We start from the raw sequence: 576,716 nt of genomic DNA, 5'->3' as shown, positions 1-576,716 counted from the left end.
GGCCAGTGATATTTAGTTGTAACATAAAAATTAAACACCATTTACTTGGTATAAAATTGGGATAGTATGTAAATTAAGTAAGTTTCAATTCATGTCTTCTTACTCACATCTGTTGGCAGTTTAAATAGTTTTAGTGTCATTAATTGTTATAAAAGTGCAAGATTTGCTGTATGCTTGCCACTTAGGACCAAAGGCACAAAAGTCTAATTGAACTAAGTAATTAGTAATTTGTCATTTCCTATTGTCAGCAATTACTTTCCATTAGAAATCCTCACTGAAAATTCTAATTTGAAGTGAGGTTTGCATTTTATTGCTGTCCATCCAAATTAGTTTAAAATTGACAGCTACATTTTCATTTAAAAATTTAAAGATATTAAATATGCTTGAAGACACTGAGACATATTGTACCCCATGTGTAGTTGTGATAATCAGAATGAGACGCAAAATCCAAGACATTTCTTTCTTTTCTTCAATTACAAAGTATATGCCAGCTTTACATAGTAGGCCACATCAAACTCTTGCTCATGTGAATAGTGCCCTTAATTGGCAATTTAAATGGGTAACACAAACAGAGTATGACACACAAAATTCCATAAGGATTCTTTGGATTTCTTTCTCACTTTTATACATGGAACCAGAAAAATATATTGAAAGTGCACATAGGAGCAATGGAGGTAAATATTTTCATACTTTGTCCTGGAGGCTTTTCCCTGTAGTTTTACTGCAAAATAATGTTTCGTTTGTTATTTTGCAGACTTGTTAAAGCAATCATCAGTGTTCAGTTAAGAATGCTCATCATGCAGCACAAGGCTGTGCTTGGGAGGGCAGGAGTTCTGCAGGTTCCTTGGAAATGCACAGGGCTGATCAGCCATGAGGAGGTGGAGATTTACAATTAAGATGTACCAAATGGATATGCACCATCATTTCAGGGCTCATAACTTGGAACTGCCTAGCTAGCAGCAACTTGGTGCCTGGTAAAATGCTTCTGCTGCCTAGTACAACCCAGTCCTGAAACTAGGGATGTGCCAGGAGGCAAACTGGTTCAACTTCCTTGGCAGGCAGTCAAAAGTAATAATAGCATAAATTCATCACTGTCCCAGAGATCTTTTGTAAGCAAGTTACAAACCTGAACACAAAGAGCACAGAGGTTTATTTTTTTTAATGTGAAAAATGCTCAGACCCTGAAATAAGATCATGCTTAGCTCCAGCTGACAAGCATTTCAACATGAAGCTAACAGTTTAGCAGAGGTTCATACTAAATGTGCTCAGAAGATACCAGCTGGGCACCCCTTGCTATCCACCTGTAAGCAAGCCTCTCAAAGTCACATACAGAACATAGGAATCTACAGTAATTTCTCACCATAAAACAGTGGAAGGAATTTGATGTTTAAGTAGCTGTATTAATTTACAGAACCGAAGACAACAGAATTGCACAATTTTTTGTCTAATAACAAAGAGTTACTAAAGATATTATCAAGCTCATCTGCACCTCAACTGCAGTAGTATACTATGGTATTCTGCCATCTTTCTTTACTTAGTTTGGGATACAATAATTTCCCCTTAAATCTCACAATGGTGATGAATTTCCCTTAAATAGTAATTCTACATCCATATTTCCTGAAAGCATACATCTTTTACTGAAATTTCCCTGATAAGTGCTTAATACACATCACGGATAACCAGCACTCTAGATTAAGTGCACATTAATTACTGTTAACTTGGAACATAATTCCTATGAAGACACATACCCACATGCTTACACAGAGTTCATCAAAATTAATGCTGCGATAGACAAAAGTGAAGATTTGAAGATTTCTAATGATTTGTCACTAATAAATAACAGGCATTGTCCACAACACTTTCATAGCTGGAATAGACTGTAACAGGGAACCTCAAACAGACAGTATCTTAAGCCTCTTTTCTTAACTGATTGAATAGATTTATTGCCCTTTCCTGGAAGAAATTTTTTTAAAAGAAAAACCAAAACACCAAAAAAAAAAAAAAATCGCCCCAAAAAACCACCACCACAAAAAAACCCAAAACACACAAAAAAACCACGCCCCACACAACCAAAAAGCCACACCAGAAGGGGGAAATGTCATCTGGACCCTCATCACGAGTCCTCTGGACTGGCAGAAACCTTAGACAAACACCCCCCCCCCCTCCCCACTCTACTAAAATCAGTTCTGCTTCATACTATATTGATAGGAGCTGATAATAACTAGGTGTTTGATATATATTTTAAAAAACCCTGATCTCAAATGCTAAGACTGTTTCCTAATTATGTGATTCCTACCATGGGGTGTTCAAAGCTAAGGTTTAGAGATATTTTCAGAATAATAAAGATAGTGGGCATATTGCAAACCATTATTCTGCCATTTCTGCAGCTGTTTAATTGCCAATAAGGCACTGGACAAAACAGAATTAAATTAAAAGTTCAATAAACACAGATCAATATTCTTGTAAATACCAAGTCTATAAAATGATCTCTTTAAATGTAGTTATACTACAGGTACCATGTAGATTATCTGCATTTGAATTTTATGTGCTGCTTAAAATCTAGTTAAATTTCTTCCCAGTAAAAACATTTTTGAATCTAGGAACGCTGTCAAAAAAGAAAAAAATATTATAAACATTTCTTTATTCTTAAACTGTTGCTGTGCTCTCATTTCACATTAGCTCACAATCAGCTGAATAAAGAAGTCATCTTCTGTCTAACATGTAAATAAATCATCAGCTTCAGTTACTTTACCACTAGCTGTTTGTCATTCAGAAAAATAATGGTTAATCAATGACTAATCAATGAAGATGTGTAACGTATTAGTTTGCAGTCCTTCATCATCCTATTTTCCTCAATTGCCTGGGGGTTTGTGTTCAGTACTTACAGAATCGATTACAATTGTGAGTGATCATTCAGCTCATGTTGAGAGCTGTCAGCTGGGCTTTCTGCTAGGAGTTTTCACCCTCCTGTTTAATACAAGATGCTAATATTTAGCTGCATCTGACAAGCCAGATACTGTAGTAGAAAATTTTATAAGAAGTGCTTAAGTAACTAATTGCAACACTACATGTCACTTGATGAAACTAAACTTTTCCTGACTTCACAATAATCATAAGCATTACTGCCTTGCTGTGGAAAATTAAAGGAAAATAGCTGTCTGCTTGAGTCTGATCATGCCTGCAGGGAAGGCCTAAGAAAGGCAACTGACAATGATGCCTTTGTGCATAACTTCAGGGGAAACACCGCTAGTTCTTCAATTTTCATATAAACTGACATTCTTCCCCATATGACATTCATGTGTGCACTTAATTTCCTAGGAGAGACACTAGAAAAGTTGTACCCTCAGACTTTTGATACACAACAACATAAATGAATAACAAAGGTTTCTATAACCAAAGTCATGTTTCACTGCTTGACAAGACTATTTGCTTTGAAGCAGATTTAAGCTTGTCACCAACATAAGGAGAAAAGATTGGGTGTTGTTCCCACACACACACACCAAATATATTACTGTCAATGTATAGGTTTATTCACTTTAATTATTGTTTTCATACTTCTCTCAGAAAATGCATGTCAGTAGTAGTCAGAGAGTGCGATGGGGGAAACTAATAATTGTTAATGTATTTCATTAAATATTTAGAGCTGAGGGGTATCGATTAAAACGGCAGTACGTAGGCGCGCAGTCCCAGCAGTTTGAGCTCCAACAGCTCCCTCTTGCGACTGAAGGGCCAAAGCTCCCTCGCTTAAACTGAGCAACATTTGGGTGTCAGGCTAAGTTTATCGGCGCTCTTTCTATACACAATACCAAGAAAGAGAGAAAAAGACGTAGCCTTAGCTGGAAATAGTGCTAATATATCTTTTTTTATATAAAACATTACAATTTAGATGAATAATCGTTTATTATACAAATTTAATCAAGCAAAGTAGAGTCATTTCTCCACTAATTTAAAGAATATAACTCACCTAAAAATTCTTTTAATAGTGTAGGGGTTTATTCAGATACCTCATTTTTATAGCTAATTTGATAGACAGGGAAGATAGCAATTGATTTCAGGAAACAAGCACGTTCCCACCAAAGTGACTAAAAGCTGTACTTGCACCTATAGAACTGAAAATAATCAGTGCCTGGTTTTTACATAGTGCATAAAAGCAGTCCTAAATACATCCTCTAATTCAAAACAATCAGTGACCCACTAAAAATTGCTAAAAAGCAACATTTTTTACCTTCCTACAGAAAAGAACTTTCCCAGCATTAAATCTTATTTTGTTTATATGTTTTTGTCCCTGATCTGTATTAAGAATAAAATTACCTTTTGCAAATGAATAGATATTCCAGAACTTTTTTGGTTTACAAACAGATTGATAGAAAACATTGGTTTCTAGCATGATCAGAGAAATCACTGATGTATAGCCAATTAGTGCATCCAGCAAAAATAAACCAAATTTGCTAATAGTTACAAGACTAGTACTAAACCAATAAAAATATAAGACCTATAAATTATTAGAATGAAACTCCCTAAAATCAAATAACAAGTAAATACTGTACACAAAACTTGCAAACACATAATACTCATTATATTTAGTAGACAGTCGGAAGAAATGGTGTTTTAATTTAAGATCATTTGAGCAAGTTGCCCCAAAGGATCTGAATTAAATAAAATATTGTAACTTGGTTGTTTCTCCCCTAAAGCTTCCTATAAGTACACAGAAATATTTAGATATGGTCAATGCACCTTAGCAACATCTTGAACACTCAGCCCAGCTCCCACTCCTTCAGAATGACAACCTAAATAATTGCCCTGAGATCACAAAGTGAAGCAAACAGCACTTTAAACCATGGATGGTATTCTTAGTGCACACTCCCTTTTGTTTATCATTTCTTAAATTCCTGCAGAGATTTAAATAACACAAATAGGCAAACCAGGTCCATTCCCTCTTAGTTATTTGGTGTCTACAGAATAGCTCCATTCTCTTAAGCTGGTGAAGACTAGGAAAAAAAAGTCCTTGTCTGCTTATATCAAATTCATACTCAGACTTACCTTGCTTGTTCACCTGACATTTTTTCCTTTGGTCTGGAAGCCCCCAGTTTGCTGCACTGTTATGAACAATAACAGCCAGGGTATGGTGGCTATGTGTGAATAAGTATTCTCACTGAAGACTTTGCAAGTCATGCTGATGTTTCATTAAAATGTATTTCTAATAAACTTTTCTTGAGCAAAATTTCTAATATTTGTCTTTAAATTGAAACCTTTACACTAAAATATCTACACAATAATATTACATAAAAAAATGCTAATTTTTTCCAAAAAATTGATAAGCCTTATGAGCTATGATATGATTCCCGATGCACAGAACATTTTTCTTTTTTTTTTCTTAAGATATAATCATCAAAACAATGACAAATGAAAGACTCAGAAAAGGTTATGACTTGACAAAGTAACATTTTTAAAACTTGGACACCAATCAAATTGATATAAGCATCAGTGATGCAACACTTTCTGACACTAAAGTCTTTACCACTGTCTAAAACATATAGAATAGCCTATTGTGATTGCTTAATGTCAACTTTTGTTCATAAACTCTTTCATAAAAGTGAAACAGGGAAAAATGGTTTAAAGCAGTTCAATTTGTCTATTTACCTTAATCTCTAACTATTCCCATATGTCTTAGATACATGATGTATGACATGCCATAAACCAATTTTTCAAAGATCTACAAGACAGAAAAAAAAAGTCAGGCTCCTAACATTTTAAGCACTGAACTTTCATAGACAGCTGGCAAAACAAAACACTTCTAGGCTTCAGAAAAAGCTGAAAGGTTTTATTTGCATCTCTTAAATAAGATACAGTTAAAATATTTCATCATACACACAACCTCAAGGGAGGAAGGTCTTCTTAAAAATCTGAATTAAACCAAAAAGCTGATGGATGATATTTTATAGGACAAGTAGACTTTTATTTAAGAGGCAAATGCTAGAGATGTGTGCTCGTTTTTGAAAACCAGCCTGTGACACTGTACATTAAAAATCGCAAGTGGTGTAATCTCACTGTGGTCATATGCATAACTCAAGGCACTCAGTGCAATGACTTTTTCCAAGTATTTATTAGCAGTGCTCACTTTAATATGCATCAGTCTGAAGCACGGGGCCAGCAGCACACATTTAGCAAGATTTTCACTGGCAACTTAGAAAGCAAGAAACACATTGCAAAATAAAAGTGTCTCACTTACCTAGAACAGGCAGTAGACAAGAGGAAGATGATGTGTCAATTAGCAGAGTTTTGTTGCATCCAAGTTGCAGCATAGGATTCCTTTGGGCATAGAGAGTAGGCAGGGCCCCAGGTGGGATTATTAAGAAAATTAACACTGCTACTCTAAAAAAAAAAAATTAAAATAAAAACAGAGGAAAAAAAATTGCATAGATTGAAACACATTTAGTTTTATATAGTAAAATTAATTTATAATCCTGTGTAAAACCTATAATCCTATAATCTTCAATTTATATTTTTAAAATTTCATGCACACTTTTTGTTTAAATTGGAAATATTTAAAAAGTGTCTATATAAAAAGGCAGAAAAGTTTCTCAAATCAAGACAGTTTCTCATATCAACAGGAGCTAAAGCTTTTCAGGAAGTCCAGAAACATTTTCTATAATCTCATATTGCTATGCATTTCAAAAACATTTGGTATCAGGAAGAGATACTTGACAATGAGGAAGAGTGTGCATAAATTTTATAAGACTAGTTTCAGAAAATTCATTGTCATTAAATATATTAATGCTAAAAAAAGATCAAGAAGGCTGTATATAGAAATAGAGGAAAAAACAAACATGAATACCTCTAACTTCTAGCTATAGACAGTGAAAAACAGTTTTAATCCAGAATATAAATATGTACAAACATATTATAAATCCTCAGATTAAAATGGCTGGTTTTAAAGTTCAAAAAAGATTGAGGAACAGACTGCAGATCATGTATACAATGTAGGGTCAATGCTGTATTGAATTTCTAGACCATTTTCAGACTACCTTCTGGCAATGGAAGCATTTTGACCACTGACACTTCCTATGGGTATATCTGACTATCCTGGTACAATGAGCCATTCCCCATTATTGAATCTACAACAAACTGCTGTAGGTTATTCATTGATTGAGTGTTTAAGTGTATTCTTTGGGAGCAAATGGAGAAGGAAATCTGTAAACAATCACACACACAAAATCAGTGGAATTCTTTGCTTGGACATGGTTTTCAGTTTCAGCACTTAATTATCTGCAGTATTTGATAAAAGCTCTGTCACTTTAAATAAAGATGCATAGGAATTTTGCACTTAAAAGTTATACCAAGCCACAATGAGGAGCTGCACATTTTATCTCAAAGATTAAGCCATCACTGGCCAATATGACTATATGGGGACATAAGGTTTAAGCACATCTGCCTACTTTACACTAACATCTTTATCTAGATCAATTACAATATGCACTATCACTGTTAACTAACCAATATAGATGCAGACTGCGGATCTATAATATTCCTAATGGAGGTTAGAACAGATATTAAGAGCTCCATTTTCATAAGCTCAAGCAATAATCATGTGTGCTTGTATGTCTGTGCATATCTTCAATCAAGCTGTATTTTGATATCACAGGAAAATGTTTCTTTTTCTCCTTTAACCTGTGCAAAACACTCTCACATATATTTAGCTCCAAGTTCATTTGTACAGTTTGTCTGCCACTATGTATTTATAGCTATTGCCCAAATGAGCTGTTCGTACCGTACTAGGGATTTAAACAGAAAAAAAGACTTTTGAAGCTCATTTAATCATAATTTCTAGCTTTGATTTAACAAACAAAAAACAAAATAAAGGGATCATCCTGAATCTATGTAGGAGTTTATAGGTCTTCACCTTGAGAAAACTACACATGTCACTGCAATACAAAAGCATAGTAGAAGATGTAAATTTCTTACAATTAAATATTTAATATTAATTTTACCATGATTCTACAAAGAAGCTTTATTGTTATTCCCTCCCATTCTTATTGTAAAACAACCACTGCAATATTATTTTTTATTTCAAACTAGCCTCCAAACACCAGGAACACAGGAGTCTTAGCCATGTAAAGCCTTTCATACAGATAGCAAAAGTTTGACTGTCCTCCAAAAAGCTCAAACTTGAGTAGTTTGGAGCAAAACACATATGGTGAAAATAACATTCTGTTCTATGAAGAGAACTTCACTACGATTGTTACACAAAATCATTAAAGGACAAAAACCTGCACCCCTGCTCAGAAAAATATTGTAGTGCATGCTGAGCATAAGCTATGTTAAAAAAATCTGATCTGTCTGTACACCATTTAGCCATGCATATTCACAGACAAAAACATATATGTGCAAAACACAGCAGGACTTCATAAGTAATCAAGCATTTCAGCTGCTCATGTACTGAAGTCACAGCATCAGAGTATTCAGAGTCAGAAAGGACCCACAAGGATCATTGCCCATGCAGTGATCAAACCTGCAACCTTGGCATTATCAACACCATGGTGCAACCTAGTGAGACACCCTCAGCACATCAATCATCTCCTCTTCCTGCTGGAACCCAGTCACACATAGCTGTAACTCTGATTGCAGGTAGGAGTGAGGTCTTCAGCAGGGTTCCCTTGGAGAGAACCTTAAATCCACAGTAAATCCAGAAGGACTCCATTGACATTCAGAGAGTAAGACTGCGAGTTGCACCATGGAGAGCATCCACTCTGCAACCCAGACACTCGCAACAGGAGCTTTTGAGCAGACGCTCAAGTGTGTTATTAAGTTGTGGCGAGGTATCAATTTCCTCTTCTGTCTGACAAAGTTCAAATTCATACCTCTTACCTCCCCAGGGGGCAGCTCAGCCATCTGCCAGTAAGCCTAGCCTATCCTTTGCCTTCCATTTCAGTAAAGCATGCTCACATACTTGCTGGCTGGTGTGGGACAGGACAGATTTGTGTTCAGAAACCTTTAGATGTTTGCTTAATTCCATAGGTGTCCAAAACTCACCCAGGAATAAGATTCAGTTCCACCCCTTTTATTATAGGTATTTTTGTAGAAATTCTAGAATATTTTAACTGCTCTCCAGCTGTCACTTCAGAAGCATGTAGATTTCCATTAATGTATCTTCTGGTCAAATGCAGATGTGTCAAAAGCTCCAAGACTGAAACAACACCAAGTATCTACATTTTGACACAGTTTACACTTAAACTGGCAACAGCACATAATGTCAGGGCATCTCAAATATTAGAAGCAATCTGATCCCATTAACTTTCTTGAGATGTGATGATTAATACAGCCATAGTAGCTACAGGTATTATGGTTTCACTTTTTTAGTCTGCAGCTCAGGTATTTCTTCACAACATTCATTGGACTGTAGAGACTTAGACACTTGTTCTGTTTCTAAATACACCCAAAAACATCTCATTCTTGAGGACCAAACAACCATATATTTATACAGCTCACTGGGAAGCTGCTTTTATGAATGAGATTTCACATTCTTCATACGAAACAGTTAATGCATAAAACACAAGCAGTCCCTGGAACAAGGAGCAGAGCACAGATTTCCCATTCCTGGCAGAATACCCTATCAGGAATCCTGCTTATTCCCTTCATGCTAACACTTTTCTTCTGCAAAGAAGGAAGGAAACAGCAACCTAAGCACAGTATAACAGTGAGGCCACTCGCTGAAAAAGGAGACATGGGATCTGATATAGGTTCAAGTCTCTGGCAGTCTGACTGCTGCTTCTTCTGCTGAGCACCTCACACCGATGGAAAGGAATTCCTCTCAAGAAAAGAATATCATGTTTTGCTTTTTGTAAAAAAACAGCTCCCAGGATCGAACACCAAGAGAAAACTTAAGCCTATAAATATCACATAAAGGTATATGTTCAAGCTCTGAAAAATTAATGCAGTGCTTCAATACTGCTTGCAATCAGGATTTCTTACTGACTGATTTAAATAGTCACCTTATAGGTGTCTTTAAATAAAAGAAATCAGATCTGATGGTTCATGCTATCAGTAAATCTCTATCAGTCAGATGTCAAAGAGTTCTTATGTCACAAATGAGACCCCTAAACGTCAGGTATTTCCACATCCAGTGTCATAACAGCTGTACTGTGCCCTTTAGGGGTGTATATAACTGCAGGTCCAAACACAGGAAGACTTGGAAGCACTTTAAACCTCACCTCAAATCCCTTGTGACTAACTTCATATTAATTCTGTTATGTCACATATCTTCCTTTGGGAGCCTTTGGAAATGAGGACTCATGTCCTCATAGAAATTTTTGTAATACTTCAAAGGAAGGCAATCACAAAAACAAGTATAACAAGAAAAGTAAAAGATGTGAGCTTTCTTTTGTTTTTATGGGGTTTTGTGGGTTTTTTTTTAATCAATAAAATTCTATAGCACTGCTACCTAATGCTTTCTTTATAAGCTCATCTTATAAGGTTGGATAAATCTAACAACAGTATTTTTTTATAAAGTCACTCTAGAGTTTTGGGGTTTTTGTATTTTAGCTGGTAGGTGAAAACATTTCTTTCTCTTCATATTAAACACATACAACAAAGCAAATTATCTTCATAAAGAATTTTTCCTTAGGGATCAGTTGTCTGCATATCCTATCCCCAAATGATATTAACATGAAAACTAGGATATTCAGCATCTTTCTTCACAAAAACCTATAATGTTCTATTTCCTATCCTGAGAAAGACATCAAGACAGCATGCAATCACCTTGTTGCTGTTCTGGTTTAAATGCAGTTAAGACTTGTGCTGTAAACTTCCAGAAGTGGAGTTTAGACATTTGACATTTCATTCCCCAAGTCAAGACATTGATTTTCTTAAAGAAAGTGGCTCTGCTGCTATATTAATTTTAAAGTTGCTTTGTTTTAAAAAGAAGGATCATAGGGATCGCCTTATACGAGATTACATCAAAAGGGCTACGTGAAAGGTGTCTGAGCATATTTGGATAAGCAAGGTTAAAACTGGCAGGGATGCAGCTCTTGCCATTACAGCTGTGATGGAAAGAGCTCACAATCAGGAATGGAAAGACTTGGTATTGCACACCCTACATGAGCTCTGCACCCTGATGCATATGTATTACAGCACAGTTTCAAAATACATGGTTGCTTTCTTTTCCATGAGTACTTTCTATAGGATGTGTACTTTCTATAGGAAAAGAAGTGTAGCATCTTACACCTGCATATTCCAGGCAAAGAAAGTCTGCTAGAACATCCAAAATGTACATGTAAAATACAGAATGCCATCCTAAAAAAACAGAAAAACAAGTGCAGCAACTTTTATGCTTTCATTCTCCCAAAAGCCTATTTACCTGCTCCCACCTGTTTTGTGGTGTTTAAGGGAGCCCTCACCGACAGCTGAAAAAAAATTTGTTCCATGGTTGTCACATAAGTCCATAAGCTTACCAGGGCACAGAAAAACTTGGATCTTCAGGGAATGCCACTATCAAAAATATGTTATTATGACCAGGCTTTATCAAATGTGTTAGTAGGCAGTGGTTTAGGAGCTATGGGCTAAAGTTGGCTTTTCAGGAATAGTCTTAGTCAAGAGGAAGAACAATTTTTCACTTTCATTTTTTGGGACAAGAAAATGCTTGAAACGGAAAAAATTCTTTGCAGATTATTTAGGTCCAGCTGAACTCCATAGTGCCTGAAAATTATTAACTACCACCCTCTTAGCAAAGAAAGCTTTTCACCCTACTCAGAATTTTGTCCATTCTGTAATAAGAAAGGCTGAAGGAATTTTTTTTTTTTCTCATCATCATGTTACTGCTTCTAAGAAGTAATTTAAGGCAGAATGGCAGAAACAGGCAGGACTTGGTAGAACCCTGATGAATCAGAGACTCCTTTAGGTGATCCAGATGATTTTTAACATCTCTTCTAATCCAAGCCATTTTATGAATTAGGTTAGAAAAAACATTTAAGAACATAGAGTTAACTGTTAACCTAACACTGTCACATCCACCATTAAAAGTGATATATAGCTTGTTTGATTCTCTTTGAACAACTGTTGAAGTCTAGCATTTATGACATAAGACTTATGAATTAAGTAATACTAACAATAATGTCAGTCTTATTACCAGGAAACCTAAAGAGAAAAAGCCCTCAGAAACAGCCTTTTGAATGGACCAAGTTCTGACCTGCCCCAACCCCAATAAGAACAATTTCCTTGTCAAAACAATATTTGAAGGGAAAAACTGACCTTAAAAGGAAATATTTCTATATTTTTGAAACATTTATTGTTTTCAATTACACTTTCTGGGCACAAGATAGTCTCTTAATTTAAGACTCTTTTCAACATTAAAAATTTGTTAGTCTTGCATGATGATACATTCAAAAGGCCCAAAAGAGAAGCAACATAAGTGTATATCTCTAAGCAGTAACAAAGGAGAACAGTAATATTAGAGGCTAGGTTATTACACTTGAATATAAGTAAGTGACTTCTGCAGACACTACATAGAGTATAAGTGAGGTGAGTTTGGGGTTTTATACCTCACAGCTCAGAAAATAACTGTTGATCTAGAGCAGCTGGAAAAAATTAGTTATTGACACATCAGTTTAGAAAAGGCTTAATACAGAAGGACAAGGAAAGGGTTGCATAACAGAGTGACATTTATTGCAAATTTAATACCTAATATGCATGTTTGAAAGTTGTCGGAAAATAATCACTGACGACTTATTGTAGTGACTGAAAAATTAACAGCTCCATTGCTAAGGATGCCAGAGGCTAGCAGAGGCAATGCTTGCTGCTGTCAGAACAAAGGAGGAAGCTGGCATTAACAGTGCCACATTTTGGCTAACTAGGGTAGTATTATTGCTAAGGTAACTGGTGCAGATGGTGCATAAATATTTCTGATAGAAGGCAATACCCACAAATAGTAGTTAGTATACCTTGAGGAAATTTCTTCTTTCTAATAATCCTGCTACTTCCAAGTTAGAAAGAAAAAGCCAAGTATGTCTAATGTAGTGAAAAATCTAGAAGATAAATATAAAGCCACCTGCTTGCTGCTCACAAAATTGACCCTTTACTAACCTATGGGAAAATAGTAAAAATAAATGGACTTTGCCTGGAGTCAGCTGAATGCATGAGGTGAGCAGGGATGCTTGTGATTGATAAAAGATACAACACTTGGAAACCTTGGAGCAGAGAGACTAATCCATGAAATACAATCCAGAAAGTTTGAAAAAAGCATCCCAGACCAGACTGCAAGTTTCTCCCAGGGAAAGGAGCTGTATACATTTTCTCCCATTGTTTTTTATGAGAAATAGCTCTAATAAAGATATTTATGTTGTTGTCACAGTGGTACCTGCCACATAAGCACCACAAGTCACCAAATTTGCTTAATCAATACTGAAAGGCAACGCAAGTCTTAGCAAGAGCTGTTCTAATTTCCCCCCAAAAATACTTGAGTGCTTCTGCAGTGATGTTAGCTAAAATTCACTTAAAATTAGACATAAACTTGAAATTATATACATACTACCAAGCAGCAGAAGTCAAATTTAATTATGCTTGATCCCTTGGTTCAAATATTGCTTCCAGTCATCAGATAACACAATTCAGAAATAAGTTTAGACTGTGATTATATTTACCCCACATATATAGTTGCAAATATTTCACTAGAACTATTTTATATAGAAGTGTAGCTGCTGTCATAATAATTAATTCTTATCTATTGATTTCATTGCCTTGGTAATCTCCAAATGTGAAAGCATAAGATGACATCTACAATCCTACAACAGAATGGTCTTGCTCTCCTTTCCACTGACTAGGATATGGAGTTATCCATACTAGGATTACAGAAATGAACAAGAGCTGTGTGACACAATATCTCCTTGTCTTATTCTATTTTCAGCTGTAGCATAAATGAGGCCATCTCCTCCCTAAGACAAAAACTAAACATGGAGAAGGGCCCATTCAGAGTTTTCCTTAACTCAGGAAATTAAATTAGGGTCCTTTATATCCCACCACCCTCCAGCAAAAGGGAGCCCATAAGAGACAAACAGTAAATTTGCAAATCAGAAGTGCGTTTGATTCCTTAGGAATCTAAGCTAGCCACTGTCACTCAGAAGAAAAGAAAATTGCTTATGAGTGATCTACTTCACAGCAGGATTTTGGGTGTGGTTACTTACAACCTGCTCCCTGAGAGCTACTCATCCCTTCTGTGCTCAGGCAGTGTCAGAGCAGAAACAAACATTGTCCTGAGTACTTACTGTTAAAATTAAACAGCTCCTTAACAAATGAGAGGACATGAAGCGCCCAACCCACTTCAAACTTACAGGAGAGTCACTTTGAAAGCTGTTTAAAACACACTGAATTTCTGATCAACAGACTGTTTTTTCTCTATACAGGCACAACTGCAAAGGGAGCATTTGTTTGAAATTGATCCCCCAGTGCAAGTTTTAATGTGCTGTTAAACTCAGCCATTTAAACCAGAACCAGTGAAATAAAACTCTGATGACTCTTAAAGATTTCAAGATTAATGCTGGAGGAAATTACCTTGCCTAGTCATGCCTACTTTTATTAGTACCCTGCAGTTGTGTTTCATTTTGGATGTGGCAAAAGTATGATTTGAAAGTCAAGAAGGCAACTCCTTGCATTTTGTATTTAATTATTGAACACAGAACAATGCTAAAGCTGCATTTCCAAAGTTTGTGGTGGTGTGATTTGCAAGTTTTACTTAACAAAACTGCAATCTGGCAGTAAAACGTTATGTCTTACCACAATCAGACTGAAAAATGTCATGAGTCTTCTATATTATGTATGTGTAGTAATCATTATACCAGCATTGTAGCATATGACAATTTTCTTATTCTTTTTGGTTTTAGATAACAGTCAATTTTAATACAGTGAAACACACTTCAGTAGTCTCCACTGATTATACACATGGGGTACAAACTTTTGTATTACTCCCGGTGTATGACATTCAATTTTTATTGTAGTATGGGGTTTTAAAGAGAAAGCTAGTTTCAGCTTATAGTGAAGTTGGTTTTATTTATAAGGTACAGCATACAGGGAATTCATTAGCAAAACGGGAAAACAAACTAGACCAGCTGGGTTAGAGAAGTTCTAAAACATTTATCAAGTTCTTCAGATGAGCTGTACTCCCTTGGCACATCCCAGCACACGAACTACTGCCCAACTCTGCTCATGAGCACTACACAGCTACATTCTTGTGCAAGTGCTTAACCATAGCTACACAGCTCAAAAGATATTCAATATACAAATTTAACTTTAAATTAATATAACCTGCTGCTTACTTAGGCCTGCCTTATTCTAATGCAAAGCTGTGCTGAATTAAGTAATTTAATCGCCTTCCATATATTCCCATCCTTTGCCTACCAACAAATGTAGGCCTCCAGGAAATGTTTTATCCAAATACATGTGTACTAAACAGCAACAGGCTGGTAGAAGGCAGTGCAACTTGTGAGCAAATGAACATTGAGCAATTTTTATTTTAACATTATTGAATAGAAGAATCACACAAGAATGGAATTTGCTTCTCCATTATTCTATTTTGATGGTAGTTCACATGAAAAAGGACCAAAGGAAACAGACTGAGTAGCAGCAGAAGATACTTATATATTTCCTGAACATTTTTTCTTCCTTTTATGGCAATAAAGAAGAAAAAAAATTACAGAAGATAGTAGCAAACATTTTTTTAAAGTATTTTGAACTCTTCTTAAACATGAGACAAACAGCAAAAATCCGCAAAGATACGCAATGTTTTCATCATGAAACAATAAATGCTGATATTCAAACTTGAACTATGAATTACACAGAACTCCTTTCAGCTATTTGTGCCTGTGCACATGTTTGGCACAAGGTGGACAGCTCTATAGAGAGAAGTAAAAGGTTTTTGCTTGAGTCTCCGCCTAACCCTCTGTGGTCCATGCTGAATGTTATTATAGTACTCATCACCACCAAGCAGTAATTTTGGAAAGAATATAAAGCACAGATTTTGCATTTGTAAACAGCAAAGATACTTTCAGAAAGATAAAGCGTAGCTACTGAAGCCATCTGGCCAGGGCATTGGCCTTAACTTTTTTCCTCTTGCAAAGAGCTCCATGAAGACTTTGGTGATCACAGATGGTCAAGGACCTTGAATTCACAACTTGTCTCAAAGACCTGAAGATTGTTATGCAAGTATACATGAAAAAAAATAAAATCTTGCACTGACAAAGGGGTAATTGTTATAGGTTAATTTAAATATTAAGGGAGACAGAAGAAAATCTCACAATCTGATCCCTGGACTCAAACTCAATAGGCACTTTTCATTGAGTCACTAAAAGAAATAACAATTTTAGATGTTTTAAATTTATGCTACAGAAATTCTACATGTCTTCAGTGCAGATTAGACCTTTGAATTTAAAAAAAAAAAAAAAAAACAGCAGCAACTTATTATATCCAGGATTTTGGGGTGGGAGAAGAAACAAGGATGTAGAGAAAAATACAGAACATGATGCAACAATAGTATGCACACTTGAGCATATACTATGAGGGCCAAAGAGGAAGGCAGTGGATGGTAATGATAAAAATTTAATTTTATATTCAAAGCCCTTCCCTTGGAAACACAGCAGAGAAAAGCTGTGGGATTTTTTAGTTGCTTTATTCCTTAAACCACATTCACTGAGTACAATACACTGTTGCAATGTCCAGTCAACCTCTAAATGATAAACCACTGCACCCTGCTGAGCAACAGGCACTTGCCCCAGGACCTGGAAAGGGGATTCTTGTTCTAGCCAAGAGAAAGGACTGAAATCCATCGTGTCCAAATATACAACTGTGTGCACTGACAGTGGTGCTTCTGTACTCATGATATTCCACAGCTTTAAGTAGAAGATATGACCCTTCTTGGAAATTTCACTTGAATCAACTTCTTAGACTTGAATTTTTAACAAAGATGAGAAGCCAGAACCCAGTCAAAACACCTGAAGAAGAACTTCTGTTCTTCAAAACTTATAAATTGAGAGCTATCAAATTTGATTAATTTGGAAGGGGAGGATAATCTAATCCCTCTAATGGTTTCTAAAACAATGCCACTAAAAAGAATCTACCCAAACTCCCAAAACCCTACAAGACCCTGTAGACCTACTCCACAAAAGCCCCAGGCCTTCAAACACATCCAAAATGTGGGCAAAGAGGCTCTCAGACACTGCCTTGCTTTCAGAACACCTTGAGAAAACTAAGGGCACCTTGCAGATATTCCTTTCTCACAGACCCTTGGGACTTTCCTAACTTTTCCAGAAGACACATGGCTTCTCCAAAAAGTACTATGTACATACACAACATTTAAGGGGTGCCCAGTGCATCTATATCCTCAATTGTCATCTACCAGACTTCCTTAAAATTTCAGGAAGATGTTACAACTTAGACTAGGAGAAGATCACGTGTCAAGAAATTCACTCACTTTTAAAGTAAAACCCATTACTGGAATGAAATATCCCACAAGTCATCCTTTACCTAATGGAAGCCAGCAATCACAAAGCAGTCAAGACAGAAGATGCCCATTTATTGCTGTAACTACACCTGAAATTATTTAATAAAATTATTTATACCCCAACAAAGCTATCCACAGGTTCAGCTAATTCCTAACCACCACTGTGAACCAACTGATAAAAGAAATAGAAATATTGCTAATTACTGCCGAGTATTTTTTCCACAAAAGAACCATTCCATGTGTAACTTCTCAGCCCTGAACTGAGAGAGAGCTGAAGAAAGAAGTAAGAGACAAGACCAGAACTAGCATTCATTGTTCTACGGTGACAAGAGCATTTTGGGAATATTACAGTTTATTCACTAACCCTCTACCCCCAAACATTGCCTTAATGTTTCACAAATGCTAATTATCAGTCTCTCTCTCTGTGGCATGAAGGTTAGTGACCTTGTCACTCCTCTCCTTGTTAATACTTCCCCTTCCCTCCACAGGTCCAATCACCTTTTCTTTCAAATTGCCTAACTGATGAACATAATCAAGTTAAGCTCAGAGCAATTGTTCTCCACCTATATTTAATTTTGAAGGGGTTTTGCTTCTATTTCAGACACTCAGACTGGCTTTGTGTTCAAAAGCTTGTTTGTCCCTCCCCTAGGAGCCTGATAAGAAATAAGCTGATACAGATGCAGTCTTATTGAAAAGTTTGAGATGGGGAATCAAATTTGTTAAAACTAACTAAAAAGCTGAACATCACACCATTATTACATTACTTAGCATTCAGATATATGGAAATTTTACCTCAAGATTCAATTTATATTTGTAATCTGAAGTTTTGGAAGAAGACATAGGAGAACACCACAGTTTTCTGTAATTATTTTTTCTATATCAACAAAAACACAAGTTAAGAGCAAGGTGAATCTCAGAGAATGATAATAGCCCTAAGACTGATGCAGAGTTCTATGTTAAAACAATCCCCTCCTTCACAATCACTAAACCAGACTTATCACAGCTGCAGCAGCAGGATTTATGACAAGCAAAACACATTTTTTTCCAAGTTTTGGTGGTACACAAGTATGGGTTAAAAAAACCAAACACACACACAAGAAAAAGGAAAAAGAAAAACCAACCAAAGCAAACAAACAGAAAATAACCAGCAAAGAAAAACAAAACCACCAAAAAACCCCAAACCAAACAAAACTTAAACCTTCTTCCACCTTACTTCCAAAAAGACAGTCTGCTAAGGTAACTAAGCTCCTTTGAAAAGACTGATGAATTTTCTGCAGATGTGATCACATTCTGATTTAAGCCAGGCCATCGAGATACAGACCCTCCCTGCTGAGTACAGGGAACCAATGCCAACTGATATGAAGAGCCTCTCAACTGCACATATTGCTCCAGTGTTGGCCATCAGACACTTCGAGACAGGATAATTCAGTGATAAGGTTCAAAGAATCAAGTGGAACATTTTAAGTCTTAATATACACTACTGTCTTCTGAACAGGTGCATGCACTGTGGAATATCAGTGTTTATCTATTATATCAGGAGACTAAGTATCATCTGAAGTTGCATTATTGTTTTTCCCTCAAACTGTTTCAGGTCCCTTCCCCATACCAAGTAAATGAATGTATAAATTTATCATGCTTTACCATGCATACTAAAGCACAATATGTTTTTAAATCTTGTCCAATATCAATAAATTATGTCAAACCACATCTGTAGCTTGTAATTTTAAAAACTCCAGAAATAATTTTTTTTTTCCCAGATTAGACAAGCCACACCTATTGCTTCCCTCCCCAGTACTTTGGGGTTATTTTATTTCTGCTGGAAGCAACAACTGATTTATGTTTGCTAACTTGCTTGTCACCAGATAGGCATCCTCACAGAAGGAAACCAAGTGGTCTGGATGCGGTAGTATCGTACTTATATTTGAAACATATTGGAAGCTGCCAGTGGTACTTAACCTTATGGTTTTAGGTAGCAGTTTTACCAGCAGTAAAAGAGCAACCACCAAACTCTGTTCAGCACCTGCAATGCCAATGAGATCTGAACTCAGGTTTCCTGAGGAGAGAGTGTACCAAGCCCACCATGCCACCTAGCCCTCAGTGTATTAAGATGTTAATTAGTCACTTTACTTATTATTCAGTCAAAATATGCTGGATTGAAACAAATTAGATTTTTAGCACATATTTCAGACATCGGCTCAAGTCTTGCAAGGATTTTCTTTTATTATTTATAAGATCATGTGCTGTCTTCCTGCTGAAAATGAGATGGTCTGCATGAGGAAAAAGGTAAAAGAAAAGCAGAGAAATGAAAATCAGATATTCCCTAATGATATTTAAAAATAGAAATTTTGCTACTGTTACATACAGCATGTTCCATCTTTTGAGATTTAATGGCTCTCTTGTGGTTTAATGGAGAATTACTTTCAGTAATTGATTATTAAAATTTAAAATTGCTAACCATCTTCATTATTAGATGAGCGAACATGTTATCCTTGTAATTAAAAAAGCTTGAGATTCACTTTCATCCTGTTGACAGAATGAGCAGATAGGCTCAGCACTCCAGTGCAATGGTTTCAGGGTTCTTGTTTGACAAAAATAGCCAGCAAGCTATTTGATGGTGAAAATAGAGAACATTCACAGACTGAAAAAAAAAAATGAACAGAGAAAATAATAAAAAAACCTTACAAACTAATTAAAGTTCTTCATCCAAACTATCATAGGCAGAATACAGAGAGCATTTTCCAAAGAATTTCTGTTTAGTGAAAAAAAATGTATTGTTTGTGTTACAAATACATATGATTTTTTTTTCCTAGATCTAGGGCTATTTTCACCTTTTGGAACTCAGTGCTGGATTTGTTACCTGCAGTAATACAGAAACATGTCTGAGATAAGTGGGAAGACTACCATGTTCCCCCCTTAAGAAAGCCTAACAGCTGAATGAAGGAAAAGTCTTCCCAAATTACAAAAAGGGAGAACCAATGTTAAGATAACACCTTAAGTATAATCCAAAGGGCTGAGGGTTTGCACAATAAAAGGAATCCTTTGGCCTTTCTGTTGAGACTAATAACAACACTTTAGGTCCTGATTTTAATGCCATGGGCAGCTAATTTTCATACCACAGGCAGTACATAAGCAAAACAAAACAAACCCTGCTTTGCTGCCATACTCTACCCCCCGCCAAAAAAAAAATTCTATTTTTTAGATGGTTTTAAAGTTAGAAAGCATATTATCTTTTTGGAAGTGTCTGCATTATGCTGTCAGTTCCCACACTTTGCAAAATGACACAAGGCCACCAAAAGTTCAAGACTGCAACACAGCAACAGAGCTTTAAACAACTGAAAATAATATTTTCATCCCATATGTTTAATAGTAGTCTCCTTGCCAGAGATATCACTTGCAAAAAGCTATTGCTATATTTTCTTATTTCTCCAGCAAGATGAGAAATTTACCACTTACACTTCTTATACTAAGACACACAAATTTCCAAAATATAGAGCAAAGGTGTTAGAGAACAATTATTTTCCTACTGTAATTAGAGCAGATGTTTTTACCACCACACAAGGTGATCATTATGACTAATGGTAAATCAGTGCGAAATGTCTGAACTGTCAGGAGCACATTCCACATGCCCCAGAGTATTTACAAACTGTTCTCCTGGCTATTCCAGCTCAGTTTCCCTTCAGTTCTCACTTAAGGCTGCTCTTTTCCTCTCGTCTCCAAGTGCAGGAATGTTGTTTACTGTATGCATATGTTGGCATAGGTTGCACCATCTCAGCACAAGGGCAGGGCAGATTCAGAACAACAGTAACACCTTAGATCACAACTTCAACAATATTTCCAAGACGTGCCATGGGGAAGAAATTCCACATTGTCAGGAGAGTATGCTCCACTACATGATGTACAACGTAGTATAAGTGTTCCCCCATATAGTTACAGCAAGTCTATTAGCTGTAAAATATACACTGCATATTTTTAAATTAGTATGCTTATTTTTCTGTGTATATGTTCACTTCTGTATGCTGAATGGCTTGCAAACAAGCACTTTGCATTAGTACATAAAGTTATACTACACCACATCCTGTCTAATGCTACAAAAACCATTCAAGAGGGACATTAAACCTTAGTTAGAATCACAGAGTAGGACCAAATAAACTGAACTTTCTAACTTCAGTGCATCCACAGCTCTCTATTAGCTAAACTATATATTACTAAAATACAAAATACAGAGCTGCTTTTATCTAGTAATAGATAGCTTATCCATAGGGCAGGAGAAGCGTGCATGTTAAGCATCCATTTTTCTATATACATTATCATCATGAGAAAGATTTCAAATTCCCTTCTTATTGAAGGAAAAAATTAGGATGGATTTGCTGTCTAACAGGATGCAAGATGTGTATAGCTGTTCAAAAAAGCCTCTGGATTGTTTTTAAACATAGACAAGCTGGAGTTTACAGTGGGAGGTTATGATATCACATGGCCCGTTACATGTATAGCTCTAAAAGTTGCCTTCACTTTATAAAGATAAAAGATTCTCTTCATCCTCCAAACTGCAAAAAGTACTTTCACTATAAATGACAGAATCACAGAAAAAAACTAGAATAGATTGCAAAGAAGGAATGAGGTCACTATTTCAAATGTTTCTGTGTGAACCATTTTGCATTTTTATGCATCCCTCCTTTGAACACTTGACATCTTTAGAGTCACTGGCAGATAACAGAATTCCAAAGTTAAATTATTTCTGAGTGAGCACTGTCAGGTTAGGACCAGGGAATTATAAAATGAGATGTCAATAGGATTAATTACAGGGATAGAACCAGAAGAACTGTACTTTAAATTATAAAAATCAAGTTTTCCCTCAGATTTCAAAAAATATGTGAAAGTTCTTTGCATAGATCTGTGATACTTCACAATGTTAGCAACCCCAGACTGCATTTTACTTCACCATACCTGAATTTCATACCTGATATTCAATACCTTAGCAGTGCAAAGACAAGGACCAGATTTCATCTTATTTGGTCACAGGCAAATTCATGTCAGAAATCTCTTCTAATGCTAAAGACCTAGATGGGGTTGGGAACATGAAACAAAAATACAGAATAGCTCAGTTTTTAGCTTTATCATGTGAGGCACAGAACACACAGAATACTGGCAGATATCAGCAAGGTCTTAAGTGATATAAGTACTTTGGCACATGCTATCTGTTCATCTTTGATTTAGCTGAGATTAAATTTAAATGAAGGATGTGAAAAGTTGGATTTGTTGATTCATTTGAGGAGGCTACTATGGTTAGCAGGAAGTATTTAGTAAATATCCAATGGATTATATCTCCTCTAATCAATTACTACTCCTTTATCTAGGGTTGGAGAGATCATACTGAATGGACTACATTTGGTAATTGCCACATCATCCACAAGTACTTAGTAGGGTAGGATTGGAAGAAAACAGGAAAGGGACAGGTGGGCACAAACCTCTGAAGCTTTACACAAATAGTAACCCCAGTGTGGTTTGCAGAGCCTAAAAACTGAGTCAAAGAAGAGGTGGGAAGAAAAGGCAATTTATATTTGCCAGAATCTGCCTTTTCCTTTATGGATGATTCCTAGTTAACAAGCTCTACCATCAGCAGTGTCAGAAAAAAGCATCCCCCCACATGTTTAAATGCAAATATTATAACTCAGGTTTGTTTTAGAGATAGAGGAGGGGAAGTAGGATAGAGAGAATGAAAACTCCAAAAGGGAATAGTTACAGCTTGGCCAAAAAGCTTCAAGACCCAAGTACCACAATACACAGCCGCACAAAGTTAGCGCAAATACCTATACAATCACATGACTGTATACAACACATGTGAAAATCCAAACCCTGGGTATGCTTGTGCTTTGCTTTTCTTGTGTAACTCATCACATCTCCTGTAGGAAAATACTAAATCCCTTGAACTTCACGACAGGATCTATTTCCATAAAACACTTATTAAAATTACAGATCGCTCTAATTCAGTATGCCATTAACTAATGTTGTTGTGGCTGGATTACAAAACCCAATGTCACCTCTACATGTGATGCACAGGGTATCAGTTGGATGTTTGGCTCTGTGCCTGGCTACAGCATGGGAGACCCAAACCTTCAAAGCTGGCCTTGTGTCCTTCTTTCCTCCTGAGAGAGTTTCTCCTTGTCCTTACATGGCTTTGCTATGCTCTTATGATAGGAACAGAATACCTAAAACATCATGCAAAGACAAATTTTTACCAGCAGAGACAGAATAGAAAGGAACTAAGTAGGCAACATAGAAGTTCATTAAATTCACATTTTCTTTCTCTTATATTTTGTCAAGTACATGCTTTGCTTATGCATGAAGGAAATCCTTTTCACTCTCCTTTTTGTTAACAGCATTTAATGGAGCCACAACAGCTCCATTTTGGTTCCAATGCACAGCACCCTGTCCCAGCTGATTTCTGTTCTACTAATATCTAAACGACTGGCTTATAGCAAGCAACTTTTTACATTTTATAGTTTTACATACAATGAAGCAAAGAGAACTAATTGCTTTTATTTTCAGGTGAATCAGCTAAAATTATGTGTAATTTGACATGGATGTTTCTTTAACCAAGACAAGGAGGAAAAAAAGTAGATGCTTATACTTGCTTAGAAGCAGTAGCAGAAGTCTGCTACTACTGACAACAAAAAGCTGTGTTTATCTTGTAAAGAAACATTTTTTAAAAATGCAGAAGCATTTACAATCGAAAATTCTACATTAAATTTCACAGGAAAAAAATATATGAAAGCAGGGAAATTACTTTCAACTCCAATTACAATCTCAATGAAGGGCGAGAATATCCAAGAAAAATTGAGCTTTTGGTGTGGTGGGGTTATCTTTTTTGTTTCTTTGAATGTGGATGAAATGTTGTGCAAGTGACCTTTGCACTATCATTATATGCCATTAAACATAACCATCAATTTTTCATTCATATCTATATTCATTCAGGCAATGAAAAAATTTATCACATCATTAATGCTTGATTTTTAAAAGGATGCATAAGTGTTTAAGTACTGCATCTAGAACAGGTGATTAAAGGCATTGGTACATTTTTTCAAGAGCTGAACTACCATAGTGTACCAAATTCACACATCACAACACAAGTACCAATTTGAATATTGCTCCAAAATGATAAAGGGGAATATTGGAGTACTATGAAGACTTTCTTTTAGGCACTGTCAGTGACACAGACAATATAATCTTACACTAGTGACACCATTCAAATAAAGCTGAAAAATAGCATTCCAGTTAAATTCATCATTTCATTAAAAAACAACACCAGCTGGTAGTTATAGCAAGCCAGAACAGCATTTTTCTCCCTATCATGATATAGTCTATATGTGTTCTGGATCTAGAGGCCTACACTACAACTAGTGCAAGTACAGTAAAACAGAGTATCACCAACTGAAAATAGGACTTCAGCAAAAGAGGCTCGGTTTGTTTTTATAATAAACTTTTAAATGATTGAAAATTTACACTATTATCTTTATGCAGGAGGTTTTTAATAGGCTTTTTCTTTCAGTTGTTGTAACCATGATAATTCATAACTATAATATAGCTATCCATTTAAAAAAATCTTCATTAACATAAGTAGTATCAACTTCAGACAGTTTTGATCTTTCTGCTGGGAATACAACCTTCAAATGACAGATAACTCTCTCAGCTAACTACATTTTCATACCCCAGCAAACTAAATAACTGGCTTACTGAAACATTCAGCAAACAGGATTTATGAAACTCCCCCAGTCAAATTCTTACATGGCTTCAAATATGTATCTGCTCAATTTGCAGAATCTGCTTTCGCTTGTAAAACTCCTGCAAATCCCTATTACTGTGCCAGAGGGACTTAGATATCTGAGTTTACTTTCATAAACCATAAGCTGAGAAAAATCCATATCTGACACCTCCAAGAAATAAACCCAGTCTGGCACCTTGGGGTTTTATTTAGCTAGACCAGCCTAGAACCCACAGTACCAACTGCCCAAAAAAGGACACAGTCTCATATTAGCAAAGGAAATTGTTTGAATTATTGTGTTTTATCCAGAGCCAAAACAGTGCAGAAAAACATTTCTTCCTGGCAGCCACTGAATTAAATGCTGCTTCCAAAATTGATTAGGTGCAGAATGGCAACTTTAACAGTTGTTTTGGCTTTTGGTGTGAGGTGGAGGAACAACAGACTACAAGACAATTTAGCATTGTAAATATGCGCCTTATTGCACACACACTAAAACCTGCCAGCTTAAGTGAGATGTTTTTCCCCTTTTCAAGGAATTTTAAGAGAGACATCATTTTGATTAAAACCCAGGGGAAAGTTGAAGTCATGAGAGCAGAGAACAGCTCCTACTCAGAACAGTGAAAAACAAAGATCCTGTTGTTCATAACTGCTCTGATCCCAGGTCATGTTAGCTTTTTGTGGCATTAAGCAACAGCTGCTTTAAAACTGTCTTTCTGCAGACCAGGGGGTGAAAAACACAGCAGTATAGATCATTACTTTTCTGATAACACTAAAAAAACCTAGGGTAGAGTTGAGCTGCTAATAAAGTCTGCACAAGACATTCTCTCACACCCTACATAATCTTCTGGTATGTGTTCAAGGCACAGTTACTCCTTTTTAATCATATATTACCTATTAGCGATTCTTAGTCAAAAGATTCCTACTCACTTTTCTGTATAGGAGGTAGTTATCACCCAGTCTTTTACCTCCTCCATCAATTCCTGCAGAAAAATCTCACCCTCCAATCCCCTCCAGTCCCAAATGTCCCTCTCTGCTCATGGACCATCTCCACCTATCTTCTCTTGTCTGGTTACCCAGCATATTTGACTCTCTCTTGAGAGCTGGATGCAGTCTTTTACAGCTGCCTCCTTCAGGCTTGTGGATGCACTCCTTAGCCATCTGGGAAGGTTTCTAGGCCTCTCTTTTTGGTGGAAGGAAAGCTGTTCTGTAACACCTGCTTAACTATTACTAAAGCTTGTGATCCTTTTGGATCTTCACATCACTTTTTCATCAGTAAACCAAGTACGGATCCATAACCTTCCTCCAGTCTCTCCCACACTGGAATTTCAACAGTGATAATTGCCGCATTTTGTTTCAATAGGATTTTTACTGCTATTAAATTTAAACCAAGTATGAGTTGCAAATTACTTCTAGCCTAGGGCAGACACATCTTACTCCAGGGCTTAATACTTTATTTGACCCTAGTTTGACTTCATATCAGGATCTACAAGACTAATCAGATGGGTAGCTTCAAAGAAGCACCAGGCATTAGCTTTTTAGGCCCTTTCTTTAGAAATTTTTCCTCTAAGAACAAGCACAACATGATCACTAGTCAGTTTAAGAACAACAAAGACTGTTTCCACAAACTCTTCCTTTTCTCCCAGATAGGAACATGATTCAAGGACCTGCAAGGCCTCTACAGCAGTGACCTTATCTAAGAAAAGTTGCACATAAGGCAGTAACACAGGTATTACAAGGCAGAATATCAGTGTGCACAAGGCACTTAATATGTGCAATGCTCTATTTATCCTCTTCAGGAATTCTAACCTCCTACAAACTGAGTCAAGAACAAACACAAACTGCATTTATAATAAATTTGCCTATAAGCAGCAATATAATCCTATTCTGCATTTACAGGAAACTCAATAATGGATGTGGACACAGCCCTTAAAAGACCTGAAAGCTTGGGATCTTTGCATTCAGTTTATTTCTTAGCATCTGGAAGGGCTATAAGAAATCTTTCCTCTACACATTTTTTACCCTTTTACTAAAATTCATACACTTAGTATCTTATGTACCCTGATAGATGAGGCTCTTTTTTCACCTCTGTTTGCATGCCATCCCTAAAACTCACGACATTATTAACCTCTGTTTTTCAGCATCTAATATATGTCACTAGAAAAACAGTTTTAATAAATGCATCCTGGAACATTCCGTTTGGAGCTAAGGTACCATGTGTGAAAAGGAAAAATAATGATAAGTGATAAATGGGATAAAGATTTTAGGGAAATTTTATTGTATTTAATTAATCTACCATTTTTACTAAGTTGCTTTCAAGTGAAATGGCTTTTTACCAACTCCTTTTGAAAAGGTTAGAAGGGTATTCCCTGAGCTACAATCATTAGCATATAGATGTCTCTAAGTGTTAATTTCTGTTTTCACTGAATGAATGTAATTTAAAATGAGGCCCTTTCAAATCAGTTAACTTTGGCCATTTGAGGAAGATAAGAAAAACGGACTCAAGCATGAACCCCAGCAAAACCTGCTTCTTAAGGATAAATATATGTGACTATTTAAGAGTCTCCATTGCCACATGCTGCAAATGATAGATTTCAGGAAAATTACGAGAAAAGGTGGATGACAGGATTAAAGTCCTTCCACTAGGTGATAGAGTCCATTAATAGGGTTAACAATAACAAAAAAGAAGGGTTATTTTTAGAGTTCATTTTTAAAAAGAGAGTTGAATTCCAGCCTAGAAATTACAGTGGTGGCAATTAGTTTTATACCTACAGCATTGAATTTCTCCTCTTTCAGTTTTATGCAACAAAGGAAGAAATTCAGGAGCTGATCCGTCTCCTAAATTAATGAGTAATACACCAACTCCTCTTCATCAGGATAAGGCTCAGGACTCTGAGTTTTTCATTTAAAAATAACCCAGTACATATTCAGTATGATGTACTATGAACCTCTGACACAGCTGTCCATCCAGGCCTGCCACATGCCCCAAGAAGACAGGGTTTCTGTTCAGCACATTTCTAGCATATATGCACCAGAGAACATGGTTAATAAAGATACGTTTAGCTACAAATATTCTGTACCTTATTCTCCAATACAAAATCATGCCTTCACCAGAACAGAACTTTTCTGAAATTACATTTTTCTCCAGAGATAACTTCTTGCTTCAATGTTTTTAATTCATGGGAGAAAAAGAAAGACGCAAGCAATCAATGTCGGTCTTGGAGAACAGGAATAAACATGAAATTTGGGAAAGTGATTTATACTAACCTACACAGAAATGCCACCTGTTCAGGCAAAGTTATAAGGTTTCTGTTTATATTTAATTTGCACATACTGAAATTATCACTGCCATATTTTGGTTGAAGTCCTCAGAAAACATGTTTGCTCTGAACATACCAGGATCTGGAGAAGTCAGACCCAAGCCACACCATTTCCTTGGCAGCAGCAGATCCCTCAGGTGTGGCAGGCACCAGGAAAGAAACCAGAACAACCATTCGTTCTTTTTACCCATACAAGATATGATTATATTAGGGAAGGAAACAATGCCTTGTTCAAAAATCAAAAAACAGGAGTAAGAGGAGAGACTAATGCCTTGTCAGCCCTCTTTTCAGAAAGGGAGTGTAGCAACAGCCACGAGATTGAGTCTGATAAATAAAATTGAAAGTCAGACCACACATACATCAAAAACACAACCTAAAAAATTCTACTTCTACGTTCTTGTTCATCAAGAGATTAATAGAAATCTTCTAAGCTATTTCTCCTTGCCACTTCTACAGACTGCTTCATTAAATCAACTGAAAATTCCTGTTGTAGGCTATACCTGATGGATTGGTCAAGAGAGAAGTCAATTTCTTTCCTTACATATAATTTTTCTCTTGTTCCCTACTTCATAATCAAAACCAATTAATTATAGCCAAATATCATTTAGGTGGCAAAGTCATAGAATATCCTGAGTTAGTAGAGACCAACAATGATCATCAAGTTTGATTTTGAGTTCTGCACATCCCCAAAAATGATACCCTACACCTGAGAACATGGTCCAAGCTCTCAACCTGTCAGGCTTAGTGCTGTGACCACTTCCCTGGTGAGCCTATTCCAGTGTTCAATGACCCTCTGTGTAGAGAACTTTGTGCTAATATCCAACCTAAACCTCCCCTGACACAACTTCCAACCATTCCCCTGGGTCCTAGTGTTGGTTACCAGGGAGAGATCAGCTCCTGCTCTGGCACTGGCCCTCATGAGGAAGCTAAAGACTGCAATGAATCTCCCCTGTCCAAGCTGAAAAACCAAGTGACTTCAACAGCTTCTCATACAACTCCCCCTTGACACCATTCACCATCCTCATAGCCCTCTTTTGAGCACCCTCTAATAACTTTATATTGTTCTTATATTGTGGCACCCAGCACTGCACACAATATTCAAGGTGAGGCTGCACCAGAGTGGAGCAGGACCATCCCCTCCCTTGCCCAGCTGGAAATGCACTGCTTGATGCACCCCAGGACAAGGTGGCTTTTGCTGCCAACCAAGCTTTGGCTGCCAAGGCCCTGCCAACTTATATTCCACTTGCCATTGACCAGGATCCCCAGGTCCCATTCCATGGGGATGCTGTCCAACCCCTGTTCTCCAGTCTGCAATGTACACACAGGGCTGTCCCATCTCAGGTCCAGCACTACACTACAGAATCCAGCACTCACTCTTGTTCTAAACTTCAGGCTGGTGGTCACCCATCTCTCCAATTTTTCAAGATTTCCTGGCAGGGCCTCTTTGCCCTCAAGGGAGTCAACAGCTCCTCCTAATTTAGTGTCATCAACAAACTTAATATACCTTTGAGTCCTGCATCCAAGTCAACATTGAACAAGAGAGGAAATAATGCATAAAAAACAGTCCTGACAATTACACAGGCATGACAGACTACTGTTTTGAGTTCAAATTAAGTTCTTTTCCTGGGAAAAGTAACATCAGTGCAAACTTTCCCCTCCAGATGCTCTAGATAACGTGAGAGGATCAGTTCTCTTGCCTCAGACTTCCCTCTTCTCTACCAACAGCCAAAAGACAGGCCAGCTGATGTCAGCTATAATATGGATACAAGATTATTTGGACTTGGATTAAGACCAGCAACATGGTATATGAAATAAACTGAACAGATGGTAAGAACATTCAGCTTTGATATTCTTTTTTATCCTGGTCACTTTTCTGCATCAGATTTGCTTGAAATATGCTGATTATGCAAACCCTGAAAATAAGCCTTATACTCTTCAGATAAACATACATACATTATGCAATGTAATATTGCAACAGCAAATACATAAACAGGCCAACCCCTAGCTGGTATTACTATGAATTGTTGCTAATAAGTCCAGCTTGTTTGATCAAGTCATGCAGTGGATGTGCAAGTACTCCAGCCTCTGGTGTTGGAAGTGAATTGGCTAGAGGAGGAGGGAATTCCCATACACAGAATTCTTCACAAGATTTCCTAAATTTACACCATTTAAAAACATTACCTACACTGCATATTGGCTTCTACAGCCCTGTTCTATGAATAAGCAGAATTTACCTGTAAAAGTCCAAGTGAAAGTTATGAAATCGCCTTCAAAAGTTACAAGTCTATCTGTGCTATCCATTGGACAATGTTTTAAACAAATTCTAAATAAAATTTTTTATCTTAGTTTCTGACCTGAAAGATATTCAGAAAAAGTATGATATACTTTTTTACTCTCATTTATATCCCTGAAATTCTATTTTGCTTTGTAAGTTTTACTACATACAGTTCCCATAGAGTTTCAAAAAGTTCCATAATGAAATTTCTCCACATCATCCCTTCCACAACAAAAATTACTAAAATACACCTATGCTTTTAGCAGACCTATAAATAAAGAAATGCCATCATATTCTGTACTTTTGCAAGGCTCTTCATATACGTAGAATCCCTGTAGCCTGTTCTTAGTGTGTCTGAAATGTGCACAGTCTTTAGAAATGCAGATAATCAAAAAAAAAAAGAGCCACTAGGGAAACAAAGTGATAACATTAGCTAATGCCACACAGTAATGTTTATTTAACAAATCTGTGTTGCATGCCTGACATTTCCCCTGGCATCAATTTATTTTGTTTTGCTTTTCTCTGATAGTAGCACAAATGCATTTAAAATGTAAACTTATTTTACACCTACCAAAGTGTATACACAATATAATAAAAACATATACATCTTTTTTAATATCTTATGGGAATACATACTGGAGATGTGCAGAAAGCCCAGCCGCCTAAGTAAACGATCTAGATTATGGAAAATGTTCATTTTTAGCTTTCCCAATAGCTACTAAAACTGCAATTGTCAGTGCACTGTACATCACTGCATTATGTTATTTATAAAGTGCCACAATGTGACAAAATGATGCTATCCATCAGGATCCAATCTTAACTGAAAGTGGCAGGGGAAGTGGTGTGGATGGAAAGATATCTTCACAGACCATTCAAACTGGCAGTTTGGAATAGTTACAAATGGCAATTTTCAGAAGTTTAATTTACTGGTCATTTGTAAAAGCATACACAAATGACTCAATGAACAAAATTAGAAAAAAAAATTTCTCTGTAATCAAGCCATCTCTTTCTCCACTTTCCTTCCAGACAAAGTTCATGCTGCTTCATTCATCCACTCACTTCATTAGAGTCCTAGATTTGTCAGCTTTTCTTTTCAGGATCAGTACCTTTCTTGATTTAGAAAGCCAGCCCAGCCACTTGTCTCAAAAAAATACTATTTATTTTCCCTTTTCCTTGATATCCAACAGTCTTTGCTGCCTCACTGGACTTTTTCCGAACACTGACAACCCAAATTTTATGTCTTCTCTTCCAAAACACTCATTATATCAGACAATACCAAGGAGGACACAGGACAACACACCAGGCAGGATGACATCCTCTCTCATGTATACCAATAATCTATTTCTACAGTAACTATTTTTTTGTTTTAAATGGGAAATAAAGTGTCTTTGAATTCAAAGTATTGGGGAAGAATAACCCCGAGGCATGCATATGCAATGATTAGGCAGCAGTTAGATGCTACTACAACAAAAACATCAGTTCAATTCTCAGCGGTCACAAAAAATAAACAGTATTAAAAACTGAAAAAGAAAAAAACAAGGGAAAACAACAAAAAAGTAAAAATATTACATTGTTTTAGTCCAAATACTCACAAACGTTTTCTTTTAAATGTAGCTCTGACTACCTCATTAAAGAGCCAAGAGGAATACAGAAAGTATTCAAAAGGGAGACAGTTCAACTCTTCAACTGCTCTCTTTTCCAGTAGAATTTCACCCATATCTATAAAGCAACAATTGCTGAAGTAACGCACATCACCCGCTCTACTTGTTGCGTATCAACAAATCGAGAAGCACATTTAAAAAGATACAAAGAACTTTTTCCACATAATAAGAACTGCAACTCTTAGCCTGAGAGGGAGTGGAATTCAAGAGTCTAAATGGGACCAAATAGCTGCCAATAGTTTATAGTCCAGTAATAGCTAATTAAGAATAGTCCAGGTGTAGCCTGCTGAAAGAAGGTATCTAATGACAGACTGGTTACAAAAGGAGACCCAGCATTTTGGAAAAGAGGTGAGGAGAAACCTTTACTCTCAAAGTAGCTGTTCCTAAAAGCAACAGGTATTCCTTTTCAATTTGTTTCATCTCATCTCTTCAGTGCTCCATTATGCTTTCTCCTGCAGAACCAGTCAGCTTGCATTTCTACCTGTGACAATCATCAACTGTATCCCAGATACAGGAGTTTGGGGCAGAAGGTTTCACAGGAGAGAGGATACATCAAAATAATTCTTTGACCAAAAGGAAATAATAGTCTTTAACTCATCTGCATGGGCCCTTACCTCCAGTTATAAGCCAAAGTATTGAAAAATTAAAGTAAGCTAACCAGAAAACTAGGTTTAACAAGGAACTGTACACACCTAGGTAGTTTAGACTAATTAATACTAAAGGTTTGCAGCTTTTTTAAACCACCCTTAAGAAAATGGGCCTATCTATAGAACCTATTTTATACCATAGAAGTCTTACTGTTATTATTTCCACAGCAGAATCTGGAAGAATACGTTAGGGTATGCTGCCATATGGTCCTATTTGCTCAGTTCCCCAGCTCCATCTATTTTCTTCTCCCTTACAAGGGCAGCTTGTGTTGCAAAAAAAAGAAAAAAACCACCCAAATCAAAACTAAACAATAAAAAACTCCAAAAACAAAACAAAACCCCCACACACAACAGAAAACCCAAAGAAAAACAAACAAACCCCAACAACAACAAAACCAAAACTACAAACCATTACATGAAAAGATATTAGTCTAAGTATAATGCATCACCTAAAGATCTGTTGGCCTATATAAAAATATCACTGTTTACTTATTTGACTGATAACTCCTGTACATGGCAGGAGAACCAAAAAAATGAATGCTTGTACAAGGACATACCATGTTTTGCATTATAAATTATGAGAGTCTGCACATAACTGTCACAGATAAACACCATAAAAGTATTCGCAGCACACATTTGGTACACTGCTATGCTCTGTTAGTATGGTCACAGTACATAGCTTGTACTTGAGAATATGTCCTGCTGGGTCCCAAGAGTCTAACACCTGAACATGTTCATGGAATTATTTTTGAGTTTGCTGTCTTAAAAATAATTTAATGCTCAGTGGAAAACAAACAACTGTAAGCACACTTCCCTCTCTGACTTCAGTGTACCACACCAGCATGATTTGTTTCCATCCATCACAGGACCAGCAGTAAATGAATTGGCAGATATCTCAATTTTTAAGTGGAAGACACCTCAGTGGCTACAATTTTTAAATGGCAGGCACCTACTTCTTTGGTGCCCTTTTTCAGTTTCCTGTACTCCTGCTCACTATTACCTTTGCAGAAAACTCTAGTCTTTTTTGGTTAGCAGAGAAAAACTGAAAATCTTCCACAGAAAATTGTAATCACTATATTTATTCCACATTCATCAACTTGACATGAGGAGCCTTTATTGTTCTTCCTTCTAAAGATGTTTTTCCAGCACAAACACCAGACAACACAGAAATGTTTAGGTCAGACTAATGTGTTACTAGCTGTAGGCTACAGTGTTTTATTTCCCTTCTTCAGTGCCAGTGCTGTTTATCCTCATACAGCATCACTCTAGACCTTTCTCTGCCACTACTGTTTTTCCTAACCTGTTAGTTGCCCTTGCCTAGATCTGTCATTGCCTCTATCCCAAGCTCTAAAACTTGGATAGGAAATCTTGAATGTTACTACCTGAAGTCCACAGTGTAATCATTATATGATTTTGGACGTGTCAGCTGAGGGCAATGTGTAAAAGCCACTACTCTTTGAAGCCTCACTTTTTCTTGGGTGTCTACTACATAAAGAATCTCCTATGCACAACACGACAGAAAAAGCTAAGTTGGAAGGGACCCATCAAGATCATCAAGCCCAACTCTTAGCCCTGCACAGAACACTCCCCAAGAGTCACCCTGTGCCTGAGAGCATTGTCCAAAGCCTTCTTGAACTCTGTCAGGTTTGGTACTGTGACCACTTCCATGGGGAGCCCATCCCAGTGCCCGACCACCCCCTGGGTGAAGAACCTTTTCCTGATATCCAGCCTAAATCTCCCCTGACGCAGGTTCATGCCATTCCCTCAGGTCCCGTCACTGGTCACAAGAGCGATCACCACTTGTTCCTCCAGCTTCCATCATGAGGATATTGAAAACTGCAATGAGGGAGACCTCAGGTTTACCTCAGCTGCTCCTTATAAGGCTTCCCCTCCAGATCCTTCACACATTTTCATGGTCCTCCTTTGGACATTGTAATTTGGATGCATCAAGTTTAGGTTTTGACTTTTTATTACTCAACACCAGAAAAAAAAACAAAACAAACCCAAGAAAACCTCAAAAACATACAGCAAACACAACCCACTCAGACTGAGGGTTGTTTCCCTGCCCTGCTCATATCAAAGGTACCAGAATATGTTACAAATAATAAAATTGAGGCAGCAGATTAATTCAATACATAGGAAAGTAGTAATATGCTGGGATTCACTGAGAACTGCTGCTAACACGATTGAAATAATCAATTTACTCATTCCTCTTCCCACTACCCACAAATAACATATAGTATAATGAGAGATGAAAATCTGTTTGAGACTAATTAGAGATAAGGAAGTGCTTTGCACAGATTCTCCTTTACCAGATGGTTTCCACTAATATTCACTAATAAAAGCCTGTTTGAGGTGCTTGCATTCAGTTAGATTGGAGGAGACAAGAAACAGCACAACTACGTCTGCAATTAATTTCATTAGAAAGAATCTGTGTCAGTACTGTCCAGGAACTCTGTAGGTTTTATCATTTCATTTACTCCATGCAGATTTATTTTCTGCAGTGCACATACCTAACAGACTTCCTGTAGCAAAACTGTGGTTTTTTGGCTGTGAAGACAAAGTCTGAACTGGAGTCCTGTTAATATACAAACACACACATATTAATGTGAATCCTTGAGGATAGTACTACCTCTGTCTTTCATTTGTCATCAATGTAAACAGACTATCCACCCATCAAAAGTTTTGAACGACTACACTATGACAGGTAAGTTAATGTATCAAAATCTCTCTCATAAACACTGTTGCTGTTGGCACTGTATACTAAATCATCTCAAGTGTCATCAAATTATTTTGGCACCCCTCCTCTGTCTCTCCTGTTCCTTATTACATCACTGCCCAAAAGGAAATTCAGGAAATTATATTTTCTATGAAAAATATTTTAATTCAAGTAGTGGGGAAAACAACACAGCCTTGGCCATTTGTCAGAAGACCTAAGGTAACATACATTTAAGCCTGAATAGCAAATCCTTCCCAAACAAAGTATTATCATGTAGAACCTAGAAGCTATTTGCTAAGTATGACAAAATTCAAGTAATTAGATTGTACACAAACATTTTAGATATTAAAAGTAACCACAAAAATACCTACCTACTCAAAAATAAAAGGACCCACCTCCCCTCAAAAAAAACAAACACAAACAAACAAAAACATACTTTGTGTTTCTTAATGCCAAAGAACCATTTCAACCCATGGTCTTGTCCCTTGCTCAGATCCTCTCCATCACCTGATGACTTTTTGCCATCTTCCTGTGCTCTTTCTGGTGGGATTTCTCATTACTGATCTTCACTTAAAGTTATTCTGTCTTCTAAATACCATCTTGGTTCCACCCACACAGAGCAGACAAGTGATTCGTTCCTCCTCCTTCCTCCCACACCAGTGAGAAAACAAACCTGAGGTCAGGACTGATTGTTTACTTTGCCTCAGAATCTGCATCCACAGACAGAATACTCATCTCCCTTTGTACCAATTAGACTTCCACAAACTACATTGATATGAAGTCTCTAGTTTAATGAAATCATCTTAAATACGGGTGTACCTTAAATGTCCTCTGGCAGAAAGGCACCAAAAGAAGAGACTGTCTGAGATGATCTTGTGCTGCCTGTGAAGACTATTACATGTCCAGATAGAGCAGGAATAGAACAAACCTACCGCTAGAGCCAAACAATTTAAACTCACATCATGATTCCCGGGGAACAAAAATTCTTTGCAAGAATACTGTACAGAGGTACAGTTTATGGACAGGTCATTTCATTTGTTTAAAAAAGAAAATACTGGAATTATTGAGTTTATTCGATATTTTGAGCCTGTAGGCAAATTATGCATTTATAAAAATAATCATCTGCATTATAAAGTGTGTGACATCATGAATGATTCTATAATGCACTTTTTAAACTGTCCCAGTTATATATGTGAAAAGAAACTATAAAAATCAGAATGAATGAACAATTCTTAAATTAGTACAAGGGCAGAGCAACAGCTTTTTTTCAAAAATGGCTTTTATGCTGAACATGTTTGCAGTTTTCAAATTTATGGGTGTAGCTGTCAACATGTATATTCACTTTTAGAATATCATCCTGGCTTAATGAGGTCTCCTGGAATGATTTATTTTAATAAAAATTTAACATGCTTACATATGTGGTTTCCACCTTTCTACTTTTTTTTAAAATATCTAAGCTACTCTTCAACAGAGATACCACAGCAAAGTTTAAAAGTAAACTTCACAGCACATTCAAATACTTCAACACTTCAAAGTCAGTTTCCAATAAAACTTTCAAGTAACAATTGTCAAAGCTAGCTCCTAACAAGCATAGATCCATATATTCAGCCAGAAATCTAAGCCAGAATAGAGTCACAAGACAGCTGCATTTTAATTAAAATTACATAGCATCACACCAAATGATGCCAAATGAGTAAACAGAGGACTTCTTACTAGGCTCTTCCTCTTTGCTCAGGCCTCACAATTGCAACCCATGGGATGTGTACACCTCACTTCTGTCTCACCATCTTTCCACCTGTCTCCAGTTTATACTGCTTTTGTTAGGCAGAGCATAAAATGTTTAGATTCAGATAATCCACACAACCCCCTCAGAACAAAACCTCCCCAACAACATCAGGCTGCCAAGTGATGATTGAGAATTATCCAGTAAAAACACCTGTGCTTCACTAATTCAGAATTGCTCCATGAGACTCCACAAGTCACTGACAGAGTGGATTTCAGATTCATACCCATCCCTTCAAGAATGTCTCAATTATGGGTCAAACAGATTAAGACTTCTCTCCCACCCCAAGCAGCTGAAGTAGTTGTTCTTCTCTAATGTATTCCATTGCATCTTCTCATTCACTTTTCTCCTTTTCAGGTTCAAACTGCTACAGATCACTTGGCTAAACAGCCATAGTTCTGTAGCTTTTACTTGGAGATTGTTTCCTCTAGATCCATCATCACTGTTCTCTTCTTTGGAAGATCCCTATTTGTTTAGTTTTTCTTCTCTTGTTCTCTCCACAACCACTCTTATATACTATAAAGGCAAACCATTCCACTATAAAGATGGTCAGTTACCTGAAAATTGATTTTTTTTTTTTTTTAGGTTTTGTATAACCTAACAGAGCAGAATTTCTCCACTATCACACTTATTTGTGAAGCGTCTGTATTAGATCAAATACACATTTCTCCTACTGTTACAACTTTGAAAACATCCTGAAGAGTACATATGCATTAATCCATTAAATATCATGCTTTCAGCACTAGATTCAGCAACTACAGAACCAATGCTGCTTCCAGATTACATCAAAAATTTGTTCAGAGAACAAAAAACCTCTTTTCTAATGAAAAATATCTAGGAAGATAAATGACAAAAAATACTTGAGAAATTAATTTCTGCAGCTAATAAAAATATAAATAGAAAGACATATGCACAAGAAAATATAAGTTGAAAGCTGAGAAGAACATCAATAGTTAACGCTCTTGCAACTCCTTGGATAAATGTAATGGCAAAAGCAAATTCATTCTTCCCTGTGTTTCTAAATCCATGCTGAGTGATATGGCCTGATTTCAAGTGGAAGTAGAAGCAGAAGTGGAGCACACATTCCTGCAGACAAATAAGAATTGCACTTCACCACCAAATCTAGAATTTGTTTCTTGCAAACTCCCATTACCTTTACCAAGGGGTAATATGATTGAGCTGTACCTCTTTTCCATGGGAAAATCCTTTTAAGCCCCACCTGTACTGCTGGTACTCTGAATCAGCTCATTAGTTTTATTTCTAGCAAAGCAACAGAAACAATTAGATCATTCCTTTACAGTGATGAGGAATGAAGAACTTTTTCCTTAAAAGTGTCACACATCTTACACTTTCACAAGGCCAAGGCCATTTCAAATATAGATTCCTACTGCAAATCCTTTCCTTATGGGATGCTCAGGGCCAGCAAGAGGGAGGTTTGGTTGGGGTTTTTCAGTGTTTCTTTTTCTTATGCACACATAATGCAGGATAATAAGCATAAAGAGCAATACCAAAGTACAAGAGAAAAACATTCGTAATTTTTAGTTCAACTTCATATACTGCTCTTCATTTACTTCAAAAATAGAGATGGATATTGTTCAGTCACAGTGAACCCAGTGACCACAGTCCATCATTAAATATAATATCAGCTACAATTTCCACTTCAGCACCAATTGAAATATCACCTTATTACACTTTGTAAATTTCCACAAGCCCTCCAAGTTATTTTTGACATCTTTTGACTCTGATCCTGCCAACACTTACACACATTATCTTAGGCATACAGAAATCTGTAGCATTAGGCACAGCACACAAAGATGTACATGCATCATTTAAAAAATGAGGACTTCTAATTGTTTAGTACTGAAGCAAACCCTTCCAGACATGATGTGTACAGGTTAGGAAAAATCACTCCAATAGCATATCTATTGTTGTTCCAAGTGTTAGCATCTCTTAAAATTCTCTCAGTACCCTTCCATCCTCCCACACATATCACCTCCTTTACATTCTCCTTAAATGCCTAAAAATAACTAGCTATGCATATGGTCTGAGCACCACAGCCCTATACCATATAGCTGGAGAAAAAAATATTTTAGTTTGCATAGCTGACCTCACATCCATCATCAGAAGACATTTTTCCATGAGTTATTTCCCAGAACTTGAACATTTAGTATAGGCTGCAGATTTGGCAGTTGCAAAGTTCTGCACTATTTAGCGGAACAAGTTTTTTGTTAAAAAATTACCACATCAAACTAAAAATTAGCAACAAAATAAAACAAACCCACAAACTGTGAATGCTTCATGTGTTTTTTCTCCCATATTGTAAAGGGATTTAAAATTATATATTTCATTTCCTTCAGTTTAAGGACTTTTTTCATTTTAGAAAGCTTTCACTGACACTAAAAACCAGTCTAAACTCATGACCTCACACAGCATTCTATGCCATATTCAGGAATGGGGAACTAAGCACTCGTTCTTTGTTCAGCTTGAGCCACAAGGAGAAAAGCAGGAAGAACCTCGGTCAACATGCTCTCAACAATTTTCTATCAACATTCTTCCTCTAGCAAATACTTTTTCATCTGCTCCTTCCCTGTCCCCAAGCAGGTGACTGGTAGACTAGAAGGGGAAGCTGAAGTATCTTTGTCAAAAGTGGTGTTTTGAGTTAGCTCAGAGCAAGGACATCCATGTACAATGCATCTCTGGGAGCACTACAGAAATGCTTCCCAAAGACTGCCTTCTGCTGAAGTCCCTAGGTCACAGTGTTAATGTCACACCATCAAAGAGGCACACCTTCTATTTTACCCAAAGAACATTTTTTACTTATAATTATCCTCCCCAGTGAGCTCCTAGCTATGCAAGCTCAGTGGGGACAGCAATGCAAACACTATTGTTGGGTCTCACTCCAGTAAAGGCTTTGCTACAGTTGTGCTGCCTTCTGCAGCCAGGCCTAGAAACACAAACAGCACTTCATGGAACTCAGGCCTAAACACTGCTACACAGAGCTCAGCACTTGAGAATAAAGGCACCCTACTTCAGAAAAAGGAGAGAAAAACAAAAAGGGGCAACACAACAAATGCATGACAACCTCCAGTCATTATTTTCCTTTCCCACCCCAAAGCCACAGTCTTTAAAAAAATAAAAATAATCAATTTTACTCACTTTTCCTAGCATCCTCAACCCAGCACACACTTCCTACTCAAGCACGGCTCACACATATTTTTTTTTAAGGGCAACTTACTAACTCTGACAATTTCCAGCAGGTGGGGCTCATCAGCCTCACTGATGGGCAGCTGCTGGGGTTGCAGGAGGTTGGGCAGCTTCCGCCCCTTGTCCAGGCCCTCCAGGAGAAGCTGGGGTAGGCCCTCACCTTCCTTCAAGCCTCATCTGCAGCACCTTGCTCCTGTGGTGTGCCTGGGCCACCAGCTCTGGCCTTTGGTGTCACTGTGCCAAGCAGAGATGGAAGGAGAGGGAGAGAACAGAGAACTGGGTGCTGAGTTGTGCTCCTCACCCAGCACTGCCAGCCCTGCTGGGATGGCAGCTCACAGCTCGCCCCAAAGCCTCCCTCACAGCCCTGGCATGCTTCAGCTCCCAGTGTGTGGCCAGGTGTCATTACCTCCTGAGCCCTCTCACAGAGGTGCTACAAACCAGCTCACACCTTGCTCACTGCACATACTAGCAGATGCCAAAAGCTGTGTCATGTCAGCACCCTTGGCTGGCATCAGCTCCCCACAGCCACAGCTACTGCCTTGAGGGCTCGCTTCTCTCAGGAACATGGAAGGCAAGAAGCCTGGCCCCAGGACTGACTTCTGCTCCAGCTACTCCCTTAAGGGGCAGTAAAGCCATTTATTTTCTTTCCCCCTTGTAAAGGAGGACAGGCCCACCTCCTGAGCCAGCCCAGCAGGTTCACCAGCAGCAGGCTGTTCCCTCTGCCAGCGGGCTCCAGGGAGTCCCTGCTGCCCACCCCAGCCAGGCCTGGCACGGGCACAGCCGCAGGGCCCTGCGCACCGCCCACCCCTCAGAACACGGCGTGAGGGCAACCATCCCTCAGGAGCTTCGCCTGGCGCTGGCCACGCTGCCCAGTGGCACTGTGGGCATTAATGCCCCTGTACTTTCCTTCCCGAGGAAGCCCTGGGGCTCATCACATGCCTAAATCCAGCATGTGCTTAAATGTTGTAATTGTAAAGTTTTGGGGAATCATCTGTATTATCAGTGTTCATCACATCAAGTTCTATTTTGAATATATGACTCACTAGTTGATAAGAGTTTTCCCAAATTGCTTAAAAGATTAATAAAATAATCAACTTAGCAGAGGGGAAGAAAAACTACAAACTATTCCTGTTAGGAAATCACTTTATTGCCTATACATGTGAATGAGCTGTTTTAATGCTCAGGTTCACTGCCTCCTCTGCATTTAATCTCTTCCCTTTTATGTCCTACTCTGAATTTTTTTAAAAGACTTTCAGGCTTTTATAAAATTAATTATACAAATCATTAGTATTAAAAAGGTAATATAATGGTTTCAAGAACAAGCTTCACAGACTATCTGCATATTTAATCATCTCTGCTAATAAATTTTTAATCACTCATTGAGTTCAGGTTCTTGTCTTGAAGCTTAACTTGATAACAAACCTAGCAACTGGTAGAACTAATTGGTACAGAGTAAGTGAATAATTTATAAGAGGAAAAAGCACTGGGTGTTCTGGAGGTGTGCAGAGACCACAAGTCACAGATATTTCTGGGAGGAAGCATGAAAACAGTGGCTGATTGCAGGAATTTCGTGATACACTGCTGACATCCAGAGGCCAACAGTCAATACTGTTCACATATGTGAGCCAGGCTGTAAAGCGTGCTGTAAAGTCAGATTCATTAAGTTTTAAATATTCATGCATTTCATTAAAGTTAACATTAATTGCACTACCATACACATTGATTATGCATAGACCATAAGTGTTTAACCTCTGAAAGCTTGCAAGTATATTCAAGTAATGGGGTATGTCCTATCTTCGATGATTTCGGCTACAAAGTTGAAATTAGAAATGGAATGCATTACAGTGTGAGTATTAGAATAGTACTCTGAAATTCCAGAATGGTCATAAAAATAATTGTTTTTCTAATCAAACAGAAATGCTGATGTAAGCTGTAAATTTGTCTTTTTCTAAACTAATTAAATAAAGGTAACAAAAATTACGTATAAGATTTCTTACAGACAAATGCTAGATTGATCTGCGAGCCACAGCTAATAAATAGGTTTCAACAGTTAAAATTAATTGATGAATGAGTGGGTTCTGTTTAGATGAAGATGAGTAGCTTTTAAACAACAAAAAAAAGGCTATTCACTTGAAATAAGCTGATTTTAACTTAAAATGAGATACTGCAAACCCACTATGGAATAATTCTACCCCCAGGGAAGCACAAAATGCTACAATTCTTAAACCAGGCTGTAACAGACAACATTTGACAGAAATTCAATTATCCTTGCAAGATCCCACTTGTAGTTAGTTACATACCTAATCCTCTTTTATTTAATGGGTTAAAGCTCTCCTTCAAAACATTAAGTTGGATGACTCGAAGACTCACTATATTGCAAAAAATTCATCAAGTGACTTAATAAGATTGTTAAGTAAAAACACTCAGAAGTTTAAAAATGTCACTTAATACTGCCCCTGCAACCTTAATTCTGTCCGTGTATGTATATTCCTTATGAAACAGCAGTGAATTAACTATTAATCTCCTTTGAGCCAAGAAGATTTTTAGATTGGAAACTAAGGCACAAAGGGCATGCCAACAAATACAATGCTGAGCTTTAGCACAATCTCTGCACTAGCTCACATCTCGCAGAGCATACCCCTGCAGGGCTAATTACCCCAGATAGCAACCGAGGCTTGTGCACTTATACTGCTTTTGGTTCCCCTACATGGCAAGCTCAGTTCTCTCCTCCTGGCAGTGCACTACACATAAACACTCAGAGAAGCATAAAATTTTAAATCTGAAGAAAACATGAAGAGTTTTTCAAATACTATGCTTTATACCTAGGTGTTTTGGCATCAAGTAAAGGTAAAAACGTGTCATTTAAGTATTAAAAAACCTTCTGCAAATAACACCAGTTTCTACTGTTCTATTGTTTGTTGATTTTTTAGGGTTTTGTTTTTCCTTAAAAAGCAGTCCATAAATATTCTGTGAGGTAGATATAAAACTGTCCACATTTTGTAGAGAAGCAAATGTTGGAGACAGATAGACTGGCTTGCCCAAAATAGTACTGATTTCTTCCTGAGCTGTTAACAGCTCCTGATTAGCCAATTCTCTTTGTGGAGGTGGGCACCAAAGTGTAGTATTCCTAATTAGAAGTGACAATTAACACACTGAAATTCTGTCTAAATAGCATTGCCTACACCCCCAAAGAACTTTATGGTCAGACATATCCTGGCTGATCTCATAGAAATTCCTTGCTGTTTTGTTCTGACTGGTGGCAAGCAAGGATCTTGAAAGTCATATATCAACCACTTGTACCATTTAGGAAGAAGTCTGGGATATCAGAATATTTGAGTTTTGACAGGTGGTGTTTGGGTTTTTGCTTTTACACATTAAGACTACCTCCTTCATCCTTGTTTCTTGAGTAATATTTAAACAAGGAGGTAGCCTGTGAAGTCATTTAAACAGCAAACTAGATTTTATTAGCTTTACTGGTTTGGTTTTTTCTGGCATAGTCACAAACAACAACAGAATCCACAAAAGGTATACACATCATATAAAAGTGCATATAAAATTGATTATGTATTCCCAGCAACATTTCAGTTTAGATTTTAATTAAGAGAGCTGTCAAAATGCAGGAGGAAACGCTTTGCAGTATAAGAAAGTTTTGAATACTTGACAGCTCAAATGTTCAAATCCCATGCTCATTAAGCAAAACTTGATTTTACTTGGGCTTTTTATTATTATTATTTTGGTTCTTTTTGTTTTTTGGCTTTTTTCAATTTCACTTGTGAAACAAAAACTGAAAAAGCAGGCAAAGCTTCTTGATGGTTGATGTCTCTCCACCGTGTGATATAATACCTACATTCTTTTCTTTTCTGATAGGTCCAAATGTGACAGGTACTCCAGTCACTGAGCAGGTGGCTTCTCTGCCAAGCATGAATACATAAATACAAATAAAAATTACGAAGCTTTCACATGTCCAAGTAGAAATGGACTACAATAGACAATAGACATTTGTCAAGAGATGATTTAAAAAAGGGATGCAGAGAATGTTTCTCCTTATTCTACATCAACATCTGAAATAAAACTACCTGAGAAGTAACCACATTATTAAACCAAACCTGAAGAGGTTTTAATTAAAATTATTTTTTAAGTACAATTTGAAATTATGTTTGAGGTTTAAGAGTTAAATTTATTAGACTGTAAAGATTTTTACAAAGCTTTCCTAATGTAATGAGCTTAGGCACCACATATGTTGCATCTTTGGTACACATTAGGAAGAGTTGCTTTTTTAATGAGCTTTAAAAACTGCATTTGCATACCAGAGGAAAAGGTCAGTGATGTGTGGATCAAGTCGGTAAATTAAGTATCACAGTATTATGTTATTATGCTTGCCTTCCAGAGACACACAATAACAAAACCACAGGCTACAGTTACCACACTGTTCTCAAGCCTCCATGTCCATGACCTTGGCAGCTGACACATCCCGGCTCCGCTGTGCCTCAAGGCCCAGCGCTCCATCTCTGGCCCAGGCCTCCTTCACCTTCTCCCCACCCCTCCTGCAGCAGAGCAGCTGCTGTGGCTGGCAGCCATGGACCTCAAGCAAGCACAGGAAGGGGGAGCTGGATTCAGTGTGATGGCCCATCTTCAAAAACTGATTTCACTCCGGCCTTTACCCTTTGTAAAGATACCCAGGACAATGTCCTGAATCCTTTCAACAAGATCAAATCTCTTGGATACCAAAGCATTAGGATGGGGATGCCTCTTTCCCAAGTCCCACTGCACTCGAGTTTTTGTTCAAGGATACAACTGTCTTTCAAAACACAAATACCAAAATTAATTCTAATGCTGTGGTGCAAAATTTGATTCGGTGGACTGGCACAGTACTTTTTAGCCAGAATGTTAGACTCTTGATAATCTGGAAAGATTGCTTAACTGGTAGCTAAACTGACATTTTTATTTTATAATAAATAATAAAATAATCTAGGAACTGACTACAAATAGACTTTCATGAGGTTTTCAGCAAAGTCCACCGGATTTACCTTTATTTGTAAGTATTGTAAATTATTGATAATTTACAACTATTATAGCATTACTTTTATTTTTAGGGCAATTGAAATTGATTCCTCCCTCAACTGTGCAAAGATCCACACTACTTAACAGGTCTTTCTGCCTCTCTTTGTGTCAGAGATTATAGGTATACACTAAACCACATTATGCACTACACAATAATTATGCATGTTCATACATTTCACAGCCAAGTAAGTGACAGTCCAGCCCTGTATGAAGATGTAGATTTAGTCATTAGATTAGAAAAAAAAATCCTTTAAAATATCCCACAAGAATAGCAGAACTCAATACAACTGAGCAGTTATAAGTGATTTTAATGATTTTTCACTTTTTGGATATGATAATCCTCAAAGTAGCATTCAAAAATATAGTGCAAAATATTTATTCATTTTATTTACAAATAAAATGTGCAGTTCAGCTTCTGATCCTTGCCACAGTAAATGTTATTCTTTTATGTGATGAAGAGAAATTATGAGAAACATTTATAGAGAAAAAAGTCAATTTTAAACCTTAGAACAAAGATCTTCCTTCAGTTATATTTTTGTAGGAGTTACACAATATTTTTCAAAACTGTTTTCGGATGAAAAGAAAACCCAGCAAGTCCCAGACAACACTAAAGAATTACATAGGAAAAAATGGTTTTTCAAAACCATAAAGTTAATTTTGCTGTGACAATCACAAAGCAAAGTTCTTATCTACATAGAATATAAATTAATCTTTTTTTTTTGCAGCTTAAACATAGAATCTTTACAATGCAATGGATTTCCCCCCTTTTTTTGCTATACAAATTGCCTTTGGGGGAAAAAGTATACTAGCATCTTCCTTTCCCTCTGATGAAACAACAAATGCTTTGGTTAAAGAGCAATCCGTGCACAATAGTGTTTTAACTTGCAAGGCAGGACTCCTTTATTAAGTTGATAGAATTCCACTAGCTGGATGAGATCAGTAAATCTGGTATGACCATCATCGAGGGTATAGAATAGCTTCCCATCATCTTCCAACTGTAAAAATGGAAAAACAAGATTCAATAAAATCTTCTTTTGCTACGGTATTTTTTTCTGACCTGAATACTTGTTTGAGAAGTGTTCTCAACTTACCAACATATTCATAATCTTACAACTACGGTGAGCAGAAAAAATACAGTGATCATTTACACATCTTAAAGAAAAGATTTTAAGATTTTTTTTGTTAAAAAGACCAATAGGAAGATAATGTATTATTTGACTTCAAGTACACACCTAAAAAGAACAGTTAAATAAGAATAGGAATACTCTTTCTGCATTGACAATACTACTTCATGCCTTTGCTTTGAAATTACAGCTGGGGTTAATACCAACCCTGAGTTCTTACAGAGGAACATGAAGAAACCAAGTTTGAAGTCACTCATAAATTTCAACCTTTTCTCCGTTCATTTCCATTGTTTTCTTTCACTTTTGTAAGGTGTGATGAGGCTACACACTAGTGCAGTGGTGTGCTGGGTACTATTAGCTACACAAGACACTACCCATCACACGAGTGACATGCTTGCTCCAGCACTTCTTTGTTGTAGGGGGAAGAATTGCTGCAGCTCCAAACATGTATTAGCACAGATATAGAAGAGAAAGAAGAAACTTCAACAGATACCTTGAAAGATTCCTTTTGATGCTTAAAAATTTACAATCACTATTTCCCTCTTCTAAGTTACTAAATGTTAGCTCTTGCACAATTTGTACTGCACTGCTGACTACATAATTCCTTGATTTAGTTCCTCTACTGCTGATATGTCTAATATCAAGAGGATTAGTGAAATAGTGACTAATTGGTATTCATGTAAATAAAGGGTGAAAAAATCTATTCAAACTATTTTTAAAAAGAAAAGGGAAAAGAGATACAAGATTGAAAGAGTATTGAACAGAGGATCCTGAAGTAGGGCTAGCACGGAGTAGCAGATGGTGTGCTAGGGAAAGATGCAGCTACCCTACTTGAATACAGGGGAAAGGAGAAGATATAATTAGCTGTCTTACCTGTAATTAAGAAGTTTTATCTGAAGCAGCTGTTGAACTGCTTATGACTCCTGGATTATTCTACCCCTTTCTACTATGACTGGAAGTAGTTTGTAATTTCTTTATTCTCAGACTTTGGTCAAACCAGGTCAAACTCTGCTAGTTAAGGAATTACCAATGTGAGAATGTGTGAACTCCTGTGCTCCAGCCAAAAACCTGAAAATGGATTATCATTCATTGGACTTTCTTTATGCATGCAATTTTCCTGCCAACACACTGCAGGCAAGAAGAGTTAACAATTCAAATGTCTGTTATGATCCTAATAAGTTAATTCCTTGAAATGAATACCAGACAGATTGCTAATTTTAAAGCTATCAATATTTTGCAAAGCAAAAACCCATATCAAAGTTGTGTTGCTCAAGAACCTCGCATCTTCTGCAAGCTAAGAAGCCTATTATGAGAAAACATTTATTAGAAAAAGACAGTCCCAGAACTGTATATCAACTCTTCATCCTTCATATGAATGAAATTTCAGGATAGAATCCATTTAAATGAACTTGCATCAGCTCAGAGTGTAAAGGCAGAAAAATACCTTTAAACTAACAAGCTCTCCAATTTTCACAGTACAGGATCCCAAATGTATCCCAAAGTTTTCCTTCTGAACTTTTTACAATCAATTCCCAACTACCCCCCTGCAATACCTGTTGCACAGGTTGCCAATGTTAACACAAGGCACCTGTTTATATGGCTGAGGCATGAACTAGCAAGCTGCATACCCTATCTAAAAGGGGACATTTTTAAGTGCAGCATAACCTGAAGCAACCTAAAATACAAGAGAAAAATAAGTCATCTAGGGATTGGATTGTTTTTACTGTGTAAAGAGGCTTTGTAAATTACATTTATTTGTTTACATTTAGTAAGAAAGTTTGCCTTCAGAATGGCTGGAAACAGGTGTTTAGAACAGTAGCATTTGAAATTCAAAGAGGTAACCTTGATCTTCAACTAATAAGCTATGACTTTACTACAGTAATATAAAATGCCTTGTTTCTTAGAAAATGATCACTTCATTTAGATCAGCAGCAACTGGAACCAAAACCCTTCCTCCCTTAAAGAACAATTTTCTGAAATCTTTAAATAGCACCATTCCAGCAAAACCAGAGCGCATTTAAGTCAGGGTATTGCGAATGCAATGAGGGTACTGAATGCAACCAGAAACTGACAGAAAGGAACATGCCAATATTTGGGGGACAACAGCTTCCATGCTGACACATTCTGTCTGGATTAAGCTGCTCTCATCATGATTTATTTTTTCTGGCTACTATCATAGGAGAAATTGCTTTAGTTAAAAAACAATTCAAAAACATTTCCTTCAAGTAAGTCAAGTTTTGCAATGAAGTGATACAGATCTTCTTGATGAACAGCATGGGAAATGTGACCCAAGTCTGTAGACAACTACATCAAAACTAAGAATTCCTGATTCATCCAAAGATTCCACAACAGGAGAGCAAGGTTTTAGCACATTCTCATGAAGAGAAGAGAATCGTCCATCTTGGAGGAAACTGAAGATAACTGCAGCGTCCTGCTACACCTGCACTTAGAGAAGACAGGGTCTGTTTCCTGATAGGGAAAGGGAAAGTGGTCTCTTCAATTTGAGAGTTAAAGGACATCCCAATGAACTAGAATCATATACTTTTTGTATGGGGTTTAGAAGGTTTTCTAAACCACACAACAATTACACCAAAGTAAATACAAGTGACTACAGTCAATGAATGCACAGAGATCTTACACCTGGGATTCTTATCAAGGACTATATGTTGATGATCCCATGGGATCCAGTCCAATTATCACTTTTGGATAAAGGAATCCTCCATATTCTGTACCTAAACACAACAAAATCCTGGACAATTCTTATAGGCAATCTGATCAACTTCTTTCCTCCTCTCAAATAATGCTTCAATTTTATTCTACATGAACTTTTTTTAGTAGAGAATATTAGCTACAAGCCCTAGGTAAGGCATACAGAAATTTGGTGAATGATCAGAGAGAATCAACAGATAAAGAAAAAAAAAAAATAGTGCCAGTAATTTCTACTGAGAAACAGCAGAATCTGCTAGAAACTTCAGCAGGAAGATACATGGAAGCTAGAGTATTATCCGGTCTGGAAGAAAGGTTCTTGTAAAGAGAGATAAAAAAGCTCTGGGTCTGCTCAGTTATGTCAAGCATCTGTGGCCAAAACACAAAATGCTCAAGTATTTCTCAATTCAAGAGATGTAGCACGTAAAGAAATCCACATAAACCACCTTGTGAGAGAGTGGAAGCAATGAGGATGGCTAATCATTCTCTCAGGATAACTGGACAGTATGTTCAATGAAAACTAACAGAAATATGATTTCAGCTTCGTAACTTACAGCTTACCTATAAAGCAGCTGGACTAAATAATGATTTTTTTTTTGTTCCTCTGAATATACCACAGTAACAAGAGAGGTCAACAAAATATGTCTGACTACAAATATTGAAAATAACCTTAACAGAAGACTCAGTGAGATATGGACACATGATGGAGGCAGTCCAAAACAGATGACTTAGAAATTGTGTACATACTGAAAAGTAAAAAGAAACATGAACTCTCTTAACACATGATTTTCATGCCATCAGGGTTCCTTCTATTCCAGTTGAAACAGATTTGTTTAGTTTTTCAAGAAACTTTTTAAGATTTCGTAATATTAGTCAAGCTTTAGAACAAATCAAACAGCAAAGCTCAAAAACATTCAACTCTACTAAAGAATACAAGTTATATTAAGTGATACAGGTATGATGTTTACATCTTCCATAAAACAACAAAAGAAGAAAAAAATCCGTCCATATTCTACCACAGTTCTTCAATTTTTTGGTTTTAAAACTCCATATATAAAGTGAAAAAACTTACTTACTGGTACAATTTGAAAATGTTTTATTTTTAATCCATGACTCAGTGACAATACAAATGTTTTGGGGTTACTTTGGCTATCGCGTACCAGGAATACCCTAAAAGAGATCAAAAAGTTTCAAAGTAAGAAACTTTGAAAGCCTTTTATAAACATCCAGTTAAAACTGTTCTAAATTCATTACAGCAAGTATTAGTGAAAAGCATAAATAATATCAATTATATAAGTTAGGCTTTTAATCAGTATTTCTCTACGAATGTGTCACTGGGAATACTTTCTCTTAAGTTCTTCTTCACCTTGTCTATTATGTGAAAAACATGCATTCTCAGAATAAATGACACTGTAGGCGTCAGTTTTTACACTGCATAGAATTACAATACATTTCTTCAGACAGAAAAGCACCCTCAAAGTTTGTGCTTTGAACAAAATTTTTCCTTGGACTCTGACTAGAGAAAATTTGAATTTTCTAAATCACAAGCATTTTAAGTAAAATTCAAAAAGTAGTTCAACAGGAATTTTACAGAAAAGGTAATGCAAGGCACACCAGAATGTTCTTCACATCTGGCCAATCTTCATAAATGCACTCTCATTTCTGCACAGCAGCAAAATTCCCAACAACAAGCTACACTCTGCTTGCTTTATGGAATGATTATTCAAATCATGACACTCTGAATGGCCAACAGTGCCACTGCAACTAAAATTCACTGATAACTTATTCCAACCAGAACATGGACAAACACAACTTTGCCATAGCCCTGGTAGAATGATTTGGTAAAGACAAGGGATGATTACCAGCATGAGACAGTTTTCACTGTATCACCTGGCTTGGAATATTGGCAGAGAACAGTCTGGAGGACAGGGAGGAACCTGGTAGATAGCTTTGGAGTGGAGAGAGTCTGAACTGCTTGTACTGAGCAGGTCTGGAACAGATATAGCTGACTAATACATCAAAGAAGGGAAATGGAGGGACAGCCACTGGCAAGCATGCTCCTCTTTCAGGAGAGAAAAGAAATGGGCAAAATGGACTTGCAGGTTTCAATCAAGTGAGCATTAGTGACCACCTAATCCTAACTGTTTGCCCCACCACACACCAGAAATGAGAGTCCGGCTACTACATGAAAAGAAAGAATTTCAAGGGGAAAAAAACCAGCCAAAGGTCTGCAGTGGATTTTCACTGACTTCCAGCATGGATTCAAAGTATTAATTTCATTCTCAAAGTTTTTAAGAGTTCTGTTTTTACATAGTAATAAAATTCCTGGAATTAAGAAACTTGGAGTCCATGCTCATTACCGTTTCTGTCAAAATGCCTGTGCCCCGTTACCGATGCAGCTCCTCCCGAGGGCTGCTGCCAGCCCAGCGCTCGGCTCGGCCCGGCCCGGCCCGGCCCGGCTCGGCACGGCAGGGGCAGCGGGAGAGCCGGCAGCGCGGGCTCCGCTCAGACCGGCTCGCTCCCACCACCTAGCGGGCTCTCACCCTCCCGGGACACGAACGGCACTGCTCGCAGCGCTCACACATCCTCTGCACTAACTGCCATACTTTATGTGTTTGTCATCGATGACGGGCACTTCATTTTTTTCAGAAAAATGACACTATAGGAATGTGCCACTTTGTAGATATCCAACACGGGGTCTCTATTCCCAGTTACTAGGATCCACATTTAATGATACATAATGTAATCACTTTTATTGGTTCTCATTCATCAGTTCTTTTAAAGTACATTTTCTTACTTCTTTCCTAGTTTTATCACAAATATAAGGAACATTTCTTCTCCTTCAGATAAAAAGATCTTCATTATTTTCTAAAATAATCACAATTACCTACTTTACCTATTTTAGTTGTCAAAGAACCGTTAAAATTTTTGTGATGACAAAAGGACTGTAGTTCACAGAATCTCAGAAATGTTAGCTGCAAAGAGCTTTTTAGACATGCTGGATGACTCCAGTCAACTTCTCCCTCATGAACTTCTCTGAATGACGAGCTGGACTTTTTCATGGGCCTTTTGGTAATGCTCTTATCCCTTTCATCAACCATTTATCACTGAAAAGTCTTCAAATATACTTTAGGGGGTAAAATACAAAATCTACAATATTACCATGTGAACTTTTTTAAGAAAGTTGGTTTAACACCAGATCCAAAAACTTTCTTCCTTCATAACATGCCTAAAGATTGTTGCTGTCCCTAATTCTGTTATTGGGCTATCCAAATTCTAGAACTACTGTAGCTAGTTTATATAACTGCCTGCTGGTCTTCTAAAAGCCATCATGAAAAACATATTTGTTGGTACATACAGTATTACAGAGGCCCTATTCCCTTGTCATATATACATGAGAACTACTTGCTCAGGATCACCTTAAAAGGGTCAATATGGATTATTTTCTCGGCCCTTTCTCCCAGAAACTAAAGTCTTATTTTTCCTATAAAAAATGGCTGCATTTCTGGTGATAATTCATGCTTTCAGCTCATCAAAATGATGTCACATGATGTCATGTGTTCATTACTTCATTGTAACTACTGAATATGTATCTGACAGCATATGAGCACTCCTACTACCACTGTTCTAAATAATTCTAGATAGTCCACACAAAAGTTTCATCCTCCTCAAAATCCCACTGCACAGCTATGAATGGCTCCAAGAATATAACATAAACAACAATGTACTAAACCAATGCTAGCAAGGTATTCACTTTCTCATTTCAGTTTGTGTGTAAGAAATACACTGAAAGATGCATCAGGCCTAGACTGACATCCTGTTCAGAAATATATGTTGGATTCATCTCCATGTCCTGTCTCACTCTTCTAACAAGCGCAAAAATAAATGCAGAGCACAGAACAAGACCCCAGAAATTTAAAAAAAATACAAAAGTGGAAGTCCAATTAATCATCCCTGTGCTGAGTTTGTCTCTCTTTCCTTCCCTTCACTTTTTTTTTTCCTGGAGCCCTTTTTGTAGATGTAGAAAACAATATTACAACATACTTAATCTAAAACTGAAGGAATTTAACCAGCAATCTGATGATCCAGGTACCTAACTGGAAACAGACTCAAGGAAACAGATTTTTATGGAATTACTCATTGAATGAAGGAGGCCCAAGTTTACACTTAATACAGGACTAAGGATAAAACTGCAGGAATGAAAAGCAGGAGGAGTTGAACATAAAAGGCCTACTTGCTTTGTCATTTTTTAAAGTTAATATTTAAACAAAATATAAGAAAAATTACAGTCTTATTCTAACATTTATTGTTTACTATTAAAGGATGACACAATTCTTAGTCAATTAATGAGAAAAAAGCATACTTTTTTTCAATGTCTGTCCCAGCACAGTTCATCTTAGAATTGATGTTTTCAGGCTTTCTTTCACTCTTTCATCACTAACAGAGATACAAAAGAGTGGTGCCAAGGCTGACAGCTCCAGAGAATCCTGTGCAAAGACACAGCTCTAGTGCTTGGCTCTGAACGGACACAAGTAATCAGTCAGTGACAGAATCTAAGTCCTAGATCACCACTTCATGGTTTCCAAATGATATAAAATAGGAACCAACTGATCCCCAGATAGCCTTATATAAAAGAACTTTTATTGCTATTAGGCAAGTGCAAACTGCTTGCCCCACCTCCCCCCAGAAAGAGGCACATGAAAACAGGAGGTGTTGGCTAGAAACTTCTCAAAGAAGTTATGTAAAGAATTAACTTACCCATCTACAAGTCCATGCTGCAAAATAAGTCTCTGAGCCTCTTCTCTAGAGATTTTATGATGAAACCATGACTGAGATCTGTGTATAGCTGTAGAAAAAAAGATCAGTGAAAAAACATTCTCCCTTTATTGAAAGAACCAGTTATTGCATTTCTCTGGCAAGGAATTAACTCACACATACCCATATTAGACATGGCAATAGGACTACCATGTGAGTTGAGTCGGAGACACCCTCTCCTCTGTATGAGAGAGAAGCAAAAATGTGACTTCAAAGCTCGTTTGTTAAAAACACAAACAAACAAAAATAAACCCCACCAAACCAGAAAATACTATTCTGATAAATCAAAGGTATTTATACCCGCCATGCTAATCCTTCTTCAACTGCAACTGAAAGGGCTTCTGTTGGATTTTCTATAATTCTGCTTCTGTGTCCTGAGAAATCCATTGCTACTAAAGAATTTTCTGAAATGCTTCTCTGCAACAAAGAAAAATAAATTTAGTTTGCTCACTTTTTACAAGATCCATCATTTAAAAGCAAGCTTCTGAGAAAACATTATGTTTTGTAAGTGATATTTCAAGTATTGGCAGTGTTTCTCATCAGAGCCAAACTCATTTTACCCTAGGGAGCACTTATAATTCCAGTATGCTGCTGCAAAGCTCAATTTTACAGTCTGGCTGGACAGACCATCTTTTTGCATTACTGCAATGGATGACAAATATATCACTTTACCATAAACTGTATTTATATTTTTAACTATAACTAGCCCTTTCCATGTCAAAACACGTCAGGAAACTGTTATTAAGATGTCCAAGTAACAGGGGAAAAAAGGTAAAATACAAAATTATTATGCATAATGATCCAATTAAAAAAATTAAAAATATTTCATTAGAAATATGTCAGATTTATATATTTGCTACATGAATTTTCATTCAGTTTACCATATTTAAGCATTGAAAGCAGCAATTTCTATGGAGTATAACTTCTATTTTAATACATCACTTCTAACTGTAATCACAGACTCAATAACTGCAGCATCTGTTACAAAAAAATCCTTGTGTTTTTTTTTTTCTCAGTGAAGATCAATTTTGTAACAACTGAATAAGAACATTGAGGTTTGACAAAACAGTCCTAAAAATCACCAAAATGTTTCTCAGAAACCAAGGTTTACACAATCAGGTTTTATAAGAATTGTGATGGCTCAAATGTTGGCAGGCACTGGAATATCTAATAAAGAAAAGAGCAATCTATAGGTTAAAGCAACATCTGGACACAAGAGGCCAGATTTCTGTAGGGTTAGCAAAGCTTCCCAGTCCAAAACCAGAGCAGCTCTGGTTTTTTGGGGGTTTTGGTGGGTTTTTTTTGTTTTTGTTTTATTTTTTTTTTTTTTTTGCTTGGTTGCAATCATGAATATAACTAAAAATGGAAGACAGCAATTCTGCAGTTCACTGTACACTGTAGACTAAGGTCTATCTTAGTGACTGTAACCTGTAAAGAACTTTGCAAAAGTAAAAAATTAAGGGCAAATTAAGAGAAAATGTTTGCCTCTAGCAGGGTGGAGAGAACTCTCTGTAGCTGACATGGTTGAGAAATGAAGGAATGTGAAACATGGAAGTGGCTCCACATACTTAGGAAGTACGTTCATTAGCGTGTGCGCTTAATCCTTGATTATTCAATTTGCTGTTTTATTCCCGAATTATACACGAGTAGAAAAACAATGCCATTGTTAGCAGTGGGGATAGATTCTGCCTGTTAGAAGCTATAGGAGCTAAAATGCACACAACAGTGAAAGAGGAGACATTCAGTAGTGGCTCCCTGATCCATCACAAGAGCAGCAGCTGGCTATTGCAGTAGCTTCACAGAACACAAACTAAGGCACAGGCAGCATATTAAGCACATGCTTAATAAGCCATGCTTATTAGCAAGATCACTGAAAACTATGTTTGTGAATACCTGTGATAGCAAACGCATTTTTTAGGCATTTTATCAGCAAGAACTATAATAAAAGCTAAAAAGAAATCACTATAAAATCATTGTCACAGATCTCAGCAATAAGTAATTTTTATCCAATTTAGCCAAAAACAAAACATAAAAGGGATATAAATCATCCATGAAAAAGTCTGAAATCAAATGACTCATAAAGAGCTGGGATAATGTAAGATATAAAGAAATGGACAACCTCATCCAATCCAAACTATCCTACTGTGAAGAAGGACACGATGCCTTGTATAGGCTGCTTTTCTCCAAAACAGGATAAATCTGCCAAATTATGGTTTTCCCCCAAAGTCTAGTCAGTATTACACCAGCTCAAATTCATCTCAAGTACTTAATATTTTATATTTTTTTAAAAAAATTAAAAGAGGAAATATACCAAAAAGGATTTGTTACAGTCTTCTTTTTCATCAGCATGTGTAACCTTAAACACTTTGCTTCTCTTTTAATGCATTTATGGTCCTGCTGCTTTCTTTTCAAAATCTTCTTCCCATTCAACAGCAATAAGCCAATGAATTCCAAAAATACTGGAGATTTTACAAAACCTTTTAACTCATTTGTTCTAAGAAAGGAAGTTAATTAATTAGCTCTCTAGTCAATCCTGTCAGCCCTAAATATTTCGGCAAGCGTTGGCACATGCAAGGTTTTGAAGGAGCAGGTCAGTAGTGTAACTGACACAAGTTACTTGAAAAGAGCACAATGGCAGAAACATGTATTTATTCATGGAGCTACTGTGGGACATACCATAGGTGTTATAGTCAAAGGGCTGCAGCCACTTCTACCTTGATATGGTTGCATGTAATTCTGATACAGCTGCATCCCATACTAAAACCAGAAAATAACATGGTTAGCATTTTAAATTATAAACCTAAGCCAAGTAAGGTTTTTTTCCAGATGAAAAAGATAGCACACGCCTTTTTTTACCATTAAAAACCAGGGAGAAAAGCTGTTAGGCTAAGGAAATGTACATCATCACTGTTGCTGCTGCCTTTGTAAATGTACACTTTGCATTAAATACTACTCATTTAATACACCAACTGGCCTGTTCATATTTTGTCACAGTCACATTTTAAAAACATTAAAGTTCCCTTGTTGTGTATTCTTGTTGCTTTGTTCCACATTACTCAGCAATCTCACATGAATTCAACATGGTTACACAGAAACATATGCTTAATGTTAAATATTTTCAGGACTGAGGCATCATTCCACCCCTTAAAATGATTTCAGGATTTGAACTCTCTTCTTGTAGGGATGGAAAAAAAAAAGATTTCGAAGTACAAATTGATACTGCTATTGCATGGGAACCTAAAATGATGTTACTTCTCTACTCACAGCATCAAAATATCACATAGCACACTTAAGCAAGAAGTTAACTCTACACAGAAAAATTACCTTGAGTAACCTAATTGCTGTCATCCAACAGGTCCTACTTTGTTCATCATCTGCACAGAGCTGTTTCAGGTCTCTGGTTCCTCCTGATTTGTTAGGCTAGAAGGCCACAGCACATTTTTTTAGCATTAAAGCATATCTTGAAGATAATACCTGTTGAAATAAAAGCCACTAATTCTCCTATTTTATAATAGACAGCTGAATATTGCTTTCAAAGCCTTAAAGAAACTTAAGCTTACCTAAAAACTGTGGCTTGCTTTAATATGTATCAGAATAATAAGCTTGTACCTTAAAGCAGAATCCATAGTTTGTTGGTGCTCCAGAAATCTTTTTGCCTGTTAAAGATATGTACATATCACTATTGCTGAATTCACAGAAAAACTGCAGATGCCTTGGCTCCTAAAAAGAAAAGTAATGTAATACCGTTAGACTACTTTTAGCCAGCCTCTCCAGATAAGAAACTTGGAAGAATACAGTAGTTATCCTGTTCCAAAACACAGTCTTACAAACTGCAGTTTCAAACATGATATCATGAAGTCTAAAAAGAGGCAACTCAATATTCATTTCATAATGCAGAGGAAAAAGAAATCAAATCAGTTAAAGAGTTTATTCTTCTAGAGGGGAAAAAAACCCCAGACTAAAAGTTACGTAATTTCTGAGAAAACTTCCACTAGATTCAAGCAATAATAAAATTAGAGTAGGAGGCAAGTTTTGAGAGCAGTATGCATTTCAAACATCAAAACAAAATAATCTTTCATAAACTGAAAAACAACATACTGTTATAATTATTGCCCAGTACCATTTCTAACCATTATCTCTCTCCACTAAGTTAATTATGTCAAGGAAGGAAACAAAAGAAATTTGCCAAAGGACACAAACCAGCTCAATGAAAACTTTGGCAGGTAATTACAGAAAATCCAAAACGTGAATAAACATTGGTTTGGGTAGTTTATGTAAAAGGTTTCTCAACTCCAATGCTTAATATGATAAGGCTTAAAGTACCACCACCAAAAATTTGAACTAGTAGAATGAAAAACTGTCCAGTGACAAATTTTGAGAATTCCCAAATTTATCTGTAGAAATTATTATTTTATATAATTAATTACTATCTATATCCACTTTTCAGAACATCTACTTATACTTCAGAAATTTAACTAGTATTTGACAATTTGTTTTAACAGGGTACGTTGTTATGAGAAATACCAATCAGAATGAAGCAAACTTATCAGGTAAAAAGAAACCAGAGTTTCTAAGACAACACCTTCCCAGTTTTGTATCTCCATATCTCTCTAGATTTTATCTATAATAACTAGATTTATTTTTTCTTTTTTTATCACTCTAAGTTTAATTATTTGGTTATAAATTTTGGTTGTTATTATTACAAAAAATGATAAATACATACATATTTGCTCTGACTTCACAGTTCTTGCTCTCTGTCTTTTTTTCTCCCCCTTACCTTAGATGTACCTTTAGTGGAAAAATAAAGGCCAGATCTTCTCAAAAGAAAGTATAGTTTTTTCCATGATTTTTTCCCCTGCTCCTTTGCATGCAAATAACCATGAATCTCAGGATACGTGCTGGAGCTAAGGAACATCTGAAAGAAAGTATCAGACATGCATTTTTCTTTTTCTCAGAAATCAGCTTTGTGTTTCATTAACATACTCAGGGCTTAGGGGAATAACTCCTAAATACACTATCACACCACAGTAATTCAGTTATGATCACATCCAATCTCATCAACAGCACTTCTCATTTAAGGCATGTAAGAATGTTACATAACTCCAAGGTATGCTAAGCAAGTTACATATTTATATGGAACCATATGGTTTGAAATGAGAGCATTACTTCTGCAGTATGTGAACTTCTGCAACTAAACTAGTGTAAGAAGTACTGATCCCATGCCTCAGACCCTATTTATATAAAACTGCTAATCAGTGCTAACAACAAAAGAAAAAAATTACGTCCCCCCTCTTCATCCGCCACGTTACAAACCAGAGAAATTAAGTGACCTGAGTTAAAATTAATTCAGCAAACCACAAACTCTGAATTGCAAAACCATGCAGGTCAGGTAGATATTAGCATTTTCAGAAGTAGGGAAGAAAGGGCTCTGCCCCAAAAGGTGCTTCAGGAGGAGCTTTAGTTGAACCAAAACCAGAGAGACTGGGCCAGTCCCTAAGACAGCTCTTGCCTCTACTCAGAATATTCTATGACTTCTCTTCAGCCATTTCATCAGACATTATCAGAGTGCAAAACAGCTCTTATCTTGCTGAGGCTTTGACAGGTCTACTCAGTCTTGCTGCAAAAGTACCTACTAAAAGTGAGCAACCACATTAACTTTACCCTAATTCCATGTAATGCATTCATTTTTATCACTCTTCTTCCAATAACACTACTCAGAACTGACTCTAAACATATTAACCCAGAATTCTTCTATTTCTGTATATGCCACAGAAACTGTTATTTTTGAGCTCTTCTAGAAACCTTGCTCCAGGACTGGTCTGTGGTATCATAAATTCTGTCAAGGCTTGCATAGAGGTATAGCACAAAGGATTTTCTGGTCGATATCTGCAGTTTTCATTGCTGAATTTTCCTCCTACACACTTCTATTTCCAGAAAATCTTATTTGAGGAGTGAAACAACAGATTACAAGGCAAGAGATGCACTGGCCAGTACTGGACTCCAGCAGAATGAAACAGTGAATGCTATTTTAGAAGCACACCAAGTTCTCTGGCCACTAAATAATACAGTCCAACAAGATATACAAGGTTTCTTTGACTTTTATTGTTTTTCGGCCTTGCAGTGAGATGCATGAGTACCAGCTGCAGACCAACCTGAGCTGGTGTGAATGCAATAACACGAGGGCTCCGCTGGCCAGGGCAGTGCCCCAGCCCACCACCAGGACTGCATTATGAGTAGCTTCACTGCTATTCACCTGAACAGCTCAATTACAGTAAGCCTAGGTACATCCAGCTACACGTGCTGCTGGCACACAGCTGTGTGCAAATGCAGTTAAAGCTATTTTAGCCACACTGAAGCAGATGGGTAGGTCTTGGTACATGTTCTGGCTGTTCATCTTCCCTTTTGCCATGTACTAACAGGTTCACTGGTGGGAAATATGCAGGCTCAACTGAAAAAGTATAAAATCCATAAACAAAGTCAAATTAAAGCCTTAAGAAAATCTAAACAAGCCAATGTATGCAAAAACAAAAGAGCATCTTTTTAGGCTTTAATGTCTCTGCTGAAACTAAAAGGAGTGGTTGGCTTCCTGCCTGCACAAGTGTCTTCCCCAGGATTTCTGCCATAAGAGCTTCAAACCAGAAATGTTGTCATGAAAAACACTTCTCTTACTCAGCAGACCAAAGTGGAGGAGCAATACAATGCTAAGCTTCGACAGTCACTGTTGTACCCATGCTATCAATTAAACAAGGCATCTGCAGTAATGCTAGGAAAAAGGCAATCTTAAATCCATCTTTTCCTTTCTAAGGAAAGACAGCTGAGGACTATGTGAGAAAATAGAACATGAACAAGCTGTAGTCAAAACCATTAACTGTCAGAAGGATGAGCAGTAAAAATATTTCAGAGTGAGAACTGAATGTCTGTAATAAATGCCAAAAATGAATTATAGTAGGAAAGAAAATTTCCTTGTTTTTTGTTTCATCTTGCTTTTTGTTGGGGTTTTTTTGTTGCCCCTTGTTTTGTTGGGTTTTTTTTCAATAGAGATACATACAAGTTTTTTATAGGAAGGAATGGATCCCTGTTTATGCAGATAAAAATAAGAAAAATCCTTAGTACTGGAAGAAGAGGGGGGAGCTAAATGATAGTACACTGCAGACAGGGACTACTGGTCACACAATATGTAGAAATAAACTTGCACCCTCTTCCCCACACAGTGAAATATATACCCTGATAAGCAGAGTGGTGTCAAATGCCACTGTGTCCTTCAGCTGCTGATATAGACAGCACTGAGGAGTTGAAACATATGCAGTGTTTCAGGGAGTTAAAAAAGCCATCATTATACTAGACTTTGTGAATCATGTTGAATTTGATGACAGATTTCTTCAAAGATGTGATGACAGCTAGCCATGATCCAGACCAATAGTACTGGGAATGAGCTGGATTTTTACCCTGAACCTGCTGAAAAATTTTGGGAGCACCAAGTAATTCTAGTGAAGAATTGATTCTGAATCTCAATATTGTCCCCTATAGACTTCAGTCCACCTGAAAGGTTTAGACTGGGAGGCCAACAAAACCTAGAGTGGAAGACAGACTAAGGCAATGGGGAGACTAAAACAACATCCAGGAGACTGGCAAGAGACTGAAATGCAGAGCAGGTCTGCTTCAGCCTGAAGCCTGGAATGGCAGTCATGTGAGAAACTGGTTAGGGAAAGCGGAACTTGCTATGGCAGAGAGATTAAAGAAATTAAAGCCTGGCTCTTAATAATGATCGTAAAATTGTCATACCATGTTCATTTTTGACATATATTAAAACATCCAATTTGCAAAAATAGCCTAAAGCAAGCTCCAAATGAGCCAGACTGCCTGCCACTACACATGCACATACAGCAGTGTGTCTCAGAGCTGCCATACCCTGATCAATACAGTGACACACCTCCTCTGTAGGCTAATCCATGGCAGCAATTAAACCTCTCTTTGGTACACACAGACACTCACTATATCCCAGACCTAGTACTTTTACTTAGCACATGCTAAATGGATAGGAGACTCATCAACTTCTCTTTTGTTTTTGTGGCTCTGTTCTACAAAGATGTTCTGATTCAAAATCATCAGCCAAAATACTCACTCTTCCACTTTCAATGAGAGTTAAGAAAAACAGACCTTGAAAACATTTTACTTGCTTACAGCTCAATCCACAAAAGGATGTCAAAGTATCAGAAGTGATTTTTTAATCACTTGTAAGCATTGAATTGTCAAACTAATGTCTCTTTTGATACTTAACCAAGCACATCACAAATAATAATGCAGCCCATTAACTTGTCTTAATGAAAGTTTCCAAGGAGATAGTGACACGCTGTAAACAATTTACCCAACAGTTTCTGCTGAAATGTGCACAATGGCTGCACAATCCACCAAGGTATTCTCTACTTTGTGCCTATTAAGTTTTATTTGATGAAATACAATTAAGCATAAAATGAAACACAAAATAGCAACAGAGGAGAGTTTGCAACATGTTTTTCAAGCTACCAAAATGACAAGTAATAGATATATATTTAGAATGATTCTTAAGTTTACCTAGCAGCTCTGAACATTTTCTAGATCTCACAATATGGGCTTAAAGAAGTTCTGCACAAGAATATATGGCAAACAGTTCTCTTATAAGTCTTCATTATATTTTGAACTACTAAATTACATTTGTGAGAAAACATAAATTTCTATTAACATAGGGGACAAAATTTTCTAAATTAAACGTTTATGCTAGAAGTGCAAAAACTGTATTATGTAGGTGGCAAAAGGGAAACAATTTTCATTAGATTAGCAGCACCTCTGAAATCACAAAAAATTTATGTAGGTTTGTAAAAATTACTTACAGAATCTAGTGTGTGTCAAATCTAATTCACAAAACTTTTTACTATATTTGGGATAATCTCAACATCTTGATTAAAATCCACTTTTATAAGGATATAATTATTTAATATGAAAGGGTGCTCTGAGAATTCATTATTTAAAATGGTTTTCATTTAGTGCTGGATGCTAAGGTAGATCTTATCATATAGATTTTTTAAAAACTGTAATTTCTGTGTTTCTTTTGCTTCTGCCCTAAATATCCTGTGTTATGTTGCCTTTCCAATCATTCCTTATCCCCAAAACTCATGCACGGGGCTGCTGTCTTAAGACCAGTGGAAGTTCTTCTTCTATTATTTAATTTTTCTAATGACAAGCAAACAAGAGTGATGTGTATGTTTCCACCTTTATTACTCATTTTTCCCCCCTTTGAAAGTAAGACAATGATCCCTGATATGGTCATTTTGTATTATCATTTCATTATTCCCACTGTAAATTAGAATCCTGTGCCTGCTTAAAAGATGACTAACACTGAGTGACCTACCATAATTTTCTTTGAAGGCTACAGTAGCCTTCAAGCTAACAAATCATCCTAGTCAGTCTAAATTTTCTACTCATTAAGTTTAACCATTTAACTCTTTTTTATATCCATTTGTGTCACATCACCAGTATTTTGGTATTCTACCATAGCGTGCTGCTAAGTTTTTCCAGCACTCCTCCAACCATTTAAGGAAAAAGTGTCTTTCACCTGAAATACCCAGTAAAGGTATTGAATGTTTTCACTGTATTTCCTTTGTTTTGGTGCTCCTTGATTCTTAAAGGACATCCAAGTTTCCAAGTGTGGGCATATAATAGCTGCCAGGAAGGGACACATTCTTTCTTATCTCTTGAGGAAAAAAGTTACTAACCATGTCTTGACTTATTCAAAACCTAGCAACAGATCCAACAGCAATAAGGAACTATGCTCACACAGCACAGATAATGGGAAATTATGAGCTGTGCTGGTTCATCTTCATTCAAGGATTACATACCTGTAATATCCCAGAGTGGCTTAGAGCTGCATTGGTCTCACTTGGAAAAGATATCATATGATCTGGAAAAAAGCTCTGTAACAACAAGAACTTGTATCAAAGTTCTGTAGAAATAAATACAAAACTTTCTCTCTTGTATGTGCATTTTAAGTTCTCAGTGCAGTGCAAGACACTGAAGATTCCCTGATCCAATAATTTAAGCTTACCTTAATATCATCCCAAAATTTGGCACATGCTATATATTATTTGCTGAAAAACACAGAATTTTGAGAAAACATCAATAGTCTCTGGAACAGGGTTTCAGACACCAGTGCAAATCACATTGCAATATTTGGCCCTTAGTGTTGTTTTTCTAGCAGTAATTTCTATTGCTTTTGACATATAAGACTTGCCTCGGGAGTCAATATGCTACAAAGTAAGGAGGCTATACACCAATATGCTGAAAAGTGTATTGTTCTCTACTGTTTTCATTACACTAGAAACCCAGTAAAATATTTTGGAATATCTTCCACTAACACAGAAAGAGCTCTCTCTCTTTTTTTTTTTTAATCTTCTATTTTATGTATTATACAAATTAACAAAAAAAATCTGACTACATCAACATGATGGGGTTAAAAGCCTACAACTAAAATGCCAGTTTCATTTTTTATCAAGGAAAACTCAAGGGATAGTTTATGGGACAGACCTGCAGCTGGGGTGTTCAATACAGTCATGCAGATATGAACCAGACAAGGGTTTCACCATCACAAATAATGTTTTCTCAAGGCCTGGACAAATTTGAAGTTAATATTCCCTTGGCCACACAATGTTCAGCAATTTCCATTTTTAATGAAATTGAACTTCTGGTAGGGTTAATTCGTATTAACTCATTGTGATAAAGCATTCTTGCTGCAGCTGGGACCAGAACACCCAGAAGAACTCCGCTTAGCTATAGCTGCTGAAGCTGCTGCAGCTGCAGGTCCGCCACGCTCCACAGCCAGCTCCACTCACTGGTTAAACAATACATAAACTTAATTTTTGGAGGCAACAGACAGAAAGTGATGCATAGAAAGTCTCCCCTGAATATGAGGAAGAACTTCTTTATTATGTGGGTGATCACGTACTGGAACAGATTGCCAAGAAAGGTTGTAGAATCTCACTCAATGGAGATTTTCAAAAACCCTCTGGATGCAATCCTGTGCCATGGGCTCTGGAATGACTCTGCTTGAGCAGGCAGGTTGACCCATTCGGTGATTCTGTGAAAGCCTCTTTACTAACTGCAGAGCATCTCAAGATGAAACATTTTTCACTGGTATAGTGATATCTCCATATCTGGAACAAACCTATCATGATTTGTCCAGAGACACACAATTCAATCAAACAAAAATTCCCAAAACTCTTATATTTCTTGTTATCTTTATATTTACCTTTTTATCTTTTTCATACATAGATAATCCAAATTCCTTTTCACTTTTTATCTTTTAAGCCCTCTCACAGTTCTGCTCTTTCTCCCTTTTACATCTGAAACAAGCTGGTTTTATAAGAGACAGCATTAGGAGTTGTCCAAATACACCATGGAGCAACCAGATGGTAAGTTCCTTCTGCTGAGCCAGGACTGCTTCCATGCCCTTTGCCATCAGCCAAGGTCTGAATCAGCAGCATTAACCTTTGGCAACATCCCTGAGTTACAGGATAAATGCTCTCTTTCCATTCCTTACGTATGCTAACTTTGGCTTCACTTTCACTTACCCCTAGTAGGTTATGGCTGCTCATGGCCTTTTGTGTCAGTTGTCATTTAGCTACAGCTGGGAGAAGCTGCAATTTGGCAGTGCTGGGCCAGAACATTCAATTTTCACTTCAACAATAAAATCATCTTTGCTACAGGTGCCTCTGCTCACACTGCTTCATTTTATATTATGTTGTCACTTGATGAAAAGTTCAGTGAGTTGCAAAAATTTAATTTTGTTTTACATCCGTGTGCAAATTTCAATACAATTAAACCCAATCACTGCCCCCATCACTCTCAAACATAAAAAATTAACATGGCTGTTTTACAGCTGTAAGAAAGGGACCAGCCAATGATCACATGCACTACAATACATTGCTGTATTTCACATATTCCCTCTTGATTATTCCTTTTGACTCCTGCTACACTAAAAAATTTAAACTCTGACTATCTGTGTGCACCAAAAAAAGACTTTTTTAGAAACAGTAACTGCAGTAACTTCACAGATAAAATATTAGGACTTACCAATGGATTTTTAAAAAACTCATACTTTGCATAATTTTTTCTAAAATACAGTTTGGTTTCCTCTTCCATTACCCAATTTGACTGGACTTCCATCACTAATTCATGGTCTTCTATAGCTCTTCCTATAAGAAAACAAAACAAAAAAAATTAAACAAAATGCAAAAGCAAATATCAAGCTCATGACTAGCCGAAGCCAAAGAACTTTCATGATCTACAGATAAAGTGGAGGGAAGTTGAACTTCCATTCAATTTAACTCACTCTTCATTGAATTTAACTAATGCTTGAGTCCAAAAAGAGATTAAGTATGCTATATGAAAATCCCATTTTGTAACCAGATTAAATGAAGCAAATAAAACCATTAAAAATTCAGAAAACAAAAAATACCCAAAAATAGTGAAGTAAGCATTTTGAAATCTTGTACAGGTTGTTCTCTTCCAAAACACATTCTTCAGAAGCAAGGGCAAAGAACTGAAGCTCTGAGTTAAAACCAGCATTTTTTTCCTTCAGTTTTATAGAGAGAAAGTGCTCCTCCGAGATGACATTTAAAACTCTTAAATGCTTGGCATTGTGACATTTAAGAAAACACCATTTCCTCAAGACTTACTTCTTGGTAGAAAAATATGACATTGTGCATCACCCCAAAAGATGGGTAAAGGTGCTGATATTTCTTTATTTTTAAAGTGCCACAGCAAAAAATGTTTTATAACTGAGCAAACTTACTTTTTTGAAGGAACTGAAACCCTGAGTGCCCTCCAAAAACAGCCCTGTAATCAAATCCTTAAATGCTGACATGAAAAAGCTGCCTTTCTGTTTAGGCAAATCATGTTTGTCTTCCAACTAGACTGGAGAGTTTCTACCTCCCTTTCTATCATCTCTTTATTACTGCTATCTCTAACATGAGGAGCACCTGCTACAGTCCACAACAGCCTCCTTAATTATGGAAGTATTTAATGCACATGAAAGATCTAATATTGGAGTACATGACAGAACACATTTCAAAAAGCCTCTTCTCCAGCCACCCAGTGGGGAAAAAATTTAAACTAAATAAAAAATAGAAAGACATTGCTCAGCACTATGTCACAGGTAGTGCTTTATGAACCTTCCCAACCTTCACAGACTACCTGAAAGAATGCAGAGTGAAATCAAAATGAGACTGAAAGATACTGATGTGCCTGGCCAAGGCACTGCCCTCTACTCAAAGAGGAGCCCTAGAAAATGTGTGTTCAGCTGCAGAAGCAAACAGAAAACTGTTTACAGCCAGCAGAAAAATTTCTCAGTATACAAGGAAAAATTTCTGGATGAAGATAGTACTTCCCTTACAAAGGAGAGCAGTTATGGAAAACTGTTCTGTTTTCAGAGCCTGCCCTGCTCAGGGGAACTGCAGTGGAAGTATGGGACTCAGCACCAAGGTACTTGTTGGTAGGGATGACATGGCGTCATCCAAATTTAGGCACACTTCAGCTGCTTTCAATGATCTTAGACATTGTGAAAACCATTCAAGTTAAAAGAACACATACCAGAAAGACACAGTTCTGAAATATATTGATATATAGAGCTGCAGGAATTGCTGAACTTCAGATATTCAAAATAGAACCCCCACTACTGCAAAACCTGGGAGGCAGGGAAGAAAGCTGAGCTTCCTGGCTGCCAAGGCAGCAGCAGTGAGGGCACAACCATCCTTGGTGTTCAACAATAGAGCTCTGCACCCAAGGGCACATATGTTTGTGAAAAGTGAAATATAGAGACCGTGGGTTTATGCTTTGCTCTAGGTGGGAGTTTTGTTGGGATTTTTTCCTTTTTAAACTTTCTCAGCAGATACCTCCACACAGCAATGAAGGCACAATCCAGCAATGTAATTAATGTCTGTCTTGATTAAAAGTAGAACATTGTGCTCAGCTCACTAAGATTCATGCAATTATATCTAATTCAGGAGTATTCAGACAGCTGTTAGATTTTAAAGAAAATGTTCACTAATTGATGGATGAATTATTAATCCACGTAATCCTGAAATTTACACAGACACACACATTTGCCCACAGCACTTCTCCTTTCAACACCAATTCCCCTAACTTATGAGATGAAAAAGACTTTCCAAATTTACATGGGTAAAACATACAGCAGTAACAAACAGAAAACAATCCCAAACTAACTCATAATTTGAAAAGTATTTGTTCAAACTACTCTTCCAGTGCTTAAGAATATACTTAAAGCAAGTCAAGATGAATACGTTAACTCTTTCTAACAAAACCGAATCTAAACCAGCATTGTTAAAATAACTCCATTATTGTTCAGTACTCTAAAAATACAGAGGGGATATCTCAAATTGTTCCTTTCCTTGGCCAGTAATGTTGAATTGCCAACCTCATCATCTAGGAAACTATTTTACTTTTAAAATTAAGCATTCACCTTTTTCTAGAACTACACTAAAAGCAGCTGAGTAATTATAAGACTGCATGGTGAATGAAGGTCTTCAGCAATTTTGAGAATATCATAATATTAGGAAAATCAATTTCACTAATTATCTGATATTGAAATCTTCCAAGAAATTCTCCAGATTGAAGAAAACACACTACTTGTCAAAAAGTGTACTGTGCAAATACAGAAAGCTGGAGAAACAGTGCCACTATTGTTCTGGCATGGTTCTCAAAGGCATCTTCTTCAATAGTTACAATACTACTTGAACACCAGCTACACTACAGGAAACAGAAAACACTTCTGCTGTTTATATAGCACTGTTTTCTAAAGCCATTTTGCTACCTCTTCTTCTATAGCAGTCATTTTCAACCTCGACCCAGATTTAACTCTGACCTTCCTCTGAGTTGGAAGCATCTCACAGCTGATACATTCAGTGCAAAAGGTTACAAATATCTTTGAAATTTTACAAAGCAAGAAAAGAAATTTGAAAAATGTTTGTGTCTGCCTTCACAGGATAAAGGAGTATAAAAGGGCAGAAAATAGTTTTAGCTTTTGTAGTTCATCCTTAAAATACAGCTGATAAACATAATTGAGTCAGAGATGCACAGTCAAGTTTATTTTCAATAAATGCACAAGGCTGGATTCCCTAGATACATCCAGAGGAAGAAAGGGACTCTAAGAATAGTTTTCAGCCATATTTAAATATCTGGGGGGGAAGGAGAGAGTGGTCAGGGAGATGTGGGGGTGTTTGATTTTTGTTCCTGCTGTGTACATTTTTTTAAATCAACAGCACTGGGGTTACCAGGTACCAGCACAGTCTCTTTTGAGAATTAAGAACTCCATGGAGTTTTCTATATATTTTAGAATGCAGGAAGGCATCCAGAACATCCTCTTTTTCAAGCCACACTTTGCACTAGCAGATGGAACTGCCCTTGAAGTTGCAGAAGTACTACCTTTTTTAGCTCTAGTACAGTGCCAAAGTTCAAGAATAATATGGAAATTTTGAGTGATGTGAAATTATAACCATATTTCTTTGGCATTTGTCCTCTAGTAGATTTTTTCCTAACATAATTTCCTATCAAAAGCATACACAACACAGTACTGAAACACCGTGCTGTAAAAGCAAGTAAGATTGTCTAACTTGAGATTCAGTTCTATTACTTTCCAGCAGTGGGCTTCTAAACTCCTCTCTTGCTAAGGAAAGTCTTTCCTGTATTCTGCATTTTTTACATCTCTGCAAACATCCCCTTTCTCCCTAAAATTAATTTGCCTTATGTTTTTTATACTGCAAAAGTACACCTATACACCTCAAAAAGGAACAGAGATCAGATGTTCTATTTTGAAACCACAGATTACACATTTTGAACTGTATAATAGAAAAAGAGAAGTTTTAACTACACTAGAGGAACACTGAAAAAGTGAAAGAATTTCAGAACATCTTGTTACCAGCAACTTAAAGTACTACACATAGCATTGCCTCAATGCAGCTCACTGGTCCTAAGTGGAAGTTTGGAGGAATGGTTTTGTTTTCCTTTTAAAGTAGCGCTGTCCCAGAGTTCACCATAAATCTAGCCAAAGTGAATGCAGTGAAGGAAAATACTGACAGCCCACTCTGATATTATTTCTGAAAACCAAATCCTATAGTAAAGATAAAATAGCACTGTGTAACCTCTTTCAGTCCCTGATGTCAGATATTTCACTCAAGTGTGTTAGGAACAAACAGGATTTTATTTCTGACAAAAATAACCCAAGTCTTTCTAGAGATAAGCAGGAAATACCACCCATAAGAGAGAAAGAGCTGCCAGATAAAAACAAGGAAGACTTTTCAGTGAGAACTTTAACTGTTACTGTCTTCCAAATCATTCTTACAGAGACAGATCAAGCAGTGTGAAGCAAATGTACCATGAAAAAAAATCTAGCTTATACCTATGCTTTCAAAAATAATCAGAAGCAACAACCCCAAAAATAAAAAATTCAGAAGAAACTTCCCATCATTTTGCTTCCAAGCCTTTCTATTAGAATTGTACTTCCATGTGAAAATGAAAACCAGACACCTTATTTACCATCATTTCATTATATCCTATTAATCTTACCTAAACCTGTGTGGGTAAGTTGTTCAAAGAGAGTCCAGCTGTGGTCATCAACATAGTGGTTCTTCAATATCAAGAGCTGACACACATCCCTGGCTGTTATATCACTCGGTACCTCCAAAGCTCTGCTAGTATCATCTTCACTATACACTTTGATTACCTGCAATAAATAAAAACTCTAAAATATCCGTAAGTTTAATCTTTGCTTCAGTTACTCCATGTATGTTGCTCTCTCAGCTTCATGACTGAGACAAGAACCCACACATCCAGAGTGCAACATGAAAGGCAGCCACTCCTCTTTAGTGCAATGGCATCATTGAGAACAAAACAGCCAAGCAAAGAATATTCCACTACTAAATTTGGCCCAGGATATCCCTTGCCACAGGACACTGGCCAGATTGGTACATTAGCTTAAAAAAATCATTAATGGAGAGATAAATAAATGCAGTGAAACTGTACATTCTTAATAAGCTGAAAAAGAAACCACACAGCATAAACAGTGAAATTCAAGAATTCTCCGACTGCAGAACTGTAGAAAGATTTGATAAAGAAGTTAGTTCAGAGAATGGCAATCAGACTCAAGATGCTCACAGTTCTGTAGAGAGTAAAACAGGAGATGTTACAGAGTGGCTTCAAATTTTGACAAACAAGAACTAGAATTCTTGCACACACATCCTCAGTTTAAAGGGTGCCCAAGATGCTTTTAACTGACAAAATACTCCTCTCAGTTTATTGAATTTATCCATATTCATGAGAAAGCAAGACAAAACTCTCCTGAAATTTATGCACAAAACCTAAATACCATTGTAAATCCCTCATTAAACAGCAAGATACAAGTTCTCACTTTAAAGACAAACAAGCCTGTTACTGTCAGTCATCCCTAACAGCTGCCTTACCGAATACACGCTCATTTCAAGCATCTAATAAACAAGCAGCAATGTACTGTGCCCTAACTTGTCAAGGCAGCTCCCTCTCTGGTTTGTGCTGAAGTTGGTAGGAAAGTGAGCAGGAAACTCCAACTGTATCTCCTACCACCTGCATCTTCCCACCAACAGTGGTTGGTTAATATTGCACCTAATCAATGTTGACAGGTCAAGAGTCCCATACAATATTCAGCCACCCTTGCCACAACACCAATCTTCAGGATATGGCAAACATTAAATTCATGCTCCTAAAGTGCTGAAAAACCTCTCCCTACATATGAATCAACCACCTCAAAGCTGAGGCTCTCAAGGGAAATAGAAGTCTTCAGAGAAAGAAGATCCAATGTTTCCACAGGCCTAAGCCCAGTATTTCCATTTAATCCAAAAGGCAAAAAGACCACATTGCTACTGAATTTAATACTGCCAAAGCAGCCATGGGGGATGGCTGTGGTTGGTTTTGTAAGACATCTATGCTTTGGCAGTGTTCCCACTGCTAAGCAGGAGAGACCAGCAGCAATGCAGCCTGCTTGCAGCAGAGCCTGGCTCTACACACACAAAGTCCTACTCCAGTCACACAGAAATTATGTTTGGCCATTCAGGATAAACCAACATGAATTATTTAAATTCCTGCAATATTTACAATGATTCAAAGATGAAATCAAAAGATGTGTCTGGCAGGGTGCACTGTGAATGGGATGGAGGGCTGTAGGGGTGACTAGAGGAAAAAGCATCCCATCACCTTAAAATAGGTCCTACTGTGGGCAGCATTGAAGGTCACAGACAGCTTCATTAGTCTGTCCAGCAAGTCTATGTCAGGCTGAACCTAAAGGATTTTACAGGCTGAAATGCCAGAAAGGAGAGAGACAGTGGAGAAGATGAAAGCAAAGGTAAGAATTGAAGTAACTTTCCAAGTATTGACAATTGTTTTAAGTCCCTTCCAGCTGAAATATTCTATTCTGTTTCCCAATATTCTTGCAATAAAGCCAGGGTGGGAATCCATGTGAGCATGCTGGCTAGGGACTCTATGGCACAGAGCAGCAACTGCAGTTTTCCCCAGGCACTCATCAAGTTCAGTGATATGCTTATTTTACAGCAAGAGCACGTACAGCCCATGCTGAGGCTCTTGACGGATATTTTAACAGAAATTCTTTTTAAAAGGGTTAAGAGTCGCAGTGCAGATGACTTCACTCTTATTGCTAGAGAAACAGAAAAAGAGTTTTTAAAATGCTGGAGACAGCAACACAAGTCATGATAATGAGCTGCCTGTGGCCATTCAGCTCAGGGAGTGGGAAGCCTTGGAAGTGGCCTTGGACTATTGGAGCTCAGCTAAAGCAAAACAAAACAACACAACAAAAAAAACAATGAGAAAAAACCCAGTTTATATTCTCTGTGAGTATTCTCAGTCAGTTTTCTCAGTATAGGGAAATAAATCCTGCTCAAGTCTAGGAGAAGAGATCACCCCAGTTCACAGCTACGATCGGGTACCTTACAAAACACAAATGCTGTGACCTTTTTCTCTTCCTTGCAAGGGATTCAGATGCAGCAGGAGACAAGAGTCACCTAATAGATACTCATCAACTTCTGTCACACATTTTGCTTAACAAATTGGTGTAAATCTCATCACTTAGAGTGATCTTTGAGCGGGTTTTTTAATTAGAAGTTGCTCAGTATGCACTTGGTGTTGTGTTTGAAGCAAAGTCTCCTGTAAGATTGCTAGGAATGTACTTATTCCAAGAGGAGTGGATCAGATGAAAAAGGATAAATTCAAAATCCCATTTTTCCTTGGAAATATGTTGCAATACTTCTCTTCCTAGAAGTAGAAAATGCTTTGAGAATTAAAGGGTGGCAGAGTTATGCTAAAGATGCAGCTATGCTGACTTCCTACAGAAATGAGCAAGCTTGAGTGATACCTCTACTTTTATTAGTGGCTCTCACCATGTATTTGACTGGCCAGTCATCTCCACTTTTTTCCAATTTTTTTTCCCTGAAAAATTTGTCTGAGAAGTAGCACACAAGAAAAGAGCTGCTAATTGAGACCAAGCTCTCATTACAGTTTTCATACCCTACATTCTCAAACTTTGCTCCAAAGCAAGCTGTTTCACTTCCCTTGACTATACCTATTACTAGGCAGAAAAACTTGTCTCAGCAGCACTGAAATCTTCTTTCCGGTCTAGTTTATAAATACAAGGAGATTTTAGTTCTTCCCAAGGCTAGAAAAAGAAACACCTCAATAGCTTATATTTAAGTCACTGGAAGTAAGAAATAAGCAGCTCCAAGATTTTCCTATAAGAGGAAAACTCCAAGCTCAGCATGACAAGCATTAATCATTTTCACTGCCTATGGGAGCAGGCAAGGAGGTACAGCATTCCTACATGTTCTCTTTCAGATTTTCAATATATTAAAAATCAGCCAAGACCCCAGAATTATGTGCAATGCATCTTTATCCCTCCAAAAATTATTATTATAAGAAATGTTGCTTCAAAATGAAATATATTATTTTTCATATTTCACTAATCAAATGAACTCAAAATGTAAAATAAATGGTGAAAAATACAATCAAATATTTAACAAAGGAAAATAGAAAGAAGACCCTTGTTTTTACATGAAAAAGTAACCAGAAGAAGCAAAAAATCAGCAATTTTATAAAAGAATAAGTAAAAGAGCACATAAGGTAAGCAATGTGGGAGGAGGGAGGAGCAAGAGAAGCAAAGCTGGACTCTACTCCCCCGAGTCTTCTTCCCCACTCAACCGTCATCTCCACTACAATAATTAAATTAAGTGTTCATAGACTTTTAAGAGAGGGTGTCCAAGTCTGATTCTTCAGAATCTTCATGCCATCTGTTTCGGAAGTTCCAATCTGCAGAAACAGCACAAACATATGCCCTGCACTGAGGAATTTAAAATTTCAAACCAAAGTCCTAATGTGTGAAAAAAGCCAGGTAGAAACCCACAGAAAAAGAACCAATACCACACAGATTCCATATTTAGGCGCCTACACCAATATGACCTGACATTTATATGATTCTTAATGCTTCTGTTTAGCCATTGACACAGTGGGTAATCAGCATCTTTAAAAAAAAAAAAAAAAAGGGCCATGTTTATTTATAAAGATAAAAGCCCCTAAATTTAGCTTATGATTTCTAAAATTATTCCCCCCTTTCCCCCAAATAAAACACTGCACATTTTTGTAATTACATTATCATTTCTGTCACATTTTTGTTAAATGCAGAATTATTGTATGCAAAACCAGGCTTTGAAAATTCTTACACTCCCAGGGTGTCACACTTCTCCTGAAATGCTGGCCTGATACTCTGCTAACCCCTCTCTATAGTTTAACAATCAGGCTTTTTGCCTGCAGCATTTGTTCTCCAACTCCCAACCCTTCTGCCTGCTAGACAAAATTTTTTGCTTATTGATATTGGCAAAGGGTAGAGGAATTTGAAGTGTATTTTAACTACAATGGAAGCGCTTGGAAACTTCTAGCATTTTGAACTGGTTTATGACTTCTAGCAACAGTCTGTCTTGGTTTAGTATGAGTCAGCAAAATTCTGCATTCATAAAAATATTTAAGAAGTTAAGTCACAACTGTTGTTAGAAACAAATAGCATGTTAGTAAAGTTTACTGTGTTCTTTATCAGCTGTGAATGCAAGATAAAATGTCAGCTTCCAATATTTCCTCCAAAGGGAAGATTTCCAGGCCAAAAGGATTCAAGCAGTTTCCAGAAATTTACATCTGTCATTAAAACAAGGTGCATACAATGTCTAATTGTTCACATCTTGACTTCTCATTTGGAACACAGTATAGCTTCAAGAGGCAGAAGGAACACAGCTCCTATTTTCTGTCTTGCAATGAAACCAAAGTGCAAAGAAGGAAGAGCAAAGACTAGGAAAATTGGTCTGCCTCTCCTTCCACAACCTAGAAGGACCTCATACTTTTTCCATAATTTAACCGTTTTTAAAAATGACATTTCAAAGAGTAAAAATAATGCTAATTTCCAGTCTTTATTCCAATGTAAGATGACGGACAAGGTCAGTTTCTCTAGCAATTAAAAAAATTTCTTGCCTCAAAACATAAAATTTTTTTAGACCTAAATGTTCTTCTAGAAAGTATTTAGAAACTTGTTAAATTTCATGTTAAAAATATGCCTATTTTATCAGTTAAAACAATTTCTACTTATGTTCTGTAATGTTCTTCTGTGGCAATGTATTTACTATGGCACTATGGCAACTGTCTGTGTGATGCAGACCACAGAGCCACTCCCCTACTTTAGACTCATGGTACAAACTCCACGCCCTGCCTAATCCAACCACCCATGACCATCCCAGGAATTAGAAAATTACACCAAAAATAGAAACTGAATAGCAATGCAAAGAAGTAACAAAAAATACTTTCTATTACATACAGGCAAAAAAGTCCAATTCTTACTTTCAAAAGACATACTTGCCACCTGACTTTGGGCAAGTCAGCATTAGTGCCTCAGTTTTGCTTTAAACAACATGAGGCAGGGGAAGTGAAATCTGTTTCTGTACAGCAAGGTAACAGACTGAACTCATTAAGATTGGTAGAGAACTTATACCTCCTCACTTGACTGCTGCTTTAGATGTGTAAGTATGTTGTATTATAAAAAGGGAGGTTAAATTATGCAGATCTCCAAATTGTAATAGGCTATGCGTAAAAATATACCAGCGAAGTTCTTTCAAACAAAGGTTATGACAATCACATCATGATACTGGAAAAAATGGCAGAATGAGGACAATATGACTTGCAATCATGGCAAAGACAACGTCAATAAAACTGAAGAGAAACAGAGTTTGAAAGACATGACAGGGAAGCTAAAATACAAATATCATTACTTAATCCTGAATTTGATGTATTCAATTTAACAATATTGGTCAACAGAAACAAAATGTAGTTAAAGATAGCAATAAAATAGTTACAGAAGATTTCATTTCCCTGCATAAAACTGAACAAAAAGGCAAAGTCTAGAAAAGTTCACGTGTTGGAAAATTAACTCATAATACAACTACTTTTAGAGCAGAAAGTGAGAGTCTTGTAAACTATATGATAATTAAATGACACTTGGCCCAAAAAATTACAATAATTGAAGAATTAAATAGCAACAGCAACACTGTGAAGTTTAAAATCCTGTAAGTAGGAATGGCAGTAATAAATAGATTAAAAGTGAAAGATCTATCACCATCAACAGCCATTACCACAAAGGACCAAATCAGGAGTGAGAAATACAAAGAGATCTACAGAAGTAAAACCCACAATAAACTCCTTAAAAAGAATGCACATTATTTATAAGGAAAGGTAGGGGTAGATCAAACAATTTGTTTAAATTGGGAGTCCCAAGTTAATCTACCTTACCAAATTTTTTTTCAAACTATGGAGATTCCAAACAAAGCCAGTGAAAGATACTTCAAATACAACTATTAAGATGTGTGTAAATAACTAGAAAGTTGTGAGGAAATTTAAATATTATCAGCAAAAATTTCAAATAATACACTTCCATGGAACATCAGAAATGAAAGAAAATCAGCAGACTCACCAAATGATTAAGCTGTTGAAGGAGCACTTATACAAGATAAACACACCACAGAGAAGCTAAATCATTTATCTGCATTAATTATTCACAATAGGTATGGAACAGGTTCCCAGATCTAGTCTTTATAGGTGAAATAAAATTGTCTGTTTAAAATGGAAATAAACTGGAAATAAAAAGGCAAATAGTTAACAGGAGGTTATACAGTCTAGCATTTGAATTGCAAACCTCAGCTTATCCTAGCACCAGTGGAAAGGGAGGCTTAGGCTCCATCTATCACTTCATCTGCTTGCACTGAGTATAAAGTTCTGCTCAGACCTGAAAAAGTGGAAAAGCCCAAGGGCTACTGCAGCAGATTAACTTTGGGTATCGCTTTGCAAATTTGTGAGTCACCAGTGCCTACCACCAGGCAGCTAAGAAAGAATCATTACCTAAATCTGTCTCTGCCTGGAAGGAAACCTACTCTTACATTTACGAAAACTTTTTTCCATTTTGTTCATTGCAATTCCTGAAGTGATTTAGAGTAACCATCATAATTCTGAAAAATCTCAGTGGGGTAATGCAGTTTACACTGACTGGTATCAATAACTTTTCCCAGGTCCTTCAAAAAAAAGAGCTGAAAATTAAACAATTATGAAAAAATAGACTACAGAATAAAGGTAAACTTGGAATACACAGTTCATTTTTAGAATAGCCATCTACAGTCAAGTAATTTCAGGCTCTTACTCATATTAACCCTCTAAATCAGAATGGAAGAACCATGTTTTACTAGCCACAATAAAAATAAATCTTAGTTATTTTTCATTAAAATATTATTAATGCTAACTTTATACATTAACCCCTGACACAAGGCTATTTACAAAACTTCTCGGTGCAGGGAAAGGTAAATGGCTCTCTATTCCTGTCCTCTTAGGACTACCACTTAAAGACAGCCAATCCAGCAAAGGTTCCCTCTCATCTCCAGTGCACATTATGCATGGCTTTTCAATTAATCTAAACACAATACATGGATGATCGGGAAGGCAAGAGAGTTTTACACCTTCCGAGCCACTAAAAATAAATTAATTAATGGTTAAATTTCCATGAAACTTGGGTAAAATTCTATATACAAGGGAAAGTAATTTGAAAACTCAGCTGAGACCATAACGTAATCCAACCACTGCGTAAATGTACACAGGTTATTCTCCCTTATGCCAAGCATCACCACTTGGTCTTGGAATCACAATGCTCCTTCATAGAGTTCAGCTCATACAGTCCTCCTAACAGAGCCCAGTTGTTTTGGCTAAATGTACATGCTTTATGACCCATTATTTTCATTCAGATCTTCCTTATTATTTCTCATGAAATACACAGAAGATTGCTAAAAAAACCAGCAAGGTACAAAAATCCCCTTGGTAATAGCTAAGAGTTTTTACCCTCAAAACAAGCCCTTTCTGATAAAGGTTCAAAAATCTTTTTTTTTTGACTGAAAGAGATTAATATTCAGACCAAACTTGATTATTCAGGTTAATAAAAGTGTACATTCACATGAACTTTTCTTCATGAAAAGTTAATTTAGTGGAGCTGATCAGCGTATTAGCCTTACTAGTAAACTTATGGTATTACTATCTTCAGTCCTTTGTTTCCACACTGCCTGCAAACTCCTAGCTTTAAATAGATTCTATATATTTAATAGTAATATGCAGGTTTACATTTTACTACATACAAAAGCAATAAATAGAATTCACTTAGCATAGACAGATGGAAAACATCCAGTTAGACTAACTGGACTTAAAAAGAGGGATGGAACAATCATACTGGAGAATTCAAAGAATCTGACTTAAGAAGGCGCTTTAGTATTTCATTTTTTAAAAAAAAGTTTGTCAAACAGAAAATGAACAGAAAATGAGTCATGTCTGAAGACAGAGGAAGAAAGAAATTTAAATACTAAGCCACTAAAATATACTTCTGTTTTTTGTATTCTGTGTACAACGAAGATGAGGGCAAAATGTTATCAGCCTCATGTTTGTATAGCTTGTCCCTATTTATGTCAAGGCAGTAACATTATTTAAATGAGGCTTTCTGTATTTAATAGTGCAGTTTGTCCAACATATCCTTCGCTTGTCAGAGATAAATAGAATGCTGTGTTCCAGCACAAGAGAAAGCAAATCTGTTACTGCCGCGTTCTGGCTGCAGTCTATGTTTCTGAAGAGATACCAGCTATAAAAAGAAGTACCTATTGTTTCTACCAGGTTTTTCACACCATGTTGCTGGTTTCTCAGTAGAGCAGATCTCTTGCAAAGCTGAGAAAGACCAAGTCTCTGAATAACACTGTTAAGAGACCAATTAGCTTCCTATTTCCTTTGCAGCAGTCCTGAAATAGATCTTTTAAATAAGAAAAAAAAAAGGAGAACAGATTTTTTTCTTAAAACTCTCCTTCACTTTGGCCATTTTAAACAGAAGCTTTGGCTTGAACTGTAACACAGCTTAAAAGAGAAGAATGCCTTTATCATCAACTATATCAGCTGTGTATTCCCCTGAATATATAGAATATATAGAGGAGAAAATCATGTAGACTCCAAGACAAAGCAAAGTTTAGATTTTTAGCTAAAGATACAGTTTGAAAATTTTCTCTGTATTTCTGGAGTGGTACAAGGAATGTCCAGAGCAAATCTGACAAAGGCCATGTAGAGTAACCTACTGTAATAAATGGTTGCTTTACGATGCTGAAATACTTTGCCACTTGGTATATGACAAAAAAACTTGCTTTGCTGGGTCAGTACTGCCATCAGTCCAGTACTGTCATCTCTGGGTATCTGTTTCTAGCCATCAGTGGAATGTAAGAGCAAAGTTTAACTGTTGTAGGATAGGTATTCTGACAGAAAATTTTATTTCTCAGCACTTCTGAACATTTTTTTTATTCACATAGCATTGTTCCCTCTGGCCAAAGCATAAAATCCAAATAAAGAGTAAATCCTGCAGTAAATGTAGGAAGTCTACGCAAACCATGTAAAACCTTCAACTATACACTATTGTGTTATTACAGATTTGTCAGCAGGCTTTGTTGGCAAATTCAAACCCATAAAGGAACAGAAAAACAGACAAAGGGCATCTGAGCATGGAAACCAGCTCCTGTGACTGTTGGCAAAAGTGTAATAGTCACCACGTGCAGCAGACTAAAAGAAGGGAACCAAATGAAAAGGAAGATAAATAAGTAGGTGATGTAGTTAAAAGGGTGTGATAATTTCAGAAATTTAGTCTATTTTGATTATGTTTACCTCTAATCATTTGTTCTAAAATGAAAATGAGATACATAGACTGAGCAGTCTTCAGTCCCACAGGAAAACAGAAGCCAGCAGCACATTTCCCATCTCTACACTTGTTGTGATACCCTACATCAGAGGTCTGCTAGGTTGTCTGGCTGCTGCTTCGCTTGCCCACACACAAGCCATGTTCATATTACCATAAATATATGCATTTTATTTCTGTATGATCATCCTACAAGTCTTGTCAAACAGATACCCAAAAAGATGGTGACAGACACCAATCCAACAAGTGACAATCAACAGGACCAAAGGAAAAATAACAACATTGAGGACTTGCATATGCAGCTGATGGGTATGATGAGCTATTGAAGCCTGGCTTTTGGGCCAATACAAGAAAAGCTGAGGGCTCCAATTGCTATTTGGTCTAGATATCATTTAATTGCTAACCTCTTGGAGAACAGGATTGACTAGCTCAGAAAAGCAATCCAACTGGCCTTAAAAAAAAGCACAACACTATGTTAGGGCAAAGGTTGTCAGTAGAAATTATACAATAGGCAACAAGAGTGATGAAAAGACTGTGAAGAAATCACAATGCACTAAAGAATAGTGGGAAGAAAAAAAGAGGATTCCAGTAGAAAATAAAGGAAAAGCATTAAGAGTGTAAACTGAACACCTCTTCCCGGGTCCCAGTCCTTTATATGAATTTTAGTGGTGCCAAACAAAAAAGGTATCTGCAAAAACACCAGTTGCAAGAAGCAGCAACTACAGGGATGTGCAAAGCATGGGAAAGAAAGGAATCAAAGATGACTCTCCAAATTATCGTTTTTGATGCCCAAGCATGAGTTTTGGTGAAGATATTGGTCAGCAGTCCAAGACAGCCATTTGGATCTGCCAGAAAAAGGAGATGAAATATGAGAACTATGATGAAATATGCAATACATGCCAAGAGCCTAACAACTCTGGGTGAAGAACGTGAATGTGTATCCTTGGAAAGTGCAACTTCAAGTTTGACTCGCTTTGCTTTGTACCGTTCCCAAGGCACCCATTATAAACTGTACTGCAGCAGAGTAAATCTGTTCTTATATAACTACTTTAAACTGTGAAAAACTGGTTGCCTTGAAATAATGTAAACATAAATAAAGGGTTGAAAGCAACTGAATATGGACAACTTCAAAACAAAAATTTTAGAAAGTCACTACTAATGTAAGAGACTTAGACAGACTGGAACTGGGCTAAACTTTCCAGTGTTACCACAGAATTGGATCAGTTGAGGCATTTTGATCTGTGGTGGGTTGACATTGTCTAGACACCTGGTGCCCGCCAAAGCCACTCTATCACTTCCCTCTTCAGCTGGACAGAGGAGAGAAAATATAGCAAAAAGCCTGTGGGTCAAGGTAAGGATGGAGAGACATCGTTCACTAATTACCATCACAGGCTAAACAGACTCAACTAGGAGAGACCAGTTTTATTATCAATCAAACCACAAATAAAACTTAATGTTCTAACACATTTCCCTACCCCTCCGGTCTCCCCAAGTTCAATTTCACACCCAATTTTCTCTACCCCGTCCCTGACAGTGGTGCAGCAGGACAAGGAACACAGGTTGCAGTCAGTACATCACAGATTGTCTCTGCTGCTCCTGCCTCCTCAGGGGGAGGACTCCTCACACTCTGCACCTGCTCCAGCATGGGCTCTTCCCACAGATCCTGCCACAGCCTGTGCATTGTGGGCTTTCCACAGTCTCAGCCTGCCTCGGGCACTCACCTGCTGTGGCTTGGGTCCTCCAAGGGTCTGCAGGTGGGTCTGCACACCCCCCTGGTCCCACATGGGGACAGATGTCTGACCATGTCAGCACCACCAGCTGTGGGGGAATCTCTGCTCCAGCGCCTGGAGCACCTCCTCCCTCTCCTCCACTGACCATGGTGTCTGCAGGGCTGTTCCTCTCACGTGTTCTCTCTCTTTCTTCTGTTCCAGTTCCACAACAACCTTTTTGCATTCTTAAATAAGTTATCCTAGAGGCACTACCACTGTTGATGATGGGGTCAGCCTAGGAGCCAGCTAGCATTGCCTCTATTGGACATAGAGGGAACTTTCTAGAAGCTTCCACAGAAGCCACCCATGTACAGCTCCCCTCCCCCTGTTACCAAAACCTTGCCATGCAAACCAAATACACGATTAAACAGTCATAACTTCTTTAGATCCTTAAGGCAGCTGTTGTTTTATTGGGCTGGTCTTGCCTCTGTTCCTGACCAACAGGCAGAAAAACAAGGAGTGAGGAAGAATGGAGCATGGGCAGTGCCTATAGCAACTGCATGAAAATGAGGAAGAAAGCAAGTCTAAATATGAATAATTCCTTGGTTCAATGTGATGAGTTTTCTTTGCATTCAGTGATGTAACTTCAGTTTATCAAAAGTAAAGAAAATTTCTAATTTTTCAGGCACTTGCTTATGCATGTGGAAAGTAACATGTAACAGACATAAAAGTAAGGGAAATTTGATCTTTTGCATAAGATTCACACCAACACCTCGTGTGCTGTTTGTTGAGTTTCTCCCTTCACATACAGCAATGCAGCATAATCGGTATGGGGTTTACTTGAGCAAAAATAGCTATTCAGCAGTAGCTCTTGATACACTTCAAGGCCAGATAACACAGTCTGAAGGTCAAGTTCTGACTTCTTGAAGCCTAATTTATTCAAGAGGAGACTAAAGTACTAGAGCTAGAAAATGGCCAAGCACTTTCTTCAATTGATGAAAAAACTGGGTTTTTTCCAAAGGATTTCTGCCCACAGAAGAGGATTATGATCAGAGTAGGGCACTAAACACTGCCAATTTCCTTGGTTACTGTATGAAGAATGTTAGATGTTCAAAGAAAGCAAGAAGAAACTGAAAAAAACATATCAAAGATCTGTTCAAGAACTGAAGACAGAGAGGAGACAAAGTGCAATGTTAATTGTACCACTAAACCCTGTCAAACTATACAAAGGACAAGTAATGGCCAAGTGCATTAAACCACTGAGATTTTAAAGGACTTTTAAAAAGCTCAGTGCACTTAATACTCACCCTCTCATAGGCACATACACATATACATCTCTATCTACCCTTCATGGCAACTATGCAGCATAATGCTGTACATTTTAAATTTCCAGATCACTGATGGTTTTGTGTACAAAACACTCTAGAAAATCTGATTGCTTTTAGAGACTGGAATCCCAAAAGACAGAAAAAAACTCCCTTTCCCTGCCTGCACCTGAACCATAAGGACTGCTAAATTTAGTTCCATTTTGAGTTCATTTATACATGTGGGATTATTTTTGCACACAATAAAAACAGAAGGAAGTTTTACTGGTTTCATGCTAGTCAAAGCAGGAACTATGACTGGTCAACCAATATATGATGACTTTACCAGAATCCATCTTTTAAGTGCATGCTTGAGTATAAGGAGTACATATTCAGTGCAAAAATTGGTCTAAAATTCTTTTCAAGAATAGTTTCAGATCTAGATTTATTTGGCCTACATCATAAAAAGGGGATGAGTGCTGCAATACCCTCCCTGGAGGAGGCTCTGTTTTTCTGGTTCAAAACCTTTATTCAATTTGTAACAAACTGCAGATAAAGAAGTAGCCTATTGTGATGTTTTATCCTAGTAATTTATGTCTGAGACATAATTCTGTACTGAATTTCCAGTCACACCCATTCTAATGATTTACCTGTGATTACCCCCATTATCTTCTCTCAGACCCCTCAATAATTCATTAAAGGAAATATTCCATTTAAATAAAGACTTTAAATTAAAAAATTTCACCTCAACCACCACAGTTTTTCTGACCACTGCTCCTTAAGCCTTTAAAAGCCTTTAAAGCCCACTCAAGTCCATCTCCCACTCCCTCCATCTCCAAGAAACCTCTCAGCTGTCTTCAGAACTTTGCAGGATGCTGTCCTTACATTACTGTATTATAGAAACATTTTATTACTGTATTATAGAATCAAGGAATCCTAGAAAGGCTTGGGCTGGAAAAAACTTTAAAGATCATCTAATTCCAGTCCTCCTGCCATGGGGACCTTCCACTAGACCAGATTGCTCAAAGCTCCAATCCAACCTGGTCTTGGATTATATTATTTATTATTGTATTTCTTTTATTTCTCTTACTGTATGAAAGACAAAAAGGGCACTGGCATTGTTTTTGTATTTTTAAATTACTATTTTTCAAACTGTCCTTATGAAGAGATGTTTCATACATGAATGCTTGGTTTGTATCCAGTAATTGTATAAAAGGTATCCATTTAATGACACCATTATCATGTCACTTAAAGTGCCTTATGTAAAATTCCTGGATTAGCACACTGGCCTTTCATCTCAGGGGTCCAAACGCAAAACTGAAAAATTACTTTCATGCTCTTAGCCTTGAAGACAGACATTACTAATTCTCAGTACAATTTGGCTTAAGCGACCATTTTTCCTTGGGGGAGGGATAAGCATTGATTAAAGCAGCATGTGATTTTGGGCCAGAAAAATAGATGGAATAAAGATGCAAGAATATATTGAAATTTTCATGCCCAGTCCTAGATCTGAGCAATCTAAAATCACATCTTTCTTTTGTCATATTTCTTTCAATTAAAAGACACTATACAATCTATAAGAATTGCTGGAAATTATTAATCTGCAATACATATTGACTGTGTACACAATGCTTTTGAACATCATCTGACCTAGTGTGTTATGAAGTTCACAGCTGTTGTGGAAAAAAACTGCAAGTCTCTGTTTATACACCTTGCATACAACATCAAGTGCCTAAGTCTTCTCCTTACCATGTAACAAATCTAATAGAATTGTGTTTATATTGAAGAAATCCTTGGTCTTTGACTGTAAAACAGTGTCTTGAATGCATTATAACCTTTCAAATCTAATTTTTTAAGTACTTTTAGAAGAGTATGGAGTTATTCATACAAAAGATAAAATCATTTACTCTGACTTGGATTAAGTATATGTCTAGTCAGTACAAACTATAAATCTGGTTGTGATAGCACTCAATATACATAATTCCCCATGTTCATTAAGCATGTGATTTTCCCATCTGTGTTACAAGACCCCTTGAAACCTAAACAAGACTCAGTAGCTTTAGTTAAAAATATATTACTTAAGAACAAAACACATCAACTGTGATAAGTACTTCACATCAGACTTCAAAACAGAAAGTATAAAATAAGTTTGGACAAAGTATATTAGACATTTTGAATGAAAATGAGAAAGCCTAAGTGCTCAAGAAGTTGGCAGAACAGATTAAGCACATTGACAATGCAAAATTTTACCTTTTGTGAGATGTGAAAATAAAGATTTGCAATTTTTGTAGTATTGTGATTAAACTAGACTTCTTACACAATTACCTATTCCACGAATTTAAGAAATAATTCTTTGTAATGACTGACACACTAAAAGAGTATTTCATGAGCTAATAGTTAAGTTTCTCTTGACTATGCAGTGTTAATGTAAAAATCCTACTTTTCCAGGTCCTTCAAGTGCAACAAAAAGTAGAAATTACACCACTTTAAGGCAAAGGTTCTAATGTCCATGAGAAACACAAACAAATTTACACATGCACATATGTCAGCCACCCCTCACCAGCATGGCTCTTTCCTGCCCACCTTCCCTTCATGCAGTATTCTAGTTCTAGAAATTAAGGCATCGCTATAGAAATAACAAAGCCCCTTCTGTAGACAGAAAAGATACTTTCAGAAGGAATTCTACATGCCTAGATACAGCTATCACAAGCTTTAACAAGCCTATTAAATTTGGCACACAGTGAGACCTCAGTGAGGACACATGCCTTCAAGAATTTTTTGAAACAGTGTGCAACCCAATATCTACCTACCTAAGGCAACACCCTATGCTGCTTCCTCCTACTGCTTCCATTAATTTTATTTTGGGCTTACAAAGTGCATAGATAAAGAGCAGTAAAGCCAATAACTGTTGGCAGCTAATTTGATAACAGCATGGAAAAAAAATGAGAGAGAATGTGCAGAAAATTATCTTACTGTGAATTTGTCAAAAAACTTGTATTTTGTCAGAGAATTATTATCTTTCAACATAAAAAAAAATAAAAATCAATCCTCTGAAATATACACTACAGTTAAAACTGAGTTTCCCAGCCTTCTGAATGCTAGATTGAGTGAAGTTACACCTCTCCCCTCCCACACAGCACCAAGTACTGCTGTGTGCATACCACAGGAGTCTAACACAACTACACACTGAAAGAACAAAGACCTTCCTCTCCTTACATACAATTAACAAAACCCAGACAAAAATAAAATAACTATGACAACTCAAGATCTGAGCTCTAAAGGGGTGTTAGGGGGAGGAAGACAGGACTGGAAGGTAACCACAAGATTGAGAGAATGAGAGCTGAGAAGTTAAACCACAATTTTTAAAGGAGTATTTTTGAGAAGTGTAACAGAGATATTGCAAATTGTTAGATAACACCATGTTGACACTGTGAACATCTTGCACATACCTAAATGTTAGAGTTTTCATACCAGAAAAATAGTATATTATCATGCTAGTGAGACAGTAGCATAATCTAATCTGCACTAATCAATCCCAATTATGCTCACAGGCTGCCCCTCCAACTCAAACAATGAAATAATATAAATGAATACCATTTATAACACAAATCAATAAAAGTTATGTGTTTATATACTTCTTTAGAGCCACCGGACTAATGCCATAAATATATGCTGCATTCCACATAAACTGCTCATGAGAACCATTTAATACTGTAGCAATATTTCAGTGAACTTTCATTTTTCACAATGCTGGTACATTAAAAAGCCACTGACTAACAGAAGAGTCTATTAACAATGAGTTAAGCACATTATGCAGCAATGAGGTTTTGAAAAATATCTCCACATTTACAAAATAAATCGAACTAATTAATAACTTACAACTTGTTTGAAATAACTTCTCATAAGTTAACATATCTGGCTCAGCAGAGAGTCATATTTCTGTACTTCATTTCCATGTGTATTTTTAACTTCACAGATACCCCCAACGCATTGAGTTACACTAGGCAATCCTAGTGCACACAGATGTAATCATTTTGCACTGCTTACACTTTTTATTGAGATAACAAATAAAGGCAAGCTACAGTGGCTATGGAAAAACACTGTCCAGTGTCACCCTGGTTCCCAAAATACATGATGGGCCATCCACTATAAAGGCATTAGCCAGAACAGGTCAGCAAAAGCACATTGTGTTTAAGGCTGATGCAAAACCTGTGGAAGCAGACTCCAGTAATCCTTTGTTAAGAACAGTATCTCAGCCTTCGAAAGGGGCATATTTTAAAGCAATCAGGATATTTTAAAAACTACATTAATCTCTAAGAAAAATAATTTCCTCCACAAAGTACAAAATTATAGTTACAGAGAAAAGAGCACCAGTAAAAAAATTCAATTGTGGACACATATATATTTATAAGCAAACATATTTCACATAATGAAATAAAAAATTTCTACATTTATCAGAAAAGAAACATTATTATTACACTAGAGAAATTTAAGAAAAGGTGAAAAAATAAATACAGCCATGTTTAAACATTGTTATCAACCCATACTAATGTCAGAATTAAAAGACTGATTTAAATGCCATACCCTTTTCTGCAGAGTTATTGGCATAACTGCAGGCAATGTTACTCTTCTGGAAGACAAATTCATGTCTGCTTTTCACAGAACTTGCCAACCTTCATCCAGGTGATAACACGAAGCAGAACAAAGTAGTTAGCAATATTTCTTGAAACCTAATTCCTCATAGCTAAATATTGGGGAGTCAGCACAAAGACTCAGGCTCTAGTAAATGTCATTCCATTTATGTGAATTCAGTCCTACTCAAAGCCAATGACAGAACACACTGGGGTAGGACAAAATAGAAATCAACCAACCAAAGAGCTTGAAAACTTGTGTTCTGTCCTTGGAAATGCCCACACTATCTCTGGCTATAAAAATAAGCAGAACAACATGCATTTCTATCACTCAGAGCTTTGTCTTTACTGTCAAAACAAAACCAAATCATTAAAGACTGCATTCTAACACCTCACACTGAGTGGTTACAGTCTTGGGGCTTTTTCTCTGGCTTTTTCCAGGGAAACAAAATATTCTTCAGTGCTTCTGATCTTTGAATTCCAGAGAAGTAACTGAGCACAAGAATAGATTTAATGAATCCATGGAGTTTAATGATATGATTCTTAACTACCTTTATTCAAAGCAGAAGCAAAACATCCCTTTTACTTTAAGTAATGCAATTACTACCTTTCCAATGCAACCAAGGCCTGAAATAATGACACATAAAATGTTACACGGAGTGACATTTAAGACTGTTTTATGAACCCAAGTTTTTGATCACCCCCATTCACATAATTATTTTATGAATCAAATACCTGCATAAAAAAATCTATTTTCATTAACATGATTTGACAAAGGAAATCTGGGTTTCTCCTTTCCTCCTTTGTCAAAAAAGGCAACATTTTGTATTGCTTAAATGATAAAGCAAGCTATAGTTCTTTTTAAAGGTCTCATAATGCACTTAATAACAGAAATTTTTTTCTGCTTTTATGCAGCATGACTAAGCAAAATTCTTGTAGTAAACCAAATTAATAAACAGATGTTAGAATTGTGATATTGGGTATTTCTTTTATAACTCTTGAGCAAGCAGTTCCTATTAGAAACATTGCTTTTTCATAGCTGAAGATTGCAGACATTTCAAAAAAATTATTAGTATTAAGCACTCACAGCTTCTTGAAGAATAACGTGTCAGATATGCAGGCTGCTGTATTTCATAGGCAGTCACTGCAAGCATATTTTGATTATACACCTGATGTATAGGTCCTAAAAGTATTCAGGACTGACTTGGTAAATATTACAATAATCCATACTAAATTTCACAAGAACATATTTATAGGGGTTTTTTTTCCCCCAGCGGAAATGAGCACACTCTGTATTAATCCCAAAGTATCTAGAAAAGAATCTCATCTCCAAGACATAAGAAACTGTACAAGGACAAGTTAAAAATAAACAATTTTATTTCATGGGATTTTCTGATTTGAGAGTTTTCCAGGTGGGAAATACATAACAAGTCTCTGGCACCACTGAGATACTTCAGAATCTATGAATTCAAAGCATCTCTTTTCACGCTAAATCACCCTTCTCAAATCCTAAAATCAGTAGTACTTAAATAAGTTCTGTTGATGAACAAGAGGAGCAAACACCATAAATACAAAAAAATATACAACTCCCTCCAAAAACTAAAACCTGCATTGCACTGGCATTTTACCACCAGCTCTCAATTAGTAATAAAATACTGCCAAGGAATAGGAAGTAAAGATAAATATTTTCCTAAAATTTCAAAACCTGTTGTCCTTGACTGAGACATACAGGAAGGAAAAAAACTGGTAAGAAACTTATGCCAAGTCACAAAGATAATTTCTTTAGAGACAGACATTTGATCCTCGTTGTCAGCTTTAAAACAAGAGCTTCTAATAAAACCATATACCAATTAAAATACAGCAATGTTATTAAACAATTCACTGCCTTGCCTCGTAATAAAGGTTCACTTTTAACTTTGATTCCTTTTACATTCAGTTTATAGCAGCAAGAGATCCATAGCAACTAATCTTTTAGGTTTAAGGTATTTATTTCATTTTATTTTTGTCCAACTCCAGTCCAAAATCTTTATGATTGTTTTAATAAAATAAAAAAGTACTTCTGAGATCAAGTTTAAAGTGTTACTTACGTAACATTTGGAATTAACATCCTTTTCTACTAGAGATAGCTATGATAAATGTCAAGTGTTTGCAATTAGGTTTTTACCTTTCAGGCACACAGTTTTTATTTCCTGTGGGAGCATGTTTTCAAAATTCTATAATATAGCTCCAAAATTTTGCTGTAAAAGCCAGAAAAAAACTTGTGGTACCAGAGCCTGATCCCACAGGCGTTTTACTCAAGGAATATTAGACATGCACATAATTGCAGCACCAGGACAAAAAACTCCCTCTACTCTTTTTCCCTCGGATCTTATAAAAAAATGTTTGGGTAATAGCAGCTGTAGAACTTGCAGCATTGCATTAGTGACTTCACTGGGAAAGAAACAAAAATAGCCCAAGCCATTTTTCCTTACCCTTGGGTACTGAAGGTCCTTGGCTCTTGAAAGCATGTGCAGCTTTTTGCTCTATGAATAAAATTGACCCATTTGTCTGCAAGGTGAAGCAAAGGCTCATTTTCCTCAGTGCAATTATCTGTATTGTATCTTTTCCAATCAGATGAACAGACCAGACCCATTCAGAAAGTAACCAAAAAACTAAGTGTTGCATTTGACTTGGTAATAAAAATCCAATATTCAAATAATGATTAGGTTTAAAAAAAATATTACAGTAATTTATGTATACTAGTGAAAGTAAACATGGATGCATCCAAGAGTGCTAAAGATATAACATTAATTAAAATATTTTCTTTTTTTAAATTTCACAAACACACATTTAAGAAAATAAATGGAATAAAACACAACTTCTAAGTGCAAGCCTTGTAGAATCACTTCACTACGTGAAAGTCAAGAGGAGTTCTATTGATAAATGTGAGATACAGAAAGGCTTTGAAAGCCAGATATGCCTTCAGATAAACATATGACCACTTCATTTTTTTTCCTACAGATAAAAGATTTTCCTTGTCCATGGCAGGTCTGCAAGGAATTTTGCCGGTGCTGGTAGACAGGAAGGAAATCAGATCCAGCTGACTTGCTGAAATGACTATGTTTATGCAGCTTTTCACTCCTATTTTTGTCACTAAGCTACCAGATACAGTTGTGAAAACATTGTGCAGATACTTTTTAGACACTTCAAAATATAAACCACTTCTACTTCTTGCCACTTAAGAAAGCGTGACTAAATGGAGTGGGCAAGAATTGAAATGCCCTTAGTAAATTAGTAACTCCAATAAGGGTTTTAGAAGAACATATGGAATAGAGATCTCCTGCTAGAAGAGGAAGGTCAGTGATGTCCTTAAGGCACTGAATACGGAGTCACAAGAGCTGATCTATTCCTAGCTCGGCCAGATATAATGCAGGAATGTGAGCATTTATACGTAACAAGAACAAATCACACTCAGCTTTTGCTTCTGTAGATAAAAAAGAAAAATCCAGATAATATAAATCCAGTAAGGTTTATAAAAAATTTTAATGCTATTTTTGGTACTTGTCTTTGAGCTAAGGCAGTAATTTATTACACAAGACCAAGGTAAATCAGGTAAGTTATTCATGGTGCTATTTGCCCTTCCTTGTGAGAGCTCCTGTCTGCCTGGCACAGTCACTTTGTCTCTTTAGCAGAAGAGCCCTTTAATATGTGACCATAGAAACACACACAGCATGGTTTTTGCACAGGTACATTTACATACACTTGACAAATAACTACTTACTTCAAAACCACCCCACAAAAGAGAGGTTTCAAAGTGATTGAGGTGGTTTTTTTCTACTCATATAGTCCCTTACACAAAGAAAACTAATAGGTCATAGTCTTCACACAGAGCATACAGTACATGCTCCTGAGGCTCAATAAGGACTGGTGCAGGTGCAGTTGCACTAACACAGACTCTATTACCTGTAAAGCAACACAGGCATTACAATGTACCTAGGAAATCCACTAAGTATGAGCCACAAGGAACATAATGAAGATTTTCATCCTTGCCAATCTTCCTCACAAACTGGGGGGATCTTGAAGCATTGTTACACATGCTCCTTGCAAAGCTGCCTATTTTTGTGATCAATACGTTCAAGCCTGATAGAAAAGCACACTGATGAAGTTCTGTCAGCTGAGTTATTTAAGAAAACCCTCTTGCATGGGCTTATTTAAGAAAACCCTATTGCATGGGCTTCCCTCTCACTACATAGCAGTGAATTCTAGCAATTATGAGAATAAACTCTTGTGAACTTCCAGCCTGTTTCTCAACAGCTGATACCATTTCTGTGCCATTATCAAGAGCTTGCAGCTGTTCATAAACACCAAGTCTTAATGTAATCAGTAACAGGAGTTATCATAAGATAACTAATAAAAAAAGGCTATTTATAGCCCAAGAATGCAGTAATTGAAAAATCCCATTCTGATCACAGGACAATCTCGTGTATATTGATTTCCTGTGGATATAATAGCAAGTGAAGAAGCTAAAAGACAGAGCTACCAGTATGCAGTATAAGCATATCAGAAACAGGCAGGAACACCTCATCAGTATCCTAATTAGAAGCACAGGCACACAACTAAGATAACCGATATATGTTTCTCTCTTGGGACTTCAGTATTAAATATCATGTACACTATTGGGCTAAAATATGAGCTGATTAGCTGCAAATGAATGTTCTGTGACTTGAAACAAGAGAAAAGTAACTTCACATTGTTACTAGAGCAGAGGTCTAATTTCTTCTCCCTCTTAATTTCTCCTCCCACAACTGCCCTTCTTGAAAGATTTTTGTTGGCCTGATTAGCTTTTTCTTTTTAAATATTCCCATTTGAGGTGACTCCCATCAGGACTATAACATGAGAGGCATGCTTAAATACTCTGGCTTGAAAGTCTCCCTTTCTGTTCATTCCCAAATCAAAAGCAGTCATAAAAATGTGAATGCCTTTAGAAGTTGCAGCTTTAAATATGCTGAAGACAAACACGGAGAACATGGGCATTGGTCAGCTGTTATCTCTAACTTATCATTGCCAAGTTTCACCACTTGCTAGAGATACAAGTGACATCTTCTTTGTAGGAATAAGCAACTGCTAGAAAAGTTTGGAAACTCTGAGCCCTGAAATCCCCAGCTGGAAGCTGTATCAGTTACTGCCTCTGCACACACACAAAAAGAGATCAGCATGAACTGTCCATAAGAGCATGCCCTTCCACTGCCTGGCCATTGTTGTTCCTGCTATACAAGCAGCAACAGACAGCTATTATCCTAAAGACTCTCTTCTGAGTGATCTGCAGATGTTAAGACACGGATATAAGTTGTCCTCTACTACAGAGTGTGGTAGGAAGGGTGAGAGATCTCAGGATTATTGACAGTTTCTATACATTTCTTATGCAAGGGAAACTGAAAGCAGAGAGTGAAGCAGAGAGTGAAGCATGATATCAGCAGGCACCTGAAAAAACTGAGGAGTTCTTTTCCTGTCCTAACAGTGACATCTCTAATTGATCCAGTTTTCATTACAACTCTAGTTTGATCTGTTAATTACACTTATCACAGAGTAAAGATTACCACTGCAAAGAGTTAAAAAGAGCATGAAGCAAAAATCATGGGGGAACAACCATACTGTATTAGTGGCTCTGGAATTATCATGTGAAAGAACAAGTAAGTCTTCACTTATCTACTGTAAATAGATACAAGGAAATATGAATGTACAAAGAGTATTAAATTATTTTATCAATCACAAATATTCAATACTATTCTACATGGATGATCAAGTTAATTCCACCTAGTGAAAACTGACCGGGTTTAACAGTGGTGTTTATATGGAGGCATGGGGCTTTTTTAATATAAAAGCTAAATTATACTTATTGTGCCAACATTTATGCACAGAAGTAGGATGGGAATATGCTCTCCTTGTTTCTCTAGTTCTCAAGCTCTTATTTGAAAAAATAATAACTCTCAGAACATCAGAAATGCAGTAATTCAAGGATATGCTAAAACTGCACCAAAACCCCTCGGAAAAACTGATCTGAATTTGAGCGCCATTCTTCAGTTAATGCCCCAACACTAGATTAAAAAAGTTTTATGCTGATAAAATCATGAAAATTCAATCATCTAACACACTTTTTAGTACTGTAAAATGTATGATAAAGTACCTTGTATTTTCTCCTTCTGTTGCACACCTTTTCATTCAAAAGGGGTTGTAAACCTTTATTAAGAATCATCTAAGTTGTCAACTTTACTAAACCTGTATAATTTAATTAATTTAATTATTAATCATTGACTACCCTAGTCTCATTCAATGCAACGATAAACTGTTTATGATATAAAAATAGCAGTAGCTGATATAACACAGGTGTTTAAAATACTGGGCAATGACACAGCAAAAGTAGACCAGAAAACAACAACAGAAGTTTTATAAGACCAGAAGAGAACATTGAGGAAAAACAAAATGGAGGAAAAAAACCCCACAAAATACTTAAGGCTTCATCGAATTTCATGACTATTACTAAATACTATTCTGATTAATCTAGACTGTGTGTCCCAGGAAGTCAGAGGGGAATGTGTATCTGTTCTGATCAACCACAGTTCAGACAATGGTCCATAAAAGGAACATGCCAATAGTGTTCTGCTGTCACAATACTGACCTTTGCATGCCTGCTTAACACAGCCTCACTTACTGATAATGTCATCACTGAGAAGAAACCTCAAAAAAGATCTGTCAATAAAATATTTCTTTAATCATGGATCTGTCTATGGCAGGTATGGAGTGGCTACAAAATGACCCAAACTTTCCAGCTCTCCAGTCTAACCCTAAATAAAAGTACCTGTCCCTGGGAGCAATTATACATAAAAACTGTGTTAGTATCCATCACATCTCATTTCCTTCTGAAAATTATGAGGATTCAAGCTCCATTCACAAGAGTTTAATCTTTTAATGTCAAATTCAATAAAACTGAATTATCAAAAGTGACTCAGCAGCATAAGAGAGTTCCCTGCAGTTTCACCTGGCTTTAACTGACAAGTCTTTTGCATATTCAAAGAAGTTTATAATGTTTGTATCATCGTCTGCTCTAGACACAGAGACATGACAGGGCCAAAATACCAGGTAGTCAACACAGAATTCGAGAGATAAATATTAAGGGTTCACTTCTTGGAAAAATCAAGGTTTCCAAATTTACAGAGGTTTTTCTAGACAAGTTATTAGCTCTACTACAACATCACAGAGGTTTCTTGTTCAAAATAGAACTTCCCAAATAGCAGTTTCCTGTATTGAGAAAATGGGCTTAAAAAAAAAGATAAGCAGCTTCAGGTTTGACTTTTAGGCTGATGAATCCAAAACAATCAAAATCCAAAGGACTGTTAAAACCATTTCAATCTGACAAACACTGGCAATATGTCTACCAAAATCTTTGACAGTACTGATGATTTTTTTTTATTTTATACAAGTAAAAACTGTAAAACTTAAAGCCTAACACCTTCCTGATGTTACAAATTAAGCAAAAAGCTTGCAGAGGCAGTATCTTAGTAACCACAAAAGTTACTTGTTTTCTTGCCTATTAGAATGGGGGGAAAAATGCTATTTTTGTGAAGTTAGAATGTTTACAGTCTTAATGTTTACAGTCTTTGTTTGAGTTGTTTTTGGACAGTAACAAAGTGAAAGGAAACACTGACGTGAAGTTTGACAGAAAGCAACTAATTTCAATGTAAAGAAGATAAAGTAAAATACAAAAAGAAACAAACAGGTGATTATTCTGAAGTTTCCCCAGGCTGATATATCACACAGCTTGTGATAGGGCACCTCCAGTATAAGCCAGGCAATACTCCAGATTGCTAAAAAAGAAACTGTCCAACCTTGCCTCCTGATTTTTACCTTTGTAGACAAGTGACTGTCACAGTGTTAAGATGATTGCTCAAAGTACAAAGGTACCTGCATTAAAATAGCAAGTTTTAATAGGGCTCTAAATAATTCCAATCTACTGCAATAAATCTTTCCTTGGTGGACAGGTTACAACCATATCAATGAAGAACAGAGCACAGGAACTGGAGCAGACCACCAAAAGAAACATCACCAAAAGGAATCCAACTGAATCCTTTTTGCAATCCTTATATTAGAGACTTCATTGAGCTCTTTAATTCAGTTCTGCACAAACTGTTTTTACTGTTAATCTATAAACTGGTTGGAAGGAGTTTTTCCTTTCCCTTCTGACTTTAAAATCCTAAGTCTTTTTTTGTGTAATTTAAGGGAAAGCCATGGGGAAAACTGATATATGTTTAGAGGCTGTAAAGAAGAAAACATTTGAGAACTTACAAAGGAGGACATGTGCAATTGTCCCCAGCTTGGAAGGAAATCTGGTAAGAAACACACAGGCTGGAATTACAGAGTAAATTCAAGTAATGCCTCTTTTGGTTGGAAAAGATGTCGCAACCCTTGGAAATTGATGGGAAATTTATGAATCACTGCATTTCAAAAAAGAAAAAACCCTTTTTGTTTTTGCACTGTTTGAAAGTCAATAGTAAATAGATATTTCAGACAAAAAATCCGTCATGAAAACATTTTAGTACCAAAGACTTAGCCCTGTATGTCTGCTAGTAGAATTATATGCAGTTTTGGAAAATGAGGCTCCAAAGCAGATACATAAGAAGACCCTGAATTATACCTGTCAAAAAAAATAATAAATGGTGCTCCAATTACAACAGTCAATGCTCAATAGTATTCATAAACTTAGAACAGTACACATTTTTAAAAACTCTGCTCTTAAACATAAAATTCCTGTTGGCTCTTCTTTGTCAAAGAGCTTTACATTAAAACCTTTATGAATACAAAAAGCAAAGTCAATTCCACTACAATCACATGTATTTGAGGTCTCCATACAACTGATTTCCTGGAAAGAACATTGTGGGAGTACATTTGGATTCTACATGATAAAAATATCTACTTGTTTACAACATCAAGAAAGACAAAAGAGGCAAGGTAAAATTTCTGATTTTCTTCACCTTGAGATTTACTTGAGTTTTATTTTTGCACTTCTAATTTAATTTAAAGAAACAAGGCACTAATTACCTTGAACTACTTTTGTCATGAAACACTTTTTGGCTTATCCTTGAGCAGGGCAAGAGCTGACACTGCAGTGAAAATATTCAGGTTTTGTTTTCAGAAAGCAAAAAAACTAAGCTTCCATAAAGCTACAGTAACGTCTTCTTAGTTCATTTTACCAAAGACAACAAGAACGGAATAAGTTCTCTTACAATTCATACTTTTCCCTACTAATATTTATTTTAATCATAATCAAAGCCAGAAGTGCAGTGTTTTATATTTGCAGTTCCTTGTAATTTCTTAGAGAACACAAGCTTTGAGGCACAATTAGATTTTCCATGCAAGTTCATGGATTCCACCCAGAAGCAGCAGATGCTTGATTCCTCAGAGGAAGGCAACATTTCCCACCATCCACCAAACTGACCACACTGTGTTGACATGAGGGGAAAAATGGTATTTTCTTGGCCTATGCAGATAAAAATCTACCATCTGAAACATGAACTTCAGTTTATCTGAACACATTTCATAGAATCAGAGAATGACCCAGTTTGGAAGATACCTTTACAGTCACCCAGTCCAACCATCAACCCAAGCACCACCACTGTAACCCCTAAACCATCACCCAGCACCAGGTGCAGATGCCTCTGAAACAGGGATGGTGACTCCATTACCCCACTGGGCAACCTACTCTGATGCCTGCCCACCCTAGCAGGCATTTTTCAATTATCTAATCTGAATTTGCCCTGCCTCAGCTTAAGAACACTTCCATGTGTTCTCTCACTGCAGGCACTGTAGAAGAAGCCAGCCCCCACCTCACCCCAGTCTCTTTTCAGGGAGCTGAGGAGAGCAATGAGGACCCTCCTGAGACTCCTTGGGACTAACCAAAGCCAGCTCCCTCAGCCACTCCTCACCAGACACATTCTCCAGTCCTTTCATGGGCCTTGTTGCCCTTCACTGGACACTCTCCAGTATCTCCATGTCCTTCTTCCAAGTGAGGAGCCCAGAAATGAACACAGCACTCAAGGCGTGGCCTCACCACTCCCTGGCCCTGCAGGAATCACTATTCCTGATACAGGCCAGGATGCCCTTGACCTCCCTGGCCATCTGGGCACACACTGGCTCGTGGTCAGCTGCTGCCAACCAGCACCCCAAGGGCCTTTTCTGCTGGGCCAACTTTCCAGCCACTCTGTCCCCAGCCTGTAGCACTGCATGGGGCTGTTGTATCCTGAGTGCAGGACCAGCAGTTGGTCATGTTGAACTTCATGCCCCTGGTCTGGCCCATCCATCCAGCCTGTCCAGGTCCCTCCACAGGGCCTTCCTGCCCTCCAGCAGATCAAAATCTGACCCAACTTCCATGGTCTTTGAATTTGCTAATGGCAGGCTCAATGCCCTCATTCAGACCATCAGTAAGGATGTCACACAAGACCAGGCCCAACGCTGATCCCTGGGGGACACCTCTGGTGACCGGACACCCGCTGGACACAGCAGCACAATTCATTATCACTCTCTGGGCCTGGCCATGCAGACAGCTCCCAACCCAGGGAAGAGTGCTCTTGTCCAAGCTGTGGGCTGCCAGCTTTTCTGCATTTTTTTGGTGAAAGGGTTGTCAAGCACTGCAACAGGCTGTCCAGGGAGGCAGTAGAGTCACCATCCCTGGCAGGGCTCAAGACACTAATGGATGTGGCACTTGGTGCTATGGTTAATCCAACATGGTGGTGTTTAGTCAAAGGTTGGACCCAACAATCTTGGAAGTCTTTTCCAAACTTAATGATTCTGTTATTCAAAGATATAACACGAAACCCTTCCAAACTGCAAGGAGAGAAAAGAGATGGACAGCCGTGTTGGTGAGGCAGACCAAATAATGTTCAGAGACATGGACATACCACTTCCCAAGCACAGAGGCAAATCACTATTCTACTACATGGCTTTTACCAATTTGCTTTTATAAACTTATTTTCAGTGAGTCAACCCCACAAACATGCTGTTCAAGCAGCATGTTCAACGTTTTGAGAAGCTTACAATAAAAGATCATTAGAAGACAGTAAGAATTTCAGCTTAGAAAAACAAGAATTCAAAATAACGTTAATAATCTATTTAGAAGTAGAAAGATTTTAGATGTCACAGGTGCTATGAATAAAAGAGAAGATATTCATGACAACTTCTTTCTTCTACAGAAGCAGAAAATCTTTTTTGGAGAGAAAAACAAGACAGAAGAGGCATCTTTTCTTTTTTTTCTTTTAGAAACACCCTTTTTGATAATAGCAATCTACAAGACATAAGTAGAAATTCACTCTGCAATTTTCCTGCCCTATGCTTGAAATTAAACGCAGAGAAGAAAAAGAAACTAAATCAAAAGCAAGCAATCTAAAAGAAGAATCACTGAAAACATATGTAGATCATCAGAGGAGAAAGAATTCTGGCAGCTGTCAACGCTATGCACAAAAAAAAATTCTTAAGAGTAGCTGGTTTCTCTTAAGAGTTATGAACTATCAAAATGTAACAGTAATATTCATGAAATTTTTGTATACAGATACATATTTGCACACAGAGCTGCTACAAAGTTGACAAAATAAGGACAGGGAGTGGAAACACAACATTTCCAAGCACAGTTCCACAGCCACCTGTGGGAAGTCAAAGTCACAGCCAGTTCAGTTCTCTTTGCACACCTGCTTAGCATTCCTCTCTTTTAAAACCTGAGTAATTTTTTAACCTATTAGAAGACTTCAACCTGAATTTCAAAGATAAAAGTTTAATTTGACCACTGTCATTTGGCCCTAACTTTAATAATTTTAGATGAAGAATGCAACAACAGTCATGCTGAGTCAGAAAAATGGTCTGCTTGGCCTAGTATAATTTCTTCTTATAATTTCTCCTGTTTATGGCAGTGGCCATAAACAGACACCTAGGGGACACAAATCATACTCTTGTTAAAATGCCTCCACAAAAGTAACAGGAATATTTCTCTCCATTTTTCTGGTAGCTGAAAAACAGGTCAGGCCCTCCAACAGACACCAGCATTATGTTAGCTCACTTCTGTCAGGAAACCAGTTGTTCTTGTCCCTGCTTTTACCAGAAGCACTACATTATTAAATAAAAATCCAGGAGAAATTGAATGCAAGCAGAAATCATCACAAGAAGTACATACGAACCTTTAGGAAGAAAGCAGAAGTAAAGTCAGTGAAGATATTAACTTCAACTTCTGGAAGACTGGAGCTGATTTAACCAATTAAGCCTGTCAGTAATGTTAAATATGACTGGCCACAGAAGCAGTTGACCTTTGTGTGTTAAATCATGCTTCCCAATTTCAAGTCCAAAGATTACTACAATGACTGCAATTTAGGCCTGCAACTAATTTAAACTATCTTTTTAAAAATGTGACTTTGAGTCCTTTTGTTTTTAAAGATAATATTACCAATTCAATGTTTTTCCTGCCTCTGCAGAGACAGTCAATGCTTCCACCTTGCCCAAGAAGATGCAACTAGAACAGTTTTATACCACTGTGGTCAGATGCACCACATTCAGATGGACACTGGCCAGAATGCATCAGATTAGCATTGATATTGTAGGATAAGTACTAAAAGCAATACAAGTAGTCCAGAAAAACACCATAACTTACAGAGAGACACCATGGTGGACATGTGAAATAGGGCAAGATTGAATCAGGGCAGTTTCCCAACACATACAGGTTTTTCACTGGAGAAGTGAGGAGAAGGTTCCTCCTTAGGGTACTAGTCACAACTTGGCTAACAAAGTTCTCTGACAGGTGCACAGAAACAGCTGTGGCAAGTTAGCTTCAGAAAAGTTAATACAACTACAAGAAACTTCAACTTCCAAGCATATTTTTCATGCAAATCTAAAAACGGAATAACCGTTAAGGTTAAGTTCTTACACCTCCGATATCACCCTTAAAACTGTTAAAACAGGAATCATGCAGACCACCAAAACACCGAGCGTGAAGGAGGGAGTACTCTTAATCCCACAGATGTTCCTTGTCAGAACTCTTTCCAGTCTCAAGAAGAGCAGAGAGAATGAGACAGGTAAGCTTCCAAAGAGTGAAACTGATCTTCAGCACCAGTAATCTCCAATAACTGGAAACTCTGTTTGAACAGTACTGCCAGGTCATTCTGCCCACTCAGATCTTCCCCTGGTTTACAGTTTAAGGTCTTTATGGAAATATAGTAACATCAGCCACACACAGATAAACACACATGCATATAACATATAGCCAGGTACACAGCATCTGCTCCTTCCCCATCCATTTAGGTTTTTCCCATTATCCTGGCAAAATCAGAACTTTAGAAAAGCTGTTCAGTGACTGTTAAAACCCTCTGTTCTGTAACACTGATGACAGTAATTGGAGGTGGGGAGGAAGGGAAAAAAGAAATTAACTTCTCATTTAAGGACATAAAATACTGCCTGCCTGCCCCTGGTTCCACTTAAATTGAAAAATCTGCAGAGCCACAGATACACTCTGTGAAAGAACAGTCATGTCTTAAGTCATAGATTCCAAAACCTCGTTTTCTACAATCATTGATGACCTACAGAAAAAATTTCACCAAATTACAGAAATATGAACACCTCTATTTCAATAAAATAATTTAATAGGTAACTGAGCTTTTCCTCAAGATTTCATTTAACCAATTTAGGAACTGTCAAACAATAATTTATAAATCTTACCTGCTTTTTTCTTGAAGTTGCCTTGGGCAACAGATTGGCTGACAAAACTGATGCAAACGGCGAGCAACACAGCTCAGGAAAAGGATTTGGAATCGATGGGTTCTCCAAAATACTGTCACCTTTCTTTTTTCTCCTATTTCAACAGAATACATAATATCAAGCAATAATTGCAACAGCTGCTGTTAAAATTGCAATATCCAACCACAATATATTAACTACTGAGGCACTAATACACGATGCTTCCTGGTTGCAGCAATTAGCTTTCTTTTTTGGAGTTATTTTATTTAATCAGTAGGCTGAATATATTAACATACAGTGCCTAACACTACTTGAAAGCAATCCAAGTATTCAGCTCTGAATATAAAGTTGTTTGAACATGCGTAAGTCTTTGCAGAGTAAGAGCAGAGATATATTTATATTGGCTTCTAAGGGCATTAGTAAATATTTTGTTGTCCCTGTGTTTATGCCATTCCCTATGTACACATATTACAACAGTAGATGCATGTAACTTCTCAGCAAAACTTTCCAAGTATACCACAACAGTATTTTAAACAAATGGAAACTTTTTTTTTAACCAGAATCGAATCAAAGTGACTGACAAGAGAAAATAGTGCAAAGCAATCCATTCAATTCTGTTTTCAGTTAGTTTTGTATTGGCATCTCTGCAGCTCCATCATAAAATGAATGTCTCAGTTGTTGCTGTCTGCTGAAACAGACAGGATTGTGTCAGAAGTATCAGCAGCCAGCATTTGCAGGAGTAGGGAAGGTAATCACCACTGTACTTGCCTAAGAGCTCAGTTATGCACGGGTTTAAAGTATCACATTAATAATGTGGTTGTTTAGACTGCTGTGTATATTACAGTGCATGGTTTTCTCACATAAAATATTGAAGAGCACTTTGTCTACTTGATTTCATCTGAAAACCTGCACTCAAAGCACTTGCCAACATTTGCATCTGCCAACATATTACAAGAGTTTTCTACATGTGTGAGTTAATGCCCCCAAGCTTCATATTTTACTTTATTACCTTCTTTATTAGCATTCCAGATTTCATATTTTAATTAGCACAAAGTGGGGAAAACCATCAGAATAAGGTTGCAATACAGAATGAAGATACTTCACTTAGGGAAAATCCTCACCAAACTGGTGAGGATTCATTTGAAGTGATATTTTGCTTTAGGAGGAGAAAAAAAATCCTGTATTGCAGTATTTTAAGATTTTGTAAACTTCAGTCTACCGAAACTCATCAGATGCTTCATGAAAAACCCAGCTCATATCTTCCTTTACTAAGAATAGAGACCAATGCCTTTAAGAAGAGCCTGAGAGGTAGCAAACGGGGTGCACACCGCTGACAGCGGCACTGCTCCCGGTGAAGCGGTTTTATCTCACCAACACTCTGAGAAAGACACTGCAGGGATAAAGTAGCTGCTGGCTCAGCCTGACAAGGCAGGCTCGGCACTGCCGGCTCCTTTCACCTCAGGCTGACAAACCTCAAAAATAAAAAGGGAGGTGGGGGGTGGGACACGCACGCATCCGCAGCGGCGGAAAGTGTCTGCAGGGCCGGGAAACAACTTTTGAGCTCCGGGGAAGCGCGGGCCGGTCCAGAGCCAGGCCGCCCCCCTCCTGCGCTTCGCCCCCTCCCCAGGCCGCCGCACCCCGGCCCCGCCAGCCCCGCGTCCCGCCCGCAGGGCGCCGCCCGCCCCCCGACGGCAGCGGCGGCCCTCGAGGGAGCGGCAGGGCGGTGGCGCCCGCCGGGCTCCGGCCTTACCTGTCGGGGGGCGAGGGCGGCGGGTCCCGCCCGGGGGGCCGGGGGAGCGGGCGGGGGGAGCCGCGGGGGCCGCCGCCAGCGGGCTCCGCCGCCCGCCCTGCGCCGGGCGCACCGGGCAGCGGGGCGGCCATCGGCGGCGGCGACGTCCTGGCGGGGCGGCACGGCGGCGAGCGGCCCCGGCGCTGCCGGGCGGAGGCTGCTCTCGCTCCCGCTGCGGAGGAGGGGGAGGCGACGGGGAGCGGGGGGAAGCGCCGCCCGGGCGGCACCGAGCGCCTTCCCCGGCACACGTGCGAGGGCGGCGGCGGCGGCGGGGGCGGGCGGCCGCCGGCTCCGCGCTGCGACGGGGAGGCGAGCGCGGGGCGGGCGGGGGCCGAGCGGCGCCCTTCGGCTGCTCCGCCAGGCCGGGCGGCAGAGCGGGGCGGGCCCGGCAGGTGCGCGGGCCCGGGACCCGAGGCCGCGGCGTGACCCGGCGGGGCCGGGGGCGGTGGGGCCCCGCCGAGCGGGCCCGGCCCCGGGCGCCGCTCACCCTGAGCCTCTGTGCCTTCGGCCGAGGGGGGCACCGCGGGCAGCGCGGTCCCGGCATGGCCCGGGACCTCCTGCCCCGCGCCGGGCAGCGGGCTCCAGCCGCGCACCGCCGGACCGGCCTGACACGCGACTCAGCGCCTGGCAAATCATTAACTGAACTGACACATCCCTCTGGGCATCGGGAATTTATGGACATGCCTTGGAGAAATAGGAAATGACCGAGGCCGGGCAACAGAGCCGTCACCTTGTGCCAGAAAAGCGGCTCGTGAGGAGGCTGGGCTCCGGGCTGGGCCCAGCACCCACACCTAGCCCGGAGCACAGCGGATTGTGAAAAGGGTTTCCCTCGTGCCCAGGGCTGCTCCACAGCAGCTTGATCCCGCTCTGCTTTATGTACATAAATTCCTCTGTGGCAATTCCATGGCCGTCCTTATCAATGTTTGTCCGATTTCAAAATAAAAAATCCCCCTTGCTGTGTGAAGAACAGTTTGATGGCACCAAGCAGAGTGGGTAGTAGTGTTTAGGTCAGTCAATCCGATAGTCAAAAACTGAAAGCCCCTGGTGAAGACAGCACCATGCAGAAACCCTCTGACTGTCCTTGGCATGGTCAGAGGCAGTACCTGAGATGTGAGACTGGTAAAAATGTAGAATATTTTGAGGCAAATCCTTTGCTGTTTTCCTGAATCCACTGAAAAAATTATCACACACAAGCCAAGATTTCAGTTCTAGAGAAAGATTTTTGTGTCATAGAAGCAATACTCGCAGTTTTCATTTTGGCTGAGTCACAGATGATTTTGCAGGACATTCATTTTCAATGAAATGAAGGATTCCTTGTCCTCTGAACAGCTCATTCTGTTACACTTACAGCAGAAGTCGAAGTCTGAGTTGATTAACAGTTCTTATATACAAAGTCTGGCAAATATATCAGGAATTTTATAGTGTCAGATAATTGACTGGATTTGCTTGTTTCTTGTGAGCAGCTATCCTTTTATAAAACTGCAGAGACAAGGCCACTGGGGTTTTTTTCCTAGTTGATTCACAGGCATAACTGTGACGTGTTAAACCTCATTGTCTTCAGAAGAATAGAAGGCAGGACAAATGGTATAGGTGCTCTAGGTAGAAGACTGAGATTGGAAAGAGATAAAAACCTGCAAGTGGCAATTGTATGCTGATATTCATCAGCATTTAAAAAGTTCAGCCACAAAAAGAAAATATATTTTGATTTTTCACCTATTCTGTGCAATGTGTTACAGAACTGCAACCTGACATACATGGTGTGTTTTTGTGACTTTGGCTTAGTCATGTAATTGTTTTAAAATGCCAGGCAAATAAAAACCACAATTAGTATGAATAACAGCAAATAAATGCTTTATTTTTCAAAACAACTTTGGTGGTAATCTAATTAGTTATGACAGCAGCAATGCCACTTCTAGAAAAAATCAATAAAAATGTCACACTATTATAATTTCACTTGCATGTTGTAAGAAACAAATTTACTTAAATTGTTTTTTTACATATCTCATAGTCTGTCCTGATGCTTCTACTGTCAGTGCTTTCTCTGGGAATAGCATTGCATGAGGGAAATGCAGTCAGTGGAATACTGAGGCACAGAAGCACCGATGTAACTGTTCCAGTGTAGGCACTGCAAATGTTGCATGCATGAGAATGTGAAACTGAAGGTTCTCCAGCCTTACTGTCTCTCTTTGCAAACAACTGCAAGAATACAAATGGTTTCATGAGCTGGGCTAAAGATATCTGAGAGCATTTGACCTAGAATCTGTTCAAGTGTAACCTTTTTTAACTCCTTCTTTGAACAAGTACAAACCCAGTAATCTCTGAACAGTTAATAGAGTTGATATTAAAAGACTGCCAGATTTCTGCTGAGACCCAACACCAAAACATTTGTTGAGCTGTGTGACTTGGTTTCCTTTTCATGATAAATACACTTAAGCTGCCTAGTGTGTTTTTTTTTTTGATAATTGCCATGCTTGTGCAGCACAGTTGTACTTGTAAGATTTACCACTTCCCAGTGTCCTGGGCTGGCTATATGATGCTTGTATCCCCAGTTGTCTGCTCTGTTTATGTTGGATAATAAGTTTTGCACCTTTAAGACTGGTTCTGAGAGCAAAGGGGGGAGAGAAGACTAAACTAAATGTCTGTGTATTCTTCAATACTCAAATCAGTAGGCTTATTCCCTGTCTTTTAATTTTTACCTTTCTTAGTCATAATCACATCCAGGTGTTTATCAAGTAAAATTAAAATATATATTGAGAAAAATTGCAACGGATTCAAGCTATTCAGTATGCACCCCACTTCCAGAAAATCAAGCTCTCCAGTTCTCAAAAGCCTGTATGCTATTTAGAATCACAACACTTGATTAATGTGACAAAATTATTCCTTTAATTAGAGTAAACTCAATTATTACTGACAAAGTGGAGGTTCAAAAAATCCAAACTACCTCTGATTGTCTTCAAAAACTGTAGAAGATTTTTGTGGGGGGTTTTTTGTCCCCTTCCACACATTCTCCCTTGCTTTTATCAAAATACTCACAATATATGTATTATAGTTTTATCACATAAAGCTTCACTGCGCTAAGAGAACCAATAGCCTACCTTTACACCATCATTTGTCGTAGCTACAGTAGTAGAGAAAGGAATTATTTCTATTCAAGTACTAGATTGAAGCCACAGAAATAGCTCCTTTTTCCAGTGCAAGGCTACAACCAGGCATGTCTTGTCTCCCCATACATTTTCTCCAAAAGCCTCCCAAAATAAATTGCCTCAGCAGTAATGCTGAGGATCACCCTAAGAACACAAAGGATCATCCTAAGCAAAAAGTAATTTGTTCAGTAAAAAGGCATGTGCCAATTTATGTGTATTTATTATCTCAATGGACTTAAAATGTGTTGAACAAATGAACCTCATACAATGAGCTGTGCATTCTAGCTCCTTCTTGAGCATTTCAAAAGCCCATTTATAACTTTGAAAATGGGCTCAAGTACTACATGAGAGCCAAATTTACCCAGTGACCACAAGTGGAGATACCACTAGCTAACTTCCTGGCAGTAGTGCATAAGTCTTTGAAAAGTATCTGTGGTTGAATGTTTTGTGAGGAGTCTTCCCTATTATTATAGCTTGAATTGAATGTTAAGTTTACAGTTATTGTTAAAATGTGTATCTTTTATTGCAGGTAAGGAAAAGGTTCCAAGGGATTAAATCACCACTACCACCAGTCTCAGTCATTTCCCCAAGCTGCTTTTCAACCTTATCTGAAACTCTGTACACAAACCACAGCAGAGTAAAAATCCAGTGTTTCCCCTGACTACATTCCCTTTTTCTGCACTTACTATCAAGAAGCAGATTTGCACTTGTTTTCAGTTGTTGTTTGGTTTTGGACTTTCTTTATCAATTTAAAAGCATGATTACTTTAGCATACTTTTGTAACAAACTTGAGTAGAGAGATAGATTTTATTGCCAGCTTTGACAACAGTGTTTGCAATTTCAATAGCAAGTTCTGTGCTTCCCTGTGATAGCTCTGTCAGAACATCCCCCTGATGGAATTTTGCCTTGAACTGTAACACAAGATTGAAATGAAATCCTGTGCAGGTTTTTTTAGAATAAGAATGATACCCTTCAAATCTATCAAATTAAATCAAATCAAGAGCTTGTGATATCTGAAATGTTGTTGCAGCCAAGAGCAGATAATGAGGTTCAGGGCAGGGCTGACTGAGTGGCATGTAGTGCTTGTGAGCTGCAGGTCAGACATGTGACATGCTGGCTTCTGCTCCCTTGCACTAGGGCTGCATGAAATCAGTCACACAGAACGTCTCTAATAAACAATGCATTAGGTGATGCAATCCTCACTGGCCAACCTTGAACTGAGGCCTAAAGTTCCTTCCTAGAGAGAGCTGTAATAGCACAGGGTGAGTGTTGCATACGTGGGGGTTACAGTGGCTACATCTGCATCATCTAATGGTGGTTGGAGGCGGTGCCTTCCAGAAATAGCTGCAGCAGTGTATTGTGTGCTTCATCGGCCCATAACTACCCCCAGACCACAACAGCTACTGCACCAGATGTAATCTTCTGGAAGGGAATTGACAAGTGGACAACTTTAAACATCACATAAATTATTAACCATTTAGATAAATTAAACAGGTGATGTTTCACAACAGCAGGGTACTGCTGATACTTTTTACAGCCCAATTTCTGGAACTCCACCTTACACAAAAAATGTAATTTCTGACTTCACATGCCTTCAGAGTACTGCACAAAAACATGTAATTATGGAAGGAAAGGCTGCAGGCAACTGTGCTATCTAGTATTCCATGTGTTTATCCAGCACATAGAAGTTTAGTTTCCGTAATGTGAGTTGTTGGGAAATCAGATTCAAGATCCTTTAACACTAGTCATTTTGTAGAGTGGGAAACAAAATACAAGCATTAAAAAAAAAAGAACCTAACCAAAACTAAAACAACAAAAAACCCCAACCCCCAAACAAACCCAAACCAACCACAAAAAAGATAAAAACAAGAAATGTAGAGCTAAAATGACTTTTCATAAACAGCCACACCACTCATAAGTCTCAGCCATTTCTGAGCTGCTGCCAAGGACACTGAAACAGTAGAACCAGACAAAGCACAGTAAGAGTCTCCAGATACATGCAAAAAGGAAGGCAAATGTAAACTTCTTTTGGTCTTAAAGAAACAACATACCTGGTCAGACTCAAGGTGTGCTGCACTCCAATTTTGTTAATAGAGTACAAGGCTGATGTGCGCAATTGAAAGACAAAATGAATTCTGGTTTTGGAAGAATTGATGTAGAGATTTGTTTGCCTAAATGCAGACATTTCATACGAATTTAGATCCCTATTCTACCATGCCCTAAGATGGCACAGATTTCCTGTTCAGCCTATGTCACACAGGTCTGTCCTGTGGGGATGTTTCAGATATCACTGGGTATTAAATATGTCACCAGTCACTTGTATTTAGGTGCCTAAACTTCACTCATATTATTTCTTTTCTGCTTCTGTAATATGCAGCTTGCAAAAAACTAGCCGTGGCTTTAAGAAACAAAGTCTAGGAACATCAGACATACTGCAGTGTGAAACTGGATTTTGAAAGCTTTCATCAGATCTAAGGAGATTTTCTCTAATTCTGGGAACAGTAAGAAATTCGAAATGTGTTCATATGCATATCGGCATACATGTGAGAGAAAGAGGAATTTTTCTCTTCCAAAATCACTGGAATGATCTAGCCCAGATTTGCACCCCCAAATTTGCACCAGCCCTGGTTGAGCAAAGCAATTTCCAAATCAATCTACCTGTGCATGTGCAATTTAGAATGCCTTGAAAATGGGCTCTGAAGTGGAAAGCTCTGCTGAACCCTGATGATGGAGTCATTATATTTCTGCCAAATGACAGAAACCAAACAAATGCTCATCAGTCCAGCTGGAATTCTGGAGGTAGTGCCACTATATGATAACATACCTGCCACCATTTTAATACATCACCTGGTAGGACATTTAGCACTCTTTGGAATGAATTAATCACACAGAGAAGGTCATTTTCTCTGTCTCAAGAGTTATTCCAAGAAATCTATATTCAAGAAATGAGATATTCAACAAACCTTTGAAAAACCAACCTACCGTTCATATTTTAAAAGCATTGTGCTGACTACTTGAAGTTATTATATTAAAAGGTTATTAATGCAAATCTCTGTAATTCAGGAACCCTATCTAACAATGCCAATCTCAGCACTTATTACAGACCTAATTATCACAACATCAGTGCACCTAACATTTTAATGTATTTATTCCCTTCATATGGATGAGTAAGTGTTTGCATCTTTATGTGCCTGAACAGGTTTAAAAATTAACCCTGGGAGGGTATTCAAAGTACCTGACTTTAGACAACTATATTGTGGTAGATTGGCCATCACAAAGGAGAGAAACAGAAGACTCCAGATGTCAACTAAAAAACACAGGGGGTTTAGCACAGACAACCATCCCAGAAAGACTTTTTGTTTCCTCTGGATTCATAGAAAACCTTAGGAGAACTGTCTTCCTACTTAGACATCTCTGTTTGCTGTTGAAAATTAGACAGTGCAATTAATTTGCTAAGTGATTTTCTCAAAATCTAATGGAATTTGTGGCTCAGTAAGAAATGCAAACTCTGAGTCCAAAATTAGTACTCTAACAATCAGGCTGTCCTTCTTTGTATAATAAAGGATTCTTGTTTCTAAAAATAAAAAAAGGTAAAATGCAATAATACTTTGCCACTTCAAACAATAAATCAGCTTTAAATCTGGTCCAAAAAACATTTCCTTTGAGCTGGAGTAAAAAGTACCTTTTCCTTTGATTTCATGCTTATTGAAGCTGTGCTCTGGAGTTATTAAGTACCTACTAGAATTTAATTTTTTTTTTCTAAAAGTCATAATTTTACCATGACAAGTAGAACAATTTCATAACACTAAATGTAAGCAACTATCTATTTTGCTTTTGTGTAATTATGAAGGACACACTCACAATATATGAAAAACAACATAGAAGATAATTCCAGACAATTATGTTACACATAGTGACCTTATAAATTCTGTTTAACAGTCAAAAAGTCTTACAGAGTTTCCCTTGGGGCGGGTAGGCAAGGGGAGAATGAGAAAAATACTGGCTACTGAACAAGTTCATAAATAATTTGCACCTGATTTCAAAGAAATTTAATATTTGGTGTATCTGAAGTATTTGGAAAGAAGGAGTACAAGCTGAGATCATATCTAAAATTAAGAAAATTATTATAGCCACTCAGCCCTTTCAAATTCAACCTTCAGTGTTCTCCACATCCATAAATTTATCCCAACCCATTATACTTGTCTCAGAATTATAACTAAGAAAGCAGAATGTTTTTTCTTCTTTTTTTACACTACTTGAACTTACTTTTTAAGACAGTGACAGTGAAGTTTTCAGACTTAAGTCCACTTGAGCTTTCATCCTCTCCATCAGGAAGAACTGCTGGACTAATGCATCCCCTTTCTATAGTGTCTGGGTCTTTATACATCCACACTACACTTGGTACACTTTCTTATGACTGGATTTCTGTGCTACTGGATCACTCAAGATGACATATCCATCCCACAGATGGGCTAAGCACACAGGCACAGTTCTGTCAAATTTGCCACAGCACACAACAAAGAATCTGTAGTAGCTTTATGGTTTTTCTGTTCTCATTATGGGCTGTGGGAGGACAGACAGTAACTAATCTGGCAAAAAGCCTACTGGTAAAAGTTCAAACCATTGAAAGTCTCTTAAAGAATTTGAACTGACAAAGTGAATTTGAGGATTCTTCTTCCTGTGGTAGCTCTTCAAGGCCTCAAACCCATTTTAGCATTTTGTCAAGCCCTGGCCACGGAGCCAATACCACCTATTAATCATGTAAAAGCCAAGGGTGATACATGAAACTTACTGACTGATATACTGGACTTTGAGCAGCATATAACCAGCTTAACCAAATTCCAATTAACATTGCCAGCCTGCATGGTTTTATTTGGAGAAGGTACTTTGCAGTGTAGCTGGAGGTAGCCCATTGAATATTGCATTTGATCCAAATGTAATTGCAGTTCAGCAATGGGTGAAGGGAGTTAATTCTTGCATGGGCTGAATTTTGCCTAATTGCAACTTGGATTCGGGAAAAAGCTGTTTGAATTTCCATGGGGAGTAAGAAAGGTATATTTTAATATCTTTTATTATCCCAATCCCTTCAGAACATTTCTCCTTTTGTTTATTTGGAGAGAAAAAACTCCCATTAAGTGATTTGCTAAAATATTAAAGCCCCAGTTTGGCTGGCTCTCAAGCAAGAACGTAGGCTTCTATTATAACATATTGGGAGCTTTCAAAGCAAAGCAATTCATAATAAATTTATTCAAATTGACACATTTCTGGTTATAATGTCTTCATTATTTCTTCAGAGTTATGAAACATGAATTATATCACTGTAACCACAACACTAGTCAAGGAAATCTAATTTTCTGTGAAGTCTGTTTGAACAGTCATCATGTAGCTCAAGGCATACATTCAATTGGTTTTTTTTACTGTTCCTTATATTGGTGTTATTCCAAAGGCTATAGTAATATTATAACCTCATTGCATCTCATTCTAAAAAATATTCTTACTTGGCAGGTTCTAAAAATATACAGCAACATAAAAAATTAAAAATAATTACCTTATTAAAATCTATTAGGCATACATTGAAGAGAAGTACCTTTCAGATTATTTGGTATATTTCAAACACTTTCTCTTTAAACAGTACATGGATTTTATCATCATAGCCAGCAAGCTAGCATATATTTTATTCAATTTAGATTAAAACTGAATTAAATTAACATGGCATAGAATTCCTCAATCATGAGATAAACATAAACCAAAAAAGAACTTTTTAAAGCAAAATAAAAAGGTTCTCCATAAGAACCTTTTCTGTCTTATACTTAATTTATTAAATTCTTTTAACAATAATGAAGTGAATTATAATTTGAAAAAATTAAAACCACAACAACAAAAAAAAAACCTCCTCTGATAGTCTCTTTTACAGTTTCCTAGGATGGAAAGATTTTTTTTCTCTCACTTTGCTGTCAGAAATGAAAGCCTTAGCTGCAATCATTAAAGGTCTGAATTTGCATCTTTCAGCAATCCAGAGAAATGAGAGCAGGTATTGTTATCATCATTATCATTATAAAGTTCTTTGTCTATGGATATTCTAACAAAGTTGCTGGTCAGCTGTTTGTCAGATGCTGTGCCAGTGATCAGATAATCTTATAGTAGATTAAAAAGAACAGCAAATTAAAATTATAACTTTGTGAACTCATTGCAGGTAAGTCCTCTATAAACTCAAGTAACTGGATGTGGTGCCTAGTGCTAGAAGCCAACACTGAAAAAGCTGCCAAAGCTAAAAATAAATTAATGGATTTGTTTGTAAATAGCTGGTAGGATCTTGTCTCCTAACACAGTCCTCTTTCCCTCTAGTCCTGTTTGTTAAGGCAGCTGTTGGACAACCTCAGAGAACTAAAACTCCCCTAGGCCTAGACCTCTCCAGCTTACTGTATTTGGAACAGAGATCTGAGGATGAATATTAAAGTCAAAATGACCCTTGATAAGACCTTGCTGGCCTGAACTACCAGTGAGCAGGATTGAGAACAGTGTGCAAGATCCCTTCTGGAGTACTGGAAGGCAGTATCTTCTCTGCCACAAGTCATCAGACCAATTTAGATAGCTCTTTGAGTAACTGATTGAGTAAAAAGAGGCAAACTCAGCTTTATTCTATGAATGAATCTTTACAGACCTGCTATGGAACCTGTCCAAAACCAGCTCAAGCAGACACCCCCAGAAACAGTGTGTCAGTGTGTTATCTGCTAAAAAGTATCAGGAAAAGTGGAAGCCAAGAAGTTTACTGTTCCTAGGGAAGTTAGAAGTATGCATATTTTATTTCCATTTTCTCTTACAAAGCACCTTTATTTATATTATTTTTTGCTATGATCAGATATATGTGTATGTGTAGTTTCCATGAGGAGTCAGTCGGGACTTTGGTAAGTCCCTGTTTAAACACTGTTGCTGTAGTGCTTACTGTGGAAGACTTCAGTGGAGGGCTGCCACTGGCAGCTTTTTCCAGCCTTCACCCCAGGGCCAACCAACAGCCCGTGTTCAGAACAGGAGTGAGGCAGTAGGTCCTCATTGCTGTGTGATGCTTTGGAGGTGAGGCGAAACTCGATTCCTCTGCACATGCAACCAACACCACTTCCTGGTCCTGCACAAGGTGGGAGAACAGCTGAAAGACAGTGCCTGCTTTTGGTGTAGGTTCCCTCACCATCTCTTTGTCTACCTCTGGCACATGATAGCGTGGTCAAATGCTCTTGGTACACCTTGCTGCAAGGGAGTCGTGGATGTGCCCAAAGGGCCTCCCAAACATGAGAGGTGGTGTGGTGTTAGGCACTGTGGAGAACTCTTCTGAGTCTGCTGCATAGATCTGGGCAAGATACTCTAACCTGAAAAGTCTTCTGAAGTGCTTGGCAGCAGTCAGATAGGTCAGGTGAAGTATTGCCATTCTTTCCAGAGTTCAGGGAATTAATGCATTTCCAGTGTCTGGTGGCTGTATAAGGGAACAGAAACAATTTAACAGCTACTGCAATATGTTTTCATACTAGGATTCCATTTTTCAGGGAGTAATAGTGAGAATATATCAAATTGTTGACCCTTTGCAAGTGGGCTTCAACATAAATTAATTGTTGTGTTAAAAAAATGAGTTTTATGTTTACACTGCAATTTGTCCCTGAAATGGAGGCTCAATCAGAGTTTCAATGATTTACTAAAGACGTTTTAAACATAATGTCCAAACAATGCTACATAAATTAAACATGATGTAATTGAGTGTAACACTAAGTGGCTCATCACTGTTGATTCATGTGGAAATCACTGAAATTCTACTGTTCATTATGCATTCATTCAGTATTAATGTAGATACTATATGTGCTTCCATGGGGATTCTAGTGTTACTCAGCATTCATTAAGTTTTAATGTACCATTAAAATGGCATCAAAAGACCCATCTAAAAACACTGCCACAAAGGTAGTTCATTTAAAGACAGTTAAAGCAGCATGTTTCACTTAAATATTGCAATTCAAAGTAAGGTAACAATGAATCAGCAGAAACAGTTCAGGAAAAAATAGCATTTGATATCAAATGCTCTATTGCCTCTACCTAGCAATCCAGGCTAGAGTGTTTGAACTAAATGCCATACATTTGCCCCGTTCCAGATTTCTGGACAGCTGCTTGTATTTGTAGACAGAAGTTCTTAACATGCAAGTACATGGTCTTTAAGTTGAAATTAACAACTAAATATATATCATATCCTTAAGATTTTAAGTTCTTTTGTTCACTGGCCAGAGGACTGAAAAATCACCTGTGTGGGGTGATCACATCTGTGAATAAATAGGATTCACAAGATTCTATTCAGGTCAATGTTTAGTGCTTTAGAAGCATGACACACAAACTTTTCTCAAACTTTGATCTTGTACAGAATAGGTATATCCTGTAGATGACTTGCTATAGCAAAAGGAGATATTTAAAAAATAAATGTGTCTAAGAAAAAAAAAATCCTCTTCCCAAGATATTGAGAGAAATAAGGCATAGGCATGCTCAGACCTATATATTTGTTTTTGGCAAACCTTGCTGATATATAATTAATAAAATGGCAAAAGTGTACAAGCCTCAAATGCCTATGGCACAAGTCCTGATGTTATGTAAGGCTATGAGTGGCACAGAGAGCATGAATGGGGATTGACGAGTTAATATCTCTTCCAGGAAAAGCATTGGAGAGGATAAAATTAGGTTAGCAAGTAGTTCACTACAAACAAAAAATTGTTTTTCAGACAGTGTATCATTAAGTTGAAGAACTCCATATCACACAGGAATGTGTCACTCTTCAAAACTTATGGGAGTTGAAAAATTAAGTTGCCAAGCTTTTGAACAAGACTATTTAAGACTATTAAATGCATAGAAATCATCTTCACTTTGGCATTCTCAGAGCTAAAAATTGCTGAAGGTTTAGCATACTTGGGGGTAAGTATTACTCTGTGTATTTTATAATGTTATGTTTCTCCCTAAGAATATACTTTTGATCATTGTCAAAAGCCAGAGAGCCAGCTAAATAAACCTTCAGTTAGACCCAGCATAACTATTCTTCCTTTATGCTCTAAAGCTAGAACAGTCTATTGCTTGAAGGTACAATGATTAATCACTTGCATTCATGTAGCAACTTTTGTGTTGAAATACAGTTATGTCATCCTAATCAGTTTTCTTTTTTTAAATTTAACTTCCCATTCCTTTAATCTCTCTTCACGTGGTTTCCAAAGGTCTTGTTTTGTTCTCTCACCCAAATTGCCTTCCACTGTTAGATAAGCTATTTAAAGAGTCAGAATTCAATCTGAAATTCTGCTGCTTTTAACATCTTTATTTTTCACTTGGAGATTTGTTTGATTCCTGCTTATGTTGTTTTTCCCACTGATGATCAGGCAAGTCATGTTTCACAAAAACTCCAAATTATGTTTTTAAAGTAATGTAATAGTTACACAAGACACACCTACTTCCTTTTCCTGACAATATGGTCCAGCAGACTCTTCCTTACACCTTTTCAACCTTTTATCTTTACTTGGCAGGAAAGGCTATGTGTTTTATGTCTATTGAACTTCCAAGCACACCTGACATTCTAAAATATTTTTTTTTACTTCAGAAATTTTCTTTTTATTTAAACTTTGTCTGCTGTTGTGTTTTTAAAAAGAAAAAAAAAAGGTCACTATTTACAAGTAGAGCCTTGCAGCCCATGTTCCCCAGACCTCCCTCGCTCATGGTTCCTTTTCCTGAGGAGCCAAGCCCCCAGTGAACTTGGTACATAGAGCTTGTGCCTGTGTCTCATGGTAGCTTCTGTTAAAGCTCTTAAAACAGCTCACAGTAGAGCTCAGGCAGAGGTTACACAAATGTGTAAGAGATGGTCAAAACATGCTGAAAGAGCTGGGGCCACCAGCAGCTCAGCTGCCCTCTGACCATTCAAGAACCACCCTGGCACTAATGCTGCTCTTGAGAAGGGTTGGCAGCATGCTAATCCTTGACCATGAGGCACCCACCTGTGCAGCTGCCTGGGTGCCCAGCTTGCTCCCAGTCCTCTGCCATTTAAAAAGGAAGATTTGTGCCATCCACTTCTTCAACTTTTGCTTCACTTCCTTGTTTCACTTAGGTGCTGAGTTTAGAGTTGCAGCAGCTTGGCATTCATAGCGTGGGGATTTCCTTTTTGGTACATGCACTTTGAAACTGCAGGTGGCCAAATACACTTCAGTTAGCAGAATGCAAGTGTTTAATTAGCTTTTAGCAATTGAAGCAATGGAATAATGTCTGCTGATCAGACCAATCATGCTGTTTAACCAAAGGTGACCAATTTCAGCTCCTGCATTCCATCTCCCCATTTAGTTCAAGTATTTAATTTAGAAAACTGCAATCAGCTTAACTACTTAAAATATTCTTTTTATTGTATTATTGATAAATCAGAGCTATAAAAAGCCTTAAGCAAATGTGAAAGAAATTAATTTTTTCTTTCTTTGCCACTTCAGATTAAATGTGACTATAGCCTGTTAGATTGTAGTCTTGCTTTCTTGGAGATCACATAGGGGGAAAAAAGGAAAAAGACAATAAACGGCAGATAGACACATATAGCTGAGGGAAAACTATGAAAATCTGGGTCCAGCTATAGTTCATTAAATATTTTTTAACTAGAAATATTTTAACCATTAGTAAGTACTCTAGTGGTTAATGTACACCAGCACTAGCACACTGAGTACACTAGCACTTGCAAACAGCCACTGCTGGCAAGATTTTTTTTAATAGCTATTAGAGGTTCTAGAGCAGAAATGTTTTTATGGTTGAATAATGAATAAACACATCAAGTTTATCAACAAGAGTTTCTCTAGTAGACTTTAATAAAAGAGTGTAAGAAAAAAAAGCATCTGTAGAAATACAATAGCAAGATTTAAAAATGTCTTACATATACATGTTGGAAGAAGAGGGAAAGAGAAAGTTTAGCTAAACAAAATTGCCAGCTAGTCACAAGTCTCATTGAAGAGTTTCACAGTACTATAGCATGTGTAGACATTTCAGTTAGTTATCAAGCAAGTTCAGTTACACAAAGAAGAAACCCTAAAATTCAAGCAAGGTGGTTTTAATTTCTGTTACATAAGATATTTGCCTTCAGGAGTTCACATAAAAAGGCAGTTTATTTTTAATATATGGGACTAAGAAGCATACAGTAGTACAGTTTTGTTGTCAAAACTAAAGAAAAGAACAAAGTATGGTTATTTGAACTTTCCCCAAAATAAGAAATTGGACTATGTTGATTTGTTTGAAAAAGTGAAACATCATATATATTTGTATTAGCACAGATGAAGATTAAATTTATTTTAATAAATAACTTTGGTCACCTTGGCAGAGAATACCAACATTTGAAAAAAACCTCTAACTACCACACACCCAAAGTACAAGGAAAAGACCCTTTCACAATGCAACCCCTTCTCCGACAGTTTAAGATCAGCATGGTGTATTGGAATGCCTAAAACACAGACTTCAAATATCACAACGAGCACAGACTACAATCCAGGGAGCAAGTTACAATTTTCAAGGCTGTCCCTCAAGACACCTTGATATCCAGAATGTAAGTCCCAGTTAGAAACTAGAAAAGCCCCTATATCTCACTATTTTCAAGTGAAGGTTGAAACTTTCTTTTGCAGTCAGACCCTGAAACAGATCTTTTGAACTACCATGTGAGCTTCCCCCACCCTCAGAATGAACTCTTGATTGGAGGCAAGAACAAGGAAGTGGTCACACATTGGACGTGGTAACGCCATTGACAAGGGACTAAGATACAGGAGAGAAAACAGGAGAGAACAGCAATGAAAAAAAATGTTCTTCAGATCTCTTTATGAATTTCTATTTACTAAAACATTCCTTAAAGGGTTTCAGCATTAAGTTATACAACACCATAACTTGTAACTGGTAATTGACTCTGTACTAGGAAAGTAATTAGACCTCTTTGAGATTATTGCACAAAAACCTGGCAGCAAACAATTTGAAAATGCACATATAGATCAGTTTCTGAAACTGAGTTACATAAGGTTTCTAAAATACAACATATATATATAGTTAGTTAGAGAATAGAAACGAAATAAAATTGCTTAATTTTAAATCAAGTCCAGCACAAAAATATTTTAATATGGCAAATACCCCAGGACTTGCTGCATGCATCCACAATGTAGCTATTTCATCATGAGTGTGATCATATTTCCACCCCTCCCCCAAAATGTATAATCTTGACAAAAAACTCCAAATAGATAAAATATAACGTCGAACATTTTCTTTTAATAGATATTCCTATTTTTGATTTTAATGCTTAATCTATAAATACGATATCTGACATAAGCATGATTTATGTGTTTTGTGCTGTTTTAAGATTGAAATATATTAATAAGTTCAAAGCAGTTCATTTTTTAGTTATACTTCTAGTGAAAAAATATTCTATTTCATAAGGTATCAAAACTGGAATTTGTTTTTTATTAGTAAGTGACTCTAAGTTGATGGTTACTTAAAGATATAATTAGTTCACAAAAATTATTGCTTATCTGAGTGCTAGGTAAATACTATATACAGATATTTAAACAGTAGTAGAGAAACATCATGTCACACTACTGTTAAGAAAAGGTTATGAGTAGTACAAAAGTTTCCAATAATTTATGTTCTCATTTTTTGTGTGTGTGCTACCAGAAAAAACAATTACAGGAAAATGAAAAAAAAAATCCAAATACATATCCCAATTACTGTCTGCTAAAGGAACAAAAACATCAATTTTTTTTTTTAGACAGAAACAAAGTCTTGCATTGAATGAAGATTTCTACTAATTACAATTTTAATTTAATAAAGTAATATGGAGGCAGCATGTGGTATATTTAAGTTCATACAATCTGTTAAAGTAATACACAGTCGAAAATTAATTATTTAATCTAAACCTTTTAGGTCTCTTCCAATCTGTAATTTCAGCATAGTGCTACAAATTGTTCAGTCCAGACTAAAATCAACAATCTTCAATTCTCATTCTATCATAAGCAAAGCTCACCTACACCTTGTCTTAAAACATTTTAGCAGCATAGTCAGCTTTATAAAGATAAAAAGGCAAAATATTACTATAATTTACATATTCTAATAATCTTTTCAAGGCATCAAAAGACCCAGCTTGAAATTGTTATTACCGTTGACAAAAATATATTAACATATACTCGCATTTACACTTTCAAAAATTTGTAGTTAGTATTAAGTTGGCCTATGAAGCAGTAGTAAAGTGCAAAATATTTGGTATAATATCTAGGGATTAGCCTTAGCTTCTGTGGAATACAAAGGATTAAGCCTGGCTCTTCCATTGACAGCTATGGTGTTTGATGGAGGACCAACCTGGAGGCAGGGTGGGGGAAGAAAAAAAAAGAAAGAAAAAAATATTAGAGAAATGTTAACCTATATTTCCAGATTTTTCTCTTGCTAATATGTTACACAATGTTATTTCATTTACTGTTCTTCTAACTGCAATGGAAGACCTCCTATATGATTTCGTAACTAAGCATATATTCTAAGGAAGAGGAAACAGAAGACATTACTAAGAAACATATTTTATCCTGACTAAAAATTTCATGTATAATTATTCAAAAGACACATAATTTTTAGTCCTTCTCCACATCTGGTTGCAAAGAAATACTTTGAAAGCATCACTAAACCAAACGTTTTTATTAAATATTGAACAAACCTGATTTCTTACTAACTCTTCTAACAATTTATACCGTGGTAATGTTTCTTTTATCACAAGCAAACCGTAACTTTTAGCAGAGATAGCCAAAGCCTGATTTTCAGTGGAACTGCATAACCCAACAGCTCCAGCTGGAGTTAATGGGAGCTGTAGATGCTCCACAGCCATGAGAACCACATACCACAGCACACAGTTTACTAAACACAATAAAAACATTCTCAAGAGAAAAATCGTTAAAAAGAAACCTCACTTGACCCATTTTAAGTTAGTAATTACTGAGGGCCCTATTGAACAGGAAACACCAGCAACACAAAAGGGCACAGATCTCAGCACTGCATACTCACAACATATTAAGTAAAACAGAGGGTGAAAAATTAAAGAACTTGGCAAGCCGTGCCAGGATTTTATTTTTTAAATTGCTCTCAAGAGCTGCAAGAAGAGAGATTATGATAAGAGGTAAAAAGAGAAGCAAGTACCTGACAGACATCTCTCATTGTTCAAATGGATCAGATTACTACTCCTTTTCCTGACTGCAGCACGACACTGGAAGCTATGAGGTGGATGCATTCTAGAAATCCTCTCAATTCTCAAAAGCACTTTTGGGTGCAAATAACTTATTGATACAAAATGCTTCATTTCTCTGTCCCACTACTGCCAGTTGTCCATGTTAAACATAAAATGAGACCATGTTTTTATTAAATTTGCTGTAGGCCAAAGAAATCTCTTTCTGCTGTCAGACATACCTGTACCAAAGCATATGCAATCTGAGAGCAAAAAGAACAGCATGTACAATTTTATGCTTGGCAAAACTTCAGTGAGTTCTTCACTGCATTTTGTTTGTGTTCCAGGGGTTTTTTTAAGCCTGGTTCAGATTTCTGTGCTGCAGAGTGCTCTTCTTTACGGTTACAGCTTCTTCATTATTATAATTTCTTCTTAAAAAGTACAGTCCTTTCATCACCCCAGTCTCAACATGTAATTTACTGACAAAGCACATCTCCCACCCACAGAAGAGAAAGGGAGGGGAAAACCAATTTCAGTCATTATCTCTCTCCCCTTCCCCATGCCATTCTTGTACCTGACTGATAAAGACTATATGGGTCAACTCTACACTAAGAACATTTCTATTAAAAATAATGAATAAATAAATGAAGTGTCATATTATTCAGAATGTAATTATGCACTAGAAGAAAAAAAAAATCCTAAAAATATATGCAAATAAAATCCAAACAGTATTTCTGGTAGAACAGATTTCACCTCTAACGGATTCTGAACAATACAGCATTTTCTTAATCTTATCCTGTTTTTAATATGATTACTGACATGTAGTTAAAAGCAATTCTACAGTGTATTATATACCATTTTTACTGACTAGAGATCAAACCCTACTTGAGCATGCTTGCAACTTTTCCAGGAAACTCAGTCTTCCTATTCACTGTAGAAATGATGGGAGATTTAACAAGCTTTAGAGAGGCTGTTGCACTGCTACACTGAAACAAAAACCTATGAAACAGAACGTTCCACTATCTGACCATCCACTGTGAGATTTTGACCCGAGGGAATCAGACTTCCATAAAACAAAGAAAAATGTCCCTTGTATCCACCTACCACACAGGATTAGGTTATTTCAAGTGGAAAAGGGAAGGAAAAAAACCTTCTGAATTTCTTTGACCTTCTGCAATGAAAAATTATTCCTCAAAACAGAATGCAAATTACTAATGTGAAGTCAAGAAAACTTTGTGAAACTATGATTTTCTGGTTGCATACTTAAAGCAGTACAGATTTTAGAAATGCAGACTGTTTTACCTAATGAGGGATATCTAGGTTAATTTTAGGAGAGAAAGTTTTTAACCAGAGGGGGTAGGGGAAGATGGTCCTTCTGGGACTGCTGACAAAAGATTGAGAAATATCTTAGTTATGATGCCTAACAGATTAAGGACCTGATAAAGTGTAATAAATAAGAAAATTGTCTTCAGAAATGTGTGTTATCTGTCTGAAAAAGATTGTAGCCACTTCAGGTCTAGAACAAAGCTGTTCAGCAGGTTTCTAAAGCCAAACCTTTTCAAACCATGTAAACACAAACAAATCAGATTTTATGGACAAGATATTTAATGATAACCTAGAATAACCTTCATTTCAGGAAGATTTTGATTACGTTCGTACTGTACGAAATTACAGACATTTGAAGCTCTGTGGGTGCATTCACCAGTTTATTCTGCAAAACTGACCCTCTTCCCCACCTCCCTTCCCATTGTTAAGAGACCTCTTGGCAGCAGTTTGTGCCAACACTAACTGCTTTTAGAATCAGGCATTAGTATGGTAATTCTGAAGGAAGTACCATGAGTTCTTTGTTTTGGATGCAATGATGAAAACTCACCCTTTTCAATTTGGCAGCAGCTTCTCCAGAGCGGATTGCAGCCAGCAGGCTCTGGTGGATCTGTTCGGGGTCAGCGCGCGGGAGCGTCATCACGGTTTGTCTCTTAGTGACAGGGCGTGGGTGGTCAGGGGAAGCACCTGACTGCGCCTGACTCTTCTGCTCACCATGCACATAGCTGTCTTTCTATAAAGGGAGGAATTGGAAGGAAAAGAAGCCAAAAAGTTTTCATCTGAATTAGTTATAAATGGAAATCTGAAACAACCTGGCACAAGGTTGCATAGCAAACTGCTGCCATTCTAGTGTTTGCTTGGTTCAAGATTTCTGACATCAGCCACATTTCCAGCATAGCACATAGTTTCTTTCTCAAGTAATTATGCTAGCAAAGCTTTATAGCTCCATTCAAGTGTGCTTGTGGCATGACCACTTGAAGCCAAATGGATCATACCACTCAGAATTAAATTTAAGAAACCAACACATAGAACTATAAAGAACAAATTGTAAACACTCCAAACATAAAAATAAGTATTACACAGGATATATGACTATTTAATTTACAGTTCTTTAAAGTAGGGGATGCTAATTATGGCAGGAAATAATTATCTCCAATCATCTGAATGATGTTGCTTTCATTTTTAACATTCCCTGTATTCCTGCACTTCATTATAATGCTGTGCTGCTGGTGGACACCAGGGGGACAGGGTGTTTTCCCTGCACAAATACAGCACTTTCTGGCCAGGAAGCAGTTCAGAATCAAGCCTTTACATTGGTTGCACTTAATGGCACTGGATCCACAGTCAATTTGTATTAGAAATAAAGTTTACCTTATCCATTAGACTATTTTGTGACCCCACTGTTATGGTCTGTAAGGAAGGACTTTTCACTTCAGGCATGGAGGTAGCTGAGGAGAATCCAGCTGCCGAAGGGACAGAAGAGAGTTCCACTGGAAATTCCTCTCTGGGCGCCTGGCTAGTGATCGTACGCGTCTTATTGAATGATTGCGACCTTTTGACGGCAGATGAGACAGCAAGAGCAAAAGGGGATGGTCTTGAGCTGGAGTATGGCTTTGGAACTGCGAAATTTCTGAGAGTTCTTAGATTCAGTGGTGCTGGAGGACAAGAGGGAACATTTAAAGGCTTATTGCTTTTAACAGGAGAAGTGGAAGATTCAATGATTTTTCCATCATCAACTTTTTCTTGATCTGCAGGAGGAGAGGGAATACTTGTTTTTTGTAAAGCCAAAGAAGTCAAATCAGGTGATGAGATTTTTTTACCCATCTCTGTATTCTTAACTTCATGTTGAATTGAATTAGGAGCACAAATTGTGCTTCTGGCAACTGCAGATGTCACATAGTGACCTGATGCTCTTCGCTGCATCTGCAGATAAAAAGAACTAGGCTTCATGGTAGGACTTAATGGACTTAATGCATTTGACTTGTCCTGAGTCTCAGAAGAAGCATTTGTATTATCCAAGTTTAGCTTCAGTGGGACAGGCTGCCTGAAAGACTCTCTTTCCATCTGGTTGCTCTCAGTAGCAATCTCACCTCCAGAGGTCACAGTATGCTCAGAAATGCTGTTCACTCTCTGCAGCAGACCATTTGCTACTGCAGATTCATTTTGTGACCCAATCTGTAAAGGACCCACACTTTCTGACAGATGAGGAATTTCAGTTTGCACTATGACTTCTTTGGGGTTTTCCAAAGAAGATACCTCTTGATCCTTATGATCTGATAGAACTTCTGATTCCCAGCTCTTCATCATTTCTAAGAATTTTGGAGGCACTATCTTATAAGTAGTCATCCCAATTTTTGGTATGTAATCCCTTGTAATTTCATTAGCAGGTTTGGGTTTAGGTTTGGTGTCCGGTCTATAAAAAAGCTGACCTTTTACAGGAGAGTCATCTGGAGTTTCAGCAGTTGTTCCTGGTGAAGCAAAATCACTACCATTTACATAGATGTGACTCTGGTCTTTTATTGGAATTACTTTTGTATGAGTAACTTCTTGGGTCTCAAGATTTTGTTCTACTGAAGTATCTTCACTCTCTTGATGCATTCCATGCATCACTTGAGCAAGGGAGTTGTTCTTATCTCTGTTGTGTTGAGGAATCAGTTCTCTAAATGTGGATGATTCAACAGCCTGAGGAACAGTAATTTCCTTCTGTGCAGTCCTTCCCAAATTGCTATCCAAAGTCTGGATTCCAACATCCTGAGTTTTTACTGTGTCCAAGCCAGTTGCATTTGTTTTGCCATCTTGCTTTTCTGAAACCAGTTGAGGATAATTCCTATGACTTACAGAGATGTCATTTTTACATGCCTGGCAGTTTGATAGTCTGTCAATTTCAAGCTTGTTATTCTCTTGGAAATCTACTGTTTTAATTTCGGCTGTCTGAAGTTCTTTCCCTTCTTCTGTTGTTGGAAGGAGTTTTGTATCACTGTGATCTTCAAGTTAAAGAAATATTCCAAAATTAATACAAATGCCAAAAAGATTCAAGCTTCCTTATTACATCATGAAGCTCTGCATCCAGTGTATTTAGTAACAATTACTAGCTTCTCACTGATGCTAATATTTTCCCTAACCCTTTTAAAGATATATTTATATTTGATTAATATAAATAATTGCATTCTAACTCAAGTATTCTTCCTTAATAAACAGGTTACAGATGCCATGCATCAACTTAGTAGAAAAAACTATTCTAGAACAATTTGAAAACTGCTAATGAATTCCAGTTCATTTTATAGGCATCAGTGACTCAAGACCTCAAGGACTATTCAATATTGAGTTAGATGCATTTTTATTTAGTTCTACACATCTGTGGCTTCTGTTCTTAAGTTTTAATGTTACAAATCTTGTCAAGTACACCTCATGTATTTGTACAAGGAAACAATTGAAAAACATATGGACAAGAGCAATTTGCCAAACCTATTTTTCCTACCTTTTAGCTGGTCTGATAATTCAATTTTCTACCTCTGGACTAAACATGTGATCATCTCCCAAACACATGAATATTTTGGTCAAATTCTTTTAAATACAATATTGGTAAAAAATTGATTTTTCAGGAATAGTTCATATGGAGTGGTATTTTGTAGGGGGAAAAAGCCTCATTTCATGTATGCTATAAAATGGTAGTTAAAATTTATATCACATATAAACAGGACTTGTGCTGTTATGATTTATTAACAGAGGTGCACTGAGTATAAAAGACTATAGAAGGCCTAATATATAAATCTGAAAATCAGTGTGACAAAAGAACAAAATAAATCAGTCAGGCCACTAAGTCCACAGAGAAATTTATGGCCCATTAGATGCACAGGATGTCGTAATTTTGTTTCAGATCAGTGTGCCACTTTCTGTTACTTGTGCTTAAAAATATTTGCATTTTTATGCAGAAAACTCACCCTAATTTCATAAGTAAGGAACAACTGATGGCTTCTTCTTCCCCAGTGGGATGTGCTAGCCATGCCACCCCATGTGGCAGGATTGCCTTTGTGTCCAGCCTTCCCCCTCCTCAGCACTGTCCCACCCACACCATCCTATAACAGCACAAGGCAGCTTTGACTACTGCTAAAACAAAAATATATTAAAAACAACCCCCAAAAAAACCCCAAAACTGCAGCCAATTCTTGTCACCTCATCTCAAAGAAAACACACTAGAGCTAGAGCAAGTGGAAAGAAAATAATCTGATTATAACAATCCAAGAGTTGACTATATAGCCGTTTCTTCAAAGGAATAGGAAAGTTCAAGCCTCAAGTATTAACAACAAGTAGGAACTACTCACCAACATTTTTATTTTGGTCTAAAATTTCAAGCTTCCTATCTGTTTGAAATCCAGCATCCTCACTGCTTATCTTAGTCTGTAGTCCTCTGCAAAGCACAACAGTACGTTAAATATGCTGGTATCATTCACTTCAGTAAACAGAAGGAATGATGCAAGAGAACTGGCAATATTCTCCAAACACAGATGGACAAAATAGAACCGCTCTGCCAAACACTGGAATACTCAACAGAACCAATTTAAAAAAAAAAAAAAAAAAAAGAGTAAATGCTGCCATGATATTTTACCAAAATGACATGCAGCTCTACTTGCTTCTGTGTAAGCAGATGATCAGTCTTCCCTTGTCTTCTCCCCCTCCTTTTGTTTACATGTGCAGTTTGAACAACCCACTTTCCAATAGCAACTCCATTCCAGTGAAGCCACAATGGTTCTTCACTCATATAAAGTTTCCTGACACCCTCAATCTAAAATGTGTCCCTGACTTTGTCCCCGGCATGCTGCATGAGACACTGACTGAGTACGAACACATGAACTGACAGTACAGACTTCTCAAAGTAGTCCCTTCCAAGAAATACCTTGAGAACAGCAAAGAAACACACAGACAACATGTTACTTGCATTCTAAACATCTTGGAAAACATGCAATATCTATTGTCCTTATTTCTCTTGGGACAAGAGAACTGCAAATGTTCTGAATAAAAACCTCATCTTTTTGGGTGTGGGGGGACATATTAAGTCCTTGGCTTCAAAAGGTAAATGAAAAAGGCAAAAATACTTTAAAATTTATTGATAAAACATTATTAAAACTTCCAACTTTATTCAAGGTATTTTTATAATATGTAGTTAGAAATACTGGCATTATAAAGATTCCAAATTATTTGCCACATCAAATGCATTAGTTATCAGAACCAGTGCTTTGAGCTGATACATCTGCTTTGAATCATTTAAGATGATAAATTTCTCAATAACCATCCATGCTTGTGTTGTCTGTGTAGTCCCAAACACACTGTAAGTGTCCCATAAACTGCTGAACAGGAGCATATGCTCTCAAAATTATTGCTAGAAGAAAGTTAAAGCTCAGTCCCGCACTCCGTTCTCTTGCTTAGCTCCATTCCTTTTAACAGAGAAGGGTGACTGAGCTAAATCTATTAACAACAGGCTGAACTAGATTTTTAATAGGAATTTAAAAAAAAAAAATCAAATCAAAACCCACCAAATCCAAAAGCCACATAACACCATGGAGTATCGTTATAGAAATTAGTGGTTTTGACTGGAATATTTTGCATGTATCCTAGGCTGTATTAAAAAGAAACACTTCTCAAAGTAACTAGATCTTATACATAAGATCAAAATTATCTAAAGTTTTCCAGAAATATAATGTCAGAGAAGCCCCACTCCTCATTTTGGAATCCCCAAGATATTTCAGGAAGCAACTGCCAAGTCTAAAGCCAGAGTGCAGTACCTTCTACCTGATCATCACCAGACATGAAAGACATGAAAGGTCACTACCAATTCATAGGGTGGACGGGAAAGAAAAACCCCCCTGGACAATTAGGCAAAGTGGCCCAATAACACAGGCCTGACAAATTGCAAATTGAAGACAATTTATTAGATCCATAAAGAGGAGAAACACCCAAGCAACTGGGACAATATTCACCAGGACAGAGTATCAAAGATTTTTGTAAAGCCACATTTGGCCTTGGACTGACAAAAATGTCCCTTCAAAAACAAGTCAAACCTTCCTTAACTACCTTGAACGTTCTTGGCTACTAGGGCAGTCACACGTTTTGGCTTCAGTACAATAATCGAAATAGTTCTTTCAATTTAATTTGGGAACAGTAGCCAGCTTAGTTGCCCCAGGGAACAGAGAAATAGTGAATTACATTAACACAATGGGACTTCTCTGGACAATCAACATTTATTTCAAGCAGGCACTAACTCATGTTGGAAACCTGCTGAGTCAGGTAGTTTAACAAACATGCTGAAGGGCAAAGGTACAGCATCACCAGAAGGGAAAAAGAGCGGTTAAGGAAACTAATGTGTTTATTCTTTAAAAAAGCTGAATTAACTTGTTTTCCTGAGAGCAAATGGATTGAGACAGGTCAAGACCACATATAAGGAAAAGAAAAAATAAAAATTAAAGCCAAAACAAATATGCAAGCAATAAGAATCATGCCCAAAAGAACAGAAATGGCTGATGCATCCATTTTCCCCCATCTGCAAGAATGAATTGGTACATTTTTATTTAACTAATCTATCCAAATTTTTTTGCAGCATTCTGCTCTAGTAAATACACTGGACATTTTAGAGCTGGGTTCAGCTTTTCTGGGCTCCAGCTGTTTGAGTAGTAAGGAAAGGGAAGATTAAACAGAACTGCAGAACACTTCATTGTCATTTTTGTTGAAAAGCTGCATGAATTACTGTGCACAGAAGAGCGCTACAATGAAAGCTAAGCATATTAAAGCTCATTCCTCTCTCACAATTCTCTATTCTGTGCTTCACAATGAAACAGCACTCTGTATTTTATTTGCCTCCCCCATTGTCCCCCCAATGCTCCTTCCTTTGTCACAAAACGTACTTACTTGCCATCTGTGCTCATATTTTCTTGTTTTTCTTCCTCGAAGCTTTGCGCGTTGTCTGTGGGAACACTGCCAGGAGCAGGAGCTGATGAAGCAGGATCATTTTTGTCATTTCCCAGTGATACCTCAGCGGAGCTGAAGGCTGCAGTAACCTCTCCTGTCCCAGGAGAGGTGTTGGTGCTTCCACCGTCCTCTCCCTGTTGCACACCTATCTCCTCCCTTTCATCAATCTCTTCCAGGTTGCATTCTGAGCTCCTTACATCTACAGACACAAAAGAAAGGAAAAGAAAGTAAAAATACCTCCAAACCAACAAAGCCCAAACAAACCCACAGCTCTCAATGCAGGTTGTAGATTAAAAGGGACTGTTCAAGGCAGCCTAAATAATTTGAAGAAGAAAAGCAGATTTTTTTTCATAATTCAGGTAAATTAAAAAAAAAAATTTAAAATTTAAGAGATCCATTCAATCTTCACAGAATTCTCTGTTTCTTTTCAATTCCCTCTCTCGACACAAGAATATGCTGATCACCGTGCTACTGTCCATCTAGTTCTGTATCTACTGTAGAACATTTTCCATATTTAACCCAAGTATTGAATTAGGATTGTTACATATATTTTCATTTATCTCATAACCCCATATTTCATGGAGGTGGACAGTTGCTTTTACTCAGACTTCTTGTACTTCCATTAGCTCTCCAGTGAGTTTTAAAACACACAGTTCCTCTATATCAGAGTAGGAATGTTCAAGAACTAAATAAAGGGTAACCGAAATACCAATTTTGTCCATGGTTTGAACAATTTCACCACCAGTATGAAAAATTTCCCATAACCATCCTAAGTGTATTAAAGTCTCTTGTGCAGTGCTTCATGTTAGAGTACAAAAATAAAGTTAATAGAAAAGTGCTAATCCATTAAAATACTGCCATTTGGAGCCAGACAATAGTTCAACTAAAAGGTTGAGTTGCTGGATTAGGACACAGATAAATCAGTGTACTTGAATTAATAAATACACTTGACCAGGGTACTCCCATCAGCTTTGGGTGCATTCACACCTGTTAGGGACAAGCCTTGCACTTGGACAATTAGGCTTCAGTCTAAGCAGCATCAGTAAATTTCCAAGTGTAAACCAAAGTCAACAAAGAAAACAAAAAGGAATACTGGAAAGTTGCAGATCCCAGAGTACCAAAAAAAAACTTAGACTGACAAAAATGTTAGATTGACCTTTCTTAGTAGCTGGTATCCTAAAATGCTTCCAAGTACCTCTAGAGAAGTACAGTGTTATAGAAAAGTAATAAGATAATGTATGTATTGGACGAAGGCTCCGTACAGAACAGAAACTTTGGAGTTTACAATAAGGTCATCATACCAAAGATACTCATTCAGAGTTACAGAGAAACTACAAAAGCCAAATATTTTACTGTTTAATTCTTAGTTTTATATATTGCAATCTTGTAACAGTGTTTTGTAGTTACACATTAAGCAATGTGATCAACACATGCCATAGTGCTGAATGCAGAGGCAATTTAAAGCCCCAAGGAAAGAAAGGCAAGACTGCAAAGTGGTGCAGGTGAGCTCCTTTCCTGTGGATTTGGCACAGGTACATACAAATATGTCGCATTGGTATTACAGGGACTCCTACAGGTTTACTAGTCATAAGGGCCTTCTCTTCCTTTCATTGTCCATCAACCCCTTTTCCACCTAGGGAACATTCATTCCCAGCAGCCTCATGCTTAGGGGGATCATTTTGGTGATGGCAGTATCATTTCATGTGTGACAAGTTATATATATAATCTGTCAAAATGAAAAAACAAAGCATAACAGAATGTGAGCAAACATTGAACTGGCTAAGATTATCCCAAAGCCCTAACTGGCTCTCTAGAACATTGCCTCCTTCACTGGTGAGACCTATTATGCCACGGGCCTGAGCCACCACCAACAACAGGAACAAAGACTGAGATTTTCAGTCTAAATGCTCTATGGAAACCTGAATTAGACAACAAAGAAGAGCCAGGACTTCTGACAAGAGAAATGGAAGCATTCTGGAGCTGCTATGGCTTTGTGCCCAGGCACTGCTGGCATTCTCTGCTGCTTTTCCTCTGGAGACGACTGTAACAAAGGCTGAGTTGTATCTATACTCCTGGGATGGAAACTTAGCTTGGGTTGGTAGGAGACATTCCTGACATTCCTGCTATGTGAAAGTCTGTTCTTTGCTGTGCTAGAAACACTCCCAAGCATTGGGGTCAACTAACCTGACCTACAAATGGATAATACCAAACAAAAACAGCCCTCACACTTCTTAAGAAATGCTCTACCTCATCTCTCAGCATAAGATCAGCCCTGCTTGCTAGTGGATTTTCATCTGTTACTGGGTCTGGTTCCAGACCTGGGCCATCACTGCTGCAGGAGAATAAAACCTGAATACATTTGAACACAAACAACATTTAAAAGCCATCCTTCGCTTATATCATGCAGATAACTCCCTAGGGGAGCACTTCAAATTCGGATTTGTCTCCCAGCCCTCAGTCTATAGCTTTTGCATGCAACATGGAAGAACTTACAGCAATATTGGCTATATACTGTTGTCTTATTGCTTATACAACTTATCCGTAGTTCCATAGGTAACATAAATCACATTTCTACCTGCATATAGTTTATTCTCTGAGAACATTAGTCACTGAGCTTTAAGTAGCCCTAAATCAATATAGCTAGAGTTACAGTGTGTCACCGTGAAGGTAGATCTATAGATGAGTACACACATCTATATACATATAAACACACACACACACCCCTGATGACTGAGATACCAACTGCAAGTCTCCTTTGAGCAGTAAGAATACCCCATGCCCAGCAGAGAACAGGCTGGTGCTGCTCTGTGAGCTCTCCTGCTCATAAGCACCAGAGCCTGAAAGCCTGACTACACCATGCAAATCTGCTCCTGACTCCACAGCCCCTAACAAGGTGCTTAAGAAATACTGTAACCAATAGGATTATATCAAGGGATTTGTTTGATGGAAAGTTTTCTAAAAATCTCTGATTTCAAAATTTACTTTGAACACTGTTTTACTGTCTTCCCTAGAAAAGTAAAGACTAATAATTAATTAAACTTTGGGAAGGTGAACAAAAATTATAATTGATAAAGAGAATTGTTGTTTATAATGCCTAATTACTTCTCTGTCAATGCTTATTCTAGTAGATGTGTGTCTTCAAACTACTTTTGTCAAGGTACACAGTTTTACACCATGAGAAAATTGTCATTTTACAAGGGAAATGTTGCCTATTCCATACTATATAATGGATATGGGTCTAAGTAGTGCATAGCTAAGAGAAACCAAAACATTTGCAGTAGTTCATTTTAGGGCAAAAGGTAACACTGTATTTGCAGCTTAGGTTTTTTTGCTTATTTGCTGAAGTAACACTGCATAACAGAACCACTCTGGAATGACAGTCACAGCCAAACAAAAACTCACAATGCTTCCCAGATGCCTGACAAACAAAGCACTATTAATCCAAATGGAAGGAACTCCTGGGTTTTGGTGAAGTTAAAATTATGTCCAACTTTTCAATTTAGGTGATACTGAACTATTTTATCCATTTAAAAAAATACCCAAACACAGATAATTTTCAGACTAGGAATAGGACAAGTGTATTGCATCTGACTTTGGTGCAGGTTAAGTTTGTTTCTCCAGCATGAGGGCCTTTACTATAAGGAGCCTTTATACACAGGCCTCATGACAGTTTCAGAGATGCCACCAGAGAGCAGCACTATCCCATGAGAAAAAAAAAAAAAGAGGCAATGAAGCTGTGCTATGTGACTTATATGTACATTAAAAAAAAACTGCACTACATTAAGTCTTCAGCAAAGGACACTGCATGAAGACACAAGGAAAACTAGAGACTGAAGATTGTCACTAACTGCAAAGGTAAATCCAAGAGCTCAACATAGACTGCCCTAAGCCCAGTAAAGATGATTACCTTTTTCTATTTCTTTCCATTCCAGCTTAAATTAAAATATTTAATTACAGAACTCAAATGCCTCAAGCAGAAGTTTCTAAATCTAAAAAATAAACAAGCCGTTTCTTTGAAGTTCAGGGTTGTTTATCTACACGGCACTTGTTAATTACAGTGATGGGAAAGGCAAAAATTCTAGCACAGATCAACAATCTTAAGATGGAAACAAGTAGAAGAAAACAAAAAAACTTGATTTAAAATCACAGTATGAACTTGCTCATCTTAGACCCATTGCATTTGGACAGACAGTTTTCAACACACAAAACTCAGTGCTAATAAACAAACCACACACTCAGATTTGATTATTCTCTTTCATCTGCTGCAACAGCTAAGACAAGGAAAGGTCACAACTTTGTGATATCTTCAACCCCAGACTCCACAGTATAGGTTCACACTCCCATTTAGTACGTTACATATTGTTTCTACTTTATGTCTTTTTCAATAGTTTACATAAATCGCCCTAAACACAAACCAAGCCCAAGTTTACTGATTACTGTTTTTTATTTTTCCCCCTTTGCCAGAGGCCTATCATCCTAGCAGGTGACTTTCAGCTCTTGTGGTACATTGTTTTACCACTCCAAACTGGCATACAGAATAAAACAGCTGGAAAACTACTTAAAAATACCTGTCAACTAGCATAGTAACTGAGTGCTTAGCCTTATATAATGACAGTAGCACTCCACAGGCTTAGCATTTATATATTTGATTCTTAAAAAATTCATTGAAGAGTTATTTTTTTAGACTGCACTGGCACTGATTATTCTAAAAGCTTTTGCAAATTTTAGAAGACTTCTAGATGTTGTATACTGTAACTGAACCCCACAGTCTGGTGCTTACAAACAACAGTACTTCACAGTACAAACTGCATAAATTTAAAAAAGCATTATGTTCAACAGCTAAATAATCGTATTTTAAACAGCTATACTTTCATAAATCACATTTTTCCCATAATACCCAACAAATAATTTAATGTATAAACAGCTATTTATGCATTCAGTTTAGATTTACAACTTATGTTTTCAAGGGCTGTTCAGATGTCAACCAAAAGCCAGGCACAGATTTGCTCCTGCCCCGATGTTATGCAGGTCAAGGGCAGCACAATGCAGGGTTCTAAAAACAACACTGGGCTTGAGCTTTTGAAAAGCTTGTTATGAGGTACAAAAAAATCACAGAAATTCTGCATAGTTCTTCTCTGTAACTTGTAAGGAAGGAGAGAAATCAGAGATAATGTTTAGTTTATTAAATCTAAAGCACAGATAGCAACACAAAATATATTGTATTTGTTTCTGTAGACAACAAAGGTAAAATATTCTTATTTTAGAAAGCCATATTTTTACTTCAAAGGAAAACTTAATTGATCTGAAGCACTAAAATTAATTCTATACTTATGACACATCCGTAGTATAGTAATTTATTGCTATGAATTAACATAACTTGCTAGGAAATAAATTTTATCAGTACTTTTGTAGAAACTACCAACCTGTTTCAGGCTGCATTTCAGTGGCTCTTCCTTCCACTTTAGTGGAGGCTGATTCTGTTGACTCTATTACTGCAAAAAGTGAAGCAACAACCTTTACCACCTCTCACTTTCAGCACCAAAAAAAGTTCTAGATACAATGTTAGATTATGGTCATACATACTAGTGACTTCTTCAATAAACTCCCCTGAAACAATTAGTTCTTGTTGACACATTTTCCAGATATTTTAATCTCAACCCTTAGGTATTTTTGAACCAGAAAACTGAATTTCTGATCAAATGGAAGAATTACAAAAAAACAAGTGGACTTCCTCTAAGATTCTTCTAGTCAGTTCATTTGCTATTATATTCTCTCTGATCCAGAGTAGCTAATCTTTTCTCCCCACCCCAAGCAGTCCATCTGAGTAACATAAGCACAATTCTATACTTAACCTAAATATAATTAATTTGGTATTGTCTGGGTTTTTTTTCTGATCTGCATGCTCTAAATACCTCTCTTTCTCACACTTGTGGGAAAATAAGAGAAGATTGATGAGGAGCATTGTAAACACACTCAAGTGACTTGCAGTAGGGGTGCAAAACCCCACATATATGATATTAATTGCATTTTAATCTTGTGTGTTTGACAAGTGGAACACCTGTGTTCAGATAACATAGGGCCTGTGATTAGACTTACAAGGCATCTTATGAGGCATGCTGGAGACTCCTGCCCTGCTGTGGGTAAGATCAAAGCACTGTGGCAAATACACCTGTGTGAATCCCTGACACAGAGGAAGGGAGCAGGTTTGGCAGCCATCTGGCACGGGCTGAGCTCTGTGGTGCTGATGTTCCCACTTGGGCTCCCATCTGGACACCTCTGCCTAGGCGCTGCTTCCAGGCTGCCCCGGCTGGTGAGGTAACATCAATAAACGCATCCTTTGCATCTGCACTTTTGTGGTTGCTCACTTGAGGTTCTGATCTCATAAGGTGGCATTACCTTAATGTTTAGCCAGCTATACTTTCTGTTGCCTTCCAATTAAACAGCATAAAAAGATTACCAGGCTCATTACTGCTTTCCCTTTGATCTTCTGGTGCTCTGGAGGGCGGCGAGGGTGCCTTGCGCTTGGTCCTGCGCAGCGAGGAGCTCACGGCAGCGGAGTCGCTGAGCGGCAGGGAACCTTTCCGCACCAACCCCACGGGGGCCTGCCAAGGGACACGGGGCAGGGAGATTATTAGCAATCAGTGGAAAACAGTGAAACAGCTCCAGTGATTATTCTCCAAAAGTATTTCTAACATTCATTTCAGAAAGAGAGAACATATTACCAAATGTATTGTGTTTTTCATCTTAATTCGTCCAAGGAGTTGTTTTTAAAAAGAAAAATATTTTCTCGAGTAATTGAATATATTCACAGATGTGCAACATAGAGCAATAGAAGAAAATCAGTTGTTACATAGAGTCTAAAAGAGATTTTGAATTTTTTTATGCCCAAAGGCTATTCTACAAACACAAAATAAATCTTTTCTAAAAGTAGCTAAAATCATTGTGGAAAGAAGTTTCAACTACATCCTACCACAATGACATAACACAGTGTTTCCTTCTCCATTCTTTCAACAGCAGTCCTAATTAGCCTGTATACATAATTAGTATTAATTTCTTTCCCTCCTTGAAATACCTGAACTTTCATAAAAATTTTTAAAATGCCTGATTTCAAAACTTATCAAGTACAACTGTCTTAGAATATTTAAGAAAGTTAAATTTAGTAAGTTGCAAAAAAAAGTTATAGTACCATCTGATGTTACAGCATAGTAATGCCCTCATTATTGTAGCAAAAGTAAAAAAATCTTAATTCACAAATAATCAAAACAATTTAAAAATGGACAAAGGATACCGGCTGAAGACCTCATATTTTTATGATATAGCAGTCCAATTACATTTTAAGCTGTTTTTAGAAACACATTGTCTCAGAAAGACAGTGGTTGTAAATTTGCCCGCCATTCCTAACTACAGTTTGCCTTATGCTGAAGAAAATGATAATATCCACATCTATTAGATAGACAGTGTTCAGGATCCCAGCAATAAAGGAATGCATTTTGGAACTGGACACAGCTGCCTGTTTCTGTAGTAATTCTGATTCCTATCACTCGTCTACTCAATAAAATAAAATCCTGAAGTGACATTCATTTCTGTCTAGGATCCACACAGTTGGGTGGGGAGGTCATCCCCAGAGAACTTCTCTGTGCTTCAATTAACCGGCCTGCTTCACAAAGCACAGTATCAAGGAACAGAGAAGGCATAAAGACACCCACATACTCTTGTTTCACTGACAATCCTTTCAAAAACACCAGACAATAGAATTGTTGACCGTGTCAATTTCCATGGAAAAAGATGCTTATGATTTAGAAAGCTACCACTGAACAAATATACAAAGATTCCACAGCAAGTGGGATATTAAAAGCTGCAGCATTTGGTTGTATATACAATCAAATCTACAAAGAAAATAACTACAACAAAACAGATACTGTCACAAGCTGTCGTCTGTCAGGGAGTGTTTGGCAGGTCCCATGAGACTGCAGTACAATACCTGAATGGATGAGCAGGGCTTTGAATGAAAAACTATCTTCTGAGCCACCCCGGGCACCGTCAGTCATCTGCTTTGTCCCACCCTGATATCAGGTACAACAGAGCCACAGATACTGCACTATAAGGAACACCACTGTCCCAAAAATGTACAAATAATTCTATCCACCACTCTAACACCAGAGCAAGCACTCAAACCTTTTACAGCAAAGCAAGAGTCAGGGTTTAAGGGAGAAAGCATAAAGGTGAACACAAGGTGAAATGTTCTTTTAAGAGCACCAAACGATAGGAACACAGCACTCCTAATTAAAAATACTTGCATGCTTGAGTAGTTTTTAAACAAGTAAATTTCTAGATTAAAATGTCACACAACAAAAAACACTTTACACTTTTATCATTTCTTATTCACAGTTCCAAAATAGTTCTTAAAAAGTAAAAATAATTAATAGTATTCAGCCCTTGAATTTATTCAGGAGGGGATATCAAATACAATATTATTTCCCCAAATGAGGTTTTTTTCTTGCTGAAGCATTTCCTCCTTACAGTTGGGCAGTTGTGTTTGTCTGCTCTCTGGCAGCTGTGCTGAGGCTGCAGCCCCTCAGCTCTGCACAAAGTCACATTTCCCTGTTCCAAGGTCTGCACCTCCTGTGCTGCATGCGGCTCCCTCAGCGACTCGGGTGGCTCCGAGCTCTGCGCACGCTCGCTCGCTGAGCAGATGTCACCAGAGTTCCCTCTGCACACAACAAGTGTGTGTGTGTGTGTGTGTGGGGACGGGAAATGTTCTCAGCATAAGAGCACAAATGCTACTAGAAGATTTTTATAAGCCTTTCTACTGCCCTTTGCATCCAAAGAAACAAACAATTTGCAAAGAGAGATTTCAAGTAAGTACTAAATGTTCCAGTTAAGGTTCAAGTGTTGAACAGATTTTCTCAGGAATTATTCAACATATGAATATTAAGAGCTTTCAAATCCTAACAAAGGCAGTAATGTGAAAATAGTACTTTAAACAGATGGAAAAAAATTAAAATTATGTTATTAAGACATATCTGACAAAGCTTTGGAATATACATCTGGGTGTTCATGTGTCATACCAACTGCCTATGATAACCAGTGCTTTATCAGTTACATTTAAATTAGAATTCTTGTTAGGATCACTAAAGTAATTAACTGTGTTTATGCAGAAACACCAGTGAACTCTGTTGTAACTTCTATAACACATGCAGGAGTTCTACTTTTAACACCAAGCACCCTCTTCATCCTGCAACAAGCAAGGGTGGATATGAAAACTTTTTAATCTCAAATTTGACACCAAATCCCACCCCAAGCAAACATTAGTGGATGCCAGTGCTTCCCAAGTTCCAGCCTCCACAAGCAGTGGCAGACATAGTGCCTTGCCCTGCTTTTCATTTCAAAAAATGCAAATCAAGGTAATCAAGGCACAGTAATTTTGAAGCTGCAATGGAAGCAAAAAACCAAAAAGCATTTGGGAATGAATACAGTGGTAGTGGGGCATTTCAGTGTGCTGGAAAGCCTACCTCATACCAAGGATCACTAGAGAGAAATTTTCATATCACCACATCCTACCTCTTTTGCTCCATACACATCTATGTTTAACAGAGAAATTTAGCTGAGTGTATCATATAGGGATAGCAAGGCACATTGCTACTCATATTTCCAATATTTCTTTCTTCCCTTTGTATATGCAGGCATATGTCCAAGGAGTAACAGCAAAAAATATGTATTTGCTCCTACAGTAACTCATGCACTCAATTTCTATTACATGGCTTAAGCTCCCCAAAACACTTAAACTTATCCTAAGTACTACAAAGGACGTAATATACCTCTGATGCATTGGAAAGAAAAGACATACAGAATATATTTGAAGAAACTCAGCTGGTGATATTCTGTCCAAACAACCAATATGACTATTTTCTCCTAGGATTTATCTTGCTGGTAAAGAAGCAAATACAATAAAGGAGTAAAGTTATGCATCTGATATACTGAAAAGTGGATGCATTCAACATTCATCACCAATTCTGAAACATTTCAGAATAATATCAGATTATCTTCATGCAAACTTCAGATAGTCCTGAGCACTCTCTACCCTGGCTCTACCCAAAACTTCCCTGCTGTCCATAGTGCTCAATGCATCATTGTCCAACTTCTCCTTTAAAGAGCTGACCATAAAGTGCAGGCAAGCCTCTGGCATAATTTCTTCAGCATGGAACTCACCCCTCACAGAAATCCTAACTAAGCTGTCTTGTGACAATGGCTAAAAAAAAACTTTTCAGAAGTACTTTATGGTTTAGCTGCTTCCCACCCTTCACCCATCTTCTTCCTTTTCTTTTTTAAGAGGTAGCCTGGAGATTTAGATTTCTTTAGGAGCTAGGGTTGTGTAAGTAACAGCAATTTGCATTTCTAGAGTTGAGAAGTTCTATCCATTATTTTAAACTATAAAAGTTTTAATTACAATTTTTCACTTGTTCCTACCCAAGCATACTTTACACATGCTGCTAACAAGTGTAAACAGGGTAAGGAGAGAAACATTAATGGGATAAAATGCCAGTGTATCAGTCTAGCTTTTATAAATAAAGCAGTAGGAAGAAAATCAGCTGTGGCATTTTGGGCATAAGCAAATACTTTTCTTTTAAAGAAGTGTTATTACTAGAAAATTGCAACCAGTATTATGAAAACTGTGAAGATACACACACTAAATTATACAACAACACTTTTTTGCAAAAACCCTTGAGAGTCCTCTTTACTTGCAAGTGTATTTAAACTTGCTAGTTCTAAACATACTTCTGACAAAAGTCATCTTGCCCAGAACTAGAACTGACAAATAAATGAGAAATTTCAATATTAAAGACTAACATGCTCAATTCCCACTTGATTGAAATAGAAATTTGCTGGACAAACATTAACCATTTAAGCTTACTAGGCATCTTCCAAATCTCATGCAGGAAAAATAAGCAAATCATGCTATGTAATAACTTGTAAAAGGTACTCTGTCATCCACTGTACTATTTTCTCCCCTAAAAATAGTACCATGTCCCTAAAAACTAATTCTAATCACCTTGAAATGGAGACAGAAAAAGTTCCAAACCTCATATCAGAATATTAACTGCTCACACAAAGAGAAAGCAGTTTCTATTACGGAAAATTACTGGAGAAGCTGTAGGAGGTAAACATTAAAACCCTCTTTCATACTGTGAGAAACTGGACTACAATATGTTGAGAATTTGAAGAAAGACAACAGTGAGAACTCTGTTCCCTTAAAGTTGGCTCATTTCACTGTTGTCTGATGTTACTACTTTGACACATTTCTCTCAAACCGAGGCAGACAGTTCATCCTGTCACTGCCTCCCTGAGTGGTGGCTGCAGTACCTGCCTCTCTGCCCATTTTGGTGCCAACTTCAAGTTTGTTGAAGGTGGATTCAGTTCCATGATGTAGGTTGCTTATAAAGACATTTAAAACTATTGGCGCTATACTACCAACTTCTTGGGAACTCCACATTACAACCAGTCTGACTTGAAGCCATTACCCCTACTGTTTGAACTGCAGCCACTTTTTGTCCTATCTTGTGTTTCATCTATCTGGTTTGTATCTCACTTTTTCAAGAAAAAAATTTGAGGTAGACTGTGATGAACACCTTGCTAAAATAAAAGGTAGACAACTTCATCCTTTATCCTCGGATTTCTGCTTGCCACTAACTTACTAATTTCTTGCTCATGACATTTTCTGCCACTCTAGCACCAGGCTTGCTTTTGCATTCCTAAGAGAACCTCTGCAAGTCCAAGAAGTATCTATGTATTTCTTTCTGGGAATTGATCTGCCCCCTTTTATTTTTAAACTTGAGTTCTTTCAGTAGCAAATTTAAATAAGACTGTGTAAAAACATTTAAGTGTTTGTTTTTATGTCTATTCCTATTCCCACTTAGGAGAATGGACTACTCTTGTACTGCAGGAAGGCTGTCTCTGAAAACGTCTCAGTACTCTTCCAAGCAGAAAGTTTATTCTCCAAGGAAGCCTCCCACGGGTTCCTTATCAGGAGTTCCTTGATCAAGTTGAGCAATAAGCCAAATTCATTCATTAGATGATAGGGAGGTAGATACCACAAAAAAAAATATTTTACTTGATTTAATAAAATTCAAAGGAAGGAGCAAATATTTGTCCACATTTAAGTCCCAAGTGCTACATCTTCTGATAAATCACTGTGCAATCAAATCCAAATGAGCAAGAAGTCACCTTAAAAAAAGCATGCCAAAGGCCTCCAAGTTTCAAGTGAGTTGCACAAAGTAGTACAGAATAGAAAACATGCACAAAAATATAACTTGATCTGGATGTCCTCTCTTTGTAAGTATTCAACATCAGTCAGATCACTTTAGATCACTAAGAAATGTCAGCACAAAATAATAAATCTAAGCAGTTGAGTGACAGCCAAGCAGTCATACATTACTTTTAGACATAATAGGATATTAATCATTTAAAGCATGTTAACATTAACAAGTTATTTTTTAACAAATTGAACTCAATTAAAAGAGAAACATGGTGGAGTAAAAAAAAAAAAAAAATCATGATTTTCTTATTCTCCCCAAAGGTTCCTTTTGCTAAAATTCAGAAAGAAACCTTTATCTTCTTCAAATGATAAAGCTTTTCAGCAGGACACAATACACAAAAGCAGAACTTCTGTTAAACAGTGCTCTCTTGTGGTTCTGTGCATCAGTGAAAGACTAAATCATTGTATAAAGGTAGTCACAGTCTGAAATTTCTTGTCACCAAGTCTAACCCAAAATTAATCTCTCAGACTTGGATTTCATTTAGTTCTGCATTTAGTTTTTCTAGCATGTCAATAACCTCATATCCAAAGACCACCTTTAGATACTTTGCCTTCAAAGCAAAGCAGGAAATTAAATTTAAAAATATAGATAACAAAAATTTTAACCTTGATCTTTTATTGGAATTCACAATTGACAATATGTGCAATACCAGGATGGCAGTTAATGCATCAATTCTCACAAATTCTATAGGCACAATTTCTGCATGTCATGGTGTATATATATATAGGTTACTCAAATATGTAGCCCATGTCTGGTTGCTTAAACAAAATACTGCCCAATTTTTAAAATAAAAATCTTTAACTTGCTGGGAACAATATTTAGACTGCTCCCCATGTCCATTTTTTTCAACAATATAGTGTAAAGAACAAATTATTCATTATCTCATGTAACTAAAATATTAAAAATTAACAGGATTAATTAACCCAAATTACTAGTTATAATAAAGTGAGACCACCTTCTCATATTTAAATATAGAAAGTATTCATCCAAAATAACAAAAAGTTGCTTACAAGACCAATTTATACAAGAAGTCAGTGTTGCCTTTTCAAAATACAGCAGCTATTTTTGGCTATAAAGTTTAAAAGGAATGCATAATTCAATTTCTATAGCTATTTTCTAGCTAAAATTTTTTAAAGCAATAATTTCATTTTTATTTTTCATTTATTTCAAGCATCATCATATATTAACAACAGGGTTATCAGGGTTATTATGTCTGTACTTTTAAAGAGAAGTGAAGCAAACGTAACTGACCTGTTCATTCCTATCAAAGCTGTTGGATTTCACAATTTCAGGTGCAGCAGGTGTGCCCTGGGCCCGTGCGAGTTCCTGGGGAGCGCTCTGAGAGCTGGGCATGGGGGGCAGGGGAGCTCTGCGCTTCTTGGGCATTTCCGCCGGCAGAGTGCTGGAGTCGTACTGCTTGCTGACAGTGTTGGACCTCGTGATGAATGCTGGCCTTGGCTTGCTCATCAGTGGAGTTGCTGGGGCACTGGCAGCCTTGAGGTGTGAGAAATAAAAAGAAACCCAAGTTGCATATATTTTCTGGAAAATAATCAACAGTATTGATTGCTCAATCTGAATATGTTTCTAGAAGTTTTCCTTATGCAAAGTTACACCCTACTTGTTCTCTTTTCTTCTTGTTTCGTTGAAAAAAGCTGAAAAATCCTTTGTTTTCTTTCTCCTTCAGAACATCTATGTTTTCAGATTGGTAGGACCCTAAAATAGAAAACAATAGTTTTAGACATTATTTCATGCAGAGATTATTTCTGCTACATTCTTACTATTTCATCATGTCATAAACATCCTGCAATGATACACCAAACACATCATAAATCACCTATATTAATAATTTTTCTAGATGTGGCAAAATGAACAGTTTGCCTAGCATTCATATTCTTCCTCTCCTTCTCAGAACTCAGGGCAGATGAGTTTCAGCTGCTCTTAATACTGGCACATGATCCAGCCCACCCCACTTGTCATATGCTATGGTTCGTACACAAAGGTAGTAAAAGGGGAAAAGCACATCAGACTTTTCAGCTCTCCATTCCTACTGGCTTAAATTTATGGCAAAGTGGCAAAGTGTGATGTGGGACAAACCAGGCCCCGGCCTGCACATGGTGTAACTATGGAGAAAGATCACCCAAACACTCATTCAGTGTTTGAGTTGCAGTTACTATAATTGCGTGGCAGTTATAGTAACAACAGTGAAATCTATTCTGGTTATCTTGCAAAATTTATCCTCCTTAAATTGATTTATTCACACAAAGGATTTGTAAATCTCATGAATGACTTTTTTTAATTTTACTAGAATGAACTTTCTGAAAGAAATCTCATTGAATGCACATGTAATGAGCAACAGAAATCAGCAAGTCTGGTAAAAGTATCAACATAAACACGACCCTAAATTGAATAAATTGATCTAGGGTAAAAACTATACAAAAATACTTTCTATATAGCTGTGTATATCCAATTCTGCACTATCATTTGCAATATGCATTTAAGATAGGACAGAGATATTACTCATGTCACAGTTAAGCAGATGTAATAGGAGCAGGTGCTAATATCCCATAAGTGCTAAGTTTCACTGCCTATTTCAATAAATCATACCTTGAAAAGATGGTAAATTTAAATCAACTGGTGATGTGGCTGCAGAAAGACAAAAAGAAAGACAGAAAATGTGAATCTGAATCAAGGCTGTAGTAACAAGATACAAACACAGAAAGCCAAGCTGGATCTTCAACATTGGTGAAAAATTAACTGGGTACTTTGCAGAAGTAAAAGGATGTTCATCTTTACTGGCTAATATTTAAATCATTCTAGAACTTCAGCCTGAAGACATGCAATACAGACTGCAACTGTGTACATAAGCAGGGAGGCTTCACTTATATTTCTGAAGCAAAGAGAAAAATCAGTATATAGAATAGTTTGCTCTGATTTGGATGGTTAGGCAGTCCAAACTTGGAAAACAAAGAGGAATATAAAATTAAAATATAATAGTAATAAAATTTCAACTTAAATTCTATTAAGTAAAATATACACCTCACCATTTACTCCCATGAAAATAATGGAAAATTCAGAGCTTTGAACCGGCCTGCAAAATTGAAATGCTGAACTACTTCATATTAAGAGAACTGAAGAACATCTAGATTTCCTATCAGGGCACTGCTGTGTGGAAAGCAACTATGCCCTCGTATGCCCACCTAAGGATTTTTGGCTCCTGCTTCAAGTAAAACACACATCATATCATGCAAAAAGCAGCTTTTCCAGTCTGTAGATGAAAGCAGTAAATAACCAGACAAAAAACAAATCATGCACTTGGGAGCACACACAGTCAAAGTAACACATTTTGGCAAATAAAAATATGTTGGTTTCCAGTGTGGAAGAGAAAGATATTTAATTTTTGTTTTCTCTATGGAAAAATGAAATACTGTCCAAATTTGTCATTCTGACCTTTAGCAAGTAAACTGAGAAAACTCCTGAAACTGTAACCACCAAACAGTAAACTACCATATTTAGGTAGAAAGAGGGGCAAAGACAAACAAAACCCCAACAAGCCCCACAAGTTTTAAGCAGAAATAAAATCAAGCAAATAAAACAGTGGTCAATACCAGAAGTGAGTCAATCAATATTATTGCTTTCCACATTGAGGTAAAATTTCCTGTGAGAAATGTCTGAAATGGAACAAACCACACTGCACAAAATTTTTAATTACAGTATAGTAAACCTGTCACCTGTTCAGATGAAGTTAAATTCTGGCCTAGGAATATCCGAATATTGGAAAGTTAGTACATTGTTTCCCTGCTGGACCACAATTGAAAAGACAGTTATTATTCCTTCACAATCTATAAAATTAGCAAGCAGCACTTAGAAATAGACATAAAGACCATCTGAATACTCTAATGCTTTCAAGATTTTTAATTATTTAAAAGAAAATGAACTTTCTCTAACATTTGTTCTTTTCAGGTCATCATGATGTCGTGTAGGAGCTAAGGGAAGAAGGATGTTGTTGGGAGTTTTTGGGGAAGGTGTGAGGAAAGGAAAAGAAGACTTTACATTTAAGTGAGGATTTGTACTCAGCTAACTCTGCTGGTAGTGAACACTTGGTTAGAAAATAAAACTTTTATACAGAACTTCTGAAAACAAAAGTCCAGGTACACATGAGTCAGTTTCAATTTAGTGGAAAACCACTGAAATATATACTAAATTTCTAGAAAATATTTTCATAAGTAAAAAACCCAACAACATGTATACAATTATTAAGTAATTATCTTTTATATAACAGCAATTTACAAAAGTTATCTTACCTTGACTGACATCCATGGCATACAGTTCTCTTAGTCCAAGGTCATTAAGAGATTTTGTCATATCAAGGGGTTCTTGAGACTGGTAACTCCTCAGTAGTAGAGTATGTGAAGGATCAAACTCACATTTGCTGCAGATAATTGATATGAGTTCTTGAAGTGGTGAATGTGGACTAACTCTTACTACTGTTTTCTGTGTCTTCTTGTAGTTTATCACTACCCTTACTGTTTGCTAAAGAGAAGAAAAATCCAATAAATACCAGCACCAAATCTGAAAGAAATGGCACTTTTACAACAGCCTCACAATAATCACCAGAATTCCACTGACAGCCAACTTGACCAGTGCTGCGGGTTCAGAAACCTTACATAAGAAACTAAAAGCTATTTTTCTATTCCCTTCCATGCAAGAACAGGACACATTTAGCAGTTTTCTCCCCTAGCAGCAGGGTATGTGCCTGGAGGGTTACACTGGGCAGCTGCAGAATCAGGCGATGCACCACAGGCGAGTGCCCGTGAACAAGGGTGTAGGAGGAAAGCAGAAGGGCAGCAGAAGAGCCCTCCTGGCCCTCTGTAAGTGCTTTAGATAAATTAAAAGTCAGTATCCTTCTACACAACAACAAAGGTGGAAGGAAAATATTTTAGGCAACACACAGAAATTGTGTTAAGTACTTCTTAAATCTCCTGCCCTCTTCAGGGTATATTAAAAAAAAGCCAAGAGAGAATAATATGTATTGAAGGAAATGAACATACAATCAGAAGGGTACATATATCACAGCATGACAGATGGTATAAGATGTTGATTTTCAGTTTGTTCAAGGACATCCTCAGCCACACTTCATATGCAGAATTTTTCAAGAGGCCAATGAAGCATGGGATTTCAAATAATATTGCATAATTTCCTTCTTTCAGCAGCAAAGAAATTTGCTGCAACAAATTGAGATGTATTCTACCTAAGAGAAGCTTATCAAAAACAGACTAAAGCATTTCACAGAGCTTCAAGGTGAGAGGATGAAAAATGGGAAACACTGAAACAAAAGGATGAGCTACCAGCTCAATTCTTGAATACAGCAGTAATTCTAATTTCTCAATATGCTTAATTTTAGTTCTCACCTCTGGTATAACTGGAGCACGTTTCCTCTTGTCCATTTGTTTTGCCTTTACAATCACCTTGTCTACTTCAAGCATTCCCACTGGTGTGTTGGGTTTGAATTTAATCTGGGTATTTTCTGCTGATACCAACTCTATGGTATAACTTGATGGATTTAAATGATACTGTGCACAGAGAAAGATCAGCAAGTCCATCATGGGCTTCCTGTAAAAGACAAATGGAACTGTCACAACAGATGACAATTAAGCAGGCTATAACAAGATGTGCTGCTTAAACAAACATGTAATTCAAGTCATCCTTTCCCTTCCAAGACGAAATAATTACTGCTAGACACCAACTTTAAATATCTTCAACTTTAAAAAACACAATTAAAAAAAAAAGCCAACCCCCAGAAAAGCCACTAAAAAGAAAATGAAAACCAGTTTGCACAAAAGTATGCCAAGTACTTGAACAGAGTGGGAATGTCTTGTTGTGTGAAGCTTTTCCTGAGGTCAACTGGAACATGTGGATTAGTTACCTCATTTGACATTTAGTGGGAACTTCTAACAGTGCTGATAAATAGTTTGTTATTCATTAAGAACAGTTCTTTTGCAAAGCGTGGCATTTTTATATCCATTTTGAGTTACAAGGGACTTTATTTTCAGAAACTCTGTGCATTAGCCACTTGGAAGATGCAGGAGAAATGACGTTTGAGAAAGTCACATTTTAAGCAGGTTGTGCATTAGGGATTCCAGAATTATCTAGGTGCTTAATACCAACAGCAATAACTAAGCCAAATAACAATATAGTAGGTAAATGCCATTTATTCAGAAGATCTGTGTGATGTAAGATGTCCTTCCCACAAAGGAGAATGGCCAACAGAATTTGTCAGATGTAGTCAGTACCTGTATGTCCTTGTTCCCTCAGTGCTTAATGAAGAACATGCAGAACAGGGTATTAAGATGGGCTGAGTATTTCCAGCTGCTGCTGAAATACATTTAATAAAGTTGTACTATAAACAGAAATGTTATAGATGTTTAAATAGACCAAAAGTAAGGAGAATGTCCTAACTTTGCATGTTATAGAACTGAATTAGGTTATAGCACTATCAGATCATTCCTCAATATTTTTTTTTTTTTATTTGGGTAAGGACAATTTCATTGCGACACCCTCTGCATCTTTCAGTTACAACTATGAACAAGGAAATCCATCACCTGCTCTGTCTCACAAGGATATTATGAAAATAAAAGTCTGAAGCAATCAAATGGTATGTTGAAAAAATGCTGAATGTCTCTGAGAAAATTAATAAAGGGTTAGGCTGGTATGGCTTTATCAGAAATCTTAAATTCTAGATGTAATCTCATAACAGAGGCAAGTATTCTGGTAGCACAGCCAAATGTGGAAATAGCTTCTACAAAGAACCATCAGATGAAGTAGAATTCTAGATAACAAAGATCATGAATATATTTATTAAACAGTAAGTTAAAGCAGACTTTTCATATGATACAGTTCTGTAAAAATAATTAAGAATGATTCAGTGTTAGAAGTTACTGTGAACACTGATTTTTTCACCTTTGATTTACCCCAGAATATCATTCCCACTTCCCTTCACCTTAAAGGACAAATGTCCCATAAGCAAACTGTCTTCCAATTTCTAACAGCAGGGCTGGACTCTCTGGTGCATATGTTGCACTTCCAGAAGATAACTGTTTGAAAGCTGACAGATATTTCCTTTCTAGAGGAAAACTTCTACCTGCTTAAGTGGCAGGAGAGCACTTGCCTCAGGAGACAAAGGCAGGAGGAACAATAAAATAAAAAACCCATACTCCAATGTGTGAAAAAGCAGTTATCAGATGGTCTGAAGAGGTATAGGAGAAAGCAATATACTCCCATGCTTTCATCTAGATGATATATAACAGCCTGAGAAATACCATGCAAAATGAAGAATAATAACTGCTTCTCCCTTTTCACATTGCTAAACCAGAAAGTTTATTTCAATGCATCTCCTGTATATAGCACAACCTGCTTCAGTTACAAGACAGAAGGAGGGAATACTTTATTTCTTGTACTTCTAATCCCTAATAAAACAAGTACATGCATCTCACAGTAAGAAGAAAAGGGCTGCAAATGCAAATCTCATCATTCCCCCATCTTGCTGGGGGCAGAGCAGGGCATGGCCAGGGAGGAGGGAGCCAGAGGAGGCTGCAGACACTGCTTCTGTAGTGACCTTTCTGCTTGCCAGCGTATCCAATAAGTTACCTGTTACCTTTTTGCTGGTGAATTTTTGTACACTGACTGGCTTTAAAAGCTGCAGTTCAGTTACTGGAGAGGAGTAAGAATATCAAAGACCACCAGAGCAAGAACTGACAAGCAAGGACCCCAGAAAGCCATCCTACAGAAACGCACCACAGGGGCACACCCTCAGGTTAACCAGAGTCACAGTAAGTGATCGGTAAGTGAGAATGATAAGTGAGAAACAGCTGCTAACAACAGATACATGCAAATTAGTACAGGAGAACAGTGATTCAGTGCAAAATTGCTCTCCAAAGGTACTTCCAGAGACAACCTGCTTGACTGGAGGATGATGGACTTTCAAGTCCCCCCCACTCCACTGGAGGCAAGATATCTTCACCAGCAGCTTTAGAAAGATATTCCTTCAGCAATAAAAAAAAAGCCAACAAGCTTTTCTTGTAACCATGTCCTCCAAAACTTGTAAAACTCTTTTTCCCTAAAGCCTTCAAGGATTAAAGGTGGAAGAATGCATATATCACAGTACATTTAACAGCTTCCATAATTAATGTTTAGCAAAGCACCAAGAAGAGGCCATCAGCTACCTCAGAGTACACAGTCTGCTTGTCCTCCTTTATCTAACTCAGTAAAATATTTATTTGCAACTTAAATTCATCAAATTACTCTAGGTTTTCTGGAAATCTCAAAGCATAAATGTATTTACATATTCCAACTTCTACATAATCAGGATTTTTATTTCACTAACACCTTGCTTTGGGCTACACAGCTCTTGCTACCCACTATGCCAAAGCAGGGAACAAACCAACCCACCTAATCTGATAAAGAAAAGTTTCTTCTGGTGGACCACGGAATTTGAGCACACAGCTGTTAAAACTCACCATTTTGCTTTTTCTACTATGATATTTAAAAGGTGTTCTCTCCTCAAGACCTTCAGAGCTGCTCACCTCCAATTATGAATGACAAAAGAAGCAAAGTAACAATTATTCTGTTTATATCATTTCTAGAGGGGTTATGCCTATTTGATCATGATAAATAACTCCAAAGCCAGAGCAAAGCTAGAACAAGAGATAGTTTGAAATATACTTCACGGTGGACTGCAGGTCCTGCACATCTCCCTCATTCTGAGATGAGCCTAGCAGTGCTAGTACTGGTTCTTATTTGCAAGATAGCAACTTATGAAATCAATCACATAGAGTATCTTGATTGAAAAATCCTGTAACTGTGGGACAATAAAACTGATTGGGAAATGAGTGCAATTCCTGATAAGCCTGTAAGGCCTGTCTTGAATACTGAGTAATTATACACAAGGCAATCTGACCAGGTGAAAATAGGTGCAACATTCCTTTCTAGCACTTTGTTCTGAGCAAAGCATGAGAGGACCCATGGTACACATCACTCACCACTGGACAAAAGCAGCAAAAAGAACAAGCTCCTGACAGTGTACACATGGAGTCTCATGTCTAAGAAGGTTTAAAAACAGAGGAAGGCATCATATTTACAGACTGCAATATTCCTTGCTATAAATGTGCTGAAAAAAACAGTATAAAGCATCAAGTACTCACATTATTTCAGAAAATTTCTTCTGAGAAATAAAATCTCACATTTAAGTTATCCTTAAAATCACAGAGTCAGGGGGAGGTGTAAAAAGACCCACTACAGCTCTGGCTGAACAAGCTGATATTTGATGTCTAAGCAACAACCTCATGAACTCCAGCAAACGACAGTGTGCAAACAGACTCAAGCCAGATTTCATCCCTCATTAAGAAGAAGGTATAAGCACACATTTACAGTACCTGGTTTGAATGAAGAAATAAGTCAGCCTGCTTGGTTTCTGTAGGACAGGCATGGGCTATACACTAACACAAGGACATTATACAAATAGGTTGTCTTATTTCAGCTTAGGATAGCAACAAACTGCCATCTAAATTGCTGTGATACATACACAGCCTTGCACAGGACTCTTCTTAGCAGAGCAACATTTTAGGTCCCAGGATTTATGATTTCAGCTCACCAGTAAATGTGCAGGTCTTTCTGAACAGAAGGTGACCTAAGAGTTACATGCACAATCTATCCTACCAATTAACAGTCTGAAATATGCATTTTAAACTAAAACCAGCTTAAAGAAAACATTATTGTAAAAAGAAATCCAAAGCTGTAGCTATAAATTCTTTTTGAAGCATTACAGATTTTTTCTGGAGTGATTACATGTTTTTTGATGACTGCTAGTAGTCTACAGGTAGCAGAGCAAGTGCTGAACACATACCCAAATAGGATGAACAATCATGCATTTTACCAAATGATTATAACTTGGATGAATCTTGGAGTAAACTTGAGCAAAAAATAATGTTAAACCCAAATATCATTCTGTGTAACATACCTCCCATTCACTGTAGTGTACTTGATCACATCTCCCGGCAGGACCACTGATAATTCAATATCTTTATCGATTACATTCTCTTTCTGTTCCATGATGAGGGTGGTTGGCTCTGTGTTATCAAATGGAGAAATAGCAATGGATTTTGTTTCAGATGGAGGAGGTGGTGCCTTAGATTTTCTTCTGAAAAACAGATAAAAGTTAAAAATCAAGTATGCATTTATACATATGATTTCAAACTGACAAACTAACAAGTCTCAAAACAGTAACAAACAATATTTCATTATTTTCTAAAGTAATATGTGCAATGAAGGGATAAGATATCTTGAATATACTATCAGTGGTGACAGAAGACAAAACAGGCTAAGGTATCCCTCACAAAAAAAAAAAGCACCCAATAAACATCAAGCCAAAAAGAATTCTTTAATGTACCATGAAAGAATAAATTATTTGGCTGCTTTTTCCTCCCTTGGGTTATGCAAAGACCCTATTTGTACATTCTCCAAAGAGATTTACTGGATTAGTATAAACAGAAATATTGCACTATGCAGTATGAAGCAATTGTACTACCAGTGTGCTTAATACAGGATAGATACTGGAGCAAATAGTGACAGTATTCCTCCCCAAATGTTTATTTTGGTTATTAAAATTATTCAACGAAATCCTACCAGTTCTACAGTATTTAAGTAATAAAATAACAGTATAACCAATTCTACTGTGTTTTAATATTTCCTGACATTTCACTCACAATATGCTTTCACATAATCCCCTCACCTATGGTGATTTATTTTAATTTTCTCTATACCCTTTCCCATGTCAATGACCAGACAGTTTAGATTTGAATACAAGGACTGATCACTAAATAAGCTGTACTTATTTCACTAAAAAAAGTTCTAAAACAGCATAAAATTCTCTATATCTCTTAACATAGGTATGTTACAGCAAATTCTGAATGCAGGACTCTCATGTCCTAAAACATCTAGTCCAATATTTCCCTTTATTTAAATAACTCTCCACAATTAACCAATATATTCAGAAGGAAAAGATACAATTAATTAAGAATTTAACCATTAGAAACAAGACCAAGACATAGTCAAGACACATTACCTCATGACAAATTTTGAATTTCTTATAAACGTTCTTGAATGGAGCCACATTACCAGGAAGTTAAAATACATTTCAACAAAATACACAAAGGCTCCAAAAATATGCTTATCATTTAGATGGAGCTGTACCAAAGTTTGTTTACTTTAAACCTAAGGAAATAAATTAACCCCTACAATTGTTCTACAGAATTAAAACAAAAAGAACCTAGCATACAACTAGAAACACATGCCTTTCTTGAGAAAACAAAGTTTAAAGTCACTCACAATGAAGAGCAAACAAGGTCCAGAGCAGCATTGCAAAAAACAACTGTAACAAGGCTTCACATGACTGATCTGTTGCTGAAAGTGCTTAGAGTTTTGAACTTCAGAACTCTGTGCTGAATAATTAACTATTCACAGCCCCTCAGAGCTAATCGGGAGTACTCACAGCCTCCAAAACCATTGAATGGGGATCCACATTCAAAATGTGTATCTCCTCTCTCAATGATTTAAATTAGTTTGGTGTGCTCTCTATGCAATTCATGATGTACAACATGAGCTGAAAATTTGACTTTGGTCTCTACAGCAGCTTGTCTGGGTTGTTTCATGATTACACAAACATTGCAAAATGTATAAAGCAAACTCCTTTGCATTCCTCCTCAGTTTCTTTGGGGTTTTTTTTGCAAGATTTTTAGCTTTCATGTAACTGCCAAATATAAATTTTTAGCAAGAGCAGAGCACCAATACAACTATTAGAAATAAATAAAATCCCACAAACATAAAAACTTACCCCATGACATTAATACCAAAAATCCCAACGTGATCTAGTACTGCTTGTCCTCCCTTCTTTACTGTTTCTTACATCTTTAACTTCAAATAACTGTTAAAAGTTATTTATCACAGAGTTTACTCTTTGAAGAAGTGTCACAGAAAGCTTTCTTTTCAGATGCTAGGGGACTCAATTTTCTATTAAGTAGACAAATGCAATTTTATCACTGGAACTCTCTTAGCACCAGAGTACTTAATGACACATAGCAATAAATGTGGTTTATTCATACAGTGTCCAACTAAAACTGACCAAATACTCTTCTCAAAACGTGTGCAACAGTTGAAGTTCCATGTATTTATAAAGAACACACACACACACAGGCAGTCTAACAACACCGCTGAAGCCTCGCGTGCCCCACTGGAGAGCCATGTACTCCTCCCATTTCTAGGAAATCTGAATGTGCTTTATAGTTACTTATGCTTACCTCTCCCACCCCACACAAAGGAGGAAAAATCCCAAGTGTACTTTCTCAGAAGTCAGGCCAAGTTTTTGGCAACCTCTTATTAAACAACAGGGATCCCAATGCTTTCATTTTCTCTTCCCAGATGCCATGCTTTTGTTTCTTCAGTTCTCACCATTTCTCTCATCTCTCCTTCTCAGCCCAAAGTATCTGCAATTGGTCTCATTGCTTTTTCATTATTTCAGCTTGTTTTTCTACCTTATCAGGGGAGCAGCTGCCTGACTGTCAGGCTGGGCTGCACTTCCAGCCCTAGAACTGGTGCTGGACAGCAAGAACAATTCAGGTAACCATGATTAAATATGCAGGTGATGGTGGAAATACACTTGTAGAGGTAGGTTTTACAGACAAACCCTCCTCTCCTGACTCTGCAATTCAAGAAGCCAATGAAAGTCATTTTCTCACCAAGGCATCTTCCACACATCATTTTATCCCAACACCAAAACTAACTCCAAGTCTATACCACCAATTCAAATACTTCACCACTGCAAGTCTTCAAGATCAAACACTACCTGCTAGGAAAAGTTTAGAGACAACTGCAGTGTTTCTATCTGATCTGCTCCTCATAGTCCAGCACATGATTGAAGTTGTCGAGGCAAGTCACTCCTATATATATTTCAGGCATAAGTATAGATGAAAAATACTTCTTCAAAAATAAATTCTAGTCATCTTCACTAAATTATTACCACACACACACACACATTTCTATACAAAATTTGGGGTGCCACTAAGTGCTTCAAAAAGTTTTTATTTTAAGTTAGACGTATGGTAGTACTCTAATATTTTCCCTTAACATTCAGCAGCCCAAATATTTGCTGTGCCAGCCCCAGAGCATCTATATAACATGACTACCAGCCTTGATACTGGGCTTTCATCTCAACATCAATATCACTGTTTGAGATACAATCTTTCTCTTTATTTCTACTACAAAAGCACCAGTTAGATGTTAAGATCAAAGTATGGATCAATGAGAGTCAAACAATGTCCATTCTTAGGTCATCCCTTCAAGCCAGGCTTATGATACATGTAGGATGATACAAAGGAAAAATATTTGCTGTATCTGCTCCAGAGAGAAATATGATCTTTCAGATTCTCAACTCATCCATTTAGTTATTTCTGGAAGAACATGAGGTCATATTGTACAAATATTGAGTCTAGCAGGTGGCTCAATAGGTACCAAAAAAACCCCCAAGTTCAGAAACAAACTTTAATTTCAATATCCAAGCAGCAGAACAAACATTAACAGTTTGTAAATCTTTTGTGGTAACAGGTTATTTTACAGGGCATATCTCTATACTAATTCCCTCGATTGAAAGGATACAGGTATTATAAATAATACTGGTATTTTAAAAATAATAGAGAAAAATAATACAGCATAAAATAAGGCACTGGGTATATAGCTCTGCCAACACAATAATTCATCAGCATACTGACATGGCAGTGGTAATGCTATGGGTGATGATAATACTAATATTACTAATTAAGTGATCTTTGAACATTACCCTCTACAGATTCACTCAGTGAGGTTCTAGCAAACATCTAACAAAACATCTGCAGATGCTCTCTTACTCATACCTTTATTCTGATATAAAGAAAGCAAAAAAAGTGAAATGCATTTTTACTCTCTTTCAATAAATAAAGTGGACTGAGAAGAGGAGGCATCCCTGGAATCAGGATGTTTTCAAAGATGTGAAAGAAAGTTTCCCAAGTCAATGGGATGTGTGGATTTACCCCCTAGCTAGCCTCATTGCTCTGAAGATTTTTTTTTTCAGTCTTATCCTAGAGAGACATAAATCACAGGACTGGGATGGTAACCATGACAGTAAGGTGAAAGCTTAATGGAATCTCTGGATGTCTGGTTCACACTAAAAGCAAGAAAGCAGCAAATGAATCCTTCAGTTCCCTCCAGACAATTTGGAACAGACACTTGCCCCCTCTGATTATCTGTCCCCATGGCAGTGACAGTCTTGAAAACAGAAGTGACTGTATTTGAGCCATAATTCATTAAATGTTTTCTACCATTACAAGGAAAAAGAGGCAATTCTGAGACAACACAAATTGTATTATGGGCATGTTGTTAATTGTGCCCCTTTTAGCATTAAAGGGGCACTAACTCTGGTATAAACATATAATTTAATTAATTAAACAAGAAATTTAAACTTTTCTAGAAAAAAATATTAATTCATTGCCCTTCAAAGCTGAATCACAACTAATATTACAATGATCTATTCAAGCTCATTTAAAACTTATGAAAGACCCAACTCCTGAGAACAGAAAGCTGCTGACAGTGTTGTCTTGTACCATCCAACAAAACACAGTCAGCTCCCCTCTAGGCATAAGAATCACTTTGGTCTTAGGAAGAGAGCCAAAAGCTCAGAATCCTAGCAGGCAAGAGAGGATAAAAGAAAAAAAAAAAAGAAAAAATACCTTCTCCTCTAAATTAGCATAAAGTTTATTATTATTATTGAGGGAATATAGAAATGTGTTCTGATCCAAAAGTTTTGTTACAACACATTCTGTTGTGCCAAGAGAAGGACTTCTTTTACTCCCGGGTAAAAAATGAAGTGGAAAATTAGTTCCAATGACATTACTTCTAAAGAGGTTGAGAACTTAAGACTCCTGAAGTAAATAGGGCAACACAAAATACAAGTACAAACCTGGCATTTCCATGTGTTACACACCTCCACAGAAAGCAGATACTTATATCTATTTTTGCAACCTTTTCTCATAGTAAAAAATGCAAAAAAGTAACCTAGATTTGCTGCCAAAAGAAAGAACAAAAAATCTGAATGGCATTCAAAACTATTAAAACCTTGTATGGCTCAGTTAGCCTTTATTATATTTACAGTTATGAAAACAGACTGACTGAAAAGAAGGAGAGCAAGAAAGAGAAAACAGTAAATCTGTAACAGTAATTGAATAATATATAACTGGCTGAATAAACAGGAAAAGAAAACAAAGAGCAGCTTGATCTGAAAGGGGGAGCTTAACCTTTGATACACTAATAAATCTAACAAATACTTAAAACTCAAGAAAATGTATGCTACCTCCACTAAAAATAAACCCTCAAATCTTTATCAAGAACTGCTAAAAAGGTTGCTCAAACAGCTGTTTTTCTTCCATGACTAGTAAGAAAGTTCAATTAAGGGCTTTCAAACGAAACAAAACCTGAATCTGTCCTTCTGGTCGTTACCCCCAGTCATGAAAGCAGGTAAAATGCCACTGTCTTTTCAAAGCCTGCAGATGAAGCACCTAGCTCTGCTTGTGGCTTTTCCAGCTGCTTTTCTGAACATCAATAGAAGCAAGAATTGTCAATTATCTGAGCTTTGCTGCTGTTGCTTTTTTCTCCTGTTCAAAATAATGTTTTTGAAGTAACACCGGAGGCAGGGACTGGATAGATTTAGAGGCTGGGAAAGGTAAGGAACAGAAAAGCAGAGCTGCTCAGTTTCACAGCAGCCAGGAAAGAGGCTAATACAGACCCTTCCTTTTTCACTCACAGACATACATGCCTCAGATACAGGTATGTGGGTGTAGATGAGGTGGGTACCAGATGAAGTGCTGCAGGACAGCAGCTAAGAAGCTCTACACTAACAGGGAAGACAAAACCCAACCCCTCTCCTTTTACCTGCTGTAGAAGGCTGGGTTCAACTACAACAGTAGCACTTCACAGCTGAAAACTCAGATACAGGAAGAATAATTGAGAAAGCATAGCAATGCAACTTTAGAAAGCACTGCAATTTATTTTCATTTTTCCTGCAAATGCTTTGAATAGACCAAGCTTTCTCCCTTTTAGAAAGTTCTTTATTCACCAAAAACTTTCTCTTAGCAGTTATATCCTTTATCCACCTGGAGTTTGGTAACACTTAAAATCTTTTGTACATTCACATAACCCAAAATTAGGAGAATTTATTAAACTGAAGAACAGAGATGATGTTAAATATTGGAAGAGAATGGGACACAGGAAAAGTTTCCTATCCTGAGCAAGATGAATAGAAATATCTCTGTGTGTATGCACTTATACACAGATGCTATGAGACACATGGTGAACATATAGAGAGTTCCTACACTGACAACCAGGTCTGTCAGCAAATAAGGCACCCTTGCTCATTACAGAAAAGAAGGAGAAAAAATAGTTAAGTTTTGGCTGAGAAATTGTACTAAACCAAGCATTTTCTTCACTAGATTTCAAGAGAAGCATCTTGGCAGTGAGTATCCAGAAAATTTGATATTAATATATGAAGACTATAGCTACAGTTCCCCAAACAGAAACTGAGCCTCTTGGGCCAACATCGCTTGCAAAACTAAGAAATGCTTTGAGCACCCACCTGCCACCAGATTTTCCTGCTCATCCTTTACAGCTGCCTCCTCAACATTCACTCTCCTGCCTGCATCTTCCTCAGAAAGCAAAGTGGAAAAACCCTTTACCTTCAGGAACAGGGTCACATTTACTACATTTACTACTTCCCCAAATGCCAGTGCTGCTGCTGGAGCCCCAACCTCATCTCAGGCACTCTGTGAGGGGCAATGGGTGGTACAAAGCAGAGCCACAAGTCCCATCCCAGCTCCCTGCACAGCATAAACCCGACCAGCAGTTTTCACAGCCACCTCTGCAGCCATTGACAGCAGGAGCTCCCTCCCCTTTGTCCTATTTTAACTTTACCTCCCTCATTGGTTGGCAGCTCAGGGCCCCAAATGAATGCTCCTATTTTGTCTCCAAACTCATCCCCATCTACACACAAGAGCTGTCATTATCCCCTTTCTCTGCTTATATCTGCACACTCAAAATCCTCTGCATCCACTCCTCACTGGATTCTTGCAACAGGCAAGAGGCAAGGAAGAAAGAAGGTATTTCTTTGAAGAAGATATTTCTTTGAAGAAACCTGGCTCCCTGCATGATGCCACCACCAAAGCTATTTTGGATAACCACTTCATTAGAAAGCCTCCACACTTTCTGTAAAAATGTACAGGCCTTCAGCATTAAATATAAATGAGGAAAAAATTCTTATTTATATAATAATGATTATAATCATCATCAGTGTGCTCTGGGGAATGTTAAGAAACTTTCCTAATGAATGCTTTGCTCTAACTACTATAATTCACTTCTATATTCACCCCTGCATCCTTTCCAACTTTCTCTACCACAGCCAGTGTACAGCCAATATACTTCACTGCTGAGTTTTTAACATGCTAACAGATGACACAGTGCCAGCAGCATACTGACTCCTACAAGAAGTTCAACTGAGCACTGCTTCTTAAATTCTTTCTTTGTTGCTGTAAGCAAAGTCCATCTTGGCATTGTGCAGCTATTTAGGAATTTAGTCAATTTAGGTACTACAAAATATTTTAATGCTTTCCATGACAAATAAAATCAGTATACAACTTACAAGGAACACACAGAATACACAGCAAGGACTTTACCATAATAAACACTAAAAGAATCAACTCTTACAAGGTATTACAAGCAACTAAATTTTAGATCAAAATCTCAAAATCTGATGCAAATCAAAGAAATCAGAAAAGCCTTACAGTCTGCATGAAATAACAGCATTTCTCACTTAAAATAATTTCAAAAACCTCACTTGAGTTTCTAAGCACCAAATATCATTTTAAAATAAAATAGGCAACAGCTTATGTACCCAGAAATTTACCACTAAAATTTCAGCAGTCTGTCCACATGAATAAAAACATCTTTACACACCCTCATCTCTTAGCCAGAGACGGGATTTTAAAAACCTTTTGTAGAATTATTATGTACTTTGTCTGAAAAATTACAACAGACATTAATTCTTCTTCCTTTGTACAGGCCTATATTTAAGTTCTGGCAATTTATGTACTGCCCTACATCTGAATTCCGTGTACTGAAGATTTATAACTATTGGTAAATATTTTTGCCTCACAGCAGGTGTTAGGACAACACAACACAAATATTACTTCGAAGCCATTCTGCTCAGCTAAAATTGATTACACTACTTTTCTGCTTACCTCCAAGATAGCATAGGTGGTTCTTCCCCATTAATATCAGGTGAGTTTCCTTCAATAGCATATGGAGGTAGAAGGGAGGGTGTGTGTGTGTGCATGGCAAGCTCACTGTTGCTCCCTTCCGCTGCTGCTGACATCAGTAAGCCTACCTATTTATAATCCCACCACCTGACCAAACAGCCTTCAGAGTACATCTAGAGATTTGTACAGCCCGTAATCCCAACATATCTACTTCAGCCAATTCAAAAGAGAGTATTAAGTAGCTTTGTTATGTCTTCTGTGGCTTTATACCATAAAAAGAATCCAATCCTTTTTTCCGCACCCCTTTTATTTGCACAAAATAAGTTTAATGGGAATTTTTAGAATTAGGACTAGTCCTTCCATCCATGCTTTTCAGCCTTCCCCATTTCTCTGCCTGTGAGATATCCAACTGAACACCTCAGGTAAGCATATTCTAGGGATTAATGGAATATTTAGACAACAGAGACAAATACCCATTTACATCCAGGTAATTTCATCCATCAGTACTACCTACAAAATAATTGAAATTTAAGATTTTCATAAATCAATTTCACAAGCCAAGTACAATATTTATGCTATCACAAAACCAAAAACAACTCAGAAGTGTTTAAAGTAGGATAATTTACAGAAGCTTGACCTCATTGTCAATTAAAACCAGAAGCTGCTTAAAAGCAGCTTAAAAGCAATTCTTGATTCAGTTACCTCTTCCCAAAGTCAGCCCTAATGTATTCAGCCATGGGAGGGCTGCTTGCAGCTGAGTCTGCCCAGGGACTGGAAAGGAATGCAGTCAACAAACACTTAGGGCAAGTGCTGTCATCACTGGCAACATCCTGCAGGTTTCTGTCATTGGTAAATGTTGCTTCCAGATCTGTATCAGGTCACAGTGTGTTTCGAAGTGGCTTAAGTAGTGCTTCAGTGAGAGGAAAACATCTGTGTGAATGCCTGTGTGCTGAGTAAACAACATTATTGACAGTTCCTTACCTAACCTTTCCTGCCTGAGAAGTCCTATCACCAGCATCCATCCCACATTAATGCCAGACAAAACAGAAATGTAAGTCAGCTTTGCCTAAATGTGGGTAAGGTTGAAGGAAATAATTAGATGAATCAGTTGTGCTCCAAGTCAAATGCACTCTGCAACCAAACTTCAATAGTTAACAATAAAAGAATAAAAATCCTTTCACTTGATTGATAAGCTGGAGAGGGCAATAATGCAGATGCAGCCTGACTTGCAAGAAAGCTTTGGTGCATACAGGGTATCAGTGTGGGCTAAAACACCAACATATTGCCTGTGGCTGCTATGTCCCACACAGGACACAGTATTTGAGATACTCATTTGGAAGCTTTAATTATTATCTGGGTCTAAGGGCTACAGTTAGAAATATACAATTAGTACTCACAGTACTAAATGCTCTGATTTTTTTTAGTCCTGCTGTTATCTTGTGGTTATTTTACATGCAGTTTATCTAGTTAGCAATATCGTCCTTATGGCTTTTGTAGATCAAGCAGTAAATTTATCACTGCTGAAAAATCATAGGGCTTTCATTCAGGGAGTGACCAACAGAATTTAATACTACTGACTACAAGCAAGTGTACAACATCTCAGATAACCTGATAATGGGAAACAGAAAGGTTTCCCATTTCTACAAGTATGTACCTGGCCATTTTCCCTTCATCTGACAGAGGTTACTTGTATGTTTTCCCCAGTATCACTCAGCGTAGATTCCTTGCTTTTTGGGGTTTTGTTTTTGTCTTTTAAGTTCCCAGAATACTTGTGGAAGGTAAAATTGCAAGAATATTAAAAGATGAAGAAGGAGGAGAGCTTACACAAGGTATTAAGAAAAAGAAGAAAACCACCATATAAAGGAATGGAATTATGGAATTTAAAAGTTTTGTTAGAATTTGGTTTAGAATTTTAAAGTGCTTCTCATTGTTTTCATAAAGCATTTACTTAAACTACAAATCCTGGCATTGCTGTGTAAAAACAATTCCTAAACAAACATCAACTGAATAGTATCAGCAATGAAAGGCAATGTATGTGAATGCACCATAAACTGCAATTTATTTTATTTCTCGTGTGTATATTTAAAAGAAGCAAAAGAATCTATGTATGACAGATTCTATTCTATATAGAATCTGTCATCTATTTTGCTAAATAGAATGACAGTATAGGGCTAAATACAAAACACTTCTCAAAGAGGTCCCTGTACAGGCCACATTTGAGTGGCCTGTACAGATCTTTCATGCTTTTTAATCCATAGAATTGTTTCCAAGACCAAAAAGTTAAGACTTGTATGTACTAGTGAGGAAAAGAAACCAAAACTTTCCCACTATTCATTCTTAGATCTTTAATACTTTCAGATTCATGTGTCTGTGATTACCCAGAGCATTTAGTCCCTTTGCAACAGGGAGAAAAAAAAAACCCCAAACTACAACTCCAGAAGCTCAATGCACTGTTAGAACTCAATGGATGTGTATCAATAATGTGTGTATGCAAAAGCTTCCCAGAATTATCTGGTTTTAAAAAAAACCCAATAGGGATGTATCTCTGAAGCTGGGAACTTTCTGAACCTATTGTCTCTATTGTTATAAACAGAAGACCGTTTTTTAAAACTATCTGATATTTCATCTAACCCTGAAATAGTAATGATTATTTTTTTAAAATAATATCCATGAGAAACTGAAGTCTGAAAAGCAGCAAGAATAGCAGGAAGCACAGACTACCAGGGTAAGAATGGCATTTTTCCAGATTAAACTCTTGCTTTATTAAATACTCTGTTTCTTCAGTTGCTTTGTACCTACTGAGCTGACATCTCATCTGTGATGGACCAACACAGTCAAGTCTCCAGGGAAAGGCAAATAGTTTTGTTAAATCAAAAAGAATTGGAGAAGAGAGCATAGACAAGAGGCTTCCAAATGGCTTGGAAACAGACCAAGAACTTCTTTTTCTTATGCAAGTCATACATCAGTGAGGAAAGTTAATCTTAGATTGTATCATCATTCAACAATAAGTGGGACTTAATTATTTTACCATTAGTTAACATTTGGTTTAATGATTTCATGCATCATCATTAGACAATTCTGCGGCACGTTCTCCTTTCATTTACTTGGAACAGTTAGAACATCACAAATTGGCACCTGGACAAAAGGTAAATGTAAGAACACAATGACATGGTCTCAGCTCTCATGTCCCATAAGTCATATCTCACCTTTGACCATCTCTATTGATTGTCTCTGAACCTTCTGTTTACTTCATCCCTGCGGATATGGCAGAGACCAGAACCATGCACTGTATTGTCATTAGAGATTTATACACTGGCCAAATCCTGGTTTCCCTTTTGTTCTCTGTTCCTTTGCTAATGTGCATGGCAAACTGATTTGTAGTAAGTCTGTATAAAGTGAATTTAATCTCATTTTATTATCCATTTAGTTTTGAAAAACTTTTGTGCAAGTCTTCAGTCATAGCTCCTCTTACTACAATGAATAGTAACTTTTTACTGTCATCAAAGTGTCACCTTACTATTCAGCTGCTTTCCTAGATTATTAACATACTGAACTAGGAGTTCCAGCACAAATCCCTGTGGAACTCCAAGATGGCATGGCCTCACCTTCACAGCAGAACATTTCCCACCTCACTGTTCTTATTGGGGCAAATTATATAACCATACAAGGTTTACTGTCTTCTGTCATGTTTGCTTCATTTCCCAAAAAGCTTTGGGCTAGAGACCAGGAGAAGCCTTTTGAAGGACAAGCAGGACTGTACCAGCGGGCTTGTCCTCATATATTTGGTCAGCACAGTCCTTAGATTGTTTCCTCTTTCAACAGCCTTAAGACAGTTACATTGTAGATGCACTGCTACATCAAAGAGTTCTTCATTTTATTCTAACTGTGCTTGTTGCATGAGTCTGCAGAGAAACAGATTTTTATTGTTAAATTCAGCCACCAAATTTAGTTTGTCCCAAATAAGACAAGAGCCCTCAACAAAGCTGTCCTAGCTGCTGTGCGAACCCAGAAAAAAAAAGAGAGTGTCTGCTCAAAAAACACCTGTGGACTAAAGGACAAGCCTGTATTTTGGGCTGCCTGTTGACAGTACTACTTTGATAAATTGGTGCCTGACCTTTTCACTTCTCTACCTCTATTACAACCTTTTATCCTCACTTTAATGTTATAGATCCAACTAACACAAAATGTAATATGTAAACACTAGCACACTTTTTGACCTTACTGAGTCATTATTTCATCACAGCTGCAAAGGATCCGCCTCACTATTCCAAAATTGTGTCAGTATTCTCTTCCGTGCCAACTCTCCGTCCCACCCTTCCAAGAGCAAGTTCTGTACCTTTTTCCATGGGACCACCACCCTCTTCTCACCTATGGCTGCACTTGCATTACACCTACAAACATCCGACAATCAAGAATCCATATTTCTTGGTAAGTGCAAGGTAATACATGACAAATTCCCTCATTGTTAAGGTCAAAGAGAATCAGAAATCAAGGGACTTGGGATGGCTTGTGACAATTAAGCTCTACAGAGGAACATAAGGGTTAAGGTAAAAGTTGCACAACCTCCAGCATCTGATAAGCAAAATGCTTCATTTCATGCTCACTAGGTCAGAGAATAAGAGCATACTAATAGATGTTATCCAGAAGTTTTCTTCACTTAAAACCAAAAAAGAACTGTAAATTGCAAGACAATCCTCAACTTCTGAGTTTTGGTGATTCAGACATACTTGAGAGAACAAGACGCTAAAATTAAGAGGTCATTAATCACCCAGAAATTATCATTTTGGGAAGTCAGCATCTCCTCCCCCCAGGTACACACGTTACAGAAATGTCTAAGTGAACCAAATACATCATTTAAGGAGTAAATGACATGTTACTACATGTTGCTAGGTAGTACTGACATGGGATTAATAAAAGATAAAAGTAAGAGACAACCAGGGTTATAAACTGGGGGATATTTTTTTCCAATATTTTTCATGTCAATTTCATATAGCTAGGTAACAGATGGTATATTATGTTTTTCCTGCCTTAACACAATTTAAAAACAAGTTACAGATGGCTATAATGAAATCCTCATTAACACACTTATATTTTCACAGTTCAGTATAGCAATAATGAAACTTTCAGGTCTGGAATTTCCTGTTGGTTAATTAGTGGTTAGGTTAATAGCCTGAGGAAGTGCACAACCCAAAAAGTTTCCTTATTTTTTTAATCATATAATTACTACATTCATATTTCTGGGAAAGCGCTCAAGACAGATTTGATATCACAGTAAAGCTACCTTTACAGCTCTCCCTTGTTTTGTGAAATAACTGTATTATTTTATTTAGCAGAGCACGTGGGCAGAAAAGCCATGAACAGACTTAGTTCAGCTGCTTCTGGGAAGTTTTAGCTTGTTTTTATTTTGAAGATACCAACTTAGAGAATTCTGCCAATACACATTACACCAAACACCCTCTACAGAAAAGCTAGGATCAACAACTATGGATCTATTGCTACAATGTTATTACAAGATCATTGATTAATGTTTAAATAATTACTTTTTTTAATCCCAGTTTATAATCATTTACCAAAGCTTGAAATATGACATATGGTTAACAGCATACTATGATATCCCTATATCTCTGATCTAAAAAGAGGAAAAATAAAACAGAACCACCACAAATCTTGCACTCAGGTTGCTTCCACAAGTTAAGCTGCTGCCAGCTGTAAGTTGTGCTGTATGATGCCAACAGTATGATTAAAATAGCAGCGAAAGATGTGGAATTCAGCACTGAAACCTCTCTGGATTTCAGTAACCACACACCAGTTACAAACTGGTACCACTGCCCTCATTACTGTGCTCCTTACCCTGAAAGGCAGAGGCTGCAGCCCAAGCCTTGCCCTGGCCCAGTCACACCTGCAGGCAGCCCACACCCACACACGGTGCTGCTACAGGACAAGGAACACCGTGGTGCCCTGGCACAACTAGGTTCCAAAATATTATTGAGTGTTGTTGTTGATTTTTTTTTCCTTTTTAACTGCCATCACCAAAAAACTGAATTGAGACATTGTCACACCCTTGTTAACAAGCACAAATGGAAACAACCATCCAGCTCTTTGAAGTGCTGGAGCTTCAAAAGAGGACAGCCACTGCCAAACCATCATGGAAGCAACATAATGTGGAAAACCTGACTTGTAACTGAAGTTACATAATTAAAAAGAGACAGTATCCAAATATTTAAAAGTTGTAATGCTAAAAATATCTTTTAAGCCCAGCAAACTCACTTATGACAAAGAATGGCAGGGAAAGAGAATTTGGATTCTATAAGAAACACATCATCATCATCGTTGCTGTTGTTGTTGTTGTTATTATTTTGCAGCCCTCCCATTTCTTCAAAACCTATTTTGACATTAAGGAGAATTGAAGCAATATTATTGTCCTTAACCAGCAGAAGTAGCAGCCATGTACTGCAAAGACTTTCTGGAACACTAAATGTCACCACTGGCTTCAACAGTCAAGTACGGCCAGAAACCAACTGAAAAAACCCACAGTTTTTTAGAGATCTGAGAACTACAGCTCCAAACAGAATTACAGTGCTTACTTAAATCACTCCCAGAGGCCTAGAAAGCCAATCAAATATATAACAGACAAAATAAAGCTACTGCAATTATTTTCTTCTGGAAAAATCACATCTTTTAATTCAGAAACTTTCAGATCCAGTTTCACATAAAAGTTTCCATAATCATATCTACTCCTTGACAGAACAGTCTGTACTGTGACAGATCTTTCTATGGCAGTGAGAAAATTAGATGTAGCTTTAGTAAGAAGTTAAACAAGTTTCTTGTTTTGAATATTTACACACAGTATAATGTGGTTTTTATAAACCTGTAACTCTGGTCAAGTTCAGTAACACTCACTCATCTCCTTCCAAAAGAAAATGTTTTAAAAAATTGCAATGTTTCAATCCTAAACAGCAGTTTGTGAAGCAAGGACACCTTTGCTTCACCCAGCACTCTCTCACTTCATTCTTCAGAACAGTGCATCTGGTGCAACAGTTCTCTTAATATTTTGAATTTCCGTGCTTATCAGATGACAAAAAGAAAAAAAGAAAAGAAAATTGATTATTATATTACAGTTATAAATTTTGTCATGCAAGTTTCAGGTACTTCTTCAAAGTGAAGTAAACACAAGACAATGGAAAAAGTATACAGTTAATTGTACCACAAGGATAAATACTAAAATCTGTATAGAAAGTCCTCCCCTTTTTAATAATGACATCAAACAACTCAGATAAGAGTTTTGTTTTACAGAAACTGAAACTCATTTAAAAGAGGGTCTTCATTCCAGAGGGGTAAGAAGTTGTCTGGGGAGCAAAAGACCATGGCTATCAAGATGGCACGTGGGAAGGAACATGCCTCAGGTTCTCTGCTACCCACAAGGCAGGAATGAGGAAGAACAATACAATGTTCCTTCTTACTTAACACACACACACACATATAAACCTTCTTAATTCAGATAAGCATCTGTCTTTGGAATCAGTATCACAGACTGGGAGTGTATCACACCAGCTTCTGGAAGAGGCAGCTAATCATGTTTGGGGATTCTCTCTGTCTGTAGAAGAAAGCTCAAATCAACAAAGCCAAAAAAGATAAGGAAATATGCCTTCCAAAATACAGACTTTATTCTAGATGAAGCAGAGATTATATGGTACCATTACAAAACAATTTAAAATATCTCAAAAGAAGGTCAAATGTAACAGGTCAGTATGATTAAAATCTTCTTTGTACCAAAAAAAATTTAAAAGGCTCATTCAGTTTTCTCTGCTTCAAGCCCTAATTCTAGATGAATACTCAGAAGTGCAAGTGCATTCAGTCTCTATTACATGTGGTTTTGACCCAGCACAGAGTACGCCATGAGCAGCCACAGATTGTCCAGGGGAATGCTGTGGGAAATGGTATCAGAAGCTTTACTAAGGCCCAGGTAAGCAACATCCACTAGACCAGTACAATAAGCTGGTCAAGCAGAATCTACCTTTACCAAAACCATGCTGGCTGGGACAGATCCCCTGGTTGTCCTGTACATGCCACATGGTATCACTCCAGATAATCTGCTCCAAACCTCCCCTCATTGCATGGGGTGTTCAGCTCATTACACAGTGCCATTCTGCCTGTGCAGTATGCTCAGTGTAATGACATAGAAATGATTAACAAAATTTTGTATACTAATAAATTCCAAATTCTTAAAAAGCTCTTTACATAATTGGACCATGCCCTTGATTTTCTACCTACCCAGGAAAGATTTAAAAGTGGAGGTGATACAAATATTCAAAGACTTCTATTTCTGTGCACTACAAACACTGAAATTCTACCAAATGTAAAAAAAAAAAAAAAAAAGGAATATTAGAATATATTTACTCAGTAGCAGTAATAGGCCCCTTATACCACAGCAAGTTCACCAATGTTTCTTGGACTCTTGTCTTGATGTGCTGCTAGAAAAGCATTACCTTATTATGGTTATAGTCACAGAACATTTGGTCTGCTTTATCTGCATTATCTAGTTTTAAACTCAGGAATACAATATACCAAGATTTTATGACTCAGGGTTTTACTGTAGCCCTGTAAACATTGCAAGCCTCCAGCAGAAAGGCAAACAGTTACAGTAAGTGACTATTTCTGGCAATATTTTTTCCTATACTATAAACATCAAACAGTCCAAGTTGGAGACAGCATATCCCAGAATTCAAGTAACAGAATGTATAAAAATTTTTTTTCCTTGGGTTTTTTGATGTTTTCCTTTCCCCTTGCTGGCTGTGTGTACAATCCAAAATGTATCTTTTCATAAAGGTTCCTAGAGACAGAAAGTTTCAGAGGTGAGCTCTTGTGACTATTTTCTAAATTTTATTTTAAAGAAAGACATAAACAAAAGTACCCATCAAAAGGTTATGGCAGGGCTTACAGCACAGTCATGGATTTCACTTTCTCAATAGCAAGCAGCAATTTTCTTTCCTAGTGAAAAGCCACTAGAAACACTAACAGGCTTTTACTTAAAATGCTGAAGACTAATGAGACTTTGATACAAGTATACAAGTTTTGAAATACATTTTCTTAGGATACAATTACAGTTCTTTTGTGATCTATGGTACTGAAACAAACGTTGTGCCAGGCAAAATTCTAATACAGGAAGGACTCAAGCGAGGACCTGTGATACAAAAGAACGTACATTTATGTGTACATTTCCAGGGTCTGTCTTCTGTTTTAAGGAGTAATCAGAATTGTCCATGATTTATACCTGAGGCATTTTAAAAACAAACCCCAAAATCTAAAGTACAATTAACTTGTTTCTTCTATTGCAATTTAGAGCAGCCTGAAGGACTTCTGTAATAACTAACTTTAATCACAGACATTTAAGTTTACACACTACCACTACCTCAGAAGCCTGATGTGCAGTAGAAAGACCAAACAAGTTTCCTAAATAAAGACAAGTAATCAGAAACTTCTCTGTCCCTGTTATTCACATCCACTTCTACCTTTGGTTGTTCCTATGTGGAAATCCAGACTTAGCAAAATGTGTATTTAACTGCAAGTATTATAGCACTCAAAACTGTTTGACAAAAATACAGTACAGTTTTTAACTGTTTCTTTGTAAGCTTTTTGTTCGTTATCTTGCTTAGATACAGACTGCATTATAATAAAAATAATAAATAAATAAAGCACAAGCCTGCTTGACAAAGAATGAAATCATCCTCACAACACTGAAAGAAGAAAACTGCATTTTTATCTCTCACTATTTAAGACTTTCCAGCTTTTACTACAAAACTTTCCAACAAACAGTACAACTACAAGTATGGACTGTAGCATCACATATTTCCACTGCTGGTTTTAAGATTCCGCAAGAACTCAGATACCATGTTCACACGGCTCTACTTAAAATTTACACACAAAATATGTTAATTTGGAAAAAGAAGCACGCAGTTTCCAAAAAAGACCAAGCATTACTTTTGTAATTAGGAGACAAATGTAAATGTAAGACACCTGCTTACCAGAAAAGCCCAGACACATTGAGTATATAGCTTGATACTTACCATGCTCTCACATTTTTCGCTTCTATTACTGGAAAATACAAAGTGAGGACGCTGAAGCCCAGAGGTGTCTCAGTAATGCCTGCTGAGGCTTGGCTAGCCCAGACTTGATCTGTCCCTTAGTCACTCCCCTGCCTCCGCACAGCGCGAGTGGCTCTGGGGCAGGCAGGGAACCCGGGCAGCGCCATCAGCCCAGCCGCACAGCGCGCGTCAGAACTGTCTTTCATTAAAATAAACACTTCTGCAGAGAGAAAATACTGAAAGCGTGGTCAAAGTGCTACAATAAAAACTTTCACAACACTGAGAGCACTGACTTAAATAAGTATCCAAACGCTAGGGAGTGGCAGGGCAGCCTTCGGGGTGTGGGGGAGAGGTGGTGGGCAGTGGCCATAAGCCCGGGGAATGCTGCTGAGGCTCTGCTGAGCAGGGATCTTACTGCTCCCACCTGGGCTGAAGGGCTGTTCTGCTGTCCCCTGCCAGAATAACAGTAAGAAAATACAGACAGGTAAAACCCTGACTTTCATTCAGAGATGTTACTAAACCTAAACTGGCTGTGAAGAAAGAAAGCTTTTCCTCTCCAAGATATGCCAAGCAGGTGCAGTGCTGAAAAGTTACTTCCTATGTGCTTGCTTGTTGTGAAATATCTTCCACATCATATTACTTTCTATATATGAAAACCAGTCTTAAACATCCAAGTACTTATCCCACCAAGATTTGAGCAACTCTGTAAAATGGTGCAAGGCAAAGCACTATTACTTCAAAGCATAACACTGCTTTTAAAAACAAAGTCTCTCTGACATCCTTCAGTTTAAGTCAACAAAAATGCAGACGTCTTGAATACAAAATAAAAATCAACTACTTCCATAAGCAGTGTTGTGTCTACCTAGACAATCTAATTTTAAAGTTAAACCATCTGCCTAGAAAACTGACTACCTGGAAATAAAATATTTGCATATGTAGCTTTGCTGGAACTGAATGAGACCAATTATCATAGTCCTTCAAGTTACTGCTGAGAAGACACATTTGCTTTCTAGCTCCAGAGTGATCTTTCCTTTCCAATGACCAAACCAGGCATTGCTCAGTGATTTGATCCAGTAGGTAAATGAACTGGTATTGCTCAGAAATTCTCTTTCTGGTTCTTTATCTAAGCAGGTTTCAACAAGGACAAATAATGCTAAAGATAGGCAAAAAAAAGAGTGCTGTAGTATCCTGGTTAGACCAGGTCTGCAGCTAGGAGCACAGACATTTTGTAAGTTAACAAGTAACTTTCCCGCTGGGGATGAGGCAACAGAAACCAGTTGCTTTAACAGAAGCCATGAAAAAGAAAGCCACAGGGTGGCACTGCAAGTAGGCTGTATTTTGAAACTACTTGGGTGTTAATTCTTTTCCAGACAAATCAGAGCATATCTAATCCCGTCTGTATAAAACAGGAGTGGCTCTGTAGTTTTTATTCAAACGATGTCTTTTCCAGCAACAAATACAATCAATACAAATCACATCATGAAAGAGGCACCTACTTCAGAAAGGTCAGAGTATTTTATAAATTAATAAAATGGTATTTAAGAGTATCAACACAAGAATGCTATTGTAAAGACAGGCTAGGAATTTATACCTATTTTGGGTTTGTCAGTTCATTCTGAAACAATTCAAGAAAAAAATTGTTTCCAAAGCATGTGCATTTTCATATGTAAGCTGAAGAATTTTTTTCATACCATGACTTTTTATGAAGGCTGAGATGGCAAAATCTCAAACAGATCTCTCTCTGAAAGGAAGGACAGTATTAACTTTAAAAAAAGTATATGAAAAAGTCTCAACACAGCATTCAATACTATCATATGCTTTTAAGACACTTTCCTTCTCATATATAAAAGAATGATACTTCATCTCATCCAAACTAGATGACTTAGTACAGTAGTATTTCAAAGCTAAACTTAGAAGTCTATTTAATCTGCTTTGTTGGCTGCTTCTCTCCCAAATTTCAAATCCCTGCCATTTGAGTTAAAGCAGAAACATTTGCAAAAAGTGCTATTCTTGTTCATTTAGTGAACTAACCAATTTTCAAAGGAGAGTTGGAGGTCATCCAGGATCAGAATTTACTTTCTACTTTCTAAAACAAAAAGTCCCTTCAAGGTATAAATTTGATATTTCAGTAGATTCTGAACTAACAGACATTACATGACTATGCACAACCATTTTAGTTGCTGAAGTCCTAGGTCAATTTAAGTTTTCAGTTTGAAAGTACAATCAGTAACAAAAAAAATAAACAAATATTGTATTTTTGTTCAGTTGCACCATAATATAAATTAGAACACCAATTCATCAGCTATGATTTTTCTTATTCCAGAGGACAAGAATTCTAAAATATAGCAAGTTTTAATTTTTTCACCTCAGGCAGAAGTTCAAGAGTGGACTGGCAATTATTCCAACTGCCAAGCCATTCTTTCTGCTAGGAGATTGCTCCCTGTATTTTTAAAAATGTTTGTATATGGAGATTATTTTGCTATTAGATAGAATAACAATAATATATGGGCAAAGAAATATGCCAATATAGCTGTGACTTTAACATTAGATAAGGCAGATGATTATGTAATTGTAAATAGATTGCCAAAGCTATATAAATTTGATTTGAGCATGTTTGCCTACTTTGCAGACTGATACTAAAGCACTCTGCATGCTAATAAAGGGTTTCTGCCTGACAAAGACTAAATTAAAAAGTTAGTGACCTGGAAAAAATAAATTAATTTTGGTACCAAAACATCAGTGCCTAGTGTCAATATTGCTTAAAAATCATGTATTTAATACAAAAGCAATTAAGGCACCTCCCTCTCAAAAAAAACCCCAAAACAAAACAAAACCACGAAAGAAACAAAACAAACCGCCAGCCAACCACAAAACTCAAGGGAAAATTCTTACTACTATCAAGATTTGTCTGTTATTATTTCCTTGCTTGGAATGGGAGAGCAAGGGCTTCTATTGAATTGTTGGTGTGTAGACACTGAGTAACTGTACTTCAACACTTCATATAATAACTTCCCAGTTCATCAGTTCAACATCAACTATGATACTGTTTACATATAACACTGCAAGGCCATGTGCTGAATGCAACTAATGGAAGCAAACTTCATCAATTCTAAATAAAGTAACTATTTAAGGAAAAAATAGACACACTGGATGCAATCTAATATGCTTCCAACAGACTACTATGTGCCCCTCTATTGACACTTATGCCATTATTAATAGACAGCTAAATGAAAGTGGACAAATTTGGGAAGTAGATACATTGTTCATCAAGTCCATATCCTTAAAAGTATGAACTTTGAGGAAGCTGTGTCTTAGAAGATATATGGAAGCAACCAGCATGTCTTTTGTTTGAATTATGTTTTCTTCTGCTTTTCCTTATTTAAGGCACATTAGTGCTCATAGTTAATTTGTACATATTTTTCACAGCTTTGGAATAATGTTTCTGGACAGCAGAAACTAGCCAATGCATTAAGCTTTCCAAGTTGGACATTAGTAACTGGAAGAGCACTTGGTCTCTGATGTGTCATTACAAAATTTTCAGATCTAGATAACAGGTCACACACACATACAATCCCACCAAGGGAAAAAATAAAAAACAAATAGCCAAATTTTGACTCATAAAATCAAATACCAAAGAAAGGATTCTACCAATCCTAGTCCTGTTTCACACAATGTGGAACAAAAACCCAAACAAATATAATCTATGTTTTCACATCTTGAGTATCTCAGAACTTCAAAGTTATTTATTTATGCAAATGACTAAATACTTCCCTTCATCCTTGGAAAGAAGTATTTGTTCAAGAACATAAAGGACAGAAAATAAATGGCTCTATAGCTCTTGTCACTGCAATGCCAGACATTGTCCAGTTCTTAAAAACTGCAGTATCACACAATTTAACTCTTCCTAAATCAATATTTAGTCCAAATTTCTGCACAACCCACAAGAATTTAGATAGAAGAAATTTTAAAAAGCCAAACAAAACTCTACACACAACTATTCCTAGCCAGCACTGTGAGGCAAATTCTTACATTCCCATGGAAAGTTAACAGGATGAGGAGCACGGCTCCATGCTCCCTTGAGGCCAGGCACAACTGAACTACTGGACAAAGAACAAGTTCTGGTCCCCATCACTTGCACATTCACAGTGATCATGGGAAATAATTTTCTCTGGGTCACTTGGTTACACAGCTGTGTGTGTCATTTGTTTTTAGAACACAAATATTTTCTTTTAAATGAACAACCAAGTACTACATGATAAAAAAAAAAAAGAATCCAAAAGTGATAAAAATATCTGTCTGTATGGCATGCTTTACAGCATAAGCTAACCACACATGCAAAGCCAGTTTTGTAATGTTCAGTGAAACCATCTTATGATTCTGCCAAATTAAAAACTTAAGACAGCTGACCCTTATCATCATAATCCTCCCAGGAGGAGTCCAAAACCTATGATGCAGCAGCCCCATCACACTTTGAAAATCCTGTCCCAGTTTCTATCCCAAAGTCATGACCACTTCTTTAACAGTTTCAGTACAACTAAGGAGTGATGGTGGATGGAATTGATGCAATCTTCTTACTGCCACTACCATAATACATAAGTGGTTCTGTGTTCAAAGTTCAGCCACAAATAACATTTTTTGGACAAAGCTGGTCTAGTATTGAATCCGACATATTGACAGGGAGCAGAAAAATAGGATGCAGCTTTGTCACTTAATTTATGTAAAGAGCCTCAAACAAGGCATGACCTGCTGCTAAGAGATACCAGAATTCACCTGTCAGATTAGGAGCTACAGTAGGTAAAGACAGAGGAAACTGAGTGATTCTCAAGCTGGTCCCTCAGGCTCTCACCATGTTCCCAATCTAAGGACCAGCCATTGGCTACACAACCTCACTGGGTCCCACTGCTAATCAGGATGCAAATCACCAGACCACACCTTCTAAATACTCACCAGCAGCCTGGCTGAATCTCTTTGCTAAACAAAAAAAACCCTAACCTGGCTAAAAAATGGATGTTCTTCAAACACTTCACACCAGTGCACTATTTCTGTGCCTAAGGTTGCATGGTTTCCCAAGCTCACCATCATTTATAGGCTCACAATTCCATTTTCTGCATATTTGCCGATGTGAAACAGGGTTTAATGAGGGATACCTCTGCCATGGTAACATTGCAGACTGTGTGAAACATTTTTTCATACTGCAAATATGACCCAACAGCCTTTAAAAAAATTGAATGCCCTTAGCTTTCCGGTGTCAAAGGTGGCTAATAAGGATATCAGGTGACTGTCAAAAGCAAAGAACAGTAACAATGACAAAAACTTCTGAGAAAATTCCAAGAAAAATTCTACAGCTAGGCCAAGCTGTCATTTCTCCCTATCTTTCTACAATTACATGACTGCATAACTTTATCACCACTGATGTTAAAGTGATTAAGCTAAGTGACTGGGTGAAGGAAACAACAGAAGAACAGAATAATTTAGGTTGGAGATTACCCTTAAAACCATGAAGTCCAATCATAAACTTAAAACTGCCAGGTTCTTACCTTCTCCACTGGAGGGATGAAACTGCCTTTTCAGGTTGTCCCCTCCTGTCCATATTATTTTATTTTTTTTCTAAATAATAAAAAGACTAAATGCAACCATCTCTTCCATTTTGGCAAAAGTCCATACCAGCTTAGTTGCCAAGGCATTCAGTTGGAGGCCATGGTACCCCACCTTCTCTTATCATTGAAAAATCTCATTATTTTATTGCCAAATTCAAATCTGAAACTCCCACTTAGGGAAGCTCAAGGGATGTAAATCATCTGCTTCCTTTCTTGGCATCCTGTGTCTCCAAACATGACACTGTTAGGTTCAAATCAGACTAAATTAGGAAGCCTAGACATTTAAAGTGACATTAAGCAGACAACACTGGGGTCAAGCCTTTCAATTCTTTGATATGACAGCTTTCTCTCATCAGTCTTGCTTATTTCCAACAAAATTATAATAACATAATACAATTTAAATAAACCAACAAAGGAGAACCCTCACTGTTATTTCACTGAATTTGCTGTATGTAATCAAGCTAAAAAGCATGAATGATCTCTTATACTTAGTATTATTTCAGTGTTGCTCTAACTGCAGCAGGAGTCCTTGTATCTGCTGACCAAATTAAAAGAGAACTTGGGGTGTATCAGCTGGGACTATGAAATGTTATGATGCAATGCAATTATTCTACTTACAATCAGTTAGTCAAAACAGCTCAGATCATTAAGAATCGATTCAGGCCAGGTCAGGGTATCTTCCAGAAAATACTGACATTTTCTGATGACAAAGCCAACATTTAACAATAGGAACCAGTGATATGCCTGACTCCTGTAGTTTAAAGCCTTAAGTGAAGCATCAGAGGTTCTATGAAAAACATTCTCCTTATGGTTTTTTAAAATCTTTTTCTTTATTTTTACTACTGAGTATCTTAGCATGTCAAAAGAGAAGTTTGTTCAGTGAAAGAATCCATTAGAATTTATCAGCTCCTTGTATTTAATTTCTTCTTGATATAATTCCCAGGATATCACTTATTTTTCTGTTAATTGTAAGGTCAAAGAGGATCCCATGGAAGCAATAAGCAGCAGGAACTAAATAAACAGAAGACCGGATCTTTAATGCAAATGTGTTTCCTGGAGGAAAGGAGTAAATCAGAGCAGATAATGTAGTAAAGAAGCAGGAAAAAAAATGTAAAAAAATAAAAATCACATGTTCTGAAACAATCTGTTCAAAAGTTTTCCCCTGGAACATAAGCAGCTATTCAAAACCAGTGCCCTGCTGAGGAATTTACGTACTTGCCAAGGTTTAAGTTTCTAATCAAAAGCAACAGCTATTTGCTTTGTGGATGAAAAGTTGTAGCACTTGCTCAAAATTAAAATACACCAAACAAGCAAACAAATCAAATTATTTTAAGGTACAATACAAGTGCAGTGTGAGAGTTGCCTGTGTGAGTGTGTAACCAAGACAAGCAGCCCAGGATACATCCCCCTTCATTACAAGTTTTAAGAAAAAGAATACTGGCAGTACAATTAAGAGGCCTTCAGAGTACTGAACCAGTTCAAATAATGCTTAATGCTTTTCAAATCCATCAGTTACAAGGTCACACCAGGGTAATTCCACAGCATGTCTCCTGATAACCATGCTTCTGGCCTGTTAAAGAACCACATATTTATATGAACAGGTAGAATTTGAAGTTTATCTTTAATAACCTAAAACATCATCCTATTTAATAAACCACTGCTAAAGACACTAGGACATCTGATAACTGACAAATATGTTTTCAGAAATTTGTTTCTGGCCCCAGAAAAGGTTCCCCTTCACAGAAGTTTTTATCTCTCCATTTTATATCGTATCCTCCCAAGAACACCCAATATAACTTGATCAGTACTACAGGAACTCCTTGTGTTTCAAAAAAAGACTTCACACCTGATTAATTTCTACAACTGCTTAGTAAAGAAATGAGACATTTAAGATTTTGAGACTTCTTCCTCCCCTGTGAAAAAACAGAAAGAAGGAGATTATAGAGGACTTACTTCTTTAAAAACACATCATTACTTGTTATTAGAATACAGTCAAATCCTAGTTTTAAATATAAAGTTATATTATCAACATTTTTAATTAAAAAAATACTGAAAAGTGGGCACCATAAGGAATCAGGAATTATGAAAAAGAGATACCAATTGGTATCAATAAACACAGCTGCCTACAGAGTTCCTGCAATATCCTTCCCTCACAGACCTTCAGTGAAATGTAGATAAGTGATGGTACATAACAGAATAGTCATTATGAGCATCAAACTCTATGAAAACTATGCATTTGAAAGATGAATTTATGTTTCAGTACAAAGCACAATTGATATTAAAACAATATTAAGTTTATGCTGTGTCAATATTCTTTAAAGAGTGAATTATATCTACTTTCTCTTAGAGCACTGCACACCTGACTCACCTTTGCTGCCTTTTCCCTTTCTTTCTTTCTTTCTCTGTTCCTTGCTTCCATCAGCAGCAGGTTTCCCATCTGATTCATGCTCAGGATCCTCACTGCAGGGAGGCTAACTCTGCACTTGAGTACAAATGCTAAGAGGATGACAACACTCTACTAATTAGTGTAAACTGTTTCTGCCTAAGAAAAACTTACTTACATTTCCTAAATAACAATCTAGGCCATTCTACAGGGCACTACAGATCTACCACAGGTTGGAATAGATGATCTGCAAAGGTTGCTTCCAGGCCAAATAATTCTATGATTTCCCTGAAGACAAAAAATAAACTGGTAGAAATCAAAAGCAGAAAAGTATTTTGGCATACCTTCTTCCTGAGGAGGGAAATTATAAGAGCATGTAGTGCTTGGAAGCATAAAAACTATTAAATTTAAAAACAAAGGCAACATCATTCTAGCTGGCATTAAGAAACAGTAGAACCATACAAACAGAGCAAAGAAGTCCTTTAACAGATAATATGAGAACAAAGCAAAAATGGCTTAGGCTATCAAACAAAAATTTAAAGAGGCTACAAGTGAATGCAAAAAAAAAAAAAAAAAAACCAGCAAAGACATTGGCAGAGGGAAAAAGCCACCTGACCATTTCCAGATGCCATGACTAACTGGACACAGCTTGAACCAAGAGGGTTTAACAGGCACCGGGGAAATACTTCACATCCTCCTCAGTAAAATCACCTTTGACTTAAATATAGTGAAGGGGTTTTCCACTTGTTCTAAGTAATCATAAAGAGGTAAAAATAACCTCATTCTGTTTGTCCTGTTGAATAGGGGATTAAAATAACTGGCAAGGCTTTAAGTCATGAGCTTGAGGTGGATTCACCAGGTCACAATTGGAAAGGGAGAACTGCCAGTCCTTGATAAGCACAGCAATTACCATTCTTTTATATACAGAACCACTCCAAGGGAGTACAGCTTCCTTAAACAGCAATAACAGCATATCCTTTGATTTATACAGCAGTCCTGCAGCAATACAACCAACATCCTGTTTTCATCTTAAAGTACAGCTGGGCACTTTGTCTACAGGCTTTATTTATCTGAGTCCCCATAGCTGAGTGCTTTGTCATTATAAGAAACAGCACCCTTCAACTTAGGAGCATTTTATCTTCCTGGTTCCTTCCTCATGAAAATTCTTACATGGTACCCACCTGACCTATAGAGCAAATAGAGCTTTACTGCCAACTTTGACACAATGTGACTTAAGTTTATAAATGTTAACTAAATACAGTAACACACTTCTCCCACCCAAAAAGTCACATAAAAAATCCACCCAAGAAATTTCAGACAAAAAAGGGTTTTCTTACTTCATGGATTTCAAAGGAAAGGACAAAAATATCTAAGCTGCCAGATCTCCTAAAGCCTGTAAAACACAAATTCCTGATAAATGAAACCAACTCTCTAAGTTCATCCTGGATTTAGAAACTTTCCCTGAATAGAACAGCAAATCTCTGTAAAATGCCTAAAAGAATATATGTCTAAAACATCTGATCAGACATAGCATGGATTATTTAATAATTCTGTATCCTGTGTTATCACAACAGTCAGAGCCCTGACAGAAATGCAGTATTTTCCACATTCTTACCCATGAAAGTAACCAGCCAAATAGCATTTTGAATGATTTACATGCTCATACTCTGTAACCATGCAATAACTGATGAACATGCCATTCACATGTTGTCACACTCTAGAAATAGAAAGACTAAGAGTGCTTAACTCTACCACTTTATTTGTTCAAAAGTTTCAGAAAAAAATTGTTGCTTATTGAATACATTAAATCACTAAGAACTTATAAAATGAGGAAACTTCTGCTAGCTATATCTATAAGACATCCACATTTTTTACCCATTTATCCTCAAGCAAGTGGTAAGTTGCATATCAGCACAATCTCAGTGAAAACAAAGAGGCAATTACTAGTACCAATATAGGGCAAATTAATGGCCCTGATTCAAGAGCAAAACTTGGATTTGTCTGGCCAGAAAACAGCCTGTGGTAGGGGCAAAGAACAGGCAAAATTACTGCCAATGCTGCGCAGCAGAAGAAGCCAAAGTGACAAGAATGCAAATCAGAGTATCACCTTGAGTACTCCTGTCCTTAGTGGTAGGAGACAGGTCAGGGACAAGCTGCAGATAGTTCATTTGCTAAAATCTCCAGAATTTGTCATTATTTCCCCACAATTAACTGCAGCATATCAGTGCTTCACATGTTGTCATAAAACTGAAGCTAGCAAGTGGAAAACCAGAGCAGTCAATCCGGATAACAAGTTCATGAGTAGCTATCCATGCAGATTATAGAAGCAGAACAAGACATAAATAAGGGAGCACTAAAACTCAGCTGCAAATCTGTGAACTTTTCCAAAGTTCACCCTCACCCTGCTGAGTGAAACTAAGTGTCAGTAACCTAAAGCACATCAGCCTCCCCCAAGTACCACATTTTCTCTCTCCCAGTAAGTATGGGTTGAGGTTTGAATGCTTCCCAAAAGAGGAAATTCATGAAAAGAACTCTGGCTTTATATCGGAGAAGAGAGTGAAATTATGGCTAATGGCCATGCCACTGTTCTTTTGGCACACATAAAATGACAATGATCAGAATTTTAGAAATTTTTATTACACAGATATAAAGTCACTAGCACAATGCTGTTAGCTTAAAGCAGAAAGGCTCTTTGGATGCAGAAATTCAAAGCTGACACTTCAAAAACATCACAAACTACAATACCCTAAGGTGACTACAAACAAACAAAAGCCTCTTCTAACATTAAAAACAGAAAAATGAACTACCCCAGACTTCTATGATTTGTTTACCAGCAATTCTTCTGACTGAAGAGGAGACTATGAAGTTGCAACAAACTGAATCTATCAGCTCAACAGCAGGAGTAAACCTACTCAGTTGAGACCAAGACACACAAATTTCCTTCTACCTGGAGACACCATAAGGGAGGGAGAGAAGTATGCTACTTCTGTCAATTATTCAAAATCCAAACAAAGAAACAAAAAAATGGGGGGAAGAGGAAGAAATAATCTCCACATCCAGTGTCAGATCTTTAAATCAGCCTTTCTCACAGACCAAGTGACCAAGTCACTTCTTTCTTGCTGTCACTTCAATATTTAAGTAAAAATATTTGTTAATCAAAGTCACTGGCAAATACAATGGTACACAATAGTGGTACAGCTACATCAGTTAGAGAATGTGACTCACATTTTCTGATGGATCTCATTTTATCATCAGAAGCCAAAAGTTTTTTAAGTTAAGTGACTGTTTACAATTCCAACCAATGCTATGCAGTGTTTAGCCATGCCCTTCCCTTTTGTCTTTGATAAAGGATCACATGGTCTTTTACAGACAGATGGGAGATCTTTCGACCATGTTGAGCATTTATTCACATGATACCACAAACTGACTCAAGGAAACAGTCAGTGTATGATTGAGATGTGAAATATGATGTGACAGGATGTGGGAAAGGCCACTACATTTCCAGATATCATTAAGCTTTAAAACTTATTTTTAAATGAAAGTTAAAACATTATAAAGTATTTCTAAACTTGGAGCTTTTTTTTCCAAGAGTCATAAGGACTCTTTGAATACTTAACCATTTTTCCCTACTGAGAGTATGTTGCTGGCAAATTAATTGCACTCTTTTCTCAATGAACTAGGGCAGCATTTCACAAAAGTGTTTCTATATTAAGTTGTTAAAGCTCTTCCAAGTAGCCCTGACAAACATTTTTACAAAATAAACAACTCACTGGACACATCATTTCCTACTGTCCATGTCCACCATGAGCAGGAAGAGGCAGCACCAGCCTGTCAGAGAATACACAGATTTCATTCAGGAAATGCAAAGCTGTTCTTCTCTAGTGGAGGCAGAATGCAGGACAGATGCCTCTTATGCAGAGGGGCAGAGTGCTCACCAACACTACAGAGATCCTTCCACAAGAGCACTCAGGCTACACCAAGCCATTTCAAAGACTCCATCTATAGGAGTAGGATGGTATAGGATGAAATCTCAGCATTTATGTTATGCGTCATTATTTCTATGTTATGTGTCATTATTTCCAAACAGCCTCAATTCTAACATAAAATCTTATTCTGGATTAAGTACTGGCAAGTAGTACTTAAAAAAAATTCCTGTAAACCTGTTAGCTGGCAGGCTTTATATATAACTATAAAAGCCAGGAAAATTTTGGGGTAAGTAAAAGCAGGAAGAAAACCTAACAACAGGAGCCCATAAGCAGTATCTTAAAGAACACCATCAGAAAAAAACAAAAAACAAGGACCAATTGATTTGTTTGAATATTTCTAAAACTATCATAGTACCACATCCCTATTTTTTTTCTAAAATAAATCATTGTATACTTTTAAGGCTTCATCCAACATTTACAATTCATTGCATTTCTCTCCTTTATTAACTTAAGATTTATGGATAAAGATGTATTACAGCAGTGTATTTTGGGAGGAAGACTGGAAAGTTTGTAAGAATGTTTGGGCAGCAGAAATATAAGACCAGTCAAAGAAAGATGCTTAGAAATCAGACAGCGATTCCAACAGTTCAGACAGTGATGTCAGATCCTTATTACTTTTCCAAAATAAGCCTCTTCAAACTCTCTCTTACATCCCTCACTATCAACAACCAGCTCTGAAGAAGTGCTTATGAAATGCTTTGGTTTTCCCTATCTTCTACATTTTCACCTTGCTTTTCTACAAAAGTGAACCAGCACTGCCTGGTGTATTGAGAATATCTCAACAATACCTAGGACAGGATAGGGGGAATTTTGTGCCCTGCACTGCAAAAGAACTATCAAAACAAATCACAAAAATTATCTAGATTCCAAAATCCTCTGATCCCTGCACATATCACTTGGCAGAAAACCAGAGCCATCTCCCTACTCCAAGAAAAAGCCCCAGTCAACCATCAGGAAACAAGAAAGAAACATGAAGAAGCTGAAGGAGTAAAGACCCATCTGACCCATTTCCATCAGTTCATTTCTACAACAAATTCCTGATAATCTATATTATATATTTATATATATATATATATATAATTCTGAGAAAGGACAGCATGTAATTCATGAATAAAATTACTGCTACTGGCCCAACAAAGTCATAGGTAAACTCTGACTTGCTTGAATAAAGAAAAAAAATTCCTATTTCATGTCTGTAGCTATCACTGCCAGCCTTGAGACCTCAGTTTCAAGTCCTGCAAGGTCCAAGGCATTACTCAGCCATAGATAAGCAAACAGATGAGATCAGCAACTGCAAAGACAGTCAATGTCCCCACTTCAAAATGCCACACAAAAGGGCCTGGGAAACCTTCTCCCCTTCAACAGTGTAGTGAAAAATATCCTCAATGCCTATATAAGTACAAGGGAATAAGAATGCAATGAGCTAGGTAAAACAGAATACACCATTTTTAAACACAGAAGCATATTTATAAAAAGAAGAATTTATAGTTTCAGAGTGAAGATGGGGAAGAGGAATTAGATACAGGCAGAATGGGATAGAGGCGGGGGGAAAAATCATAGGAAAGACTAAGCTGCAAGGCCAGGCTTTTTCTAAATGTGAAGATTTAAAAGAATGCACAAAGCCAGAATGCTAAAAGATCCACTCAACTTGCTGGGTTCTTAACCCTTCAGGCAAAAACAAAGTACATCTTTCTTTAGTAGTAGCTGTAGACTTAAAAACTTATTTAAGACTGAGCAAAAAAGAACTTCCTCCAAGCAGTGAGTACTTTAAAAAGTGAATGAGGTAAATATAGCTCAAGGAGGGTGCCAAGGATGGAATTAGTGAGGCTGATTTGTAATGTGGGTGGAAGGAGAGAATCAAAATTGCAAGCAAGGGGAAGTAAGAGACCATGAATCAGAGACCAGCAGAGGATCCAGAAAAGCTTAGGTCTGGAGACTTCAGAGGGTAAATGGAAAAAGCAATAACTCTTCAGAAATGAAAATCAGGAACCTGGGAACAACTTTCAACATACAATGATACCTGATTTATGAGGAATTAAATATCCTGAAATTTAATCTTTTTTTAATTTAATATTTTAAAAATCAAAGACTGAATTGTGGCATGGGTTGAATTTCTGATTTTACACAAATGCCTTAAAATTATCAAAAAATCCACCTCTAGAAATTCCACCTACTACACTACTGTCATCAACTAACACATACCTTGTTTGTCTTACTAACTAAAGTAAAAAAACCCTTCCATCCATGCACATAATTTCCATGCTCTTAAAGCCAGAATGGTTACATTTTGAATTCTGCACAACATTATTTTTTAAAGAGAAGGACAGAATGTTGAAGTCCGTAGATACTAGTAAAGAAAGAGGTACTTCATCTTTGCCTCAAAGAGTTACACCCAGCAGACAAGTTGTAAACGTTTTTTTCAACCTTGTTACTAATAAATATTTTGGCTCCTCTTTTTTTTAGATCAGAGACAAAGCATTATTCCTCCCACATAGAAAAAGCTTTCAACTTGCTGTAACAACAACAGTTAAACAATAGCCAGCTCAGTAGATTATCCTGTACCTGCAATATTATGCCCGGTTATTCTGTCAGTCAAGTTTGACAGTACAGAAGGACTGAGCTAGGTTTTACAAAAGTCAAGAGCAATACAATGATACTTAAACAATCGGCAAACTTGAATGACAAAAAAATCACAAACCCAACTTGGCACACCATATTCTTCCCTAATACCCTTCAAATTACTTTGATAATTACATATAAAAGATTCTGGGCTAAAGTAACACTACTCTACTGATGGTGCCATTTGCTTGAACATTCTTATTTAACTCAACTCAGCAAAGATCCCAGCACATCAAATGGTGGGGGAGGGGGGACACAGATTGACAAAAAAGCCAAACAAAACAAGCAAACAGTCAAACTGAATGAAACAAAAAAATGCAATTTGTTTTGTGAAAAAAAAAAAAAGTAGAAGAAGCAGCTCCTCCAGACAGCTTTGTCAATTGAAGTCTGTATTAAGGGCAGAGCTGAAAATGCTTATGCTCTTCCTGCTGTACAATGTTTAAAAGTTACCTGTCAAACCCCAGGTATAGAAAATCTATCTGAAGGCCTGACATTAAAGTAAGGTAAAATACCAAAAGGGAAAACTAATCAACAGAAAACCAAGGCCCATAAAAACAAAAAAGAACATTGTTAAATCAATATATCAATAACTCAGGAATATTAGATAGAAAATTGATTTGATTTTAAAGAAAAATAAACATATTTCTAGTGCTCTGCTTTTGACACAGGATTGTCTTTTCCTTGTTGGAGGTTTTTTGTCTCTTTCTGTTGGAGGAAAATTCAAGCTCACTACATTTCTTGTTTAACATAGAGCAACAGTTTGCAGTTTGCATTGTTTGGGAAGGAGAGATTTGTTTGTCTATTATTAAATAATAATATAAGATAAATAATATAATAAATAAGATTCAAACCAAGCTCGATTTCCAGAAGAGAAATAAAAATCAAAGAAGCAGGCAGAAAGTATTTTTAAAACACAGCTAAGAAAACTTCCAAGCTGTACTATTTCTTCAATGAGAACCTCTGCAGAGTTAAAGCTTGCAGCAAAACCAATGCTTTCTCACAGAAGAAAGCTTAAGCCCAGCTAAAAATATTCACATGCTCTATTTTCTTTAACTGAATATAGTAATCCTAACAACCATAGACATGCAGCAGAGTTGACATTAATACAAGTTCCCAAGGGAGATATTTCATAGATAGATTAGGGACTCATCCTTTAACTGCCTATGGCACTCTGATCATTTACAGCAACCAAACAAATGCACATGCCCCTTCTGAAGTGGATAACCTCGTGGCAAATAAAAACAAATCCAGGAACTCTGAATTCTGTAAGAATTCCCATGGTATTCCATTTCTGCATTAAAAAAAACATTTCTTAAGCCACGAAAAAAATGCAGTTATGTCCATCAGTCTATCACATGAAGATTTTAAGTCCGAACACATCTACTGGAACTCCAGTTAGTGTTTAAATTTACTTCATAAAGAGCTGCATTTTTAATTATGGGATCTTACCTCAGGAGAGAATTCAGGTGAAGCATCAAGTTTTTAATTGGTTGCTACAGCTCAGAACAGCATGGGTGATTTTCCCCCTTGAGCCCTCCATTGTTGCAAGCTGCACAGTCAGTTTCCTCCTCATTGTGCTAATGCTGGGCACAGCCACAGAACTCTACAGGAATCCAGGAGCCAACATCTCAGCTTCTTGTCATCCTCTAATGCCCTGACGTCAGCTCTTTTAGAGCTGCACACAGTGACAGTCGCAGTGAAGAGCAACTTCCTCAAACAGCAGACAGCTATGGGAACTTAACTTAGACTAGCAGGGCAGCTTCTGGGCAAGTGAGAGCCAGGTGAGAAGAAAAGAAAGTGCACAATCAGATCTGGTTTAACTTGCAAGCAGCTATAAAAGAGAACACCTGGCATTCCTTGTACCACCTACATTAACACAGCAACTCGTTATACTGACTTATTAATTTCTAGAAAAGAAGAATAAATATTTAGTTGAGCATGCTAACCTTGTTACAGCTCAAAGGGCTGGCTGGATAATCTGGCATCTGCTGTTCCCCAGCACACATAAAACTACAACAGTGGCAGCCCAGAACAGCAGTCCGGCTAGAAAATCCAGCATGCTCAGAAATTTTTTTCCAAGCTACAGTCGAGATAGTCAGAAATGGTACTGCACTTCATGAAGGGAGACCTCTTTAGGAGTTGCCAGATTACAGGAGAAACAACTTGTTTGTGACTTTAAAATATTCCTACTCAATTATTTTGTCTGTCAGATGACAGAAGTCCTGTAAAGACTTTCAGTTTCGTCTGGAATCTAAGGTTTTGGTCTCCTACAATGGACTCTTTTCTTCTTCCACTCAGCACAGATGTGCCTACTCAAAACAAATAGTGATCTTCAGGTCTAGGAAAACACTGTGGTCCCATTTAAAGTAAATAAAAAAAAACCAAACAAAACAGTAACTGCAGAAAGAAAAGAACCTACCATAAGGTAACACCAAAACCCACCTTCCAGTCACAAGCACTTTTTCTCCTCAAATGCTTTTGATACTCATGATACTATGATGCTATGTAGCTCTCATTCTTCTTTTTCACAGGATACCAACACACTTGGACAAAGCTTGGAAATAACTCTGCTAATCTCTATTTGTGTATTACCCTCCTACACATTTTTTTCTCCCTAGTATCCGCATTCCACCCCCTAATGTTTTCTTGATCTCATTCCCACAGCAACACACTCCAACAGGGAACATTACCAGTAACTATTCCATATGCACCCAGCTATGACTTCAGACTTGACAAAGTTTGAGTAAACAGCTTTAAATACAATATTCAGTTAATGGCATCAGTGTCATTCCACTATTTGAGGTTGCCTTGCTTAAGGCAGATACATTAAGAAGAACAACATAATCACCTCAAGAAGTGTTAAGTGTACATTTGGAACTCAGCTGGCAAATTGGCCCCTGGAATGATTAGCATTCAAGTGGCTCCTGATGGGCATCCACCCACAAAGGAGATAACTCCCTGCTTCTAACACCCAGCAAGCTCTACAGTCTCAAATTCTCAAAATTCTTTCCATTTTGTTATTGCTCATTTACTTGGTCTTCATCAGGGTCATGTGGGTGAGAAGAACATGCTAAGTATTATCTTGAAGTCCCAGGTCTAAGAATGAAGCACATCTAAAATAGACCCATTAGACAGACCCACATCTAAGACAGACCCGCTTAGCAGCATGAGCACAAAAGGTCCTGTACTTCATGATAAACACGTGTATACAATGCACAGAGCAATGGAAACAGATAGTTCATTGCAAGAGAAAAACGTAGTTCCACCCTTACGTAAATTTCACCAAATTGAGCAAATTCAGACACGTACTCAAGTCCCCACACCCACTCTGGGGCTGTGGCTCAGGCACAGAATGCTTGATTTGAAGCTATTGCTACACTTGCTGTCCCTTCCCACACTCCACAACAGGAAGGACTTTCATTTATACTTGAACAAACCTGTGGCTATGTTGTGAGCTGACTCAAACGAACACTTGAATGAGAAAGAGAAGGAAGAAAGCTCAAATCAGTATTCCAAGCTTGACACCAGACATTTGCCAAAACTGCGCCACAGCTGACGCCTCTGTAATGTGATTGAAATTATTTGATAAAAACTCAGTTACATGCAAGAGAAAAGGTAAATTTCTTGGGTTTTCTGAAAACATCTCTTACTACCGGACACAACCCTGGAAATCATGTGAAAAAGACATTTCCCCTGTTCTCCTTACATTTTTCAACTACATCCACTACACCAAGCAACAGTGAATGGGAACCTGAAGTCACACAGGAGAAGTGATTCTGGCACTAAGATAATCAAAGCTGTTTGGCCCCACCCCTTTCCCCACACAACCAGCTCCATCTTCAGCCCTGGAGAGCAGCTCCATCTCCTAAGCATGTTTTTGTTAGACACACAATGATAAAAACAAAGGGGGTTTGTGAGCTTGGGTAAAGCAGGTCAGAAGCTGTTATTTTGTATGTAAGCATACAGCTTTAAATATGGGAACAAATGAAATAACACAAAATTCTTAGAAACATTACAATTGAATTAAAGGTGGATCTCAACAGGAAGGCTAGTATTACAAAGGACATCAATATTACCAAAATTCACATTTGCTCCAATATTCTAATGGCATATTAAGCGATAATACAATTCTTCAGGGTAAAATCCTGTGTCAAATAGTGACATCTACTTGTAATGAAAAAAAAGTATTTACTCCAGGTTACAGGACTGCTGTCCAGCAACAGTAGGAAAATTGTGTTCAGAAGGTAGGATACCAACTACAGCCACTCCTTTTTTTTATTTATAAGTATTAAATCACACATTTTCCTATTATTTCATAAAGCAAATTCAGCTCTGTGATGAACAGGAGTAGACTTTGTCAACTGGCCTGGCAGGAGCTCTGTGCCCTGAGTGCTGCTCAGAGTCAGGCTAAGATAGATGAGCTATAAAACTCCCTAACTGTCCAGCCAAGTTTCTCTTGCCAGCAGAAGAATGGCCAGCCACTTACTGGACACACCTCCTATTCATCATATTCCAAAATACTCCAGCCAGTTGCTGGGCACAGTCTCTATTCACTATATTATAAACCAAAAGAAAAAAAAAATCCAGGAGAGGCCATTTTTTAAAAAATCTTTTCTTATTTACCTTGAATGTACAGAGAGAATAACATGGGCATGTTTCTCAACAAATTCAGACAAATATTTTTGTCCACAACCGGTTTTAATAAACAATTTTTCAATAGGAAAGCATAATCCTGCACGCAACAAAAAAAAAAAGATACGACAGGATTCTTTCCCAAAGCTTGTCCCCATAGATCTGATAACAAAATTCTGTATTAAAGAGCCACCAGTGATGAAGTTATATAGGAGTTCCAAGTTTTAACTAACATCAGTTAGTTAAAACAAAACACTACCTTCTTAGCAGTTAGCATAAACAAACTTTCTCAGCTGTTTAGTTACCAGCAATTACTCCACAGAACTTCAAACAGTGATTTAAGAATACATTGGCTGGAAAAAGTTTTCAGCTGCAGATTAACAACATTTTCAATCTGGCTAAACAAGCAAAGAAGAAATGTAATGCAGTATATTACATCATTTGGTAATACATTTAAAGAAAAATGCTATTTCAACCAAAATTCTTCCCAGATTGCACAAATTTTCCTATCATCACAGAGTAGGAACAGTAACTGCATACTATTAAAAAATGTATCTGTGGACTATTTTCAGTAAAACTGGGAGTTGTCTTCTTTTCTGGTATACCCACATTTTTTTTCCTCAAATCCAGCACTTCACGAGCAAATGAGACTATCTTATGGAAATAGTTAAGACTGTCAATAAAGGACTTTTGTAGCAAGAAAGGCATGGCAATTTGATTTTCTAAGTACTAAATTATATGTAAACAGCTGATAAAAGTCCTGAAAATCTCTCTGCAGGGCTAATGCAATGAGCAGTACTATTGGCTACATGTATCTCAAAACTGAGAAGTGGATGCTGGCAGATACTTGCAGTCACATAAAGGGAACTTAGATGTCAGGCAGCAGCCAAAATTCCCTATACCAAACAGCTTTATAGCAGGCAACAGGCCTGGAGGAACTGTCAGAACAGCCAAAGTTTTAATTGTGCCTTTTTGCTTGTTTTTAGGTTCACTTGCTCACAAGTAAAACTGAAGACTTCCAACACTAACTGTTTTTGCCACTCCCTAACCTGGAAAAGAAACCTATTATCCTTCACTCAGTCCTTCCAACTCTGCTGAAGTACTTAGAGTCTTTAAAATGCAGTAATTATCTATACTATAATTATACCTTCTACACTGATTAACAATATAAAGTCAATTTCTCAACAGCTCCATATAAATGTGGAATGGTGACAAGGCCTTAAGTGAATAAATACCATTTATGAGTCCTCCATATTCACTACAGCCATGGCTTCAAACTGATTTGATTACTGCTGCAAATACTACAGTAAATTTCCATCATCTACACCTGTTTATCCTGTAGCCGCTTGGTGAGCAACTCAAGTAACCCATTTTTGCAAATAGTATGGAAGCTCCACAAAAACGTTCATGTTAAAAGATACACCCACCACGTATTTTGTCCATTCTATTTACAGATAACTTCAGCAGTCTTACCAGTGTTTTGATTCACTCCAGTTCCCAGTGAAGTCACTGAGTAAACTAATTTTCTTCAAACGTACCTGACTAGTTAAGGAAAATCCTCCTCCTCCCAGTCTATAACTGGGGTAGTTTTACGTAGGATTTAAAAAATATTTTCTTTAACGTTAGATTTTCTACTACAAGCAAAACAAAACCAAAGGGGCTTAACACGTAAAAAGAAACAAGCCAGCCCTTTTACTACTCCAAACAGATGCTGCTTGTTTATTTTCTTTTCCCCAGCGTCGGCAGTTCCCAGAGCACAGAGGAGGGCGCAGCCCTCCCAAAGCGCCGCCACTCTCGCCCAGAGAGCTGGAAATTGACTCCGCACACCTAAGGATGCTCCGACCGGCAAGCGCTGACCTGCAGTGATTTGCCAGAGGCGCCGATCCCGGCAGGTCCCGCAGCCCGGCAGAGGCACCGGGACGGCAACGCCGGCGGGCGGGTTGCGGCTCGTCCCTGCGGGAATTGCCCGCGGCGCGGGGCCGGCGCGGCAGCCGCTGCTCGGCGGGGCACGGCCGGACGGGCAGGTTCGGCAGCCCCTGCCGGCAGCAGCGGCCGCGGTGCCGTCGAGGCAGCCGTTTAACGGCCGCGCCGCTCCATCTGCCCGCGTCCCGCCCGGGGCTTCCGCCTCCCGCCGCCGCAGGAGCCCCGGGCAGGGGCACCGGGAGCACGCCCGCCCCCGGCGCTGGGAGCCGCCTCTCGCCGCTGGCTGCGTCCCAAGCAATGCACCTCACAGCCGGACGCGCTCAGCCCCGGCCTCCCCGACCCGAGCTGCCCCCTCGCTCTCACCTCACCCAGCCCCGCACGGCCCCGGCTGTCCCTTCGGAGCCGGGGGCGGCCGCACTCCCGCCCGCGCCGTGAGCTGTGCTTACCCGGAGGGCGGCGGGGCGGCCGCCGGCCGAGCGCGGCCGTCCATACCGGCGGCCAAGGCAGCGCAGGGCGGGCGCAAGCCGCGGACCCGCCCGCACAGCCGCGGCTCCCCGCCTCACCTGCTCGGGGCGGGCTGAGGAAGGCGGCCCCGCTCCGCAGCCCCCGGCACCGCCTCGCCCCCGAGCCCGGGCATTTCCCGCTGTTTACGGCGCGGACACTGGGCGCCTGCCCGGGGCGGCGGCCGTGGTCACGGCCTGCGCCAGGCTCCTACAGATCGCGGAACCACACCTTGGGCGTAGGAGAAAAAAAACACAGAAGCAAGGGAAAAAAAAAAAAAAAAAAAAAGGGCAGCAAAACCCAACTTCGCGACGAGAAACTTGAAATGCAGAACCTTCCCCGCTCCGGCACGCACGGAGACAGAGATTGCCTGTTCCCGTCCCAGCGCCTCGCTCCCTCCCTCCCGCCCCCACACACCCGGCTGTCCCCACACACCCGGCTGTCCCTCTAGCTGCGGCCGGAGTGGGGACTCCGCTCGGCCTCGGCCGCGGGCTGTCAGCGGCCAGCGGGGGCAGGGCCGCTCCTCTCGGCTGGAATTTTCCTCTCCCCGAGCGAAACGTCCCGGCGGCCGCCTCGGGCTCAGCCCTTTCCCATTCCAGCCACCAGGGCGCGAGGCAAAATCCCCACAGGTGGGGAGAGCCAGGCGCGGAGCTCGGGGCCGGGACGCGGGCGGACCCCGCGGTGAAGAATCAAACTGCTCTGGCCGGCCATCGGGGCTGCGCTCCCTGTGCCCGCTGCCGAGCGCGCCCGGGACTCGGCTGAGCCCCACCGTGTCACGGGTGTCGAGCTCCCGCGGGCAGGAGTGGTTCCGGGCTGATCTGAAGTTTGCTCGCTGAGCATGACGGCACCTCAGCTTTTCTGTGCAGTAACAACTGAGCAGATCGGGCACTAATGCGCTGCATACCTGTGTCAGCACAGAGTGCCGTTCCTGCTGACCTGTGGGACTAGATGGCATTGGCCAGTACATGCAAGTCTTTATACAGGTAATATTTTGCCCAGTGTTTAACCAAAGTTGAAAAATAGCCAGCGTCAAAGCATTTATACCTTTCTTTTTTCCTCAGTAGGAAAAAAATTAGAACGTTGCATTCAAGTCCTTTGTCTGACTAGTTCTAAGATTATATATCTGGAAAAATTAATATAATTGACCATTTGATGTTAATATTCTTCATAGCTAGTGTAATACTGTATATAGCATTGTAGAGATACTGTACTTTAATAACTTTGCTTCTCCCCTCATATGCCCTTCTCATCTGCAGTGTGCTTCTTCAATAAAGGTTTTCTTTTGCTTTTTCACTGGAGACTAACCCTGAAGCCAGCTGTTTTGACAGACTCTAGAGGTTATTCACACCCAGAATAACCACATGCCATTATCAGGCACACCCTATTAATCTGTGTATGTTTCTTAAACCAAAAAATTAATCACTGGTGAGTCAGATGCATTTTCCGTGGTCCAGTTTTCAGAGGGGTAGTGTTCAATGAATTGATCCATCAAGGCTCTCAGGAACAATTTCACTGAGGACCTTATGTAAGTTTTGGACCCTTTTCTCTTTTGACAGTCCACTTTCTATTCCCACACTCCTCAAATTGTTTGGCTACTTCCTAGGTTAGGATGAAGGTTGATAAATTCTTTTACATGTTGACTGTTCCTGCAATCAGGGCACGGTAAACTAATGCTACAAAGTGAATGCAGAAAGTTAAGTACAAAAGAATTCTCTGCTTCCAACCAGCTACTTCTTCGGCAAAACCATTATGTGACAGCACCGTCTGAACTAATGAAACTCCCACACTGCAAAGGTGTGAGATGACTGAACAGTATAATGATGTTTCAGCTGAAGACCCTGTAGCTGATTGTGTATTACTTAGAATAATTACACGTGTTGGTGTCATGTCACCACCAATAAATAAGGAGGTGTTGTACCACTCCCTTTGAAATCTCATTTGGAAACCAATATATGCTATAGTCTAATTCTTTTGGCAAGTATTAATGCCACAAAGATTGCAATCTATTGAATAGCTCCTATGTGCTCATAATAGAAACTCAGCAATGCTAGGCAGAAAAGTGACATTAGGGAAATAACATTAAAAAAATTATTAGTGGTGACTGTTTCCGATAGAGCCTGGGGGATTACCTAAAAAAGAAGTTCACTGAATAATGCCAATGTCACTTTAAGAAGGGAGAGGTTATGCTTATTGTCTTACACTACCACATGTCTTACTCTTATCTCAGTTGTTAACTACACACATCTGAAACTCTGATCACTAGAAACATTGTAGGCTCTAAATTTCAGTACCTGCAGGCCATGTTCTGCAGTGGCAGTTTTACAATAACTAGACTTAAAATAGATGGGGTTTGAGGTAGTGGATATACCATTTCTCTTCAGGGTCTCAATTTTTTAGAGACAGATTCTGTCCTATGGCACTTTGTTTCTTTATCAATAGGAAATCAGTTCTGTGTTCGAATTTCAAAAGATGTTGACAGAATCAAATGCTATGTTTAACATTTTTCTATTTTTATAGTTTCCAACTTTGTCTTGAGCTGAAGACATTGTTCATACAAATCAATCATAACTCTCATACACAATAAACAGAAGGCTGCATCAGAGAATACCAAGTTAACACACTATTCATTGTCTCTTCTACTGAATAGCCAAAGGAAAAAAAAAAAAAAACCCACAACAAAACCTTTCAAGTTCCCTAGATTTTTCAAGCTGATCCATGAAGATAGCATTGTAACAATTAATGAAGTGGTAGGTTATTAATTACACCGTTGCAATAATGTCATCTTTTGTCCATGGTTAGAGGTAAAACAATCATTTATCTGGAGGCATTAATCCATGTGGCAAGCTGCCACCAGCCACACTTGGTGAATGTACTCAGTGCTATTGTATATTTAGTATAAATGTTTGCAGATTAATACCCAGTTCTGATTACTGTTAGCATAACCTTCAAATTTTGCAGGTAGAGAACTGCTAATGGCAACTGATATTTGAAGGAGAAGTTCTGTCTTAGAGACAGGAAGTTCCAGGTATATTACTAACTATGGGATTTTTATACAAGTTAAATTACTAAAAACAAAGCCTTGCCTGTTCTAAAAAAGCAGCCATATCCCATGGCATTTTTCATAACTGTCAGAGGTTGTCCTAGATGGCTTCAGTACTTCTGGTTGCCCTCCTCTGTTCAAGAGGTTGCCAAAAATGTGAATACAAATATCTTTGAATGAAAGATGCTGTAGAAATGTAGTGGACAGTATTATTTTCAAAGAGGTATGCCCATTATTGCATAAGGTGAAAGCTTTTTGAAGTGTTAAATAGACCACAGGAACCTTACAATATTTTTTGGTATTGTAAAGGTCTGCTTACAAGGTCTTTTTAAATGTCTTAATGCGTAACAGGTTATAGTGACATTTTGTGATTTAAGGATGTTACCAGAATGCACTCCTAATGTGGTTTTGTAATTGAAAATCGTACTGTGTCACACTACAGTTGTTTTGAATAGTATTGTGCAAAGTAGGTATCAAATAGATTATGGAATTGAAAGGTGTCTTCCCTTTTAAATTACTTTTCTGATGCATAACTAAATAAAATAAAAAGCTGAGATATTTATTCTATATGATTTATCATGTAGAGGAGACATGATAAAAATCAGGATTTTACCCTTATACTATAAAAAATAAAGCAAGGAAATATTATATGATTCTTCATTTTGTTTAAATGAAAATTAGACCCATATGTAATTCCTTTTCCACAGAGCAGTCAATGAGCCTCCGTTGTATCCTGTTGAACAGCTGCTGTTTCTGTGTTTGCATTCCACAATGGGGGTTAGGTTTGGGGAGCGTGCACATACATGTACATAGCTACTGAAAGCATTGCTCAGGCACAGGGACAGGTTTGGGAAGCCATTTAGGCTGTGCACTTAACTGAGAAGCTCTGTCCCCTTACACAGCACTGCTGAGGACACACCTCGAGTCCTGTGCTCTGTTCTGAACACCAAGAAACACATTTGAGGTGCTGGGGCATATCCAGCTTTATGGCCTGATAGACAAAGTAGAAATAAGGCTACAAAAAACTACCCCATATACTTTCAGATATAGGACTAAGTAATTTCTGCCTTTCGTAGAAGGTTTTCTGCATAGTTAATACTACACATAATACTACCCCAAATAGTTTTTGCTCCTAATATGTGTATTACAAGCATTTACTTTCTTGGAGATATATTATCCTTTTAGGTCATGTTTAAGACCTGCATAATGATACTATGATGTACTCTCATTACTACCACTGCATTTTCACTCTGATAGTATTTCTTTTTCACCTTTGGATTGGGAAAGTAAATGTTTTACTGCTTACAAGTCATGATTTCCAAGTTATTTTGTTGCTGAGCAGTATTTTTGGGGATGCATTAAATAACAATTAGTGAAGTATTCATTTAGATTAATATTGAAGTTGAGTAATATTAGAAAGCTTCAGATGATGCTGATTAATGAGTGATAGAAAGTGTAGAATCACATATGCTGTGAAGTATCCTTGCAAAGTTAGTGATCTTTTAAAACAGTTTTGTCTAGTTCTTTCAAATCATGTTAGCCACATTAGTGGCAATGAAAGATAGATGAGAATTAATTTAAATGTCAATCTTAGCTGGGGTTTAGAAGAAACTACAAGTTCATTAAATTACTCTCATGCACTAAATTTCCACATTTTGAATGCACATAGTGTGCAAAATCCTCAACACTGAAGTCTGCAAAGCCTAAACAGTAAAAAAAATATTTCTGAAGAAAATAATCTCTGGAAAGAAATATCTGTTCAATTGATTAGTAATTCATTAGCTTATGGCTTATTGTATCATATATCGTAACACTACAAAAAACAGAATCTCCTTTTTGTATTAGAAAAATACACTTAGATAGAAAGCAAACTGGAGATTTCTTCTACAGAGATAGAGAAAATGTAGCAATAGCTAAGCTATAAGCAGATGAGTTATCTTAGGTTCCAAAACCTATATTGCTATGGTTGTACTGTGTCATGAAAACAAGATATATTAGCCAAGGAGAAGCCTTATGCTGCACAAATGTGCATCTCTTGGTACTTAGCCAGCTTGCTCAGAACTAGCCTGGGTAACTTTAAAGCTCTCATGCTTTCTGGACAACCCCAGAGGTGCTACATACTTAGAGTGGAATTGAATGCCATATGTTAAGATGCTTTGGAAGCATGGAGAGGGAGTTAAATGCTTCACTTGGATGATATGAACTGTGTACTTTGATTTGACAACTGAGTTAATGGGGAGGAGAGAGAGAAGACACACTCCTCCTCTGGAATTCTAACAAGAAAGTGAAATTGCTCTGTATGCAGTGTGGTTATTCAGGTGTGCTTTAGGGACCTACAGCTGGAACAACTGAGCTCCAAAGGGACACACACATCTGTTTTAAACACAAGATAGTACTGAGATGTTCAGCACAGACAAATCAAGGATCATTTTGCTCACATATGTGCACACAGTGAATTCTAAGGACCTGGAAGAATGTATTTTTTGGGAAAAAGCTTATCCCACCTTTATATGCTGGCAGTTTCAAGAATACAACACTGCACCAAATTATATTTAAGTCACATTGTAGGCACATATTCTGCTTCATAGATCCACAAATTATTAATGTGCTAAGCTGTGAGAAAGTTGGATTTTTTTCCCCCAATAAACATTTGAATAGAAGTCATGAATATATACTTACCCAAAGGTTTCAGAGTTCACCAACCTTTTCAAACACACTGGACAGGAGTCAAAGGCTGTGTGTTACAACTGAATGTGGCTTTAAGTCTAGTATAAGATTCATCATGGGGAGATGAAAGATTACTTACAAAAATTCTTTGAGGTTTTAACGTGAAAATTATTACTGCTCTGAGTTGGAGAGCTTGCATAAATAATTTCAAGTAATTTCAAAGCCCAGCTTTGACTGCTTCTTTTCTGCAGTTTGCCATTGTCTCCTTGTAGAATTACCTCTTTAGTGAGCACCTATGTGTAGTCAACACAGCTTGTGCAGGCATGTCAAAGACAATTTTAAATTCACATATGCGCGAAGCTCAGCTCTAGCTAACAGCTCAGTTTCAGAGCCAGGTTTCTGGAGAATGTAGAAGTGAAATAATTTCTCTCCTTGGTTATGCTTAACAGCAGTACACAATAGCTCAAGGTACATTCTCTGTTAAGAATCCGCCAGTATATTTATCACAATATCTGCCCTGTAAATAAAAAATGGTAATTAAGCAGCAAAGCAGTCTTGCATATAGCAATATGCCCCTGGCGGCTAAGACTGAGAAAGCTGTCTTGCCTTTGTGAGATGTTGTATAAAAAAATAACTTGTATCCATACCTATTTGCTATTGATGTACCAAACTGCAGTGTATTTATTCAGCATCATTAAATGCTTCTAATTTAAGCAGTTAAGTTTTAGCTAAATTTAATTTTATGTAAAAATGTTTGAAGCATTGTCTAGCACTAGTTTTCCTGTTTGTTTTTAATGGAGGGATTGTGCCATAGGGTGCACTCTTCCTGGCACCAGAGATGCTGTTCTTTCAATTTTCCTTCCTTCCAAATTGCTATGCTAAAATCACTGCTTACTGTCCACTAAGTAAGGCATACTTTGCAAAGTTTAATTTGTATCTTGCTACAATCAGGACGGAAGAAAAGCCTTAATCTAGTTTGGATTTGTTCTGTATACTGTGGCATAAAAATGAATATAATGATGCTTAGAATTCTCATGTGCTAATTACTACATATACAGGCAGCAATTTACATTGCTTTTTACTGTATATTAGCATCTGTCAATTCACTCTAGTTAAGTATTGTGTACTAATCAGAAATGAAAGTTGCATGAAATTGTCCAAATATTTTCATTAAAAATAAAAATATAAATATATATAAAAATAAAGCTAGATAGGCTCCATGTGGAACCTGCAAAAGAAATGCCCTTAGCTCACCTAATCTGACTCAGGCATTAGGCCAGATTTAGAAGACTGTGCAATGTTTTATTCATAGCAGTATGACTGCACAATTAAAACATCTGAAGATTCAGCTTTTGAGCAGCTCATTAAAGGTATTTTTAAGCTTTTCCTTTGAAAGAAAAACCCAACTAAATACAACAAAAATATTTTGAATGCATCAGTCAGTCCCACTCCATGACCAATGGGTAGCTCTAGTGTCATGCATTTGTGCCAGGAGATGTGAAATTGCCATTATCAATTCTAACTTGAGCTATAGGCCACTGAGCTGCTATAACAGCAGTATAGCTATTACTGACTTTGTGGAATGAGGCCAATGTTTTTCTCAGAAATAAAGGTTAGAAAATGAAAAGAGCACTCATTTTACCTCCCCTGTCTCTTCCTGGAGAAGACTGGGAAAGTTACAAGTAAAGAAATTCATCAAGAGTTCTTAAATACAAAGCACCATCTCTGGCTCAGGAAGTTCCTGAACCACAGAGTGCTTGATGATAGGAATATTTGTGGGAGTATATATGCTTTCCCTTCCTTTTCTAATGTTCCTTCAACATCCATATTTTTGGACATTGCCTGAGAAAGGATACTAGGTTAGATAAGACATTCAGTCTGACACTGAGAGGCCATTCTCATGTTTTGTGGCTCTTTAGATAATTTGGAAGTCTGACTTTAAAACAGCAGGACCTCATTTTTTAATAAAGTTAAAGGAGTGCTATAGATGAGTGCTGTTCCTTTGAACATACTGCAATTATTATTTCAAGATTTTGCCTTCGGTCTTATTTTTTACATTGTAACGCACCACACCTTCCAAGCACTTAGGCATTCACAGAGCTGGTGAAGGCAGTTCTGTGGTGTTAGAAGGTAAATTACAGCTCTGCTGAATGACTTAGTTGGGTATTGACTTTGGATGCTGTGTAAAGTGGCGATGCTGAATGGCCTCATTAACAACTCTAAGGCCCGTGTGCCTGAGAGATGGCACCAGGACAAGGAGACTTTTTATCTCTCTCTAGCAGTGTATGAAATGCTTATTGACTGGGCTGAACCTCAAAAGTCAGGCCATTATAGGCAAATACAAGTTCATGGGCTTCATTCCAGACTAAGATTCACAAAGATAAACATGTATATGCTAATTAACTCATCAGAGTGTATTTAGGGCAAACAGTTAAAGAGAAAAGACTGAAACAGAATTGAGCTGCCCAGATGCAGAATCAGGAGAAGGGGAAAGGAAGGGTAAATAGTCACCCTAAATAGTTTGTATTTTTTTTTATTTTATGACTTATGAAACTGCATTTGAGAAATAAGCATTTGTAGACTCTGATCAAAATTATATCGATTTGAACTGAGTCACACAATCACATTTTAAGTGAACTCTTGTCTCCTGGTTTTACAGACAGAACCCTGCTGCATAACCTGTTTTAAGTAATTCAAGATGCATCTCAGAAAATCCTTAGCTCAAGGGCAGAAAATTTTGGAAACATTTAAAGTGAATGAAATAGAACGAGAAGATAAAGCTGCACAGTGGATCAGCAGCTACATTTCTGTAAGGGTAGAAGGAAATTGTTTTAAAACTTAGACTGTGCCTATCAATGTTAGAACAAAACATGACATTTTTCAACATAAAATGTAAAGACTGAGATGAAAGAGTGAATCAACAGGTTAAAATGTCTGGCAAGGACAGATTGCATGGTTAAGGAACACAAAGGCATAGGAACAAATTCACGGCACAGGTGAGAGCAATGTCCTTGAGCTGGACACATGGTGAGGCTTTAATCCCCAAGTTACTCTGTCCTCTTTAGATCAGAGTGACTCTTAGGATAGATTGTATAACTATCATAATATTTATATAAGAAACAACAACAGCAGCAATAACAACAATAATAACCTGTTCCTTTTCCAAATCACCATTTTTTCCACTTCATGTGCCACTGATGAAAAAAGTGACTGCTGACTGCATAAAGAAAATTGCTGTTGAATTTTGCCACAACTTCATCCTTCTTCAAGACACAAAGATCTTAATGCTAGTAGTCATCAAGATCTGTGCTCCAATGACTTTGATCAACAGTCCTCAGCAAGTCAGATTTGTTACTGTCTCAATATATGAAAAAACCAGATGCAAGGCGATGCAGCTGGATCAAGTAGCTATCATTCCCATGTAAACTTGAAAGGTACTGAATGTGAATCTGAATTATGTATTTCAAACTTGAACAGCAGAAACTACTAAACTTCTAATATCTAGACAACTCTAATTTCTGGTTGGAATTACTGAATATAAATTTTTTCCCCCATATCTTTCAATAAAATAACATATGTTTACTCCTCCTTATGATAAAAATTGTATCTGTTACAAAAAAATAAGACAAAAAGTACACTCTAATTAATGAAGACTTAAACAAGTGATAGTTAACCTGGATACAACTTATGCAGTTATGATGATGCTTCTGAATTGCAAATCAAACTAATATGTGTTCTGTTGAAAGCAAAGCAAACAAAAGTGAATCTGTTCTATTCTAAGTCACATCACAGAAGCTTGTAATGCTTCTCCAGTTAAACATAATAGAAATTACTCTTGGAAAACAACCAGAACCTCTTCTGCACTATTCTGCCAACTCACCAATTTAGAACAAACACACACCATGGTGAACTCCAGCCTACTGGCTTTAAGGACAAGATCAAGATCCTCTGTGATTCCTAAGGATGCAAATTTACCTGATGTTTCAAAGTGCATGCAGAAGTCTTTTCAAGGTTGCTGAAAGTCTGACTTTTCAAAGGCCACAGATATTGAAATCTCCTATTCCCTTTAAATTACACAAAGGCAGGTAAAAGACTGGACTTAAGGATCACCTGGGGAATAATGAGGAAGAGGGAAATACCTTAAAGTTATTTTAAATTCATAAGGGAGCTTTTTTTCTTTCTTCTTTCTAGTAAGTTTTATTATTGTGCACAACATCTACCTTGCTTTATATACAACAAAATACTATCTTTCATACTTCTTATTTTATTAAGAATTTACATCCTACTGCTACATACAGCAGGCTTTTTCATGCATAGTTTGTGACTGAGACTATAACCAGAAAATTGTGCTTGTTCACCTGCACAAGGCAGACAGCTGGAACCTGCTGTCCTATCTTCTGAGTGAATTCACACCAGGATGTCCATATGTGCAATATATCTGTGCCTGGAAGGCCACTGATAAAAATTACTGATCAGTGCAAAGATCCCTCCTTACTGATGGCTTTCTCAATGTAATTTTTGAACACATGCCACAGTTTACTCTAAGTTCAGAGAAAGACTTGAATGCCAATGCCAAAGGAGAAAGAAGCCAGGAGGTAGATTTCAGGCAGCAGTTTTGCAATGTATTGAAGTTGTACTGTTACAGATGTCCATTGTTCTAGTTTTAACTGTGTCTCTATTAACTTTGAATAAATCATGAGATACATACTGAAAGTTACTTCTGTTTAAGAAGTATCTGGGGTTTATGATAAGAAAAAAAGCTCTTTACAATCTTCAGCAAAATAGAATATGGGGGAGACAGTGAGGGCAGCATTCAGAATTATCACAGTCACTGTGAAGAGAGTCCTCTCTTAAGAGCTGTGGCAATTACATGTAGCTAAAAGACTAAAACACAAAAGCTCACCCTGATGACTGTGAAATCAAATATGATCAAAGTAAAACCAGCACAGAAAAGATATCCAAGCTATTATACTTTTGCCAACTTATTGCAAAAGTTCCCATACCTTCTCAGTGATTTCTCACAGGCATCTCCTCGCAGCACCAACTCCTTCTTCACAGCTCATCCAACCAACCCCATCCCTCTCCTCACCCACCTAACCCATTCTTTTGTAGCACTCTTCTTACTGGGCACAGCTTTGGCCTATTAAGGGCAGGCCTGTTCTTAATCTTTGGTGATTAGTACAGCTGCAACTCCTCAGGTGTGAGATTGCCTTCTGCACTAGTCTCTTACATTCTATCCCTCATTATATGACAGAGAACACTAGGAATCTGTAATGTGCTTAAGCCATAAGAACTTTACCCTGATGCTAGAAAGAAGAAAGTGAAATAGTATTTCTTAAATCCTTCTATGCAACCCAGCTTACCTCTTGTGTTTATCCAGCTAGAATACTTATCCAGCTTACTATCTTGTGTTTATCTGGCCTTTCCAGAGATCTCTCCAGGTTGCACCAGATAGCAGCAAGTACCACACATAGCAAAATGCCATAGCAGACTTCCATCTGATTAGAACTGTACCATTTCATTTGCAAAGTCTACTTCAGTTACAGATTAACAGAAAGGATTTAAATTATTGAAGGAGAAAATTAGTAGCTGGTGTAAGAAAGGTAAGAAAAAAGCATGCTGGAAATTATAGGGGAACCACAGGACTTGATTATACTGTATGTTTTAGCTTTTACAAAGTTTATCATTTTTATATGAGAAGTCTCATCAAGACCAAATATACTTTCCAGAGATTAACTTGTTCAGTGAAAAAACATAGATATTTAACTGAATTTAAAGTCAGCTCAAAGCCTCTGAAGTCAAGTCTCAAATTTACATAGTAGGCATGATGAAAAATATGACCTATTTGGAACAATGAAATTATAATCTAATCTATTTAACATTTATGGTTGCCACCATGGAACTGGCAGTAAAGGCATGGGGTGCTAATGCCTTTCCCCTTTTTTGCTAGAAATCTCACTCCTCATCTGCTTCAAGATCTACTTCACCAGCAGATCCTTCCTGAATAGTACCCATGTTTAATCTGCAATACATGAAACAGAAAAGATGGGTAGAATCCTTTGCCAAACTTAGAACAAACAGCAAGTTCCAACAGCTCCTCCAGTCCTCCCTTTCACTACCCAAAGGCGTACAAAAGTCAGGTAGCTGTTGCAATTTAATCTCTTTAGCAACATTTGATCCAGCAATCCTAAGAGTATTTTTTGTGTTCCCATATCTAAATACATGCATTAGGCACCATAAACCCAGTATTACAGAGCCCATTGTAAGGAAGGGTACGTTCTACAGAAAATTATCTGTGTCAGTCAGCAATAAAAGCTTTCCTGAATTTCTTCCACCTGGCATTCACAGTAACCTAGTCACTTCTCAAATAAGGCTCATAAACCTTTTACTGGAAGTGTGAATAAGCAGAAAGGTTTCAGTATTAAAAATATGATTAAAAGCAGCAAGTCTTAGCACACCATCTGCAGTGATCACACTCAAATATTTATTATGTAAGTTCCACTAAGGAATAGTCAATGAGGTTTGTCAGAGAGCTGAGGAGAGTTCAGAGGAGAAAGCTGTGTCAAGCAGCTTGTGACAGTATAAAGAGACTACAGAAATATATGCATCCAAGGGGAGAGCTTTCAGGCAGTGGAAGTTGAAATATAGCATTCAGTCACTCTCAGTTTCATGAATACACACTAGCTTATTACATGAAAGGAAACTGCAGTTCTAGCAATTCTGTGTACGGCAATCCAGGTGCGTTTTCTGCCAAGGATGACCTCCTGACAAGCACCTTATTTTCATCTCAGTGCCCTGGATTCTCAATTACATACTTCATATTCACTTTGACATAATGAATACAGACTTCCTAGAATATTGTCTGATAGTTTGTCCTAAGAGCAAATCCCCAAAAAGAGAATGCCTGGTCTCAAGAAGAGGCAGAGACCTCTCCTGTTCCTTTCTCTCTGTTTCTTGAAAGTCTATTCTCAACTGTTAGACTGCTAACTTTCTAACAGTCATCTTCACTTCCAGAGGCATCCAAGGATCAACAGTTATATGATGAATAGGTTCTCAAGTGTTCTGTGCTTCAGCTTGTCTCTTGTGCAGACTAATACTGCTCTGCCAGTGTTTATTCAGCAGTTGCCATTGTCTGATACAATGGGCCTGGGTTACCATTTATCAGACTTGTTCTTCCAGCTAGTCTACATTCCTTGTCCTTGCCACTTCCAGGATTGGAGATACTTTATGAAGACACTTCCTGAGCCTGCCAAAGGGGCATGCTCCCCTCTTCAAAAACAAGAATCACTTTCATACTAAATTTAAAACTGAAACAAATGCTTTGAGAAATATTTGATTAATAGCCCTGATATAATTATCATTTTCTACTTACACTTCTCAGTTCCAAGAAAATAAAATATCACCTTTCTCCATTCTAGCTTGATTTCATTAGGTCTTTTCCAAAATTTTCATAATTGTAACTTTTGCCACTCTCTGCAAGTTAGGTACAAGCTTTGTAGAGTAGCTTTATTGAAAAGGAGTTTAAGCATTTTGCACTGTGCACAAACTATGTCTAAAAATTATTAAAATGCAAAGGGCTAGAAATTGACAACAATAATTTAAAACACTTTATAACTACAATGAAAAAGTAGTTCAGCTAGCAAAATGTATTTTTGCTTAGGAAAATCCCTGACCAGCTTTCACCACTCTTCTCACAACCACAGTTTTAATCTGTTTCATATGTACTCATCTAGAGGTTCTCAGAATCTTTACAGGAGACAGGTATGCTCAATAAAGCAATTATCATAAAGCTCCCGATTCATGCACCCGTAACTGAGACAACCATAAACAATCCTTTCACTATCAACTGGAGAGTAATGATGTACTGAACGGTATGAATGCCCTCTGCAGGTAGAACACAAAACCACTGTAATTCTGGACTTCATTTGAGTCTGCCTATTTAAGTGGGAGCTACATAAACAGGCCTACGCTAGTCCTTGTCAGCCTGCTCTGACATTGTCTGACAGTTTTAAATGGAACAGTAGCATCTCCAGGTACTGTTGACAGGCAGCTTTTAATCTATCACACACTATAGCAGTCACCAAGGCAGCCTGTGTCTATACTGCTGAATTAGACAGGAACATAGAGCCAGATCAAGCCCTGGTGTGGTTTGACAATACCAGATACTATTCTTTCCCATATCTTCTGTACAATGCTACCTATAAGCCTTTACCACTCACTGGAGGTGTTGTGCATCCTTCCCTTAATTCTAAATATTTGCATACATAAATTATGCCTAAAGCCAAAGCAGTGCTCTATTTTGTCCAGGGGGGGACATCAAGGGCCAACTGATGCATACTGTGCATATAACCCATTCTGTACCATTTGGCCTCTGATCTAGAGACCAGTCCCCCCTCTCTAAAGCCTCAATAACCTAGTGCAAGAGCCAGGTTTTGAAATAATCAATACTGCATTTTCCTGAAAGGCCAGTTTAGTGTGGGGGATAGCATATGTTAGGTAGCACACAAGCAACAGGCGAAAAGAGCTTCCTGTTGAAGCTGTTATCAAAAGAGATGCTAAACCACCAGGCTTGTATAGGCCTGCTCTGAGCCTACTGCTGTCTTTGTCCACTGCATGTTGCCAGAGATTTCAGAGCCTGTGTCACAGCAATCTCCTATTCTTTACAGGAAAACAGCAGTCAGCAACAACGGCATGCCCGAACTCTATGACCCTCAGCCCCATGATCTCCATCTCAGCATATTCATGCTGGTTTACTGACTGGCCAAGTCTACTGTGGATTAGATCAACAGCAATGTAAATATATGCACTCAGTTTAAGAGAAGGATGATCTCATCCCTCAGCCAAAGATGAATGTGAATAAAACTGTTTGAAGACAATTATGAAACAAGGTTTTAAACACTGTCTTTACTGGAACAAGACTGATGAACATCATGCGGAGCACAGTAAATGTCATATGCAACAAGAGTTAAAGCAACAAAAGCACTAGCAATCAAAACCAGGAAAAGATGAGAGTGTGACAGAGAAAGATCTACAGCTATGCTTAACTCAGTCACCATCATTTTTATTATTCTCACAGGAGCTTATGACCTCTTTCATAAGAACATGTCCAAAACAGCTTGCCTTGGGGTACATTGGCTCTAATGGATGGCCTTGACTTCAGCTGCACATGAGCTGCAGCTCTAACTTCATGTGCAGTACAGAGTATTAGGTGTATTCAAAGAATCCAGATGTACAGACAAATTACCTGCTTGTACTTGTCCCTAACGCTGCCATGGAAGTTCAGGTAATTCATACAGTCCACAAAATCAGCACACACAATTACAATTCCTGTTTGTTTACTAAAAATTGAATAAATTACTTAAAATAAAAAATAAAATAATAAAATAAATAAAATAAAATTAAAAATTTTTACTTAAATAAAAATGAATAAATTACTTAATTCCTGCAATTGAGAAAGCAGAGTGGTATTCTACATACAGGAGCCTCAGTTGCCAGTAGAATAAGAACTAAGAAACAGAAAACCATTTGATCAGCTTCAAGTTCAAACCATAGCATATGTAACTTCCAAACTGGATTATTGTGATGTGGCAGTTACAAAAATACTTTTCTTTTTCTGTCTATACCTACAGCTTACCAGTCAGGTCCATCAACATTGCTTTGGACTTTCTGGGTAGTCTAATTCATTCTCAGTTTATCAAACATCTTGAGTCACACATTTAAGTTCCATGAAAATTACATTGTATGTATGTGTACGCAATTCTGAATTGAATCCTGATGTACATTTCAGTTTTTTGGTGGTTTTTTTCTGCTGGAAATACAGCAGTCTCCATAGCTGACATCAGAAAACCTAACAGAGACATGCTTCTCATGGATGCTGCAGGTGTGCCAAGAACTAACCAAGGTGAGTGCAGATCAACTCTGAGAGCTGTGATTACTTGGAAATGCTTTTCTGAAGGTCCTGTATTGTTTCATTAGCATTAGGGTACCCTTAATGTAATACTGTATTAAGGTCCCTCCTTTAATGTGCAACCTAACAGAGAACAGATAAATCCTTACTTTTTCTCCCCTGACGCATTTGTTGAAACACTAATGGAAAGATTATTTTTAAGATTAAGTGTATGACAATAGGCTTAGCAGCAAGAGACAAGACCAGTACCTTGTTTTATTTGCATGTTGTTTTGCAAGTTTTTCTTGTTTCTAAGCTGCATGTTCTGCTTTCCAAAGAATGCACACGTGGTTTTCATTTTGTGTGTATGCCCATATAAAATTTCTACTTCCCAAAATCTAATGTAGTGCAATTATGAAGCCCAAACTTTGTTACTTGTCATGGACTTCTCACATTCATTGTGAATTCTGTAGCTGTCTCCACTGATATGCAAGTTAGCACTGAACACAACATGCCCTCCTGCACAAAATGCCACTGCCACTACACCACTTGTCATTTGTTTTATTTTTCATCAAATTTCTCTCTCCACTCCACTGTAACTACCTCAAGGCAGTTACTGCTAAGTTTTTAATATTCAAGCAAACCATCTTCATTAACTTGCCAATATATTCAATTAAAAATAGACTATATGCCTTGGGTGGGGCTTACACAGCTCCCAAGTTAGGTTCATCTTCACACTCTGTAACATAAACTGAACTGGGAATTTATCAAGGTGTCTGCACATGAAACATCCAAGAAAGCAGGGACTGTAAAGCTGCCAAGTTTCAAAGCACCTGGGCATACCATCCACAGAATCTGCAATATAGCATGTCAACAGGTTGTCACATCCATGGACTGAGAGTTAGCAGCATGGCAGAGTATGCTGAATTTACTGCAGTTTAACACAGGCCAACACTAATTTTCTGAATACAATATTTTGAATACAAACTGGATTTTCTGATTTGCAGAAAGTTTTATGTTTAATGGACTGTGTGTAAAATTCCCAAGGCTCTTAAGATTACTGTGTATCATTGCAGCTAAACTTCAGTTCAAACAGAGAATTTTTCTATTTTTTAAAAGAAGTTAATAAACATCATCTGCATCTACTGTCAGCCCTCCAAATAGTATTACGTTTATGCTTAAATCTACAAGACAATCTCAGTTTGATTATGAAAAAAGCCAGAGTTTACAGATAAAGCTGTTAGCATTTGAACTGAAATTAAGTAATACAATAAGATAAAATTAAACCCAAAAATTATTGCTAGGAAAAAAACCCAAAAACCCAGTAAGAATTCAGAGACAGAATTCCACAAATTGATGGGTATTCTGTTCTTCCGTCCTTATTTATAGTTTCATTTAATGAAGAAATGTGTGTAATAGCCATTCTATAAACAACAAAAGCAAACCCAAACAAATAAAAACAAATAAACAAAAATAAACAGAAAATGCACCACTCAATTCTGATGCAACTAATTTTCGAGCACCATCTGCTGGTCTGCTTCTAAAACAACAACCAAATTTCCCAATAGCTGGTAACACCTGGATAATCATCAGATCTGTATTGACTTATCTGTTACATATTTATCAAAAGCTCCCACAAGTCATGCACTGGCATCATACCAGAGCAAACAGCAGAATTCATGTAATAATGAATGGCTATAGAGAGAATGTGTTGAGAAGCATAAAATGCCTGAAGTTACAAATGCATTCTGAATTCCCAGTTTACATCCAACTAAACAACAACAGGAACAATGTTGGGTTTTTTTTGCTCTAGTTTTGAAAGCCTTAACCATCAGTTCAGAGTACTTGCGTGTTTTCAATGAAGTTCATTACGCAGCTCCAGGAGTCTCCTCTTTTCATGTCCTACTAAAATTTCAGGATGTTTTTCTTCTTGCATCCTGCTTTAGTTCCAAGATGTAAGCCCTTTTGGAAGCACCTTGCAAATTTCACAGTCTTCCAAGGGAAAAAAATTACAATGGAATATGCATCTAAGGAAGAAATGCACTTTCATAAAAGAATGTGTGAACAGACTACCAGTAATTAATAATATAAAGTGGCATGCAACAGAACTCAGAAAATCTTACAGAATAAATTCTGCTCCAAGAAGTCCAGACTTCTTTACTTTTACAGATTTAATATATACTGTTAAATAAATGAATGGGAGTCTGAGAACACCATTTGTCTCACACTGCAAGCCGACTAGAACTGTCACAAAAGTTTGGTGCCAACATATAGCTTGCCACTAATTTAAAATGCTGGAAAACACTGTGTTATGATATTGTCTAATATGCTACCCCTTTCAGAATTTAATTTTAGGGATCTATCTCTTTAGGGATTTGTCTCTTCTCTGGAAGACAGCTAACTACATAGTTCAGGAAAGATAATAACCCTTTCGTGAAAACTCCTGTTATTTTAAGATATCCATTATTCTATAGTAGGCTGATGATAAGAATATTAATGTAAAAAAAATAGAAAATACTTTGTACTTCACACAGCTGAACAGTGAGCTGTGATATAAAAGGACCTGATTCAAAAGACAGACAATCCTTTCTGGGAAAAAATAAACCACAGAAAAACTAGAAAGAGAAGGAGCAAATAAGCAGAAGTGAATTTAAGCGACTGGAACATTGTTTGCATGTGATCATGTTTTATCATTTCTTTTCAATTATTCTTTTTTAATGTGAGTTCCTAGTCAAGTGACTTCTTCAGTAAAACACCATGGGAAGATATTTGTATGTCACTCAGTAACGTATCACTTGCAATATGATAAAAAAGAGCCTGAAACTTAGTGCTGCAGAAATATTCCTTTATGACAGAAAAAGGCATGGTGACATAAAAAAGTTAGTGCTCAGTGTAAGGGAAAGATTTTTAAATGTACGTCCCTGTAATCATGTAATTTTATTGCTCGGTAGGGTATGTTCCATTTTTTTCCAAGCAGTCAGTTTAAGCTTTAAAATATTTGTCTTTTGTCCCCAAAGCTGTATTTCCTAATGGGTTGATAAGAAAGATGGCCAAAATTAGGCAGATGTCACTCCATCCAATGTCACACAACCCCAGCTATGCCTCCTTTGATGAATTAATTGTTGTTCCACAAAGGCCAGAACGGCCCTGTGTTTGAACATATTCTATATAATAAACAAGGTACTGCTTTTTCACAAGAGTTTTCAAGCAGCACTGCCAAAACCAGAATAACTACTAACTACTTTGACTACTAATAAGGCATGTGACACCCGTGTCCTTTCCTGAAGAGCCACAAAATGCAATGAACCAAACATTGAGAAGGTATCTTCTAAACCTTTTTTCCCTCAAATATAATCAAAAGTAGCAGCAAAGGGACCACTCTTTCACCAAGTGATGTATTTATGTTATCCACTGATGACTGCAACAGGATAAAATGATAGAGAAACAGCAAAACATGACCATAGTATAATAACTACTGCTTGTGTTACTGCACCTAGGAGGCCCTGTCATCCCTTTGTATTCATACACTGTGCTAAGCAGTATGTGAATACAAATAAAAATATGAGACAGCCCCTGCCTCTAGAAACAGAAGTCCCCAGAGGTGGTTACAACATCCTGCCATGCAATCCCAGGCAGGCGCTCTTGGCGAGACAGCAAATCACCACTGTCAGCTGTCCTGCCTCCATCAAGACAAAGGACACTGCTGAAGAGTCTGACAAGTGTGTTGCTTGTGGCAGACATAAGCCACTCCCTGAAAGATAATTTACATGACCTCATCTCAATGCAGGTTTTATAGAATGGCATCTGTCATTTATTTTTATAGTGTCTTATAGTAATTTTCACTTGTTTTAAACTTTGTCTTTGGTTCATTACTTCTGTATTTGTATTAATACATTAAGTCCATGAATCTTGCTGGGAATTTCCAGGGTTTAGTGGATACTGTCTCTTTTAGGAAATCACATGTGAAAATTCAGACCTTCCTGAACTTTTCTTCAATGCTAGTTTGGAATTTCATACAGCAACTATAGCTTTTCCATATGGTATTGCTTATGAAGCACCTAGAATCAACATTTAGTTAGAACAGAAAGATAAGCAGAAAGAGGAATAACCATATAGTTTACTTTCTCTCCATGAAGAGTTTTGAGTCATGTATTAAGCATGTGCCTGAATTTCAACTTCTCCAACAGCACTGAATGACAGAAACTGGAAAGCTGGTACTTATTTCCTTCACTAGCCTGAATTAAAATTTTGAATGTTTTAGAATTTACATCAATTCTTAAAAAAAAAATCCAAAACTCAAGAACTTTAAAATTAGATCTTCATAAAACAGAAGTACTAAAAGTAGAACTTCTTTGTGAATTATGTTTGAATTGTTCAATCTCATGTTTTGCACTCCCAGTACATTTGTTTACTCTGCTGCTTTTATTACTTTCTCCCTTTTACCCTATGTTCCCACCAGACTCCAAATAAATCCTCACACTACTTTTTAAGTTTTGTTCTCCAGTGAGTCACAAATACTAAATAGTGTATACAGTAAATAAATATCCTTCCCCTATCGGATGCAGAAAATATATGTTATGTATGCATGTTATATGAGATATAAAGATTTTGTGTGTGAAAAATATACAGAAATATGTCCATTTAGCAAACCTGAGCCATTTTGCTTCCCCCTCCAGAGAGAAACTTGAGGAGGAAGGAAAATTCTCTAGAAGTCAGGTAGTATATCGGGTTTGGTCATCTGACAAACTTTTAGGAGGAAGTATTTTGTGAGTGCTCAGAATTCTGCGATTGGTAAGAAGCACTTTGCTCTAGAAAGTCATAAACTGTCTGCTTAGCTCCTGTGAGAATGGTAATTGTACATCTGGTGTCCTGAAATGCCTTCTCAGCTGGAGAGAGGAGCTTGGAGAAATAGTGAGTCACACTACCAGCTTTTGATGTGAAAATCCTGCCAGCAAGTGCTTGTGGAACATTCTTCTCCCTCCATGCACTCTGAAGTTCTGTCACCACAGGGCATTTGTAGTTGGGGATATTGCTACTCCCAGCACACCTCTGCTTGAAGTACTAAGATTGTACTGAGATCCTGCACATGCTGAGGCAAGTGAGAGGTTCCCAATAGATTTTACAATTTTATTTTGGGGAGTCTTAAGTGTTTGCAAGAAACAATGGTTATCACAATTTTTGTTATGATGTATTATCTTTCTGTATTTGGACCTCCTAGGTTCTAAGAAAGAATTTACCAGATTGCTATTATTTGTCATTTCAATAAGGTAGGTTTCACTACGTAATATTGGAAAGGAAGGGATCATGGGTTTTATAATTTTATATATTTAGGCAAATAGCAGTTAACTTTAAATTCTGGCATCTCTGACACACAACCTCCCATTTTCAATATATTTATGGCTGAGAGAACCCCATCTTCACCTGGGAAATTCACAAATAAAAACTGCTGAGCATGATTACATGAATTCAATTAGTTTTGTCAAAAGAAACTTCTAAGAGTAAGAGAAGCTTTAGCAGCAATGAAAATATTTAACTGACCATTACTACTTCAGACTTTACACTTATTAAAATGAACAGTGAAAAAGAATTCCTTAATTTTAATTTATAAAGCAGAAAAGCATATAAAGACTCATCCTTTATAAAGGACATACAAACATGATTTAATAACAACACAGCCTCAGTAGAATGACATGGAAATTATTCCATTGACACTCTGTAGCAAAGATAGTTCATAATTAATACCTGAAACAAAGTAACCTATTTTAAAAGAAAAAAAAATTCAAAAAAAAAAAAGAACAACAAGGCTCATAAAAGAATTAAGATTGATCAAAAAGATCTCCTTGGGTGTCACAAGGAAATATTATTTGGGTTTGACTCCATTTGGCATAGAAAAAAAGTTAATCTATTCAGTAACAATTCACCCACAGCTAAGAAAAAATCAGCTATTACTGAATCTAAACTCGTGAGAAAAATTCTTGGTGAACAGTATCAGGTACCTGGAGAACAAATAAATTATCACCCCCAAAGCTGACACTTTGTAGAGAAATGAAAGCACAGTAATACTCACGCTTCTCTCTAATAGCTTTACAACTTAAAAAAAAATCCCAAAGAAATAACAAAAAACCCCGGTATATTTAAAGCATTTATTTTGGAAGCACTACTTTTTAAAAGTGTGTTTTTCTCACAAATATTATCACAAGTATTAGTGACCCTTGCTTAGACATTTGTTTAGCTGGAAGTCTTTAATAACATATCTTTGTCATGCAAGATGAAGACAAAACCCATCCTCATTAAGCAGCATAAAAATGAAGCAGCATTACACATCTAGCTGGCATGAGGAACCACTAGGATTACAATAATGCAAAAATTAAGTACACATTTTGATTTGGTAACAAAACATTTTCAAAATGACAGCATTGATATGACTGAGGATACTCATATTACTCAACCTCAAATTAGCCCTATTCTATAGGCATGTGAGTTTATTTTTATATATACTTATGTATATATGTATATTTATACACATACGTATATATACATGAATCCTTGATGTTAGATGAACTTTGGAAAACGTAACAAATCACCAAAATTTGACAAATCATGACAAAATCATTAGTCATTTACTGAAAAGCAACAGAGGACTAGAATGATAATCAGGTTTAGAGTATTAGTTTCAATTCAGGTTCAGAAATAATGAATAATATTATAACTGTAAGAATTGAGCTGCAATGTAATTTCCTTCTTCGTCGATCTTGAAATTTTTACAAAGACTGCCTAGGTCAATCTTTTGAAATCCACTCTTGTGGATTTATTTGTGCAATATATTTTAATTACAAGACCACATAGTGTAACAGTTACAATTAAATTGTATCCATTACAGTTTAGTCAGAATAAAAAATTTCCTTTGACTCAAGATCCAGTAAAAGGAAAGCTTTCAGCTCTAAAGGACAGTCACAGCAAAATCAAACACAGAATTAATAAGGGTCTTTCAATTTAAGAGCAGAATTGTAGTACACAGAGATCCAAAAATACTTTTTCTTAGGACTTCAAAAAACCCCCATACCATAGTGTGCTAATAAATACACTTGAAAGATTATAAAATTAATAAAAACTAAGTTAAATCAATGAAACATGGGAAAGGTTTATATTCCAAAACATTTAATTTATCGCTTTTGAACAGCATTGCAGACTAAGGTTAAAAAATGCAACCTTTTTGGTAGGCTTGCAAGTTATTCAAGTAATGTCTACTGAAAGGCACCTCTGAGATTTTGTGTTTCAAAAGTTAAAACTGAAGTCTCACCTGAAAAAGGATGGCAGCATAAAATCAAGTATGTAAGTAAATACCTAGGGTGGAAGTGTGCTGTTGTGTAAAGAAACATTACTAGGGGAGCAGTAGAACATTTCTTTTCCATGGCTACATTCCTGGGGATGCAAGACAGTCATGACAAACCCAACTGCCATCACTAGCACACCAAGAACAAGAATCAGGCAGGATATGAGGTTATCTGGATGGTTCCACCGCTCCTTGGACAGCCTTAGGTAACACGCTGATGGGATGATAAAAACAAGTGGGGTAGCACTCAAAACTCCCTGTGTGTGGGAAAGAGCAATAGAAAAAACTCATTAGCAAGTTTATTTAGATGTGAAGAACAAAAAACCTAAATTTTTAAACAGCTGTGATTAGACTGACACGACAGTAAAAACAGAGGATAAAGCCCTTTTCCTGTGTTGCTATATGGAAAACCTTTTTTTCCAAAAAATGGTCCCAAAAATATGCAAAAATATCTGTTAAACTATTTCTAATAATTAAGATTTATTTAAATGCTTTTGCTTTGCTGATCCAGAATAATATTTTAACATTGCAAGAAGCATTTAATCTTATTTCCCAAAGTTTCTCAGCTTAAGAGATAAAGTCTAAACAAAATTCTTCAATACTTGAACTGAATTAAAATATTTAAGATAATTCCATGGAGGAGTTTAGATATAACACTGCCCTTAAAAGGAATAAAATTTTTTGAAAAGTGGAAGCATCATGTAGCAGTTCAAAGAATTCTGAGCAGTTTTGACATTTATAACCTGATTTAGGTTGACTTCCCTATGAAAGCAAAGCTCTTTTTGACAAAGTAGAACCTTTCTTCTCACTAAAAATTCAGCTGCTCTTTAAATGCTCTCTTAGAAAGGGACAAACAAAAAGCACTTTCAAAAATTCTTTTTATAGTAAAGCCACTGCACACTGGCATATGAGTTACATGCCAAAAGGGAGCAATTTTATGTAGAAATTTTGAATGTTTATTTAGTTACATACTTAACAAACACTATGTTTCAATTTAATTACGGCCAGATGGTAATCCAGCCTAAGTAATAAATTTACATCATCATTTGTACAAAACTTCCAATATTTGTATGGTAGAACCTGTTAACAGTCATCAGTACAGACATCAGAAATAGGTACAAGCACAAAGTATCTCCTCCATGAAAATTAAGCTTTAGGTCTGTGAAGTAACACAAACCAGCATCCCAGTAAAAGAATAACAAAGAAAATCCTTTAACTCCCATATGACCCAATAGTTTCCCTGGGGAATTACCACCAGGCAAACACAATAGCTTCTGTTTTGTTCTAAAACCAGAAAGCAGGGAAAGAGAAACCAGGGTTAGAGAAATAATATCAAATGCCATGTGTGGTGAAGAGCCAAAAGACAGCTCTTCTGCTGGACAGAAAGCCAACTGAAAAGATAGATCACCTTTCTTTCACATGTAAATACTCTGTCTATTCAGTTTTCCCTACTGCTAGATATCAAGACTGAACAATCTTTCTGAGCATAATTATTACATCCAATAAATACCTACAGCTGTATTGTCAAATTCGCTCTTAAAAAGGAAAAGCAAAAAACCCACACAAGATAGGACCTACCCATGCAGATGCCTGACTATCAACTTGTATTTGTGACTGAATAAAGCTATCAGCTTGACTACTGACTAACTGCTTAAGAAAAAAAAACCCACTGCATTGATGGAATGCTTGCTTTTTTTGCTTGCTCTTGATTGTATATTTCTAGTGACCATGTTTGTGGTCACTACTGTAGTAGCTGTGGAACCAGCTACTACTGGTTCTTTCTTTCTGCCTCCCTGTGGTTTTTGCCACCGTGGCAGAAGGCAGTCACTAGAATCTGCCCCAGTGCTAAGTAATCTGCCAACTTAATCAGAAGCAGGGACTGAAGAAAGAAATGCTAAATTCAGTACCACTATACAGTTTGAGTGAGTGTTTCAGTGATTTCTGCTGCGGCTTAACACATTTTGTAGGTCATAGCCACTTGCCTTATCTACAAAACTGTTCGAAAACCCTCCCCCAACCATATGAATTTTACTTCTTGAACTTCCTTTCACCCTTAGTTATCTGTGTTTGAAGCAGTAATTCCTTCTTCTAACACTATTACTGACTATGTCAAATTAGGTAAGATTTTCAGTAGAGCTGTGGATTTAAAAAAGTTCTTATTTATTAATAAGTGATGTATTAAATAGAAGAGTAGACAGGTTCACTTACATTCAGCTCTAAAACTATTCCAAGGCAATCATACACTAATGATACACCAGTCGCCACAGCAATGATAACTACTGTCACAACAACATGGAAAACTGTTGAGAGGTTCCCATGGAAAAACACATTGGCAATCACCTGAAACAGAATCACAATTTTAAACCTTGATTTTTCTCCCTATGTTATCAAACAACTTACTCCAAACCTTCTTACTTAGGAAACTAAAGGAATGGGTGAGAATGCACTGGCTGAATTTTACTTACCTTGCTTCAAGAAAATATCTTCATCTGCTTCCAAAAATTATTCACAACAATCATTACTAAAATTGCAGAACACTTCCCAAATTTACTTAGTTTTACCAGTAGGATTTCAAAATTTCCTCTTTTCCCATTTGCCCATTACAGAATAAATCCACTTACAATTATTCATTAAATTGATGAATTTCCCAGATGGAGATACTTCTAAAAAGAAAAACTATTAAGATTGAAAAGTACGTATTTTTGGCTATTCTCAATACTATAACAACAGTGTCATTTATGTCAAACTTGAAATTTTAAGCAGTCCTGATATCATTAAGTAATTATTAATAATAACGTTAACTAATATTATAGCAAATGTAAAACAACATTATATAGCCAGTGTCTAAACAGTACAACCAGTCCCCCATACTCACTGCATGTAGCAGGATAAAATATGCTGCTATTTATCACAGATCAACCATAGACTTCAGCCACAATACGTATTAAGAATGTGACAAAATTATTAATACATAACAACAGTGTTAAAGGGAAAATGTAATAAATTCTTACCTCTCTGGTCACAAAACATTCAAGGGGGAAGGTCAGAATTACAGTAACTCCATAACAAAACCTTCCAAATGTAGCAAGGTTGTCATCTCTACAGTAGTTTTCAAATATATCTCCTGAGGCATAGCAAAACACCAATTAGCTTGAACCTCACATAATTTACCTGTATTTGCAACTTGAAGTGCAGGTTACTGGAGTAATTGAGATTTTCTGATCCCCTCTTCTGACACGTAACTAGAAACTAGTTACAGTCACAAGTTATGTCCAGGAACAACTTTCAGCTTATCCTGCTGGTTAAGCAGTGTTTTTACCTCAAGTAGCATTTATCTTCAAAAAACATTTTAAAATATTTTTTATATATATATATCAGAGTTTTTCATCTGTTATCTTCCCCATAACACAGATGCCGATGTTTGATTAAATAAATATATATGTGACAGATTCAGAAAGAAAGCTTATGTGCAGAAAATAAAATTTTCCCTAAGAACTCCTAGAACAACAATTACATAAAAAAAGGTGAGAGTTGCCTGTGGAGAACTTCATTTCCCTGACAGTATCAAATCACAGCTAATAAGCTGTAGAAAAGAATGTTAAGTATTCTGACCTCAAAGGCCCATTGTATACGTATGGATTATTACCAAGCAAATCATCTTATATCTAAAAACAAAAGCATCGTTATAAACTTCAAATCAACTTGCTTTTTTTTTACTGTGCATCTGTAATAATGATTTCTGAAGAACAAGAGACAGTACAGGACAGTGACCAGATGATGTATCAGTTCTCTTTTATGTAGTTATGACAGTGTCTCATGATTTACCACTTTAGGAATCACAATGGCACTGAAGAAGCAATAAGGTGTACTTTAAACAGCCAAAAGATTTTGGCAGGGAAGACAGAAGGTGAGATGGAACCTGCTAACACACAAGAGTCATAAGCTGAGGAGGAGCTGCAGGAAGAGTTTTCTGTACCTCAAAGCTCTCAGCCAGCCTGCATTCGGTCTACCTACAGTACATCTATTACAGTGACTTACTCTGCTGGAGTAAGCACTGGAGGCAGGAAAAAAGGACAGATAAACCAAGAGTCCCCATCCTACAATTTCTTTCTTCTCAACTAAATGCTGCTGCTCATCAGAAAAGAAAAAAGCCTGGAAGCCTCCTCCTACAATCACTCTTAAGTAACAGAAAATATGCTTGCTTATGAAATGTGTATTTTCTCTGAAGAAAGTAATGCACTGAAACCAATTTATACCTTGTTCTTATGAACATACCTTTCTCACTTCAACAAAATGATGTTAAATAGCATGATGCAACATCGGTTATATATATTTACGTGTATTCATATACCCACAGAGGGGACAGTAGGATTAGTAACACCAGAACAGCTGTTGCAAAGATAGGAAATACCTCTAACTCTAAGATGCTGTATTAGTACAGACAAGAAAAAATGTAAGAAAATGTATACAGATATATACCAGATACCCTGTAGGAAATTTTTGTTCTTACTGCTCTCTGCTGCTGGACCATGTGGATAAATCATAGCTGCGTAGTCCTCAAAGTGTTTCAGTGATGGAAGTATTCAAATGGGACTTTCACTTGTGAGGCTTATGCTTAAGAATCTGACAGCTATTAGCATGTAGCTGACATTTTTGGATCACATTTTGGTTGTTGGGTAACTATGAGGAATGTCCTATTTCTGCCCAAATATACTATGATATTTGCATTTTTACAGTCACCAAGATGTTTACGGAAAAAAAATCAGACAGGAAGGCAGAAACGTAGGGATTATACCAAGCACCAAAATTGAGGGATCAAGCAGTTTACCTTCTGTGTATCCTGTAAAAGTCATATATCCACTGGCAGCAAACGCTACACTGATGATAAGAGCAAGGGCCACAGACATATGTGTGACTTGAGACCAATTCTTTAATGTGGGTTCTTCCAGAGACCCATATATTAAAAAGCTGTTATGATGGCAGATGAATGCTGAAACACACATGACAGTTAAAGCAAATGTATGAATTCATGCATAAATGCATAGAGACACAGCACAGTTTGAATCCACTCATTATTAAATACAAACATTAATCTTGCAATGAGTGGCAAAGATAAATGGCTCGAACCTTTGCTTGCTTAGTTGATTTGATGAAGGTTTATATTCATCCTCAGATGATTTTGATTACATTATCCTCAAATGCTATGCCATTTTCCACCCTCCACATTTCCATTCCACAGCTATTTCCTCCTCCTTTTACTTAAGATCCCAGCAGCAGATTTGAGAAGTTGTTTTTTATTTTAAATCTACAGAGCCATTTGCTACTTTCAGACTTCATTTGGCATCCATTTTAGGCAGCAGCAATCATTGGGAGGCCTCAGATTATCACAATGCCAACAAGAAATAATATGGCAGATCCTGCAGGCAGGAACAGATTTCAGAATGAGGACTTTTCTGTTAGAGGTTACCCAAGGGAATGTAGAATGATCCCAGCCCCTAGTTTATCAGTTAGACAAACCCACTGATGCAGGGGCTTTAGGATGACCTGCACAGGTGAGCTGCACTCACTGTCTCTGCTACAGTGGCAAGCCTCCAGGGCCAAATGGACACTGGAGGAGGTTAATGTCTGACACAATAACAATGACATTCATATGGATCATTCACACAATTTGGTTTTTTTTTTCAACACCAGTTTAATGTGAATATTAGAAAAAAAATCTAGTTTCAAAATATTAAATAGTTCTAGTTTCAAAATAATAAATAGTTTCTTACAATTGATTATTGGAAAAAAACCCAAATGGCAAAAAACACTTACCAAATGACATCACCCCAACGGCTTGTACTGCATTTGGTTTTGCAAATATCCATGCATTTTCTGATTTGGGTCTAAAACAGACATTTAAATAGGTTACCCTCTTTTCAAATATCAGTTATTGCTCTCTGACATAGCCCCAGTGTTTATTAACAAGCTGAAACCAGGGAGATACCTTTCTCATCTCCCTTGTTTTGATTCAAGTATTTCTGTAACCAGTGCTTACAGTCAAAAACGTCAGCCTATTTCAGTTTTGTAAATTCAACTCTTCAAGGCAGCATATACCAAGAAACAGCAAGATGGAAGATAAAAGCTGTAAATCATCCTGACTAAGGTTATCTCAACTGAAAATGTCCTCTGACTATTTAGAGGCAATTTCTACCTTTGAATTTAAACATGCAATCAATGCAGTCTAGAGATACTATTTTACTAGGCTACAAATCAAGTGAGGGAGTTTGCCTTCTTTACACCTCTTCCAACTGTTCCTCATAGTAAAGAGATTCCACTACTTCCCAAAACATAAAAGAAATTGTAAGAGAGTACATGGAGACTTTTACAGTAAGGCAAGAATGTAATACTCCCCACACCTCCTCCTCTAAGATATGCTCATAGATTTGGATCTGTGGTAATTGCAATGCTTAGAGGAGGACCATCAGCAAACTTTGTTAAAACCATTTACTGCATGAACTTCATTTTGGAATAAAGAGCAAAAATGAAAAATCAGGGAAGGACACAAAATATCCTTTTCCAGACATATAATCTGCTATAAAGATCAAATGAAATTCACAAGCTAGTTAAATATTGAATTTGTAATATTAAAGCACAGACAATGCAAAATAATCCAGAGAAGCTTGCTCTTAAACAGTTGGCTACTGCTAACCTTAATTGCTCTGTTTTTATTTAGAGGGAAAGCTGCTGCCACCTGAGGCCTTAGGATGCTCTTTTCCTACTGCCCTAGGAAGCAGTATGGCACTCAGGCCAGTTCTGTGAAGGTAACAATGGCAGCTTTATCTCTCCCTCTCTTTGTGATCTCTCCCTCTCGCTGGTTTTGACAGCTGCAGTGGCATATACTATACCAGGTTTCATTGCTTTCAAATGTTTAAATTACACCTCCAGCCCCTAAAAATAAACAGATTAAAATAAAAATAATAGTAAAAAAAAAGTAAAAAAAAGTTGCAGTTTCCTCTTTCAGAACTCATATCTTACTATTTCTTGAGTTCAAATAGTCAATCCTTCCTTTTCCGTATTAATAAAACCCAGTTTTAAAGTACCTCATTCACATTCGGTTCAGACTTAGAGCAGCTTTTCAGCTCTTAAGCTGTGGTTGCGAAGCTTAACTTTGAAATTAACAGAACCTGAAGATAAAATCAAGCTCCCTTTTTTTTTGTCCTCAGGTACAGTATATTGTCTTGAATTGCTGTAACATACTGCTTCAAGCCTTTGGCAGCTGAATATGGCCCTCCTAAAATACTCTCAGACTCAGCAAGTAGATGTAAAGTACTATGGATGAAATAGAGCTATCCGGTATTTGTCTTGAGAAATTGGAGTTCTGACCCTCTATAGCTGCTGCTGTTCCTTATAAAAGCTCCCTTAATATTACAGTGCCACTGATTTCAAATCACTACACCTAGAGATGTGTCTGGAAAATTAATATTAATAATTTTGAATGTAATGTTTTTAAGGAAAACATTCACATCTGATTGGAAAAATTGCAAAACAATTTCAAAATAAAAAGAGTATAAAAGGAAGCTAACACTCCATCTGTTCCACTCTGTAACCACTAGAGGTCAGCTTTGATAATAAACATACAAAATGAAAATTTGTTTTGTATTTTCATTTGATGGCAGAAGTTTTCATTGGCTCTTTCCTATTAATAATAAACTTAGATCATCTAATACCTTATAAATGAAAATATTTTTAAATGCAAAGAAATAAAGAATGAAACACATTTTTGCTGAAAAACAAGAAAGGACACACTTCTGCCCGAAACACATTTAATTTCTGTGAAAATGGTACACCCTGTGCAATGTTATAGCTATATTATGAGCTCCTACAAATACAGATTTAAAAAGGGAATTCAGAAAGTATATGAATTTGACTTGAAACATTTTTAATAAAGTGTCAAATTAATTTTAAAAAATCACAGGAGCTGGTTTTCCCCTTGCACAGTGTTAGCTCATGCACTAGCAATATGCAAAAGACTAAAATATTTTTTTGCTTTAGCGATGAATGAAAAATCAGATTAGGAGTATTATTAGGGAAAAATCCCAAAAGAACAAAATCCTGCTTATTTAAGAGCCTAAGAAGATAAATTCCTTCCATTCTAGTCGCAGAACAGAGGAAGAATTTCAGATCCCTGATTTGAACACTACCAGCAGCTTGTAATGTCCTACAATGTATTCTGGTACAGATGTGCTGTTTTCTTCAGTAATTTATATATTGCTGCATGTGCTTTGAAAAACATTTTCATTTTGTGGGAATAGAAGGACCTCATGCAGTGAAAACACACAGCCAGAAATTTCATTTCTGAGTGTCTGGAACTGAGAGCCAACGGTTCTAGAACTGTGATCACATCAATAGGAAATTACTCCCAAGTTCAGTCTGCAGAACAAATAGACATATGAAAAGCTCCTGGGAAAGGGTGCAGGTGACATGAAAGCGTCTATATAAAATACGACTTCATAGAAAAACTTCTCAGAAGGAGAAAACTGTGCCAGAAGACAGTAGGTGTTAATTATAGAAGAGCCATATAGTGAACAATCACAGAAAATCACTCACAAGCCAAAGGGCAGCTAATGGAAACATCATCTGTCAAAGTAAACATATGCAAATTGATTTAATATATGCATCTCTGTAGGCAGATGCATGCACACACTGAAAGAATATCACAAGAATACAGGATAACTTCTTGTGGTTTTTCAATCCTGCTGCTACTGTTCAAGATGATTTTTTTGAGAGGGGACTTTTGTTCTGACCTACATTCTTGTTAGGAGTTATTAGGGAAAGATTTTAACTGCTGCTTATACAAGAATAGTATTAGCTGTGAAAATACATGAATGAAAAAATCATCTAGCTCTCTGCTTCTCACTCAGTGTACAAAAACATAGGCTATGCTTGCATGAACAGGAAGTTTTTTTTCACACTGAAGAAGTATTAGTTAGATGAAACAATGAAAGGTAAGAGAAGAAATACATTTTTGAACTAAATGCACTTGCTGACAGCTGTACTGTCTATCATATATAGCAGAAGCTGAAACACAAAGTAAAACCTGAGATGTAATTTACATGTAGTTCTTGGAATAAAAATAGTAAAAGATTGAGAAAAAAGACAGCCTAAGGGAGTTCCCATGCAGGGAAAAAGTCTTAGCTGAAACTAGGACAAAAGCAAGACAGACTGAAGGTAGTGAGGCCTAGCAATGAAGAAGACCTAGAAGGTAAGAAAATAAGACTGTACTGAGTCTTCAATATATGTAAGTGAAAATATACCATAATAAACATATTAATCAGTTCTAAAAAGTTTTTAAAATATTCATTTTTATCTACATAAGAACAGGAAAACTGAGAAGAACAAAAATAACCAGGCAAAGGATAATACATCCTAACAGGGTAAGCATCCAGGTCAGGAGGAACAAATTATGTTTGGCAGTCTAAGATGGCCTCTCTTTTACTTCTTGTAAAACACTTGCAGCATAACTGTCCCCATTTTAAGAGCAATGCTATACAAAAGAACCTTCTGTCACTTATATAGAAATGCTGCAGTATAAGAGTGCATGAGAAGCAAAACATCTTTAATGAAGGCAAGAGAAAGAAATATCCCCAATCTCAACCCTGATCTCTTGTGGCTATGCAACACTTACTTGAAAAAAGAAAGGTGATTTCTAGATAGGAACAGTCATATAACAGGGGAGCTACGTGTTGGAATGAGCAAGACTTCCATTGTTTTGGGCTGAAGATCAGTGTCAAACTGCCAAGTTTAGGTGCAAACCAACAGTTAACAATATAATCCAGAATCATCTCATAGATTCATTCAGGTTTAATTCAATGATTTAAACATTTAGGAAATTAATTGTAATATTTTGATTTAATTCTATTCTAAGGTAAAATACCTTTCTAGATGTTTTTGAACTTTAGAAGTTTAAAGATACTGAAAAGTTCATAGATGCTGAATATAACTTTAATCAATATAATGGAAAAAAATGAGTGCAGCTCACATTAGCCTTGGATTTCATATTAATCAAAGTCATCTTGTGAAAGAACACAGACAAGGCAAAGCTATTATGTCAGCCAAACTTAGATACAGCTATATATCTACTCTTTTTTCTTCCTTAATGAATAACTTAACAGTTCTGTAAATATAAAAGTAGCTTAGTTGGGTTTTTTAAATTTTATCACACATTAAAGATTACCTTTGCTTACTAGTGGATTTTTTTATATAAAGGAAAGAATCAGCTTTTTACTTTCAAGTTTTTTTCCTGAGCCCTTGGTGTTTTACCCTTGGAATCAGCTGCCAGTTGAGTAATTCTCACATCCTCTTTATGTGTAGCAGATGCTCTTGAAGTTTTTCATAGACATTTATGTATTATGGAGACACTGACATCATAACATTCTTGCTACAGAACACCAAATTAAATTAAAATGATCCCTCTTTATAAGCTACATAAAATATTTCTTTTTACAGCAAGGAATTTTAGTTTCAGGCTAGAAGCATGAAATTATTTCATGCAGTATCAACATGCTGCACTTGACAGTTCAGGTTAACTCCTACCTATTTTTTCTGATCACAGTACACAAATACCCAGCCATGGGTAAGCAGATGGCTATAGAGATCAGGTCAAAATGTAATTTTATCCAACATCTTAAAATACTGAGAATGAACTCTTAATAATCCAGAACACTGTATTCTATCTGCAGGTTTATTGTGTCATTCAGTTAACAATAATCATATGGATGGTGGTTATCAAAACCAAAACTGAAAAAAAAAGTTTTATATTTGTCATAAGAGGAAATAAATTAAACCAAGTAATCCCGCATCTTAAATACATTTTGTTTTTCCTCATCAGAATGTGACAGTAACATTCCTAAAATGTCCTTGGACAACCAGCCCCACGCCCAAAGCAAATAAAGACGAAAACAAACAAAAAAAGAAGCAACACTCAAAATCTTGTAATTCGTGTTTAAAATAGTAATCATCTCTTTCTTTCTCTGATGGTCTAGAACATTGCAGAAAGTTTCAGGTTATTGCAGAAAATATTCTTAATTACTTTGTCATCCAAACAAGATTTAATTTTCAACTAGAGCATGGATTGCAGCTAAGCAAAAAATGTTTTATCATTTCCACACAATGATCTTGTACCTCTCAAAGGGAAGAAGTATTCACCTTGAAAAATCTAAAAGTAAATGAAAACTGATTACTGCTCAGAAAGTAATTATCAAAGCAGGAAGATATCCAAATGGGATTCCAGTGGAACCTGATCTGAGTCCAGTACTTTTGAATGTATTCTGAACAACTTGAATGATGGAACAAAAAGCAAAAAATGTCCTTAATGGAAAGCATGAAATGTGCAATTAACACAATCATGCTAGAGAAAAGGATGAAAAAAAGAAAAATCATAAAGAAGCTGGTAAATGGAGAAATCATCTGATAAAGCAGCATTCAATTCTGTAATGACAAATTCTACAGTTATGCAGAGGATAAAAAGACTTCACAAGAACAAGGCAGAGAGAACAAACAAACAAAAAAATTCCCAAACTTCATGAGAAAAGGAAAAATCACTGGCAAACAGTTCTGCAGAGTATCTCATGCTTGGTAGTTCCACTAGACTGCAAACTCAAGGCGCATTCATGATATCATGCTATCTTCCAAAGAGGCTAACATCAAACTAGGTTACATAAACAGAGGCATGGCAATCCCCAAGGGACACACTTGAATGGGACCTTACAACACTCTGCATTTAAGATACATCATCTTCTCTGCTCCTCAGAGGGAATATCCCAGGCAGGTGGGGCACCATGATTCTACTTTAATTTGCAGAAGACTTGAGGCAGCCATTGAACATGATTAGAAGCACAGGAAATGACAAAAAGAGAAACCCTAAAGGAACTGTGCTTAGTCTATAGAAAGGATCCCCAAAGGGGGTCAAAATACAGCTTTTTTAGAGGTGTTTTTCAAGCACTTGAAAAAGCATAAATAGTTTGCTGTTCATATCCACTGTGGTTAGAAGCAGCAAGAAGCAACCAATATGAAATGGAGTCATACACAGGAAGAATTCATAAGAAAAGGCCAGTTAAGGATTGGAATGGAAAACCATGGAATTGTCTAGTTTGTTCTTTGCAATCACCTGTCATCAATGGCAGGAACATAATGAGTTCTGCCATATAACAATTCTAGGGATTAAATATTCTTTTCCCCATTGAGCCTTTATCCACGATTGTACAGATTCTTTTCCTATGTGACAGATACAAGGACTGTGCTTTTGCAATAATGATTTTTAAAAATCTATTTGTGAACTCTGACTTCTATTGTATTTTAATAAGGATTCAAAGTAAAAGTGTTAATTCACTTGTTTCACTTGTAATACGATGAGACCTATATTAAAATATAGCAGTATTCTTTCTTTTCATTGCAAAAAAAAATCCATACCACAATACAACAAAATAGAAGACAGACATATACTTTAATTGTTAAAACTATGTCTAACTGTAAAATAAAAATAGCAAAGACAGTAAAAATAGACATTAACAGAATGTTGGTGAGGAAAAAAAATTGCCAACTGTTTATCAACTTGGTGGATGCATTTTTGAAAACAAAAAGTGTAAAGGCAGAAACGGAAGTCTCTAAAGAATTAAGAAGTAAAACTTCAAGAATCACTCAAAACCAAATGGCATGTATTGTAAGAAAAAATAAAACCATGCATTCCATATTTTTCAGTGCATCACAACTGTGGAGAAGAAATGTTACCATAGTAACAAGGTTATCAGTAACTATTATATATAGCTTCTTCCTTTTTTAACAGGGAGTTTTGAGATTAACCTTTTAAAAACCCCTTTGACACACAGTGTGAAAAACATGCTGCTCCAGAAATATGGTGGGGAGGGAAGTTCCACACTGTTCTGAGAGAGAGATTTTGTGGATGATAGACAACATCATCTGGTACAACTTAAGAAACTGCTATTCTAGGCATCTTCCTACCATTAAACCTGAATACCCTGCAATTAACCCATGTATCACAGCAGTAATACAACTGAACAATTGTGCCTAACACTGTTGAAACAATCCTGGTGGAAGAATCTACTGAGGGAAACATAAGAAATAGCATATAAATCTGTTCCAATAAATAAAAAAGCACGTTCAGAAGTAGAATTTTTCATCTTTATTAATAAATCTATACATTTAAAGGATGAGAAGAAAGACAGCCCTTCTAAGCCTTTAAGAAAAAATAATAGATTAGTAGCACTTTCTTGCAATATAATAAATAAAAATATTGTCACAACACATACTTATGTAAACTAAATTGTCTAGAACACTCCAATGTCCAATGTTAAATATTACTTTCAGATTATGCATGAGTAAGAGTTTTTGGTATCATACAGTTTTCTCAAATGACAAAATAAAGATTTTATTACTGTGTTGTTTTAAAAAAATTCACAGTATTTGTATTTTATTTTTATTATGAAATTATTATATTTATCTTATCAGAACAAGAAATATTCCTAAGATAGTAGCTATTTTAATGATTGTAAATATAGGCAGTCTGATAATAACAAAAAAAACCCAACAAAACCCTTAAACGACCAACAATCTCACATGCCAATTCAGGACCCACCTGCTATTAGGCATCCATAATTCCCCTTTTATCTCTAGGGGTTTTGAGACTTTAAATTTGCTTATACCCAATAGAAGAAAAGATTACAAAGGATGAAGTATATTTAGCTGATCATTGTATTACTGTTGATAGAAATTTTTCAAAAGCAGGCACGTTCTACAACTACGCAGGTAAATGCAACAGGGAAATAACAGTTTCTATATGAACGAATTTCACTTTGTAGCAAGTGTAAGAATACTCACACTTCTGGACTGAAGGTTACTGCTCTCACCATCACAACAACCAGGATGACAATGGTCAGAACCAGAGAAAGAAGAGATACCTGTAAAGGTAAAAACATGACTTCAGTCAGCAAGCTGCTGAAAGGTGGTCCTTTGAGCAGCATAATGCATTTGTTAATTATTTACACAAAGTTATGACTGGCACTTATTTTCAATAGCATAGAGAACAATAAACCAAAAATCAACTGCTGTTATGATTTACCTTTCCCAATTTTGCTATGTCTCGATATAAAGATATAGGTGAGGTAAAGATGATGGTGGTAAGAAGAATTATGAAGTGACGGTCTGTAAGCACGTTATCCACCCCAACTAAAGCAAAAAAGAAAATAATTTATTTCTTTAAGAGACTAACTTGAGGAAAAGATTAGCTACATTTGAAAGGTTGTAAGTAACAAACTGTTGGTGATCAAGCTTTTTTTTTATTCCCGTTACTCAGGCTAAGTAATACTGAAAACTAGGCATTAACTAACACTGAGAAAGCCATGCACAGCATGGCCATGAACACAAGAATTCTGCAAATTCAAACCAAATGCATAACATATGGGATATATTAAACCAAAATTGCAAAGTCTGGATTCCTACATATAGATTGGTATTAATGTCTTTCATTACGTCTGGGTCAATGCTGGGAGACTGAAAGTAAAAAAATTCTCCTTCTTTCTGCCATTTAGTCTTGAGAATTTTTTGATACTCTGGGTTGACATCAATTATTGTGCTGTTTAGGACAGCATTTTTCTCTAAGAAATGGCCTACAATAAGTTAATTTTGAGGTTTCTTTTGGGGACCTCCTTTCCTACTATCAGCTGGCTTCCACTTGCAAAGTAGATTACCATGTGAGGGCAACAATGCTCTTATAATATTCCATGCAATCAGTGGGACTTGTTTGCACAACTGGTGTGTTTTTTCAAGGCAATGACAACCTAAAATAAAACATCTCCAAGTTTCAGTGAGGCCACCATAAATCATTGGCTTGAATGAATACTTGATGAAAAATTACGGCTGGAAAGTGACTGGCAATTGACATGGAAAACTCAGTGTTCTGTTCCCTCTTTGGGAGATGATAAAGCTTTCCCACCTCTTTCCAGGCAAGTATTCTACCGCATAGGTAATCAGATTTGCCATGCTGGGGATTCCCCCTTTTACAGAAGTCATATTATATATAAAGTATTAGATATCTACTGTCACTATCAATTTGATCAGCTATTCACAGAACAACACACTGTGACAAAACTACATCCACCTTTCAGGTTTCACATGCTGAAAATTACAGCTCTCCTGTGGAAATGAAACAGTTCATACAAATTCACATTTCCACTTCATTACATGCATGTTTTCTCTCAGTTTAATCTCCCAGTGAAGAATGTTTTAATTTAGCTGCTTTTGTGCTAAAGTAGATATCAAACACATACATAAATTGCTCCACTGATGCTGCTGTGAAAACTTAGAGCACAGGAAGGGAAACAAGGGAGCATGATTTAAAAAGCATTACATTCATTATATTATTTGCAACTTATCCAGAATTATTCATTAGATGAAGTACAGTTTCACTATTTAAATTATTATTATTATTATTATTATTATTATTATTATTATTATTATTATTATTATTATTATTATTATTATTATTATTATTATTATCATCATCATCATCATCATCTAAAAAAATACAAAACCCAATAATCTTGTAAATACCCAACTGTGGAAGACTCACTTCTATTTGCTTAGTATTTCACTGAAGCATCTGGTCTCTTCACTGACAGTGAGTCCACTGCTAGCCAAGGACTAGGATTCATAGATTTTATTTGGGAAAGGCTTATTAAAGAAAAAAAAACAAACTCAAAAAGCCCCACTCATAGACATATGCTTCAAGTCCTTAATTTGAACTAAATTTAAGAGTACTTTAGAAGCTATATTACAGGTAATTGCAAAATACCTATGCTACACTTCTATCCAATCCATAATCCCCCACTCTTAAAATTTTTAAATGCATCTTACCTCCAGGAATTCTCTGAAAAACTTTAGTTAAAGTGTCTCCTGTTATTATGTTGTAACTGATCATAGCTTAAAGAAAATAAGTTTTTTGTTAGCATATATGCAAGTCATATGCAAAATATTTGATTAACACTGAATACACACATTTTGTAGACTTCAGGATTACATGGCACTATCCCTCTAAGATAAATTCTGGCTAGCAGCAACAACTTGAAAGTTTCAGGTTTAAAAAAATAATTCTTTAACACTTCCTTTTTTGCTTTTTTTTAAACAGGTACCACCTAAGCATTAATGCAGCCTGATAAGCAAGATTATTGTGCTGAGTGGCCATATAAACTTACTTCAGAAGAGGATAAAAAAGGCTTTCTAAAACTGTTTGTTTCTGATAGCAATTCTTTGTCAGTTTACTTTCAAATGCTTGTTTCTATTTAGTAAGTTTCCTGTGTTAGTCAAATAATCAGCTCTTCAATTAAATACAACAGACTTTCCAGCTCATGCAAAAAGCTAGCAAACTCTTTAAACCAGAAGAAAGAAGGAGAAAATCAATTAAGAGATGAGATATGGACTTCAATTTCTCCCTCTCATTACTAAGTTCTGTGGCCTTAACACTACTACTTCATTCTTATCTAACTCTACACTAACAGCTCGTAAATTTGTGCACATGTGTATGAATACACAAATTATATTTATCAAAATCTTTAGTATTTAGACAGCACATATTTAGGTATTGACATTAACTATACATAAATATTCATTGTTGTGAAATTGTAAGTCATAAACTCTACTTATATAAATTAATGCAAACACATACAAGAGCATAACCATAGCTCTATGGTGAGGACTAAGACCTTTACAATTCTTTTTCTGTATTATTAAGGGAGTACTTGGTTTACAAAGGAGTACAATTACACGTATAACACTGTTGCCCGCACTAACAGCAACTTGCCACCCTTAAAAATCTCAGGTATCTGTAGCCAGACCCAAATAGGAATTTTGATCTGTGACTTCATGATCACCAAGTCAGACTCTTGATATCTCAAGTCATCTCATCTTGCAGCCCCATGTGTGAAAATATCAAGACTATTTAAGATTTGATTTAATTATGTTGCTACAGCAGGAGACAGATTCAGAACAGAACTTTATTTCAAACTTCTGGTCTAATAAATTCCTGCCCAGATTATACCTTTTGCTTCATTTACTATTTCTTCTTCCAAGGGGTCTGAGTGCCTAATTTCCCAGTACTTCGTTGGGCATGAAGCTGAACGAATGCTTCTGAAGAGCAAGACCTAAACAGTGGCTTCTCCAATTACAGTAACATCACATCTCTGAAAATATACTAATTCAGTATACTCCTAAATTCATATTTTCCTTTTCTTTCAGACACATCAGCTTTGTGCTCTGCTACTCAATCTAGAACAGAACCTCGTTTGCTATTTTTTCTAGCTACTTTGGTCATTAATTTTCATATGTGCAATCATGAATTTCTCTGCTATTACATTTCAGTTCAATTCTATTATTCTGATCCTTCAATTCATTTAATACCTCCTCATTCTTCAGAACCCATAAAATAAATTTAATTTTTTTTAAATAGCAAAGAAGCATATACAGTACGTTCTTTATATAGTTCTTAATATTCAATCAGTGAAATGATACAGTAATGTGAAAAAGCTTGTTACTTATAAAACTTAAACATTTATATTTTATGTGATCTTACCAATAAATGGATATAAAAACTGGAGAATTGAAAGGATTAGATAACCTACAAGACCATAGGTTTTTTTGACCAGCTCTTGATAGGTTTTGGTACCGGACAGATTTCCTCCTTTGATCAGCAATATAATGGAATAATCTGTTAAAACATAAAATTACTGTTAAAGATGATATGAGCCAACTTGTGGTTGATTACTTTTCACCTTCTTTCACTCCTCTAACCAAAGAAAAAAGGCTCTAAGAAGAAAAGCAGTGGCACTAGGAAGAGCAGGCATGAGAAATCTCACAAAATCTCTCAAGCCACTAAATCCAGGAGCTATAGGCTCATATTGGAAGAAAAATACTTAAAATCATAGTACAATCAAAGGTTTTCATTTTGTGGTCTATTTTTAAAAGTCATATAAAACCCTCTCAGGATTCAGTCTCTTAATTAGTCCAGTCTTAACAGTGGACTCAAACAGATGATTATGAGGGCAAAAATAAGAACACTCTTTCCAATGTAACCTTGACTAGGAAACTAAGGCTTCATGAAAATAAATGCAGTCAAAAAGCAGCTTCATATGTTGTACAGTGTAATTCTCTACTTTTACTAATCTGCAGAAAAGATTAGTGAGGCAAGGAAAAAATTAGTCATTTTTATGACCTGTCATAGATATACTTGTTTAAGGTATCATTAAGCTCAAGATAAGGTAAAATATTGCATGACTAATTTTATCTTTACAACAGAAACTGCCTTTAGAGTACCTGTGATTAAGGCAACCACAAACAAAAGCAGTATTCCTAGAGGAAAACCAGCTTCCTTCATCGAATATGGCAATCCTGCAAAGCAGAAAAGGAGAGATTCTAGAAGACTCTTTCCAAATATCTATTTGTGAGAATCAAAATAAAGAAAAACTCAGATTTTAAAAAATGCTAGTAATCTCCCAGATTAGACCACCATGCTTAATCACCTGCAAAATATAATTTTCAGTGGACAAAGTGTTGCTTAAGTATGAAGTTCAGTCAGCACCTGCCCAACCAGTCTGACCATTATGGCCAAGAAACTCTGGGGTATTTATCACTAAGGTGTGGTCTCAATTGACACCTCAACATTTTTGCAAAGTAAGCAAATAAATACAGAGAAAAATCTTTAAAAACAGCAGCAGAAAGTAAGGAATCAGTGTTATTGTCCAAGCTGGATAGTCATGCATGAATAAACAAGGATGAATACAGGACAGTAAAGAAAAGTAGATTTACCTATAATGCCTGATCCTATGATTGAATTAATAATGTTAAATCCAGCTGATGCCAGATCACTGTTTCCTCCTTTATTCCTGGGCTTACTAAGGAGGGCTATTTGGTCATCTGTTTCTACCTATTTCAGGAAGACAAGGAAAACATTATACATAAGAAAAATAGGTGAGAACAATTATTTTTCACATAGTCTATTAAAGATCTTTTAAAAATTGTCATAGACTCAGATTTGTAGAGGTATTTTGATAAGTAAATCCCATTTTTTTCACTGAGAAATCAAAGGGGTATTAAGCAGCTAATTCCTGTATAAGTCTGACCCATAATCTTCTGTAATTCTCTGAAAAATAGTAAGTGGAAGGAGAGAAATATATATAAACTCAGAGGTAGGCTGTTAAACAAAGACATTCTTAGTCATGTTTAAGGCAATAATGTGAATCGAGTATTTTCAAAAATATTTTGGCTAATATAATTGGTCAGTAAAAAAAATTCCTGAATTGGGGAAATGAAATTAATTTCAAGACTTACTAGTAAAGCATGCCAGCATCTTAACATACTCTAATCCAAGGTTTTATCCAGTATTTTAAATATTTCTGTGCCATTCAATGGTTTAGTTAATTATGAATAGTTAATGACACTATAAAATCAGCTGGTTCCAGAAAGTTTCTGTGGGAAAGAACCAAAGTTCAGAGCACAATATGTAGCCAGTAGCTTCAAAAATTAATATTTGTATCTTCATAAAAGAGCTTTATAATAAATATGCAGTAATCCTCTCATTAGATCACCACTGTGCTGCCAGAGAACATTTCAGAATTATTCATCAGAAAGATCATATTTTACCTGAAGTTGTGAAATTCAAGGGAGGAACAAGCATTTAATGAATAAAATTCTTGCCTGTGTTCTGTGCACTAAGTATGAAGGTAACACCACTATTTCATGGATGCAGAAGCCTATTTAACATATATAGCAGATAGTACAAACTCAAATGCTTGCTTCTAATATTCCTGGGAAAAAAAATAAATTACTAAAAAAAATCGAAGTCATCTGTAGATAGACACATAAACTGACAAGCATAAGACTTCCTGCCTCTAGTACGGCTACACATTTAAGTGGAACCTTTAATCCTTAAGCAGCACTAACATAATACTGTCTCAGATCAAAGCCCAGTGGAGCGTGGTATCCCATTTCTGAGTGATGACCATGAAAGGTGCCTAGGGAAAAGCATAAGACCATAGAAAATAGCTAGTTAGCAAACTTTCCTCTCCCAGCTTTCCTGAGTTTGTGTATTGTGGACTTCCAAAGTGGTTGTGTTCTTGGGGTATCACACTTCTAAACGGACAGCTGCTTGATTTTTCCCTTTTTAGAAACTGCATAGGTTTTAGCATCTATAATATCATGCATTAGTGAGTGCCATGTTTTAATTATGCATCCTAGAAAGAGACAGGTAATTTAATTTGTTCTGAATCTACCATTCAGTATTTTCACTTGGGTGTCCCCAAGTCTTTTGTGTCATCACAGAGATTCTAACCACTATTTCCTATCCTCCTCATATCACATAGTTTCATAAGTAACATTCTACCTCAGCTGCTTCTTATCTAGACTTGTGCTACATTTTTATTTCACTACTGATTTCAGCAACAGAAGCATCACTGTCATTCACTCCTGAAATTCTAATGCTCTCTACTAACAGCACAGTACAGGTGAAATTGCACTGAATAGAACAGTCCAATTCCCTCTCTTCAGTTGTTACAAGAAATTAACACAATGTGCGTTGCTAAGCCCTGGTCCCTTTCCCCAGCTGGAAGGGACATATTTCAATGGGCGAAAGGGCAACAAAAAGTTGTGACACGGGTGAAACGGCTCCTGTGTGAAGAGCAGCGCTCCCGACGGTGTCCCCGGCCCGCAGACAGGGAGGGATCCCCAGCTGGGAGCCCGGCCAGAGAGCTGCACAACGCGGGAGACATGAACGCGAGGCGTCCGCCTCTCGCAGGGTCCTCTCCTGGGGCCCCCTGCGAGGCGTGGGCCAGCCAAGGCCACCCGATACGGCAGCGACAGCAGCGGGCACGGCTGGAGATGATGGGGCAGGGCAGGACATGATGGGCACAGCTCAGGAGATGCGGCGCTCACGCTCGGCGCTCACGCGACACCGAATTTCAGTCGTGCCGAGCAGCCGCCCTTCCCCTGCCTCACAAAGTCAGGTCCCCGAGACCGCATTTCTCCCCCGGCGTGGTACCTAGGACTCTTTCTTCCTCCTACGAATTCGGGGGCACCTGAACAGAGACGAAAAGGCCATCGCTGCCGCCCGCTCGACCGCGGAGCCGGGACGTTCCAGTGGCCGGTCGTCCTGAGCCGCCGCAACTGGCGGCGGTGCTCCTCACACCCATCCCCGCCCCAAGAGCCGCAGACAGAAGTCCGGCGGGTGCCGGCGGGCTCGCTGAACCGCGCACAGTCCCACACCTGGCCTGCCCCCAGTGTCCGCCCGGTACCTGGCGAGCGGCGGCCGGCGGTGGCTCCGCGGCCGGCAGCGGCTCCATGGCCGGCAGGCCCGGGGCGGGCGCGCCGCGTCCCTCGCGGCGCCGCTGGGCCGGGGGGCGCCGGTGCGGCCCGGCCCGCGCGCCCGGCACGGGCTCCCCTCAGGCGGGCCGGAGCGGTCCCGCGGCGCCTCCGCCGTGTGGGAAAGGCGGGTGTGCTCCGGTCCGGCCGCACCCAGCCCGGCCCGACCCGACCTGCGGCTGCAGGGACCTGTTGGACCACGGTCAGGTGCGGGAGGAGCACCGAGGACTCGTACGGGCGGGAGGGGGCTGTGAGACCGCGGCCCCTCCTCCGGGCGGTCCCTTCACTGGAAACATTCCAGAAAGTAAGCGCTTCTCTGCCTTCAACTTGTAAAACTTCGAGTTCACCCAATCCCTCTTTACCCCGATAGCACCAGTAAAGCTTTCTCGGTGGGATGTGTAACAAAAACCAGGTCCGATATCACAGCTGCTAATTTGTGGTTGCTTTTCAATATCGGTGTTGTTGGCAAGGCCTCGCTATTCTCCTCAGGGAGGGTAATCTGCTGTAAAGAGTGATCAATCAGATAAAGAACATACTGAGGTTCTAATCAAAGTATGGGAAGAGTCCAAACTAATTAAAAGATGCAGAATGACAGTGCTGAAAGTTTAGTCGCTAGATATCGAGCTGAGACCAAGCAGTGTCCAGCAGAAATATGCTTTGGAAATGTGGAACAAGCCACACAAAGAAACACACATCTTAAACCAAAACCCGTGGGAAGTAGTAGGCATTGATAAAAAATTGGAGGCAGTAATTAATTTTGTGAAGTGTTGCCAAACAAAAAATGTAGGGCCTACAAGAGTAAAATAAAATCTACCTAACTTTAGGAACTTACTCCAATTACTGGAGGGCATCATCGGAATGTGGACCCAAAATTTTCAACAAGATTAAATCATGATGGGGAAAAAATGCCTGAGAGATGACAACTAAATAGCAGAGAAAATAGAGCATGCTAATTTCCTTTCTATAGTCTTAAGAAATCCTATATTACCCTTTGCTGGGGTAAACTGTGGTGGTTAAAGGAGCACATGTGCTGTGTGCATCAGTAATTTTGTCCTTAAAGATCTATGATGCATATGATTTAATATGGAGAACAAAGTGCACATAAAGAGCATATATGACATTTTTGTTCAATAGCTTAAGCACATTAGCTTCAGCTCCTTCAAAAAAATCTCTAATCATCCTCCATGACAAGCTACAAGCTGACATGTATTTGTGTGTGACTAGTCAGATGACATGACTCAGCAAAGAAACTTTGAGAGGCCTAAGATGCAATTCCTGTGATTTGTAGCAATGTTATTTTCTTTCTCGGACTGTACAAAGAATTCTGAATTAAACCAGAGAATTAAGCTGTTTCAAAGCAGAGTGTAATAAACCATGTAGTAGGTTTTCAAGATAGTCTTCTACCAGACTCTCTATGTTTAGTACTGTAGCAATTTCCTCACAAGGCCTCTGTATCTAGCACCCACCTCTGTATCTAGAGCACTATAATAGTGCCCTGAATAATGTGATTTTGTTTTAATTGTTATTTGGAGTATGTATTAGTTACCTTAGAAAAGAATTTCTATTTTGTGCAAATACTTTCTCCTGTATAGCCTTATAATTAATCAGATACATCTTTCAGGCCTTTTTTTGACAAATTAAGTCAAGCTCCCACTGTGCAGCTCTTAGTACATAAGGGGGCTGGTGCCTGATTGTGGCACCCACTTATTTAAAATTTTACTTCTATTGGTCACACTGGCATGATTCCAAGTAGTGTTTATAAACCTATAGTTTTAATTCAGTATAGTAACAGTGAATTAGGGAAAGGAATAGACAGTTCCCAAAAGATAGGGAAAAGCAGAGTTGCTTTTCCTATACTATGAGAGTAGTTTTTGATTTCTTGGATTGCTCTGTGCTTCTTGTTGTGCTTTGGAATGTGGTTATTGTCTAGAATGCTTAATACTGGTTTTAGTCTTAGCCTTAAGACTTGCAGTACATTGTGAATAAAATTGCAGGGTGCACTGCAAGTCCATAATCCACTGTTTACATTAAGTAATTCTTTGGGAGTTTGCTGTAGGACAGTTTGTACAATTTTTTACCCCTGTGGTTGCGGGGCAGGATCAAGCTCTGAAGGATGCCAACACAATTAAACCACAGGAGACAATTATAAAAAAAGCAAAACAAACAGATGGCACATTCAAAAAGGATAGACACAAAGGAATTTTTTGTGCCTAAAAAAGGAAACAGAAAGAACCATAAATTTTCATGAAATGCGGAAACATACTAAGGAGGCCAAAATGAGTTAGAGCAACAAACACCAAAAAGGAATCTTTACTAGTACCTTTAGTACTTATGAGCAGAAATTCTGCAAGAGAATCCTGAAGATCCACAGAATTGTGAGGCTGGCTGGGAAGAGTGATCACAATAAAACTAGAACAGACAAAGTAAATGGGTGGTTTTTGTTTAGAGGAGAGTATCTTGAGAAATTTTCCATGGCAAAACACTTTCCACAAGGAGGACTACAGAAAGAATATGGCTTAAATTGAATTATCAATAGAGTGACTGAAAAATATAAGCAATAATGATTTGGAATGATCAGATGTATTCATTTTGAAATCTTAAATTAATTTGTGGCTGGGGAAGGTAGTGCTAAGTTTTTGCTTCATGTCAATGGTACTAGTGGTATTGGAAAATGGCACATGTGACATGAATATGGCTGCCTGAAAGAACTCCAAGAATGATCCAGGAAACTACGTCCAAACATGCCTGCCATTCCCACTGGGCAAGGTGTACACACTGTAATAAATAATAGGATGAGATGGTGTTGAACGGTGTTGGCAGAGCTTTGTGGAGAAGCCTACACCGTTGCAACTTCTGCTTTGCCAGTTTTACTGCTTGAGAACTAGATTTCTAAATGCTAATGATACCATTGTCATCTTTCACAAGCGTTAAATATATTGAGGCATTAACAAAAACCAAAGAAGAGTCAATACTATAAGCTCTTTGTGTACTCCAAGAATGTCTGTATCATCTGAAACCATATAAGATCAAAGATATAAGATTAGACAAAAAGTAGGCCTAGAAAAATAAGTCATGTGATGCAAATTGACATATAAAGAAGACTACATTTCCTTTTATCTCTAAATGAAGTAATAAAACAGAAAAAAAGAGCATTCTTTGTAAGGAATGATTGTTATAATCACATGACGCTTTAATGCCAGATTCTTTAGTCCTTTGTAAAAAGGTCAGTACCCTTTTACTTTATAATAGTGTCTTTGTCTTTGAGGCAAAGATATTAAAAAGGGCTAATGTTTTCAACAGCAAATTAATTTAGTTGTCAGATACATAACAGTCTTCCAGAAAGAGATTACAGACCATTTAAAAAAATTTTTTTTTGAGAAATGTTTAGTGATGCATGTGAGCAATGAACAGAAACTGTCCAGCTATATTGTGCCCCCTGCAAGAACAATCAGGACTACAGGGGAGTGCATCCTCCTAATATGACAGCTGTGGGCAGTCGGCCTGTGTTGCTTAGCTGGTGAGCTTAATAAATACCAAGCACCTGGTCTCCTGTAAGGGTGTATAGAGCTTTACAGGAGCTACTCAAAGGCATTATGGTTTGAGGAAAATGCTTATATCCTAAAACTTGTAAGCTGGTCTTCATAAGAACCTGTAGTATTTGTGAAGTTAGTGGACAAAAGCTGTACAACTGACCTGGAAGTTATCAGTACAGCTTTTCCTCTCTTGCAAGTTGAAGGTATCATAATCTGTTTTGGAGAAACAGAGTCTTTAAGCTTATCATTGATAAGTCTTGTGTAGGTAGTGTTGGTAGCTTTTTTGTTGATGGTTCTCATTGAGGATCCTGAGGCTTCAGTCTTACGTGATAACCTTCTCTGCCTCCTGTCCTGCACTGTAATGGTCAAAGGAAGCATATGGAGGGAAAACAAAATCTTGAACTCCAACTGGCTAGTTGGTTGTGATAAATAATTTACTGTTTTTTTAAGTCTCACATAAAACCAACTAGGAGAAATTGAAGTTTTACAAATGAATTTTTCTTATCACAAGTTTGAAATGTAAACTCACTGTTTGCCTCTCTGACTCATTAACTTATGAGATCTGTAGCTGGGAAAATCAAAACTGAAATTCTTCTAGTTCAAAATAGCCACAATGAAACCTAGAGAGCAGGCACACTGCTTTTAGAGAACCACACTAAGAACTCATGATTCTGAACTGGGAACTGTCTTGCTGTGTTACACCCTGTAACTCTTCAGCTAAAGTATATGAGTCAAAAAAGAACTGGTTTTTTGCTTTCCTAGAAGTTTCTTTCATCTTTCTAGAAGCTTGGAAGTTTTTTCCTTGTGTACTTTTGAATCACAGCAGCTCTACTGTAGTTTCTTTACTGTAATTGGAAAAGTAATTAAGAGAATAAATGGTTGCTTAATATTTGAATTACTCGAAGGTGAGTGCTGTGACAGCCTGTGGGTTGGCCACTAACTGTGCTTCTGTATACCTAAGGGTCTAGGATTAAAGGGGATACCACATTTTTACCTGCTGGACTACCTTTATTGGAGGAGAAAGGAGGTTGAACATGAGTCACTTGTGTTTCCTTGATTGTCTACTGGGTATGAGCTAGAATTTGAGTGAGGAGGAAGCTACTAAAATTGGGATTTGCTTGAAGTATTGCTGTAGAAGATTTTAGATGAAAGGATCTAAAGAGAAATAGGAGAACTAGAGGCAAGAAAGTAAGGCACAAGTGACTGATAACTTACTGGTCATCAGCTTGCCTGAAGGCATTCAGTATTCAGAGAACAAAAGGTAAGGCCACAGAGGCATGTTTGGCAGGCTTATATTTATGTTATATTTAGAGTTGTTTTTGTGAAGTATTCACAGTTTCTTTGCTTCATGCATGGTATTGATTTATGCTGAGTGTAATGGGCACTGTGTTATCCATTTGTTAGCTTAATTGATTCGGTTCTGTTTCTGATCTGTAGCAGAAGATGCTAATATTGCATGTGCTAGTTTTCTGCTGGGTGTTACTGATTCACTGGTAATGTGAGGCCATGTGCAATCCTACAGCTTTCACTGTAGTATTTTTCCAGTGCCTTAACAGATCCTATCCAGAAGTAGACCAAGTTTGATTACTGCTTATGTGCTTTTATTTTCAAAGGATTAAAATAGGTGTTACAATATTAATTTCTGTTGCTAGTACTTGTTGTTTCAGCTGTGCTTTTTGTTCTTTCATCCTTGAATGTCTTCAGAACAAATCCTAGTCAATGGCACGATTCCCTTCCTTTTTAGGGAATATATCTTCTGTGTTTTCTGAAGTGGATGGTGAACTGTTTACTTGTAGTAGCATAAAAATGCTGCCCTTAATATGGTAAGTTCCTGGTTTATTTGAAAATCTAAGGTCAATTTACTCAACATTTTTCTTCTAGTGTACAACACAATATACTGTTGAGTCCAAACAGACCCCTTTCCTCATCTTTTGACATGCAAATCCCTTGTATCCCTAGTATACAATATGGATTCTTTCCTGAAGTCTTTTGCTTTGTCTTTAACTCCTCTTTGCAGAACGGAGTGTTTCTTGCTCAGGTCTATCCTCATACCGTGCATTTCTAAACTATACCGCGAGGGGCTCCCCCAGCAAGGCTTGAGGAGCGCCGCGTTTTTCCTGGGCCTCGGAGTTCCGCGTTCCCGCCCCGGCGAGAGCCTGCCCGGCCGGGCAGCAGGGGGCGCTGCAGCCCCGCGCTGCCCACGCAGAGCCACCGCGGGGAGGGAAGGGCTTTCCGGCGACGCACCGGCACCTGCCGAGAAAGGCTCGCAACAGCCTCCGAATCCATTGTGGGCGTTTTGCCGTGCTCAAAGAGATTTATCAGCAATGGAGAATAAAAATCAAATAATAGTGTGTCGTATTATAAAAACATGACAAAACTTATCTAGAGTAATTAAGGTGATTGTGCCAGAGATTAGTCAAACTCCTGTCTTTTGTTCAAGACCATCTTTGTAAGTTGGCATTCCTTACAATTGCCTGTCCAGTTATGAGCCTTGACCGCTTTCGCACTCATGTTTCTCTCTATGCAGAGCGGTGAGATAAAATACTGCAAATCTGATCAAGAAAGTTGGTGTTTGAATGATGCAATGTAAGTATTTAGCTTATATATGGTGTAAAATGTTACAATCAGTAAACTGATTACAGTTTATTTATTATCTACCAAGGGGCATCATATTTTTGCTATCCTTTTGGAAACTATGAATTCCCAATATGTTTTCACTTGTTCGTTATTTAAAAATATGATTTATAAAGACAATATAATGCTGAAACCTTGGGCAAAGAGCAGTCAGTGGTGAAACTCCTAAATACTCTATGGTATTGTATGAATATAGCAGAAGAGCTAACCAAATCCATATACCTGTAGGATGTAATGGATTTCTTTGTTATGCTTCTTGTGTGTTTTTGTTGTTTGTAGATGTGGCACGCTTGTTTGTATGTATCCTGTAGTTGGTTCTGCAGTAATGCAGGTTTGGAATCCATTAGTAAGTGAAAGACTGATTTCTTTTGAGTAGGAGTAGAAGAATAGGTAGTTTTTGTCCTGCCAAAAGGACTAGCCAGGGGAAGGTAGAAAGAGGGAGAAAACTAGGAAGGACTGTGGGAAGGGATAATTTTTAAATGGTAATTTCTAAATGGACAAAAATAAGTAGGAGGCAATCAGGCTTATCAAGTATTATTTTGCTAATGACTTCCCTGCCATTTAGCTTCTCTTTTGACTACATTTGCAACCTCTTCCATTTTTTCTTTCAGAGGCATTTTCTGATTTGCCAATCCTAATGTTTTATCTTAGTTAGGTGATTAAGTGCTTCCCAATCACTATTCACTTCGTAATCATATTTGATTGCTAATTTTAATCCTAAATTAAAACATTACATTGTGAAATGCAGCCAAGGAGTATCTGGCAAGAGCTGTTGATTTTATTTTAGAGGTTGAAGAGCTACGTGCAAATATAGTTTCCACTGAAGTTCAGTAAAACAGTAGGTCTCCTTTTATGTATCAACTTGATGTAAACCAAGAGATTTGGTAAACATGTAGAGAGCAGTGTTTGGTCCAACATACTCCTACTGTTATGTAGAGGCTCCATACAACACACAGAGATTTTCCATTACCAGTAGGATGTGGATGTACCTTACAAATCTCTCCTCTTTGTCAAAGCATATATGACAGATGGTTACAGTGACACCTTAGTTCTGTCTCCTGCTTCAAAATAGACTTGCTGTCAATTAATTCAGACTGGGAGTGAATTAAATTTGGTTACCTATTTTTTATTGGTTACTTAATACATATTATTATTATCTTTTCCAACTTATTTGTTTGTTAACATGTGGCAGAATAAATCATGACCCATTATTGAGCTTCTATCTATTAATATAGTGTGATGAATTAGATCAAATAAAAAAGTTGCATTCAACACTCCATTTAATTAATATCACGGAACAACAGTAAAAATATATAGCAATACTTTCCAAAACCCTGGAAAGAATTGGGAATGAAAAGAAAATACCTTTCTGTATCTTCAGAAAGGTATTCCTGATTTCAGCATATTCTTCTTTTATGATGTTGCACATGCAGTTCACTATCTGTGCATGAGTTTCCTACTGCTAAAATGAGGGCAAAGATATTTTCCATTTTATGGAACTACTGTGAAGAAAAATCCATTAATATTTTATCTCACATATTAATGTGGTGTGTGCTATAGGAAATGCTTCAAGTAAACAACAACTAACCACCCCCATCCCCCCAAAATCTACTACCTTTATTTGAATTTTGAAAAAAAAAAAGGAAAAATAAGTATTTTCAGTAAGAAGTTAAAGAATAAAATCCCTTTGAGCAATGAGCTGAATTTTTTCCACTTTTGATCTGTTTGGAGAATGACTTATGTAGGAAGAAATCTGAGAGAAGTTAGAAGTTGCTAATGTGGAGCCTGCATGAAGTTGCTAAAAAGGAAAGCTATGTAGGAAGAGCCTATAATTTTCATTCCTATCTTTGGACTTGGATTAATGCCCAGAATAGTGACAAATAGAGCGTCACTGGGGAAAGACTGAGAATAATCTCCATTGGCAATAGCAACTAACTAAAGGAATGGATAACTGTGATTATAACAATAAAGTATTTGCTAATAAAAACAATCCCTTTCTATTTTCAGTAAAGATAACTGACAAGAGAAACTTCTGTAGCATTTTCAATGTGAGGAAGAAATGAAATAGTTGATAACTGTTTGTATGTGCAACTGTGTGAATATATGTGTGATATATATGCATGAATCTATGTTCAACAGACAAGTTCAGCTGGAGGTATTACAAAATATCCTCCACGTCTCAAGGCCAAAAATCCAGTTTTTTAGGAGAGTTACTGAAGAGGCTTGGCATAGCAAGTGCATATATACGTGAGAATACCATTTTCATAGATGTAGGGGTGGCATGTAATATGGTAGTGGTATTTAATTTGTGCTCTCTGTAATTTAATTTTCTTTGTTGAAAAAAAAATATTGACAGACATACTCTAGTTTAACTGTTAAGTACTTCCCCACACATCTTAGTCCCATTTTGCTATTAATGGTATCCCTTCAGAACCCTGACTTTACCCTGTGCTCCTCAAGAAACACTACCTCACCTGCTGCCCTATTTCTGCCTTCCTTCAGAAGACCTAGACCTACAGAAAACCAGCATGTGCTGTCTGAGTTGATAATAGGCTTTGAGGAAAAGGGTAATGGACTTTTCTGGCTGTCTTTGAAGCCTAAAGGAACAACAGTGGCTGCTGTAGTTCTCATATCCCTAATTCAAAACTTATGTAATTCTGTCTCTTTGTTTTGCAGGTAAAGTATTTATGACCGTAAGATGCAGTGGCCCTGACTTTCTTTAGGAAAGGTTTAAGAAAATGAGGCTCTGGGAAAAGAACAACAAAAAGAGGTACAAATGGAGCAAAATTGTAGTATTTTGTAATAAGTAACTCCACGTATGATTTTTAAAGCTTTGTAGGGCTTGGTTTTGCTTTTGTTTTTTTAACATGGGGGGTTGTTCAGCTCCCATGGAGTTGTTGCATAGATGGAAATGGAAAGCACATCATACCAGGTAGGTTTGTGTATGGAACACAGTGTTACTCTAGCACTGCAGGAAGGAAGGTTCCCCTTGCGTAAGGAGGTAAGAGTTGCATTAAGTTTGTGGGTTTTGGATTCCTTGTGGCGCTTTTGAAGCATGGTTGACCTAAAAGGAATGTAGAATTTCAAGAGATCCGCTGCCAGTTCTGGCCAAAATCATCCAGAAACAAGACATGGGATTTGAACAGTGAAGGTACTTTCCTCATCAAATGGAGAATTTTCCTACAGAGATGTCAGCTTTTAAGTATTTGTGCCACTGTAGAATCATCTGACCTTATGACTTTCCTTATTTATGAATGTTGTTACTGTCTTAGGAAAAGGATAAATCATGTATGAGAGGGTCTGTCCTGGTTGGGTCTATGTTGAAAGAGCAGCAGACCACTGAATTCCTTTCATGTTTGTTTTAAGAGAAAGAAGTCTTCCAAAACATCTTCCTTTATTATAGAAAAATATGTTTATGCAAACATGTATGTAAAGTTAGATATGTTATTTTTTTGCATATCCTGCACAGTCTGACCTAGTACATATTAAATCTGATCATGACTTTTGAAACAATTACATTTTCTTTAAAGAATGTCACAGTCTTTTCTATTTGGGGTATTCCTTAGTGTGCATATGGAGTAAAATGAAAGAATATATAGTAAATAATTAAAGTAAAATATAGTAAATATAAAATTTTAAAATAAGCATCTGTATTTACAGGAGCACTTATCACTATGTGATTAAATATTTTAGACAATTTAACATATCTGCCTTGCTTCTACATATAGGGAGACAGAATTATTTAAGGCAAACCCATATATATATATATTTATATATATGTACTTGTGTATACTTTTGTAGTAGAATCAAGGGTTAATAGTTACTAGCTGGTAGAGAAATCTACTTTTGGGCTGAAAGGCTGCAGTCACTCAAACTAGTGACATTGCTGGGGAGGTAAAGACATGCTATACATATTAACTGGTATGAAATACCCTGTTGAAGCCTGTTGTTGACACCCTTTCTTTAACAACAACAAGAGTCTCTGTTTGCAAGCAGAAATAGGAACGTGTGATTTGATGTGGCTGAGTAAAATACAGTTCTCCATATTATGTGCAGTTGCTAAGGATATAAACCTATCAGTGATATCTCATTTTAGGAGTTCAGAGAATGAATAATAGCTCTGTGACTAACTATTAATGATATGGATTGAAAAAGAAGAACTGTTGGGTAACAGAAGGTAGAATCATTTTACTATATGCAGCGATGAACATTACCTTGCACAAACAGTACAGCCTTGAAGTAGGGTGGGTGGAGGTGCAGCTGGGTGGGAGGCAGAAAAGGATTGAGAGAATATGATTTATGGGTGAGAAATTTTTACATTAGAAATTTAACACTAGAGATGCTGCAGACTCAGCTGTGAGTTTCCAGATATTCCCTGCTTTCAATTTTGTATTAGTGACAATTATTCCCACAGCAACCATTAGTGACATTGCAGAAAGGACTGCAGCTAGAGTTTTTCTATTGTTAGACATTGTTGTTGATTTCAGCTATTTTATTGCTTTTTAAGATGATCCCCTATCAATCCCTTTCCTCTTTTCCTCAATGCATGTTTTTTGCTAATATATGCAAATAAGCATTACAATTGCATAATCAAAAATTAGTTAAACAATTTTGCCCAAGGTTTCTAAATGTTGATTTTGTAACATATCAGTAGAGATAGCACATTATTCAAATGTTCTAAAATTATTTTAAGATTCCTGGTGCATCCTTAAAAGCATAAGTACAACTGAAAATAAAATTGGAAACATCTGCAGGATTGAGGTGATAGAAGGATTGAGGTGATGGCAGTAGGTTACTGGTGCACTTAGAATCATAGAATCCTTAAGGTTGGAAAAGACACCCAAGATTATTGAGTCTAGCCTTTCACCAACCACTGCTGTGTCAACAACTCACTAAATTTGGTCTAGAAGTGCATCAAAGTGGTCACAGTCATTATACGTAGGATAAGCATAGGTGTGATAAAGCCAAGAAATACACGTTTTTATGAAGGAATTGAGTATCTCAGTTCCTGTTACAGCCAAAAGAGAATTGCTTGAGGAGTTATAGTAGGGTCTTTCCACTTAAAATAAGTGTTTTGTTATTATTCTATGAATAATTATTGTTGAACCATACTATGATAGTAACAACTTGTCTGACTACTTTCAGTTAGTTTTATTTGCAAAATAAATATTTAGTAGTCCTGATCTACAGTGCCAGTTCAGAAAAGAACACTTGAGTTAATAATTTTTTTTCTTGCTCAGTCCTCCAGTAGCAAAAAAATAGGTCCAAGGAGTTCTCTCCCATGCTGGTAACTGCCATGTCACTCCATTCCTATGGTGCATCTCTGTATAGAAGAGACTGCACACTATTGAAACAAGTAGTAGTGAGCTACTGCATTACCACATCAGCACACGAGAGTGCAGTGTAGGGGCTGCACAGCCAAGGATGTCGCAGCCAAGAACACAATGTAACTGATATAGTAAGTCTAATTTTAGGTGCAGGAGTCTCAACAATTTCTTTACAAATAAAAAGAAAGACTTAAAACTATCTCAGTCGATATTATAAATGAGCAATGTTCTTTTTGGTGTTATTTTTCATCTGTCTCAGATTTGTACTTTGTATATGTGTGTACAATTTATTTAGAGTTACTTAATTCATTTTTTATTCTCATATTGTAAGATAATTCAGTCACAATTTACATATTTATTCGGAAGCTATCTGTGTTTTATTAAATTTCACTGCGTTACATGTCTTTAATTGTTGTTTAATAATATAAGCAAATACTTAACACAGTTTACAAAGCAAATATCTAATATGACACATTTTAAAAGCATTTTCTTGTGGGCTTTCTTTTAAATAGCTGTTTCTGGAATTTTCATTTCCTTTAAACTAACAGCAGCTTTTGTACATGCAGCATTTTGAGGTGTTAAGATATTTAGATTCATTCTGCAATACACAGGTTGCAGTACCTACATAGGCATAAATACTCTGAGTGAGCATAGAATGACACCCTGCCAGCCATTTGTGTAAAATGCCCACTACAGTACTTGTTAAATCACTCACAAATAGCAAGGGATAAATTTATGAATCTAGTTATTGATTAGCCTTGGCTCTAGAAGTATTGCTCACCTTGTGAACTGCATACATTGGATCTAACAAAATGAAATTCTCTATGCCTTGAGCTAGATGGAGAAGTATCTTTTCAGTAATACATCCTTGACAGCAGAACTCTGCTTGGTATTGTAGAAGTTGACCTGGTCCTTCCTGAGCTGCCTGAAAGCACTTAAGGCATGGGGGATTAAAAAAATACATTTTCACAAAGATACTTCTTGGGTTGTTACTTAATCACCTTTACATCACCAATCGGAATGGACCAGGGAGTGGGGTTTTTTCTTTCTTTTAATTTTTTTTTCTAATTGCACTTACCTTTAGATCTGTTTGGTCTAAAGGTCACTAAAGGGAGTTAAAACTTGAGTGACACAGACCTTTGTGGTGTTGGAGCACCTAAACATACATGCAGAAAATCCTGACACCAGGCATGTAACATCCCGAACTTCAACGATTTCTGTAGATAATCCTCTTAAAAATGCATTTAATTAAAATTAAGAAATTAATTAAAAAGTGAGATTATGAATAGTAAGACTCTTCGGTCTCATAGCAAGGGTCCATAGCCTGTAGAGTCAGAATTTGGGCATGTTCCCTAGTGCTTTATTAGCAGTGCAAAGCAGAAAATATGGTTCATGACAGAATTTGATTTGCTTTCAGAAGGAGTCTTAAAATTTTGGCTTCTTGTTGCAGAAAGAAAATCCGGCATAACTTCCTTATGTAATGCAAGGCCAGTAATGGTAGAACCAATTACAGTGGTTTAGATTTATATTTGAGATATTTGCTTTTAAACACTTACACTCTGTTTCCAGATTTCTGTGTGTTTGTGGAGACCTAGTTCTGTCAAAAGGGAAGTGGTGATAAAATATGCACAGTATTGTTAATAGTGCAAAGATAACCCAGTACAAAAACCTCTTTAGAAATTTCTGCCATAGATGGAGGACACAGTAACTTAAACCTGCCTTTAGATAGTTCCTATTCTAAATCCATGTGCTCTAAGTAAGATAAGACTTTATAGTAGATGAATTTTTTTGTCTAAAATTTGATTTTTATTGTTATATATATTAAAAATGCTTCTGTTTCTTTTGCTAGGCTTTTTCTGCTCAGTTATAAGCATGTATAAAGTGTCCATTTTCTGCTATAGTAAATAGAAATTTTCTGCACTTGTAGTCTACTGCCAGTGGTGCAGCTACTGGCAGTAGATAATGTTTTAAGCATTTGCATCAGTGAGCACATTTTACAGGCACTTTGAGCTATCCTACCATACATTTGAACGAAACATTGTGTCTCTTTTGACCACAAATTGAATTTACTTGCAGGTCTCTATTTTATAAAATATAAAAAGATTTCTGCCAAATTCAGTTTTGGGTTTTAAAGTCTCTCTTCCTAAGACAAACTGAAAGGCAGTTTGAATCAGGAAAACCCTTGCTTTTCTGTAAAAGAACGGGAGGTTCAGTGTGGGAAATGAATACTGGAGGGTATTGGACCAAGGATTGACCTGTAGAATTAAGTTTTCAAAATTACCTAAAATTCAAACCCAGAAGTTAGTAGGAATTTAAATTACTTTGATTTCACAAGATAAATTTGTCTATTCCCCTCTTAGCCCATTTTTGAAATTATATTATTCAAATCAACTCTCTTCTACAGTCCCATTAGATGCTATGTCATGAATTGTAAAGTTCTGTCAGAGCCAGTGCTGAGTGTTATTTTCCCCTTCTCCCATTAAAACTGACAAGAAACAAATATATTGAGAAAGAAGGTTAAAGATATGGGAAAGTTAATTTTGTTTTAATTTTGAAGGCTATCATTAGTTGCTTGTTTTTTTACAGGGACTTTTTAGCTATGTGCAAGCAGCACTTACTACATCTAAGAAACTGCAAAAATGGGAATGGTAGCCTAGAGAAGAGGGAGTGGGCACACTGGAATTTTTTCAGTCTCTGGAGTATATTAAAATAGGCATATTAAAGGCATAGGATATTAAAAAGGGCTGGTTTGTGTAGGATGTTGCAGAATGTTTTGGGGTTTTAACTACCCTTGTAAGACAAACCTCTATGCAAAATGCTAGATGTTTTTTGCCCATGATGATTTATTCTCTGGGAAAAAAGCCCAATGTATTGTCACAAATTAGTGAGATTTCAGTGAAGAATGAATAAACAAATAGCTTGCCATGTTTTTGTGTGCCCTGAAATGTCTGGTCTAGTGGTGTCAGAAGTTTATGGATCCGCTGCTTTTTTTTTTTTTTTTAGAGCACTAGTGGTCTTTTTAAATTCTGCCAATCCTGTATCTAGGTCCATCCTCTCTCTCTGTGTCCTGTAGGGGTTTTGAAGTTCCATTCCTAGGAAGATTTATTTGTGTAATCCTATATATAATTAAGATTTTTGTGTTTTTACAGTTGAGTAATGACAAGCTTTACTTGCCTAAAGTTTAGCTATCTGGAAAGCAGCAAAAAAAATTTAATATATCCTTATTTTATAGATAGAGAAACTTTTAGATCAGACTCTTACACTCCTGAAGCTATTTAACTCATTTGTTGTAAAAAGGTGCATTTCCTTTTGCAAGTTGCAAATTTAAAATTCTTTAGCTCATAGAATTAAAACTGTTTCTTGTTTAAGTTAAACAGGTGTGATCTAATTTTTTTATGAATCAAGATCTGTTCATAAGTGTTTTTGCAGTACCTTGTGAAATCTTTGCAAAACCTTTTGTGCTTCTTGATAAATAACATTTGTATGTGAAATTCATGTGCATCAGGACTTGTGATACTTTTTTGTCTGAGTTTTGCAATGTATATTTTTAACATGAGTGCTTAACTTTTATACTCTGAAAATGAAGCTACTTGTAAAGTGGACTCCACATGGTGTTTCCATTCTGTAGCAGAGAGTAGGTGTTCACCTGCTCTGTTCGTGGCTCTAATGTAAAGAGAATAGGGAGAAAACAAAGGGATCATGTCAGCAATCTGTCAGCTAACCCAGCAGACAGAGATGGAAATGTCAGCAGCTGATCTGCCAGGAGGGATGAATCACTTGTGTCCCTGTCTGGGCAGAATCAGGATGGAGTGAGCTGATTTGCCTGACCATATGCCCAGAGGTGCTGCCCTGGAAGGGAAACTGGCTGTTGGCTAATGGCCACCAGGTCAGCCTGTAATCTTTTCTCAGATGGTACCACAAGCAAATGAATTGTCTAAGAGGAGGAGAGGATGTTAGAATGATAAAATCCAAACATAAGTTACACTAGGGCAGAATTCTTCAACAATGAGATGTATATGATTTCAGGAAATATCTGTTAATACATAAAGCTGTTCTACTGGTGAAAAAAATACTGGAGTCAAGCAATTTGAACTCCAAAGCATGTAATCTCATGTGCATGATAATGCCATTGAATCCAAAGAGATGTTTTTATTAATGGGTTTTTTCACAAATTCTAATTCTTGCTATTTTATATTTCTTGAATGGATTTTGATTGTTATTTTATTATTTTAGGATTCTAGTAGTAATTCTAATAACTCCCCCTTGTGAAAGTAAAATAAGTTGTGTAAATCATAGTAAATAAAGTAATTTTATAGGGCTGTAGCTCTTATGCAGATATTCTGAGACTGGACATTAGACTTTGCATCTATTACAAGAGTATGATATTGAAGAGAATAGTATGCAAGCCATATTATCTCACTGCATTTTAAGAATGTAAAAAGAGTATCTTTTTCATGTAATAGGTAGATGATAATCGCATTACTTTAGTATTCAGTCAGATAGTTGGTATGTGAAGCACAGTTTTTGTTTATCATTATTTAAGGTCTAAAGCTGTTCCTTGAATTTTTTTTTTGGTCTTTTTGCCTTATAACTTCGACTTTTTCAACTTCTTCTCTTTTATTCTTGTGTGAGTATGCCAGAATGTGATGGAGGACCATGCTGCAGGCTATGATGAATAGGTCTGTGTTACTGTTGGCCAAAATCAGCCACATATAATCTGCATGGAAACACTCCATTGTATCAGAAATATCTCATTTACATTTACCTTTGGATACCTGTATTTTATACATAACAGATTTTTGCTCTCTGTATCTCAGAATGTCGTATAAGCCTGTTAGAAGACTCTGCAAGGCATTTGATGTCAACACAGTTACTTTGATCAAATAACCTGTATTCAGAAAAAAAGTGATGTGGGCAAGACTTAGTTCTCCTTGAGCTGTTTCGATGTCGATCAGTTATTTTAGTGTCTCCAATTCTAAACTGCGGTCTTTAGTTTCTATTCTGTGAGTTTGTCCAGTATCAGTGTCAAAGTAAAAGCATATAAATATATGTCTGGCATCTTTCATGATTTGAAAATACTTTGTATTAATAAGAGTAAAAGCTATGAGTCATGGTACTTAAAACAATAAAGAAATCACAACAATATGAAGACTGAATTTAGGATAAATATAAGGAGCAGAAAGTACACAAATATGTAGTAATGAAATAGTAATATTTCTGTGCTGATGGCATCCTATTCTTTTACATTCCTTTAATGCACCAAGATCAGATATTTATGTAATGAAATCAGGCATTTGTATTTTTGAATAATATTTACGTTTTAAATGTACGTTCACAAAGAATGGTAATACATACTTAATTTTAAAAGCAGGTTATTGTCCTGTGACTACTCTATTTCCCATCCTTTATCTTTATCAGTTATTCCTTTCATTAATATTATAGTCTCTGGAAGCAGAAATGTTGTGCTTGTAGTATTGAGCACTTGTCTGTAGAATGCTGCATTTTGTCATGAAAATAATTTATATGCCTTACATGGAACAAGTAGACTTTCCATGGCGAAAGTCTAGAACACTTCTTTATGTAGATGTTACATATATTTGTGTAACACCTACATTTGGACTCTGAACACAGATAGAAGTAAAGAAAATAAGTAACAGTCTCAGCCAAAAGTCTGAAGTCCTGCAGAAGAGCTGGTTACTGGATACGGTCCTTTTTACTTCCGCATTTGTGCTTTAACTAGAAAGCCATCCTTTGAAGCAGTGACAGGGGTGGAGCTAAATTTACTCAGTATAGTTTTTTTAGTATAATGTATATTAAGTTTTTGTACCTTTGTCTTCTAGAACATTTTTCTGGACATGAAGGAGTATAAATTACTTGGGTTCTTTAGCTTCCTTTTAAAATGGGTGCTATAATGCCCTTTGGTACTTTGGCAGTTTTTCTTGTGTTTTCCTGTGTTTAGTTTACAAGCTCTTTGGAACAGAAATTATTTTGATCTGGATAACCCTTCTGCTTGTAATAAACATCATGTTCAATAACTAACAGAAAACCCATCCTAGTTAAATAGTACAAGATGCAAATACAATGAAAAAAATTGCTATCAGAGGAAAAGAGTAATGAGTTTCGCTCTGTAAATACTGTGATGATACACACCTTTTATGTGGAGTATTTAACTGTTTCAAGATGAGTGTCTGAATTTTTAATGAACTCCATACAGTCATACACAGATCGCTTAGTTAATTGACTCACAGCTTATCTCTTAACTTGAAGAATGTCCTGTGAAATTACTCTTTCTGTACATGGTTTATAATTTGAAAGGAATTGCCCAACCTAGTCTCCTGAACTGTTTATCCCTACTGTTCTTTTATATTTTTGTGTATGTTTTAGTATCTCTCAGTGGTTTGTTTTCGTCTAAAAAATATGAATACTAATTATCTGCTGTTATTTTCAGTTCTGATGTAGCTTTGTATTAAATATTAGTTAATGTGTAACTGGGTTTTTTTCATAGAAATTCAAGGAAAATAAGAGTTTGTTCTTTCACACTTGTTTAAATTTTAATTGCCTTTCAAGTAACAAACAAGCTTCAAGCTAAGACTTGCAGATGTTGAAAACTAGGTCATCTTGTTTATGCACAAATTCTGCTTGCTACACTACAGAGTTATGGTCTATAAAAACACTTTAGAAGGATTTTACTAGGATTAGGCAAGTCAATAAGAATTTTAGAGTATCCTTATTGCAAGTTGCCATGAAATAACCATTATTTTTTATTAGTTATTGAACTACTGTCATTCTGGTTTTTACCTCATTGGATTTACTTTATTCATCCAGAATATGATAGTTAATTTTTAAGGAGACTCTTCACTAAAAATATAAGTCATGGAATCAAAGAACTGGTATTTAACTAGAATTGGTCCTGTGGTTTCCATAATTTGAAATAATTTGTGGGTCACCTTTACACAGGTCACCACAAAGAGAACAGTGTCATGCAACACCACATAATCATACGTGGCCATTACACAGTCATCTTTTTAGCCATGAAATTAATTTAGAATGTGGTAATGTAAAGATCCTTCCTTCTATCACCTCATGTTAGTCAGACCATATGCTGTCAGCCATTCAGTTTGCTAAAGCAGTTCACAAAAAGGCCAGCAGTTTTGCTCTTAACTGCAAAATCTTATATTTGACCAATAATCAGAAGTAGAGGATAAGTGGTAAAATGGTGACATCACAACTACACATGAAAAAGATCTTTAGTGTCACAGCAGCAGTTTGTACGTAGTTTATAATGGTTTTTAGATTTAAGTTGTCACTGATTGAGTAAGAGTAAAAAATTTCAGGATCACTTATGGTAAACTTAGAGTAAACACAAAGGCATGGTGAGATTTTTGAAAATTTTGTTCTTCTTTATCTGTTCTGCCTGGTCACAGCCAGAATCATCAGTGAATTGCTTCTAGTGAGTTAAAGGGCAGCCCGGTTTCCTAATGAAGACCTACATGCAGTTGGGTTTTGTTTTCTTTCTGGGAATCTCTTACCATTTTATGGCAGTAATATTAAGGATATTAAGAAAATTTTATTGGATTTCAGGGCTTTTTATGTCATCTTGGTAAATAGCACAAGATTAGAGCTTCATTTACCCCTGCTATTATCCAACCTTGTTCAGAATAAATAACATAAGGCTATATGAGAACTGAGAGAAAATTGTTAATGTTTTATTAGTCTTAACTCTTTTGTATATTATTTATCTCAGATTCTGTAAATGAGCAGAATGCTCATGTTACTATCCATATTAATATGAATTCAAGAGCCTCAGTGTTTGTCTCCAAGACTTACCTTCCTTTTGTAATTTTTGTATTTCATATTCGTCATCTTTTTATTACTCAGAAATAGGATAAGAATAGTTAATCTTACTGCAGTGCTTGGTAGGTTGAGTATATTGTCCACATGAAAGGCTCTCTTCATTTCCCTGCTTCCTCCTGTTCTGCTTGATATCTTCCTGTCTGCTTCTACTTTACAGACATGAATGTATGTAAATAGATGATCTCGCTATTTGTGTTTGTTTTTTATTCCTTCACTTTCTAATAGTGTGTAGGTGTACTCAAAACAGAATTTTAAACTCAGTGGGGGGTGGTAGAAGAGAAATGGAGAAAGTTGGCTTTGTTATTTTGAACATTGCTCACTTAGAAAATTTATTTTATTATTTGAGATGCAATTTGCAAAGGCAACTAGGCTAGATTGATAGAGTTCTATTTTTCACTAGATGACTGGATTTTGAACCTTTTCTTCATGACAAATATCTATCTCCTTTAAAGCTAAATAACTGCAACCTGGAAAGAATCATGTTTTCATCTGAAATTTGCAGTGTTTCAATGTGAATAACACTGTAGTTAGTAAATAATTATCAGGTTTGATGTCACTGCTTTAACTTTTCTTTGAACACTGGATTCTTTGACTTCACTACATGGTCTGCTCTCCCTTCTTTCCCCCACTTCATCATGAGGAAAGAAATAACATTTCCTAGTTATTTTATTCATTGCTCCTTTACAGATCAAGACATAGTATATAGAAAATCTTGAGGCACATTTAAGAGCACATTTAATAGCTGCCAGTTTAAGGATTAAAGCAGAATTTAACCCTTGCTAGCATTTTATTGAAGTCTAACCTGTGATTGTTTTTATACATTTGTGCACAGATCTCAGTGGCATCACTTAAGTAGTTAGGCAATGCAATCTGTACTAATGCCATAAAGTGATTGTATAGGATCTCTTCATCTCTTTCAGAATTATTAAAACAACTATACAGACATACTGGCTCCTATGTCTTGTCAGATACTAGATTGGAATTGCAGGTACAGGTGGTATGTTTTCTTGGAATGATTAGTACAGTTCAAAAAGTAGCATTTGGTCACAGAAGCCCCTTTTATGGATCTGAAGGATAACAACAAACTTCAAAATTAAATACTATTGAGAATAATTTGTCTCAGATCATATGAGAAAGGAAATAGTGATAACTACAGAGAGCAACACAGAGAGAGGATATAAACAGGGAATAGAGGTACCAAGATTATAATTTACCTGGGGAGAGTAATAGGTAAATTGTAGCCTGTGGAACAAGAACATGTTTCAGTCAGCACCAGTAGAAAAATCAGAAATAACTTAGCTTGATTTTCAAATTCTGTTTCTGGAATTTGAATTTGGTATGGAAGGGAAATAAACCAAGCCACATAGCTTAGTGAATGATTTACTTAAATTTGCCCAATTTATAATCCAAGCAAATGTAATTTGCATGAGCAGCACTGAAGCAACACTATTATTTTAGTGCAATTTTAAAGGCATTTTCTTCAGAGAAGGCTTATAGTTGTTTAAGTTCCTCTGAAACTACTTTTCATGTATTGCATATTAATGTATTGCAAATAAAATACAAGACTTGAATAAACTGGGATTTTTTGTTTGCTGGGAGGTTTTGTTTCAGATTTTTTTTTCCTCTTTACCTGTTCTGGGAGGAATATCTTGATGGTATTTGTCTTCTTATAACAATTGACTTGCTTTAGAGACTGGTTAGATAAGTAGGTTCTTTGCCACTGATCACAGCCCCTTGAGACCTCCCATTCAGCCAGTTCTTAATCCACCTCACCATCCACTTGTCCAGCCTGCACTTTCTGAGCTTGCCTCAGAGGATATCATGGAGGATGGTGTCAAAAGCCTCACTGAAGTCCAGGTAGACAACATCCACTGCTCTCTCCTTGTCTATCCAGTCACTTGTCATTGTATAAGGCGATGAAGTTAGTGAAGCATGGTTTCTTTTGTTTGTTGTCACCTTTGTGTAACACTGCTGAATCGTTATGAAATTTCCTGAACTGTATTTTGTATACATATGTATAATACATGTCCATAATGAGAAAAGGCAAAGTTATAGATGGCTGTACACATTTATTTCATTTGATATTGTCATTGTGTGAAACCTTTTTAGTCTGTAATTTTATTCAGATATCACACCAACACCAGTTAGGAGGCTACAACTGGTACAGAATTATAGCAAGAATTTTAATTCAAAACTATGTCCCATATGTAGAATTTGGATTTGCAAACAATACTTAATTTTAAACTAAACTGAAAAAAGACATGGCAGTAATTCCCTTGAAAAATTAGTAGATCAAAACCCATGTCTTAATTTCGTGGCAGGCTTCCATTTCTGATGATACACTGAAATTAATCCATACCTCGTAATGTAACTGAGACAACACCCATAAAGGAGCAGAAACAATTCAAGTGGATTGTATAAATAAATATCATATATAGATTTTTCTTACCTAAATCTGTGTCTTATCTGAATTTGTATATCTGTTATAGTACTTTATAAATGTGGAAGAAGGCATTCTCATCTTTGACCTAGTAGATATAATAATTTTTTCCATGGAGGAAGGCAAAATTTTGACTCACCAGGCTACCAAGCTAGTCTTCCTTGAAAATATTTAATGTCAGCATTAAACAAACTATTATATTTACTAATGACATCCCCTTCTCCAAATCAGCTACACTGGAGGTAAAAGGTGACCCAAAAGAGGTCTTCTGCTGATCTTGGTCTCCCTGTGATGTAGCTTTGCACCTAGGCAGAGCATGTGCAGAGAAGAGCCAGCCCACATGAATAGATCTATAAGAGATCCAGGTGTCTAGTAGCTCTTGCCCATATAGGAAAATAGGGGTCCAGCCCAATTCAACAGTGCAGCCTCAGAAAACCTATGTACAATCTCTGATGATAAATCTAAACCACAAAACAGAGAATTCTGCAGCTTGCTTTTTAGTCCTCACCCTCCAATTCAGCCATTTCAGGGAACTTGCTGAACACTAAAAATCCTTACCAGTCTGCATTTCTTTCTTAGGGAAACTCAGTGTGCTGGGAAGATAAGAGATACTCCCCATTGTGTATTGCCTAGTGCAAGCTCAGCCTAAGGTAGGGACATGCAGCCACGTCTGAGAGCTGTGAGGTGCTGCCTAATGAATGCATAACCTGAGGTATAAGCTAGATATCTGGGATGAGGAGGGAATACTCTGCTCCCATCTCCTTTCTTTGCTGGGATGCATTTCACCTGCTCGTTTTATTATTTATAATGTTTACTGCTGCTCTTCACTGAGTGGTGTCGTGCTAGTACTTTAGCAGGTTCTCTGTGATTTTTGGTCAGCTGATGTTTGGAGTCAGTACCAAAACCAGCAAAATGCTGCAAGCTGGACATTGTTAAGAGCAGGCAAGCAGTATGTAATAGTCTGTGTGCATTTTCACTGAGATAAAAGCAATGTGTGTTAACAGTTGCAGCCTATTTTAAATTCTGTTTCTGTATTGTCGGCATTTTCAGCTTTTGGTCATAAAGCATCCTTTTTTATGATTTTATGACTAAAATTGCATTTTGAAGAGTGTGAAGCATGTTAATTCATGTAGATTTTCAAGCCACTTTATTTTATTGATTCATTTTCATAAACCATTATTAATAAATCTGGAACTTCCTTCAGATTTTATGTTTTGAAAAGTGTTGTCGTTTTCTTTGGTTTCAATTTGAATCAGGCTATTTGGAAATGTGCTATATGCATTCAGCAGCAGCAAAACAAAGCTTTGCATTCTGGCTCATTGCCTCCATTGCAGGGGCAGACAGGTGGTGATGTCTTGTCACCATGACTACATACAGCCCTTAGGGAGGGCTCTTGTAAGATGATAGTAATTCCTGAATGGGGGAAGGGCATGAAGATATTCTCCTTCTAGCTGTGGGTTCTTTTGTATGGGTTGCATATGGTTACATGCCTATCCTGTCCACCCTATTATATGTGTGCGTGCTCCCTGAAATGCAGTAATGGGAAAGAATCGATCACTGCAGACAGTGTAATAGAGGCTGCTTGCATTTGCCATTTAAAATCTTTACGTGGATTGGAAAGGCAAGAGGACAGTCACAGTTGGACTGCCTGAGCCTTTGCATTGTATTGACCAAAGGTTTTCCCTGAGTCAGGCACTTCAGAAGGAAAGGTATACCTATATGCTGAGGTGAAAACATATTAATACAGCAGTGGTTTAGGGCACTGGTCTGAATAAGAAGGGAGAACTCTGTGGCTATGACCACTTCTAGCAGCAGAAAGTAGACACACTTGATGGGGAATGTTAATGAGAATAAATGGAAAAAGCCCTTCATCTCAGTCTTCCCACAGTATATCCCAGCAAATTAGGTAAGTAATACAAAGTTGGGCTTTGCTTAGGACACATAGACTTTTGCTTGTGAAAGAGGTCCTAAAGCACTTTCGGTGATGAAATATGGTTTGACCTTGTCAATGTCATAGCAGAAAAATATGATTTCATCTTCTTTGGCTTCAGATTCAAGTGGGTCATAAAAGTGCCACCTAGTGAATTGTTAGTATTTTCCTTCCACATGCTTCGTGTGGTCTGACCTGGAGTGGCCTCGTTTAAACTTCTGCAATCGGCCAAGACCACAGCTGGAGTTGGAGTTGCTGCAGGATACTTGTCTTTTCAATTCCACTCCTCCTTTGCAGTAGCAAAAGTAAACACCTCTTCTACAGGAGGAAATGCTTGAGTAAGGAGTGGGAAACTTGAGAGATATGTAAGAGAGTTACCGTAACCTCAAAAAAGGTAAAGGACTGTCAGACTTGAAGAGTGCAGAACAAGGTAAATAAAAGCTGGGTATTTTTGTGCTTTGCATGAGTGGAATTTTATATTAAGTACCATGCAGTTGTTACTCTGTATGACTACACATAATACCCGGAGAAGACGGGTTGTAGAAAAGTGTTTGTTATTTGTGATAAAATTTAAATTATTTAATGTTGGAGTTTTTGGCCTAAAGGTTAGTCAGGAATGTTGTACACAGACAACAGGAAGATGTCTCTGTTTCAAATTAATGTAGGCTGACATAAAGAAGGAGAGTGTAGAGCTCTGGGAGAGTAAAGATGGAAAGAAATCTTACCTTTTTAATGGGGAATTAATTAGAATGATTTGGCTAAATGGAAGAAAGGGCTCCAGCTAGTACTTCCTTAAAGTGTCTAAGTCCTCATGTTAAATGAGAGTTACTGTCTGGATCTTAGTTTCCCAAGGGAAGCAGCTCTGTGTATGTTTTCAGTGCTGTGGAGCAGTGTGGGAGCAGTGGTGAGCTACAGAGAACAATTGGTCTCCTTTGTACTCCATCTTTAGATGAAGCATTTCCTTCACTCTGCCATTTGTTCCTAATGATTTGGGAACAGAAAAAAGCAGTGACCTAGAAAATACAGGAATATCGTTTTACTGTAAAATATTTACAATCTCTAGCTTCAGCTAGACAAATTCTGCAGAATGTGGATTGGGAACAGCCAAGCCAGTAAACAGCATAGTCAGTTACATATTTTAATATGAAGCAAAAAAAAGAGCTTGTTTATTCTTGTATATATGAACAGTCTGAAAAATATAAATAAAATTGTTAGAACAAGAAGTATAGGCTCACAAAATCACTTTGAGAATTTACTACCCAGCCAACAAATTGCTCCACCTGTTTCATTAACAGCATAAATCACCTAAGTAAAAAAAAAACATTGCATGCGCTGGACAAGTATGCTGGGCTTAACTAAACAAAGGGGGGCTTTGTATTTTAGTTACCTATAAAGTTTAATGACTTGTTTTTAATGACATGAAGGCAAGGCTACTAGACATTGATACAAGGTGCCAATGTCAGAGTGTAGTGAACTCAGATCACAGTATGAAAATAGGCTAATTGTGCTGGATCTAGGAACTGAGAATTCCCCTATAGGACTGCCCAATGGAGGCCAAGTACCCCCTACAGCTATTTCCACTCAATGTATATTTCCATGTATATGGGCAGCAAGCAGGAACTCCTGAAATTCTGCTGTGTGTGAGGAACCTAGAAGGCATGGTAGAGGATGCAGGTAATTTAAATACTACTTCTGCCTATTGCACAACCTGGATACACCAGGTAATTTATTCTCATTCTTTGGTAAAAAAAGAAAAAAACAGTTCTAAATGGGGCAGTTATAGATTTTAAGGCTAAAACATATAACTGAAAATGCACTTTAAAGTAGATTCTAGGTTAAAATACTTCATTATGAAGATAACAGTAAAATAAAAATCATTGCCTGTCCTAATTTCTGAACAAACTCTGCAACACATGAATTAAGGATGCGCCTGGTACAGATGGGAGATGTTAGTAACATCCTTTCTACACAGCACACATTCATGGAAGTAGCATATGCTCTGCCACTTTTGTCTCGTCACTTTCAGAGTTTGAAACGAATGTGCTGTTCCCTGGACTTGCAGAAGCAAAATCCCATCCAAAGAATAAATAATATCTATGATACGTGTTGAGATCTGACTGTATAAATTAAAACTACTATCCCTTTAACCTTCTCTATATTTTTCTGTTTATGTATTTCCTTTAATGTTTCTTAGTAGAGAGAGACAATTTATACAACTTTGGCATTGCATGCTTTCACACACTTCTCAGATCTTTCTCTGCATATTTGCATGAAGTGGTAAGATAAGGCCTTTAATATTCTGCAGATATAAAATCTCTTTTTTTTTCTGGGTCAATCAATTTCCTTCCTTAGATCAGAGCTGGGATCTCTAAAGTGTATACCAGGACTGAGCTTCCTGCAGTCATAAAATTAGACCCATCACTGTCATCCCCCTGTAACAGCAACAAGAGGAAAAATTGAAGATGTGTACATTTTTGTGGCTGTTCAATTAAGTCAATCAGGTCCAAATCTCTGGGGAAAAAATTAATAATATAACTTACAGTGTTTGTGTGACGTAATTTAAAAACCTGTGCATGTTATCTTTGAGTATAGCTGCTGTTATATGATAAGTTGTTAAACTGCTTCTTTTGGTTTGCTCGATGTGATATCCCTGTGTTAGACTGAGGGAAAAAATGGCATGACCCACTTTGATTTGGATGACCAGTTTCACTCATTAAGACTGTAATTTGCTTGTATTTCACTGTAAGCATGTACCTGGGGCTATGGCTTCTGAAAGCAAACCAAACACTTCTGTATCAGGAAAATGGTGAGGAAGAGTGTTTGTGATCCATGTATGTACAGACTACTACAGTTTTAGAATAAAGCTTAAAGATCCCTGTGATGCTGAAATTCCTGTTATAGAAAAAAAACCAGTAATGCTATGTAAGGTCTGGTAAGTGCTTTTTATATTTTTATGTGTGTTTCCAATTAAAACAATGAATACTTTTAGGGGTGATAGTGTTTTCCCTGTTACCCCTTAATGTAGGTTATGAGGAAAAAAAAACATTAAGTGGGTTTTATTATACAGGAAATGTACTTGAAGTGTGGAATGCTTGGGAACGAATGCCTGCTTTACTGCTATAAATTGTTCATGATATGTCTTTTCATATATGCATCAAACATAGCACTCGCTGCAGAGATGCATGTGATTTGTCTTTTCTCCTGAGAGATGGTAATTGGCTTCAGTTTACTTAGGCTACTGCAGTACAATTTATTCTCTTAGCTTAGCCAAGCCTCATGTTGCAGTATGTTTTCTTCTATGAGGGTGAGGCATTTAATTTGTGAAGTGGTGCAGAGTATGTGTTACATTACAAAGATGAAGCACATCCCTGCTCTGTGGTGTTTAGTGGAAACAGATCACAGCACTTGACCATTCTCCTTTACCTTCTCTTGTGTTATTATTAAATTGTATGTGAATTAACCATGATCTTTTAGAAAACATCCGTTGTAACAAGCTCAGTAATTTGAGCACATGGCTAATGAACTCTGCTTGCTATTTGCTTTGTCTACTTATAATTAAGTATTTCTGTAGTTTTGAGCTTCACTCTCATGGTGTTATTTGTCTTTTCCAAGGCTTATCTTTTTCTAGATACCCAAACATTTTCAAAATGGCAAAAATTAAAAAATAATACAAACTTATTTTAAGTGTAAGATTTTGTTGTTAGTCCAGTAATCTTTGGTGCTCAGTTTTCTTTATGTTTTTTTCCATTTTATCTATCTAGTTGAAGAATTAAAGAGATGAACATAAAAATCACAACAAATGGCACTTTAAGAGAGTTAAGTTCTGAAATGTAAAAATCTTCACACAATTGTGACATTTAGTGTAGCAATAATAATAATGTATCATGTCAGTCATATACTAGTGATGAACCCTCTGGGCAAGGACTTTCCTGATTTTTTAACTCCTATCATGATTTCACGTTCCAAAGGATTTAAATTTTTTTTGCCAATAAATTACAGTATGCAATTTATAATGGACTAAGAAGTGCTGGGTACTTACCATTTCCTTTAATGCATTAATGAATTTCACAGTAAATACATTTGACTATTCAGGATCCTAACTTCCCATAATGGCAGTCCTGCTTGTCTTGTGGCCAGTCTGCTTCTTGGAGGAAACAGTTGGGGTTTTTTTCCACCACACACTGGTCTTTCCTCCTTTGTTAAAATTACTTCAGTGCTGAATTAGCTCCAGTTAATTCTGTAAGCTCGTTACTCTTTTATGACTGTGCACATGGTAGCACTGCTGCATTAGCTCATGTGAGGCACTGGGACTTCTGGGAACACTTGCATGGGAACAGCATTAAACTGTGCTGCTCTATGAATTAATTTGTAATGTACTGAACAGGAATATGTCTCCTTTCTGGGCATTCATGTGGAAATTTTTTCATCTGAAAACTCATTAAGGAAAAGTACCAAGTAATGAACTTATACTAGGAGAGTGACTTAGCTCCACTGTCAGCATTACTAATGCTCTCTTTTTGGCAATACGTGACAGATAAGAAGTTGAATACAGAGTGGAAGGCGTTTTGTCTGTGGTTGGACATGTTGAAAATTCACCTGGACATGGATCAGTATAGTCATACAGTGAGGATTTTAGGAGCTAATAAAATAAGGAACCCTACTTTGCTGACTGGAAACAAAGGAGGATTAACAGTAGGGAAGGAATACGAGCACAATATGTTAGTAGTCTAAAACTATGCTTGACTGGAATAGCCATCACTACTGGCTGGCCTAGTAGCGTGTGGAGTGTTCTTTGAAATGTCTTTTCTATTCAAATGCATTGGAAGCATAGGAGTACAGTAATGTGAGGTTTAAATTATACAAATTCAACTGATTTCTGTGTGATAAGGAATAGGTAGGAGGGAAGAAGTTGTTCACAGAAGCAGCGAAGGGTAATTAGGAGGACATACATGCCCTCAAAGTGAGCCTTTACAGACTCACTTTGAGGGCATGTATGTTTACCTACCAGGTTGGTTTACAGACCAGGTTGGACCAAGACCCTCAGCCATTTCTGCTAGTCAACGCCAAAAGCAGTGTTTTTGCACATACAGTGCTTGGTAGTAGATAGATGCAATAACCTCATTTTACAGAGTATTGTAAGAGACTCCAGGTTCCTGAAAATGAATTATTAACTTCCATTCCTCATCAGAACACTTGCCATCCTGTTCACAGAGCAAAAATTCTGCAGATTTTAGGTGCTGGTTTGAACAGACAATATGAAAAGATAACAGTAAAATGAAATTGTTAAATTGAAGTTAGGAACCATAGAAGCAGAAGAGTTCCAAAAGTCTCTGGAAGTAAATTGAATAATTTATAAGATTAGATAAGTTAGAGAAGCAGTGGAATAAGTAATGTACGTAACTTTGACCTTAAGGATGTACATATTGACATCAACACATGTTAGAGGATTCTCATTTAGGTCTCTGGTCTGGTGCTTGTAAGTATGCCCAGACAGCTGGGGAAGGCCATGTCTTGAGCTTCAGCCCTGTATTCTAAGAGGGCCAGAGGCCATCTCCAGGATCTAAGGGTATGAGTAGGCTAAACAATCCTGCATGTTCTTAGTAAGGCATTTTTCTGGTTGGGGAAAGCCATTCATATAAGTACACAGCTGGATAAGCACACCATGTGATCTCACACACAGCTCACACATTGGGTGCAAAGCATTGTAATGAATGGGATGACATAAGGCTGGTGATCTGTCACTACTGGGGTTTCACAGGGCACCATCTTAGGCCCTGTTCTCTTCATCTTCATGAAGGACTTGGATACGGGACTGGAAGAGATATTAAGCAAGTTCACAGATGATACAAAACTGGGAGGACCTCTTGACTCCCATGAAGGCAGGAAGACCCTGCAGAGATACTTCAACAAATTAGAGGTCTGGACAATCACCAAACATATAAAGTTGAGCAAGCAAAAGTGCTGGATTCTGCACCTGGGATTGGGCAACCCTGGATGTACAGATAGACTGGGGAATGAGGTGCTGGTGAGCAGTGCCACAGGGACCTGGGGGTCCTGGTCACTGGTGAATCAGCAGTGTCCTGGCAGCCAGGAGGGTCAAGTGTTTCCTGGGGGCATCAGGCACAGCATCACCAGCTGGGCAAAGGAGGGATTGTCCTGCTCTGCTCTGCTCTGCTCTGCTCTGCACTGGGGCAGCCTCACTTTGAATATTATGTGCAGTTTTGGTCACTGCAATATAAGAAAGATCTGATAGTATTGGAAAGTGTCCAAAGGGGGGCAATGAAGATGGTGAAGGGCCTTGAGGAGAGGCCATATGAGGCATAGCTGAGGGCACTTGGTTAGGTGTGGAGGAGACTGAGGGGAGAGCTCATTGCAGTTAGAACTTCTTTGTGAGGGGAAGAGGAGGGGCAGCACTGATCTCTTCCCTGTCGTGACTGGTGACAGGACCTGAAGCAATGGCCTGAAGTTGTATCAGGGGAGGTTTAGGTTGGATGTTAGAAAAAGGCTCTTCACTCAGAGGGTGTTAGGCCCTGGAATAGCTCACCAGGGAAGTGGTCACAGCACCAAGTCTCACAGAGTTCAAGATTTAGACAATGCAGGAGTTGAACTCAATGATCTTTGTGGGTCCCTTTCAACTCAGCATTTCCTGTAAACCAGTGAAGTATGGCTTTCTTATTGCATGCTTGTCCAACTCAGAGACAGCTTTAGCAACTGCTGATGCTCAGTGAATTAGAGTTTTTGATAGACTTTAATGTTACAATGTTCCATCAGTTATTTCATGGTTATATGAGAAATTTAATATTTAGCCAAAATATGTTCAATATGGTATAATATCCACAGAATACTGAAAACATGCCAGTGAGTAAACTCCAGGAATATTCTACTTACTGTTAATTTTGAAGTGTAATGATAAATTTTAAATTAGATAATATAATAATGTATTTCAGTGTCCTAAATCTTTCTGCCCTTGAACAGCTAAATGACATCCATATTAAGAAGTCAAGCTGTGTTATCATTTAACATCCAGATACTTTGGTTATGAACAATACTTGTCACAGCTCAGCATCAGTGTTATCCCTTACTTGTGAGATCAGCTGAGATGGCATTTATTAATTTTGAGAATTACTGGAATAAAAAAGAATCACTAGGCAACTAAAACAAACTTTTATCTGTTTGCAATAACATTTAGTCCCTTGGCTAAATGTTAAATGGGACCAAACAAAAAAACTTCATTGGAAAGTTTATTTGCATATTTAAGACTCATAAAACATGGGCAGCTTTAGTAGCAGTAGTGAGGAGTGCCTTTATGGCTGAGGAGGGCTTTTGAGGGTTGAGAGACATTTTGGGGGTAGAAGTGTGTAGGTATCCTGTTTTATACCCAGACAATATTCTGATAGCAAAGAAGTAAAAAGAAATGCAGTTTGATCAAAGTTCTCAGATTTTTTTTTATAAGTATTTTACATAGAAGTTGAAATATGAAGTATTTGTTTTAGGGAAAAAGAAAGCAATTTTTTTTTGTTTGTTTTAGGGAAAAAGAAAGCAATTCTTATTCGCACCAAAGTCAGTTTTTATCTTGCTTTAACCAACTGAAGGTCAGAGACAAAGCAAAATAAACATAATTTTTAAAAAAGAAATCTTTATTTTTTTGGCTCATATGTAATATTGTTTGCGTTGTTTATGATAATAACAATTTCTTGCATGCATTTCACCAACACATTACAAGTCAAAAGCATTTGTAAAAGAAAGACTCTACATTTAATGTTAGCTTGTGTATGAACACAAAATGTCCTGATGTCCTCGATTATACAAATGTGCCATTTTTTTCTTGGGAAATATTTTATTTGTACAAGCCTAGTGAACTGTGATTCAAAAAAGAATAAGAGTAGACTATGTAAACAGACACTGCAAGATAGCAAGGATTTAATCAACTATGAGACTGTCTTGGAACTTTTGATGCAAATAGTGCTTAGAAATTCACACATTCCCCTAATGCTTTCCTTGCTATGTCCTGTAACTATTTGGAAACAAGCTGGGTTCCAGATTTACACAATTTACTTCACATTGGAATATATGCAAATATGTTATTAAAACAAGATAGTCTACAAATACTCACTTTTTTTTTTTCCCATAGTGTGATGATGCCAGTTTGGAATTACTGTGGTTAGAAAATAAGCCAAATGAATGAGGAAAGAAATATAAGAAACAGTGATCTAAACTTGAAGACACTTTTCTTATATACAGAACTGTTGCCAAATGGTATTTCTTTACATTATTTATATATGCTAACCACATTGTCAACAGGTTTAACAGTTTGCAATATGGCCTGTACAGTCTGATTCTACACGACATAGCAGCCACTTCAAATTTAAAATGCAAAACTAAAAAAGCTCATAAATAGCTGCAAACTATTGCTTAATGATTTGAAAGAATGAGGTCTGGTTGGACAACTTGATTCACTTCATCACTGACACATGACTTCCTATAGTGGAGACTGTGGACAGTGAAGGAGCAAGGTACAGCAGCAACAGCATTGACATGCATCAGTGATGCTCTCCTATCTATGACACAGAATACAACACGTCCCGTTGAGCTCTTGCAAATTAACCATACTGTGATACATATCTGATGCAATTCAATGCAGCAAAGCCATTTAATTCTATGTTCAAATATGCACAACAGTATACTGTTAATATTTACATGGAAAAGGGTATTTAATGGATTCACTGGATGTTGGAGATAATGATAGAAGACAGTAACCAAATAATAGCCCAGGAAAAAAAACAGCTGTCAAAACCAAACCAAAACAAAAGAACTCCCAGATATATTTTGGTGAAGCTATTTTTCCAGTGCAGAAACTGCACAATGTTTTTTGAACTGTAAATATTTTAACATAAACAAGAACTTATTCATGTTTAGTCATTCACATAAAAATAAGTCATTGCAGATTCCTGTAAATTAGAGGAGACTCTCCAGGCACATTAATCTGGATGCACATAGTCTGGATGCAGCCATACAAGTAGTTAGAATACTTCAAATTTAAGAGCAACCCTGAAACATGGAAGTTCTTAAAATCTTCAGCTTTGTGCAACGTCATATTTTTATTTATGCATGATTGACAAGTGCAGCATGTCTATGCAAATCACTCCTATCTGTACATTATAGAGAATCTGAGAGTAGAACTCCTGGTCCTCATACCTCTTTCCCCAACATAAAAGCTATTACAAAAATAGTCACATGTAATAGTAAACAACCTGTGAATTAAAAAATGATAAATACACTAATACAGTTTTTGTAAAAATATGACAAATGTGGCAGTTGCATTACAAACAGTGAAGAGAATTACTGTTCTACATGTTGTGGAAATAAAGTATCTTTTTGCACTCATTTCATGCTCCATCTTCTCTATGGAGCCACCTTTTCCCTTATTCCTAGCAGTGTCAGTTGTAGTGAAAACAGTAACCTCTTGTCAAGTTTTTTACCCTGATTAACAGAGCCACAGTCTGATGATGGAGGTTCACTGTTTTGTTATAGGCACTGACCTTAAGTATATATATAATGTATATATATGCACACACGCGCGCGCACACGCACACACACACATGTGTAAAAACTGTCAGTTTGGCATAAATCTCCTGCAGGAGTCCAGTTGATGATTCATTCTCAAAGACTGTAAACAAGTTGTCCCATTAACAAAATTCTTAGATCATTATTTTTTATTTTCCCTGATGTCTTTACCTTTGTAGTTCTTTTCTGCTTTATCTTTTTCATATTTTTCTTTGTCTGGCTTTGTTACACTGTCATAAGAGGGCGGGGAAGTTGTAGAAGAACTCTCATCTGTTTTTTCTGGGGTGGAGTTTCCTTTTAGTTTATCAATAATTATCTCTTTTATAATGTGTCCATCTCCTTCTTTGTTTTTATTTCTATTATATATACTAGACACCTGTTTAACTTTTACCCTTAAGAGGTGACGTCTGTAAGCACGCTGAATGATGACAGCAGACACCTCCTCCTGCTTTCGTTTCAGTGTGGTTGTAATTGGTTCATAGGAGACTTTAGAAGGATTGGCTGCCATAAACCGATCTTCCATCTGTATTCTGAGGGCGTCCATCTCCCCACTTTCCCCCAAAACACGCTTTGTGAAAGCAAACAAGATGTCAAGGCAGTGAATTCTGTCACCGCTCACCATGGGCAGATCCATCGCAATAAGCTGGACTTTGTTGGGTTTTGCTATGAGAAGAGGTGGATCTAATGAAGCGGCAAAATCTGATAATTTACTGTATTCTATGAACTGTGTTGCATCGGGGTCAAACTTCTCCCAGACTTCATAGAACATCTCAAAGTCATCCTCGCTCAAAGGTTCAGCGCTTTCTTCTGTAGCAACACTGAAGTTCTCCAAAATCACAGCAATGTACATGTTCACCACTACCAGAAAGGATATGATAATGTAGCTGACAAAGAAGAAAATCCCAACAGAAGGGTTGCCACAGTCACCTTTCACAGAGCTCCCTGGATGATCTTTATGGGGGTCACAGTCTGGCTCCCCACTGTTGAGAATTGGGGCGAGCAAACCGTCCCAGCCAGCGGACGTGGTGATCTGGAACAGGCAGATCATGCTGTTGCCAAACGTTTCAAAGTTGAACATGTCATCAATCCCAACTTCCCTCTTGACGTAGGCAAAGTTGGACATGCCAAATATGGCATAGATGAACATGACCAGGAAGAGCAGCAGCCCAATGTTGAACAAAGCAGGAAGAGACATCATCAAAGCAAAAAGCAGAGTGCGGATTCCCTTAGCGCCTTTAATGAGGCGCAGGATTCGACCGATTCTGGCAAGCCGGATGACTCTGAATAGTGTGGGAGATACAAAGTACTTCTCAATCATCTCAGCCAAAAACATACCTGGGAAAAAACAGCGAATAATTAAAATAAAATTTTAAATTAATTAATTACCTACAGAAAGATTTAGTTATTGCTATCTCCAATATAACCAGTGTAGGGATTCTATGCTATAGCAAAAATTATACAAGTTTTTACATTTTCTTGAAAGCTGTTAATAAGGTGAAAGCATCTCTTCTTATGTTGAAATGCTATCCTAGAGAAGGTAAATAAGTAAAATAAAGACTGATTATAGCAAGTAGGTAGTCCCTGTCTAAGCTTTCAGTAGTTCTTCAAATTATTGGGAAAGGGATGTTTATGTCTTAGATCCAGCTAATTCTTGAAGCTCAGCCTATAAGCACTTTCTTTATGAAGGATGATATTGGCTTAATTTCTGCAAGTCAGAGATTTCTTTAACAGATCTATGTTTTATCAGCCCAGTCTTTCTCAGATGTGTCACTCATTTGCACCTTGGACAGTCACTAGATTTTAACTGACAAATCTTAATAAGCAAAAGTAAAAAATCTCAACCATTTCACATAACTTTCAGTTTTAGTATTGAAAGTAAATCTGTGGTTATTTTGAATATACCACTAAACATTCCTCTTTATATTTGTACACATTAATCTAATGTGCCAAACAGTTCCATTATGTCTTTTGATGTGGAAAATGACAGTGAATCTAATGGGAGAGATAAAAATCTTTTATGCAACATTATATATATTGTATGCTAGATAATATGAAGATCTGAATCAATATGTAAGTCATAGGAAAAAGGAAATTCTACAATCAGTATTAACATACTTGAAACAAATGTTTCCTATTTCTTCCAGTAATTCTTTCTTGAAAATGAGTTGCTCTTACCTACTATGGAGAGAATCACAACCACAAAATCAAAAATATTCCAGCCTATAGTGAAGTAGTAATGGCGAAGTGAAATCAATTTCAGGACAAATTCTCCAGTGAAAAGGACAATGAACACCAGGTTAATCCGGGATAAAATTGTTTCCATTTCTTTACTCTGATCATCTGTTTCTACCATCATTGTGACCATGTTAAGGCAGATGAGGATCATGATGCCGATATCAAATACTTGTTTGGTTACAAAATCAAAGATCATGCCTTGAAATTTGTTCTGCAAGCACAAAGATGGCATACAGTTTATACAGTGAAAATAATTCTCTTTTAAAATGCCAAATGAGAAAACAACACCCTTCAAGATTTAGGAATGCGAAGCAAGACTCATTCACAATAGAGGCAATAAGCCTAATACATGCTGGTTTATGTCTCATCTTGCTAGAGTGAATCAAGAAGTTCACCCCTGTTGGCTGAAGAGACAAGAAGGGAAATGCTGCAATAATAAGAGTAATAACAATGACAGTTAATATTATTGGGTGAATGGATGGTGTAAATTGATAGCCAGCAAGAGTACCAGCTGAATAGAAGCTAATTTTCTTATCTTTATTCTCAGATGGTATTAGAATGCTAACCCTCTTTCTTTCTTAAACTAATTGTGCTTGGTGAGATCATTGGACTGCTGAAGACACATGTCTCAAACACACCATGACTGTAATATCCTAGTTTTTCTTTAGTACTTAGCTCAATGTTTTTTGCCATATGTCTCTCCTTAGAAAGTCTATTTTTAACCACTTGGTGCATAAGGTGCAACAAGTATTTTATTTTTTTAAGCAGCGTAGGAGTTCAGTAAATAACAAGAGTAGTGTCTTATCTTAGAGACATATTTATCCTAGTCTATGCTTTACTCCCCAGGACATTCTTTTTCTCTGTAAGATTTTCTGCATCTGTCCTTCCCAACAGGTTACCAGTGCCCCTTTCTGTCTTCAGCAGCAAGGGCCAGTGCATCCCCATTTCCTACAAATTCTCTATGAGGAGAAAAAACAGAAAATGAAGTTTATCCCTGGTAACAAGAACCAATAAATGATCCAACCAATTGTGTTTTTCCAGGACTTAGGTAGGGAATTTTGAAATTAATCATTATTAAATTTAACATTATTAAATAATTTTGTTCATACTTCAGTGTGTATGTTTTTAAACAAAATATTAATAATCCAATTTGATGGATTCAAAAAGGGACAATTTCTACCTTTACAAGAAAATAAATGGAAAAAATATTTTCTTTCCAGACCTATAACCTTATCTTGTGGACAAGACTATATTCCAAAATGAGTATTTAATATTAGGGATGTGAAAATCAAATCACTCTTACCACTGGCCTCGGTATAGGTTTCTGTGGCTTTTTGGATCCCAATTTTTTCATTGCATTGTAATATTTCTTCTGTTCTTCTGTCATAAATATATCCTGACCTCCAAAGTAAAGAAATAATATCAAAAATAATTAGTATCTACACATAAATCATTTATTTACAGTATGTCTCCCTGTAATATAATATTAAAATTATATTTAATTTATATAAAAAGGAAGGGTTTTTTTCAGGTGTTTATAGGGTGGATGCTCATATACACTCCTAAAACACAGGAAAAACCCATTACTGGTGCCTTGTCAGCTTGGCAGTTGAGTTTTTCCAATGTTTCCATGCTCACTTTTGCTGAAATGGCTGAAAGCATTCTTGCTCTACTGGTGCTGTTCAATAACTTGGCGATTAGGATATGTTTAGTGAATAGGAACATGACTAGTGCCTTGCATGGCCTATCTTCTGTATAGACTTTCAGGATTACACCTAGACAAGTCTAAAAGAGGCATAACTTTGAGGCAGAAAGTTAGGAGAGGGTAGTAGTACCTAATCCATGGGTTTTAACAGCAAAAAAAACCCCCACCTTTGATGTAAAATTAGGAAAAGTAATTTATGTTATGCCATAGCAAATTAAAACACCACTAGAAGGAACCTTGACAAACTCAAATCAGCCTTTGTTTGCAGATACAAATGCTGCCAGTCAGATGTGCAACTGTCTGACTGACTTCCAGTATAGGTGAATTGTGCTTATTGATGAATCTTCACTGAGTCAGATGGAAGCACAATGTTAGCATCACTGTCTGCTAAATTGGCCACCACAGCCTGAAGCATCACAAAATTGATAGTAACCCCAGACATGTTTAGGAAGCGAAAGAGTATTTTCACAAGGAAAAATTTCTGTAGTTCAGAGTTTTCTTTTACCAGAGATTCTGTCTGGTATTGCTGTTATTTAATTGGTGATTGAAAAAAACCAAATCATATGAAACTGCTTTTTCACAGCACACAAACATTTAGAATGACCCTGGCATTTGAAAACTAAAAACTGTGAGGCTTCAAAATATTTTAAATGTGATTATTTGTATTTTTATATTTTAAGGTTCTTTAAAACGGAACTGTATGCACTATCAATGCAACTATTTAAAACATACTTCTATGTCAAAACTATACAGAAAGAAACCACCATTCCCTGTATATCTTTGCTTTACTACTGATAAAAAATTATAGATTGTATTTTTGTCTAATGAATTAATCTCATTCTTATAGAAGTGTTAGAAAAAAAAGCCCTTGGGTGCACATTTTTACTTATACCTACAAGCCTATTCATACGAGGTCTATTTGACTTACTCTTAACTTATTCTTTAATCAGTTTGCAGATCCATTATTCACTGTATCAACACAATGCCATATTTTGTCTTCATTAAGCATCAATAGTTTGTAAGAATAATTATAATGAATGTACCTTAATTTATCTTAATACTTCAGAGTAAATTGAAAAATAAATTATTTCATGCCAGATAATAGTGCATCTAATCAAACCAATAATTCACGATCACTTTTCACATCCTCATTTAACTATACACTCAATTTGTAAATTATTATGAACCAACTTTTTATTTCTCAAAATGCAAAAAATGCAAAGTGCAGAATCACATCCACAGATTTTAGTACAGATAATTATTTATTATTTTTTGACACACTTTACTTCAAGTCTTGAAATTACTTTTGATTTTTATTAGCCTTAGAGAAATAACTTTTTAATTCTTTATAGCTAGTAATTCATACCAATATGGAAATATTTTAAATACTTATCTTCTTTTTTTGTTGGTTGAAGTTGTCTATAATAACACCAATGAAAAGGTTCAAGGTAAAAAACGATCCAAATATGATAAAGATGACAAAATAGAGATACATATACAAGTTGTCCTCATACTTAGGTTGATCTTTTACCTACCAAAAAAAAAAAAATTATTACCCATGAGAATATTAGATGGAAAAAACAATACATATAATTTAGAATTAGGTATATGCCATCTCAGACAGAAAAGCTATGAAAAGCACTAATTTATTAAAAAGAGCACTAATTTATTATAAAGAGCATTAATTTATTAAAAAGATCCAACTTGTCCATTCCAATCAATATTTGGAGAACTGGAAGCTGACAGAATTATTGCTCATATGTAATTTTTAAGTAAATGTGCTCACAGATATGTTTCTGTATGTACATCTATAAAAAGTCCCTCATAGAAGAAATAAGCAAGGTGGGATGTAGAGCAGTCATTAATACTTAAAATTTTATTAGCAGAAATCTAAATATTTTATATTGTGTTCAGTATATTATCATGGAACAGAAACAATAAGTTTTACTATTGCCTAAATCTCCCTGGAACTCTTTTGGTCTTGCATGAACATTCTTACATCCAGCTAGGAACAGCTGCTTTCAAGAAATACCTAGTGAATATATGTTTTGTGAAATCCATTAAATTGAGGAAGTTTTGAAGGAAGACTTTGTTATTGTCTCAGTTTTTCTGGATGCCACATCCCAGCATCTGCACCTCTAGAGCACAACAAGCTTGAGTGTAGAAATGCTAAAGATAATGAAACAGAGTGTTTTACTCTGGATATCACTAACATGAGCATTTGTGTAAGTTAAACAGAGTATTAGTTTTGTAGCCAAAATAAAAAACTAATCCCCAGAAAGCTTAACAGATGATCTTCAGCCTTAAAATCTAATTGCACTAAAATATCTAGGTAACATAGGTACTCAACCTAAGGAAACAACAAAATGCACAGTTACAAATTATAAAACCTGATTAATGTATTCCTTATTTAATAACTGCATAATATAATCTTAAATTAATTCATACTTATGATTACCAAAAGATTTTGTCAAAAACCTGTTATTTGTTCTATTACATTAACTTTATAATTTAAAAAAAAAATCCACTTAAATTAGTTTTTTTGGCTAAACGGAAGGAAGTGAGATTCTTTTCAGTAAAAATTCTGAGAATCAAAATAATATTTATTGATGCTGATTATAATTCTTTGTTGTGTATGTAGCTGTTTAAATTTTATACTCTTTATCAGAAAATAATCAACAGATGACCTTTGAAAGATTTACACTTACATCTCGTGAATCAACAGCAGCATACATAATATCCATCCATCCTTTGAAAGTAGCCTAGAAATAAAACAGAATTGTTTATCTTCCCCATAAAAATACTTTGGTCTTCTGTAAAACATGCTCAAAGATCCCTTAATCTCTGTGGGGAAAGTAAAGGTTAGAAGGAATATTTGAAAAGGAAAATTATGAAAAATCAGAAAAAAAAATTTAAAAAAAAGAGCGAGAAGAAGAATGAAAGGTTCACAGTAGTGAAGTAGTTATTGAAGACCTAGACTGGATGTATGACACAGATGACATTTATACACAGCTTCAAGAGCAGCAGTTTTCCTTACACATCTTCAGAGGCAATGATGGCCATGATATCTGAAGCCAGATAATCAGTCATCATTCAGTACTACTACTCAGCACATAGGAGTCATATTGCCTTTACAGGAAAAACATTTTAATCTAGGTAGTTAATTTTGGAATTAAGGTCAGCTAGAAATACTGATCTGCTCTGAGATAGAAGGGACAACCATATAATTCTTAGATAACTTTAAATATCAGAGCTGTAAAAATCTTTTCATTCAGTGGTGCTGTATGTTGACTTACAGACTAGTGATTCTACAATCATCTAAATATAATTACATGCTTTCTTGCTTGTGTTTTGAATCAGATCTTAGCTTTAGAAGCTCCATGCTCATCAAGGAACCTGTAAAGAGCTAAGGTCTTATTTCTTTGACACAAATAAAATATGCTCAGTACCTAGAATAAAGGCAGTTCTGAACAGTGCATAAGATAAGTAATTGAAGGAGAAATGCAATTTACAGATTTTGTATAAGTAGTAGTAATTAATGGAATGAATATGCTATGCAATAACATCCAGTATTTCACAAAGATAATACTGATTTAAATTTATAAGTAACATAATACTCATATAGTATACTATAATGACTCTTTAATAAGCATAAAGGAATATGATAGTTCTATACTGTGCGCCACTAAAGATATTCTTGTATTTTCTACACTTACTATTTTCACATTATTATTATTATCATCATCCTGAGATTGTATTTTCTAGTCTTGGAAAGGAAAATTACTCTACTATCATTAAAAAAAAAAAAAATACAAGAAACAATGTAATAGAGTTCTGTGAGCTGTACATTATTGCTATGAAAAAATTGTTCCTCTACTTTACAGTCTTAACTTGCCCATTTTTCCTAGATACCTTTAAAAAGACCATGTACATATATAAAAAGAAAATATATACATTTACTTACTACTTGAAGCAGAGCAAGATATCCAGCTCCTACATTATCGAAGTTTACTTTCACATTCTTCCATCGGGCACTTTGATTGCTTTTTATGAGTTCCACACACTGAGTATAATTGTTGACATCACTGATATCAAACATCTCACCAGTTGTGGTGTTGACACAATGATAGAATTTCCCAGCAAAAAGATTTACTCCCATGATGCTGAAGATTAGCCAGAATATAAGACAAACCAGCAATACATTCATGATAGATGGGATTGCTCCTACAAGGGCATTTACAACCACCTAGTGTACAAATTAGACAAAATAGCCACTTAGCTTACAGAAAGAAAATGAAAAATACTTGAAAATACTTCAAAAATGTCAAAACAGTATTATTATGGGATGGACAAATAAAGTTGTGGGAGAAATTTTAATGAAGGTTTAATAAAATGCTAATGAGATTGGAAAAAGCAAGAAATAAAATGAGATGGAAACAAAGACAATGCAAAAGTCTGAAAAAAATCAAAAAGCAAAAGAAAACCTGTTAGTAGCAAGATGAATTCTTAGCAATTGTGTGCTCTAGAGAAAAAGAGAGAAATAAATGTTAAATTCCAGCAATATAAATTAAAATACATAAATAGAAAATAAAACCATGAAAAGCTCAAAGAATGATGATGTGGAAGACTAAATAAAAATGTCTGCATGTAAAGCTATCATTACTAATGATTTTATTATTAGAAAAGTTATGTATATATTGGCATCAGTGTATTTTAGTATCCACACAGAATGCAACACAATTAGGGATATCTTATTTAATCATTATTAACAGCATTTGCTCTAAGTCTTGGTTTTAAATTGCCTGGGCTCACTATAGTTGCTCTTACATGTATCCTTCTTTTTCTTTTTAATTGGTTGCATTTAATTCCCTTGAGCTTCTGTGTATGGGCAAGGGGCAATAAAAGACCAGATGAAATCCTTGGACAAAAGTTTTATCTTAGTTATTGTGGAGGGATAGAATGTAAGAGACTAGTGCAGAAGGTGGTCTCACACCTGAGGAGTTGCAGCTGTACCAATCACCAAAGATTAGGAACAGGCCTGTCCTTAATAGGCCACAGCTGTGCCCAATAAGAAGATGAGTGCTACAAAAGTGGGTTAGCGGGGTGAGGGGAGAGTTGGGATTTGTTGGCTGTGCTGTGAAGAAGGAGTCAGTGCTGTGAGGAGCTGTCCATGAGACATCACCAAGAAGGTGTGGAACTTTTAGAAATAAGTTGAACAACAATTGATAGTTGTCAATAAGTTGACAACAAGTTATTGTAATTCAACTAAAAGAAAGTTGCAGATATTCAAACAATAATTTTCTAGCAAATCAGTAGAGACTGTAGTAGTCTGTGTGTGGGTTTGAAAAAGGTAGTATTTTTCATTTCACTAAGTTGACCAAAAGTAGTCTAGCATCAATAGAAGTTTTGCTTATTTATTAGCTGGACACTTGATATGTTGTTTGTATTGCCAATCATGTAAAACATAGTGGTGATGGTGGTGTGCACAGGACACACTTCCCGATGCTGGCAGGTGTAATCACCGCTAGCATATCAGCAGCCTTCCCCAGACAGGAACCACATTATTTATTTGGCAAATGAAGACCTATGACTGAACTATGAATATGTATTGCAGCACTGGGGTATTTTGAGGTGAAAGATTAAAATGACATTTCTCAATAAGGTTTTGGTTTTTTTTATTTTTTATATATCAATTTTTTCTGTAAGTAGCATGGTCTGCTATGGTTCATAATAGAGTTTTTCCAGGAGAGTTTTTTTTTTGGTTGGTTTGTTTGTTTTTGTCAGATTGGCAGAATATGAAAATTACAATCTCGTCAACAGGTGGATTTTAGTGCTCTTTACACTCATAGGAAGGAAAAGGTCTCTAGGTAAGGAAATTATTTCCAGTCTCTCTCCTTCTATACTTCCAAATCTATCCTTATTTCAGGTGTCTTTTTGAAAAACCTTTCCCTAATACTACAGCATTTACTGTGAGATTTCTTTCCCCAGGCAAGTAGATGGGGAGACACAGTGAAGCTTTAGTTTCTGGTATGTCAATCTTGTCAGCTTTTTCACCTTTTGTTGGTTTCTTTTGCTTTCTGGCTAATTGTGTTTCATCCTAAACCACTGACAAACAAATAGAATTGAAGTTAGCTACATAAATTGAGTGAAAAATTTCCCAGATAAACTGTAGGAAAATCCTCCCACCATCTACTGTAAAATTTGTCATGTCTTTTTATTTTTCTAGGTCCACAAATCAACGGCAATTTTAACAGTCAGGGGGCTGGGAAAACACAACTATGCAGCACTGACCAGGAAAATTTAATGAGCTCAAGGTCTAATTTCCAAATGTAAGGTGTACGTTGGCCTTGTTTGTAAGGACATGTTCAAAGGCCTTTTTCCACACATTTTTGCATGCCTTCCCATGTTGGAGTCCTTTGAAGAAAGCATGAGTGTAACCACTAATACATCAATTTTTGTATGCACACATTTGTTCAAACTCATTCATTTTATCTCACCCTCATTCCTTCAAATCGTGACAAGGCTCTTAAAGGTCTTAAAGCTCTTAATGTCCGTAGCGATTTAATGGCACCAAGTTCAGAATAGCCCAGAGCATTGGCTATTAAACTAACCAATGAGACCTATCAAATACAGAAAAAAATATTTTAAAAATAGTTCTACACTGTTTATTTAAAAAGAATAGAAATTCAAGCAACAAATCAACAGTGACAAGTTGTAGAATGCCACCATTTTCATACTTGCTGGAAAGGCAAGAGGTCTTATAAAGGCATGGTTAAAAAAGGAATATATTCTATTAAATGTCTATCTCCTATGGTTGGATAGGGTTTAACAGTCATATGGAAGCATACTGTTGGTGAAAGATAAAATTTTCAGGAAACTTTAAGGACAAAATAGCCATACTTTCTGTAACTTCATTAAGGTTCAACTCTTCAAACAATTTAAAATTCTGACTACATTAAATTGTTTTATTAACATCTGTAAATATTGTGAATATCTATAAATACTAATAATAACATATAAACACTAATATAAATAATATATAACAACAAATAAACAGTAAACTATAAGCACTAACATAAATATTAACATTTAATAAACACTAATAATATCTATGTACACTAACATCTATAAACACTAATAATATACTAAATATTGTAGTAGCTAATTACAAATATTTGTTATAAATATTACTTCTAAGTGAAACAGTTCATAACAACAATAACCAGGATATTTCAGAAATATATATTGAAAGAGATGGTACTATCTCACTTGCCTGGCAAGTCTCTGGTTTGTTTTTTTTGAAGTCTTGTAAGTATAAAAAAATATTATGGGATAGATATTAACAGCTGCTCACCTTATAGCAGTAAGAGCTTTATTGTCTAGAACACTGTTAAGATCCTGATGCATGTTATTGGGATTTTGCTAAAAGACAATCCACTTAAGTAAGGAGCAATTAATTTGCTCCTCAAATGGAACTGAGCTTTAGACAGTGTTAATATGGAAGGAATTAATTTTCTTCAAGCAGTTTTGGAGACAGAAGTGGGGAAAAATCATGCCTTACTCATATTTTATTCATTTCTACCACCAAAAGCATAGATGACATGTAAATGAACAGGCATATTTTGATCCTTAAGAAAAATCTCTCAAATGTTAATTTCTGTGCCTCAGTTTAAAGACTCTACAGAAATAGGAATTCACTGATAATGGTAGTAAGATTTTGCCCATTATATGAAAAGTTGGTTTCCTATGTTGCTTATATCCGTAAAGAACAATTAGATGACTCACAAACACAAGAGTTACAAGACCATGTCTAAGAAGGCCAGTCCAAGAGCAAATACATATCAATTGTTTGTTGCTATGTATATTATCTAACAGAAAATAGTTTTAGTGAATTCATATTGCTGGACATTTCAACTGGATTTTATGTTGGAATGTAATTATTTTTAACAAAGGTAAGGATTATTTTATTGCTCTAATGGATAAATGGAACTTGCTGTGATTTAGAAGCATATTAAGAAGAAAATCTTACTGATTTTCTGAATCTGTAACTGAAGTCTGTTCACTTACTAGAGAGAAGTATTTTTCAGCCATTATATTAAATATTGATGTTAATTATTATTAATAATTGTCATTAATATAATTTATTTTTCCTGTGATGCTACAGGAAGAGGAATCCTGTTTGTCTTTAGTCACCCATAATATGTTCCACAGATAGTAAGAGATGCAATTTTCTGTATTTTTAATAGAATATTCATTTATTCACTCAAATCAACAAGGTACCCAGGCATAACAATAAACCTTAGTGTATAGACAGCACATTTTATGAATTAAAAATAAATGATGAAACAAATATTTTAAAAATATCTCTTTCACTGGGAGAGTGAGGTGTCCTATGAAATTGAACTCACATTAATGGCTCCTTCATTTTATAATTGTCTCCCCAAATTTGCACTGTCTCTTACCTATCTTTCACAAACAAGACCCTTTCCACACTGTTAGGTAGCAGCAGCTCCTGAAAGCCTTCAGTGGCACTGCGTGTATTGGCAGTTCTTAGGTCCTGACTGTAAAATTCTCCAGTCTTGTTTGTGCTCCCTATTTCAGATTATTGGCAGCTTTCTTAGCATGGTGATAGTGCTCTTATACCATAAACATTAAGTTTTTTTTCTCAAACAAATACTTTATCTATTGGAAACAATGTATTTTCCTCTGGACAGTTCATCTGAGATGCAAAGTTTTGCTTGGAATTCTATTGTATATAAAGCTGTTCTGTACTTCTCTGGTGATCTCAGTCTTGTCAACTTGGTCTTCTCTCAGCTGTTCCACCTGTTTTGTTGCCATTACGTGAGAAAGTAAATATATCTGTAAACTGATAAATAGATTCATGCATGCAGATGCAGTAATTTAAAGAAACTAAAATGAACTCAAAATGGTAGAAAGATATGTCTCCTAAAATTGAAGGATTGTATGTGCTCATTTGCGTTTTTCTTCTAATATAGACCCTCTGTTGCAAAAAAAAAATAATTGTTTAGAAGCTTAGCAGTGACAGCCCTGCTGAAGATCTTCGGTCAGGCTGTACAGTAGGATGACTTGACAGAGTCTTAAACTGAGGTAGGCAGATGTACCAAGAGTCATCTGTCATGGCTGGAAAGTGGCAGAGCTGAAAATTACCATTTCTTTGTGTAATTTTCAAAATCTAATTTAGTCACAATCAGTCAAAGCAGCTGTGGCTACTTGCCACAGTGAGAGACTCAGGTGTGTGAGATATTAAAGGTCAAAGCCCTAAAGGACTATCTGTGTTTACTCTTGAATAATTTTAGAGAATGAAATTAAACAATCTGATTAACTTTAGTCATTTCTATTGAAGAAGGAGACATTGGTGTTCTCACTGGCAGAATGCTGCTGAATCACACCTCTTTAAACTGCCAGTTAAAGCAGTGCAGAGGCTGCTTTTCTATAGGAAGATAACATTAGCTCACATTTCTTTCAAGTGCTGGTTGTGCTAAAGAAATTGCTGAGTTAGCCTTAAACACAGTAAGGCATTTTTTACCTCTTGCTAGAACATTGAAAATAATTCTTCAACAGTAGAAAGTTCCAATCTTATTTATTCATGTTTTTGTTTATACAATTATGAACTATGGAAAAAAGTTAGCAACATAAGCTGCTTTACTTATAGTGATGTATTTTTAAGTTTGAAAGCCTGCTCACATCAAACAATCTCTAAGATTATACTAGGAAATCACAGGGTATGGCTTAGAATAATCTGGTGAGTTTTAAGATGCAAAAAGAATAATTAAAACTTGAGTTGTAGATTATCTAGAAAAAAACCCAGCATTGTTTAACACAATCCTGTAAGAGTGCATCTCTCTACTTCATTAACATACTCTTAGGAGAACCATTCACACTGCTTTATTCTAGTGTAGATTTTCAGGACAGAGCTAGAGATTAACTGTATAACGAAACTAACTCAGTCTGGTAAGAAGAAAGAGATAATATATTTTGAATTATGGGCCACTCTAGCCAGGTTTTTTTTTCCTGTGGAAGTTACAAATATGATAAATTTCTCTATACATATGGAGTAAGTATTGAAGCGACCAGAATTCATGCAAATATCTCAAGAAATATGGTAGCATGGGCAGAAATTACTGTAAGTGCACAATTGCCCTCAGATGCCATCTCTCAGTTCCACGCTGAGGACATGTATAGGCAATGAACTGGGTCAGATAATGTGTGAGGCAAGCGACCAAAATATTCTGAGAGCAAAACCGGCTTTGATCCCTTCCGACAACATAAGCAAGGCCTTTGCACAGAAGTGTATCACAGCTGGGAAGGCAGCCAAGAAGCCTTGTATTCTCCTCTATCACAAACCCTGCCAAGTCATAGCTGATTTAGCTATTGCAGATAGTCCATTAAAACCAATTATTTTTTAGATCAAATAGCCACTGCCTTTCTGGTTTTACTAGAAATTATTACAGGATAGTTTTCAGTTAAAGAGTTCTGAGAACTTAGATAAAATCTGGACCAAATGAATTGTTTCATTTGAAAAGCTGAAGTGTTCAAAGAAACTTGAACAATGAACTGTCTTGTTTTCTAAGGAATAAGGTAGCATGGTCAGAGTTCATTAATGATAGCATGCTTAAAAATTAGGTTTTTTTCCTCATAAAATCTCAAGTTTGATACATCGTTTGTATGAAAATATTAACCATGAAGAATGGACAAACTGATAGGCAGGCATCCTTTTCCTTTTAGCATATGAATGGACTTTAAATAACACCTCCAAATCACTGCAGACTATTACTAATGCAGTGTAACTATAAAATGGGAATTCTTTTTTGCACTTTTATAATATTAATCTACTAATTAATTTTACAACACAGAAACTTTACTATAGGGAATTTTACAATATTAATTTGTACTTACATCAACAATCAGGAAGTCCAGCCAGCACCAGGCATTAGTAAAATATATTTGAAAACCGTATGCTACCCATTTTAAAAGCATTTCCAAAATGAAAATATACGTAAAAACTTTGTCAGCATATTCCAGCATGGTCTTGATAGTTTTGCGCTGTTCAATATATATGTCTTCAAAAGCCTATAAAAATATATTGAGGTATTACACCTGTTTCACAGAATATGCATGATAAAATTAAGGAATAAACAATAAAAAATAGTTAGAGAGGAGCTAATATTTCCCCTTGTTTTTCTTCATTCTCTTATTTTATATGTTTTCCATCTTTAACCATAATACTAATTGGAACAATAGGAGACCTGTCTGAAGTTGAAAAAAAAAAAATTAAAAAAATTCTGTTTTACTAATGAATGAAGAAAGAAACTCACTGCAGTTTTTTTTATCCTCTGTGGTATTTAAGAAACTTTCATATAGACAGAAAACCCCCCTTTTCTTATATATCTGTTACAAATATTTATATTGCTTTCTAGAAAGCAGTTAGATAAAACTTATGTCTAAAAAATCAAATTAAAAATAATGTATTTGCTAGAATATACAACTATGCACGTTGATATTGTAGCAAATGTTCAGCTTGAGTGAACTTGGAAAGTTGTGAAATGCAAGTCTTTTTGGATGGTGGTTGTTATGTTTAATTTGCTGCTGCAGTCTTCCATATCTCCTGCCTTCAAAATAGGAATAGAATGAAGTAATTATTCCATTTTTTAGCATGGTCTTTCACAAGCAAAATTCAAAAAGTAGATCAGACTAGAAGGAATTAAAGATTTAAATCAATATATTTAGCTATATATTCACAGTTAACAATAGCCCTTTGTACTCAAATCTCTTGACAAATATGCTGATAATTGGCAGTCAATTTAAACTTTGAGGAGCTATGCTGTCTTCAAGTTTGGGTCAAGTTTCATTCCATTCTGGAATGATGAAATGTAGGGAGTTTTATACAGCTACAAGCAAAGCGAGTCTTTCTGAAGCAAATTTGATTTTTGCTCCTAAGAGATCTCGAAATACTTCAGCATCTGCAATTTTGTTTTACTTACTAGTGCTCCACTGCTGAGGAGAATCATGAATACAATGAAAGTCTCAAACCAGTTGTGCTCAACTATGCTGTAGCAGGTTTTTCTAAGATTCCACCAAGTTTTTCCTTTGCCATCTTCTATACTTACTTGACAGCATGGAAATTTCTGTACACAACCTGCATTAGATTAAGAAATGTTAGTATCCAAAAGCCAGTTACTTCAAAGTCAATATTTACTGTAGTATATATTATTAGCAGCTTTTACTGATTTTGTATGGTTTTTAAAAAGTAAATGGAATGATGAATAGGCTATCACATCACACAGGATGATGAATATCTGAATTAAAAAAACTAATCTGGAGAGAAACTAGACTATGGTATACTTAATTATGAAAGAAGTCAATAAAAAAATCAATATTTTTGACTGTTAGCATGTAACTGTTCTATTTAATGATGGAGTCACACAAAAATTGATTTCTTCCCAATTTCAAGGGCCCTTTCAAATAGCTGAAAAGCATTTTACCAGTAGAAAAGTTAAGGAAGTTTCTTAGTTACAAGCTGTATGCAGTGGCCAGATATATGAAGTTACTCAAAGCCTAGGGAAATCTTGTTTTTTTCATCAGATTTCTACCATTCTGGGCTACAAATATTTTCTTTTGATTTTTGAGGACATGAAAGTACACCATATTTGAAACCCTCAAGAAGCTAAATGTACTTAGTAACAATGTAATTTTAGTAATACAAGTCAACAGTTATTCTACAACCTTCAGTAAAACAGGCTTCTGGTTCAAGAGCTTCTTCACTTTCAATTTCTGCTTGCTCGCCCTCTCCAGGAGGAGCAATATCAACAGTGCTGCCTTCTGATGAGCTTGATGCATTTAGTTTCTGTAAGTAAAGTTCCACAGAACAATTTTTTCTCATTAGATACATATTCTGTAAAAAAATGGTACTGAATCAAATCATGCCAGTCTAACTTTTAAAGAATGACAAATTTATAAATATGCATTATTAAAAGTAAACCACAGTAATGAAATGTAAATTTTATAATTCTGGTTCCCAGACATAGTGTTTTTAAATTGTTTTCAGTTGACAGTACTGTTGTACTGTTGTAATTATTTCATCTAAAATACTTTCTCCTTGACTGTGAAATAAGGCTTGTAATCAGAAAGCAACATTAAAGAAATCGTGGCAGTGAAATTCATCTGATCTATCACATGTAGCAGTTGTACACAGGAATTTCACAAGGGATGTAAAATGCACCTCTCACTTAAATACTTTAAATTGTGTAGGTACTGATGTAACAAAAGGGCATTCCAGGGCTGGGTAGATTTGTGCTTTTAGCTAAGCAGAACTGATCATGTCCTTTGACCTTTGGAGGAAGGTCATATTTAGAAAGTATGAAGACCTTTCTACACAATTTTGTTGAGAGAGTGCTTAATATCAACTACCTTTCACATTTAGTTTTCAAGATAGTGATATTTTTAGACTAGGAAAATCCCATACTGTTTAGATTTTGCAACAAATAATAAACAGTAACTTGTTTCTTGAAAGAGGCACTTCCATGTATTCTCTTCTTCTTCGGAGACACTGCTGAAAATGAAAACTAGTTATTTAACTCTTCAGCTGAAACCCACTCTCTTCAGGAAAATGTATTGGCAGCTAGGGCCTTTCTGCCAGAAATAAAGCGGCACGTATAACTTAATACAGCTTTGGAAGGAATTATTTCCACATATTTAACTTTTACATGGTGTGAATGAAGCTTTATACAAAAATCATGTTGAATGATGGATAATTTCAGGGATAATTTTCAAGAAGGTGCCTTTTGCACACACAATATGTCAATATAAGGTCTCTCAGACCTCAGGTCCCATGGTTGTTGCTGCATTGTGACCAAAAATACTGTGTTTAACTTCTCATATTGCACTTCCTCTATGATTTCTGAAATTTATATCTGTAAAATAGTTCCAGCTATGTTGCCTCTAAATGGAATAATTTTAATACTGGTCACGTAAATCTGTGAGTCTGAGTTAAAATACTGTGTATCTCATTGTGAGAATATTTTAAATTTCACTTTCTCTAATACATTAACAACAAAAATACCCAGTAATGTACACTATATTATTATTATTAAACATTATTAGCACACCAACTTATCCACACATAAGGCTGTCTCTCTTTTAAAAATAATACTTGTGAATTAACTCTCTTCTTGTATATCATGGAAATACCAAGGAATATGAAACCTTCCATTGGAATGATAGGCAGTTTCTTCATTAAATAAAACTGAAATATTGTAAAAATAATTTTCTGTTGCATTCAACTTAGGAAAAGTAAAATTAATTCATGGCCTGATCCATCATCATTAAATAAATTATTGACTTAATAGTAGCAAGATAAAGGGTCATAGATAGTAGGCATCCATTATAAATCTGAGTGCAAATTAAAAGGCAGTCAAATTTTTAACTGCATCTTCTCATATAAACTCTGCTGCAGATAGTTCTGTCAGCATAGTTTCTAATACCAAGTGACAGAAGTGCAATTTATAGCCAGTACAAACATAAACTACTATAATTCTTTTCAGTAATTTTCACATAGAGCATTCTCTTCATTATTTTTCATATAATCTCAAACAACTGCATTATTAAGAGAAAAACATCATTACTTAATAAAACTCCTCTTCTTTGCTTCAAGACCCTAAATTAGGAAAGAACCAATACGTTTTTAAATAAGGTGACATTAATGATATTCTTTCTAGTAATAAAGCTAATAAAACTAATAGGAAGCTCAAGATACATGATGGATTAGCACAATCTTCTTATCAGCTCATAAATGTGATTATCAGCCTCTAGAACACACCATGCCCTATAAATATTTATTTGCATCTTCAATGATATCACATTTTCCTTTATAAGGAAACATTTGAAAGCAATTGCTTATGATGCAGCATTCTCAAGGCCTGAATCAGCAAAACAACATGCTTGACTAGAGCAGAAGCCTGAGCAATACTGTGGAAATCACACACAAAAATAAAAGAAACAATCAGACTACCTCAGTGGGATTATATTTTTCTGAAAACAGTATTATAAATATTATTGTGTAGGATATAAACGAAAAAAATGCTTCATCACCCACCCAGATACTTGGTTAATGTATGTATAATCAGCCTCCATAATGTTCTTTCAGAGCAGTGCATCTCTTATCAACAGCTTCGATCATTAAAACAAGCTTTGACCAACAGCGTGTTAATGTGCCCATTTACAAGAAAATGCATTCACTTAAGACCCAGTCTTGCTCTCATTTGATTCTATTCTAAATTTCAATAAGAGCAAGAGCAGGCTACTGAAGTTTTAAGCTTTACAAACGGCTTCATGATTCAAGGGACAAGAAAATAAAAGGATTCAGCCATTACAAATTGCCTTTAGTAATTCAGCCATGTGGTTTTATCCTTTCAGTCTTGAAAGCTGCACTGTAATTGAGTGAAAAAATATAAAATGATGGAGATTGATGATTCCAAAGTGATTCTAAACTGACTTTAAATCTCAGATCTTATGACCTTTGACTTTTATATAATGTTAGAATATAATTTTAAAATCTCTCTCCTTAGAGTTTTATTTGGTGTTTGGAGCATATCTTGGTTTAAAATTTGTTCACTAAAATCTGAGAATTTTCAGAATACCCACCAATATTAATGTTTTTGGCATCTCTGGCCAATTTAGACCACAATAGGTGGATCATGCCACACTATAATCAAATAAATAAAATTAACCACTTGGTGATCCTTTTCAAGCCAGTGAAACTCTGTCTGAAGGAAACAGCTTTCAATCCTACTACAGGACTGAAATCTCAATCCCCTCCAAATTTTGATGCCTCATTTTACTAGAATCATTTAACCTTCTTAGTTTCACATAACTTTGGCTCCTGTGTTATAATTGCTGTCACTATTCCTGAAGGCTCTGCCAATTACCCATCAATGGCATGTTTGCCTATAATGAAAAAAATCCCTAGGATAAATAGATATAAATGCAATTTTATAAAAATGGTGCTGACTACTCCCTAGACTTTCTAATTTACACAAATAAGTCCCCCAACTCATTTATGGAATGCCATCGCGAAACACATTCCAAGCACCTCTATTTATAAAGGGGTTTAAGAAAAGAGAAGTTGTAAAATATTTAGCTTTTGATAGTTCTTTAGGGAGAGTTATTTGCTAGGTATAGTTTAACAATTATGAAATAGTTTACTTTGCTACCAGTTTATAAAAACTCAAGATATGCACTGTCCAAATGAATATAGCGTGAGTTCGTAGCATCTTGAAGAACTGCATTACAGTGCATTGTAGATTTAAAAGTATAACTGTAATTTTTAGATCAGTAGCTACTGCAATAATTCAAATGTTATTCATTAAGGAGTTGAACTCATGGCAGAAATTATTTCAAAATGATTTAACACATTTCATTGAATATTTACATTTATAAGGGCTGAATCAAAAAGGGTTGTTTTTATTTTTTAAAAACTATGCATGCTCCCTTTTTCTTTGGCTTCTTTAGCATAAAACATTCCAGTACTTTTATGATCCATACTTCAAAACCTGAAGAGCATGCAGTTATTGCTAAATACTGTATTTAAATATTCAGAAAAACCATTAGCGGAGTTAAAAAATGTATGTTGGGCTTGCCAATCCCACCTGACCATGCTGTGACGTGAGTCCCATGACTCAGCAGAGAGCAGCTGTGCATGTTTCTACTCTTGCAATGAATAGGGAAGGTACATAGCTGAATAGCATGCAGGCCAGTCAAAATCCATTTAAAAGTGATTATATATATATATACATATATATGTATAACTTGCTTAGGTAACCTGTGTGAAAGTGGTGACACGTTGCTCTACCTGGTTAAAAAGCACCAGAGCTGCATTCTTGATTGCTCCAGCTTGGTTTTACCCCTGTGAGAAGTAAGAATGGTAGGTGGTGAAGTTCAATACACAGGATCACTAGTTTTTCTCTTTTTGGAATCTCTAATTCAAACATGGCTTTAACACAATTAAAACATAATTATTAATATTTTATTATTAGCTGGAAAAAGGGAAATACATACCACCTGAAATGTTCAACAAACTTTTCTACATAACTTGTTAGTTTATTTTAGAGAAATTAGAAATATAGAAGCTAGAACTACTAATCTGCACACAAAAATTGTGATTCATAAATAAAAGTGGAATGAATAAAATTAACAAAGACATGATTAGCAGATCTGGAAACTACTCCTGTATTTATATAGTCCTCAATGCTTATTAATAAAAATTTTAAGGGTTTTGTTTATTTCATGTCCTCGTCTTTGTTTAACTGACTATGTGATTACCTCTTTTATTTGAAAAATATGTACATACAGGAAGCAAAATACTTTGAAGATGTATGCCTTCCCATTCCTCCTTCACCCTCTAATAATAGTAGAGCTCCTAGGTCTTGATGAAAATAAACATCTTTAATTTCTCTTCAACTCAAATGTGATGAATTATCACATTGTGTAAAGTTTATAGCTCAGATTTAGTATGCTATACACTTCTAAATCTATAATCTTTATCTCATTGTTTCAAAAGAGGATTGTATCAGTGCCTGGACAGTGGAACATCAGTGTATCCAGAGGTATGGTTTAAATCATTAACCACAGCTAGTCTATAACTTAAATAATTTGTCACTTCTGAAGATACTCTCCCAGAACTAGTCAGTTTTAGAAAAAAAAAATTTCTATTGCTGGACATTTTAAACATGATTAAAAAAAATCCAACAAATTGATGAAGTCCTGCTGAGTCTGTTTTGGCTAAGAAATTTATTGAAGCCCTATGAAGATGCTTATCTTTTGGGAATGCAAAAACTCTTTTCTTGTCTTTTTCACTTCTTCTAGACACAAAGGCCCTGATGAAGAAAATCAGAAAACTGAATTTATTAATTTTTTTCAAAATTCAGTAGATTTGATGATGAAGGATATATTTAATTTTATCAAAATCATCTGTTGTGTTCATTAAAAGTCTATTGACTAGTCTTATTTCTCCAGTCTGAATTTGTATTTACTGTACATACCCTGTAGATAGAAAGGTTTTTGGAATTGTGAATGACTGAGGCCTGTAGGTATATGTATTTCTTTAGTTGTAAAATAAGTTTTCCATAACTGAGAAGTATAGTTGAAATTATTTTTCAATGTTGAAATGTAAAACTATATTATGAAGCTGTCAGTCAGCTCTAATGAACAGTTGTTAAGTAGGATACAATATACAATAGTTAGGACTCTTATGTTTGGCAAGCTTAGCATATTTACTCATTTCACAATAAAACCAGCATCCACATGCTATATGTTAAAACCAACCAAATTATCCCCTTCAGCTATTTCTAATTTATTTATCTTCAAAGGTAATGATCTTGAGTATCTTTTCTTCAGAGCAGAAATCTGTTTCTTTTCTGTGATTATCTCATTGGGTATTGCACTTCTCTTTTCTGATCATTAAAAAAATCTTCCTTCAATGTATCAATGAAATGTCCTCTTCTTGCAGGTACTTTCAGCCAATTATTCCTCTAAAGCAGTGAGTAACTTTATAATATATATAAGTTATTGTTCATCCAAAAAGAGGTGTCCTCAAATTTCTGGTTATATGTATTAGAAATTGCAATCGGGTTCCAGAATAGGTTCTGGCAGATTTTGGAAGTGATTAACTTGCAAATTAATTAGAAAGGGTTTCCATGAAAGTATGAAGAAAGGGGGAAAAGAAAAAGAAAAGAGCTAGCCTTCGAAACAAAGATCGATGACTGGAGTTATTTTCTACTATAGTGTGTATGATTAAAAAAATAGGAAATATTACAATTGATTCCTCACTCAGCCACAATTACAATGTCTATAGTAATTACTTGCTCCTGGTATATTCCTCAGGAAAAGACAGGCTATGCCCCACTTCTAGCATAACAGACTTCAAATAATCATTCTGCTCCTAACATCAGTGACAGTCAGTAAGACACTGGAGGAAAAAAAAATTCATTTTACGATTCCTGTGCAGATCTAGCTTTCCACAGCTATGTGGTTAAATAAAATGTTACTATGGGGGATACCTCCTCAGGGTATTTTAAGTGCTAAGTACTGCCCCAGTTAAGGCAGGGAAAGTTCTGCCCCATCTCTTACCCCTCCTTTTGTAGACCAGGCCTTCTAGCAGGAATGTTTTCCCAGTGGGACCCCTTGAGAGGCAAAACAAAGCAAGTGATTGTGTACTGCTCTAGAGAGGTAACTTAAACACTGCACCAATGTACTCTTTATCTTCCTCAAAAGACAATCAGAAGGCAGCAAAAGATTCAGCAATACTCTTGAGTTGGTAGGAGAAGATTGGGAAACTTCACAAATTCCTGTCACACGCCAGAACTTCCAAATCCAGTGGATTTTTATGCACTCAATAAAATAACCCCACTTTATTCTTTCCATAGGAATTATCCAAAAGGAATGGAATAAGGAATCCAGAGGAGAAAGTGAAATTAATACAGCATTCACAATTTTCAGGATACTGTCTGATTAGATACTGTTCACAATATGCACATTTGCACTGTATGAATACATGTAAGGCAGTTAAACAATAGAGAGTTATGTGTGAGCAGAACTTGATGGGAGTACTATTGTTTCAGTTTCCCAATGGCATTGGCTGCTACAGTCTGTGAAAATACTGAAGCAGCATAGAAATCTTAAACCTATCTTAACCCTATTGAAAATGTCTCCACAATTTATATATAAATACCATCCATTATTTACTGCTGGATTTCCCACAGCCACCTGAAATTCTCACTGTCAAATTGCTTATTAATTAGTTTCTCTTCCTGAAGACATATAGATACCAGTTCATTAAAAAAGAGCAAAATCCCTTTTGATTTATTACTGTCCAGAAACGTCAGGATGGCCTTAGAAGATAAAGATACGATGCCTGAACCAGGCAAAGCTGGGGTTGAACATAGCAATTGACTTGTGAAAGTCACCTTGAAATTGGCATTCAGAAGTTGTCAGAACATCAAGAAGGGCTTTTAGTCCCTTTTCTTGGGGTGCACATACATCACATTCACCCGGAAAGCAGAGGAGTTTCTGCCTTTGCATAGCATTTAGTTTTTTCCTCAGCTGTTCTGACAGAATATAGAGCGGTACACTGTGAACTGAGCCATTCAATCTCCTTTACAGGAGAAATAAATCAATAATACCTCTGGCACAACCAGTGACCTAACTTCTCTGAGGCAAAGTGGCAAAGACTAGCCAGGTGTGGATGGGAACTTCCCAAGTTCCTTCAGTGCAGATGCTAACATGTCATGTAACTACAAATTCAATATCTGCACAGCCCCCACAACGTTCTAATGCATACTACAAACCTTTTAAAAAGTAACATATTCAGGAAATTTTTAGGCTTGTAACTTGATGGAGTTAATAGGAAGGCACTCACTATTGTATTTATCAAAGTTAGCCACAAGGACAGAAAAAAATGTATAGTGTAATGTCATTTAAAAAAACATCAGAATATATGAAAGGACATAGAAAACTTTGCAAAAGGTTCATTGGAAATGAAAACCAAATTTTATTAGATCAGCTTATATGAAAAACATTTAACTCTCAGACCCAGAATCACTCTGAATGTTTTGGGTGTTTTTTAATACTAGTTGATCTCTTAATTGACACTGCTTTATACTTCCTCTCTTATATTCTAAATTTACCATGGATAAGCACTACTGCTGTACTATCTTATACATCTGCATTGAAACTGTTTGTCTCATAACTGAGCAACTCAGATGATAGAATATTTTGTTCTTCATCTTACAATTGTTACACAGAGCAACATTTTTTGCAGGTGCAAATAAACGCACACTCTTGATGTTCCTTAGCAAAACCCTCATACCATGATTAACTGGCTCATGGCTATGCATCAGTGTAATGTGGTGAAGTTTGATATCGCTGAGGAATACATCATTATTGCAAATATGCCAGATATACAGATATGATAAAGTCATGAGTGCAGTGCTTCTTTATAGGAGAGCTTTCTCCATGGTACACAAACCCTTTTGGACTAATGAGTAATTACATAACATCACAGCTTCTAATCTATTTGAAAACAAATTTATCCATGGTTCCTGATCCCTTAAACCTCAACACTCCTAAATTTCTAATGGCACTGAATATAATTAGATTCTGCTAATGCATTTATTAGCTTGTCATTGATCACTACCCCAATATACAAAGTTTTCCTCGAATACCATTAGCACCTGTTCACTGTGGGATTTGAGCCACTTAGATTTTGAAACACATAGCATTGGTTTGTTAGACCAACTTCTGCCACTTTGCACAATAATAACAACATAACAACTTCAAGTAAGCTGTTTCTGCATGCATGTGTATTACAAGGTCATTCTGCCTTCTACCCTTATTCCATACATTCTTATCACATGTAGGTACTACAGAAAAATGCTTTATCAAGTGTTTACTAGTCCTAAAGCCTCATAAAACTGTGAAAGAAATATTAATATTTAAAATAAAATATATTCCAAATTTTAATAAACAAAATACTAAAAATGTAAACTCTAAGGATCCTCTACTATACCATTATATATTTTTTTCTTGAATAATACATAAAATACTAAAACATAAAATATATTACATGGTATATATTTACAGTTTAAAAAACTCGAAATATGTAATTAATATGTAATATGTAATATGTAATTAAAACATGTAAATGTATGACTACAATTTAATAATTTTAAGATATGAAAAATCCTACCTGTTTGCTTTCTTCCATATCAGATTCGCTGCTAAATTCTTCGGTATTTAAATTTTCAAAATCTGATTCTCCAAGTGCAATGGGCACTGTCACAGTGAGGCCTGGGTTGTTTATGAATGACATGTAATCATTTTCATCAATTACATATTTTTCCACACTGCTGCCTGTGCCTACACCACTGGTGGTTCCATTCCCATCTTTGAGATAATTCAGATCTTTGCTTATTTCAACGGCAGTATGATTGGAAATGCAGCTGTCTTTCTTGTTGTTTAGCTCTTCAAGTGCTTTGATTTCCTCTAAAGATTTCTGCTTTCTAATGAAGGCTTTTCGGATGAACTCCTGTATCTTTTTTTTAACATAATCTATGCCTTTCTGAATCCTTGCCACAGCAATCTGGAGATTGTTCATTTCATTATCATCGTCTGTAGCAGCAAGGTTGTCTGAACTAAATGAGCTCAGCAGCAAGGCCAGAAATAGGTTCAATACCTAAAAGATGAGAGAATACAGCTATGTAGTAAATACAATCATATCAGAAGTGTTAAATTTGGCAGTGCTAGGTTAACAGTTGTACTTGTGCTAGGTTAACAGTTGTACTTGATGATCTCAAAGGCCTTTTCCAATGTAAATGATCCTATGATTCTAAAAAAATCAGTAGAGCAGGTTGCAGATCATAAATAACTTTTTGAGGCTCTGCACATTTCTCGCTGGTAAAATGTCAAGATTGCAAGGTCAGGTAAATGACTAAGATACAAAAATTTTGAATTCTATTTTATAAAAATTTAAATCATGTTAAAAATGTCACTAAAGGAAGAGAATTTAGACAGGAAATTTTGACTGCAAATTTTAACAGGAGAAGAAACTTAAAAATAAAGTAGAAGTGTAAATGGTGCATCCCTTTTATAGCACTTATTTATAGGAAGTACTCATCAATTCAATATTTTCCAATTGAAATTTTACATTTTAAGTTGTCAGCTTGAATTTAAACTTTTCTATAAAGGTTTCTTTTACAACCTTGAGTTAGAAGCTTTTTAACGCCTTTTTAAGCTGGATGACAAATCACTCTGGGTTTCTTTTTTGTTTTTCATACATAAACAATCCAGAAAGTTCAGTACTAAAAATTAAAGAGCACCTCTAAATTAGCTGAAGTGCTCCCATGATAGTATGTTGGAGCTGACATTTTGGTTTCCTTCTAAGTGGTTGTACCCATAGTAAGAGTACTTCAGTGTATAGAAACGTATGAAAAAGAGGAAAAGGGAATCTTCAAATTATTTTACCCAAAATTTAGCACATTCATATTAATTTTTTAATTCCAAACAGAAGGATGACAAACATTTTCATTGCCTAGCTGGATATCCTGAACATCTGCATCAGAGTTAATGTTAAAAAAAATGTTCACCACATACCACTAGGTTTCCAATCACCATGACTAGCATGAAAACAATAAGGCACATGGTTTGGCCTGCAACCTCCATGCAGTCCCACATGGTTTCTATCCATTCTCCACACAGCACTCGGAATACAATCAGGAAAGAGTGGAAAAAGTCGTGCATGTGCCAGCGAGGGAGCACACAGTCACTGGAGATCTTGCAGACGCATTCCTTGTAGCTCTTCCCAAAGAGCTGCATCCCAACCACAGCGAAAATGAACACAATGATGGCCAGCACCAGGGTCAGATTCCCCAGAGCCCCCACTGAGTTGCCAATAATCTTAATCAGCATATTTAGGGTTGGCCAAGATTTTGCCAATTTGAAAACTCGAAGCTGCAAAACAAAACCACAGATGAACCTTTAGTGTTAGTTACAAAATAGAACCTGGGTCCAAGTTGTTTAGCAGAGCATACCAATTTCTGTAGATTAATTTGTTCTTCAGTAGTAGCACATTATTATTTTAATATAAAGCAGGGATCATGGAGTATTTGTCAAACATGCATTGTTTATGATTTCATTTCAGTGATACACATAGTAAAAAAAAGTAATAATTTGTGTTTGTATGACATTTTATTTTACTATTTTTAAACATCCACTTACAGGTTATTCTTGAACAATTCTTAAAGACATTTTAGAAGTTTCTACACTTTTCATCACCATCACTACATCTTTGCTGGCTTAGTTCCACATTCCCTCAGCACCACATTAGGCCTTCCATGCTTAGATAGAGGCCATTTTTTTAAGCAAAAACCTAGGTTGATGCAGACATTGCAATGTCCATTCAAATCATAAAAATTAACTTAAAAGTAATATTCATTACCCAATAATGAATATTGGGTTATGTGAAGTTGGGTACCATTGCAAGTAGTGCTAAATAAGTCAGTTCTTCCTGCTTTGTGTATTAGGAGATAAGGTTTTCAAGTAATTTGGTAACTGTTGGTAATAAAGGCTTTAAAATCATTAATCTTGTACCTCTAGTAAACATATTTATAAACTAGTTTGTGCACAATACTAGTTGCTATAAAAAATACATTTCTAGTAGAAGCTCAATAATATTTCGATTTAAATGTTATCTTAAAGTCAGCTAGTTATGATTCTGTTATATGTAATGGAGTGACTAAAAGTTTATTGTTGGTGCCCATTAAAGTAAATGTGAAGAGAAGATCTGCTTAAGTTCTTTACAAGTACCATAAAGTAATGTTCACAATATAAAGACTAAAAATGTTATGATTATTTGTGCTGGTGACAATATGTATGTTTTCACAGATATTCAGCTTTTATTATTCTCAATGAAATCAGTGTAAAGATTCACAAAATTCTTAAAAGGTAGCAATTAGTGTTATGTTGGCAAAGGATACCAGTTGGATAGAAGATTGATAGGATAATTTGATACTAAAAGGTATCAAACAGCTTAAATTTTTACTTACCAAACATGGCTTTCAAATTAGGCACATATGAAAAATAATGTGAGTCATTAAAGTATGTAATATATATTTACAAAATATGGTAATTATTGCAGGCACCAGCACTTTTATTTCTTGAGTGAGATAATTGCATGCAAATATTTAATTATCAAGGAATTTACCAATCTGAATGACCGAAGAACAGATAATCCTTCAACATTTGCAAGACCCAGCTCCATTAAACTAAGGCTAACGATAATACCATCAAAAATATTCCATCCTTCCTGGAAATAATAGTAAGGGTCCATGGCAATAATCTTTAGTACCATTTCTGCTGTAAATATCCCAGTGAATACCTAAAACAAAATGAATGAATTGTTATGAGAAATTTAAACACCTGAGGAATTTTTTTTTAATCCAATGAGTTCTCTTACTTGTTACTATAAAAAACAACTGATTGCTATCTCCAAATGGTCTCTAAGGTTTTCTAAACAGTGAAAACAAGTAACTAAATCAGGATTTATAGTGGGACAGAGATTTAATAAGCATATAAAAAAGCTATTGACCAGTCAACAGTTCAGCTCCCTGGTATGTGCTGGACTATCCACCCAGCAGATGATGTGATGTGACCTGGTGTTTTAAGTCCTGTTTGATGAGGATGGTTCCAGTAAGAAGACTTGACAGCAAGTATTTTCCTAGCTTACAGTCTAAAAAGATGATAGTCTCTAATGTCAGACTGTCTAAGCACAGACTCTCTAAAGTCTGTCTTGACAGATAGACAGGGGAAGACAGGGGAAGTTGGAGATTCTTGTCCCAGGCTTTTTGTAAGAATATAGAGATTTCACATATAGTTACCATGCTGTATGATGGCTATTTCCTTTTAGGAAAATGAACTTCAGGGTGATGATGCTATTTGAAATATCTCCAAGTGCCAAATGTGAAATTATCAATGCATCTTAGTGGTTTTAAGTCTGGAATTTAACTCCACACTTTCTTGCAGTGCATAGTGATCAGTGGTTTGTGCAGCACAGCAAAAAAGTTCAGGAGCATATATTTTTTGTAAAAGTATTTTCACTGTAGTGTAATTGAAAAGAAATTCCAAGAGAAATTATTAATTTGAATATTTTATCAATTTTGTACAGAAGAAAATGATGTTATATCAGTACCATGGTAAAAATAGCATAATCTACCTTAACATTTGAAAGAAAAAACCAAAGGTAGATGTCAAGAAATCTGGCATTCCAGTGAAGACTGCACTTCCACACATGTTCAGTTATTCCATTATAGTAGTTAAAAACATATATTCATGAAAGATAAAGGCTCCAGTAAAAAAATCCTTTTACCTGTTAAAATCATAAGTGCCATTTCTAAACTGATTATAAAAAGACATTCTGGAATAAATTTAAACAAATACAATACATTTATAAGTTTCTTCTTTTAGAAAAGGGTATTTTTACATCAAGTAGTGTAAGACAAACTACTTACCAGGTTCCCCACAGAAAGGACACTGCTAAACTGTTCTGTCATTGGGTAATGTTCCATGGCCATAAACAAGGTGTTTAAAACAATGCAAATAGTTATAGCAAGATCAACAAATGGATCCATCACAACTAAATTGACGACATGCTTTACTTTTAACCATGGACTCCAGCAATCCCAGATCAAGAAAGTATTTGCAAATCTGTACCAGCATGGTGGGCATTTCTGTCTGGATTCTTCAAGTTCTGAAAAAAAATAGAAAAAATGAATATTACAAATGTATCTTCTGGGAGTTCTTGTTTAAAATATGGGAGAAGATTATATTAATCAAATAAACTGCTCTCACTAACATGAGATTTCCCATGCTTATCTACCTTAAAATAAGGCATCTAATTCATTTAAGATCCTCTACCACCAGTGGATAATGAAGTCCGTTCACTAAAGAGTAAATTATCTGAGACAAAGGGAGAAATGTGTTTGTCTTTCCCAGGACAGTAGGGAGAATCTAGACATTTAGTTTAGGTTACTTAACTTGCTTAGAGCAGATATCTTAATTTCAGATATTAAAAGTCAACATGAATCCTTTATGAAGCTCATACCAATCCTTTATGAAGCTTATACCAATATATACTATATTTTTTGTTTGAGGCTCTGGCAATCCCCTAGATACTATTATTTTATCTCTATTAGTCCATTCAGTAGTATAATGTTTTGGAAGGTGTCATGAAACATGATTAAGCATTCAGATTGTGTAAATGACCTTAGAAATGCTCAAAAGCCCTTTGTAGTTGATGTTCAGAGATTCCACATGCCAGTTTCACATTTACAAAGAAAATTATGTAAATAATTTCTCTGCACATGTAGTTAGCAGAACTCCACTGAACTGCGTGTCAGATAAAATGCACTAAATACCTTCCATTGTATTTGTAAGTATGCTGGCTATGCTCATTGCTCTTTGTCTTGCAGCAGACTCTTCCAGCATTTCCATGGAAATTTGATATGAACTCAGTCTTCTTTTCCTTATTTCTGTTTCTGTAGTGGTGCCCTGTAAATGAAATACTGAGGAATTAGACCATCCTTTTCAACAGCCAATTAACAGTATTTACAGCATAAATATTGTAGTGATAATCAAATCAGATTTGGGCAATGTACTATGTTTTTCACTGAATGTTTCTGTTCTTGTCAGTATTTCTTCTTCATTGAGGGACTCAGTGGGAATTTTCTACAGTGGTACAAATAATCAACTGCAGGACCCAATACTAACACAGTGTGGGACCAAAGGTGGTTCACATTTAAATGACTGGCTGAACAAAATTTTTGCTTGGTACCTCCTTGATATCGATAATAGTAATAATAGTAATAGTAATAGTTATAATAATAATAATAATAATAATAATAATAATAATAATAATAATAATAATAATAATAATAATAATAATAATAATAATAATAATAATAATATTTTTAAATTGCTATAGATTAAAAAGGCTTGCTTATTTGAATATTTGAAAGAACATCTTAATTTACAGAAGTCTGAAACCGAGACTAAAATGTTATGTAAATTTAAAGGTACATAGAATTGTACATATTTTTCTCATGAAAGGTATGAGAAAAAAGTCCTTGAGAAGAATTCAGAAAGGGGTATTTCTAATAACTATCATGACAGTAGAAGCCACCTTTTGTTTCATTTTATAGGAGTTTTCCTATACATATTTCCAAGCTACAGCCTTATTTATATATTAAATATCTACGTTGTTGAAGTTAAACTATGTAGAAATTGTGAAATTAAATTAATCTTTCTTTTCCATGTGTAGAACTCTTGCCGAAAGAAAGAAGAATATCATACTTTATAAAGGCTTAGACATAGGAGGTTGAGGATTTTTTTCCTTTATGTTGTCTTATTTAGAAACTATCGCAAATTATTTCTTTAAGAAATTATAAGGAAGGCAGAGATGAGGAATATGAGAAAATTCTGTGCCTGACCCAAACTGTAATAAATACTGGCTTACTTACAATTACCTCTGGTATAAGCTGACCAGTAGGTGAAGTCAGAGTTGAAGGTCCTCCAACCAAGGAAACTACTCCATTGCAATCCACAGTGCTGTGCATCTTCCCATTCACTGGAAGGGCTGGTATCATTCTAGACGACACACTGGCCTGACTAATGTTACTGTTGCGCCTCTCTCCATGTCGATTTGGAACAAAGAGAGAATCTCTTCTGCTCTCATTGTCTTCAAGAGTGCTGTGTTCATCATCAGCAAAGTCATTTTCAGATCCTATATCCTTTGCATGACCTCTGAAACTGAAAATGCTGGTTTTGCTGTTGCGTCTTGGTGAGAACAGAGAGCCACGAATGCTTAACAAAGACTGTAACAGATTTAAAACAAACCAAACAAAACAGCATTAGAACTAAAGTTGTAAGTTCTTGGCTTTTCAAAGAATAGTTACAGTGCTGGAGGAAGGATAGTCACTTTTTTCTTCCATGGTATAAGTGTGTCCACTAGGGGAATGTGTTCACCAGGGGACCTGAAGCAGAGGGGAAAAATTCTTTTAAGGTAATGTAGCAGGACTGAGGAAGAGTTGTGCAGAAGACATAAGCAAGGTTGAACAGTTCTGAGTGAAGAAGGTGCATTGAACTGGCATGGACTGTGCTAGAGACAGTTTTCAATATCACTATCAAGATTTTGAAGGTACTTGTCTTTTATTCCTTCAATTACAGTACAGAGCTAAAAGTCTTTTACTTCTCTTCTTCATCCCATGGATTCCTAGGGATAACAACTAATAATGCTCACCCATCACTTTATTCTGTTTTAATTGGTAGATGCAGAAGTGATCTTAAGTTTGCCATTGAAATCCTTCTAAACTGATGTAAGGAACTTGACTGACCTCTTCCCAATAGGCTCAAGAGTGGGGGAACAATACCTAGAAGACAGAGGGGGCAGCCTGGGGAAGCTGTGGAGATACAGCAGCAGCACTCTTAGGCATAGCTCTCTGGGGACCATAGCAGGCCATACCACACCTGCCAGAAGGTATCACTTTGCTATCAGGCAGCTCAAAGAAAGTATTCACCAGGGACACTGTTACCTAAAGATATTCCGTTACAAGTGAGAAAAAGAAATCAGTGGTTGTTGGTAATTCATCTTTTAATTACAGAAGAAGCCAGTTAATGAAGTGTTCTTCTCCCTTGCTACATATTTTATTAACAGCATTCATGAATAAATAAAATGAGTACTAATTCTGGAGAAAAGTAAACTGGCATTCAGCCTTCTTCAGTTCTGCATTTTTGCAAATCTTCACATCTTGGTTCATCAAAAACCTAGTTTGAGACTATTGTCACTTTTTCACTATTTCTGCAGGTGGAAAGTCCTTATATATCATAGCAATTGGTTTGATCCCAGGATAATTAAAGTGAAAGTGAAAACTATCCTATATTATATAAACCTATGTTAATATTTCAAAAATCAAACACTGCATATATACATTTATCAACCCATATGTATCTCTGTATATGCATCAGATGTATAAATTCGTATATTATGTGTGTGCTGCACTGGTAGAAGTGCCTGTTACAAGGTCTGGCAGGTGTTTACCATTAAGAGATGTGGTTTTTTCTGCTCTTACAGCTACACCAAATTTTAATAGTTTGGGCTGAAATTTTCTATGCTGGCTGTCAGACTCAGGCTGAGTTACTTGAAAAATACCAGCCAAATGATTTTGCTAACCCATTTATGTAAACTCGGCTGGAGAAAAAGTGCTGTTTTGCTTAGACTGAAAGATAATTTTATTAAGAAAAACCCCTAGTTTCTATGGAACATGACACTGACTTCTGATAAAGCAGTAAACTAAATACTACACCCTTTTTACATGTCCTTTTAAATATATCTGAGCAACGTACCGTCCTTCAAAAAATGACATGCTCACCAGGGTTTCATCTGACTACCAGTGATAGCCTTGTTCTTTTAGAGAATGTTCCCATGGCTGCTATGTTTTATTTGCAGGCCAATCTTTCCAATATGTGTTGCCACATTTTGAGTATAGCTAATTGGATCAGCCCCCTCAGGGATTTGGGAGAAGTTATGTCTGTTCTGCAAGTCCCTGTTGCATTGAGACAAAAGATATAAGCCAAAATGGCTGCAATTCTAACACATGTAGAGGCAGAAATATACGTGTCTAAATGCTATCAGAAAGTAAGGACTGAAAGGAAGGTTTGATTTTTCTGGCAAACTGCATCATTCATCTGCATATGGAATATGGTATCAAAGGACAAAGCCTCTTACAGGGCCCAGCTGAGCAGATTATCTCCCCTTACCATTCTGCCTCGCTGTTTCATGCTCTGGACCCTATCTCACCAGGGAGATTCTCCATGGCTAACAAAACAAATGAGCTCTTCCTTTACCAATTCTACTGTTTGCAATTCTTTCGCTCTTGGGGCACCCAAGTTGTAGTTGTATGCTGTCAACTTTTGCCCCAAAGCTTTGTTACAACTGAAAAAAACCCAACAAACCTTTCAAGAGCATCTTTAATGAAGAAGTTATTCCTAACCTGGGTGGTATTCATAGGTAAAAGTCATCTATTTGTTCAAACTACACATTATCATTTTGAAGAGATGCATTTTGAGTGATTTTTTCTAGAAATGCCATAACGGTTAGTAGCCTTGAAATAAGCCAAGATAGCACAGAATCATTTTGGTTGGAAAAGAACCCCAAGATCATCAAGCCCAACCTTTTGACTGATCATCACCTTGTCAACTAAACCATGGCACTGAATGCTATGTCCAGTCATTTCTTGAGCACTTCAAAAGACACTGACTCCACCACCTCCCTGGGTAGTCCATTCCGATTTTTTACAATCCTTTCCCATGAAGGAATTTTTCCTTCAAGGAGGAATTCCTCAAATTCCCCTGGCCATCTTGAGGCTATTTCCTCTTATCCTGTCACTGGTTGCCTGGGAGAAGAGGCTGACCTCCACCCAGCTACAATCTTTCAGGGAGTTGTAGAGTGATAAAGCGCCCCCCAAGCCTCTTCCAGGTTAAACACCCTCAGCTTCCTCAGCTTCTCCTCATAATTCACTCCCTAGACCTTTACCTTTCCTTCTCTGGACCTGCTCCAGCACCTCCATGACTGTCTTATACTGAGGGACCCAGGACTGGATGCAGGATTCAGGGTGCAGCCTCACCAGTGCCAAGTGCAGAGGGCATACCTTTGGGTGACAGAACTGACCCTTTGATTTATGGAAGTAGAGATAGAACTTTGTATTAAATTATTTCCAGAGGTCCTTCATAAACTACTTGTTTTCCTATGATGGAAATTATTCTCCTGGATGCAAGGAGAATGATGAAATCATGATTTCTAATGAAAAAGATCAGTATGACTAAATTGCTACACATACAGGCCCAGAAGATCTCTGTGTAATTTGTCCTTATTGTGTCCTTATAGTGCTAGTTTTCTCATTATTTCACATTAAAGAAGCTAATTAAGGAAAATAATAGAAATTAACAGTAATGTGGGATTTCCTGTGCAGAGTATTTTGATGTTGCAGCCTGCTAAAAAGCCCACATATTTGTATAGTTTTGAAATGGATCCAGAACAGAAAATGTATGGTTCGTTAATGGATATATATGAATACTAATCTTTCTTTCTCCAGTCTACTAGACACATCCTCAGAAATACATTTTCATAAATGTGTTAATTAAGTTTATAAGTATTCTTGGTATGTTTTTTTAATCCCTTTGCTAATAGAATGGGTCAAACTATCTCAGACTTACACTGTGAATGGTAGTACCACCTCCTTCCCTTTACATAACTTCCAATACTTGCTGTAATATCAGTGAAAAAAAAAAGTAGAGTGGACACATGTGATTTAGTAAAATAGAGTGATGTACCTGGTGAGGAGAAGTGAGCCTTTTTTCATATGTCAGTTGACTTCCTTCTGTGGAGAAGCGGAAACTTTTCCTTCTGATACTGTCTTCTGACTCAGACTTGGGGAACTTATCAATATCTCCTTTGTCCTCTGCTTCAGACATTTCTTTCTGTCTTCTTTTCTTCCTTCTGTTTCTTCTTTCTTTAGCACTCTTTGAGCTCAACTTTGATGCTTCTGAAGAGCTTTCCAGGAGTTCTCCTAATCCCCCTACACCACTGAAATCTCTTGATGCCACTGATGCCGCTGCTACTGCTGCTGTTGTCTGTCAGGTTACAAAGCAAAGTATTCTTAGTAGGCCAAAAAAGAATAATTTTATAGTCTTTTATCCACTGGTTTTTACTATCACTGTGATAATAATGCTCTTCATACACTCTTGAATGTGTAAATATACCCAAACAAATTGTACTGAAGATAAACTATTGAGTTGTACAGTTCCTCACTGTTTTGCAGCATGAGTTATTTGAAGCACCAACTTTGGCAGAAAAACAGCTACACTATTAGTGAAAGAATTGCTGCACAAGACACTTGTCTGAAATAAAAGGAGTCAGAAAACAGTTAACAATAGTGCTTTTTCATGTATTTCAGACATGTTTTTCTATTTTTATTGAGAAAAGTCCCACATCATGGTCTAATTTGGCTGATCCCTTCTGAGCTCTTACAGAGAAAACTAAGGCCTAACATTCATCCTGTGAGTTAATGTATCAAATCCAGCTAGCACCCTGAAAGCAGTTGAATCCAGCCTTTCCTCACTGTCCTCACAGCAAGAACATTCTCTTTACTTTCCTTCCGCCTTTGCCGGTACCAGGCACAACCTCTAGACACATCTTCAAGTCCTTCCTCCCTCTTCACATTTCCCCTCCACATGTCCCACTGTATCTGCACTCTAGGTCTTTTTTACAGATATGCAAAGATACATTTATTTTCTGTGGTGCTACAGCCTGAGAGAAGAAAATAAGGAAAGGGGTGAGATGACTTACTGGAGCAGAGTCATCCCAAAATTCAGGACCAGTATCTTTAACTACAGTGGTCAGCCTACTTGTTTGGGTTCATTAGAGAAAGGTTCTTTTAGTCATGAAAAAAAGAAGAATTGAGAGTATATCCAGTGCTGTTCCTCAAAAGAATTGTGGGAGATTGCGATGAAATTCTGTAGTGGAAATATCTTTAGGGGGATGATAGGCTGCTCATAGCTTACAAAAAAGGGTGGTGTGATAAATGGCAAGAGACGAGGGTTATATAACAAAGATGACTAGTAATTATCCAGCAAAACATATTATATTCAATGCCAAGTATTTCAGGAATGATGACATATCTCTTTACAGCAGGAAAGGATAGTTTGAAAGCTCATAGTATGAATTAATGTCTTTGCCACAATATACAACCCATGCTATACAAGTTGACTTGATACAGACTTTTTCTGCTAAATGGAGTATTAAAAGGATTCTGAAGTGTTTATAAAATAAAAAAACAATACTCAAAATTTTGTCATACTGGTTCCAGTATATCATCCTTCAAAGACTCTAACAGAAACAAAGGCAGCAGATGCCGAGTCATCACCCATCTACTTCATATAGTAGAAGTAAAGATCTAACAACTGGATCAATCTAAAGCCCACTGTGATGACTTAAGTTTGTAGATGAATAAGTTCAGTGTCAAGGGGATGAAGAGATGGGTCCCAAACTAATTTCTGCCTTAGCAACTAATTCAACACTTCAGTGGTCCACCTTGTACTGCCTACTTTCTGCTAATGTTTTCACAAACAAAAGAGATCCTGACTGTAATAATGCTTTACTTATAATGAATGTAGTGGTTGCTCATTTAAAAAAAATATGACTTTCAGGGTCTTTATTCAACCTTATTATAGTCTCTGTTTCTCAATCTATTCTAAGTCTGGATCAGCTTCATTTCCCCCCACTCTCAGATACACAAACATCTAGATGTGCCTGCTGATATCTTTTAGTATAATGTGATTTAGTGCCTTTAAGGCATTGAAACACCAGATTTAAGAAAAATCCAGCAATATACACTTTGCTGACATTCAACCTTTCTAAATTTGATTTTTGCAGGATTCTACTCTTTCTTTAGTAATTTGGAAGGGATAAAGTTTACTGACTAAAATAAAGATATGCTAATGAGATTTCACAAGTCATACATAAAGGTTTCTTTTCAAGCAAAAGACAGAGAGTTTGTCTTTTTGTTAGCACTTTATGAAGTCATTCTAACTCAGTGAAAGTACCTGTAAAGTATTACCAAAAATAGAGGTTCATAGGAGTTTCAAATTTGCTAACATTTTATAAACACTGTCCTGTTGAAAATGACTAAATGCCATTTGAAAAGCAGTGGAAAATCAGCCCAGAAATTAAACAGATGGCTGACTCACAGACCTGAACTCCTGCATATATTTTATTTTCAGATAAGAAAAGCTTTCACAAAAGTATCTATTAAAATGCCTCTTCTCATAAAACTTTAAATGATTTTCTTCTCTTTTCAAAGGAAACAAAGATTACTTGAGAAGAATTCTGAAGGAATATCTTTGTTATGAATATTGCTCATCTGGTTTTGAACATTGCTTGTCTGTTCTAAGAATACATAAACTTCTAATTTACTATAGTGTCAATTAGGGATATTTTTTATTATCTTGCTGGATAGAAACCTAGAAGAACACTGATTACAATCCTTCTCTCTATTTGATGAATATTTGGGGAGAATTATTAAGTACATAAAGCTTGGCAGTTTTGACTGAGATGTAAACAAGAAGTAACATCACTAGGCTTTTTTCAAGCTATATATAAGATCTGTAACATAAAAGGACCATTATTTATGACTACTTAAATCAGGTTTCTAGAGCCCTCTTCTAAAAACATTTTACTTTTACAGTCTTTTGGTGAATGAAGTAACATCCTTTTCTGTACCATCAGCTTGCTTTTTTTACTCTTTGGTTCGTTCCTGGTTTTCATTGGCTATTTCCACTTTTATAACTTGCATGGTAAACATGCAAGATCTTTTATTTTCTTAAATTCATGGCACAATTTGTTCATGTTCTTAATCATAAAAGATTTTTTCCCTTGCCTTAGGAACAAGGTTGTTCAGAAAGTACAATTTCCATTGTTACCTGAGCTTCTTCTTGTTGCTTCTTCAGTTGTTCCAGCATTTGCTGAAATTCTGCCTCTTTCTGCTCTGCTTCTTCCATTGTTGCTTGGTTCTGTTCTTCGTAGGCCATGGCCACCACAGCCAGGATCAGGTTTATCAGATAGAAAGAGCCCAGAAAAATCACCAGAACAAAAAATATCATGTATGTCTTCCCAGCAGCACGCAGTGTCTAGGGAGTAGAAAGCATATTTATATATTATCCCATAACTTATCTTTTTCAGCTCATGCAAAAATAAGCCTATTTATGTGCTTTTGGACATCACCAACAATTTACTATTTATGTCATAATAATTTCTTACCAGCTGATAGAGGTTTTCCCAGAAGTCCTGAGTCATTAGCCGAAACAGGGACAAAAAAGCCCAGCTGAATGTGTCAAAACTTGTGTAGCCATAATTGGGGTTTCTGCCAGCTTTCACACATATATATCCTTCTGGGCATTGCCTATGTGAAAATCAAACATGAGGACTTGTCAAAACTTTTATTCCCTTCTAGAAAATAGGTATTAGCTTTTGGAAGACTATGCATTATTTTTCAACAGAAAAAACATAAATTACAATTAATTCAGAAAAAAACAATTCCCAAGAATTTAACTAATAGCATAGTAAATGAAAAATATCCTTTTCATCCACTCACTGGTTGAAATTACCTTAATATTAAAATTCTCCTCAATTACATTTTGCAAATAGAATCTTTATTCCAAATTAATTATTTCCTGGCAGAAATAATTGCTAAAATGTTGTTAAGGTTACAGACAGATTAAAAAATATTATTAGCTAAATCCAATTGTAGTATTAGGGATTTCCCTCATAATGCTGATATATATATTTTTAGTAAACCTCTTCACTGCTGCCAGTCAGGCATCCAAGTTCAGCTAACAATTCTAGGCATATAATTTGGCACATGTAAATGGCAGAATTTGCCAGAAGTGAAAGAGTTAGGCTTGAAAAATAGATTCAATCTTGAACTATGAAGTCACTGCTGTGCTTTCTTTATATTTTCCATGTTCTGTTTCTCACTTTTAATTTTTGTTTCCTCCTACTTTCTTCAATCAGTAAACCATCAAAGGAAACTTTAAAAAATTCCGATCTTATCAATAAAAACAACTTCATTTTCCAATCAAGCAGAAAAAAGTCCGTTAATTGCTATTTTGTTTAGCCAGAGTGTAAAAAATTTTGACTCCAGTAAGAAATTCTCACTTAGCTGCAAAACTCCATAAGTTCTGTAACCCTGCTAAATATGGAGTTGCAACTAGATCTCATGTTACTTCTTTTCCTACAGAGCATAACACAGAAAGTTTGAAAGGGTCTTACCCTGCATCAGAGCTATTACCACAAAGTAGGGCATCTCTTTGTCCTTCCAAAATGTAAAAATGAGCTGTGTAGAAAGCATTAAAAATATATATGAATAGATCAAATAAACCTGAAAGCAATACAAAGTAAAATAAAAATAAATTGTGTTTAATCATAGTAACTAGCTACTGATTCCTTTGTAGCTTTTTTAGGAGCCTTCCTGGTTGTTGTATTTTTTATTGTATGTATTTGATCTCTGTAAATCAGAGAACTGTAAGCAGTTCTACATAAGTCAGAAATATAAACCCCTCAATGTTCTTTACTTGGTCACAAAGAATTACATATTTTAGCCACAAATATATAAAATAGTTATATCAGATATTCTTACTTTCATCCTCAATGTAATCCTTCCAGTTAAACGTGCTCACTGTCAGGTTAACAAAAGTACCGTTTTCATTCATTGTGCTGTTAAAGTAGGAAATAATGTTTATCTCAAAAGTAGAATTGTCTGGAGGCCACTGCAGGCATTTATTCCTCAGGTTGCCCATGAACAGCTGCAGCCCTATCAGTGCAAATACACTCAGACAAAACACAGTCAGGATCATGACATCTGAGAGCTTCTTCACAGACTGAATCAGGGCTCCTACAATAGTCTTCAGGCCTGCAAAGAGAAAAGGTCCATAGAATTATCAAAGAGTATCTTTGCCTTTCCCATATAATTAAGAGGCCATGCAGACACTTAAATATTTTTTATTTCTCAAAAAGGTAAAGCTTCATGAGCAGCCTCAGAGCTTGTGAAGATGAATGAAAGAAAAATATTCCTTTTTATGAATATGTAATGTACATATATTCCAATAAATCGAATATATAATAATCTCAAGCAGGAAACTTTATCAATCATGCTTTCTGGGTACAGATTTGATTGCATTTACTAATTTTTCTCTACATTGAATATACTGCGAATAATTCAGTTGCCAGTTAGTTCTAGACTTGACTTCACGACAGTGCAAAGCAGCATGAGATAGAATTGCTGGTAATTTTGAATGAAAAAATAGTTTGCATTTGATAAATTTTCCTGTGCATCATTTCTTTCCTTTTTGGTATCTTCTTTTGTTGTTGATTGCTTATTTTTAAGACTAATGTCAATTTTAAGTGGTTAAAAAAAGGAAAAATTTCATAACCAAGAACACCATAGCACTAAGCTTTTGTAATGTAGAGACAATTTGTCACAATAAAATGCAGAAAAACAAAGCAAAATAACCCATAGGCCTCATATTTTGTGTTTCATGCAAGACTCTGTTAAACTCAAAGGCTGATTTTGCAAAATAAAAGAAGCTAATGCTGAAAAGGCAAAGAATCATAAACCAGGTTAATGATCCATGCCTTTTTATTTCTTTTTTTTTTTTTTTTTTTTGGCAACATGAGCAGCAAACAGCAAGACTTATGCTCACAGGAAGTGAATTCAATGGAACGAAAGTCAGCCTCGGTGTTTAACCTCGCTCTCACCTGGAATGACTGATATTGTTTTCAAAGCTCGGAGAACTCTGAATGTTCTCAACGCTGAGACATTGCCCAGGTCCACAAACTCTGTCACATATCTGTAATAGGGGAGTTCACACACAAACACAATGACAGCACACAAATAACAGTTGGAGATACGAGGGGCCTAACACCTGACACCAACTACTTCTTACCTGGAATTACAGAAATAGTTTTCAAAGCTCTCAATACTCTGAAAGTTCGAAGAGCTGAAACATTGCCTAGGTTTACAAATTCTGTTACATACCTGTAGGATTAAATCACAGTTATTCAGAATTGAGGCAGAGCTTATACTAATTATGTGGGTCTTCAAAACCTCTGTGGCAATACTAGCAATCGTACTTCAAAATTTACCTGTCTCTTCAGTACATTTCACTTTAATAATTGTTTTGATCAATTTTGCTTAAATGTCATTGGAGTGAAACTCGCTGATTTGTATTTGAACATCTAGTTAAACTAATTAGCTGTAATGGGACGGTAACATGAAGTCAAAGGGATGGCTTCATTTCTGGTGAGCAGAAAAATGTAGGCCATGAAATTAGTGTCCCTCAGCAGTAATTACACTAGTGGCTGACACTCCATTTCAGTTTCTGCAGTATTTTACTTTGATTTATGAATACTAAAATGTGTTATACAGTGTCTAAGCTTCAAAGGTTGCAAAAATTAAATATATTTAAGTAAATACATTTATTACAATAATATTTACCACTAATTTCATGCCCTAAAATCTTAAAAAGTTCTTTAATCACTTACGCCATTAAAATGACACTGAAGTCAAGCCAGTTCCATGGATCTCGCAGAAAAGTAAAACCTTCTAAGCAGAAGCCCCTTGCAAGAATTTTGATAAGTGATTCAAAAGTATAAATTCCAGTGAAAGTGTACCTGAAAATCATCAGAGCAGGAATAATGGATTTTTGCATACTTACAGACAGTACCATTCTTTAGCAAAGATTACTCAGAAGAAAAAGTATTTCAAAGTGAAAGGAGTAAATTATTAACTTCACTTGCCCTAAATATTGTAGTTGCTGTTCAGTCTTTGTTGAAATTTGAACATGATACATATGCTACTAATTTTCTAAAAGGTTGGTTTAATCCCAGTTCTTGTACTTACAAATAATTTCTGATTCTAGTATTTATGGAAACATTTCAGACTTTGATATTTATATGTACATTCTTTGGCACTCAGAGGGTTGCCTCTTTGCTTGCATTCATAAATCAGGTAGATGTCTAAGTGTTACAAAAACTGAAGAATTTTTTTATGTCTAAATCAGAGAGTTTTGTAAAAATCAATTCTGGATAATAACTATACTAATGCCTGTATTACATGTTTATTTCATAAATAATCATCAAATACAAGAAAGCATCCCCAGACTGCTATTCTCAAATGTGGGGAGCATGATTACCAGCTTACCTGGTGTAGGAACAGCTATTAACTTAACAACATAGAATAGTCAGTTATAACCAGCATAATGCAGGCACTTCCTGAGACCCACATGGATCTCTGTGGACCTCCAGAATAAAGGAGCTCTACCTACAGACCCTACAGCTCTCCTTTCAGACTCTCTGCAACTCTAACAAGCCATCATCACTGTTGACTGGGAATGGGTTAAGGGCAGTGGTTTCTAAACAGGGTTCAGTGCAAGGTTCATTAGTGCAGAGAAATAAATAAATAATAACCAGTAATGGCTTTTTGAGAAAAGGAGGGAATGAAAGAAGCAACAAGTGATTAGAAGCAGGTTTTCCATGAGTAGTATTATTTCAAATAAAAACATAAAGGGCTTTGAGGAACATGACCTAGTGGAAGATGTCCCTGCATGCCAGGGGTTTGGAACTGTATGATCTCTAAGATCCCTTCCAACCCAAACCATTCTATGATTCTACAGTATTTCAGAGGAAAACATGTATCTGTATTTGTTACAGAATAAATATGCATTTATAACCATGAACAAGAAAGAGAAATATTCCTTATTTAGGTCAGCTCTTTGTTACTCTTTCATAGGTATGGCCCCTTCCTCAGCAGTTTGAGTTTCTTGCAGTTTGTGGATTATGTGTCCTTGTTGTGGCAGGCACTTATGAGGTCAAACCAGTAGGGCGCAATAAAAGTCCTGCTGTGATGAGATCATGGATACTCAAGCAAGGTATGGCAACAATTTTACATGCACAATTTTACATGCACATCTGTAGCTCCCTGTCTGATTTACAGCTCAGAATATCCAAGGACAAGACCTCCTGTTTTTACTACACAGCAGAAGTTCAGATATTCCTCAGGCATAATTTTAGCAAACATGGTGTTACTCTTAAACCATTTAAGTTGTTCGGGAGGAAACGGGAAAGATATTGATGATCTCATGGAATCTGATTCTTCCTGACTCTGGACAAGTCCATTCTGGCATTCACATTTTAATAAATGCTTCTTATTTGGAGTCACACAAAAACAAAGATCTAAAAATAAAGAAGTAAAAATGTTCAACTTACTCTACATTCTTTGTCCAGTCTGGAGGGTTACTCATGGTCATAAATACGCAGTTGGTCAAAATAGTGCACATGATAAGCATGCTGAATAATGTAGGTTATAGTTAAGGCACATAAGTCAAAAAAGTAGGACAGCTTTGTAACACTGAAATAACTTAAAAATATTAGGTGTTTACAAATGTGTACAAATAACATCACACTCTAATTAAAGCCTAAAACCAAAGCTTTGCACATAAATTTATGTATTTTAAATGGTATGTCATCTGGCATATAGTGCGCTTCCATAAAAAAAATGCAATACTTTTGTAATTATAGCAGGTTTTAAATGAAGTTTGAACATATCTTTAACTCTGTAAATCATGAAATGACTACCCAAGTGTACTCATTTAATACAGCTGGATGGATCAGTCTAAAAGATCTTTAGTCAGAGGTTGGTTGTTTAGGCCTGAGTTTTTCTTTGAACGCTATTGAAGTATATTTGAAAATACTCTCCTTTGTCCCAAATCCTTTATAGGACACCTATCCCAATGCTGAAAACACAATGCTGAAAAAGCTGCTCTTTACCCATGCTCTTTTGTCCTTGCTAAGTGAGTCTAGTTCATGAATAGTACTACTGGTCTTGCTAAAAGTGTGACCTTAGATATGTTCAAGTGCAATGGTTTGTTACTAATGTGGCCTTAGCTGCGGGGCTCAGTATGGGATCAGGTCTCCTTTTAGACATAAAGCCTGATATTTAAACTCTGACAGATTTAGGTGGTTCAGTAGAGAATTCTCTCAGCAGGGATGAAGATCATACTGCAATTCACATGTGATATTGCTCCTTTTTTAAATGTGAGCAACATATATTTTTTTAGAATAGTTCACTCCCATGGACACAATTTGTACATCCACATGAAAAGTATTATTTCAGTCATTAAGTATTTTTAAATAGCAACACTTAAATCAACATTTAGAAAAAAGGATATGAATGTACCAAAATCTTGATAGCAATTTTTCTGATGGGATTAAAAGGAGTTAAAATATACAAGGCAGACGTGGCACTGAATCGGAAAATTGCTTTTCCTTTATTCAATACTATGAAAGTCTGCAAAAAAAAAAAAAAGAAATACAAAAATTAAAATACAGTGTTGACTACATATATATCTTTACCTCCTACTAAAAATTTCCATTTACCACCTGAGAGGTACAAGTTCCATTCTAATGTCTACCTGTGGTATAAAAATAACTTATTTCTATTAATGCAATGGAGTAAATCTTCCACAGCCAATTCTCAAATTTGCAAAATTTTCCAGCATGTGAACTAAATTATGATATAATTAAAATTTGTGGAAATTACAAAAAACAATACCACTTTATCAATAAAAGCAAAATGCAGGATTTTGCCACTAAAATATTTCAATTTTATTTCTTATGAAATCTTTGATTACAGTGATTCAAATTTATCAAATGTATTCCACCTTGTGAGCAAACACAAACAAAATTAAAATAGCAAAAGGACAATGCCAGTTTGTACTTGGAACAAATACTTGACAGAATTATATATACACATATGTATAGTGATAAGGAGAAATTGTCATTACAAATCATTCACAATTTAAAAATTTGGTTTCATTTTCTATTTTAAATACTACCAATATCAATTATATATGCATCTTCTAAAATATATATATGTGAAAAATTTAAAATTATTAATATATTGCCAGCTAACATAGTTCTGAGCAGTGTGAGACAGATGCCAGGGTTTGGCATCCTATGACAACAAAATTAAAAAAAAAAATAAAAAATCTGGTTTTCTTGTTAACAATGTGCTCTTACTTTCCCTATATGTGAGCAGAAAATTTAACTAGTGATTATCTTTTAAAACTTGGTCGAATAAACCTATCATTTGTGTTCAGTTTATTCTGTTTCTGTGGGCAGTCGTTGCCTAAGTGTATTTGTCTATGAATGAGGTTTACTTGCATCTTTGGTTCTGCTTGAAATTTCTTCAGGACATAACTATTCTTCATTCCTTTTGCTCTTCGTCGATGGTAATGGCTCTACTTTGTGTTAACATAATAGAGTCTTTGTTACACTCTCAGCAGAGCTATAAAGTATCACTGTTCTCCATGTTGATTTCCATTCTCTGTAAAAACTTGGCTGTGATCAGAAAAATTCTGCCCTCTCTGTGGCCTTTACTGCCTGCTTGGACAGTAATCTCAGGGAAGGAAAGTAAACCACTCCACGGCAGGAAAGAAAATAGGTAAAGGAGTGTTGCTGGTGCCTGCTCACAGAAAAACCTCAAGCTAACACTGAGGGTGGCAGAGAAGGGACACACACTCCTTGGCATTTCTCCCTGCCCTAGAGTCCTTCACCCAGCTGGAAATGCTAGAAAGATGTTGCCTGTCCCAAGGTCACTGCTGCAGCTGAGCCTGAAGACAGACTAAATTCACATATGATTTCCTCTGCACTGACAAGTCAATGATTAAGGGTAGTTTCTACTATATACCAGAGGAGGGATGACTCCAGGGATAATTCCAGACCATGATTTAAAATGTCCATTTGTTTTCTGTTGAGCATAATTATACTGCTAGGTAATATAAACACAGGTGTCACACACCTGTGACTAAAGATCCTACAGTTTACTAATTGTTCTCGGATACTAAGAAATCCATCATTAGTGTGAGCTTTTACACTTTTGTTCTAAAAAAATCTGACTACTTTTTCTGATCAATGGAGGTTAGAAACTATACTTCAGAACTTCTCAGGCTTCCTGAAACTTCACTTGTTCAGACAACTTTATCCCTGATCTTACTTATGCAACTTTATTCCTGAAGTTTTGCAGGTAGTCGACAAAAGGGTTTCGTACTGACATTATATTGTAAGAATTTCCATGGAACTGTTGTCATAACCCAAACCATATAAATTTAAATAACCCTTGGCAATGCTACTTCTTTGAACTTTAATTTCTTTACATTTACTTAATAATGTATTTACTTGTATTATCTACAGCATTGTTTATTTAACTTTGGCAACTGTTAGGTTTTGCAGTTACATATAGATTCTGCTTTATTTTCTGTTCCCATTAATGAGGCCATAATTTTTAAACCTGTTTTACAAACCAAAGGCAACCACAAATTTAGCCACAAAAGTGGCAGTATTATTTGCATCATTTTTTCTAGCAAAAAAAATGTTTCCTTGGAGTTTAAAGTATTTTATGCCTTGATTTTTTTATAGTGGCTCAAGATCAAATTTCTTATCTTGATGACAGCGTGGAAAGCTTCAAGCCATCAAGAGAGCAACTGTGTCCAGTTCTTTCTGTTTCAGAGAGGGAAAAGATAGTCCCAAGTACTTCTCCATAAAACACCTGCATTTTTTAATTTAGGGATGCTCATCTTCCTTCACTCTCCTCACCCACAACACTTTGCAGTCTATCAGAAACTGAGAGAACCTCTTGATCCTGCTAAAGGAGCACACAGAAATAAACAAGAGCATAGAGGAAAACTGGCTTTAACTGCCACCCGTACTTTCTCTAATCAATGCAGGACCTAAGGTACTTTTACTTGTTCCCAGGTTGGACTATTTCAGACCCTGGAGGATTTTAAAACAGACTACAACTAATCCCAGCTGTGGAAATATACTTGTTTTTCCCTTGTCTTTCTCTTAACTCAAATAACACCTGTCCGCTTCCAATTGTAAGCATCATTGCTACAAGACCAAAGCCCATACACTCTGCTGCAGATCCTGACTTGTAAAAAGTCAAACTTTTTACTTGAATGGATCTGTTTGAACTACCTTTTCTATCTCTGAGTCCCTGATTTGGGGATCATGTGAAAAGGAAGATTGTGTATGTCTGTGCAAATTGGAAGGGAAAATGCACCTCTATTAGGAGTTTGCATATGTTGCATTCACACATGTAACTTAGACACATTGCTTTAATTTCATAACTCTTTGCTCTGGTCTTTCTGTATGAAAACTCTTCAGAACACCAAAAATGTCTTTTTTTCAATTCATTCCTCAAAAACGAACTTTTCCATGGTCTTCTGGAGACTTCTAATTGACAGCTCTGCAGTAGAGATCTATCATAGAAAACCCAAGCACCTCAAGCAATAGTTTGCATTGTGGTAGTTTCATATGAGCCAACATTTACAGAATCTCTATATGCTACATGTATAGAGATAAAAATATTTCATATGTATGTTTGCATATGTTCTATAGCTATACAGAAACAAACAATATGGTTACAGTCCTCTATTTCACTAACTTGAGCGGATGCTATCTTGTTATCTACAACTATTTCCATTGCAAAACCAAGCTTAGAACATCTCTTTTGTCATATCCAGTCTTACTATTGCATTGTAATAAAACAAATTCATTCTGTGCTCAAGTTCAGGCAAGATCAAGGAAGACACATCTTCCTTACAATGAAGTAAATAGCAAGTAACTCAAGAGAATTTAAGCAGTCACAATATGGAAGAGCATAAATCAGTTCTGTTAAATAAAAGGATGGTTCTGGATATTTAGCAGATTGATAGTTCTAACCATCATATTTTGTGATTAAGCTTTTCTAGTGTATAAAGTTATATTCTATTTTGTGCAAAACTTAATTCACTCACTTTTTTATTGATATAATATGGGTCCAGGTCTTCCAAAGGTTCAGACACCATTCCTGGAGGTATGTCACCATAAATAAATGGCAGTGTCTTTCCTGCCTCCAAGTCACTGTTTGGTTTTGGACCATTTTCATCATCACCATCTGTATGTTCTTGCTTGGGCTTTTTAGCTTTTTCTTCTGCAGAACGCTTTTCAATAGCTGCGAGAGAATCTCTAGTAAAATAGCGGAAGCTTTCAGGTCCAGGTGGTACCAGCAGTGCCTGTGCCATGTTTTCATCCTGCAAATTTAATTACTTTTAGCTTCTTGCATAAGAATGACCTATAAAAGAAAATTAAATAATTTAGGCAAGCTAGATTGTACCAATACGAAAAACCCCAACATTTGGTCAGAAACTCTTTCCAGGCTTAAATAGAAATAGAAGCAGCATATTTCAAGGCTGAATGGCAGTTAAAAGCAAATGCTCAGAATTTGTTTTGATATTTAATAAATTATTTTTCAGCTTTTTCCTGCTGATCCAGAAAAAGACATTTCTTTTTCTGCCCACAGATACTGCTTTGCCTGTGTCCTTGGACACTCCCACTTAGAGAAAATTGCTGATAAAAGTGTTTTAACAGTACAGCTTATTTTTTTAAATGCAAGTATTAAAGCATATTCTGTGAGATACTGCTGAAAATTGTAAACCGACATTCTACAACTTAATAAATTTTATCTCTCCATATTTTTTCAAGCATCAGTTATACAACTTTACAAACATCAATACTTTCATTAAACTAAAAGATTTTGCACAACTGGTTTGCACAACTGTTTAAATGACAGGAACTGAATTATGGGAGGAACAAGCATAATTCTTTCTTACTGACACTTAACTGTGGTGAAGGCTAATATTAGATCCCAGAGCAGCTTAGGTTGCATTTATTGACTGTTAGCTGTGAATCAAAACCACAGGCCTTTTAAGTAAAAGTAAACAGCATGTATAATTAAGGCTATATGGGAAGAGACGCTGCTTCTGATTCTTTGCAAGGCAAGTGTCATAGTACTATTTCAGACTGAAACTCATCTGAAACAAAAGACTGGTTCACTGTGAATGGCTTTAGTACCAGTGGTGGATGATGCTGTTTTTTCCTGCTCTCTGCATTGAACTCTCTACTGTACAGCAGGTCTCTTTATGAAGTCCTGCAGTGCATCAAATGAAAGCAGTGTTATTTTTCGCTCTTCCAAGTCCTTCTGCAGCAGGATCAGTTATTTAAAGTGATGTGCTGTACAGCATAGTTGAGAGGTTTGAATAGCTGGAGGGAGAGAATGGCAAAATGAAGGCAGATATGGTTAAAGAGTCCTGCCACCAGGGAATAAATTAAAGCCTTACTTGGTGTCTACTTTGAAATAGTTTACAGCATACTGTTGCAAAAATGTTAGTTATGAGAACTAATTTTAAAAGTGAGTTTCAATACTTAATTAATGAGCTTTAATTATGTTTTCTGTTACATGAAGCCATGTAGCCTTTGCTGCATTACTTCATGGATGTGCAACGTATGTATCCTGGAGGTGCCACATCTAAATTTGAATTATAATATTCTGCTCATTTGCACTCATTCAATAGTCCTTCTCCTAAAGCTTCTTGCCTGTCTGAAGCAGTTTGTAGAAATCCACACACACAGAGATACACAAAGTGCTATGGTAATGATCTTATGAAATAAGATATGTGAAGGCTGAAGGGGATGTTAAAAGTGCTTAAAAAACCCAGAGTAAGAAACTAGAGGAGAGAAATAAAAGAGCATACTCCTAAATCTGAATTACCAATCCAATGATTGGTAAGGACTCATGTTCCTATGCCACCTCAAGTCTAAATCTCCAGAGTGAGTTCACAACACAGCATCCATCAGTGTGTATGATCAGCACTGAGGTCACTAAAATAATTCAGTCAGTAGATTATAGCACCAAGCAGATAAGTAATACAAGACCAGAACCAAGATATCTGACCATAAATTCAGAATTAAAATACTCTGTACTCTAGACACAAAGAAGAAAATTTCTCTAAAGGAATATCTGGAGAACTATGAGTTAATGTAATGTGCAGAATGAAAGACACCTTGGAGTGGCCATACAGACGCAATATAAAAGGAAAAAGTAAATTATAACATCAGCCAGAGTCTCCAGCATGCAACCTTATCATAGGTTTCGATGATGAAATTTCCACTACTATTTTTTTCTTTGTACAAGATGGATGACTTTGCTAATCCCTTTTTTAAATTACTGTAACTCCCAATTAAAAGGATCCTAAACTCAAAATTGTCCCTTCTTTTTACAATTAAAAGCACACTCATTTTCTGGATACAGTCCTTCGATTACTACTTTTGCTCATGCAGGATTAATGAACTATGAAGATGCCTGAGGTTTCTCCTTGGTCTTTCTGAATAATTCATTTATTTATTCCCCATTTTACAGGTCTGTGATTCAACTTGTCACTCTAGGTGCTTTTTCTATGAAACTGGTCTCAAAAGATGCATCCAAATCAAGTAATCAGTGTGTATTTCTTGTCTTTATAACGCAATGCATTTGTTTACTTTTCCACCATTAATAGTTACAGCTATGAATACTGTAACAAAATGCATTGTCCTCACTTAAAGGATATGCATTTGTATTTCTAGAAATCCACAAAGGAGCCAATGACTGACTGGGGAAAGTATTGGCAGACTTAGGGATTCACTGTATTTTTCAGGGAAAAAAACATACCCTAAAAAAAAGTTTTCCTGACGAGTTAAAAACATTACTTGAGACCTGCCTCCACTACTGTCTAGTGCAATTATATCTTTTCTTTGCTGCTGCTATTACACAAGAAGGTTTTTCCTATACTAAATATGCCCCAAGCATTTTAATTTAAGTTACAAAGCTTAACAGAACAACACAGAAATATGTATCTGATTACAGTTTCTTTACATGCTTTAATTTAATAGAACAATTAAACAGAAGTTGTGCTGTTGCCTGTACTGAGCCCTAAAGAAGCTCTTTGCAATCCTTGATTCATAAACTGCTCATTTTTTAGTGATAGCTTCCCTCTCCTTCCTTCAGTAGTTTTAAAATTGCTTGTTATCTGGTAAATAAACTGCCAAGACATGAATTATATTAGGCAGAATTCAGATATTCTGTATATCTAATAATTCAGAAAAACTGTCATTAAAAAAACAATTTTTAGAGAAAGAGTCTCAAAACTACATGTGGTCCAGGCCCCTCAGTACCTTCTGCTGATCAGCAAAGAGAGTTTCAAGTCTTTGAAATGCAATTCTGGTTTATATATCATATATGTAATGCTCTATAATTTAATACATTTCATTAGAAAAATGAAGTTCCCCTTTATTAAAGACACGCTTTTGCAATTTAGTTGTAATTGAGCATTGCATTCTGTAAGTCCTTCTCCAGTCTTCCTTCAGCCCCTACCTTTAAATAATAAGATGGAGCAATAAACAGTACATATATGTTCTTAATTTTATACATATTTCAGCTAGTTATATTGTGGACATATATATATGTCCACATATATATAACAACTAGTTATCTGTGGACATGTAATATATATTCACAGATAACTTGTTAAATTTTATTTTTAATATAGTAATCTTCTCTTCATTTACAGAAGATGAGTCAGAAAGTAAGTAAAATATCTTTGCTAACAATGTCAAATTAATTTTTCTGTATCTCTGAAAAAGCCAGAAGAAGTGGCCTGAAGGTATCTATTTTTATGATCTCTTAAATAGGGCAAATGGTAAAAGTGAAAGTACCAGTAGAAGTACCAGGTAGATACCATGATTGTTTATTCAAATCTTCAGGTTATCTAACAGGTTATCTGCATTTTGCATGAAACTGCACATACACCCTTCAAGGTTTTCAAGGTGGAGAAATAGCAAATCTTGCTGGGGTTTTTTCCCTTTAAAGTACTGCCTGCTAAATCCTTGAAAAAGCTGACTACTGAGATTTTCATTCTATAAAAACTGTAACAGTTGATTAGGCTTGGAGCAAGTGCATGAATAGCAAATGGAATCTGTAAAATGACCAGCTATCCTAATTTTCTTATGCTAATCTTTTATTTGAGAAACTGTAATTTGGAACTAGTATCTTCCCCTGTGCCAAGCCTTGCAACAACCTCTCAGATGCTAAAGCCTGGATTAAAAACTTTTCTCTAAATCACTAGTGTTAATAAGGGCAGCTGTCTCAATGGAAGCAAAGCTATTAGTCCAAATCAAAGGGTGGGTCTCCCAGAGTGGGACAGACAGAAACAGCAGGGCTATTGGCACCACCTCTAGCATCAGCTAGAGATTGCTTTCTGCTGTTTAGAAATTAAAAGTGGAGCTCTTATGTGCTGATACCAGAAAAATACCTCAAGTCAAGCTCCTACTCTCCCAAGGAGGAAAGAGATACAAGAGAGCATATGCTGGGACAGTCTGAAAAAATGAGTCATCTTAGCTCCCTCTCATAGTGTTTGGGACGTTGCTTTACAAAATTCAGGTATTGATTTTTCTGGAAGTGAAGGTAAATTACAGTTAAATTACTGTTCTCTGATCAAATTCCAAATCAGGAAATGCTGCCTTCAGTTTGTTCAAGAAAGAAAAGGATAGGTAAATATTAGTTTCTTGTGAGAAGAACTAAAATTAAATATTTTTATTGAAATTTTTCATGGCTTTTGTATACAGAGAATAATTTCATGAAGAAAAATGTGGTCTGAAATACTTTTTTAAGTTACAGATCATTATCATTTCATAATTGACATTTACCATTGTTTACCATTTATCTTGGCATATTTACCCTATTTTTTACTGCTTTAAAATATTCTAGTAAAAAATGGAATGACAAAAAAGATCAAAAGAGACTCAAAATGTCACTGCTGTATTTCACAGTGGTAAATGCAATGCAATGCAGATTTCTTTGAGATATCTGAAGAGACATTCAGTTAAAATTAGCCGTGGGTCCTAAGGCAAGGAATACATGAAAGTTGGCTTCATAAAAATAGGTATTTCAAGGAAAGGAGTGATTTCCTCAAAGGTGAAAACAGCTTCAGAACTTAGCACCTGGTCAGAACCTGCCTCTTTAAACTCTAATCTAGTAATTAAAACTTTGACAATTTGTTTTTATAGGTCCTCCCTGATGAATACATAGGATTTGTTTTCCTTTTTTCCATTAAGTTCAACATTTATTATTGATCCATTGTGTAAATTTTTAGATTATAATTTATCTGTGGCAATGACTGTATTTGTATTTTGTATTTTTGTCTGTAATTTTGCAGTCAGCCTCAGTAGCCTATAGGCATTAGTGTTACATAACTATTCAAAATAAAAATTAAAAATAATTAAATCTATGCTAGGTGTTTATTAATAAAATTAATAAATACCAGAAGACAAAAAATACTTGTTATGAGAATATGAAATCAATTAATATTCCTTAAAAAAAACTTGCTTTAAAATAATTTAGAATGGGGTGATTTAAAATAGGTGGAAACCTGGCAAAGAATAGTATATGTAGTAAAAGCTTCAATTGCTTCAGGGGTACTACATGCAATCTTATTTCATGTTCTCAGTAATGACTTGAAATTAGGTGTGAAAGTACATTAACTAAACCTTAAGAACCCCACCCTCAGCCAAAGAAAACACTTCCTGCAACCTCTCTCCAACATTTGCTTTTGAATTAATTAGTTCTTACTTCTTATCTTAGTTCTTAATAATCAAAAATTGATAGATTATGTAAAGGAATAAATCTGAATTCCTTTAGATACCTACCTGCAAGTTGTAGAACTCCCAAAATAAAATATCTGACCCATTTATCTTATAGATAAAGTTGACCGAAACCTCTAGGAATTTTTTAAATGTAAGCCTGCCTTGTATTTTCTTTAACATCATGAGTTGCCTCCGAGAATGTGTGAAAAGAGATCAAGTGTCAATACTTGAAGTATTGGAGAAACCTGAAGAAGGACAATTGAAAACCATATGCAATTAAAGAGGAAGAGGAAGGGTCTTCGTCCATCAGTCTAAATGGAATACTTTACTCTAATCCACATTTTGCAAATACCTTCCAGCATCAGAGATCCTTAAATTCTAACGAAAAATAGATACAATATATTTAACACAAATTTCTATAGCTGAACCTCATAAAGGTGTTAATTTCATTTTCCCACTGGTATTTTAGTGAAGATATGTAGCAGAATATCAACTAGCCATTTTTGGCAGTGAAACATTATTTCTGGCAGAGAAGAAAAGACAATCTTACCTTTATTTTTCTAAGAAATGCCAAATCTCAGAATTTAACCTCTGCATGTTTTGCTAATGTGAAAAGAAAAAGGCTGCATTTCTGCCAGAAAATGAATTGGCAAGGAAGGCTTCTCCTTGGGACCTGAAGTGTCTTCAAGACTGCAGTTCCTTCAAGACTTTCTCATTCTTTGTTCCTGTGTCGAAAGCTTCTCAAGAATTAATTACAGTAGACAAGAGTAAGTCTACATATTCACATATACATATTTTTCCAGCCTAAGAGCACTGAGAAGTAAGAAAAACAGGATTGAAAATTAGTTATGTCACAAAACCTAATACAGAACAAAAGTACTTTAAGAATATTCTTTAAGTGCGCATTTCAAAGACTCCACCTCATCTTTTACCTGCATGCTTTCAGTAAAAGGGAAAAATGGGCCTTGTTGGAATTACTGCATCACTAGAACAGTTTTTGGTAGACATGGGGTAAGACATGGTAGACGGTAGTTCCCAGACCAACAGGAGTGTTCTCACCTGTCATTTTGGGAACTGAACAGTGTATCATTACTCCCAATGGATTTACTGTCTTTAAGCAAGCATGGAAGTTAATTAATTCTATATTTGCATGAACATATGGGTACTTCTTCAAGTTATCTATTATAGAGATCGTTGGTACGAATGCTTTTCTTTGTGCAACAAAATTTTTCTTCCCTGCTAAGTAATATAATACCAGAAAAACACAGTATCTTCAGGTTCTTCAGTATAAATTATTTGCATCATTACAAGAGCTGACCAAAGGTTGGCCATGTGTTCTTCAGTCTTTAATAATCTGGGTATCCAGTTCATTAAAGTGTCTACTTACATCTTACACATATTCATCTTCAGCCATTAAGATTCAGATGAGCTGTCTTTAAGACATTTATTGTCATTTAGATATGTCATCTAGATATACCTCTGGCTTTTTTTTACTGTTTTATATTGTTATTTTGCTTTTACTCCTAGAGAAGAAAAGAAGAACACATCCCTCTCTTTTAGGTCTCTGCTCTTGTGAAAGCAGCTCTTAATAATACTTTTCTCCAAATACAGTGAGCATGAGCAGCCACAGTAGAAACTCTGTAGATAAAATAAAGAAAATCTGAGTAGACACAGATCAGGTCGGAGAGAACATAAAAGGTGGGAAAACAAAAAGTGAAAGCTTTCTTTTAGATCACTGCTTCTTTTACTCTTAAAGACAGAGGATCTCCAAGTACTTCAAGTACAGAGAAAATATTTCAAAAACTAACCTAGAATTTTTCTGGTACTATTTCCTATCAATCTAGAATTGCATTTTCCCAAATATACAATTAGTGTTAACATAATTAGAGCTTCCATTGTTTAATAATGTAACATAAACTCATTCCAATGATGGCTAAGAGCAAATTCTCCCAATGCCTTGGTCATTTTGAGTGAAGCACTGATTCAGCACATTTTGCTGTGGTGAGTCACTGCTGGAGAGGCTCCACTGAAGACATCTGAAAGCTGTGTCTCCAGAACTGACCTCAGGGAATCATGACTCTGCCACCATTGATACTTATCCACCAACACATATTTTACACTGAATGCAGCTTTCCCTAGGGGTACAGACAGGACTTCCCAATCCCTTTGACTATTGGGTGCATCTGGATTCTGCCTCTCAAGCAGCACTGTGGCTGAAATTTGATCTCATGGTCAGATACAACAAAATGTTTAAGTGCTTCTGCTCACAAGTTTCAAAATAATATGTAAGACATTCTAGAGGTTCCTAATAAAAGAACAATCACTAATACTAAACATTCATAAGGCATTTATTTTCAAAAAAGGGAGTGTAACTTCTCTCCAGTTGTAAAATATCTGCCAGTTTGCAAAATGCTGAGGAATTCATTTTTAATGTGAGAATTATTGATAACACTAGAAGAGCAGGTAATTTCAACAAATCTGTATTTTGAATTAAAGCACAAGTCAGTGAACCCTTTTTCACATGTGACCCCAACCTTGTCTCTACCTCTATGCATCATGGTTATACTGTACTAATAAGTGGTAGTTACAGCAAAACTTCCAAGAAGAATCATGGGTAAAATCTCAAGCCTAGTCAGAAGTGATTCCTGATTGACAAATTACATAGATTCTTTCATGTAGGGCTCTTTCCTGAACTCTTCTGCATATATAGCACAAGCATTTAATCTAAAACTGGTTAGAATATGTTTCAAATTCTGAGACATAACATTACTTCAAAGAATGTTTCAAACTATATCCTCATGCTCTTTAGCTCCCAATGTAATGATAAACTGGAAAAGAAAGAAATGGGGTTATTCAAAATGAGATTTTGCTATAAAGATCATTATAGGACAATATGCCAGTGATGATGTCCCAATAAAACTTCAGTGAGCAATATCTAAATACATCACAATATTGATTTTGCTGTATAAAAGAAATAGAAAGCTCTGTTTGTAAAGTAGTATTCTTTTCTAAATTTTTTTAGGGAATCTTACAAAAATGCACTTGCAACAGAAAACATTGTTTATGAATTTCAGAAAAAAGAAACAAACTAAACTAGGACAATTAATTGAATTGGTAAGAACCATGCAGCTGAAACACTTGCTTTCCTAGTCTTACTATGCTGCAGAAACAAGTCAATAAAAAATATGAAAGAATAAACTTCGTATAACACAAGATTAATGAACTGTATTTGGAATTTGACAGTTGTCTAGGAAACCAAAGGGGAAAAATTGGAACTTCTGTTTGAGAGGCTCACACAGAGTCCTTGGCTGAATGTGATCATTACCATACCAGGAAGAAAACGCACATAAAGTCAACATGAAAATAGAGTGCTTTATACCCAAGGTTTAATACAGCATATGAAAGATGCACATGGATTTCTCCAAGGCATTTATTCAGGTGTCATGGAACTGCCTAATAAAATATAATCAAGCCTTAATTCTGGAATGTTTTCAAATGGAGTATGGAAGCATGACTTACATCTAGTCTCTACCTGCATGTAATAAATCTAAAGGTGCAAAGCCTGCAAGTTACAAGTTCTACCATCTCTCTAAAAGTTCTCTCTTATAATGTTGAAATTTCAGTATATTAACAAAATATATACTAATTAGAGGCCTATAGCTCTAAGTGATATGTGCTATGGAATGATAGCTAGTGCTGTAGCAGCTACTAGAATTCTAGTACTCTACCTATTATAATACTAACTAAACAAATTGATTTGTAGGAAATACATGTCAAGTAACTTAAAATGGTGTTAGCAAAATCCTTTCAGGAAGACTCCTTTAATGCTCAGTTACACCTTCACTCAGTAGGTAAGACATTCCTTCATAATACTGGTTGAATTTTATTTATATTGATTTTGGTCAGAACTTTTGTCTCAGGACAGAGACAAAAGTGTCTTCATGCGAGCATTTTGGCTTTAAATATCAGTGACAGGCTTTTCTTTAGACATTTCATTTAAATGACAGTAAACATTAGGACTGCCCTCCTTCAGTTCAATCTGACCTTGGACTCTTGGGACCTTTTGAAATTGCCTACTTATTTCTGTCATCAAGTTTACACCACTCAGATATTAAAATATCGTTACTGATTGCCTTTCTAACTGTAAAGCCTAGTACTTTTGCCTTCTTCTTGTCACAAACAAGTTTTGAAGATTATTGAGCTATTAAGTAAGAATAAACATAAAGAAATTTTTTTAAAATATTCAAAGCTGTTTGTGATGAGGGAAATTTATTTTGCTCCTTGTTAAGGTGCAAGAGTGTAAGTTAGGTGTATACCTTCACTCATCATTTAGAAGTGCCCTCTATGTAATGTAAAAGTTATCACACATCTAAGATGCAGAGCATTATTTTTCTTTAAAGTGTGCTTTTCAATGGAATATCTACTGAAAATAAGAATAATTTTCTATCTGTCTATCCCTGAGTGCCACTGTGGAGTTAGGTCAACTTTGCTAAAATGTATAGGGAGCCTTCATTCCTTTGGCTTAATATCCTAAGTTTGTAGTCTAGCAGTTTTATCCTTACCATTTAGCCACTGCACAAGAACACATGCATTCAAAAGTAAATGTTCTTGATAGTAATAATTGTGGAGAAATTAATGGAATTTAAGGAAGTCAAGTTGGTAACATGTTAATTGCATCTGAGAAAAAAAGCCTGCATTTTTAGATGGGACACAGATGAATACACATTCAGGTTTCCAAGACTGTCACACATATATCTCAAATATTTATAAAAAGGGATAAAAATATTTTTGTATCAGAGTCTTGTTACAGTTACACAGTTGTCCTCTGTCACTGGCTTTTGAGAAGGCAATGAGAGTTGTTTGTCAAGAAAGCACATTCATTTAACATCTGAAAACTTTGTGTTTGGACGTATTTAAAACTGGACCAAGAAATTTAGATTCCTATGAGTATATTTTTAACCAACACAAATTTGGAATTCCTTAGTGTGTCCAAACATTAAAAGATAGTACAATAATGCTTAAGAAAGGACAGAGTTTTCAGGATATGCAAATCTAGGCAGGCAAGAAATGGGGACATGTGGCCCCAAATTCAGGCTACATGGACTAAAAAAATTTCTGCTTCTATTCCCAGACTACCAGGCAGTGAAAGGACATAATTTATGAGAAATGGTGACAGACTTTCCCTTCATTAATACAGTAGCCAGGCCACACAGTGCTATGTTGCCCTACATAAAAGGATCTATTTTTCCTGTGAACATTTCATTTCCTCATTTACTTTTTCATCTGCATTTCTATAATGATTTCAACACAAACTTGCAACTTCCTAGAATCCTATATAATCATACATAATAATATTTTATGGTTAAGCAGATAAAGGAAGTTCCTTGCTTCACATTGTTCTTAAAATAAATTATGCTAAAAGATCATGAACGTTGATCCTCTCCACACTGAAAAGGAGGGCTTTAAAATTAAATAAGCAACATCTAATTTAGGTATAAATAATCTATAAATGGAAATTTCCTGCAATGTATACTTATCCCAAGATCCTCCTGTTGTGTGGTTACAATGGGTATGTATGGTAAAGGAGATCACAGAACCAGTAGTCCTGATGCTCATCCCAGCCATTTTCCTTTATGGAATCTGTGATATCCTCTCAGATTTACCAGTGTGCCTCATTGCATTCATTGAGTAAATCCTGTAGAGAAATGTGAGGATGTGCCTGATGTGTCTCACGGACAGGGAGTCAGCTGTCTGTTCTCCTCAGCTGATCTATACACACACACAGTAACTTCAGCACCTGTGAAACTGCAGCCCTGCTGAGCAGGTACATCATCTGTGCAATTGATACATCTGGCATGTGCCAGATCCATGCATATGGACTATACACTCAATATATGCATATTCAAAATGGGATACCCCCATATGATAAGGGTATATGACATCCACAACTTTGACCCAAAGAAGTAGCAGGAAAAACAATTCCAGCTTGAAAAAGGGACCTGTGCACATGGGTAGCTCCATGATTGCACTTACCTAAGTAAAACTACTGAGTCAAAAAAAGAGCAATAGCAATAAAGAATTATTAACTATACAAATAATTAATCTGATCATAAATAACCTTTTCCTTAAGCTTTTACATGGGAAAAAGCCTCATAAGCTCTTTAATTAAAGATTAACTTTTTTAGTTGTATTTTTTACTGTAAAACATATTCTGTGATCTGTCTTAATTGATAGAGTAAGTCAGCAGCAATTTTTTGTAAGAAGATGTTACCAAGATGGGGATTGTTAGCAACAATTTGAAATCACTGTTTTGGGGTGGATTATCTGATCCTTTTTGTTTGAGATTTGGATCTTCGGGGCTTTTTGCTTTTGTTAGTTGATTTGTTGTGTTTGTTTGTTTGTAATGTGAAGAAATAATTTGGGGCTGCATAATGAAAAAAAGAGAAACTGGATACTTTTGTGACCTAGAATTTAACTTGCTTACTCCTATTTTGGATTACAGTGGTAGTACATTAGTAGTACATGGTTACTCAAGAGCATATGCTGTACCTACTCTATATTTATATTTTCAAGTATCGCAGTCCCTGCCTGAGCTGCTCGTATCCCTATTCCCGGCTTTACCTCATCATAAGGCAAGGAAAGTCAAGCAATAACACTATCACAGTCATATACTGGAGATTCCAGCTCTTCATAAAGACAATTTTGATTTAAAAGCAGATGAACAGGTTGTATGATGCCAGCTCCACTGTCAAGGTCCTATGGGAGTCCTATTGGTGAAATATCAAACTTAGACAAGCCATTGCAAGGTGTTTCACAGATTTTAATCAGGAGTAGATGTAATGCATAATATCAGGTTTCCAGTCAAGAGGATGCCTTTTTCCTACAGGTGGTTTTTAGGGTGGTTGGCAATTGATTTGATGGACTGATTGACACCACAGCTCAGACCATGTACAAGTGTTGTGTAAGCAGGGCATCAATTTTACTATGATGCTTTAAACCATTTATTTATTCAAGTGAGGATGAAAAACCAATATATCTTGCAAATGGCAACAGTATATATTACTGATTAACAGCTGTAAGGTAAAAAAACAAAACAGAAGAGTTATGCTGAGTGGAAAATAAGCTAACTAGAATTTTGTAAATTAAATTTCTAACTTCTAAATATAATTTTGTGATAAAAAACAGAGTAAATGCAACTTTCTGAAACTTACTTTCAATTATCACTGTCAGAATTCAGAAAATATACAAATAAAGTACCAAATATCAGAAACTTGCATTTATTCTCCTTAGGTTTAACTGAAGCAGAGTTCAAGCAATTCTTTTCCTTTGTCACCTTATGGCAAGAAGAGCATATAGATAAAAGGGGCCAAGATTTGTACTTTAGAGAACAAGGTCACAACTTGCTAGCCTTGTACATAGCTCTCTTTTAGTATCTGCTCTTCACTGATTCATCAAAAGTTGTGGGACTCCAGTAATGTCATTAGTACATAGCATACACACAACAAATTATATTGGGCTGAGATGGGAGCAGCAGAAGGAAATGGGTATCATCAGTCAGAAAGTTCCATCTTACATCCCACTATTTTTTCTCTTCAAAATCCTTGCTCTTTTGAGGGCAAATAAATTTCTCTCCATGCCTAATCTTCATAAGGCAAAAGCTAACTCATCTAATGCCATCTGTGAAGAAAAAGAGGTGAAAGCATGAAAGGTGTCACCAGTGTATTGATTAAACACACCCTACTTTTTATGATTTTTTCTTTCCCTTGATACTTCTCACTCCAGGTTACCTGATAATATACAGAAATGACCAAACTACCACTCTGACAGCCTTAGAGAGCACAGGGGAATTGTTTCATGTTCTTCACTAAAAATGTAAAATTGTCTTTCTTTGCTAACATCTAGTATTACCTATACAGAATTTTGCAATACTGACCTTTATGAACAGAGCTCATAAAATCAGACCTAACGTCTGCTCATTGAGAGAAAAATTGTAAACTGACAACACAAGCATCATTTCTGTAAATATCACAGCCTATTAAACAACATATCTGTTTAACAGGTGCTATGAAGCTTCAAATTACTGCAGCAACTCACATTCTTGTCTTTAACAACCTTCCATTCCAAAATGGAGATGTGCAAGAGAGTAAATATTAAATATTAAACTGTTAGAGTTTAAAAGTCCCCTCTGAAACTGTTTTCTTGACAAGTCAATTATGAAAGCACAAACGTGATGTATTTCTAAAACAAGCATCATTATTACTGATTATTTATCTTGGAGTTAAACAAGGATACCCCCAAGCACCATAAAGAATACAAATTAAAAACTTCTTTCTTTCACATCATTACTTCAGGTACAGGCCTTGCTTGCTACTCTGAATACCACCTGAGAGCCAATCTTGCTTTTTTTATATATATGCATTGAGGAGGTGATTTATAAATTGTGGGCTCCTTATTCTGCTGTATGGGCTTTTTTTTAAGGCAATTTTTTTCCTACTGTTTTCTTTTGGAATAATTTCAAATCAATACTAATATAACATATGCATCTCTAATGTCTATATGTATCTGTAGAACCACTATTCAAAAAAAGAATTCACGTATCAAAGTGATCTTCAGGAGATATTTTCCTTTTACCTTTAATAACTGACAGCTTTAATTATTATGGTAACAATGAATGAGACAATAGATGAATGGACAATGAAATGAAGAAATATAATAATACTTGTGTTGATATCTTCAAACAGCCGTATTAAGAAGTATATATTAAGCTTGACAGTAATAATACAGACAAAATGTGAACTACACATTTGTTGTGGACCTCTGCTTAATAAACAGTCGGTGAGTCCATTCTCTCCTACACACAACCATGAAAAAAAATGGCACAGAAAGAAAATATTTCCCTGTATTTTTTTACAAAATTTAGCTAATAAGGGAATTTATTCTAATACCACCATATATAAACCACATATATATAAAACAGCGTAGATTTTATCCCTGAATCATCAGAATCGTGAGTCTGAATATCACCAGATTTTTCTTCCTAGGAAACAAGGTCACTTCTATAAAATGCTTGGAATTAATGCTGTACACCTTGATTACAAAATTATCTGATTTTGTGAGGAAGGCTACGGCATTACAACATCACATTAAGAGACCAGATATCAGACTTAACGGGGTTAAAAAGAAAAAAAATCACACCATCATCACAATCAGTCAGTACAAAATGGCTTTGAATTCCCTGTTCCATCTTTGACTCTATCTTAACAGCAAACCAGAGGGAAAAATCCAATTCCAAAATGTGGAAAAGACCATGTTGCCATGATTGATTATGGGTAAAATTAAACGTTTTGCCAGCTTACCTGATTGAAAGAGAATGAAAAATCACTGCAAAGCCCAGCATCCAAAAATAGTGTAATACATGTCTCCTCCTGAAACAGTCCAGATTTCCATCCACAAAGCCTTACTAATTGATCACAATTTCTGTATTCTCGATGGAAAACACAGAGACCTTTCCAGAATGCTCTCTGCTTCTGCCTCCGCTTCCTGTTCTCAGTCACTCTATGGTACCCAACATATATGAGAAAACAGCTTATTCTGCGCAGGGGGGCCGGGGAGGGGATGCAGGGGCGCAGTGACGAGCCCAGCCCGCAGCACCTGACGTGGCAGCTCCACCTACTGGTGGCGAGCCCGAGCGCGGCGAGCGCAGCCGCCCGGCCTGGAGCCTCCGCTCTGCCGCCTTCCAGCCGGCCGCCTCCCTCTGCTCTGACCGGCGCTGCCAGCAGGCAAGGAGCAGAGCAGACCCACGGAACCACACTAACTATTGAATAACCCTTCCAAATAGCTTTTACATAAAATAATTAAATTTTGAAGCCGTTGGCCTTATACATTGAACAGAGCATTTGGTTTTAAACGTGCTGTTTCCTTTAAAATGCATGGGAACAGAGGAATGTGTAAATAACAGACTCCCTAACTGCCTCCCTAACTGGTGTATGCAGAACTTGCTAATTATCTTGATACTTTCTTATTCATTAAAAACTACCAGGTACTTTTGGCACCATGTTCATGTCTTTCACAAGTGTAAAATGTACTATGCTTATGTAAAATCAAAGCTCAAAGTCTTCCCCTTAGACAGGCTTCCTGAGCATGTGCAGATTTACATCTGCTTACCTAGAATACCTCTGGCCATCCTGGGAAGAATTATTAGAGCACTGGCTCCAGCACCACCTCCTCCACGAGCAGCAGTATTGAGTGAATAATATCCTTCAGGCAGCATATTGTTTTGTCCTGCCTGGCAGCTTGAGGAGCATTGTGTCTGTGGAAAGTGAAGTGTAGAAATGCTGAGCAGTGTCAGCAAGTGTGTGCAATATAATGACTCAAAGCCTTGGGGTAGAGACTGCTGCAGATCCCACCTAATTGAAAATCAAGCTACCAGCTTTCATGTTCAGTCATGTGGGATTTAATAAACAAACACGATTCCTCAAAACAAGAATAAATGAGTATAACAAGCAATTAATATCTTCCTTTCTTGTAGCTCCCGTAGTTCCCTTAAATGCCTCTTCTGCAGAGCTTAGAAACAGCCCTGTTCTCTGGCCCCTGGTCACACAGTTTGTTTTGGAAGCAAGGACCCCAGGGCAGCCAACAGCCAGCACTGTGATGGCCCCTACCAAGTCACAACTGCACAAAGCAGCAGGAGTAGTGATAACTACCTACAACTCATGTCCCATATCCCTCATATCAACAGATATCCCCTTTGCAGTTAGCATTTATCCTAAAACATTTTGTGTCAGTTTGTGAGTAGTCCTTTTGGTTTGAGTTACGCTTGCTGTGGGCTTGACAGATATAAACACCAAATTCCTGAATCTGGCAGCAGGAAACAGGAATACATTTTCAGGGGATGTATGTATTCTGTATGTACAGAATAATCTCTATGTACTAAGCAAAAGAGATGTACCCTTACATTCAAAACGCGTGGGTTTTGTAAACCTGGGGCATAAAGGGACACTTCTCATCATACTGCTCACACAAGTCCCCCTGTTTGCTTCAAAGAGACTTCTTTAATTTTTCATTTTTAATATTAAAAAAAAGTTCTTGGGGGTCTTTGGAAGTTTTCTTTAGAAAGTCTTTATTGTCCAAAGGTAATCATCATCTAGTAACATCAGAGAGTTAAAGGGGAGTAATACATGTTGAATGCAGTTTCTCCTGGAAAAATAAAGAAATGTGAATCTAAATAACAAACCATTTCAACTTTATTAAAAAATAAAAAGCATAGTCCTTAATACTAGCTGTGTAATTCCAACAGAAAAAGGTATATGAAAAACAGTTTTTAACCTGAGCTGGTTCAGAGGTTTGATTCTTTGTTAAGTTTTATAAGAGTTTAGTCTTAATATAGCTAATTTTTGTGAACTAATGTTCCACAAGATGGTTAGATTAAGGTCAAATTACTAGAGAACCCCCAGTCCTGCTTTTTTGTGATACTGTCCTTATATTTATTGCAATCTTCTGAGATATGCCAGTTGGCACAACGACTATACCTAATGTATTTGTCTGTACCAAGACAGGCTTCTCATGGGTGTAGGTGAGCTATTAGAGAAATGTTATGTCACTAATATAAACACTTCAATTATCAATCTTCACACTAAAAGAAGAATCCAGAAAATCTAAGTTTTGTTTGTAGAAATGCTCATGCTGCACAAAGTCATGGTAAGTGTTCATTTACAGAATCACAGAATGGTTGTGTTGGAAGGGACCTCTGGAAATCATGTAACCCAACCTCTCTGCTGAAGCAGGCTCACCTCGAGCAAGTTGCAGGATCACAAACAGCTGGGCTTTGAGTATCTCCAGGCAAGGAGACTCCTCTCTAGGCAGTCTGCTCCAGTGCTCTGTCACACTCAAACTAGAAAAGTTTCTCCTCATGTTCAGATAGAACTTCCTGTGTTTCAGTTTGTGTCCACTGTCTCTTGTTCTGTCTGGGCACCACCTGGGCACCATCTGGTCTCATCTTCTTGAGATTTGTCCTTAAGATATTGTATGCATTGATAAAATCTCCTCTTGGCCATCTCCTCTCCAGGCTAACCAGGCCCAGGTCATGCATAGCTCATGTACGGCCTATATTCTTCTTTATTCATGTACAGACTTTGAATAATGTTCTTAAGAACTTCAAAATCTATCAGTGGCACAAACAAATAGCTGTATACATTTATAATATAAATGCATCATACCATCTATATGGAACAACTCCTCCCAAACCCCTGAATTTTTAAATATGAAAATTTCATTTAAAAAACCCTCTATATTAAATGTATATATGTGATAAATAGTAGATACACAAAATCTCTCTCCTCCCTTTGTTCTGCCTCACTAGATCCCACTGCCAGATCTGAAAATCACAAGTGACCATTCAAAGGACAACAACAAATAGGCTGCCTTGGCAAAAGTAATTTATAACAATTCCAGCGTGACACTTGTTTCAATTTAAATTATGATTACAACTTTTCATGAATCATCACTGAAAGTTCAACTCAGAAATTACATTTAAAAATGTAACTTGAAAACCCCTGACATTTCTAAATAATCTTTCTGGGAATCCTGCCCCAGGTGCAGTTTTGCTCCCAGTAAAGACTGAATACATGCAAAGCTATCCAGTCACTTTTAACTAAACAGCTCAAATACAAATGTTGAAATATCTTAGTTCCAAAGAGGAAAATAATTTTGAAGCGTTAAATATGAATGAGTACATCCCCTGTATGGGGTTTCATAAGGGCAATCCCTGTACATAGCTCACATGTAAGTTTTCAGCAGTTAAGTTATCAAATATTTATTTTATGAATACAATTATTTTTTGTCAACAATTCTTCTTAGTAATTCTCAGGCACTGTTGTGAACTAATATACTTAAAGGCACCAAAATATAAAATGATATTATCTCTAGTCCTTCAACTACTTACCAATGTTACCTGTTGAAAGAAATCAAAATTGCAGTATTTAGCTAAGTGTAATGAACATGACTTTAATTCAAGTTCAACGTTGGCTAATATAAGTGCATAAATCTCTTCAATTTCTCTCTTTCTTTTTCTCCTTTTATCCCTACTGTGCCAAATAAAAAACCCTACTTTTAATAAATTTTGTACCAGCTACTAATGCATATTTACAAGCCATGGACCTAACACAGTAGCTTAGTGGCTTTTCAACTAATAATCTGCATTTTTACTTGAGAATCTATTTTAACAGGCTATAGAGCATACTATCTGAAAAATTATCTGTTTTAATTATTCCTAACATTGTTATAAAGATATATGATCAGCAATCTGTACTTCAAAGGTTATAGGTTTTAATAATAAAAAAATTATTTTAACATTATGTTATTAAATAATAGTTAAACCCCTCCAAATCTTGTAGAACCAATAAGAAGGCCATATGCAAGTGGACTCTGTTGTGATAATTCCATTCATTCAGTAAAAATCAACTAAAAATAATTCACAAAGCATAAAACACCCCAACCACCTTTCATACTGGCCTAAGTGCTTCCAAAATATTGATCTCAGTTTACAAGTTTCCTGTCATTCAGATGAACTACAATTACAATCATAAAGTTATCATGAGCTGAACAAAATGTACACAACAATCACTGCTTAGAGATATCTTAAAATGTTCACTTATAAATGCACATACTCTGTTCATATATTTAGAAAGAGTAGGACTCTTGTGTATCTACATTTTGAAAAAATAAAATCATTGTATGAAACTGATGTCTAAGTTCAAGATAATTACCAGCAAACAATAATAAAATAACTGGTCAATAAAAAAAAAAATTTCTTATGCCAGTGATCCTCAAGGTAAAGGTGGGCCTAACTGCATCTTCAGGAGCTTTGCAGCCAACCTCACTTGGCATTGTTCACTACTCAGTGGGAGATTTGGTGAAAAGTTCCACAGGTTAACTGGAAAGATGTAGCTTTCCCACCATATATGTTCTAAATGTTTCTATCCTCTAGTATGTAGTAGGCGCTGCATCTGCTGCCACTGCAGAAGTAGTTTACAAATTTCCAAGTGGTAGAAGAAATATTTATACTAATCTTGCTAATCTTGCTTGATAAGTTTTTTTTTTAATTTTATGTCTATTCAATCACAACACAGGAGAATCACAGAATGCAACTTATTTCTTAGTAATATGTTTTTTGCATGTCATATGCCTCAAGAACTTACAGGGACAGAGGCAAACAAGTTAGGAGAATTTTGAGAAATATGAGATATTTATGTGAGTAAAAAAAGTTAGAACAGGGGACAGGCACTGACTCAGATAATAAGGGTTCAATATCTAAGGCTCGCACTCTTCTTGTATAACTTTCAGAAATTAATGTATGTATGTGTCTTAGTTCCTCTCCTATGAAATGGAGATAATTCCTGATGTCAGAAGGGGCTATAGCATAAATTAATTTTGTTAGACAACAAAGCTGTAGAGATCAAGAGTGAAGAAATATTTTGTTATTCCTTGTAAAGTCCAAAGTGGCCAACCAGGCCTAGGAAGCTATTATTTCAAGCACCATATGTTCACAGGACATGGACAATGTTCAAAAGGATCTAACATATATATGACAAGACCAATAAACAAAGATGAAATGAAAGCAATCGATTTCAGAGTGAACAAATACAATTTAAGGTAGGCAGATTTTAAGAGGTGGGGAAATGAATTAAATGATACCTCAGCAACAAGTGCACTAGTGTGCTCTCAGAGCTAGTAACAAAATCTAATAATGTTCTCCCAGGACACCTATAAACAGAGAGATTGCATTCATATGTTTTCATTCCATTTATTGCTACTGAGTCATGTGGTTTAATTGGTCAGATGAAGGGTAATCATCACTTGGAGAGAGGGGAGGTTTTGTTAAGCAAACCTCAAGTTATGATTTATTTATTTGCTAGTCTTTAAAAGCTGGAATGCCTAGAATAATTGCTCTGTTTAATAACATATGCTTGCCAAGTTGATCTTGCTGTTGATCTTGCTTTAGAAAGTTTCTCTGTCTCTTATACTACATGTAGCAGTTATCTATACTAAAAATAGTCCCTTTATAACTAAACTATGAAAATATATTACACTGAGAGAGAAACATTTGAAACAATTTACTCCAGCATGTTAAAGAAAAATAATTGTACTTTGATCTGCTTTTGGCCAAGAATGATAAGGACAGAGAACATGTAAGCTGCTGCACTGAATTGTAAAGTACAGGTACACAATGTCACAGAGAGAAAAGATGGAAGTGATATGTTCTTTCAAAAACCATTGTACTTATTCCTTTTCAAATCTTAATCCATCATTGGTCATTAAAAGAGACTTCAGTGTTAGCCTCAGGCAGCAAAGAAATTACTGGCTTCAAAGTTTGAAAATATTGCAAATGTGATATAAAATAGTCCCTTCTTCAAAAGTAGATACCTAGACCAGAGAATTTTTATTATGTAGAAAAATTTTCAGAAATCTTTTAAATTCCAAAGCTTTTTTTTTTTTTCAGGCAGAGGTAAAATGTGGTAGCCTGCACTAATACATCTCAGATGCAAATATTTTAGATCTGAAAGAAATGTAAAAAAATTCAAAGATTGTTAATGATTAATAGTCACCAAAGCAGTTTCTCTTAAAGTAACTGGAACTGGGAAGAGAATATTCTTCATATTTAGAATAACATTAAATTTCAGTTTCACTTCAATGAGTAATTTGCAAAGGTGGCTCTCAGATGTTAAAGGCAAGAATAATAGGCTTTATGATTTCATAAGAACTAAACAAAGGCCAATAACTTTTGATTGAGATTCATTTATATCTTTTTAAAAGATGACGCATCAATAAACCACTGTTCAATCTGCAGACCTGTCTTTTGCCTGAGCAATTTCCAGATTTAGGTCTAGAGTTTGAGAGTTAAGAGATTTGTGGATTAAAAAAAAGATAAAAAGGAAAAGAAAGGGTTCTACATATGTGAAGCAGCTATTTCTTTGAGGCATGTAAATGAGAGGCATAGATAAGTGTCTGTTGGCCAGAACAGCTCCAAGCATTGCTCCTTAAGCTTAACATCCCATGCGCTGTGGAAACTGGAGTTTGACCTTTTGCTCCGTCTCTTCTGGGCAAATGTTTTTGCATGATTTAGAAGAATGGTTATTTTTTATGCAGATGACTGTTAGCCATGCTCTAAGAGGCAAAGAGAGATTTCTGGTAGAAATGAGCTCTATCAGCATGGCTGAATAAGCAGAGAGATTCTTCCAGCTATCCTAGTTTTAGGAGACTTGAAAAAAAATCAGAAAATGAGATTTATTCAATGCATATTTGTTTTCATTCCTATGGAGTTCCTATGAGTGCTATTAAAATGGTTAATAAAACCAGGAATAAATCATGTTTGTAGGTGTTCAATAGCTTTAGGAGATTTAGATTCAGCTATGAGAGATTTGCTAGGATCTCTTTGGATCTCTTCTTAAGTTTTCATAGAGAAACTCTTTACTTTCTCACTGTAACTGCTTGAAAGTTTGTGCCACTTTGTGAAAAACCCAGTTTTTATGGGAAAATAAAACCTTAGAAAACTCCAGAGAATCTCAGCAGTTAAGTCTATTTAATTACTGTGGCACTTTATTGTGGTATATCAGAGATCTTATAATATCTTACTTTAATTTTACTTCTCATGAAGATACAGAAAATCAAATCTCACTTTGCCAGTGAGCTTTAGCACTAAGATGTAATTGCCATGTACCTACAGATTTTAGAAGTGAGAAGTGAGTAGAAGGATTAAGATTACATAATAAAAGCTTTTCTGAGTTTGTCTATATTTTTTATAATGCAACTGAAATTCATATTTATTACCAGTACACCTTTAACTAAATTGCTCCTCTACTGCAAAGAATTACATATTAGTAGTATTCTAAATAATAAAAATTAATATAATTTTCAAATTTCTTCCATAAGTTTTATCTCACTTTTAATAGTACAGATGTTATTAATTCAAATGATATTTTTTCTTAGATAGCATAGAAGTTCCTGTTTAGTTTATGAAGCTGAATTAATATTCAAATCTTTAATATTACGTACTCCAATGAAATTATAATTTTCCAAAAAATACATTCAAAAAGTGACTTTAGAATTAGGCTTTTGGATATGAGCTTCAGCATTTTTGATCTCAAGTAGGCCTATATGCATTTATGACGTATTTCAACATTTATACAAGGTTGTCAAAGTATATTCCAAAGGAAGGTGCTGGGAGATGCGGGCACTGCGGAGCAGAGCCCGTGGAGCAGGGCCGCGCTCCAGCACCGCGGACAGCGCCGGCTGAGAGAAACAGCGGCGGCACTTCGCGGGGAAACCCCTCACGAGTACGAGTAGGTCTGCATAAAGGAGTATTTTAAGGAAAAAGTTCCTTAAAGTCAAACTAGAGCGCATTTTTTGGTGCCAACGGGATTTCTAAGGGATTTCAGTCCATGCTCGCACAGTAGGTATTTTGAACTATTATTATCACTGCTTGCACTATTTTAGTATTTTGGAGTCCTTTCAGGGTCCAAGATCCCATAGCAGAGCTTGAACAAGCATGAAAATGGATCATTTTCCTGGGACACTCCAAGGCTTTGGAATAACTGTGATGAGTGGTTTAAGCTGACAAAAATATCCGTCATTACTCAAATGGACTGTCTCTTCAGCTACTACCTTGTGTTGACAACACTGATTTTTGTGATGAGTTAGATCATGGATCCCAATTCTAAGTCCATGGTTTTCATCTAGATCCATTCCTAGTTAACTCTGCACTTTTTTTCTCCCCCAGGCCCCATGTTTTGGTATGATTAAATTTTCCTCCACAGCTGAGAATTGCTGAGCCAACCCCACATGCAGGTGGCTGCTAGCTGTGTGATGTGACAGAGCAGGTGTATGTGATAGAAATAGAAGATAAAAGTAGAAACAGTCAGCTACACAGCATTCCAGTGTAAGGTATCCTTTAGTAACACTAAATCCAACACTGCTATTATAGGAATTGTGGCTAGAGACAACTGGGGTGAGGCAGCCAATTTGTACATTAGTCTTTTACAACTAATAGTATTCAGAATACCAAAGATCAGTTCTAAGATGCTATAAAATGCAATGGAGCCTTGGATTAAAATAAGTAAAACAGATCACCCTAAACACTCTTTATTGAGCAATAATATAATAGTTCTTGCTACATCCAAACATTCATTCCTTCTGTCTTACTTAACAACTTTATTTTTCTTCTGGCTTTCAATAAATATATAGATGTCATTTGTGTTTTGCAGGATCAATAATCAAAGGAAAAAACCCAACACATTTACTTGCTACTATATCTGTAGTGGGGAGTTGTGCACAAAGAATGATTTATTTCTAAACAGAACGTGCATTAGTACATAGTAAAATAAAGATATCTGGCAGTACCTTGAGTTTTCTGCAGTTATGTGTATACTGATGCATTCAAATATTTACCTCATTGTAAAAAAAAAAAAAAAAAAAAAAAAAAGAAAAGAAAAAAAAAGACAAAATCGTGTTGTGTACTTTAAATGTCAAGGCAGTTGTCAAGAATTGGTAAGCACTGCTCAGTGCTCCCGTTCCTGTATTTAAAGCTGTGTACTCGAGGGTAACAGGCTGTGCGGGCAGGGTGTGCGGGCTCCAGCGCGCTCGGTCCTGCCAGGAGGTGGAGCCAGCACGGAATCCGCTGCCGCTTCGTTTCCTCCCTCTCCGCTCTCCCCCCTCCTTTTTTTCCCCCACAACCAATTTTCTGATCGATGCTGGGATTCAAGGAGTGAATCTCAGAACAGGAAGCAGGCGAAGAGACTACAGAATACTGCAGAGGCTCCTTTGTTGCTTTTATGGGGAGGTTCTTTATTTCTTTCCTTTTTCATTTCAGTGAAATCAGGAGTTTACAAGCTTCTTTGCCCAGGAACCTGTACCTGCAGTAGAAGGAGCCTCTCATCATCTATCTACAAGTGTATGGATATTTCTTATGCTATGATTTTTAATCCTCCTTTAATCAGGTAAGACAACATTATATTTAATTATAATGCTAAAAGCCAACAAATTCTAGCTGGTTTTTACCAAGATTCTTCTATTCTGGTGCCACACCTAGTTTTCAATTAATATTAATAGAGCAAGAGGAGAGGAAATAATAGCCATCTTTGCCACTGCATGGATTTTTCATAGCATTCAATCAGGTCTTAGCACAATAATGAAAAATGATGTTGCTCTTTGCAGCTTTCTGATCCTATGTTTTTTAAGCACGCATGTTCATAATAAGAATTATTTTTGAGTTTGTGTTTTTCATCTTAATTGTGGTAATTTGTTGCTGCTGTTTTAAGGTAGTCATCCACAAGTGTTTTCTTTTTCTGTGGGAGGCTATATTGGTGCTGTATTCTGAATACAAATTGGAGGGTCTTTTAAAGCACACAACTGCATCTCTGGGATTGCACAATTTTGATGCAGAGATGTACTGTTGCTTCTTTATAGCATTTTCAGTGTGAGGCTGTCTTTACTTCATAAATTCATCTATTTTTTTTTCTGTGAGGCATAGGAGATTTATAGGATTCTCCCCTCCCTCATCTCCCAAAACAGCCTCTCCCTGATGGAAGACAGAATGGAGGACTTGTCTGTGACTAAACATGGTTTTGCACTGCTGCATATACCATATGAAACACATCTGTTTTGTGACTTGTTTTTTATATATAAGAATGAAATTTTTATTTTGAAACTTCATTCCATATTGCATGAGAGAGAAAAAAATATTCCTTTCATTATTTTTTTAGAAGCATGATACCCACTGGGAGAGACAGCAGAATGACTCAGGAGGTGGGAAGCTCATGCAGCACCCCCTGACTCTTCTTTCAAACCTTCTGGTCTTTTTTCTACCTTCTCTTCATTACAGCAATAATGGTTTTAGTTGGTAAAAACAACACAGAAATGCATTGACTTACAAAGTCATAGATCAGAGAAGGGTCTCAATAACCAGGTTGTGAAAAATACAGAGAATGTGCAATCAGTTTTTTCCCTGTTGCTTTCTATTATAAGGTGTTAAGTAGCACTTCATCAAAATTTTCACACACCTGTGAAAAGGCAAACTTTTTTCTTTTTGTGGTGATTAGTGAAGCAACAGAAAATTGCCTGTTGGGATTTGAATGCTCGATGCTGTGTTGGCTTTAGATGATTCCATAGATACAAGTAAAACATTAAGAAGGTTCACATACATTCTCGCCATCTCTGCAGGTTGCCTGCTTAGCTGCATTCTTCTGATCAATGTTTTCAATATGCGTTATCTGGTTATGGCTGAGCCATTGCAATGTCTGAAGGTCTCTTCACTAGATGGTAAAGGTTCCTTCATTATTGAACAGATCTGGAGAAATGATGAATGATCATGTCCAAATGATCTGCTATTTCCTCTGGTGACAAATGCATTAAATAATTATGCTCTCATATGTCTATAGGCCCCATTTCAACAACAAACAGACATGTCAATGGGATGACTCACATTCTCAATATTAGGCAAGTGGATAAATACCTGGCTCTGTTCTCTTGATTTTTAGACTGCATGAATTTTCAAAGAAAAAATATTTGTAATAACAGAAATATTGCAGTGTTCATAAAATGCAGTTAGTAGGTCAAATGGACATGTAGCTTCAAAGGTAATCTTTAGATGAACTCTTCTGTTTAAAAAAATAAAAAGAAAATCAATTGAGTTATCATAACCCTTAAAGGAAAATATTGAAGCAAAATTCTTATAGATTTTGAATATATTTATTGTGAACATTAGGTCTTGGGAAATAGAGGCGCATAAATGGCTGTATCATATCAAAGCCTGATCCAGATATCTTTTGCTAGGAATAAAGTTGGATATTTCTGAAGGAGTTCAAGCAAAACTTGACCCTAAGAGAAAGCTATGCTGTGTGAAACTTAAGTATAGGGGCTAATAAAGCCTACTTGTTACTTCTGAATACTGAATTACTCTACATGAAGTGTACTTTGTACTCATGTAAGAATCAGATCTCAACAGCAGAGACCATTGTACCCACCCTGCAGCAAGAGCAAGAACAGCATCAGTTATGCTGCCAGGGCTGCTTCCTTGATTTCATCTCAGATCTGGACGAATAGATTTGTGTGGTCACTACCTGCAGCCCTGCTCCACCCCCAAGGAGCCCTAAAAACTCTCCCACCCAAGGGTTGGAGAGAACACTGAAATCTAATATAGTCTATCTGCTTGACTCATACCTGGTAGCAAGAAATGCAACCGTAATCCCGTTATGCACTCAGCTCTCAGCTGGAGCACAAAAAATCTCAAGCAAGATTTTCACTGTGTTGCTTCCAATGTTTTAAGGCCATAGACATGCTCCCACTGGCTTCTCCAAACCACAGTGGATCCTTTGCAGCTGCAGACCCTGGTCCTGTACTCCCCCTGAGTGGAAGCAGCCTCTTGCCCATCAGAGCCTTCCTGTTCCTCTCTCGGTCCTGCCCTCGGTCCCAGCCTGCCAAGCAGGCATCAGGAATCCCAGGGCCTCCTTTCTAGAGGCTTCCTGAAGTCACTCGAATAAATTAATTTCTTGTACCTTCTCTCATTTCATGGACGCCTACCAGTCTTAGAAATACTGGGTTAGAAGACATTTCTGCCAATGGTCACTTGTATCTCCTGTTCCTCTGTTACTGTCTTTGAAAGACAAATAATGTACCTCATTTCCTAGAGGTGGGAAGGAGGAGAGGCAAATGATGTTGTGAATTACTAAATGACTTAAGAATTAAAAAAAAAAAAAAAAAAAGCTGAGGAAATAATCATCCTGTACTTAATGCCTACTTGGGAAGATATCCTGTAAAGAAGGTTTGGGATCAAAATACTGACAGAGAACAATTTAAAGAAACATTGAATAACTATATTCACACTCTTCAGTTCAAATTGCAAGTTTGCAACTTTACCTCTCTTATTTTTGCCTCTGAACCTACTATTGTTCCTTTTCTGACCCTTACCTCCGACTGAAGTTCAGCTGCTGCCTCTTTCTGCCTCTGACTGGTCTGGGACCAATAGAAGGGCTTTGCTTCCACTCCAGTTTTCAGTGCTGGGTGCCTCAGAAGTTCTCAGTATTAACTGTGCTGAAGGGGCTGCTAATGTAGAAACACAGCCAACACATGGCAATTCTCTAAGTATTTATTACAAGCTGCTAAGAAGCTTTTTCTGAGCATATCTAGAAATTATTTTAGAGACATGTTAAAGGGCCAGATTTCAATAAATTTAAACAGGAGCAACAAGACTCAAACTCATATATTGCCTGAGCAGCCTACCTGACACAATCCAGAATAAACAGATTGTAGCAAAAGCTCTCAAAAAAAGCTGGCTGGAAATACATTTTAATGTTGCAGTATTACCACAATGCTTATTAAATAGACAAAAACCAGTTTTTAATCTTCCTATTAAAAAACCCAACAGCATAGATTCATCATTCTTGCCTGTTGTTTTTTAAACTTGTAGATTAGGGAAATAATACTGTCAAATTTTTTCCAATAAGCAGACTAAAAATGTATTTTTTCTATTTAATGGTGAAGTTTTTGTTATAAGCATTCAGATGGAAAGAGGATAGATGAATCTGCATTGTGAAGTTGATATTTACTTTCTATTTTCATTGAAGGAAATATTTTGCCATTTAAAGTGCCATTAAAGAAATAAATCAAGTATCAACAATCAATATTTGGCAAAGCTGAAAGCATTATGAAGTGATTCACATAATGGAAACATTAAGCAAATGAAACTCTGTCAGGTTGTCCATTCTATATGGAAAAAAAAACTTTAAAAAATTAGCAATATTACTTTTTATGTCTCTCAAGATGAAGTTCAGTGATTGTTCTATATGAAATTTTCTTAGGCTTTGTGCAATTGTGCTCCTTCTTGCTGCTTGATTCTTTTCTTGGTTTCTGCTGATTTTGGCCAGATGAATTGTAGCTAATGCTAGTTGATCCTCACCATCTTTCTGGAGATCCTCACAGGTGGTTGCCATTATGCATTAAAAATGCAAACTTCCTTCACCAAGGAAGAGGCTCATGTTCAATAAGATAATGATTGCTCCATGCAGGGTACAGCTATCTTACCTGCACAAACTGATGACAGACAGCATGAGCAGGCACGCATTTTGAGATGATGGATGTCCAGGTTTTGAATGTACAGCAAGGGATTTTCTGATGTGGCCTTGTCATATGAGAGGGGGTGCCTTTGTTTTATGCCATAAGGTGCTGATTTCTGGTCTTAAATAGAGTTGCGACATACAGCTTCTGAGTAATTCAGATGCCAAACCACCTGCTCTAGCCAAAATATTGGGTACCATTCAAGACTGCAGTAAAAAGCAGGATGGCAGCAGGTCTGGCCAGCCTTTAGCTTAGCACTTTGGTTTCAAAGGCAGCATTTGTGCTGTATGGAACTGTACAAGCCTACCTGATTATTTTGGCCTGTTAACTTCTGGCTCCATAGCTTTCTGGTTGCCGATATGGAGCTAACTTAGTTAAAGCTACAATGTTTCCCCATCTACTGCTGTCATTCCTCTCACATCATGGTGAATGTTGCTTTAGTTGAATTATTACCAGCAGGCTTTCAGAGTGGGGCAGAAACAGTCCTCCTATCTGAATGGGAGGTAATTATGCATCATTTTTTTTCGATACCATCTTCACCATGTCTCACCAACCTCAGTGTAACTGCAAAATCCTCCACAGACTTTGATCCCAATGTAGTTTTGTTTGATGATAAATGTAAATGACTCACTCTGAAATTAGAATTCTGACTCAAGTTCTCTAAAGCAATACACTGTGTTCTAGACTCACCCGTTTGTCTCAGTAGGATAACAGATATATTAGGAGCTGGATTCCATACATGTATACAAAATGGAGATAGATACAGGCAAAAAAAATTGACAGTCTGTGATCTCAAGAAAAACAGAGTTTCATGGATCATAAACTGTGGGGAGCAAGGTTAGAAAAAAGTGTCCTTTGCCTAGACACTGGGATTTGCAGTTAAAAATCAGTTCCATAAACAGGTGCCAGCACCTGAGTATCTAAACACACCATGTGCTTAAAGGCAAGTATATGGCAAACTTCTAGACAAGCACTATAAAGAAACAAGGTCTCTGACCAGGATAGTTGAAATTTGACAGCCTATCTCTAAGTATGCTAGTTGTATTTTGTGTAAAACTAAACATTTGTACCAAAGCCAAATGAGTGGAAAATCCTACTTCTTGAGCCACAAGGCAAGCTTTGTTAGATAAATCTTCCCTCCTGGAAGTCTCTGGCAAAGTTATTTTAACTGGCACTGTAGCACACAAGGTTGTATCTAAAGAGTTTAACAGGTGTATTTGTAGAGTGTGTGAGCTCCATGTGTTTTCTCCTTGCTGAAAGTCAATAATGCAACCATGGAAACTACAAGATAAGTACTGACACAAGGCAGGATGAAAAAATCTTCCATCTGTAGTTGTGTTAACCTGAAAGCAGACATGGGGCAAACACTGCACAATTGTTTGCAGATTGAGGCTTTGGTGATGGCTGCACAAACACCCTGTGCAAATGCGTTCACACAGGTTAGATTTTTGAGTGCAGAGCCTGGTTTCCATTTTGTGATGGGTAGCACTACAAAAGTGTTGACAGTAAACAGTCCCACAAGTACCGCGATAATACTGCTGAAAAGTTCTCCTGGTGAGGCAATGACAATATGCTTTGAAAATACAGGGGTGCAGGTTGAGTTCTGCTTTCATTTGGCTTCTGGAAAATACTAATAGATAAAATGAAAAGCACCAAATTTTACTCTCAGAAGCAATGGGAAGATGGAAACCTTTAAGGAAGTCAATTTTATTAGAAAGAAATAGACAGTACATATTACTGGGCCACACTTAAAAGAGTCACTTTGCAACAGAATAACATTTTATATCTGGCAAAGAGTTTGCTTTTGTAGTTATGTTGGCTAAACATATGCAACAGTCATAACATTTTCAAGACTTATTGTTTCAAAATTTTTTATGTTATTTTCAGTAATAGTTAACATTTAAAGTGCTTCACGGCCTTTAAGTTTGTGACCATAAAAAGATATTTGTGCTTTTGCCAGATGAAATTTTTGGATCTTTTTGGATCTGAAGCAAAGCTTTGGCCCTCAAAGCTAAGCCCGAAGGCAGGCTACTCTCACACAGAGAAATCTGGTACTTTACTCCAGTAGTATTCTTCAGGGGAAAAAAAACTGAACATAAGCCTCAGGGAATGATGATGGTGATGATGACCTTTAATGTTATATGGGACACTTGGGTGTTATTACTCATGCTGATATCTTGCTCTTTGGAGTGGCAGAGGCTGGGAACTCTGGAGAAGTGTTCTCCATTGCTGGGAAAGGGATTATATAGCTTTTCTCAGTATTGACCTCACTTCCAAATTAGTTCATGGATTCACACATTCTCAAAATAAGCTGTCCTTAGTGAGAAAGATGAAGGATATGATGCAGAAGTTGAGTGAGCTGGTGAGCTGGTATAAATATTGTGAGGATGGGAAAATGGCTCTGGAATTGTGGTAAGAGGAAATATCATGTGGGAATCTAGAGAAGAGCGACTGATGGGCAAAACACAGTCAAATGTAGGGTGGGGGAAATAGAAATTTTAGAAGGGTATACAAATTGAGTTTATATGAAAAAAAGTTGAATACATTGCAAAGGAAATATTGACTTGTGTATCCATGTTTCTGTATGGAAATAAGCAGCATGGTATGCACAGCTCCTGTGGGAACACGTCCTTGCAGTGGTACAGCTCCAAGTTGCAGGTGATGCTGTGAGCAAGGAATTCTTCTAAGAAATCTTTGGGGAGCTCCTGCATTCCCTCTAATCAGAACCTGTTTTGCTGGCTCAAACATAGTGGGAATGGAAAAACTCTCCTGAGGAGGTTTTCAGCATCTGCTCTGTTGTTTTATTCACACGTACCAACAAATGCAAATTCAGTACATAAAAAACCCCTGTACATTTAGGAAATTATTCTGAACTGGAAAAAAATTATTAAACTCCACTGAACAAATTTCAGTTTCAAATAGTCCAGTTACAATTGGCTGCAGTTTTATTTTAGCCTAGAATTTTGTAGATTGTCCTCAGCAAGCCTTCTTTTCCCCATAGTTATAAAATATTATAATGAGCAAGCCTCCACTCCTTTTTTTTAATAAAGTTACCTTGAAACTGAATCTGCATTTTTTAAAAAAAGAGACTAAACTTTAAAGCTGTTAATTGTTTTCTCCCTCTTATGAAGACAACCAGGAGCTATGAAAAATTAGTTTTGGGCAGCTATATGATGTAAGTACTCAGCTTTCCATTTCTGGCACATTTCCATACTTCTGTGGCACTTCTTCTTTTCCTAACATCACTACCCAGGAAAGTGATGTCCGAGTATGAAACAAGGCACCCAAGTTATTGCAATAATACTTTGCCACAAGGTAACTTACTAAGGGTTTCTCATGAATTTGGTGTGTTTCAGCTGAGACACTTTTCAAATCAAGGTACTGGTATAATCCACACTGGGCAGAATATCAGAGTAAGCACTCATAACCATTCCCTCTGATCCTGTACTTATGAATCTGCATTGCTCCCTCAGGCCTTTCAAGTTTCTTGATGCAATAGTGATAGTACCTTCCTGCTCTTACTTAACTGCATGTGTTGGCCATAGGCACATTGTCCCTCAGGATAAATTGATCCATAAAGATGTTTTCATAGCGTTCAGAATATTTTCAGTTTATGTCTTGATATGACAGGGTTTGAGAACACTATAAAAGGCAAACAGAAACTGGGCCTGGCAAACTGTTTCAGGATTTTTTTAATGGCATTTCTATTTAATTGTGGGCCAATTAACTACTCTGTTTCCTTTCAGAGCAAAAAGCAAATCTTCTAAATTTAATAGAGACTTGTTTAATGCTTTTTAATGTTATATATCTGACTGGGCTTTTCATTACCCAGGGAAACAAGCATGCAGGTCACTGGGGAGTAGTGATGATATTTGCTCTCTGCCTTTGCTTGGGACATGGAGGGGATGAAGGGGCAGCTCTTAAGCTTTCTAACAGTTCCTGTATGATGGTCTGGCAATCCTATATAACCATTTGGCTGCATTCTGCACAAATCAACAACCATATTACTCATCATAGGATGTAATTTCATGCTGTTTGGTTTAATTTTTCCCTTTTGGTTGCCAAATTTTGAATACACATCCAGTCTTATGTGTCTCCCACTGATGACATCTTCATTTAAAAGACATAGTTACTCAGCTGTAGAGATGCCTGTAGTGTGAAGCTTTGGACAGTTGGCAGAACTGTAATACATAATAACCATTAAAATTACAGTAATTAATACATATTGTTCAGTACTACAACAGGAATATACAATTTTCCCTCGTCTCTGTCAATGTGTATCAGAATGCAGACCCTATATATTTTCATATGTTATTCTGGTTCCCAAAACACATGTGGTTCTCCTTCCTAAAACACAAAATGGGAACAATGGTAATGGGCGCAAAATAAGTGGCTGATATTTAGTAAGGAGGTGTGGAAGTAAAAGGATCTACTAAATATTTCACACTTAAAAAGTCACATTAAAAGTATGCTGTGGAGCACTGAATTAAGGCTGTCTTTACATTCTAGAAATCATGATTTGTAGCTAGTTGTGAAAACAGCAGTTTGAGTGAATTGCCTACCATCAGGCAGTACTGAGTACTCATCTCTTGCCCCTTTTCTAGTCAGTCCAGAGAGACAGACACTTCTTGATGTGGGCACAACTTGCCTCATCTTAGGGTAGATATCTGAAATAGGTCAGAAGAATTGCCTTTTACAAGACCTACTTTTCTCCAGAAATATGAAAGGAGTTCAGATTGGCTTAGATGCAGATGCCAATAGATACAGGCATCCAATGCCAGAGAAGGCAAACCCTACTTGTGGCATGGCCAGTTCTCCAAAACAGCATACAGACCTTGCATGAAGGACACAGAGTTATCATCCTTCTTTTCCCCTTCCCACTAGTCACTTCTCCTGATCCCTGTGCAGCACCAACAAATCAAGGAAGTCTCCTCCAAAACAAATCTCACTGCTTTTAAGAGCTCATCCATATTGTATACTACATCAGACAGTGAACATTGCATTACAGTATCTACTGAGAAATGCACTAAAACTACAGCAGACCTCAATTCTATGCTGTCATTTCAGTCCTTTTTCCTATAGTAATAGGGACCTTTTATGGGCGTGTTCATACACAGTTTTAGGGAGGCCATGTTGATACACATATGAATGAGTTATTGAATACATGTTTACACATACTTCACAGAGATCCTGTCACATTTATAAACTCATTTTCACATTTTTTTGTCCATTCGTCCAATTAATTCCAGTCCAGTTATCTCAGTATTCCCTCTCTTGCTCATTCATCCCAAGTTTTTTTTGCTTTCTCCTATGTCTGCTTTCTCCATTATACTGCTTCCTCCTCGGCTTCTGTTCCCCAGCCTGGTCTCCTTTGTATTCAAATTGATCAACCTAGATGAAGTTTATGATCATAATAATCTACAAGTCTTTGAAATTTTCACGTCTCTGCAGCCAGCCTGCAGGACTACTGCAGCCAATTTTGAGACAGTTACTTTATCCAGGCAGACAGTTCTTACACGTATCATTTCCCTGGAGGTTTCTTATGCTGCCGGTCTTCAATCTGAGATATGTCTCCCTTTTCTCCTAAATGCCCCCTTTTCCTTCTATATTTCCTTCTGGGCTTTTATGGTTTTTTTTTCCTTGTTTGTTTGGTTTGGTTTCTTTAATAATGAACATAACAAAATGATCTAGAACAAAAAGATGAAAGCATTCCCACTCCTGGATCAGCAGAGTCCACAAAGACAGACTTCAGTTGAAGGAAAATGCCTTCAGATGGACAATGAAACATAAACAGAAAAATGCATTATCTCTGTAATTCACCCTTGTAAATCTCTGGGGTGTTCTTTCAAATACGTGCAAACTAATTTTTCAAAAATTTTAACTCTAAGCAAGTATTAAAGATACTATTCAAAAAGAAAAAGTCCCAAAGAATGTGACTTATTCATGCTTTGAAAATTGGTAGCTATAAAATTTAAGGGTAAATACATATACATTGCCTTTTTCTTAGAAATAGTTTCATTTGATTTGAAGCTTCCCTCTAAAAATTGGTCCGAGGCAAAAATGTAAAATTTTAGCCCCAGCACTTCAAGTTTGGCATAAGTGATCAAGAGAGGAAGAAGAAAAAAATAAAAGGAAAACTGATAGGTCAATGTCAAGTCTCTCAGTAATAAACAGTACCATCAGCCCCATCTGCAATTAGCATGAGACATCACAACTTGTAACTAGTAGCTGGCTTGGACCCATCTGCACTCTGTCCCTAAGGATATAGTAAGAACCGCTAACCATAAACCATCCTAAGACTAAAAGAATATTTAAAAGTAAATATGGGACCGCATCTGTGATTTAATTTCCAGAATCACTGAAACCACTTTGCTTCTAGTTTATTTGAAGTGGCACTTTACTGAAACAAAGCCAGCTCTTCCATTCCAGTGGCAAAGGGAATCTGGTGGGGACCATGAATGAGAAAGGAAGTTGTACTGCGCACTTGTGCTTTTTTGTAGTTGCGGTTTTTTGTGCATGTGATTCTATCTCCTTTAGAGACCTTGATGTGTTTCCAGGTGCAGCTACGTAGTGGAGGCATGAGTAGTGCTTATGAGGAAACATTTTGTGGCATCCTGCCCTTGAAGGTTGATAGATATCCAAGGAGTTAATGCTTCTTTCAAGCTGCATTAACTCCTGCAGGAGCCCCTTGGCAGCTGGTGCTGTGCAGCTGCAGGGAACCTGTCAGCGTCAGTACAGTTCCCGGGGGAGAAATTCTCATCTGTTATCCATGGAGATATTTGTTTCCCCCATGTGGGATGGTCCTCAAGCTTTCTGTGCCTATTGTGTTTTGGGTTTGGAAGTTTCTCAACAGGCAGTTTTGTTTCTCACTAGTCAGCTATCTTTGCAAATGCAAGCCTATTTAGACAATGCTCCGTTCAGATCCAGGTTCTCTTTAATTTGCAAAGTTACAAATAGGACATGTACACCCGCACGTCCTCTCACATACACCAAGTCAAAACTCAGGGGTTTTGGCATGTAGCGGATGAGGTTAATTTTTTTATCAAAAACAGCTTGAAAAGAGTGGAGATGATGTAAAAACTGTCCCAGCACCCCACTCCCTAGGTCCGTTTCTATGGTTTTACAGTCACCGTTTCCTATTTAAAAAAGCCCCACAACACCCGCCCACCCGGAGCAGGGGAATTGGCTGGCTGCAGGCAGTAGGCAGCATGGCTGACTCTGTATTCAATACAGACGGTACGCAAAGCTAACTGAAGGAGGGACGGTGATCCCCCGGTTTCTTCCCGCCCTGATGCTAAAGCCTGAATTTTGCTCCATTGCTGCTCAGCTCGGTTCCTGGGACAGCGGGGAGGGACCTCGCCCGGCGGGGCTCCGCTCTCCTTCGCCGGTGGCTCTGGAGGGCGGGTTCCCCTCAGCAACCCCCTCCACTTCTGCCTCTCCTGCCGTTGTCTGCCCGAAACACCTGCTGCCTCCCGCCCCTCCTGCTGCTCCCGTGTGAGCGGGCCCTGCTGAAGCCGCCGGGGGCAGCTGTCCCCCTGGAGCAGGCCGTGTGGCAGCGGAGGCTTTGCGGGAGTCCCCGGGCCCGCGGGCGGCGGCGCTCCCCCTGCGCAGCGCGGTGCCGCAGCCGCCGGACCGGTTGCCTGGCAACCTCCCCTGGGCGCCGCGCCATTGCGGAGCCCGGCCGCTCCCCGCCGCCTCCCCGGCCGCCTTCTCACTCGGCCTCGACGCTTCCAGAGACACCGGGCTGCCCGGCTCCCCTGGCTGTGCCCACGGCGGGTGCCGAGGCTCAGGGCGGCGGCTCGGTGCCGCACCTGCAGCACCCGCCGGCGGGGCGGGCTGGGCGGTGGCGCCCGGCGGGCTCCGCCCTGCTCCCCCTGCCTTACTCCCCTGCCTGCTTCGCGCTGCTCCCGGCTCGCCGCAGCGCCCGCCCTGTCGGCGGTGCCGGGTTACAAGGAGAGGGTGGAAATGTTTTGCGTGGAAGTGGAGGCTGCTCGCGGCAGCTCATGGAGATGGAGGGCTCGGTCCGTGCCTCTTTGTCCCTGGCTCGAGGGAAGCTTCGCCCGGCTTCCCTGTCGGAGCCTGGCCTGGGCTTACGTAAGCGATAACTGATAAGGCACAGGCTTATTCATGGGGTGTGTTTGCAACAGAATACACTAAGAGGCGATAAAAGTAGCATCACAGAATATTTCCCACAATAATTTGTCAGTAGGTTCAGAATAATGATTTATGTTGTTAATCCAAAACTTCTAGACAGATGTTTGGGAGATGTTAGAATCTCCCATCTACCTGGTGCCTTGTATCCTGAGGATATAAATTATATATGAATTTTCTGTAGCCATGCTGTGGTTAAGATTAATTAGAGATTTAATTCTAAACATCTTTGCATAATGCCCATACTGGGAATGCTAAATTCTGAGTTCTGGTTTGTCAGGAAAGAAATCACAGCATGTTTTATTAACAGCATAAGTAGTCAGCACATTCTCCTATTCTGGCATCTGGAAATATCTAGCTCATCCCATACATATGGCACTTCTGTTATCATTACATCTTTGAATTGTATATTCACTCTCCCCACACAAACACACTAAAAATGGATATATCTCTAGCCTGACACACAAGACTCTACTTGTGGGGATAGTTTCTCATGATGTGTATCAGGGCAAAGATTGATTTGAAGAAGAGCCCACTGAAGCTAGATAGCTGAAAGGCTGTAATCACTTAATCAGCTTCATTAGGGATTTGGTGAATACTCTTGCATTGTCTTCCCACATTGCTCTTTGATTTGGAGACAGTATTTCTCTTTTTGTCAAGGGAAACTTGAACTGTTGTTTTGAACCTTTCTTGGATTTAAGTCAGCCTTTGTTTTTCCCTGTGGTCAAGGAGCACTGGAGGAGATCATTACAGTCCGGCAGAAAGCTTATCTCACTGTAGTAAATAAAAAAGTTAAGAATGGTATTTTCATCAAGTGAAAAATCCAGATTGTCTAATTGTCTAACTAGAAGGAAGGATTTAAGGGCCTCTCATCTGGAAAGACAAGTAGCTTTTTTGTTCGTGCTCTGACATTTGATTGAAAAGCAGCAATTTTTCAAAGGCTATTTCTGATAAAAGAGGAAAATGGTTTAACAAATGCAAGTAATTTCCAATTATTGGTTAACAGTAATTAAAGATAACAAGTAACTGATTTTCACCAATTTTTAGAAAATAATTCTTTGAAGTACATCTTGTCAGAGACCTATGGATAGTTGCCTGAAATAAGTTTTAAAGAGAGTAAGAAAATTGATTTGAAGGACCCCCAAACTTTCTCAGTATGGATCTTTCTATATCTGCTTTCACATTATATGATCCTTGCTACACATTTTTCTTAAAATGCTGTCCTGATGTCCATGTTGAAAGGAAACAGGTGATCCTGGTTACTTTCTTATCTTGGAAGAGCAGTCCTGTGGCTGCTGTAACTCAGTGGTAGCCTAATTTGATCTTTAGATTTGCTAGCATTTAGGTATTTTAGTGACTCTTTTTGCCTCTTTATTCTACTTATACTGGGTTCTATACCAGGTAAAGGATCTGTGCCAATATTTGTTAGGGCCCTGTTCTGCTCCACTGTTCAGGCTCTGGAGATCCATTTGTTCATATTCTGGTGCCTTAAGCCTTTTGAGCTTGCACTTAGGTGAAGCACTATGATTTGGTAGACGCTGAAGGTAGCCAGCTAGTCCTTTTCACTCTAAAGTGAGAGGACATCTCGAGATTCCTGATTCCTTTTCTGAAGTGTGATGGATCAGCTCTTTGATCTTTCTGAAATCTGCCCAGTTATTTACAGTTTTCAGCCAGACTAGTGGGCTGATCTGGCTAAAATGCAGAGGTGCAGAAAAGCTCAGGCCAACACAGTGGGAAATGAGCAGGGTAAGAGTGGGTGGAAAATGCATCTGTCCTTTCTGACAGAACTATCTCATATTGGCTTAAGTTTTCAAGTAACTGCTTTTTCAAAGGTAACTTGCTGGTTATACATCCATCTAAAATGTTGGAAATGTGTAGGAAGCTGTGTTTTTATATAGCTCTTGTAGAGCCATTTGGAAAGATTTGTTTTGCAGGAACACCTACTGCTCAAAGTGCACAGTTCAGTACACGATATTGTATGAAGGGGCCTCTGTCTCAGCTATGGCTACTGAACAGACAGTGGAGTGTTGTATGAGACACACAAACCTCAGGCACAGGAGGACTGATGTTTATTTGCTGTCTAATTTCAGTAGTGAAGCAGTGAAAACATAAATTTTAGCAGAGGTACTGCACCAGCTCTAAACCTTCCACCTTCCAACAGGGCAATCCCATTTTATGCAATCTTTCATGCAGTTCCGTGGAGTGCTGACAGCTTCCTCTAGGCCTGGGGAAAAACATAACAGATGAAGCAGCACAAAACAATGAGAAACCTACACTTACTAAGACCCTAAAACAGTAAGGCCTGTTACAAGTTTCTTGATTCTCATCCTGATCAGTTTTGCTACAAAACTCACACTTACTACTGATCTTTTCCTTCTGAGTTCTAGATGTTCTTAAAGTCCTTGAAAAATTGTCATATGTCTCCTCTGTTAATTCCCTTTTTTCACTGGTAAAAAGTTTTTCTAACAAACCTTCTTGCTGCAATTTAATGCCACAACCTGTTTATCTGTATGTTAGATAAAAAGAAAACAAATTCCTTTGCTTCTTTGGAAAAGCTTTTCGGACATATAAAGACAGTCATTGTGTCTTCAATCGATCTTTTAAATGTAAAATTAAGTCAAATTTTCTATCTCCCTGGAAGCTTTCAGATGTAGGGTCTCATGGACCCTACATTTCCTTGGATGTTTTATTTCTGTGGCCTGAATTCTTTCCATATTGTCTAAGTATAAAATGTAGAACTTCCATTTCTTCAATTGCATTTCTTTTTGAGTCCATTTTGTTGTTTGTCAGGACATTTGAAATTCTAATACTATCCTCCAGTTTACTTGTAGCCCTCCCAGTTTCATGTCATCTCAAAGCTAGCAAACATGTTTTTCAGTTACCTAGATCACCATGATTAATTTAGTAGTATAGTAAGAATTGTAAGTATCACGGGGGAAGAGGTGACAGGAATTCTTTAGATTCAATGTTTTCAATTAAATGCATATATTTACAAGAAGAAAAAGCTCTGCTTAGGTAGGTCTCTTTTGCTCTTTCAATTAAAATACTATTTTATTTTAGAGCATAAAATTAATGGTGTTGAGTTTTTTTAAGATTGAAGGTCTTAGAGTAGTATTAACATATTTTGCAAACTACAGCAAGTATCACAGTAACCTATGCTTTGGTCAAAGTTGCTTGCCACTGTTTTAATTTTGGGACAGATTTTATTTAAAGTTTAATTTATTGTTTCAGCAAAGAAATGGAAATATGCCAATGTAATTTGCTCCTATCACAAAGTTGTAAGGCATTGTCAAAGACTGAGCAAGCTATTATACAGAAAGGACTAGATGAGCTTGATGACTGGTGTTAGTGGAACGAAATGAAATTCAGAACTATAAATGAAAAGTCATGCAATTAGGGACAATCTAATATCGTACAGGGACACACAGCTGGAGAGTAAAACGATCACAGAACCACAGAGAATGATGGCCAGTTGCCAATTGTGCATTTTAATGCTTTGCTTTGCCATTGAACAAAGACAGTTTTTTACACGTTTCTGAGGAAAAACTGGTAATCTATTTCCCTTCTAATTTTATTAATCAGGATTGTTTATTAATCAGAATTCTAAATGTCTCTTAGGACATCAGGAAAAGATTAGGAGGTTTCTCTTGGCTCTGTCCTGTCAAAAATCATTCACCCTAATGTGGAGTTTCTTTACACATGACACTGAACACCTCTTCATCTCTGTCCTCTCTGTGGGCCTTGTATTTTACCAGATGAGTAAATGACAAGGTCCATTTCAAGCTTTCACACATGCCACAGTAGAGGGAAGATGGATACCGTCAGTGATAAAACTGTTCATAAAATGTACCCATGGCTGTAGGTGGGAAGCTAGACAGCAGTTGGAATGACTTATTACCAGAATTGCTATTCTTATTTCATGTTTATGTTTTAGGCAATTTTTTACCATGTTCACACAATAGTTCTTAAACATAGGCTATGTTGAATTGGGTTTTCATTGATATTTTCTATTTGATTTAATAATTTTCCCTTTTAGCTCTAATAATTTTATCTGTTAGATTTACTATAGCTATGTATATTAGCTAATATATTTTAAGGATTGTTACAAGCTTCTCTAGATGTATTACTGTTGTCTCCTCTTTAGAAGTACATATATTTTTCTTTTAGACTGCAAAGCTGATATTGCATTTCCTGTGTAGTCTGCCTCTCCAAAATACTTGTTCATTTTTCCTTACAGCCTGGTAAGACTGTAGACCCAAGCCTTTAATGCAATGGGATACAATGTCCCCTGGCTATTGCTTTTTAGTCTTCTCTTTTTGCTGTCCTTCCTCACACTGTGCTTGTAGATTGTATAGCACTGGTGGAATCAAAATGAGATCTCTGGTAATTTCAGACTCTTACAATAAGAAACAAATAATCAGATGCTTTCATTTAATTTACTGTTAATGGAAGAATGAGGCACCTTTTCCATATTGTGTGAATTAGCCCAGCTTTTCAGGTACTTGGTTTACTGTAACTTTCCTACAAAAGCAGTTGCCTATGCATACAAACAAATATTCAAAATGCTTTTGTAGGTAGAAGCTCTTCTACTCCTTCTGTGAATCTGTGCTGCCTCATAATCCTCTTATTCTGAGAGTTCAAAACATCCACAAGTAAACTGTAGTCCTAATTAGAGACAGCCAGGAGTTTTCATCCAAAGCTTCTTAACCAAAAACTTGGTTTCATGGAATTATTTGTAAACTTTTTGTTTATTTCTTTGAATCATCTGTGAAAATAGAAAGCCCTATAGAATGAAACACTTTTCTAAAAAGGTTTTTAACATTATTTTAAAATATTGTGTAATATTTAAATTAATGAAAACCAAATCAATAATTTTGATGTGGTTCAATTATAGTTCTGATTTGGCACATTTTGTCTTAGTTGCTGAAAATTTTAAAAATCTTATTTTGACCAAGTCAAACTCTTCACCATTCTGTCACCATAATTACAAAAGGAAAAAAATTATCAGTATTTTCTCCCCTCTTCAGTGTCTGTTTTTCAAAGCCACAGTGATGTCTCTTCAGTCACTCTCTTAATTCCTTCTCCAACATCTCTCACTTTAGACTGACCTTTTGCTTTTTATTAGCTTTCACACCTTTTTTTTTGTCCTCTTTGTGGCTGAAGGAAAGGAGACAGCAGAGAGTAAATGACTGCCAGAAGATCTGAACGTATGGATACAGCAATGTGTCTTGCTTGAAAAGTTTGGAAGAAGGAAGGAAGTGTGAAAAGTGTGAACGAAGGAGGGAAGGGCACAAGGTTGATGGTGAGGCAGGAGAGAGATAAAAAAGTTTTATTGGTGCTGCAGGAGGAAAAAGTATGAAAATTGGTAGGCATGGAAAATACCGAGCAAGCAGAAGGGTGGAAAGAAGTAGGATGGTGTTTTGGTGGAGTGGGGCCCAAAGGGGGTGTTTTACTGATTTGCCACGGAGAGTGGCTTACTGTGCTCCCAACCACCTGCTGCAGCAGGGAGCAAGAATAGCTGACTTCTGTCCAGGAACTCTCTGCTGCAGGGAACACTCAGAAGTGCCCTCCTTCCCTCCCTTTGCTGGCCATTCTGCATTCAGAAAGAATGCACAGTGAACATATTGCATGCATTTATTTTAGAATATTTGCACTACCTGTAGTTTAAAATAATCCAGACTGCTGATAATACAGTTTCAGCAATTGCTTAGGTTATACTCTGCCTGTGTAACCTCCATTTTTTGATTTCTCTTACTTCGCTATCCCTCCTACTTTCTTTCTTTCACACTTTCACAGTTTTAACAGCTATGGTCATATCAGCAGTAGCTGCTATGTATTCAAAAGAATTTTTGAGAATCTTGAGACTTGACTGGTTATATAAAATCATATATTTTAGTGCAAGAGTCTCAGTTTAAGCAAACTCAAGCATGCAAAAATTCTTTACCATTTCTAAGAATTCATGAGTATATATCAGTACCATCTACTGGCAGTAAGAGTTACAGCACTTAGTAGGCTCACACAGGAAATGCCAGACTTTACTTCAATAACCAGGATCCTTCAGCAGGAAGTTAGGTGTGGTCTGTAAAAGGAGAATTTAAAAAAAAATAAAAAAGAAGAAGAAAGGAAAAAAAAAAAAAAAAGGAAAAGGCATGATGGAATTTTAACTGCAGTCTTCTCTGGTGCCATTCCAAACCCACATAGCTGCAAGATTCTTCACTGGTAATGAATTTTTAATTGTTTCCTGCAGTATTAAAACAGAATTATGCTTTTTCTTTTTCTTTTTTTTTTTCCCTTCTGTAATTAGAAATAAAATCTAACAGGATCCTGCTGTAGGACCACTTTCATTTTCCTAGTGAACCTTTCTGCTGCTGGTAGTGAGAGCAGCTTCAGCAGCAGTTTGGTACAGACCGTCCATGACAGAATGCACCAGGTGCATTTGCCTGCAGTGGAAGAGCATGCTCACAGGGAGACCTGCAGGAGTTGGGATCTGTGTGGATTGTGTAGGTGTAAGTGGCTGTGTGCATATGGTTGAAAAGGAGGAGAAAGCATCATGTTGCAGCTTATTTAACAGCCTTCAAAAATATTAATTTGTTGCGGCTGTGCCGGGGTATGTGTGCTAAGTGAGACAGTAAAATAGGATCAGGCTGATTGTATTCAAACTTTTGTATCATTTTAATCTGATTATTGTTTCTGGGTATATTGTCTTACTCAGAATTTGTTATTTTATTGCATTTGCTATATTTTTAATATGCTTACTCAGAAGGATGCTTGAGAAAAATTCTTGTAGGCTACAGCAGATAGCCTGTTTGCAAATTCAGATCAAAGTATTTGCATTGGGAATATTTTCCACTGTTCTTTTTAACTGAACTGCCTGCCTCTTCTTCATTAAGAAGAGATGACCCTGCTCTTGCTGGTGAAATTTGTGAAATATATGTACAATTGATATGATATCAGATGTAAAAGATCTAAGTGCAGGATGTAATGATTAGAATCAGTTTTGTTTAATTCAGCAATTCTTCCAGTGCACAGTGTGTTGCCAAGCAGGGGATCTGAATACAGGTGCTTATGCCTGAACCTTGTTTCCTGAGCTGGCAGTTCAGCAAAGGCAGCATATTTGTACTCAAAGAGAAGCATCTTGTACTGTTTTCAACTGATCCTTCTGGCCTTACGTGGCAATAGTGGATTCTAAGAGTCATTTCTGGTCCATATAGCTAGAGGGAGGACTGGTCCAAGATGTAGCTTTCAGGGTAATAAGGAGCTACATTGTCTGCAGTCTCACTCAACACTGAACCAAATACTTCAGAACTGTTGATTCCTCACACTGAATGTAATGGAAAATATCTCCTACTTTATTCATGGGAATGGATAACATGACCCTTGATAAAGGCAAAAGATGTTATTGTATTGTATGTGACTTTTTTTTATCAGCCTGTAGAATTGACAATCTATTGGTGAAAAGCACTAAGTGAATTTTAAACTAAATGCTTTAAGAATCGATACCTCTGTGACAACACTTAGAGGCAAGCTGCAAAGGAAGATGGTTTGTCTTGAAATAAAAACAAATTTAAAAATTCATTTCAGAGCAGCCTCCTCTTGGATGATAATTACTGAATTTAACAAGATGTCCCTCACAAAATTCTGTGATGGTATATTACTTTACATTGTTGGTAGATGTGTTGTTCTAAATTTTTTCTGTGTTTTTTTGTTTTTCTTTTGTTTTGTTTTAATTTTTAGCACTTTTTTTATGAGAGAGGCTAAACAGTAATTAAGAGGTGCAGGATGAAAAGATGGCACAATCAGTGCTGGTACCACCAGGACCCGACAGCTTCCGCTTCTTCACAAGAGAATCCCTTGCAGCTATTGAACAGCGTATCAATGAAGAGAAAGCTCAAAAATCCAAACAAGAACGCAAAGATGATGATGATGAAGATGGCCCGAAGCCAAACAGTGACTTGGAGGCAGGAAAGACCCTGCCATTTATTTACGGCGACATACCTCCAGGAATGGTGTCCGAGCCCTTGGAAGATCTGGACCCATATTATATCAATAAAAAAGTGAGTGTAAAAGTATTTCCATCGGACTTTAAGAAAACTAAATAATAAACAACCCTTCAAAGACATAGTATTTCTATTATTTTTGATCTAGAGATTCCATATAATAATTCCCCCGACAGCTGATGTGATTGGCAGAAATCTCCACTCTTAGAACAGAAATTAGTAAATTAGTGCTTGTGGGACCTTATAGATAAGTAGAGATGCACTTTTTTTTTTTTTTTAATAAACCTGGGATTTTATAAAAACCTGTAACTTTCAGTGTTTTACACACAGGAGAATTGAAGTAGCAGCACAGGGTTTATCATTAGAATAATTACTAATTGCTGTGTTGTAGTTGTGAAAGGAGCAGGTCTTCAATATGAAATCCATCTCACAGATAGCTACACATCCTACTACTAGATTTCTTCACTGTTGTGAAAAGTTTAGGTTGCATTCTCTTGTCACTGGGAAGGATTGGGAAGTATGTAAAGATAATTTCTCAGGATATGATGATCATCCTGATCCGTATTTACTCTGTAGAGGCATCATATATCCAACTTAGTCTGGGTGCAAAAATTTTCTTATCCAGTTCTATTTTGTACTAGGATTGTTTTCAAAGAGGAGGTGTTCAAAAGAGGGACATAAATAAAGTGGAGGTAGCAATTGCACTTGGAGTGTTGACAGAATGTTACATAATTAAAAAATTATTTTTATAGAGATGTTACTTAAAAAAAAAAAAACCAAAAAAAACAGCAACAATCCTCATATTTGCTTTGATTTAAAGTAACAACAACTGCTGTGGCCAGCGCAAAAGTGTTGAACTTTAGACTAGTGTCCAGATGGCCTTGGGTTTCCTCCAGATTTTCAGTTCCTTTGATTTTGGCATCATATGTATTGCAGTCTCATTATTCTACTAGTAAAGAAGAAATGATTTTTTTTCCCTTGTTTTCATATTTTTTTCTCCTGCTTTCTTTTCTTTCCTGTGGAAACTAGCTAACTAACAAAAACAAGTGAATTAAAAAACAAAACCCATGAAAGTGAAGAAACTGCTTCAAAGAAAAATGAAGAAAGATTCCAAGAATTGTTATGATTCAAACTCAGACTAAGGGAAAAAATGCAAATGAAGATATTTCCTGCAGGAATTAGGGGTATGCCTCATCAGTAGTATGTTGAAATAATACCAATATAGGCATACCATGAATAACTAAGCAGAATAGCTCAAAAAATCGATTGTGCCTTAATTAATCCTTCATTGCAGGATTTCTAAAACTGAATTCATGTATGGAGAATCATGAGTTAAATCTGAAAACAAGGTTTTCAATAGTTATCATGTTTTGCTCCCTTTACTCAAGTGATTTACCCTATTGAAGTCTGGAAGGCAAATAGAATTTGGGTCAAAGTACCGATTCCTTTCCTTAATTCTTTCCACATTCTGTAGTAGTAAAAATCTAAATTCAATGCCAGAAATCCTAAAGTTAGAGCATGTATCATCATGCTTTCCAAACTAGAAGAGGAATTCTGCAATTAAGTGTGGATGTGAAGTAAAATCCTGCTGAATTTCTTGTTCTTGATTGAGAAATGCATAGCAGTTGTCATGATCTTTTCATTACAAGCATTGTGGTTTCCAGTAGGCAAAGCAAGACTTCAAGCTGTATGTTGCAATCATAATTTCTCCTATTATTTTTCTTAGCATTCTTTGCATATTTTGAACATCATTTTTGGGTCAGGCTCCATTTTCATTTTTTAGCATAACTTGATGAGTCAGCATAACACAAATGCTACTTCATCAGAGGTTTGACAGAGTAAAGGGAACAGAAAACATAAGAGCTCTGATTATTAGGAGTCCTGTTTTTATTAACTCCAGGACCAATAGGAAGAGAGTTGAAAAATCTTCATAGTAAAGAGCATGTTACAGACTCCAGTACAATAAATGATCAAAGTACAGCTTGAGAATCACTAAGTATGGGAGACCGCAAACATGTTAAGTTTGGAACCCCTGATTTTTATAATTTATAATTTATTATTTCAGGCAGGGAGAGGCATTGTGGTTTTAGCTGCTCTATTTGCCTCACCTGCTCAGAAAGTAGAGCATAATCTTGACAAATGCTGCCCTCTAATTTCAGTTGAGTTAGATCATGGCTGCTGGCACTGTTCCAGGTCTGCATGGCTTATGTGCCCTTTGGGCTTCCTAGGACTGCCACAATGCTATCTAGATCCATTTCCTTTCAAAAGCATGAAAGTCATCCATGTGTAGAAAGAGGACATTATGGAAATAGACAGGACTTTCCTCAGATGTGGGGGAATCAATATAATTTAAAAAAAAAAAAAGTACAGGTTTTATTCTTTATCGCTTGGATTTTAAAAGCACTGTTACATTTAAAAATGTTTTTTTAAACGTTGATAATATACATGAGTTATTGCCTAAACTGGAGAGAGTGAAAATACCTGGATACAGTGAATAGAGTGAATTCTGTATTAGGTGAAAGTAAAATATGACAAGGAAAATAGATTTGCAGGTACAGAACTATCACAAGCAATAGTTGAAAAGGGGAGTAATACATTGCTCTCAGAGTACAGCAAAAATTGAGTACATTAGTTTTATGTTCAAAAATGGTTATTGAACCCTCTTGATTTCCATATTTGCATGATCACTTAAAACTTAGATCACTTTGAGTTACTTTTGTCTTAGTACTTTGATTTGATAATTTAAGCTGGTTATTTGATTTAGAGATTGAAGTTGAAGTTTTGATGGCTCTCATTTTGGTTACAGTTACACACCTCAGTGTATATATTATACTGTACAAAAAGTATGCTAATTCTTCAAATATTGCCTACATTACTTTCATACTTGTCTCTGTTTACTAGCTAGCAATATCAGGATTACTTATGATTTCTTTATTGATGCATTTAAGTGTTCATTTAATTGTATATATAGTAATTTGGCTGGATGCTACAATGTGTGAACTGGACAAGGGGATTGTGTCAATGCAAAAAGAGCATATTGAACAAATATGATTAATGATGAAATGAAAATGATTCAGGGTTTGTAACTTGGTATCTTCTAAATGCATTTTTTCATTCTCTTTTTCTTTTTCCAGACCTTTATAGTATTAAATAAAGGGAAGGCAATATTCCGATTCAGTGCCACCTCTGCCCTGTACATGTTAACTCCTTTCAATCCTCTTAGAAAAATAGCTATTAAGATTTTGGTACATTCATATCCTTTTCAAGTGGTTAGTCTAAAACTGTAATGAATTAGATGTTACTTAGTATTTAAATCATTCTCTGGCACATGTCCCAGGATCAATGTGATCGGTAGTGCTTTGTCCCTCTTCTCTCTACTATTTCTGTCTTCTGTTCTTTTTCTCATTCTCCTTTTTCATTTCTGGATCCTAATATAGTAATACCAGAAGCCAGACAACCAGTCATCATCCTTTACAATTTCTGTATCTTCTTTCTTCCCCCACATAATTTTTCCTTCCCTCTTATTTTTTTCTGTAATCTTCATGTCTTTTTTTCATCTTTCCCCTCCTCCACATTTTTCATCTGCAGCTATATTGCTTGGAATACTTTCAGTTCTTCCCTGACACTGTATATTAAATCAAATCTTTGATCCCAGATCTGTGCTTGCATGAGTATTTAGTGAAAATATGGTTTCATTATTCCTTTTCATTTTCTGATTCAGATAACACTTACAGAAAGATAGATTCATAACACAGCTTAGATTTTTTGTTTTGTTATTCATTCTGAATCTTGTATGTATCTCACCTGTCTGTTTTATTTCTTGATCATTATTGCATTATACACTTGTAAGCCTATTGATGTTTTAATTTCAGTCTTCAAGAAGGTCATGAGATTTCCAATTGCAGGTAGAGATTTGAAAAGCTAAATTATTATAATTACTTAACTATTATTTTGCCTTTTTCTGTGTTTTAATAGCAGACTATAGTAGGCATCCCACTGGTCTGATCCCAAATACCAACATGAGCAATGAGGTCATTGACTTCAGAAAGCCAGCTTACTTAATAAGGAAAGAATACAAATGTTTGCACACTTGTATTTACAGAAGTCTAACATAAGCACACTGAAAGTAGCTTTGTGTTAGCATTGCATATAGGGATCCTAAGATTATGTAGACTAAATTTTGAAAGGACTTTTTTCAGTCTTGGTATACTGGAAGACTGACAATTACAATGCTTGGTGTGTGCTAGACATTGTTATAAATGCCTAGCCTACTAATGACTTCCAAAACAATCATGATACTACATAGCCTATTTTCAATTTTTTTGCTACAGGTGCCACTACAAATAATTATTTTTAAATTATGTGACACTCTTTACCATATTCTGAAGCATTATTATATTGAGTTATGGGGAATAATAGAAGATTGTGGGACTGAGGTGGTGGTGAAGGGCTAGTCACCAAAGTCAGAATTCTAAAACATGTTGTTTAAATTTATGGTAAGGTATATTATAATTATTTTTCCACTAATGAAAGCATAGTGAGGATCTGCAACTCCAAGTGGACATTTCATCAAAAAGGATTTTGAAAGCCTACGTAAAGTACGGGCAGGTGAAACACTTGTACCATGGGTTTTTAATATTTAAAAAATATATATTTATTTCTCTTTTGCTCTGTTCATATGTGAATTCCGTAAAGGGAAGCTGGGTTCTCATAAAGGATTTAAAATATATTCATTGCGCAGAAAACCCAAAGGACTGTTGAATATAATGCCAGAGTTTTTTGACAGCTCAGAAGGTAGAGGTATCATTATCACTTAAAGGTGTTTTTATTAGCATAGACATGCAAAGAGAAGTTTTCGAGGGGAACCTCACAGTACTTCTCACCCCATTGTATTTGGATTTCTATTTAGGAGCACCACATGAAGAACCTGCAGCTGTTCTCAAACTCGAGCTTTGTCCTGTCTGTAGCTTTAGGTGTTGGTGCCATCATGTGGGCATTTCGTGGTTCATCTGCATGGTTTTCATTTTGATGGTTGTGGTTTTTTTGTATATTAGAAGAATGTCAGCAGTTCTGAGAATAAAAGGTTGTAGATTTAGAGTGATAAGGACCTGTTCTGGAATTCTATTTGGATTTATTTTTTTGAGAATCACATGTGCCTTCCCCTTCCAAAAGCATTTATATTATGAAAGTCATATATAAAATAACAGCAAGAAAATACTTTTCTCGCTAAGATTTCCCTATGTTCTCTCCTACTATGTGGCAGCTAGCTTTCAGTGTTTCATAGTGATAAGGAAAAATGTTGATACATGCCTAATTTTATGATAAAACATTAAAGTGAAGAAAATGTATTTTCATTTCTTTGAATGCATGAAGCAGTTCAGATTTTTCTAGATAATCTAAAAGAAATACTTTTTGTGTTATTCCATGAAATTAGAAACTAATACTTCGAAGGGTGACATTTCTGTTCAATAAGAAAAAATATTTTAGTCTTGGGGTGCTTTTTAAAATACCTTTCAGATTTTCAAATTTTTAGTATATGATTGTTCTCTTGTGGCTATAAAACAGGGAATGAAAGCTTTAACATATTCAGGGCTTTTCCCTGGCTATTAAAAGAGCAGTAGAGGAATAGATAGCTCCTGATAGTGAAAATCTACCGAAGCAGTGTGTTATTTGATATTCTTTTTATGACATTTTCTGGCTTGCGTTCCTTAACTCTTAGCCTACATTATTCAGCATGCTTATCATGTGCACTATTTTGACCAACTGCGTATTTATGACCATGAGTAACCCTCCAGACTGGACAAAGAATGTAGAGTAAGTCAAATGGATTTTCTCTGAATAATATCCAATAATCAGAAATAAACTGCTGTAAATTATATTAGGATGGCTTCCCCTGGCAACAGCTACCTTGTTTGGGATATCCTATCAACAGGTGTTGTGATGCTATTTCCCTTGCTGTAACGTTAAATACATATAATTGTGTCATGACAAGTTCTTTAATGTCCTTCCTCTGTTTGCAGTACTAGAAGGAAAATGTAAGAAAAGCTATTCTTATGATCATACAGAAAAAGTGGATTATAAATATTTTTGACTGTGTTCTATATCACATCTGTGCAAGAATGCAGGGAAATGCAGTCTTTCATCTCTGTTGCAATAACTGTTACACATAAAGGAATCATCGTATGGATGGCTGTGTTGATCACAGTGCAGCTTTCTCTTACCAAAACCAATCTAACAGTGGAAAACTTGTATGCAGAGTGAGCCATTAAAAAAGTATTGAAATGGTTAGTTAATCATTGGTGCAAAATGATGACTGCTTGGCTAATTGGTCCAATTAGCTTCGAGGTGTCAATACACAATGACAGTTCCAAAGCTGCAGGCCACTGTGTGAAACACTGTTCTTGGTGCTTCCTTTCTGCTGCTTCTTTCACATTCCCACTGCTCAGGCTGATCCATACCTGTTTAATCTTCAGAAATCAAAACACCATAGGGCTATTAAGGTTTCAACAAAGACATTCTCATTTTGAGTGCAGTGTAAGTCTCTATGTATTCAGGATGCCTAGTATTTAGTAAATATTTATGACGAAAATTCATTGCTTGACTATTTCTTCATGTCTGTATATTGTGCCAGTTAGAGTTACAATGGATGTCCTCATCTGTGGAGTAAAGTTCTGCAGGAAATAAATATTTTAGTAATTGAATGGAAAAATTTCATATTGGAAAATTGTTTTCAGGCTAGCTCAGTTAGAGTAAGCTTTTTGAGCAGTTTAATTTGAATTCCTTTTCATTAAAGATATAAGTTAAACTAAATTTCAGGATGACGTCACTTGGACACAAAAGATTAAAATTACTCAGAATGCCAGAATTAAATTACATTTCAACCACATTTTTTAGTCAAAATTTTATTGGCATTCATAAATAATTTTGGTTGTTCTTTCACTTGTTTGATTCCATTACTACATCTCTCTTGCTGAAGGTAAAGTACTGGATATATCTACTCCACAGCACAGTTACAGAGCAATGAAGACATGAGGGTTGGCACTTGCCAACTTTTGGGAGTAAGCAACATTTCAGCATTAAAAAAAAAACATTGAAGAAAGGAATTTTTAGCCTGAAAGTAACTTCTAAAATCCTAAGATAATACATCTGTGTGTTTTGTTATAACATGGACTCAGACTGGTCATAAACATGCACCAATGAAGTAACCGGGAATTTTGCATCTGACTTATTGCATAGAATGTAGAAGTGGAATTTAAGATGTGGGTTATCAGACTTTTAATCCTAATTTCATTTCTCTTTCCTTATGGTATAAATTATGCAGATGTTAAAGTTGGTTGTAACTGCCATTATTTCTTATGCTACTTAATGAGAAGAAAATGAGAATAAAACAACTAGAGAGAATAAACTGCAAAAATAACGTGATCTATAAACTCTGTCTTGCATATTTTCCTCAGATACACATTCACTGGAATTTATACCTTTGAATCACTTATTAAAATTCTTGCAAGGGGCTTCTGTTTAGAAGATTTTACGTTTCTCCGTGACCCATGGAATTGGCTAGATTTCACTGTCATTACATTTGCGTAAGTCTTCCACTTATTTTTTTTTTATTAAAAATTCTTTCTGGTAGCATGAGATTAGTGACTAAAAATTGCCTCATATCTTGTCAGCCAGAATATTTGGAGCCTGGACTTCCTGCAGTTTCAATATGTTTTTTCTACTCTTTTACACATTTTAGTATTTCTAGCCAAGCATGTGCTGCGGAGGCCAGCATGGTGTGCCAGCCCATTAGGATTGTGAATGCCGTCACCCTGAACTGTTCATATCCTGTCTCCTTTCTGCATACCAGAATTAAAGGAATCCTTTTGACTTCCTGCTAATAGCTGACCAGATTAGTTTTCAAACATCGAGTCAATGCGGTTTATTATGATAAAACTTAATTTAATTTTATGGCCAGAAGTATATTTATAACACAGGCAAAATACGGTGAACGGTGAAAAGGTCTTGCTCAAAGACCCAAGCAAATAGAATAAAATCTGCCTCAATTCTGAGTAACTGTGATTTAATCCTACAGGTATGTAACAGAATTTGTAAACCTAGGCAATGTTTCAGCTCTTCGAACTTTCAGAGTATTGAGAGCTTTGAAAACTATTTCTGTAATTCCAGGTAAGAAGTAGTTGGTGTAAGGTGTTAGGCCCCTCGTATCTCCAACTGTTATTTGTGTGCTGTCATTGTGTTTGTGTGTGAACTCCCCTATTACAGATATGTGACAGAGTTTGTGGACCTGGGCAATGTCTCAGCGTTGAGAACATTCAGAGTTCTCCGAGCTTTGAAAACAATATCAGTCATTCCAGGTGAGAGCGAGGTTAAACACCGAGGCTGACTTTTGTTCTACAAAGGCTGTACTCACATTTTCAAAGCATAAGCCTTGTTTGCTACACATTGTCAACAAATCAAAAAAGCAGGAATCAAGATGTAATTTATTTAAATTGATTCATGCTTGTATTAATTGTATTTTCTTCTCAAAAAAAATCAGCCTTTGAGTTTAACAAATTCTTGCATGAGATATTTGCAGCAAACAGCCTATGTGATTTGCATCTTATGACATCAAGCTTTCCTTTATATGTTTTAAATATAAGTTAATTTTAAGCTTTCATACTGATGCAAATTTTCTCATTTATTGGAGGCACTCGATATAGCAACTTAATTCAGTTTTAAGTTATGTCAAAAAAAAAAAAATAAACTCTAAAGGATAGCATGGGCCATGCATGGGCTATCGTTCCAAAGATGTCTTTCTTCTCCAAACCATCACCCCTCATATACTGTAACAAGATTATTATGATATCATTTCAATGTGCACATATAATGTCTTTACAATGGGGTTACATTAATATAGAATACATTGCAAAAGTTCATAAAAGAAAGGTTTGGGAAAGAAGCATCAGCAAAAGCAAAAAATGCTATTTTATGTAGGGTTGAGATATAGCATGAATAATAAAATCACTTGTTCTGGCAAAAACAATGTGTTTGGTATTATCTAATTTTTATTTTTTTACACTATAAAATAAGTATAAATTTACATATTCTCATTCATTTTTCCAAATAATAGGGCTTTTCTTTAAAATTATTGTGTCACAAATTACTAGTCTTTTTGCATGATATCTTTATCAGGAAAAAAGTCACATGATTTTTTTGTGAGTGTTTATTATCTATTTAACATCATAATAAAAATCCTTTCTCTTTGCAGGCCTGAAGACTATTGTAGGAGCCCTGATTCAGTCTGTGAAGAAGCTCTCAGATGTCATGATCCTGACTGTGTTTTGTCTGAGTGTATTTGCACTGATAGGGCTGCAGCTGTTCATGGGCAACCTGAGGAACAAATGCCTGCAGTGGCCTCCAGACAATTCTACTTTTGAAACAACTGTTATTTCCATCTTTAATAGCTCTATAGGTGAAAATGGAACATTTATTAATGCAACAATGACAATATTTAACTGGGATGAATACATCGAAGACAAAAGTAAGAGTTAATTATATTATCTACTGCATTGATATTCTGGTATTGATTTAATCAGATTTGAGAACATCAGTATCTTTCTCTTGCCTTTAAAAGTGTGTAACATGGCCAAGAAACATAAAAGCACTCATTTCTCTCTAATAAATTAAAGCATTGTCATTATATAATTTAACATTCATAACATTATATTGGGTAGCAAAATATCATTTTCTTTCACTGAATATGACTTTTAGAGTAAAATCACATTGCAGCATAAACCAGAAATTTCCATGCTAGCTTCAAGCCTCTTGAAATAGTGTGACAGCCCTAACATGGGATCTGAAATGTAACAGCTAGGTTAGTGCAAGGTAGTGCCCAGTCTCATAAGCCCACATCTGAACATCAGCTAGCCCAGGAATCCTGCCAGAGCACATAAATGTAGATTTAAAGGAATTGTTGTTCCTTCTGGAGTTGGGTGAGTGGCTTTGCTCCACATGCCCTTGCACAGCATAGACACTCCTTTAAGAGAATGCCATTGATTTACCCCAAGATTCTTTCTTGCAAAATAAGAACTAGATTCCATATTGCTGTCTTTTAAGTTGTTTCTTCTCTTTGGAAAATCAAGAAATGAGCACTTTTTTCTCTTTTGTACCTCATAATACACTATTTCCACCATTTTAGGTAGTTAATGTTAGTACTGTGTTAACAAAACATCTTTAAAAATTCAGATAGAACAACTCTGAACATATCTATAGTAGATTGCTATTCTGTCTTTCATATTGTTAATCTCTCCCATTTATCTGTTAGCCCCTTTTATTTATTTTGTGTTTTTAGTATATTTAATGTATTCATAATTAGGTATAATAGGTTTTTAATAAAGTCTGTATGTATATTTTAACTGGTGACTATATCAATGAAAGTTAGGAAAGCTCAGTTAAGAACTAAATGCTTTTAGATCCAAGTCTTATTGCTTTATAATCTTTTAATATACTTATCATCTCAGCATGCTTGAAATATACAAATGTCATGCAGAAGTTTTGGATGATAACCTATTCTTAAAGCCATCTGAAGAACAGATTCCATTCCATTCCCCTTTAGTTGTTTCTGGTACTATGTCACACAAATAGAAAGGGGTTTTTTCTAAATATCTGACCTACATTTTCCTAATTTCTGATTGAATATATTACTACATCTGCTGTGGACTAAGATAATCATAGACTACTTTATATTAGTCTTTATACAGTTTAAAAACTCTTATTCTCTGCATTTCTGGTCTTTCCTAAGGCAAGTAATCCTATTTGCCGTTTTGCATTTTCTATACCTATTTTCATTTTTTATTCTTTTTTTCAATCTTTACAGTTAGTCTGTTTTTTTTTTCTTCTTATTGTTTTTATTTTGCCTCTTTTTTGTTACATTTTTTGTTTGCATGGGTTTTTTTTATGAAATCCTTAAATTGGGTGCTAACTCCTCTAGCAATTACTTCTGATTTTTATCTTTACCTCATGCCATACATGCAACATTAGCACATTTCAAAATTAAGTCATTTTTATATCAGCACTGTATTTGTTGATTCACAAACAGTTTGTATTTTGTGACAGTTACTGCATCATTTTGTACAGTGGTGGCTGCAGCCACATCGTGATATTTTGTATTTACCTATTTGATTTTGCCCTGTCAAGTGTAGCATTTTCCACTTGTCTCTATTGGAATAAATCCAATTGCTTTTGGACAAACTTGTCAATTTGTAAAGGTCGTTCTAAATTTCAAATACCTTTTCTCCTAGCCTTATGTCTTCAGAATACTTGATGCATTATTTTTCTATTGTTTCGTGTCTTGAGTTGGTAATGAAACTTGTTAGAAAACCATGTCTACCACAGATAGCTGGGAGATCTTCTGAGAGGTTCCTTAATGAATTGACATTGTATCACTGAGCTCTCTAAGAACGTTTTTCAAGTGTTTTGTGATATTTCCAGCCAGAACATATTTCCTTTATTTGTATCTGGAAGTGTCGGACTTGTACCCATGACTGTTCTGTTATAAAGTTGGCAGGAGACAGGAATAGTTTTGTATATGGCATATTTTCTACAAACTCATATTTACTGTTTTTATTAATTTAGCATTATTATTTTTGTATTAAAAGAATCTTGTTTGTTTTCCAAAGAAGTGGACTGAAAGTGGAGCTGTGCTACAAAAGAATGTGAGTTAGGCCCACAGAGGGTTTTGCAAGTACTGCTTGGAGCCTGCGGGCATTTTTAAACTTCTTTTTAAGTAGGGGTCAGATGTCTCACAGGCTCTGACTCTGTCATCACCAGAATGTCTGAAAATGCATTGATTTCTTATATGATATCTGGGACTAGAATTGCAGATATATAAATTATGGACATAATTTCTCTCTCTCTTTAAAATAAGCAGATTTTATGCTGCCTCTATCGTATACTGGTGGTTACAGAGTAGAAGCAGTCAGTAGGAACTGGTTGCAATTCCCTGCTTGCCTGTTTAGCATTAGCCCTCAGTTAGTTCATGCCAGCTAAGTTAGTCCATGCCAGCTGGCAGTGAATCTCACGGAACCATCTGCTTCCTGAGAACAGCCAGAACATACCTAGTTCTGGCAACTTTAGCTTAATGTGCCACCTGACTCAAAAATCTCCATTAGAGATTCCCATTTTTTCCCTAAGAGTCACAAACTAGGAATTGATGGCAAAATGTGTTTCCTTTTCTGCTACAAAGAAAGAAAAATAAAATAAAAAAGAAGAGTGTGTTGGGGGTTTTTAGGCCTTCTGTCACTTTAAATTATATTTTACCTCATCTTAATAGTTAGCCTAAATGTTCAAGTACATTCCCATGCTACAGAATTTTGTGTATTAGTTTTGTGTAAGGTACAATAAACGAACACCTGGTTTCTCCCCCAGCTGCTCAAATCAAGATCCAATTAGAGATTTCTTGAACATGTTGTGTTATCACAGAATCAATGGGGGTGGAAAAGACCTTTGAGATCATCTAGCCCAACCTCTGACCTAACACCACCTTGTCAACTAGACCATGTCACTGAGTGCCACATCCCGTCTACTTAAACACCTCCAGGGATGGTGACTCCATCACCTCCCTGGGCAGTCCATTCCAGTGCCCAGCCACCCTTTCTGTGAAGAAATTGTTCCTTATGTCCAACCTAAACTTCCCCTGGCACAGCTTAAGGCTGTGCCCTCTCATCCTGTCACTGGGTGCCTGGGAGAGGAGACCAACCCCCACCTGGGTGCACCCTCCTTCTAGGGAGTTGTAGAGAGTGACAAGGCCCCCTGATCCTCCTGTTCTCCAGGCTAAACACCCCCAGCTCCCTCAGCTGCTCCTCACAGCACTTGTGCTCCACACCCTTCACCAGCTTCACTGCCCTTCTCTGGACCTGTTCCAGCACCTCAATGTCCTTTCTAAACTGAGGGGCCCAGAACTGGACACAGCACTTGAGGTGTGCCCTCACCGGTGCTGAGCACACAGAAGAAATCTCATCCCTAATAGTTCAGGTTTTTTTAAAGGAATACTTGCATAAAATAATATGTAATTGATAATTATAAATGAATAGTACTAAATGTTCTGTACCAAAAGGCACGAATGAGGTCACAGAATTGGTCTCATCCTTTGCCTTTTCTTGGTATTTTTTTATTTGCTAACATACACAATTTGATATTCCCCTTGTATCTTATAATTTGGTTAGGTTGCTAAGAATTAACTGCATAACTAACTTTTTGTTTTCTAAAGAAAGGCTAACTTGAAGATTCTGTAGAAAGTAATTTTCCTGTCAAAACAATACTTTCCATGCTTTTTTCATTCCTAACCACTATATGTTGCAGTTGAACAGTTTGTTAGCTCTGCTAGTTTCTTTCAAGTGTAAAAGTCTATATAATTGCTCAATTTTCATTACGCATAAATATTATATTTCTCATCACCTTTTTGATTTTTTTTAAAAGGTCATTTCTACTTCTTGGAAGGACAAAATGATGCACTGCTCTGTGGCAATAGCTCAGATGCAGGGTAAGAAAATGATCATCATTTTTCATTATGCATCAAAGACAAATAATAAGCTACTTAGAATAGCTCAGGTAGTCAACTTTAATATCAAATGTACTGTAGAGCTGCAAATTATCAATGTTTTGCATTTGAAGCTATACCTAAATACAACCATCTCTGTGATTTGAATTTACACAGGCACTTCCATCAGCCTCTTAGGCTACTTTTGTAAAGGTAATCACATGAATGATCTGTGCATAAGTGTTGCTGCCAACTTGCTAACAACTGTTTATCAGCCATGCTACTTGGTGTTCTTTTGTCCTGATGGAGATGTGTTATGACAAATTGTGGGGAAGGGTAGAATACTATTAGTTATATTATTAAAGTATTGAAATACTATTAGGAAGTAGAATTAAAAATTGAAAATTAATAAGCTATATATTTTTATCTTAGGTATGTAGAATAACATTTTACTTGTTCATAATTTCATTAGCAACTGGTACTCCTGAACAATTTTGTTTTACTGCAGCATATCGTAATATAGAGTAGTTGTTAAAAATAGCATTTCCTCTTCTTTTGTAGTCAATGCCCAGAAGGATATATATGTGTGAAAGCTGGTAGAAACCCCAACTATGGCTACACAAGTTTTGATACATTCAGTTGGGCATTCTTGTCACTGTTTCGATTGATGACTCAGGACTTTTGGGAGAATCTTTACCAGCTGGTGAGGACTTATTAAAATAAACAGCACCATCACCAATACCATTACTACATAGTATTTGCATAGTTATTTTCATTCACTTGTCCCTAAGGCCTTTGGAACGGAAATTGTCTTTAATTTCATATATGTAAACTGTTGTCTAAAACAATAAGGCCCTTATTCATGATTTAGGTTCCCATGTGCTTCTTAAATACATTATAGGGAATAGCTGTTATTTTATGAAGATGGTTAAGCATTATTGGTTTTTTTACTTAAATGAATAAATGAATTTAAGTTGTCAAAGTTTCTTACCCATGCATGATGTAAAGAGATGCTATGTTTAATTGATTTGCAGTCTAGTAAAAATATATTTTGTTTGAAAAGGTTACACCTTGTCCCTGAACTACAAATATCCTTACTTGAAGGACTATAATTTTCTCCACTGTAACATTTTGTATAATGCACTATTTTTGTGGCAGTGTAGTTTGTGGCATCAGTTTGGGACTGATGAGACAGGAAGGTAAGATGCTGATCAGTGGCCCCACCTACTGTTAAATTTAAAGGCTGTAATGTAGATGTATAGATTCTTACTGGTATAAGTTATGAACTATTCAGAATTGGATTTACCTTGACAATAGTAGACACAAAACTTTTTCATATGTATCTAGGATATAATGTTATTTCTATAAGGAAAAATTAACTAAATAATCTTGTGCTAACATAAATCAATCTTATATATCTTAAGTATAACACAGAGATTAACTTATTATACAACAGTAGTTAAAGTCTTTTTAAAGAATGTATTATCTCTTTTTCTCCAGACACTGCGTGCTGCTGGGAAGACATACATGATATTTTTTGTTTTGGTCATTTTCCTGGGTTCTTTCTACCTAATTAACTTGATCCTGGCTGTGGTTGCCATGGCCTATGAAGAACAGAATCAAGCAACAATGGAAGAAGCAGAGCAGAAAGAGGCAGAATTTCAGCAAATGCTGGAACAACTGAAAAAGCAGCAGGAAGAAGCTCAGGTATCCCTGTAAAGTAAAATTTCTTCAGTCCATGCATGACTGTTAACAGATGCTTTAGGTCCACATATGAGAAAACTTTTATTCCCCTACTTCTAACAATATATTACTTTGCCTCATCAATTTCTTCATATTGTAAGCAATCTCTAATGTTTTCCATTGCACTGGTTTTGCTGGTTTGATTGAACTTGTTAATTTTGTGACAAAAATAATAACCAAAAAGCTAAAGCACTGGGTTTTCAAATTGGAGATGGAAATTAACTTTTTATCAGAGCACTTAAAAAGTTGCCCAGAATGCTTGTGGAGATAATCAAAAGCCATCTGGATATGGTCCTTGGGCAACCTGCTTTAGGTGACCCTGTCTGCTGGAGAGGTGGACATGATGACCTCCAGAGGTTCCTTTGCAACCTCAGCCATTCTGTGATTGTCTGAAATGGAGGTGGAGGTGTGGAAAAAAAATCCAAAGAGTAATTGTGCTTATATAAGTAACAGAAGCAAAACTATTGTAGGTGATAGTGCTTCAGCAATATTTGGCTTTTTTCTACTCCCTGCCCATCTCTCACAGCAGAAAGACATAGTTTTAAAGAGAATTGGGAAAAGTGGAGAAACCGAAGAAAACATTTTTTTGATACAAATGTAATGATTACATGCTGCTTTGAAATTACGTTTCATTTTTTGAAGGCTCTCAAATCTTTAATAGAAAAATTTATAATGTCTTCTTGGCATATGGTCTCATAAAGCAGAAGTTGAACTATGTCTTCCATATAGACACATGACTAAAGTCAGCAGTCAGCATTTTTTGTTTCATTGATCAATTGCTATATGTTCGGGGGAATTGGGAGATTTTCTTTTTCTTGTTTTTTACCACACCTTGTAAATAAATGGTAATGAAATGCTCCACATGTTTTGAAAATCAAATAGCAACAAGTTTGTAATAGTGTATAGTTTAACACAAATCTCTGATTGTTATTTGCAAAGCTGACATATCAGCATTACACAAGATCTTTAATAGACTAGGGAGTATTCAAAACCCATCAAAATGTTATAAGAAAGTGTTGGTTCCAGTTAACTGGGATTTTACCACTTGTTTGAGCCTTCATTCTTTATTTTTACATAGTGCTTCAGATGAAAAAAATCATTGCAACATATTGCTTCAATCTGAAACAGATGTTTTTAACTTGTTTTTTTGACAGCACAGTTTTCCCTTGGGTTACTCTTGCTCCTGGTTTATGGAGCAATGGCAAATTATGGTTCCTGTAGTATTTCACAAATTACACTTCTTATGATATACTGGGTTTGGTGAAGTGAAACATTGCTTTTATTTCAAAATAATAGTTTCTTTAAGAGTGGCAATAAATTTGAAATAGTGAGCAGGGTATGTATTTGTATGAATGCTGTAAATTGCACATGTGCTTGTGTGTATAGGCGGCGGCAGCAGCTGCAGCAGCTGACTCAAGAGATTATAGTGGAGTAGGTGGAATAGGTGGATTCTCCGAAAGTTCTTCTGAGGCATCAAAGCTGAGCTCAAAGAGTGCTAAAGAGAGAAGGAATAGAAGAAAGAAAAAAAAGCAGAAAGAACAGTCTGAAGGCGAGGAGAAGGATGGGGAAGAATTTCACAAATCAGAATCAGAGGACAGCATCAAAAAGAAAGGTTTCCGATTTTCCATTGAGGGGAATAGACTGACATATGAAAAGAGATTCTCTTCCCCACACCAGGTACCATAGTATTATTACCTCTTAAACACCTTTTTTGTCTACTCATCATATAAAGAAAGCCCTGTATAGCAGTTTGGTTAATTCTTGCAAGATACCGCAGATTCATTAATATCCTAAATCAAAGACTAACCAAGTAAAAACTTGGAGCCAAATATGAAACTGTAAGAATTTGAGAGATTTTGGTTTTACTCTGAATTCCTGTGTGAAAAATCAAAATTACGTATACTAATTAATATGAGCTGTATTTCAAGCTTCTTAGTTAAAATGGACCTATCTCCCCACCAAGTTGGATGTATTCAGCATGATGAGTAGCTTCAAATCAAGGTGCATACATACAAAATGTAATGTTTCAAATGAGAAGAGTATTAAAATTTGGGATGCTTAATAGAAATTAATGCTCATGTGAAATTTAAGAAATTAATTGATGTGAGACCATTAATTGTGTTATCTTAAAGAAGATGGAAATGTGTGTGGCAATGTGTCTCTGCATGTGTTCTCTTACATTGAAACACCAGTGACTCAGAATGCCATCTGCATCTCCCATCCAGACATTTATTTCATTTGATAGTTTTGTAATGTTATCTCCTACAGTTTTCAAAGCTCCTCTTCATTTTCCCACTTCTCACTCTCCCCTTAGCACTGCAAATCCAGATCTTGCATACATTCTCTCATTTTTCCACCCCTTTTTGTGCCTCTCTATGCTTCTTCCTTTTATCTCTATCTTCTCGATTTTCCCTGGTCTTCATGACTTGCTTTCTCCCTCTTTTTAGTCATTACTACTAAACTCATTCCTGCCTTTTTAATCCTTTTCTATTTCTGTCTCTAGAAAGTTTGTTTCATCCCTTAATAGATCATGTGTTCATACTCTCTTCATGTATTGTTTTCTCCAGCCTCCCATTCTCAAAGAAGCTCAGACCTCTTCATCCAGTATTTTCTTACTAAGGACTGTCATCCTTAGACCAGACTGTGGTGGGAATATAATGTTTCTGGCTTTCTATTTCTGCCAATCCTTCCACTCACTTCTAATGTATTTCCTTTCTCAATAGTAATGTATCCTTCCCTTCCCCCCACCCCACCTCCTTGGTCTGTTTTATGTTGTTAGCTGTCTAACTAATCTCTGTGAGGCTTCATTGCTGAATTTAGTTCATGATTCATTCTGTTCCTTATACAAATTTCCACACATGTCAATTGACTTCAACTTCATGTTGAAGATCCATCTGATCCCCTAGGTGCATATTCTTTCCTATCTCTTCATTCAAACTGCAGCCTTATTCAACTGCAGCACAATTCATCCATCTTGTAAGAAATTAAGCATTCCTCATACAAATTCTTGTTCTAACATTTTCATCTCCAAGTTCATTTACAGTTGTTTGACTATGACAGTCTAGAAATCACCTCCCCTCTGATTTTCCAACCCTAGTTCCTTTTCACTCTGGATTCTAACCACTTAAATGAAATTCCACTCACCAGCTTTTAATACCATTTTCCTAGAGAAAACTCAGGCTTATATATAATCTTTGACTTTTTCCTTGGCATTTCATTTTCTTTCAATGTAAATGACCATTTTATTCCTCTTGAAATCTTATTCTTCCTAACATTCATAACTTTGTCTCCTCTCAATTCTCCTGGTTTAGTTGTGCTTTAGGAGATCCTTTTACCCCTTTGACAGTTTTCCAAAGGATTTCCACAGGGCCTTTTGCTAGATCCCTTTTCTCTCTCTTTTCTTTCTTTTTTTTCAAACCCTATTCTGGACCCACAACTGTGAATCATTTTTAACTTGGACCTCTTTACTGCTGTATTCATCAAGAATGTTGTTGCAAAGAGCACTAACCTATCCCATTGCTTTTCTCTAATCAGCTAGTAAACATATTTACCTAAAGATTTTTTTTTAATATCATAAAACATACTGTACCTAAAGTTCCTCCCAACCCACCTTGTCTACTTACAGTAAACAAGTCTCAGCTTTGACTGACCCAAAGCAGCATTCATAACCTCCTGTTAAATTTTCAAACTAGTTTCTTTGAGCTCTTTCTGGTATGCTGCCCTTCATGCTTGGAAGAAGCTCCCATGAGTTTTCACAGAACACTTCATTGCTTTCCTCAAATCCCTCTTTAAAACTCTCTTTTACCATGCTGCCTACAGAAAACTTGACAGGGAAGTGACTTCAGGTGAGCTAAGATGACTGTTTATCATACTCATCAATTTTGCCTCTGTGTATTCCCTTTCTTTTTGTATCCATCTGTTGTGTTACATTTAAATGATAAGTTCTTTGCAGAGTGCCTTTTTGTTCTGCATTTTGCAGTCCCTAATACAATGGGGCTCAGGTACACAAAGATAAGTTGCAGAAGTGAAACAAAGACACTGCTTCATTATGTATCATCTCTGCTGTTCATAGAGATCTTGGGTGAAATCAGGTGCTAATAGTTACCAATGAAGTCAAGGCAATTAGTGATATGAATTAAAATTAAGAATGTGTATAATTAATTGTAAGGCTAGAGCATTTATTTGACTCTAATACTGGAGATCCTATGAGTAAACTGATGAAGATTAGCAAACCTATTAATATAAAATTACAGGCAAATTGTTGCATATTCAGGATAGCTAAGACTTTTAAAAAGAAGAAACCTCTTTTATGGTCTACTTTAATATCTGAAAAGATATGTATGTTTTTTAAACTACTCAGTATTTGGGAGTTACTTCTGTGTGCAGACTGGGTCACAGAAAATTTGCCTAAAATTTTATTTACTCAGCCTGTCATACTAATGCCAGCCTGGGGTAAAGAGTGTCTAGATATACTTATTCAGTTTATGAACAGTTGGTAATAACATAGGCAGAAGAGCAGAGGAAACAATTCTGTCAAGCAGTTTCTTTTACTCTGATTAAACTGAATCCAAAGCAGTAGAATAACTAGTCTTTGTCTGTCACTTATGTGCTCTTTGTTTACTACCCAAAAGGGAGTGTATTAGCGGGGGGACTGTACCAGTTCATTTCTTTGTAGATGACCTTACCCTTTAAGACATTGTGGATTTTTCCTCTGTATGAAAATGTTGCATTTTAAATTATTTTCGTCTGATAATAATTGTTTTTATTTGCCTGCAGTCTTTGCTGAGCATTCGTGGCTCGCTGTTTTCCCCAAGGCGCAACAGCAGAACAAGTCTTTTCAGCTTCAGAGGTCGAGCAAAGGATGTAGGATCAGAAAATGACTTTGCTGATGATGAGCACAGCACTTTTGAAGACAACGAGAGCAGAAGAGACTCTCTCTTTGTTCCTCATAGACACGGAGAAAGGCGCAACAGCAACATCAGCCAGGCCAGTAGGTCATCCAGAACAGTCCCTGCACTTCCAGCAAACGGGAAGATGCACAGCACTGTGGACTGCAATGGAGTGGTGTCGTTAGTTGGGGGGCCGCCAGCTTTGACCTCGCCTACAGGACAGCTTCTGCCAGAGGTGATGATTGATAAAGCAGCCACTGCTAGCAATGTAAGGAAGTCTGCAACAGCTCAGGCATGATGTTCTGTCCCTGTATGATCAGTCACTGTTCCCACAAATTTAGTCACATGGCAACAATGACGTTTCTGGCTAAGCTGTGAATGCTCCTCTCACATATTTCAGCTATAAGCTAAAAGAGAAATTGAAGTTGTCCAGCTCTCATTAATTAAATATGGGAAAATGCATGCAAATTGATTGGGAGTTAACAGAATAGCATAGTAAACCATTGAATAAATTTAGTTTGTGTAATCTTACACTCATTGATTCATTATGCTTAGACTTAACTGGATGGTTCTGTACTTGTATATCAGAAAGGGTATCAAAATGGAAAAAAAAATACATTTACTTAATGGAATATTTTAAATTAGTATTTAGCTTCCTGCTGTCCATACATGAAACTTTTGATGTTACCCTGGTAGTACAACTTACAAGGGTTATGATAGTGTTCCTGTAATATAGCTAATTTTTCTATGGGTTTTTTCATGTCAACATTACTAAATATTTTTTCATTTGTCTGGAAAATGTGCTAGGAAATTCATAGTTTATTCTAAATTAAGAGTTATCTTAAGAAAATTCACTTATGCTTAGTTCCTTTACTGCTAGCTGTGTGGGCTGTGCATTTTTATGTTTAGAAAAAGACTTCACTGCCTAAATAGAAAGATATTTAGAGCAGAGCTCATTGACAAGCGCTGTGAAACATTTTTTAGTCTGAAATCTGCTTTAATATCTCAGCTCTGTTTCAGCAAAATACTTAAAAACATATTCTTCAGGCACAGGAGCAATGTGCTGCAGTGTTTGATTATTTGTTCTCTGCAGAGTCAGGCATACCTTAGTCTGTTGTGAAGCCTCAGTAGAACTGGAGCATGGTGTGGGACAGCAGTGTTCTAAACCAGTAGAGCTCTACAGTAACTCACAGTGTTATTAAATGTACCATCAATTAGCTACTTCATCAGTGCTTTATTTTCAGGGCACTACTACAGAAACTGACTTAAGAAAGAGACATTCTAGCTCTTACCATGTTCCTATGGACTACCTAACAGACCCTAGTGCAAGGCAAAGAGCAATGAGTATAGCCAGCATGCTTACAAACACAATGGAAGGTACGTAGCACAGATATTTTTTTGTATTACAGTGCCTTAAAAGTGCTATTAAATGTGTGATGCATCAAGTGGTAGTAATGTTTTAAGGCAGCTATTTCAGCCTAGAGGGTACAGACAAGAAGAGATTTCTCTATGGATTAGGGGAGGGATTTTTTGGTGGTTTTTTTTATTTTTTTATTTTTTAATTTGGGACTGATAAATTTGGAAAAAGATAAGATCTTGCAACATACTGATAGGTTTGAGGTAGAAGTAGCAAGTTTCCAATTTAAAAATGGCTATGTTTCTTGCAATAGAACAATCCCCTTCTACCAATTCAATAGACTTGCTGTTTTACAAATGAGAGATCATATTCTTCTTTCTGTAAGGGTAAATTACAATTACTCTGAATCATGGAATTAAGCAATTATTTATAAGAAAGGTTGAAACATTTTGTTGAGCCTTAAATGACGAAGCCCAAAATAGAAAATAGGAAGGTAATAAAGAGCAGTTGTGCACATGTTGACCATAATGCTGTCTAAATACTTTTCTGACTTCAGGCTTGCTCTAAATGCTTATCTTTAATGAGGATATTTTAAATTTTTTTATTGGAAGGGACCTTAAATATCATCTAGAGTTCCAATCCCCCTGCCATGGCCAGAGACACCTTTCACTGGAGCAGATTGTTCCAAGCCCCATCCAACCTGGCCTTGAGCACATCCAGGGGTAGGACATCTACATCTTCCCTGGGCAACCTCTGCCAGGGCCTCACCACTCTCACAGTAATGAATTTTTGCCTACTACCTAATCTAAACCTACTCTCTTTCTGTTTAAAACTGTACACCCTCATCCTCTCACTCCACTCCCAGATAAAGGCTCCCTCTCCATCTTTCCTGCTGGCCCCTTATAAGTGCTGGAAGGCTGCAATAAGGTCTCCTTGGAGCCTTCTCTTCTCTAGATAAGTAACCCTAGGTCTCTCAGCCTGTCTTCATAGGCCATGTGCTCTGGCCTCTGAATTTCTTTGTGGCCTCCTCTGAAGCTGCTCTCATGCTGGGAACCCTAGAGCTGAACACAGCACTCCAGCTGGAGGAGGAGAACCCCTTCCCTCAGCCCTCTGGCCATGCTGCTTTTGATGCTGCCCAGGAGGATTTTGGCTCTCTGGGCTGTGACTGACATGGTTGGCTCACACGCAATTTTTCAGCCATCAATAACCCTAGGACTCTGTCTGCTGGGCTGCTTTCAATCCCCTCATCCCCAGCCTTATGGCAGGATTCTAAGACAAATTTCTCTTTTGCATTCTATCTAGCATTAGCTTGTGAATGATTCTGTTATCTATTGAAGCTTTAGTATAGTTATTTTGGGGGTGGATTTTGGTGTGTGGGGTTTTTTTAATAGATTATTTTAAACCGTAATTTCTTTTAACTGAAAGCAGTCTCAGTTTCAAAATATCAACACAGTTTACCAACAGCACCTTGGAAAACAGCATTTAGGTTTCAAAGAAATATCCAGGTGATCCTGGAATAGAGAAATATGTTTAAAATTTTATTTTCATTTTTCTCTCTAGAACTGGAAGAATCCAGACAGAAATGTCCACCGTGCTGGTATAAATTTGCTAACACTTGCTTGATTTGGGACTGCTGTACTCCCTGGCTGAAAGTCAAACATATTGTAAATTTGATTGTGATGGACCCATTTGTTGATCTGGCCATTACCATCTGCATCGTCCTGAACACCCTGTTCATGGCCATGGAGCACTACCCAATGACAGAACAGTTTAGTGGTGTGCTTTCAGTAGGAAACCTTGTAAGTCTTTCATGATGTGCCATGTTTGTAAAATGCAGTTTTCTTTAATTCTTTTGTGACTTATGCACATTCATGTAAAAGAAAAAGTTGACTATTTAGAGGTTTGGGATTGTTGAACTTAAATTTAAGTTGTTGACATTTGTAAATTTCACCACTCTTGCTTTACAAAATCAAGATCTACTGAGTCAATATATGCGCTTTGATTTTTAAAATCTTCATCTTCTGTCATTGAAGCTCATTAAAGGAGGGTTTTTTTTTAATTTGATGAATAGTTACAAATCATAAGAACTTTCAGTTCCGTTCCCACACCCGTTCTGTTCCTCACTAGCACCTCCTAAGGATCTGGGTGTTCAAGGAATTTTAGAGGGGAAAGACCCAGTAAGCATGACAGATGTAATGAAATGATGAAATGGAATGACAATGTCTTCCACAGGTCATCCTGAAGAAGAACAGTTCTGCTCAACTTTCTGTAAACCTTTTTTCTTAATAAAATAAGTTTATGATAGGAACAATTATGTTTATTCCTAGAAGTCAAAAGGTGGTCCAAGGGCAAAGATGAGTTCTAAGGAGATAAAAATTAGCATTAAAATCAGATAATATTCTGTGTATTGGCATACGTACATATTAACAGGCTAGAAAAAAACACATTTTCCCATTCTTTTTATTTGTAACCCAAACTCTATGATGCATATGTAAGTTTCAAATATTAATTTTATTCCTAACCCCAGTGTATGGAAATCTAGAGAAAATGTTCAAATTTATCATTAATTTCTTGCTGATAATATAACTTAGCATGTGTTGATGCCATTAGTTTTACTTTTTAAATATTTTCTTCCTAAACTGGAGTAAGAATCCGTATTTTCCTTGCAGGTGTTTACTGGAATTTTCACAGCAGAAATGTTTCTCAAGATAATTGCCATGGATCCTTATTATTATTTCCAAGAGGGCTGGAATATTTTTGATGGTTTTATTGTGAGTCTTAGTTTAATGGAACTTGGCCTTGCAAATGTAGAAGGATTATCTGTCCTTCGATCGTTCCGATTGGTAAATATACTATTTAAAATATGTTTCTAGATTACATTTTTGTATTTGTACATATATATTTTGTGCATTTTTCATTTGCAAATTAAATACTTGGCTGAGACAGAAGATCTTTTCAGAACTTAAAAAATGCTAAATTGCATACTCACTACATGACATGTATATATTGTATCAAGTTTGTTTTGCATAATATCATAGTAACGTCTATTTCTCCTTCAAGATATTGTCAACATCAATTCTATTCTTGCCAAAAGTATGCTTAAAGGATTAACTTTTTCTAAGAGAGGTATTTCTTAGCGGCTTCTCCCTCGATGGGGGAGTAAAAAAATTCAAGAGCCACAGGGCCTACGCTACATGTGACTGAAGATTAGTGAATTGCTTGGTGAATAATGAGTTGATTAATAAAAGTTGATTGACAATTTTAGCTTATAGACTTCCATTACCAATTGCCTTTATTGGTTAGTTTTACAAGAGAGTAGTGTTAAGATTTTTCATTGTCCAGGGACTTTTCCTCCCTGCCAGCCTTCTCTGTACCATCCTCTGCAAGGGTCTATCTGCTGTCTGACAGCTTTTCTGCTCAGAAATCACTACAGCATCTCTGTCTGTTATTAGAGATCTCTTTCATGAACAGGAACTTGAAAAACCTTGGTTTTCTTGCAGACTAGGCTAGCATGCAATTCAGCGTCCAAACACTCTTCTGAAAAGACCTATACAATGAAAGACATGAAGCTGGAGTTCCTGGTCATCAAGATCAACTTCTGCCTTAAATAAAAAAAAAAAAATTAACTTGAAATGAAGGTTAAATACATCCCCTTTAAAAAATAAGGGGGTTTAAATAAGTTTTTTCTGGTTATCTGCATAGCATTACATTGTACTTTGCCTGAAGTCTAAAATCTGTCTGGATTGACTTCTCTCTCAGTAGTAGATTCTTGTTTTAACTTGACATTTATGTCAAGTTGTTTTTATGTCATATTTTCTTTATGAAATAAAATCATCGCATGAAATAATATTTAGTTTTATCTTCAGTTTAGTATTCTTCTCTGTCTGAACAATTGCTGTATCTTTCCAAGAATTTAATTTTTGTCTGGTTTATGTTGTACTTTATTAATATACTTTCCCTTGTTTTTCTCAATGTTGCATGACAAGCTTTGTAAAACACATTACATTTATTTTAAAAGACAGAAAATATGTTGTTAAAGATACTTGCAAGTCACTTTTATGTCTGTCATTAACAACTCTAGCTTGTTTCTCTTTTTAGGAAAACCATTTCCTCCATCTCACTGCCTCTTAAGTTGAAAGAATCCGGAAATGACTATAATGGTCCTGTTAAATGGATCACATTTTATATGTGCTCATTTATTTTTAGTAATATTTTCTAAGAGTTTACAGGAGAAAGACTGTTTTGTCCAACTTCTTTAACAAGTAAAACTTATTTATAAATACCTAAAGTCATCCAAAGAGTCAAAGTCTGAATAGGAGTCTTTGTGATAATTTCAATGTAATTGAAATGAGCATAGAGATACTATTTTTGATTTCTAATCACTTGAATCAGGACTTAACACTGCTGATGTGTAGTATTGTACAAAGAACTGGAATCAGAAATTTTGGAACTAAAACTTCAAAAGATTACAAGAGACATGATGTAGACACATGGTAACTGAAATATGCAATGTATAGCAGCAATTTCATAATAATTAGATAACGAAGAAGTATATACCATTCTTCTGTTTTGCAGCTTCGAGTTTTCAAATTGGCAAAATCTTGGCCAACCCTAAATATGCTGATTAAGATTATTGGCAACTCAGTGGGGGCTCTGGGGAATCTGACCCTGGTGCTGGCCATCATTGTGTTCATTTTCGCTGTGGTTGGGATGCAGCTCTTTGGGAAGAGCTACAAGGAATGCGTCTGCAAGATCTCCAGTGACTGTGAACTGCCTCGCTGGCACATGCACGACTTTTTCCACTCTTTCCTGATTGTATTCCGAGTGCTGTGTGGAGAATGGATAGAAACCATGTGGGACTGCATGGAGGTTGCAGGCCAAACTATGTGCCTTACAGTCTTCATGATGGTCATGGTGATTGGAAACCTAGTGGTATGTAATTAGTGGAGATTTTTTAAACTCTTAGGACATATCTCTTGTTTTTCATGATTTAGAAATCTAAAATGAAAACTAGAGAAGGACTTCAGGAAATCATGTATTTCACTTGTCCTTTCTGTACACCAGGTTCAAATATACCTTGATTATCTATGAAAAATGTTTGTCTATTTTTCTTTTAAATCTCAGTAAGTATATAACCTCTTTAATAAGGGCAGTGCTGAATTGTACTTACAGTTAAGAGTGCCTATTAAAAAACCATCTAATTTAAATCACCTTTTACAGCCAAGTGAACTAAATTATCTCAATATTGATGGAAAACTGCTGGTTTTTATGACAACATTTATAATAATTAAAAGCTTACTGTTTCCACTTTCAGTCATTTCTCTGGGAAACAAAACAAGCCTGACTCTTCCATTTTTTTCTCATAAGTGATGATTTGTAAATGGCTTATCCCTTTTGCTAGTGGCTTCTGAATTCTTCCCAAGCAACATTTTTAATAAAGACACAAGTACTGAATAATGTTGAATAATGATACTTTCTTTTCTTACACTGAGCATTCATTGTAGTACCTCCCCAAAAGACACATGAAATTTCTGTACCAACATTGCTTTCCTGATGCAGCTTCTATACCCCTTTCTGCAGTGCTTCCACTTTACCAGTTTTCACACTTTCTGTATATATACTTTTCATTTTTCTTAACAATCCTTTCCACAACAGTACTTCAGAATTAAACAAAATATTGATTTTGAATAATTTCACTAACTTGCCATAAACCATGATTATATTATTTGTAGTTCTTCTTGAGGGCTGGCATCCTTTTTCTTTTTAGTATGATCCACAAATTTTATAAATATGCTTATCCACAGTCATCACTACCAAGTATCACCAGAGTAATGTGAGTACTGTGGCATAACAGGAAGAACTGACAAACATAATTTAACTGCTTTTTAATTGAATTCTTTTTAATCAGTTTTGCACATGGTCTGTCATAATTGCATGCAATCCAAATTTCTCTTGTATGTAAAATGTCATGCAAGAAAGTCTGAAATAGCTGCTTGAAACTGAGATGAAATAGTTTCTTGAAATTGAGGTGTACCACATCTGGGGACTCTATCTCTTAGCTAGTGTGCCTGCCCAGGATGAAGATAGACTCATGTATACTTGCCAAATACAAAATTTTACTATATTCTGAATTAGAGATACTAGAGCTATGGTCTGTTGCACTGTAGAGGACTGGCATTTGCCTATATTCCACTGTCCTATGAACACTACAGTGGGCATAGCTTGCATAAATCACTGCATTATGTTGTATTCTGCCTTTTTATGTCTTTCTCCATGTTGAGGAGCAGATCTGTACTACTGCAGATTGTGGAGGAGACAGTCAAAGAACAGCTCAGATTTTCACCTGTATTAGTGCAGTTAAACCAGCTAAAGTGCTTTTGTCAAGATAATAAAATGTTGGGGACAGGGATTATAAACTGAAAAGAGTAGCAGGAAGGTGCATAGAAATAAAGTGTTACATGTGAAATAAAAATTATCTCATATTGAAAGACTTTTAATGACATATCTTTTATGACTTAAAAATAAGAGCAATTTTTTCCTTATTTTATTTTAGGTACTCAACCTATTTCTGGCCTTGCTGCTGAGCTCATTTAGTTCAGACAACCTTGCTGCTACCGACGACGATAATGAAATGAACAATCTCCAGATTGCTGTGGCAAGGATTCAGAAGGGCATAGATTATGTGAAGAGAAAAGTGCGTGAATTCATCCAAAAAGCCTTTGTTAGAAAACAGAAAGCTTTAGATGAAATCAAACCTCTTGAAGACCTAAACAATAAAAAAGACAGCTGTATTTCCAACCATACAATAGTAGACATAGGTAAAAACCTTGCCTATCTCAAGGACGGGAATGGAACGACCAGTGGCATAGGCAGCAGTGTGGAAAAATATGTTGTTGATGAAAGTGATTACATGTCATTCATAAACAACCCAAGTCTCACCGTGACAGTGCCCATTGCTGTTGGAGAATCAGATTTTGAAAATTTAAACACAGAGGAGTTCAGCAGTGAGTCAGACCTGGAAGAAAGCAAAGAGGTAAGCCTATTTCTAACTTTAAAATACTCTGATGCTTTTCTTTTTTTTTTTTTCTCTGAGTGTTGAATTCAAATCTTTCTTTAATTCTTTTACAAAAGCATATACAAACTTGTAATGTTGTTTAAGGTAAATTGATGTAAGGTTGTGAGTTTTGAATGATGGTGATACAATATTGCACTTACAGTAACAATCAAGATACGTAAGAAAAGTTTTTAAAAAATTAATTTTTTTTTCTATTTTATTTAGTTAAATCCTTAACAAGCAAAGGAACCAGTTTAATAGTCCTGGATACCAGAAGTCATATGAAGTGTGTCTGGCTGGTGGAAATTTCTCCATGCTTATTTCATTAGAGCAGTTTATTTTTTAATCTGCTTTTTTAACAGTTCATTCTGATGTTTTAACCTTTTTTTATATAGTGAAATGTACATCCATATACATCATAGATACATTTGAATACTGGACTAGCATCACTAAACAATGTCAAATAAATCACTTATAATCCAGCTGATGGTTGCAGAACCACTGAAGTGAAGTAATGGCCTTATGGCAAAAAAGTTACAAAGCTTAATATCCTAGTATAAGATCCTTTCTTTTGATTACTCATTGTTATTTTCAAAGCTTTAAGATATTTGAATGTGTTACCTACTGTGACTAATAAAATGTACCTCTTTCTGGCACAAGGTGGTGCCAAGAGGATAAATCCAATCTAGCACTGAGAGTTATAGAGGATGCCAAGGCATTATTATTGTGTGTGTATTATTAACCCACTGCTTTGTGCTGCGCAACTGAAAGTGGTGGAGGCACATCAGCTCAAGTGGAGTAAGTCTGTGCAATGCTTAGTACTGATGCTAGTTCATTCAGCATTAGCATGGGTATTTTTGAACAGTATTGCATGCTGTGGGGTAGACATAAACTAACATAAAGGCTTTCATTAGTGATTTTTTCTTACTTGAATCTGAGAGTATAAATACGGGTAAGATTCTAGTAATCATCTGCCTGAGATCCTTTTCTGTACCAACTGCATTACACATTTAGTCATATTTTCTTGTTTCTTACCATAAATGTCTTTATTATTCTTATAAAATATTTTTTTTCAGATTCATTGTATTAATATTTATCTTTCTCTTCAAAACCAGTACTTGGGTGTAGAAAAAATCAGTTGAAGTTTAACTTTCAGTTGTTCTGCTCTTTATTGCACAAGAGCACTTTGTCAGTAGGAGAGGTGGAGGGTGAGCTTTACACAAACCTCTGTGCTGGTGGTTAGCAGGGCTGAGTATGACAATGGTGCATCTCTTACGTCACTGTATCACTGGATGATGTGACTGCTGACTGTATTCATCAGCCAAATCTTTCTTTTCTCTCCACGGAAGAACCCTCACTGGGTTGTTCTACAAGATGACAGAAATATTGACTTCCTACAGGAAAAGTTTTAAAGCAGATTATCTCACATTTGAGGCATGAACTCCAGTCATTAAGCTTCCACCATAAAAGAAAGGCTTTCTACACCACCTACCATATTTAAAAGAAAACAGTGTCTTCATTGCATTCTTGGAGGCCCTTAATGCTGTTGTGCTTCAGGAACTGCAAACAGGTGATAAGACAAAGAAATGCATATTATGTCAGGGATGAGCTAGTGCCAAGCAGCTCCAACTTGCCAAGTTTGAAACTCTGCGGAGTATATTTGGGGCCAAAATTTCTTGCTAATGCAGATGCTGAAGGTGAAAAAATGAAGAGAATGTTTATCAGTTTCAGGGATTTTCAAGAGAGACACAGCAGTAAGCAAAGATTGTGAGCATATTTCTTAGAAAAGTGCCTAAAGTTCAAGTAGGTTTGAGTCACAGAAGCATGACACAACAGCATTAAAATCTTAATCCTAGTTCCTATTCTTCACTTGATACTCTTAACCACCATGGTTTATGATATAGTGGAGTGTTGGCTTATTAGTCATATGACCAACACTCTTGTAATGAAAATGTTCCCTAGGAAAAGAAGGCATTTTTTAAATTAAAAAATTGACTACAAATGGCTTTTAATAACGTTTCCTCTTTTTTGCCATGCCATAATGTGCCTTGTATTTCTGGCCTCTCTTGTTTTCTTGTTTATATGACACTGCTGTTGCCAAGTTGATCTGCCGTCACTTCATTGCTTACACCACAAATGAAAAAATCTAAGTCAGGAACTGCCATCAAATTGTGTTCAATTAGCAGATTTGCAGATGAAAGGCAGCTGAGGCATCCAGGTGCTATGAAGACACTGTACAGGATAGCCAGATGCTGATGAGTGTGTGTCTGTGTGCTTCTGCTTGCTTCTGTGTCTACAACCAAGCCCATGTATTCACTGTTGTATAGAGCAATAAGCTGAATTCCAACAAAACAATTATTATTTCTTAGCAAGTTTTAATTAAGCATGTTAATGTTTGGTGAATTCCTTATTATAGCACATGTATCTTTCCAGTAGTTTGATAGAAATGTTAACTAGATTATGCCTTTGTAGAAACAATACATAAAATGTTGTACATACTTAGTAGGTGTGAATTAACAAGGAATTTTCTAGAAAGTTACTGAAACCTAAAATAAATTTAATTATAAAAACATTGTGTCCCTAAGGATGTCAATGGGTGAATACAGTATAATAAGGAAATTAGAGAAAAAATACTAAATAAAACTTTATCATGGAAGTAGGCCATTAATAATTGTGGGAACACTGTGCTGAGTCCATTGTCCTATAAATAAAGGTCTGTGGATCTGAGCTGCAGTACTGCTATGTAGTGTAGAAACTATAAGTATATTTTTTCCATTTTAGGTTTTAAAGTACTGTGAGGATGGTTTATATGGAAAATTTTGTAGTAGCTGTATGACTGTATAATAATTAGTTCAAATAATCATAATAGTGGGTAATAATAATTAATTTTTGTTAAATGTACCTTATAGGCCAATACTAACTCCAAGATATACCAATGAAAAAATATTTTTCAATGCTTTGAAGAAAATGGGCTCTCCTAATGCTGTTGCAGACACATTAATAATGTATATTTTACTCTAAGCAATATTCAGTGCAAAAAACCAGAGGTGCTGTGTCCTGAACTTCATTTCCTACCGTTCTTACTTCTCACAGGAGTAGAACCAAGCTGGATCAGTCAAGCGGGCAGCTCTGGTGCCTTTTAGCGAGGCAGAGCATCGTGTCACCAGTTTTACACAGGTTACCTAAGCAAGTTATACATCTCTCTATATCCTATTTAATCACCTTTTAGCCAATATGGACTGGCCTGCATGCTCTTCAGCTATGATCCTGTCCCATTCATTGCAATAAGTACCAACATGCACAGCTGCTCCCTGCTGAGCCACAGGACTCGCATCACAGCATGGGCAGGCAAGAGCGGCAGCCCCAGGATTTCTGTGGTTCTGGTCCTCTCCATAATACTTTAATAGTATTTTGCAGTGCATGCTATGTACCTCTCCTAATCTTGATGATAAAGAATTCAGGATTCTGTGTTTGAAGGGTTTTCTTTTGCTTTGAGGGAAGGCAGGATATGTAACACATATGCCACATTTCTCATCAGAAGCTTATATTTATATATTAGTCCATCTGTAAATTGTGTTGATAATGAAAAGCTGCTAACTGTTTTAGAAAACTTTCATATTATTGTCTTTTAACTTATAATGGAGGTAACCTGCATACTCATCATAGTCATGTTTTTATTTTCACTTTTTTTTAGAAGTGCTTTTCTTTAGTACTTGTATAAGCATTTCATTATTTTGGAGATTAATATGCAGTACTCGGAGCACCATTAAGCATGAAATTAATTTAATTTCTTCAGTCAAAGCATGTGACCGTAATTTGGTTGAAAGAATTCATACAAAACTGTTATTTGGCTGGTTAAACATTCAGAGATCAGTTCTGCTCTTACTTACGCTCACACTTAGGTTTAGAGGTGCAAAGAGAAAACTGATTGAAAGATATGGCCCAAATCAATCTTATTATAGCTCTTTAATTTATGGTCAAAAAATGATTACCTCCCCAAACAGATAAAATTGTCTGCCTTGAGAAACTTATTCTCATCTCATCAGTAATAGACAAAGTTTAGCATTCAAGTAAATAAACTACTGAGTTGGATCAAAATGTGCGGAAGTTCCTCAGCTTCAGTGTGATTTACATTTCACATCTTAAATAATGCCATAATATTTACAATACCACAGTTACTGCTTTCAGTTTTGTAAATCAGTGGAATTAAAACATACTTACTCCAGAGCTTTTCCTCTTATATTTTGTAAAGAATAATTATTCTGCTAAGATGTATTTTGATTTTAAAATATTCATTATTTAAAATCCCTTGATACTCTGAAGAATTTAGGCTTTGTATTGAGAATTGGTAACATTGTATTAGCATATTGTGATTCACTGTGGATGATATTAAGTTGTTAATGTTAGAGTTAACGAAAGTTTCCTTAATTAATATTTGCAAACAGTTGTTCCCTTACTCTATTTCAGAAATATCCTTTCATTATTGCTTGTATGAATTAAAGAGCCTTTTAAAGTAGGTACTGGTAGGAGAGCTTTTTCCCACTGGAACATATTTCCACTGCTACTTAAAATGCTTTTGCTTTCATACAACTTTTTTGCAAATATTTTCATTAAATAAATTCTCATTAATAAATAGATCAAAGGAATTATGAATATCAATAAAGTCCAGAGTGGACTATAATTTAGAGATACTGGGTTTTTTCACTTTTTGCAACCAATAATCACCACAAAATTGTTTTGCTTTGATTTACAGTGTTCTGGATTTTTATACTTAAAAGAGTTATTCTGCCTTATTGTATAAGCATTAGAAAGAGTGAAATCCAGATTCCACCTAATTACACCAATGGAATCACAAAGATATCTACCACCTTGAAGATTTTATAGGTGATATAACCATACTGAAAAAGACTGGATAGCTTGGATATAATATTACCATTTATATCATAGAACATTTCATTTTCATACTGACATCCAGACAGCACTGAGAAAATAAAACCAATTTAATTTCCATTATTTAGCATTTTCACAGGTATTTGGGAGGAAAGGATATTGAAAGCAAAATCAAAATGGTGGTTTCTCTTGGTGCCATCTTTCTGTTTATGTCTGTCCTGCTCTTTGCTCCTTCAATCCCTTAAATTATGATTTCAACATCTATTAGTGGCATCCTGGCCAATCATGAAATTTCAGCCCTTGTTAAAAATGTTAAGCTAAGAGCTGTCCATCTACTCTCAGATAATGATCTTTGGAACAAACAAAGAAATGTTAGAAGTGGCCTGGCTGTAAGTGAAGCAGAATTGTATGAATCTATGCGATGTTGTCAAGGTTCAGAAAGTAATTATGTCAAAAACTTCCTGACCTAATCTTGGCTGCTGCTTTTTGCAATGCTTCTCTGATAGGCAAGCTGCTTTCCTATCTTGAAAGCTGAATTAAAATCTGTATCTCATACTGTTCTGTATTGCTGACTAAAGCATGTCTGGCAAGGCTGTTGGTACATGTGATGTAAAAGATATTTAAATCTCTAGGATAATGAGTATACTGCTGCTTTAGAACATCTAACTACTTTTGTCCCCTTGCTGTTTTCGTCGAAAAGGATGTAGAGTATGTACATTTTAAGGTTTTGAAAAACAGATTTTTCTGAGAATAATTTTCTTTGCATACTATTCAGAAAATTTCTATCCTCATAACTCTCAAAGAGTGTCTAATGCTTGATCCTGATAAATCTCTTATAATCTGCATGACTGAATCCTTTTGAAATCTAGACTCATGGTATAACAAAAAGCTTAAAATGGACTTACTATTAGATCAAAGCTAATGCTTGGGTTTGGTTATTATCTTGTTTCTATAGGTTCATTTTTTTAAAAAGCTAATGTTAAGTAAATTGCCTAAATTCAGTTTTTGTAATGCTGGTAAGCAGAGAGCAATTTACCAGGTACAAAGGTAACTTTCAGATATGTTTAGGTGAAGAACTGGGATATATGCTACATACCTAACATATCAGGGTCTGCAGTTGGGGTAGTCTAGCTAGCCAGCTGGATTCCATATGTGTGAACACTGGTAAGTCACAGTAAGTGCTAGAAAAAGTCTTCCTATGCATTAAGGCATGGACAAACATGATAGCAATAACATGATCCATTGCCAGGTCATGTTGTGTTGAATACATAGAAATCAGTGCAAAGTCCCTGAGTCAGTTGCTTTATGCCAGAGCATAAGTTTGCTGTGGAAATATGTAAATGTTAATGAAAAGTTTTCCTAGCATACTGAACTTAATTGAGTTGATAAAATCTTGAGATGTTGTATCATAAAATCTTTCTAGCTGTTTGTAATGCATACGAAATTTTATAAATTTTGTACATAATGCCTTACAATAAATTCAATGTTAAAAATAACAAAGAAAAATGAAAAAAGAAATTATACTGTTGAAAATTTCTAGTTTTTGTTCTTTCTCAAATGATGCTGAACTTTTGCAGACTGAATTTATTGATTAATTTTTGTAATATTTTTCTTTATATACAATCTGGTTGGGGCCAAATTCAGGTATAATAGAGCAGCATGCTAAGGAAATACCTCATTACATCAGCAGAAGAGTAACTGAGTTCTCAGTGGAATGAGGCATTTAATAGTAGCATTTCTAGTATCAGCTGCTGTTAATTCAATTTAGGATTTTTCTGTTCAGTTTAACTCCTGTGATTATTGTTACAGCTCTGTAAATGAAGCAAGCATAGCAGATTTTTATTGAGAGGAGACTTGAAAGATACATCTCACCATACGCAGTGCCCCACATAAAGTTGTCTTTTTGATGTTCCTGATAATTTACTATTCTATTGTTAATTTTTTACCTTTCTATCTGATATTTGTGATCTCTCCTTATAGTAGCTATATCTAATCTTCCATGTTGAGTTAACTGTTAGTCTTAAGCAATTTCAGTAATAGGAATTCATTACCCTCTTTTGCTCATTAAACTAACTGCATAATATCTGAGTCACTGAACTCTTCATTTTCCTGTAAAAGAATGGACAGTAGGTCTTTCAAACTTATGGTTCAGCCAGTTCATAATTTTTGTTTGCTCTGCTACTCCTACAGCATTCTGCTAGAAATGCTCTCCAGATTGGAATGATGCAAGCAACATTTTAAGAAAACACTATGTAATAAAAACAGTCACTTCTCAGTTTTAAAATTATTTACTGTATTGTATTGATAAATGGTAATTTTTAACATAATCTGTAATTTTTTTTTTAATGTACCTTACATTTATGGTATTTCTGGCTTTTCCTCAAACTGATGATTGACTTCCACTGATGATTAAATGCTGTGGTCCTTACTTGATGACTACAGTATTTATCCCATACTTTCTAGTTTCTCCATTTTAGAGGCAGTATTCCACAATGACCAAACTGCCATGCATTATCTATAATTCAAACATATTGCAATCTGAAATTTGTCAAAAATGATCTGCAGAAAAGTGTGCATCCATCTCTTTGTACATTGGGCCTGACCTCAACAGGTGTTTATACTCATGCAGAAATATGAGATATGAATTTCTAAGCTGGGAAATTAAAAAAAGCATAGATGAAATGGGTGTGCAGATATCACTGAAACTAGGTGCATAATACACCCTCCAATACACGTTTCCATTTGTTCAGCCTTCCTCTGAAATGTGCTCTATAGTGAACCATGGTACACAAAAATCAAAGTTAAGCTTATGTCAGAATCACAACACAATATACTGTCAGTGTGATTCAACAGAATCAGAATGGGGGAGAAAGACATAAATCTTCTTTTTGTTTGAAGAACAAACTGAATATTTCTTGCTATGTAAAATTCCATTAAATGTCTCAAGTTACTTTTTGTATCCGCAGACTAATACTGTTTACATTTCCTTAACAAAAACTGTATAGAATTTGATGCTACTCAGGAATGTTTTAAAGGAATAATGCCTCTAACTTCAGATTTAAGTGTCAGCAAAAATATATATCTTTAATGTTATCATAGAACATCTCTGTCTAATATTAATTCCCTATAGACTCTATTCTAAATCTGCTTACATCATTCCCTTTATAAGATTAGCTACTTATCAATGCAGCCATTTTACTGATGTTATACTCCATATAGTGATAACATTAGAAGAGTCATAGAATGCTGTAATCAAACTACTTTTACTTATTATAGTACTCATATTTGTCTGTTGCCAGCATCATATGATGGTGTGAAAGAATAATTTTTAAGGTTTGGATTATAATGTTGGTATGATTATTGATGCAGTATTATTTTATTACAACATTGTTTTAAAAGAATTTGTTTTAAATTTTGTCATTCAAATTTTTTTGGCCTTTTATAGTAATTGGACATCTATGTGTACTGTACCAAAGTAATAAGTAGTTTCAAAATGCACAATAAATTCAGAAAATGCATTGGCAAGTGAGTATGCAAAATATCAGCTACTGCTCCTAAAGTAATGTGCTGCTCTTTTGGAAATAAAGATAATTAAATTATCCTATAAAACTCATAATATGTGTTTTCATGTCAATAATAATGAAAACATTACGTTAAAACTTTAGATTTAGCTTTTTACAGACTTGCTAGAATAATATTTACTTGAGGCATGAAAATACATCTGTGAAGCTTGCTGTTGGTTTGGTCATGATTTTGGAAATTTATTTGTATTAACACGTTATCTAAAGTGTAACCTAAAATGCAGCCACATGATTGGAATAATTAAACAGTACAAAATGTGGAAAGTACCAATTCTTAGCTTACTGAAATTTCACTTCAAAATTCTTACGTGTGGCTCAGAATAATACTCCACTAATTTCAGCAATTCCTTGTATGAAAATACCAAAATATTTTAAATAGGGAAAATGCACATTATGTAGTTTCTAATCTTGTGACCTCACCTGTAGTAGAGCAATTTGGCATTGTAGATTGTAGATAAGAAGTTATTTTAGTATCACAGCACTGAATACATTCAAAATATTTTGATAAACATTTACAACATAAATTTCTATTCAAAATAATAAAACTGGAAAAAATAATTATGTGGGGTTTCGTTCACAGAAATTGAATGCATCCAGTTCATCAGAAGGCAGCACAGTTGATATTGGACTACCTCCAGAAGGTGAACAGCCAGAAGCAGAACCAGAAGAAGTTCTAGAGCCAGAAGCTTGTTTTACAGAAGGTAGGCAAAGCAAAACAAAGGCAAGATAAATATACCTAGTTGTGTAGATTCGTGCAGGAGTCTCTTTTTATTCAAAATCAAAAGAAGTTTAGTGATTATAGTTGTAATATCTGATAGTATTAGTCACTCTTTCAGAGTTCCTGCCATAGATTTACTGTTCTTGTGTGTTCTCTCTCTTTGGAAGGTATTGCAAAAGATACAACGATTTAAATTCAAATACTAAACAAAAATGGTCAAAGAGGAATTATAAGGATCTAATGCACCAGTGCTATGATAAGAAATAAGTCAAATGATTACCATTCATTGTGATTGTTAATAAATATTTACTTTATTCTGACATCTGAAAATTTATTGTCACATTTAGGGTGTGTACGGAGATTCAAATGCTGTCAAGTCAGTGTAGAAGAAGGAAAGGGGAAAATCTGGTGGAATCTTAGGAAAACCTGCTATAAGATTGTTGAACACAACTGGTTTGAGACCTTCATAGTCTTCATGATTCTTCTCAGCAGCGGTGCTCTGGTAAATTAAGTGTGGAACTATTGTGACTATTGTGATTTTAAACAGCAAGCATTTAAAATTACAGTTAATCACATAGCTACAGGTAACAAATTAGAATTTGATGTCAAATGTATATATGTTCTAATATAAATATATATCTGCAAGATATAACTAAATGTCTTCACAATTTGCACTGTCCTATAGGAATGGCCAGGAAAAAATTTGAATTGAAAAAATATACATGATGATAAGGCACGTGTCTTTCCCTCAAGTATAACTTCGGCTTTCACTTAATACTTTTAATAAGGCTGGGTCCAAACAATATTCATCTTTCAGCTGAGCTGAACGGCAATACACAAAACTTACTGTAAGACCGCTCTTCAAACTTCATTTTAATTTGTTTCCAGGCATTTGAAGATATCTACATAGAGCAACGTAAAACTATCAAGACCATGCTGGAATATGCTGACAAAGTTTTCACCTATATCTTCATTCTGGAAATGCTTTTAAAATGGGTTGCTTATGGCTTTCAAACCTATTTCACTAATGCATGGTGCTGGCTGGACTTCCTGATTGTTGATGTATGTATTCTTTTTCATGTCCTGTACGATAAGCTTAAAAAAAAAAAGAATATTATGTTTTCAGTATAAGATTTCTGTTCTATTCAACAAAAACTCTATTTTAACTGGTGTGGTGGTATGGTTTATAATTCTGTTCAGAATTGAAAAAAAAATTTGGATATACTTATTTCTCTAGAGATGTTTTTTTAAAATTCTCTAGTTTTATGAAGTTTTAATTCTTTCTTGAAATTATGCTTTTTACTATCTTTTTTCGATGGTATAGAAAAGATGCTGTTCATCCTCTTCAGTTGTTTTGTACATGGAAGCAATTTCTCAAACTGTTTCTAACATTCTAATGAATTACTGTAAGTGTCCTGTCACTTCCTCTGTGCAATATGAAAGGAAAATACTGCTAGGAATTGTCAGTTCCACTGTACTATTCCGTACCCTTGCACTTTTCACTGTATCATGGGGGTGACCTCAAAGACAGTTCAGAGAACCATAGATGAGCCCCCCTAGAATGGGTTCCCACATGATTTTTCAAAGGCTGCACTACCAAGGAGCAGATACACATTGTCTGAAGGAGACCTAGTGAGAAGTGCATTGTAATTTCATGTCTCCATGCTCAACAATGTATGTAAAGTACTTGGTAGCATGAATGGAAGACTACAGATCTTTGACCATATAGCAGATGTTCATTTCCCTTCCATCCCCAATAGCCTGATTTATCTCTCAGTTCCACAGATGTAATTCCCATGGAATGCAAGTTAAGGGTATGTTTTAGACCACCTAATTGTGCATTACGAAAAGCACCAGAATTCTATAGAAATTGCCATATATCTCCCTAAAACTACAGTGGAGGTCTTTACTACACAGAGTTTGGAAAACACTATACCTTGTAAATCCAGACCAACATTGCAAATCCTGTGATAAGACATGACTATATGCTCATATAGTATTTTATGATTGAGTCTGTACCTCTGTAAAACTCAATCATCCCATGTGTAAACTGCCATGACCAGTAGAACTTGTATTTCTCAACAAATATTTAATTCTTATTTGATTATCTGTGGTTTAGTTACTTTGGTGACCCTTATAAATAGCTTTATTAGTTTTTCATGTCAACCTTACCTTGGTGCATTTTTTAAATAAAAAAAATATCTGAAGTATTATTTTTAATCTATTGTCAGGGGATTGACATAAAAAACCAAAAAGAACAATTTGGAGATGAAAGAATTGAGAGAACAGGAAGGATGGAAGGGAAGGGCATTAAATAGACATAAATAGAAGGTGGTATGTTTTATTTTTGATCTATTAGGGCCGTTTCTTCCCAATGGCTATTAGAAGTATATTTCCAAGGATTATTGATGAAAGATAATTGTATTATTTATTTTACAGCTATTCTAGTTTATTTACTCATCTGCCTGCAGACCAGACCAGCGTTATGCAAGCCAGGATTGATGAAGTGGTTAAAGGAGTCACAGGGAATGTAATGAAGTGTGGATATGCCTAACAGTGAAGCTTCTACCATTATCTAACAAACAGTTGGTTCTCAGTCTTGATTAGTCCTGTTAAATCTGAACAGCACTGGTAGCTATGGCTGTTGAATAAGATTTTCTGGACACTAGAAAGTTACATTTGACCAAAAGCAAGGTCTGGATGTGGTTTTTGAGAGCGTTTACATTCTCATCAAGTTCTGAAGATATCATGGGAAGTCCTGACCTAAATTGTCCATTCCAATTCACCCAGCTTTTGGGTGTTTTGTTTCTGCATGTGACTTCATTTTTGTTTAAATCCCACCAAATGTTGACTGGTTTATGTGACTATAGAAGGCACTTTTATACCATGCTATCAACATGATTTCATCAACAGGTACCTAGAATATCCTTTTATTCTACTTTGACTGACATAAAAATTTTTCTGTGTTATAGAGGGTTTCCTGGAGAAAGAGGTCCAGCCTTGAATCTTCTTGAGAAGTTCAGGGCACACATCATTCCCACCATATGTATCAGAAAGATAAAAAGATGAATGAGCAATATTGCCTTTCTGTTTTTGTGTAGGTCTCTTTGGTTAGCTTAACAGCTAATGCCTTGGGCTACTCAGAACTTGGTGCGATTAAATCCCTTAGGACACTAAGAGCTTTGAGACCTCTAAGAGCCTTGTCGCGATTTGAAGGGATGAGGGTAAGACAACGTGAAAGAATCTGAAATAATGCATGCATCCACGGAAACAATGCATGCAGAATAATCAATGACCAATCCATGCAGAAATGCTACACTACCATCCTCTATATTTCACATTTATCACTAACATATAAGCAAAAGGCTTCATCTGCTTATATGAATTCATGTGTTATGGCACATATTGTTACTTAATGAGGATCCTTGGCCTTTCCCCATTTTCATACTTTCATGGAGGGCCCAAGGATTTATCAACTGCATGGATCTATGCAATATTACTGAATTTATCCTATACAAACACATCCTGCTATAGTCAGAACAGTTAAAAAAAGTTCCAGTACTTCCTCTTAAAAGTGTATGCACATACATCCATGTATGCATGCACATGTGTATTTTGTACCAGTTTAGACTATCATACATAGTCTATATCTTTTAACATAGTATTCTGTATATATAAATTGGGAATGTCTTTTAGAAATAGAAGTTTTAGAATGAATTTGTATGTTAATAAGTAAATTAGCACTATTAAAATACCTTCTCTCTTTCATATTAGAACGATTGCATTCTATTTAAGAAAACTTTTCTAGCATATCAGAGGTGGAGCTGGTTTCATGATTTCTGGTTGCTTACTGCTTTCTGTATTGATTGTAAAATGTTGATTATAATCTATAGAGCACTAAGCAGCCTGAAAACATATTAGACTTTTTCTGGTGTATTTGAGAGGTTACTGTCCCCAGCTGTTTGTTATCACTCTATCAGTTACCACAGCTGAGGCCCTCAGCTGCCCAACAGGGCATGTTCAGTCTGTTTCAGTGCACAGTCAAAGTGGTCAGTTTAAATCATTTCTTTAGTGTCCTGAAATGGACAAAGACCTGATGTACTCAGCCATGACTCAAAAGCTCTAGAAATGTTTCTCTCAAGGGTAGTAGTGAACAACCAGACATGGTAGATATTTCTCGCTCCAGCCACAGGAAGGTGTCTGGCTTGCACCTTCAGGGTCCATCTGTCTCTCTTGGACATACTGCCATAATAGTGCATCAGCAGATGCACCTGAACTGGAACCCTCCCACCATAATTAAAAGGGATCCTTGTGTGAGCTCCCTCCTGCGATCACTATTCTTTGCCACCCCAGGTGATAAGCTGATTAGCTAATTTGTAAATCAACTACAAACTGGAGAGCTTCTGAAGAAAATGTCATGCTCTCTGTGTGTGGAAAGTAAGAGAAGAGACTTCAGTGAAAAAGGAAATGGGCTTTGATGAAATGTTATGAATTCAAACAGGAAATAGCATTTCTTTGCCTCCAAAAAATTTTCGGACTTTTATTAAAGCAAATTTGAAAATTTGGGATGTTTCTATCAGAGGTAAGACCTGTCTAAAGCATCAGTATTATCTCACTAAAATAATATTAGCTGTTGGGGTTTCTTTTATGACAATGATTACCAAAACAAAAAACTCAAAATAAAAATATTTCAAATTTTATATAGAATTGCTTAAGTGGCAATTCATTGTTGCAAGGAAAAACCCAATAACCTTGTCATGAAGGTTTAAGGATAATTGTCAATCGCATGACTTCCATGTTGGTGTAAACTTTATCTACACATTTGATCCTGATCTGCCAACTGTATCTCTTTGTACATTCCCAGATGAGGAGAAGATTTATGGGTTTAGCAAAAAATGCAATAAAAAATAGTAGATGAAGTTAGATCACTTAAGATTAGAAATATGACCTATAACTTCATTAGTTAGGCAGTTAACCATCGAAATATTCCAATGGATGTACTGAATTTTGCCTTATTTAAAGTAATTAATTCCAAGTTTAGTGTCTTTAAAGATACAGTAGCTCAAGTTGATGGAGAGATTGATATAAGACTATTTTAAGGTCTGATACATGGAAATTCAATATGTCTGTTCATAACATAATCATTCCATTGGTATTTATCATGTATGAAACTGAAAATATGACAATACAGTACAATGCATATATTTGCATAGACACTTAAATTGCTTCCATTGAGCACTTTCCATATACAAGCAGGAAATTCTGTTCAGTACACGTACAGTTTTTAACACACTGTACGATTCTCTAGGATTTCAACTTGTGCCCATACAAACTAGTAATTAAAAGAAAAAAATTGCCCCATGAAAAAAATTAATTTTTCTCCCTGCATCTTCCTACCACTGGTATTGCTATGAAAGTTATACTTTAATTTGCACTTGGTACTTCATTAAAATAGCCTGTGGGAATACAATTAGTCTGTCCATGCTCTGTCCCAAGCAGTATCACTCACTGCTATATGGTGCTAGGCACTAATACCTTTTTCTTTCAACTAGAAAACAAGGGGTTTGATGTCTTTCTTATGCTTCCCCTGCTTTCATTTGCTGTCAGGCCTAGCCTCTTTTTCTCACAGACTTACTACTGGTGGAAGCTGGAAGGTGTTGGGATCAGTGTTTCCAGTGATGCTCAACGTATGTTTTGAGTGTCTTCAAATGATTCGTATCACAAGCTGGTTCTCTGTAGCTTCAGGACTCAGACTAATACCAGAGAAAGTAGGTCAGCTGTAGAAATCCAGCAATTAAAGAAAGAACATGACTGGACCTGCAGCTGCAGCACAAAGAGGAGCAGAATTCTTGGGTGTACTGAGACTGAAAGCTCGAGGACAAATATTTTCACTTCATTAACTATCCCTTTATATCTCAAAAATTGTTCCTGATGGATGATATCATTACATTTAAGAAATCTACTTATATTTTTGATTAAAAGAATTGAGATAACTTTCAATTAAAAAAAACCTAATATATTTGGAAAATATTCCCAAATTGGGAAAAAATGGCCTTGCCATTTATTATTCCAGTCAAATTGTTGTAAAAATAAGTGAGTACATGGTTTTCTGATTTAAACTAATTCAGCATAGTTATTAGACTGTTCATTTTGCTTAGGTCAAACAATATCTACAGTCATGTGGTTCACAGTGCTGAGTACAAGCTTGTCAACATAAAAGCACAATGTTGAAATAGACAGAAGAGATTTATCCATCAGTTAGGGAATCCTCTCAACCCAGATGCTGAATTATAAAATTCTATATTACTTTTCCTTGTTAATTTATAACAGTTATTGCAAAGGAGATTTTTAGTATGATTAAGAAAATATTCTGATTTGTTTTAAATTTCCACACTAGATATAAACACCTATTAAAATATTTGATTTACAATAAGTGGGAAAAAGGTACAAACAAACAAAAAAGCCTGGAATATTCAGACTTCATGCACCATTCTGTGCTTTTATAAAGTGATGGAGTAATTTACATTGAAAGTAATTTACATTTGATCCAGTTCCTAAATTTAAGGAATAAAATTAATTCCCTGAAGTCCTATAGGCTCTCAAATGTTGTCCAAAGTATGTATCACGTGTGTAGTACACGTGATGATGCTTCATCACCTATCTAATATTCAAAAGGTTTATTTTCTGTTCTGTAAGAGGGCAAGGAATGAAAGCCTATCTACCTGGATCACTAATTTTATAATTCATTGATTCTAGGGATGGTATGGTTGCAGATATAACTGTAATGCCAAAATACTTCATAGAACTTCATTACATATTTGTATTTCAAACAGAAACAATAAGTTTATTATGCTAGAGGATCTGTCCTAGTACTTACATAATATATACTAAATGAAGTATAAAAAGCCTATCAAAGTAATAGCTAGTGTTTTGCATTAAAAAAAGAAAAAGCAAACGTCTTTAAGTTTTAAGGATCTGCTTCAGTTGTTTTGGCAAAGTTGGTGGCAGTGCTCTATACTTAACCAGTTCTATATTCTTAGAGTTATTTACAGAGAGATTTAAAATAGGAATTAATTAAGTTAGCATCATTGAGTCCATCATTAAATTAGTAATTCTCATTCATAATGGACCTACTTTCTCCTAAATTTTATTTTCCTCTGTGTTTTATTTTCATTCTGGCATGTTTTTAATCATTGCTCATCATCACACATGAAATCATTTTCACATTTTTCTTTCCTGAAGCCTGATTTTTCCCAAAATTCAGTTGGGAATGAAATCAAATCTCTTTTTCAAGTTTTATCTGCCAGTTGCCTTAACACTATCAGCTCTGGTGTGTTCAGATACTCAGTAGTTTTCCTGGTTTGAACATTTTCACTTTTTAATTCTAAACGTAAACATCCAAAAGAACATGCATACATTACTTGGTTTTATTTTTAAAAATCCTCAAAGTTAATTTCAATTAGAAATTTGCTTAGAAATAGATTTGAACTTGCTTGGATTTATCCAGGAAACATGTAGTATTAAAAATTTGGTTTGTTCGATTCAATCAGTGATTATAATTATTATGGTTTTGCAGATATACATTAAATAAATATTCTAAAAAGCACTGATAAATACTTATTTTTCCTCTTTTTTTTAAAGTTTATTTTAATGGTTCTTATTTTACCCATTCTTTAAAGCTCCCATTTGCTACTATTTGTATTTTTCCTTCTAATTAAGTTTGGCATTTTATCTTTTCTCTATACTGCTTTTCTGACTTGTTACTCTCAACAATTGAGTTGTAACATAGATATTAGAATTATAATTGCATGTTACATGTGAAGCATTTGTAAGATCCTGGTGCCTGTGTTCTTACAGTGTCTCTCTTCGGTTTCATTTGTACTCCAGGTTGTGGTGAATGCACTGTTAGGAGCAATTCCATCTATTATGAATGTGCTTCTTGTTTGCCTTATATTCTGGCTGATATTTAGTATCATGGGAGTAAATCTATTTGCTGGAAAGTTTTACTACTGTGTTAACACTACAACTGATGAGAGATTTGATATCAGCCAAATTAACAACTTTAGTCAGTGTGAGGAGCTCATACAAAACAACGAAACTGCCCGCTGGAAGAATGTGAAGGTCAACTTTGACAATGTAGGCCTTGGTTACCTTTCTCTGCTCCAAGTGGTAAGTCACCTGCCCTTAATTCCTTAATTTCTTTTTATCTTTCTGTATCTCTGTTGTTTACCTGCAACAGTAAAAAGTTTTTTACTTCTTTTTTTTTAATTTAGAAATTTTGTTTCTCAATTCTTGGTTTGAATTATGAAGTGTGAGATAAATCCATAACTCTACAGAAGAAGTAACACAAAGCCTAGAGGATATACTGACAATGAGAAAAAAAATGTAATTCAAACATAATAGACTGCTGCCTTGAATCTGTATCAAGTAAACCTCTAATGCTCATGCACAGAAAAAAATAACTTCTACACCAGATATTACTCATAATAGACAAAAGAGTTCTTAATGGATGCTGCCCCTCTATAGTCAGATATTAGAATTGGCTTGCAATTCCTGTACATGAATAAAACATACAATAGAAAGCAAGAGTCAGCTATTAGGATTTCACTCTGCTGGTTTTCATGATGAGTACTAAAAACACTTAGTCTTCAGCTCCTAAAAAATGCTTCTGACAAGGCATTTTCCAGGAACAGTGTGACCTAAACACCTGTGTTCTGTTTATAGGCTACATTTAAAGGATGGATGGATATCATGTACGCAGCTGTGGATTCTCGTAATGTAAGTATAGTCCCTTGACTCCATTTGTTTTGATTGTATGAGCTCCAAGATTTGAGAATGTAATTTTAACATCTTTCAGAAATTACAGTAAAAATAAAAGAACAAAGAGTTGCTATAATTTTGTAGTTAAAGAAAATGGAAATCATGGGAAAAATACAAGAAATGAGGTAAGCAGAGGAGCAGTCCTACCGTATTCCATTTTCTCTATGGTACACTTGAACCAAAATTCCCCAATCCTGCAACACACCTGTAGCCATGAAATTCCTTTTCCTCCTCTCATTATGCGTTGAGCCATTCTTTATATTTGGAAACAGACACCATCATAGAAAGGTTTTTGGGGGTTTTTTTGTAATACTGATCTTATTTATAGTTAAGACTTTCATTGTGCTCTGCAAGCTGCCTGACTGCTTTCTTTAGGGCAGAGTGCTTATTTTTAATTAGATCTGTGCATTTTCTTACCCTTTGGCCTGCCCCTTGTTCCCTTGGTGCAAGTTTTCCTCCAGTTCTAAGTAGACAATTGAAGAATCTATACTAGTAAAGCTCCATTTCTTTTTTTTTTGTAAGCTGCACACACAGCAGGAGGTCTACTGTAGTATAGTGAAGGTGAATAGCTATACCAAGAAAATATGCTTAGTCTAAACATGGCTTGGATGCCTCTCTTCCACAATCCTGTGCAGTTTCCTGAGTGCCTGTAGCAATGAAATCTCCACAAGCAAATATTTTGTATTCATTGTTAAACTAATGTGTAGTTTCTATGCCTTTTTTGCAGGTTTTGGATCAGCCCAAGTATGAAGATAACCTGTACATGTATCTTTACTTTGTCATCTTTATCATCTTTGGATCGTTTTTTACCTTGAACCTTTTTATTGGTGTCATCATAGACAATTTCAACCAGCAGAAAAAGAAGATAAGTACTTCATTATTATTCTGAAAAGGACATTAAAAATTCTTATTTTTGGTCCACTGATGACAACTTTATTAATATTTTTTATGATAAATTAGTTACAGTGCCGCATAGTAAATACATTAAATTATTAAAGCTTATAATTTGTCTTGATGAGGGTTAGATGGACAAATGACAATCTATGACTCTCCATGGTTAGTGAAATACTCAATGTCATCTTTGTAAAGATGTGGATTTGAGACTGAAGCCTTAATTGACTCATGAAAAGGCTAACCACTGAAATAGCCAAATGTAGCTATAAAAACTCTTTGCTATACTACCTTCATGTCAAAAAGCTCAGCAGTACAGATTTCTGAACTTTGATGAAAAACATTGTATTATCTTTATTTGTACCTTCTTTAGTCTGTGTTTTGTCAACACTGCCTGAAAAGGTATCAGTGTTCCAGCTGCTGAATTCAACACTTTCTGTAGCTTAATACTTAATATAAAAATCATAAAAGAGGATTTTTATATCTATCCTAAATTTTCCCACAGATGAGAATGTGATCATTAGTATTATTTATAAGTAATCAATAAAGATACATGATTGTAACCAGTTTTTGTCTCTTGGGTTTACTTTGGAGGTCAAGACATTTTCATGACAGAAGAACAGAAGAAATACTACAATGCAATGAAAAAATTGGGTTCAAAGAAACCACAAAAACCTATACCTCGACCAGCAGTAAGAATAAAAATATTTTCTGTTATTTTTACATCTATTTAAAAATTGGATTTTTTCTATTATGCCTTAGGCTGAAATAAGTTGTAAGCAAAAAAGAAAATGTATAAGAAAAGCCTTATTAATCTGAAATACCTTTTTTTTTCTTTTTCTTCTGCTATAACAGAACAAATTCCAAGGCATGGTCTTTGATTTTGTAACCAAACAAGCATTTGATATCAGTATCATGATACTTATCTGCCTTAACATGGTCACAATGATGGTAGAAACAGATGATCAGAGTGAAGAAATGGAAAACATTTTATATTGGATTAACCTGGTGTTTATTGTACTTTTCACTGGAGAATTTGTCCTGAAATTGATTTCACTTCGTCATTACTACTTCACTATAGGTTGGAATATTTTTGATTTTGTGGTTGTCATTCTCTCCATAGTAGGTAAGAGCAACTAATTTTTATAAAATGTCTATTTCTGTGAACATGGATATATTTTTGCCGTGTAAAATCTATTTATATTTTGGTTCAACTTTGTCACTAGAAAGTCTTATCCATAAGATAACTGAAAAGTATGGTAAGAATTTTTTAGCAAGAGGTTTCATACACTCCTACTTTTTTACTGGTTGAAATTAGATCTATATTCTGAAATCAGTAGAGATTCCTACACATGCATGAAAGGCAATTTTGATGTAAACTTACAGTGACAGTTGCAGGTGAAAGAGTTCAGTCATCCAAAATCCAAGAGTAAAATCTGTGTGGGACTATTATGAGGGTAGGATGCCTGCACCCCAGACAGCTGGGTAAAACCCTTTGCTTACTTCAGTTTTGTTTGATCCTGAGAGGCTTTGTGCCTGAGATAGAGTGAGCAGAGCTGAAGCAGATGTGGTAACAAATAATGACTACACTAACCTTTGCCTTACCTAGAGCAGCAAACTTGAAAGAGCTTGAGTAAAAATTGTGGGTTTTTAAGTACTCCTTAATATGCAAATCAGTTTTGCTATTTTTGTATGAAAAAAGTTATTTTTCTGCTTTGAGGCACATAATACAATGCTCAATTATTTTATTCTTCTGTGAACCATAACAAACCTTTTTATCAGTTTGTTTATGTTTGGAATTTCTCTGTCATTAGTAATAAACCTGTGTTCATGTAATTTTATGTGTGATTAAGAAGTCACAGTTCTCCTAAAATATACATATTTTTTTGAATAACCTAACTTGATTACATGGAATTTCAATACTAATGTGCATATGATCTTTCTTCAGATTAACTGAGATTATTTTTGTTACAATTAAACAAAAGGGTATTCCTCTAATCTCAGCATTTGCTAAAATACATATACTAGTTATCAGTTTGTCCTAAAAAAGTATACCAAACACAAAGGTTTTGTAAAAAAACTGAATGGCTAATTCCTAAAAATCTGTTTAAGTATCCTAATTCCTAAAAATCTGTTTAAGTATCCTACTCTTAAAGTTCTACAATCCTTGTAGAATATATCTTTAGCAGTGGTTTTAAAATGTAATAATACTCATTACTGATTTAACTTGTTTTTCCCCAGGTATGTTTTTGGCTGAGATGATTGAGAAGTACTTTGTATCTCCCACACTATTCAGAGTCATCCGGCTTGCCAGGATCGGTCGAATCCTGCGCCTCATTAAAGGCGCTAAGGGAATCCGCACTCTGCTTTTTGCTTTGATGATGTCTCTTCCTGCTTTGTTCAACATTGGGCTGCTGCTCTTCCTGGTCATGTTCATCTATGCCATATTTGGCATGTCCAACTTTGCCTACGTCAAGAGGGAAGTTGGGATTGATGACATGTTCAACTTTGAAACGTTTGGCAACAGCATGATCTGCCTGTTCCAGATCACCACGTCCGCTGGCTGGGACGGTTTGCTCGCCCCAATTCTCAACAGTGGGGAGCCAGACTGTGACCCCCATAAAGATCATCCAGGGAGCTCTGTGAAAGGTGACTGTGGCAACCCTTCTGTTGGGATTTTCTTCTTTGTCAGCTACATTATCATATCCTTTCTGGTAGTGGTGAACATGTACATTGCTGTGATTTTGGAGAACTTCAGTGTTGCTACCGAAGAAAGCGCTGAACCCTTGAGCGAGGATGACTTTGAGATGTTCTATGAAGTCTGGGAGAAGTTTGACCCCGATGCAACACAATTCATAGAGTTCAGTAAATTATCAGATTTTGCCGCTTCATTAGATCCACCTCTTCTCATAGCAAAACCCAACAAAGTCCAGCTCATTGCAATGGATCTGCCCATGGTGAGCGGTGACAGAATTCACTGCCTTGACATCTTGTTTGCTTTCACAAAGCGTGTTTTGGGGGAAAGTGGGGAGATGGACGCCCTCAGAATACAGATGGAAGATCGGTTTATGGCAGCCAATCCTTCTAAAGTCTCCTATGAACCAATTACAACCACACTGAAACGAAAGCAGGAGGAGGTGTCTGCTGTCATCATTCAGCGTGCTTACAGACGTCATCTCCTGAGGCAAAAAGTCAAAAAAGTATCATGTATATTTAGTCAGGATAAAGGTAAAGAGGAAGATGATCTGCCCATGAAAGAAGATATGATTATGGATAAACTAAATGAGAACTCCACTCCAGAAAAAACAGATATGACCCCATCCACAACCTCCCCACCTTCTTATGACAGTGTAACAAAGCCAGACAAGGATAAATATGAAAAAGACAAGTCAGAAAAAGAAGATAAAGGTAAAGACAGCAGGGAAAGTAAAAAGTAACATAGAAATCTGTTTGTAATAAACTGTTTACAGCCTGAAAAAGTATGTATTTGTGTCAACAGGACTCCTGTAGGAGGTACATGCCAAACTGTCAGTTTTTACATATATAGATATATATATAATTATATATATATATATATAAGGTCAGTGCCTATAGCAAGACAGTGACCCCTCGTCATCAAACTGCAACTCTGTAAAACAGGGTAACATCTTGACAGGAGGTTGTTGTTTTTAGTACCAGCTGACACTGCTGAAGAGATGATAAAATGGCCAACCAGACTGTAGGGACCAGTTAAAAAAATAAGGTGCAAACCTATGAATCTCTGTGTTTAACATGAAACACACAGTACAAAAATTGTATCCACTGTTAGCATTTCAACAGTCACATTTGCCATATTTTTACAAAAATCAGTGTTGGTGAACCTATCATTTTTTAATTCACAGGTTGTTTACTATTATATGTGACTATTTTTGTAAATGGGTTTTATGTTGGGGAAGGGGGTATGAGGACCAGGTGTTCTACTCTCGGATTCTCTATAATGTACAAACAGAAGTGATTTGCATGAAGGCATGCTGCACTTGTAGTTCATGCATGGGAAAACATGACGTCGCACAAAGCAGCAGTCTGACTACTTCCATGTTTCAGGGTGGCTCTGTATGTTGAGGTGCTTAATAACAGTATCCGTATCTCATCCAGACAAATCTTAATGTGCCTGTAAAGTCCCATAGAGTCTACAATAATAGAACAGATGTTTTATTTTTTCATAAGTCATTTAACAGTAGTTGAACAATCTCTGTATAAAAATTTTACCGAGGGACATAGAGTCCACTTCTAAGTATTCTTCTGCGGAAAACAGTTTACCTGACCTTGGGAAATTGAGCTTACCAAAAACCTGCAAAACACAAGGATTATGAAGTTGTTCTGCTTCACCCTGCAGTATCATTTAGCCATCTTCTGCTCTCAGCAAGGTTGACATTGTATGTGTTGATTAAAAAAGTACCCTCTCTGTAAATAGTTATTTTATCCCGTGGTGCATGTTTGAGCAAACAAATAATGACATGTGCACAATATTTATTGCATCAAATATGTACCACAGTAAGTGTAATTTGCAATCTCTCAACAGCTAATATGAAGTATTCTGTACCATTATAGACAGTTTGGAAGCTATCACTGATGCATGTTTATCTTGCCTTTGCTGCTGTAATTTTACTCCTTCCACTGTTAAGAGTCTAATATGGGAAGCCATAGCTCAGTGGTTAAGTGAAATAAATTGTTCAATTGGTCATCATTCTTTCACGACATCAAGCAATAGTTTGCAGTTATTTAAGAGCTTCTTGCTTTGCATTCTAAAATTTTAAGTGACTACTGTACAGTGCATAGTCAGACTGTACAGGATATGTTGCAAACTGCTTAATCTGTTGAAAACTACATGGATAGAATTTTCTAAGAAAATATAAATAATGTAAAAAATACCATTTTATTTTATTTTTCAGCATTTTGTACATAAAATAAGAAATGAGAATTATCTTCAGGTTGATGTTACTGTCACTTTTATTACTTTCTATCCATAGCACTTTTTAATTCAAGAACTTCACAAAATAAGAAACAAAGGAAAGAATGGGGTAGCTTTAGTTTTCTGCTTTTTTATTAGTACTGTATTTTTGCACACATTTTAATGTGAAATAAGTTTCAAACTGAGTCCAAAATGCACTTGCTTCCAAATAGATATAACTTGTAATTGAAATGTGGTGGGGAGGATTTGTTTAAGATTCTAGCACTGCCTGCATCAGAAGTTTCAAGGTAGTATTTTTATTCATGAAATCTTTACCAGTGTTTGTTTACATAGACTATTCTTATTCTTGTTGATTCATGCTGCACTAGAACTGTTCTAAATATAATATGGGATCCACAATGCTTTTTTTTTCCACAGGAATTAAATAGCAAACTTGTATAATTGATCACATCAGGACATTTTGTGTTTCTTACACAAGCAAAAATTCGATGTTGACTCCTCCTTTTACAAAAATATTGACTTGTGTGTCGGTGAACTGCATGCAGGAAAATGCTATTACCATAAAGAACAGTAAACCACATTACAGTTGAGCCAAAAGAATAAAGACTTCATTTTTTATTGTATTTAATTGTTTTGTGTGCATTTTTTATTTTCCCACTAAAAAATATTGAATATCAAGAGGTGCTATGAAAGTAAAATATATATAAAATGTTAGAAATAGGTTTGTGAAAAGTAAAAAAATTGAAGCTGTATGCTTCCTGAAAGATTTTAAACATCATTTCAGCTTACACTCTTGAGGTTATTAATCCTATTCAGGATCCCTGGATAACATTTAAGAGCTCATGATGCTTCAATCCCTTTTTCATATCAGGTGTTCTGAGACACCTAAAAAACCAGATATTAAAGAAAGTCTCTAGCTACCAAGGCTGCAATATATGTATCATTTCAATTATATTTTACACTTGAAGTGAAGAATTATCTTTGTGTTATAAAGAAAAAAATATTTATCTCATTATTTTCTAAGTATAATTTATTATTTTATGATAAGACATGAGAGCCAAATTTTTAGGTAGCAATCATATTTGAGTGCTATTTCTAAGAAGAATTTTTCTCTGTTTTAAATTTAAAGTAATGCCATGAAGGTTACACTGAACAAATTTAAACCACAAACTCTAATCATCATCATAGATGTGCAGATATGCACTCTACATCAGATCCTCTGAAGAGTACTGGGAAGACCAGATGTACCCAGGAATCTGTGTGATGTGGAACTCTGAGATGCGGGTGTGCACCCCAGGAGAAACACAAATGGAGCAGTCAGATGGTGCATGCCTTTCGTCCCTTCTCTCCACAATTTTCAACCACTGATAGTCTCTTGAGGTTGTTCACCCTAGAAACGAGTATTGCTACTCTCGTGTAGTGAGCACTTAGGCTGCAGAGTTTCTGTTAGATTTTTCACATCAGCTGTAAAAAACAATTGTCAGGGCAGGGTGTAAAAAACTATTGTCAGATAAGGAGAGATGAGAGAACCCAAAATCCAAAATATCCACAATCCAAAGTGTGTAATTAAAGGACAAGTTTCACGCTGGTTTGGTTGGTTTTGGGGAGAGAAAAGTCTTGAAAAAATAGCAGCTACATAAATAATAAATTTGTCTGACTTAGACTGAAAATAATTAGTATGTGTCTGAGAGGGGTTTGCGCTTACCAGAAGACGAGCACAAAGTAAGAAATTATTAAATGCCTTAAACAACAAGCAGAACAACAAGCAGCTGTGGTTGTGCTTGGGTACCCCTCCCTTTGTTGTTTGTTTAGGAAACAGATCTGCAGCAGTACTGGAAACACCTGTGACAGACCGATGGGACACGGGCGATGCCCACGCGTGTCCCGCAGCATCCCGCTCGGAGCTGCCCCGGCCCCGCCCGGCTCGGCAGCGCCCGGGGCCGAGCAGCGTCCCGGGGAGGGCGGAGCGGGAGCCGCTGGGGTCACCCCGCCCCGGAGCCGGGGCAGTGCCGCTGGCCGCGCTCTCTGCTGGCGATGGAGGGCGGGGGCCCGGCGTCCCTGGCGGCGGCGGCGGCGGCGGCGGCGGCCGGAGCGGGCGCGGGCCCGGCTGGCGAGCCCGGGAGGCGCCCGGCAGCGCTGGGATCCCGGCAGCTCAGGTGAGGGCCCGCAGGCGCAGTGCGCGTCTGCCAGCGCTCAGGCGGCGGCGGAGCGCGGCGCGCCCGCTGCCAGCGCAGGGGCTGGGAGATCCGGGTGAGGAGAGAGGAGGGCAAACCCCGCTGGCATCTGCGCTTGGGAGTCACCCAGAGACAGCGGCTGTTCCCAGAGCGGAGGCGATCTGGATCCTCGCCCGTAAGAGCGCCTGTCTCTGCTGGCGTTTGGCACACCTGAGGTGGAAAGGGATGCGAGGTGAGGTGAGGTGGCCTGCGGCTACCTTGGGTTAGGGCTCCTGGGGTTCTGGCCGGCCCCCGGCGCTGCCGCTGGCCCAGCAGGTCCATTCCCAGCCGCGGCCCTCGGCCCGGAGCCCCTCGGGGTGTGTGGGTCTGCCCCGCTGGGCCCCGCTAGGCCGGGGGTGCCGGGCCGGGCCTGGCCTCGCTGGGCGGAGCGCACGGACCGGGCTGCGCTGGCCCCGGCATAGCGGGATAAATGGGAAACGTCTCAGGGGATTTCTGTGTAGTATGTGGTTCTGGATAGATCTGTGGTGCTGCAAGACTGTGCTTGTCCTGTGTGAAAAACTGTGTTCTATATCCACTCAACACAGCAAACTCGGGAGCGGTGATATACCTCCAGTTCAGTCTTTGTCTAAAACATCTTCTGCTCTCAGTACGCAGGAAGACAAACAGTTGTGAGAGGCTAGTAGAGCCAAATAATAAACAGCTTGTTTCAGGCTGCAAAACATGCTCAGTTTCCCATGTTCGTTCACACTTAATGGGTAACTATACCCACCATATATTGCAGTGTTCTGAAGGAGGATGTTTTACTGGGGAAAGAGTGCTGACAAAAGTCTGCCACAAAAGATTTCACATCCACATTTGTCACCCTTACTTTATCAGTGGGCAAATTGGAGAATGGATTTTTGCATAGTGTCTGTAGAAAAAACAAAGCTCTAAGGGATTCGTAAATTTCAGTATATTTACCCTGAAAAGTGGCAACGTAAACAAACACGCAAGGGCAAAGGTGCTGGATACCTTAGGGTGATTCCAGAACAACTTATGTGCTTTTTAGTCTTGTCAGGGCAAAGCAGGCTAAAGTAATCTCTAAAATAGGGGTTTTAAAAATTGACTACAAGGAAAGGCCTGCCCTTTTTGTAAGCCTGTTCTTATCTGTGGCTATTGTTTCAAGATAGTATATTCATGTTTATTGTTTGTAGAGTAGTTCAGGTTAACTCAGCAACATCCCTCACTAGTCACTAAAATTGTCATCATAATTTATTTTAGAGAATGCAGTTAAGTGCAGCAAAATGAGAAAATGTGGATAGTTTGTAACTAAGCATGCTTTATTTTAAAGTGTTCTTACACTTCATAAAGCTTTTTAGGTCTACTTAGCTTTTACTATGAAATAAAGAGAGCTTTCTGCAATATGTGGTAGAATTTTGGTTGAACCTTGGGAAATCTGTTTGTATTTTGAGTTAGGTAGTATATATGGAATCTAAAGTGCTTGAATGTAGACTGGTTTCTTCACTCTGTGGAATAGAGTGAATAGAACTCTACACTTACTTGTGTAGTAGTCCAAAAAGTGTTTGCAGCATGCACTGTTACCTTGCTATGAATTTATCTTTGTGATAGGTCTTGTGTCTAGTGTTTAGATTTTTGTCTTTGTGAGGTTGTTCTAATGACAATTTAAAGTTATTTCTTGTCTCTGTGATTGCATTGCAATGGCTGTGGAGGGAATAAGCAATAAGCAACTGCAGGAGGTTGTAATGTGTGTTACAACACACATTCACTATTGTAAATTGTTGTATTTTGGAAACAAATGGCCTTGTAGAGATGCTACAGATCGGCAGACAGCCTTGTTTGGCACTTGTCACACTGGTAGCACAGCTTGCTTTAACCACAGACAGATGTTACTGCATGGATGTACTACATCAGTCTGTTTGTTCAAAGTGAAGGGGAGGGAATGGGGCTGAGCTGGGGGTTGGTTTACTTTCTATGGGGGAATCTCCTACAGGTGGTTGATGGTGACTGATGGTTTTGGTTTAACCCCAGCTGGCAACTAAATGCTGCACAGCTGTTCACTCACTCCAGCAGCAGGATGGGGGAGACGATTAAAAGGGTAAAAGTGAGGAAAATTGTGGGTTGAGGTAAAGGCAGTTCAGTAGGTAAAGGAAAAGCTGTGCACACAAACCAAGCCAAACAAGACATCCATCCAGCAGTTCCCATGGGCAGGCTGGTGCTCAGCCACATCCAGGACAGCCAGGGCTGCACCACACGTAAGGAGACTTGGGAACAAACACTGTCACTGCAAACACCTCCCCTTCCCCCTTCTTCCCCAGGTTTGTATGGTGAGCATGACACCCTGTGGTGTGGGATATCCCTGTGCTCAGCTGGTCCTGGCTGTGTCCCCTCCCAGCTCCTTGTGCACCCCATTCTCCTCCCTGCTGGGGCTGTGTGAGGTGCAGGAAAGGCTTTGACTGTGTGTGAGCACTGCTCAGCAATGACAAAATCATCCTGGAATTACCAACACTGTGTCCAGCACAAATCCAAAACACAGCACCATACCAGCTGCTATGAAGAAATTTAACTCTCTCCAGGCCAAACCCAGCACACTAATTTAGAGAAATGTTGAGCCAGAGAATAAGAAGGTTTGAGTGCTGTAAAGGCCACAAGCAACTCACTTGATGAGCCATTGGAAAGGTCTTAGGTGTTCGTGTACTCTACCTTAGACCCACAGGAGAAATACTGACAAGGTATTCTCAAGAGATCAAAACAGCAAAAAGAACTTTATTGGCAACTTTAGAAAATCAAAGAAACTTTGAAAAGGGTTTAATGCAGCATTCAATCAACATAAAACATTTCTCAAAGCATTAACTTGGCCCATTCAACTTAGCAAACTGTAAACCAATTCAGTTTAAAGTTCTTAAAAATTCCAAGAAGAAGGAATTAGAAGAAGAAAGGAAGGCAGAAAAGATCCAGAAAGGACACATATCAGTACCAACTCCTGGATTCCAGTGGTACTGAGATAAAAATTCCAAGAGGAAGTAGGGTCAAGAGATCTGATTTCTTTGTGTTTGGCCTTAAATACCCCTTGGCCTTCCTGGGCCCTTCCCCCAGGTGGGACTTGTGGTCATTTGGCTGCTTAGGAGCTGGGTTAGGGGCTCCAGAGGTGGGGTGTGGAGCATTTCTTCCCCTGTGCCAGGAACTGGCAGCCACAGCAGGGCTGGGGTGCAGCAGGCTCTAGGGTGGGGGGTGTGCAGCAGGGCACCAGGGCAAGGCCTGACCTGCCCCTGTGCCCTCACACCTGCACTCCAGAGGGTCTCTGGACATCAATCTTTTCATCTCCCACAGGTATCTCTGGCAGTGAAGACATCTCCCTGAGGTGTGTATGAATTTGATAAAAATAGAACATTTGTGTTACTGGAAAAAGGATTCATCAAATAGATGCACTGCATCTAAAATTATCTAGAAGATATAATATTTTTATTTTTTGCTGTTTCTAGTATGCATCATTGTACTGTATTACTCTTTTACCCCACAACCCATTTAAGGAAGCATATATTTTTGCTAATTCTAAAAACTTGTCAAACGAATAATGCCACACTATTCTGAAAGTAAAAGTTTATCTTTTAGAGGTTTTCTCACTGAACTGGTTCACTTTGTTGTAGATTGCTTGACTTTTTGAGTCCAGTTTAAATACTTTTGCAGACCTTAATAAAGATGCAGGTATCACTGCTCTCCATCTCCTTCATCCTGTTTGCTCTATGGCTTTGACAGGTAAAAAAGAGAAGCCTGTTGCATTTCCCATTTCCCAGGCAGGGCCCTCTCCATTGGGAATGCCTTCCATTACTCTCAATATCCACAGTTACTTGATGATTAGTCCAAGCATTTGGCAAGACCAGCACAGTTCTGTGCCAGGGTGTGCAGGCTAGGTCAAAAAGGAGAGCGGGCATGGCCAAAATGGAGATAGCTGCTCTTATCTGCCCTCCAGGGAGGGGGGTGAAGTGAAGGTAATCCAAACTAATTGGTTTTGGTGATAATACATTCTGTATAATGTGCTGTCTGATAAGCAAGTGTTGTTAGAACAGATAAAAAAGAATGTATTTCCTAATTAATGGTTCTGCAAAGCAATCTGGAGCCATGAGGCAGTCTGCAGATAAGACTTGTACCTAGTTCCCTAAGATTCTTTTTAAATTAGTCATAATGTGATACTTAAGTAGTTAAAATGTTAAAAGGTATTCTAAACATATCCGAGACTGCTTTGACATATAAAAGCAGTTTTGCAGGTAACTGTTTTGCAAAACTGTTTTCTTTGGGGTTCTCCCCAACTTCATTGTTGTGTCACAAATCAGCATATGTGGCCCAAAGGTCACAGCATTTCAATGCAGTACTTACCATGTGGTGTTCTCAGGACATTTTTATCATACACATATTTGACAGGAAAATAAGTCTAGTGTCTTGATAAGATTATAATGGGGTACTGAAAGGGTTATGTTTGAAAGTATGAGTTCCATGTTATTACATGGATCCTTTGATCAGCCTGTTGGGTTTTTTTTATTCACACTTCTGCAAACTGTTTGTGTTCAAGTGGGAACTGCATGACTATGGGTTTGACACTGCTTTTTCACTTTGCTTTGAAGTGCCAACAGCCTTCTCAAAAGGCATGATGTTCTATTTTAGTAATCAAGCACTGATTTTTGTTACCTGGTGAGAATAGATACAAAGGGCAAATTGCATGTGTACCTTAGAAATATTGTTTTATATCATTGCATTAGCAGTCTTCCTTTATATAGTTTCTTATGCAGTATTTTTTTGTCTGTGCTTTAGTCTTTTGTCTGTTCTGTTTTTTTGAGATCTTTGTCTCTCTACATAAATTACAGTAATGTAAATCACTAATGTACACTTTGTACCAAATATGTCTGCAAAGGACACATATGGAAGTAGGTATTTTTGTGCTGGATGTAGTAGGTATGAAATACAAATTTGCCTCATTTTGTATAGACAATGCCTATATTTTAGTGAAAATTTGCAAGATATTTGTGGAAGGAGGATTTGGAAGAAAGATTTGAGGCAGCATTTTGTTTTCAGGTTGAAAATACTCAAGCATTTTTTATACAAAACCCTGAACTGTTGGTCATTTCACAGTAGACTTGTTTCTGTTATAGGCTTGCTATGTCACAACTGGCTTCTTTTGCAGTTCCCATGGCAACAAGGATTTTTGAGCTGCCAAGCAGGATACTGCTTTGAGGGAGTATAAATATTCTTTATTACAAAAGAAATTTTGATCATTGAAAGCTGATCAGGCACTCTGCTGTTCCCCCTCAGGTTCCTCCCAATCATCTGTGTTTTGCCCATATGTTTACATCTAAATGTGAATTCTTATTTGACAAGAATACCTATTCTAATTTTTAACGTGGTATAAGAAATGATGAAAAAATTGTCAAGCCTTACTGTGGTGATAGCATAGAAAAACATGTTGTCTTCCAGTTTTCAACAAGCAGGAGAGCACTCTATATACCCAAAAATTTGTATGTTTATATATTTGTGAACATCATATATGCTTATAAAACCACTGAGAGTTTAGCTGCTTAGAATTTGCTCTGCTTCTGCTAATGTTTACTTTGGCTTGAACTTGTTTCCAAGATGCATTCATAAAATATTTACTTCTTTGACAGACTTACACTGTATTTTTTAAATGAAGGATCTCAAAATACTGCACCCAATTCACAAACTAAAATTTATTAACAGTGGCAGTAATTTTGTGTTTTTTTCAGTGTCTGTCTCTCACCATCTCAGCTGAGCAAAAGTGGCATGGGATGTTTGGGGTGTATCCTGAACCAAATAACTGTAGGATAAGCCTTGATAGAGTGACTCTGCTTTAGTCGTTTTTTCAAAGTTAGATAGCTTTTCTATGTTGTTGTTGTTTTTCCTTCTGAGCACTTATTCCAAAATAAGAAGCCAGTTATTCAGATTTGTCAAGTTCCTGCCATAACCCCACAGTTTAGTATGAGTTGTTTTGTTTTGTAACTAGTAAAAAGGAAATGGGAATTACAAAGTTGCTGAAACAATCAGCTCAGGTAAAGTAGATAATTTAATGTTGTAAAAGCCTCTGAATAGTACATCTAAGAAATTTATCCTCATAAGCTGTGGTAATTTAGAGATGTATTAAAAACAAATTTGGATAGTAAAGGCAGCTCCCAGTGGCCTGCTGGTCTTCATGATTTGGGCTGGGAGACATCTCTTCCCCCTGCCACTGTCACCACACACAAATGTGGATTATTATGGAATCATGAAAAGGAAAAAACACCCCTGTGACCTCTACAACTGGAGCTACTCATTCAAAGACAATCAGTTCTGCTGGAGAAGGATCATACAGGAAAGAGCAACCTACTATTTAGTAATAACTTCATCCAAATATCCATTTGTTTAAGACTTTTCACTACTGCTATCACCTGTGTAGGTTATAGCTGTAACAAAATAACATGCATATCCATGAAGAAATTGAGCCTAGCACCCAGAGCCAAGCATGAATAACTTGGATACACATAATTTTTTTTCAAGTGAAGCTAGAGGTTCTGGAATTACTGATTTTATTTTTTTTTTTCTTCCAACTAACTTCCACTAAAGTAAATAATATTGGAAAAATGCTTACAGGCTGCAGAGGTATACAATTCATAATGCTGTATATGATTCTGGAACATTCTGTTTGGAAATTGAAGAAACTCAAGCTGTGAAAAGTGGAATTTGGAACATGGGTCTGAAAAGATTTACGGAGATGGATAGCATCTGGCAGTGTATTGCATTGCCCCTCCTCCCCTGCCTTCCAACACCACCTCAACTCACTTGTAAGAGCCTGAAGGCTTATTTTGGAATTTGTTTTCTGGCTTTGCTTGTAATACTAGGCAGTGCAGTTTTTCACTGAATTATTTGTCCAGCGCTCCCTAAGAATTCAAGAGAACAGATAATTGCTCCCTTGGGTTTTAGGCTGAAGAAATGCAAAAAGTTTGGGAAAAGGGATCCCTTAAATGCAATTAAAGAATAAGAGTGGAGTAAGAATGTCAGGAACTCTCTTGTTTCTGGTGAGGATGTGAGGCTGGTGATTCTGCATGGAGCTCGTTAAATGGATTGAACAGCTAGCTTCTGCATCTCTGTTGAGACACATTAGGAGTGACAATGTGATGACATAATCACTGACCCCAGATTGTTCTCGGCTATAAATCCTCTGGTTGCAGTCTCCACTGTTTCTCTGCATGTGCCGTTCACGTTTAAGGGCTTTTCAGATCATCTCCAGCACCATCTGCTGTATAATGGAAAGAAAACAATTGTGCTGTGTGTGGAGCCAGCTGACTCCCTGAGTGGATTTGGGGGGTTGCGAAATCCCTCTCGTCTGGAGGAACTTGTCTGCTCGTTCTCACTGCCATTCTGAGCACTAGTCGCTAGGCTGCCATTATGCATGAAAAATAGAACAAAGTAGGCACTCATTTACAGGGACATACACGCTTTTGAGCTGGTCAGATGCTTTATGTGCCTTTTCATGCTCGGAATACCGCACGTCCTGGTGTCCCCCCAGTCGGAATTGGGGACACATTGTGTTTGAAGCACCTTGTCAGGATGAGTGTGCTGGTAACACTTGCGGTGCAGGGCCGGGGGCAGATGAGCACAGGATTCCTTAGCTGCAAGCATTCACTAGGTGTCAGTGCCTGATTGCAGCCAACTGATGCTCCTGCCGAGTTCTTTGATCGTGGAACCTCCCTTATGAAGAGGGATTTTAAAGAAAAATCACACTTTTGTTTGTAGAATGCAGTGTGGGTTACATTAAGGAATAACTAATGAATAAAAATAATTACTTTAGTCTTTTTTTTAAGGAACAGTCTGATAAAAATGCTGATATTAAAATAAAATTACTACCATGTTTTGTGCTTAATGAAGATAATTTAAGACTTAGAATAGTTCCTGAACTGATCACTATCAGGCTTTCTTGCCAGCATCTGGTGTATTACTGATGAAACACTCTGCTTATACTGTTGCTGATCCTCGGTGTGAGTAAAATTCCTATTAAGATGTGGAAAGATTGTAGTTTTTATAGTCATATATTATCTGTAAAATGAATACATTCAATTATTATCAAAACTATTAAAGATCAAGTCTGTAAATGTCAATCAGAGAAGAGGAAAGCCCCATGAATATAGCTAAAATTGCCTGGTTTTCTGTTCTCTTACCATATTGTATCCCTAGAGTGAAATATAGTGTTTATTAGAATATCTTGAATTGCTTGCGTCTCACTATTTGATTTTTTAAAAAAGATTGACTAAAAAAATTGATTTAAAATCCACTTTAAAAACATTTAAATTCATATTTAATTTAGTTTTAGTAATAAATGATTAGGGAACTCATACTTTCAATCTCTGTAGAGTGATCAGCGTTCATCTAAAAGTTTAAATTGTTCCAAAATGGATATTTTTTGTGTTGCCTGTGAAAGTGCTTGGTGAGAACTGTACATTAGTAGGTCAAAATAGCAAAAAGAGTCATTCATGTGATATATGAAAATATTTGAATTCGCTTTCCTGTATCTTCTTTGTATGGAACTTTTCCTATTATATTTTAATCCATAACATTGAGTGGATGATACCCTTTACCCTTTTATACTTAATCTATTTACAAGTGAGGCCTTTTGTAGAACTGTTCCAGGTTACCCTGGGGAAGTGCCGATGGTCATGCTAATAGATAAGAGAAGTTGGCTTGGTTACAAAGACAAGTTTTTGACCTGTGCTGTACACTGTCTTTCTACATATTCAATAGGTAGCAGAGATACTGAAGGGATTGTCTGATGGCCAACCTTCAGTATTTTCCCTATTTGATGTAGCTGTAAAAGGGTACTTTCTTTGATGCCATCTTTGTTTCATCATGCCGCCTACCTGTGAGACACGAACCATCTGATCATCAAGGGCTGATTTCTGCTGCCCCAGAGTCACTCCATTTATGTTGAAGCACTGTATCTCTCATCATGGACACAGCTACCTGACTGGACAGATTTTTCAGATAATTTTTGATTGAGTTTGTAAAAGATCTGTAAGGGATACAGTAGAAAGACTGTGGAGACCATTGTCTGCACCTCTCCCTTAGAGACACACTGAATATAAACACTTGTTCTAAATAAAGGAGAGCTTAAATGACTTCTCATTGCATATGACTCTCTGATTTTGTGTCTGAACACTGAAGGAAGCCTGTTCTCCAGCTTCTATCACTCATTAACTTCACCAAAAATTATGTATTCACAATGATGCAAAATAAAGCAGACTCTGTCTCTGCTTTGAAAATCCTTCCTAGCCTAAGGCTTAACAGTTTGTGTAAGAAGTGAGGCTTTTTGGTTTTGATGACAACTTTGGGATTCTTCCAGAAGCTGATCTGTCTGAAAAGAGCTCTCTCTGCCCAGTGACAATGTTTTTTGTCTTTCCTTTTTTGACATGTCTTGAGAAAACTGTTTAAATTAGCTCCTGGTTGTTGCTTTTGACTACCCTGTTTTTCACTGCCAACCCTGACCTTCTGTTGGTATGGCTCCTTCAAAGTTTGTGATTCTGCTAAGCGCTTTCTTGCAGGCTGCTGCTGCACTGAAGGTGATTAAAAAGGCATTTGCAAGTCAGGAAATCCATTTGATGTCTCTCTGAAGCTACAACCTTTAAAGTAATGCTTACTGTATTTTTAACATAGCCAGTAGAACTTGTGTCATCCTGTATTCAGTCATCGTGCATTTCACTGGGGCTCCCACCTTGCTGAAATGGGCATCCTAGCACTGTAGGATATCTGAATTCATAAGCTTTAGAGTACAGTCAGCTCTGTGCAGTGGAAATCCAAAGCACTGATCTCTTTTCTGTGGGTGAACTCTTAATGTGATTGGATTTTCTCTTCTACCAGTGATAGCCATGTACTTGTTTATTGTAGTTGAGAGCAGTTCCTAAGAAAATGAAAGACTTGGATACTATTTTTTCTTGGCTGAAAGTGTTGAAATTGACACCTATTCATAGATATATCAGAGACACAACGTAATGAACGAGCTACAGAATAATGTTGGGAGGATAGTGCTAAGCAAGGGCTGCCATTTCTCTTGGCTGATATTGGATGAAATGGGGCATAACACTCTAATGCTGGGCCACTCACTTGTGTGTAAGGATCATTTGGCTTTCTTGTTCACAAGATGGATTTGGAAATAGGAGCTAGACTCTTGTTCCCTGCCAAGTGAGTCTTCTCTTCTAGAATGCTTTTGCAGATCTGTATGTGAAGACACAGGTCGATTTTTGCAGAACACTGCTTTCTTTGGTGCAGCTGAAGTTCCTGTTACTTGGGGAGTGAGGGCATTTTAATTTATCAGAAAAATTATGTACGTTTTGAATTCCACCTTAGCTGTGATGGAGGAAAAAGTTAAATAATGACCTTTCATTTTACAAGGAGACAAATTAGGCACACTCTGAATTTCTGAAAAAGCATCTGATCTTTCATATAATTTTCCTCTCCTTTTTTTAACAGCTCTGCCATTTACAAGCTTTAAATTTGCTTACTATTAATTCAATAGCTTAACTTGATGCCCTACTCATCGTCTTTTGTGATTAAAGATCTTTAATCTTTATGTGATGCATAACTTCTTATGTTTGTTTCCTGTACAATGGTGATTTTTCTTTATGTTATTACAAACAAACAGGCATGAGAATGGCCCCAAGGAAGTGGTGATATTGAAAGGCTGGTAGTACTGGTGAGTCACATGTCCTTATGAACTGGACATGATTTCCTTGGATGCTCTTTCCTTGTCTGTTATGGTGAGCTGTGCATCAGCAGCACTGGGGAAAAACACTGAATACTATCAATAGCAACAGTGCATGGCCTTTCCTAAAAGTATACATGAGGTAAAGGAGGAGCTCCTTCAGTGACTTCTGGAATTAAATTTTGTGTAAGCGTATTTAAAAATGTAGTACTTTTGTTGGTAGAAATGTAAAACACTGTTAATTTTTTACACCAGAAATGGTTACGAAAAAAACCTGGTTTGTCTGTATGATGTACTTGAGGACCTGATTCACTATTTGATACCTCTTTTGATGACTGGTTGGCACATGGATACATGTAGCAGCATATGGCACAAAATCCAATATCTAATACAGGAGAAGGGTGACTTTTAGATATCAGTGTAGCCTTGTGACCTCCCTGGTCATCTGTGTGAACTGACTGTGGGCAGTCCCACAATAAAAGCCCCAATAAAAGTAAAAGGCTAAGGACTACTTTTAGTGACCAGTATGAATGAATATGAGCAATAGGTGAGGCTGAAGATAGGGTAGCTGTAGACTCATGAATGAAGCTGGGCAGGGGAGAGAGAGCTGAACCTTCCTAGGAAAAACCAAATTAGGAGGATTAGGACATTGTGCATGTGATTGAAACCAGGATGATAATATTCAGGGCAAAATTTATCTAAATCTAGTTGATTTTTGATTTTACTCTTGAAAAAATGAGAAATGCCCACAGTTGGGGTAAGCATCAAATGTTTGGAGGAAATGTATTTTTAGATATTATCCCTGTTCTTAATGTTTTTCCAACTCTCCTGTTTGAATTAGATGTTTCTAAACTAATTGTGGTATAGCTGCTTAAGCTCATAATATTTGGCTTCATGCATTTATCTTTCTGTATGTTTTATTAACCTTAAAGGCTTCATCAAGTCAGGGCATTAGTAGAGGAGGAGGAATATAAATAAAAGAAGAAACTCTTGCCTGCAAATAAGCAGATAAAGAACCCTTATAAATCTTTCAGGTACTCAGCTGTGTTGACTAAGTAAAATCTCATAAGGTGCCTGTGTCATAGCAGTGAAAAGTGGTGTTCCTCCCTGACCTAGCTGTCAGTCTGTCTGTGTTCCTTTCAAAAGTTAGTACCTCCTCTTTGCCCTTACTGTGCTGTGCCACCATCACTGGAGCAGATACGCCTAAAAGCCAAGGATTTTTATTTACCACTAATAAAAACTGTGTTAATAAACTTTTTCAGGTTTGTTTAATTTTGCCTTTCAGTCATGAAGCGTAGATTGTGGTTCAAGAGAAGCTTGGTTTTGAAGTCTGATGTTTTAGGCTTTTGTATTGTTATTTAGTTATGAGAAGTCAAATCTGGGTTTTGAGAAGCGCTTACCTGACTTAGTTGGTTTGCAAATAAGCAAAATTGGAAATAATTTCCATGGTAGAAAACTGCTTTATAAGATAGTCAGAGATGAGTTAATGGAAATCTATGTATACTCTGGTGCAAAAGTTCCTCGCTTACCTTTTGTCTCTTTTTGTGTCATTTGTTATATGACTTTTGCTTTGACTGAAGGCAGATAACTATACTTTTGAGCTGATTGAAGGAGTATAGACTGAATGTTGGTAAGTGGGTGGGAGTCTGAGAAACTTGAAATTTATGTAACTTGCATTCCAAGAGGTTTAAATTAGTCTGCCTTGAATATGTTTTTCAGTTTTGCCTGAGATTTGTTCTCACCTGGCACTATTTTCATGGAGGTTTCTGTGCTGTAGGTTTTCTTAGTTTTTGTTTTTTTTTTTTGGTTGGTTGGTTTTGTTTTTAATTTTACTTGATTTCACACAAGCTCGCTACATATATTTTAAGAAGAAAAGAACATTTGTTTTGGTTTTCCTTGGTATTGTTTATCAAGGAGTAAAGAAAATCTTATTTCTAATGGGTGCTGCAGTACTGTTTGTGTTAAAGCTGTGGCAGGTGTCTTTGGCCTTTAGCAGTGCAATAGGCAGTGTAGTCCTTCCCCACTCACCCCATGGATGAAACTTCCCAGTGTGCCCATTCCCGAGGCTCGGCAGCTGCACTCCCAAGGCCACCCTTGTACAGCTGGGACCAGAGCCCTCCATGGCAGGCGGCCCCAGTGACCCGGCAGGCCCTGCTGGACATCCAGCACAGCCAGACCGAGTTTCCTCACCAGTTCCATCCCGGGCTGCCCACAGCAGAGCTTCACATGCCCATGAAGCTGTTTATTCCTGGCACAGTAACACAGAAGCAGCTGGAGCTGCTGCCTCTGAGCAGGGACCCCCAGCAATGGCTTTGTGCCTTCACCGTCCCAGTGCGGAAAAGTCTCGCTTCTCCTCCAGGAGTCTTCAGCTCTTGCCACCCTCCCCGTGTCCATCCACCTTCCTGGTGTCACCCAGCTTCATCTCCTTTCTTATTAGTAAGTTCCTCCTGTGTCTCTCAGTGTCCATTCACCTGGCCAGCATCACCAATCTTTGTGCCTTTTGTTATCCCAAAGTTGGCAGTTCACAGCCTCTTGTCTCTCTCTGGCCTCCCACCCAGAGCTCAATCTGCATCCTCATCTGCATTCCCAGCATCTCAGTGTAGTTTTTACAGCTCCTTGATAGTTAATTCCTCCTACTGTAACAGGAGGAATATATTCAAGTGCCAGATCCACTGACCAGTATGATGTGTCTTATGAGAAAGGGCTTGGTTTGTTTCCGTTCTGAACTGAAACACGGTTCAACTCCCTTAGTCACAGTAGAGTCTTCTAGGTTCTGTTGAAGAATAAAAATGTATGAATGCTGTCCTTAATGAACCCTGTTCTTTCCTGAAGCAGTTTTGATTTTCAAAATATATGGTGATGTATTTACACTGTGCATTGCCTGGAATTATCCTCCACCTTTTCCAACCTGACCCGTCTTCAGGCTTCATTGGCAGTCAATGGGCGTTGAAGCCAATATAGCTTGTTATACGGACTCCGCATTTTTACTTTGCCGTTTGACTGTGGAGTTGTTTTTTTACCAAAGACTCGTGGAAACCCTATCACACATATCCTGCTTGATAGCTTCCAACTACTTAAACCCCAGAATACTGGGACTGTGCAGGCATTTCTTAAGACTAGGCTATGGCATTTTTCTACCATTTGTGAGAAAGAAACATCAATTTTCCATTTGTTTTCAGTCATAAATCATACATAACTTCCTGTCAATGCCAGCAACTTCAAATTGGGGAAACCTTGCCCTGGGTTTCATAATCAAACGTCAGTGGGTTTGAAAAAAACCACAGTTTTTTTGACTATGCAGGATTTTTCTAGGTAGCTGAGTAGACACCAGTAAGTCATACGTAGCTCATTCATCACTTTCTTTTTTTCCCCTCTAATGATGTTTATTTTGCTTGGAGCCATGGTGGCACGTTTTGTAACAACACCAGATATCCTGAGTTGCCACATGGAATTGGCATTGGCTGTGAAATTCACACAGTCTTGCTGCTACCTTACAAGCCAGGTTCCTTCTGCTTCCAGTGTCATTGGACAGACGTGTAGAACGCTGAGAAACCAGGTGTTACAAGGTGTCTGCATGCAGGAGATCCAGTAGATCTAACGTGTGGACATGGCATGCCTTCTGGGATCCTGCTAGCAGAATCGTGAATAAGGGTCTTATTTCTAGACATGTGTGAGAAATCTGTTTCAACATCCAATCATCTTTCAGAAGAGGATTTTGCTGTGCAAGACCTGACCTCTTACAGGTCAGGTGACAGCTCTTCTGCTCCTGAGCTGGATGGTAACCACTGCTTGTCTTAGTCAAATGCCTGAGGCTGCAGTCAGTAGCCTGGTGAACAGACTGGTGACTGTCTCAAAAGTCTGCCTGGAGCATTCTCTAAACATCAAGCTCCACCCATGTCTTCATGAAGGATGTTAGAGCTGTTCTCGCCCTTGACAGGAGAGATCTACAGTAATTGGTTTTAGTGAAGGACTGTGTGATAGGATATCATAAAGTTATATAACCAGAGTATAGCTGCTGGGATCCAGGGGCTGTGAGTGCCTGTATGGTGTATGAAGTGGAGATCAAGAGACATTAGTTACCAGTAATCAGAGTTCTTTGAGATTTGTACATCCAAAGACCATTTTGCCTTCAGCCATTGCTTACCTTCTCTCCTATTTGGAAAGATTTGCATTTCAGGAGAAACTAGGATGGTGAAGGAGGTGCTATCCAGTACCACAGCCTGAAGGTTTATTTAGGAGGGAGGTTATCCTGTTGAACTATTTCATACAGAGATTTCCAAAAGAACTTCATTCTTTGTAGAGTCAGAGAAAACAGAAGTAAATATTTTGGTAGCAATACGCATAATCAGGGGAAAATAAAGCAAAGGAAGTTGTTGCAGGAATCTGCTTTCTGGTGGAGCTTTCCTTTTTTCCAATGTAATAGCTGAGGAGAAAAAAGATAAATGTGTGTTGTATGGAGTATCAAGTATAGGTAAGTGTAAAAAAAGGAGAAATAGCCAAACAAATACAAGTACAAAAAGTAATTCCTTGAGTCACAGCAGGGACTGGGTACAAACCTGGATTGTTTCCATTTCTCCATCTCTGTGTATATGTGCTTAATTAGTCCACTAATGGCCCTTTGGAGCTGGAAAGCATTGCTGAGATTTAGCAGGTGCTGGCTCTGGAAAGGGCCAGTCGGGTCCAGGTGCTCTGCCGGGGAGCAGCCGGTGCAGCAGGTGCCTTGGACAGAGCAGGTGAGAGGCAAGCCGGGGCAGCTCAGCCGTGCGGGGCAGCTCCGGCCGGGGCTCCCTGCCAGCCTGGCCCGGGCTGGAGCCGGGTGGGGAGGCGGCTCTGGGATCCCTCGGGTCCGGCTCAGCCCTCCGGGTCCGGCTCGGGAGGTGCCTGGCCGGGTCCCAGCAGGGCGGTGGGAGCACAGCTCCAGCCGGGGCCAGGGGCAAGAGGCTCAACTTGCAGGAAGGGTCCTGGCAAAGGGTGGCAGTGGCTGCTGCTGCCTTGCTCTGTCAGGGCCACCAGCTGGGCTGTCTGTAGGTTGGGCTTTTGCCCAGGCAGCCAAACGCCCCCACCTGCACAGGAGACTTGTCCTCAGCACTCTGCAGAAGTTAATTTAATATATTTAAAATGCATTTATTATGTAAACGACTTTATTCAATTCTTGATATGCAATCTGGGGCAAGTTTCACGAGGACTGTCTGATGTTACACAGAAATCCCAGGAAACTGGCAAGGTTAGGTTCTGGAAATTGCACAGACCCCACTGCTGGGGAGGCTTGTGTGTGCAGCCCTTGTGGAGTGTGGGGAAAGCAGCAGCCTACTTAATGCTAATCAGTTTTTGTAGCAATGCTATTTGTGTTTTACTTTAGAAACGCTGTCTGTATTAAGAGTTGCTTCATTCTGTGCCTGTTGTAGAGCTGTTGGGGTTTTTGTTGGTCATACTCTCCTATTTTCATAGTAGATTTTGCAAGGCATTATGATTGACTTGTTTATACTGCCCATTTTTCTGACTAGCTATTCTGATGGTGTTTGGGGGATGGCACAGTGCTGCACCTTGCATCTAAATTTAAAAAAGTTTATTAAGTCTAGTTGTGGCACTAGAGTTCTGTATGTCTGTTAATTTCTCTCAGCACTCAGGCTGGTTGAAAGGTGAAGTGTTGGTGCTCAATTCCAAATTTCTTTCTGCAGACCAAAAAGAAAATAAATTTGAAGTCTTCCAGCCAGTTGCTTATCAGAGCTAAATATCTGTTTAGGTGCTCCTCAGTATCCCCTATTCAGTATTGCTTATCAGGGCCAAATGTCTGTTTAGGTGTCCCTCAGTATTCCCTTTTTTCCCCACTAAAGAAAATGGTATTGATTTTTTGGATTTGAAACTTAATAGTTTTTTTAATGCTTGCAGGAAGGGAGTTCCATTTTTCTAGGCATCTAAGAAGAGGTTTTATGTTAAACTGAGGTAATTTGGTTAAAAAGACACCTACTTTACTTGTAAAGACAGAATCTGAATGTTATGCACAGGATCTGCTGGCAGTTTGTTGTGATAAGACTGACAGCTAATTTTTTCAGAAGCTAAATCAGCTATTACTTTGTAGTGAAAGTATGCTAATTGGTATAGTCTTGCTGTCGTTAAAGATCAATACTTCATTGAAGAGAACAGATGCTCGTATTTAAAGGAATTCACAGTTAATTTTATTGGAAAACTATAGCTGAAGATTAAAATTTGTAAACACAAAGGTATTTGTCAGCTTCTGCTGCTTAATATTTTTCTTTAAAGGGGAAATCCTGGAGTACAAATGCTTTGATATGGTAGTAAATGATATCTTAGCTAAGAAGATTCATGTTTGATTTTGATTTTAAATGTAATTAAACTGTCATAAACTAAATGTGATGCTGTTGTCTTCAACTGAGCTGATACCTACCTGGTTTATATAGAGAGGTAGAAAATAAAAATTCTCTGATCTTGGAAAAAAAAAAATTTCGAATTTGATTTAAGAGGCTGCAAAGAGACTGGATTATATTTCAGGCACAGTAATTGAAAATTGTTCACCTGGTCATTCTCTGCATTTGAATTCTTATGTAGATAGAAAGTTTTGTGTAAAGTTCATGCAGCACACTGAACATTGGCTACTCTGTTATAAATACAGTAAAATAAATGCACACGTACCAGTTATACAGGTAGAGTTTCACGCAGCTAATATTCAAGATAAAGGTATCTACTAATTATTCTTTTTGAGGTATTTTATAAATACTGCCTCAAACAGAAAGAAAACATATTTTGTAGGAAATTCCTGGCGTCTATCTCTGAATTATTCTGATTTGCATTGAGATTTCACATCCTTGTTTGTATAAAAGCACCACTGTTATTTTGATAATCACAAGCTTTCCTAAATACACAGCACTCTTCACTGAAGATCTGGATAGCTGAGTCAGTCTCAGAGAATGTATACAGGCAGTAACTGTGTTCCTACAGCTGTTTGCTTGTTTTTTCCTTACAAAAAGGAGCTGAAAGGGAGAATTCCTATTCAGTAGTGGAGCTGAAGGCTTATTAATAGACTTTTTTTTTTCCTTGTCTTTAAATTTTGTCATTACCTTTTAGTACTGAGTGTCCTTGCTGGCTACGAAGTAGCTTATTAAAGCTGGTTTTTAGATGTGCTTTTTTGTTGTTTTCTTCTTGCTGTTTTCCCATTTTGCTAGCATGCAGATGGGGGTGGGGAGTGGGAAATAAGGGAGAGAGCATGTTCCAGAGGATGCCAGGATGACTTCAGTTATTGGATGGCTGCTGTCTGATGGATGGAAAAAGGGGGAGTAAACCTTTCATTCTGCACTGACAGAGCTGAAACACAGAAACCGGATTTACAGGTAAGGGTGAAAAAAATTCCTGTTATGAATAGCTTTTCTTGATCCTTGCCTCAACATTTCTTGGCTATAAAATGCATGTGCAAGCATCTTGCTTGTTCCTCACAAATGACTCTGAAGCAGCTTTTCCCGTTATTATTTCTGCTGCCTTGGAGGTTTCAACGGATGTGAGATCCATAAACAGTGAAATCATAGGCATGCCTGATGCTGGCAGCTTTCTCATGTGACAGGACACGCAGTGCATCTCATTGATGCTGAAGTTGCTCAGTAAGCTGTAGGAAGAGAGGTCATTTTGTGTGATGGAAATACTCACTGTTGAAAATACAGTGTATGCTACCAACAGGAAGAGAGTGCTGCAAGATGTAAAAATGCTTTCTTTGAGTTTGCATAGGAAAATGAACTGCTTCTGAAACTGTCTTATTTAGTGGTGAACAAACAGTAAGAATGGCTCCTCAGTACTATGAAAGGGATTTTGTAGATTTTTTGCATTATTTTTAGGTTTGGGATGAATGTGGTTGATAACACAGGTATAAAATTATCTTTGTTATAAAGGAAAAAAAAAAGATTCATATGTGTATGAGACAGATAAATCTGTAGTACCTACAGCATTTACATCTGAGTTTTAATAAATTGTTGAAATAGCTTGCTTCTGCAGAGTTTGTGTTAGCAGCAGCTGTTAGTTCATGCAGTCTGGAGATGGCAAGCAGCAAATAAATTGCTTGGTACAGAAAGGAGATTGGTTTATCAAGTCACATTATATGAGAATATAGGACTAAAGGCAGAAGTCCTGGCCCCACTGAAACAATAGGATATTTTGATATTTGCCTCACTGGGGCAAGGATTTCAATGAGTCAGCTCTCTACTGACTTTCCTCTACATTTTACATGTAGGAAATAATTGTTATACAGGACATACACCCTGTTTTGCTGGTTTGAAGCAAAAATGTTAATTGGTGTAAATAAATTGTGATTATTACTGATTTGAGTGTATCTATATTTATAAAATATATTTATAAAGCTAAAATGGTGGAATTTAGTTTTAATAGATTTCAGAGATTTTCAGTAAATGCATGAATCCATTTTTGTTTTATTCAATGAGAGAATTCCCTTAAAGCAGATCTACAATTACTAAAAATTTGTGCCATAAAGAAAAACTGAAACTAGCCAATAAGACTCTTACCAGTGCTAAAAAGGACTGGAAGAAGCTTTGTCCACTGTCTACTTACTTATGTACCTTACCATCACGAGTGGTGTCCTTTCCTCCTAGCTGTTTCTTCAGAAAATGGAGCCTGGTATGTTTGCTAAAAAAATCAGTAATTTGCAGCAAATGTCAGTGATTAAAAAAATTATTCTGAAAGACTGGTGAGCTGTATCTTTTGTTTGTTTAGGTTTTTTTGTTATATTGGAATGTAAAACTGGTAAATAACACTGACTGAAAAATAGTGGAGTTGTACCCTAACATTTGTTATTTGTAGATAATGGATATGTATCTCAAGGCATAAGCTCAACTGTTAAATTACAGTCTCAAATCCATGTATTCAAATCACTTTCCCCCATCAAATGAGAAATCTGACTCAGAAGTGTTCCAGTAACAGAGTAGTTGATGAAAACAGAGATGTAGTTCCACATGTGTTTAAATTATTCTGTCTCCTTGGAAACGCTGCTGCTGCAGATGGATTTGGCTTTTGGTGGCTAAAAATATCTGCCGCTTAATAATGACAGCATGAAAAATACTGAATAAAACTACTGTGCTGTCACCAGTTTTAAAGTTCTCTAATGATTCAGGTATTCTGTGTGAACTACAGATTCACATTTTCTGTCCAGCATTCACTGTCAGCTGCTGCCAGCATTCACCAGCTCAGTGGAAATGAGATAAGCTCATTAGCCTTGGTTGGAGACCCTGCTGAGAAGGGAGCATGTGAGTGGGAGGCGGACTAGATGAAGAGTTGGAAATCAGGTAGAAAGTTGGTTAAAAAATTCACGGTGGTGATGCAGGTGAGGTGTTGTGTAATATTTGAAGATACAGGCTTATTCCCAGGGAAGTCCATGATAGAAGTATTCTTAAGCACTGACTTTGTAAGTTAACAACCTGCAAATGAAAGATTTTTTTTCTTTTATTTATTATATTAGCGAATACTTCCTATGTCACCTGTATGTGCAGGTGACTGAAATACCATGTAAACCATTTAAAGTAAGATATTAAATTACCTTAAGCAAAAAACAAAGCCTATATCACTACAAAACTTGTTACAAGAAAGAAATAGCATTCAATTACTTAGCATTGCTAAGCAATTTCATCTTTTAAAGAATTAATTATTTTCAGTCAAGAATGTGTAACATGCAGCAGCTGGACTCAGTGATCCTTGTGGGTCCCTTCCAACCTGGGATATTCTATCATACTACGTTATTTAATCCAGTTCTTCATTATTCATTCCTTCTGCATATCATAACTTGTTTTGTTGTTAGCTGGTATTCAGTATAAATGAAAAATACCAGTTTTTTCTGTTTTTGCTTCTTTCCCATTGGATGACTTCCTGCTTGAGCCTAGAAAACAGAACAAATGAGAAACATTTTCATAGTGGGCTAAATATACCCCTCGTATTCTTTTATTTTGTTGGTATATAGATGATTTCTGGTAGCATATGTTAGTACGCTGATTCATTTTTCATCATTGAAAAGGGCATTTTTCCTGTTATGAAGTATCTTAAAGATAGCATTAAAATATTACAAAGTATTGTGACACATACAAATAATTAATCCTCCTCAAGTTAATACTAAATTTCATTTTTAACTGACGTCACAAGTACCAAAAGTCAGTTAAACTGAAAGTTGAATACCTGCTTTTGATTGCTTGAAATCACAGAATCAGTTAGGTTGGAAAAGATCTCTGAGATCATTGAATCCAACCCATGACCAAACACCACCATGTTAACTAGACCATGGCACTGAGTGTCAAGTCCAGTCTTTCCTTAAACACCTGCCTGGGCAGTCCTCTCCAATATCTAATCACCTTTTCTTTGGAGAAGTTCTTCCTTATGTCCAGCTGAAACCTCCCATGGCGCAGGTTAAGACTGTGACCTCTTGTTCTGTTGCTGCTTGCCTGGGGAAGAGACTGCCCCTCACCTGGCTATACCCTGCTTCCAGCGTGTTGCAGGCTGGATGGTCCCTCTGAGCCTCCTCCAGGCTAAACTCCCCCAGCTCCCTCAGCCACTGTCTACCAGCACCCCAAGCCCTTTCCCACGGGGCCACTTTCCAGCCACTCTGCCCCCAGCCTGTAGCACTGCATGGGGCTGTTGTGGCCAATTTGTAGGACCCAGCAGTTGGTCATGTTGAACCTCGTGCTCTTGGTCTGGCCCATGCATCCAGCCTGTCCAGGTCCCTCCACAGGATCTTCCTGTCCTCCAACAGATCGACACCCTGACCTAACTTTGGAAATTTGCTAGTGGTAGACTCAATCCCCTCATCAAGATCATCAGTGAAGATATTACACAGGGCTGGGCCCAGCACTCATCCCTGAGGGACATCACTCATGGCCAAACAGCAGCTGGATGCAGCACCATTGGCCATCACTCCCTGGGCCCATCCATCCAGACAGTTCTTTACCCAGCAAAATGAATGAGAGGAAAAGATGCAGCATCTTTCATTCTATATGAGATGTCACCATGTTAAGAAAGCAGATAATTAGATGGATTATTGAAACTTTTCTATGAGTCTTCTTGAGAATAATTTGTTTTCAACTGAGGCAGACAAACCTAAGTTGCTTTAATTTTAAACCTTCTTTTCCTGTGTATATAATTTAAATTCTGTGGAGATAATAAGTAATCTAAACCTTATTTGGGGAAGTAAACGTGTGATACATTGCTAGAAGTACATCTTTGCATTTTATAGTGGCAGCCAAGTTGTGCCAACTTGAATCCTTTGGGTTTTGGATATAGAAGTGGAAGTTCTCATCTGGTAAAAATAGTAATGAGAAAGTTTGTTGCATATTGCCTTTGATGTCTAGGTTGTGGAAGATAGTGATGATAACATGGAGGAAGTACTGTGGCTTTTTTTTTTTTTTTGTTTGGTTTGGCTTTTTTTATAGCAAGTTGCAAACAGATGAGCTGAGGATTCTGCCAGGCTAGATTTTTCCAGCAATTTTCAGTATTGCTTGTTCATGTGGGAACAGAATTCTGTGCTGTACAGTTAATACCAGATCACAAGGAGAAGGCAATCTTACCACGTTTCCCACTGGGCAGAAAACCTCCAAAATACCCACTTGTCTTGTCTCTAAATCTCCTAAAGTTAGTAATTTTTTTTAATCTTGTTATGTAGAAGTAATACTATTATTGTCAAAAATTGTGGCCAGAACAAGGTGTGAAATATTTGGTCATTTTTAACCTAAAATTTGCATCTACACTTTCCTGTCACCACTGTGCACATATCCCTCAGTACTTAAACAGTTAAACTGGAATTGTCTGTTCCTCTATTTTAAGAAGAAAAAAAAGAAAGAGGAAAACCTAGTTCAGAGCAAGTTTTGCAAATATGTTGCAGTATGGTTTTGTGTTACAAGTTCATGCTGCTGCTCTTGGAGTTCAGATGCTCTGAATTTGGACATGTTGAGTGTTTTTGTGAGTTTGTTTTGGTTGGTTGGATTTTTGAAAAGCTATTAAACATTACATATTTCAGAGTAGAGAATGGCTACCCCCGTGTCAAGATGCAGAGAACGTGGGGCAGAAGAGGAGAGCTGTTGAATGCATGCTGCCTCTGTAGTGGCTTTGATGGCAGTGGTGAAGGAGCAGCCAGGCTGGGTGCTAATGCAGCATGTAACAGGGAGCTGAGTGACGAGTGCTGGGGCTGGACGGGTGGGAAGGCCCCTTTGGCATGTGCAGTCATGGCCATGCTGTACTTTGGCAGGAGATACACACGATTCCCTGCCATGTTGTGCAGTTCCTCTGCAGGCGGGGTGCAAGATTGATGTTCCTGAAAGAACAGCATGGAAAATCAGCACTGAAATATTATGAAAAGGTGGTGCAGTGAGCCAATGAGTATTACTACATGGGCTAAACTGGGCAAAATTCACATTAAAAGCCACTTATTTCCAGCACTCAGGAAGTTGATAGCATTCCAGTCTTCATTACGGAGCTGAACCCTACTGCCGTTCTTGCAGCGGGAAGCAGCGTGGTGCGAAGCTGCTGTGCCAAGTACACTGCTGCCAGTCTCAGAACCTCATTCCAGTTGCTGGGAAGGTGCTAAGCAAGCCAAATGTTGTATGTTCTTTTATAAAGAGATGCAGTAAAGATGTGTTGGCCAGAGCTTTGCTGTAAGCAGTCCGGCAGTACAGTCAATGCCAATAGTAGTAAGCCTTTTCTGGGAGCATCCATACAAACTTGAAAATTTCTTCTGGGATACAGGTATAATTTCTTTTTTCTTTAAATCTTCTGCAGAGATTTTAGGTGAAGGGCTTTTAATTGATGAAATCTCATCATGAAACCTCAAAACCTAGAAGAGAAGTGCCCAATACCAGGTCTTTAGTAGTGTTACCTGAAGACTATGGAAAGGACTTTGACAATGCTGCTAATAGTGTCCTAGATGACTTATGTGGAGGTTAGGCATTATGAACCTGAGTTTGTGGCCCAGCTTCAGGATGTCTTTCTTCTGAATCTCCTGTTTTCCTCTGGGAAGGAAAGCTTGCTGTAGCAAGCTTAGAAAATTGTTATAAATTAAATAGAAAAAAAAGCTGTCTCAAACAGCTTTTGTGGACAAATCTCACATTGACAGGAAGTCCCTCTTGCTGAATTCCTCTGGATCTCTTTGTACCAGCTTGCACCTTTGTTGCTGGAGGCCTTAATGCTAAGGTCCCAGCTTCCTGGTTGAATTAATACTCTTACTCATTTTACTTTGTTCTTTGGGGAGCATGCGGAGAGAAAATTTAAGACAACTAGCATAGAATTTTCTTCTGTTGGCTAGGTTATACAAGCATTTCATTCAACTGTTGACATCAATTGATGTAGCTAACAATTAGAAGGCCATTTCACTGTATGCAGGATTCTTGTGTTGAGTGATGAAGAGGGGGATATTTGCATGCTTGGTTCATGTAGGACCCATGTGAGATCTTTTGGAAGACTGAAGGAGCCAGATCTATCAGCATCTGTACTGCTTGTAGATGCAAGAGGTGAGCATATGTCAGCATCGTTTCTGCATCTTAAATTCATTGCCAGTGGAGCTAGGTGGCATGTGTTAGAGTGTACAACAATGTGTAGGCAGTCTAGAAGATTAGTGGATTAGTACTCAAGTGTGAAATCAGGAGTACTGTAAAGTGATGGTATAGAAACCCTGTAAAGAGCAGACTTGGCAGAATTTGGCTTGCAATGCCAGAACGCATTCCCTAGGTTGAATTGTGCAGTCTTATCCTGCAGGATTTACTTGGTGCTGTGGATTTAGCTAGGCTGAAGCAAACGAGGAGAGAAAGACTTTACCTATTTAACATTTGTGTAAGTTGATCACTGCTGTAAGCAAAAATATATGAGTACATTATACTAATGGTATTCCCTGTACCGATACCGTGTGGTCTCTTAAGTGGAATTAGCTTGCTATGTGTTTGTAAATTTTACAGATTGTAGTATTGAAACTACCAGAGCCTACCTCTGGCAACTGGTGCTTATGATTAGAGCTGCCAAATACAGCAAAACATGTATTGCAAACATTAATTTGAATTCTGAACAGCTGTTTGATTCATGTTCGTGTACCTCTGTTGTTCACTGTTTGCAAGCATTCATGCAAATGGTTTTTTGTCTGCATTAATGCAGTTCCTTATGTGAATAGTCATTTTCACAAGCAAGTAATATTCTTTGTGTGAGTGATGATGTCACTGTAGGTGCTTTTGGGTTTGACTACCTCCCCCCTCCCAAATTTGAAACTGTCAGTTACACAAAGAGCAGAATAATTCAGTGCATTGTATGGAGCCAAGCAACCACCTTGATTAGTTCACAACCATCTCTGCTGTTGACATTCATTTAGCAGGTAGAAAAATGTCTTGTAAAAAATGAAGCTTTGCAGGCTAAGAAAAAGACTTAAATTCAAAAAGAGTATTAATCACAACAAATAACCCAAACATCTTGACTTGTGAGCATCAATATTTGTGATTTGACTGTGAAATTATTTGCCAAGTCACCCTAGAATGTTATAGTACATGCTGACTGGCCAGTGGGTGGGAGTTGTTTGTGATGAGTACTTTGCAGTTATGTTTTATGTGTAACATCTGTTTTCTGCGTTCTCCAGTTCAGTTTGCAGTAGAAGTTTTTTATGTTCAAAAGTGAATCTGTATTGCTGCTGCAGACTTTAAATTTTTTTGTACTTTCAGTTGATACATTTGAGGAAAATGCAGTGTGACATTTATTGAAGGCCCACCTTTGATGTTTATTTTTGGGTTTATTTTCAGATAAGAATTTTTATTCAGGTAGATTTTATCATGAAATATGGTCAGGTCTCAAAAGGAAATTAGTACAAAATAAGGTTTCATAAATAAACCAAAGAAATAAGTAGTTGGATTTCTTATACCCTGTCCCCCACCTCCCTCCACTCCAATGCCAGTGTGTTCTTGAGCTCTTTTTCCTCTTGATTTTTCCGTAGCTTTAGTCAATAACTGATTTCTATTGTGAGGCTTTTCTCTAAATCATGAGGATATATGATTTGAATAGGGTTTTATTATTTCCTATCTTTTTTTAATGGTTACAGCATACGGTACATGCTTGATGTTTATTTCTTCACAGGTCTGCTCCATATTTGTTCAGTGTCCCAGATGATGTTGTATGAGTTGTATACTATAGCACTGAATTTTGCAAAACATTTATTTGAAAATTTTTGTTAGGATGAAAAAGTGGTTTGATTTGTCTTTGTGACTTTTCCTGGTTTTGCCTGGAACAGAGTTCATATTCTTCTCAGTAGCTGGGTCAGTGCTGTGTTTTTCAGATTCAGTATGAAAATGATATTGACCACACCCTGTTTTGGTTCTTGCTAAGTGGTGCTCAAGACACCTTCTCTAAGGTGTCTTACCCTCTACCAGTGAGGAGCTGCACAAGGAGCTTGGGGGCCATGGCCAGGGCAGCTCACCCAGACTGCCCAAAGGGATATTTTATAGCACAGAATATCATGCCCAGTATATAAACTGTCCATGTGTGTCAGTGAGACACTGAGGATACAGCAACTTATGTTAGATTTTGTAGAACAGGTTTGGCAATGTATGTTACCACAGTATCATAAGTAAAATTTTCGCCTGGGAGCACAGGTAATGAATTTACTGTCACCTGTCCACTCACTCAGTAATCCTAACATCTTTCTTTTTAGGCCTTTCACTGGGATTTGGGGATACCTGCTATCTAAAGATATCTAAAGGTCTTCTGCAATGAGATTGTTAACAAAGATTCTCTAAAATTTCCAGCTTTTTTAGGTACTAGAGAAAGTCAAACCAGCCAGGCTTTTTATATTATTTTACTTTGTAGGTTCCAGATAGTACTGTGACAGTGTGAAATATATCTCCCACATTTACATGGAATTTTTATCTTCTAGTAATACCATATTGCCTCTGAAATTTTTAAATATCGGGTGCCTGCCAGGTATCTGGCGTCGTAGGAAGGCAAAGCCTGTTGCCATGGAGCTTTGAGGACTTGCTTCCCCAGTCAGCATACCTGCAGCTAGAGAACTGGCTAAATGATCTCATCGTAGGAGTAGTTTCATCAGGCTGGAGGAAAACTAGGAAGTGAAGGAGTAAGAAATGGATGGGGGTGTTTAGGAGAGATACATCCTTCTCACAGCCCCTAGCCACCACATGCTTCTGCTGTGTCAAGTTGTCACTTTCTTCAAGAGTCCTTAACTGTGTTAGGCAATTGGTGTTTCACCTAGAGCTCACAGCAATGTGTTAGCTTATTTTCCTTACTTTAGTACTGTTCCCTCTGCTTCAACTTTGTTTTGCCTTGCTGTGGACTAATGCCACAAAAGTATGGTGAGAAGGATGGCAGAGGATGATGTATCACATTGCTGTGCAAGGATTTTTTTGTTGTGAAGGATATATCTACAAACAGGAAAGATTCCAGTGTCTGCTTGTTCCACAGTGTGTGAATTGGAAGGATGCTGCTCCAAATGAACTGTAGTTACTAGACAGCTATTTAGTAATCACCTGAAAATGTCTGTTTCTAATATTGAACCTTTCAAGCCAACTTTTGTCCTTTTTAACCCAATGGATAAGTATGATATAGCAGATCTCTTCACCTGTAGCTGACAGTTACTTTTCAGACTCTGAAGGCTGAAGATCATTGGTACCTTAGTGGAAGTCCAAGAATACTGATTGACCATCCATTTGTTTTTCTTAGTCATGTGCTGTTGTTTGGTTCCTATAGTCAGACATGGATATCTGTGTACTGCATTCTGTACCTATATACGTTTGCTCACTTCATAATATACACATTACTGAAGTACTTCTGTGTATTTAAGAGTATTCCCATCCTATATAATGGTAGTCTCACATACCCTAAGTGACTTGTGTTAGCAAAATTGTATTGCTCCTTGGTCACATTACCCTTATGATTCCTCCTATCAGTTATGGGACTTATTTATAGTTTTCTTTCCATTCACGTATTGAAAATTTGACTTGTGTCAGTCTTTGGTGCCTTGTACCATTAGACCTACCTCTAGGGTCTTCTGTTCAAATAAGATTGAATTTGGATTTCTTTGGACTGCAGTTGCTTCAGTTGGTTCCCCAAAATCTGAATTTACCTATTCAATTGTAGTTATGGTACAGGACAAAGAAAAACTCAGTTGAATTCTCTGTCCTGGTTCCCCGATTGTGCACTTAGGAAGCCTTTAGTGATATCACTAACTTTGTGGCCTCACTGCTATTAGAAGTTGGACTGTTGCTTATTCTTCCACTGGGATATATCACACACTTCCATAAACATCATTGGGTTGTGTGTCCCATGCTTATTATGTCCTAGTTCCTGGAAATGTGGATCTTGCTCAGGTACTGCAGGTTGCCTGTGTAAATAATAAGGCTATCAGATAGAGCATGCCTTTGCACTACTGTGCAGATGTGCTTTTTTTCTGAAGTATATTGGCTTATGGAGCGGCATCTGTTTATGCAGATGTTATTCTAAAGGGATCTCCTGCTGGTACATAGTGTGTACAAACAGCTTTAGACACTCTTTAATCTCTCTCTGTGGTAGCCAAGCTCTTGAGTAATGGAAGTGTCTCCTTCCCCTATGTAACATATTGCTGGGGAGACCTGATTACAGAGAGATTAGAATCAACAGATTCAAGAAAGTGGCAACACCTAAATTTGATCCCAACTACTTTGTCAAACAACCTTCTCAGTAACCTTCCTGGAAGAGATTCAGAACAAAAATCAGGCAACAGTCACACTGAATACATGTAATGGCTAGCTGTGCCTTCTTTGTGTTGTGGTGATACTCAGGTTCTGCGGTATCCCTGTACCTCCTGTACCTTCTCTTGATCAGCTAGTGATGTAGAGCTAACCTATGTCATTTCCAGGAATCTGAAGACCCATTTGTTTTGGTTCATTATACAAATTAGCTTAATGAAATGGCTTTGCTGCTGCTGGATTGTGGCACTTGTTGCAAATGTAGGCTATGCTAAAACCAGGCAAATTTAAAGTCCTTTGGTGTAAAAAATATTTTTTCTCCTACTTGCTGGAAACAGTTGTGGCTGTTGACACTCTCACTATGTGCAGTGACTTTACTGATGCACAAGATACCATTTAGCCCTCCAGTTGCTGTGTGCTTTTACTGGTGGGAGACAGTGTCTGACAAAAGGGCTTTTGTCTGGAAGTCATCTCAGGGTACAAAATGAGCTCTTGCTGTCTGACTGGCTGTGTACTCATGATGATCACAGATACTAGGTTTGCCTTGCAGTGCAGTTATGACTTATGTTCTTTGGACCTGGAACCTCATGACTCCTGTAGCCACAATTTCAGTGGGTCCACACATGGATTTGACTTAGGTCTCGCTTGTATGATAAACTCTTTGTCAGCTCATTTCTCACTCTCTTCACTGAGATGTTTGAATGTAAGCATTTTCTTTCTCACACTCCAGCTGCTTCTTTACCCTCTTCTACAGTCAAGCTATAATCCTGTGGATTTGATATTGCAGGCTGTTGCCATGGAAATAATGGTGATTTCACAATTTCAGTGCTGTAAGCACTGCAGGAGACAATGGAAAAGGTGGTTGGCAAGAGATATAGTGAGGATATAGGGGACAATTCAGAGGAGTTGTTTTTAAACCTGTACTTGGGGGGTGATTCTTTATAATTGTGGGGTTTCAGTGTGTGTTTAGTTCTTTTATCTCTTTTTTCTTTTTTGTAAATGTGTTTTTATTAGAGGTTGGTTCATAAAAATGCATTCCTACATTTTTTGCAAAGGTTATTACAAAGTGATGCTAAACTCTCCTTTCCATGTCCTCAGAATAAAAGTACAGTGCTTTCTTTGCAGTTTATAGTAATTCATTTTTGGACAAAAGGGCAAAGGTTGAGATCTAAGCAACTTCTGTTTGAGTCATACTTTTAGCCTGAAGATATGCCTTTCAGGAAAACATTTTTTTTCATAAATAGTAAAACAAGCTGAGAACATCATGGTGAGCATATGTATTTAAATCAGTCTGTGTGACTGACTGTATGAAACCCTAATATATTTGTTATTTAATTTTTAGTGTGCTCTGCATGCAAACAATTTTGGTGCTGAAGATCATCTTATGCAGCATCTGTTCTTAGCATTATGTCAGGATTTCCATCTATACTGAAATATTTCCTCTAAATTAGACACATCCATAAAGGTAGAGTGAAGCTTACTGGGAGAAATAACTATGTTATAAAATGAATTGAATTGGCAGCTTAACAAGCCGAAGGCAAGTGGCATCAGATGAGAATTTTTGATACTAAAAGCTTAAAAGCATCAAACATCAGCTTTTTCCCCAGCTATTTACAGCAGCATTCCACTGATTAGCATAGTCAGAGAGTAGATATTATCTGTAACTTTTAACTTAAGATCTTAGAATTAATTTTCAGTCTGCAGTAGGAATTAATCAGTAATGAGGGTGATAGTAACCAATTTTTTAATTAAAGATAGAGGAAAAAGTGTTTCAACCTATCAGATGTGTTAAAATTATCTAAAAATTGCTTTAAAAATATTTTGATCTTTTTCTGCTTGGTATTCCTTAAATGGAGATACAAAGATCAGCTGTTATATATGAAAGGGAAACAATAAGGAATGTTCAACATGACTCTGGCTTTGTTGGGCAATGTGATTAGGAAATCAGATTCTTAAGGATGGATCTAGTCCTTTGATGCTTGTGTGAATGGAAATAGTCTACTTGTGTGCCAGTACTCATATCTGAATTTCAAAAATTCTAGGCAAGAAACTTCTGAGGAAATGAAAATGACAAAGTGAGCCAGAACTGTTTACGCAGGGCCTGGCCTGGAAAGATGCAAAGTGTCTCATACAGCTCTCAAATCTAATTGCAATTGTGGGCATTTATTAGTACTGAGAATTATATAAATCAGACCTTTAAAATAAATCAAAAGAGAGAAGGTGTTTTTTTCTGAACTATATTTATTAAAAAACAATTTTTGTCATGTAATGTTTCTTGGTGCCAAGTAAGTTTTTAAGCATTATATAAAGGTCCATTTTTGATGAATTACATTGGAGTATTATGCTTGACCTAAATTTGCTGCATAACTGAATATATATATATATATATATATGTATATGTATATATATATATGTATGAGATTGGCTGTAGAATTTTCTGCATTGGTAGAATACAGGTAGCATTTACCTTCTGTCTTTAAGTCAGTGTGATGATAAATATACTGATGATAGGTTGTGGGTTTTTCGATTCCTTCCTGGAAAATTTGTTTAAAACTCTTAGTTAAGGAGCCATTTAGCTGCAGGTAGTAGTGTCTGACTGATAGGTGAACTCTTTAATGATAAAGGAACTGGGAGACCTGCACAGTAGGTGGATGTTTCAGTGCCTCATTGCCTCTGTTCCTGTTACAGGTGCATGGTGACAGCATCGCAGCAATGAGTGGAATTTTAAAGAGGAAGTTTGAAGAAGTTGGTGGAACCTCACCCTGCTCATGTGTGTGGGAATCAGATGATGATGTTTCCAGCAGTGAAAGTGCTGACAGTGGAAGTAATGTCCATCCATCTGCTTCTAATCATTTTACCCGTAAGTACTAAAGGGGTGTGTAAGGCATGATGCTGTGTCTTACACTAGCTAAGAAGGGTTCACTTTACTTCTTAGAAATACAGTGAAAGCTTTCTGCTTTTTTTTTTATTTTAAGTATTTTATCTGTTTTATTACATTTAAATGCTGGCACTCTGAGGAAGTACTTATTTTTGAAAAAAAAAAACTATAAACTATTTCCTCTGGTAATTGTTTTGGTGAAAATTTTAATGTCAGAGTGAGTTTCAGAGGAAATTCCATGTTTGTGCTCTATCATTCACATCTACTTAGTGTGACATGTTTTAAGCATATAGGAGAATGTCTTCCATTTTGGGTGATGATTTGGATAAGGGGGAATATTGGCAGTAATGTGAAATGAACATGCCGTTTTCAGGATTAAAGATGGAAGTCTGCATGCATGCATACACATGCATATATGCATATATTTATAATGTGAGAAAGGCATAACTATGTATGTTATGCTTTTGTGTATGTGATTTTTCAAGTAACACATGTGTACGTGTGCTTGTGTACATATGTACGCACACGTGCAGTAATTGTGCTGTGACACACAGAAGCCTTGAGTGGTATTTTAAATGTAAAGTCTGTGACAGAATGCCACAGAACTGAAGAGTGAGAAGCTGCTGGGTTTTATACATATTTTTGACTAGGGTCTCAACTATGGTAACAGAAGAAATATATTTGTCTCTCTCCCACTGAGGTTTATGGACTTGTGTAAATCAGGTACTCTTCTAATAAGAACCCTACAGTAAACAAATAAGTCATGCTGTTCTTTTTAAGAAGATTTGAATTGTGAGTTTTTTTCCTTTGTTCCTTGTAAAAAAGTTTATTATTTAACTCATGGGTTGTTTGCTGGTTATTTTACTGGAATCAGGATTTCACTTTGGTTTTAATTCCTAAACTCATGGTTAGGGAAGTTAACAAGCAAATTTTGCTGTCTCTATCTTAGGTGCAGCTGGAAAGTTTCTCTGTGTATAGGCCAGTTAAACTTCAGTAGGCTGCTGAAGCAAGTTACACACCAAGTATGCTCACCCTCCCATTAAATGTAATCCATAAGCAGGGTGGAATGTGGGTGTGGTGTGAGCATCTAAAGTTGTTTAGCAGGTCTGGAAATTCCTAGATGCTATCATGATAAAACAGTTTATTTAAGGCAATTCTAGGAAAGCATAGGGAATCCAAGTACCTGTTTGCTCTCTATTCAAAATATGTGTACCTAGTTATCTGGAAAGAATAAATTAAAGGTTCAGAGGGACAATTATGCCGGAGGAAACCGGCTGAAACAAAAATAACTCCCTTAAATTTCTCCATTAAACTTAATTCAAGGTTATTTTAAGATCTGAGTACTTCCACATCGCTGCTTTTCGTGTTACTTGTAGTTGAGCTAATCAGTTTGCTCACCTGCAGTGAGGCCAGTCCAGTAATATTCCTGTGTATTATGACTATTTTCTTTTCAGCAGGGTGATCTCTGCTTGAAGGGCAAGTGTTTGCAGTAAGGCAGCCCTGTCAGTTAGTAATTATGAAGTGTCAAGTGGTTCCAATAAAAGGCAGGAAGAGTGCTGGAATTGAAGTTGGTATATGATTTAGCTCTTGGTTATGGAGAGGGGAAGATTCTTGTAACCTGTCTTAGTCAGGAGTACAGTTATATTTTAGAGTTTCATGTCATAGGGAAAAACCCTGAGATAATGTTTGGAATGGAGCTGAACTATCTTGTGTGGGGCAGAGGTCTGCAGATAGAAGTATTTTTCTGAACAGCATTTGTAAGAGACAGAAACTATTGGCAACATAGATTTTTAAAGTGGTTTGTGTCAGCTTAAAAATACCAAAAATGGGATCTCAGGAATGCTGAGAACATTGACCAAAAGCCCCTCCAGGCTATCTAAGATGTGTGGTCAGAGAAATTCAGTCACCTTACAGCATAAGCTTGCTCTGAGTGTTTTGAGAAGAGTCTGTTTGCTTTTAATGTAGCCAGTGTGTAGAGCAGGAGCAATAGCAATAAATGCTATTACTTTTCAGACTCTGAACAGATTATTAAAAACAATAATAATGCCTATTGTTATAATAGTCTTTGTTAGATTTGGAAAGTTGTAGATTCCCTGGTTAAATTCATAGAAATATCTCCAGCACAAAAACCTGAGCCTGCAGACATTTTCCATTGCTCTGTTGTTATGTCATGACTGACTTCAGTTTTTACAGTTTCTATGACAACTGTGATTTTTTTGATTGGTAAAGAATCAAGCACTAAAGGATTTTTTGGAGCTGTAAAGTATTTTTCCATCAAAGGAGAAGAGTGAAAATATCAAGATGCTTTTCACTAATCAGTATTGAAATTGAATTGCTGTCTAAATGTAGATACCTGTTTGTGGCAGGCTCCATATACACTAATTTTTCAAACAGAACAGATGAGAAAATAGCCCTGTTACAGTTGCCAAATAATTATCTGGAAAATTAATGATAATTTATGCTTACAATTTAAGACATTCATATTTTTCAAATCATGTAGGTAGTGACATTCCCAGGTTAACCCTTAGAGAAAGATCCTTATCAAGACATGGTTCAAAGCAACACAGCTGGATTATTTTCTGAGATTCTTAGGCAATTTTTGTGAGTCATCAGCAAAAGGGTACTTGGGAACTAATGATGAAACTACATTAGGTGGATGTGGAAAAAAAAGAGATTTAACAGAATGCACAGCTGATCAGTTTGTGGTTACTGGGGAAATACAGAGAGGAGCTAATAATGAGCTCATCAGGGTGGGAAGAGAGCTTGTGGACTATGTCATATGTGAAGGAAAAGAGAAGGAGGTTCCCCAAGATGAGGAGCTTGACAAGCAACAGGGTGTTTTTCAGTAAGAGCAGGAAAGCAGTGGTAACAGATTTTACTTGGTAAATATGTCAGCTTGCAGAAAGGGCTACAGATTGGCTGGCTCAAAACTGGGAAAAGGAGGGGGGGCTAATGAACAGAATGAGAACGAGCCAGCTTATCAAGATCAAAGGAATTTAATGCTCCAGGAGTTTGCAAATTCTTAGTCATTGAAAGTGAGTCATCCTCTTTCACTACATTGATGTATATGGAACATATTTCAAAAACAAATTAGAAAATTACTGGGAAGTGTTGATTTTGATTCTACGGCACATCTGTATCTGTGCTGCATCTATTAGAGAAAAGCACCCTGCACTCAGAACATATGTATAAGGCCTGGTCTGTATTCAGGAGTGTGCACTGTCAGCAGCTCTGGAACCATCTTTTGCCAGCAATTCTTAGTTCAGAATGATGCTAACACAATGTATGGGATTCTATTTGCTGATCGAATATTGTCTGTGAGATTGGATAAAAATTAAACATGATGGTTAGAGTTTGTCCTTGATTTGTTCTACAGAATTAAAATTATACCAGATCATATTTTAGCCACTGGTTTTAGACTTTATAGCAGTTGCTCTCTCTAGATGCTATTACAATATGCAAAATAATTTTAATAACTTTATAGTCTCATTTATAAAGTCAAAGAATATGAAGTTTCTTTTTTCTCTCACCAGTGATGCATGTAATTTTAGAAATGCAAAATCATGATTACCATGGCTTTTTTGACAAAGAGGGATGAACATGCCTAACCTTACAGTTTTTCAAATTATTTCAGAAGTTTTTTGGGGTTTTTTCAGCTAACTTCTAGCTTGAGCTAGTCTCAGCTAAAATCCTTCTCTGCAGAAATGATAAGATTGGGAAGTAGGTGATTTTTATTTTAGTGAAGAGTTGCTCCATGGTCTTTGTCAAATAAGATCAGAATTTTAAAATGTTGTTTCTAAGGGTAAAAAAGCCTGAAGATGTCTTGGGTACTAAAAGTGGCTGTCCCTTTTTCAGGTACAAGGAAGCATTATGACAATATTTTCACCCAGTGAAAGCTGTGGGTGGCCTGGTACCATTACACTAGCTTCTGTAGGGAAATGATTGGTGGATCAAATCAAAAAGAAGGGAAAAATGGATTTTTCTGTTACCAGTTTATAACCATGAATAGATTCATTTTTGTCTGAAAAAAAGTTTCATGCTTGCTTTCTCCTGACTGCTGTATCCTAATGCTCACTTTTATTACTAGTGAGAGTCCCAGTGGCCTTCAGCAGCTTTCTTTGAATTGCTTTATGTGCTCTTACAAAGCAAATGAAGCCTGAGATTATTGCTATATCCTCTCTCCTCATCTAGTGCCGTGATCAGTACATATTCTTCATTTTGTACTAGTTTAAAATGTTTCCTACCAGTCTGTGTAAAGATGGTTTTAAAGATGTTTTGAAATTTAAAGCTAAGTTAGATTCAGTGCTTTTGACAGGGTATGTTGTCTTACTGACCAGGTTGGATGGGGAAGACCCTGAGCAGCCTCATCCTCATGGGTGGCATCCCTGCCTGGGGGTGGGAGGTTGGAACTAGATGGTCTTTAAGGCCCCTTCCAAACCAAACCATTCTGTGATTGTCCATTACAGTGACCTTTATAACTAATTTCAGGCTGGAGCACCCTCAATACAGGTGCCATTGTGCAGTGTTTTCTCCTTACTGAACATTGCTCCTCTGTTCTTTGCTCTGATTTAGCCAAGCACTAACTTAGCAATAGGGATGACTGAGGGGAGTTAACTCCAACACAACAGCACAGATTCTATTGGTAGTGGATCTTCTAAAGGAAGTTCCTTCCAGGGGCTTGTGCTTGCTCAAAGGTTTTTCCTCTGTCAGTTGATACAGCTGTGGCTTGTATGAACATGCTGAGCTTAAGTCTCTAGCAGTGAGCTGGGAACAGCCTCTCTGGCATTTGGCTTGGTTGGTCTTTTTGTGTTTTTTTTTTTAATAGACTAGCAGATCTGCTTGCAAAGCAGAGTTAACAAGCAGATGAACTTAGTGTTTTATCTTGGTGCTTCATAATGAAACCATTCTAATGCTTACAAGAAAGATGCAACTGTATTTTATTTCTGTTTGCAGTCTTACCAGACTTCGGTGGTTGAGTTTTATATTCTGATTTTGCTTACATCATTTGTATTGTACTAGGACTTTTGGCTCTACTGGGGACCTGGACCTCCTTAAGATGAAAGCCTGTATCTGTATACAGAAATTACAGACTGATTTTCTCCAGTATAAGACAGTAAATGCATGTAGTTGCTGTCTTATAAACTGCAGGGAGAAATGAATCCATGGAAATTACTGACCCAAGGGCAAAGATTGCATGAATTTTGATTGAAACATTAGGGGAAAAGGAAAGTATTCTGCTTGCTGGAGACTGTATTGACTTCTTCCTTTCTTCTTCCTCTGTACACCAGCCCCATCTCCCATGTGTTTTAGTCTTACTGAGATGTCCTGGTGCCCAGGGCAATCCCCTGGTGTGCACTGAGTGTGAAGGTGTATTTAAGGTCCTGATCCTTACAGGAATATAAAGAAATTGAGTCTCAATCCTCTCCCTCCTACTGTAGTGATGCAGTTGGGAGACTATAAACAAGCTATAATTTCTTTGGAATTTGCCAAAACAGTTACATTAATTGTTTGATTCTAAGGCTTTCACAAGCTGTGTTCTGTGAGGGTTTGTCTGTTTGGCTTCCCAGCAGTCTTGCTGTGGTGTCCTGTGTTCATCTACCTGTTCATCTGTCTGTTTTGAGCTTTCAAGAATTTAAAGCAAGTGAGGGGATATGATTCTTCATAGATGGTATTCAACAAAATTGATCATCATTATTTTGCTCACTAAATACGCAGCATTTTTGGTGTTTTGACTCTGTGACTACTGATGCTACCCTAGCACAATGTGTTTGTAGTGCTAATGGCATTAAGGCATATGGGCAGCATCCAGCCCTCAAAGTTTATATTTCAGAGTTTTTATAATACGTGTAGCAAAAAAACCCTCAAAAAACCCAAAAACAACAAAAAAATCCTACCAACCAAAAAGAAAAAACCAAACCAACCAAACAAAAAAATCAAACAGAGAAACCAAACAAAAAAAGGAGAGAAGATAAGCAGCTCATTTAGTCTGAACTTACGTAATAGTGATATGACTGTTCTGAAGGGGAAAACCAGTTAGCAGTTATCAAGGACATTGGCTTGTAGTCCTGTTATTTCCCAGTTCACTATCAAAGCCAATTAAGACTCTTTTTGTAATGTGGAGTCTTTTGTATTTTAATGAATTCATCATCAACTATGTATGCCCCAGAGTAATAGTGGTGAGAAAGGGAGTTTCACCATCAAAGTGATTGAAGACTCAATGACTTCATCCCAAGTGAGGCTTCAACTGTTATTATCCATGGCTCCTTGTTACATGATTCGTTTTCACTGGGTGCTTGTGTGCAAAATAATAATGTGCCAAGCCATTAACTCCCACTTGGAGTGAAGGTACTGAATATTCTGTCACAGGACTTGCTGTGAAGCTTAACTTCATGTTAGTGCTTGTTGAATTCCAACTAACTTGTTGAGTTACTGATGTTTAGTGAATTGCTCTGTATAAATATGTTTTGTATTTGCAGCTTATTGTAAAGTTGTTTATCTCCATTTTGGAAACTCCAGGCTTTAGATACAGACAAAGAACAGATGTCTTAGTACTGAAAAGTAGGTTTCGTGTGTTGTCAGCTGGTTATCTGAATATTTTATTTAGACTAGGATATTAGGAGATGCTTTTGAAAATGTTTAAGCAGTGTTGCTTGCAACTAAACTAATTTCAATTCCAAACTCTTGTTTTAATTGAGGTATGACTGCTAGCAAAGAAAGCAGCCATAGGCAGTGGTCATCTGTAGAGCAATAGTTCAGCAGTGGTTACTATGGCAACCATAGGTGACCTACATTTTACCAAAAAGTGATCATGTTTCTTCTTTTTTTTTTTTTTTTTTTTTTTTTTTTTGTAATGGAGCATACCCGTTGACTTCTATAAGTATTTTTCATCTTTTACACATTGTTTTACTTCAATAGTATTCTTAGTTTTGAGTGATTAGTGTGAAATGGACATAAAAAGTTTTGGAGCACAGATACCATATCATTGTTACACTACTATTTAAAATTAATAGAAATTTTTACCTTTGCTGTCATGCCCAATTGAATGTTCTTAGGAAGAAGGTAACACTATTTGAGTAGTTACAGTTGCAACTGTATTATTTGTATGCCTACCAGTGTGTGGTTTATAAAGGCTTGCAGTAGAAAGACTTGTTGTGCATTTATCTATTTCACAAACATCACAAGTCAGTAGGCCACGGTATGAATAAAGCTACCCAAACTTTGGACTTTGAACAAGCATCAAAAATGCTTTTGGCTGTAGTAAATTCATCTTGTCATTGCCTTTAAGGAAATGAGAATTTTCTCAAAAAATGAGACTATTCTGCAGACAGACAGAAGAGCAGCTAGGAGAGATGACAAAATGTGACATTTCAGATAAAAAATTGAGTTGGCATTTTAAATATACATTTCTCACAATGAGATTAACACAGAAGAGGAGGTGCTGGGTCAGAGCATGTGCACAAGGAAGTCATTAAATGTTGTGACTTGTCTAGAATTTTGGCTTGCAGATGAGCTAGGCCTGAATTTTCATAAAATTTTGTTAAAATGTGCTCTTCAAGAAAGAATTTACATTTTTTATTTTATTTTATTTCTAATTGGGGTGACTTTGGTAGTGTTTAGATAAATAAAATGTTCTACTTTAAATTGCTTATTGTGCTTTGTAGTGTGAAGGAATCTTTAGTTTCACAGAAATGAAGACAGAGAAATGGACAATAGGGGCTTTTGAGACCAGATTTTATTTTTCATAACTTAATGGATTGCCTGCTAATTACTAAAACCCTGTCATAGGCATGAGAGTCTATCGTGGCATTTTGTGGAACTACTAAGGGCTGAGGACAATCTATTCAGATCCATTTTTTGCAGTCCTTCCTTTCTGTTCCCATGTGCAATATCATATGTATCCTGCAGCTGATAATGGAACCACCTCCCTATGTCTCCTATATTTTCCATTTTCTCTCTGCCCACGCGTCTTTTGTAGCCTGTTTATTGCTTTGAAGTTTATGCAGCCCACTCAGGTTCATCCATACTGCACAGCATGCTTTGCACCAGCACTTGAGTCATGTGTTATTATATTAGCTATAGACTCATTTGTTTGCATAACTCAGAAAAGAAAATGTTTTTTGTTTGTTACCTTCTTTCCTGCTTCAGAAAGCTGGAGTTGGATGCTCTATGTCCATCTGTGTACACTCTGATACATGCAAACAGCAGCAGTAGTTGGCATTTTAAAGTAGTATTGGCAAAAAATATTAATTACTTGTGTGAAACAGCCAGTACTAAATGCTTTTGGGAGTTATGTAGTTTGCCTTTATGATGCCGAATTTAATTATCACCTACACCTCCTGTATCATGATCAAAAACTATTTTTCCTCAAATCATTTTGATCTTAAAAATTCTTACGTATCCCTTAAGCAGAATGTCACAAGAGCAAGCATTGCATCCCTGATTCTCAAAATCATGGCTTAACACAGTGTGTAAGAGCTGTATGCCCAGAGAACTGTGGCCTGTGCTGAAGGAGGATGTGAAAATCACCAGAGGTCTAGCTGGAGTCTGTACCAAAGCTAAGACCAACTAAGTTAGGATTCCTACATTATTTGAAAGCCAGATCACAAGTGTTGGGGGCAGAATGGAAAGGGACACTGCTGATTTTGGCTGGGTTAGTTACTTTTCTGCACAGCAGCTGGTAGGGGGTTGTGTTTTGGATTGTGCTGAGCACAGGTTGATAATCCAGAGATGTTTTGTTATTGCTGAGCAGGGCTTGCTCTGAGCCAGGGCCATTTCTGCTCCTTGTACGGCCACACTGGAGAGGGGCTGGGGGTGCCTGGGAGACACAGCTGGGACAGGGGACCCCAGCTGACCAAAGGGACATTCCAGACCACGTGACATCATGCTCAGCATAGAACGGGGGGGGAAAAAGAGGAAAGGGGGAGGACATCTGGAGTGCTGGCGTTTGTCTTCCCAAGTAACCTTTCCCTTGATGGGGTCTTGCTCTCTTGGAGATGGCTGAGCCTGCCTATCCGTGGGAAGCAGTGAATTAATTCCTTGTTTTGCTCTGCTTGCATGTGTGGCCTTTGCTTTCCCTGTTAAACCCATGAGTCTTCCAGCTTTTACCTTTTGATTCTCCTCACAGTCCTGCTGATGGAGCAGTGGGCGAATGGCTGCCCAAGGCTTGGCTGCTGGCTGGGGTTAAACCATGACACAAACAGGCATCTCTGATGGCAAAGCTGCTGTCACTACCTTGTGCCATCAGCCCCTTCTCTCTATATGATGACCACAGTTTTGCAGTATGGATTAAATGCTAGTTTGTTTTTAGTTTTGCTTTTCCAAAAAACTATATCCAAAAATGTATTTTAGAAAGATATCCAACCTCACTTTAGGGGCTTCAACAGATGGCAAGTCTGTCACCTGCCATGGTAAGCAGGATTAATGTTTAATTGTCCTTGCAATTACTGAATTTTGCCCTGCTCAGTGAAATACAGGAAGGTTTTCAGACTCCCTGATGTGTCAGAGCAGAAGTACCTCATGTGTACTAGAAATCAAATGTGCATATTGGCTGTATGATCATTTATTTTTTATATATCAACATGCTCTTCTGAATTTTTTCACCCTAATATGGTAACCTGGCTTCATTGCAAACAAACAGAATTTTCTGTTTATTCTGTGAGCTTGCACGTGGCATCATATCATTTTTGATAGAAATTGTAAGACTTTGTTGGTATCATGTTAACAGTAATGAGGCATGAATTCCATTTTTTAAAGGACAGATTAAGGAAATGTCTACAGACTAAAAACATGATTTCAGAGGTCTAAAAATCTCCTGAGAAAAACTGGCGTTCTTTGAGATCACAAGGTCAGTAGTACAGTAGCAGTTATTCATGTGCATATATCTCTACAGTCATACAAGTCCAATTTAATTTTGTACCATTTGATGGTACAAAACATGATGCTGTATTTTACATCTCTGCAGGGTTTTTGATTAGCACTTTTGGAAGAATTTAAGTTAAAAAAAAAAGCCACAGTTTTCCAGCTGCACCTTTGTGTTTAAAAATGCTTAAAATTCATGCTGGAACCTATTGTAGCAGCATACATCAGGAACTTCCAGTGAAATTAGATTTATGCAGGTAAAATGTTCCTAACTTATTGTGTGTATTTGTAAATAAATTATTATTGTATATTTACATCCTTTGTCACTTGCTTGCAAAAGTATCTGCTGTTTAAAACTTTGGAAAGAGAAACACCAAGTTATCTGAAGAGATACTTTCAAGGCTTTTATTTTAATTGTCACATCATGATGTGATTTCTTTTTTCCAGAGACTGGAAGTAAGGGATATGATTCATTCAGCCACAAAGAGCGGGCCAACACATCTCAAGTAGTAAATGTCTGCAGAGAACTCTGTGTAATCAGTAAAATATTTTAATAATGTCACAAAGTAACTTAAAATGCTTGATAGCAAGAAAACTATGATAGCAACTTCTCTTGGTTAACTAATTCATAATTTCATGTAAGCTTTACTGGGATGCTGGAAATGGGTATTTATCTTTGTTTGTTATTAGAATGTTATTTTTAAATGTTGCATATACTGATGAAGGAAAAATCAGAAAGCAGGACTGTAGGTAGCCCTTCTTCTGAAGGGTTTGTTGGATTTAGGAGTTAACCATGATGCAGACATTAAATCTGTCTGGATTTTATGGTTCTAAGTGTGACAATTTGTCATATTGTTCTGTTTGAGATGTAGAGGAAGAAGGATAGGAGCTCCCACCCCCTCCCCACTTCTCCCTCTGGTACTCAAAGTTGGGTTTCTGGTCTATGTAGGAGATTAGTTGAAAAGGGTTTCTTATTCGGGGCTTTATTTAGTAAAGAACATAAGTAACCTATCTAATACATGAGATAATAGGATAAATAAAATGATAAAAGAATAGGCATGGTGGGTTTTTTGTTGTTTGCTCACCTTTGTTTTGTGAAGACCAGTTTTGCTCTATGTGCTCTTTAAAGGGCAGGTTAACTGCTGTAGCTAATTCACAGAAATAAGCATATTCCAAAACAAGGTCAAGGTGGGAAATTAATAATTTAACCTCATATAGATGGGATTTTTGAATATCTCTTTCGCTGCAGGGCAGACAAATGATAGAAATGTAAGATGACAAACACAATTTTGAAGAAACACGTTTTACCCATATCACATGTAAGAGGAAGGAATTGCTAGTGGACTGCAATTCTGCTTTGATTTCGTTTGTTTGGTTTTTTGTTGGGCTTTTTATTTTTGTTTATTTTAAATATCCAAACACAAAGTTCTTGTCCACCATTTATCTTTACACCACAATCTCCAGCTAACAACAAAGGGGGTAAAAAGATTACCACCAAAACAAAGCAAACAGTCCCCCAAACAAAAAAACAAACCAAAACCTTTCTACAGGTCTTGAAATGACTCTGCATTCACAAGGTCTGGAGAGTGATGAGGATGAAAAATTTACATGTTCAAATCTCAATCCATTATTTTAAAATGGGGAGAGTGGAGAGGCAGCATAAATCACTAATCCAATTGTGCTAGAACAGCTGCCCAGATACAGCAGCCGTGAAATCTGTGCTAGCAACCTGATTAAGTTGTTTTTTAACCAGTGTGTCATCTAACTTAGCTCTGTGTGTAGGATGAGGGTATCTGGACTCAGTGGCTGATTTAAGACATTTTAGCTCTTGGGGATGAAGCCTGATGAGAGTTCCTGCACAAATGCAGTGTTTGCAGCCTCTCCAGTGGTGCTGGCTTGGGGCTGGATTGTGCACTTGGCACAGGAGAGATGTGAGACATACAGAGATTTACCAAAGGCTATAAATTTCTGAAGGGGACAATCACCGCTATCACAAATGCAACAGTTTTCCCATGTCAGGATCTATAAAACTGCAGGACAGCTGAACAGAGGATGTTTCAGGAACAAATGATGGCATAGTCTTATTTTTAAAAAGGACATAATTTAATTTTATGTGATGGTGCCTACATTTTAATGCATAGCATAATAAAGCCTGAACCCTTTGGCTGAGGTCAGTCTATCTACTAGTGTCTTCTTTTAGGAGTAGTTAAGCATATAAAGAAAATTCTTCTCTTCCCATAAATGCTTTCCGGTGGTTAAATTCAAAAGCTTTTAATTAGAAATTGCAATATATAGGAGCTTGGACGATTTCTGTGAGTACAAATTCCCTCATAGCACTTTTTTCCCTAGAAATTATATATACAGAATAAAAAGATACAAAAAAAGATGTGTCCTATGTTTGTTGCAATTGCTGTAAAATTTATATTGTAGTACTTGAGGTTTGTGTTATAAGTTGTGGCCTGTGGTTTCCTTTCTGAGAGTTTTGCTCAGGTGCCAGTATTAGCTAAAAATAAATATTTACTGAGGATGACAAAATCCACTATCCAGAGAGCAAAATTAATTTGTAGGTTTGTACTTCTTATGATGTAAGCTATAGAAATGCATGACTTGTCCATTTCAGGGCTGGGAGACAGTTTAAAAACCCAAAGTAATTCCACTGGAGAAGGTATGTATTATGTAAAGAATAAACACTTTGATAGTATCTCCACCCTTTTGTCTGGTAAGACACAGATTTTGTTGATAGCGTGATGTAGTGTTTGAAATGTGACACAGGGAATTCAGTGACTTGCATTCTATCCTCTAGAGTTTCCTTCCTTTGGGAATTTGAAGAATTCATTAAATACATCTGACCAGAGGAGATTAAAGCCCTCTTTCAGCAAGGTGCTTAAGTTGGATTCATGGTTAATCAAAATAATTGTGCTGGGACCATTGGTTTCTAATATTTGTTCTCACTCAAATGGGGCCTTAAAAAATCAACCATGTAAAATGGCAGCAGAATAAGTAGTTAAGGATGCTGATGGACAATTTCCAAAAAGCATACTATTCACAATATTTTAAGAATCTTTTTCTTTCTACCTCTATTTCTTCATCACTATCCCTATTATCCTTTTGATTGTTTGAAAAGCATTATAATTCAGTGGTCTGGTTTAGTACTTAAGTAAGTCCTAGACACATTCTTGTTATTTCTAATCCATCAAGAGTACCCAACAGCTCCTTTATTTTCTTTATACCAGTCTAATGAGGTCAGCAAGGTCAGAAGAAACTAGCAAGAAAGGTCAGAGTGGCTTATGCAAGGGTCCTTTTCTGTAGGCTGATATTCAGCATGCTGGGAATGGGTCTGGCTATAGTATTTGCAATCTGCAGTGAAATAATGACATGAGCAATTTGACAAGTAGGCTTCATTATCCTTTCCCACAAAATGTATTTCCACAACTAGAGCAATTAGTAGGGATTATCTTTGAGAGGAGAAATAAATGGCTTTTAACTGCTTCATGTGTACTAAAATACTGCTAGATGCTTTAAATTTTTCCCATGTGGGGAATTTATTTTGTCTTTTAAATTCAAGTGTCAGGATATCACCCTGTATCAGAAGAAACAGTACTTTCCCATCCACTTACTGATCTAACTTAGAGATAGAATCCTGAAATTTATATCAGACTTAAATTTCCAGACTTGACACTAAAATTTTCCTTCCCCCCCACCTATTATTGCTGAAAGTGAAAAATACTTTCTTTCTGTAATTGTTTTGACTTGTTCAATGAAACAGGTTCTCTCTAACTGGTGGTCTTGAAGCAAACCCTTTACTTTTAACCACTAAAAGCACAGTTAAGGGATGGGTAACAATAAGAGATTAATTTTTTAAAATTTTATTTTATTTTTTCAAATGGAGACGTTAGGTATGGAACAGTTAAACTGCTCAAAGCCCCATAGAAGTCCTTGTTACAAATGGATTTCAGGATGCAACTGGTCATGCAAAGTGATTTCACATCTCTACTGCTAGTTCAATGCTAGCAGTTCAGTAGGTTCTTCTTTTTGCAATCCAGAGAAAAGGTTTGAAATACAACCATTAGTTAAAGTATTAATAACACCTGTATACTGAAAATAAGAGTAGTGTAGTGTTTAATAAGTGCTTGGCATCCTATTTGTTACCAGTTTTTCTTCCTACTGCTCAATTGTATGCAGTCTGGCTATGGCTTGAGAGTCCTCATTGGTTACCAATTGTCTGGTAAAAATTCCTCTGCATTTTATTTGACATTTATTATGTGGGCATCTCAGCTTTTGGGTTTATTTTCTGAAGATTTGACTTAGGCTGGTGACTGGGTGTTGGCTAGAGACCATAGTGTTGGATATCACTGGCAGATTCACCTTATTTGTATGCGTGGAACAGAACAATGGATGTGCAGACAGGCAGGAATTTTCATTTCTGGTTCAGGTTGTATTTGACTCAGCTGTCATTTTGTCTAGTGTTTGGGTTTTGGTATTTCCCACACCCATTGATAGTAGTCTGAGGTCACTGGTATATTTTCACCAAATTCTCTGCTTTTTTGTAGCAGAGTGAAACCTTTCAAATCCTGCACTTCTTGCTCAGTGCACTTTGTGAATTTTCACGCTGCGTGTGCTGGAGGGTTAGGATGCAAGGGAATTCCTTTTTATTGCTTTTTCTTTTTTAATGGATAGAGTTATGTTCCTAGCATAAATTGGCCATCAGTGCTACAGTATGGTATTTCTGGTATTCTCATTCAATTAATTTTTCTCTGTCATTCATTTACTTTAGGACCCATGTGCCTTATTTTTAGCACATATGTATTAGATAAAAATATATTTTTAAGATTTCAAAATAAACATTTTGGCCTCATCTTTCACAGTTTGTCTTCAAGAATTTACTGTATTTCATCTTCTGAAATGTTGGTTTGCCTGTGCTTTTTCCCACTCTTGGTTCTTTTATTCTTTTAATTCTTTCAATTCTTTTAATTCAGTTTATTTTTGAAAAGTCACTTTGTTCCTTCCATATCTTACAACTTTCTATAAATTTATATTTTTAGTGGCCTTTTCATTCCCATCTGTACTTTTTCTGGTTAATCTAAAAAAAAGAAAAGCTTATGTATAATGTCTGTGCTAACAACATATGTATCCTTCTCAGATTTTTACTGTAAGATTGTTTTCCAGTAAGTAGTTTGTCTCTCCTCCAAGACAGTTGACTGAACTCAGCTGTGAAGCAAGAGAAAAATCATATGCAAACTTTTCAGCAATTTCCATCTCAATATCACAAAATCCTGGCCTTAAAAAAAAACCATTCTTGCTGTGTTCTCTTGTATATCTCAGTATTGCTTTAAAAGTGATGTTACTTTGACCTGCTGATGCATCTATTTGTATTCCCATTAGCATCACTTTTTAGTGTCATAAACGTGCCTTCTTTGTCTCTGCCTCTTGAAACAGAGGCAAGTTTTTGGTCTTTTCCTGTCCACTTACCAGTCAGGGTTCACTATTATTGGTAACTTTAAAAATTTTTGAATCCTATGCTGTTTCAAATGTTTTGGAGCAGTCCCTGCAAATGTATTTAATTGATTTTTAAAATCTCTTTTAAAACTTGCCCTACTCATTATGTGTATAAAATTGTCAGTTGTCATGCAAAAATAACGGTTACAAGATGACAAGTGGTAGCTCTTTGTTTTCTCTGCAGTGTCTTTGAATCCTTTGCTGCTTCCTGCTTGACATTTAAGATGCTTAGCTTCTAAGATTATATATCAGGTTATATATAGCTTTTAAGGCTGTAAATGCTGTCATTATTGTGGTATACTAATTTAAGGCATCAGGCGAGGTTTGTGGGGAAATTAGCATTTTTTAATTAGATTAGCTTCTACAGCTAGAAAAGTAGGCAGGCTTTTGTGTCTCTGACCCCTTTCTCATGTCCTCAAAGGGTTTGGTTTTCCTACTCATCTCAGTTTGTCTACTTCAAGATACTGCTGCTCTCTACAAACTGCCTGTGTCATTGCTTGACACACTGAATGTCACGACAAGGCTGGCAGTTGCTGATCTGGGTCTGTTCCTGTGTGATTATCATCATAAAGCAATTTTTGAGTTGTTTGCAATTTTGCAACTACAGAAAAGAGTAAGAAGATCAGCACAGAGCATGTACCAATTTGCTGTTGTAAGTATGTAGCAAGTTAAATGTGACAGCTTTTCAGGAATTCTCACAGTGCTGGAGATAATAAGAAAAACTGCAGGATACACGCTGCACAGTTATGAACTCATTGCCATTGTAAATGACACAGAATATGTTTCCTGAATGTAAATGGGCCACTCCTGTCTCTCAATCCAAGACATCCAGGGCAGTGAGAATATCTTTTGATTTGAAAAAGTAGAACATTTGGCACCGGCAAATATTTGTATTTCTTGAAACCTTAAATGACTGAAGTCAGCATTTGCAATCCTGTATCCTAGAGCCTATGTAAGTGGACATAGGGCAGGAGAGCAATTCCAGGCTGGCAGCTAGAACAGTGCTAGTGTCACTGAAATCTGCCCACCCCAGAAGATGGAAAGAGAGAGCCAAGGATCTTGACTTCCTGCTCTTCAGTCACAAAACTAGTGAGTCCCCTATGAGCTTGGAGCTGTTGATGTGGTAGAAGGCTGTTAACAGCAAATGACAGCTGGTGCTGTCAGCTAGCACCTTTGCTGTGACCTGGAAGGTCAAAACAGACACACTGACTACACTATTTCTAAATATCTGACAAGTCTAGTATTATCTCAACTTAATATAGCAGAAATAAACATGGTCCTCATGTTCCTAAAAGGGAAAATATTATGATGGAAACAATATTATCCTCAGTGCCTAAAGATGTTAGGCCAAAAGAATTAATCCTTTTGAGAAGTCACAATCATTGCAGGGATGCCAAAAACCACACTGAGTTGGTAATTGCTTCTTTTCTGCAACACAGGAAACTGTCAGATGATGCAACTTTGTATCAGGTGATATCAGCCATCCCTGCGGTTTTGTCTGTGCCATAAATTGATGATCCTAATGCAAAGTATTTTAATGTAATCCTGGTTGAAAGTCTAATTTATTTTTTAAGATGTTCACAGGAAAATATGTTGAATAATGATTTTAAAAGGGGGAAAAATAATTCCTCCTCTGCAAGTGCACCAACACAAGAGGCTGCAGCCTTTAGGGACTGTAGTCTGACATCCTCAACCCTTGGGTATTGTACTGCTGTCAGGGTGATAAGTGTGTCTACTTAATATTGTGAACAAAAAATCTAACTGAAACATTAAGTTCTCCAGCTGGTAGGTTTCAAGCAGTTTAATTTTAAAAAAAAAATCATGATGGTATCTGAAATGCTGAAATCTTGAAAGATATTTGAGCTATAAAAATGCTCTAATTAAAGTCATTATTTGGTTCTCATCCCTTTTAGGTAGAAGTCTTAGATAAAACACTCCATAACTACTTCTACAAAAGAACTTCCAAACTTGATCATGTTGCAGAAATGTTGATCCTTGCACAATCTCAGGGCATGTAGCTACTACACTTAACCCTTTAAGCTCTTGGAAAATTAGACCAAAACCACAGTGTTTTGAACTTTGAACATCAGCTGAAAACAGTGTTATCAAATTAAAAATCAGTCAATTTTGGTCTCTTAAGTTATACGAGGGCATCCTGGAACTGTCACTGATTTGCGAATATGAATGTGGATATTTAAATACTGCTATCCATCTTCTTCCTATATGAAAGAAATGCCAGTCAGTGTTCTTAGAAAGCATATTTCTGAATTGGACTGGCTTACTTTCATAGTAAGGGTTGGAAGGGACCTTAAAGACCATCTAATTCAAAGCCCTCTGCCATGGACAGGGATGTTACCCACTTAGAACAGAGCCTTTGAGCCCTTTGCTCAAAGACCTATCCAACCTGACCTTGAACACTTCCAAGGATGGGACATCCACAAGTTCTCTGGGCGGCCCGTTCCAGTGCCTCACTACCCTCTGACTAAAGAATTTCTTCCTAATGTCTAATCAAATCTCCCCTGTTCTAGTTTAAAACAGTTCCCTCTTGCCATGTCACTTTCCAGCCATGTAAAAAATGACCCTTTCTCTTTTTCAAAAGCCCCTTTTAAGTACTGGGTGGCCACAATGAGATCTTCCTGAAGCCATCTCATCTCCAGGCTGAACAGCCCCAGCTCCTCAGCCTGTCCTCACAGGAGATATCCTCCAGCCCTCTGATGACCTTTGTGGCTCTTCTCAGGACCTGCCCTATCAGGTCTGTGTCCTGACCCAGAGCTGGCCTCGGTTCCACAGATGGACTCTTCTGACAGTAGAGGGGCAGAATCAGCTCCTTTGACCTGCTGGCCACCCCTCTTTGGTGCACTTGGATTTCTGGGCTGTGAAAGCATACTGTTGGCTCATGTACTTTCTGAAACCTTAGAATGTTGCAATGGCATAGTAAAAAATTTGCTGTAAAAGTACAGCAGTTCAGCTTTTATCTTGATGCAAATTATATATATATATATGCTAGGAAAATTATTTTGGATGCTAAAGTATATGAAAGGATTTTTCATTTAATTTCTTCAACAGTGATATTAGGGCAAGTGAAATCATGTTTTTAGGGTAGGAGAAGGGAAATTACCTGCAAAAGACTTTTACTTTATTAATGTACGCTGCTACCATGGAATATTTGGCAGAGGTGGGGTCTGGGCAGGAATTGTGTTGTGTTGTGCTGGTAGAGAAAACTCAGCATAAGCAATAAAGTTCCCATTGCTGTGCTGATGTTATCACTGATGCTGGTAGACAAACAAAGAAGTAAATAAAAATTATTTTCAGGCTCTCCTACATACACAAGAAATCAATGCTGGCCAAATGGAAATGGACAGAATTATTAAAGAAGAATCAGCATCTATTCTTTAAAGGTTATTTGAAACAGCAAAAAGTACTTTACAACTCACAATTCAGTGTTTTTTCAAGCTTTAAATGATTGTATTGTATGTGGGATGTACAAAGGTGGGAAGAAATGTTGTAGCAGATTCACTTCCTGTGGAATGAGATCCTAAGCTGATGTTCAGCAATTCTAGGCAGGCACCTTTTATTTTAGAATTTAGATATCTTCCTGTCTATTAGATTGAAAGTCCACTATGTAGCATTATGTATTTCATTCTAAGTAGTATGTTGAAAATGTCTTGTGCTTTAAGTTGGAATGCTTCATAAACTAACTGCTGTAAAATGTAACAACCTATTTACATTGCTGCTTAGATATGTCTGTGTTTCTGGTATATTTTCACATCTGTCTCCACTTAAAATACTTGTTTTTATGGTAGATGGGAACAAATTTGAAGATTGTAACAATAAAAAATACATCTTTCTGTGGAAGACGAAAACTAAAGTGCTTGTCTGCTTCACTGTGGAAGCTGAGAAAATAAGGAATGAGGGAATGTTTCTGGTTTAGCAACAGTGGTGCTTTGGGAAGGTCTGTAGATGACTAGTCCAGGAAGAAAAGACAGTCTGCTTCCACCTGGATTTTTTTCCTGTTCCAGTTGCATTGACTCAGTAAACTTCTTTTTGGTTCACTATGGTACATAAAATGGAACTAGAAGAACCAAACAGATGCAGACAAAAAATACTAGCTATCATGCTTGCTTCAAATATTTCCTAATTTATTTAATTTTAAACTTTTTCTGGTCAACAGCCAAGTGAAATTTTTGAGTTGGAAAATGATACTATGAGAAAAGGTGTGCTTAGTGACCAAGCAAGGAAAAGGGATGAAGTAAGAAGTATTTCAGTTAATTATAAACCAAAAGGCACCTTTGTTTATTCTGGTCATGTCTTACAATTTCTAACCACATCAAGTGTAGTTCTGAATTACTCCTCAGCATGGATCATGTTGGAATGTCTGAGGTGTCATGGAAACTGGATGGAGAAAAGCTGGCTTATGAAGCCATACCAGACAGCACAGGCAATTTCTTTTCAGGTATATGCCTTCTTCTCTCTTTTTTTTTTTTTCCTTTTTTCTGAGAGAATGACCACTTTGCTCTTTCAAATAGAACTTACTTCATTTGGAATGATGGCTGTAGCAAGCATTACATTATTTATTTGCTTTGAATATTCACATCATCTAAAGAAACAGCAGTCAAGAGATTCTTTTGCTACTTGGCTATACACCTCTCAGTACAGTAGTTTGCCTGCCAAAGTTAGCATTTCTTTGATTTTGATAGTTAACCATCAGTTTTGAGAAAGATTGTGAAAGGAAAAAGAAACTCTGTGTGTTTACTGCAGAGGAATATTTTTGTTTGTGTACAGTAACTCTTCTAAAGTGTAGCATTTTTCAGCACTGTTTTCTGAAAGGAAGTGTGCTCTCCTCTGGGATATCAGCCTAGAAAAGGTTAATTTTATCTTGGAAAAATGTATCTTATGTAAGATGTAGCAAGAATGTATAATTAAAAATAGGGTTTTCAGGACTTGTGCTAAAAATCATTGGGAAGGGATATGCGGTGCTATAGGCCACAGTATGTGTAAAGAGAATTAATTTTTACTCTGTGACAGTTTTTTACCCCATGATTTAAAAGGCTGCCTCTGGTCAAGCAGATACTAAGAGTCAGAAAAAAAGCAAACTATAGATGGTGTCCTTTAAATTGGCATGGCAGGGTAAGAATGCCAGAAGTAGGAGTGAGGGACAGCAATGGCAGCCTTACACTGAGGTGCCAGGAGTCACTGTATGAAGTTTGGTGATGGGATTGTTCGAGTGCCAGAAATCAGACCAGCTGCTCACAGGCCTGCCCCTCACTTATAAGCTGCTTTCTCCATCCTATCTCTTGACCTGAGGATATCACCTTTCAAATAGATTTTGTCTATTTCCATTCATTTCACTGACTAGACTTGTATTTCAAAACATGGTTGCATTTCTTTGTTGAGAATGCCATTTATGAATGAGTAATATTTTCATATTTATGCAGTTCAGGAACCCAAAGAATGTCATTCCTCCTGTCCTGTCAGGCTATGGAAATCTATCAAGCCCTACTATTTGGAACTGAACAGTCAACATGACACTGCTTGAAGATTGTTTGGCTGTGACTGATCTAGAGAAAGTTGGACATTTGGGGCCAGGGTGAGGAAATTTATTTGATTAAATTATATTTGGTCTAGAAAGAAATATGTAGAATTTATACTTTAGTTATCCTACCCCAGTGTTACTGACTGTAACTTTACATTAATTAATATTACACTATTTTCTCTTAGGTGAGCATTTTTAACTCTGTAGAACTTCTGCAATGGCACAATTTCACAGGAAGTTTGCAGCTATGCCTTATCCCGAATTCAATTTAGAGGAGTTTGCATGGGCAAGGTTTATAGATCTTACCAAAGAAGCCACCACAAATCATCTATTTCCAAGCCTGAAAGCCAGTGCTGAGGCATTTAGAGCTGCTGCTGTTGCTGCTGTAGCTCATAAATTTTAAGCCATGGCATATGAACCATGCTGTTTGTAAGAGCTGGAGGAGAGTGTGCAGGGTCCAATTAATACATTTTCTAAATCCTGGACTTCAGGTATTTTTTGTCACTAGAAGACTGTAAAAGTTTCAGCATAACCCCCTGTTTACTTAACTGGTATGGAAGTTAGTACATTTCTGGGGTACTTGAAGAAACCAGACCTCTTGCATTTTTTTTGCAAGGTACAGGATTCACGCCTTTAGAATAACAAGGCATTGAGTGGTGCAAGTTGTCCCTTTTTTGTTTCATGAAATAGAACATTGCTCTTCCCAAAAGTTTGATTCTTACATGATTCATCCAACTATGATACAGGATACTGAACAGCTGATTAAGTTTGATACCCAATGAAATAATGTAGTTGTATTAGGTGGAAATAATTTGAAGTTCAAATCATGGGCTTAGTCTGGTTTGTGATATATGGCTGGTTTTGGGTTATTGTGGGTCTTTGGGTTTTTGTTCAGGGTTTTTTATTTGTTTTTAAACTCTGTCCAAGATATGTATTTCAATGCATATAACCTTTATAAAAGTACTCAAGTCTAAATGCATATAGAGTAGAATAAACCAGGATTTATAAAATTGTTACTTATTAATAATGGTGATTACTCAGAGTCCAAATTTCCTCAACGAGTTCACTTTTGCTGTAGCTTCTGTGAAATGAGAAAGCATAAAAATGTTCCTGCTAATTTTCTTGCAAAGTAGATGTGGGATCTGACAGTTTACCCATATTTACAGATGGTCAGAAGGTTCTTGATTTGTTTCCATTTGGATTCACAAAGAACCTTTTATTTAAGAAAAGAGAGAGCCCTTGCTTACCTTGACTCCCATGGGAGACCCTGGGTGGAAGAGACTGCTAAGCATTTGTATTTTCCCACTGTTGTTTCACGGGGAGGTGAATTTGGATTCTCCTGAAGAATGCCTGGCTGTTACAGGAGGGGGATCAGGAAGTATTGTCTCATTTGAACCTCTGCCTTCTCTGGAGTGACAAGGGAGGCCTAGGTTTTGGCTCCTGTGAATCTCTCGGGTGAGCTATAATCCCTTTTGTGGTGGCAGAAATGCCCTTCCTCAACAGTGTGTCTGGGCAGAAATGCAGCAATGTGGCTCTGACAAAGACTTCCTTCTATTTAGTAACTCTGTGAGAAGAGAGGATGGGATGGGATGGAATATAATTTAGCTACCTAAAAATGTCAAGTTATATTTAGGAAATTCAAAATTCCACTATGGAGGATTGAAGCTTCCCTCCCTCCCCCCACCAACCTTGAAGAAGTGATTAACTGAGGGTGCCTCTCAGCATGGAGACTGCTTGCTGCTATTGTCTCCTGCAGAAACAACTCTGCTGCTAACTGGTTTAACTGTATCATGTCCTTGAACATGTTTTCCTCTAACCACCTTTCAGGATTTGAGGACTGTTCCGTAGTATATAACAACATACAGAGAAAAATGTGACAATAGTACTCTTTTCCTGACCAATTTTTGTTCTTTCCATCTGTCAAATGTTTGAGTTTTCTTTTTTCTCCTAGTGCCACTGCAGCAAAAATGCCTGCCTTTTGTTTATGTCTTCCTACATGAGCATTGTGACATCATCAGTGGTATCGCCAGGGGAAAAAAATATGCATAGCTGTAGCTAAACCAGCTGCTCGTTAGCAATCTTTCTAGTCTGCTTTCATTTCTTCTCATTAATGTACACACAAGAGTGTTTCCTGCCTAAGAGACATGGAAGGTTCTCAGCCACAAAACATCTGCTCAGTCCTTGTCTTTGGATAGATGAAAATGGTAGCACTTCAGAATACTCTCACTCTTGATAATGGCATTTTTAAAAAAACGAAATGAATGTGAGAGTGTAGAAGATATTCATTACTGGATTTAGTTGTAGGTAATTCTGAATCCTTTGCTAACCATCTTGTATAATTCAGTGTAATCACAGAGACTGCATATCAACTGTTACAAAACCATAGTAATACAAACCGAGCGAGATGCCAAGAACAATAAAGAAATGAGTTTTGCCATTGATTTGCATGACGACACGGTAAAGCGAATGAATCTGTTAGTCATGCTTGTCCCTTCTTCCATGCAAATCAGCAGCAAAACTTCCACTGACTTTGATAGGACCCGAATAATGCCAACCATGAGCTACAAGCTGTCATTTATTCTAATGAGAGATCTTAAATAGAATAAGGAGGTATTTCATTTGTGGAATGTTAATGAGAAAACAGTTTCTTTTGCTATCTCATGTTATCAAAATGCTCTGAATTATTCTAGAGATAATTGACTGTTTTGTAGAATAGCTGCATCTTTGCAATGTTAATATTATGGATAATTGTGTGTTCGGTACGAGTTTTCAGGGCGGAGGAGAGATGTTCATTTATCATCACTAGCTGTTTGTAGAAAGCCAGCTTTAAATTAGAATACTCAGGGAATTCACTCTGCAGTAGGAATCAAGCTATCTCCAAATATTCTAGCATGGAACCCTGATACTGATAATGGATCAGTGAAAAAAATAATTAATATTTATCATTTTCTGTAAGGGCTTTTGTAATTTGAATCTAGATATTCACTTACTCTAATATGAAATACTCAGGGAAATATTAAGTTTTTAAGCATTATAAAATGTTATTTAAATTAATAATTTTTGTTTAAAATAAACAAGAAAACCCAAGCCAACCAACCAAATGCACGCATGCACACACACACAAACAAACCCCAGAGCATCACCAACTATTACCAAGAAGAGATTAGACTTCACTGTATTACATAATTTGTCATTTGAATTTGAGAGTAATCCCTGCCCAAATGGCCAATTCTTATTCACCTGAGTAGCCTCAGTGAAGCCAGCAAAACTCATTTTAAGACCAAAGATTACACGATAATGCCCTTGACTGATGAGACAAATTTAAATTAAGGAGCTGTTTTTTAGATATAATTTTTCATTTGGAAGCTTGTCCTCCACATAAAGGATAAACACTGGCAGATTAAGTGTTGGCAAAATATTACCTCTTCAGAATATTAATTTCAGTGTGTACTGTGTGCAGAGCGATGCAGACAATGCATGGCTTGTGCCACTCCCCGCAAGAAAAAATTACTTGTAACAAATCTCTTGAATTTCTTCTTGGACCAGCGTTACAGCGGGAATTATAATAATAATTAAAAAAAAAAAAAAGTTCAGGGGATTTCCGTAACAACTGCTGTCTTAATGAACTAAAGAAGCCTTAGAATTTGTTATTCCTTCCTCATAGTAGACCTCAGCTGATAAAAATATCCGTAGCCGGTGAAATCAGTGGCATGCCTGGCTTTCTCAGACAAAACTCCCATGTGATCACACAGGCAGCCTCAGTGAGCCCGAAGCTGCTCAGCAAGCAGTAGGTAATGAGTCTTTGTGCAGAGTGCAGCTCTTGTGGCTGAACAATAAAGCATATGGTACCAGCAATAAAACACAGTGCTGGGAAATTTAAGAAGATTCTGCTGGAAGTGGGAAGACAGTGAATATGTCAAACGTTATAAAATGACGATCAATCTGGTTTGGGTCCTAATTAATAAAAACAGTGCATGGATTGGAAAAACAACAATTTGAACAGGTCAGTTTTTTTATAGATTCTTCACACACTTCAGTGTTTTAAATTTAAATGGGTTTTTTGCTATTTCTTGATTGTTAACAAAGCCAGTTTTTTTTCATTTTGTACGGTGGGATTGTAAGGATGCACATCAGTCTGATACCAAGCTAAATAAATTGTGTAAGTTCTGTGATCAAATTCATTGTAAAAATGTTTTTACCATTATTCCTATGCAATTCAAACTTCAATTGTGCATGAAAAATGGGATAGCAAGTAAAATTAAATTTATGCTAGATGGATCATTTACCAATATCATAAAATATTTAGTAACAACAATCTATTACTCTGTTATGTATTCGAAACTAATTCTTTCTCAGTAGGAGATCTGTAGTGTTTGTGTTTGGTTAAACATAATGTAACATTAGAGCATATCTTACAGTGCACTTACATGGGTTTTTTTTCCTCCACATTCTCCTTGGAAATTTTTGGAAGTGTTGTTTTGTGTTATTTTTAATGCAATTGGATACATTTGGGAGTGATACATTATAACTGCATGCATTTCACTCTAATGTTAATGCAAAATATGTTATTATTTTTCGAGCAAGTAATTGTTTCTCATAGTAGTTCTTAGTTAATTATACATAATTATTTTATTTTTTGAAAACTGCTCCCAAAGATTTCTGTGACCTGTGTTTTTCTTAAAGAGGATGGATGTGCAAATTCTCAGTGATTTATCATCATATAGAAATTAACAATGTAAAAGTTTTATTCCTTAAATCTCTTTACAGTATTGGGTTTGGGGTTTTTTTCTTTCTTTTCTGAGTGCTGAAGATCGTAAATTAGATATGCTGATTTTTGGGGAGTATTTTAGCAGGAAGGAGATGGAGCCCTTGAAAAGCGATTGGGGAAATAAACAAAACTCGAAATGTACAGAACAGTATCTCTTTTCATGTGCAGTTATGATTCCAAGGGAGAAACGTGCTTTATGAGCAGCCCGTTTATTCCGTGGCTGTGGCCGTGCGGGAGGCGCAGGGCCCGGCGCGCTGCGCTCGCGGTCCGTCCGTACCGGTTCGCTTTGTGCGGGCACGGCGGAGCCCGCGCTGCCCGCCCTCGGTAATTAAAGAAAGGGAGAAGGCAAAGGGAGCCCGGGCTGCGGCTGCAGAGCCGAGGGCGGGGGCAGCGGCTCTCCCAGGGAACCGCCGCGCCGGGCGGGCGGGCGGCGCTGGCCCGGTTCGGGGCGGGGGGCGCGGGCGCTGCCGCCCGGCTCGGCGGGCCCGGGGCGAGGGGCCGTGCCCAGCATGCCCCGCGGCGGGGCGGGGCCGGGCCATGCAAATGCGGGGGCGGGGCGGCGGCGCGCGGAGGGCGCGGGCAGGTACGGTGGGCGCGGGCCGGGCGGCGGAGCCGCGGCCGCTGCGGCCGCTCCGGCCCCTCCGCGGGAGCGCGGCCGGACACGGACACGGGAACCGGGCGGGGCCCGGCTGCCTCCACGGCTGAGTGCGCTGCGGGCGGGGCCGGGGCCGCGCGGCCCGCGCGCTTTGGCAGTCGGAAATGTGCTTCGGCTTACGGGGCATCATTTTCCATTTGCAAATATTGCTGATACCTAAGCGAAGTGCTTTGCAGTCCCTGCTTTAAAACGGTTCTCCTGTAAAAGGTAATTTTATATTACAATCCTGATTCAGCTTGGCATCTCAGAACGCAGGCCTGTTTGTCTTTTAAACAATAGATCAGAAAGGATATGTAAAAACACTTTTTCACCGTACTTATGTGCAGCTATTAATTTATTTTACAGAGAACCCTGGTAATATCGCAGTAACACCTGCAGTATGTACCATAAGATTGGATGAGATAACACTGAACATGTCACTCTATGCTAATTCAAATTGAGAAAATACAGCAATATACAGTCATACAATTATCATATAATTGCTATATTTGTCTAAAATGAGTATGGTGGGTTTTAAATTTAAATTTATGAGGTGGTTAGGTACTTACAGTAAGTGCATACAGAGATAAAATTAACAGTGTGCAGTAAAATAACAATAGGAGCGTCTCTACAAAGCAACATTTCCACTGTTACAATGGAATCACAACTTTGAAATACACCTGTCTTGTCTGTTTATATAGGAAAGAAACAATAAAACAAACGTTTTTTCTGTGGATTAGGCTCTTCATATTCTAAAACACTCCCAGTGTCAAGTTTTTTAAGAAAGCTTAAAGAAAAAATTCCTGAAGCAAAAAGGTGTTCTGTGTTGCTACTAACTTATGGTAATTTTAAGACGCACTTTTCTTCACCCCATCTAAATGCTATTGAAAGTGTGATTATGTAAACATTTTATGCTGCAATTGGAATGGTGGCTGTTGAGTCTCTTTTAGAATCATAAATATAACCAAATCTTTATGTAGGTATCCGGCATTTTGGAGACAGAGATGTGATTTTGATCTCTCATGTTACTGGAGTTTTGTGTTAATTACACTGTCTTAATTTATTTCTGGATCTGAGGAGCCCAAACCTGCTGTACAATGTTTTGGTTTGAGGATGCAGTGTTTGCTGTATATCTTAGTTTTTTGGTCTCCATTGTTTACCAGAAAGAGCAATTTACCTTTATCTTGCTTTAGACAGATGCAGTAGTTTATTAAATGAAGTTTGAGTTCAATATAAATTGAAGACATGTAAGTCATGGTTTAGAGTACACAGTGGCAAATGTTTGGAAACTTAATTCCAAAGCTTAGATAATTTTCCTGAGATGGCAACAGATGATTGTCTTATCTAAAACTTTTGTTTGCTCTTAAAATGTACTTCTAGTAACTGAACCTTGAAGTTTAGAGATGTTTTCCCTTTGAACAAGCGGCTGGAAAGTCAGGCTGAAGCAAGGCAGCTGCAATATATTGCAGCATTGGTAAAGATGTCTTAAAGATAAATTTACATGCAGTCTGTCTGTCTGTCTCTTTTTGCTCTTGCTCTGAGCTAGACATGATGATGAGAAAAAGTGGATTATAGATGTACCCCTTCCTCAATAAAATATCCCCAAAGACCATCGCATCTTTAAAATGCTGATACCACTTAAAGTCCTACCAGTGAGTTTTGATCACTGTTGCTTCATTGCTTTTTTGTAGGCTTTTTTGACACTGGAACAGGGATTGAGTGTAGATAAAAGACAGATATGACTCATCTACAAATGTACAGAAGATGAAAATATTTACTAGGTTAAAGCAGCTCTGAGGTAAATAGCATGCCTTTAATTTCTCCACCTCTCCACAGATACGGATACAGTATTCTAATGGAACTGATGATAAATGGGAGATGTGAGTGATTTACATGGAAAAAAAAAATCAAAGTGGAAAATTGTGGCCTTTTTCTTCCCCCACATTTGCATATAATTCTTTCCTACAGATTCCCTATCTCTACAACCACCCTACAAAAAAGAGGTTTCTATTTTTAGCACCTCTGCTTCAGTTTTTCATTACTTCAAATAATTTTTCCACAAAAAATAGGGAAAATGGGAAAAGGAGTAAAAGCTTGTATTGCCGTAACAATTTGATGGAAAATTCACTTAATATATGTAACTGGACAACTTAAATATTGTAAAGTTAAGGACAAAAGGAAGAGGAGCTGCTTGATTTTTTTAAGATTTTTCTATGCTTAAACACAAAAATATAAGCAAGGATACTTCTTAAAAACTAGCATCCAAATGCATTGGACAATTTGCACTCAGGCTTTCAGATGAAAAGATACATGGCTTTTGTTTAGTACTTCATAAATAATTTTGTGGAATATATAACTTGATGTCCTGATTGATTTTGGGGCTGGTTTGTATCCTGCTCTTTCATAAGCAGCAGGGATTTGCATATTTATTCCATTGGCTAATGCGAAGTAGGAAATGTGGGCTGCAGAGTATGGAGCCTGACTCTGATCAGTCGTTCTGGGGGATACGGGCAGGAGCTACAACATCATTTACCGATGGCAGCTTCACCGTCTCGGGTGGTTGTTGGATTTTGATGAGGAAATGCAAGCAGCGATACCATTATGTAGTGGGAGGCTGCAGAGTAAATCAGCCTCTGTGGTATTTGTAGCTCTCATTAGCATGCTGCCCCTTCGTTACATTTATTTATTCAGTTCTGGCAAATCGTTTCTGTGCGTGCCTATCAGGAGGTGATATTCTGTCCGTGCTGGCGGGGGATGGAGGCTGCGGGCGCGCTGCGGTGCCGCGCTGTGTGTGCGCCGGGCCCGGAGCCGCCCCAGGCCCTGCTGGGCTCCCCTGCTCGGGAACAAGGCTCCTTCTCAAACACAGCTCGGGAACAAGGCTCCTTCTCTAACACAGCTCGGGAACAAGGCTCCTTCTCTAACACAGCTCGGGAACAAGGCTTCCTTCTCAAACACATCTCCCCGGGGATGCTGCCGGGGCCGGGGCCGGGGCCGTGCGGTGCTGTGGCCTGTCCCACCTGAGGAGCACCTGGCTGCTCCTCCTGGGATGATGGAATAGGCTGACATAGTGCTGCTGCAGGAGGAGGTCGGGTGTTTGGAATAGGGATATGATGAACTTCTTAGTGAACGTTTGATGATGACTTCTTAGTGATTTAAAATTTGTTCTTTGTCACTATTGAACAGAGTCTGCTTTAAATGTACCATGGATGTGTTAACAAGGAAGCTGGATTGCAGATGTTGTTAGCTGCACTTCCTAAGCGATAGCCAGCTCTTGTAAATGCCATTTGTGTGGGGGTGATAGGGTAAACAAAAAATGCTGAAAGCCACAAAATGTATTTGTTAATTGTTTTTAGTGTGGACATCAAATGGTAGCACTGCTTACTTCCAACATGGACTGTGACAGCTGAGCAGGCTATTCTCAAGCAAATATTTTGACTTTTAAATATTTTATTTTAGGGGCAGGGAGGGAAATCCCACTACTCAGGGGGGAATTGACTCCCAGAGTTGCCATTATTTTGCTGTCTTGTTCTACCAGAGTCTTTATGGAAGAATTCACTTTCAGAGTAGCCAGAGGTTTAACTTCGTTGCTTTCAATTAAGTTGCTCAGTTGTTTACTATTATGCTTCTCATCCACTCTTGCTTCTAAAGAAACATCTTTCATTAATAAAATGGAAAAGTAGAAACTGCACAGTATTAACCTTTTTATCTCCTTTGGAAAAGACAGAGTGATCAGAGATTTAATAAAGGAAAATACATCAAATAATAAAAAGAACCCACTTCCGATAGATAGGAAGTGGAAGCCACATACCTTCACAGCAGTGCTTTCAGGAGAGTGTAGGGCAGATAATTAATTTTGTCCCAGCAGACTCCCCTGGCTGAAGTGGTGCTGAATGGTCATAAGGTGCTTACAAGTCAGGCAATGAGATGGCAGTGGGCTCGCTGCTCAGCTCCTATTCATCATTGTCTCAGTGACAAGAGTGCCTTGGGAATTGCATGGGAACATGCTTATTATTAGACCTGCAGCTCTTCTGTCAGCTTTCTAAGGAAGTTTTCAGCTTTGAATTATAAAGCAAGCTGAAAAGAATTCTTAGACATGTTTATTAGTATACAAGTCACTACAGGCATAAACCAAATTTTATTTAGCATAAAAAAAAGTAAAGAGAGTCAACATTCAGTTTTAACACAGCTGGGAATGTAATTTCAGATCCATCTTACTGTCTGTCTGTCATGTTGTGTTAGCACCACAGGCCCTTCCTTTGGGTGCCTTTGTGTTGATTATGTACAGGTGAGTAAGGACCTCTGGGGAATTTTTGCTGGCCACAAATATGAAATTACTGTTGGAAATTTTGCCAGTAATTGAATATATGCTTTTAAAATAATTTTTGAGGTTTTCACTTATTGAAAATATAGAGAAGACTACTGGCTTACAGAGAAACGTTTTACTTTATTGATTATGCATATTTTGTCTCTCTTCATAAAAAAAAGTAAATCTTATTCTATTGACCATGATCACTAAATCTGAGACTTCGAAATCTTAGTGTGGCTGATCTTTTTGACTCATTTTGTAAGGAAATTAGGTTTGTGCAGTTATGCTTTCTCTGTGCCTGTCATATTGTTCAATATGTCTATCATATTTTCCTAATTAGTTTTTTTGACCTGTTAGCTGGTATCAGCTGAGCTTGAAGCAGAAGCAGTTAATCTTCTTCAAGTATTGTGCAAATGGGTGGTGAGATGGGAAAGAGAGATTGCTAGTTCACACCAGTAAAAAACAATTGGCACTGTGGCTAAGACCCTGATTATCAAAGTAACCACATAGAGGAAAGCTTAAACCATGACCCTGGGGAAGAGCATCAGTGAAGCAGCCCTCATACTGTGCCTTGGGTAATCCATCCAGAAGAGACAAATCCATAAATAGTAAAGGTCCATTTGTTTCTCAGATTTTTTCTTCTTTTCTTTTTTTTTTTTTTTTTTTTTTTTTTTGTAAACTTGAAATTAAATTCCTCTCATTTTTAGCTGATAGCTGAGTAGCTTATTTTTACCTTGTGTCTTTCTTAGAAGATTAAGTCAATTCCTTACATATATGTCAGTGGCAGAAGAAGACTTCACGGTTGTGTTGTATGAATTCACTGTTTCCTGCATTCAGTAATTTGTTGTGTATGTTAAGGGGTCTGTTTTTGGTGAATTTCCCTCATCAGTGTTTCATTGTGAAATAATATTATTTCTAAAAATCTCCAGTTTTTAAAAAAATAAATGTATTGTTTTTCAGAGTTGAATAGATACACCATGAATGGTGCAAAGTCAAAAAGCAAATCCTAGAAACAAATAGCAATTTTACATCTTCTATTTTTGTGTAATTTTTTTTGTGGACTTGAATATATACTTAGGACTGTCTTGGGTGTGCATGAAAAATGCAGATTGTAGCATTATATTTTGGTTGTGCATTGTCCTTGATCTAGATAGAAAGCTTGAATTATTATAGCCATAAAGCTATTTTTGAAGATAGCAATTTCAAAACATCAGAGCCTTCCAGTAGATATTAATAATTTATATTTTCCAGTACGAATAGTTTTATTGACTTGATTCTCTAGGGAGAAAGATGCACTTAAACATATTTTTACTAATTTTGGCTCTACTTGAGGCCAAGCCTTGAATGAAGTCATGATTTTACTGTCATGCCATGGAGCTACATTCATTTCATTGATGGCAATTGAATGTTGGCTCCTGCTGACCAAATTTTTTTTTTGTTTTTAGGGGCCTGTTTTATTCTTCATCAGATATTTCTGCTGATAAAAATAATGTGTTTCCTGGTATTTTCCTAGCTGTTTAGTTTCTACCATTTTGTTTCAGTTTTATAGTAAAAAATAGCAACAGAGTTTTGAGCTACCAGAGAAGCCAGTCTGTAACTTTACATGACTACTAATAGCTGTGCCAAATATTTACTTGGTGTCTTTAAAATATGCACAGCACAGATTTTATTAGAGAATTGGGTTAATTATGTTCTTTCTAGTGTCAGCATTTATTAACAAGATAAAACCAAGCTGTTATTGGACATTTTTATGCTTTCGGTGTTTAAAAAAAAAAAAAAGAGAGAAGGAGAAAAAGGAAAAAAAAATGAAAAAGCCCATCAGTCAAAAATCTTTTGATTGGTTCCTTGTAAGTCATTTGATGCAAAGAACCAAGATCATACAATAAATTTTCAATGTCTTGTTGCTGAAGTCCAAAGAATATAATCTGACTGTTGAAGTATTGGGGCTCCACATTGTTTTTCATGCATTCCCTCACTGAGCCTGGAAACTCCTGGAGCACCCAGATCTGTCAGTGCTTGCATAGGAACAGTAGAAGGTATTCCTGTAGCAGTGCCTTTTTTTGAGTGGATGTGACAAGGCAAAGGCATGAGGTTGGTCAAAATCATCTGCCAAGCTGGAATTGGAGCGCTGAAGGGAGGAGAGTTGAAACAGTGTCCATTAGGGAACGTGCTGAGCATGTCTATTGTGTAACGCTGCAGCAGCACTGAAATGCAAATGGCTGCTGGCTGAGCACAGGCAGGTCTTCAATATCACAGGATTTGGTGCATAATAAGCTGAGACCCTTTTTCATGCCACCTTTGTGGCGAGTTCTTATTACCAACATTTGTTAAAGCATAGTAAACATGTACATTAAATGTATATACGTAATTAAATTTTACCAGTGTATGACAAAAGAACACCTATGTTAGAAGAGCAACAAAATTTGCAGTTAAATAAAGAATAAGTACTAAATAGCATAATTTTTCTATCATACGACCCTTTACTGTGTATTTATTTTGATATCCAAAGCAGTGTGTATTTACACTTCCGAGGTGCCTGTTGGATCTAAAGATGTATTTCACAGGGGTGCTGCAAATGGTCTGTGTTAGGGCAGTGTTCTGCTCCACAGATTAGTTCTGCTCAAAAGCTGTGTATCAGTACAGCTGATCTGCTTTTGCTGCTTGCTCAAAGTGAGCTGAGCTAATGCAAAACCGTAGCTATCTGTTCACATACATAGCACAGATGAACACCACTGAGTGTGGTAACACTCAACTTTGAGGACACCTGTATTTTTGTATACCTTCTCCTTTATAACTGGCCTCCAGTGATCATGACAGAGCATGGCTTTGCTATTTCATTTATATTTCTTTTAAATAGTTAGGGAAATTTGAAACTCACTATTTTTGTCTGAGTCCCACTTCTGTAGGAAAGGAATCTTTTCATAACCTTTTGCTTCATTCCTTTCTCATGATTTTTTCTTGCTTCAGTTTTTCGTCTTTCATTGTGGTGTTACTCGATCTGTATTACCATTTTCAAAAATCAACTAATTTAAGCAATTTTTCATGTTTTAGACACATCTTTGACATTTCCCAAAACATCTGCTAAGAATTTCAAGTCTTTTCAGTAATGTTCTTTGGAGTGAGAATGCTTTTCAACCACTGCAGTTGCAAAATTTTTAACTATCTTTGGTTTTTAATGCAGATAAAACACTTTATCTCTTTCTCCTTTTTAAATATTTTTGCCAAGTTTAGACATGTGGAACATACATATGAAGATGAGAGAAAATAGGTAAAAAGCGAGAGAGTGAGAGTAAGCTTTTCATGTTCCCTCTCCAGAAGAAGCCATTTAGAGGTCAGAATAGCCAGCATAATTGATTCCTGCCAGAGGCAGTATGAATTTATATCTTTACCCTTGACTTGACTTTTAGCCTATATTTGTTTAGCCATTTAAATTGTTGTAGCCATTTCTTCCGACCATGCCCTTGGCAGTCTCATTGTTGACACTTTCACTACACTTCCCCTGCATTTGAAGTCATAATGCCTGGAAATATTTTTGAAAGAAAGCATGTAGGCTACAACTATGTACTGTGTAACTCTAATCCCAAGAGCTAAAGCTTTCTCAATTAAAGCAAGCATTGTGTAATATAAGGTGTATTTCCTCACAGGGAAGTTCTGACTTGATATTGAAATTGTAATTTTGATGTTACGTTGGCTGGGATATGCAAATGTAATGCTTTAAAGATGTAATTAAAGCTTTCAGAGAGAAAAGTTGATTTTTAAGGAGTCCAGAAGATGAATTAAAGGAATTCAGTTTCCTTTTATTGAAGGGGGGAGAAGGGGCAAAGTTATGTTCAGAAACAGAATTTTGGTAATTAATAAGCCAAACTGTCATTCCCCCAGAGATCCTATTGTTGAATACATCTGCTTTGTGTATCAAACATTTCTTTTTGAAGTGTTTTAGAATTGATCAGAATCCCATTGTATTTGGAGACAAGGCAGAATTACAGAGCCAGCAAAGCTGCTCTTTACTGATGCAGAGGTGCAAGGTGTAGGGAGGAGCTCATGTTTCCTAGCAGTGTGGGGAAGGCTGTAAATTCCCTGTCCTTCCAATGGCACTTTGAGCAGGAATGGTTTGTCTCTTATGCTGAGGTTTGGCTGTGGCCATTGAGGACTGCAGGTCTTCTGTTTCTGAGTAAGGTTTCAGGATTAGTCTCTAAGTCATGTCTGCTTAATGAAATAAGAAGCAAGGCACTTGGAGGTTAGATGCTTGAGAGAGAAATGTTTTAATCCCCGGTGTCCATGTGGGTACCCTTCAGCATGGAACCATGCTCGTGCTGTTGGAGCTCCCTGTGCCCCACAGTCACAGTCCAGTACCTCCTGAAGGGAGGTACTCTGACCTTCCCTTTCAAGAGCAGAGCGTAGGTCACTCTTCATCCAAAAACATCTTTCTTGTAAAGATCTGCTGCTGAATGGGTCTCTTGTTAATTTACAAAGCAGCACAGCTAAGAAATCCACCCAGGTGCTGGAGAGCAGAGTCTGTTGTTCAGTACCTGCTGCTCCTAAGCTGTAGCTTAGTGGAGAGCATCCTAGTCCTTTGTTTAGGTGGAGACCATTTTGCCGGTATAGAAAATAATGCCAAGATTCATAGTCCAAAGAGGGTGGACATAGATAGCAGCCAAGTGCTGTACTATATTTACCAGCCTTTGGGTACATAAACAATTGCTCATGGGTTTGGGTCTGCCCAGCCTTTCTGTCCCTTCTCCTTCTCAACATGCTTTGCACTCATAACAGATTTTCCTTTTGTTCTTGGACACCTTACTTGGAAGAACATGAAGTTTCAGGCTCCCAGAGAGACCTCAACAGATTCAGATATCTCAAATCTCTGTAACTTTGGGTATGTGCAGAAGTGCCTTTATGTTAGGGGAACTTGAAAGTGAGACCCTGGAAAAGCTCACATGCCTTTGAAGAAGACAATTTGGTGACAGATTGGCAGAGCCTTCTAGGAAGGGGGTTTTGGTCTGAGGGACGACCGACAAGGACATTGGAGTAATTTCAAAGTTTTTGGTTACTCCAGTGAAAGCAGCTGTTGCTTTCACTGTCAGCAGGCAATAATCAGCCGTTTATATGTCCCTGTGCTCTTGCAGGGGGGACACAGCTGTAGCTGTGAGGTGTCAAAGTGTACCTGTTGAGATGGCATATCACTCCCTCTGTTCTTGTTTTGTAGCCCTAGGAAATATAGCACCAGTTCCAAGACCAGGCATGTGTTGGCTGTATTGGGGACCAGTGCTCCCTCTACATTATTCTCATGAGCTACACCTTCTGATGGAATTCTGCATCTTTTTCTGGGGATTATTAACTCAGAATTTGAAGAATCTGAATAGTAAACAAGTGCTCAAGTGTTTCAGACCTGCACGGTTTCTTGCTCATTTTCTCTTCCTTTTTCTTGCTGATGAATGCTTTAGTTCCCACATTAAAAGAGGAGCAGTGTCAGCAAGAGGCTGTGTGGCTTTGGGGAGCTCCCCAGGGGCAGGCAGGCTGTGAAGGGTTGCACAGCTGAGGTTGGGAGTGTTGGCAGGAGCATGCCAGGTGCTTTCCAGCAGCTGCAGCCATTGGACAGCTGCCCCAGCTTGGGGATGCAGGACTTAATGTGCAGTTCCATTTGTGTCTCCATCACTGTCCCCTCCCTGCACACCCCCCAAATATAAAGGTGTTTCCTGATTCTGTACAGGATCAGCAGATGCACTCTACTTCCCATGTCATGTAATCCCTACTGAAATGGAAATACCGCTGTAATACAGCAACAAGATGTCAGTGACTCCTCCTCAGCTGTCCCCACTTCGTGCAGGTACCTGTGTAGTTCTGTCTAGTACAGCATTCTGCTGGCCACTCCTGCCTTCCTGCTGCTTACTGTCCAAAATATTGTAGAGATTGAAACTGCAGTGATTTTGAAGGGGGTGTGGATATAGTTTCAGAAGATGTGTTTTGTTGTGGTTTTTTTCTTCTCACAGAAAACTAATAAGAAACTTGTTGCCTCAGGAGACCAAGTCAAGTGAATTTCTAAGAGGCTGGGCACTGTCATATAGCAAGATTTCAAGTATCATGCTTAGGGGAAATTGGCTGTAAGGATGAGGAAGCAGTGCTGTGTATCTGCAGTTGTTTGACAGGATTTTGCATCCCATTGCTTTCCATTGAAGCATTAAATAGTGACTACTGCTGGAGACAGGATATTAAACTTGGTACAATCTCATGTGTGTTTTTTAGAGCTTTTGATTCTCAAGAAGTGAATGAACTCCCTTATTATAAAACTTCTGTTCTAATCCTTGCAATTTAATAATATCATTAAAATGTTGTATAATGTATATGCAATTTCAAGTTTTGACTTACAAAGGCAAGTTTAAACCTGCTCATAAGTTCCTCCTGCTGTGCTTAGGAGCTGGCAGGCAAAGTAAAATGCTTTGTCAGCAAAGCAAAACAAGTAATTAGAGCTAAACTTCTTTGCACTGGGAAGAAACCACTGTGCCCTTGCCACCTAAACCCATGAATTTCGTATAGACAGGTTTCAGTGTTTGTGGAATTATGATCTGGAATTAGTCTCACAGACTCTGTAAGATGGTGAGTCCTACTTTTTCTTTGGGTTTTTTTGTTTGTTGGTTTGTTTGTTTTTGTTTGGGTTTTTTTTTTTTTTTGTTGTTTTGTTTTGTTTTGTTTTACTTTTTCCTCTTTTTTTTTTTTGTAGTTCTCATTCTCATATGCCCACCTTTATCTTGCCATGACTTCATACCATGCTGAAAGGTTGCAATTCTCTTCACACTGTTGCTTTGTTTTTTCCAGGAAAGAAACTGGTGTTGGGGCTTTAAGGGAGCTGTAGAATACACAGGAGGCATTGAAACTACTTAGTATGAGGCCAAGTGTGAGCAAAGATAGCAGAGTTCTAACTGCTGAAGGGCTGTGCTTGCAGGGTCAGAGCACAGCAGCTACATCCCTGAGACTGCCTCTGTACTAATTGAAAAGATAAGACAGACATGGGCTAGGGACAGCATTCTCTGGCTGCTGCTGCCAAGTGGCAGGACACAGCTCTTGTCCACAATGGTTGAGCTGTCAGGCCTCTGCCAAAACCCAGGTACCTTCATCCAGCCTGCCTGCTGGGAATGGTTCTGGCACCTGCTTCATCCTGCATAATCCAGGAGAGCGAGAGGTGGCCTGAGCCAAAGCCCTGAAATGTGCTAATTGTTGAACATTTTTGGCCAGTACTGGAGTCTCTGCTTTAACCTTGTCTTCTTTAGTGGCCACTTAGCCCAGCTTATGCAAGCTTCCTCACAGATATATTGGGATTTTAAACACAGAGCCATCGAAAGGTTGGTGGGAAGGGAGTTCTGGAGGGTATCTAGTTCAGCTTCCAGGAAGGAGCAGAATGTGGCTGGTCCAGAATTAAGGAATCCTAAAGGTAGCTGTAGAGATTTTAATAGTTCTGTTTCATGAGCAGTGTAAATGAATTTTTTATTTTTCTTGCTTTCAGTGGGATTGGGTAGAAGCCTTTGTCAAGTCCTAAGTGCTGGGTTGTGTGTCCCTGCTGAGTACAGTGTGTCATCAATCCCAGACAAACTTTTTGCCTGGATAAGTGTTAGGAGCACTTGTCTTTGCAGTGCTGCAGGCAGGATGGTGGCAGCTGTGTGTCCCCTGGGCAGGCTCCAGCTGTTCTTGATCTCTCCTCAGCTAGTTAATTACATGCAATATTTCTGCCTCTGCTGTGTCATGGTGTTTAGGGGAGCACTCCCCAGGCTAGTGCTCCCACAGAAACTCTCCAAACTCACTCACTCTCCCTCCCGCCCTGCAGTGGCTGGAGAGGAGAATAGGAGGCAAAAAAGGTGAAGATGGTGGGTTCAGATAAGAACAATTTACTGGAAATGGCAATGAGATAAGGAGAGGGACAGTAAGGGCAACAATATTCATGACAGAGAGTACCAGAAAAGAAATGTTACTGCTCACTGTGGAAACCCACAACAGACAACACCAGCTCTCTCTGCCGTGGAATTGGAGCCATAAGGAACTTCTGCTCCCCAGAAAAGACTCCCTTCCCCCTGCCCCCAGTAATGATGTGAGGTGGTACAGAATAACCTTGGTGTCCTGGCCATGCCCCCTCTGGGCTATTGCAAAAAATTAACCCTGTCCTGGCTGGAACCAGAACATGCTGCTAAATGAATACGTAGTTTTATAATATTCTACTTAACATCAGGAATATATTAGGCATTTCATTTCTTAATTTTAGTATCACAGAATAATTTAGGTTGGAAAATCCCTCAAAGATCATTGAGTTCAACCATTAACCTGACCAGTCCACCACTAAACAATGTACCCAAGTGCCACATCTACACATCTTTTAAGTACCTGCAGGGCTGGTGAATTCCCTGGGCAGCCCATTCCCATGCTTGACCACCCTTATGTTGAGGAAATCTTTCCCAATACCCAATCTAAACCTCCCCAGCATAGCTTGAGGCCATTTCCTCTTGTCCTTGTTACCTGGAAAAAGAGGCCAGCCCCCAGCTGGCTAAAAAGTCCTTACAGGGAGTTTTAGAGAGTGATGAGGTCCTCCCCAAGTCTTCCTTTCTCCAGATTGAACAGTCCCAGCTCTCTCAGCTGCTTCTCATGTGAGTCACTTTCTAGACCTTCACCAGCTTCATTGCCCTTCTTTGGACTCATGCCCAATTTACTGTAATCTGCAAACTGACTGAGGGGATGGACGCTTGATCCCCTTGTCCAGATCACTGATAAAGATATTTAAACAGGACTGGCATCAGCAGAGTCCTGGGAAACACTACTAGTGACCAGCCACCAAGTGGATTTAATTCCATTCCCCAGCACTCTCTGGGCCATCCAGCCAGCTAGTTTTTACACCCATCCAAGACGGAAGCACTCAGTTTCTCCATGAGGATGCTGTGGGAAACGTTGTCAAAGGCTTTAGTAAAGTCCAGGAAGACAACATCCCCAGTCTTTGCCTCTAGCACTAGGCAGGTCACCTTGTAATAGGAGGAGATGAGCTTAGTCAAGGGTGGCCTGCCTTTCATAGACCAGATAACTGGGAGAGGAGAATGTTTGAGAGACAGTTGGTGTCTTTAACTGGTGTGGGTAACTTCAGAACTCCAGGTGTTTATTGAGCACAAATTTATATGTGGTCTTTGTGCCTTCACTGTCTTTTATCTGTCTGTAATATTGGAATTATCAGATGAAACTCTTAAAGGGTGGTGTGAACACTGGTTACATCACTTATATTTAGCATTGTGAACTATAGTGTTCAGGATGATTTCTTCTTAATTTCATCCCCGATTGTGAGCTTTCCTTCCTCCTGTGGCAGCCAAAGGAGGGACCAGGTCTGTCATTTTTTTCTTGGTTTGAAATTTCACAACATAAACTAGAAGAAGATAGGGATGCTGTCGACAGAGTGGGGAAAATACTCCCTGAAAGCAATCTGTTACAGATTATTCTAGTGAAATAATCGCCTCCATACATGTCAAGTTAGAGTAGGACTTCAGATTTTTTTTTTCTCTATGGCTTCTCCTAATTAGTCATGTGTAATTTCATATTAAATGATTATTCAAGACTAGAAGTGGCAATTTACTGCTATTTTGAAATAAAAATTACTTTGGAGTTTATGATTGCATATTCTGCAGCTGGATGTTTCAGTGCCTCATTGCCTCTGTTCCTGTTACAGGTACATGTGACAGCATCGCAGCAATGAGTGGAATTTTAAAGAGGAAGTTTGAAGAAGTTGATGGCTCCTCACCTTGTTCCTCTGTGAGGGAATCAGATGATGACATTTCCAGCAGTGAAAGTGCTGACAGTGGTGATAGTGTCAATCCGTCCACTTCCAATCATTTTACCCGTAAGTACTAACTCTGCGTACCCAAAGAATTATTCCTGTTTCTCAAAATAAAATAAATTTTGTGGTTAGATAAGTATGATGATTTTTAATTGAGCAGATCATGCAACATTCTCTCCATGATGTTAGTTTGTGACTTGCTCAAAAATACTTAGTAAAATACTCTTACATTCTTTTACTTCTTGTCTGTTAGACTGTTGTTGTAAAAGTTTGAAGTCTCTTAGAAGCTCCTACCTATTTGCCGTTTGAATTATGTAGCTGTTTGTAGTTAATGTTAGGAGTTGTATTCCAAATAGTTCAAACAGGTACTGTAGGGAAAGTGCTTTAGCTCAGTTTATTTTCCTTAGCTAAATGTATTGCAGCTGTCAGCTCTCTGTAATACAGTATTGGTGAGAGTTCTTCTCTAAAAACAAAAAAGCTTTCTTTTATTTGGAACTGATGAATGTTGTGTATGGTAGACATTATTTCAATAGTTTCTATTTTTCAGGTACCAGAGGATATTTCTGTACTTTGCAATGGTTTTGTGTACAAATAAGAATTTGGTCTTAAGTTAGCCAAGCTACATTTGCAGCATATATTTCTGGGAATGATAAATTTCCAGTTTATGTTTGCAGTTTATGATACTTGTTTTAGATGGTTATATTATTTATTAATAGTGAACTGCATTTTCTAAAAAGCAGGGGTTTTCCTCCTTCAACTGTGTTGCATTTAGATCTCCTCTGTGGAGTTATTCCTTAAAACTGTGAGCCAAGGAGTAGGTGAGGCTCCTCACTGCTGCCCATACAGAGTGTGTTCCATGTAACTGAGTGGGTGGATGTGCCTAGAAATCATGTTTGTAGCATGTGATATGAATGTTCTTATAACTGTACTACCTACAGATGCTGCTGTTCAGTTTGAGCAGGCATTTGGATGTGTGGGTCTGAATCTTCTTTGCTCTGGTAGGGAGTGTTCCTGTGCACAGGAGGGACAGGCACGACTTTTGAAACAGGTTTACATGGACCACTCTTGAGGTGCTATAGGATATTTAAGATGCAGTGCTAGTTGGGACTTATTTTATTGAAGTGCCACAAAGGAGTAAGTGACCCAGTAAACCTCTTTGGTAGTATTTAGAAATTTAAATTTAGATTAGTATTTAGAAAATTTACTTGGAGACAATATTATCTGCATGCTGCTACTTTAACATTTGCATCTGTTGAAGAAGTTAGTTAATTATTCATTGTAGACTGAAAACAGGCTTTTTACATCAGTCATTCCCACCCACACAGAAGACCACAATTTTATTGTGAATACATGCACAGGTGATACAATGAAAGGGAACAATTCAGGGGACAAATTTGGAAGTTGTAGTACATGCATGTAACAATAAGCTTTAATTGTAGTTAATATAATAAACAATTTAGTTTAAAGGAATTTCCCTTTCTGTAAGAGGAACTACAGTATTTCTGTGTTATGATTAATGATTTATCTAACTGCGAAACTTCTGGCCAGAGTAATAAATGTTTATCTGTGTGTGCACTCACATGCATACAGAAATGGTACATACTACATTTTAAAAAAATACATTTTTGTATATCCATTGGTGATATAGAAGTAGAAAGAGCAAGTAGTTTGTGTGTGCATTGACTTTTTAAAAAAGTATTGTCTTTAATACAGATGCACCAGTCTAAGTTCCAAGAAATCAAATACAGAACCTCTGTATTACTTAAGAGCTATTGAGTGAGACTCACCTGAAAATTACATGCACACCTAATGTATACTAATGCACCTGTTAACAGTGTTCATTGGAAGGTATTTTGTTCATGCTTTAAACTCATTCATCTTCGATGATAAAAGACAAGAGATGAGCTTTTCTAAGTTGAATTTGAATCTCAATATAAGGTTGAGGGTCCTTCTGTGAGACGTTTTTCAGTGAGCAGACTGAAAAGAGCCAGTGCAGAAAAAAGGCTGTCGAGATTCCTTGCCTCTGTTACATGCCTGAATACCTCCTTGATGGAGGTTATCTTCCTAAGCTACTTCCTGACATGTTGTACCATTTTCTCTTCTATTTAGTGGGATGCTGTCAGATCCTGTGTACTTTTTTCTGCTCTGTTTTCATATAGGTGAATACGAAGTTGACTATAAACTCTCTTTTACTGCCTGGAAAAGGGGGAGAGGGTTGTGTGACCTGTAGTCAACATCAAGATCTGTATATTAATTCTTAAATTGAGAATTAAAAAAAAATGCTAATGTGATCCTCTGAGTCTTATTTTTTCTTTCTAATTGACCTGACAAAGAGATAATTCTAAATTGCTTGTAACTACAATCTCTTCAGCACTTTAGGAAGCAGGCATTTTGTATATAAATCCATCTAGCACAGCTGATGCATCTCTGTATTTACACAACCTTGATACTGTATGTATTGGGTCAGATAAACAGGAGCCTAGCAAGAATTCTGCTCAATTAGTCCTACAGTCAGTTTAACCTGCCAGCTAAATGAGGCACACAGCTGTTGTGGGTCATTCAGGTGGGGCAGAACTACCAGAAGATAACTTTGTTCTCAGCAATTAACCCTGTAGTGTGATGACAGAAAACACATGACTGAGATGGCCCTAAGTGCTATTGCTTGTGACTATTACACAGGAATAAATACAGTTTCTTTAACAATATATCCATTTAAACAAATAAAGACAGCAACAAGAAGAAATTAATAAATCCCTAGCCTAGGCTGCAGGCAACTGAGCAGTAAATAAAAATTACAGTCCATAAAGAATAGACAAATTTTACCATTAGCATTTTCTTTATAAGGTGTGTATATTTTTACAGATGTGCACATTTTTAAGTCTCTTAGCAAATGATGATGGAGTGCCTTCATTACTGCTGGCAGATATAATCCCTGTTGTGTATTTTACTTACATTTCTCAGTCTATTGAAGCAATTTCAGTTTGATTCAGCAGGTCATTAGTCATTGCAGATTTACTTTAATGGGTGCATTACTGGCTGGTCCACATGCCTGTCCTATTTCACAGACCTGCCTTCGTATCAGAAAGAAGGATGTTCATCTTCAAGTAGCAGCGCAAGTATTGCACATACAGTATTAGTCAGGACTTAGGCATACACGGAGTACAGGACTGGAGCACTCAAAATGCCATTGGAGCTCCTTTCAATTGCCCTGTCCAGTTCTGGGACCCCACTGCTGTGTTTCATCTGCTCCACAGCAAACTGAAAAACCTGGAATTGCTGTTGAGGATGTCAGTACAACACCCTGACCATTCCTATATTGTGTGCACTGAGGAACACTGAGTTCCACATTGCAGCTCAGCCGTGGGGGAATATGTGCCCTTCCAGGGAAGGGTAATGAAGCTCGTGAAGGGTCTAGAGCATAAATCCTATGAGGAGCAGCTGAGGGAGTTTTGGATGTTCAGTGGAGAAATGGAGGCTCAGGGGAGACCTTATTGCTCTCTACAGTTCCATGAAAGGTTGTGGCAAGGTGGGGGTCTCTTCTCACAGACCTGGGGAAATGACCTCAAAGTGTGCCAGGAGAGGATTAGGTTGGATATTAGGAAAAGTTGCTTTGCTGAAAGGGAAGTTAAGCATTGGAAAAGGCTCCCCAGGGAAATAGAGAAGTCACCATCCTTGGAAGTATTCAGAAAACAAGTAGACATGGCACTTCATTATACACTTTAAGGGGCATGGTGGTATTCAGTCAAAAATAATTTAGGATCTTGGAGGTATTTTCCAATATTAATAATTTGATGAATCTGTGATTCTCGCTGCTTTGGTGAGGTACCTGCCTCTAAATGCTTGGTGGTTTTTTTCTGATACAGAAGAATACCCAAATTTATCTTACAGAATCGTGTGCGATTGAAAGACCTGTGGGGACCTTGTGAAGTCCTGTCTTGTGCACTTTAGTGCTGGTAATAACTCCCCATAGCACATGAATCACAGATGCATCTCTTAAGAAACATAAGGAGCTGCTGCTTTCCTCTGCCATTTCAACTTCAGTGTCCTGTAGCTGAAACTTCTCTTTCTCACCTGCAGAGTCACTTGAGATGGCCAGCAGCAGCTTCTCTGATAAGGTGATTATCACCAACAGGAGGTGCTGCCATCACACAGTCTGGTTGATGTCCTCCATCAGTTATCTCCCTATTGCCATTAACATTATCACTGCCATGAGCAAGGTTATCCATAATCACAGGTCCTGCCATTCCACTAAGTAGGGTACTGTCTGTAGAGTACTTTTGGATCTACTTTGGTTCATTAGGAATGGACAGGTCACTGAGGGCTCTGAGAAAAACCCTTTGGTCTCTAAGTGCTCTTCCCATCTTTTGATTTTGCTGTTAAAGATAGTGAAGAATTTGAAAACACAAAAATACATCCCTGTTGCAGTTCCTTCAATGTGCCCTGTAAAGTACTGTTTGAATTTTGTAGAGCCGCTAAATTACTGAGATTGCCTTACATATGTGCCCATGCATAATGTGAAAGAAGGTATGAATGAAATCCTTAGGAAGGTGTAGCTTTTTCTGAATTATCTTCATAGAGGGGTAAAATTTTATTTGGTGTAAGGTCAATAGCACAAGACTTGACCTGAGCTTTGAACTTAAGCTGCATGTTTAATTGCTGGTTAATGATAGAAACTTCAACTCTGAATGAGTTAGAAGTGGTGGTGCTGGTTTACTATGGGAAAACACATGTAACTAAATGTAGGCATTTCTTTTTTCATGGCATCTTGCAGTTATTTATGTTGCCAGCAACCAGGCTTGGAATTTCCTTGTTAATGAGGAATATGTTTTGATTGCTATTTGTTGACTCATGTTATGAAATGCTCACAGGTTGAGAGGTTCTTGTATTTGATTTTAAAATCAGTCAGCTCATCTGAGCATTAAAAAGCAAGGAATGCAAATAAATTCAGCAAAATGCAGTGCAATGTCTCAGCTCAAACTCACACAGAATGACAGGACAGGGTATACCATGACAGCATCTCTTCATCTGGAATAAGGAATACTGTGGTGAGAATTGTTAAAAATTGAAAAGAGAGGTTATAAAGCAGGTTCCCACTAGTTTTTAGAATGATCTGTGCAACTGATTATGTTTCTATATTTTTAAGTAAGTTGTCCATTATAAATTAGTGCACTTTGCACACAATACAACCAGAGATAGTTTTTGCATTACATGATGTTTTTGTTGGCTTAGAAATCATCAAACAAAATAAGTGTTGTCAGAAGATGTTCATGATAGGTACATAAAATATGGTTGTAAATGCAAAGTGTCAGTCAGCTGAATGGGTAGCTGTGTTTACATGAAATGGCCATTCACAGAAGCCACAGGTGGGATGGGACAAAGGATTGCCTGTACTGTCATAGGAGAGCTCAGCAATGCAATTGTTATGCATGGGTGTTCCTACAGGGATCCCTGGTAGGACTTTCCTCCTCACAAAGCTGGGGCCAAGGCCAGGAATAATCCCCTATGGAACAGCAGCTGGCATTTAGAGGAAATGGTGAGGCAGAGAGCACTTAACCATCTCCACTCCTCCCCAAAGGCTGATGATATTTGCAGAATGGAGAAACTGGACTAGTGTGATGTATGTCACAGAAAAGCACTCTGGAGGTGGAGGGTGCTGAGGAAGTAAACTTGGATCTTTCACTGAAATTTTAGTGGTCAGGTTCCAGCTTCTAGTATGCATCCTAACAATGCAACATTTCTGCAAGATTTCTCACCAAACACTTGACAGTGAGGCAAAATGCTTAAAATACAAATTAATCCCTGTCTATTCATGTCAGACTTGTCTGTGAGCTAGTAATTTTCAAAAACCTTTTCAAATGTGACTTAAATCTGGCATTAGGCAAGCATTCCCATCCAGCTCCTCCTGTGAGGTAAATGTAACTTTGATTTTACCCTAAAGGAACCTACTAGAAGGATAGAGCAGTGAAGTACTCTAGGTAGGTGGTGGTGTTCTGCAGCATTGTCTCTCCTCTCTCAAATTACCTCTAATTTACAACTGAGTATGCAGTTCCCTTCTAGACTTTGAGATTAAAATTTCTTCTGGCAAATACTTCCCTTGTCCTCAAGACTACATGTTTCTTTTGGAGGGTGTATTTTATGTCACAGGATTTCCTCTTAATGTAGATTTCCAGCATGTAGGAAAAGTGTTTTATCATTCAGGGTTGGAAACTTGTAAATTGAGTGTATGGAGACTCTTAGAAAATACCTTTTTGAAGATAATAGGATAGAAGGAGAGGTAAGAGAAAGAGGTAGAAGCAATTTCTGGATACAACCTTTTCCTAGATTTTGTTTTCTATGAGGGTTGGGAAGCAAGCTGGCTTTTATATGCAGCATTCTGACCTGGATTACCAGGAGGGATTAGGCTTTGCTGTTCTGTGGTGTTAGACTTGATGAAACTGCATGGAAAGTCATGGAGCAGGTGGAGAGTAGTGCTAATCCTTCTTGCCATAATGGTTTGTATGACACCGAGTATGCAAAAAGCAGACAGATTGGTGGTAGAGTGTAAGAAATGCAGCATTTCCACTGATCTAAGATAGAGCTTCAATCCAAAAGGCTGCTTCACACATGTTTTTTCCAGCCTTTTGAAATTTTACGTGCCTAAGATATTTCTGCACTGGTGACAATGCATTGCTTTGCCCTCATTGATGCAGGAGTGTGAGTAATCTGCTGGGGAGCCATATGGTTCACATTTATTTTAATGTGTCTTTGACATCAGGAGAATAGCTGAGACAGCAGAAGAAAGTGCTTATGTCTTGGAGTTCAGCCAGAACTGAGATCATTTAAGTTTTGTAATCAAAGAACTACCAGTTTTCTGGGTAAAAAATGTTAGAAAATCATGATGAGCTTAAAATGTCATTGCTATCAGGATTGTATAAAAATAGGAAGCAGATTTTGCATTTGATGGATGAACACAGCTTCAGCGGGTGCTTTTCTCAGGGGGAGGTTTGGATTCTGTTTCAGCCACTAAATATGCAGAAGGAAGGGCTGCATCTTCCACAGGTTTCTCACTGCTGTAGCTCCAGTGCCCAGCTTGGAAAATGAGGATGTTGAAAGGCAAATGGACAGTGCTGATGCACAGTGCCTTGGACATATGAGAGCAAGTCAGGAAAGCTTTGCTTCAGTCTGCCAGCATATTACTGCTCTTGCTTTCCTATTGCATTAGTTATAATTTATTCATATACAAATGAAACTTGGGTGATTCTTTTAAGCATAGGTTGGATTGCTAGTGGAAATACTGATTTTCCCCTTTAGAAAGGGGAAAATTTTTTCATGGGATTTGTGAGTTGGGTGGGCCAATGATGACATCTGTTACCAAGATACAAGAAATAAATGATGACTAAGTATGATAAAACCTGATTTTTTCAAATTTTCAGTAAATGTTACTAGGTGTATATTCATGCTTTCTAACAGATCAGAACATACATATTTTGTGTGTTCTTCTGCTCTGTCTTGAGTTAAACAGTGCCCTTAGCAGTGATTCCAGCAGATTGAACATACTGTGTAAGGTACAGTGCATGCAAAATAACAAATGCCCCAGACTCTTGATAAGGTGGTAGCTCTGTTTTGGTTGGTTTGAAGTAAAGGGTTTGAATCAGTTATAGAGCACTTTGTCCCTGACATTGGAAAGTGTTCAACATTTCCATTCAATATTTAATAGTATTTTTGAGCTCACATCAAGGCAGCCCTCTGCTCAGAGATTTTTAGGAAGTGTAATAGAGCAGGAACACAGTGCTTTGCAGTGCTGATTGTGCTTCTTTCCGTGCCCTTGGTAGCTGAGGTGGTCACAATTCTCATGTCTCCTCGCTGACATTCTAATCTGTGCTTTTGACTAATCAAATACAATCCTGTAAACTCCTGCAGCTCCTGCCAGATCTATTCTTGTAAACAAAATTCACATAAATATGAATATATTCTAACTCCTCCCGACAGCAGCATTCAGGAGACGGCTGTGGAGTTCTTCATAGGGCCTTAACTCTGCCCTTTAATGAGCTCTACCAAAAGATAGGATGTATTCCAGAAAAAGTAATCCCATGTATTCTGAGGGCTCTGAATGTTTACACACGTGTTTAATTACAGACTGTTGTATAATTTGTCTGACTCAGAATTACAATGTTCATAAATAACAGCACAAACTTCAATGGCATTTACAACAAATGTGTCAGCTCTCTCATTGTCTTCATACACATCTTCAATCTAGTGCTAACTTTACAGTGCCAGTGACACTGAAGTTACCGTGTGTCAACATTTTCATGAAGTTCATCTTAATTCTGACAGTTTTAATCAGTGACATATCAAAAAAACCCCACAAACAAACAACTTTGATGGTGTGGCATTGACAATTCAATTACTGAAACTGATAAGAACTATAAAAAAATTGAAGATATGCATTAATGGGTTCTTTAAGACAGCCATGACATCTGTAGTCAAAACTGAGAGACTGCTGACCGAAGTATTAGGCATAAATGTATGGCAGTGCATGAAATTCATGTTCTGAATTTTGATGCACACACATGGGCAAAAATGCACATAGTGTAAAAGCTCATTCATGATTATCTAGTTTTTATCAGAGATGATTTTTTTTTTTTTCATCTGGAAGTAACTAGATCACATACTCTTCTGCTTAGCTTCATTTAGCTATTAATGTTAGCGTGTAGTGTGTGAATACAACCTAAGGGTCATTATTTATGTTTAGCCATTAGTATGAAAGTAGTATCTGTACCATAAAAAGATTGAGACTTGAAAAAACAGAAGTGCTTTTATTGCAGCATTTGTCATTCCTGCCAGTAAAGCAGCCCTGTCAGGAGTTCCACAGCTAAGATCTAAACCAGATTACTATCAGACCTTGTGTCATAGATACTCAGGTTTACAGATGAGGATTCAAAGGTTTGTGTGATTCTCTAACTTGTGAGATTCACAGGTGCAGTTACCTTTGATTTCTTCATGAAATGTATGTGTATTTTTTTTTTCAAGAGCAACTTTCCTTTTCTTTCTTTGAGTATTTTGCAATAGTATTATTTCTCATTTGTGACTGGTTCATTTATTTGGCAAAAAAGCTGCCTGCCTTTCCATAGCTGCCAGTATTTATTCTGAAATAGAGGCATCATCCAGTCGAGATCCAAATAACATTGATACTGATATCAGAAATTGGATACACCCCAGAATGGTTTAGATACCTCATTCAGCAGAAAAAGGGTTTTTTAATAGGCACTTTCTTATGTATTAGAGCATATTGCCAGTGCAGGTTCTGATTTAGTGTATTTGCTTTTATGCTACATTGAAAGAGAATGTTTCAGTATGAAAATTACCCCATCCTACAAATGCTCAGAAATTGGTTTTTTTAAAGGCAGTTTTGTTTTGGAACTGTGGTATGTATGAAAAAGAACAACACATTAAAGCCATATTTAATATCATGCAAAATTGACACATCCCTATCAGCTAGTCTGCTAATGAAATACCCTCTTCCCTCACTAAAGGCTTCCTATAAATATTTTTGACAAGCTCTATTGATAGGAGATTTGCTTCAAATTTGATGCAAGTTAAAGATGCCTAATGTAACAGAATTTGTCTTTTGATTTCTCTTTGTACATGCTACACCTTTTTTTTTGTAACACACTTTGCTAGCAGCATGTGAGTCACAGGACCTGATCATATTTATCTGTTTTATATTTATAATCCAGCACACCTGCAGGAGGTCTGTTATTTATATAGCAAACCATATACTTTACCATACTTTGAGCAGCTTATTAGTATTTAGGAGAAGTAATCCTTTTTCAGTGAGCCACAAAGTTCAGTGATAATGTCTGTAGGACACACTGTCTGTAATTTGGATACAGAGCTTTATTTTCTAATATACTTGGTTTTCCCACAGTTTGGTAGATGATGCTGGGTGTTTTGACAGTTTTACTTCATGTAGAAGTTTGTGGATTTACGTTTGTGGTGATTAACATTTCACAACCAGTAATGGAGGCTGAACTGTGTTTTACTTGTGACAAGAAACCAGACCTGTTACAAAACCAGACCTGAAGGCCAAGTGGGTCCCATCTCTGGAAATGGTGGAATTCTAGATTATCAGTCTACATCTTGGTGTTCTTACTGCTTTTATAGAATGATTCCAAGCCATTCAAGAGTGGTCAGGCACCCTTTAAATCATTTTACTGCCTCAATTCTGGCAATGAGGCCTCTCATTCATACCTGCACACACCTGCAGTTGTTGCTTATAAACTACAAAGCAATGACTTACAAGCTGCATTCTCAACAACCTGTTGCTATTTTGCAACAAATCAAATAAATTGGACTGCTCATCTTAAAAATCAAGGAGTGTCCCTTACCTTTCTCTAAGGTTTGTGTGTCTTTTTTTATTTCCTCTAATGGCATGCAGCTATTATCAGTGAGAAACAGTAGACCAGTATCATGGGAAGGAGTTGCTAAGTGTCTGTAGAATCAAAAGAAGAATATTTAATAGTTAAAATCTGGCATTTTTTTTAAACACGTTTCATATGTTACTGCATACGTTTACTAAAAAACCTGAGCACAGGTATGAGTGGAATCAGAAGAGAGTTAGAAAATACTAGATTTAGTTTTTTATAAAAATTCTACACATTAGACTATATACACACACATGTATTCAGTGGATGGCAGCAGAAAGACAGATGAAGGTAAAGAAAAACAAAATCTGACTGCTAGTCAGAATTATTTCTATATCATTCAGTGGCGATGATGATGGTATGAATTTTTGAGACAGCATAAAATACTAAGCATACTGCTTTTATAGTTTCTCCAACATCAATTTCTCACAAATTAGGTAATTGGATATTCTGATCTTTTCTGTTATCATGACCCTGTGCTGTAGTGATGTGGATCTCTCCTGCCTTGTGCAACTTTGTTGGCAGGGGTTGGAAGAGTTACAAGTCATTGGATCACCATCTGTCTGGTGACACTGAAGGAAGTTTCTTTTGCTGGGATTTGATTGCTTTCTTGGTAAAAGGATAAAACATTTTTGTGATGTAATAGGAAAGAAAAACTTTCCTGGCCAAGTATTTCTCTTCTGAAGTAGACAATGGTGTTCATGACTGTAACAGCTTGTAGGGGCTTCTATTTCTAACGTTCCCTTCTTGTCCTTCTCACCTTGGAATACGGTGTCTGTGTAGTCAGGTATTGCCACTTGTGCAGTTCCCTTTGTCTGAACACATCTGCAGCCTGACTGGAGGTCAGCATTCACACTGAAATCTGCCTCTGTTCCAGCATCTTCAATCCTGAAGAGGGAGAAGCGTAAGAGAACAAAGAATGTCCACTTCAACTGTGTCACTGTGTATTACTTCACGAGAAGGCAAGGCTTCACCAGCGTTCCCAGCCAGGGAGGGAGCACGCTGGGAATGTCCACGCGCCACAACAGCGTGCGCCAGTACACCCTGGGGGAGTTTGCCATGGAACAGGAGAGGCTCCACCGAGAGATGCTGAGAGAGCACCTAAGGGAGGAAAAACTCAATTCTCTAAAGTTAAAGGTAAAGCTTCTCTAAGAGTTTGATCTCTGCCCTAATTTAACTGAACAGTGTCAGGGCTATAGGGGCCCAAGGTATGTGTGTTAAACAAAACAGTCACCTTCTATGAGCTCCATTTTCAATTGGAAATAGATGTTTTCCTGGAGTTTTCTAATTTTACTGAAGATGCATTTTTGTTTGATTATACGAAGTGCTCTTGTAGTTGTCATTGTTGTGTTCCTCCAAGTGCTTACAGGGAGGTTGTTCTCTACTCCCTGTTTTCTGCAGAGAGTGGTGGGAGTTAGCCTTGAACAAGGTGTCCAGCAGAAGTCTGGAAGTGCCAGGAAGAGAATGAGTCTTCTAACTTCTGGTTTTTTGTGTCATGGATTGCATTGCATGTATTTTTGACTCTTTTTCAGATGAATCCTGTAATTAAAAGTGAACAATATTTAGAATTGTAACTGAGCTTTTTTCAGTCTCCTAACTGTTTGGGGTTTTTTCATAACTAAATAGATTCTTAAATAAATTCATAAGGTCATAAAATCTGAACTGTCATAGAACAAACATAAAACCACTCAGGATGAAGGTGAATCACAGACAGGTATTTGGACAGGTTGGAAACCAAAGGCTAGTAGAGTGCTAGTGACTTATCCCTTGATAGAGGTTATACCTGTAACATCTCACATCACAGGATTTTCAGAGCATCAAGTGTGAATTGTGCTGTGTAACTGATGACTAGCTGTAGATCCCTTGGCTGACTTCCAGGAATCAGCTCAAAGAGAGGAATCCCCACTGGAGTGAGTAAAGAATAGTCAAGCACACAAATATCTCACTTTTCTTAGCAAGAAAATAAAGCCAGAAAAATCACAGATCTTATTTACCTTGAAAGAGTAGATGAGGCCATTTAGCCTTTATGCACTGGAGCTTGGCTCTTCATCCTTTCCTAATCCTGCTCTTGGCTGGGATGTATCTCCTTTCTTAATTAACTCATTTCGTTTCCACCCAGTCTGTTTTGGGGACACAGACCATACTTTCTGCTTATTTTCCAAATACATGTTTTTCCATCTTCCCAGCCACTTGAGTGGATGATTATTAAGATTGTTAAGTTTCTGCAAAAATCTCTTCATAAATATGGAGTGAATAAGGAGAGCCTTATTTGCATTCCTTATTTTCGTCTTACTGGTGTTAAATTTTTTACCAGAGTGAAATATTTATTCATCTGGAGCATGTATAAAAACATTGGCAACAAAAATCTTCCTGTTTAACTAGTCCATTAACCTCAGTTTAGTTGCATCCCTGATTATGTGCTTGGGTTAAAAAAAAAAAAAAAAGAAAATTTCAAACATGAAAAGAAAATCCAGGACTTGCTGAATTAGTGAAGAGTCACTGTAAAGCACTGAGCATGTTTTGTTTACTTAAGAAAACAGGGCCTTGCTGATTTTTTATTACAGAGATGGAAGAGCTTCTTGGTCATTCACATAGTTTCTAAATGAATAAAAAAGGAAATGTGGCATTCTAAGGTGACAGTGTTAGCAGTTATGTCAGCAAAACTATTATTAATTTAATGAAAATGTGCTAATCACAACTTGCATAAAAAAATTACATCACAGAAAAATAAAGAAAATGAGAAAATGGAGTAGAATGAAGTTTAGTCAGAGGTTTTTCTATTTGAAAACCATTATGTAAATAGAAAGTAATATTTTTGGTGTGGTTTTTAATTTCAGTTTCTCTGGGATTTTTTTTTTGAATTGCATGAAAATATATAAATTGGTGAGTAGAAATTATTTGCTCCTGTAGAACCTGTTAAAAAAGATAAAAATACAGGAATATATTGAAATTGAATTTCCATAATATTAGATACTGTTTTTGTTGCTAAAAGCAAAAGGCCAAATAAGAAACATCTCTAACTAAAAGCAGATAAAGGTTGTGAAATCATCTTCAAGTCACTTTGGCCATTTAGTACCAGCACTTTGATGAAAACACTGCTGACAGGAGCATAAACACTTATTAGCAGCAGAGTGTGAAAATTCTGGATGTAAAAGCCATCTTATCAAATGAAAGGTACAAGATAATCATTTGAGAAAGCATGAGTAAGCACAAAAAATTGCCTAAGAGAGTCCTTACTCATAATGTCTCCTGAAATTAACATTATTAGCATGAAACCAGTTGTGTAAGGCTGCCTGGTCTGTGGACACAGTAGGTTCCCTTTGTGGGAAGTTGTAAGGAATAACTTCCAACTAGGGCAAGGCAGAGATGTCCATCCTGCATTTTTCCTGTTTTACTGAGTGGGACTGAATTTCACCCAAAGGCTTCACATATTCATTGGCCTTTGTTCTGTGGTCATGACATTAACCTTTAGATTTATGAGGAAATTTACCCATCTACTATCAAGTTTAATTCAGATGAGCAATATTATGACAATCAAGAGAGCTTAATGTTCCCCTGAAGTTCTGGAAAATGTATTTGGTAGTTTTTGATAATCTTCCTCCTTCTGTAGTTACCCAGTTACTTTTTTGAGAAATGTTAGACTCTTTCCTTTTATTAATTCATTTGTTCTTTGTGTGGCAAAATGGAGGAAAAAAAAAAGTTAGAGGCGACAAGAAGGAAATCATCCTGCAAAGGAGTCAGGAGCTGAGGTGCTTTGCAAAGGCAGTCTGCTGTCTGATGGCACATGTGGGATGTTCCAGCCTGCGGGATGCACGGGGCATTCAGCACATCCCTGCAGGCCAGGCCCTGATGCTCCACTGCTGTGCAGCAAAGTAGTTAAGGTTTGCAGGAGGAGGAGAAATACGTGCCAGGGGTGGAATGGTTCTGTAGGTGCCTTTGTGTGCTGGCCAGTTACAGCATTCACCTCATGGGTAAGAGCCCTAAAAGTTAATTTTTATTAAACAGTAATTGAATAAAATAGTAAATTAATTACAGGAGCAGGGATTAGAATTTTTCTCCCTCCACGGTTTCAAACTTAGATTAAATAACAGTGATCTGCTTAAGGAATGGTTTGAGTCTTGTGTATATAAAACTAGAGAAATCAGATTTCTTAGGTCATTCCCCTGTTGCATATTAAACAAACAAACAAAGAAATCAAAGAAACATAAATACACTCTACTTAGTGCTACCTTGCTAACGTAAAATGAAAAGATATAAGCAAGAATGCCATTCTGGACTGAAATATTCAGGCTGAGTTGTGTGTATGGTGAGGTATTAGCTTCAGGCAGCTAATTCAAGATGCGTTTAATCCCTGTGTGGATTTACCTCTCTCTTGCTGTAGAGTGTACAGGAAAAAGGATGACTTCGAATGTTGCTTTTCCTACTTTACTGAACGAATATGTTGAAATACCTGGTGTAAATAATCTCCCCATTGTCCCAGGGCCAGGCAGAACTATTGAGGGAGCTATTACCCCCTCTTTTACCAGTGTAATGTGAAATGTGTAACAGAAAGTGGAGTAGTACATAAAATATACCATTTTACAAACCTGTGATGCATCATGATCTGAACCTATGTCAGTAGTATCATTGCTATCTCAAAAGGGATATTTAAGAATTTCAGAGAGCTCAGACAGGAATCAGTTAAGGTCTCAAAAATTATCTTGTGAAGCAATACAGAAAAGACTAGATTTCAAAGTGGCATGAGATCTAGCAGCTAATGGCAAACAGTAAATTTAAGTAAATAAAGAACAGATAAGTTCTTACCTTCATTACAAACTTGGTATTAAAAATGTGGTTTTAATTCATATTCTAAATGTGAAAGAAATGCTTGGTCACCCTATCTGTGATCATTTTCTGGAACTTCCTGGCAGTCATGCAGCATTTTTACATACAGCTTTTTGTCAATTGATAATGCATTTCACATATTGCCATCTATGACATGACATGCGTGTGAGCATTGTTTAAGGACTTCGTTAATTGTTTTGTGCAACAGATGACCAAGAACGGTACGGTGGAATCTGAGGAAGCCAATACACTGACTCTGGATGACATTTCTGATGATGATATTGATCTAGACAACACTGAAGTAGATGAGTACTTCTTTCTCCAACCCCTGCCTACAAAAAAGCGGCGGGCACTGCTGCGAGCTTCTGGAGTGAAGAAGATTGACGTGGAAGAAAAGCACGAACTGCGAGCCATCCGCCTGTCCAGAGAGGATTGTGGCTGCGACTGCCGTGTGTTCTGTGACCCAGAAACTTGCACCTGCAGTCTTGCAGGCATAAAATGTCAGGTAAATCTCTACATTATTTAATTGTCTGGGGAGGGGGAAGGTTGTGTGTCCATGCACGTGTGTGTACTTTCTGTTCTCAACATTATAACTATTGGAAATTAAGTATTAGGCAGTAACACTTGTGGATATCCAGCCTGTTTGTTAGTGCCCTGTTTTAAGGCTATATGGTGGGCAATCAGTACAATCTCCCAAAATATCTTCAGTATGATTTTAGGCACATACATGGCTTAGGGGATTTTTTTGTTCTTACACAAGTATTCTGCTCCTCATACTCCTTTTAGGCCTTTATCTGAATAGGTAGATGCAGACAACAGAAGAATAAGTAACCTGCAGATTTCAGAAGGGATATTACCTTTTATTTTAGAAGCAATTAGCAGACACTCCAAATGTGAATTATAGTCCAAACTCTGTGGGAAACAGTAAATGACATTCTGCGATGCTGTCCTTTATGTAACATGCATGATACTTAAAATCTGTGCATGATAAATTTGCATGTAGGCAGTAAAAAGGTATCTGCTAATATAGCAAGTTTTTCCTCTGCAGACTGAAGAGGTATTTCATACTGTACATTTGCATAGTGTCAGCTGTACATGTCCCACAATGTTCCCTAAAAGATATTTCTGCTAGTTCTGCTGAATTGCTGTATTGCAGCTGAGTTTGCTTCCTGAAAGCATTTTTCACCATCTCATAAAGCCAAGCTAAACTTTCTCTGCTATTTAAAATAATATAGTCTCTTTGCTGTTCCTGTTTTCCTCTCCACATGTGGGGAAGATATACTGGATTGTTTTGTGTTGTTCTCCTGTGCATATTTGATGTTTAGGTGTTACAGTGCAGGTGAAAGTCACAGACCTTAGGCTGTCTAATCAAACTTGCCAACACATGGATTCAAAATTTTAAGATATTAGATGTAGAAGTTCTGTGCCCGGTCTGTTGAGTTTACAATATTGCATCTAGAATTGACTGGATTACCTTTGAAAATGCACTTGAGTATTTGTTCCTGTTTTATGAGATCAGGTGTCCCCATTGGTAATTTATAAAGGTTTCTGTACATCATTCATTTTGTTTCAATGGATGTCTAGTTTCCATGGTTTTTACCAAATTTTAAGGTGTTTCTGGAAACACTTTTGCCTGGATTTGAGCACAAAATGAAGTAAAGCTATAGCAGATCAAGAAATTGAAAAGCTACCTATTTTTCTTCCACTATGTAATACTTTTACCTATGGAATAGAATCAGTTTTCCCTTCTCTGCATAGTGGAGCATGTCCAGGCCCCTTACTGTTCTCTCAGTACTGCTAAACTCCAGGGCTGACTCCCTGAATGATTGTTAGCTTTGACTTACTCTACCAGCATTTCTCAAGGTGAATCCCACTTCACCTTTGTGTTTCTCTAGGCTGTATAGGCTCTGTCATGTCACCAGGCTTTTGCTTCCTACTGTTAATCTGTATTCTCTTTTTTAAAAGGTGGATCGTATGTCTTTTCCATGTGGTTGCACTAAAGAAGGGTGTAGCAATACAGCAGGTAGAATCGAATTTAACCCTATCCGTGTACGGACTCACTTTTTGCACACGATAATGAAACTTGAATTGGAGAAAAATAGAGAGCAGCAAGTTCCAGCACTCAATGGCTGTCACACTGAGATAAGTGCACACAGTAGTTCCATGAGTCCAGGACCCCATCCAGTTGAATACTCGATTGCAGAAAATTTTGAGATTGAAACCGAACCCCCGGCTACAGTTATGCATTCCCAGTCAGCTGAGGACTTGGACTGCCCAGGGGAAGAGGAGGAAGAGGAAGATGGGAGTAGCTTTTGTAGTGGAGTTACAGATTCTAGTACACAGAGTTTAGCCCCTAGTGAATCAGATGATGACGAAGAGGAAGAGGAAGATGAGGAGGAAGATGAGGAGGAAGAAAAAGCAGATGATTTTGTAGAAAGTATGAGCTCCCATGCTGATATGGTGCCTCTTCCTTCTGTCCTTTGCTACTCTGATGGAACTGCTGTGCATGAAAACCACTCTAAAAATGCCTCATACTATACTAACTCTTCAACTCTGTATTACCAAATAGAGAACCACGTTGCTGGCACTGCTAACCAGATTGGTGACACTTACTCAGAAAGGGATGCTGTCAAGAATGGTAGTCTTTCTCTGGTGCCTTACAACATGACTTCAGAACAGTTTGTTGACTACACACGGCCATCAGAGGAAACTTTTAGCAGCCCTCATTACCCTTCTGCAAACCCCTCAGTGATTGTTTGCTGCTCATCTTCTGAAGGGGATGGCAGTGCTCCCTGTAACAGTTTATACACTGAGCATAGGCCGAGTCACCCACCAGTGGAATTTCACTCATACTTGAAAGGTCCTTCTCAAGATGGCTTTGTCTCAGCTTTGAATGGTGACAGTCATGTGCAGGAACACCCTGCTGAGAATTCACTAAACCTCCCGGAGAAGAGCAGACTGCACGAAGAGTGCATCAAATCACCAGTGGTAGAGACGGTGCCTGTTTAAATTTAAATTATTCTAGGACTAGACTTCCTGTGTTAAAATTCACTCCCACTGGATTTTCCTAGAAACTTACTTTTTTAAGAGGTAGATGATACTTGGACTATAGTCAATGTTCCAGACACATTTTGTTTTCTCAAGCTACACTGGCAGTGGTATTGCACAAAACCAGTTCATGTAAAGATTTAAATAAAAATAATCAACCCATTTTTTTTGATAAAAATAAACAGATAAGTAAAAAACACATCCAACATATTTCAAAGTAGCCTACCTATGAACGTATGTGAAACCTGCCAAGGTATCTGAATCAAAACTTCCATGTTTTTGACTGTCGGGCCTGTGCAAGATTGTTAAAAATGATACTTTGAAATAATCATGTTTAGAGTCCTAATTTTCAACATATCTGAAAAGATGGTAAGTTTAATGTAAAAATAACTACGGTACAAAAAAAAAGTTTTAATTGTTCTGTACTGTTTGTATTTTATTTATGGTAGCTAAAGATTCATGTTTTGATAAAAATGAACAGCATGTTCATTTGAGCAGAAGATCCATACAAAGAGCATGGCCACTTTTCATCTGGAGTACCTTGTATTCTTCCTTATTTTTTCCTAATACTATTTCTGATAAATCATCTTGAAACATTTTTAGAGTGTACTATTTTTCTCTTTTACTGTTCTTGACAAACAGAAGAGTCAGAAAGGGGGCATTTACATCTAGAATAGAGAAAGGTAGACAATCCTCGATTTAAAACTAAAATCAGTGGCATTCCAGAGCTAGTACCCCATCCCCAAAGAAGAATGATCTTGTATATAATGGCAAAGCAGTAGCTTAAGCTCACACAGCACCTTCAGGCCAGCCACCGTTCAGATCCTTACGCACTTTAGTGCCACTTTGCAGTACTGTACGAACTGCGGGAACTGTGAACCTCTTCCGAGAAATGCCATAGCTCCAGACCCTGAGGCAATGTAAGGTCTTAAAATTCACTGTAACAAAACCTGTACGTTTCTCCCAAGCCAGTTTATGAATATGTCAGTATGCAATTTATAAAAGCAGAGCCTTACTGATCAAAGTTTAAATAAAGCATGGGGAAAAATGTGGAAGTGTCTAGATTGCCTAAATTTTTATGATACACAAGACTGGCTTTTGTGAACTTCTGATTGTATCTCAAATTTAGTACCATTTGGTCTTATTAGGAAACAGTCCATTCAGTGAGGAAAAAAAAGCTTCAGAAATTTTGTATCTGCAAAAGTCTGCAAGCAAAAGAACATGTGCATCATATGGATATCCATTACATTGTGATCCGCTTGTTTTTAAATGGAATGGGAATGAAACTATCTTTAATTTATTAAACAACCTTGCTTTTGTTTAGAAAAGGAGGCATAGGAATCTGCTTTTCTCTGCACTGGTAATTCTGCACTGCCTTATTTTGATTTCAAAATCTATTTCAGCATTTTTGTTCTTCTAATACTGAGATTTCATTTATTATACATCAAGTAGTTGAAATGTAGGCCTGTCTTGTTTGTCAAAATACAGATCAGCATTTTAGTTTTTATCTGTGTCAAATCTAGGTGGTTAACAGTGTGCATGTAAACACAGTGTAAATTTTATCTCTGTAACAGTGATTCTTCTGGTTAGAAGCTCTTTAAAACATCATGTACAGTACTCCAGTAGAAGAACTGCCAATGTAAAATATGCTTTTCAAAAAAAGAGCTAACTTAATTGTTTTTATATGAAATCTGGGCAGAGTGATTCCTCGTATTTATGCTAAATTAGCAAAATATTTTTACTCCATGTAGTAGCTGGAAAGATTTTTTTTATTTACTTGTTTCCACAAGAAGTCCTACATGTTTTCTATGAACTGCATTGAAAAGTCTAGTTCTCTAGGGACTGGATTCCAAACTTGCAACGTATTCCATCTCCTGGAGAGCGCACTCATGCTGGTTATCTGGCTCAGCACTTCCACAGCCTCTGTTCCTCGCAGTCACAGACCACTCTAGGCTCTTTCTCTAAGGCTGAGTAGCCAGGTAAGTGCCTGTGTTCTCCAATGCCATACAGCAAATACCCATGATTTTTAAAGAGAAATGCGCTAGTCCTTAAAGTTCTGCACTTAAGAATTGATTATTCTGTTCAAGATATTCTAAGGGCAAATATAACAAGTCTCTGTATATATTGGGGTCTTGCTTTAACAGTGGGCTTAAATGAGGCACTCCCTTAACACCAGCAACAAAAGCACAAATCTCTTTTGCTTGAGCTGGGACAGTAGATGAGGATCAGTAGCGGCTCTTTAACTTCAGAGTGTGTTGGAGAACCACACACTTTACTGAGGTATTTCTCTCAGGGGAAAGTTAAATTAAATCTTTTGCTTTGTTATTTGTGCCCTTACTGAGCAATAAGGAATTATTTTCTTGGCCCCTGTCCTTTCACATGAAAAATATCTTTAATAATATCAGCAAGCACAGTAAGTGATCAACTTTATAAAATACTTCTCAGCTAGCTTTAAATATTAAGGTGATGGTTATTTACTATTTCCATTGGCACAGATTTCTGATCTAGAGTAGGATGTAGAAATCAGGTGAGAGTCGAGTTTCCCGTCACTTGTTTAAACTTTGATTTATTTTTTAGAACAAAAAAGCATTCTCTTCATTTAAGGAAAAGCCAGGCTTAAGTCATGGGATGGAAAATATTTTCATGTTATTTTCTGGGCTAGTATATACATGTTTTAACATGCTGTGTCCCATTTCCCAGCTGGTTAAAATTCATGTTGATAACCAGTCCTTTCATTTTGGGTAGGCTGTTTCTGTGTAATAAAAGTATTATGTTACTAAATGATATCCAGCAGTATTTGCTTCTGTATCAACACAGTATATTACTTGTGAAAATATCTATATTACTGATAGTCTTTATCAGCTTCATTTCCAAGATATCTAGCTACTGGGAAACACTCCTAAGAAGCCCAGTATATATTTGTGATTATATTGCATCGTTCACAAAAATGAGTCATAACAAAGGTATTTCCTTTTCTTGAAAGAAACTGGAATTTTCACCGAGACCATGACTGGAACAGCACCTAAAATCAGATGCCCTTTTGCCTATAAGGTGAACTTCACCTCTCTTGGAAAAAGGTGCATTGTTAAATATATATAATGCTTTAATTGATGTTAGACATGAAATTAGAATTTTGTTGGCACTATTACAGCAATTGCAGTTGTTGCTTAAGAGCAACAACTCATGCCCATTGAAAGATCCTTAAAATTAAAAGCTGGTCAGGAGGAGCTTCTAATATTCTTTGTTGAGCTGTATGCCACTTAGATTAGAAAATTCTAGATTTGTAAAGCTTTACAATTTTTTATTTGCATAAGTTCCTGCTAGTGAATCATAATTGGAGTTGACATCTGTTTATTTTAAGGCCATTGGTTCCACTCCATAGTAACTATTACTTATAAGGTTCAGCTGCTCCCCTGCTCTGTTAACAGTGGGATCCTGCCTTTGGTCCAAGTGCTGCAGGACTCCTGTGTGGTATTAGTGGTGCTGTTACTCACTAGATTGCTGACTGATCCCAGGCCAGATCCGGTTTCTAACCTGATCTGGCTGTTTTATTTCAGTAAATATGCTAATAAACTGATCATGTTGCTTTCCCTGCCTCACAGGCAGTACCTTCACAAACACAGCTGCTTTGTTAAAGATTGTACACATATATTTGTATGCAAAACTGAGCATGTATAAAAGGTTTTATTAGTTCAGGTGTTCCTGACAGAAATGTGCTACACTGGATAGGGAGTATTGGGCTCAGACAGAGGAGACTTTGCCTTTGTCCTGTTGTGTCATCATGTTCTCTGTGCTCTGGTTTGTAATGTACTTGGAGATACTGTGATAAAACATAATTCTATAGTATAGAACAGGTAAAATGCCATTTTATTCTCATGTTTTGGCATCATAACTGAATTTTTGTACTGCAGACTGCCATTTTCCAAATTAAGCCCAGCCCAGCTCAGAAGTGACCAGAAATTTTTCACGAACCTGAAAAATAGCTGAAATGGGCTCTCCTTTCCTTAGACTGGATTAATGAGCAGAAGTTAAAAAGTAAATTTCACAGTGAAAAATTGGACTAAAAGCTGTGTTGAATATACAGCATTTACCTGTCTAGTGCTTAACATTTGAGCAGCAAGATTGTAGTTTTCCTGCAACACCACACTTGGCAGCAACAAGCAGTCTTGCTCCTCTGCATTCTTTTGCCAGCTGAATTCTCTCAGTTGAAACTCCTTGTCTAGGTTGCTCCTGTAGCAATGCAGGTGTTCCTACTCAAACATAAAGCAAGACAGACCCATGATACCCTTTTAAAAGGCATTTGTTAAATAAGGGCACTGTTACAGCTGGTGAGTTTTATAAACTGATGTTCATTGTGGCAGTTGTTTTATTTCCTGAAACAGTCAGGAACAGAAGAGGATGATATGGAAAATCCTTAAGCATTTGGGGGTGTTAGGCTTTCCCGCTGAGACTAAAGAGTAATTCTGTCATCTGCTTTATTACAGTTGCAGGACAGTTGATGTAAAATACTTTGAAAATCTAGAATTAACTCAGAGAATATATTCTATAGAATTTATTTCTAAAATACTAAATGTGATTACTATTTTTTTAAAATGGTAGAAAACTGTTATTTTCAAAACAGAGTCTAGTTCACTTACGTGTTCCTTGGTATGAAAAATCTCATCATTTGCCTTTTCAGTGTTTCAAAGTTTTTTAGTTTTTTTAATATTCCTAATTTTGCTATTCTCTGTAATCATTGTCCATGTGCAAACTATTGTCCATTTTCTCCAAGAAGTGTCAAATCCAAAGTACAAATACTGTGAAGTGAGGAAGAAGTGCAATGTAGTTTTAAAGATGTCTGAATGAACACACACTTGAGTTCTTCACAAGTTTTTCCTTTTCACTGTCTCTTCCCTCCCCTAAATCCAACACAGCTTTTAATTTTATGGCTAACAAGAGTATAGTTTCCACTTAAGGAGGAAAGTTGTGACATCTTTGAGAACTTTTCTGCTACCCTAATAGCTGATTTTACTTTATATGGATATCCACTTTATGAAACACCTGTTTTGCAGTCTTAGTAATTTCTTTTTAGTTCCTTCCTCCCTTCTGGTGTTTGGGAGGTCCATTGTACAGTAAGACTTTTCATTAAAATCAAGCAAAAGGGCAACTCTAATGTCCTTTGTGCTGAGAATGAGATCTTGAAAAGCCAGGCTGGGTGGGGTTTTGAACAACGTGATCTAGTGGCTGGCACTAGATGGTCTTTCAGATCCCTTCCTAACCAGGCCACTCCGTGATTCTAGAGTTAAAATATATATTGCCCTACTGCTGTCTTCAAGGTTAGGCAGACACTCACCCCTCAGAAGGTTTCATTGACTGGAGAACCATATTCTTGGTGCTCTGTGTTGCACCTTCTCAATTGAGATCATAGTCCTTCATCCAAGGCTGCGGGTGCAACAAAAAAAAATTCAAAAGGTACATTTTGTACTTTATTAACACAATTATTTTAATATGGAGCTTAGCAATGACACTTCTCTTTCTGAATGAATGTCCAGCAGACCCAAGTCAAAACAAAGTTTGTCTCTCATGTACGTTCTTCTCTAAGTTCACTTTTCCAACATACCATGAAGATGGGATTAGCTGTTCTTGATAGGGAAAATGCTGGAAGATACAAATGTGCATCATTGTTCTAATAAAAGGATCAAGATAATCCTTTGTCTTCAAACACTTGAGTGAGTGCAGGGAGGATAGAAAGAACAATTTAAAGGAAAAGTAAGATGAAGCCAAGAGGCAGATTGATACGGATTATTTTTCCTATTAAGGGAAAAATAAAGCATATTAGAAAAAAAACAACAGAAGGAAAAAGGTGAATTACGATCTCTTCCCAGCAAGGATGGTAAAGTATATGGACATTCACTACAAGCTTGCCCATGTTAGATTGAAATATTGTTTCTGTTATTTAATATATTGTAACCAAACATGAACTCAGTGGAAATAGGAACTGGCATTTTTTCCAGGCCAGAGTTATACAGGTGGCCATTAAATAAAAGACTTATCCAAATCCATGGGGTAAAAAAATGAAAAAGCAGCACCCTAGAAGCATTGCTACTATGTCACTCTTTGCTGATGGCAGTTTCAAAGACAAGTTCAAAATCATCTTAGTTAACTCTGCTCCCGGGCATCTATTCTTATATACCCAGTTTCTCAGCTAGCAAGAGATGCTAAAAGCAAAGGCAAAATGTCCTTTTATCAGCATTTTATCTTGGCATTTTCAAATGAGGCGTAGTACATTATGGCAGGTAATTATTTTAGGTTTCTCCACCTTAAACTTCTAAAATACATTCTTAAGAATGAAATTTTGGGTTGGATTTTGGATGAAGGTTAATCTTGCTGGGGTAATGGGGGAATCACTGTAAAGAACCATTTGTGAGTCTCAGATATAGATTCAGCACCAGTTTTCAGCTTCTTGAAAAGATCATGATGTGCACTGGCAGCTGGTTCTCTTAAAACCAGAAGCAAGCATGCTGGTTTTTTCCAAGCCATTTCACACAAATACCACAACTTCAGGTCTCAAATGCCCATGTAAACAAGGCTTAATAACTGGGCACTTCTTTTAACTGACTTGATTGTAGGCACTTCTATGGAAATATGTCTGAAGTGTAGTTTGTGAAATATGTTTAAAATGTGTTTGATGTCAAATAAGCGCTAGACATTTAACAGTGCAAAAATAGTCAAAAACTGTAGATTACAAAACTGTTCCTAAGATCCTCAGCCTGTAATATTGTCTTAGTAAAGTTGATCTTTTAAGTTACATTGCATTCTGGTGTAATAACCTTTTACAAATAAAATTATTAATACAAATGTACTTGTTAATACCTGTTAACATAAAACATGGCAGTTGGTTCTTCTGATTTATTTCAATCTCCAACTAATAGAAATTTTGTAAAAAACACATTGCCTTTTATATGTTTAAAGTGTTTTGTTTTAACAGACTATATTAACATTCACACTGTCTAGTCCATCCCTGTCTTTTAGCAGGTTCATCTCTCTCTGTATATGTACATATATATATTTCCCCACAAGAATATAAAATTGCTTTTGAAATTTTTGTTGGCAAGTGGTAAATAGTACACCATGGCATAAACTCAAAAGCACTTAAGTTGATTGTCTTTCAGACAGGTAATCCATTCAAATGGGACTAGAAAAAAGGCATAATTGCAGCCATTAGTTTAAAATTTGTACATTACTTCTAACATTAATAATTTCTGAGAAAAATAATTGTTACGTACTTAACATTTTCCATTACAGATGATCTTGCATACTAAAATTATGGAGGTCTCAACAGTTAAGCAAGATATTTATTTGGACTGCTGCTTTTAAACTGTTTGAAGAAGCAAAGGGAAAGAAAGTTCATCTTAAAATCTGTATATGGAAATAATTTTAAGCTTCATGAACTACACATTTCCTTAATTTCCTTTTTTTAAACAAGTTGTAACATCAAAGATGCCAAAGGGTAATATAAGCTACAATAATATTCAACAGAACTTAACCTAGATCTTATGTTGTAATAATTTATTCAAATTAACTGTATTCTTCTGTATTTATATTTTCCGTATTTATTATGAATGATATGAAATTTGATGTATTTATTGTGGCTTATTACTGCAGTGTATATATTACAAAAATGAGCATTTTTAAGTCTTTAATATTAGTTTTTTTGTTAATTAGTGGCACTTGTATCAGCTGTATTTTTATTATATATTGTACAATATATATTGTCCATTTGTTTGCAATGAAGTAAACCAGGTTTCTACGTTACATCCTGGCTGCCAGTGCATTGTGCGTCTCATTTCTGCTCTGCAGTCACTGGGGAGCCTCTCTCAGCTAAGAGAGCTGGCATCAGTACTGCACCTCCTCCCTTACACCTGCAGAGCCTCCAAAGGCACTCTGTGAAATTTCAAGCATTTCTCCCATTCCTGATAGTCTGATAGAATAAGGAGAAGCAGTTTGTGTGGAATTTCTGTGTGTGTGTTCTTTTGTTTCTAAATATTTGTATGCCAATTAAATTAAATAAACAGAAATGCCTTCTTAGGTATATCAATTTGCCCTTTAATGATACTACTGCCTACAATTTTCTGTGGCCAGGGAAATACTGTACCTGATTCGTAATAAGGTAATGAAACAATTGTTTTCAACAGCTGTTGGAATAAAATTTTGCAACAGCTCTCTCTGGTGGACAATTTGCAGTAATTTTACACATCAGATCATTTCAATGGCAGCATTCAAAGAATACTGCTACATTTCAGGACAACTGCTTATTTTGAAAATTGATGATCAACATAGCTTCATTAAGAAAATAATTAACAATCACAGCACAATCTCTGCTATCTTTTTATTCTGATATTTATTCCAACTGCGATTTATAAAAAGTAAGTTGTCCTTAAGTTTTCTTATCTGATAAATTACATAGAGCTAAAATGTTTGTATTAAAAAAAAACAAACTATAAAGATGAGAGGTTGTGCTCTAGATTATAAGAAAGTTCTCACAGGAATGAGGGTATCACTTGGTTGTAGTCTGTTGGGAGTCCCATATTTGCTATTAGACTGCTTTTGGCATTGCTTTGAACTGTGGCTAAAAGGCTGCTCCAGGGCTTGCTAAGCCATACTGATACAATCAAACATAAAACATCTTTCAACACTGGTTCTAATTCAAGATCCCAGGATGCCCCTTCAGCAGTAGGACGATTTAACTCTTAAGGTTCACCTGTAGGTCTGTTAATAGTACTCACGTTATTCTGTACTCACCTTAGAGTAAAGCAGCAATTACTCCCACGAGTGATAAAAAAAATCCTCAGATATAGTGGTCTGGCAAATTCCCACTGCAGTGAAAAGTGTCATAACCAAGTGGAGCCACAACCAACCAGTACCTCTTGTTCACAGGCAGTGGCACCCAGAGCCACTGCCCCTAAAGTCCCAAAAGGTTTTGGACCTGCTTCGTCCTGCTGGGAGCGTGGCTCAACTGGCCTGGTCTGAAGTCAAGCCTTCTTCAGCACTTGGGATTACTCTCTGGATGTGTAAGAGAGCACAGTGAGATGGAGGTTATGACAGCTGTTCCAGTGACCTTCAGCAGTTTATACATCCATCTGATGGAAGTACCAATTTTTACATGCTGTATATGGAATACTATTCACCTTTGTCCCTTCATAGGGGCAGAGAAGGGCATTATAACGTTACTGAAAGACACCTGACTTAAAAACTCCAAAAGACATAAAAGAGACAGAGCACCCCCTGCAATAAACTCCTGTTCAGCAAGCCTTTCTAATTATTAAAAACTATTAGCCATTTTCAAGAGAACATTATCAACAGCCAGAAGATAATGCTGCTTTTTTATTAGCGAAAAAAAACCAAACCCAAAATCCAACTTCCTAAACCTCTAGTCACATTTACAGATCTCTTATTGGTGATGCCTATATATGTGTGTACACACACACACACACACAAATATTTGGAAGTGTAATAGTCACTGTGACCTAAAAGTTAATTTCACATCTTCAAACAGAACAGAACAAAAAAAGTCATTTAAAATGTTCCTTTACTTATAGATCTGCTTCCCTCTTTTCTGGTAGGTTGTAGAGAGCCCAAGACAACTGGTGTACTAGGTACTGCAAAATACAGACTAAAATGTCACAATTTAAGGAACTATGATAGTTAACTATGATAGTTAACATACAATAAAAAAATACTATATATAATATGTATTTTGTACTAGTGACCTATGTTAGACCAGAAAAGAAGTCTCAAAAAATGAAAGGAAAATCTTTAAAAGACCATTTTAAAATCACAGAATTAATTTCCCTTTCTATACCTAGAACTAAATACAAAATATAATAACTAGGTGAATTGCTATACCTAATCTCTGCAAAAAACCCCTACATATATTGCTATACCTGCAAAAAATCCAAAAAATACAAAGTGGAGCTTCTCTAGCATTGCTTAGGGAGAAGTTCCTACTTCCAAGTGCAACAGAACACTCGTTTCCTTGCAATTGAAGTTCTACCCTGGTTTGAAATGTTAGCTCTTAAAAAAAACCACAAACACAAACAAATGGCAAAAACCCAACGGATGATGTGTAGATAAATGATGTTTCATATGTGCACATCCCAATATGACAAGCTTCTAAGAGAAACAGGTCGCATGAAGAAATGATCCTTTAGTGATATTAAAAATAATGCATTTTCTCTATAACATGAACTGAGAAGTAAATGAACAAGAACTTTTAAACTGGTACACCAAATATCTCCTAGAACAGGTTCCTCAGACACTGAGTTTCCATTCCATACCAAAGGTTCAACACAGTTGCTCTCTGGGTAATCGCCCATCCTCTATTCATATTCCACAATTTTCTCATTGACCCGTGTTATATTTTTCCTCACCTCCCCCATTTTATCAAGTGTGTGTATTGGCCTTCAAATATTGGTTTGATCTGCAAAAGGAATAATACTTTACATTCCATTACCAAAGTAAAATATTTATCAGAGGATGCAGGCAGATCTTTGTTCAGTGTTGTTCTACACAACCTTCCAGTTTCAGTGGCATAAATAACCCTTCCTGGTACAGTCTTTTCAACAATTTCTGTTCACTCTGTATCAAATTATTTTAAGTTGTACAGCTTAAATTTCCTGGGATACTCTTAGCAGGTGTCTCCAAAAGCCTTACAAAAGCTGAGACACAACTCAAAGGCATTATCAAGCCTGAAAAATAACTTAGCATTAAAGCTTCTGGCAAATTATCACTGGTCCTTGCTTATACACTTTTTTGTCTTTTAGATGACTTATAAGTACTGAAAAGAATTTTTCGTGCTTTTATTCGGAAACTGAACTCATTAGGTACCATTAAATCATGAACAGGCTCCCTCCCCACCACAGAAGTAAAAAAATCCCACGTCATCAACAATTCACCCACTAGACTTAAGTTAGCATTTATCTGTAATGATATTACTTACTTAGTAGGACAAAAGAACAGATTTATTATTAGTGTATTCTTGTCCTATTAAGCCTTTAATACCCACTCCTTCAAATCTATTCTCAGCTTTATATTTGATCATGCAGCTAAATACTTTTGTCTCCACTTTATAAATTAAAAAAAAAAGATTATATATTTGATGATTCTATATTATTTTCTATAATACAGAATTTCTATTTGCTATATTATTTTCTATTAGCAGAATAGTTAGGAAGGCCAAGGTGTCATTCATACAGATAAATCTGAGATCAGTCCTTTGTAACAGGAAACAGAAACAAAAAAAATAATAATATGCAAGTGTTGGCACAAGAAATTGCATATGGATAACATTAGAAACCTCTGAGGTAAATATTGCATAAAACATTAGAAGGTAGGAGCAGAAGTTTACTAGATAACATGTAATTTAAAAGTAATAATGAATAGAATACTGAAAAAATGTGTAAATGTTAAGCAGCTCAAGAGCCTACTACAATAAAACTTTATAATAAAATTTTAAGTGCATGAAAAATAAAAAAAAATTATACAAGAAGTTTTGGCTAAACAAAAGATTAGTATCAAAATAAGCAGATTTTCCATTAAAATAATCATATATACATATTTCAGTGAAATTACTTTTTTCTTCTAAAAAACAACTGAGTTCCTAGAAGCTGAGCACAATGCGGTATCCTATTTGGCTTTGACCTGATGATCTAATTTTTTAAGTGAAGAGACTAAAAAAATATTGAGAAAGTTGCACCGAGTAAGGTAAATTATAAAAAAAATAAAGTCAGCCATTTGAGCATAAAAACATACATATAAAGTGTATTGGGTTTTAGACAGCAGACAATAATTTCTCACGACACTACAGAGTAAATTAGTCTTCTTCAGAAGTACTTACAGTATGTCAAAATAACCCCCCCACATATGGCCCCTAAGATAAGAGACCTAATAGGAGCCATAAATCAGTGGTCAACATATAAAGTCTTATCATAGAAATATTGTAAACAAAATACAACCAGGATCCCAATGATCTTTGGTATACCAGACTCCCAGGGAATCTCTTATGATGCATTTTATATCCAACTTAAGAGGGAAAAGAAACTGTTTAAACATTTTGCATTTAAACTATCATGAAAAAATCCAGTATATGCATATCATCACAGTTCAGAATGGTTCTTTTCTTTTAATAAAATGCTTGTGGCCAATAATATCAAATATTAATCGTTCTGGCCAAAGATCCACTTCTGGAAGGGGTCTAATGGATTACAGGATGCCAAACTCGGATGCTCTCCATTTCCTGTAAGGCACATATGTAGTGCTTCATTGTACAGAGTTTGATCCTAAAGTGAGGAAAAAAAGGAAGAAAAGTGAACAAACAATGAACATGCTAGTTCCCCCCACAGTTCTTCCCCCAAGCTGGGTGCTAAAGAGTAAGCTCATACAGGTGTTGTAGAGGGGGCTAGAAAATACACAGGTACTATGTAAGTGCCAACTTGCTTTGTTAGGAAAATTTTGTAAAATATTTTTAAAACATCTGAATATTTTAAAAACATCTGAATATACAGATGTACAAAATATACAAAGCATCTGAATTGACTTCCAGGTGGATGTCTAGATGTCTAGACAAACACACTAAAAGGATATCAACTGGTTTTTTAAGTGACATTCCTACTAGTGACATGAAGTTTTGATCTGCAACTGAAAAGCTGAAATTATGTCCATTTTCCTGCCAAAACTAAACTTACATTTTTTGGCTTCAGAGTTTTTGCTTGTTGGCATTTTTGCTTTTATTGAAAATCCAAAATTAACTAATAAAAATGCTATCTCACTGCACAGGATATGTACCTTCTGGTGCAGCCACTGCTCCTCCCCAACAGCAAAGGTTTTCTGGCCTTTGTAAGTGCACTCACGAAGCTGCACAGGTCCCTTGGAAGCATGCAGACAAAGCTCCTTCTGAATGTTATGGCGAATTTCGTGGTGTGCAGAATATTCAAAGTACTATTAAAATAGTTTTAAAAGAAAATTTTGGTAAACAAACACAAAGAAAAGTATTAAACTAAATTAAGCCTTTCAAAGTCCCATACAGAAAGTAATAAATTTCTTTCCTTATTCAAAAATTTGAGACTACAGAATAATTCCTCTGATTTTTAGCACAGACACTTCAAAAGTGTTTACAGAACTAAAAGCAGTTTTTAGTAGTAATCCGATACTAATTTATACTTGTATGTGTAAATAGGAAATAACATTTGCTGCATGTGTACTATGATGTAAAATCTCACTCCCACACAGACCATATATAATTCAGAGACAAACTGAAGAGTAGATATAGTTTAAGATAACTTAAATTTTGGCATTTTTTAACTAAAAATCTGTATTCACTTCTGTTGCTAGATTTTCATTTTTCTTAGAGCAACCAAAAAGAAAAGTTGTCACATGAAACAATGCTGATTGCTGTATGCCAACTTTTGCTGCTTGATCTAAACAATAAATGTGAACAGTAGGATGCTGTTATAGCCTCTTGTGAGGTAACCATTAGAAAATTATAAGCATGTATTTTGTGAGCTCATTTCCTGACAACAGAGTACTCCTAAGGTTCAGCTATAATTCTGATCCTAACAGGGATTTACTTCTAAAAGTTACAGACAGAGCTGTCCTTTTACCCCTTCAGCCCTAACTTAACATCAGGTCTCTTCCTTTTTTCCCACATTTACCAGCAGAGTCCCCAACATTACATCTCACTGCTACTGTTTCTTGCCTCTGGATGTCAGCCACCTTCATCATATTTTTCCTTTGAATATTAAGGCCAGACTCAGTTACCCCCCTTGGCTTTCCATTTTCCAGTGGTCAGCAATCATCTCCTCACTACCCTGGAAACCATGGGAACAGCACTGAGGAACAAGCAGACTCTAGGACCAACATTAGTCCTCAAAACAGGTAGTGAAGGAGTGACCTGTTTAGTCATTTAGCTCTCAGACATAGTAATTTACTCTTTATTTGGTAATCTGACTTCATCTGTCCTTTTATTTTTGGAACTTCAACATCTCTGCAAGCCCTGAAAATAATGACTTGAAAGCTATGTTTAGAACTTTATTAATTTTGGATACTGAGATGGGCATGTTTCCAGCCTCCAGTATTCTAACAAGGAAGAATAATACACAACTGATGTACAATTCTGAAAACTAGGTTCTCTTTTATATTCCCATTTTAAATATATGGATGAAGATGACAGCATGGGAAATAATCAGCCTACACTGCTGAAAGTCTGGTAAAGAATAAAGGAAACTGAAAACAGAGCATTGTAATGAGAAGGGTCAAGTAAGCAAATATGCATGTCTTAAGCATTATCAGCAAAATCAGTTCTCTGAAGGCTGGCATTTAAAAGGATTCAGACTGTTATTTTGTAGCAGGAGGGAAAACAAAAAACATAACACTTGAAAGAATAGAATTTTAGTATAACCCAAGATAACTTAAGAGAACAATAGAAACATACAGCAGATCTCTTAATACAATGTGTTTCTACAGTGTTCCCAAATTAATGACTGTGACAATGTGAAAAGGCTAATAGTATTAATCCACAATCAAATAAAACCCCAAATTCAATCCTGTAAGAAGCTAACATAATAGGGTACTTCTTAATCTAGACAGCATGCTATGTCTCACAAAAAATGATTAGTAAGAAGGTATCACCTGACTAGGATTATGTGTCTCAATTTTCACAGTGCCATCAATGGATGTCTTTTAAGATTGAAAAAGAAAACTATTAACACCCTCCCTCCCATAAGATAACAATTATATTTTAATAAAAAATTTTAGACCTTTGCTGACCTCTAATTATTAAGGATCACTTTTAAAAGCAACAGAGAAGTGTGCATTTCTGGGCAGGGAAGGAGATGTTCTTTTTGTTAGTATTACAGTAATGATGGAACGATTCAATATCTGACATCTATGGCAAGTCATACTGTAGAAGGAACAGAGCAGCATGGCTGCCTCCAAGAGCCATGGACCCAAGAGAGCTCCTCTTGAACAAATGGAATCATATTATTCATTTGCATTAGCCAGCACAGGATAGGCCACTTGGACCTCACACTGTGAGGCTGCAAGCGTGATAGGGAAGGTGGCTCAGGCCTGGACACTTGGTCTCCCAGTGGCTGGATTCCAACCAACATCTTCCTTGACACTGCGAGTCCTGGTGACAGAGAAAGAAGCAATAGGAGGAAGCATAAGGAAAGGAAGAATTAAGAAGACAACACTTATAAGACAGGAGTAAGGGTGGCATGAAAAGGTTTTGCACAGAAAAGAGAAGGCAAGTGAAGCAGTGCAAGTGTGTTTGAAATCTGAATTTGTATATTGAAGTTAAAACATTAGAAACAGGACATGACATGAAGAGTGGTATGGAATTTTTCTTTAAATATATATATAGGAATTAACTGTTAAAGAAAATAAAGGAAAAAAGAGATAAGGAGAGAGAAATTGCAGATTAAAAATTAGTCAATTTCTCTAAAATTAATTTAAAGTTTTTATACAGAAAAGCTGCAACAGATGAAAGAATAAAAATCAGGTATTAAATATTTTACCTGGTTTCCTCCAAGTCCATGACAAGAATACATAATCAGTGGTTTGCCACCATGGTTATTTTCACCAACATCCAGACACATGCGGTTACCTATATTTTTTAACTAAAGAAAGGGTTTTGTCAGGATAAAAAAGCTCAGTGGAATGACAGAAACTCAAACTGTCTCAGACAGAGACAAAAGTCACCTTTAGTTTAACAACAATTACAGCTGTTTGTTCCTTTTTACTTTCTGCTATACTCAAATCTAAAAATCCTATTTCCTCAGGTAATCTTTTCTAACTAAAAGCCTAGTAACTACCGTCACACATGGAGTTATTTATTAGCCTGCTCTGTACAATGTTACTGTGATTCAAATCACAGGTTGAACAGATACACATAAAATATTTAAAACAGGAGGAAGAGAAAGTTTTATTTGTAAATACATGCTAAAAATTCATGTTCACCTCAAGCTAAGAGCTATTACTTTGTTATAGCAATGCAATGTCTAAAGTTATTTGGCAGGGAAAATGATGTTTGACATAAATGAAAAATGAAAATGGCACAGCTATTGACAAAGCTATAAAAGGAATGCAGAAGAGATTCTTTGTCCAGAGTAGTGACAGAAAACCCTAGAGCAGTTGAAGATAGCTAAAGTCTAAAAGCTGTGGCTAAAGTAGTACGAGAGATTAGCAAACTTCCTGGACTTTGAGTAATATAGGAAATAATTAAAATTAAACTTACATATCCAGAAAACAAAGGATTCAGGTCTGGCACATATGCTTCTGGATAAACATTAGTGAGGTACCAGGTAAAATTTTTACACTGCAGGCGCTGCCTTAAAGCAATTCTTTTTGATATGTCTCCAAATGTTTTCTGTTTGAGGAAAGGAGGTAAAGAAGATGGAATATAAATATATTAACATTCATTTTGCACAAATAAAGCTATGATATTCTGTGTAGTACTAGGCAAGTTTTAAGCTTCATTTGTGGATTTTTTTCTTGTTAATGCTGTACTACTATAGTTACTGCTGTCTTTCAGTGTCATAACACCACTGACATCCCGCCTGCAGCATTTCAAAGCACTTGCAAGAAAAATACATTGCAAGATGGAAAACATAGAAGTATCTTTAGTCCCAAGAAAGTTTTAACAGTGCCATGAAGTGGGAAAGTGCAAGTAAGAACATAATGATTACAGCCATAAAGCCATCTGATCTCACTAAAAGTGTAAGCTGAAACAACAAACTGGATTAATAAAATAATTAGCATAATATCCAGTACAATGTAGAATCTCCCAAACAAAATTCAGTTGTTTAGCTGCTGGACATGCCTAGGAAATGTAACGCTTTCAGTGATACAACAGTCATAAAAATTTATCAAGTGAAGGGGGAAAAACAACTTCCAAAAGAAAACTAGATTCTAGCTTGGCAGAAAACTTACAAAATAAATAACCCAACACCCAACCTCAACCCCAAATATTTATTTACTTGAAAATAACTGACTTTTTAAGCAGATAGAGACAGGATGGTTGTCCATCATCAAGTAACTTTTATTCTGCTGCTAAAGAACCACAAAACCTGCTTTTTCAGTAAGAATACTAAGCAACTTGAAACTAACAAGACATTTTTCTCACTCCAGAAAATAAATTAGTTTACATTGTCTACACCCATTAGTTTTTCTCGTGTTCTTCTGGTAGTTCCTGTACCTGCACAATGCAAACAACCCAGGAGAATGTATGAAGAAAAACACTAATAAAAAAAACCTCATCATACAAAATCAACATTCATCACCCAAACGCTTTAGGTTTCTTCATGTTTGTTGGGGCTGCAGCATTAAGCAAACTAAACAGTCTTTTCATTAAAATATCTAGAATCCTTACATACTTTGTCAATAAATAACTTTTGCTCACCAAAACTTTCACCGCAGCAAGTGTGATTTCTAATACCACCACCACCACCTACTTGTTTCACAATTTTTGCTGCCTCTGTGTTTCTTCGGTAAAATATTTCTTTATATTCATCCATCCACACTTCTGCAAGGCGAACTTGGTTGCGTGTGATCACCTGAGTACCTTTTGGGAAAGTATGGGGACTCTTGCTGCGAAAGACATGGCCAACAACAGAGCAAGGCATGATCTCCAACTGTCCACCACATTGCCATACCTAATAATAACATTTAGTGTGTAAGTACGCTGCAATTTGAATTCAGGGAGTGGAAAAAAATTCAGTAATACTATTGTTTGCCAGAACACATCAAACCACTAGCAAGAGTACATATATCAGGCATACCATCAGTGAATTTCCTAATCATATAAGCTCTGAAAACACACATTTCAGATAGCAACCCTAAAAGCATTTAAAAAAAATTAAAAGCAGCTTAGTGAGCATGTTTGCATTTTATTTAATAGGTAATTAGTAATTCAATTTTCCTTGTCCTAGTTGGCTGATTGAGCAGAGGAGTCAGTATCTAATACTAATTTATTCTCAAATCCCCTGTACACTGTCAACATAGAGGCAATTGCTAATTACGGAGCTAAACTTACTCTGAAAGACATTTCTATATTTTCACCTCCCCATATTTCCATTTCTTCATCATAGCTTCCAATGTGTTCAAAGTAGTCTTTTGATATTGAAAAGAGACCTCCAGCAAAAGTAGGTGTTCTGCAAAAACAAAATTTTACTGAGAAAGACAGAATGGTTTTTTAAATATAGATGTAAAATCATGGTGCAACTGTTCTAGGAATTTTCCATGCACTTGTTAGTATTTCACTACAGTGATGCACATTCCTGGCATAGATAGTACTTCTAGCACTTAAGTATGTTCACACAGAGTCTCATTTGACATCTTATTGCCATTTATTAAGAACTTGTTCAGGCTAAAAACTGCTGGCATAAAAGAAAGCATCAGGAAAACAAACAAATTTTCTCTGTACAGAGGAAATCGAGCAAAAGTACAACTCCTACAGACCAGTAAGCTGTCTGTGGACAAAGCAGGTACAATTATCATCAAATCACTACAGGTGTTATCAGCCTGGTATTTGGGTGCTCTGACCCTTTTTGTCATTCTTTCCAGTAAAGTGAATGAGGAGACAGAATCATTGTACTGTCTCTGAAAATAACTGTGTATAATCCTCTTCTGCACCTCCCCCCTAGGAATACAGGTAATTTCCACTGTATGTAGAAGAAGTAATGCAGAGCAATTACTATCTTGATGAGGCTATATTTTTATGAATGCTTTAAAATGTGGTTCACAAAGAAAGTATTACAAAAAACATCTAAGATGCTAAGATGTCTGATTATACTCATCAGAAGAGCTAATTTATTTACAAACTATTGTTCACAAGATAAACTCTGTGAAGACAGAAGGACTAAAACAGTATTCAAATTAAATTTACCTAATTGGATAGGTTTCATCCTTTCTTCTTTTATTCTCATGTTTAGGAAGAGACTCCCATCCAAATGACAAACTCCAATCAAAATTTCCTCTGTTGTGGCTATGCCCATAAGGAGATGGTTTACTGAATTCAAAGGTATTGAGATCAATAGAAGCAATGTCAGGGCTTACAACAGCAACAGGATTCTCAGCAATTCTTGCCAATAATGGCTCTAACCAGCCATAAAAGCATTCACCTGTGGAGAAAATGGGAACACTGAATTTTTGCTTGGCTAGAAAGTACTACACAGGGTATATTTTAACATGTCCAGCAAGCCAATATGGACTATTTTTAAAAAGCATTGCTAATTATACTTTCAATAATATAAAATAGCAATAGGAAAGGTGATATATATTGCTAACATTTATAATCAATAAAACGTCTGCAACAATAAATTAAAGACAACAGCATTATAAGCCTGACCTGGCATATTTACAGGTTACACTTACAATGAGCATCCAGGAAGGTAAGGGTCTCTCCTGTTGCTACTGAAGCTCCCAACAACCGTGCAGTGATCAGACCTTTTCTTTCCTTCTGACGGACTACTTTAACTATTTGAAACTGTTTCACATATTCATCTAGTTTATCATGCAGGTACTCTAGAAAGAGAAATCAGTGTCAGGATATTCAGTGTATACACATAACACTGCCCAAAATGTTCCACTATTAAGTGAACAAGATAAACAACTCACACTTACCCCAGAAATTATCTCAACACCAAAGCCATAAAAATTCCTATCTGCTGAAGGTTATTTTTAGGGGCTGAGTATATTTTGGGGGTAGGGGTGTAGGAAGAGGTAACCAGCAGAGAACAGGAGATGGAACATTAAAATAATTCTAAACAAGAAAGGACGTGCTAGTACATCTCTGCTGCAGTGTCAACCATCTGAATACCAATTCCAGTTTCATAGTAAATGGATCTCACCCTTACGTTATCTGCAGCACATGCAAATTCTTTCCTTAATGATGGCACATTTACACAGGTTTCAAAGGCTACAGTATTTACAACAGCAACAGAAGCCATATAGAAAACTATTTAAATGTTCAGATTTTGAGAAAGAAACCTATGTCTCTCATGAAACATCCCACATCATCTTTTTTATTCTGCCCATTCTAAGTATTATCCTGTACTACTGAACACGCTTCACATCCAAGTGTTTCAATATACTCAATGCAGACTTGCAAAAAGGTGCAAATACATTAGTAGAAGTATGTATAAACACATTTATCTAAAGCTAAGCATACAAAACTTACATTGTGTATACACTAAGAATTTATATAATTATTTTTGAGACTCAGCTTGACTGTTGAAGATTATGTTGCCATTAAATAATTTTGCTTTCTAATAAAGAAAGTGGCCTTCATATCAATGAATTTTATTTGCCTAAAGACAACCACTGTGATAAAATGCAAATTTCTACAAGTCTGGCCAATTTATACTTGGATACTTTGTTCTACAAATTGCAATTGGTTTGAAACAAAAATTACAAAGCTACTTGTCATGAAAGCAGTTATGCAGGTAAATCAGAACTGGAAAAAAAAGAAAGTGGGTTTAAAAATCTTTTAGAGCACAGGAATTTCATATTTAACTACCTTATGGAAAAATGATGGAGAAGGGCTATTTTATATTAAAAAAAAAAGAAAGAAACAAAACCACTTCAAATACTGTTATAAATGTCAATAGTGGGAAAGAGACCTTAGCCAATTTATCTGCAAGGGTAACCTTTTCAATTAAAAACAAAAGCAGGAAGACTTCTTACCATCTACACTGGCATCATCCACCAAAATAATCTCTTTCAGCAGTATGGCAGGAGATGTGTACATCACACTGTGGACAGTTCTGAGCAGAGTTGACCACGCTTCATTATGGAAAACGATGATAATGCTTGTGGTTGGCAACGGTGGGCAGCGCTTAAACTTTTGTTCAATACATCTACAAATTAGAAAGTGTCAGGGGTAACAAAATGGACAACAATTTCTTACTCAAACTCTTAAACTTTTCTTTCTAGTACAAAACTTTGTAATTATGGACATTACATAGCTCTGCTTTTCTGCTTTCTATCCTAGCTTTGGAGTGTAAAGGTAAGTACTTCAACTGAAGCAGAATATTTTTTTAATATCATGACTGAGAATTGAATAACTTAGCTTTGCTTCTGTCTCACACACATTTGAGTATATTTCATATAACACCCAGGCCTTCTTTAGGAAAAAAATATTATTTTCTTGAAAACAGCAGGTACTGACTGAGCTAACTCAAAAGTCACTATTATTGCTGAAACCTAAGAATACAAAGAAGAATATTTATTAGAAAAAAATCAGAGTTTGTAAGGAAAATATAACCTATCTAATTCAAATTTCAAAGCTCTGTAGAAGTGCTATGTAAGGCTTAGGGCAGCATGTCCCATTCAAGGGATACAAGTTTAAGCCCATAGTTTTTCAAGACTGACATATCCCAAACATCACTTTCGATCCAATGAAAAGATGACAATTCTGTATTCCTAAGTTGCACACTTAATGTTTATGGCCTGTCAGCTTTAGAGCCTGGAGGGCACCCCAAGGTAATAACCGGAGTCATTGCCTCCCCAGTTATGCTCTAGGAGAGGTTATGGTGAGCTGCAGTGTGTATCAGCAGCAGCTCAGTAAGTTCAGCCACTTCTGGCACAGATGGCTGACAACATTTCATCTGACACTGAGAGAGACTGCTTGTTACTAAAACCCACTCTCCCAAGTCCTGCAGTCTACATTTAAAAAATTCTTCAATACTATAAGATTGCTGCTGAGATCTTCCATTCCCTTGTTCAACAGTTTACAAATCCAAATTTATTAAATTATGCCTAAATTCCTAATTTATTAAATTAAATTATGTAGTTATATTAACACTGAATGGTAAAAAAATGGGCGGTGGTGTTTTAATTGGAAAAATGTTGAAACCACATTTTTAGTTTTATTCTAAGTAAAACTAAGCAGGCTTCCTGAAAGTTACTCAGAAATTTTAGCCTTAAAGGCAAAATCAGAACACCTTATTTAAATATGGTTACTTTGAATTCAAAACCATGAAAGAAGTGAGCTTTTCTAAACATTCTTGGCTTTGGCACTGTGGATCACTATGTACAGCCAATCATTATGTATAGCTAGGAGACTTTCCTAAAGTATCACCCACTGCTGAACTCAAATCACTTTACAGGCTGAATTTCTGAGAAGTTTTTCAACGATCAGGACATACACATTTCAACTTACTCAGGAGGTCGAGTGTCTGGTCCAAGATCTCGGTGTAAAGAAATCCTATCACTTGCAAATGCATTAAAACAGTGTTTCTCTTCTCCAGCCTGTTTTTCTTTCTGTTCTTCTGAACTTAAGTTGATGGTTTTAAATGCTTTGCCAGAAGCTCCAGGAGCATTAGGATCTTGAAGGGGCCGATCTAGAAAGGGTTTCAGTTCCACTGGAGTATAGTGCCCTGGCAAGCAGTGTCTTTGTCCAGGAACCTTAGTTTGCCTAATGGGTGCTTTTATCTGCATTTTTGGCTTTGCACCTTTGATATTGTTCATAGCGTTTAACACAAGACCTAACACGTGACTTTTCTTTCCAACAACTGGCTCAATCCCTGCTTCATCCTTAAAATCTTGAACACCCACTTCTCTTTGTAATAAAAATAAAAATACCAGAAAGACAAATACAATAATGCTAAACTTCCAAAGTTTCCAGTGAAAAAATGTCTTAAATAGTTTAGGTGTCTTTTTCAAGGCCATTCTAGTTTTAAAAATTTTCACACAGCAGAAGTTTCTGTGAGTGTTGTTCTTCAAATATGGCACAGCATTTCTTGAAATTATAACACCTGTAAATTAAAGCAAACAGTATTAATTGAGACATCATCAGTATATTAAACTATGTAAAGCCGTAAGAAATTAATGGGAAGGAATTAATTCACAACTCCCAAAAGTCAAGTGTTATGCAAGCTAACATTCGTATCACTTAAAGATACATCAAACCTATCTATAAGATGCCCATAATGCCCTTTCCCTGCTTTTTGCTTTGGGTTTTATTTGTTAAATACATATAGAAGAACCAGAAATCAGGCATACCATCAAGAATAGAACATTATTTCTACATAGTGCCACTACTTCAAGTTTATTTGCTTCCAAGGGGTTTGTTTAAAATTAGAATAAAGTCTTATAGAGCAAGGAATTTTAGTTAAATGATGGGACCGAAGAAGAACAGGTGGCATCAATACATTAGTTTAAGCTGCATGTCAGAAAGAGCCATGTGGAAAGTGAATTAAAATATAGGAAAGACTTTTCAATCAACTTATTTCAACAATTCTCAAGTTTCTGCCATTATTTTTTTCACATATAATCATTAGATCATACTAAAAGGTACCAAAACCATGCTTCTCAGCTCACAAAATTTCAAAAAAACCAAACCAAAAAAACCAGTCCACTTCTGTGTCACGTATTATTTTCCCATTTTTCCTTACTGCTGAAACATTTGAACTACAATACTGATACCTTTATATGGAACACTACAAGTAAAAACTTTCTTCCCAATGAAAGGATTGCAACCAAATTACCAAACTGCCAGACTGAAAAATGTCTTGTTTTCTCACAATGTCTGGTGGGTTGATTTTGACTGGCTGCCAGATACCAACCCAGCCACTCTCTTGCTTTCCATCCTCAGCATGACAGTGGGGACAAAATAAGATGGAAATTTACATGGGTTGAGCTAAGGACACTGTGATCACTTGCCGTAACTGTCACAGGGAAAACAGACTTGTAATGATGAATTTGAATTTACTGCCAATTAAAAATGAAGTAGGATGGTGAGAAACAAAGGCTCAAGCTACCTCCCCTGGCTTGGCTTCATTCCTTTATTCCCAATTCTTCTCTCTCCTTTCTGCCTAGTGGTCAGAAGGAATGAATAATAAGGTCTGTGGTTAGCTTGTAAGACTTGAGCACTGCTTCCTCTGCACACTTTTCCCCTGCTCCTGCACAGGTTCTCTCCGTGCAGTACAGTACTTCAGCATAAACTGCTCCAGCACGGGCCATCCATGGGCCACAGCTCCTGCCAGGATCTTGCTCCTGCATGGGCTCTCCATAGATTTCTTCAGGGTGAATCCACCTGCTCTGGCTTGGGGTCCTGCACAGGCTGCAGAGTGGATTCCTCCTCTGGGGTGGTCCTTTCATGGGCTGCAGAGAAATTCTTCACTACAGTCTGCTCCATGAGCTGCAGGGGGAATATCTGCTCCAGTGCCTGGAATACCTCCTCCCCTCCTTCTCCACTGACCTTGGGTTCTGCAGAGTCTCACATTTTTCTCACTCCTCTTTCTCACAGCTGCTGTGCAGTATTTTTTACCCTTTCTTAAATACCTCATCACAGAGGCACCACCTGCTACACTGGGTGGCTCAGCTTTGGCCAACAGTGGGTCTATTCTACAGCTGGCTGGAACCAGCTGTGCTCAGCCCTGGATGAGACTGGAGGTGGGGGGCAGCTCCATGTCTCTTAGCACAGAGGCCACCTGTGCAGCCATCCTAACCTTGCCATGAAAATGCAATACACAACGTAAAACACCAACTATATGTACAGATCAGCACTCAGCATTGCAGGGACTACAGCCTCTGCAGGTTGCTAACCAGGAATGATTTCCTAACACCATCAAAAAGAAAATAATCACGTTACTGTTTCTGAGTACACCATGCACAAGCACATAAGATACTAGTAAATCTGAAAGCTTGGAAATCAATAAGCAATATAAATATATCTTCCTCAAATGGAAAGAAAGCATCTTCATATATATACCTCTATCTTTCTATCTATCTATTCATATATTTGAGATACATGATGCCATAAGAGGCATTAGAAACAGGAGACATGTGAAGAATTCTGCCACAACACTCGTATGAAATGTGCCTGTCCCTAGAAAAGAACCTGCCCTGGAGTTAGGTGGGTTGTGGAAGACAGCAACACAACTTAACCCTTTCAGTGTGGATTAGTACTCTACCAGCAGGCCACACACAGAAACAAGTGCAAGTGATGTTTCTTTAAGAAAGGATCAAGTGACAGTCCTGGAATATTATATGCAGCAAACACCAGGTGGACAGAGGCTTGATTGCCACAAGCATACAGCAAAATCTTTTGATATAGACAAATGCTGAGTGTAGCATTGTTGACAAAATATCTGATAGGGATATTGCTTACAATAAGAGAAGACTTCTTTGTCACACAAAAGAGTAGCAGTTTCCAGAACAGAAGCTGCATTGTCCCAAGAACTTTTGCCATGAAAGCTGTATTTTACTTAGGGTTTTTACCAGGATAATTTTGTAGTCAGAAATACAATCTTTATTCCCCACAAATGCCTCTCACATTTTCATGGCATAGCCATGTGTCAGCAAACACAGACCAAGCTACTATTCACTCCTCCAGGACATGATGAAGAAATATGTGGCATGATTAAACTCCCTGGGGTGACTGTTTAGCAAAGCATTTAATCTTCTATTCATTAGTGTTATTTTCACTAATAGTAGTCTGGATTCTTACAGCGTTTTGAAATAACTAGCCCTAAACATCTGAAGTTGGATTTTTTTTTTTTTTTTGGGGAAGAAAATAACCAGAAAACTAAAATGTCCTACTAAATTCTTCTAAAAGTGCCAAAAAGCAGCTGCCACGCTACTTCAAACCACATCACATGGGCAGTGTGAGAATTCAATGCAGTCTATGTTACACTATGCCACCCACTGGTTCTGATGTCAGACTGTCTGCAAAAACTCTTACAAGAAAGCCTTGCTAATGTAGCCAACAAGTAGAAAACTCTGATTTTTTTGTTAGCTTGATCTAAACAACACTGTAGAGAATAATCTTTTATAAAAAAGTAAAAGTATTATTAACCCAAGTCAGCAGAAATTCTTTCCAGTCATGCAAGACAAAATTCATTGGGGTCAGTATCAAAGATATACTTGACCTCTGTGTTTTTACAAAAAGTATTTTAAAATCTACTTTTCTTCTTTCCGAATGTCAACCAGGTTTCAAATGTTTCCTGACAATATTGCTTACAGAACATAAACATCTAAAAGAGTAAGTAAAAATACTAAAACCAAACAAAAAAAAAGCTGAAAAATTAGAAACAATGGGTCAGAATTATTCTAATCAAAACCACTTAACTACATAACTTGGTTTCAACTTGATCAAATTCTTCTATAATTGGAGAAGCACAGTCTCAGAAAAAGTTTGTCTATTTCTACTTGTCATCAAAGCATACAATCCCTTCCTCAAACCTTAAGAGTCCCCTTAATCAGAAGGTGGGTGTGAATAAAAATACTGAGTAAATACTATAGGGAAAAAACCAAACAAACTTGACAATGATGATCAACTGCTCTCACCAAATCAGTGCAAGTCTGACAAAGATATTCAGGATATTTAACTGTAAGAAGTGCTACTTCCCCTACTGGCATTTCTGAATCTAAAATTCTAAACAGGGCTTTTTATTTTCTTTGCGTGAGCATCAATGTAGGTGCTACTAAAACATTAGTTACTGAAAAAATCAGTTTGGTAAATGATATTTTCATCTTCTACCACCATGGAAATTGATGCTTTTTTCTGTTGGCAAATAAATAAAAAAATAAATCACTGATCAAAACTGTTTGCACTTCCTAGAAGTTCCTCTCAGAGGAACATCCAATCACATAAGTGCCTTTGGTGACAGACTAAGAAACATCTAATTCAGAGTGAACCCTTCATAAAGGTCTAGCTTTATATGGAATATGAAGATTCTTCATAGAATAAAAACCATTCAGAAGCACTTCAGAAATTTGGGATAATTAAACAAGTTGCTGAAGTTTGGTAAACTGTGCTACTGTTTACAAGAATATTAGGTCATGATTTAAATAAAGGAACAAATGATCAAATGAAATGTACAGAAGTTAAGGACTAAAGACATGAAAATGAGAAACAGAATCGGCTGCTTAGTTTCTATCTCCACACTTGCTTATCTGTTTCAGTCGGTTCCTACTGAATGCACTCCTAATAGGGTACACATACCTAAAAGAAATTCACAAACCCCAGGTGCTGTTCCTCCGGGTACATTCTTTGAAGCTCAGTCAGTAGAAATGTGGTTCTATTCCTGAAAAAAAGTTGTTGAAGGAATTCTGCATGTGTTCAGTTCCTGAGCCTTCATTTTAGAAACATTAAGAGCACAGGTTATTCTAGCAAATACTGGATGTAACCTGCCTCATTGATCATGACAGAGAAAGGAGAAGCTGTACCTCTGGAGGAGCATGCTGAAGAAGCTGAGGAAGTTCTGAGCAACAGCAGCCCAGAACAGCTTGCTGTAAAAACTTAGTCAAGTATCTCCTTCAGCAGTTTCATTTAGATTAAAAAAAAAAACATGAGGAAAAACCCTAAACAAACCATCACCAAACCTCCTTCTATGTATTCTGATGGAAGTGCTTCAAACTCAAACTTTCACGTGCTCTTTCAAAATTAGCACTACTATCACTTTTCTACAGCCAAGCACTGCATGTGACACGCAGAGACAGACAGCTCCCTTTGACAATTGATAGCATAGTAAAAATACACAGTAACCATTATTATAAAAATATTTATGGCTTATTTTTACAGACATGTAAATGACATGCACTTATCTCAAATTAAAATTTCACTCAACTCTGTATTTTCCTTTTTTTCCTTGGTCAGATTGTTTTGGCCCTCTGTTAAAATTATTTTAGATTGTCCCTAAAGATGCCATGATGAAAAGTGAGCATGATAGCAGCTGTAAAGTGCTGTTTTAACTTAGAAGGATTAGTGTCTCATTTTCATTTAAGCACCAGAAGATAATGTCTGGACCATAACTAGGGACTTTTGTTTGTTTTCCTGATTGTAGCAACATTTCAAAGATAACAAAAACATCCAAGTATCAAGTGCAGGTCGTAAAATTACAGTTTTTTAACTGGCCTTAAACTTTTGTTGAAGTGATAGGTGTAAAGCAAAGAGAGTTTTCTCATGGGAGATTTACTGGGTTACTGACTGCTAAACTAATCTTTGTTGGAAGCTTCAATAGCTGTCTTCACTTTCCTCCTCTTCCCACTTCAATGTCTCTTTTCCAGACACATTTCACTGCTGAATTGTGTTAGTCCACTGTAGTTAGTCACTGATGCTAAAATTTAATTGCTGAATCACTGTCAGTGGTTTTGTGATATGATCTCTGTAAGCAGAACTATTTCCTATGGTACATTATCTCAGTGAGTCTTAGGGAAAATCAGGCAAGAGTAAGACAGACAGTAAGTGAATAAATCCATGCTTTACATGACTGAAAAAAATCTAGCACTTTATAATTTAGAAACTTGAGGCACTCTCAGATCTTGTAGAAGACAGGCACAACAATGAGCAGATTCGAATTAGAAACTCATGTTGGCAGGCAACTGATCAGCATTTCATACCATGAGCATGATTCTCTACATTGATTCCAAAAGAGGGAAAACCTTGGACTAGGTAACAGCTCTTCGAACAGGCGAAGCAGGCAGCAAACATGGCAAAGCAAAAAATGATCTCAAAGCAACACAGTGTGTTACCTAGAACCACAGACAGTGGGAAAATGGCACAGAGAGGGCAATTATACCTTGTTCCTATTTTGACAGGGCTCAAGATATCCGGGCTGCTTCTGGTATCACCCACCCCACCCCAAAAAAAGGGACAAGTTAAGTGGCAATAGCAGTTACGAGGAGGAAAACTGGTCTTCTGCTCCTTCCCACAGTGCAACAAAAATAGCAAGTCAGGCTCTCCGTAACTAACTTAATTTTTACTTTGCTCTGTTATTGAGAAGCCTCAAGATGACAGTAGCAGATGCCAAATTGACCAGGCCATTGAGCAAACCTGGCTAAAAAAGGAAACCAAACACTGTAAGTTGGCTGCTTTGTCTCAGGCTCTAAGTCTGGCAGCTCAGCAGTGTACAACTGCCTTTAGTCAAGACTGAATTGATCAATAGAATTGATAATCTTTTAAACAAAGGTCTTTTTGTTACAGAAGACTAACATATACAACACTACTGAGATGCATACATATTTGTATTTCCAGTAAGATTTTTTATTTAACCAGCTAAATTTTTTATGAATAAATTCTTCTTTGTAAAGGAATATTTTACACAAAGTTTAAAAAAATTTAAAAACCATGACACTGAGGTTACTAAATTTAAAGTACACTTCTTCTGTCAGTTTCCAGACCTAAGCAAACATTGTTTTAAGTATAGTCACCTGCTGTGCAGAAGACTAACAAACTGCCGGAGGGGACAGACAATGCGGTAACTCTTTAAAAGCCCTCGGAATAGGATGAAATAGACCAGAGTTATCTGGCAGCGTACACAACTGGTACCACCCTGCCGTCCCGAATCAATGCGGTACTGTGGGCAAACCCTTGGGCGGGATCCGTACGTGGCAGAGACACCTCCCTCGGTCAATACCTTCGGTTTGGACAGTGCATCCGGCCGACACTTCCCGGAGCTCCGTGTCCGCACAGGCGGCAGCCCGGGCTCCTCGCCCACTCCGCGTTCCCCCGGAGCGGAGCTCGCAGGGCTGGGCTGGCCCGATCCCGGGCAGGCCCCCGGCGGCCTCGCTGGGACTGAGGGCACCGCGCGTGGGGCGTGCGCGCCAAGGGCCGCCTGAGGGGGACCCCCAGGGCAGCCCCGGCCCAGGGCAGCCGCGGCCCCGCGGCCCCCCCAGGACCGCCCCCGGACCTCACGGCTCCCGCCCGCCTGCAGAGCCCCGCCGGGCGCGCCCGCAACGGGCTGCGGCGAGCGGAGGAGAAGCGGCACCGGACGGTGCCCCGCCGCCCACCACAGCCCCTGGAGAGGCCAAGGAGGAGCGGAGCCGCGCGGTGCCTCCCGAGGCTCCCCCACTCACCTCGTCCGGCGGGAGGACGGCGAAGGCGCTGCCGAGCGAGCGGCACCGGAGCCCCGGGAGGCCGGAGCCGGGCGGGCTCTGCGGCTTCCGCCCCGCGCCCGCCAGGTGCGCGCGGCCGGCTCCGCGCCTGCGCCCGCGCGCCCGCGCCCCGCCCTCACCTGGCGCCCAGGTGCGCGAGGCGGCCCCGGGGACGCGCCCGGGGAGCCCATCCCGGCACACGGGGCTGGCTGTGCGCGCTCCCGGCAGCGCTGCGGGGCTCGCTTCTACCACCCAAGGGACACCCTGTGCTAGGTGGGATTGACCAAGCGCTCCCAGTGCTGGGAAACAACACAACATCCCTCTGAGGGTGAGATCACAGACTGGGAGAAGGGATAGCACACCGGGCTCTCTCTCTTCACAGTGCACTTTCTCAGAGAGATAAGTACAAAATCACTTTTCCACAGAAGCATGGTTTGATGTGGGGGAGAAAAAACCCAAAGTAATATTTGTGCTCCCATAACAGTGTAGAGTCTCCCCTGCTTTGTACACTCAAATAACAGCAGCACAATCACCCTCTCACAGCAGCACTTCGGAACTTTTTTCTATGAGCTGGTGAACCACAGGTATCTAAACGTGCTCAGCAAGTACAAGGGGAGTTGGCAGTACTTGTACTTATTTGTGTCACAGCAGTGCCAAAAATGGTGATGCCAGTTCTTTTAGGGATTAATATTGCCCAGGAACACTTAATATATTTTCAGACTAGAATCTCTCACAATTCATAGGTTCTGTATTTCTAGAATGTTAAAATCCTTCCTTACGACTTTGACAGCTGATGCCTAAACTGTGCTAAGCACTACAGCACGTGAGACAGACACAGCCAGTGCTCAACTTTTGTAGCACAAAATTCAAGTAAGGCAAATTTCTAGAGTGAACTTTTAAAAAATCTCCTTTCCCAAAATAAAGCCTGCACTAAAGGGCATACTGACTCCTTAAAAAACCCTAACACCCAACCCCAACCATCAAGAATATCAAAGAAAACCCCACCTCAGAACAAGACAGACCATTCACACAGGTTCTCTTTTGGCAAGTACCATGTCACATAATAAGCAACAACTAATAAAAGCAACAACTTTTAGCAGAGACAGAAGCATGAGATTTTTGCAGTAATGGTCCAATTCTTTACATTTTATGGCAGGTCAATGTTGGAAAAACCAGAGTTCTAATTTCACTGAAAGATGAAGCAACAGGTAAAAACACAGAGGAAATGAAGCTAGATAGCAAAACCACTGTTAATATCTTTGAAAAGTGGCATAGTCATAAGCTGATGGAGAAGTACTTGCTAGTGAAATATTTTCTTATTTTCCTATTTTTCCCCTGTTCAGCACTGTATATGGAACCCATTAATGAGTTCTTTATCATCAACTTCTGAGGAGCCACTGAGACTTTCCTGAAATATCACCTTTCAAAGAAAATCTTCAGCAAATTGTCTAACATTATAAGCTCTGTTTAAGTATGTTCATAAAACTACTCACTCATTTAATGAAAAAAAAGATGAAATTTTAGGTTACTAAACCAGAGCTGTCTGATTTTAGGAAGTCTACAGCCTTTCAAAAATTACTGTAGCCATATTTGAGAAATTATTTGCGATAATCAAACCTAGTCCAGAAATGGGAAAAAACCCCCTACAAATTCCTTCCACTCTTATTGTGTTAAGAATCTTACTAGTTTAGTTATTTTTAGCTATTTATACTAATTATTTTTGCCTAATGATACTTCCTAGACCATCTTTTTAGCATTCTACAAATCTAAAAAAAATGGTTGAAAATTAAAACAGAAAATAGTATTTAGCACAGGGTTACCAAAATTCATTTCCTTTCCTTTAGAAGATATTCTAGGCATTCTGTACCTGCAGATGAAAAGGGGGACAAGAGAGAAGAGGAAGAGACACCTATGGCTTATGTAGCTATAGCTACAAGATGCTTAGATTTTCAGTTCCAGTGAATGAATCAATAGAACCCACAGCTTCACTCTCCTCTTTTATTCATCAAAGGCAAAAGTGGAAGATGGGTTGCTAAGCGACATCACACTGAAGAGTGCAGGGCTTTGAAATTAGCATTACTGACTCCCCTCCATCCCAGAAGTCTGTTCCATTCAAACCCACTTATTCAGGAGCTAAAATGCCCCACCAAACTACCACAACATGCATTTTTAAAGTAAGAAACAGTACAAGCAGAGAGGTAACAGGAAAACTTACATAAACCAAAAGGGTATCATATTAAAGCAAGATTTTTTTCTGAAAGACTACTTAGAGCCTTTTTTTTTTAATTAAATCCAAAGGCATGTCTCATTTGTACTCCTATTTTAAAAACCTCACATATAAAAAGACACCAGTGCCTAGATGGCTAATGGGAATTCAGAAATCTTACCTGCACGGGGTATACATTAAACTCTTCACCAAAAGTTAGCCACAGAAAGCCTAAAGTCTCAGTTCAATTTCTACCAACTAATTTCTTTATGTTACCATTGTCATGACTTAATCTGTCACACCCACCTTATGAAAGGCTAATGTCCATCTTATGAGAAAAGCAAATCAGATGCAGGTATCTTGACGTTTTTGAAGACATCTTGCACCTATTTTTATTTTGAACTTCAGCTAAATGTTATTCCTATGCTATCCAGGAAGTAACAACACACTGATCCTGCATGAATAAGGCTGTGAACAAAGAAATGTTGTTTTACTGGACGCTGCCTCAGTAAGTACTTATTCTTTTAATAGTAAAAATCCCCACCAACGAGCATAGTTTAACCTATTTATAGGTTATGACCTATTTATAACCTACTGGCCCCCACATCCCACCTGTCAGAGTTCCCCCAGCCTCAGCATTCTACAGATCTTTCCATGTTCCTCACTCCACTCCAATACCATCAGTTTTTCCCCAGTACACTAAAATCTTCCTCCTCTGAGCTCTGTCATGCTGCAAACTTACAGGAAAGAAGCAGGGGGCAGTCATGTACAGACTGACTGATAGTGCTCAAACAGAAAGGACAAAGCCACACTGTAAATTTCAAGGACCCCTAGGGAAGAAGAGGCCTCTTATTTGAGTCTCTTCTCCACTCTAATATCCACACAAACCTTGCAGAAGTGTTATAGTCCTGAGACACATCTATTCATTTTAGTTTAGCTGACCAAAAGTTCCAAAGTCACTGGAATGCAGGACCTAGCAACCACCAGCAGGCAGCATCATTGTCTAAGTGATGCACCTCAATGCATTCAGAAAACAAGGCTAAAAATTCCCCAAGATACAGCACCCAGTTATTGATAAGCAAGATTAGATACAACAGCAAACAGGCTCCCTTTGGTAGCCTTAACATTGAGTTTTCCTATAAAGAAACCCAAAAATCAAACTGAAAGTGACTTTACACAATGTCAACAGGAAAAGCCAAAAACTCAAATTGCTTATAAAATATATAAACTTAATCACTACAATTTAAAATTCCCTTTTCATGCCAAAACATTACTTTTCTTAAAACATTACTTGATGTGGTATGTGTAAGACACATATCATATCAAGTGCTGCTTGAAAACCAAATACAGCAGTGCAACAGGGGTTTTTCAAAAATTCTGCATCAGTGAAAAGAAACCTGATCTTTCTCCTTCCTCTCCCTCATTCATGACACGCTACTGCTCCCCTAAAGATTCACAGGTATTCTGTATGTCAGACAAGATCATAATCTCCTGTAATATAAGTTATTTCCCTAAAAAGATGTTTTATAGAGATCAAACAAAATGAGTGCCAATTTCTGCATATGACTATACTGTCTACACATACAGTGTTGAAAGACTATCCACTACAAATTAAGAACAGTTCTCTTCATGGTGATCTGACAGGTGGATAATAGCATGAGCAGAAAGTAAATTCTGTGTAAGAGCTGCAGGATCTACAAAAGTCTTTTCTCAGTATTTACATAGGATCTAAATTTTAACTGTTATATTTTCATTTAAAAATATAAATTTAATTGAGAACAATGCACATAGCTGTTTGTTTTCAAGATTTTTTTAAAAAATAAAGCACATCTTTCATATATGTAGAAATAAAAACCCCTCATAATTTAGAAATACACCTGTACTAATAAAGATTACACTGTAATTATGAAATAATGGTTTACATGAACTAAAATCCAGCATCTTTAACAATGCACCTCCAGTAGATAAGGCAGGTTGTTGTTTTAGTGTTGTTTCAAATAAACACAACAAAATATTGAGTTGTATGTTTAAAACATTTTTATAATGCCAATAACACTTTACATAACACATGTGGGAACGGTATTCTATCCTGAATAAGAAAAAATACAGTTTCTTTCAGGGTTGCAGATTTTTCATAAAAATAATCCAGATCTCTGATATAGTTAAATTCATCATATCCACAGTATTTTTTTGCTGACGTGGTCTCTGTCACTGCAGTATTTCATTCATAGTTTCCACAGTTTGGTTAACAGAACTCCATGAGTCATACAAAAAACAAATTCAGTTTCTCAGAGATGCACGGGCCTTGTCCAGTATTTCCTTCCTGATCTTTGGATAGTTTGGATGTACTTTAAGGACCTGTTAAAAGACAATACAATCCAAAAGTTGTGAGTTGGTAATCCCCCTCATCACTGAGCTGACATATTTTAAAACTAAAATAACAACGTTTGTTTTAAGAACGCACAAATATTTAATTGTGGATAGAGACCACCACACATGCAAGTCAAAACCACCTCTATCAAAGGCACTTTGCTTCATTTCCACTGTCCCTTCAGCTTGGTGCAGAAGACATGGGGGTCCAAGGCTAAAGCCTCTGTCTGGGTGGCTTGAAATGCATGAATCAGAAGTCACCTCTGGAGGCATTTCTGAGGTTTTAGGCATACTTTCTCTGTGATGATGAACTGCCTTTATATTTTCATTCCCTTGGGCCTTTTTTAGCATATTCTACCTACTTCATCTTCTCGCCTTCAATTCCCTCTTCTCTCTTACCCTTCCATTCATTTTGCCCATCCTAATTATCTTTATTTCTCCCAAATAGAGCAAATTTAATTTATTTTATTATTAATATGAATAATTATTAATTAATAATATTCCTTCTACTTCTTTAATACTAGCCCTTCCTCTTACTCTGCATTCGCTCTGCTTGTGTTTGGATCATACAAAGTTAATACCCCAAATTACTTTCTAACAGTGCATTCTGATACTAATATTTGATTTGATAAATTTTTTCATCTATACTTCTGTAGGGATTCACCAAGTTGCAACAGCATGGCCAAAAGAAGGCAGTGCCATTTGAATATCCCTTCACATATGATAGCCAGTCACTTTCATTTATCTGCTTCCATGGAGCTCAAGACAGAGCAATTATGAAGAGGATATTTAACTTTTTAGATAGGGCACTTTTCCAACAGTAAACATGTATTTTAGAAATGTAAACTCAACCAAAAAGAAGGGTCATTATGTAAAGAATGTTGCTACAGGAGACAGAGTATTAAACACATATACAAGTTCTACCTTATGGCAAACATCAATTGCATCAACATATCTCTTCCCTTTCAGGTAATTGAAAGCCAGCCTGTAGCCTGTAATTAAAGAGGTGAGGGGAGAGGGGGGAGAGGAAAAGCAACAATTTCAGTTTCTGTATTGAATAATAAAAATATCACATTTAAATTTATTTTCGATCACCATATGTTTCTCAAGTTATTTTTTCCCCACTGTTAACTCATATAAGCCTGGTAATGATCAAAATTTCTACTGAAGGTCACTTCAAGTAGTAAATAAAAGTCCTTTACACACTGATAGCTATGTCTGAATCAAAAGGAGACATTATTCTGGGGAGCATGTGCTACAGGAGAGAATACATAATGGCTGCGTTCTTTCAATTGCCATGGTGTCCCACAGAGTTTCTCACTGCGGCCTGCAATACACTGTCCCTCTGTAAAGGTAATCCCATTATTAAAATAAAATAGTGAAAAAAAAGAAAAAAAAAGGGACAACGAACCAGGGAATTAAAATGCTATTCAGGACCAGTGTCAGCAGACCACTGATATAAAAAGTCACATGGAATAGCTAAGTCGCATAGCAACATGCCAGGCTGATACTTGCAACCTAAGAGGTAAAGCTCAAGTATATCAGCCTGGACAGTGATTAGGCCTGAGGAAAAAAACATTATAAGCATGCAATTTCCAAAATATGAAATTTTAAATCTTTCATTTTTAAACTTATCCTCACTGGCAAATACAGGATCTGATACCAGTTTGTATGGCTTTACTTGCCAGACGGAAATTTGCTGCTTTAACCATTTTTGTTCTAATGCATGACAATCCTCAGAATGCTGTAATGCAAAACCAGAAACAAATGCACAAAGTACCTTCAATATCATACTCTCTTTTGTGTGCAAGATTATTTCACAGTTTAATTTCACTACAGAACTCTCCTATGTAGATATGAAAAGGTTTTGTAATTTGTTGAATTACAACTCTCCAGAAGGTTTCAAAATAAAAAAATGAAAAGTCTTGATCTATGTTCTGTACAAATTCAAGAAATCACAAATCTTTACGATTGAAACTTCTAATACCTTTCATTAGATTAACAACTGCAATATTTTAGCAACAACACCATGGCTCAGTCTACAAGAGCAGGAACGTCTAGTAAAAATTACTGCACCCAAACTCAGATATATGAAGGTTTTTCCATTTAACCTATAGTCAGATTTCTATCAGTTATTTTTATTTCTGTTTTGATATAAGCCTTCCTCTGGTTTGACCCTCCTAATTTTTTGACTCACAGTACATATGACTCATAACACATTCAGTTTTGGTAATCCATCCATGTATGTGCATTTTCAAAACTATGTTATAAAAGCAGGAGCTAACCCACAAACATTTAGTCACTACTTTAATCTACAGATCATACTAGATAAAACCATGAACCAAACCACTGCAGTTACAGGTAAAGAAACAAAATGTTTGGCAGTCCATGCACATAACAGTTAAAATATTTTTTTAAAAAACACTGGTTTTTCAGCTGATGCCAAAGACTCTCTCATCCTAACGCTAAAAAACCCACAGGGAACAAAGGATAAGCACAGATGAAAGACTAGAGGTTGTATGTATTTCCAAGGGGCAATAAACACATCCCAAAACTTGGAAGAGAATTCGTGTCAATCACTGGCCTTGGGACCTATGGACAGATTCTAGGTGTTGAGTAAGAAAATGGCATTTAATCCTATGTATCCTTTTCACAAAGGGTTTCCTACGTTGAAACTGTCTTAGTATGTGACAATTTAGTGCAAATTGCAATTTATTATCCAAACTGAAACTTGACTAGTGCCTCAGGTTTTCAGTTGCCCATCTTTTTTAAAATAGATATATTTAAAGACACTCAAAATAATTTTTTTTAAATCCTCACTCACGTACATAAAACCTGATCCATATAGATAATTTGAATCAAAAATGAAATAAACAAATCAAGTGACCTGCCAACATAATACACGTATATATATATACAATTATAAAAGACTCTCTACTACAAACAGTATACAGTAGATTACTATAAATACATTATTAAAGTTGTACATATAGAGAAAGTTGTTCACAAACAGTCAACTGCAACTGTTTCAGAGCTAATCTTGTACTAAAACAGTAAGCAGTAAGCAGAAGCTTCTGAAGTATCATAAAGCTGCTACCTCTTGCCATGAGGGCTTTCCATGTTCAGTACACCTTTAAACATTTGTGGTTTTATGTAAGGAAAACCAGTGATACTTTATTTCTATGGAAAATCAAAAGCAGTCTTTCCAGTAAAAGGCAGTTGTTTCATTCCTACCATAGTGTCCAAAATCATACTTTAGAGGTTATATATATACATGCCTACTGTTGGATTAGTCTGGTTTCCATATTTCCAGGCCATCTCATAATTTATTGCTGCATCCTTATATGCCTGTTCCTTTTCCATTATGTATCCCATGTATTCATAAGCCTTGCAGCATGACTGCAAAATATAAATATTCATTCAAAATTTTATTTAAGGAAGCTTGCATATAGTAATACTTACAAATTAATTGCTAAAACACTCCAAATCCATACAACTGGAAAATAAAAGTGATATTTATTCTAACTTTGATGACACAATAGTCTTGATTTAAAGCATCTGTGTTATAAATGAGTTACACAGAATTATGCTCTACTCCAGGTCAAGAACAGAGTTCATCACAGAGACCACTGCAACGACTCTACAAAAATAGATATCTCTCTCAGTTACTAATAATCCCACACAGCTGCATTTCAAGTCTAGTGTTGTACCTTCCACAAACATTCTCTGGATTTTTTTCTTAAGAAAGTATGTTCATAGCCTTATTTTGGAAATGGTTTAACATTATAATTTTCCAATTAAAGCTTAAAGAGAGTCAAAAGTAACCTAAAAAGAAAAATCAGCCATTAAGTATTTAATTTCTTCTGAATCCAAGGAATAAGTCACAAGCATCTTAAAAGCAGGTTCCAAAAAACTATTAAGCATTAGTTGAAAATACTAGCTTTGCTTATATTATACACACATATAAATCCACCTAACTCCATAATGAAACTTCATATAAAAGATATAGTAATTCATGCAGAAATATTACATTTAGTTCATAAAGCAGGAAAACAATTTATAAAAAACCTAACTACTGCATGCCCTTACCATGAACAGTTTATATTATCATGCTGCCAATATGTATAACATTTTCAAGAGAAAAACATATGCAACTTTTTTACAAAGACAACGCAAAACAATATTGATAGATAAATTACCTTCCATCTTGAAATTTACTACTTCCAGTCAGGCTTTCAAAATCTACTGATAAAAAGCTTTCAAATCACAGCATAGTGGGATCAGTATGGGAATGCTTGAAAGTTGAGAATAAAGATATACTTCCCCTCTCATTTGTAACAAACAAACCAAAAAGTTCAAAATCAAGAGGAGCAATCAGTAGGAAGCCTCAATTTCATAGAAACAGTCTGCTCACTGCCATCTTACTAACCAATCCTAAGTCTTTCAAAATAAAAAAAAAATCCTTATTAAATTACACTAGGCTTTTATGAAATTTTCATCAACATATTTACTTAAATTGTATATATACGTCATTCAATTCTGTTAAACTAACAGAAGAACTAACAAATCACAGTAACATGTTTTCTCAATCCAATCAAGTCTTCCAAATTGGAGACTACCACATAAAATATTGTCTTGTGGATTGACAAGCTATGTTAAGATGTAAACCACTCAACATCTCTTTGTATAGCACAATTCCTGCTTACCAGCTTTGCATGCAAGTCCCTCTCTTTCCTGTGGAGCCAGATATACACACTTCTGATCTGCCATCCTCCTTGCTAAAAGCAGAGCCTGTTTATCTGAGTCACTCATGGGTCTCAAACTTTTTAGAAGAAAATAAATTACTTGGTAGGCTATGTTTTACATTTGGTAATTTATACAACAAAGCAGCATTCATGGGATACACCTCCTCAAAAGACCATCTATTTCAAGATAAGTCTTGTTTTGGGAGATGACTCGTGTTTATCCTTCAACTGTAAGGATTTTGAAATGGAACACACCCTATTTTAAAGAGGCCTCTCTGCAGAAGTACATAATAGCACTATACCAAGAACTGTGGTAGCTGTCTCTCGATTTTATGTTCAGAAATTAAGTGTTCAAAAAACATCTCTCAGAAGCCGGCTAAAATGTGATCGAATAATGAACCCTACCTTCTATGCTATTGAATTAATAAAAAAAGTATAATAACCATTGTGTCCTTTTCTAACCAAATCTCTGCTCTATAAACAGTACCCTGAACCTGCAGCACTGTGTGTATGGAACACCAGTCTACTGGACTGCCTCACATGAAGGGAAGTCAAGATATAAAAACATGACCACCTTTTTGCTGATCAAAATGAAAAATAAGCAGAAGCTAAGATCTATGCTAGCTCCCATAGTCAAAGCAGGGTATTGTGCACTTTGCCTGCTCAGGAACCCTGAGGTAAAAAACACATTAGACCTTGTCCCCTGACAATCTACCAGACAGTATTGCCACAGAAAAAGATTAATACCAGCATTAAAAAGAATAATCCTGCACTGCAGGAGGCTTATGAACATAAATGTTTAGAAACATAAAACATGAAGATTGCATGTCAATAAATGGAGCAAGTCTCCAAAATTCACACAGCCACATCTTTCTTCATCAGTTTCGTGAGACTGTGAAATGCATCTCTGACATTTCATAAACAATCCAAGCTTTTAGAGTTCCCTCAGCTGAAACTTGCGGAAGTTGCTACAGAACATGAACAAAAATGACTAAGCAGCATTCACAGGTTTGTTTACTACCCTCCAGTGTGAAGTTGCTGGTTTCCTGTCTTGTTTTGGCCTACTTCTCCTTAATAAGTGAAATACCAGGCAAATGAACAAATAAATACATTTAAAAATTCTGTTTCAGAGGAAAAGTAAACATTTTGATGAATTAAAATAGAAAGGTTCTAAGGTTACTTTCAATGCGCACTGACTTACCCTGTTATGACGAAGGCATCGTTTTAGAAGTTCACCTGCCATATCATATTTGGCAGATTGAATGTATATATCTGCAAGCAGAAGCCAACTCTTTTCAAACTCCTCTGCATCAATGGGATTCCAGCTCATTTTTGCAATCCGTTTTAACTGATTTCTGGCTCTTGGAGTCTGTTTCAAGATCATGTAGGCCGTGGCCATTCCCAAAAGTGCTGGTATATGATCCTTCTGCAGTAAAAAGTACAGTGACTGCTTGATGCTTTTTTTTATTTTGATTTTAATTTTTTTTAAGTAAGACTTTCATCAGGTATCTAAAAACTAAACTAAAAGCTAAATCTCAGGAAATAAAGATAGAGCATCTAATCTTACAGACATGTTTTGCACCTAGTGCTACAATTATTTCTGTAATCATGATAACCACCCAGGCAGAAGAAATGCTAAAAAAATCCGCAGGTATTTCATCTCACAAGAAAAAAATCTGATACCACTAAGAGCTATACTTTTTACATACAAATAAACACTTCAGATAAAATCTGGAGTCACTTGGAAGTTACAATAAAAGTGGTATTTTTCACTTGCAGAAGTGCCTGTCAAATATTAGCGAAAGGGACTCTGATTCCTCTTATTAGGTGCACAGCTCCTAAAAATTTAATGTCTAAACTGTGTGCATCCAAATTTTATATAAACAAACAGGATTCTTAAAAGCTACCATTCTATGCAAGAGCCTCAAAAGCAAGCAGTAAGAACTCCTGGCACAACTACAATTTTTTACTTCATTAGTAAAGGATAAGAATGGGGGTCACATCTTGCAACTGCAACTCCTACATGCAGAGAGTAGTTATATCAGGAGCTAAATGAAATGCTTTCCTTCTCAGTGCTCCTGACTCACTGTTGGTATTCTGCCTTTACATCTCTTTCTAAGGTTGTGCTGTAAATACATTTGTCATAGTGCATTGAAAAAAAAAAATCAATGCCTTTTTCAAATTTTATATAAAATCTTCTTCAATAGGAGAATAATCCTTAGAGCAAATAGCGATAACATGTGCCACTGCTGCTGAATGTAAACTGCAAGACTAGTTTAAAAAAATGTACTAAGTAAGAAAGGGAAGAGTGAGGAAATGAGACAGATTACTAACCTCAGCCTCAACTATTTCTGTGAAAGTGCTCAGTGCTTGTTCAACACTTGATTTTTGTTTGGTTGCCATGAGACAGTAACTCTCCATGATTTGCAGCTGAATGTGACCCTGAATGGTTTGAGGCTTGAGCTCCTTCAGCAGGTTTCCTGCTGTTCTTACAGCCAACTGCACAGATTCCTGCTTCTCTGTTGAATTACTATTATCAGAAAAAAAATGTTCATACAAGCTTATTTTTTTAATACACAACAAACTAATTACAAGTTAGAAATGCTTCTGTGCTAAGGATATGCCAGTTTTTAGAAAAATGGCTCTGGTATACAGGCATTCTACATTGATCCTCTTCAACAACAGCAATTCCAATCCAACAAGCTGATTGTAACACTGCAAGTGACCAGCACTCCAGAGAAAATCTACTACATTTTCTGCTTGAGACTCACTTATTACAGTATAGAATGGTCTCTCACAATAACACAGAATTCTCAAAGCACTAGAAGATCTCCAAGTTCTAGCAATTTAAATTAACGCACATTGTCAAGGGGCAGCAGAAGAGGGAGACCACAGAATAACCCAAGCAATATTTATTTAATTCACCTACCCTATGTCAGTATCGAGATTTTCAAAGACTTCTCCACCCACAGTCTCATTATCTGGGTTCAAACAAATTTCAATCATGTTGTAGACTGCATTCTGTCCCCAGTCACTGTCCTTTCGAGCTTTATTAAAATGCCGCAGTGCGTCGTTCGGTTCACCTGTGTACCTACACAGGTAATTAAAATATTTAATGCTGGGCAAGTAAAATTGTCTGCTCCAAATTCCACCCAAATCCCAATAAATCCAAGTATTTAAAAACAGATGACCCATTTGCACACACTGATATAGCAAGGCTTGGACAGCACGCATACTATTGCAAGGATCTTGTTTTTGCAAACTAAAAATAGTCTGACAAATTATAAAATGTGAAGATAAACAGAATTACATTATTGAACCTGGAAGAACATACTGAGATATTCAGAGAAACTGAGAATTCCCTTAAATCCTGACAACTTAATCAAATCAATATAGCACCTTTAAATGACAATGGATGACAAGAAAATTATTTTAAATCTATACTTCATAGCCAAATATATTTTATCTTAATAATAATTGCAAGTACCAAAGATACAGTCCTTTGCAGTAGTGAAATCCTGGTTCAATCTTTGTTCGGGAAGAATGTTTTTCAGCCATTAAAAGAAATCTTGGGACTTCTTCTAATTTCCCGGCTCTTCTTAACAGATCAATTAATCGAGAGAGGGTTGCATAGTTATCTAAATATACAAATAATTAGCAGACTGTAATTCTATTTATTTGCTATACGAATAAGATAAGAAATAATGAGCCTGCCTTAATTTTTTCACCTATAAAAATTTAATATATAAGGCACATTACACAGAAACCTCAGATACAAGAATGAAGATGTCAAGTGATACTTGCAATGTCTTTATACAGGTTTTTATAGAAGTATAACTGTCCCTCACTTTCAAAAGCACTCAAAACCATTTGCTGCACTCTTGTGACTTCTTTCAAAGTCCACTAGAAAGCTTTACATTCATTACAGTAAAATTTTAATAGATTTTAGTAGCTTTCTCTGGTCCTGACCTGAAAATTGCTAAAACAAACTTACTGTTGTCCAAGACAAGTTTCCTTTATTAGTCTTCAAATAAAATATTACCTTTGTGCTCATGCACTCGACACTTTTAATACAAAAGAAAGTGCTTTACAGTGAAAAAGTAAATACCACCCTATTTGTATTTGGCTTAAGGTAAACTATGCACATTACATTGCAGCAAAGTAAATTACTGTATCTACATGAAATATTTTTTTATCATATTCTCTTAAACCACCTTTATGTTTTTATATATGATAATGGTCTTTGGCTTTAGTATCCATTACATTATAAATAAAATATTTCTTTTTAATCAAACAAAGAGTTTTTATTCAGCTATTTATTCATCTCTTTCATTAGAACTATATATCAAAACAAATTAAAAGTATCACTGCTAAACATTCACCTGGCTTGCGTTCCAGGAGCTGCTGGAAATGAAAAACAGCTTGCTCATAATCTTGCTTCCTGAACATGAGATCTGCCATCATCTACAGCATTGAACAATTTAGAGAAAACAAAACATTATAAACTGTGAAACTGTTAAACAAAAGTTATAAATAATTGTCTTGGTTTAGGGTAAATTTGGGAGGAAACACTAATGATGGTTATGTGGAGAGCTAAAACTATAGTTTTAAAGTGCTGCAGGATCTGCACAAGAAGCAAAATCACTTGGACTTTTTATTACTTTCTGGAAAACAAACACAATATATAACACACATGGGTAATAATGAACAAGTACATGAAAACCTTTTCACAGAAGGTGAAAATTAAAAGTTAATTAAGTAGTCTGCCATATCTTTCAAATATGTTTTTTCTACCATTGCATAGTTTTACTCCTAATTTTATTTCTAGTAACTGCAGATTATGCACATGGAAAGCAAAGTTAGTTTACAGTTAGGGAAAAAGAAAGATGATAGCTCACTTCAGCAGGGAAGGTAAAGCGAGTTCTTTAATTTCAGTTTCTCTTCACTGATAGTTAGCTAATATAGAGTAGATTTAATAACATATTTCAAGAGTACTATTACTTTTGTTCATGCACCATACTAGAACAAATTTCAGATGTTAGATTGCTATGAGAAAACAAATTATTCCCATCTTAAAATAACTTTGCTCCTAGTGTGTTACATCAAAAGTTGCTTAGTCTATTGAGCTGTCTTTTAGGCCAAGAAGTATACATGTCCTAGACAAGAACCTGCAGCTACGATTAAAACTTGTTAGGTAGAAATATGAGTAACTAAGGTTGAATGAGGCTATAAAATTACCTTAAATAAATAGTTCTCTTATTCTAGCACTTTAAAAAAATTGTTTTCATATTACTGTGCTGGAAAAGTAGCTTCTTCCTTGAGTATTAGCCAATTATCAACAGAACATGCACATACTTTATCCAATCTTACTACAACACTTTTTGCGTTACTTCTAAAGACTCATTTTATATTGAAGTAGAACAATGGCTATGACTGCTAGAAACTTCATGTTGAAACATCAGCTGGCATAAACAGAAAAACATTTTCTTGCCATGGATTTTTCACTTTTTTTTTTTTGAAATCACAAAGCTGTAAGCTCTTTTAAAAGTAGTGCTTTATGAATATATCATATTGCAGGCACACAAACTTCAAAAAGCATTGATGCAGGATTAGTATAACAGCACATACCATCGTTGCTGCTTCATTATCTTGGTCATTCTTCAGCAGTAAGGAACACTGATGTTGACAGGCATCAATATCATCTTGTGCAAGATATAAACGTGCAAGCTCCAACATTGCCTGTATATTAAAATATTTAACTGCATGTAATTCAAAGATGAAAAAAGTTGGTTCTGTTCTGAGTATCAACCTGATATTACAGGGCTCTAGGGAAAAACTGTATCTCCACTAAAGAGAGAGCCTTTTCTGTTGTTTCCTGTGGGCTCTCAGTCAATTAATGTAATCCATTTTCATTCCCTCACCTTTCAAAAGAAACAAAACTTTTCTTCTTCTGAGGGATATTCTAAAGGTACGTTGAAAACAGGGCTGCTCAGATAGTACTGCTCTGAAAACACAGTATTTAGGTATGAATAATGTTCTTGGAAAAATGTAAGTGAAGGTAGTTTTAAACATATTGAAAAAAACAAATACCTCATTAACATTCACCAACTAATTCTGGAGTACAAGTAAGTTTCAGAAGAAACTATTTTCTTATTTGCATTTCCAACCTACCACATCAAGACTCCGTGTGAATCCGCTTCTGAGAAGCCACCACAGAGTAAATATTGACAACTGGAACGTACACCAGCATACATTCTTAAAGCTGAAGTCCTATCATAGACTATTCTGAATAAAATTCCACAGAAAACTTTATAAACACTAGGAAAGTTTCTATTGAAACAAACAGAAGGTAAACTGTTCACAAAGCAAAATTAGCAGTAGATAAACTGTAAGTCACTCCTACTTAAATTTAAATGCTGTTTTGATTTTGTTTCCAAAAGGGAGATATTTATAATTGCACCATAATTCTTTCACTAGTCACACTTGTGAAAGGCACTTCTGAATCAGAACAGTGTTTTGAACATCCTGTTCAGAACATGCAGGCTTCTAGCACAATTTTTAAACTGTTTTCTTCCTACTTCCTGTTCTGTTCATACTCAAACATATACCATGTAATTCTGAAACAGGAAGGCAGGTGGGTAAGCACTGAAATGATACAGAGAATGAATGCATGTCAGAACTTTTAACTATGAAAGCTCTCTTTAAGCTGCTGCTCTTATGTGCACAACTCAGTGGAATACCAAACGGCAGTCTTGGAGTCAAGGAATACTTCCTGCAGAAAGCAAAAAATAAACTGGAGTTCTACACTAGAATCTAGTGAGTGGAAGTGGTCTCTAAATTTTCAACTCCACTACAAACAATACTATGAAATTATGTGCATGATGCAATCTGCAATACCCTTCAAGTCTCCTTCAGGAAACTGCACTGCCTCCTACATGAGCAAGGAAACAAAGCGAGGGTACTACCTACCAGATTTCACTGTGAAACAAAACAACACAACTCCCCTGTGACATGGACTGCAATCTCTTCACATTTACCTCAATAATGCAGTATTTCAATCCATTTGGCTAAAATACAGTAGATTTTGTTCTAATGAAACAAGGTACAGATAGTTTCAAAGGAATTTCCATTATTTCCACATATAATTTTAAGGAAAGTAAACTCTGAAGGTGCCAAGAGACAGATGGACTTTCAACAGCTCAAAATAATATTTTGTAATCTAAAAGAATTTAATTCTAATCGTGTACTAGCAATGCTTTTAAAAACGAAGAAAAGAAAACAAGTTCAAATCCACAGAAACTATAAAAATACATTGAGATAACTCCTTTATACTAGTTGTGGGTAACATAATATTTTGCTTTTGTTACTCAACAAGTAGGCAGGGAGTTATTAATGAGAAACTCAAGACTTATTTTCTAAGATGTCACTATATTCTGTGTTGCTAGCAAAGTAGGATTAAAGCAAAAATCTTCAGTAATATCTAACAGATATTTAGTACAAATGTCTACATCTTTTAACATTGGGAATCTCTTAGAAGTATGATTTTAGCAAGAACTGAAGGGAAATGCCATGCTGGTATTTCAGTATTGGTATGAAAGACAAAATTTTTGATACTGACAAAAAAGCCACAGCTGTACCTGTACTATGACAGGGAGTCTCCTTGCTCTTAATGGGGGAAATCACCATTTTAAGGATTTTTTTTCCCTTCCCAACTTATTTTTCTTCTCCACATCACTCTTAGAAGATGTCTTGAGAAAAGCCTGTCTCAAATACACTGAAGTTGTAGCTTTAGGAAGGACATGGATTCTTGGAACCACAACACATGAGTTCAAATATTAAACTAAGGGATGTATTTAGCAGCTTGTGCATGTGACAGCTGTTCAATAACAAGCATCAAAAGAAGAAGCCTAAGGATATAACATCATTATGATAACATATCATGGCAAATGAACAAAAATTGTGTTTATTGATTTTTAATCTAGAAAAAACCTCACTTTAATCTTTGTGCTCATTATAGTTATAAATTTCTTAGATTTTTGCTCTTATGTCCAAAGCCAGGGTTACAAAATTGTAAGAAGGAAGAGGAGGATAAAAATAAATCTGAATTTACCTGTATTTATCAACCTATGGGAAAGAGACTGTGCAGAGAAGAGAGAAGCAGTACAATAACCCTGCTCAAGATCAGCAACATTTTGTGACTAAAATCAGAATCCTACCAAGCCCAGATAAAAGTAGACACAGAAAAAGACAGAAATTGTCTGTATTGACCAAAATCACTGGGATTTCATTTCAGAGGACAAGCACCAAGCAAGATTGTTTCAATCTCCATCATTACTGGTACCTGAAGACATGCTCACTGTGAGTGCATGCAGACACCCCTTGAGTCAGGAGCTCTTGTACCAGACAGAAGTTAGCAGTGCATGCAACTATTCTATCATGATAAGCAAAGAAGGGGAGAAAGTTCAAGGTTCTATGTATATCATGAAACAGAAATAATTGCAAATTATTCTATTCGGTGAATAACTGGAAAAATGTTTTGCTACAACTAAAAACTGAATGGAAAAACAATGCAAAATAGTCAGAGGGGGAACTGACCTTGTTATTGGTTTCACAGTGAACAAGGGCTTCTTTGTAAAATTTAATTGCTTTTTCATAGTTTCGCTGGGCTGTTGAATGTTTTGCAATCTCAGCACAAATCTCAGCTGCTAACTGTTTCTGTGCAGGAACTGCATCCAGCTGCTCTACTTGAGCCCGTTTCAGCACTCTGCCTTGTAATTCCCGAGCCTGGGGTGGGGAAAGCAGGAAGCAGTCAAGAATTATCAAAGGAATTAATTTCATTCATCTACTATAAAACAGTTAGCTTGTCTTTTTTTTAAGAGAAGGAAGCACTAATACTATTCTCGTTCTTACAGCCCTACCATTTTGCCTAGCAGGAAATTAGAACTAAAGCACAAAATAACATCCAGAGAGAACTTCCACCATCTCTCTGAAAACCAAGGGAAGAGACCCGTTTAAGACATTTAAGTTAGTCCTGCTGAAATCAAAATGCAGGTATTTTTGTGTAAATGAACATGGCATCAAAAGGAAAAGGAACAGGAAAATATTTCAAAGAGAATTAGGCTACAAGGAAGGACAGTTTTGAGGGCAGAAGAAAAAACAACAAAAGAACCCCAAAAGGACAGAAAGTTTTTTGAAATGTGACATAGCGAAAAACCTGGAAGAAATAAAGAAGTAGAGAAAAGAGAAAGAGAAGGAGACTGCTTAGGCAGAATTTAATGAAAGAGAACTGGGGGAAAAAAAGTCAACTTTGAGAAAGAAAGAAGTACATTATAAATAAAAAAAAAGTAAGAATTTAACAAAGACAAATCTTACCGAAACTGGTATTTAAACCCTCACATACAAATACCTTTCTAACCAACCTGCAGACTTTTCTTGCTGATTAGAAGATGCTACCAAGGCTTACCATTGCTGTTACCTTCACTTTCACAGAGTGGAGGTGTAATAGAACTGAAAGTACTGACTACATCTCTTGCTAAACCTTTTTGTTGAGAAAGCATTTTCTAAGGGATTAAACCTCTAGCATCCAACTTTATTCTTTCAAGCCTCAGTCTGAGGGATAATACTGAACTGCAGAATGAACAGATTTATTACTGCTATTTAATACTAATACTGCTGTTCTGCAGTATAACAAAACAACAGGTAGCCATGGAAAGCTGCTCCATTTTGCTCTGTGAATGGTTTTCAAAGTTGAGCTAAAGATATGCCATCTAGCTGCCCTCATGGCCAATTTCATTTTCACCTGATATGCTAAAACTATGTTCCACAAACAAATGAAGGCAAAGTAAGATTGCAGGCTTGCATTAAAAACCTGCATTCTGATCGAAAATTCAGATAACATTGCTTGCAAAAAGCTCAGACTGTGTAACACCTTCTGTACTTTACATTTCACGCAGTCACTGGTGCTTTTTCCCCAGCATACACTCATTTTCCACATTCACACAAGTATTATGGTTCAAATATGGGACAAAAGTGAAACCAGAGGTAAACATGAGGATATCGCAAGTTTCACAGGTATTTTTGATTTTCCTCATTACCTGCCTCATTTTGATTTTTTCATTACCTGCTGTAATGAAACTATAGCTCTGTCAATCTTCTCCATTTTGCTGTAAATTTTTGCCAGAAGTACCTGGTAACGTACATCTTCCATCAGAGAAGACAACTCATTAACTGTAAGAATTACATTAAACAAACATTATTCTTGAAGGAGCTGATTGATCCCAGGAAAGCCAAAGGAAGAAGAAACTCATCACGTCCTCCAGTAAAGAGCTTACATGAAAAATTCACAGCTCCATCTTACTTATTTAGAATTGTGATCTGACTTGGTGTGTTGCTGGTGGGCAGAGAATGTTGGTAGTAAGCAGAGTAAACATTACAGACTACAAACAAAGTGAGATTTAAGGCCAAAGATACTGAAAGATACAAACAGAATAAAAAAAAAGATTGACTGTCTGGTCTATTAGCATTTTCAGAGACACGAGAGAAAATATTTTGATGTGAGTGGACAGGAAATAAAGCCATTCCTGACATTTCTTGTCAAAATCCTCCTAAAAGTCAACAAAAAATGTCCAAATTGATATAATGTGCTACTCTACATGCAAAAAGCATGAGACTCTTCAATGAAATTTCTAGCCAGACCTCAATCTATGCTTCTTTTGCTAGAGTCTGGAATAGACATGAATTCAATAAAATAAATAAATATTTCAGTATCTACTTAAAAGCAGCAGGCTGCTTCTGAATGATGGTTAGAATAAATATGCATCAATTAGTATTTGAAAACTTCAAGCCTTCCCTGGCTTAAATTTATTTTACTCTACTGACAAAGCAGTATCTTGAGCACAGTTTCACATTAAAATATAGACACAAACAAAAATTTTGTTTTATCTTTATTAAAATTCAGGAGTTTCTAGAGCTATATTCTATCAGAAAACTGGTCTTTAAGGGCTGTGACATGTTATTTTACATCAGAGATTAGACTGTGTAACTTAGACCGTGTAAGATCATTCCCTTCAGTGTATTTCCTAAAATTCATTTTTTTCCACAAAGGATATTCTAGCATTTCCCAAAAAAATTATTACATCATTCAATAATTTTCCCAATCAGCCAAAATAAACATTTTTCTCTTAGAGAATGTGTATTTATCAAAACACAAAAAAATGCATTTAAAAAAAACCTTTTCGCTTCATTTTAAGACAGAAGATAAGATTTTAAAGTACACGGGTCAAACTGTATTTAGTACTAATTATTTTTTCACACTAGGAAAATCAAGCTGTCTTGAGCATGACTATTAAATTAGCCAGATCCTCAAAGGCTTAACTAGGACAGGAATACAGTGTTAAATCAGAGGACCTTTTCAGTAAGAAATAGGTAAGATGGAAAACCAAAATGCCCCTGAAAAGCGTGAAAGTGGTACAGTGACATAAGAAAACCTTCCAGAATGGACTACTAATAATACTGCTTCTCTATTCAGACAGCCACAAAGGTTAACAAATGTAATTAAACCACTGGGAAAAAAGTGCCCGTGAACTCATTTACTCCTTAGAGTCATGCAGAAAACACAAATAACAGTAAAAAAAAGTTGTATATTTTCCTGTAAATTAATAACAGTCCTACCAGGATCATGATCTAAAGCTTGCTGAAGTACTTTTTCTGCCTGTTCATACTGCTTCAGTTTCATTAAAAGCTCAGCCAAATCATAGCAAAGGAAGTTCTGTTGACCACTTCTCACTGCAGCCTCATAGTAACCGATTGCCTTGAAGAAAGAAGCAAAAATTTGTGTATAATTTAAAGACAAATCTTAAAGACAACAACCTTGTTACTTAGGTATTCAATGGCAGGGTTGCTTTACTTTTTTTTCAATGGAGAAGTAATAAAACATGGGTTTCAGTGCAGGCCCAAACCCACGGCAAGTCAACAGAACTACAATTCAACAGAACTAAAATCCACTAATGTGTGGATCTACCAACTGTGCCTTTGGCCACATCATCTGAAGGGAATCTCAGAACTTACTTTCAGGACAAAATGTCTATTTTAGCACTCTGAAATATAATACCAATTGCACCCAAGCAAAGCCCACATGGTGAAACAGTACTCAACTAACCTAATACATTAATTATAGAATACCTTTGAGTAGTTATGTGTTTTGATTAGGGCTTTTCCAATTTTACTTGCTAAAGATGGATCTTTCGGATTTTTCTTCAAGGCCTGCTCGTAGGCTTCTATGGCTTCATCAGGCTTCAACAGTAAAACAAAAACACATGTAAGTCAAAGATTAAGAGAAAAGGTGTATGAAGAAAACAAAATCTGGTAACAACTCCAGGAACCCCAGTACTGATTCATAAACCACAATACTTCTGAGAGAAGAGACAGTGTTGCTCTAGAAAACATTTCCTCCTTGACTTTCACCAAGTAAGCTTTTATAAGAAATGTATTTTCAACAGTTTTTAATTTAAACAGTTACTTGTAGTCAATATTTATCATTTTATATCCTAAAGCAGTTTCTGTTTGACAAACATCAATCAATAAGAGTAAGCATGCCACAATGTTTCAACTAGACAAAGTCAACAAACTACTCAAATATTCCATTCATCTCTAGCAAGCACTCACCTCTTGAATATTCATGTATGCATCACCAAGAAGAAGAAAAGTATGAGCACTTGGCAGTTTTTCTACTAGGTCACTGGAAACAGAAGACAAAACCTAGCTTAGTATTTAACACGTCAATACTGGTATCTAAACAAGAGAAGGGCAGAACAATTTTATCCTCGGCAGATTTTAGTTTTTTATTTCTCAAAATAAACCCAAAAAAATCTGGTATATCTTTTCAAAATAAGACTTCCAATTGTTTATTTATTATTTATTTATTTATCAATTATTTATTGTTTTAAAAGTTACCACATTTGCTCAAATGAGTTCATGCCACTAAATATTTCTCCTTTCTTGCAGTAGAAAGAAAAAATGAGTTCACCACGCTATCAGTAAACATCTAGAAAACTATGCACACCACAAACTTTTACCGATAGCAGGCAGCATACAACTTCTTATCTTTCCTATACTGAAGATAAATATCTGCCATTTTTTCTTTAGCTTGTACAAAGTAGGGCTGTTCAGGTGTAATATTGCGGAGCATAGTCAAGGCATGTTTCACATCTCCTTGAGCAATTGCCAGATCTGCATTTGCAATCACAACCCTTAGTTCCTCGGGTGTTCCAGAAAATTCATTCATGGCATCTTGGATGACTATAGCAGCTTCATGCTACAAATAATAAAAGAATAGAATTAATTTAGTTCCTGTCAGTGAACAGCCAAAAATAAAGACATTATTAGCATTTATGGGCGTTATGCAAACCAATCAAAAAAACCACAAACGATAATATCCACTTGTTTCACCATAGTATTTTTGATTTTTTTAAACAAAACTCTGGTGATATGGACTACTAAAAGAAGTTTTAGTACAGAAAATTACATTTGTGTTGCATATAAACAAGTACATATTCAAGCTTCAGCTAGAGAATGCATTTAGCACCTTGCTCCAACAGGTCCTGCTTTGAGCAGGCTGGCCTCCAAAGCACAGGACTGTACAGCTTCTCTTACATTCTTATACATAGGTAGCGTCCTATTGCTTATCCAGACACAGCTGATAGTAGGGCTGCTGCTACACAAAGATAGGGACATGATCCAAAACTACTGCTAAATAGCATCCTGACAACAAAACAGGGATCTACATCCCAGCAAATGAACATCAACAGTATGAAATGGTTTTTGGAGTCTCAAAATTGAACACCTGTAAACAGTTTGTTTTTCTTTGCTCTGTACAATTTAAGGTACTGAAGTTCTCAAATCAGATATCCACATGCTGGGAAGTTTTACTAAGCAAATCCTCTTGGTAAAAGAAGTGGTTTTCTATTCTGAACTAACAGAATTGGGAATGGGAAGAGGAAATTGTTTTCAGGTGTGTTTTGTATTTTAGCAGGTTTGCCATCTTACCGGTTCTCCATTCAAGCGATGAGCTTCTACCAACTCTAGGAACACAGACACACGATCACTTGCATCAATTTCAATACTTTTTCCTTTTGTTTTTGAGGAAGCTATAGGTTTTCTCATTCCAGGCAAATTCCTTGCCATCTGTAAGGTTTTAATAGCTTCTGATATTTCTCCAACCTTCTTTTGGGTTTGGGCCTTAATTAAGTGATACATAGGATGTTCTCTCACCTTAAAAAAGAATAAGATAAAGAGTTTCCAAATTTTACTTGATGTATTCAAACCTCTTGCAAGATTGTTTTTTTTAATATTGACTTTGGTTGCTTTTTTTCCTTCGAATATACACAAATTCAATTTCAGAAATTTACTTACAAAATTACAAGAATTGTCAGAGTACGCAAACTAGTAATTTAGTAAGTTTTTTAAGTACAGAGAAACTATTACAAGGGATGACACTTTGGGACAGAACAACATTAATCACTGCTTTATTTTAAACTAGACTGAATTTTAAGGTATTCTGAATGTCTCCCACACTGCTGCATGCACACTTCACCAGGCTATTAATTAGAGGAAATAAATAATCATTATTTGGCACAAGTTCTGCATGCCATTCTTCACCTTCCTAAAACATACTTCACATGAAATAAAAAGTCTGTAAGAGAAATACAGCTCTGTGAAATGGCAAGGACCTCAGTTAGGTAGCTAATTAGATACAAATCTTCAGCTTTCATGTATCACTTGGAGAAAGGAAGTAAGATGGGACATGCTTGCAAAGAAATGGTAGGTTCCAGCTAAGTGGTCTCAAGACACTTGGGCACAACTCAGACCTAATGAGTGGTGTGTGTGTGCTGTGTTCCCAACTCTCTGCTAATCCTACATGAGGTCAACAAATCAAAAATCCCATACTGTAATGCGTAAGACCCATGAAATGTGACTCATGAGGGGTTAGCTTTGTCTTCATGGTCATTTATTTGATAAATATTCAGATATCACATTCATATTAACATTTAGATATTAAATTTGTAGTGGAAGAATTATAAAAAGTTCAGTTGAAAATTATTATGTAGAAAAACATACAACTTCAGATGAATGACTGAATAAAATTGTTTCCTTCTTTTGTTAAACTCACCTCAAAATTATGGCTTAGACAAAGTTCCAAGGACTGAGAACATAGCTTGATATTGTTTTGAGCCAAATACACCTGGGCCATCAGTAAGTGTGCCTCTGCATAAGAAGGGTTCCTTTCCAGACAGTAATGTAAATTACTATGGGCTGCTTCAACGTCCCCTAGGAAGTGGGGAAAGGAAGGGAAAGTGAAAAAGCAGTTGACATGAAATACAGCTATATATATATACATATATATACACATACATATACACACATACATATATATATATATGTTATATACATAGCATTTTTATTTGCCTTTTTTAAAAAAATAAATGTCAGCATCCAGTGAATAAACTCACATACAAAGCATTCTAAGGTTATGACATGAAATCAAAAGCAGGTCAAAGGTATGGTATTTTCTCATTGCTCCCTCTGTAAATCATTCAATAAATTAACTTTTTGGGAAACAGTAGATAAAAAATACTTATTTATAGGTCTGTAAAATTAAGATACTGTCATATAAAAGGCAAAGAAATGAAGAGCAAATGTTCTTCACTTAATTGTTATACAGTATACTGCAGTGAAAGAAAAATATTCTTTATTATTTACAGATGTGAAATTAATTTTTTATATTAAATAAACTAAGGAGGTGGTTAACTACCTATTCATATAACTATTACCTGACAAGTATTTCACTTTTGCAAATAAAAAGACAGCTTGTTGAAGACCAGGCACAGTTTTTACAACAGTTTCAAGAACTGAAGCACAGTGCTTGAGAAGTGGTGAAGGAGACTGTCCAGGACTTGCAGGCTAGGAGCAAAAAAAACAAGTAAGTAATAAAAAAAGAATGCCAACAAGCTAACAAAAACCAGCATTTGAGTCAACAGGGTTTAGATTGACATTTCTTTTTAAGTCTGAGCTTCACTTTCAACTCCAATGAGCATTAGCAAAGCCTTGCAATTTCCTTCAGTCAAAGCAACTGTTGTTGAGAAGAAATATAAAAAACATTTGAAATTTAAGGGGGCAACTTCTTGATATCAGCAGGAACACAAGACAGTCTCAGACTTCAAGGACAATGAAACACCTCAGACCTGACATACACAGAAGAGTCAGGCCAGAAACATTTGGTTACACATTCTGAATTAACAGGCCAACTCATCCAACATAGCATTACTACGAATTATATTTCAACAAAGCTGAAGTTGGAACAAATGATGAGAAAGTTGAGAAGAAAAGGCTCTGCTCCTGTCATGCATACCCTCATCCCACACCACAGAACATATCCATACTGCTAGCAACAAACTGAAAATAGAAGCTGAAAAACAGCTGCTCTCATGCAAACTGCCAGTACAATACCCCGTCTTTTAATTGCTCTTTATCAGAAACATTATTCCTTCCCCTCTATTACTTTAGCTAATTGCTGGTTTATACATTAAAAAAGGAGAAGGCAACCTAAGCATCATTCTGTTCACAAACAGTATTTTCACAGGACCCAAAACCAAAATGGAAGCCTCCACCACCTAGCTAACTCCACACTTTCTAACACCTGTGGTCCTTTTTTGCAATTAAGAGATAAAGAAAACTTCAGGGAAAGCCTGTCTTTTCTTCTGAAAACCTTTATATGGACAAAAATGCAGAAAAGCAGTTTTAACTCCAAATTAAAAACCATCATTGCTGTTCAGTATTTCTGGAACGTACCCAGGGAAATCTTCAGATAAGAGCAAAACCTCATCGAATGTCACTTTCTATCACAGCCATCTGTGCCATGAAAATGTCACTGCTACTGATGTTTTAGACTTTCAAATATTGTCATTTTCTTATAGATGATGAGGCAGCTCACAACAATGGAAAACTACTTGTTTTCCTGTTAAGATTTTAAAACTCTACATAAACGTATTTATGGAAAGGTTCTATAATTAGGCTAGAAATAATGACAGGATAACAGAAGTCAGCTCCCAGCTATTTCAGAAGAATACTCTATTTAAGGAAGACACTATTTAAAGAAACTTTTAATGTGTTTCTCCTGCTTTAAAGATGTCAGGTCCCCATTCAATTTATTAAGTTCTATATGCCTTTGTTGCTAAAACTAGAGCACACAAATTCAGCCACCTGAGTGAGATTTTTCACTGGAATAAGCAATAATATAAAAAGGCAGTATTCCACTGATTTTTACCAACATACAAAAGAAAGAATTTACGTATATTGAAAAAATATCCTAAGCCAACAAAAATATTTCATGGATAGGGTGGTCGGTGTGAACATCCTAGTTTCATAATGTGATAGCTCTATTCACTGTATCATTATAGTTTCCTAAGAGATACTAAGACAGTGCAACTGCACACACAGAATGCTTTGAATAAATATCCCAAGTTTCCTCAGGTGTCATTACTGCCACTTGCTCGCTTCACAAAATGTGTATTTTCATCATTACTTTGACTAAAAAGTGGTGTAATATCCCAAAACATATTCTTACTTCAAATAAATTCACATTTTAAAAGGAAAATTTTCTAATTTTTTGCTTCATGATTAACTGTTCTCAAAATGAAAAATTCCCATTCTTAGACAGATGCAATCTATAGGTACTTACCTGTGCTGGACAAAAATTAAGATATTCTCTAATAATTTCTAGCAAGAAATCAGGGTTTAGTTTTTCAAAATATTCCACACCAAGAGGAAATCCATGCAAAGATGAAAAGTGAGTATCCAGAACATCGTTCAATAAAGCAAAAACGTCTTCTTGTCTCTTATGTTTTTTCATAGCTAGGACTGCATGCAGGAAAGATAATTCCTACAGAAAAGAAAAAACAAATACAAACCCTCAAACATTCTGCATATTCCAGATACATTCATCTGTTACTCATGTAATACTACAAAATTATTAATGTTAGCCATTTCTTCTTTATATTTAAGGATACTCTTAAGACACTTAGCATGTTGTAAAGGACACGATGATTATTCTATCAATTAATTCCTTTAATTTGTGCAAGAACCTTTACATTTGTCTGATCACAAAATCCTGGAAATAATTAATATTTGTCCCTCCCTGACATACCAAAATTATGTTCAGAGAAAAAACACAGCTAGAAAGTGATGTTTTTGCTCTGCAAGCAAACAGCCTGGTTGCCAAGTTAAACAACACATTGACTTAAATAAAAAGAGAAACTGAAACTTAGACTTAACAGTACTCCATTAAGAATGCTCTACTCAAGTGACTGAAATATAGAAGGTGTAACAGTTAGAAGGCCACAGTTCAGATTGTAATCAAAGTATCTCAGTAAAGAAAGATGCCTCCTACCCCAGATTTCCCAATGGACTGCTGAATTTCATTAAGAAACTCCAGCTGATGCTCTGCATCTTCTAATTGCCCTTGTATTAGCTGGCAACGGATAATTCCTGTAACACATGGAAAGACTTTATTGCCAATTCATCCTCCTAGTCAAGCACACGCTTCCTTTTCCAGAACTAACTTTTCCTCTCCTCAATCTTTTCATAAAGCAGTGACAGGAAAAGAAAGAATGGATCAAGACTTAGAAAGAATAGATCAAGACTTAGGGTAATGCCAATTTTACATACTCAGAAAAACCTAGGGTAGGTGATACATGATTGATACATTAATATGCTGCATAGCAGTTTGAAATGGTAAATCTTCAACTGGTTCTAGACTAAGCAGAAACACCATAAAGTCTGGCTTCTAAATTCAGAACGAGTACAAGAAGGAAAACAACCTCAAGCACACACACAAACCATTCCTGCAATCTAAGGTTTTTAATACTGTTTAAGGCCATGGCACAGTCAAGGAGGAAAAAATACAGGGAAAAATCTGACAGACAAATATGATGCATTTATTCTCCATTTTCTTGATACATATGAGACTTGCTATAGAGTGGGAGTTTTTTGGATGCAACACACATATCTAAAGTATGATGCTTTGACTTGATTATGTTTTTCAAGCTAATTTGGACAAAACAAGGACAGCTTGTTCCATCATGCCATTGAGTTTCTTATCTTTGTAATGGCTAAGAGTTCTCTAGTTCTTTGGTACTATAGAAATTAAATAATAAAGTCAGTAAAATACAGCAAAATGTCTGTTCCTATTATTACTTTGAGAGCTCTAATTTAGAACAGAAAAGATTAATCTTTTAATAAGCAAGACCAAAAGACATATTCAGTAAGAAGACACTGTTGCCACAAGGAAGAAAGCACACAATGAATCTGAGAAAACAACCCAGTGCTCCTGTTCTAACAGTTATGGATTTTCCTAGTACCAGTAATAGGAAAATTTGAACAAAAAACATTGTCTAGCAAAAACTAAAAGGAAGTGTAAGAACTTACCAGTTAGTGCAGAAACACTTGTTTCATCAAGTGTCATAGCAGTTTTGTACCATTTTTGAGCTTCTTTCACTTTCCCTTGTAAAATCATTTGGTAGCCAAGTTCAGTAGCAAATTCTGCATTGTCAGATGCCAAATCAAATGCTCTTTGTACCAAGGTTTGTGTATGCTGAAGGATGAGCTGGTTCCGGCCACACTAATGGTAAGAACAATCTTTAAGCCTTAAGCTTTTCTTAGGTTTTGGATTCAATTAGACAAACACACTGAATATAGCCAGAGCAGTAGAGACAACATCATTTCATGTAAGAATAAATTAGCCTGCAGTAATTCTATAAAAACTGTGACATTAATGTGGGATGGATTCAAACATAAATATACAATACCATACAATAACTAATAGTTGCTTTGAGTGCTTCTTTATAGCAACTTTTGATAAAGACACAGATTAAAGAAACCTTCACTTTCAAGGTTACATGATTAACCTTGTCAGTTTTGTACAGTAAGAAGATGGTTGGTGAACATTTGAGTGTATTTTCACTGTTCCTCACTTAAAAGCAAGGAGTAAAACCATTTTTGGAATGAGATGGCTTAAACATTGTAATTCATGCTAAATATAAGACTTGAAAAATGTGGTTACCTAGGCTACATGAGTTAATCTATTTCAACTGTCCAAAATTTTCTACTTTTTAGCAGATATTTAATATCTGCTACCAAAAAATAGAAGAAAACCAGGATATATAGACAGCTGTATGCTGCTTAAGGGGAAAAAAAAAAGCATACTCACTGTTCTACTGAAAGCTAAAGCCATTTTACAGAATAGTTCAGAATTACGTGGTTCTAATCTATCCAGTGCTTTAATCAGGTCTCCCAGTCTTGCTGAAGCCTTGGAGAAAAAGGAATAATATAATAAGTAATAGAAAGAATTAACAAATTAGGACAATCAAACAGTTTTCACTATAAACTGCTCACATTTTTACTATGCGCTAATATCTTGAAATGTAAATTCTGAGGTTTTCAGGCTGAGGAGTTAGACTTGAGAATTCCTATGCAAATACTTTGGAATAGTAAAGTGACAATAAAGCTGAAAGGCTTGGGCTAAGTCTGGTATAACAGAGGAGTCCCACAAAGCAAGGTAGTCTGAAGAATCTGATCTGTGAATCCTGTTCGGGTTTCAGTGTGATACAGACACACGTGCTCAAAAGCAAAGCACTTCCAAGTGCTCACAATTTTAACCCAAGTTCTTCAAAACATCTAAGAGGATTTTCTGGACATACAATAATAAGGTGCTCAGGGTTTTTTAATATGAAATGTGTAAATCTAACAGGCCTTGAAATTTACCCCTAGACATAGCTCTTTGTCACATGTGACATTTCACTCCAGAATCTTTAGTTAACAATCTACTCTGTCCAGCAAGGTTCCTTCCTGGATGCCTTCAACGGGACTCAGCAATTCTTACTACTTCGCATTTCCCATGATTGTGCACAAGACTTAAATTTGATTGTAAGGAGGCTAACGACTGAGTTCTTTGCAGTAACTGAAAATGTGTTAAGCAACATAAATACCTTTTCTTCTACAACTTGAAAATACCTACAACACAATGAAAATACTTTCTTTTTTGCTATCTTTCCACCTAAATTTTACTAGTTTTTGCATGAGAAAAAATACAGAATGAATTTTTGGTGACAATTTAGATCAGCTATTTTAGAACTTCTTGAAAAATGGCACAAGTGCTGTACATACAAAATACATGTGTATACTCCTGTGCAAGAAAATGGATCTTGGGAATAGAAGGAAAAATAGCGTAGAATGCTTAGAGCTGAAAAAACCCCACAATAATTGTGAAAAAATTGTGAACAAAAAACACTGGTGTAAAAACTATGACCTGCTTCCAAAAATCTATCACTACAAGACCTCATAATTTCCCTTATTTCAATTAATAAAATATTTAAAAATAATGAAAGGCTTACAATAACGCATGAATTTATCAAAAGAGAATTTATACAAAAAAGATCACTTTGATGATTCAAATCAATGTGATTCAGTCAGGTGTCCAGATCAGATTTCTGTTTGGCTCAACACCTGTTCTCTGGAAAGATGAAGGTTAAAAATAAAAATCTTTTCCTTTGCATCCAGAAAACACCCCAGCAATAACCTAGAGTAGCCACTCAAATGAGAACAGGTGAATTAATGTATCTCCTGCAGATTAGGGCAGCGCAGGACCAGCCAAAGTGTATGAGGAGAATACATAAAGAAGACAGCCTTTGTAGGGACTAGATGCCACATGCATTATGTTGTGCTCACCATTCTGCTAATAAAAAGACTCACCTCAGATATATTTCCTCCCCTGCACAGATGATGCAGGGCCTCCATTCTTATGGCTTCTAAATTGAGGGGATCTTTCTGCAATAGTCTAAAACCAAACAAAAGGTGAATGTAAAGAAACCAACCAAACACTTAATCATCTATTTTATCCTAAAACAGGAATAGGAAAACTTATATTTTACAGCCATTTTAGATCATGTATCTCAACTGAAAGCACAGATCTTATTTCATGCCTATCTCAAGAAAGATCCTCTTCCATCCAGAATGGATTCACATATTGATGTAGCATCCTCACAGAATTGCAAGGCTGGTTTCTAATAAAACTTTATTTACTTGAAATTTATTTTTAAAAAACTGATGCAACTAATGCAGATTCATTAACAATGAATGGAAACCTATCTACTTTTGTTTCAGTGTCCTTTGGGTGTAAACATGGCAAGAAAAGAACTTAGTGGTGTGCTACTTCATACTCAACCTATGTGCTGTTTCAGTTGTCTGCTCCCAGTCCTGCAAGGCAAGTTGTAGCTTCATTTTCTTTATGAAAGCAGGAATGAAGTTTGGGAAGTTTGCAATTATCTGGTTCACAATATCCAGAGCTCCTGAGTAATTCTGTCGGACCTCAAAATATTGTGCCTAATGGAAGGAAGAGAAGCCATTATCAAGAGCCTGTACACTCACACAGGTGAGAAGATTCAGAAATTCTTTCATACAGAAACCAGGAAAAAGAACTAGAGAAAGAAGTCTTTCCTGAAGTAATAGTTTTACCTATCCATCACAACTAGACACAGTGCAACAATCAAATAGCAAAGGATGATGTGTAAAGCCTGGTGTGTGTGGTAGGTGCTCCGTCACAAAGGTAACTGCAGTATTGACAACCTACTAGTCAGTTGAAAGCAAGAAAAAGACAGACATAGCTAAAGAGTAAAACTGCTTCATTAGGTTTCAAGTATCTTTGTATGAAGTATCCCACAATTTTAGGATATTTAACATAACCCACTGATGAAACATTTATTCAAGCTCTGAGGCATGTACCATGCAAAAACCCATGCTCAGCAGGTAACTACTGTTGTTGCCAGAATTAACAATTTTCTAACTGTAATGCGATTTACAGGGTATTCCAAATACAAAACTTTCAGAAGTCAAAAATCAGAGGTTTAAATTAATTCCAGTAGAAATAAATTTAGGATTTAAACCCTGTTTTGCTTTGATGCTTTGAATTTACTTACCATATTCCAGGTGACTGTATGTGTGCTATTGTAGTTCATCTTTTTAAGACAGAACTTATGCAAACACAGTAGATTTTGAGAGTTCATTTTTTAAGCCTAGTGAGATTCATGTCTGTCTAAACCCTAATTAGTAAGTAACTACATTTGACATATACTCTTAATCTAATTCAATGGTCCACATGCAGCCAGGCACACACACCTAACCAAATACCATTGTGCTCACTCTCCTGAACTTCAGTCTTCTAATATTCATTGAAGAATTTTTTCTGCATTTAGCTTTGGAATACTAAACAAACATCATGTTAATGAGTAACAATGTCTGCGATGTGTAAAGAAAACAATTCATGCCACTCCTTTAATGAAATATAATCATTGATGATTACATGAACACATATGAACACATGAAATAGACTAATGAGAACTTTAAAAGAGTGTTCACAATATTAAAAAAAAATCACACTACAGTGTTTAAATATTGCATTTTGGCAGACAGCAACTCTGTAATGTACATAGGTGGCCCCATGCAAAAAGGAAGAGACTACACACTTTTACATTTTCAAGTGATTTGAAACTCATTTTATACATATAAAGAGAAAGGTTTTCTCGTGTGCATAGCAAAATCATAACAACAGTACACCTTTAGAGCGACTGAATTTTACTATACCTTTCTTTTCACACTGGTGTCTAAAGAACCTGAAAGTATCTACAGGGTCTGAACTGTATCTCTGTTCCTTGGACAAGCTCATTATGCACTACTCTTGTCAGCATCTCTCCAATCTACAAGACTAAGATGACATTTAGGAAGAGTTTAAACAGTGAAGTAAACTTACTTTACCAAGCAGTGCAAAAACATCATTGCCTTCCTGCAGTGCTTCATCAAAGTATCTCAGAGCTTTTTTAATGTGAGTTTCTTTCCCACAGGTGAGATCAAGCCATGCTTTCAAAATTAACCCCTGTTAACAAAATACAAATTGGAATTCTTTGCTAACTAGGTAATAGAAAATTATACTAGGTACAAAAAGCAGAAATAACCTAAATAGGGGACTTAAAGTATCTATCTTAACTGCTTCAGAGGCATAATTATAACCAGTCTTTAGCATAACCTAACACTTGGTTAATTTATTCCAGAGTTAAATTAACCAAATAGTGTATTTACTGACAAAATTAGAAAAAAACACCAATGGCACCTAACAAGTCCAACACGCTCAGCAGTCAGAACAAAACTTCACAAACACGACCACATTAGACAGAATATTTTCTGCAAATATTTCAGCACGTTTCCTTAATATTTTGTTTATGTGAGACACTGAGAAACAAAACAGTGCTGCAAAAAGGGAGAAACTTGAGGTTTTTCTTCTACTTTCTGATTTAAAAGAAAATCTTTTATGTGCAAGGCAAAACTCTTGACATTTTTCAAATCTTCAAAAGTATTATTAGAAAGAACACCTAAACAATTAAAAGTCAAAGTGTGTCTTCTCACTGCAGAACTTACTACTTATAATAAATGAAATTTCTCTTATGTGTTCCAAACATTAATTATAACTTAACTAAATAAAATCTATTTTGAAGTGTATTTAAAGTCAAAGGTTAGTAGAAGAGCCATATTTTGTAATTGCTAACAATCAGGGTCATGATTTTGTTATGCAATGGAGACTGAACTTTATATACTCCAGCATTTTTTTTTTTTTTAAAAGGCAGGTGTTGTACTTCCACACAAGGAATACATAAACTATCCTATCAAAATAAGTGTATACTAAACAAATCATACTTCACCAAGTTTAAAGACTCTGAACCACCTCCCAAATAATCAGATGTAAACATTTAAACATAATTTCATATGACCAAACTAGAAAAAGAGCTAATCATAAGCGAACTTCTAAAAAAAATTATATATATTTAAATACTAATGTACTTTTTCTTTTCTATGCATGTGTCTGTAAAACATAAATTAATTACTTTGAATATTTTTAAAAACTTCAGCTGGAAATATTTCACACTAAGCATGATACCCAAATAATATTTCCTAAGAATTAAAACAAGCAAACAAAATCAAACTACGATTGTTTCAATGAGTAAAGTCATAAATACCACTATTTCACCAAAATGACCTAGTCATTTCACCAAAAGGACCTAGTCCTTAGTCTTTTTAGGAAGTACCATATTATTGCTTTGTGATGTCCTTAATTACTTCGTCATTAATATAAGTTATTTTTACATTAGTATAAATTAGCCGATAGATTAGTTCTTATTTAAAATAACTACCAATTTAAATCATTAACCACTGTTGGAAAGCTAAGCCATTACTTAAATCATACTTTCAGAAACGAATGTTTAGAAGAATAGTTGCAGGTTTCTAGCTCATGTAATAGATCAAACATAAAACTATAAATTACAATTGAACAAGTACTGAACCATACAGCAGAACATTTTTGTTTGATATTACTGTAAAATAATGCATTCAATGTTAACAGCTCTGCCTCAAAGATGTTTAACTACAAAAAATAACTCAATTTTTTTATGTTTCTCTCCTTGAACTGAAGCTGATATATCCTTTAAAAAAATAAAATAGTAAGTTTTCAGAAATCTCTTTAGAGATTCAAGATTTTAATGAATTGTAATGTCTGTATTTAAGTGCGAAAGACAATGCTATATATACCACTTATTTCAGTGAAACCCTAGGCAAATTTTGCTTTTTACAACAGCTAACAATTTATATCCCCAATCCTCTGGGTATTTTTGAGCCTTCAGATCCAGATGTCTCCCTCTAGCGAGACTATCATGCTTATTTTTTTGCTAGGAATTATGAGGCTTGGTAGCAAGTAGCAATACTGGCTTAAGTGCATATTATTTCCATTTACTGATTTATTTTAATTTATTAAGTCATTATTATTTACTAACTGAAAATTAATATTAGTTAACAAAAAAAATAAATTATGGGAATTTATTCAGTTGCGTCAAATGAATTTATGACAGTTAAGAAGGAAAGTACTAGAACACAAAATAGTTCAGGATAACCTCCAAACAGCATGAGTGCCGTAAGTCTAGCTTCAGAGTATGCATTGTCCTAATAATCTTTAACATTACAGAAAGGTAAGAACCAGTTACCTCTTTACCACCACCAGAAACTCTGATCATTCTATCAACGTATTCACGGGCCTTGTCCTCACGACCAAGATGCCACAAGAACAAGCCAGCATAGTACAGAGCCTGCTGTCCTGCTGCTTTACGCTGTTCCTTCAGTCTTGCATCCAGCTCCACAATAGCATCTCGATCTGAAAAGGTTTTGTACACAGCTCTTGTTGACAGCCTCTCAAAATATTATAAAAGAACAGCATGTAAGCCAAGGGCTTCCAGATCAACACTGTTTCTGTACTGTACATTGATAAACATGCAGACAGCCCCACCCAATCAGTAATATTTAGCAGGTGCAGATGGAAAAGGCAGAAGAGTTCCCAACAACACTGTTGATGGGGAGGTCCCAGAAGTGGGCAAGTCCCAGATGACTGGTGGTTAGCCAACCTGATGTCCATCCAGAAGGGCAGGAAGGAAGATCTGGGAAACTACAGGCCTATGAAACGGACCCTGGTGTCAGGGAAGGTCATGGGTCAGGTTACTGAGTGCCATCACACAGCAACACTCAGGGGATCAGGACATCCAGGGGATCAGACCCCGCCAGGCACTGGGAAAGGCAGAAGCTGCCTGGCCAACCTGATCTCCTGCTGTGACAATGGTGACCCACCTCATAAATGAGGGAAAGGCTCTCACTCTCAGAGAGTCTTGAGATCCACAATAATTTTGCTGTCCTGCAATATTAATCCTCAGGGACTTGAATTAGAGTAATGCCATTAGTCAGAGCTGTTACACATTAAATTGTCTAACAAACTGTCAGCAGCAGCTATAAATCTCCATAGTGAGAAAGATACTACAGCAATAGTTTAACAACCACTCAATGTACCTGATAAACCAACTCTTATTTTGAGAATGTAATTCCTAACAAAATAATTCCAGCTTTTAGGTTGGAGAAGGAAATAGTGAAACTCGCAAAATTATTGTCTTGATCTGTATGGTCAGAATAATTTAAAAGATAGAAATGGCATGGCTTTAAAGACTTTTCAAGTTGCAGTTCTACTCAAAACTACAAATATCAGACATGAGTGAACAGCAATCACAAGAAGCTTGATTCAATTTGTTTTTTTCCTTCAAAGTTTCTTCATCACAGTGAATAAGTAAGATTTTGTGTGTGGGTGTGTGTGTTTTATTTTAACATTCACTCTTATGCTTCATAGTTTAGTGGTTTGGTATTTTTGTCTACAATCTTGGTAAGAATCACTTAATTCAGTAATAGATCCTATGCCAAATGCAAAGCCAGAGTAAACCTTTTTAACTTAGGCAGAATTAGCCTGCAACCCTCAAGCTTTCACACAGAGCTGTCTAAAACATGAACCAGAATGTCTTAACAGGCATACCTGGATTAGGGCTCTTTTTATGGGCATAAATCAGAGCCATCATTGTACAAAGTGACACCTCTGGTTTGTTTTTAATAGACTCCAACTGTCGAATACTTTCTTGGACATCACCTAGTTAAAAAAAGCACAGAATAAGCTATCACACTTTCCAAGACAAAGAGTATAATCATCAAACATCAATCTGACTTAAATTTTCTCTTCCATTTTTTCTTCCATGCTTTTGTTCCTTATGCATATACCCACTTTCACTTGTTTGTGCAAGTCTTTCAAACAGACACAGGAAAGAAAATAGCATCTCATTGCAAAGAACTTGAATTATGCCAACTATTCTGTGCTAATTCTGCCAACTGTCAGAAAGATGAAAATAATATTTATTGTTTTATAGAGGGCATTGAGCAGCTCTTTTTGCTCCTGTTTCTTTACATAACTAGTATTTTCCCCCTTACTTGTGTGAATATTAAACATTAGCAAAATAGGCAGTATCTTGAAAAATGACAAGATTCTTACATAAAAACATCTGGGAGTTTGGGAATAGATAAACTCTCAAAACCAGTACACCTTCATAGACTTGTCTCAGCTCTTCCCATGTTGGGTTATTTGTTAATATTTCTGACATCCTTCGAATAAACATGTTGCTAAATAAACTCTTCAGAACAGTATAATTTACACAAAGATCCCCCCACTAGGTATTAGCTGTCAGTTTCCCTGGGACAGAGGATCAACAAAACTAACACAGCTGCTTTGAAGGGAAGAACTGCTAGCTGGGAGACACTAGTGAGTTTCCAATCACATGCAATATGAGTTTGGGCAGGGCTCAAATTCCTTTCAAGGAACCCATTTACCTGACCCATGGTCATGAAACCATGAAAAAGAAAAGTATGTTATTTCTCACTTTGATACGATGCTGTCTAGATCGCTTTCATTCAGACTGGGGAGGAGCGGAGACAGATGATAACACAGGGGTAATTCACTCCACAAGGCACACATTCAGACTCCCCAGCACCGCTTTTCCCTGCGGATTAAGGGCTAAGTTTTGGGAGGCGAGCCGAGGAAGCCCAGCGTTGCGGAAGGAGCGGCCCGCCCCGTTACCTGCCCTCAGCGCGCCGTAGGCCCGGTAGAAGAGGAGCACGGGCTCCGCGCCCAGCCGCGCCAGCGCCTCGTCCGCCGCGGCCCGGGCGTGCTGGAACAGCCCCTCCTGGCAGTAGTAATTGAGCAGCGCCTGCGGGGAAGCGGCCGCGGGTCACCGGTGCCAACGCTTCGCCCCGGGACGGCCCCGGGCACACCGCGCCCACCGCGCCCACCGCCCCGTCCCGGCCGCCCGCAGTCCCGCCCGGCACCCCCGGCAGCTCCCATCCCTCCCTCCTTCCAGCCGCTCCCTCCGCCGGGCCGGGACGGCGGTGGCGCCCACCTGCTGCACCTCGGCGTCCATCGTCGCTACCCGACGCCACTGCGGGGGGGCTCCGGAAGGGTGAGGACGGCGCCCTGCCATTGGTTTGGGCAGGAAGGAGGCGGGAGAGACACGGGAAGAGAAACTCCTGGAAGGCGGCGGGCGGGAGCCGCGGGCCGGGCCCGAGCCAGCGGGCGGGAGGCTGCCGGCGCCTTGGCGCCCCCTGCCGGCGGGCAGGCGGCCGTGCCTCGGGAGCGCTCGCAGCCGGGATGCCGAACGGAAGCTTTGGGAATGTGTCGGTTTCCTTGCTTTTCTTGGCTGAACGTAGGACTAAGCGGCCTACATTCCATACGTTTCATAGTGTAACTGAGCACTTCCAGTTATGTGGCACTTCTCTTAGAAATATAATAGCAATAAGGTGAAATCAGAGAGAGAAACACCCACCCCCCGTTTCGTTCCTC

General features: G+C 37.0%; 8 protein-coding genes across 35 annotated transcripts; 2 read left to right on the top strand and 6 right to left on the bottom strand.

Annotated features, from left to right (window-relative positions):
* Positions 1-46,193: 46,193 nt before the first annotated feature.
* On the bottom strand, positions 46,194-104,434 carry GRB14 (growth factor receptor bound protein 14). Of its 3 annotated transcripts, XM_077181488.1 has the most exons (14): positions 104,050-104,365; positions 102,282-102,414; positions 71,162-71,318; positions 66,653-66,774; positions 64,423-64,497; positions 59,328-59,465; positions 58,160-58,270; positions 57,875-57,970; positions 57,227-57,307; positions 54,851-54,967; positions 54,674-54,731; positions 54,494-54,581; positions 50,812-50,905; positions 46,194-46,900 (listed from the first exon to the last, which is right to left on the bottom strand). In XM_077181488.1, the coding sequence occupies exons 1-14, from the start codon at positions 104,178-104,180 to the stop codon at positions 46,754-46,756; spliced, it is 1,548 nt and encodes a 515-aa protein (XP_077037603.1). In that variant the 5' UTR covers positions 104,181-104,365; the 3' UTR covers positions 46,194-46,753. The 3 variants fall into 3 exon arrangements, with proteins under 3 accessions (XP_077037603.1, XP_077037604.1, XP_077037605.1); XM_077181489.1 differs by lacking the exon at positions 57,227-57,307 and having other exon boundaries at positions 104,050-104,434; XM_077181490.1 differs by lacking the exons at positions 102,282-102,414; positions 104,050-104,365 and adding an exon at positions 88,513-88,684.
* Positions 104,435-118,040: 13,606 nt separating this feature from the next.
* On the bottom strand, positions 118,041-192,350 carry COBLL1 (cordon-bleu WH2 repeat protein like 1). Of its 5 annotated transcripts, none has more exons than XM_077181482.1 (14): positions 192,080-192,349; positions 152,044-152,223; positions 147,440-147,641; positions 146,333-146,561; positions 144,636-144,674; positions 143,650-143,744; positions 143,283-143,525; positions 136,175-136,319; positions 135,141-135,209; positions 129,658-129,916; positions 127,080-127,165; positions 124,129-125,741; positions 123,308-123,490; positions 118,041-120,587 (listed from the first exon to the last, which is right to left on the bottom strand). In XM_077181482.1, exons 1-14 carry the CDS (start codon positions 192,121-192,123, stop codon positions 120,501-120,503), a joined length of 3,474 nt encoding a protein of 1,157 aa, XP_077037597.1. In that variant the 5' UTR covers positions 192,124-192,349; the 3' UTR covers positions 118,041-120,500. The 5 variants fall into 5 exon arrangements, with proteins under 5 accessions (XP_077037597.1, XP_077037598.1, XP_077037600.1 ...); XM_077181483.1 differs by lacking the exon at positions 192,080-192,349 and adding an exon at positions 186,528-186,658; XM_077181485.1 differs by lacking the exon at positions 192,080-192,349 and adding an exon at positions 170,476-170,606.
* Positions 192,351-213,856: 21,506 nt separating this feature from the next.
* SLC38A11 (solute carrier family 38 member 11) lies at positions 213,857-236,726 on the bottom strand. 2 transcript variants are annotated; one of them, XM_054636670.2, is made up of 12 exons: positions 236,393-236,726; positions 233,913-234,030; positions 233,421-233,495; positions 232,681-232,815; positions 230,970-231,035; positions 229,177-229,283; positions 228,936-229,015; positions 220,875-220,945; positions 219,889-220,050; positions 218,072-218,184; positions 217,269-217,400; positions 213,857-215,317 (listed from the first exon to the last, which is right to left on the bottom strand). In XM_054636670.2, exons 1-12 carry the CDS (start codon positions 236,438-236,440, stop codon positions 215,072-215,074), a joined length of 1,353 nt encoding a protein of 450 aa, XP_054492645.2. In that variant the 5' UTR covers positions 236,441-236,726; the 3' UTR covers positions 213,857-215,071. The 2 variants fall into 2 exon arrangements, with proteins under 2 accessions (XP_054492645.2, XP_077037602.1); XM_077181487.1 differs by lacking the exon at positions 219,889-220,050 and having other exon boundaries at positions 236,393-236,723.
* A 31,067-nt stretch (positions 236,727-267,793) lies between these two features.
* Positions 267,794-334,038, bottom strand: LOC129122356 (sodium channel protein type 2 subunit alpha-like). Of its 7 annotated transcripts, none has more exons than XM_077181478.1 (28): positions 333,763-334,038; positions 324,957-325,219; positions 318,709-319,025; positions 315,083-315,200; positions 314,120-314,210; positions 312,398-312,526; positions 311,612-311,703; positions 310,494-310,766; positions 310,127-310,190; positions 309,116-309,257; positions 308,779-308,985; positions 305,632-305,931; positions 301,764-302,117; positions 300,663-300,795; positions 299,757-299,995; positions 298,454-298,627; positions 296,845-297,201; positions 295,442-295,927; positions 286,426-286,546; positions 285,684-285,838; positions 284,599-284,772; positions 280,179-280,301; positions 277,646-277,927; positions 276,390-276,443; positions 275,075-275,212; positions 273,280-273,384; positions 271,917-272,187; positions 267,794-271,076 (listed from the first exon to the last, which is right to left on the bottom strand). In XM_077181478.1, the coding sequence occupies exons 3-28, from the start codon at positions 318,973-318,975 to the stop codon at positions 269,884-269,886; spliced, it is 6,042 nt and encodes a 2,013-aa protein (XP_077037593.1). In that variant the 5' UTR covers positions 318,976-319,025; positions 324,957-325,219; positions 333,763-334,038; the 3' UTR covers positions 267,794-269,883. The 7 variants fall into 7 exon arrangements, with proteins under 7 accessions (XP_077037593.1, XP_077037594.1, XP_077037590.1 ...); XM_077181479.1 differs by lacking the exon at positions 311,612-311,703 and adding an exon at positions 311,800-311,891 and having other exon boundaries at positions 318,709-318,984; XM_077181475.1 differs by lacking the exon at positions 311,612-311,703 and adding an exon at positions 311,800-311,891 and having other exon boundaries at positions 333,763-334,037.
* Positions 334,039-343,057: 9,019 nt separating this feature from the next.
* On the top strand, positions 343,058-416,690 carry SCN2A (sodium voltage-gated channel alpha subunit 2). Of its 5 annotated transcripts, none has more exons than XM_077181468.1 (27): positions 343,058-343,395; positions 363,395-363,714; positions 366,792-366,912; positions 369,384-369,471; positions 371,112-371,240; positions 371,920-372,011; positions 372,905-373,177; positions 377,113-377,176; positions 377,735-377,876; positions 378,674-378,880; positions 380,303-380,593; positions 383,693-384,040; positions 385,050-385,182; positions 386,723-386,961; positions 387,832-388,005; positions 389,738-390,094; positions 391,716-392,195; positions 401,268-401,388; positions 401,753-401,907; positions 402,294-402,467; positions 404,507-404,629; positions 409,293-409,574; positions 410,130-410,183; positions 410,953-411,090; positions 411,704-411,808; positions 411,972-412,242; positions 413,358-416,690. In XM_077181468.1, exons 2-27 carry the CDS (start codon positions 363,448-363,450, stop codon positions 414,551-414,553), a joined length of 6,024 nt encoding a protein of 2,007 aa, XP_077037583.1. In that variant the 5' UTR covers positions 343,058-343,395; positions 363,395-363,447; the 3' UTR covers positions 414,554-416,690. The 5 variants fall into 5 exon arrangements, with proteins under 5 accessions (XP_077037583.1, XP_077037580.1, XP_077037582.1 ...); XM_077181465.1 differs by having other exon boundaries at positions 383,693-384,073; XM_077181467.1 differs by lacking the exon at positions 371,920-372,011 and adding an exon at positions 371,732-371,823.
* A 1,378-nt stretch (positions 416,691-418,068) lies between these two features.
* CSRNP3 (cysteine and serine rich nuclear protein 3) lies at positions 418,069-515,998 on the top strand. Of its 6 annotated transcripts, XM_077181470.1 has the most exons (8): positions 436,170-436,316; positions 449,352-449,523; positions 489,822-489,992; positions 501,210-501,469; positions 505,365-505,661; positions 507,122-510,183; positions 511,188-511,281; positions 515,489-515,998. In XM_077181470.1, exons 1-6 carry the CDS (start codon positions 436,248-436,250, stop codon positions 508,163-508,165), a joined length of 2,013 nt encoding a protein of 670 aa, XP_077037585.1. In that variant the 5' UTR covers positions 436,170-436,247; the 3' UTR covers positions 508,166-510,183; positions 511,188-511,281; positions 515,489-515,998. The 6 variants fall into 6 exon arrangements, with proteins under 6 accessions (XP_077037587.1, XP_077037586.1, XP_077037585.1 ...); XM_077181472.1 differs by lacking the exons at positions 436,170-436,316; positions 511,188-511,281 and adding an exon at positions 418,069-418,223; XM_077181471.1 differs by lacking the exons at positions 436,170-436,316; positions 511,188-511,281 and adding an exon at positions 418,244-418,473.
* A 1,556-nt stretch (positions 515,999-517,554) lies between these two features.
* GALNT3 (polypeptide N-acetylgalactosaminyltransferase 3) lies at positions 517,555-538,570 on the bottom strand. Of its 4 annotated transcripts, none has more exons than XM_054636117.2 (11): positions 538,040-538,568; positions 530,400-530,994; positions 528,923-529,095; positions 527,612-527,761; positions 527,124-527,358; positions 526,272-526,389; positions 525,691-525,891; positions 524,475-524,606; positions 523,756-523,857; positions 521,027-521,179; positions 517,555-520,521 (listed from the first exon to the last, which is right to left on the bottom strand). In XM_054636117.2, the coding sequence occupies exons 2-11, from the start codon at positions 530,906-530,908 to the stop codon at positions 520,399-520,401; spliced, it is 1,896 nt and encodes a 631-aa protein (XP_054492092.1). In that variant the 5' UTR covers positions 530,909-530,994; positions 538,040-538,568; the 3' UTR covers positions 517,555-520,398. The 4 variants fall into 4 exon arrangements, 3 of the variants coding, with proteins under 3 accessions (XP_054492092.1, XP_077037577.1, XP_077037578.1); XM_077181462.1 differs by lacking the exon at positions 538,040-538,568 and adding an exon at positions 537,601-537,805; XR_013183077.1 differs by lacking the exon at positions 517,555-520,521 and adding an exon at positions 523,007-523,367 and having other exon boundaries at positions 521,053-521,179; positions 538,040-538,570.
* Positions 538,571-542,277: 3,707 nt separating this feature from the next.
* On the bottom strand, positions 542,278-576,434 carry TTC21B (tetratricopeptide repeat domain 21B). Of its 3 annotated transcripts, XM_054636635.2 has the most exons (29): positions 576,277-576,312; positions 575,958-576,087; positions 574,869-574,979; positions 573,508-573,674; positions 571,233-571,355; positions 569,652-569,809; positions 569,180-569,264; positions 567,639-567,737; positions 566,858-567,050; positions 565,821-565,918; positions 565,113-565,313; positions 563,206-563,335; positions 562,545-562,702; positions 561,422-561,646; positions 560,452-560,690; positions 560,042-560,114; positions 559,559-559,669; positions 559,049-559,187; positions 557,499-557,605; positions 555,974-556,162; positions 553,007-553,117; positions 551,761-551,842; positions 550,866-551,016; positions 550,308-550,469; positions 549,713-549,908; positions 548,580-548,804; positions 545,912-546,032; positions 543,558-543,625; positions 542,278-542,621 (listed from the first exon to the last, which is right to left on the bottom strand). In XM_054636635.2, exons 1-29 carry the CDS (start codon positions 576,295-576,297, stop codon positions 542,544-542,546), a joined length of 3,951 nt encoding a protein of 1,316 aa, XP_054492610.2. In that variant the 5' UTR covers positions 576,298-576,312; the 3' UTR covers positions 542,278-542,543. The 3 variants fall into 3 exon arrangements, with proteins under 3 accessions (XP_054492610.2, XP_077037574.1, XP_077037575.1); XM_077181459.1 differs by lacking the exon at positions 545,912-546,032 and having other exon boundaries at positions 576,277-576,434; XM_077181460.1 differs by lacking the exons at positions 542,278-542,621; positions 543,558-543,625; positions 545,912-546,032; positions 549,713-549,908 and having other exon boundaries at positions 548,614-548,804; positions 576,277-576,434.
* Between the last annotated feature and the right edge of the window lie 282 nt (positions 576,435-576,716).

Source organism: Agelaius phoeniceus, chromosome 7 (genome assembly GCF_051311805.1).
Source record: "Agelaius phoeniceus isolate bAgePho1 chromosome 7, bAgePho1.hap1, whole genome shotgun sequence".
Taxonomy (NCBI): domain Eukaryota; kingdom Metazoa; phylum Chordata; class Aves; order Passeriformes; family Icteridae; genus Agelaius; species Agelaius phoeniceus.
The sequence above is the reverse complement of the archived record's forward strand: the minus strand, read 5'-3'. Positions and strand labels throughout refer to the sequence as shown.

Excerpts from the sequence above, each read along its gene's own strand:
- SCN2A (XM_077181465.1), top strand. The coding sequence starts at position 363,448 with ATGGCACAATCAGTGCTGGTACCACCAGGACCCGACAGCTTCCGCTTC. Across the intron at positions 369,472-371,111 it reads GACTGGACAAAGAATGTAGA|ATACACATTCACTGGAATTT; the intron begins GTAAGTCAAATG and ends TATTTTCCTCAG. Across the intron at positions 402,468-404,506 it reads TGGACTTCCTGATTGTTGAT|GTCTCTTTGGTTAGCTTAAC; the intron begins GTATGTATTCTT and ends GTTTTTGTGTAG.
- GRB14 (XM_077181488.1), bottom strand. The coding sequence starts at position 104,180 with ATGGCCGCCCCGCTGCCCGGTGCGCCCGGCGCAGGGCGGGCGGCGGAG. Across the intron at positions 54,968-57,226 it reads CTTTGACTATAACACCTATG|AGAAGCATTTCAGAAAATTC; the intron begins GTATGTCCCACA and ends TCTTTGTTGCAG. Across the intron at positions 50,906-54,493 it reads CAGCATGGACTTGTAGATGG|GGTATTCCTGGTACGCGATA; the intron begins GTAAGTTAATTC and ends GATCTCTTTTAG.
- COBLL1 (XM_077181482.1), bottom strand. The coding sequence starts at position 192,123 with ATGGACGGCCGCGCTCGGCCGGCGGCCGCCCCGCCGCCCTCCGG. Across the intron at positions 143,526-143,649 it reads ACAAGAAGAAAAGAGAACAA|GCTGCCAGTGCCCCAGCAAC; the intron begins GTAGGGTGTAAC and ends TCACACCTCAAG. Across the intron at positions 123,491-124,128 it reads AAAATAGTCTAATGGATAAG|AAAGACAGCTATGTGCATGG; the intron begins GTAAACTTTATT and ends CTCCCTTTATAG.
- CSRNP3 (XM_077181469.1), top strand. The coding sequence starts at position 436,248 with ATGGAAAAAGGGGGAGTAAACCTTTCATTCTGCACTGACAGAGCTGAA. Across the intron at positions 501,470-505,364 it reads TCAATTCTCTAAAGTTAAAG|ATGACCAAGAACGGTACGGT; the intron begins GTAAAGCTTCTC and ends TTTGTGCAACAG. Across the intron at positions 505,662-507,121 it reads TTGCAGGCATAAAATGTCAG|GTGGATCGTATGTCTTTTCC; the intron begins GTAAATCTCTAC and ends CTTTTTTAAAAG.
- TTC21B (XM_054636635.2), bottom strand. The coding sequence starts at position 576,297 with ATGGACGCCGAGGTGCAGCAG. Across the intron at positions 569,265-569,651 it reads ACAACTGAAACAGCACATAG|ACTATTGCAGAAAGATCCCC; the intron begins GTTGAGTATGAA and ends GTTTGGTTTTAG. Across the intron at positions 563,336-565,112 it reads TTAATTTTTGTCCAGCACAG|CCTGCAAGTCCTGGACAGTC; the intron begins GTAAGTACCTAT and ends TTTTGCTCCTAG.
- LOC129122356 (XM_077181478.1), bottom strand. The coding sequence starts at position 318,975 with ATGGCACAGGCACTGCTGGTACCACCTGGACCTGAAAGCTTCCGCTAT. Across the intron at positions 314,211-315,082 it reads TATCAAGATTTTGGTACATT|CATTATTCAGCATGCTTATC; the intron begins CATATCCTTTTT and ends AACTATAACCTA. Across the intron at positions 312,527-314,119 it reads GACTGGACAAAGAATGTAGA|GTACACTTTCACTGGAATTT; the intron begins GTAAGTTGAACA and ends GATGATTTTCAG.
- SLC38A11 (XM_054636670.2), bottom strand. The coding sequence starts at position 236,440 with ATGGAGCCGCTGCCGGCCGCGGAGCCACCGCCGGCCGCCGCTCGCCAG. Across the intron at positions 229,016-229,176 it reads ACATAGCAAAATTGGGAAAG|GTATCTCTTCTTTCTCTGGT; the intron begins GTAAATCATAAC and ends TTACCTTTACAG. Across the intron at positions 217,401-218,071 it reads AATGTTTTGTGACCAGAGAG|GTGATTGCCAATGTGTTTTT; the intron begins GTAAGAATTTAT and ends ATTCTGTTTCAG.
- GALNT3 (XM_054636117.2), bottom strand. The coding sequence starts at position 530,908 with ATGGCCTTGAAAAAGACACCTAAACTATTTAAGACATTTTTTCACTGG. Across the intron at positions 527,762-528,922 it reads GGATGATGCCAGTGTAGATG|AGTACCTGCATGATAAACTA; the intron begins GTAAGAAGTCTT and ends TTCTCTTTCTAG. Across the intron at positions 527,359-527,611 it reads TACCTTCCTGGATGCTCATT|GTGAATGCTTTTATGGCTGG; the intron begins GTAAGTGTAACC and ends TTTTCTCCACAG.